The sequence below is a fragment of the Camarhynchus parvulus genome, chromosome 6 (assembly GCF_901933205.1).
Source record: "Camarhynchus parvulus chromosome 6, STF_HiC, whole genome shotgun sequence".
Taxonomy (NCBI): domain Eukaryota; kingdom Metazoa; phylum Chordata; class Aves; order Passeriformes; family Thraupidae; genus Camarhynchus; species Camarhynchus parvulus.
This window is the reverse complement of record NC_044576.1, coordinates 27,795,547-28,306,362: the sequence shown is the minus strand read 5'-3', so window position 1 is coordinate 28,306,362 and position 510,816 is coordinate 27,795,547. Positions and strand designations below refer to the sequence as shown.

The 510,816-nt window shown below is 37.1% G+C and overlaps 1 protein-coding gene across 3 annotated transcripts; it reads right to left on the bottom strand.

Moving 5' to 3' along the window:
* Positions 1-41,288: 41,288 nt before the first annotated feature.
* Positions 41,289-466,798, bottom strand: ATRNL1 (attractin like 1). Of its 3 annotated transcripts, none has more exons than XM_030950737.1 (29): positions 465,690-466,798; positions 428,547-428,630; positions 426,484-426,597; positions 425,889-426,017; positions 422,606-422,814; positions 412,872-413,046; positions 411,704-411,791; positions 400,891-401,146; positions 394,730-394,913; positions 390,652-390,806; positions 382,938-383,022; positions 381,136-381,344; positions 378,826-378,944; positions 373,190-373,322; positions 371,741-371,922; positions 362,838-363,051; positions 361,970-362,158; positions 357,160-357,378; positions 352,542-352,679; positions 335,509-335,602; positions 310,616-310,668; positions 291,264-291,358; positions 290,552-290,630; positions 289,215-289,372; positions 255,615-255,676; positions 241,370-241,448; positions 155,885-155,992; positions 91,039-91,153; positions 41,289-43,342 (listed from the first exon to the last, which is right to left on the bottom strand). In XM_030950737.1, exons 1-29 carry the CDS (start codon positions 465,971-465,973, stop codon positions 43,218-43,220), a joined length of 4,134 nt encoding a protein of 1,377 aa, XP_030806597.1. In that variant the 5' UTR covers positions 465,974-466,798; the 3' UTR covers positions 41,289-43,217. The 3 variants fall into 3 exon arrangements, with proteins under 3 accessions (XP_030806597.1, XP_030806599.1, XP_030806598.1); XM_030950739.1 differs by lacking the exon at positions 465,690-466,798 and adding an exon at positions 453,641-453,937; XM_030950738.1 differs by lacking the exons at positions 41,289-43,342; positions 91,039-91,153 and adding an exon at positions 125,018-126,887.
* Between the last annotated feature and the right edge of the window lie 44,018 nt (positions 466,799-510,816).

Here is a 510,816-nt window from a genome sequence, read left to right as displayed (position 1 = left end):
AAAAGTTAGCTTAAAACACATAGTAACTCCAATCATCAAATTTGTTGGATAATCATTATGCAATCTCAAGGATGAGCAGCTGATTGGATCATTAACATCTGTCCCTCATAGTTCCAGGACCCCTTGGTAAGTGCGACTGGTGCTGTCACAATGAGGGGGCTCCTTGCTCCATAGCTGAGATGCATGACACAATATTCACATTTGTGTGGCCATGCTCTGAAGATGGCCCTTGCAGAAGTGGGCAGCCAAAGCAGCTCTGAGGCTCGAATCAACTGCACAGTGGCATTTTCAGCACTGTCAAGAGTTGAGCCCTAAGCTTCTCCAAAGCCCACCCTCAGTATGCAGGGACTGCTGGGGATGCAGGCTCTATTCAGAGCTGGCAGTGGCTGGACAAAGGTTCAAAACACTGAAACTGGGCTTGGAAACTTACAACACCAAGATGGGGATGAGCCTTGGCACACACATCTTTTAAAGAAGGAGCACAATCCTCTTGGGTGCAATGGGCAGGTCACAGGACTGGTTTCTATCCATATGTAAAAGGAGATGATAAACACCATAGGCCTTTAATTGAAAGTTGTCACTGGCCATATGGTGACATCTGGCTGGGGGGGTGAGATTATTCGACCAAGCAAGAGGCGCTGAGGCAAAGTCAGAGCTTGTTTCAAAGCTCATTCCTCACATTTGACAAGGGTTTGTGTTGCCAGCTTCATTGTTTCCTCTCTGTACCTTCATTTCTTTCTACTATTTTCATGGCTTTGTACTCAATTACTGGATGGCACAGTATCTCTAGCTTTAAAATAACAGTATATAAATGCTGTAAAATCACATTTTAGAACAGATTTCAAGTTATAATATTCCCTACACTTACCCAGAGAAAAAGCTGTATATTTTAATCCCCTTCAGTTTTGAAACACTTTCAGTCCATTAGACCCACATAAATACAAGGCACAAAACAATAACAGGCTACAAATCAATACATTTGCACAGCCAGCTCTAAATAAATATGATCCAATTGCTGACTTGGAATACTGAGAAGAGTCCAAAGTTTCCAGATTGAAATGCTGCTGGTGAAACAACATTCAACTGCATTCAGGAGACCCTGACCCTCTTTTCAGGTGGTACATTCAGCCCAAGGTATCAGAAGGTATTTACCAAAAAGAGGGCCAACTTTCTGAGAAAGTAATGGAGCAGTTAAAATTTACCCTGTTGGGAAGTGTGTTCAGCATTACTGTGGACAGTGTGCTGATAAAGTGGGTTGTTAAGTGGTATGAGACAGGTTCAGCTCAAATATTCAACAGTGATCTCTCCTGAAGCAAGCATTAGGCCTAGCCTAGGAACTTTATAAATAATACACAATAAAATCATAGTCTTCAGCTTGGAAATTGGTGCTAAGCATCCAGACATAATCATACTCACTGTATTCACGCATGGTTGGTGTGGCTGCAAGGGCACCTCAAAAATTCTGCAGGAAGAGACAAACCAGAAAGGATGGCAATCTTTATTAATTTTGCCTTGCACATCTCACGCTTCAGCTCTGCAGCTGGTTTTGTGATAAATAGCAGAGGATGCTCCAAAAGATCTTGCTTCCAACAGCTGAGGAAAAAAGAAACAAAAACCAAACCAGCAACAGTAAAACAAAAAGAAACCAAACCAAAAACCAACCCAAGAGAGTACTGTGTTCATTTCCTAATTTCAAGCAATGAAGCCCACTGGATTTAAGCCTAATAACAATTGAAAGTTCAAGTAATTTTACACCATGATATTCCACTCTTTCTTGGAGTTAGGACTTTCTAATCCTGCCACAAATGAAGAATTTATTCCTTTAACCAGGCACAAGCACAGTAAGTCCACGCACAAGTAAAAGGCAAAAGACAAAGCAGGTGTGAGAGGAATGGCTTCTCTGTACCTCTATTCTTACATGTGCAGCTCCAAGTCATGTGTCAGCTCCAGCTCAAGCTTGCCCCTTCTTCTGAACAAAAATATGTTCTGTCCAAAAAGTAGATATTGCCATGTTTCACACTGGTCAGAGTCCACAAGCACATATCACAGTGTAATAATTGGTAGATTTGGATGAAATAATTTCTGTACAAACCACGATCATTTTTTCTTCTCTCATTCAACCTTCTGTTTCTGTGGAACTATTCTTTGGAACTTTTGGAATCAAAAGCCCAAAGACAGCAATCTGAGGCATCAGATTTCTCCCAAGTGCAACTGACTCTACTAGACGCTTCTTACTGTGAAAAAATTAAAATATAAAATAAAACAAACAAAAAAAATTTATACAGTACTTTATTAGTGTGAAAATGTTGGACTGTTCTATGCATATTTATGCATGCACCTTTATGTTTGATAGATTCTGGCCCCACTCTTTCCTACATAAAATTTAAAGGTTTTCACTGAAAAAACCCCTCATAAGTGACCTTAGAGATTCAGTTATTTTCAGCAAAATAAAGAAAAGCCCCTGTATCATTTTAATCTAGATGATTCTCATTTACAGTACTCATAAGAGCTCATTAGTGCTAAGGCACATATCTTTGCATGCTTACCCAGCTGCCTTGAAAGGCAGGAAAATGCTGTTAAATCCATTTTATGGATGAGAACATAAAGATTCAAGCAGTCTAAATAGGGATTAAATTGAAGTTAGGAGCCAGCCTCTCAGATGGTGATGTACAGTATTTACTCTCTACACTGCATAGTCCCAAAGATGATTTAATTCAGCCAGCACCTTCATCCTGGGCTCCAGACTCATTAAGCACTTTTGCATGCTGGAAAATCTCCCTGGGTGGAGCAGAAGGGCGCCTGTCTCCAACCTAAAGTGCCTCACACTCCAGGGTTAGATGGGAAAACACCTCAACTCTGCCCAGGTTCTTGGGGCTGGACTGGGGTGCTGAGCTCATGCTGCCTCCATTGCCTAATTTCCATTTCTTGAAGACTTCTGCAAAATATGGGAAACCCAGAGATCAGGCCCTGCTTGGCCCCAAAGGTGCCCTTCAGAGGAGTACAAAGCACAGGGCTGCAGCCAAAGCCAGGCTGGGCCCTGCTGTGCTCCTGTGCTGAAGCAATGCTGCCTGAGCCTGTTGTCTTTTCCTTGTAGTGGGTAACCCTCCATGAATTCCTCATCTGGCGCTTTCAGAATTCCCAGAAGCCCCATGGAATTTCCACTGAAATCAGGCAGAACATGAACAAGTGTTAATCAGGGTTGTAAGTGTTGTACAAGCCACGGCAAGGTTAGAGCCACTGCCTTTTGCCTTCTCCTGGGAGAAGGGATTCGGATACATTTAAAGTCGACTGACGCCTTCAGTCTCACCTTGTTTTATTTCACTTTGCGTGACTACACATAAGAGATGGTTTGTCTGCTGTGAATTGTGCCTCTAAAAGATCCCCAGAGTGGCCATATCCTACAGAAGATGTAGTTAAAATGTGTTCTAAAATGATAGCCCAGACAAAGAGCACAACTATCTCTGGTGCGTGCTGCAACCACTTTAGGAAAATTATCTGGTAGCACATAACTCATGTTACATGACAGCATTTTGAAAAGGACAAGATAGAAGGTTAACTCATGAAAATCCATTACTAACAGACCTCTGAGAGGCTGACCCACTGACAGACAGGTTCTCTCCTTTCTTCTAAGCTTCGTACACCCCAGGCTCTCCCAGTTTAGTCTTACCTTCTTGATACAGTAGAATCAACCTGACCCCATCTAAATAATAATTGGAAAATCACAAGAATACATGTCTTTCATCAAGATAATGGCTGATGGCATCACAGGCTGAGGAAGTCCCACTGTGTTTATTGATTGGTGTACAGCTACAATTCCCCAGTTGTCTTGGAAGAAACTGTACTGGATGCTCAACAACTAAAATGCATTAAAATATTACATTTTCTTGTACAAATAATACCTTAATGAATCTCCTAGGCTTGAGATGCACTAAAATTCTGGCTCTGTGTCTGCGATCTTTGTGGAGAAATTGCCCCATTTGTAGTGAACCATTGCTACCACTGGAAAATCCCCTCTGTGAAAAGGGAAGTGCACTGTGTTTAGTAGTAGAGCTCATATTAATTTCAGCAAAGACAAGGTGTAGCAGCATGTCCATGAGCTTAACTCTACAGAAAACAATGCATTACAGTTCTGAGAAGTTCTCAGTGTTGTGTGAGGCTGTACTTTATTTTCCTATCCCTCCCCTTTTCAACAGAGAAAGTTTTTAGAAAAATTTCCCTTCTGTTCTTTTAATGAAACCACTCATCAGGAATAATTTGCTACAAATCCATACTTTGAACTCTCAAATTAGGAGAAAGAAAGGAATTCTAAGCAGTTAAGCACTCTCAGGAAATGAGGCGAGATGAAAGGACCACAGGCACGATGGGGAAATGCATTGTGAGAGGACCTGGGGGACAAATGAAGTCACCAGCCCAAAGAGAAGAGAGCAGTCAATGAGCAAACTTCAGACTGAAGATAATTTTGGCTCAGGTTTGAGACATCTTAAATGCTTCTAAATCTTCAGAGGTTAGACACACAAAGCTAGCTGAAAGCCTGATCTTCTTCTAGGCCCCTCTTATCATTAGTCAGTTCTGAGAATCCAGCCTTGTTCTGCTCTTTTTTCCTGGGCTTTATTCTGCCAGTTTAGGTCCCCATGTTCCACCTGTGAGATTGAAGCTGGATGTTAGGCACACCATTTGTGAGAACGGTGAGCAATTTTTCTGCTCATAAAAAGCATGGATATGTACATTTTCAAACAGATTCCTGAAGTTACTCTATTCACAATAGTCAAATCAAGCCTAGGAGCCCAGGATTAATGACATAACTGACAAAAAGTTCTTTCTACCCTTGCTGATGAAAGGAACTAGACAAATAGGCATACAATTCTATATAATTTGTAAGAGATTAAATGTTCTCCTAAATTTTCAACTAAGAAAGAGAAAATTAATACAAAGAGAAGCAGAAACAGAAAGTTGTTAATGGGCTTATCTCCACAGTTTTTGTAGAGAAGAATAAATTTATCAGTATTCTCCTTGTGAAGTTACTTCCTCCCTCTGATGGTAATTTTAATAGCATGTATCCCCAGGTATGCCTTTTTTTTCCTGATTAAAAAAGTGCTTGGTGGCATTGGCCAGTCTGTTGATCAACAGGTGTATCCATAGTAGCTCACAGACTACTTTTTCTGCATGGAGACTGAGGTTCCATTATTCATTATCCCTTCATTCTGATTCCAAGCAGCCCCAAGTCTCAACCAGTTTGTCTATGGATACAAAACAAATGGATCTAAAAAGATGTGACCTTCATATATCAAAACAGCTGCCATCTGGAGACCATAAATGCTCTGCTTCTACCTAGCATAAGCTTCTGCACAAGCATGCAAATTGAAGTCAATTTTTGGTAACGCAGGCAAAATGAGGTTCAACAATGTTTTACTAAGATCACTAATAAAATTGCATCTTACAAGCCATAAATTGAGCCACCATCCCCATCCATTCACCCTCTAAAGAAGAACAAAAGGAAAACAAAAACTCATGAAAAGTCACCTCACATCGCTTTTCTTGTTTGATTCCCCTCACCATGATTTCTCAATGGTCTATGTTAAATGCCCCATTATCACAGTGTGTCACAAGTTTTACATTTCCCAGCATTGACTCCAACTCCTACATACTGTGAGACAAACATTCGAATTAGCACATTCTCCCAAGGAGTGCTGCGCCACGAGTAACCTCAGGAATTCACTATGCACCCAGCTCCTTAGGAAAGCACATTCACTCATTCCCGTGCAGTGAGCAGGACACCAGGCTGCTCACAGTGAGACCTGGGTCACTGCACAGCAGCCTGGCACAGCAGCAAGCCCAGCCTGACCAGTCCCTGCTCCCAGCTGCACATCCCATCCCAACCCTGCATCCCACACGCCTCGCTTGTGCCACCAGGAGAGTGGGGCTGAGCCCTCGCCTGCATTCCTGAAGGGAACTGCCTGAAAATGATGTTAATAATAAACTGTTGTATCAACACAGCTGAGGGGTGATGAACTGCAAGGAGGAGGTGGGATTTGGCCGGGGGAGAACACGTCTTTGGCCAGCTCTGCTGTGGAAATCCACATCTCTCTGATTGCTCCTTTCGGTTACAGCAGGGGTGTGAGAGGAGTGGCATTGACAGGATATTAGGAAGCTGGTTCGTGGGGACTTTTAAACATTTTACTGCTGCTACTGCTGTGAATTTAAATAGCATATCCTGTTCTGCTACATTTTCTTACAGTACCTTTGAGGATGACAGGGAATGCAATGCCAGATCAGCCTGTGATCCCTGTAGTGCAGTGCCTTGTTGTAAACTCTGGCCAGCAAGACCTTCCTAAAGAAACTCCTTACCCAAAGCTGCAGTGCAAGTGAACCCGCTGCTGGGAAGTTTCTTCCCATCTTCACTGGTCTGAAAGTAGTTTATCACAAATTCCTGCTCTATACTAATGAGCTCATATTTTAAAATCCCAAATTTTAATGGATGAAGTAGGGTACAAATAAGAAAAAGAATCGGTAACAGAGAGCAGATACAGTGTGCTGATTTTGAAGCTCAGGTACAGTCTTGCATATTTGCATTCCTGTCATTATGCTTTGAGAGCCATAGGTGTGGGTGTGTTTGCATCCACACCTAATGCCAAGGCTTAAAGAGCTGACAAATAGACCAGGAAAAGGAAAAGAAATACCCTTATTTTACAGATAGAGATCTAAGACACAGAGAAATGAGGGACCTACCTCAGGTCATGCAGGGAGTCAATAGCAGAAATTGAAAAAAGTTGTCTGAATCCTGCCCAGTGCACTAATACCTTGACCTTTCTACCAAGGCATTTCCACTTCCAAAGGAAAGAGCTGTACAGATGGCTGAGGGAAAGCAGGGCATGGACAATTAATTATGTTTTACCTGCCATTTTTTCCTTCCCCCCAGTTACCTCCTGGCCCTACAGCCTGAATCATGAATTCTTGAAGAATTTTGTTCATTCAGGGAATCTATACATAGATGATAAATAGAAGCTGGAGGAAAAATACTGAGATGATAGAGTAGGTGGAGGAGGTTTTCTGTGTTACTAATGCATTTCAATAGATAGCTCTCCCTGAGCTCTCTGCAGCTACTCTGAAGAAAGAGAGAAAAAGCCTGAATACTTGGCTTTTTACTCTAGGTGACAACTGCAGACAGTAGGTGTGAGAGAGTATCTCAGCTCTTTAAAGAATGACTAATAAAGAGTTTTGTTGAAAACAACAGGAGAAGAAAAACCCTCTGCTTTTTTTCTTGCCCTGAGAACTTCTAGGCATTTCCTGTAGGTGCAAAAGATTCCAGGTGATATTGACAGTGGTACCTGCAATGGTTGAGGGGGCCAGTGAGGATTTTTTTTAAGCACTGATGGGATTTAAGAGCATAAGTCCCACTGACAGGTATGACATTCCTTAGCTTTGCCTGAAATGCCACACCACAAATAACACCTGGAACAGCAGATTTTCTGCATTATCCTTCATAACTGCAGGTGATGTTGGATTAGATTTAAGTTTTTGGTTACACTAAGAATCTTTTTACTTCTGCTGGGAATGAAGTTTCACTTGGTCATCCCTTCTGAGTCCTGGCCTGGTGTTTCTGACCATGCTTGGGCTCTGAAACAAGTTGTTCTGTCACAAGAAATTCACACTCCCAGCCTTCCATATTTTCTCTCCCTGGTGATACCATCCCTCTAATGTCTTCTCCAAAGACATTGAACTGAATAACAACAGATGTCACCCTCAGTACTCAGTATGCTGAATTTTGTTGGGTGCTGCTTTTTGATTTACAACTTTGTGTAAATAAATTCAGCACAGGTTTTTTAGCCTGTTTGTGTGCTCTCACTTGTGTGGATGGAAAGCAGGAGATACACAAAGGCAATCACCAGTGCCACTGACTAGAACATCTTGTTAGAAAGTTTACATCTGGCACAAAGGCACACGTGCAAACTGCACTCTGTGCTCCTGGTAAAAAGCACATTTGGGAGCAGAGAATGACTGAAACAGAAGAATGAGTGCTTAGTCAGAGTCTTGCCCTTCCCATAGGGAGCCACATCTCCTCCCTGCCAGCAGTCATCTGTACACTGGAGAAAGCTTTGAACAGCTACAACTCAGCCACTGATCCTGCTAATCCTGCTAATCCCATGCCCTGGTGTGCTCCATTAGCCTGTGGAAGACTCAAACTTCCTCAGGCAGTGGCACTCTGCACTTGACACATCTCCTCAGGCCCAGCCAAAGGGGAGCAGTAAACGCAGCAGCCAAAGGACCTGCACAGCCATTGTGCCAAGCAAAAAACAAACTCCTTGGAGAGCCAAAGATGGTCTGGTTTGTACCCACACACCAAAAGTCACTGCTGGTCTCTGTACATCAGGTCTGGCCTTCACTTAATCCCACTGGCCTCAGCAGCAGCTTTTACACACAGCCAGAGAGAGACAGGTACAGCAGCTACAGTAATGGACTGAGAAAACCATTTTCATTTCTCTTTTGCCCCTCAACCAACACTGCTGAGAGCAAGCATGCATCACCTTAGCTCACAAAGACTGCGAGCTTTCAATTAAAGGTGGCAACACCCATGTGGGAATAGTAACTGAAAGAATCCTCTAATCCTACAGAAACTTGTAGGTAGCTAAAACAAGTGGCAAGATGCTGTGTGTGGATGCACATGTGTATGTCTGAGGAAAGGCACCCTTTGTACCAATAAACTTTAAAATATGATTTACGCTGTGCGGGCAGCAGCCTCAGACATCAAAGCTTCAGACTTAGTGCAGTGTCAAAAAACCATGAAGCTTTAAGGCTCGACCAAGCATCAACCCCAAGCTGAGGCAGAAGCTTTTACTCTTGAGACCGCTGACTGAATGGATTAGATTAAAAAAAAAAAATCACAAACCCCACAGCTCTCTAAAACTGCTGGTAGAAAAATAAATTACTAAATGTATGTTTGCTCAAGTATGTCTTTATTTATCCTGCTGTATTCTACATGTAATGCTTAAACTCTCTGCATTTTAAATGGAGGCTAAAACCAGCTGTATGTGCACTAGCCAATGAACTAGTGATAACAAATGCATCCAGCAGGGACAAAGGTGTGCTTTTAACCAGAGAAATGAAAAAAAAAGATTGAGGTAATACTGTATGAGGCATTTTGTGTCATGCTGCAGAGCGGGTTGGCTCTAGGCAGCAAGGTACAGCCCTTTCCTTCATGCATGTGTTTTTACAGAGCCACGGGCAAGGCAGCCAGGGGGTGGTACCAGATGTGTGGTCAGGAGTGGATCCAACAGCTGGGCACAGGGAGAAAGTGCTGCGCTGCCTGTGCTGTGGTAGATCCTGGTGACTCAAGGACTACAGCTCTCTGTCCAGAGAGCAGAGCTGCACCTAAAACTGCTGTGGTGCCAAAAGATGGGATCTCCTTGCACTGGAAAAAGCTCATTCAGCAAGGAATTTATGGATCTAAACACAAAATAACCCTGGATGTTTTATAATTTCTCTTTTATATATCAAAAATATGTCATGACAGAGCTACTAAACAGTTATTTGAGACCTCTTCCCTAATTTCAGGGGGAGTTCCATACCTGAGTGGCTCACAGAAACTGTACCAGATACCACCCATGGTCTGTGAGAGAGGGGAAATTACTGCAAAGCCCTCTAGTGGGATTAAGGTCATATAATCCCCATATAAAGCCTTGTGGTTTCATCCTTAGATTTTGCCATGCTTTGGTTGCCAACAGTTCAGCTTTTGAACAACTGAACAACTGAACAGTTCAGCTTTTTGAACTTGTGGCAGCCTCTGCTCCTACTGTTTATGTCGAAAAAGGCATGGAATCAGTAATCTGGATTCCATACTCTTGTCTGAGAAGGTGACTGAACTGCTGATGGGGGGACACTGCCTCACCTTCCACAGTGCCCTCAGCTTTACAAACAGCCTGCACCAGCTGGAGGGCTGCAGCTGAAATGATAGCTGGCATTAACACTGCTTGCACAGCTGGTCTACAGGTCTACTTCCAGAGGATTTCATTATTTGGACTAGCATCAGGCTCCTCATGTTCTGCACAGAAAAGGATTTCCTTCTCTCCATCAGGATTTCACAGGCCCATTTCCTGTTAAGGGATGCTGGTTACTGCTTCCCTCAGCTCCATTCCCTTCTCCATGTGCTCACAGACTCCAACCCCTTTCTGTGGGTCTTTGTGGCAAATTTGCACACTTCAGAGCTCCTCACCCCCAGCCTGCCTGGGGCAAATTGGCAAAAAGAATAAAGTGCAAACAACAACAACAGTTGTTTTGCTATAATACAAAAGCAAACTGAATCTCCTCCTGTTGGTAGCTAAACCCTGCTGCTGACAAACAAGATGGAAGGGAAGACAAAGGGAAAGATGCAGGATAGGATGAAGATCCCAGGTAGAAGGCTGAGATCTGAAAAACGCCCTCTCTCCTGCCACTCATAAACACTAAGACCATTTAAGAAGCACTGCACTGTAATTTCAGTAACAGGGCAGCAAACCAAGTTTAGTGACATGGAACAAGTTGTCAATAGGCCTACAGATCTGCAGGAGGACTTTAATTGGGTGAGAACATATCTCAGGAGCAGGGGGGGAAGCTGAATTCTTTGTATGAGCAAAAGATGTTACCAGGCATGGTAGCTTTTGAGAAGGAAAAAAACTTTTATTCCTTTTGTCTCTTTTATCATAAAAATCTACTAAACCACAAACTGTTCAGCTTTGCAATGAGAGTGCCTTTTGTGTCATTTATGTTACCCCACTGTGCTCTTATTATTAAAAGTCTCATGCTTAAGAACAGCACTTGGAAAAACATGTTCTTAAGAGCTTGAAAACACTCCCTGCAATGCTTTCTTCTTTTACTCCCACCCCAAAATCCAACCAACAAGTGAATTTTGTATTCAGGCTCCCCCCCCTCCCCCCACCCAGTCACTTTTGTGAAATATTAATTCCTTCTCAGGTTCCAAAAAAAACCCCAGAAACCCAACAAACCAAAACCAAAAAAACAACCTATTGAAAAACAGCTTGAGACACTTTACTCCCTCCAGGAAATGCCATCCAAGACCCTCTGGGTGTCTGAAGAGCAGGAAAGTCACAGGGTGAGAGGTAGGAAAAGCTATTGCCCTTTATAAAGGAATGGTGAATCTGAAAGGCAGTCGAGAAAAACCTGTCAGGACATGCAAATGTGCCTCAGCACACTGAAGTCTCTGATAGGAGTGGGGACTGTGGCAATCCTGACTCTTTTAGGAGGAGCTGCCTGAGCCTGTGTGCAGTTTGAGTTTCATGCAGCTGAGCAGGGTAAGCTGCCACAAGCTCCAGACTAGAGCAGACATCAGAGCACTGCCCTGCTACGTGCCACAGCAAGCATCTCATCTCTGCTCTTTATTATTTTTCACTCTAATTTAAATTATTGTCATCAGTGAAAAGTGCTGGACTATCTGAGCATTATGGGATAAACCACATTTGGGAGATCTACCCTAGCCCAAGAAACAGAGGGGGAGGAAGCACCAGAACTGGCAAGTGATGATCTCTACACATTTAAGATTCAAATAAAAAGAGTAGAAAGTTGTGACAGTAGTCACAAGGGTTCTTGATTGAGAGAAGAGATGAGAATGTTGACTCCATGTTCAGAAGGCTTGATTTATTATTTTATGATATATATATACTACATTATAACTATACTACAAAGAAAAAGAAGGAAAGATTTTCAGAAGCTTGCTAAGCTAAGAATAGAAAAGAAAGAATGATAACAAAGCCGGTCTCTCTGTCCGAGAGAGCTCCCTCCTGGATTGGCCATTAACTATAAACATCCAAGATGACCCAATCCAGACAGACCTGTTGCATTCCACAGCAGCAGATAACCTATTGTTTACCTCTGTTTCTGAGGCCGCAGCTTCTCAGAAGGAAAAATCCTAAAGAAAGGATTTTTCACAAAGAGACGTCTGCTACAGAAAGTTTTCCAATAGCATCCTACAAAGTACTCCTTAACAGAGCTGCTTCATTCAGTACAGCAGGGCAGTTCTGAGCTGCTTCAGTCTGTGGAGGAGTTTTGGTGCATGAAAGCTCCAGAGCTTTTGGAGGCAGCTAAACCTGAGGCTCTGGTCCAGTCACCACCAGACATGGCCACCACTGAGGATGTGACAGTCTGCACCAACAACAAGGCCTGTGGAGAGCTTTTAATAACATTCTTGGTGGGAATTCCAGCCTAGGAGACGCAGAAAACATCCGAAGCAAAGCCCTCCAGCAGTGAACTGTGTAGAGCTCGTGGCTCACCTGACTCTGAGTCTGCCAGGTAAATCCTCTGGCTGATCTGCCCTAAGGAAGGCAAATTACCATTGCACCCAAGGCCACAGCAACTGCCCTGTGGCAGAAAGGAAGCTGAAAAGAGGCTGTATAGAGGACCACGTAGTCTCCATGGGCTTTTCAGACTGCAGATAGGGAAGTCAGATGTCAGGTGTCAGTCCTGTGCCACTTGAGGAGCAGAGGGTCTTGCCATGGTCTCCTCAGAGGACTGACAGAATTTCTAATCTGCCAGAAATGAATGCAAGCATATGAATGAGCAAACACAGCTGCAATGAAAAGAGAACAGGAAAAGGACTGATGTCTTGGGGATCTCTCTTCTGATACTGTCCATCTCTCACTGAGAGTTTCATAGCAAATGATTTTTAATTTCCCAGATGTACATTCATTTCCCCTGAGAGTATCTTTTCAGAGACTCAGATAAAACAAGCTCCTGTGTATCTCTGGGTAATATTTTGCCCTTTTTAGAAAGGACTTTAGACATGCAGATCTGAAGTCAAAATTGCATGCAACTGATCAATGTTCATGGTCAAATATAATCAAATAAGACATTTCTCCTCTGATTAATTTCAAGTGCATTGTCAAAGGTGGTACTGATAATATCAAATTCACATTGCAAGTGGAAGGAGGCAGCACAATGTCTCCATACTTTTCAGCTGTCTGGTTTGATGAGAGGGTAAGGATTGCTCCACTCTTGGCAGGGAGGAGCACATCTCACAAAGCCAGAAAAAAAGGAGGTGGTTTTCTTCATGGTTCACCAATAGGGGACAGCCTTTTGCATATTCGTCAGATTAACATATTCTCGGATGGCATTTCCCAGGGGGAATAAAGTGTCTCAAGCTGTTTTTCAAGCTCCTGTGCACTGTCTGAACAGATAGTTATGAAATTGCATTGCTAATGCTTGCAGTGGAGAGGCTTCCTGTTCTCTGCTACAATGAAAGCATTCAAGACATTGCTGCATGGCTGTCTCTAAAGGTAGAGAACAGCTTGCTGTGTCCTAAGTAGAATGCCATGCAGTTAAATGATGGGGCAGCATCCAGAGAATATTTCATGTGATGGAGGAGCCAAATTTCATTGTGAAAGCACATGCCAGCTCACCTCAGCCGAACTGGTTGTGGTGCACTTTACTTACAGCACATCAGCAATACATCTGCTCTGTCTCCTCCAGAAATTTTCAAATCACCATCTCTGTCCCCCTCTCAGCTCATCTTCACTGTTTTCTGATTCCCTCTCTCCCTCAAATGCTGCTTCCCAGCCTTTTGGCAAGTATTGTAGTTCTGTACCTGGAAAAACAGAAACATTTTAGTCTGTCCAAAGCCATCCCCTCTCCCCTTGCTGCTTTCTCCTTTCCTTCCATCTTATTGGTATTTGTGAAGGGGGTTGGGGGGGACACTCTCAGGTGGTGGTATTAAAATATATACTTGGGCTGATAGGTTTCACACCTTAAATCTGTCCCAAACTCAGAAGGCAATAGGGTGACAGAGATACACTTACCAGAGCAAGCAACAGGACTCACTCACAGGACAATTTCTCCTCCCCAGTTCTTCCATCTGTCCAAAATTCCTGTTTGTCACTCCTTGGTAACATGGCTCTTTCATTACAGCCATCAGTTTCAATTTCTAAGTCATTTTGCTCTGAGATCTGTTTACAGGCTCGACATGAATATAAAGGGACAAGGCTTAGTGCTTTAGTTTAGTATATATTTTTATGAAACCTATATGTCAGTAACAGTTGTTGCTTTGACTGATTAGACAATGTCTAAGTAAAATGATTAAATATGAATAACACAGGATATTTATTCAGACTTAATCTCCCTCTCTCAATCCTCAAGACATTATCTGTTGAGAGTTGCTAATGCAGAAAATGTTGCTCCTATCATCCAGATAGCAATATGAGCTATCCCATGTAAAATTTGATGGATATACTTCCTCACACTGAGGTGGGAGGTGGGCAGAAGGCAGGGTTTCCAAAGAGCAGGTTTGAAACCCCATGCATCAGAGTTGTCAGCTATAACTGCATATCAGATTTACTAACAAGACTTACCAGGGCAGGGATTTCTAATTTATCACTGTCTCACACTGGAAGGAATGCTCAAAATACATGACTATTTTAGGTAAGATCTGCAAATTAGTCTCCATCTTATTGCATCTCCCAGATCTGTACAGTGAAGACACCTGCAGTGTCTGAGGGTGACAAAAAGCTGCCTGCTTCAGATCTGCAAATAGCAAATAGTAACATCCCACTCCATTAGTCCAAACCTGCCTTAATTTCATAATAAAAAATGGCCCGTGTTTTGGACAATAAGCATCCACATCCATGATATGTGCCCATTTCACTTTTCAATGTAGTTCAGCTCAGCACCCACCATTCTGTTTCTCAGACAAAAATGTTTACAGATCTCTTTGCCTAAAGGCTTCTTGCAGCAGGGTGGAAACTGTTACCCAGAAAGCTCCTGGCCAGAAGTTCTGTCCTGATTTCACAGCTCCTCACTGACACTCCTTCCTCAGAAACCTGGGGCTGGTCAATGTGCATTTAGGGATTTGCAGATGCTTGCTTCCAGCCCCCAGAACATCCCTCAGAAGATGACCTGATAGAAACACAGGAAAGATGGCCCCTAAACACTCAAAATGCCTTTAAGTTATGTTCAAATTCTCCCCCTGAGGGTATTAGCTGAGGCTCAAGTTCTAAGTGCAGCACAAGTGCCAGGCCTCCTGCTCCTTCTCACCGTGCTTCAGCAGCAGATCTTGGTGTTTGATCTCTTGTTGAGTGGTTGAAGGCAGAAACAGTGTGGTCACCCTCATGTTATTTAATGCTGCTTTTCCTCAGTTAAGCAATTAGCACAGTCACTGAGCTGTTTTACAGCAGGGGTTACCACTCTGAATTGTTCTACAGCTGTGCAGGATCAAAGAGTCACAAAGGGAGCCCAGTGTGAAGATCTGCCACATGTTCCTTTAACTCGGCCTTGCTTGGTATTAATAGTTCTGACTGTGGTCATTAACTCTCTTTCCCTGTAAGATTTTTTATTTCTTGCAACATATCTGAGAGCTTTGTTCCAGACTAGCAAGCCATGACAGTGAGCCAGGGAAGATGAGACTGATGGAATATAGCCAAGGCTGTGGCACTGTCCTGCAGAAATATTTTAGCCAAGAAAGGAAAGATCTCTCACTGCTTCAGTTAACATTATCACTAGTGTACTTAAGAGCCCTTAAGGATGTTTTGCTTGTTTTCAAATGTCTAAATATGACTACATAGCTAGGGAACCTTAAGTATTATAATATATCCTAAGGAAGCATTAACAGAATTGGCCCAATAAGGAGAAAACAAGTCAAAACTGAAACTGTCAGCTGAGAAAAATAATAAGAGCCTCCTCCTTCCTCCCAGAAATATTACAGCTGTAGTTGTTCCCATGTTTCTCAAGTTTAAAATTTCCTCCTGTAATAAAGGTTTTGCATCAATAGCTCTATCTCAAATTGGTGTAAACTTTCAAAGGCACCAATGATAGATATGACATCCCAAAAGCTTTGGCAAAGGGCTTTCCAGAGCTTTATGAGCAGGTGTTGCTGCTTGTCTCTCAGAACTAGGACTCCAAAACATAACACACTCCACAGTCTATGGTGAGAGACAGGGAGGAACAGAAGGCAATGCTGAAGGGAGAGAGAGGGGAAGGAGAGGAAAAGTGTCTCCTTTTACAAAAGAGAAGTGGGAGAGCAGTGGTTTGAGAGCACCAACACACAGGGAGGATAAAGAAAACACTAAAGTTGCATAAGATAATATGCAGCAGATAGTGCATGGGTACAGCCATGAGCTACTGCTTAAATTGTTTTGTCAGCATAAAAATGAATACATATTTTACCCACTTAAGTGGCACTATTAAGACTTCACAGAACTCAGGCCTTCCTCAATTAACCCCATCAGGCAATATGCATTCCAACAGCAGCTTCAAAGGTATGGATTTCCACTCTGTTAAACTCTATTAAGCTAGTACAGATCATAAAACTGTAAACCTGACAACCTGATGATAGTTCATTTTATTTTTCTCTTTCCCCTAAGCCACCGTTCCTTTGCTCCTGTGTTTTGCCACTTGACATGATAGGCTTTGTTCTCTTACTTCAAGGCCTGACTTACTTTTTAGAGATGCTCTATTGTCCTGAACATCTTGATAAGATTGGAAAGTCCAAAGTCTGTGGCTGGGACTCAAAGACAGAAAGTGTCTCCTTGCAGTCTGTCTTCTCATGCAGCTCAAGAGGCACCTTTGATTGAGAAACAATTTCTTTAAACCTGAACATCAATGAGCACGAAAAAGGGTTGAGGGTTTTCTGGGAGTGATATAAAATTCTCCCAGAAGTAAGGCAGAGTGTAAATTAGAAATTGTAGGGATAAATATTCTTTGGTTTAGGAAGGTTGATTCTTGTTTTTGTTGCACACCAGATTTCTCCCACAGAGCATGCTCACAGTGAGACTCATGCCCTTCCTTGGGGATAACTTGTCAGAGAGGATATGGATATGGATTCTATCATTTTTCCTCACTGTAAGGACAGATGCTTGCCCTGACTGGCAGATCTAAAGAATGAATTATTTTTCTCTCTGCTGAGATAGATGTACTCCCTAGATAAATTTAAGCATGATCAACAGATATCTTCTTTAGAAGACTGACACAAAACTTGAAGAATGATGAACATGTCCCCTGGCAGGAACATCCTCTCTGCAAAGTAGTGACATAGAACTGGAAAAAAATATGATCTATGCTCCTTCCCATTCCATCATTTTATTCTGTGCTCTACCCCTCTATCAAGGCAATCATAAGATGAAGGCTTGAGACAAAGTAAAAATATGGTATATTGCCAAATAGTTTTTAATCGTATTTTTGGCTTCTCCATTGTCCATTATTCCTTAGGAAGAACTTTTTTCCCTGGCAACTGGAGCTTGAGTGTCAGGGAATTAAGACTTTTGTTTGTAAGCTCTTAACTCCATAGATTCTGGGCAGCTCAGAGAATAATGTTTCTTACATTGTAGAAACACCAGAGGAAATAAAAATTGGGCCAAATCCTTCTGTTCTACCTAGAATCCAGGAGACCTTGCCAGAGCTCCACAGCCTGACCAGGTTCTGCTCCTGAAGAGAAGAAATCAGCTGTGATAGGAATGGTCGCAGGGGCTCCTCCATGGTCACCATCCTCCCCTGAGGAGGAGAGGAGATGGCCAAAAATTACATGGGAAATGTCACTTCAGCCATTCCACCTCCAGCACCTCCTTCCTAAATAGGACAGAACTTCCCCCTCCCATCACTAAAGGAAGGAAGGAGAGGTATTAAAGAAACTCCAAAAAACCAAAACCAAGACACAGCAGAGACTCCACCAAATCCCCTCAAGGCTATGACAGTGGACAAAATTATAAACCCTATAAACAAGGAGGGAGGGAGAGATGAAAACCCAGTCAGATAATGGTCTGATAACGGGCTGATAATTCTCCTACTCCATTGCCTCCTTGGGCACCTGAGCACACACCTGGGCTCACGTTCAGCTGCCGGGGGGTGACCAGCACCCCAAAGTCCTTTTCTGCTGGGACCACTTGCCAGCCACTGAAGATGTGATGCAGCAATACCACAGCAACCTGCACACTTACAGCAGCCCCAGTGACGCACTGGAGTACCACCAAAACCCTGACTTAACAACGTCTCTCTTGTGTTTTAGTTGGTCATCATTTCCACTCACTTTCATCTGTTTCAAATCATATTGTAAATAGTTCTGAACGTAAGATATCTTTATTTGTTTCTAACACTCACTGGGTGCCCAGCTCTAATGATCATCACAGCCATTAATGACTCAGAGGATTCTGAGTTCTGGCTGTACTTAAAAGAACTTCAAATATCTCAAAGCGTGGAAATTGATAGTTGGGCCTTTCAAAATATTAATTAATATCTATCCCACTGCTAACCCCTAACTTTGTCCATTCCCTCTTACTTTTTAAGGTGTGTTTATTCTCTCCAATCAGTGGCTTTGCTCTGGTTGTGTTGGAAGGCTGCAGCAATACACCAAGGATATATTCCACACAGAAAACCACTGTACTTGTACCAATTATTTGCGCACCACAGAGCTTCCCTTCTATAATTGACTTCATACGTTCATGTCTTCAATGCTAAGTGTGTAGCTTCATCATTGCACTAAGCTTTGTTCTGCTCTGAAAGCAAGGGCAATAATTTCCTGATCTGGGCCTGGGAGGTTCATTTGTGCAGAATCCTAAAGCTGATGACATTTTTGTGTAGCTGGGGGCCCGTGCAGAGGGAGCATCAGCCCTGAACAGTGGCTGGGGCTTGAGCTCCTCTCTGCCTTACTCACTGCTTGCACAGCTTCCCAACCCTGCATGCTGATCCCAATTCTCCCTCCTCCATGACCAGAAAGCCTCAGGAATCACCCCAATATCTCCCTCTCCTTCTGTTCTGTACAGAGTCCGGCAGGGAAGGAAATCTTGCTGAGCTCACTGATAGTGAATGTGGAGTGTATAGCACCTATTTTTCTTTGTTCTGCATCTGCCCATAAAGAAAATTAAGGTTGGCAGAACTCTACTACAAGATTTAAAGTAAGTCACTGGTAAAACAAACCTGTTTGTAATGGAAATATGAGATTTAAGGTACATCACTGATAGATAAAATCAGTCTGTTTGTAATGGAGATAAAAGCTATTTATATTGCTGTGGTACAGGGTAAACATGGTTTTTTTTCAGTCAACAATAAACTCACCAAGAAATGCATTTTCTCTTGTCCAGAAGCTATTCCTGAATTCAGGTCAAATTTCCTGATGGTTCCATCTGAGCAAAAAAATAAAAAATTGAGCCAGGACTCTCAGAAGAGCTGTAGATGGTTTTGTTACCTTTGACCCAACAATTTCATGCAGACCCACTTAATAAATTTTTACTGGGGTCCACTTCCTCTATGCAGAAAGCATGGAACTAAATAAATTACTGCATTTTGTAAATTTTGATAATTTTTCACATCATTAGGTTCAATATTTCAACTTTGATTTCTTCTGCTTTACACAGCCCTACATTGCACTCATCTTGACATATTACTTCATTTTATACAGGGCTGGATGAATTACAGAGATGCTTTTAATAGCAGTTTTCACACTTCCAGTGTCTAAATTTTGGAACCATTCCTGATAATTAGCCTTACCTTTGAATTTTCTCGTCTTACTGTTAACTGGAAGCTTAAAAAAACCCAAGCCATATAAAATCTGAAAAAGGTTTTTAAAACAATCTTGTCAGAAGGAGAATTATATTCCAGCGGGAATATCAGGACAAGCTGCAGGGTTATGGCTCCCCAGTCTCTGTGAGTCATCTGGGATTCCTCTCGCCTCTTCTCCAGTTCCATAACCAGCTGTTGCAAATGTAACAGCCCAAGAAGAGGTTGAAATACTACTAATAAAAAGATCTGCCAACAAAATCCACTCACCTGTGCCAACCAAGCTCATATCAAGGTTTGGTCTCCCTTTCCAGCGATTTTTTCCAAAGTCTGTTTACTTGAAACATTCTCACAGCTTTTATTAAATGCCTAAAAAATGGAGAGGCTGAGAACTGAGACAGGCAGGGGGATCTCAAGAACGCCTAACTTTGGCTCTGCAGGTTTAAGCAATATTAAGTAGGGACACTACTGGAGAGCCTGTGTGGTCATCTGAGACCTAAGACTGGGCTAACTAAACCCTTTGAGTCCATTAGCCTGGAGCTGTGAATGAAGAATGCACTCAGCAAAACACTGAGCTCAGTGAAATGGGAGGGAAATTCCCTTTTCCCTCTGAAGGGGAACGGGCAGGTTGCAGGGGTTCACCTGGGATATTGGATTGCCTGTGCTTTTGAGATGGGAGGCCCCTTTTGTTTTAAGACCAATGCGCAACAGCTGAAATTGAGCTGGCAGAACCTGCCTGGGGAACAAACTCACCTTTTATTAAAACAAAAGAAAACTTGCCAGAGCTTCTAGGGTCAACACAGCTTGATTAAAGACATTGGGGAATTTACCAATCAAGGAAAGGGCAGAGCATGGTAAAAATAAGAAGTTCTAGATCAGTTAAAAGTAGCTAGAGAAAACCCTGAGGCTCTGCAGCTGGTCATTACTGATGCAGGAGATAGGCTGCCTCGTGGAGAAGGGATGTGATGGGAGGAGAGGAACACATTAATCTGCAGAGCTCAGCATTAGGGCTGACTACTCACACACTACCCTGGCAGCTGTAGGGCACAGAGCCCCTTCTTGGAGCAGGGCTTGGCTGCAGATCCCTGTCTGCCTTGGGAACACGTGTCCCCATGTCTGGGAGCCCTAAACAAGGCAGCTCGCTCCCACCCTGCCATGCCGCAGGAGACTGGTGTGAAAAGCAGCTCCAAAATGTGTCCACACCCTCTGCAATCTGCAGGTGCTTCAGTGAGTAGAGCAGGTTATCACCAGCCCTGCTGGAAACCATTATCACCGGAGGGGCTTCAGCTAAAAAATCCCTTCTAAAGGCACTTCAGTGCAACAATGTTAATTGCTGATTGTGATTCCCTGCCTCTTACAAGACAGCAGGAGAGGGAAGGTAAGGGGAGGATGCATCAAGTGAACTGCCTGAGGCAGGTGAGCAACAGGTGTGTGTCTTTATCTAGACATAGATAATGGCATAAAACATCTCCAAGTTCTTTTCACACTCTCATCAGTAGTACTGGGATAAGGAATCCAAGGTTTCACCACACAGAATCCATTTCTGCCTTGTTGAAGAACTGCCTGACTCACATTCAGGCTGTGAAGAATTAGTAACAGGACTTTAGGGCATGTGGCTGCACACCAGGTCAGATCAGAGTTCCACCAGGCTTGCTGTGTGAGAGAGAAAGCGCTGAGGTTCACCGGGGCCTCCTATAACTCAGCCACTGTCCATGAAGACAGCTGTGCAATCTGTGGATGTGTTTTCAGGCCTGATCTCTGCTGCCAGAAAGAACCTGCACCAGTGTAAGCTCAGTGTAACCTGCCTCCTACTCACGGCCAAGAAGCCCTTGACTGTGCTAGAAAGCAATTAATCGGTATTTTCCAGTGGATAACAGCACAAAAGAATGGCAACAAATCTTTCGTGCCCTGCTGCACTTCAGAGCTTTGAACAAAAGTTTCTCCCCCTTCACCTCTCCTCCTGTCTGCCACAAGAAGTGACGGAAAACATCAGATTCCAATGCCCAAATGAAACGCAGTAATCTGATCAGAATGAAATGCCAAATGAGTCACCTCCTGCAGCAGCCTCTGTGCCACCTGTCCTTTGCTCTGCCTCTTAGCTTTCATAGTTTGCTGCTCAATACAGTGTCCAAGATAATAGAAAATGGCCCTGATAAAGAAGGAGCTAATGGATAAAAACACCATGAGAGCTCTCAGGTGGAAGACTGCACTCTAAGCAGATATAAGTGATGGCATTTGTAGGGAACCTGCCCTATACTCTTCTTTTCCAGTGGAAACAGTGATGTTGATAGAATAATTCTGAATTTTTCACCTCTCTTCTAAATGGCACATCAGTGAGACAGTGACAATGTCACCATTAAACCCGACAGAGAAATGTGTGTTCCCTGATTCCAGAAGGCTGCAATAATGTGAAAAGTGTTATGAATCTGACCGGATGACCAGATAGAGACCTGGACACAGAACAATGTGGCACCAATCATTTTTAATACACTTGCTGAATTTGGTACCAGTTCTTGCTCCTGAAAATCAAAGAATAAACTAATTTAAATAAGTTATCTGCTGGTTTTGGTTTGTTAGGTTTTTTGGTTTTTTTTTGTTTTGTTTTGTTGTTGTTTTTGTTTGTTTGTTTGTTTTTTGTTTTTTTTGGTTTTTTTTGCTTTTGCTTCTTATAAAAGGTAACATACCCTTGAACTCTGAGCTTGTGTCTTAACTGGGAAATGAAGGGAAACTTCAGCCAAGGGCCATCTATAATTCCTTTACATTCTCATTCCATCAGCCAAAAGAAAGAGTTCTGCCCTAAAATTTAAGAAAACTCAAAAATAGGCTCCACCCCACCCCCCTATTCAACTAGCTTTTCTCTTTATTTAAGGCCAGGGTAACTCACTGCTTAGGCTTCCTAAAGTGGGACATTTCAGTCAGACACTACCATGCCACCCAGGCCATCCAAAAAAGCAGATCTCTGCTGAGAGGTTCTTCTTCCAAAGCAAGGTATATCCAAAATAAAACAACAGAAACAAGCTCCCAGCTCCTCACCTCTTAAACACTGGGGCTTTTCTGCTTAACATACCTGTTCTCCATGACTGAGCCTCAAGTCCTCAGCTCACACAGCCAACACCGTCCATGCCAATCAGATTTTAACTGCAATAACTTTTTTATCAATAACTTACCAAGGCTAAGATAAAAGGCAGAACAAGAGGACTAAATGGTGGGAAAGTCTGTGGAAATAAAAGATGGATCCAGTAGAAAAAAGGGCTGTGTTAGGGGAAGATGAGCTTTTCCCACCGCATACAGCGGTTTACCTTCTCTGTGTTCTTTGTCCTTTTCCTGTATCTGTCTGACATCCTAAGGCTTGAAACATCTGATAGCAGGAAGGTAAAACTGTCCTAAATGTCTCCAGAAATCTGCTTGCCTATTAGGAATTCCCTAGAGAAAATAGAAAGAAAATCAAACACCAGACTTCACATCCTGAGCAAGCCTGGTTATGCATATTTAATAAAAGGAAACATACATTAAGATAAAACTGAGTGTCCATGGAAACTGCATATCTGTCTTTAAAAAAACCCAAACAACCAAACATATTAAATTTTAGATATTATTTCCTTTTACCTACAGTCTCCCTCTACCACTTTTGGTGTTGTGTTTTGGCTGTCAGAGATCCTCCCTGCCTGCCTGTTACTTTGGCATCTCCAGGATGATCTCAGCACTGAGCAGCTCTGAATCTGTCATGTACCATACACAGCTCAGGCAGCACTCAGGCTTTTCTGCAAACATGGGCTGCAGCAAAACCCTGAGCAGGATGCCTTGCCCCCAGGATTTAGAGCTCTTCAGTAACTTCTTTTGTTGGGAATTAGAGGAGGGGAAAAAAAGCCCAAAATGAGACGAAATGGCAGGGGAAGGCAGAAGCAACCTGTGCTGAGCAAAGTGAGAAGGAGGAGCTGTGCTCTGAGCTCTCACTGATCCTGGTCCTCACTCTCTGCAGGCACAGGAGATAGACAAGGAATATGGATTTATGTCATGGGGATCATTCACAAGTTATTTAAAGCAATAGCATGAGGACATGGTGCTGTAGCAGTTCAAAGCTACAACCAGCAGCTGTCCTGGTGCTTTGTATGGGGTATCTGGGCTGCAGCTCTGAAAGCTGGGGTTCATGCTCAGGACAGAGCATCAAACCCTTGCATGTGGGGCATCAACAAACACTGAATTATCCTGTGGTTCTCTGAGCCCCAGCTCCCAGAGCACCAAGCAGTTCTCAAAGAGCCTCTTTGTTCCCAGCACCAGCTGCTGGGCAGTGTGATGAGATCTGCAGCAAGCAGAGGTTTGCAAGAGATATGTGCATGGAGACAGCAAAAGAACAGCGCTACAATTAGCACAGTACAAACAAACTTCTATCAAAATGAAAGCAAAAGTTGGCTTCTTCAATGTTTTACCCTTAACAAACAGGCAAATATGCCAAGTCTATCAGCTGGCACTAGTGCAGCTCTGGGAAAACAGTGAGTTGTACACACTGGGACATGCTGAGCAATACTCAAAGGCACCACCTAATTTGTGGTGACAGCAAAGGTCACCGTGGAATACCTGACCTCTTCCAATCTGTTTGCATATGGATCCTACTGTACAAATTGCCATAGCCCTCAGCAGCTTTGAGGATCAAGACCTTACCACAGAGAAGCAGTACCCAGAGCTATCACCCTTATTACCATTGTTCCAATGGAGTCGTGGTGTTCTTTTCTTCAGTAATTGGGAAATTAAATCCAGTCCCTACTGCATTTTTAATGGCAGTAAGAATTTCCAGAGTGGGGTCAGACATTTAAGCAAAGAGCAGTAGTTTCTCACCTTGCTCCACAGAGCACTGGCAAACCCAACCTCAACCCACCTCATCCTCCTCTTCAAGTCTCTGCACACATTCTTTCTGTAGCTGCTGCCATTCATTTAACTTGCTCTCAAGGAAAGACATCCTGATTACCCAATTTCTAGACAAACATAACCACACACAGCTAAACAATGCAAATGGGTTCCCTTCTTCATCCAGTTCACTTACTTCAGACTTCACTATGCACTCATGAGCGCATCTGGTTTCCTCCCTCCTTCTCTTCTGTGCTCATCTTGAGCAAGAGAAATATTCTATCCTGCTCCCATTATCATGCCAAGCATCCATAAATTCATTCCATGGCTTTATTCTCCTTACATTCCTGACACTAGGCACCTGCAAATTCTGCGTGTTGAAGCTCCAGTGCTGCAGGTGGATCCATTCAGGAGCAGATCTGCAAGCTCAAGCAGCAAGCAGAGGCTGCCTGGCACTGTCCATGTCATCCTGCTGCAGTGCTCCCACTTGTGCTGCTCAGACCTCTGACTTCCACACTCTTTTCCAACAGTACTCTCAAGCTTTTCTGGAAAGTACTCCGGTCTGTGTGTCCCTGGTGGAGAAGATGATGTGGGTGAGATAATTGCATGGGAAATCTGCATGTTCCACACTCCGTGGATTTCATGTCTGGCATCAAGCATCATACATGGACAAGGCTGATTGACAAGGGCTGCCCAGTCAAAGCACAAACCTGTAGCTGTGGGATCACCCACAGACCAAACACACTGGCCTGTTCCTGGACGTGATGAGTCCTGTGGAAAACAGGGGATCAAAATGCTTCAATGCAGCAATACCAGATCTGCTCCAGTGAACGTGGTAGCTGAGGAGGATGGGAGCAAGAGGAAGGGAAGAATTTGCTGTGTGGCCAGCAGCAAGGATACAAAAACACCCAGGAAGCTACTGGGAATCCAGAATTTTGAACTATGAGCTGGCAGGCACCTCATTCCACTTATTATTCCATTTGCATTTTTTTTTTGTCATCTGTTTTGTTCCCAGCACCGAGTTCTTTCTATGTGACTTGCCAAGGATACATTCTAAATATATTTCTTCCTGCAAGGGTAAGAAATGGGTTAAGTGAGCTTAGAAGTAGGTTTATTCTCCAACCAGCATCTGTATGCTATTATAAAGTCAGATAACTGTATTACTGGCGTAGCTTGAAAACAGACAAAATCTGCTTTCTGTTTTTGCTAAACCCACAGCTAAATGATTTTTGAGGGGGATGTTTTCATGGGAGATAAAAGACTGAAATCAATGATAGGACTGTCTGAAGACTGAAGTTTCATTTTATCTCCACAAAAAATCAGGAGTCAGCTATTCCAGTCACTCTCTATTAAGTTTTGGTTCAAAAATGTCACTTGTACTCACAGCAGTGCTGAAAAGACTATTTATCTGAATCCAACTGTAGCATAAAGATTCTCTTGGCATCTTTTGTTTATTGAATGAGATAAGCATATGTAAGTAATGCCATTTATTGCAAAAAAGGACATGTGGGTGATATGAAACTGAAACTGTGAAATGTGACAAAAATTAATAATAGTAATCATAAATGGTTATGAGAATGGTGTGAGGTCTAAAGATAACACAGGCATGCACTTAGATATCAATCTGTGATTTAGGGACTTTAGGAGAAAAGTGCCTGACAGTTCAAAAAAGGAAAATTATCATCTCTTTCAAACACTTCAAGAATGGCAACGAGAGTTTAATGCTCTAAATCATGAACTTTGCTGTCATAGCACGGTGATGGGTCTGTAGCACATCTAAATCTGAGTAAGAACCCTGAGAAGTGAGAGAGAAGTACAAGATTAAAGGTAAAGGTTTCACAATCTAAAGGTATGCATATTACATAGTTTCGCCTTCCTGATTTCACAATACTGTGACATTTTTTTCCAGAAATACAAGCTTCTATAAAATGCCCCCAAGGACTTTGTTTTGGCCCAGGCAGGCAGTGAGTGGTTCCTCAGTTCTGTGGCCATGTGGGCATTGTAGCCCAAGAAGAGTTAACAAGGGTTGGGCAACATTGCTGTCTATGGTACCTGGGTGACTGGAATAGACAGTCCTAGATGTGCTAGTCCTAAAATCCCGGTTTTCCAATCACTCTTCCTTTGCAGCTGGCTCTGTCTAGAGACTCCTGAGAGAGGAATTAGGATTAAATTTTTCTTTCTAGACACTATTCTCTTTAAACACAGATCTAGCTGTAAAGCGCGACTAAGTAGAAATGAACCCTCTCTCATTTTCTCTTTGTAACTAACTTCTTTTATAAAGAGCTTAGTCTCCAGTTCAGCTAAGCCTTTAATTGTGTGCTTAACTTTAAGTATGTGCTTAATGTGAATGGGACATATGGGTAAGTATGAAACTGTGTGTTTCCTTGAATAGACTAACTTACCTCAAACACTTTAATGTTTTTGCTGAACTGAGGCCCTGGCAAACAGAACAAGAAAAAGCATTTAATGGGATATTGAAAAGTTTCCTAGTATCAGTTGGTAAAACTAGTATTTAAAGTTTTTTTCTCCTGAGTGGTATAATTACATCAATAACTCATTTCAGTTCAGCCTAGAAGGAAAGATTTCTTTGAACGTTAATTGAAATGTGTGAGCTTAAACTAAGCAACTGAACTCTTTCCTTTTGGGTGTCTTTGATCAGAATGTCAAAGATGCTTGGATAGCTATTGCTATTACATCAGTGCTCGTGACCTTGCCATTAAAATATATAAACATATCCTCTCTCATTCACTGCATTTCTAGGATTACTCCATTCCTGTAGGTATTCAGCCAGAAAAGTGATTGAGTGGGTATCACTCATCAGAATGCCATAAACCCAAGGCATGCACTCACCAGGGTTCCAGGGCTGCTGTGAAGGCATCCTGCCGAGATCCTTGCCCCTGATTTATGTACACTCTCGTTACTGAGCAGTGTTAATCGTGGCTCTAAAGCAAAGGAGAGGTATGAAATGATGAACACCCTCTCATCGCTGCTTCTGTTCTTGAGTTCAGGAAATTTATCTTTCACGAGTTTCTGTACTTAAGTACTCTCTTTCACAAGTAGCTCAGTCATTGCATTTAGCATCGTTTGCTCTGAAACCAACACTACCCTGAATCAACTGAGGTGAGCAGCTTTTGAAGAGCTATACCTGGCAGGCAAAAGCATTCTGCCTTTTGGCAGCTCTCTTTCCTTTCCTGTCCCTGAGCTAACCCTGAAGCAGAATGAGGTGTTACCCTGTAAAAAAGAATAAATGCTGTATGCAGGAAGAGTGTTTCTCTTCTCTCTTGCCTTATCCCAATGTGTCCTGCTCTCATCTGTCCTATAGCTATTGCATCATATTCAGCCTCGACTTGTCCTCTAAATCTTGCCAGAATCTACATTTTGCTCTTCAACTAAAATTAATGGCCACACCTATTCATCCTTCTGACATGTCTGTTCTCATTACTCCTTCATCCTTTGACCCTCCCTGGTGTCATTTCCATACTAACATCTTTTACCTTGTGTGTCTTCAGCGACGGGAGCCGCTCTCTCGCATGACTTAGTGCAGAGCAGTACTGGAGAGTCAAACATATTCTAATGGCTCACTAATATTTTTCTTCATTTCTTTCCCATGACAGGCCACAGAAATATAGGGCAGTTATACCAATATTTTAAAAAAGCCTCAGCAACACTCTTTTATCTAATGGCTGCAGTTTTATTTCACAATCTAGGCTACATTTCAGTGAAAAGAGAAAGTCAGTGGCAAGTAAAAAAGGACCATAAACAAGACTTATTATAAGCAATATGCCAATAATTATGCTATTACTGCATTCAGTTTTTAGTACCATGCCTTCCCTGTTTGTTTCCTTCAGCATTTTGGGACAGCTTAGACAGTTAGCAGAAACTCATGTCACAGCTCCTCTGTTTTCCCTTTTAAATTCTGATACATATTATTTGTGTTGCAGCTCTCACTAGAGGTTTCTTGGTTCTTTTAAACACTTCTCTTGGAGATTTAAAATTGAATGAAGCACATATTCCTATAGGTCTTTCATTTTGTAAACATTTTCTTCTTCAAACAAAAATCTGCATTCTGGGTCATATTTGGAGATTTGTAATGTCTCTTTAATGGATTGTAAAACCAAAGGGATCATTACGATAATCTATTTTAAATTAACTTCTGTTTAAACAATAGTACATTTTTCAAAAAGATATTCAGAGGGGGAAAATACATTCTGATACTAGATAAATTGTTCTGGTAATCAATTACCCTGCCTTTTAAAACACTGAGGTTCTTTAAAGTCTGTATTTGTTTAGCTCCAGCTTGCATCCACAAGATCCTGTTAATCCTTTCAGTGATGTGTTCAGAATATTCAGAATTGTGAAACAGGTATTTATGTAGATATTGAAGACTGGTATCAATTCACCTATTAACCCACTCTTAGATAAATTTGATAGATTAATTTTCTTAAATCACAGGATATTGGAATTTCTTTTCCACAGGCTTAGAATCATTCCTTTGTTCCTCTCTGAACCTTTTATCTTTGTTGTTTTTTTTTTCCTTCAGGTTTTTTCTTCATGTGAAACAACAAGATCTGGACAGAGAATGCTAGCAATTATCTCAGTCATGCCATGAACTCATCTCCCTCCTGCTTGACATTCACTGCTTACCCATTCAGAGCTAATGTTTTTCTCTCAGCCATTATATTGCACAGGGAGCTCACATTCAGACACCACCTATCACAAACTCTAAATCTTCATCACTATCACTGTATTTCAAGGGTACTTTTCTGCTATTCTGTACATGTGACTGGAATTTTTTGTTCCCAGGCATATGACTTTGTATTTGTCTGTATTAAAATGCATATTGTTCAGATGAGCTCATCTTATGAAATGATGCAAATCCAGAACACAGAAATGATCTCTTCTGTCATTATTTACCACTCCACTGATTTTTATGTCACCTGCAGTATTTACTAGCAGAGATTTTGCATTTTCTTCCAGATTAGTGCTAAGGAATAAGTAGCATTAGGCCAAGAACAGATTACTGCAATAGGATGCAGATTTTCAACCACAATACTTTTGAAATCCATCTAACTAAATACATCTTTCAGCCAAAGCATAAAATGGTTTAGAATGAGCTCAATATACTCTATAAAATGGCAGGGAAAGGTTAAGCTGTTTTAAACAATAAAAATCCAGCTGACCAGGCAATAGATTGCAAGCTATTGTTGCCATCTAATAACATTTTAGACTATCCAGTCATAAAGTTTGAATATCATCATGGGAATAAAGACAAAACCACATTGTGCAGCTAGAAGAAATCCAGTCCCTTAGAAATAATGCAAGATATCTTTCTCCTTCAAATGCATTCATCTGAGCAGCTCTGTGATGAATGTGACATGGTAACATTCAGCTAAAAAACTTTAAAAATCCTATTTATTGGGCAGAGAGAGGTATCTGCCTACTTTGAGCCCAAAATTCAAACAAAACTTGGAGAGTGTTTTCACTCTGGATGCACAGAGGCAGCACCACGGATGCATCTCTCATCCCAGGAATGGCCTAATATATATGGTAGCATCACAATAACCTAATTCTGTCCTTTCTTTTTCTTAGTCAGCACAGCACACAGTAATCTCACATGAGCCTGCATCTTGCAAGTTGTGCAGGGCTTTGGCAGAACTGTCACTTCCCTTACAATACAATGCATTTGGGGCTTGTGTTCATTATTAAAGAAACAGCATTTGTCCAGGATTAGTCAGTCCAAATGCAACACTTGAGGTTTAATTTTTAGTGATATATCTGGGTCATATATCTTTACGTGATATACAACAGAACTGTATATTTATCTAATCTTGTAGTAGGAGGGATAAAATTATTGTGATATCAGAATAACTCTTAGAAACTGTATTCCTCTGGCTCAGACACAACTATTTAGGAAGAAAAATCAGTTGCAAAAAAATAATTGCCAGAGGTTTTGTATAGGTTTCAGAACTGCTTGCCAAGAAACTCCTCTATTTCCACTCCTCCAGCCTTTCAGGCTGAGTCTTATCTTATTATCCAAGAAAGTCAAATACCCTGGATTCTTATTGCTTTCTATTTTCGTCACTTTAAATGGACAAATAAATATTATTTCCCTTTTTGGCTTTGCAGCAGTTTAGTCAAATAGCTGTGATCTGTCTTGCTTGTTACTGTGATCCACATGCTACAACCCAGACAAATAAATCGGCTCCCGTGGTACTGCTACAAGAGAGGTCACAACTTGCTCTTTGTCTCAGTCCTCTGCATTGGTGTAGGACCTGTCATAATATATTTTAAACAGGGATTGAAGACCTAAGCCTTTGTACCTTAACACCATAGTTTTGTTCACAGACTCCTGAAGTTTTAACAGGTTAGATATATGCAATATTTCTTCCCTCTTCTATTTTTAGTTAGTGTTACAGGATTCAGCCAGTAATCTATATGCTAAAAGGGGAAATATAGCATTTGTAACAGCTCTTTCCTTCCCATATAATGTACATCTAAAGAAAATTATCATAAATGAAAATATTTGAAATATGACTTGAGAGTCTCCTGCTCTTAAATATCACAGACTTTCTTATTGCCAATAACACGACGCAGGTATTTAAGTATTCTTCAACTTTACAAGCTTTTACTACATTAAATATTTTTGCTTAAGGCATAATATATGTTTTAACAACTCCAGCATGTGCAAAAAACCATTTTACAGCCCAGAGCTTCACGGAAGTAATAAAGGTTTAAAGGTAATAAGTCTCATCCATTTGATGAAGGGGGAGAACTACCTTGACACGCTCACATTTTGCAGGTACTAGGGTTTCCAGGTGCAAACAGCATTAGACAGATGGGGTGGAACCGTCAAGAAAACTGACTGAATTTATTCACACGAATTGGATTTTCTAAAAGGGGAAACATAAAATCACTCTTTCATTATCCTTGCATCTGACAAAATGCATTATCATATGCTTTTGCTTGAACAGTGTAAAGACTGTTCACAACAGATACAATTGCAAATCGGGAAGGATCACACTTATGTGGAGCCCTGACAACGTGATCTCATCAAGCTAGAACTTGAAATTGCAAGTGTCACTTCAGATAAGATCAGAGAACATTTCCTGTCCCAATGATGTGACATTATCAGATTTGAGACTGTAGCAAAGGCACATGCACAATTTTGTGAACTAACAAGGCAGATTGAGAACACACTGGTTGGCAGGATATTTTAGATCCTGAGATTGCCTTGAGCTGGGCATAATTACAGCTCATTTTTTGCACATGGGAGAGCCATCTCAAAGAGGAAAAGAGCAGGGTATTCACTGAGGAGAGAAAAATGTTGATCTTTCAATTAGCATAAGTTCAAACATCTGAACTGTGTTTCACAGTGTACAGAGAGCTTTTGGTGAAAAAAGCCATCTTCTGCAAGGCAACCCTTCAGTGGCTGTGCTTCCATTTGTATGGGAATCATTTAACATACAGAATTCTACTTTAAACTGTTATATATTTAAGCTTGCTTGCAAGAAAAACCACAAACAAACCCCTGCTGTTATTAAACTACTTAAAGTTCACCCTTAAGGTAGGGCATTAGGAATTTATTAGAGGGATTTTCTGTTCATTCAGACTTCTCAACTGCAAAACAAACACAGTGTTCACAGCCACAAAGGAAGGAGGGCAAGGAAGCCAGTTAGATTTCTTGTCTCTCTGCCTATTTCTGACACTGTTTAGAGCTTAGCAGACAGGTACTAAGAAGGTAGGTACCAGTCCAAAACAGGTTTCATGCATTAAAAGCAGTGATAGGGAAAATGCTGGAGGTCACATAAGAATCAGTAATCTGAAAATGTTTCCCAGCGCTAAAAACCTCAAAGCCATTAAATGCCTCTCCTGATCTGAAAATTTCTTACCACCTACAGCTTACTTTTAATTGAATCGTTGCTAAAATACTGCTTGTTCAGGAAGATTCACTTTTTTGATTTAAGTGTCCTTCATGGCTTTAATTCCATCACATGGCTAAAGATCCCTGGAAGTCCAGGCTTGGGAGCACCTCCACTCTGTTGAAGCCATAGGGGTAGAATATACCAATGGAATTTCCATGATGGAAGACACAAAGTCTATCATGGTAAAGCAGCTGGAGGAGACAGAACTGTAAAGTGCTTTTTCCTCAAAGCTATAAATAAATGTACTTAACAATAAAACATTATTTTATGGAGCTTATACATGGTCTCCTCAGAAACCATGTGATTTCCTGTAGCATAGGCTGCAGCATTTGAAATACTAATTCCATGGGCAGAAGTTTACAGTAGGTTATTTTACCCAATGTATGCATGTAGTATGATACCAAAATAATTTTAAAATTAACATTTAAATGGAGAGCATCCATTCCCCCACAAACCCAGTATTTTTTCCAGTGACTCCCCAGCATATTAAAACCACAATGATTGACAACTTCCTATATAATGTTTGACAAAATATAAAACTGTACTTCAGTGAATAACTAAAAAACCATGATGAATGTGTTTTAACATCATGGTTCTTATTTCAGCTCCTCGTTTTTGCACAAATGTTCACGTCAGATGAAGAAAAAACCACCATGCATTCTTCATAATCACAAACTTTCTTGCATTGATTAACGCAACATTTTATGAGACCTGAAAGAACGAAGTTAAATGAACAAGAAGTGAAAACTTATGATGGATGTGTCCCTCATAGCATTTAGATCTTTTCCACTTGATTAAAAATTCCTAGTTCCTCTTCACTGAATTGTTTAGTTTTTTAGCAGTCTCTGTCCTGATTAAAACAAATTAGCATCAAAGATCCCCAGCTGAATGAGGAATCATTAATTGAGAAACATGCAATGCTCCTTAATTACCTTAGAACAGTCAGAGAACAAATAATCTTGGGTTTCAAAGGGGTTTGCATGCACTGTGCACCGTGGGCTTATTCTCTGTGTCTGCTGGAATAAAAGTAGACTTGCCTATACCACTGAGGGATATCAGTACAAGCCTCAGTAAACACATTGTAGATTGTTTATCTAAAGTGGAGAAAAAACACAGTGAGGCAGTGGCTGACTGGAAGAGATAGATGTTTCCATTTATTCTGTTGACCATAGCTTTTGATTTGCTTTGCATATTCCAGCATTTGACTGGGAAAGAATGAAAGCTGTTCCTTATTGATACGAATTAGAAATGTGGGAGCTGGAGCAGGAGGGCTTTACTCAGAAGCACCTAACAAAATGTCAGACATGGAGGTGCAGAGGGTAACCATGTACTTTGAAACAGCAGGGAAAAAAGGCCAAAAAAAATTCATGGAAGCTGGCTCAAAAGGAATCTAAGCATTATTTGCTATGCCTTGGTCACTTGTTGTTTGTGATACAGTTCTTCTGATTGTTGCTTTTTTAAGCTATGCCTCAGGCCAGTTAGTGCCAGCCTTCACAGGAGAAGGAGTAACTGACTTTTTTAAGGGCACAATATACTTACTAATATGACTATCCTAACATTTGTTTTGCTTCACTGGCTCACAGATGAAATCCTGCAGGAAAATGTCACTCAATGGCACTGAGTGTACTCCTGGAGTGGGGCTGTTATTTACATTGCTTTGGCACTAAAGGTAATTGAGCAAGTGTTAGTAACCTCAAAACTGGACAGGAAAATTAAATACTGTGCAAAGCTACCTGAGCTTGCTGGGAACAAGCTGGCTTGTCCCAGTGCCAGGCTCCTGTGCTCTCTCATGGAGCTAATTAGCTCTGCAGAGCAGCAAGCTATTAGCAGGGGTGCAGGACAGTGCTGATGCAGCTACACCCTTCTGGTAGCCAGACTAACTCCCCTAGAATTAGCTGGAGAGATTTGCACCATACTACTGATGCTGTGTAAGGGTATCCTCACAGTCAAAGGGAAAACCAAAGGCAAAGGGAAACTAAACCCTGATGCAATGGAAAATGTTTGCAGCTGCCATAACGAGATGATCCCAGTAAATACAAACACGAGAGTAATAATTTTAAAAAACTAGTCCCTGCTCCACAGGAAAGGTTTGGGCTTACTCCCAGTTTCTATAAATCTGTGCCATTACTCTGGATTTCACAATGGCTTTTTGCTGATATGGATATCTCAGAAGGGCAATTTTAAGATCAAGAGCTTGATCTCAATATCACATCCTGCTGTTGGTAGTCTAGAACCTGAGGGGCAGAAGTGGCACATCCAGCCACTTACACTAAAACCACCTTGGCTGACCTCTTTTCAGTCCATAGCCATGAAATTTCTGTTCAACTGGAAGCCTGAAAGTCTCAGAGATTTCACTGGGGCTCATTCTTCTCCCTGATAAGGATAGTATCCACCCATAAAGCACAACCTCCTTTTAGCTATTTAATGTAAAACTAGAAAGGAAGGTTGGAAAACTCCTGAAGCCTTTAGAAGACACCTCACTCTTTATGCAGAAAGACATTTTACATACTTGCAAGCAAGACCACTGCTTAGTATCCAAACTAATACTTTTATAGGTGAGATCCATATATATATTTATGTGTGTTTTTGTGTGAGCACAAATGTACCATTTAGAGTGAATATGAATTAGATAAGCACTTTATTTTGTCTCTTCTCCTGTGAAAAAGATCTTCACCTGTATATCACACTCCTAAGAGCCACGTGAGAAATCAGAAAGCTGAATATTCTGTTCCCTGGTTTAACTTTTACTTATTTAGAATTTAGTGATGCTGGTTTTGTTGTTGAAGTTATAATCTTAATGGGTACACCTACTGATGCCCTTCCAGTTGGCCTTCATTTTTAAAGGCTATAAACTGAACAAGTTGATATTCCCAGACAGCAAAACTATTGCTTGCACATTGCACTGTCACAGGAACACAAATTAAGAAACCTTTGCAGTCCTGTGTTGTTTGCCATCAAAGCAAAGTTTTGCAAAGCAGGTGAAAGCCACCCAGGCCTCAAAGCACTCCTTGTGGGTTGGTAATTCTTATTAAAAATGCAGTTTGTTGTAACAGAAGGCTGAAAAATGACAAGGTAAATGGCAAGTTCTGAGTGCTTCAATTTTGAGGTACCATTAAGCTGCACAATTTTAAAGGCCTCTTTTGAAAAATTGATTAGTTTATTAAATAAATTAAATGACAACATAGTCTAACATTAGCAATTTCAGTGTCTTAGTCATGAAGAGAACATCAAGTTGCATGTTTTCCTTTTTATGGGACTGGGAGAGGCACAGTGAGAGGCAAACTATGAAATGGCAATCTGGTTAAGTAATAAAAGAACACCTTTACAGTAATATGAATCATTGGCTTAAAATATTTCTATTTCTCAAACATTCCCCTCTAATCCTCCAAATATTGCAGAAAACAGCCCCCAGATCTATTGCACCACAGAAATTAGGCAATGGTTTAGCACACCAGCATAGCTAGAGCTGCTTAGACTGCGCCATAAAACAATACCTTGGACACACATTTGACTCAAAGCTCTGCTGACTGTAAAATCCTGGGCAGGCTAAAGAAGTGGGGTCATACTAAAGCAATATTACTTGGAATTCAAGGCCTTTTCTTCATAAAGAAGAACAAATTCTTAGAAAATGCTTGACTCAGTCTTGGGAAGGCAGATAATAGAGACGTCTAAGGAAAGGGTGGACCCTGAGGTCATGGAACACTCTGAGCGCATATGGTACAAGAAAAGCCCCCAAAATGGGAGGAGCTGGCTGGATATTAAAACTGGAAATGTCTCTGCAGGAGACAGCCTTGTCCCAGCAGAGACAAACATATGTGCTACAAGTAAAACTTACAAATTCTGAGAAATTAGAGAAACTGAGTAGCAACTAAGGACAGGTTTGAAGCTTGGGAAGATTTCTATTTGAGTGTGCAGATGAAGCGTAAGATGATTTGAGATGCTTTAGAAGAATTGCTGAAGAAACCAACAGTATTCTCCCAAGAGGCAAGATCAATGATTTTGGAAAGAAATCAGGACCAGAATGTGGAAAGGACTGCATGTCTTCACAACCTGGATCAGGTTCATGATGAGATTGAATCGAAAGAAAATGCCAAGAGACAAAGCCACTTCAGAACATTTGGAGGGCATGGTGGAGAGGGTGGGGCAGAGAAGGAACATGAATGCCTGAGAATAGAGCAGAATCTTCACCTGGAGGAAAGAGCATCATTCTTTTGCCAATCTGATGAACACTGCAAATCCTTTCTTTTCAAAGAAGAAAGTCACAAAGGGATGGGCCTGAGCTGTTTGTGGAGCTCAGCTCTGAAGGGATCCAAGAGGCAATTACAAGCCTTTGGGAAGAACTTGGCACCATGTGTTGACAGGGTTGCCATTAAATTATTAAAAGCAGACGGAGGTAAACAAAGCCAAAGGCTGTACAGAATAATTCTCTTGGTTTCAGATAGCTGAAAAAATTTCAGAGCAGTGGAAAGTGGTTTTCAGAAATGTAATGTAAAAGCCAGTGGAGAGAGTGCCTGTGTTTTTCTGAAAGCCTATAAAGCTTTCTTAGAAGGGTTTACATTTTTGGGGGGTTGTTTTTATGGAAATTTTATTTGTTTGTTTGTGTTTTAATAAAGAAGGAACATTTCAGTAACACCAATTTCGATTCTGAAAACAGAACTTTTCCAAGTATGAAATAATCATGGTGTATTTGAAGACATGTAACACTATAGTCAGAATGAATACACACACTTCAAGATTTTAAGAAATCTTACAATGCTATATTGTGGCCTTTGAGCCACATTGGAGACATTTATAACTCCATAAGACATTTTTTAACAGGCATAATCACAATTTGCAATGGAGAACATTGAGCACAAAGAAGGTGTAAAATCTCTGGCCCATTTAATATACATGAGGGATTAAGGCATGGAAATGCATTATCCCTGGTAGTCTTCAATATGATTAAAATGTTACATTCACTGACATTTTCAGACTACAGTGGACAAAGTAGCGGAGCACCTTTGGGATTTATGGTCTGGGCAGCTGGGAATGAAGCAGAAGGTGCTGAATGAAAAATGGCTACTTGAAGAAGAAAAACAAAGAAGATAATATAAAATTAGACATCTAATAAGCCCAAATAATAAAAAAATACCAGTAAATTGAATAGAGTAGTAAAACATTTACCAAGAAAAGGAAAATGACATCGATAAGCAGAATCAAGAACAAATTCTGTGACCATTGTTATATGAAAAGTCACAGAGTTTGAATATCTGCCAGTAAATAATTTTGTTTGATTGTTGTTTTTTAAAACTGTGTTTTTTAAAATTGTGTCTCAATCTGTGGTATAAAACACTAACACCTAGCATTATGGAATGAACCTGATACTAAAAAACTTAGTAACTAAAATAACAAGCGCTCTTACAGTGACTGTTATTTTTAGATCAGTAAAGAGCTCTGAGTACTCTCTATACATTAATTAATTAACCTTAAATATTCCCATGTTATTAGGTTAATTTTAATTTTATTTTAATTTTATAATTTAATTTAATTTAAATTTAATAAATTTAATAAATTTAAATTTAATTAAGGGTAATTTTATCATGCCTAAGTATTCAGTTAGGAAACCTTTTCTGGCCATACTTCCACCATCTATTTAGAAGCAGAAACAAAATTACCTGTATTCATATATTTAAAAGATTTTTATACCTGACCATTTGACTCTTGCAGGAGTATTGACAAATTTCATGTCTGAGAGGAAGTTTCAGAAAACAGACAATTTGTGTAGAGTTCTTTCATGAAAACATCCATGCTGGTTACCCTAAACATTGTGTTCCAAAACTATGTTTATTTTTTCTCAATTATATTTTATAACTGAATGTCTTAAGAGACCATCAGGACTTCACATGAAAAAATAAATTTTGCTCCATGTTAATTCCTAAGACTCATAAAGTAAAAATTACTTTTTATAAATGCTGACCTTAGAATAATTGTTAAAAAGACACAAATCCTCAGCAGAATGTTTCTGATAACTTTTAGGAGTATTTGAAGAGCTTCAGCTTACTTTTTTCTTGCTTCTTGTCCAACAAAAGGTCTTTTAGAAAAAGGCTTTTACTAAAATTGGAAAATAGCATAGCTAAGCATTGTTTTGATAATCTCATAGAAACACTTATTGTTAAGTGAATAGCAATTCTGTCAAAATTAATATTCTTTCTGTATTATTGACTCTGAACTTAGCACATAAATTAAGGCAAATAAACTAGAAAAGGAAGGATACAAAAGGACAGGAGATGCCTCACCTTCTGCACTCAGTTTTGGACATGCTGAAAATACTGATACCCAACTGACAATAATTGATAACAACTGATAGTTGATAACATTTTCTATACAGTGTTTCAAGCACACTTCTATATCCTCACTCAGAAGGACAAACACAATTAAGATTTTATTTCTGTAGAAAGAGCTGTTATTATGTACATAAATAGTCACTGAGTTAGCCTTCATAGAATTTAATATAATATGTGAGAATATGTGAGGAAACAGAGAATGTTCTGATTTAGATCAGCTGTGAAACCAACTACATAATCCATTATATGTATATATTTATAATATATACATATAGGCACACACACACACATAGTTATGCTTCAGAAATAATTGTTTGGTTTGCCCATTGGTTCTACTCTTGCTTCTTCATTTTAGAAAAAGGCAGTTTTTAACATATCAGCCAGGGCACAGAAATGTTTCAAGATACAAACAAGTTCCAGCCTACATGACCAAGCCTGGGGTGACATTAGTCCCTTTTCAGCCTCACAAAAAATTTCAGAGAGCCACTAGAATTCCAGCTATATGTACAAGATGATGATTTTCCAGATCAGAAATACCTGCAGCCATGGAAATGGCCACGTGTGGCCATATAGGCAGCCGTATAGAAATATAAACAATCCTTATAAAAATAAAATCGCATTAAATAAGGAAAAGCTGAAACAACATATGTATGGCCCTGAGTTGTACAAGCCCAGATTGTGCAAGGACTTTTTTTGCCATCTTTGTGCTCTCTTGTCAGTATTTAATGAGGAAGTAAAACTGAAGAGAGCACAGGAAGTTCTGGCCACCTGCAGACATCTCTGGGCTTGTTATTATTTGTTATAAGCACCTAAAATAGCCTTGGATATTCCATACTTTATTCTAGATCTGAAATAAGTATCAGGAAACTACAGTTTTTCAGGTAATTCTGCACCTCAGAGAGTGGAAAACATACAGTTAATTTATTTCATTTTCCCCAGTAGTGTTGAACATCCTGAACAGGACAACTTTGCTTATAAAAAAGAGGGATTGTAAATCACCTTTAACAGAGAATTTTTCTTTATTGTCAAGAAACCTTTCAGATGCTTTTTAAAAAATTGGTAATGAAATTAGATACATAATGATTTTATAATTTATATGAATCCAGGAAAGTTATTATGCATGAAGATTGAACATCTGTTAAAGTGATCCCAAACTAAAATTCTTACCATCAGGATTCCAGCCTCTACATTAAATTATCTTGAAAATAATTATTGCTGCAGATTTTACACATAACAAATTCCATGCCCCAGTCTGAAATCGTCAAAATGTTTTTGATTTGGGAAGATGAGAGAAGACTCTATGTATAAAAAGAGCAGTCAGTTATGAAAATTCTCAAATCAGATGAATTTGAATGTTTCTTAATGGTATATTCATGCCTTAACATACAAAAAATTTGACCTTTTTATTAAATAATTTTAATAGTGGCAACATACTGATAACCTTTTTTGTTTTTTTTACAGGTGAACAAACATTTCATTACATTTCATAGGAATGTAATGAATGGAAGCAAATATTCTGATGTGTGCGAATTCAATTGAAGCAGTTTCAGGATTTTATATAAATATAGAAATACAAAGAAGAACTGAAGTACTAAACCCATGTTACCATGGACAGGCAATCTCATATTTGGAACAGTAATTTGTAGCTGTTGGATTTCCCTCAGCAGAATGCACAGACTGAGGAGGGAGAGGTTGAATCCTGACAATCAGAACTTCACTGGGCCTTACTTACCAGAACAGCACTTATTTATTTTTCATCCAATATAAATCACATTAAGAGTAAAACAGGCCATTCAACATTTTCTGACTATAAGAAAGGGTTCCAAAATTAAATTGGACAACAGGGTTTAAAAAAAATATGGCCTTTTCTTGACACAGTCATAATGGGACTGTTCATAAAACATGTCATCTGATGTACAGTGGTCATTACCAAAAAGTTTGCACTTGTCAACAACTAACAAAATGTAGTTATCAGACATTTATGCTATTTATACCTTCCAAAAAGAAAGCTTTGGTATGTGTTTGCAAACTTCTTGTTTTTAATTGTGGCCATTATATAAGTATTTTTTATTTACTTCATTATTATAGGAATTTACTAAATTGCATGCAATCAGGGATCCTGGGAGTGGAAAGACACTTCAGAAAAAAAAATTCTCAGAGTGAAGGGAAATGCTGAATGATCCCATGACAAACATGCTTTTCTTGTACAGTAAAATAACATTTTTACCTGAAAACACAGTAAAATGGCTGGTCTCTATTTGCCTATCTTCAGTGTGCAGTAAAATATTTTATTCCCTTTAAAACTCACACCTGATTTTCAAGTATTTTTCAAACTCTGCTTGAGATACAGAGGAATGTAATCCTGTATGAGTGAGCACAGTCACAACTCTCCTACAGGACTGGATGGTCTTTCCGTGGATGGGGTTTCCAGTACATTCACAAAACACTGTTTATTTCTCATGTGAAATGCTTAGATTGAGGATAATACAGAGTTTGGAATATATTCCAGACAAGTGGCTCTTTCTTTTTCCTAAGTGTGTGCATCATGTAAACCAGTCCCATCAGTTTATATTCACTTGAACAGATTAACTTTAAAACTGGCAGAAAGGGCTGTTTTCAAAGGACAATTTTTTCACTAGGCTAAGTAGCACTGGTTGAAAGTTCCCAACAGAACCTTTAAAAATGAATTTTTGAAGTTTTAGGTTATATGAGGTCAGACTAGGCAATAAAAGTCACAAAATGGTATTATTTCAAGATAATAATCTTATTTTAAGATATGAAAATATTGAAACAATCATGCCAGTATAAGAAATAATTATATCATAATTCATAAGTGCATAATTTATCAAAACAATAGAGCAGTCATGGTTAGATGCAACCTAATACTCCTGTATAAGATATAACTACATACTGTACAACTGTTCCTTTTTAATAATTATTTTTTACATTTAGTCCTCATCCAAATTAAGCTGAGTACTTCTATGTATGAATGGCTTTAGGAAATAAACACAACTCACAACAGGGCTTTATTACTGCTACTGCACCACCATGGCATGCAAGTAACTATGTAGTCAACTATAAACAGTAAAATGTCATCATCTTTCTGAAATAAAAAGAACATAAAAAATACAGATAAAGTAGTAAACATCAATTATCTTTTTTATATCTTTCATATTTACCAAAAGTCTATCATTACATGAGACATTTATACCTCTGTATCACTCTCCTGTACTAGGATGGTGGCAAATTTGGAGTTGAGAAACTATACTTTCAACAAGCTTGTACAAAACTACTGGTTTCATATTACACTCTGTCAGTGTGCAATGCATAAATGAGAATATGACACATCTGTTGCCTGCCCCTTAGCATTCTCTTACTCTTTTCTATGTGCATGAATTTTGAGTAAATAAAAAGACCGAGGGCCATTAAAGCTGGTTGCCAGGTTATCGGTTGCGGTTATTGAGCCCCCAAAGGACCAAAGTCCTTCACAAAGGAAATTCTTTCATCTGCTTTGTGTTGTTGAGTACTGATTGTGTGAGGTTCCATCCTGGTTGTGGGATTTGACAGCTCATGTTGGAAGCAAGATGGATTTTTAAACATTTATTTATTTATATAGGGTAATTCCTTAACAGGTGTTAAAGTGACAACGAGATGAAATTCTGCAGTTGTGAGGAAAAAAAATATCCACACTTTATTATAAAAACAAGAGCCAAAGTGCTGACTGGGATTAATCTCTTCTGCTTACAGGTCAGGACAATATATAGATACTAGGAAATTTCAATATTGAAAAGGGAGCAGGTTGAATAACAGCATGTTCAACACTCCTTAGATTTGCAGTCTTGGAGACTCTCTTGGGAAAAAGATATTGTAAAGCAGCTTTTCTATGCTCAATTAATTTTGCTGATCATTTAGCTGGCATGGAGGACCCTCTTTGTAAAATATCCCTAATTCAGGACAAACTCTGAGGTACAGAAAAGAAAGCCCACCCATCACTCTTCTGCAGCCCAAATTATGTTTTTGAGGTTTTTTTCCAATGTAAAGAAAAATAATCATTAAATGCTCAAGTCATGCTTTTTAACAGAATTATCTTTCAAATATTACATGTGGTGTTCTTGGAATACACCTTTGCTAAATTCAAAAGCTGCCTACCTCTTCTGGGCAATGATAAAAAACCACTTAAATCCAAATAATTCTCTTTAGTTTCTGCTTGCTGGAAAGAAATCTTAATGCCAATTACAAGGAAAGAACTGTACAATTCCCATTGTTACATTAAGCTATACACAGATTTCCTTTAGATTCCTGGAATTTGCTCAGTTTTCAATGATACAATTTGTTTCTTCATTACAAAAAAAAACCCGTGAAGTTTCTCCTAGTCCTGTCCAAGGATTTTCCCTGCTCTGATATGTTCAGGATTAAGAATACTCGGTATTTTATTTTGTATTTTGTTGATACCAGGATCCACTCTTTATTAAAGCTCATCAAGCTTGCTGATACCTACCAGAAGTTAGTTCTGCTTTGGGGGATAGCAGGCTGTGTGACTAAAACAGAGCACAGTACCTCATGTGTTCATCCATAGATTTGCCTCCATAAAAACTGAGGCTATAGTATAGCTTTCAATGGAAGCCATTTAAAAAGAAAACATTACAGAATATACAATTGTAGTTTTTGACTCTCAGACGCAAGTTCCTTGACGTGTTGAAAGGTGATGTTTTCGATTTCTGACTCCTGAATTCTTATCTTTACAGTCCGCAGGCTTCTGTTGTGAAATGTCTATCAGAGCACTTGCAATTGCAAGACCTGTAAGATAAATAAAAGAAAAACAAAATTTAATGCTCAGCTTTTCTGAGAAGAATTCCAGAGCAGCGTGATGGTTTCTTTCAAGGCAAGTTTATGTACTTTCCCAAAAGTGATCAGTTTCATTTCAAATCAGATAACAAGTTCTCACTTTCTTAAATGCCTCTTGGTAACAGTGAAAAGACAGTGGAAGGAAAAAAATGCAGTGAAGACACCAGACTGGAAATAAGGAGAACTGAGCTCCATTTTTGTCTCTTACTGATTTGCTGTGTGACCTTAGGATGCCTTCTCTTTATGACCATTTTCCTTGTTATGTGGACCAGAAGCTTTCTGACATGAATTTTCACATATTAAAAGTATGTGCATTGCATTTAGAAATTGATAAAATCATCAAATCAGAAAATAAGAGAAAAACAGAAACTGCAGTTAGGATAACATTGTATCCCTGAATATTTGCCTTTGCAAAAAAGATATATATATATATGCCTCTTTAATTGGGGAATATCCAGAGGTTATTATTTACCACAAAAAGATATGAAATATCTTTCTAGAAAGCACAGATCTGTAAACAAGTAATGAACCACGATGGCCTGGGTACATTCTAAATGTTTTCAACTCACCAAAACTCTTCTGGTTTGGATTCTGGTTAATTTGTTGATATTTCATGATATTTACCCTGTTGTAATCTTAACAGGGCATTGCAAGGGCATAGGCCAGCATGCTTAGGAATCATAGAAACACATAATGGTCTGAGTTGGAAAGGACCCACAAGGACCATCAAGTCCTGCTTCTGGCCCTAGACAGGACAGTACCAAGAATCCCACCATGTGCATTGTTCACATCCTTCTTGAACTCTGTCAGTGCTGTGACTCCCGCCCTTGGGGAGCCTGTTCCAGTGCCAACCACCCTCTAGATGAAGTATTTTTCTCTAATATCCAACCCAAAGCTCTCCTGACACAACTTCAGGCTGTTCCCTCAGGTCTTCCCCTCATGAGGAAGCTGGAACTGCAATGAGGTCTCCCCACAGTCTCCTCTCCTCCAGGCTGAACAGACCAAGTGACCTCAGCCACTTCTCATTCAGCTTCCCTTCCAGACATAAGAGCTAATATGTTAAGAATTTACTCTTCCATTTCCTTGCTACTGCATCCTTTCTAGAAATTAATGACTTCTAAAATGCTGTGATTAACAATACACAATACAGGGCAGTTCTCGGTTTTTAAATTCACACAGGCGATATTGCAATCAAATGGATTAGGAATATTCATATAATTTATACTTTCTACTGCAAACAAACCACAAAAACCCCATCCACATATACCCAAAATGTAGATAAGGATGGTGCTGGTTCTCCATGTGGCCCAAAACTTTTCATTCTCCAACCAACAACACCACCACTGTCCAAGGAAACCTTTGAAAACACTTTTCACCATGTTTAACAGGCACTCTATTCCTCACCTCAAGCCAATATCAAACTCAATTTATCTATCACACAGATTCCAATTTTGCCATTCTTTTAATGCAATCCCTCATTACAGCTCTTATCTACTACAAAACTGTGCAAAAATTGTTTTTCACTAACAAGTGTTGCTACAGTCTCCTTTCATAATATTAGACATATGGTCAGATTTAGTTCAGGTTTCCAGTATCCTGCAAAATCTATGCTATTGCACACTGGTAACATCACCTTTCTTAAGTCACAAAAAAGTTGTTAGAAGTAATTAATGTGCATCCAGATTTTCAAAATGCACAATACTGTAAAACGCTAAGTACAATTATCATTGATACATTTCAGGATATGTAAGAGCCAAGATTAATCAAGTTGTTTTTTCTCACATACACAAATATTTCGTGCCATGAGCCAGTGATGCTTAAAATTGGACTCTGACAAATTAAATTGTTGAAATCTTTGAGGCACCTTTAAAGTTTAAGCAGTAAACTTAGGTATTAGCACATTCAGGGATAAAACCTAAATAACATTTTGATGATTGCTTACACGTCATCCCATCTTCAACAGCTAGGCTTAGGGACTATGCTAAACAGAAAGAATATTATTAGTAAACAGATTTTTTAAAATTTAATAAGCTCTTTTAAAATATATTTGGATGTATTAAGCTAATCTCACCTAATATAACAACTAACAAAAAGGAATCCTTAGGTCTAACACTGCATACTGGGATGTACTGACACGTTGATAGAATTCCATTAAAATCAGGTCGCTACAGAAGATAATTTTTCAAAATGTCACACAAATCATCTGATGAAATTCATTTATTATGTTCTCTACGCCCAGCATAGTTCCTTGTTATCAAAGCAATACAATTAACTGGGGGAACAATTCATTATTTCAGACTGGCAGTCTAAAGGAATTTCATTTACCAAGTCAAGCTTGTGCACAGACACTTCGAGCAAGGAGAATTTACATCAAAATAAAACAGAAGAAAATGCTGTGGCTTAAATATTCATTAAAAAAAAAAAAAAACAAAACACCAAAACCAAAACATTCCCTTGGTGTTGCAGGTTTTTTATCTAAATAATAAATGTGAATACATTTACAGTCATTGAAGATGGAACTGTAAATTGTACAGTGCTCTGGATGTGTTACCTGAAGTCCTAAGTTATTACATTTACCTACTGTCTCTGAGTGCTGCTGTTTAAATATCCTACCTAACATCCAAACTGGTATTTTCCAAATCAGTACACAGTCTCTGGTTGCTTCTGACTCTTGAGCAATGTGGCAGAAAGGAACAGTGGAATCAGTAAGGCTCCCACATGGAGACTCAACAGGTCACCTCTAATTTCTCTAAATTCGATCTTAGTTGCACAACCAGCCCTATTTTTAAAGTTAGTTTGTTTTTCTACCAAATGTTATAGAAATAACCTGACCTAGTTCTATGCAGCTCAAACAACCTCTAGCTGGTTTTAAGGATATGCATGTACAAGTCATTAAGAAGTAAGCCCAGTCAAATTGTAAGTGGAAAGTATATTTTTGTAAGAGATAATTGCATCCACAATGAGGAAAACACCAGAGGAAGCAATATGAACTTGGTTATCTTTAGCAGAACTATTGTCTTTCCTAATGGAAGTTAAATGGTAACAGTTTATTCTCAGGAAGTCTCTAATCATAAAATTACTGGGGTGTGAATTTTTCCCTTTATTTTTTTTTTACAATAGTGCAAAGCTATTAATAAGTAGAGGGATAAAATACAGCAAATCAAATGAGATTACCTTGAAAAGCGCATTCACGATTTATATACAAACAACCCTTTAATCCTGCATTCAAACAAGAGCATCTGAAAAAGTCATTCATTCTGAGATGCTCTCCTCCCAGTCTCTGTAAAAACAGGCAGTACTATATATTTTAATTTTGCAGCAAAACAGCTTCATTAGGCGTGAAAGGTTAATTGCAGGTTTAAGTGCAGTTCGGGGAACAGTGCACGGGTCTGTGGTGAATAGCACAGTCTGCTACAGGAAGGCTGAGTGCTATAAACTGTTTGCCCTGCTGAAATGTTTTACTACCTCATTTACTAACTGTCTTCTTTTACTGCTTGTATTTGTAGTTCTTCTAAACCTTTAATAGCTACAGTTTTATTTCACTGTAATCAGATTTAAATGGAAATACCCATGCTGGGATGTTTAAACATTTTTCCTCTGATTGTATACAACTACATTTGAACTGATGTAAGGCTACGCTATCTCTGAAAGTAGAAAAAAACCCCCTACATTGAAAAAAATTAGTCTTACATAATGGTGTGCATATTTAAAATCTTTTTTCCTCCTCTATTGTTCATTTTAATGAGAAATGCATGGAATTCTTACTATCTCTTTTGTTAAAAGTAAGGGAACAAACAATGACCTCAGATTAGGCAGGTAATGGGAAATGTTTCCTTTCAATTTGAATATGCATTATTCAGACATAACATTTGGATAGATGTCTTCATTTGATTAAATTTCTACATGTCATTGTTATGCAGAATCAGACCATTCAGAAACCTGAAGACAATAAAATAACTACGAGTCAGGTAGATCAATTAGATTTGTTTGACATTTCAAGCAAAATTATAGTCATTGTTTAAGGTGACTTTAAGCAACGAAAATAAAATGCCAGCTGCCATACAGAGAGACTTAAACAGAAAAGACTGGGTAAACACTATATTATTAAAGTCACAGCTTCACCCTTCAGTGCCCACAAGTCTTTGTGTTCCTTCCATCTGCTAATTCTTTAAAGAGTGGCATAACTGTACATGCTCACCCCATTCTGGACAGACTCCCTTTATCATAAAGAAGCTCTTACTCAAAATATTGCCATTGTGGAAGACTTATTGCCCATGGAACTCTGTAGAAATGGATCTGAGCTGTCTGAAGATGCACTAAGTGATGAGAATCACAGACTGTGGTGCCCCATGAAAGTCATCACAGCACACAGTCTAGCCAATGGAGGCAGTTTCATGTTCATCAATAAAACCATCAGTTATAATGTAGGGAATTTTAATGAATTCTACCATTTATCAATATTTCAAGTCTATAAAAGTACTGTTGGAAAAGTACACAATGTATATCATATGTGAATTAATGGTATATGCATATGTATATCTATATATCTATATATATATACACACCAAAATTATGTAATAATGTAACATAAATACGCCATTATGTAACAATTTTATATATACACACACACAAATTATATACAATTCCCCCAGTTAATAATGAAGTTTTGTATTACCTGCTTTTTAATTTGAAGAAACAGATCACATTGACCATCATGTTTATGGAATGCACACATTTATTCTTCATAGAAAAAAATATGTTCATTATAATGTCTGTAATAGTGGGAGAGCATAGCATTGTAGAAGCAGCATAAAATTCTAGAAGATTGTTACTAGGCAGTGTTTCTGAGTACCCATGGAAGAAATTCTCTCACTTTCTATGAGATACTGTGATAGAAATAGTCATATTCAATTTAGTTGTTTAGCAATAGTTTCATGATTTTCTGGTTGTTTCTGCGTTCTCAACCAAACTGCCTCAAGCAGACCAACTCAGGCTTCATTTTCATGACTGAAAAGGCCAGCCTGTTCTTTGTGTTGCACTCTCCTCTGCTATGGATCAAGTCATGCTGGGAGATATCCAAAAGACACATAAAACAGAACCAGAACAAAATTTGGTATTTAAAAACATCATGCACAGAGCCCCCTCCTAAGCAAGTACAAACCTGATACTCGAGTACTTTCCAGGAGAAAAATTAAGAGTCATCTGAAGTTTAAGTCTGTATATGGCTAGAAGAACACAACAGATCTAAGTTCATTTCAAAGTCAGAAAATAGTCAAATCCTTCATGTGTATCAGAGTTTCCTGATCTGGCAGGTGTGCCTAGACAGTATCCAGAGATCGCAGACTTAGTCACAGAGAAAAATAATCATAAGCATCTGCCAAGCACAATAAGTGTCTTCATAGCCTGTCATATTGAACATTTTTTTAATTTGAATCAGATTATTTTTAAAAGGACAAGCTGACAGCACCTCAAATTCACAGTCTTTTTATGGGCTTCTCTTCCTGTTTGGTGCATGAATGTGTATTTTAAGTTGACACCGCTCTTACTTTTGGAAAGATATATTAAACAAACTAAACTAACTAGGAAATTACTTTGGGAAAGTAACCCCATCATTTTTTTTTCAGTGATAATTTTTGTAAGATGGGAAGACAGCCAAGAGGCCAGGAGGTATGTTTTCCTTTTCTTTTGCATATAACTTAATTAAATAAGTAAAATATGAGACAGAGCTTAAACCATAACAATAATAAACTAAATAATGATAGTGTGGAATTAAATAGCCACACACTAGTAGAGAGAAGATGTCATGCTCCTTTTTATTACACCTTTGCTATTTAGTAATAAGGGCTATCTATAAGGGACTAAGAAATTCTTATTCCCAGAATAGACTTATAAATTACCTGCTGTCAGTTTGTGGGAAATGCAGACTATACAATAAAGGCTGTTAGAAGAAATGTTCATCCTTTCCCAAATTTTCTCATTGTGAAAAGGAAATGGTCCTACATATTTGTGTGAAATATTTGTATTTCACAGGGCCAGTAGTGATTTTTTAAAAAATTTTTTTTAATGCCGTTAGGCAGTTCTTCCCTTTCAGAGTGAGATATCTGTAGTTTGGTCTGAAATCCAGGTCTGTACAACATCTGGTGCCTTTCAACAATCCAGCCAGCCACTGACTGAGAGCCAGCATGGGTTGTTTGGCCTCTCTGGATATGGACAAAGGGAAGGTGACAATGCACTCAGGGGTGCTTCAAAAGGTGTCCTGGTGAAGTGGACCCAGTGGGGAGCAGGAGACTCTACAGTAATGGAATGGGGCAATCTAACATTGATTCACTGGAGCTTTTTTCTCCCACCCTCTTTTCTCAACTCAAGTCCTCCTGGAACACAAGAACCATGGGACCATTAAATTGTTTAGTTTGGAAAAGACCCTTATGATCATGGGGGTCTAACCATTAACACTGCAGAGCCCACCAATAAAACAAGCCCCTGAGTGCCACATTCACACATCTTTTAAACACCTCCAGCAATGGTGATTTCACCACTTCCCTGGGCAGCCTGTTCCAGGGCCTGACAGCCCTTTTGGTGAAGAAGTTTTTCCTAATAGCCAATCTAAACCTCCCCTGGTACAACCTGAGGTCAGATCTTCTTGTCACATTGCTTTTAACGGAATGATAATAAAAATACCGAAAAAGGAATAATCTACGTAGAATATGTGCAAATCTCATGCAGATTAATTCCTTGCTGCTCTGCCACTGTATATTACACAACATGCATTAAAATGCAAGTAATTACACATTTTTCTACGATGGACAGTAATATTTGAAACATTTGGATTACATTTTCAGTTTGATTACATCTCACTTCCATTGAATCATTTATCCATATGCTATGAAAAACATCTCTATTCTTGTGATGTTGTGCAGCCGTTTAATTTGTTTTCAAGAAAATCACTATAAACTAATTTGCTACTCTGCAAGAATTTGGTGAGATGCATTAATCATGCCAGAATCTAATTTGGTCTTGTAAACCAATTTCTGCAGAAGAGAAAAAAGTCTACTGAGAGTATTGAAGAAGCTCTATTTTCACTTACTTTTAGCAATACCTGGTTTAATACAAACAAAATCATAATTGTTTTTTTCAAGAGTCAGTATCACAGTTATGGCCCAGATGGGCTTAGTTTATGAAACCCTCTATAGTAATTAGACAAGTCTGGATTGCAAAAGTCTCCTCCAGCCTGGCACACTCAAGGTTGCCGGTACAGCATCATTTCACTCTTAGTCTCTATCTTCAGCAAACTCTTTTTACTCGGACCATGGATGCAAATCAGAGCAAAATGAAGATATGAAAGCTGTAAAGAATTGTGAGCTTGAGTTACAACATTTTAAAAGCTCTTTACTCAAATCCATTCATGCAATTGGATGCTTTAACCACTGTGATTAAAGTTAAAGCCTTACTATACATCATAAGAGGGATGAACACCTATGGGACAGAGATTTATCATCCATATAAACAGGGTGTGATTGGCCATTATTACAGGGCTGAATTGTATTTCATGCAATTCAGTAATCAGAATATCTGTGTGTGTGTGAATATCTGGGAAACAGAGCAGGTTGGAACACAACTGAGCAATCAGGAGAACACTCAGAAGGAGAAAAGGCAGCAGAAGTCACTGGGGTTTGCTTCCCTCCAGAGGGGCCTTTCTGGCAGGGGGTGATTTAAAGCAGATCTCTTTCTGTCTGTAGAGGAAATCTGGGGTGATAAACCTCACCAGGTGAAATTCAGTTTTTATGAATACCTCCCTAATGTTCCATCTGGGTGATAACATACACTGTCAGATTTGCAGCTTTACTACTCCCCTCCTCAAGACAAAACACACCACCTTGAAGACAATAGGTCTAAGGGCCCAAAAGGGGCCAATTCTGCCCACACTGGAGATAAAACAGTGCTACTTACATTATCATTTACTTTTAAGGAAGAAGATTAGAACAACAATCCTCTAAGATCCTTCTTCTCTCTCTTGCACCCTTTATGTTGCAGGTGCCAGGCTTTTTTTCCCCTTGTCAAAATTTTTATTTAAACCAGAAAGTACTGAATATGTTCATGCAAAGAAATCATTGCAGTTCACCAGAAATTCACTAGGATTACAGCTTAATCAGCAGTAGGCATGATACCTGCAGTGCTTTTCCATAGAGAATTCTCATTTTAAAGTTTTGCTTTCGAAGGTTTATGAAGTACTGGGCTTGTTTTCCATTTCCAACATACTGTTGCAACATATCATCACTCTAACCACTGCTTTGATAAAAATTTGTTTCTGCCCAAATAGCAATGCTAATTTTTCAGTATTCTGCTGATGTCCAATTAGACATTTAGACATCCCCAGCTACATAGCCAGGAGTCACTCTGACAAAACAAATGATCTTGGGAGGGAAGCACAGAATTAAGTCAACGGGATGGGAAGTGTGCTGAGAATTTTGAACCATATTTTGAATATCACCAAAGTGACAACTTCAGGGTCTTCAGGATCTCTAACAAGGTTATTTGTATTTTCAGTAATATTAATGTTTGAGAACAATGAAAAAGAAAAGAAAAATAAAAAAGAAAGATAAAGTCACAAATGCCCTGCTGTCAGTATTAGGGTGGCTCCATTAGCAAATCTAGCATCAGCATATATAGAAAATTGATTTTTGGTAAAAGGCTGAAAAGCTCACACCATAAAATAAGGATTTTAACCCCCAAACATTTTGTACAAATAGCCCTACCACAATTATGGTTTGCACTGAAAGAGAATAATTCTGTATGGGATTCCAGTATAGACAAGTAAGCTACACAGCTACTCATTTATTCTTTACTGAATCTTCTATTTTACATGGAAAACACCATGTTCTGACTATAACAGGCAAAATTACACACTTAGACCTGTCAAATTGTATGGAAATAGGTTTCCATTTTAAACACTTCATTACATACACTTGGTCCTGAGCAGTCAATATAGATAAATATCAGTAAAATGATAGTAGAAGAGCTCTGTTTCTGCTTCTGTGACACATTCAGATACAGCAAATGCCTGATACTGAGAGATAGTAATACAATGGCTGCATATCACTGTAAATTATTATATTATATGTCCTGGGCACATGTCCTAGTTGGAAAGGAAGCACTGGAAAACTGATAGTTCACAGTCACAGCTTGCCACCTACCTCTATTGTATTCCCAATCCAACAAGTAGCACTCATTGTTTCATTCACCCATTAAATCAATAAAATTTTTGAAAAAAATGAACCCACAACACCAAGACCTCAACAATTCTTGCAAAAAAAAAAGATTACCAAACTTTAACTTTTTCTATTTAAAACATTTCTCTAAATGCCTGTGGAAAAAAATGAGAAAGATTCTGCTGGTACACCAAATTCAGATTCCACATTTCTCCTGTCAGGGTCAACATCCTTCTGAAATGCAGAAGCTATGAAATATTCCTCTTGGGTCTCATTTGACATAAATCTCAGCCTGATTTGCACACCTGTTTTTAATACAACAAAATAAGATCTCTAACTCATGGCCTATTGAACAGGACTCCCTACTAAATGGATGTGGGGGAAAAAAAGGCAGAAACCAAGTAAAAGATACAGTCAAGAAAATCTCACAACATCCATTTCTCAGCAATGTCAGCTCCCTGAAGATGCACTCCATGAAAATTCACTTTTTGACTCTAAAGAGTTACTGCAGCAGCCCATCCTCATCAATATTCATGTGATCAACAAATGATGAAATGGAACCACGGACAAGAATATGTGGTAAGAGGTACATAGAGCTTGGAGTTTTCCAGTGTCAGGATGGTTCTTTTAGACAACAGGCAAAATTCAGAGCAATTCTGTGCATTGTTCTCAAAATTTTCATCAAAAATAGCTGTGCTGTACAGAGCATCATGCTGTCTTTGTGTTTCCAGGATGTGATTAGGAGCTAGTTTTCATTTAAGCATTTTCAAAAAAGCTTTTACTATGTGATGAAGGAGAAACAAACCTTCAGCAGGACATTAGAACTCCCTTGCTGCAATTGTGCTAAATCTCCCATCTGTTTTTTAAAAGCAGAAATTGCATTGAGGCTTCTATTTACTATTTAACTGCTGACCTTTTTCCCCCTCTATTTTTTCCCATATGCTTTTTGATCACATGTGAAAAACTTAGCTTTGGTTCTCTTATTTCCTGATTTTCTATATTTCAATTAGACTTTAATGGCTATATATACAGTGATAATGATCCAAGAGTGTTTTGAATGAAATCTGTTTTGTATTTCCCAGCTTCTGAGAGCTGCCACAATTTGAGAAACTTTCTTCTGTAGCTCCTGAAGTGCCTTCTATAACATAATAACATAATAAACCATGGATCTGCTCTCCCTTTGCTGTGCAATACAGCATTCTGTTTCCTACAGTCTGCTGCAGTATGATTTTCCACTATAAATAATTATCCTTAGTTATAAAGATGTAATATAAAACTATAAAGCAATACCATTAGACACCATACACTCAAGACTCTGAAAAAGCCATAAGAAAACACTGATTTTCATAAAGAATAAGAAAAAAGGTGACAATGAAAAACATGGTTCATGCTTAGGATTAGTTCATTAAAAGCCTGCTGCAATTTTGGGTGCAAAGAATGAAAATAGCAGGTAATCAGTGGCAAACTACCTTTTTTCTAAGAGGTGGGACTTCATGTTTTATGACATCTGTCTTAAAAGGTGAGAGGAAAACAAAAGCTGTGGTGGGAATGGGACTTGAAAATGTGTGAAGTTCAGAATTATAAGGTATTATCCCCCAAAAGGGGAAGAGCCAGACTCAAGAGGGATTCATATAAATCTCTGTAAGGTTTGTGTCCAGATGTGTGACCCTGTGAGTTGATTTCTGTTTGTTCTGTCTGGTCTGGACAATACAACAAGAGGCATATATAGGATTTCTGGCTTTTTCCCACATTATTTTCCAATGCCTTCCTTACAAATAGCCCTTCATTTTCTGTTCTTATTTTTGCTGCTTTTTTTTCTGTTGAGCTTCAGTCAGCATCATTTGACTGCCTTTACAAAGTATTCAGTATATAGACTTCAAATAATCAGGGATTTTCTTTGTGAATCTGATGTTAGCAACTAAGACTAATCTAATTCCTCTCTCCTTTCTTTCATCTCTTTGCATTGTACTAGTGTAAGAAGGTGGTATGATAGTTTAAAAAGTTGCAAACATCCTCAAAATAATTTATATTATTTTTTCTTCTCATGACTTCTCATGTTAGTGGGCAATTCTTTTCTATGATACACACACCCATTATTTGCAAAGAGAAATAAAAATAGGTGTTCACATTTGAACTATGACCTAATTATTTCTTTAGGAGTAATGAAGTAGATTGTGAACAATCTAAATGCACCCAGCCTTATTTCATTATTTGAGTCCCACTTGTGTTTTAAGAAGAATATTTACATTCAAGATTTTTAAAACTGTGCTGACTAGTGCACCTTTCTCATGCAACTTTTCATCTTTGATGTGTCTAACGGTGCTTTCTCTACTCACATTGAAAAAGGGACAAAAATGTGTCTTCCTCAGTGGGGTGGCCTCAAGGATACAGACATCCTTTGTGCCAGTGTAAGCTGTGCATGGAACTGCTAAATATCCACAGAGGCTGAGGCAGTGGGGCTTAAATCCTCTCCAGATCCACTGGGATGGGTTTCAAGGGGAGGAAAGTCGGGCCAGGAGCCCCTGGCAAGAACAAACAGCCTCCAGAGCGAGGTATGTAATTTCTGAGACTGTTAAGAGATCTAAAGATTGGTAGGAGAAGTCTGAGCCCCAAAATTCATGGTCTGACTTAAAACAAGTGGAATTTTCACACTTTTTTTTCTCCCGCCAAACATTAGCTCTTTCAAGTCCTATTTTAGAGCTTTCATTTACAAAATCAATGTTTACTGACCTTTTCATAGTGGTTTAAAAATGAAGACAAGATATGTGTCCAGGGAAGAGAAACTGTATTAAAATATCGAGCTTGTTATCTCCAAAGTGCTACACACAAATTAACTAATACGTGCTAATATAGTAATTAGATAGTTTGCCTAGCTTTAGTGCAATGACTGTGTTTCCTAAAGCCACCATTGAATGAGAGTTGGGGTGGCATCACACATAGCCAACAGCTCTCCTTAAAACATAATGTGCTTAATCTTTATGTATTTCTGTTTGAAAATAATGTAAGTCTATTTAGAGTACTGACACGATTTGCAAAAAACACATTTTGAAATCAAGGTATGTTTTGAGTTATTGAAATACTGCAATGTAGACAAAACCAGAATGGGTTGTTGTTGGCTGGCTGGGATGAGGATGGAGCTACAGACATTTCATCTGGAATGACTCCTGTGTTCTGTACAAACATCACAGGCAATGACCCCTCACAGCTTCTTCTCAGGAACAAATAACACAGAAAATACTTAAAAGTGTTAGAGGGAAGGGCCATCCCCTCCAAAGGGCTGTCCACAGGCTCCCTCCACCTTTGTGGAAAACCATAAGAGACCAAACAGGCTTCACCTCTGGCTTCCCAGAGGATCACACTCCATGGACACTTGACTTGCATGTCCAAGTCCTCTCAGTGTACCCCTCTCAGTGTAATGAAGTCCCAGACACAGTGAGGCTTCTAAAACCTTGAGAAGAGGAATGATAAAAAACCCAGCCATAAACAGAAATCAAACTGGTACCATCACAGGTACCCGTGGAGCTTTGGAACAATGACAAGAAAGCTGGCGCGGTATCACTGGCATAATGAATTCTGAACCAGATTGGTAAAAAGCAACCTGGAAAAAACCCAGTATGATTATAATGAATGAGCCTTTATTCCACATATGAAAGTGCTTCTGATGCTGACAAAAGGAGGAACAAAATTTATCATTCTAGGATCTAAGGGGACAAAACAACAATATTAAATCATGAAAGGTTTTGCTTGTGAATTGGCATTGTTTTCTGTCCCTTGTGTTACCAGAATGATAAATGCTTTCCTTTGTGTAGGAAAGAAAGGATACTGCATGTTGTTTATACATATATTTATGCCATAGTTTTTGAGATGGTTGGTTAGATTCTCATTAATAAAAATATTTATATTGAAAGTGCTAATAAACTTTTGGGGGGTGGGGGTAGTGGTTTCCTCATCTGCAGTTTCACTTGAGACTCTCCTTCATGATATTTTAGTTTCTAGGACAGATGTAACAAGATTCAGTTATCACAGTTCTTAGGATAACTGGTGGGAATATTCCAGAAACACAATGTGATCAAAGTGGATGGAAAAGCAATACCCAAATGACTAAAGGCAAAACTGTGCCAGTCCCAGAATTACAGAAAGAGATGATATGTATGAGACATACTAAACACTTGCATTTGAATTTTTAATATAGAAAATAAATGTCACAGCATTTTCATGAAGAATCTATTAGTCTTGAATGCAGCTCATCTGCTACTCATTGCTATGGCTTATAACTTGTACTTTTTATCCATCTTTAACTCCTGCTGAACACTCAAGCAATTGCAATGTCTGACAGGAGGTTATGGATTTTTTCATATTATCATATTTTTCTTACATTTTATATTTTCAAAGGCTAGCACAGAGCATTCCAGTGAGCACATGAGAGTTAACACACTTTGTTGCCAATAATTTCAAATGCAAGCAGTATCTCCTGGTTTGCACAGTTCAGGATGAATATGGTGCATCACTGTGCCATCTGAAGTGACTCAGCTCTGAGAGCTTCAGGGCTTGGCTCTGCCTTCAGTGCACTGAGAACACAAGGCTGAATTTTTTAGATGGTAAAAAAAAATGTAAATAAATATATAACTAGTAATCTGGTCTGCAAAGATACATATGAGCATGATTCCAAGAAAGGATTACTTTTGAATGGTATAATTCTGTGCATGCTCTGAGTGCTGGGCAAAAGTTCCTAGAGCACAGCCAATTTTCCTGCACAGATTTCAATTGCTAGGTTAGATGCACTCCAGAATAATATTTAAAATTGCAGAGAAATGTGCTCTATGTCTGTTAGATATTACAGCAAGCATGGATAGAATGGCTCTTCAGAAGAGCATGACGGTTTTCATTTTCTTTTTGGGTGTAAATGCTGTTCCTGTTACTCAGGCACCTCCTGGAACCTCCATCAGGGACTCAGCTTCACTGCCTTGTGTGTGATGCGTGAGCACTGCCCCACAGAGCTCACAGCACAAACACCTCTGCACTGCAATTAAATGTCCATGGGAATAGAAACATACTCTCAGACTCCTTCACACACAGACTTTTAAATTCAGCCCAAACATACAAATTTAGCTGGACTTCTACGCAATAATGGACTAAGCAATGAAAGTTCTGCAAATCACTACCAGCTCTCAGTTACACTCTGTACTTCAGAGGCTTCAGGTGAGATCTCTGACACCCTGTTCCACAGCTATCACCAAGCAGCCCTTTGTGAATGGCTGCATTAATGGTGTGTAAGAAAGAACACCATCTACTTTACTCCTATGTACACTGGCAGTTCCAACATAAGTAAAAAAAGATACAGCTCGATGTTAAAAACTGTCAATGTAAAAGCTTCATAGATCTACAGAGCAATAAGACTGCATTAATCAACTGGTTTGGATTGTTTGGGGTTTTTTTTGACAGAGAGAACTGAGCTAAATTATTTTGAAAATTAATACATGAGTAAGCTGAAAAATTTAATTACTTGAATTAGCAAAAATTTTTCAGGGAACTTTCAACACATGTGCAAAGTTTTGTGTAGAAAATGACATGTACAGGCGTTACATTGAAAAGTCAGGAAGTTCACAGATTTTGATAGATTTCAGGTTGGATGTGTCAAAAGATAAGCCCTGATGCTGGCAGGCAGTCTCCCTTGAAAATTTAGATTCCATATACAGAGATTTCAGGTAAACCAATTTTTACTTTCACCTCTGCCTCCAAGTGCTGGTCTCAAAGGACTTCATTTCAGCCAAGACCTGTCAAACCCCAAATGCTTTTCATTACTGAATTCCTTCTGTATGTTCTGTCAGCTGTGTTAAAATAATAAATTCACAAGCAATTGATTTTTGAAAAAGGAGAGAACCAATTGAACTCATCTCCTGATTTTGTTATTTCAGCATGTAATTTTTTTCTTTACATATTTAAAATTGTAGTTTGAAGTCTTTCTTTTCTATTCCCTTTATGGGGCTTAAAGTAGCAACAGGTTCAGAGAACTTGTAATAAAAAAAACCTTCACAGTACAATGACTCTGAGACATCAGGGGTGTACTCCAGTCAGTGCATATCCTCTCAAATCATTAATATTAATGATAACTCACTCACAAACACCCAGCACATACTAGGTGCCGTGGTCATCTTAATTGGTGCTATGAAATAATAAAAGGATTTCTTACATTCTGATGTATGTGGGGAGAAATTCAGGACATTTCTGAAATTTCTTGCAGAGGTGATTTTGTACAGTTTTTGTCATTATCAAGGGAGGATAACACAAAAGCCATAGTGATGGATTAAGGAAGCAACAATGGTTATTTCACCTAAAAAAGTTGAAAAGAGTCTTTTCAAATTGAGTGTGTGGGGAAAGGGAGCACAGTTTGGATGAAGCATTTGCAAGAACACCTTAATAGGGGACAAGAAAGCAATTAACAATGAAAAGTCACTGATGCAAAAGATAGTCCTAGAGATTAAAATCTTATTGAAACAAATGCTTCTCCATTTGATCATAATGAATTGAGCTGAAAGATCTGCAAAACCAGTTCACTGAACACCAGAAGAAAATAATAATTTGTTACCCAATTATACCACAAAGCTTTCTGCCCAACCTAATGCTTTACAGCACTACTTAAACAGAAATAAACTGAACAACACCATAGTAGAATTAGACATAATATTATTTGAAACTGCAATGTGATAATTAAAAAACAAAAATATATAAAGCTATATCAATTTTTACAGGGCTCTAAAACCATGAGAATATGCTTTATCCCAATAGAAAAAATAAAATATTCAAGGGAAGAAGAGATGAAATGGGCATAGCAGGGACAGATGAAGCAAATAGTGCAGGGAAGAAAGGGGCAGTGGTGGAGCTAAGCTGTGCATGGGGCAACAGGGGAATAGCCTAAGATGAAATAAATTGCAGAGATGGAAGTGGGAAAGGTGGAGAGAGAACATTAAGAAGTGATGATTGAGAGAAGTACATTACAGTGTGGGAACAGATTGCTTAAATTAGAGAAATCCATCAGATCAAGGTAGATTGGAGTTTTGTGATGGGCATGAAGATCTCAAATTCATCCCACCAGACTTTAGACACTTAGCTGAGACATCCAAATGTGGAAGGGTTCCTGTCACAATTTGAAAAATCAGCAGAGAGGCCTGTCCAAAGAGGAATCAAGGCTCCCAGTGGGCTCAACTGCCCTCTGACAGAAGTGTTAAATTACAGGAGTCATCACATTGGTAACAGATTTAAAATAATATAGACAGATACATGAAACATTTGGATTTGATGGGACTACATAAAAGAGATTAAAGGAGGACAAAATAAACATAAATAGCTGTCACAGGAATTGTTATTGAGTAGGTTTCTTACAGGTCCCATATTTTTCAATCTTGCCATTTTTGGGAAAATGTGGCAGTGACGGGGTGGGCACAACAGAACAGTCAGCACTGGTGAGGATGGCACCCACAGGAAAAAAAACTTCTTAAATTTTCATTTTCATACCAGTAGCTTTGCCACTGGAACAAAATAGGAAGTCACATGTCTGGGACAACAATGTGGGATGTACCAAAATCAAACCAATGGCTTCAGAAAGGCTCTCCACTTTATACTCAGGGAAGAGGAAAGGATTTAATTACATTTTAGAAGTTCTGAGGAAGGAAAGATCATGTGCTAAAAAGGCTCTTTCACCCCTTCAGTAAGACAGGTTTAAAACACAAGTCTAAAACCTGAACTCGGAAAACGTAAAGGACAGGAGCTTAAAGGAAATGTGATAAACAAATCATCAGAGTAGGTAAATTAACAATTCACATCTTAAACTCTGTGAAAATAAGGAATTAAGCACACAACTTGGAAAGACAACAAAGTTGGAGTCACTTGTCAGAAAAACCAATATGACAGAAAGGCACTGGAAGGAACACACATAGGTGTGAGCAATTACAAAAACAAATTATCTGAAAATATGGATTTCTTCACTGTCTAGTAAATAAAGTAATTTTAGCAAATGAGACAAGCATCTAGATGAGAAAAACATCAAAATCATCAAACTGCCTATGTATTTTGTGTTTGTTGGTCTGTAAAAAACCAACAAAAATCATATCTGAAATTAAGCTGTAAATACCATATTTTTTCAGATCATCATCTACTTGAATTTCAGTAACAAAATCTTAAAGAAATTCAGTTGTGTGCCTCCACTGCAACAATGTTTTCTAATAGTCCTAGTGATGTGCTGAAAGCTGTGTGTAATTAGGCCTGATGAACATTAATAGGGACAAACCCAATGTTTGAAACTTAAGTATGAACAAAAGACAGGGTAAAATGAAGCAGAAAATGTATTGCCTACAATAGGTCTTCCTAGACTTAAATACATCTAAAGATGCAAAAAAAAAAAAAATTAATTGTTGTTTAAAAGAAAAAAAACCTTAAGGACTACAGCCCTTCTGAGATCCCTTACCTTAGTGAGTGTTCTGCTGGGAAAAAAGCAGTGCTCTGCTCTTCTCATGCCAGCAGTGTACAAACCCTGCACAGGAACCAGACAGTGAACATACAGTCGGACACTGTGGTTCTTACTGCCTTAATGAAATTATGCTTTAGACATTTTCTGCATGACTAATCTCTCTTGATTACATTTTGAAGCTTTGCAGTGAATTGTGAATTTTGGATGCACAAGGCCTCCTCTTTGTGGTTCTGCTGCTTCCAGTACAGAAGGACCACTGGACTTTGGTGCATAACTTCTGCTGTCTCCACTGTTAGATCATTCCTAGTCTTCCCTGGGAGGGATATGAGAGATCCAGAAAACCTCCACACTGGGCTCAGTGCCCTGTGGAACCCTTCCCAGGTGAGCTCCATTTCCACCTTTGAACAGGGAACAGGGATCTGGTGCTGTCCCAAGCTAACATCACCCCCAGCCTGCCGGACCAAACTGGGTTTTCAGCACCGAAGGAAAGGACAGGTCTCTGTAGATTCCCTATCTCTCAGACTTTTCCCTCTTGATTTCCAAAATATTCCTCATATTGCTAAGCTTTTTCTAAGGTATCCACACACATGCCTACCCTCACATCAATGCACCCACTGCACCTTCAATTTCTACTCAGATGTCCGGACTAGAACTTGGCAGAGACTCATCCTGTCAATAAGGAATGGTCTATTCCTTAATAGAAACATCTAGTAACCCTCTTAGGAGCTTCATGTGATTTTTTTTCTTTCCCTGTGGTCATCTTCCACAAAGATATTTGTGGAAAGAAAAGATGTGCCCACAGGTTTCAGGACACCTAACAGCAGAAGTGTAGAAAGGCTCCCAAACAGAGCAGGCACTGCTTCAAAGCAACTTTCCATCAGCCTTGGTGCAACTGTGCACACAAACATTCTCTTTGCAAATCTCTTCCACAATCTGAGGCTAATACCTGCAGCATCTAGACCAGAGATGCACAACAAGGATGTGAAGCTCTTTATAAAATCTGACTGACAGGAAATCAATATTACAAACAAACCCATAACCAGGGATCCATTACTCCTACAACAGATAAACCAGCTCTGTGCTATTCAGCAAACACTTGCAAAGTATGTGTCAGCAGTGGGAAATCCTTTTTTCAACTCTCTGGGAATATACAGTGACACAATATCCCTGAAACTAGGAAATATTGTAAACAAACCCATAGGCTCAAAACCTTAAACAGAGTTATCCACCCCAGTATATTCTCCTGTGCTTTGGTCCTGTTATGGTAAGGTTTACTTTAGTCTTTTAATCTGATCATGCATACCTCAAATTGTTTAAACTATAATTATAGATGTAAAGTTGTTTTGCCTTCTACAAAAAATTGTGCTTTGGAGAGACCAAAACAGAAATTAAATGCATGGAAAATAATAGAACTATTTCAATAGCACTAATTGCAAAGCAGTTTAAGAAAGCATCTTTTGATTAAATAATTGTTTTAATTATACAGTATACTTAGTCTTACCAACTATAAACACTTCAGCTTTTAGCATTAGGATAATGCTACACTTTTTTCCACATTTTTTGCCACACTTTTTTCAGAGCATGAATAAACTAGAAATAGAAATCACTGTAAAAATACATCCAAACAGAAGGAAAAAAGGTGATTTCTCCACAAATATCAGACATCTATCATAAAGATAGGCTATAAAAATCTATAGCTAAATGCAAATATTAAATTCATGAATTGCCCAGGAGAAACCTTTGTATTGGGGGAGACCAAACCTTAGGTTATTCAGAAATGATCTCTGTCCAGGGAGGGCTCTGAGCAGAGCTCAGCAATATCCCTCTCATTGTAGGACTGCACCAAGGCACCTCCTCTGCCAGGGCATTTTCCAAGTGGAAGTCTTTGCAAAGAACAAGGTTCCCATGGTTGCCTGCCTTAAACTCACAGATTCATAGAGGGCTCCTTTCATAACCAAAATGAGATACTTCTTGACTGCACACTGTGGCAAACCATAAATCCACCATGGTACATTATCCACCATCTCAAGAAAAAATAAATTCAATTATTCTTATCTACATGGCAGCAATTTTCCACTGAGTTGGTATGAAAGCTTTCTTTGAGAGTAAGATGCATAAAAAAGGTGTTAAAAATCAAATAGTGTTGTAGGGAAAAAATATTCTATTTTATCTATTTAATATTTATATGAATATAAAAATATTCTATATTATCTATTTTAATATCACTATTAAAGGTAATTAAATTATATCCTCAGTCAAAACCCTCAAGTTTGCTACTGTTTTTATTGTCAAGGGGATACAGACAGAGTAAATGTATTCTGACATTTGGTAGTAAGGGGAGGAGAGAGATTTGTGATACAGGATGGATGAGGAAAGGAGATGTTAGTGAGGCATTACACATGCAGGCATGCTCTGACAGAATTGCAAAGATTTTTACAGCTATAAAACACTCAAATCTCTCCTCAGTTTAAAAATATGCCTGTAAACAAGTACTTTATATCATTCTGTGAAACAATGACAGTAACAACTGCTTGTACTGTGCCTGCAGTGAAGGGGCTCCTGCTCCAGTAAAAATCACAGTATTACCCTTATGAAATTTCAGAATTATTGGTCCTTCACAAGACAAAGAAAAATCTTTGCGTGCACTGACTGCGGGATCAGTGTAAATAGAACAAACCCAGCAGAACTGCTTGGCAGGAGTTTCAGCAGTCTCTTATCTCTACACTGCAGTTCTGCTTGTACTGCACCTCACTACATGCACAAGACTTTTGTGTTGGTCTTGCTCTCACCTTGTAATCCACCAGTCAAACTGGCTGAAGGCTGTCAGAAATTTAACACATCTGTTTGAACTCTTCCACCTGGTAATTGCAATTCAATTTTTTTTCTAGCTTAAAAATTCATTGCATTGATAGTATCTCAAATATCATTACTGATTAATTCGTATGTTCAACTCAATGAATTTTCACACTGCTCTCCAAATTTGTTCCATTATGAGGAAATATATTTTATTTTGAAAGATAATTTTGAAGTCTTCAGAAGAGCTGCATGTCATATCTTCAGCTGGTGTTAATGAATAGTCTCTTCCACATTAAATAGGTTAATCAAAAATTTGGCTATCTTGGATTCTGGTTCTCTTTCTGCCTGACTAGCAAATTATGCAAGTCCAATTGACATTACTTACAGTATGTTGGTATTAGAATTTTATATACACACATATATAGACTAAACTTTGATAAGAAAATGTATCATTACTGTCTTTCACCTGTTTTCTTTAAGGATTATAATCCCAGAGAATTTGCGTCCCAAAGCTTTTTGACCTTTCAAATATTGTCAAATGTTTGTCAAATATTCCTTTTCTTGAATTACGTAACACTGGTCAAAAACACACACCAAAAATTTTGAAAAAGAAAAGCGTCATAAGGCTGATACAATGTCTTTGCATAGACAAAGGCATGTGATCATTATGGGGCACATTTTCCCCACTAACGAAAGTTTATTGGCTGTATCTTTAAAACTGACAGTGTCTTTCAGGATCTATCAAATGTATCATAACATATGCCATCAAAATAAATAAAATATAAAGTGCATACTTCTTAGGGACATAATTTCCAAGTACATAAACTTTTATCTTACTTTTGAAAAAATGTCAAATCACTCGGAGCAGCACTTTAAAAATATGATTTATGAAAAAGTCTTCTTTTACAGGCTCTAAGAACTCTATAAAAAGTCTTTCAAACAGCAGGGCTACTAGAACTTTTAACAGAGAAAGTTACAAAGCAGATTATGGATGAGAGCAGGTGAGACAGAATCATGGCTGTTGCACTCAATCAAATGCATATGCATCTGGCAAGTAGTTCTAAGAATTAAAGATGTTACAGCTGAAGAAAGACTGCTGCAAGTTCTCTGTTTGCATTCCAACCTTGCATTCCAATCTTTGCAGCACAATGGATGCTGCCATGCTGCAGAGTCAGCAGTAACTTCAAGCACAGAAGATGCTTTGGGTACTCAGGTGAGGACCTCACAGATGAAGCAAAGAGATACAGACGTGAGAACAGTCCAGTCATGCAAAAAAAATACTCCTCTTTTAAATAAAGCCTCTTCCTTATGTCAGAATCCCTGCCTGTGAGACTATTAATTATTTACACAGCACTCAACACGTGGCACTGGGGTTACCTCACACCAAACAGCTTCTCAAGGATTTCCTGTTCCAGCTCGTGGTCACTGCTAACCTGGGCAGCCCTGGAGCTGTGAGCCTGCCAGGGTAAGTGATGCAGCTATTCTGTCCTGGCTCTATAGAGACTCTCACTCTCCCCAGGCTTGCTGAGCAGAGATGTGTCTGTGAACTGCAGCATCCTGCTACATTTGACAGCCTGAAATAAAAGGCAGTTCAGCTCCGTTTCTAAGGTTGTTTTTAATCTCCTCCAACTCCAGCTGCCTAGAGTGAGGTGAGGACACTAAGCTAATCATCTAGGCTCCCTCTGTAGAAGAGGAACAGAGATACCTCAAGAGTGAGATTTAATAGATAATTTTATTTCAAACTCATGTAATAGAACAGGACAAGATGTCCTGTCCAAGTGCTTCTGTTGACTCACAAGGAAACTTAGATTAATTCAGATGAGAAACCTAACTTCTGGATGAATGTGAGACAGCTCCTGGTTATTTTGATATAGAATTGCTTAAGAGCAGCTGTGGGAGCACCCTTATACAGACAGCATTAAGGATAATTCTTGCTTCTGGCAATTCACAAATTAAGCTAAACTAAAATCCTATTTCAGCTATAAAACTGTTTTAAAAGATGCTTTTTGGGTTCATATTATACATCTTAATGGGAGAAGGGTGCCATATGGAGGGATTTCATTTTGTTAAGAGATACTCAGCGCTCTTATCTTCTTTATATTCTGCACAGAAATTGAAAGCAAAAAATGCTTATATATTTTTGCAAGCAATTTTCATTTTAAATACAGAAAACTTTATTAATAAAGCAATGGGATACTGAAATACTAAAATGAGAGATCCAAGTGCAAAGGATCTTTTAACTCAGCTAACACCATCTAGCTGTGTGTAGTTATCTTGCATTTATTCATTTGCATATATGGACCACGGCACTTTAAAATGTCATGTATTATTTTCCAAGGATCATTTTCAAAGGGAAATTGTAATTTGCCAAATACAACTGCCATATAAAATGATAGCTAATGTAACCATAAGATGAAACTGCTGTCAAGTTGTTTACCAACTGTCCAGTACAATCAAACACGGTCTTGTGATTATTTTTCTGTTCTGTTTGAGAGAAAAAAAAATTATTTGACTTCCAAATCCAAGCTTTTGAATTCTGGGAGTTCAGAAGTGTTCTGTAGCCTCTATGCCCAAACAAAGTATTTTATGTGCTCAAAAGTGAATCTCATCAACTTCTCTGTGGCCAAGAAGTGTCTGCTGATACAATGGGGGAGAAATCCTTCAGTGAGGATGAGAGGAAGGAGCATTCTTCACAATCTTCCTCACTTACAAAATGGATCAAAGGCACCCAGCTTTAGCTCACTCCTACCTATACAGAATGCTGCAAAAAAACCTCTCATGTACTTGTCTAATATTTTTGGTGATATTGCCACTGTCTGAGTGTTTTCTGCTTTATTTCCCACTTCCTATGCCCTAAAACACAAAATGTTTGTCTTTACCTCCAAAGCCCTTCCCCAGCATTCTTAGGAGGAGTTCCCTACAGCCATCTGCAAAGCTGTCTTAATTATCTCATTTCAGATCCTTTCTTTGCCATGTTGCTTATAGAAAGCTCATAGCTGGCCTGCTGCTCTCCCTTGAACGCTGACTTTTTGGCTGCCCAGTACTGTCACATTGTTTCCTTATGCTCCCCCGTCTGTCTAGACCCATCTGCTGTCTCTTGTTTTATACTTAGATTATAAACTCTATGGCAGCAAAGCTGCCTCTTTGTTCTGAGTTCATTTAGTGCCTAAAACAATGCAGGCTTGACCCATGATTAAGGCTTCCCAGCACCAGGAAAAAAACACAAAACAGCAAACATTCTAACAAATAACCCAGCTGGAGTGCCGGAAACAGACGCTGCCTTGCAGACATCACAGCACAGAGGAATCAAATTCCACCAAAACTGAATTACTCAGCAATACTGGTCCATTTGATCACCACTGAAAAATAGCCTTCATGTTTCTCTTGCTTTTCAATCTAGCTTACAGTTGTGGCTTTTAGCTGAAAAATGTCTTCCCTGAATAAAACTTGTCAAACTATTGCATTGTGCGCTTTAGGTACCAGGGCTCTGCTTATTTTGTCTTGGTTCCTCTAAAGTAGGCAGGCAGAACCTCTGTTTCTCTCTTTTACCAGAAAAAGCTGGAGTTTGAAACCTTTTTCCTTGAAACCACGTTGGGTGCAAGGAGATGCTCACCCACAGCTTCTCTGGTTTGAGGCATCATAGGCTCCTGGTGTGTTTTACTGCGCTGTGATCCATAGCTCATTCCAGAATCACAGAATATGCTCAGCTGGAGGAACCCAAAAGGATCACTGAGCCTAACTCAAGATCTCAAGGGTGGCCCTGCCCACCCCCAAGAGTCACACCATGTGCCCATGAGCATTGTCCAAACGCTCTCTGAGCTCTGTCAGACTTGGTGCTGTGACTCTCCCCTGGGAGACCGTCCCAGTTCCCAGCATCCCAGTTCTCTGGGATAAGAACCTCCTTAGGAAGGAACAGCCTCAGGGTGTCCTGCCTGGGGTCGTGCTCTCTCTGCTCCAGCTCATGCACTGGATTTTGTCCACCTCTGGCCAGTTTGGATTCCAAGCTCCCCAGGTTCCTCTGTCTAAATCCCCACACCAGTGCAAAGAATGCTCATGGTGACCCAGCCAGCTCTCTGCTATGTGAGAGGGGACATAAGGACTACAAAACCAACGTGGGCAGACCCCAGAGGAAAACAAATCACCACACATGTCTCTGGATACAGCAAATGATGAATCCCACAACATCTACAAGGCTCCACAGATGCAGAATCTGAGTCTACTGGGACTGACCAGCACAACAGGAGAAGGTCACAATGCTCAGAGCACCCCCACAAGTCCCTGCAGATTCTGGCAAGGGACACAGCATGGTTATGTCCTCATTCCCATTTCAAGGCTGTTTGTACACAGAATTTGGGACAGGATTTCTCTTGTGGTTCTTGAAGTGCTGATTAGTTTAATTAACTTTTCCATGAAAGTAAAATAGGGCATAAATTTTAGCTGTATTCTTATGAGATTACTGACAGACTGCTTCAAGCACCTCTCTTTCATATTTTCAGGATTTTTGCTGATTTGATTACACAGAAGAGGTGGCAGCATGATGACTGCTAATTAGAACTCTCAAGTTATTATCAGTCCATATTTTTATAGGTTTCATATTAGCAGATCAATACAAAAACATAATGTGTGTACAGCTGCATTTACCTCTAACACTGACATCACCCTAGTTCACCCATGTCACCTTTAAAACCTTTTAGCCTGAAGAATTGCTATGAAAAAAGGAAAAAAGAATATAAGAAAATCCAGCTCTAAAGGGAGGTTTTACTACAAATAAAGTTTTATAACTCTAGTGATCAGGAATGTCCTTGAGCTGGGAGTTTTTGATGATACCATTAACAAGCAGTGGCATTACTTCTATGAAGACATCAGCTATAAATTATGCTTTACATACAGTCACTGTATATTTCCCAGGGATTCAGGACCTCACCTAGGAGGTTCTGGAGATACTCAGCACCAATGGACTTCAGAATGAGCTGAGAATACTCAGCACTCTGCACTACTATGACCACAAACCATAACTGTGCAGAGCATGCTGAAATAATCATGAGGTAAGTACCTGGTAATTTCTCTTTTCTAGCCAAAGTGCACATTACACGTTAATTACAGTTAAGCCACCTAAGCATAATTGTCAAGTATTCTACAGAAAGGTGCAATTTCTATGCAGATTGCATTTGGCTGAAAACTCCATGAATCTACTGTGTTATTCTATCTTGCCATGTATATGTGGACAAGGCAAACCAAGCTATTAACAAAATAACCCTGAAAGAACAGGTAATTTTTACTGCTGCCACAGACTCACCTTTTAAGAATGCCAAAGTACCTCAAAGTATGGAAAAGAGTAAATTATGAAGGACATAAGGATACATTTCTTTATCTGACAAGCACAATGCTTCAAGAAGCCAACTCCAATACTCTGGTTTCCCATCAGTTATTTCTGAATGTTACAATAAAATGGTAATGATATATCCAGGTGGCAAAATTCTGTTTTAACAGCTGCATCAACTGTACAAAACTCAAAAGCAGCATCTTAACAGATTAACAGCTCTCCATAATATTATCTTTGTAGCATGCAATTTGTTTCCAGTGATAATTAGGTATTTAGAGACATAACTAATTAGAGAAAAATGACTGGATGATTTTTCATTTGCTCAGAAATCTACTGTCAGGAATGAAGATCCACTATGGGGACTAATGTAATTCTGGTGCTAGAATTAGTGTCAGAAAGATAAGATAAAATGTGGTTTAAACTATGTAGATGGTAAAATAATGTACCTTCACAGACCTCCACACTGTCAATATGTGCATTGATACACTCTTCTCCACATGGAATAACTCTATTCCTAATATGCATTTTGTGAGTGTGAGTGCTGAGGAGGGGAATACACAAGATTTAGTAAAAGATGGAGCTGAATAGGTTTTTTTTCCATTAAGTAGATCTTTCCCAGACTAATTTGGGATAACAGATAAAAGATTCAAGGGATCATTAGTTCTTGAAGGCATTTGTTTCCTCTTATTTTCATGTACTAACTGCAGGACTCTATCTCTGTTTGCCTTTGCTGCTGCATTGCCTGTCACTAAAATACATCTTTAACTGTGTATCATTTTTCCTCTGGATTTCATTTACCATGTCACTCACCAGCTAGACTCATATAAGTATACCTCAAGCTACTAGAAAAGAGCATTCTCCACATTCACTACTAATATCATTCCACAGATTGAGTGGAGTGCTTTGTGAGAGATGCTGCTATCATCCAAAGACAAATCATGTCTATGACATATTCAGCCAGCTTTTACCCAGGGCTTAAAGTCATACATCTACAGCACTAAAATGTTTAAACTGGCCCTACAGCATTCTTCTCCTGGGAAATTGATAGTTCTTTTTGTGCAGCACCAGAAAGCCCCTCATTTCCTCAATTCCAGGTGTACATGCATGGCTTTGCACACACACATCCCCCACCCTTAAATGTGCATCCAACAGCATTCACATTCAGAAGAAAACCTTACAATATATGTGAGTGGCCAGAGCACACATTGCAGCTGTTTGTTCAAACTTAATTTCATCCTTTCTTATGGTCCAGCCTGTGAAAATAACATGGCAGGTGTTCTGCACAAACACACAATATCACACTACCGAGGTCTGTATGACAATGCACTCACCCAGGGGAAGGGAATGAGACAAAACTTGCAAACCATTACTTGCAAAAATTTTCTGGTTTCATTTATTTCCTCTTAAAATAATGTTTGAAGCAATTCCCCCCATTTTTCTGTTTGTTTGCTTTAATGAATAGACTTTAAAGGTTTGCTAGCTCAGCTATGCTCCCCCCAGTGCCCTACTGCTTGATATTGGACACAACTCTTCAACTTTTTGTTCAGGACCAAATTGTCAGCAGTAATCCCAAGGGTGAAAATTATCTTTTCTATGACCTCCCAGATGTGGTAAAAGGATAATGTTCCATGACAGGTCTGGAGACTGCAGCTGAGGAGCAGAACCTTGACTGTTCCTCCTCTTTCCCCACTGCCCCAGCAGCACCAACACTGCACAGTGCAGCTGCTCTGGTTAGCAATCTGGACCTGAATCCTTAAAACTGTTTGAGTTCAGCTGTTATTTTGGCCTGCCACCAATTTTTCCTATGAAATGCAACTAAAAGAAAGAAAACTGTAATATTCTACAGTTTATGAGTCCACCAGACTGGACTGAATTCAGGGAACAAAGAAATGGCATTTCTTCAGTTCATGGCTGGGTTCTTTGGTTTTTCTTTTTGTGTTTGTTTTTTTTTTTTAACTTTACCAGATTTAAAACAAATTCTGTTGTGCTGTAAACAACAGAAGTGTTAGAAATTGCCTTTGAATGTAAACATATTTTTCTGCAAAAACCTTTCATTCCTCTGTGCTGGAAACTTAGCACATAGACCTAAGTTTGTCTGAATATATGTTTCATATCTAACTACAGAAACACTTCAAAAACAAGGTTATAAATAGGACAAAATGGCCACCATATGACAGCAGTTATTAAACTTGTTAATTGCTTGAAATAGCTGCAGACACAGACAACCTTATGTATAGTTACTAATGCCTGATACACAGCCTGATTGAATCATTAATAGTATTAGAAAATAAACATCTGCTCGGTATCTAAGCAATCAGAATTTAGATATAAATAAACTAGATCTTATATTTTAAATAACAGGGATAATTCCCACAGCAGGTTGAGATCAGCAAAGTTCACAGCCAAGGTGTTTCTGACCACTTATTCTGAGCATTTTTCTCAAGTCCCTAAATTGTACTGTTGCATATCTCAAATTTCTTCATTTCCACCTGACTCCTATTTAAAAGATGAGAATCACAAAGCATTTCTATCCCTTCTTCCCACTGTGGGAACTCACTGGCCAAGTTTCACAAGTCTTCATGTACAGTGAACAAAAGTAAATCCTGCAGCATTTACAGAATCAATGTTTAATATTTAATGATGCATCACAGTGATACATCACTGAATGACATTGGGGTAGGACTTGTACAGAGAGATGGTATTGACCAGTTGATAAATTTGAAAAAACACAGATTTTCTTAAACAGCACCATTTCTACAGATTTGAACTTTCTAAAGAGAGGTTCCCAAGCATGTTATATTCAGCTGACAAAAAAACATGAAATTTTATGCTCACACATGCACATAGAAGCAGATTTAAAATACACTTAAATGGCTCAACATTTCTAAAACATAACAAGTTATTTTGGGAGTAGCAAAAAGCATAGAAGGAATGGCACAATGATGTGGAAATAACTTCTAAAGCATCTGCTTAAGAGCTCTTAAAACTTCATAACTTATTTTTAGGGCCACATTTTCTATCATGTTCTCAAAAAAAATGCACATGCATTTTTTTCATATGCAAAAGAAAGCTGTATATGTGGGAAGAACAGCTAACTCACTAATACCAAGTAACACTGTAAGAATCTTGTCTTTCCATTTAAATAATAAAAATAACTGCTTCCACAAGCAAAATGTAGTAAATTACATTTTCCCATATGTTTACATGCAGCAGCATCTACCTCCTCAGAGAAGCAGTCATTTTCTTGTCATTTTCAGGAATATGTCACACAGAACTTGCACAATCTCTTGAATGTTATTTTCCATAATCACACCTTGAAGTGTCCTAAAATTCTGGGAGAAGTCAGAATATTCTGTGCTGTCATATCAGCACACCACTCTATATGCAGACAATGAAGAATTAAATCTGCTCATAAAGGAATGGTACATATTGTAAGGTTGACTTCATTTTCCATTAATGCTTCTGGTTTTGTTGTTAAGAAATAGGAGAAGCATTAGCTTGAAAAATATTTGTGAGTGCAGGACAGCACCAGAAGTTTCTCTCCAATTAAAAAGTTCTCAATACAACCATCACATTGAATTTGAAAAAAACCCATAACAGCCCATGGCTTTCGATTGCACTGCTACACTCATGGGCAATCTCACGTTTAAAAAACCTGTCTGCTCTCACAGTTTGATCCCATTTCAGCATCTCAACCTTTAAATGGGGCATTTGTCTTTCCAGCCTCACCTAACAACCCCCTCTCAGTGAATCAAGGAGATCCAGGAAATCAAACTGTGGCATATCTGTCTCCCTTTGTGCAGTCGGTGTATGTCAGACTGGAGGCTTTTTTTAATCTTGACTAATAGGAAATGAAATTGGCTTCAACTGTATCTAGAATGAAACAAGCTACAAGCAGACCTGCAACTTCAATCAGGTTCGTTTCTTTCCATTTCAACCTCACCACTCTGGAACAAGAAAACCTTATTACAGCTTGCTCAGTCAGAGTTTACAAGGAAGGCACATAACTATGGAGACAAAACCAGCCAGCTCTTTCATCCATGGCTGGTCAGGTCAGAAATGAGTGCAATTCACAGCCTTGCTTCCAAAACAAAGAACATGCTAAAGTAGGATTCTAGATAATGAATAGTCTGCTCTTATTTCTTTCATAGAGATCTATTTCTCTACACAAATTGCTTGGCTTGAAATGCTGAAAATGTTTTGAACAGGAAAAAATGCTTCCTTTTCTAGCTCTGGCAACACAGCATTCCAGTCTGTAGGAAGATGGTATAAGTGGCATCCAAGAGCCAAGATCACAATGTACTTCATGAAGCATTGCCAATAAGGTAACATCCCTGCCTTTTTAAAGCTTTTTTTCATTTCCTAATAGTTGATTTCTTGAGAAATCAATATTCCCTTCTCTTCCCTACACTTTGGAGAATGCTTACAACTACTGATTTGAAGTTGAGGCTTTTATTCACTACTGATTTTTCAATGAGCCCTTTATATTGCAATCCAAAAGATATAAATAGTACCAAAAGGAAAACAAAGCCAACAAACAGTTAAGAGCTCATAACTTGAAGTCATACTCAGTTCAATCTAACAAGTACAAAGCAGATTACGTGCTTGGACACGGATCTCCTCTTCATCTACAGATCATTACCATCTGATTATGAGCTTGATATGAATGTGGCATTTTTTCCATTTCATTCTAATAGAAAATATATTACAAGACCCACAACAGCCCTCACCAACTTCTATATTTGCTGGCATTTTCTCTAGGAGCATTAAGGAACAAATGGAAACATCTCCCTTCAAAGTAAGGGAGCAGGCACTTCAGTGAGCCCTGCTGGGAAAACTGCACCACTCCTGCCAGTGCTCAGCTGAGTAAACAAAGTTTCAGCTCCCAAAGCAAGTAATGCAGCATAAAAATTCGAGCATGCAATTTGATATTAAAAGGAAAATAATTTGGGGAAGCAAAGTGTCTCAACTTTTGCTTTTCAAAATGTAAAAGAAAATGCATGCAATGGCTACTGAGGTTAGGTAGGGAAATTTGAAGAGGAGAAGGTAACAGCTATTTTTATCAAAAGTACACAAGCAGCACAGCACAAGGTAACCCAGACAGGTACTGGGATAAAAACAATGTATTGAAAACATGGAACAAACACCAGGAGGAACAGACAGAAATAATTTGTTTTATGAAGTTTCTCGAGACTTCTTTCTCTAAGACCTTTCTGTCTTATGGCACTGGTATCACTGTAGTGATGCAATTCCTCACATGGAATAGGATCTGGAGGTGTATCCATAGATTTAAGTATGGCCATAGCACAATATTTTACTTCTGAAAAAGAAAGGTAATCATTTTTCTCAGTATATGGTGCATTTGCACACTTTGGTTCATACAGGCTGCACTGCAACTGGAAAGCAAAGATCTTTTGACTGGAATTAATATTTTCAATCATAATTGCTTTGTTAATTTATTGACAGTGTCCACGCTCAGCTTTCATTATTTTTCTACCAATGGTGAGTGTGAAAATGAACAAGAATTTTCTTGTAACTGTGTACCATCTCTTAGTCAGCTACAAAGGTTATGACTGAAGGGACATCAGCTTTCACTAAACACCTGAAATAGGCTAAAAAAACCACTCACAGGTACACCCATAAAGTGTGCTTACAAGATGAGCTTGGGAACTAATTTCATAATTTTCAGGTGTCTAGACATCTTTCATCTACTGAAATCACTGATCTAACCTGAGAGCACCCCTTTTCATTTGAATAAACTCACATTGACTTAATTCAGGACTGAGAACTAGAATTTGTAACATATATTATTTTATTGGTAGCTGGGAATTTCTGTCCTTTGTGGATTGTAAGTGCTGCTGCTCTGGGGTGTTCTAGTAACACCTTTATATATCCATACAAATAAATGGACTTAGAATATTTGAGGATATAAAAGCACAGAATACATGGAAGGTAATGACAGGGAGCAGGGCTCTTGCTGAAGAGAGATATTTCATGTTACCTGTAGCTCCTAGAAAGTCACTGTCCTTGTATCAGTGTCCAGCTTGATGGCTAAGGGACAGCTACAGGCCTTGTGCAGCAATCAGTCAGACACTCCAGATTAGCATTTCCATGCTTCCAAACTGGCATTTGCTAGCATATCCACGTTTGGACATTTTGGGCAGGACCTAATGAGGGAATTGCTGCCCAGCACCCCTCAGAGCTGCTGAGTGGGATTTGAGTGTAATTGGTACAAAGGATGGAGCTGCCTCTTCCTTGAGCTTTGTGTCAGGATGCCCTGTGCTATCAGCTGATGGACACTCTCCCTGGGAGTTGGGCTACACATTCTGAGTGGGACAGGCTGTGACCATGGTCATGGTTGCTGATTGTTACAGCCTTCACACTCTATTTCTGCTGTAGCAATTTGTCTTATTTGGGATATAAAATCCTGCATGTCTTGAATTTTTCATAGGGTCTGTCACGGGCCAGAAGTGCAAAGTGGCCTCCCATAAGTGTAGAAGAATTACCTATGCTAAGGATGGTAAAACAAAATTCTGTATCCAGTGAAAAAACCTGAATCTTAAATGCTTGACATGGTTTCTGATTGTTTATTTGAGTATCTGGAATATTTTCACATACCTATCATCAAATAAAAAACCCAATAATTTATGATGAGATGATGCAGAAGAATAGTGCTTTCTAAAAATCTGTTTTCATATCACTATTGATCAATGGAGAAGAATCAGAAAAAGCATCACTGAAGCATAATATCAAGGAAACAGCATTTGAATAAAGCTCTAGTTGCACAATAACAAGTAGTGAAAGTTTATTACAGAATTTCTTAGTATTATCAGACAGAATAAATTATCAGATTATAAAGTTATATGAGCTTCTTAGGGGACAATATTTATCCCACAGGTAAGGATTACTTGAAAAATTTACAAATTCCCTGGTGAATGAATTATGCACCTTTGTAAGCAAAATGTACATCACACACCCTAAATTGCCATGCACCACTTCTGCTGGGATGCAAGCCACACTTGCTTCCTAAGACAAACTTCTCTTCATTAAAAGGAATTTACCTTGCTGCAAAGTGCCACAACCCTACAGGAAGAAATAACTGATCCCTGCTGGCTGAGTGTACCAGACATGAATCATTGACTCCACTGTGGATGGAAAGAGATGGGCATGTGTGTGGGAAGAAGGAATTAAAGCTCAGGGCCAAGATCTCTGCAGGAAATCCTAAAAATAGCCAAACTTAGAAGAAGCATGGAGTAAGCTTTCTGGTTTCAGTGTCAAGTCACTTAGTAAAATTAAGGTTTGGGAAGGAGAAAGTCTGAATCAACCACAGCTTTGATTTTCCTGTTACTCTACAGATCCTGCATATTGCCCAGGTTCAGAATTACAGTGCCCCATATCACACACCTCTCCTTTTAGGCATGCCAGCCTTTGACTGTAGCAGAGAACAGTAATTAACAGTGTAGGAAGGAAGGATATTGTGCATATATAAAGGGCAAATTGAAGAAGAGCCTGAAAGATAAATTGGTACTCAAAAATTAAAAAAAAAAAAAAAGCTGCTGAATGATTGGCATAATTTCAGTAACATTTTCTAGTAAAATACTCAGTTTCTCCCTCCATCCCTTAGTATTCCACCCTCCTGCTGTACCTGTCTTTGCATAGTCATAATCTAGGGGACTAATACAAAGCAGTTAGGTCAACAAAACATGACCTTCACCAGTTCAGATGAACTGGGATTATTTTGATATAGAGAAAGGTGACAGAGTGTAAGCAGAAAAATATAAATGTCTGCAGAGAAAAGGAAGGAAGGAAATAATCTTTTTTTCCATGTTCATTTTGGGCATGATAAAAAGTAATGGGCTTAATACCATAGCAGAGGAAATTCAGGTTATCCATTAGGAAAGCTCTTCTAACAGGAATTCATGGGGCAAAAAAATTTCCTAGGTAAAAAGCAGAAAGTCCATTTTTGTAGGCTTTTATGAACAGGTTAGGCAAACATCTGCCAGAAATAGTTTACATGCAGCTGATACTGCTATGAACAGGGGAGATGGGAGTAAATGATCTCTAAAAGTCCTTTCCAGCCTTATTTTTTTTATGAGTCCGTAATCAACTTTGAAAGAAGCTTGGCATCACTCCTGTTGAAAATAATGGGAGATTGCAGAGTGTTCTGTAGTGGCATTCCAGATTTCCTCCAGTACAAACCAAGGTGGAACTGTGTGCATTTCAGTGGAGGGAAGTGGGACCTCGAGCTCCAGTAGCTGCAAGAAGGGTGGTAATTTATACCTAACTGCATTTGTCACACTCAGTATCTTGCATTGCCAAGGTCTTTAAAAAGCAGAAGGAATTTGATGCCTCTTTCAGGCTATTCTTCAGATTCTGTTCTGAACTGAAGCTGATGAGTAGCTGATAATGTTTCTTAGGTGGATGAGTAACTGCTTTTAATGCACTGTTTCACATAAATTAGAGCTTTCTCTACTCTGAATATTATTCTGAGCATATACTCTTAAATCATCAGAAAACAGTAAATTAAATGATAGTTTTTAATTTTAATCTAAGGCACCATTTAAAGCTACACATAATTCTTCTCCCATATCAGTGAGAACAATGCTCTGACACAGCTCAGGATGTGGCTCCCTGTGCTGCCAGCCATGGTTTGCTGTTTTCTAAAAAACAATCCCCATTCTTTTCATCCTCTACATAGATAAATAGAATTTATTCAAAGGCTATTTCTTCAGCATTCAAATTTGAAATGTAATAATTACAATCCAGAAATTGTGAAGAAAATTTCATCTGAAGTTCACATTTATACTTAGATAATTTTTTACTTTATGACCAGCATTCTTTTGTGGCTTTCCCAGGAAAAGATGCAGCCTATTCTTGAATTTAATATGTTATGCTGTAATAATTTGTAGTGTAACTTGTTACACCTTTTGCATATTGATAAATTTTCAGGTAACCAAAATATCTCTACAAAAACTTCATTTTGTACTCCCAGCTGCAATGTGCTATCAAAGATTCTTCATCTATTCCATCATGATGACTAATCAGTATTTCTGCATTGTGGACAAAGATTCTTGCATGAGTATATTTGACAGGAATCATTTATCTGCAGAAAGAATAACACATTAATCTGCTCTTCCGTGAGAAAAAAAAACAACCAACAAACAAAAACAAACAACAAAACAGAACAACAGAGTATCTTATATATTTAGATACTGATCTGAAATTTCATCAACAAATAGTGAAGAAGAGTCCTTATCTTTGACTCAAACATTTGTGCTGAGGCAATGCAGGGATCTGGAAATTAATGAATAGTATTATGCACTAAACCAAACTATGAACTATTGCTTGGAGTTTTTTCTATTACACTTACAGCAATGAATCTGAGAGTAACTCAAACATTGTTCATTTATTCCCATAACATCCTCACAAAGTGGCATTCCCATTTTACAGAGAGCATAAAGACAATGTATCCACAAACACACAGGGATCTGGTTAGCAGCGCAAGGGCTAAAATCTACTCTGGGTGCAAATTCCAGCAGATGCAAGCCCCCAAAAGAATTTTCTCACTTTTTGATACGATTAACTACAATCAGCCATCTAAAACTTCCACCTCCAGTCAGTGAAACCGTTTCACTACAGAATAAATTCTGCTGAATTTACTCAAATTCCACTGTTGTGTGAATTTGAGCCTAAGGAAGCAGATACAGCTGCAAACACTCAGGAACAGGAAGGGTTGTGGGGGAATGGACAGTTTTGTGCCTGGAATAGTGCCCTGAATGGTGCTCCCAGGGACAAGTCTGAAAGCCTTGAAGTGCAGTTATGGTTTCATGCTGCTACATCACTGTCAGAGGGCCAGGATAAGGAAGGTTACCCTTTGATCACTGCAATCCAACTATTCTGCCTTCCAGGGTTTGCCCTGTGGCAGGGCACCAGATATTCTATGTCCCACTTATAGTCAGATGCACTCAAAAGAAGCTGAGGACACTGAGTACTTGATAGAAGACACTTCAGACTGTGTATCACTGGATCGTGAATTATAAGTAATAAATACAGATATATAAATAGTACAAATGAAGATAGATAGCTGCACTGTCATTCTAAACTTTCCTTCATCATTTAATGTTGAGTCACTCCCAACCCTAAATATAGTTTGCCATTGTCATTTTCTTTTTAATTTTTCCCTTACACCCTAGCATGTTTTGAGCACTCAAGACAACCTTCTTGAAATTAAAGACAAAGTGACAAGAGTCTTTTGTAGCCACAGCTCAGATCCATACTTCCTGCTTAGGAATTTGGAGGATTCACTTAATACTAATGTTTTTCAGACCCAAACATTTTAGAAACAGTAGGTTTATAAAGAGGGATTCTTTAGAAGTGATTCACATACAGGTACTAATTTAAAATGTCCCTCTTTTGGATGGATTATTTTGCCTGTCCTTTTCCCATATTAACAAGCTATCAGTCATTTTCAAGCTCATTTTCTCCAGTATGAAAAATATATGCAGTTTAGTGTGTGACTCACTTGCCAAGTCCAATAACATTCACAGAAGCCTAATTTCATCTCATGTTATATTTTACTTATTTTCATGTTTTAAATAGATTTAATTGATCCTTGGATTTTTAGTTCGGAATTATTTTTAAATAATTCTTTTCAACAGCCTGGTTTTATTTTACGAACCTGCTAATTTTGTATGCCCAAACTTATTCCTTCTCATTGTTTCTGCAGCACTTCATATTTACTGTATTTTTAAGAAAGAGCAGAAGAAAAATCAACTTCCAACCTTTGTGTTGTTGTTGTTATCATTATTATTTTTTAACCTAAGGAATTGCAGATGGATATGAGAGAAACCCACCCATCTAGTGCTAGTATAGAGTAGTGCATCCTGCAGAAACTTTTTAAGCCATGATTCACCAGGCTGTACAAGTTCTGACAGCCCTGCTAGGCTCCAAATCATTCCCTAAGCAGCATTTGGTGGTTTCCACACTGTTCCCCATTTCATGTCCCACAAAGACTTAGTCATGTGGATGCACCATTTAGCTGGTGCTGCGTGTGGGCACAGTGCCATTCTGAGATGCCAAAGGATGGTGCAGGGAGATGCAGAACTCAGCCCTGGGCTTGCACTGACCTGCATCTGCTGGGTCTCTACAGGACAGGAGCTGACACATGGATCTCCCTGGAATATATTCCCTATACCTCTCAGTGCCAAAATTATGAAGCAGAACTATGCAAGGAATACAAATAAGAGAAGCTGAGAATTTATCACAGTAAGAGATTTTGTCACAACCAGCATCAACCCTTCTCTCACAATCGTGACCTAATTAACACAAAGCCAGGGCTCTCAGCTACCTGTGGCTGCTCTGAGTTAACATCTTTGCTGGGTTCAGACCAGTTCCTTCAAAAGGACATTTCCACTGATTTCACTGTGACAGAGCAGTTCATCCACAAACAAAAGGAATGTGGGCAATAATTGAGTTCACTGTTGCAAACTCATGGGACTACAGGGACTAAAGTATCCCTTTAAGATGTATAGTATCCCTAAAGTATTCCTTTAAGATGTATATCCTCATTTTGCCATTCAGTTTTATTGACAGAAAGATCTGAACTTTAAACCTTATTTCTTTTTGTTCGTACTTACAACAGTAATTGAATACATAGAGCACAAGAGGAGTTCATTCCCCATCCCTGATCTTAAAAATGTTTCATACTTACTAATAATATCAGTTCATTTGTGCCCTTAAGCTCTAAAGCCTTCTACAATAGTTGTGCAATATTGATTGAAAGGGGTTAGATCAAATTATTCCAGAAAGTGAGCAGCTCCAAACTTTTAAGAGCTACTTTTGAGTAAGAACCGTCCCTATCATGCTTTTAAACTGCTAACAACAGAAAGCCCTGACATTCTTCTGTCAACATTTTCCTGAACCACAAATTGCTCATGCATTAGAAATTCACTTGAAATGGCATAAAAAGGCTGTGAAGTAAATGTATTCCTGAAGCCTGGGTCTGCAAGCCAGTGTAATTTCAGAAAACACCATACAGGCTGTAAAGACAGCAGATGCAAGGACTGAATTTAACTACATATGATAACTCAATTTATTTTCTCTGTAGTCTAGTAACTCAATAAGTCTTTAGCAGCTTTGTAAATAAACAGATGGATGCCATCAAACGCCAAAGAATGATAAATCTGATTGGTCTCTGTATAATTTTGGACAGCTTTATCCCAAAAATAGGCAGTAGAAGCATCTTACTCCAAGAGCATGATAAAATAAACATGGGAAGGTAGATTATGGGCAATTGCTTTGTCCCAGTAATGAATGAAACTTTCCATGATGCCAGGACTAAGAATCAGGAGAGATCTCAATGCAATTATTTTTAGTTCAAGATTGATTTCTGTGGATTAAAGAAAAAAAAAAAATCTGCTTTTCCAGGGATTCAATGTTAGAGTAAGGAGAAATAGGTGATGGGACCCCTGCTGAAAGATTTAATTCATATTCAACTTTAACTTTGAAAGGTTTATGGTTCTAATTTAGCAGTAAGCCATCTGCTGCACATAGTATGTGTTAACTGAATATAAAACCAGACCACCAATTTCATATAGGAAGGACACTTATCATCCAGTGCACCACTTGTACAGGGATTTGTTCGTTTTCCCTAATTTTGCACCTCTAACTAGACATCTGTTGAATTCTCAAAGTTTAAGAGCACAAAATTGAAAAAGGGACTCTATTGTTGAGGTGTACATTCACATGGGCTCTACTGCTGCCCATTTTCCATGTAAGAAACACTGTGGTTTTGTGCCAGGAGAACAGGATGCTGCTTTACAGCATTATCTGATCATCGATGTTTCCACTTGTGTAAAATATTAAAATATTTTTTTCCCATGAGATTTCCATTAAAAACTACTTAAGTCTTGTATAACATCTCTCAGCAAAATTCTGAAGTGAGAACTTCCCATGTTTGTTAATTGCCTTTATAAATTTTTCCCTTTTCCTTTCCTTTGTCGACATCTGTATCACTCATATCAAAAGCAGAAAAGCACACTATGATTTCTTTCAACCAGGGAAAGCTTAGCCTTGCAAAGGGCCTAAGGCTCTGCCTGGGAGACAAATCAAATTTGAAGACCTAAGTTTACAGCTTTTTAAATTCAGAAAGCCTATGAAGATGGCTACAAAAGCATCAAGTAGGCTGTTGTTTGCAGGCAAAGACATGAAAGAGCCAAATAAGAATTGTCAAAAGTCAAGATGAGTTACACCTTGCAGAGGTTTAGTGAAACAAACATCCAAGGACTTTCACTGCATGTAACTGAGAGACCAAAACAGGACAGAGTCATTACATAGAAAAAATGAAGAGAGATCAGGTATTTTCTAGATGATGTCCCAGGAGTGAATTTGAAGGTTTTCAAGGAGGGGGATAATGTTTATCAAAGAGGGTACCATCAATATGGATAATGGAATGAGGATATGGAAACAGATGAAACAGAAGTTTTATGAAATGACATTAGGGTAATCAGAACACTAATTCTGTAAGAATACCAGAAAACAAAGGCTGGTAACGGGGAAATTTAATAATCTGTCATGTCAGATGCATACAAATTGAGAACAGTAACTGCTGTTTCTTTCAAACTAAATATTGTCTAGATTCAAGGAAAAATATATTCAGTTATTTACTGATCTATTAATAAGACTGTATGAGGTACTTTGCCAGAAGAAATAATTAAAGGCAGGTAAATGGAAATCAAGTCAAAATGCAACAACATTTCATCAAAGATTGTGCCAGAATTCCCTGATATTTTTCTACAATAAGTTAGATGATTTTCTGGGAAAGAGTATGCAGAATATTTTCTAGATTTCTGACGTCTTATAATGTGAAAATTTATCAACCGATAAATTATCAAAAAAGAAAATAAAGGAATTATGGAGAGTGAATAATGGCATGAAGGAGAGAAAACAAAGAATAGTTTTGAAGAGAAAGAAGGCTGATGAAGGTGTAACATGGAAACAAGAGTCATATTTTTACTGTTAATTTTTGTTTTCATTAAAGAGCTAGGCATTAATGTAATTAAATTCAATCATGGAAAACACCACTATGTATCATCAATACAGAGAAGGCTTAGAATATAATCCAGAAAGAGATGCACGACCCCAAGAACTTGAGGAATATACATGTACTCAGACTGAACAAGAAAATTCAAAGCCACGTATTTTGGGGAAAAAAAGAAACTTATACTCTAAGAGTTTACAGTTCAAGGAAGAAAGTAAGTTGGCTGCAGAAATATCAAGTTGGAAAGGGGGAAAATGTTTTTAAAAAGTAAATGTTAAAAGGAATAGAGTAACAAAATGTTAATGCCACTGGGCAATGCCAGATGGGCCTTCACATGGCACTTTGAGTACAAACCTGGTCATGCAAGGTAAAAAGAGATGAACTGAGGCTAAAACTAGGACAAAGCACTACAAAGGTGTTCAGAAGACTGAAGAGCAGGTTTAGAGCAGACCTCATTTACCTTGGCAAAATGAAGGTGGAAACAGATCTGATTGCTGTGTTAAAACACTGTGGGTGATGGATGAAAATAGCAGAGCCCCAAGTACTGCAGCTGATGGTGAGCAGGCAGGTATGGCTGAGGATGGTGTTTCTTTCCAGGTTAGAGCCTTTGATCAGAAGGTTTGGATCCTAGTGCATCTCTTTGTGGCCAGAAGCTTTGCATCATGAGTATTCATCATTGCTTCTCCATTCCCATGACAATAGGAGAGAGGAAACCACTAAATTGTCACCTGGATGCAACCTGACAACAGCTCAGACAACCTTCCCATACAGGGGAAGAGATGGACATGGCTGCACTTACACTTCACAGTGTTCAGAATTTTACACCCTCTTCAGACATCCTTTGAATTCCCTTTATCTGACTAAAACTGCAAAAACCCCAAAAGAAAAAAGTATTTCTAACACTCTGAAGAAACAGTGACAGTTTTGGATTGAAAAATGAATAACTAGTTGTCAAAGAAATGTTCACAGTACTTAACAGTTTTTATTAATATGTCTCATTTTATTGAGTCCCTCTAGGGCAGCAAATCCAGTGATAAAGTTGTAAAACAACCATCTCCACCTCCTCTATTCTCCTGGTCTCTTTTTTTTCTTATCTTTTTACCTTTTTCAGCTGATGGCTCCACAGCATGCAGGTTTTACTGCCCAATCAATAAGTTACTTTTGCCAAGATGTGTGGAAGACACATTGCTAGCATTATACTGCATGTTCTTCATATTAAAATGTTTATGTCCTTTCCAAGTATATTCTTCAGAATTTAAAGGAATCAAGTTTGTATGGCTAGAATGATGTAAAAGCTAATTCATTACAGAATCACCTAAAATTCTGTAAAAGAGCAGACAAAATCAATACCTCATTCTTCATCACTTACACAGCTTTCTGTGCTAGGAACCTCTGTACTTTTCAAGCAAACTTTATCCTGCACGTTGCAGAAGTAACTGCTCTGGGTTTGGGCTGGAGTAGGGGTGGTGGTGGCTAGCAGGTCTTATGATCTCCTTTGTTTTTGCTATTGCCATCAATATTTTTTAAGTAATCATCAGCACCATCTGCCACTTACCACTGTGTTCTTTTCACAGTGTCAATACTATAAACACAGTCTGCTCCCTCATTTGATGCAGCGCAGAAGGATGGAATTAGGCAGAAAATAGTCACTCCAAAAATACGCCTTACTGCTCAAAAAGGAAGCAACTCCTTCAGTAAAATGATCTTGGGAAGAGATGATTTTAGTTTACATCAAGTCTTAGAGCTATTTCTCCAGCTAACTGAAAAGAACCCCAGATTTTACAGTCTCTCAGTGTCAGTAAGTTGAAGATACTGCTTAACATACTAATTAGGAGTTTAGTTCTAGTCATTAAAACTCTTACAAAGACTATTTTGATTTTCTCCCACATTGTTAATGTTTTCTATTTTTTTTACTTTGAGCATTTAACTGGCATCATGTTGGTAACTAATATGGAATATCCCTCAACAAATTACCAAAATTACATTTCTATACAAAATGCTCTAGGTATGCCTTAGATTATCTAAGAGAAAGATTAAATCCAGTCTGCACACAATCTAAAGAGTAAAAGGAAACTCAAATATTTCTGTTCCCCACTGAGTCTTTTATAATATTTCAGCTTATCTGTAGAGCTTCTGATCAAATGAACATGACTGTGCAACTTTGCATAATAAATAAAATGTCTGACTCACCCCTGTATTTTAACACAGGTTCTAGACATCTGCACCAATTTTTGTGTAATACATAGTTTCACTCATTCCCAGGTGCATGCTGGGGCTTCAGAGGAAATAAGAGAACTGGGATTTTTTTTTGTTTTGATATTTCATTATTTGAAAAATCTTGCTATTCATGATGGGTGGAGGTGTCTCTTCTAAAGGTGCTGTATAGTTACTTTTGCCCATGTTTTTATGTTTTCTCTGTCGACATGCCACTTTATCCTACCTGAACAGTACTGTTAGATTACAAATATAAAATGTACTTTGGTGAATCAGTGTCCATAAAACAGCAAATAATGAAAGTAAGCCAATTTCTGTCTCCAAAACTACAAAGGAGAGACAACATTCAATCTAGAGAAGTGGACTGCTATGGAACAAACATCAGGATGATGCACAGAAATAAGTTTGCTTAAATAAAAAGCAGCACCTTACTTTGTAGGACCAGATAAGCCAGCTGGGAAAAAGAGAATGCAGAAGTATGTTTGTTCTGATCTAGACATCTATCACTTTTCAGAGTTCCTTTTTCCTTTTGCAATATCAATTTTAGGTTTCTTTTCCAAATGTTTAGGAACCTAAATAATAGGCTGTGAATATCTTCCTGTTTCTATGTCTCCCTCACTTCTCTTCTCCCTCCTCTCAATGCTCACAGTTTTTCTTCACTAAAGCAGAGATCCAACCCTCCTCCGTGCGTCTTAATGACAGTGTATTTTCTGCTACATCTTTTACTTATATTTTTCTACAGGAAAATCTATACTCATCCTTGCAGCACTACTGACTTTATTGGGTTATTTTGCAAGTATGAAAGGACTGTGCAAAGGAATGTGTTTTTAGGAGGTAGAAATTCATGAGACACACATGCCCCAGTGTATGTCTGCAACCAGTTCTGCATACTGAGATAGGTACACATATGAAGCCATTCTACAAATGAAAAGCCATAAGCTACAGTTTTGTTTCCAAGGGTCAGAAAAATTGAGCAATATAATTAAATATAATACTCTATAAAAACTATTAGTTAATTCATATTTATGTTAATGTGCCTCTTATGATATGCATTAGGTTTTCTGTATTTTAATCAGAGAAAATTATAAATACAATCAGGAAAGCCTTGTTACTGTTTTCAACCAGAGCTAATTGTCTTGTAGAACACTTAATGAGTCATTATTCATTATGATGGTGAGGACAGGGAAGGCAGATGGCATGGTAGTTTTATTGATTCTGTGATCCTACTGTAGCTTGCTGATTAAGTAGGATTGAACACCACAGTTAGTGGGGCCAGAATTACACAAAATTCTGTTTGGAGTCAAGGATATCAGACAGGAACTTTCAGACATCACTGTTTGGAGGCCTGCCATCCTAATTTGTACTTGTAACAACGGAATATTGCACACAGTCTTCCATTTCAGCTTCCATTCAATTTCCAAGTGTTATTTTATGGGTTAAGTTAGATTCACCTCATCCTGTCACAGCCATGGAGGTGTTAAAGATCTACTAAGGTTTAATAGAGAGACTCATCTGTGCACATCTGCAGAGACCATTCAGCTCACTGCCTCAATAGGGAATTTCCTCTACTGGGTGCTCTATCACTTTTACCCTCTTGGTAGATAGGCAACTGCTGCTGTGTGAAAGTCAAATAACCTGAAAATAATTCAGAAATTACACCCCTCGATTCTGAATTATTTTGAAATGGTTTAATATTCTCATTTCTCTTCGTGCTTTACAGCACAAAGTGGCCTTATCCCAGAATGATGCAAGCATTGTTTTATAAACTTATTGTACAATAACTCAATACCTCAAAGCATGGGATTTAGTTGGCTTTAGTAGTAATGATGTCATGGTCACAGTTCTTTTAACAGAATTTATCACATTACCAAGCTATTCTTTCTGTATTGCCCAATATATCACCAGAGCTGTATGAAGACCTTGAAGGAGTTATTTTTGGGCCTTCCACTGGTGATAATTCATAGGCACCTTTTTCTGCATTAAGGTATATATTACTCTCTTTTTTTCTGGTCTAACTTGTTTTGCTCAATCCCCTTTACAATGTATAATTTAGCTCTTTCTAGACAACTAAAGCAGGTGCTCTCATTATTAGATCTGCTTTGATATTAAGAAGAGTTTAAGCTATTTAAATCATGGGGTCAGACACTACAGCAATAAAAGATGACCTCAAGCTTCCAGTGCATCATAAAACTTGTAAGTCGCATATGAACTACACTGATGCGTTTGTACTGATAGACATATGAACCCTACACACAATTGCTATTTTTTGGACCCTCTAATTTTGTTCTGATTACACAGGTACAGTGCAGTGAATGAGATCATTGAAGAATGAAGAAAGCACATGCTCTATCAGTCAATCCAAACTGAGAAATTTAACTTAATGTTTTGCATCAATCATTCTAATTTATACTTTGTCTCTGATTTCTTTCATTTAAAAACAATTATATCAGTTATCTCAGAGAAGTATAATTGAATTGTTAGCTTACACCCAAAAGAAAAATGTAAGGTCTGCTGTGAAACACCTAACCTACCATGATGGCAATGTTTTGTGACTTTCCAGATTTTCAGGATATTTAATTCTAAAAATAGCTGGGTCATTGAAAAAATCCCTTTTTAGAACACAAATGACAATGACTAGTGTTTATTTTCTTTTGCAATAAATTCATTTTTATCAATATTTTGACTGAATCTACATGATCAGTCTGTATAAAATCTATTTTAAATCACAGATTAATTTTAACTGTTTAACTTATAGAATTAGGCCTGAGTGCTGAACAATGTTGTTGAAAGTCTGCGAAGCTTTATTTTCTGCAGGAAGCAGAGAGCACACAGACCTGCACTGGGACATATGGTCTCTCCTAGAGAAGTTTTTTGCCTCGCATAGCCTTTGGCCAAAGCCCACCATCTGCAGCTTCAACTTTCCTTCCAGCTGCTGGTAAAGGTGAAGTATAGAACATATGCTGCATAAAGAGTAACCTTTACATTAGGGTTTAGTTTACTCGTTGATTTGTTGGTGGTTTTTTGTTTTTGTTTTTTTTGAACATTCAGAGACATTTTTCAACAAAATATTTGTTAATGTGAAACTCAGAAAACTCAAATTCAGATACCTTAGAAAATTATGTATACAACTAAGAGCTCCAGTGGGGGATAGATTAGTTATTTATGTAAAGAATTTGCTTCCTCAGTTTTGGAGAAAATGCAGGACAATAAAAATACAGGTATTCCCTTCTTATGTTTGGGATGTGTGCATAGAAGGAACAAATGCCACGCTCTCCCAATGTGAACTGGGAATGAGCATCCTTGAGGTATGATTTAAACAAAGGTGCTTGACACACTGTCAGTTCTACCCTAGAACGATCCCAACGAGCTGGAAAATGGCTATGTGCAAGTAATAGAGGATTCTAATATTGCTTGGCAAGACAGAATTACTGAACACACGACTTCCACCTCAATATCATTGGTTTCGTCTAACTTAGGTCATAAGGGAAGCCAACTGCATAGAGAACGTGTGTGCTGCCCAAAGTTTCCACATCATTTCCAAAAACTTGGCAGTGCTCACAGCATCTGCTCCCAGGCAGCCCAGGGTGCTGCAGGACAGGAATGGAGTGAGCAGAGCTACAGCTATGCCAGCAAATTTGCACGACAGCTCCTGCCCAGTTACAGAGAGCAACCCATGAGCACCAAAACTCACCAAGCACAAGAAAAAATGTATATAGCCATGTAATCTAATACACTCTACTGGTTGAACCAGTATGGCTGAACACTTCAAGCATTTCTATTTGCTTTTGACCCTGAACAAAGTGAAAGTTATAGGAGTAAATAATTTACCTATTTTGAAACACTAAGTGGCTGACAGGTACCATAACAGCACATGGAAGAATAGCATTCCAAATATATGCCAACAAAGCTGGTGGAAGGTAAAGCAATGAGAAAACAGAACATAACAGGAGGATAAAATATGTTTTAAAAAGAGGTGCATTCTTTCACAGCTTGAGAAACGTGCAGAACGAGACAACTGGTGTGTTGCTGAACCCAAGTCCTGTTTCTAAACACCCATACCTTCCATGCTTTACACACAGCAAAGATCAGCAATTACTTTTCAAAGACTCCTTTCTATGGTAAATAGAAGCTGATTATGAAAAAACTAAATGAATACATTTTTACTGCCAAGATGCACATCATAGGTAAATTTGAAAACAACAAAAATAGTCCCTCCAAAAACATTTGAAGCTTCAATTTCAACAATTACTTTTAATTTCCTTTCATAATGTTTTTTTCTTGTTGCAAGACTATAAACACCTTCATTTCTTTTTCATTTCCTTGAAACATGAACAGGGAATAAGCTAAACATCCTTACACTCTCATTGCTCTCTTCAGAGCACTTACATTTATATATTTCTTCCAGGAAATGGATTTGACAAAGCATCAGTAACACTTTTATTTTCATAGCACTTCCAAAAATGATATTCCAAGCCATAAACAGCATTTTAAGAACTAAGTCCTCATCTCAGAACTCAGAAGGAAAAAAATTTAACACCCCTCACCCTCAAAAAATGAACTAAAACTCCCAAATAAATAACAGATAGTGATCAGGCCAAAGAAGAACACCCAGCTAAGCTTATTTCCAACATAAGTCAACTGAGTTTGCCCTCATCATTACTCAATACTTTTTAATCTCTTAAATGGATTTTTGAAGGTTAAAAGGATATCTTTTCTGGCTCCTAATGATAAAAGTTAGCCTGAAAGCATATTTTCTGGTTTATTCCTGCATTTTGGGCACATACCATGCAGTCTACTATTTCTTACAAAGGTGTTCATCTTGGCTCCAGCTGCAGTGAAGTCTGAATGAGCAAACTGGTCACATGTGCAATGTCACATTACTGGCCACACTTTCTTGTCATGGCTCTTTTGTGTCACATCATTGTAGGCAGTTATTCAAAGGATTTTAAAGGTGCAGGTAGGTACCTCCTGTTTGGGAAGTATTTTATGAGAATGTTTTTGTGCAATGACCTAGCAGAGAAGGTAGGTCACCACAAGAAGTGCTTCCAGATAATGCAAGTGCTACTTTAGAATGAGCTGGGATCACTTCCAAAGTGAACACCTCCCTACAGAAGCATTCACTCACACAATTCCAGGTTTTATCTGACAGGCATTCTGGGAAATACTAGTATTTTAATTGAGTCCCAGTCAGCAAAATGTTGGGATTTATGGTGTAAACTAGACTGCAGTAAATTTTAGCCTGAAGTGAAAATACTCACTGGTATTCCCTGTACGCCTCATTTACAGCAGCTTGAACTGAAACCATGGAAGTGGCTGCATATGAATATTTTTTCCCCTGAGAGACAACGTTGGAGCATATTGACATGCACAAGTACTGCTTCAGGAAGTCCTAATGAAATCTGGCTGGCTTAATCACTGTGCTTTTTATTTAGACACGACACCAAAATTCCCATGAAAAATGAAGTTGGGGCTAAACTTAACATCAGCTTGACCGAGCAGCTCCTCGCATCCATCTGCTGTGCCATTATTTTGGGTCTGTGAGGGTGATTTTGCCCAGGCAGTGAGTGTAGGAGGAGACAGACACAAGAGCCATCCCAGCAGCCTTACCTGACTGCCCAGGTGGAGGAACTCCTGATGGTCCCCTGGGCAGGCACAAAAACACCGTCAGGACGGCGGCTCGGTTTCCTGAGCACGGCTCGATGGCAATCGGCTTAGGAGCACCCTGGAGAAGGAAAACACCCAGGTTAACCTTTGAGATCTCCATTCCATTTTCACTCGTGCACCTTTAGGGTTGTTTAATGAACAGTTAACAGTGGGAAGATTTTTTTTCCGCTGCATTCAAACAGATTGTCCCTACCCTGTTAATTGACTTAAAAATGGGTGCTGACAGCCCACGCTGCAGATCTAACCAAACAAAAAATAAATCATAATAAGGACAACAAAATTTTACTGAATTTTATAGCTTGCTAAATGTAGGAATATCAAATTAAAGCTTAGGAAACAGCAAAACTTTTTGATATACACACTGGTATCTGAGAATAGCCAACTTCCCCATCTCTATTAAGAAGCATCCATGTGAAAGAATTCTGCTTCAACAGCATCCATCACCTAGTCTGCCTAATGCCAAAACTATAAAATGAGTGCAAATCTATATTACATACCAATAGCTAAAGACAGTCAATCCTTCTTGAGAGCCCCAGACCAGGAATTTTGCCTTCTCTCTGTCTGTCCTGCTAAGGAAATGATTTCTTCAAGGCAGGACCTTCTTGATTCTTTTTGCATATGCAAAAGATAGGTGCAGTGCTACTACATTTATATATGCTTAGAAACTCTCTGAAAATGTTGCCTGTGTGATAATCACCTTGCTTTATCTTCTATAAAGCTATGATAGCAGTGGTGTTGATGGCAGGGGGTTTGTGCTGCTACCAAACTCTCATTAACTATATAGATAATTAAATTTGCAGCTAGCTTTCAACTAAATGGTTGCTACCAAATTGTTCTTGAGTTACCAAGGACAGTAGGAGCTGGAAAAACAAAGCAAAGTAGCCCACAAAGGCACAGAATAATAAGTTTTTAAGATGAAAATGTGCAATGTATCCACATTTCCATGTTCCCAAGCTTTGTGTTCACTCAGAGATAGGCATTTCACTTCTGAGAGCTTAAACATTTAGTCAAGCACTAAAGATATTTCTAAAAACATTAGGTCAAAATCAGCATAAGCATTTCTTTCTTTTTCTGTTTGTAAATTTTCTAAATGTCTGTCATGTTCCAAGGCAAAATATGAGTTCAACATTTGGATTCAAAATTCAAAGCCAGAAAACTTTCTATTTACATAAAAAATGCAATGTATACATAAATGTCAACTTATTCCAGTATTCTAAGAAAAAATGATAGTTTAGTCAAGTTAAATACACTGCAAAGCACTTGATATAAGGAAAACAAAGGCACTTCCATCATGTAAAGCAATAATAATTTTCTATTTTTCTACCTCCAAGTAACCAACATTTATTACTGCTGAGTGAAAAATAGATAAATATACTTTTTTTAAACTTTATGGTTATATTTAAAAGGCATTTTTGTAGATTCTTTTAAAGCTACAGCATTAAAGAACTTGAGTAAACACTGACATCTAATTTAAAAATACCATACCATAGGGAATGACCACTTACATTCACCAAAACCTTTACCAAATGATAAAATAGAAAACTAAAACCCCAAAAGCTCCAGCTGGTGTTACTAATGCAAGCAATAGAGCATTTAAGTCAACATGCCTGACTTGTCACAACAGCAAATCAAACAAATATTTGAAGACACAAAGAAAATGAAATCTTCATTGTAAAATGTAATTCAGAACACTTTATGCAGACACACAACTGAAAGGAACAAATTCACTGCTATGACTTTTAATTTGGTGATTACTTTCTTACAAATCCACACGATGATATTTTCTTTTGCTGTGTAACACGAACCCTTTGATCAACAGGCCCCATCCTTCTCTGTTTGAAGTTTATACTAATGCTCTTCAAAACACAATTGGAGGAAATGATTTCTGATAAATACTCTTTCAAAGGACTTCATTCAAAAATAAAATATAGTAAGAATTTTGTGCTTTTTTTCTTTATAAAAAAATTATGACTGCAGAAGCAAGAGGTCTTATCTTAACCTCACATCATTCAGGTTCCCTAGCAAAATAACACAGTAGCATAGAGCAAATGATAATAATTTAGATAGCCTAAGGTTTGTCAGTTGTTTAAAGATAAATACATAACCATGAATCAAAGTTATTTCACAGGGACATAACATGTTCTCTGAAATGTGCCATTTATCATGCATTTTCCACGGGCTTTTTGGAAGAGATAAGGTACAAGTTTGTTTGCCCAAAGCAGTAAGCTACCATGATTTACTAGCTAGAATTATCTTTTTTTTTCTTTTCCCCTTGTACAGAAAGTGACTTACATTTGTTGTCAAAACCTCAAATGACAATCACAGATTAATAAAACTTTATCGGTGGAAGACATAATAAACAAACACTTCCTTGATAAACTTTTACTCCTATAGTCCCTTTTTTACACACACTATGACAGAAAGAGGTGTGTCAGCTGGGAAGGTGAAAAAAAAAGTGGCAGAGTGTAAGAATCTATAAAGTTAGAGGGTTTCAGGTTTGTGGGAAAACAGAACTACAAAGTAATAAAAGGATTAAAGAGCATTTATTATTAATATTGATAGGGAATAAAGAAGAGTAACCCAGAGCATATAGAAAGAAGAAATAAGTGGAGAGGGTAGGGATTAAATCAGGTAATAAAAAAAATAGATAAAGTCTTATCCACAATTTAAGTGTGTATTCATGCATTTATTCACAGAAAACAAGTATCAGGAGTCATCTTCACAGGTTCCTAGATATTTATTAAAGAAAAGGTTCTACATTCTCCCAATATTTTCCTGAAAGTCCTAAAAAGCCAAAGGTCAACTGCATGGTGAGTTTATGAGGAAACACCAAGCTTTGGAAGATTCTTTTGGATCTGTTTCAGTAAGAAATAGATTTGGGCCAAATTATTTCCTTTCCTTCACAGGACAGATGACAATATTACCACTGCTGGCAGAAAAACATATGGCACCAAATTCATGCTTTATAAAAGAAAGCAGCAAAAGAGGTGAGTATATTTATTTAAGTATTGAAAACCCCTGCAAATCTTGCATTATTGTATTTATCTGTTTGGGAATAAAAGAGTTGATCAGCTTTAGGAGTGCAGACCAAGGAGAAGCTGGGAAGTGGATTTTGTCCCTTTGGTGGGTGGGATGGGCAGCAGAGAGCAGGAAGATTTTAATGGTGCTGTGTGAACTTATGCAGTGTCCAATGTCAAATTCTAAACAATCTCAAAAGTGGCAAGCAGTGACATGAGAGAGGAAAAACCTGAAGAGGTGAGAAGAGCAGGAGGACAATGACTGAGGGAATGTTCATGGGGTTGCTCTAAGTGTTCAGCATCTCCTTGGGCAAAATATACTGAAACTTCAGCACTGATTTGAATCTATGAAAATATTTAATATTGTGAATACAGGAAGATGGAAAGTATAAAGAGTTTTGGTCTATCTGTATTCCAAGAAGTGGAGACTCTCAGAAGTGCTATAAAACTTCTGATTTTCAGTACTAAGTAATATCCCTCTATATATTTTCTGTAGCAGTCTAAGTTAGGTGCATCCAATTTTTAAAAGTGCATTATTATACCATAAGACAAATACTTCACATAAGACTAAATGGCTGCAAACTCATGCCAAAAAAGCAATTAGAAAATTGAATCAAGGAATTAAGGATTAATGTGAGCATGTTACACCTGTCAGAAGCAATAAGTATTTTGACAAGAACAGAATAAAGTTTGACAGTGTGCACAAATACAGATCTGACGTATAAATCAAGTATTAAAATGCAAACAGCTATGCATTAATCACTGTAATGTTTCCTAACTAAAATGGTCTTGGTAGTACTTACAAGAATTCATTACAAATAAAACTTCAGTTGTCAAAAAAAAAAAGCTTGAATCATACTTCTTATTGTATTAATTAATTAATTATGTCAGTTTAAACTTAGTTTTTAATCATATTATTAAAACAGCATTAATCTGGTGAATTCCACACAAACTAAGCTAAATACCTTGGCAAATAAACAATCAAATCTGTTGTTGCAACAGGATTAGGACCAGACTCAGAATGTAAACAGCCACTTTTGTGGATTTTTAATGTGGAAGATTTCAGAGGGAAAAAAATGGGGAAAAAAAAAAGATTGTGTCCTCTGAAGAGGTAAGAGATGCAGAAAAGGAGGAAACATAAAATTCAGACTTTTATATTACAAGTATTCACTTGCTCTCAGATTCTGGTGCTTTTCCTAAATTACTTGGTTATTTTCTGAGTTGCATGATCTATTTGGGATACACAAGTCTCAGATTCCAAAATGCACTTGAGTACCTAGGTTGGATTTTGGTAAAATTAGGTTGCCTACATGCAAATTCAAAAGCCTCAAAAAACCTGTTAGTCTTACTATTGGAATTTAAAATGTCCCAAGATTTGAAAGTCATCTCTAGCTGCCAGGCACATTTTGGTCTCTTCAATGCCTGCTCAGGATTCACTGTCATTCCTGCAGCTGCCCTGGATGTAGAGCTTGATCAAGGTAGCTGTTCCTAAAACATCCCTATCAAAATGGGTTTTTACATTGCAGTTGTGGCCACTTTCTTTTACAACAGAGTTGAAATCAGAGATTAACTGTTTTCTATGGTAAGAGGACAAACCCTGGTTACCCTGTTCTGCTTTTACTAAATGCATCTTTGAGGAGAAATTCTCTGACCTATAATTAAAGGTGAAGTGACAAATGCTGTGATTGTTCTGACCATTTGCAGTGCAGTAAAGGCAGACTTCTCAGCAGTGCTGAGAAAAAAAAAATCACCCTCTCAAAATCACAGAATTCCACTGATGTCATCTGGCTGGGGCTTCTTTGGCCATTTTCCTGAAGGAACTTCAACTGTCCCTTGTGCAGCTATCCTTCCAGGAGAAGGAGATGGCAGACTCCCACCTGCTGACAACCTCCATCCCACCTGCACCTGATTCTTTCCATGGTCAGTTACCAAGAGAATCAAACCCAGCAGTAACATCAGAGGAAAGAAGCAGCACTGTCTGCTCCTCCCAGCAAAATCCCACCACTTTCACAGCAGCTGCTGCTGCCCCAAGGAGAACCTGACACTTCAGAGTGCTGGAGCTAAGGCAAAGGCAGGAACAAAGCCTGCCACCAGCACTGCTGGTTCTGCAGCCTGTCAGTTCTACACCACATTACTATTCTAAGAGTTGGGTGAACTAATGAACTAATGCTCATTAACATACTTTTGAGTATGAGCTTCCCACCCACCCATCCACAAGTTTTGACAATTTTCTCCACAGATTTATTCAATGAGTAATGAGCTTTAATGATAGTGCAACCAAAAAAAAAAAAAAAAAAAAAAAACCTTTCACAAAACATCATTTGTGTAAGGGGGAAATCTATTTCAGGAAAACACAGAGACAGAATAAATAAATAGGGCTGTGGTACTGAACATTGCTTGTGGCTGGTAGAGGAAACATCAGTTCTTCATATGACTCCAGGGTTTTACAGAAATTCTGAGCACCTACTGAAGACTTTCATTTAATGCATCACATAAAGTTCCTCTCTTGCAATTAGTGAGTGGAAAGCTTCCCCTCATTTAAACCTGCAAGCACGGCCCAGAGCCTGAGTGTCCTCAGCACTTTGAGCTTCTACACTGCACCTTCTTTTGCCAGAGGATTTCTAAGTGATTTCTAGTTTTGGCTAATGAGGTCCCACTAACCTACTGGAGGTACAGAACCACATTACCAACAGCAGCAAAAGCTGGTGAACTTTTTGTTGTATCTCATAATTGTTCTACCTAAACTGGAAGAGACTTGAGGCGACCACCTTGCTTCTGTGACAGAGGGACTGAGTCATCCAGCTTCACCAATTCACTGGGAGGACTTCACCAACCCTACCAAACCTTCAAAATGAACAAGTTTTACCTGAAAACTTCTAGCATGTCTAATAAAGCTTTATTGATAATTAAATGCAACCCAACCAAAATTACACTAACATTTCTCATTACTTTTTTAACAGCAAATTATCTTTCCATTGTAATTCTGCCCCACTGTTTTTGCAGAACACAAATCATTCATTTCCTTGTTTCAAAATAGAAATGGAAATCTCAGACTATACTGGACCATTATTTTCCATAAGAAAAGCAGTGGAAATGAACAATAAATAGAATACATTATGATTACCAAGCTGTTATTATGGCCCCAGTGCACAAACTGCATTGTTATCCTTCGATTTATTGTCTTGCTTCTCTATCTCAGCTCTAACAATGATAGACTGCATTATTTCATGAAGTCTTTTTCTGAGTAGAATATGGTCGTTAGTTCTGTACTGATCTGAAATTTATATATTAGTCTTTAAGTGTTTATGCTCAGAAGAGTCATATTTTTAATATAAGAATTATGTTTATTTGCAACAAAGTTACTCTCAGTTAATCTAGTAAAGGACTTCATTTCAAAACCTAACATTACGTCATGTGGCATTTCATTAGCAAGAGAGTTATGAATTGACACTGATAAAAACTGATTTACTAAGACCAAGCTATGAGAAACACCTGCAGACGCATTTATTTTCAATGGGGTTTCCAGAAAGAGCTCCTTATCAGGTTTGCTATTCAGTTTTTGTCCTACTGCCTAGAGGTTGCTTTTCCTGAACTGCGACATCAGTGTGCACCATCCTGGAATTTTCTTGGCTGAACAGAGCACAAGACATTGAAGTTAAATTAAAATACCAGGTGGCTGTAAGGAACACTGCATTTCTTTATCTATGTGCCCCTGTATGCAGTTCCCTGTGTCTTCATACTGTAAATAAACTTGGTTTTACTTTACTATTACATCTTGCCCATTAATGAGGGTAATTCCAGGTTAATACAGAAAATATTGAACATAACTTAGAGCGGATGGTGTGTGTAGTAGTTGGACTGGATTACTACCAGAGATATCCCCTAGAGCTTCCAGAATATTCCCCTATTAAGCTCTATGAGTCTGATTAAAGGCTGGCAGTGACAGCGTCCAGTTTGTGAAAAGAAATTTATCTTGGCAGCATCCAGGTAGATCCTGTTGGGAAAAGCACCTGAGACTCTGTGTCTGTGGCATATACCAGGAATCATGTATCCCCAGGTACCTTCCTGTAAATTCTTCTGACTGCCATCCTGTAAGTCAAAGTGGTGCTGTGCAGTGAAGTGATGCTAATGGGCATTTGTTTCCCAGATGGGCATATCTGCTGGATCTCCAAGGATTAGAAATGAGAAGTAGAGAATTCTATTATTCCTTTACAATTCAGCCTTAAAGACTTACCTATGAAAACTCATTTCCCCGGAGATGAATAACTGACAGTCCATCACTGCTTGAGCTTGGGCTGATCACTTAAGAGCAGAGAGTCACTCCCATATGTCACAATGGGTTAATCTTACCCTAGACTGCCTGTAAAAGAGGACATGGTCCCCTCAGAGCCACTACTAACTTTCCAGGGTTGGGAAAGATAAAGTATAAAGCACAATTTAAACTCTGCCTCACTTGCAGGCTGACAGTGTGGCTGTGGTAATAGGCAGGGCTAAGTGTGAGCACAGTACAGGTTTCTTTCACTGGGAACAAGCAAACTGAACCAGATGTAGGCTTTTGAAATGTCCAGGAGGAGCCCAGAAGGGCAGCCCTTTGCTCAGGGGGGGAATGATAAAGTTTCAATCTGTCATTGTGACAGTGAAACTCAGACAGAAGGCAGAAGCTCTGACTAACAGTTACCTTTTGTCACTGCAGAGATCTTATTCCTGTAGCTCTGCATCACCCCAGAGTCATAAAAGACAAGGTTTGATCATCATTTAGGAGATCAATGCCAGACGTGAGGGTTAGGAAAGGCAAATGTCCTAAAAGGGTTATGCTGTATTTTGCATTTCTTGCAAAATTGGAAAGAAAATATAGTACCCTGTATGTCATCCAAAATACAGTGTTAGTGAACTTTTCCTCAGCAATGCTTTTCAAATTCTTTTTTAACCTCCTGGCCAAATGCAGGATGCCTAGTGAATGATAAATTAAAACATTTCTACCTGGAATCGTAATAATAAAAAAGAGAACTAAATCAAGACATTGGAAAACTAGCTGTCAGCAGAAGGGATTAAAGTGCAAACCTGGCAATATTCTTAATGCAGGAAAAAAATGTTAATGGCACCAGAATAACAAATTACTTTCTATCATGACAACTTACACAGATCACAGACTAGGGAACGTAGGGAGGACACGAGCAAACGTCTGAAAGCGTGACATCGCTTTTCTTTTCCTTGTCCTTGCCATGGCTCAAGGACAGCTGTAAAGTGTGTACACCAGAGCCAAAACCATTCTGAAACAAATGATCCCTATTTAAGATTTGAAAGTCTATAGAAGTTTTCATCCCAGTGGCTGCACGTGGACATTGTGGATCGGATTGTAGCTGCTCCAGCAGCTGGAGAGCAACGAGAAATAAAAGATTTCTGTTATCCAAGGAAGAGGAATGAGATGGCAGCAAAAGGGAGCCTGGTTTTGCTGTGTTATATGGTGTAGCAGCAGCATGTGTTAAACTGCCTTGGCAGTGGTTGCTGCCAGCAGGGGAAAAGGGAGAAGGAAGGTTGGCAGGAGTGTGAAAGCTCAAACCAGACCTTGTCTAAGGTGTTGCAAGATGTGTCTCACTTTCCTCTCTTGAGGACCTCTATCACCTGCTCTGACCATTCACCAATTTGAAAACATAATTGAGTAATTTTTCACTCTCATCTTATGAATTAATTCAAATCCTAGATATCAGCTGCTTAAATCAGCACAAGTAGCAGCAGAACTATTTTGATTTACACCAGCTGCAAATCTGACACTATGTTATTCATTTATTAATACTGTCCTTGAAAAATCCTGCAAATAAACTCAAGCTCAAGTATTATCACATAATGTTGCTCCTTAAGATGCTCCCCATCAAGATTGTTAGTACTCACTGTGCTCATATTCAGAATATCACTAAAAATGCACCAAAAAAATGGAAGCTACAGGATCTAATCTGACAAATAATTAGACACATGAGAATTAGTGCTTGGAGAAACTTTGCATTAAAGCAAACACGATTACTTGCATGAATGAAACTATTTATTCTTGTTACTCATGTTAGCTCAACATATCTGATGGAATACTTTTTTTTAAAAGAGACAGATCTTTTACTATTAAAAAAAAGAAAAAACTGCTCCTTTAAAATATTACAAAACCTGTATATTTTTTACTAATTCAGTGCAGATCTACAGTATAAAGTATTTGCTGAATCCCACTTACATGGAAAGTAAATGGGTATTTTTTGAGGGGTTTTGTTGGGGGTTTTTTGATTTTTTTTTTGTTTTGTTTTATTGATTGGTTTGTTTTTGGTTTTTTTTTTTTTGCTTTTTGTTTGTTTGTTTGTTTGTCTGGGGGTTTTTGTTACCATATTCCAAGCTTGCTTACACTCTTGGGCATTGCTAACTGAAAATGGGTGCTATGGAAATATAGCCCAGCTCAACTCACCCTTCTGCTCCAGTCGTATTTCCTATGGCCCAGCAGAACTTCTAATTATGTCATATATTTATGATTCTTTTCATTAAGGTGGTACTCAGTCACCACCAACAAAAATCATGATTCACATTAAATTCTACAGTCCCAATCCTTTTTCCATGAAAGTATTTATTTTGCTTCAGAAAATCTTCTCACTTTAAATTTGACACTGCAAAATTTAGCATCAGTGATGATGATTTTAGCATCTTATCCTCAAAAGAAACACCATTTTCACAGCAGACTGACCACCTTTTTGAAAGAGTTTCCTTGAAAATTCACAAATTTGTGAACTTTTCATTGGAGTTTCCTTCAGAGCCTTGCATCTGTTAAGATTTGTACTCTGCCCATAGATTTTTCATATCTAACCAAATGATTTCTCTTCCCCTAGTTTATGCATAAAGTTTAAATCACTGACAAGACTAAAGCAGAGAAATGTTTGTCCTGTACATCAGTCAACAGAATAACACATTTACTTTTGGTCTCTATGTAAACTCTGATTTATTTTAGCAGTGACTAAAGGATAAAGAGGCAGATAACACATTTTACCATTATTTTCTGATTCTTCCCCCTTCCCAACGTCTTTCCCAGTCCTATAAAAATAAATGCTCTGTATCAAATGCCACTGGCTAACAAGAAGCAGAAGGAGCAGGAACTCATTTACTTCAGCAAGGGTTGAGATTTGAGATCAGTCACAAAGCAGATGTTATTTCTGAAGCTGAAAGTTTTCATGATGATTGTTACTATGGAAACCAAGCTTTGTAGAATATTCAAAACAAACACTTCTTTATTACCCTGGGCTGTAACTACAGTGCTCTGCATTAAGGCTGCATCCCACGGTAAGTTTTCTACTGTGCACATTTTCTTTCTGGTTATTTGCTTTCAGTAGTAACCACAAGACAGGGTTTCTGTAGGTCTAAGAAGAGACTGTATCACAGTACCAGCCATCCATAAAATGACACACACTGTACCCATTCAGCACTAAACTCCTGTCTCTTTCATTTCCCCCCTCCTGTGGGCAGCCACTCAAATGAGCGTTTCCCTGTTCAGCAACAGCGAAAAACAGGAACCCACTGCTAATTCCTGTGGTTAGATCAGCAGCACAAAACCAGCAGTGGTTACTAAATGCCAGCCCCAGCCTCTTTAGCAATTAAACCATTCTTCCTTCTTCGTAGACTTTGTGAAGCCCATGAGTCACCCAGAAGGCATCCCTCAGTGGCCTGTCATGCCATAACCACGAGTCTCAGACCTGCTGCTCTCTTTGTGAATTGCACTGGAAGAGTGAAAGTTTGGATCCCAGCTCCAGTGAGGACAGTGGGGCTCCAGCACTGCAGGATCCCTGGCTCTGAGTGCATCCCCAGGGAGAGGACACAGATGTCACTGCTGGGTGACCTGGAAGCACCATGGCCTGGGGAGAAGGGGCAGGTGAAGCCCACACCTGTGCTTGGTATTTTAACCCCCTCCCCCCTTGCTACAATCCAGCTCCCAGAGATGGGGATCAGGGCAAACTGAAGAGGTTGAGGAATGGCAGTTGGCTTCTTATAACAGGGAAAGGAAAACTGTACTTAAGGCTAAGTAAGGAAATGAGAAAGAATTTTATTACAGAATGAATGTACCATGTGGACACAGTGAATATTCTTTGTCTGAGGCCTTCCTGTCTCCTTTTACAGAGAAGTCCTTATAAAGGATAAAATTATACTAATATTTCAAAATATAGATATATTTGAGACAGGTGTGGTCGCAACTTCTGATTATTAGAACTAAAATTACAAAGCCAATTTCATCCTCAACTGACTGCCATGTGCTCACAGTCTCCTTTAACTTTTTATGCTCTTTTTCTATTCAAATAGGACAATTTTACCGAAATCTTTCAGAAACTTCTCAGTTATCTTTGAGATGTGTGACAGTTACGTTTTTCCCCTAATACCAGTTCCATCCAGAGCTTACAATTTAATTTAAAACTTGGCCTTGACTCAGGTAACATTAAGGATTCCTGCTTTTCATTATTGTAAAACAAATCTGTTTTAAAATACAGCGATGCAATCAGAACACAATTAGATTTCCATAAGAATATACAGAAGTATGGGACTTTGTGTGCCACTGGCATCTATTATAACACAGCAGAGCAGGAAAGCATTAAGCAAAAGAGCACAACTAAAGAGCCAGCTAAAGAGTTTTAGTTGTGGTGATTTGTTCTCTCGCAATGGTGTGCTGAAGATAATAATAAAATTAAAAATATTTATAAATGATTTTAAGCATGAGAAATGTGTGGCATAAGACACTCTGGAAAAAGGTCACAGACCAAGCAGGCATGGTTTATGAAGATAGAAGTACAATTTGGAAGTGCCTGTGTGGGACAGAACACAGAGAATGCAATAAAGTCGTGGCACATGTCCTGGTGGACCAATGCCCCGAGAGGGGAGTGCTGCAGCTCAGTGCTGTGGTTACAGGAAGGTTAAGGGTGCAGAGAACACAGAAGCTGTCTTTGCACTGGCAGCTCTCCATGGATACCCAGAACATCTTAAAAGATTTCCTGTCTGTGTGACAGGGTAGGCTTTCTCCATGGAGGAGGAATTATGGATGGCTGGGCCTAACGTGGCCAAAGCCAAATCCTCTGGATAGGGGCGCTCAGGGGATCACAACAGCCATGCGAGAAATCCAACTGCCTCCTACTTCCCAGCTTGAGTAAGCCCCATTTAAGGCCACATTGACTTAAGGTGACCTTCCCTTGCACATGGAATTGTACATATGTGCAGGTAGGCTACCTTCACAAAAAACTGCCATTATTTCTTACTGTGCTATCAGAAATCTCTGGAATATGATGTTGGAGGAAAAATTTAAGTATAATAAAAACTACGCCAAAGACCTTGAATGAAAAATCTTCTTGAAAACCTCCCCAGTCCCAGACAGAGCAATTTCTCATAATTCCCCAAATGTCTATTGAAATGAGTTGCACTAAAAGGTTCTAGAGCCATCAATATATTTAAGAATTTAATAGACGTCTTTTAATCCTCTTTGATCATAAATTGGCAGAATGATTTCTACTCCCTCCAGTTTCCTTGTCCCTGATTTTCTGCTGTGACATTTCTGGATGACTTCCAGTTCTGATTGTTGTAAAGTCCTTGTTTTTGCAGAATCACCTAGTGTAGAAATTTGCAATTCCAAACACTATCTTTTTTGGTCTGTTTATCAGCTAACAGTCTTTGCTCAAGCAATCTTTGCCCTTCACATTCCAATTGGTTTTGTCCTTATTCAAACTTCTATGAGTTCACCATAAGTCATGTAATTTAAAACATAGATTAATATTTTTCTACATTTAAGAAAAAATTATCTTTGGGCAATCTTTAGTGATGAGAAGTATCTGAACATACACATAATGACAGATTTAATTTGCATCATTAACATTTCACCCATTCAATCTTTCTAATATTGAGGTTTATTTTTATACTTTCTTTATATATTTAAAACATTTCTTTATGTTCACATGAAAGGCCTCTTTGTATAGTTATATTTTTTCTCCAGCTTGCCTGGTTTTGTTCATTAGAATTTCCTAATTTTCTGTGAACTGCTGAGCAAGCTGAAGATTTTAATTGGATATATCACTTTATTTTTTCTTGTAAGAGCCTTTTTATTAAAGGCTACTCATGTAGATGATATAGATGTTAATCAGCTTGCATCTGTCCTTCTAAAAGATTCAGTTAGGTCCCTAATTAACCATCTGTAAACAAACCCTTGCTCCACAACAGGGCCCAGGCATTTCTTGTGAGGTAGGAAAAGCTGGTGAGGGCCTCCTGCTACCTCTCAGCTCTGCTGTAAATATTTGACTCCTCTCAGTATACAGAAAGTAATTGGAAAAAGACAAGTGACTCACAGTCTAGATTACAGATCACTGGATTCTCTCTAATTGAGTCATTGTTATTATGAGAAAGCTTTAAAAATTGCAGGTGTCTGTTGTTCCCAGGAGGTGTCAGGTGCTTTAGCAGCACTAAGAGTTGTGTATTCCAGAGCTGCAAGAAGCCAGGACAGAGAAGACCATACATTTCCTATGATGAAAGTCATGAGAGCCAGTCTTTAAAAATAAAATTACTTCTGCAGAGAAAAAATAGAGGTTTTTTTCCCCTTCAGAAAGAAAGGCACATTATTCTGTGCATTTCCCAAGATCCTGGTCTTCCAGAACACCAATGGTCACCAGAAAATTCTTTCATATTTTTGATTTTTTAATCAATATCAGTCTCCTTTAAGACTGTTTTCAAAGCTCTTATCTCCAACTTTACACTGTAGCACTTGGTGCACTCTGCAGTGATCACAGGAGTTTCTCACCAGCTTCAAGAAGGGTAACTAAGCACCCTAATAAATCTTGTCTCCCACAACCTCCTAGGGAGCACGTGGTTACTTCATGTGCAATAAGGTTATCCTTTTTTCTTATAACATATTTGGCATTATACACCTAAAGCACTCTATATTTATATCCATCCCATTCCCAGCATGCTGTTAAGGACCACATCTGCTCACAAAGACTTGATGCACACCCTGTAGCTCTTTTCTTATGGGATGCTCACAGCTGTGACAGAGACAGACACTGTTATTGTCCATGCTTAGGAGCAATTTCTAGTACAAAAGGAAACCATCTTCTCTGTTCTTACAAGCAGATAACTCACTGACGTGTGCCAGGAGGCATTATTCATTTTTACCACACAGAAGCACATCAAGGGTGCCACTCAATCACATGGAAGGGATTACAGCTACTCTGAGGCACTTCCAGTCCTGCCATCATATCTATTTCTCATCTTTCCCTCTTCTCTCCAGTACCTTACTATAAATTACAAGTATTACCTGCATTGCTGTTAATCCACACCTAAAATGTGTGATGACCACAAATACAGGACCATTTGCACAACACACAGGGAAGTGACTGCTTTTCCACAGCATGTCCTGAGAGCAGGAAGCATGACAGCATCCACCTAATTTGGCACACATGACTTCAGAGGCAGATACTCATTTTGATTTAGTTCTAATATTTCAGTGGTACTGTTTTATGCTTTCCACCAACATTTCAGCAAGGGATCATTGTGACTCTCATGTTCAAAGAACTTTATTTTATCTTTAATTCTCCAATTGATAGAGCTGTTTTCTGAACAGCACTTGTATGTAATTAGGTCCCTATTATATAGTGTTTAAGGGGTTGAGAAGGATCATTAGGAGCTGAAAAGAAAATACAGACATAAAATGAACTTGCTAATCATCAAAAGTTGAAAACAAAAATTTATGAAGGGAGAAAGCACAGCCACAAATCAGAGATCTAACCTTTTCCTGCAGTTCTGTTTCTCTGAGTGATCTCCCTCAAGATCCAGATTTGTTATAGCACATCCATTTCATATTGATTGCAACAGATTGTGTAACACGAGACATCTTGTCTTTGCAATTTTCCAGATTCCTCCAAAAGTAAACTCATCAAATCATCTAAAAACATGTTACCAGAGCTCTTCAATATTGCATCTATCACATCTTTCCTTCCCATTACCATGTGCATGCAGATGATTAAATTAACACTCCCCTGTATCCCACACAGACCATCATCACAGCTGTTGTGTCAGATATAATCCATTGCACCTCTGTTCACCTGTTCCATGCTTGCAGGACAAAAAAAACCTCTTCTTTGGGAGACACAGAGTGATTTTAATATCTAAATATGTTTTGTAACAGTTTTCCCCAGCTCTAAATGTCATGGCTCTTCTCAGTTTCAAAGAACCTATCTAAAAGCTCATGGTATATATACTTGATATTTCACTTAGCACCAGTGAGCACTTTTGGGCCTCCTACCTAATGGTCCTAGGAGCTGGAAATTAAAAGGTTGGATAAATTCACTTGGGAGATTCACAGCACTCCACTAGGATACAGAACACTTGCTTTGGGTCTTTATATTTAGGCTGAAACAAATGAAGGAATTAGCTTTATAATCTAAGAATACCACAGTCTCTAATTTCCTTTTTTTCTGCTGTTAAACATACTATATGCATAATGTATGGCAATGGGATCTTATTGATGATTGTTTGGTGTGATTTATAACTCATATATTGCTCATTTGTGAGTAATGCAAGCCCCCCCAAACTCCTGCTCACATACATAGAAAAGATGAAAACATCCAATGAATATCACTTTAGGAAGGCCACATTATTTCTGAATGTCACAGCTTATGCAAGTCCTGCTGAAAAAGGCAAAGAACTAACTGACATCACAAAATTACCCACTCTAAATGCATTATACATTTAAGAAAAAGAAGTAATTTAGAAACATGAAATTCTTCCCCTCAGAAAAGTTTGGGTGTTCTTTTTTAAATCTTTGACTTTAAAGCCACTTCCTATTAATTCAACTGCATAATCACAGAATGGGCCAAGTTGGAAGGGACCACAGTGAGGTCCTGCTCAAGCAGGGTCATCTCAGAGCACATGGCACAGGATTTTGCTGAAAAACAGAAAATGGTGAAATTCTCAGATTTTATAATTTGCATCAAAAATTCACGATTTTTGCCTGTCTGGGTTGCATTTGATAAATAAGAAGGATTTTACATAGCATGTATTTCTAGTTCCTTGGGTTTTGGTACACAGGCATCCAATGCCTTCACCATCAACATCTCTGCAGCACATAATGATTAAGGAAAGATTTTTTACATGCCTAAGTTTTTCTGAATTTTGAAGAATTAAGGCTAAAACATGATATGATTTTTTTGTCTGTATTTGATTACAACGATTTCTCTAAAAATTCCAAATATCCAAAATTTTAAGAAGCTGCATCACACAGCCCAACAATCTGGGTGTAAGGGGCGATCTTCCACCAGTATATAAGAAAAGCAGAACACAGGAATATGATGTAAAAGAAAATAGATGCAATTACCTATTACAAGAAGAACAGCTGTAAAAAAAATGAAGTTAGGTCTTTAGAACTAAGGAAAATTAAATTTAAACCAACACTATTATACCGTTTTCTTGACAAAGAGCAAAATGATGGAATGTCACTTTTCTTTCAATGTCTATGTCAGCTTGAAATAAAGATAGCACTTTAATATCATTTACAAATACATGTTAGCTATTTTAACATCATTTGTTTCATTCACTCATTACTAATACCTAAACACAAAGTAAAAGTTCAACAGCTCCGTTGACAGCATGATAAATTACAAGAAACCAAAGAGTAAAACATACTACACTCGCCATCACACAACCAGGGAGACTGTAAAAATAACAGAAATCTTTAATTAACTCAGGAAATTAAAAGGTGAGTTTAATAAAGAAGCTTAATAACAAGACACACTCAGATGAACTCACGAGCACATGTTAATCAAGAACAAGGAGTAATTTCAGGTGCATGACTAGCTACTCATACACAGCTTAAATTACACAAAAGATAAATGTGCTGAAGTGGTATCCACATACTGATGAAACTATGATGTTATAAACACAGGCACTGACCATAAGTGTCTAATAACAAAAAATGGGGAGCAGGGATGATTCCTCAAAGAGCACAAGTCAAATGACAAACTACACTGACACTGACACTGTGGTTTATACTGCTGAAGATTCCTATTGCCCTGTGTTTACATGTAGATAATAAAAACTATATATTTTGTAAGTAGAAGTTTTCAGAACAGAACTGCACTAGCATTCAATTAACTGCTGCAGCAAAGATGAGATTAGTATAAAGTCTTATTTCTGATAGCTGCCTATTTCCTTTGCTTTCAACAATCATATTTACTGAGTGTGCACTATAAATACAGACAGTAAGTAGTACTTGTGGAAAACTCACTGTACATATTCAATAGGTGTTTATATAGGAACAGAAGTATGGTTCTTTTCTATTCAAATATACTGAAAATTACCAACATTAGGAAGAAATGTATGTCCTGAAATATTTAATTTGAAAACACGAGAAAATTTTACAGTGTTTGAGGTGTTTAAATACATAACATTGCTGCTTCAGTGATTTTCTTAATGGATAACAATTGAAAACAAGATATTTCAATTAAGAGTCCCTACAATCAATTGAACAACTTAACTACAAAACCTCCCTATAAATAAGTTATGGCCTCCTGAAATCAGAGCATTTAAAACACAGAATAAAAACATCAGTATCCTGAATTTAATGGATAAAACTATGACTAAGTTATTCATTAAATAGCACCAAGTATTAGTATTGTCCTTCAGCCATGTGGAAAATGTTTGGAAAGGTTCAGTCCCCCCAGATCTGACACAACTTGCAGGAAATAGCCACAGGCTTCAGCAGTTTTACACTTCCCTGGTAGATTTCCAGTTCCAAACAAAGGTAACTCTTGTCTAGCCCAAGCCTTACAAAATTGTTATCAGCTGGAGCATTCCAGATGCTGCTTTGAGTGACAAAATACAAATTCAATGAAAACAATAGGGTTTACATTGAAAAAAGTGAATTATATCTGAAACATATCTCAACATTGTATGTACATATGGCTTTGAAAGTGATAAACTACCAAGTGAATTTTAATATGGGAGTACTCTTTTAATGAACATTTACAAATGATCTCTTGGCTTTCTAATCTCAGTCCTTATTCATCTTGGAAATTCTGCTTTTGCTCTTCCTACAAAATATGTTCCATGGGCTACAGAATTGAACCTACTCAATTTATAACGCATGGTTTTTAACTCGTTCAAATGAATTTGGCAATGTGTGGTGGTGCCGCATTTATTCTCAGCAGCCAGGCCTCCCCCCTCCCCCACAACCCCCAGTTTATTCATTTCCTAGAGGAAATTGCAAGTTAATAGAAAAAGCAGCACTGGAACTGCCTCACATCCTATAGTTATTAATTAAGTAAAGCCTGGTTCAGTAACTCTGGATACTAAAAATACAGAGTTAAACAAACCCTAGTGCTTTTTGAAATGGAGTTTCAACTTCGTCAGTCATTCTACAAAATTTATGCATTGACATATCTTTAAGAAATTTTTCACAAAATCTCAGAGAAAAAAAAAAAAAACAAAACCCCAAACAGCTCTTGACCAGTTCTTTTGAAGGAGTGAACTCCTTCAAAACATACTAAAGTTATGTTACTGTTGTGGAAGAGCCACTAGCAGGGTAATTCTTTTTTATTCTCCTTCACTCCTGTTGCAGATTATTTCCCTGCAATTAATAAAACAAGAAGGTACACTACTGATTTTGTTGACAACGTACAGTAATTAGTAAAGCTTAAAATTCACTTGTGTGAGAAAATTTTAAGTGTTCCTGATATCTGAAGATCTTACAGGATAATTATAGTTGCAGTTGGTATTGAATGTTAAGTCAGTAGGTAGCATGCTGGGAAAAATGCACATAAACTTAGGTTATAACAAGCCTATTCCTTCAAAGTGAGCCTTTTCTCAAAAGTGAGCAGGCTATTATTATTAAAGTGATTTTTTGGAAATGAGGACAATAATGGCTTCAACAGTTATGTCAAATATTATTAAAATTCTGAATGGAATGAAATAAATAAAAAGCTTATGGCAAGTTTAAAGGTTGGGAACAAATGGTGTTATAAATGCAAGAGGAATTAAGAAATATTGATGAATTTCATCTGTGAATATGTACATTACAGAGAATACTTGCAAACATATCAGTTTGTATCCTATGAAGGAATCGAGTCCCTTCCTCCCTCAGGCAAATTAATGGATGGGAGCCTCTAACTGAAAAACAATGCCTAGGAAAAAGAAATGCCATAAAAGATAGGTTTTTACAATAGATTAAATTAGATTGTTTATTACAGATGTCATTCACCTTTGATTAAACAGTAAATACTTAGGTTGTTTTGCTCTCATATTTGCTTTTATACTCTAAACAAGACACTTGTGGCACAAGAGGAGTTTGCTGTGTTTGCTCGAAGTTACACAGCAAGTGATGTTTGCTGTGCTCTGCCTTCAGAGGCTGAACTGTGCCCTCAGTGTCACACCTTACACCCTGGGAAGGGGCAAGCTGAGGTGCTGCAGAGATAGCATCCCTCCTTTCCTCAGAGGAGCATTTTGCTCCTCCTCTCCTCAGAGGAGCAAGGGACAGTGAGGCAGGTGTGGGGCAAACCCCCTGCACTTGCCACCAAAGCAGCATGGGCTTTTGAGCATTTCTCCTGCTCAGAAAGAGCTGCCACAGCTTGTGCTCCTCTTCTTCAGCTCCAGGGGCTTGGTGGCTTTTTGTCCCAAGGAAGAAGGAGCCTGTCCCCAACCCTGTCTCTGGCTATTGGCACCTTCATCTGCTGATTCCTGCAACAGCAAAGGGTCTGTGCTGAGCTCCTCTGGAAACACAGCCCAGGGGCTGCCACCCCTCCAGGCAGCCACACACACCACACTGAACAAAGTACACCAGAGCAGAGATCACAGCAACAAGGAAAAAAAAGGGGGAATCAAAGATCATTCATAGAGATCACAATAAAGAACAAAGCTTGTGGCTAGTCACCATCCAAGTTTGGTTAACTATGACCTTAAATTGAAAAAACCCACAAAACCCACAAATGCCAACAACCACTAAATCACTGAATAGAAACCCAAAGTAACAAACAGAATTGTCTTATGAACAAGTTTTCTTGTAGAAGTTTGAAATCGATTCCATCAACTTGCCTACACATGAGTGACTATAAAAAGGGCTGAGTGCTGAAGGACTGCTTTCCAGATTTGCTGCTGCTTTCCGTGGATTAGGACAATTACCCCCCTTTCCTTTTCTTCCCCTCAAGTGGATACAAACAATCATGTTGTGCATCAGTAAATTTTCTGATAATTTATAGTGCCTTTTAACTTATTGTCTTCAATGAAAAAGCTCTTATACTGAGCAGTAGATACACTGAATACTTCAAATAGTATGGGAGAAAGGCCATTAAATTAATTCAATTTTTTCTAACAGACACTTTTGCTCTGTTGCACCTGAGTTCCAGTTCTCTTCTTCCCTGCCAAACATATTCAGGACCTAAGGGCCTTGGATACTTTTGAAAATCTATTTTAATGACAGTGTTGAATTCTAAATTGGAGGCTAAATATATCCCTCTCTGCAGCATGTGCTATGGCACCCCATTTCTGCTGCTGGTACTTTAGTGTAAAAATCACTAAATTATTTCATATGGAAGGAAAGATGGTGTTAAGATATCAGCTTTAGAGCACGGCACCTCCTTTAAAATTCCCTGTGCACTGACTGGTCACCTCTTGGGCTGGGGATTGGTTCTTCCTTTGTCATCTCTGCATCACAGCACACAGCCTAGCTAGATTTCCCAGCACAACCATTCACCCTGAAAGCTGCATTGCTGCAATGATTGACCTTAAAAATAACCCAGAAAGAGAAAAGAAAAAAGCAAATGGGGGTATTTTTTTAAAGTACAATATTTCCTCAATTCATTTCCCAGAGTTATTCTTCAAGCAGTTGGGGGCCACCAGTAAAAGTGCAGAGATAAAAGGTGTAAATGATAGAGCCTGATGCAGAGGACTGAAAATATTGAGAGGCAGTGGTGCTGCTAACCAGCCAAGAACATCAAACTGCTCATTCCTTATCTAGTCTGCATTTCTCCCCACACGAGCTAGTTTCACCAAGACTAACCATTTATGTTATACTAATCAAACTTGTTTACAACCTGCATTGAATCAGGAGACTGTTCTTTCTTTTTTTTCAGACTTTGAGAGGTCTTTTTTTCCCTGTCAGCTGGCCTGGTGTTTTATTTCAGAAATACATTAGTTAGTTTAATAAAATATATGGCTTTTCTGGGAAATCTTTCTATTCCTACAGAGTATGTGATTAACAGGCTGGTGAGTTAAATTTTACGTAAGCAGGATATATATCTCCAACCTTTTAAGCATCTTGTCTCATCTTTCTCTGGAAGACTAGGTCTGTTGCAGGAAAAATGAACACTACTTCCCTACCAGGGAGAGGCTTTTTAATATATCAGCCCTTTATCCTCCTTGATCTAAAAAACTCCTCAACTTTACCAATGAAGAGAACCAGGAGGCCAAAGGAACTCCTCTCACAAGTTGCTCACAGCAAGGGAAAAGCTCCATGTGCCTCCAGAGCTCCATGGCATTGCTCAGGTTTCTGCAGTCAGAACCTGGTTCCCAGGTCCTGCTCTTTTGGCAGAGATTGCATAATGCTGACACATTTAAGTAGGGAAATAAATCAGGCACAGCCTGCCATAACACCCTTCAGTTGTGAGTGACACAGGAACTGGAAGGTTTCATTGGCCTGGGACATGCTAGAACAGAAAGCGGAGAAATGAAAAGAGATCTCTTTCTGAAATCATAAAATGTTCCTCTCAGTAAGTGTGTTAAGAAAAAGGAAGTTGTAACAATAAATTAATTCACCTGGATATGATACACAATTACTTGAAACAGCTGCTTGTGTACTTGAGTTACAGGCTTGCTGTGCTAAAACACTAATTAAAAGTAGATTGAGAGAAGATAGCACTGACATTTGCATTTCCTGCAAGGTCACTTCTGAAAATTATTACTGTAATCCAGGTAAGATGCACTGCTTAATGCTTTTTTGTTCACATTTTCTTATTTAATGACAATGCTCAGCCCAGTATTATTTAACTCTTTCCTTCAGACATTATATAATATGCCATTGAAAAATATTACCATAAATTACACTTGTAAGAGGATTAAAACCAAAGTTGTTCTCTCCAAATTAATTTAGGTAAGTACACTAGATAAATAAATCAGCACTCTTCAGCTCTGAGAAAGCACTTCAAGCAATTTGAAGTCATTAAAAATACTTTTAGTTCCAACATTTTGGCTCTTAGAACAGTCTTAATGGTTATATGACAGTATGTTCTACTACTGGCAGTATGGCTTTTATTGCATGCCCTGATCTATTTGATGATCATGGCAGCTTTTTAGAGAACTACAAAGAAAAGCTGGAATAATGAATTATTTTTCAGACAAGACTAATAAAAGTGTTAATCAAAAATACCATAAATGTCAGAAGCTCTCATAAATTCTACATTTTATATATTCCTCCTTCTAAACATTCAAGCAGAAGAAAAATCCTAAAAGGAGGATTAAAAAAAGAGGGTGCAAGCCAAGAAAGAGCACAGTACAGTCCATGTGCCCTTAAGAAAATCTCAGCATTTCATTTAACTGATCTCATTTACTGATTTATGAAGTAGTATTATTCTCCTATGACTCAATTTCTGAGAGCTTATAAACATCTCCTATAGATTAATATGATTATGTTTGATTTCTGGTTAGATTATAAGGTATTCCCATATGACAAGACAGAGTCAATTATACCCCCTTATGCCACTATTATGAAATATTAGTGGGTTTTCATACATTTCTATCACTATAAGAATCCTCCCCAACACATTTTCCAGTGACTTGCACATCACTGATCTTGAGACAACAAGAATTTCAAAGTACAACATAAAATGTATCTATTCCATTTATAATTACATGCTTCCTATTTTTTTGGTGACATTTATCAAGATTAGATGATATTTGACCCTCTTTCCATCTACTTTTAAATAAGCCTCAAAAGGAAATTCTCGCTGGCAGTTGAGGAGAATAGAACTACATATGGCATTGTGGATTTGTTCGTAAAAATTCATTTTAAGATTTTATGAGGTTCCAAGAACATTATGCTGGAAAGTAAAATTATAGAGCTGTCAGTTATGTCTGTTGGATGGTGTACTTCTGTTAGTACAATGCCAGGAAGGTTCAGTAATTTTGTTGAGGGGTTTCCATAGAGCTGTGCAGATGCTTTGTTCTACCTATGGTGCAAATACCTGCTAATTTGCTTCACTTTCTAACTGAAAGCAATGCATTAAAAAAAATAAAAAGAAAAAAAAAAGAAGAATAGGTAATGCTCAGACACATAATGAACAGGCAAAAAGACAGAGCTTTGTAAGAGAAATCAGAGAGGCTTTTGGATGCCTTGAAAACAGTGGTGCAGTAGATGGCCATTTCCAGTCACAACATATATTTTCCTTTACCATGCACACAGACACATAAACACCTCTGGCAACAGCTGTAAAAATAAGCTGCCATTGACTTGAGCATGGATTAGCTATTGTTCCTCTCACAGTGCAGTCTCAAGCAAACCCTGACTATATAAATATATATATATCTATATATTACATTTTACAGCAATTCCACAGAATTGTTCCATAACCTCCACACCCAGAGGAAAGTCCACTTATTTAAAATGCATGATTCTTGGTGTGCAAAGTGAAATCTATACACAAAGTTCCACAGAGTACCAGTGTGACCCTTTGAAGAGTGTTGTTCTACAGGATACATCAAAAGACATACACAGTCCCTCTGTTTGAAAACTGTGGTAGCAGATGCTTCTCTGCAGTTCCCTGTTTTATAAAATAACCAGCGACACAAATCATCACCATATGCTTGATGTTTCATCAAACATCCAACCTGGCTCATTTTATATACTGGTACATTTTTTCAAAATGTGTACCTTTCTTAATTTTATTCTTTTTCCCATATATTTCATACCATTAATATTATCAACCACATAAACTTTACTGGTAAATATTGTAAGAACACTGAAAAAATAAAATTGATTTTTTTCTTCCAAGTCTTTTTCATCAGTATAGGCTTAATCTTTGAACAAGTGGCTCTGATATGGGCAATTTTTAGACTTTAGAAAGAAACACTACACCTATTGAACATTTTTTTGAAAACATTATTTTGGGAGAATAGGGTGTGAGAATTCAGGGAATAATGCATTCCAATATTGCATTACTTTCTTAAGTAGGAGAAATCTGTAGTCATCACCTGATCAGTTGCATCCATACTTTATTAAGGTTTGATGGATTTAGAGCGACCAGATCAATGTTTGGAGAAATCACTACACGAAGGGGCAATTCCAAACAAAACTTTCTTGACTGAGTTAGTGCAGTCTTAAGCATGATTTTTTTTCCCAATGTATAAAGAGCTATGACTAACCAGAAAAGCAGCTTGGTTTTGTAGATTGAAGCCTGGGCTGCTGTCAGCTGGGCGATGAAATGCTGTGCTTTAGGTCGGCACAACCCACGTTTCAGGGACTTTTCAACCCAAGCTTCACCTGCTGTATCTGCCACAACAGCAGCTCCAGTGGAATATGATCCTTTGAAGCTGAGATTTATTTCACTTCATTCTAATTAACCTGATTACTATCTAGCCATACACATCTGTTAACGTGAGACACCAAAAAACCCACACATTTCTATCGTCATCTGCAGAAAATGCCATGACACTGTCTAAACATAGCATGCTGCCAGGGATTTCAAATGTCAGAGGAAGAGGGTGAATCAGACTATCTGATTAAAAGAGAGTGACAAGAGTTAGGAAAAGGAGATTACTGAACAGTGCAGGGTTACTGAGTTCTGTTTAGATTATCGGAGAGAGCCCAGCAGTTAAGTTTGACTAACACAGTACAAACAGATAATGGACAAGTTCACACATATTGATTGCAGCATTAGCCCAAAGAACAAAACACACACTTGAGCACAGAGATCATTAGCAAGATGCAGTATTGACCCAAGTACTCGCTATCAAAATTCAGGTTTCACTTTCAATGAAGTACACAAATTAAGTGGATTTTTTTTTTTTGGTGAGTCAAACTTAGGAAAGGACCACACAAAAAAGTGTATCATAATATCTCTTGTGCTTTGGCATAACCTTTGCCAAAAGCCTAGGAGGAAAGAACAGGGGAGGCTTTTGTACCAATTTCAGTGATCTTAGTAGAAACCTAAGGTGGCAGTGGTATCATAAGGCTATTATTAATTCAAATCTCAAGAGGTGCCAGTCAAGAATTAGAAGTAACTTGTCACAATCACTTTGGAACTTAAAATACGACTGGAGCAATTTTATATCTGGAAGCAATATGTGACTCCTACAAAGAAAAATAAAAATGGAGGAACAGAGAAACCAAGAGAGAGAATTCACTCTTATTTACTCAATCTGAGTCAGCGTTTTGCTCTGAGCAAACTTGCTTTTTTTTTTATCAGATCTCTACCTAAAGCACAGGGAGAGATCACAGACTGCTGAGCTCAACCTCACATGACTGGATCATCTCAGGAAATCTTGCTGGGAAAATCTCTGCTGTGCCACTTAATTGTTCCGTGACCCTTGTTAAGTAACATCACCTCTGTGTGTTTCCATTTCCTTGCCCACTTCTGATCAGCTACAAAATAAACACGTCAGGGTAAGGAGTCTTCCTACCACACACTTGCACTTGTCCCTTGGGAATTCTGATTTCACTTGGAACTGCAATTGTGTAACAATCCAAATTGAGCATAACAGTTCACTGAATTATGCAAAGATCAGATATGAAAGACCAACAAGAGAAAGAATTAATAAATTTATCTGATTTTTTTAAAACCCTATGAGAAGATTTAGATAGTGCCATGAGTAGTGCTGAATAAATGTACTTAGCTGAAAACCTTATTTATTATTTGATTCTTATAAGCAGAGATGTCACATCTAAATGAATGGCTCCTTCCAAGATGACACAGGAAAAACTAGATTTTTTTTCTTTTATTTTTATCCTAGTGACATTAGCCTCACCAGTATCTGTCCCAGATGGAGGTCTGGTAGCAGATGTCTGCCTGTATGCAGGGATCACTGACCTCTGAAATCTGAGCTCTATATTAAAGACTTTAAGAATGAATCTTTCTTTTAAAGGAGAAGATAACCTCTTTTTTTTCTGAAAGAGGAAAGAAAAACCCATGGCAGCACAAACTTTATTTTATTATAATACTAAACCTGTATAAGAATTAACTTCCACTCACTTCCCTTTGATAATAAAGTTTCACTGTTATTTTACAGAGAGTCCAGGCTAATGTGTGCAAATTTGAACCTGAAAATTTAGGGAAGTTTTATTTAAAATTTCTATTTTCACAAACCCAGATTCCCAGCAAGATCAGAATTACAGTATTCTGTCTCAGACCTCTTGTGATTTAGAAAATCTAAAAGGTCTAACCAGCAACATTTCTAACTCATCATCCCTTGTTTGGTTCATCCTGTCTTTAAATCTGACAGTGATGAGGCTGCTGTGAAGGGGCTGCCATGAGATCATGCAAAATGCACCAGTGAAGCTTAATGTGTGCAATGACAGAGGTACAGGAAATAACTAATTTCTCATTTTCTGCCTCTTCCTCTCTTTCCTGTCAAAATTCTAATTACATTTAAAAAAATGCATTTTACTGACATTGTGTCAAGTACTCATAACTATTACCCAATATAAGTGTTTGACTCTGGCTCCCAAATAATAATGTTAATGAGATAACACAGAGCAGAGGGAGTGTGGGCTGCCAAGCCTGTGCAGCAAGCTACAGAACACTTCTGATGCAAATCGTTTCCTCCTGGACACAACTGCATTTGATTTGAAGATTTCTTAGCGTATTCATTTTCAGGCTATATCATCCAACATGCTGCTTATATCATCATCACTTTGCACAATCTTGCTTTCTGCCAAAAATAAGTTTCAAAAACAACATAAAGTCATGGTAGAAATCAGGCCATATCGTTGGGCCACTTTAATGTTCTTTCAGCACTGCCTTGCTCCAGATTGCATATTCTCAACCATAATTTCCAACCTTCATCATTCACCTCTCTCCAACAGCAGTACTTACACTAATTGTCCTTGGAAACTATTCTACTGTATTGCACCATCATAACCAATATGCATTTTTACTCCTTAAAAAAAAAAAAGGGATTTGCCCTTTTAATGTCTTTGGATTAATTGCAGCACCATCCTCTGCTCTTTCACTAAAGAAAGGAACTAAAGTAGATCTTACTGGACAAAAGCAATCTCTCATCAGACCTCTCTTTCTAAAACCAGAAAAAAATAATTGTATTGCCTCCCATTCTACTTTAATTATACCCACACCAAATGTCTTCAAGTTAACCAGTTTAAGAAAAAAGGCTTTGTAGTAATTGCACACTCAGCTGGGCTCTTTGTAATTCTGTCTCTAATGGCCCTTGGAGGTCCCTTGACTCCTAGAATTCTGTACAGGCATCAGGGACTGGATAAAAGGGATGCAATCCTGTTGGTGAAAACGCAAAACTGAACAGAATCAGTTCCTCGCCATCCTTTTTCAGAGGCTTTATATGTGCAGGGTCAAAAGAACAAACGACAAGTTGCTCACTATTTGCATTCCTTAATGAACAGCTGGAGGCAAACAGGACATTGTAATAATGAAAACAACCTAAACAGAACGTAATTTAAAAGAACTTTTTTGCTTGTGTTTTTTAATAGTGGAGTTAACACCAGAGACACAGAAACCATGCCCTTCTATTTTCAAAGTGCTTTTACAATGACCTTTCCATCCTCAAAGACACATTCTGTATGCCAGGCAATCTAGGCAAGGATCTAAGTTCCCTCTTTTGATTTACAATTAATTTGTCTTATTTTCAGGTAGGATAATATATTTATAACAGGCCTTATGATGTTCTCCTCCCTCTTGCATTTCAACATTCAGTAACCACAGGGATTTTGCAACCACCCTTCCCAGAGATTCTTCTGTCTATTTTTTCATTTCAGAGGCAGGAACTGTACACCTGCAGTTAGGGTAAAAGTTGGCACTAAAAGCAGAAATTACATTTCTTTCTTCTATATGAATAATAAATAGAATAAATACAGGATTAATGTCACAGTGCTTTCCCTACTACTATGTCTGAATTTCCCCAGAGGCAAAATGAATTGTGATCTTTTTCCTTTAACAAAACAAGCCAAATAACACATCCCCCCTGAAAAAAACCAAAAAAACAAACCACAAAAACTCCATCAAAAATATCCTAAAAAAATCCCCAGAAACCTAACCACAAACACCATGTAAAAAAACACCAAACATCCACCAAAATGAGAGACTTTTTTTTTAATGAGTTAAATCCCAGAGAAGTGGTGATGGCACTAAGCCTGACAGAGTTCAAGAAAATAAAACAAATCTTCTCCCACCACCCCCGTATATAATTTAAAATCTTCCATTGTTGTGCTTATTTTTCTTTTGAATAGTGTTCTCTGGAGATAACAGTGGTTTCCCCACACAAATCTTTACAACTGATTTTTTTTTTCCTTCAATATTGCCAAATAGAACCGTTCTGTTCCAGAATATACAGGAGGAACCACTCTGGGTGCTCATCTCTCACTGCTCTGCTGGGAACTGAAACAAGGTGCTGACTGCAAGGGGCCACAGAGAAAGACTTTCATCTCCTCCAGCTCTCCCTGAAGCTCTTTCTGCCCCTGCTCAAAGCACAGGAGATCCCCAGCTCGGGGCAGTGCAACAAAAATCAAAGGTGGTGGCTTTGCTAAAGGAGGACAATTCCTCATACGCTTTTCAAACAGGCAAGTTTTTTATATTTTAACCTTCCTTGACATATTTCTGACTCCTCTGTTTGGGACTGACATGGCTGCTGAGCACAGGAATAATTCCTGATGTGCCTATCAGGAGCTTGACAACAGAAAGAATTAAAATAGGAATTAAAACTAAATTGTGTAGGACATAACTGAACTGATAAAAAAGGGCACATCAGGTTAGAAATATTCTGCAAGGTACCAAGAAATTAATCAAAATTTTAAATGTAGATATATCTTTTGTTTTACAATAATAATGTAATACCAAAAAAAAGAAACTATCCCCCCTCTGATTGAAGTTATTAACAATGATTCTTTATCAGCTTTCATTTTTAGCAAAGATGACTGCAGAAAATCTTTGTAATTTTTTTCTGCAGCTCTGGAGTGTAAACCAAGACAATTGAACCATTTTAGCAGCAAGGCTGGGCACTCAGGGAGGAACTCTCAAGTACTATTATCCCTGATAGCATCAAACACTATAGTTTGTGCTGTGTGTAGCAGTTTTGAAATGTGTCACAGAGATGGAGTGATTCATACTTTGTATTTTTCTTGACAATAGATGTTAATATTTTCTGGTATTTAGAGTGTCAGCTTTTTGACAACTTATATTGCATTTTGGCTTTGTTGGAGGTTTTTCTTGTGTCATCTGAAAACTAAATTGTGTATGACTTGGTACAAAATGAAGCCAATCACTTGACTACCACTTCTAGTGTCTCTTCTTGTGGATACTTTCACAAAGTAAATATTCTTGTGAGAAGGCAGTGAAATCTTGGGGTTGGGATGGGGGTGAGAGGATGAAAGAGAAAAATGGGGAAAAAAAAGGATCACAAAAATGTTTGCATTTCAGTCTGAACAATGAATTTTGAAGGTGGTTTTCTTGAGGGGAGAAAAGCAACATCTGCTAAGTCCTGGTCATTAAAGCACTTCACATCTTGTTTTCATACTCATATTTATAAAAATCCTGCTATGCAAGAACTAAGATGTAAGTTACACACAAAATAACACAAGGTCTTCCTCTGGCATCTCACCTCAGAAAATTCAAAAGTAATGCTTAAATTGCTAGAGCAATTCCTGAAAATTGGGTAAAAACTTCCATGGAAAAGTTAGGATAGAATTTATGCAGACATATGCTTTCACTAAATTTTCATGTTAACTTCATAGTGCCCTCGAAGGCCCCATGCAAAGCTTCCAGGTAACACTAAGCTGTAACACTGAACACTTTACTGTGCCCGGGGAAAAAAAATCACAATATTCAAGTTTGACTTCTGCTCTTTTAAAAGCTACACTTTACCCTTCTTGCTAAGAAGGAGCAAGACAAAGTCAGCTGTAAGGCTCTGAAGCACATACCTATTTTACCACAGCGAAGAACTTCTCATACAATGTTAAGGGGTTGGAAGGGAGCTTAAAGATTTTTGAAGCCTTGTTGAAAAGCAACAGAATACGAAAGTTCATACAAAGGAGAAGTGTCAAAATGTGACATTTCAATAACGAGGAGGGAGCATGGCTTGTTACCAAGCTCTACACACAAAGGAGAAGAATTACAGACCAATTCCAGAACTGCAGCCTGGTCTCACACCCCCTAGAAGAATTTCCCTTCAAAGCTGGCTGTGACACGCCAGCACCACGTGGGACAATAGAAGAAAGGGACAACAAGACTGGCAGAGCTGCCGTGTTTGGTCCTGGTGTTAAGAGCCTTGCACAGGTCATGTTTTGCCTGCAGAAACTCTCCAGGAGCAAATTGCCTCTCTCAGGCTCTCAAAGCACACCTGTTAATGTGATGAAGGAAAATCTTTCCCTCAATCCCAAAGGAAAATTATCCCCTGCAGATCCTCTTGCTCTTTCCCTCTCTCCCCTTCCTCCCATATGTAGCAGTAGCAGCTCATGAAAGTGTAGTGGCTGCTCCTATCAGCAGGAGAAGTGTTGGACATTTACCAATAAAAGTTCATCATGTGACCACATTTCCAGCACCAGACTTCCACAACCAAAATACACACAGTAAGAGAAGGTTCCAACTTCTCCAGGAAGGAAAAGAGATCTAGTAGGACAAGAGATTATTACAAACAAAGTTATAACCTGGTGATTTCTCTGATATCTCTTCTCTAAAAGCTGATGCTGGAAAAGTGAAGCTGAAGAGATGTGGGGTAAATAACAGCACTGCTTAAAAAATCAAGCCAAAGATAGTAATTAAATGAGATCAAAATCATGGGAGAGAGTTAAGGGAAAGGTCTATAACATACTAACATTCTCTGAAGCCTAAAAAGGCTTTCTGTTCCAGAAAGACAAAAGATTATTGCAAAAAATTTCCAGTTTCAGTTGTCTCTGCACTGGTCAGACACACACACAGAAAAAAAAAAAAAAAAAAAAAACCAACAAAAAACCCCAACAAGATAAGTAAGATCTGGGAGATCAGTGACCACTACATACCTCTAGGAATGAAAAATAATTATTACCCAGAGCAGAAATACACCTCTAGACCATCCCTGAAATTGTGGAAAACAACTGGAAATTATATGACGATAACTGTAAAAAACACACTTTGAAAATAGCCTAATTTATGAGGGAGGCTTTGTAGGCCAGAAAGATTCTCAGTAACTATGTCCAGTAAAAAGAACTATGAAGAATAAGAAGGAAGGGATGGGAAGGGGGAAGGCTGACCATGGGAAGGCTGTGATTGCACACAAACATTCATAAGACATCTCAGTTTGCAAGATCAATTCTGCAATTTGCCTAATTTAAAACCATAATTTCCAAAGGGAGTTGTTCTGTCCAGCATTAAGCTCATGCAGGGTGCAGGGCTATAACATGTTTGTAATCCAGCAGTGGTGGTGACGATGCTGTGACTAATCCTGCAACAGGCATCATGTGATAGCAGAGTTCTACTTAGTGGGAATGCAGTGAACATATCCAGCTGAAATCCAGGCAATTTAGCCTTTTCTTGGAGCATGGGTGCCACAGCTGTAGGTCTCAGCTGTCACTTCAGAAAAAACACGGCCCAAGCCTGGGGACCAACTTCCTCCACATCAAATACTGAAACAAAAGAAAAAAAAAAACTAACAAGAAACCCCAAATCAACCTCCCCTAAAAAAATAGTTCCAGAAGCAAAATCTCTTACTCTCTGCTTGCCAGCAGAGGTTGGTGCCCTAATTTCCAGTCTGCCAGGATTTTTTCTCCTGCTGCACTTCTGACCACTGGCAACTACAGTGCCCCAGCACCAAGAGAAGGACTGTGTCAAACTCACCACATTGACATTGTCATGATAGCTGTGTCCCTCTCCTGACACTTAGTTAAACCCTACAACCTGAAAAGGACCTAGAGCCCCCAGGTTTTTCTGGGAAACTGTTTCAGGCACCAAAGAAGAAATTCCACAGTAACATCACCCTGTGAACACATAGTTCTGACTTGTGAAGACAAAAGCTGTTGCAAATTTTTTTCCAAGTCTTCGGTCTTCACGAAAGCATCTGTCTGCTTCATCAGACATTACTGAGATCACATGTACACAAGGTTACCCTTAAAATTAACTTTACCATTTGTCATACACATCCTCTGATGCCAGCAGCATGAGGTGCAGTTGCTTTAGGCTCTCTTGAAACAGTTTTTTCCAAGTGCCGTCTCTGTAGAAAAAGTCTAATCTTTTATACAATAACTACTACTACTTGTGGCATTATGGCACCCATATCTGACTCATCCTGCATAAAGAAAAGGGCAAATCTCCCTCATTCAATAATTTCTGCATCAAGCTCAGCTGCTCGCTCTTGAGGCAGCTCCTCTTTTAGAAAGAGATGCAGTTTTGATCAAAGACTTCCACTAATGGAAAATCTATCATATTCCCTGAATGATGCATTCCAATAATAAAATACTTTGGCTTCTAAAAATGTGCATCATCTTTCCTGATCAAATTCTCTGACTTTCAGGCTCAGCCTCAGGATCTTGTTATGTTTTGTCTTCATGATAAATGAATCCACAATACCAAGCATCTACTCTGTGTGGAGTAGATACGTCACCCCTTGCATTTGTCTTTGAGAAACAAAAGCAAACAGAAGAAAAAAGGAGCAAAAAGAAAGCCCCCATATAAATTTAAGGTTGGCTCAATGTTTTTAGACAAAAAATGAGTCTCATCTTGCATCATCTCCTAACCAAGAGTCAAGCACAGAAGTTCAGATTTAAAAGAAGTCAAAAGGGAGATTCTTTATGTACCCACTCCTCCCCCCCTCCAAAAAAAACCAAACCAAAAACAAACAAACAAAAAAAGAGGATCTAATAGAAGACCTTTTTATCGTGTCCCTTCTATGTGAAGATAGACCTATCAGAGCTGATTGAAGTAAAGAACTTCTGAGCACATCCACCAAATGGGAAATACAAGGGGAAATCCTCACATGCAAATTATCTAGCAATTCTTTTTCTAACGTTCCTTCAGAATTATATCATGGACTTACAGTACTCTTAATTATGTAGAGTAGTAGTAAATTAGCATGAGAATTTCTATCCAAGTGAGATGAAGCTACACAAGTGACCAAGGAGGTAAACACACAACACCATTTTGCCAACACAACAGTACTACTGATGCTTAAAACAAGGTGAAAAAAGGATATGAGGAATATCTGGAAAACACATGGAAAAGGAAACATCTTGTGTTCTAATTCTGACTGCTATTCACCTTTTGGAAGCAGCAACACATCTAAAACATAGCATGGTAGCTCCAGCATCAGAGGAACAAAGCACTAAGCTGGACTGAAAGCCACATACCTGACCAGCAAACTTTTCCACTTGACATCTTCAGCAAACACACAGAAAATAACTCTGTAAAAGAGTAAATACTCCCCTGATGGCCCAGAAACAGAGGAAGCCCCAGTCTTAGGAAAAGCTGCAGAGGCACACAAAAACATTATCTGACATGGATGAATTTTTCAAAATCAGAAAAGCTGCACAATTTTAATAGTGGCCAATGGAGAGGAGAACTTAAGTTCACATATATATTTCAATTTAATCCATGACTGACTTGGTTTTGGGCATGATCACTGTAAAAACACATTGCTTTGGTCAAGCCAGACATATCTCCTGGTATTTTGTCTTCTAATTGAGAAACACCCTGGTCCTCTTTGCCACACACACACTACTCAATAGCAAGGCATTGGTAAGGGTTTCTTTTATTTGGTCAGTAAGAAAACAGCATCAGTACATTAATAACCAATGATAAACCATGCAGTTGAACTGTCCAGCACCTACATATCCCATGTTCTAGCTTTATGTATACACACATTCCAGTAGTCTCAATGCATTTTTACAAGTTGGTAGCAGCTTATGTTAACAATTTGCACACACAAACACACACACATGTATCTCAGCAGGAATTATTTTATATTATTCAGCCCAGCAAAGAAAACCTGCAGTAACTGGCATTTCCAGTAGCCATGCACAACCTGTATGAACAATTAAGGTCAGATTAGAGGGAGAGAGGAAGAGACACAGGGAGACACAAGGAGAAAAGCAAGCAAAGCCACATGTTGAAGACAGGCTATTGTCTCCCAGCTCTTCAGGTAAAAAGCTAAGGGCTGTTAAGAGGCAGTTGTCATATCATCATATGGAAAGGTCTCCTTGGCTAAAAACACCTTCTAGAACTGCATTTGTAAAGCTAGACCAGCTGGGAGGGAAAGAAAAGAAATAGCTGATGAAGAAAAATTCTAAGTGGCAGAGCATATTCAGGAGAATTAATATGTCCTTATCTGGGAAGTCTAGGCTCACCTAAGCTACCCTGGAGGAGGATGCACTTTTTGATGAAAGAGTTTCTGTTCAAGTCTGTCCTTTGAGAATTGTGGTGACTACATGGGCTTGGGGTCACATTTAGAACAGAGATACTGTAAATTCTTGCAGACCTACTAAAGCAAGCCTAGATGGCACAAAAGGTACTGTGATGTGGGGTTTGGTATGACAACAGGAGAACTACAAAACTACCCAGGACGGTGAAAACCACTAAACCTCTCTCCACATGGACTGATTCAAGGAAAGACAAAGGCAAAGTGAGCCCTTTAACTTTGGTACAGTATTTCTCTATAGGCAGTAATTTTTTTTTTCACATTAGCAGAATTACTTCGGTAACCAGCGTGGTTAGGCAACGTGTCTTTATACAGACAGATTTTGAAGGTCAACCTTAGCAAACACTGTGGTTCAAGTAATTCTAAGATATTAAACATAACTGGTCTAACAGAGCTGCAATTTATAATAAAGTGAAAATAAGGACACTTCAGGAGGTGAAATAATTAAATGTATAATCAAGTTTCAAGTATTGAATATTTAGTCAGGAAATGTACAAATATATCCTCCTATTGACTTAACACAGAGGTTCAAGGTAGAAATCAGTTTGAATGCCCAGGCAGCTGTGGCTGACCACATTGTGAATGTCAGCTCATTGACTGAGGTACTGAACTCTTGCCATTTTAAACTTAGGCAAGTCATTAGCCATGAAGAAAAGCTAAGATTATTAGTTAACTGCCTGTTCAGTTGCAGGTACAATCATGGTACAATCTGATCAACCAAGCATAAATATCTTCTGCATTTTAGAGCTACACATACAGAAACCCCAGAGGTGCTAACATCATTGCAGAAACTATGTAATTAAAATTTACTAATATAACTTGCAAACAAAAAGCAAGAAACCATAAAAATGTGTGTGAGGCTTTTGGGGAGTCCCAGGAGACAGGTAAAGGGTACAAGCACGTGACATTCCACAGTACTGAGGGAGGCTGGCTGCGTGCCAGTGTCAGCCACTTAACTGCACCCTGCAAGAATTCAGCTGCAAATCTTTGCTTCCTTTCTGTCTTTCATATCTTTGCAAGGCAAAAGGCAAAGACAAAGTCTCTCAGCTGGAGTTCTTTCATCCAAGAACATTCTTCATCCAAGGCCAAAGGTTCACCATATCCTAAAAGGCCTTTGGATCTGCATGTTCAGTCATCTTCATCCAAACGTATTTCTTTGGGAGCATTATTCAGTCCTTGTGGCCGATCCTAAAAGAACACCAATAAAAACTATCTTCATTCCTTCAAATACAATCTTCAATGGCTTTATCTCTAGGACCACTGTATGAGAGCATTGTGTCGAAGGTGAAAAATGGATGCAGAGGTATTTCAATTAAAACCACAGCACACTGAAACATTTTTCTACGGTTTTTGGAGGTTTAGTTTTGGTCAACTCTCTAGCTAAGTGTTCCCAAGGTGAAATAGGCTTTCTGGAAAACCACACATATAAACACAATATTTTTTCCCCTGAGCTGACAGCTGTTTAAAAATACTACCTGTTGGCTTTCCTGGGACAATATTTCTAAGGGGCTGAGAATTGTGATATAAGATCCTATCAGTATATTACACAAGTACAAAGTACTTTGAATATAAAGCTCTAGAATATGAGGAAGTTCTGTATCCACTTAAATTGCTTTACTGGAGTAGGAAGAAGCAAAGTTTTCTCTGGAAGGAAACCAGACAGTTATTTAATGGGCACGATAATGCCATAGAACACAAAGCAAAAACCTGCAATTGTAACTTGTGATTGTCTAAAATAAAAAAGGTGCAAGCTAATCTTGGTTTCAAACAAATACCATTCTTTCACCTGTCCATTGTTATTTCACATCATCTAGCTCACTTACATTTCCTCCAGATTCCTTTCTGATATATATAGATATATGTTTTCCAATCCTTTCTGTCAGTTTTAAAAAATATTCTCCCAGAGTCATCTATTCACCTCTTCCTTTCTTCCTTCTGTTGTTTTTCTCTTCAGGTAGCCTGTCTCTGCTACTCTTCTTTTCAATTCCATGAGACCTATAAGATCTTGGCTTTCCTCTCAGCATCACTCACAACTCTGTTTTGGTCTCCAGAGTCTCTCTGCCCATTTGGGATCTCCTGACCCTTTTCAGCCTAATTCCCCACTGAAAGTCACCTCCAGTTCTTTGCTTTATTATTTTTTATTCTTCATTTCTCTTCCTATCCCTCTCTCACCTAAAGCCATTGTAATTCCAGTTTTATTTCTTCTTTTTTGGATGTTACCAAGCTTCTGCTATTGCCCCACCCTGCCAGACTCAGTCACAAACTGTTTCTAGAATAAAGGGTTAATTGTGCCTTGTTCTAACAGCATGAAAAGACCTAACTAGAGGAGAGTCAATCTTCAGCATGTTGTTAAAAAATAAAAAAAACACCACAAAACCTTTTCCTTAAAAGCAATGCGTTCAGTTTTCACTGTTTTTTTACAAGACTTGAAATAATTAGTTTTATTACTGCTGTATATCTGTAGCTTCTCAAGGACTTCCATTAAAAACAAACTCAGTCCAAAGCAAATTACAAGTTTTGATGGTTACAAGAAAAGCATGAAACATGCCCCTGTCTTAGCTAAGTGAACCACAAGTGAGAAAAGTATAATCCAACCCTAATATTTTAAAGTCCTCAATTTTCAAGGCAACTGTGTATTAGCATTCTGACTCACAGGGGCAGACACAAACCTGATCTGAACAGAAGAGCAGACTGTGCAAGAGCCTAAATCTACACCTGATTTTGAACTATTCTGAGTTAACACTGTTTGTTAGGGAAGAAAAAAAGGGAAAGCCAATCTCAAGAGGTGACCACTTGAATGCCATTAAAATGCCACTCGTTACACTAAAGATGTAAAAGCAGGCAAGAAAGTGATCTCAGTAACTTCTAGACAATTTTGGGTGGGAATGACCAGCAGTGACAAGTGTTTGGTACTTTGCAGATTTCAAACCAGTAGGAAATTGAGAAAAAGCACAAAATTCTGCATCAGTTTGTGATATTTGTTCCTATCAAAAGTAATTTCTTGATCTCAAATTAGAAGCCGTTTCCCCTGCAATGGGAAATAGGTCAGATAAAGGATATTTATGATGATTGCTTTTTCTTTGGATGGAATGTAATCAATACCCCTCATTATGTTAAAGTGAGATGATGGGGAGGAAAAAGGTGCTGAGGTGAATTTAAAGGCACTGAAGGGTTTAGAAATCAAATCTTTTATAACATTAGCTTTTGGAAGATGTTAACAAGTTATACTAGCTGAAACAGAAGCTTCCTATTGACTCTCTCGTATGCCTTCAAGGCTCAACCAAAACAGATAGCAGATTTTAGATCTGATAAAACTCAAATGGGATTTGGTTTTTAAAGTTTATTAATTCTATAGTATTCTTTGTTCTTTAGCTTTTAATGTGTAAACTAGATTTCTGTGCACCAGAGTCAATAAAAAGCTTCTAGCTGAAAGGGGATGGTGATGTAAGGTACCATGTACCTTTTATTGTAATACCAAAAATCATAAACTTGTTTTAACATCAAAATAAATTTAAAAAGAGAAATTAGACTATGTTAGCAACAGGCTGAAGGAAGACTGAAGGCAAAATAAGAGAGCATGCTCTTAAATATTTTTTTCACAACAAATTTGAGGCCTATCAGATTTTGAACCTAGTATAACATACAAGTAAGGATAATTTTCTGGATGCTAAGGCCTTCTTAAATCTATTCATAACCAGAGCTAAGCTGTTGGTTTCTGTCCTGGCACTGACATTAAATAGTCCTTAGTTTTCCCCAGCTGACTTCTGAAAAACAATAAAATCGAAAGGTGCCAACAACAAGCTTGGTGCTGGGTCAGTGTTCTCCCTGCAGTGTAAAAACAAACTGTGAAATGCCATAAAGTACTTGGAAGCACTCACAAACAATTTTCTCAGTGTTCCCTCTTCAGCACTGGAGGTGGCTGTGGGTCAAGCCAGTGCTAAGACAAATCTGAGTTCTACAGCTGTTGAAATACTTAAACCACACCAGATTTTTAAATTATGTCATAGCAGTGCAGTCATTACTTGCCTGCCACAGGATCTGCTGATGGCAGTTGAAGTTCTTATTCATCAAGGGGCCCAAATAATTGAAGCAATCCATCTGCTCCATGCACTCCCCCTCTGCCTACCCTGGGATTGCTTATTGCCATGTGATTTTTGCCAGTGATGCCATACCTGAGCAATTGGTGGCCTGTTGGATCTCCTGAGAACTGTGCTGTGATGGAGCAAAGGTAACTAAAATATTCCACCTGCTCCAAGCTCTCCCTTTGCAAAAACCTGATGGGATGTGAAATTTGGCAGCCACTGTCATAAATGATCAAGCAGTTGCCAGACTCTTGCATATTTCCTGAAGGCTGCTGCTGTTTTTCATCATGAATTCCAGATAATTGAAATAATTGACCTGCTCTAAGGCCCTGCTTTGACTCCAGCATTCTCAGCATTGGGACATTTGCCTATTGTCATGTTTGGTTATGAGCAGCAGAAGCTTTAATAACTCTTTCACAAGATGTCACAGCACCACAGAGCAATCTTTTTTGTGCAGTTAGTGTTGCTGAGCTGCCAGACACCCTTCTGCTCTCTCCTCTCACCCCATGGCTCAAAAATGCACATATAACATCCACCCAAGTGTTAGAAAAGTGTAGGAAGAGGAAATGAAGGAAAGCATGCAAGCAGTTTTGCAAGCAGGCTGATAATGGGAGTCCTCTATCTGCTCCCATGTGATGAGTAATTTAAACACTCCAGTGCTCTGTTGCTTAGATGAACTTCCATTAAGTTTTTTTTTTTTCAGTAGTTAAGGAGCCTACAAATGTTTTACAGAGGATCAAATACCCAAAGTTACACTTTTCACCGCTTATTATATTGCTAAAGGACAGACTTGCCTGTTGACTGATATACAGATTTTTAGAATAGTCCAATTAACTGTACTAGCCATAAAAATCTTTGATGTGTTCTTCTGCTGAGGGGTATAGATCTTTCTTGCAGTCAGATTATATTGCTCACTTTTATTTGAGAAGAACAAAAGTACCACATTCCCTCACTAGATCACATCCCACGCCTGAATTTACTGTATTCATTTCAAGGAGGGATGATCAATTGTGATCATTGCTCTGCTTAGACTCTGAGCAGGTCATAGGCTGACTGACAGTGACTGTGGAAGTCTTTCCAACACTTTCATTAAGATCTAACATTTCTGCAGCTGTTCTTTGAGGCATTCTGTATTTTGCCCTGCACAAAATACAGATACAGACTTATTTTTAAAAGACCACTTCTGACACCACATCATCCACTTCTAACAATGTTCAACTTTTCTAAAGTCCAAGTTTTTCTTTATCTGCAGCCTTTTCTTTTCAGCTCTTTATCTTTAAACAGGTAACACTGAAACAAACAAAAGAAATGCTGTTTTGAAAGGGAAAAAGCTGCCAAATCTTATACACATGTACAGCTAGTAATGATCTCAACAATATTACAGTTACAATTATCTACCCACCTTAATAAAATTCTGGTTTTTTAAAAAAATGAATGTAAATGAAAACAGTCCAGTAAGTCAAAATGATCTGTTAAGAAAAACAGTTTACAGGTAAACTATGTGACACAAATAATACTTTTTTTTTATCTTGCATCAAGCTTTTTAGACTAGGAACTGCTCATTATTTCTTGAGTAAAAAGGCTTGATGCGTATTAGTATAAAGATAAATCCTGGCCTCCAGAAGAAATTTAGAAAATCGTCAAAAATGAGAGTTGATATAAGCAGAGAGGGACAAAAAGTCACAGCAGTTCTGTGGCCCAGAGAGAAGCTGAGGCCTTTAGGGGTTCCCTTCTAAACTTCAAGTTCTTGTAGAAACACAACACATTTTTTCCCATTGAGAAATACCTCAATTAAAAGAAGAACCTCACCTAGTGGTAAGTTTCAAATTTCAAATTTAGAGAGAACAGTTTCTCTAGGAAGACTCAATACCCTGCTCCAGTGAGTCTTTGTCAGTCATCACTTTCTTGAGGTAAAAAGATGACAGAAAGGACACTGCTGTATTTATGTACACAACTGTGGGCTGAGAGAAATCCACCTTTTGATGAAATAGCTTTCTTTTTTTACGTACACTGGTGATGATTGATTGTAGAAAATTCAAAAGGGTGACTTTACAGATAATTAGCCCTGACTAACAAAAGCAAACAACATTGCAGCTTTTTGTCAGCAGTGGGATGCAATTATGCACCATTAATTAAACTGGCATGCCAATGAAAGGTCGGATAACACAACATGAAGAAGAAAGTAGTTCTGTACTTTGAGATGCTATTGCTTGAAAATGTTTGTGCTTATATAGCACTCTTGGAGTGGGAGGAAACCATTCTTCATTTAAATAAGGTGAAAATTTGGAGTGAGATTCTGGTCTGGCTTAAATACAGGAACATAAAATAAAATAAAGGTGATGGAACTAAGGAAGGTGTTGCAAATTTTAAGGTATCCTTTCATCCTGCAGTGGCAGGTCTGCTCAGGAATGGGGACATCAGACAGAAGGCAGAACATTTTCACTTAGTAGGGTGTCAGTAACCTTGCAAGCACTAATTTAATTCAAAGCAGAAGACCTAACTTTCCTTATGACTGCATATGCTTTTATTAATATAATCAACTGCTCTCAATGTTATTTTTATTCCATGCCTTCTCCCAGTCACCAGTCTGATTGCTCTCAGTGCCAACATCTCAGGAAGTAGATTTGCCATTTGTGATGCTATGCATCACAAAACTTGAGTCACAATTAAGAAAAAGAACCAAAAAAAAATCTTTGTTAGCAGTAAATAATTTTTTTCCCAAGAGAAGTCACTTTTAGCTGGATTCCTCCCCGTCCATCAAGTTGCTTTCCTCCAGCTGCTTTATTTGCAGAAACCAATTTGGCAGTGAATGATCAATGGCAGCAAGCTTTGTGTCTTTGTAGATGTATTCCAAATAACCCAGTAAATAAAAGACACAGTAACTTATGATATCATCTCTGCATGCAATATATATGGCTTTTCCTGGTTCTTTCAATTTTTCTTAATTGATTAGAAATAAATATGCAACCTTGAAGGCCAAAAGCTTCTGAAGTAAAAGGCACACAGTGTTCTAATGTTTATCACTAATGGAGTCAACCGTGTCTCTTTGCCAGGATGGAAGAGACTTACAAAGATATTCCAATACTGCTGCTTCCTCTCCCAAAGCGGAATTGAGACTTGGCAACAGGTAAAGATGGGCAAAATTGTGCCAAAGAACAGCTCAGGGACGTGCCTTCACCTTGGCAGGCTGGAGTTGGGTTAGGTGATCTGAGCAACAGCCTTTGATTGCTCAAGTTTCTCAAGGCTAGAAAGTCTGTAGTCTTGGCAGGGATGGCAGTGGTGTTCTTTAAAAACAACAACAAAAAGCAAAACCAAGCAAGAACCCCAACAAAACCCTAGCCAGTTTACCCCTATCTATCCATACTCAGATACATTGCCCTCTCTTTCCAAAAAGAACAGCAGTTCTTTCAAAAAAACACCACAGTTAAATATTGAAGTGATTAGATTGTTGACAAAGAACAGAAATAAACCAAAAATATTTTCATTTTCTTCACAGTTTTTTTTTTTTAAGATTTCCCAGAGAAACCTTATTTTCATCACTTCCATTTCCCCAGACATATTAAAAAGCCTGATTCTGTGTCCTTTCCTCATGTTATTTTAACTTTTCACATAATTACAGAGAAATTGCTAATGGTCATGGTGAGCACTTAAATCTAACTTATCAATAAGGCGAGTCAAACTTCCACAGCAAGTTAAGTTGTGCAGGATTCATATTTCAATGCAGCACTATACCATCAAACTTGGAAACTTAAAGGCAAGCATTTCATTGCAGGAAAATCTTTGAGAGAAAGTGAGGGAATCAGTGCAATGAGATTGTCTTTGAGCAAACTAAGTGGAATAAGCATTGATAAAAATATCAAAGAATTGATGTTGAAAGTGAAATGAAGCCAGAATAAGGTAAGTCCCAATTCCTGGAGTTTAACTTGATGCAAAAATCTAAGCAGAAAGGAACTTGAAAACTAGGTTAACATCTCTTTCACTTTGCATTTCCTTCTACATTGAAGTTGTGGGCTATTTTAAACCTGTGGTTTTGTCTAACTGCACATCTCAATTGGTAAATATCTCTTTCTTTTCAAGTCTCTCCAAGTTGCTAGAGAATGCCTTTGATACTATTCACTGAATCCAGCCTTGTGCTTAGGCAGCGAATGCTACTCTCCGGTAATGGTTATCCTGAGTAGCTATAGCACCATTAACTCGTCTCAAATGCCCCATTTTTAGAGATTGTCCTTGTTAGGAGCAATTTTGAAAGAGTATAGAGGAGCTGAAAAGGACTGAGTATTTTAGATTAGGCTATTATAGTAAAATTGAGTATCCCAATCAAGTTCTTCGGTATCTAAACTGATTTATCACATCCTAGCCCTCCTGTGTTAAAAGAGGTCTGAAAAAAGTATGCACCAGAAATTTTGTAGTATTTCATGTAAGGCTTCCTTCATCCCCACAGGTCAGATTCTGACTTAGATTAAATTATCTACTAGAAAAATAAAAAGTCCTGTACCTTAATATTATATTAGTATATCAAAGAGATCTGTCTGATATCTCTCAGGCTCAATCTAGTAGACAGTAATTAGGAGACAATGGGAGTGATTTTGAGAGAATCCCTGATTGTTTCCAAGGTAAGGAAGCAACAAAGAAAAAGACATTTGGGGTATTCCTTCTGAGGCAGCTCAACTACCACAGCACCTCTTGGTTGGACACAAAGCCCAGGTTTCCTTCCAGCTTCTCCTCCAGCCAGTCCCACAAGAAGCAAGCAGCCATTTGGATGACTTCTGTGTGTCCTCCACCTCCCTGAAACCATGCCTCATAAGATGAAAATGACCTTATTCCACTGTTAAAATTCTTGCACTGTATTCAGTTATTCAGTGACCAAGTAAAGAGGTACCCACCACACACCATATACATCATTAAGATATTTGAAAAAGCTTTCAAAATCAGCACACAGTACAAACTGCTGAAGAAAACCAGAGGTAAACAGAATCATACACAAATGTTACTAATGGACCTAAATAAAACATATAGCCCTCCTGATTGCCACCTAGACAAGACTAATATTAGCTTTTAAATCTAGAGCTCTCTCAGAAGCAGAAAGTTCTACTTTCCATGAAAGAAAGGCTTTTATTCATATAAGGGTGAGCAGGGCCACTCTCCTAATCTGCAAGAGGAATGCTGTGTTTACATGGGCAAAGTAGGGCTCCAGGCCAGGACTCATGTTTAATAAGACAAGAGTGCATCTAATGGAATTTAAGGGTTTAATATTATGTAATTAACTTTTTGTCAACACAAATCAAAATAGTTAATGCAGGTTCTGCTGCTGCAGTCAGAGGCAGGTGAGCAGGCCCTCGCTCTCCAGGGAAGCCCCTGTGACTCCAATAAGGGGGCTCCAAGCTGATCAATCCTGGCATTCTCTGCGCTATCACTGCAGTCACATTCTTAGAGCATCTGTCCATAATCATCTGGCAGCGGGATGGATTTGCTCCTTTGCAACACTGAATTCTAAGAAAGCCTTATTTAAATGTGAGGGAAGATGCAAATAGTTATTAGATAGCCTTAGAAGAACATGATTGGATGGTGCTTTTCATCATAATATTGCTGATGATTACTCCCTCAAGTCAATTCAGAACAGGCTAGGACTTTTCACATGCAGCCAAAAGCAGCTTTCAAGAGGAAATGCAAGACTAAACATTCTGTTTTGAGATCCTGCATAATGATATGTATTATAGAATAATTTTTTGTTGTGTGTTTTTCAATTTAGCATGCATAATTTTCAGTTTTGCTAGTAATACAGAAGGCTTTAATGCTTACTTAATTAGTCTAAGCTTGGTAATTCAGCCAATGAAAACTAAAGTGTTTAAGTTATATTAATTGTAAACAATGTTAACAGTTAATTTTCTGAATGATGGAGCAACATAAAAACAAACTTGAGTAACACTAGGATTAATTAATTGATTAGCTAGTTTCTGTTGAGAATTATATTCAATAAGAGTCTGTCAATACAAATTGCTATCAATTGAAACTTTATGAAGTGCCAAGAATAAGGGGTTCAGGTGCATACTAGAACTAGTTGTCATGAATGCCAATTTACTGCAGAGAAATGGATTGTTTATCACCTAATTTAATTTCAGACAGCTAACTCACTTGTAATAACTCATTTTAGCATTGAATTTTCAAGAACTTGAGTGTTGTTAGAAGCAGCAGCTTGCTGTAATAAGTTTGCAAATTTAAATTCTTCTGTAAATAATTTAAAGCAGACTGTAACTCAATTTTGCCATTCACTACTTGGAAAATATTTAGCAATTTTATTTACCATCCAGACAGCCCTGTTCTTCCCACTGGCAGCATGTTTCATTACAAATGGCTGCCTACTGCTGCAGTGTTAGACTTGAGTCTGTGCTTTTAATAACACTGGCATAGATGCAGTGTCCTCTGTTACTGCTGGCTGAGTCAGCCAAAACACTCTGTGGAAGTACTTAATACACTTCAGGACATCTGGAGAGTTTGATGTCCAGATGCTGAAGAGCAAAATGCAGAGAAGACTCACAGCAGATAGAAAGGACACAAAAGTCCTCTGATTTGGGCCATGGGATGAGTTTAGCTCATCCTGTGCTCTCTCCATCCTCTCTCTGAAGTGTTACAGGGTATTTGATGGCAACTGCGAACAAGGAAAGTTAAGCAAAAAGCAGCTTATTTGGAACCTTTGAAAAATTATGCAAAATACCAATTTCTTAAAGGCTCTGAGGAAGCTGCCAGCTAGAAATAATTTAATACTATGGAAATACCTTCCCCTTCCAGATTTTCAACAGTCATTGAATTTCAGTTGCAATGCCTGAATAAAAATATGCAGTTACACTACAATGAAATAGTGAGATGGCATAATAATGTAAGAGTTTATGAATCTACATAAAGCTTTACATCCAGGAACCATGTCAGTCCATGCCTACTGCTGTAAATACACATTCCTGAAAATACTATCAGCCTTTTTTTCTTTACTTTGCAAACAAGGCATTGAAACAAATCAATGTTCCAGCACACCTGCAATAGGTATCTGACAGAGCCAAGCACCTTGTACTCACTGCTGTCAAACACTACTGAGTGTAAAGGTTCCTCCCAGCCTCATGCACGTACTGCAGGTACCTCACATCAATGTGCAGCATGCCTGTTAGTCAAGGCAGATCACATTTCAAAACAACCACTGTATTAACACTCTCCTATAATCTGAGACTTCAAGGAAGATCAACCACACTTGCAAACAAGCAGCAATAAACTAAAATATTTAGAAATCCTTTTCAACTTTCCTTTAGTAACATAAAGTATTTTAATAAAATAAAAAGTCCAACAGCAAAAGCTTTGAAATGCCATCTCAAAAATAGGTCAGACTCTTACTTCCTATCTTCTCCCTTACAGCATGGAAAGCTGTCTGTGCTTTGCCTCACAGCTTCTCTCCTTATGGGAGCTTCTATAAATCATTTCTGTTAGCAAAAAGTAATCCATGGACTAAGCCTGTCCTAGAGCTACAGACTGAGCTTCCACTGGGAAGATGCTGCAGGCTGAACACAGATGTTGACCAACCTAGTTAAAAATTGAACAGCACATAAGCAGCACTACAGCAGCACCACTGTTTACCAGAAATCACTCAAAACATCTTCCTAAGTGAGGAAGTATTCTAGCTTCAAGTCAGACTAATAACATGACATTTTACTTCAACTCAGAACTCTTCTTTTCTAAAGTCTGTTATTTCCCTCCCCAAGAACATTAAATGGATTTTCCGGATTCACAGCTACAGTGACATAAATGAGGAGGTAATCAGAGATTTAATTTAGGATCATTACCCAAGCTAACACCTCACAAATCTCTGCTGACATGAATCAAATGGTTATTCCCACCTGTCAGCAAGAGTTTGATAGCTGAAAGGCAGGGGGAAATATGGTATTTGACATTTTCTTTCTAGCAGGAGGCTCAGTTACGAGTTTATAAATTTATTATAAACACATGAGGTCAAAAGAAAATTATCTATATTCAGTAAATCTAGATAATAGCTTAATAAATTTAAAATGTACTGCCCACACCCTCAGTATGTTGGGAACTTAGAAAAAACTACTTATTGCTTCAGTTTGAAATAGTTTTGAAGAAATTTTCTGTAAAAAAATATGTTCATACTTCATTAGATAAACTGCTAGAGCAACAGAACAAAAAAGGTCATATTTCAAAGCTGCAAGGGATTAGCACATAACTGAAAACCTATGAGTGGATCTTGCTTTCAGTTCAGCACCAGAACTGACTGATCCAAATAGGAGTGTACATCAAAATACAGGCAGGTTATAACAAATTGTGTTTGTGATGAAGTAGAAGCTACTATATCTATTGCCATCCTATAACAACTGATAGTTGAGCACATACAAGCCATTACTTAAATCATTACATGGGAATAAAGTCTTTCCAATAAAGCTTTCAGATTATAAATGACATTGATCTGTATGAAATTGTTATTTCCCATTGATGGACACTCTGTACAATGTTAAGGGAGATGCATGCATCACAACACAGCTGAAAGCAAGGTCCTACCTAAACACTGAATGCATTCATTCCTAAGGGGGAGCTGGGAAACAGCAGCAGACAAGTGCAGGGATGCTTTTACACAGATTTGTAAAATTATGATTATTTTTGACCAGAACCTTACCAAGAATGAAGCCTTAAAAAAACCACAGCAGTTTATGATCAACTCTCAGATTTCATCCTTTGGTACTGGCACTGGTCCACAAAGTAGAAAGAAAATGGGGAATTGCAGTGCATTCAGAGAAGAGGTCCAGAATAAACTGGAAATATGCTTTGAAGTGTCAAAAACTCTATTTGCTTTACTGAACAACTTTTAAAAGACTATTAAATCAAAATCTACAAGTACCAGTAAAAGCTGAAGACTCTGAGACGTAATGGATGAAGGCAAGACAACTTTAAGTGGCTCTTAAATTTATGACAGCTCAAGTTAAGGCATGATTTTACATAGATCATAAAAAACAGGTGAAAAGTATTAACCACTGGAAGACTAGGAAAAAATGCTCCGACAAAAACAAAACCAAAAAGCAAACGACTGTTATTTTACTGATACCTAAGTCCAAAACCAAATAAATTCTTGTTCGTACACAAAGAAACTTTCACAAATTCAGAATTTACTGCAGTTTAAAAATAGTTAATGACTTCAGTGTTTCTCTCTTACAGAAGTACATGCAGGAAAACAAAAGTAAACATTCTTCTGCTCAAGTTTCCTATGGAACAATGAAAAATTCAGGATTAATTAAACCTGGTCAAAGTACAGTTTTGTAACCTACTTCTATTATGTTTCTAGAGAGAGACAAAGTTTTTGATTCTGAGTTGAAGGGCAATTCATGAACTCCACATTACTTCAGTATAACTGGATTAAAGGCTTGGACATCACTCAGTGCAGAGATTATAAAAGCCATCCCCATCTTCTGTCTCCCAGGACAGCAGCTGAGGTCACACATCATTTTTCCACCAAATTTGTTGAGTTCAAGAACCCTTTTCTCTACAATAGCAGAGTCACAGTTATGGCAGAAAATGACAAGAGCACCCTGTAGCCTCACATTTGGGTCACAGAAATGATTCTCTCCCTGCTGGCTGATGACGGCCTGGCACACCCATCCCTTCTTTTCAGGGACTGTCTGAGGCACTGTACAAAGGAGAAAGGCAGCAGCCCTCTCTCTGATTTTTGAGAGCAGAAGCACAAGCACAACTCCAGGAGATCATTTTCAGATGTAAATCCTGATTTGACAGAATCAGCTTTCTGCTGTGTTTGAGGTACTTTTGAAGAGGCATCCCTTTTCAGTATTCCCTCCTGGCTCTGCTCCACACATGGCTCTGGATTCAGTTCTGAGTCAGGCATCTAAAAATGGATTACTACAGCAATAGGCATTACAATAGCAAAATCTTCTGGGAGAAATGTATCCCAACACTTTATTTTGCGTTTTTAAATTGACAACATATTTCTGAATGAGTTCTAGTTAAGCCTTGTATTTTTAGGAGAAGCTGCAGTAATTACTGGGCTATATTTTACTGCCTCTCTTATGCTGAAAGCCATATCTAGATGGGAAGGACCAATATAAATACTGTCACTTATGAGTAGGTCACTGGATAAGGAGCAAAAAAAACCTGGGCTTGCTTCCAATTTTTCTCTATCAGTTTTTCTGTGTGTAAAGTGGGATGGATATCTACTAATACATAAGAAACATTTCAAAACTTAAACATGAAATAAACATAATTTACTATGGAATGTTTTAAATAGCTACAAGGCTACTGAAATACTACAATATTTGCTTTCCCTCAAAGGTTCTCATCTGCATTGTAAAGATTTTACTACTTAAATTATGCAAAACTATCAATCAGCAAAAGCACATTCACACTTCAGGGAGCCTGACTCCATACCCCACAGACACTTCTCAGTTTATAAAAATTACTCTTAGATAATACTGGAATAACCTCACTTTGTTAATTATGACACTTTAGACAATCTGGAGCATTGCAAGCATTTCAAGCACTTCTGAAGCCACACCTTAGAACAGTGATAACTCAGCTTCACATTGTAAGGAAGGAAAATGAACTGTAACGGTGTTAATTTTCTCTGAACATGCAAATACATCAATGGGATGCTTCAGATAGTATTCATACAACAGGAGTATTGTTCCAGTCCACAGTACATCTTTTATTCCTTCCAAATTGCTACCCTGAATCTGTCACCTGTAGAAATACCTATGACTCCATTTCAAGTACTGCTGAAGAAAAATTACATATCTTTTCAAATACAATGTCTGTTTAAACAGTACTGAAATTTATGAGAAAACTGAATTTCATGCATTAATTTTTATAAGAAACCTATATTTCTACAGAAGACTCTACAGATCATCTTTATGGAAACAGGTTGAAAAATACTTAAAAAAAAAAAAAGAAGGTGAGTTTTCTCCTTAGAGTCAGTAAATTGAAACATTTTTATTTACCCAATACTCCCAGTTACAGATATTTGGATTCTGGTATCAATCAGCTACATCCTATTGAACCTCAGACAACTGTAACACGGAAGAAAAAGATCTGGATCTCCACTCAATGTGGGAAGCCTCATTCCTTTTCCATAGATCATTTCCAAGGCTCCCATATCACAGGGTCAGTGATGCATGCTAGGCTTTATAAGCAGCAAAGGACTTTTAGATACTTGAGAACAATTGTTTTATTTTTAGCCTTCTTAAAAAGACAAAGCTGGCACTGTTTGAATCACTGTGGAAATGACCAGAGGTGAACCAAACTGCCTTTCTTTAATTCCAATGAGTATTCCACTAGCCCTTATAAAAATAAATATATATAAATATATATTCTTTTGACTGTTCACTAAAGCCATCAATTTTCAAAAGTTTTCTCCATTTTAAAACTTACTTTAGAATGATCATTTTAATATTATATTCTGTGACAGAAGAGCTTATATAACAGTGTAACATAAGAGTTCATTTGGCCCTACATCTCCCATAATGGGCACTTTATGAAATATGAACTTCCTTATCTGTGATATATTATCTTTTCCTTGAAATATGGCTAATTACTGTCATTCATTAGAGATGAGACATTTGAGTACCATTTCTTGTGTCACATTGACTTCAAGTTGCCTATGATTTCATTAAACTAGTGACAGGGAATTTCTGAATACAAATTTTAAAAGATTCACCATGTACTCCATAGTTATTAATGCACTGCCTTAACTGACATTTCCAGCTAAGGAACAGGGTACTAATACCAACACTTAACTTCAGTGTCACATTCATTGTGGATTAAAATATCTCTAGAAGTAGATCAGCATCTGCATTACGAACATCACGTCATAGACAGAGGACAGTTTCTCAGTTTGCAGGTTCAAGTATTTTTATACAACACTGTGGATTCACTTTCCAAGATAGTCACTCCTCCAATTTCAAAAGCTGTTTTATATCACATACTCAAGGGTTTTCTCCAAAAAAACAGATACAACAATCACACAAGTAGTTCTGTTTGTAAATTCTGTCATAGTGCAACCGACTATAAAATTGTTTGTTCTGAATTTTACTCCAAAGGACAGGACTGCAACATGAATGTGTTTGAAAGATTAGGACATGCATTGCATTATTTGCAACTACAAGTTAACATATCACAAAGATTGTCATTGAACATGGTTTATCAGTTGAGAAGAAAGAGCTGAAATGAAGTGATGTTGATTACAAGGGTACTGCTAAACTAGAGGTCAGACTCCATAACCACATCTGTTGTGAAAGCAATTAAAGCATATTTTTATCACACTGTGAAAAAAACCCATATTTTTATCACACTGGCTCTTCTGTTCATATGCTTTAGTAATCTAATATGCTTAGGAGAAAGGTATTTGGGATGATTCACTCTACAACACCTGGGAGCTCACAATTCCATCACCTCTCTTGGAAACCAGAGCCATTACTGAGATACATACACACATCTGAATAACCTGTTTACCTAAAATACACAGCCTAGACTCTCACAGACTGAACTGTATCAATAAATCACTGAAAGAAGATGATGCCTTTATGATGGAACTGAGACTTTTTAATTAGTCAAATTAATGCACCTGTTCCAAAAAGAAGGTACCATCTATTTACATAAAATTTTATTACAATTAAGAAGAGAGGTCAGGGTATTTCAGAGAAGATAGTAGCAAAGAAATACTAGGATGCCCTTGAAAGAGATGATTTTTAATACTGGGCTCTCTTAAAATGCATCTGTCAAACACAAATATGAAGACTATAATTGACATAATATCAAGAAAGAAGAAAAAAAATCAAACAAAATCAGATGCAGAAAAAAATTTCTTATTTACTCTTTGTAATAGGCCCCCAAAATCTACTTTCTCTTTAGTTTCTTCTTTGAAGAACTAAAAGAGCATTACCAATTTGTACAGTACAGAACACAGCTTTAGTATAGTTCCCCTTATCTTTAAATTGAACTATAGCCAAGGCATCTTGAATTAAAAAAAAAAAAAAAAAAAAAAAACTTCTCCTTCCCTACCCATATTTGGGATGCTTTCTATGGTCAATTATTGCTCCACACACAAAGTTGTTCTGTAAATTTCATGTTTATTGGGCTCTGAGCTTCAGTAAACTTTTCTGGGCTGGTATCATTGTAAACTGTGACTAATTTACCACAAAGCTTGTAAAACTAAAAAAAAAAAAAAAAAACAAAAAAAAAACCCCACCCCAAACTTCTCTCACTACACAAATAAGTCATAACTCCCAACAGTGTTTTGTAACTGCTCATGCACTGCCAAAATTTAAACACATTTTTAAAAAACACTGTATAGTATACAAAGGTACACGGTGCAACTACTACAATATGAAGGCCAGGAAAAAAGGAAAGAATTTAGGAGCTGACATAAGAGAAAAACTTGGGAAATATTTCTTACCAGTATCAGCAGAAAAACAGACACTGAGCATTCTTACATGATGCTACTGAAGGAAGTGCCTTTATAGCAGTTCCTTGATTAAATTAACATCAAAACTTCTCCAGCTCTTGCAAGAACTTTACAGCCAACTTTTTTCCACATACACAAAAGAACCTGAAATCCTGAGCAACACAGATTTTGGTTTTTGCTCATGTTTTACATCTGGTTGTGTTAGTAGAGAAATTAGTTGAGGAATCACTTAAATTGGATACAGACACGTCCCCAGGAGCAGCAGGGATACTGAGAACTCTGCAATGTCATTGAGAAGATGCTACCATCTTTGAGTGGTAAGAAGAAAGACTATGAAGGAAATTCCCCTAAAAGCCCTGTCCAGGCATGTGAAGGACAAACATTTGACAAGGAATAGCCAGCACGGATTTGTGGAAGACAAAGTTTGCCCCACCGACCTGGTAAATTTTGGTAATGGTGTGACAGAGTCAGAGAAAGACAAGGCTGGATGGTGTTAACGTTGACTTCAGCAAGACTCAAAAAAATCTTCCACTGTATCTTTGCAAACAAAACAGTGAGATAGAGGTGGCCTAAGCATTAGAAGAAAAGTCTGGCAGTAAGGGATTTGTTCAGTCTTAAAAGGAGAAACCTAAGTTGGGGTCCTTTCCTGACTGGTAATTCCATCCTTTTCTCACAAGGATAAGAAAATGGGCAGTAGAAAGAAATTTCAAGAAGGGAGATTCTGGTGAGATATTAGTAAAGGCTTGTCATAATGAGAGTAGCTAAACATTTAAACAGGACCCCATGAGTTTGCAGAATCAGCTTCCTTAATAATATTCATAACCCCATCAAACAGGGCCCTAAACAATCTCACCATAGGGGACTTTAACTCTGCTCAAGGGTTTGGCTCCTCCCCAGTCTCTCCGACTGATGTATGACTACAAAAGATTCCTTCCAATCTAAATTATCTATTATTCTATTGTGCATGATGAATGCTATTTTCTAAAGATTAGATTTACTGCCTAATTCAAATTCAGTAAGTGAAAATATTGAATTTCAGCTTAACATGAGCTCTCCTAACAAGGATCAGTTCCCTGGTCCTATTAATGTGAAGTCTCTAAAACAGCTGATGAGAAGATGATCTCTAGTGCTGTAAATACCCAGCTAACAAATAGCTGCATTTGTCTGTCAGAAATGCTCACCTTGTAACACACTCAATGAGCATGATGTTAGAACAGAATGATGCTCAGAGAAGATCTGCCTACTAGACAAAAGCTGGTTAGTTAAAGATGGACAGACAGGTGAGGAGGGGGAAGACCCTACAACTACACAGATGTACCATGCAATGATCAATTATAGCCCATTGTAGAGAAGAGCTTTTGAATTTCTCCTTCAGTCCCAGCTCTCATTACCCACTTCTATATAATGCTTTCTCCTTAAGCACTTCTGAATAATGCTTTCTGACTTCCCCAGCTGATTTAAAATTGTTGCCCCTCGTAATGAGTTGATTGCACTACTTTCACCTCTTAATGGCAGCTTCAGTTCTGTGATACACTTGGACATTTTAAGTCCTTTGAAAAACGGTCTGAAACAGAGTAATAGAGCACACCTCAGCAGCAAGCGCTATTACACAGATTGCTGTGTAATAACACAAACATCAGCTCTACTCTTTGCTTTCTGTGCTGGCTCTCTTAAGAATATAAATTCAAGGTTTTAGACCTTATCCTCAAGATACTCAGTGGCTCAGATGGCATATCTAAAACATGCCTAAAGTCTGTAATCAAACCTTTGTCTATTTTTTTCCTCATCTTGCACAGTAGAACTTTTTGGAACAAAGACAATTCCAAGTATTACAAGATATATAAGTTTTTTGGATTAGATCAATAATGTTACTGAAATATTAGCTGGTTGGCAGACTTTCACAAACTCCCCTATCCTTTATCCCAAATCCTAGACAAGTTTCTCCGGCTTTGCCCTCTCACATAAATTCAAGCCCAAATGAATGTGTAAAAAAAAATAAAAAAGCCAAACCCAAAGCATGACATCACACACTAAATATACTGGATTTCTGCCATTTCCATCAGTGGATGCCAATGGCTGTAGGTAGTGTATGTGTACCTACACTGCCTGAGAACTCCTTTCAGTTCCCTTACTTCCTTTTCACCTTGAGCTATTACATCTTCACAGAATCAAATATCATTGATGAGACAGACATTTGGGTTGGTTTATTTAAATGCTAGTTTAGCTATTTATTTTGCAAAGTAGTTGCAAACTGGTTATAAACTGTTGCTAGATCAAAATATGCTGCACATTGCTGCCATTTCAATGAATATTGTTCATGAAAGTGTCCTAATAGAAAGAAAAGAGATGCTCTAACTATTCTGGAGAAAAAAAAATCATAGTCAGATTGTAGGTGCTCTTCTACCATTTAACTGTAGCAGGAAATGGGAAAACTAAAACATTTTTTCAATTTAAAAAAGTATATTTCTGCAATTACTCTGTATTTAACTGTACACACAAATCCACTATTCCTCAATAAACCAATAGAGTAAGTTAACTATTTCACTACTTTCCTTCTAATGGTACACTGGAAGATCTATATTGTGTTGCATTAGGACCTGGTGCAACTCTACCTTGAGTTCAACAAGTGATGGGAGAAAGTAATTCAAATAATGTTCATGATCAATGCCTGAAAGTACACAGAAGTACATGACAGTTGGCTTTGGAGATTATATTTTTTGTTTATCTGACTTAATTTATAAGAAAGTGGTAATATTTATATATTTTTATATATATGTATACACATATATACTCAAAATTTCCTCCATGAAAAATAAAAGACCAAGAAAGACACACTTTACAGCATCCATATGCCCAGAGGGAAATGATCTCACTGGATCTCACTGCCAAAGTTGTGTCAGTGACTCTTGGTGTATTTAGTGGTGATCTTAAAGATCACCCTGCATTTGTGTGCTCGGTGTTGCAAAACATAAATTATATTTGTGAGTCATTGGATAATGCTCTTTTCTGCACATAAAATGACATTTAAGCACCTTCAGAAGGGCATATTTTATTCATTCTGATTCCTACAACTTGAAATCTTTCTCAATATAAAACAAATTGCTTCCCTACTTTTCCAACAGCCCAGTGACTTTTCCTTTAATAACCAATAAGTTGTTTGTAGAAAAGAATAACTATTTATTAACTGCAGCTGGTTCAATATTTGTACATCATTTTTAAAGGCCTAAACAGTTGAGACAAGAAGGTGACAGCAAGTACCTCTATAAACTTTCTAGTCTCTTACTGAAAGCTGGCCAATAAAGATAAGAAAAAGGTCATTTTGCCAAGGATATAGTACAAGGAATGGCACTCAAAAAGGCAAAATTCTACTTTAAATAAAAATCTAGTAAGATTAATATATACCAAAGATGAAAAAAAGGAAAGTTTTATTTCTTATGTATCTGTTAAAAACTTTACCGCTTCACACTAATGAACAATAATGTTTTACAGTCTTTGTTATAGGAAACTCTAAGAGATTTGTTATATCTGGAAGTGATCACATATCACAAATACTGCTGATTTTTTGAAGGAGATAGCCCTGATACAAACTCAATGTTCTTCCCAATTTCACTGCAGTCTAACTGCCTTTTAAACTTCTACTTTACTGCAGTGTTTAGTTTATTGCAGTGTACCATTCAGAATCTTTTGATTTTCAGAAGAAATGGTCCAAGGAGAAGGTTCCTTCAGTACCATTAAATAATCCTACTGTAAATCCTGACTGAGCCCTCTCATTTTTCAAATTCCAATATTTTGCTGGGTTTTGGTATTATGCAAAGATAATTCTTCAGATTATTACTGAAATTAAGACCTTATACAATGTTTCTAGCTCTGCTTTGTTGAAGCCAGTGAATGGAATCCACACCCCATAACTCATGAACCAGCCTCATGGTTTATTTGAAAATTTGAGTTAGTCACACCTAAGTGATCCAGTCTGCCTGTAAGCACTCACACCTTCCTGAACAATCAGTGGAAAACCAGAAACTGCCTCTCACAAAATGCAGGGGAAGAAAGAGATGACTTTTCTACAGCACAGCAAGGACATGGAGCTGTTAGAGTGGATCCAGAGGAGGGCCACCAAAATTACCAGAGAGAAGGAACACCCCTCCTGTGAGGAAAGGTTGTTCAATCTGGAGAAGTCTCTGTGGACAAGAGCTGATAAGGGAGCTGATAAGAAACATGGGGACAAACCTTTTAATAGGGCACCTAGTGACAGACAGCAGAACAGAGGGGGCTCATAGCCTACCTAAAAACTAACAAGCTTCAACCTTTTTGTTGAAATTGAGCCACCCTGCAACCAGAAATTGAAGAATTATGATGTCCAATGCACAGCAGACAGAACCAAGCAGTAAAGTGCTGCTGGGTTGAAGAGTCATGGGAAACACATTGGATGTGTTGGATGGCACATGGGATGGGGCTCTGAAGTTTGGGTGAGCTTTGAGTCATCCAGGGCAGGGGCCTTCTATGCAAATAATTCATATTCACTTCAGACAAAAAAACAGTTTGATACATGATACAGAATGATAAAACTTCAGTGAAAATCAGCATAACTTAAATATTGCTTGACATACAGGTTGCCAAGTTTTGTGAAGAAAAGCCCAGGCAGTGCTCTTGTCTTGTGTCTGCTGCAGTTTCAGTGGTATTGTTGGAAGGTAGATCTGAATCTTGAGTAGACAGCTGGAAACAAGCATGAAGATAAAGCCTCTGAATTAGAACTAAGGACTACAAGTTGCTAAAAATCAAAGAGCACCCTCCAGTACCCAGTTCTACCTGGAAACATGGGAAATAGCTGATGAAACATTATAGTTTCTGTACCTATTTCTTCTCCCCTTTCCTTTTAAAGACAGAAACGTCCTACTTTAAAGATAAGAAATAGCTTCTGATCTAAAACCAAAAGAGGTACTAAGAAAATACACACAACTAAAAGAGCAGCCAATCAGAGAATGGCATGTGCAAATCAGGTGTACAGAAAGGCAAGTAAACAGAGAAATATTCCCATCTATATGCTTTTTTAGTTACTCTGATAGCATAACTCTTTCCATGCTTTGGTATGCTCAATTAAAATAATTCTGGAAATATCTCATTCTCCTGGATTTCATATCCAAAGGCAAGCTTTCCATGACCAAGACTCGTTCAAGGAGAATCCTAAGGGTACTTAAAAATATAAGTATATAAAATTGCTTTGCATTTGCTGAATTTTGTACTTGTCTAGTTTATGAAATAAGATGTTGCAAAAACGGAATTTATTAAAAGACAGAGTGTCATTATTCATAACATTTACAGAAACACATAAACACTTCTGCTTTAAAACAATCAGAACAATTACTGTGATACTCTGGATTTGCAATTATGCATAATACATTGATTTAAGAGTTCTATTCACAGCATGCCAATACCCCTGAAACACCTACACTTTGCTTGTAAGCCAAAATTCCTCTAATTGAGCATGAAATTTATTTGCAATTTTGCTCAACACAAATAATATCTTTTTATCCAAACAATTTCTGTAGTCATCTGATTATGCAGTACGTGTGCCAAATACACTCTGTGAAGTGGAAAGATACAATTTTATCAAAAACCTACACAAAATCAGGTTCTCAGAACTAATTGTGAATTTACAGATCCTACAGTTCACGAGGTAACAAGCAAAGCCTTTACTCTCCTGTTAGGGTGAAATATTAGGAAATCAACCTCCACCTAGACAAATCTCCTCTACATCATGTCTAAGGGTTTCTCACAACACCTGTTTGCCCATGAGGACAGAAATAAAGAAGCAGAGAAAAGAACACAGGGATTTAGAAAAAAAAATTTTTGCACATTTAAGAGACTGGATACACTTTAGAACTGATACAGAATTTTTAAAAACTTGAAGTTAAGGACTCAACCAAAACACCAACAGGTTTTGAGGTGTTAGTGTATATTTTAGGAACAAACACACGCACACAAATATGGTCTGTATGAAAAAAATGTGGCTTATTCCAGGCAGCATTTCTCAGGTTATTTTTAGCTTCCCCATATGCCAGAGAAGAAAAATGCTACTCAGAAACCTTAAAATATTGCTAATGTAATTCTGTGCAACAAATTGAACATCTATACCTTTTCCATTGATTTAGTATACACAACACACAAAAATTATAGCTGTGACCAGTATGCATGAGCAGCTAGGTGAGGCATTTGTTCTGAATCTTAGGCTCAGAACACTCACAGGTTTCTAGACATACATTTTAGGTGAAGCCACAAAAATCTTATGGAAATGTAAAGATATTTAACTGGGCAGAGCGACCCTGTTGTGTGCAACCACTGCATGAGGAGCAAAATAGTGTGAAATCTAAACATCTTGCATGAAAAACTTCATATAAGGAAGGAGGTGGTGCAAACCAAACAATGCTGTTTTGGGGTAATGCTTTTCTCTAGTGGAAGAGCCACCAGATGTGAATTTTGGTGATATAACAGCCCTTGCACATAACATCACAAAAAAAACCACACACAATGTGGAGCAAACATTTACAAAGAAGGAAAAATGCTGGACAGTAGGGTTTAACATAAAGTGACTCAATAGCTCAGGAGAAAGTTTTCTGGATGAACAGTACTGAGGGAGGGGGCAGAGAAGGCAGTGAGCCATCAAGGTTGAAGTGTAGCACAAAATAATGGAGTTCTTGAGGTAGTGGACAGCAAATTTAACATGATCTTTGAGCAATACAGAAAAGTAGAAAATGTAATCCAATACAGGTTTCTCCTCTTCAGTGTCAGGTGTGACATCTGACTACATTTCTCTGAGAACTACTAGTCTAGGATGCATGGATTTTGAAAGACTATAAAAATGGCAATGCACTTGTTAAGAAAAAAACTAATTACATCATCAGTACAGACTTCAAGGAGAATATTGAAGCTATTCCAAATAGGATGGTGATCATGTTTGGCAGACCTATAGTCAGGGAGAGGCTGGGGTCAGAGATGACTTAACAGTTTCTGATCTTGAGAGAAAATGGAGGATGTAAGTCAATGAATAAAACAGCAAAAGTGAAAAGAAGGGTCATAAATATTCAGTAACAGAAGACTAACATTGCAGTGAAGGTAATTAAGGTGCTCAAACAAGAGAAATTGAACATTTTCAGAGAGTCTGAAGAAGGAAGAGCTAGGGAGCAATCAGAATAACAATAAAGACAGATCTGAAAGGAGGTATCTAATGCAGCTATGGTACATAGGACCTCAGAAATATTTGTCCATCCTGCTCTAAAAAGCTTCCAATAAAAGAAATTCCATCACCTCCCCAGGCAATTGCTTTCAGTGATTCAGCTTTATTATGAGAAGCTTTTCCTGATATCTTCCTAACCCTTCCCTCCTACAATTTAAGTCCATTACACTTCTGCCACCTGCAGCACACCAAGGAAGATTTTGCCTTCCTGATTGCTGTTTACCTTTTGCATATCTGCAAGTTATTATCTGGACTCCTTTAACTAACCTACCCCATTGTCTGTGACTTTTCATTGTAGTTATAATTTCTAGGTCTCTGATTGCTCACATTGTTCTCAGATTCTCCCTCCTCTGGTCTCCCTGGAGGCACAGAGAGCAGCTCAAGACTATGACATGACTTTTCAGTAGGCAAGAAGGGCAACTATAAAGGCCTTTGATAGCTCCTGTTGCCAAATACATGTTGCCTTTATGGTCACTGGAACCCAGATGGCCATTTGAGGGAAAACTTCACCATTATCTAAAATAAATTATTACTTTTTGCAAGGGCAGTGAAACTGATACTCTGATACTGAGACTAATATTAGGAACTGAGCATATCGAGAAGAAAGGTGATGCTCTGTACAAAGGAGTTGGGAAGAGCCTGTTCCTTGGCTTTAGACATTATGTCATCAACACAATGCAGGTGCAATGCTGATGAAGCATGCAACTAGGTGAATTTTGTTCAAAACAAGGTAGCCTGCATTTTCAAAAGTTACTCACTGATTTAGTGAAATTATATAAGAAAATTAACCCACCTTAACTAGATTTATTTGTAAACCAAGAAAAAAGTCTCTTTACTGGCAAGAGAACATAACACACAGCACAACTTATTAATATATACTACAATTACTTAAAAGTCCACAAATCTGTACTACAGGATTGCAATGTGTTTTGATAAGTCACTCTACTTTCCAGCAGCCATTCTTTGTATAAAATGACAGCTGCTTGTGTCAGTGCACACCTTCCAATTATTTACTCAAAAAATGACAAATAATGGCCAATATTTGCTTCATACTTATCAAAAGGGCCTGAAATTCAAAACTTATTTAATGAATCACAAATATTACTCACCAGAAAACATTATTTGCTAGAGAAAAAACATAGATTTTATTAGAAATTCAAAACATTTGACATCATCCTACCTTGTCAGAAGCAGAGGATGGTCTAATATCTATGACAACTCTAGGGAAAGTGCAGTAATTTAATGGCAAAATGACTGAAAGATCTACTGTGTGCTTTTCTGCAGAAATAATTATGAAATAACATTGATTTGAAAAAAAAATCCAAGTAATACCACAAATATATCAAATGGATGATCATCACAGCAGTAAATCTGCACTTGGCCCTCCTGCAGGCAACACCATGTCTGTCTTTACTCCAGCAGATGCAGCACAGTAAGATGCTGCTGTTCAGAGCCTTAGCATGACCAGGCATTAAGTGTTTGTTTGCAGCAGTGTTTACCTTGTCTTACCTAAGGAAATAATCTGTCCTCATTTCCAAAAGAAAATACCCAGAAATTAGGCAAAGAGGGGAAAAACATTGTTTTACTTCTCAGTTAACACATAGATTAACTGAAATGACTGTCAGCAGCACAGTAGAAGAAACTCTTCAAAAGTGATTTACATTTTAGGGAAAAAAATTGCCTAAAGGAGGTTTAGAATATGAAGATAGCCTAAATGATTTAGCTTTTGGTATATACTGAGAACTAAAAAGCAGCCAAGTCTGGAAATGGCTCAGATGTGTGGAAAAAAGTAATGAAAGGAATAAAAAACACTGTAACACTGAGGGCACTGAGTGCCAAGAAGCTCAGCAATGAGCATCTATTGATCTATGATGCTACTTTGATTTTTTTTATGATTGTGGTACTGAAAAAAATTATGGTGGTATCACAAAATAGCTAATATTCTCAAACTCTCTGGACAGGATGCTTTTGCTGTTTTCTGACTCTGCTCTGACAAGCCTGTGCTATGCGCTACTGCTGGCAAGGGGCCCTTGGGAATTCTCTCTGTCCTTTTCCCTTCCCCTGGTTCACCAGTGACTTCACCAGAGCTGCACTGGACTGCTCCCCTCTTGGGATCCAGAGGGTCAGTGCCCTCCAGGCTTCCCTTCCCCCTCTCCACCACAGTAACTTCAGATTGCTCTTGTTCTGCCCAGGAGGGAGCGAGGGGTGTCCTGCCTCCAGCTTCACCTTCCCTGCTAGGGCTCACCCAGACCTCATCACCTCCAAGCAGTGCAATGGAAATCATTACAGAAGCAGATGAAAATGCAGATCAGGACTAGCACGGGTTAAATATCATTAATATCATGGCACAACAGGAGTGGGTGCTGCTTGGTACATTTAGAATTGGGATAACATCCCAATTAATATCCTATCATATCATTAGGAAGGCAGTGGTTGGTGTGATACAGGAGAGGAGGGCAAGGGAAAAACGAAGTCTGCTTTCTTTTGTGTTAAGTTTAAACCAACAATAAAACGTTTAAGAGTTGTAATAAAGCCAACACGACAGAATAGAAAACAAGATGAGTCTTGCTCATTTAAAAGGTGGCCTGAGGAGGTAAAAACTGATAAATAATGTTGTTTAAATGGGTAAGAACAAAGGCTATTGGCAATGCCTAAAAACCCATTCAGATAGGGAAGAGGAGGAATATGATGCAGATTAAAGTTTTTTGAAGGAGTTAATATGGAGATGCTGTCATTTTGTTGTCAAAACATTAAGAAAGATAGGCTGATTGATGGAGACTCCAAAACTGAGGTTCAACTCTCCTCTGTAGTGTTTTCAGAATTTTATTTTAATTTATTGCAAATTGCTGCTAACTGAAAATAGACCCAAATATTACCAGTTGTATTGTAAGTATCTAAACTAGGCAATCATTTTAAGTACAGTATTTATACTGTTGGGGTTTTTTTTATCTTTTCTGAACACTGGGTAAAAAGTGCCTTACTATTGCAAACTAAACCTCTCCAGCAAAACAGCTACTATGGATATTTACAAATAAATGCAAAATACAGCTGTTAACCAAAGAGTATCCTGGCATTACCATGTGCAGTCATATGAATACTGCCACGTACCAGAGCATCAGCATTAATGTAGAGCTCCAGTTGTACAAAACCACCACCACCACGGGAGGCAGGTGACCTTACTGAACAGCAGCTTTACTGTGCAGCTGAATGGGAGGCTTGCAGCAATGTCTGGAAGAGTTCAGTGATGTTACCCAGTGCCCAAAGGGCCCACAGATCAATGTGGTGTCACTGGAAGTGTCAGAGTTCTTCCAACACCAATAGAAGTGTAACAACAATGTCCAAAGTATCAGGGAGTAACACACGATGCAAATAAAAGTGTGAGGAGAGGGAATGCAATGCACCATCATCAAAACTGGAACCCCTGGTATATCAGTGCAAGCCCTCTGCAATGGCAGCAGAACATTTTGAAGTTACCATATATTCTCATTTTTTCACAAAAGATCCTTAAGTTTCAGTCTCAGAAAGGGCCAATGGGTGTCAGATATGACAAAATTTTTAATGTAGTTTAATGATTCTAAATGAATACAATAAAATGAGGTTTACAGGTATTTCATACTGTTCTGTTCTTGAGCATTGTATCCTGGCAACGTGTGACCTGTACTGGCCTCAGTCCAAAAGAGCAGAATATGAAGAACAGAACAGCAACTAAAACTTTAAGCAAAGAAGCTCAATATAGCCCCTTTATTTTTACAGAATATATACCAAAGGACAATCAACACTTGAATTACATTCATTTAATCCCCAGCACAATGACTTTTTTTAGATATAGATCAGTATAATTCCAAGGAAATTTTGAATGGACTTCATTCCATGTATACTATGTATTAATTAAGAAATAAACCACTACGGATGCCGAATTCTAAACAATTGCTAGAAAATGCTTGGCTAGGAAAAAAAAGAAGGTAATAAAAACTGTAAAATATAATTAAAATATTTTAGGATCTATCTCTTTTAGTGCTAAATAAAAAACACGAGAAAGAAAATGTAGCAATTAAGTTGTGATGTTTACTTCTAAAGTTTAATTAAATAATCAGTATGTACAAAATTAGAGTATGGATGCCTCATCATCCATTCACTGCCTCCATCTGAAAAGAAAACAGGAAAAAATCTCCTCAGATAGCAGTGCAGAGACAATGAAATCACATTGCAAAAAAATTAACTTTTAACTGCAGTGTAATGTCCTCAGCTTGGGGAGCTGGAGAGGTCTTCTCTTCCAAGATAAGAGACAGAAATAAGGTGGTTTTGGTGAAGAATGCGAGGGGTTTAGTATTAAGTCAGAAAATAACACAGCTTCTTCAAAGAAGAAGCCACCTATTCCAAATATTTAAATTGTGACAGTAAGAACAATTGGGATGACTTCCTGTTCAATAGCAGGACAGAGCACCTCGCTTCGATAAGTACTCAATAGCTGAATCTTTTTCTTTCTACTATGCTTTTGTTTTTCATATCACTCATTCTCCCTGAACCTTGGAGCTTTGAGAGATTGTATTTAACCTTCCACTAAGATGGGTTATTGAGGAAAGTAAGAGAAGCTTTGAATTTAAGAAGAATTGGCAGCAATGAAGAGTACAATCTTGAAAAATTTCAAAGCTAGAACACCTTGTTCCCAGGCCCCACTGTAAACAGGCTGAAGTAATAACTGTAAACACAATATTGTAAATAAAGTCAAAGGAGTAAAGGAGTAGAAGATCATCTTCCAAAATCTGAAGCTAGATTAGATATTCATTATTATCCACATATGGTAATTTTCCTTCTATTTTCAGGCGAAACTTCTAGAATCCATTTCATGCATTATTACACCATTCCAATATTATATTGCTTTACATATTACTATTTCTTTTCCAATGCACTGCAATTGCAATAAAAGAATGCAGTAATGTGGCCATCTCCTACAAACAGAACCATGCAGTACAGTCTGTATGCTTTAAACCTCTGTGTATAAAGCAACACTGAATTTTTACTCTAAGGTGCTTTAGTTAGGTTGTTTGTTGTAATCTGTTAATTAAGATAGATGTTAACTAGATGGCACTGTGTACTTGAAGGACTGAGCATGACATTTGCTGCTGACTCCTGCCCGAGTCCTGCATTTCTTCAGCTCACATCCATCACAACAGGACTGGCAGGTGAGCTGCCTGTCACCCCAGCCCAGGCTAATGGATTCTCCAGTGGTTTTAGGTACAGCTTATGTCATGAGATTAAAACTCTGTGCCTTGGAAATGACAAAACACATGTAGCTGAGACTTGTCAGCTCCAGGTAGTCAGATGCTGCTTGGTTTCAGAAGCAGATGCAGATGAGACTGGCAATATAAATATGCAAATCACAATGGTCCCTTGTCAGCACCACTGTTCCTACCTCTAATGGCCCTCGTAGAAAGTCTGTTTGCTCAGCTCCTACTTCCAGTGCTACATCGACAGAAGCAAAGGGGCGGCTGGCCATCTGCTGTCGCTCCCGCATAAGTTGCTGATGAGGAAAAAATGATGTTTTAACAAAACATTAAAAAATGCACCAGATATCAGTCTGCCCTACTATACCTCCCATTAAAACATAAGAACGCAAACAGCATGCACACAGCCACTTTTGTGATATCAAAGTGAGAAAGTTATACCAAATCATAATCATCACCATCTACATTTACTCGAGAAACAAGCACAGAAGGTTATGATGCCTACAAACGGCCTTTTAGCTTGAACTCTGACAAACTTTCCAAATGAAAGCTTCCATAACTGACTGTTCTCTCTAAATAACTGCTATTTCTGTAAGTTACAAGCAAATATAGAAAATGGTTGATAAAAATGGTTGAAGTCTAATTCCGCTGATAATGCATACATTAGAACACCTGCCAAAAACAAGTCCACTTGGCCTTTAAATTTTCATACTTCACAACTAAGCCAGATGGAGTTAATAGTGTCAGGACTCAATTTTATGCAGAATCTTTTCTGGTGTTACTTTCATATGAAGAATAATATGCCAGGATTGGGAACTCTGCACCAGTACATTAGAATACACTCAGCTATGCTCACAGAGCTTGTATAATCCCTTCCAATCATACCAGTGTGCACAGAAGTCCCAAGCAAAACCACAAAGTTAACTCATATTTCTTCCTCTGTCTGTAATTATAATGCTTATTAAACCACAATGAATAAAAATGATGACCAGCAGTAGATATTACAGATCTTACTCCACTGGTTCAGTGCAACTAATGAAAGCATTATTAAATATTTAAGGTGAATGAGTCGTGCAATTCAAGTGGTGTGTTCCTTCAGCTGAACAGGATGTCACAGAATCTTGAAGAGACAAAACGCTTGCAAAAATGATTTATTAGAAAATATCTGTTTCATTTTCTTAACGTTTTTCTCCCTGTTATCTCTGGAAAGCTTAAAACATTAGAAAGTGGTGTCTGAATGTAAATGACACTAACACCATGACATACTGCTAATAAAAGCCTTTGAAATAATAAAAGGTATGCAAGCAAATATTTGCTGGCAGCTTACTAATAAACACTGTTGATTTAAGATCAGTTACAAAGCAACAAACTCGTTTTGTAGTGCTTCTTATGCATTTTGCCTCAGCTTGCTTTTTAAGATTGTCTATAGAAATTTAAAGATGCACTTGTAACGTTAAAATCAGACCAGAACTTCTCAGTACACACCCAGTACATCCCCAAGGCCTGGATTTTATAGCCAAGCAGTGTTTGTCAGCAAGCACCTGCACAAATGGGCTCCCAGTATATCACACCAAGAGGGCAATCAATATGTCTGTGGGCAAAACTGCATGTTTTATATTGAGAATAAATAAAAGCCAAGTATGAATATCTAGATGGTTAAGAATTATGTTTTTAACCCTTTACTTCAACATAAAACTGCTGGTCTCTGTCTAGGATTTACATCAGCATTGATTTACATCAATACAATTTACTAAAACATTTTACTGCTGGAAAGAACTACTATGAGCCTCCAGTCCTACCAACACCTTGAGAAAGACCACAAAAACTTCAAGTATAAAATAATGAGTCACTACATCCTAAAATTACTATATGTACCTCCTTTTCCTCTTAAAATAGCAAAAATTGAAGAAAACAGTGTAATTAGAACAGTCCTGCCACATGGAACTCATTACAGTATTCTAAGTCTGCAGAGCTATTGGCAAGTGCTTACTTTTTAATGGGAAACCAAACACTGTTTTAAACAAATAGAATTGCTTGGGGAAAATACTTAAACAAGCAGAAAAACCTATGTTCCAAATGCACATACTACTATTTAAAAGATTTATTTAATGCAGAATAAAAAGAAATGTATTTTTATATGTTATCTGGTTTTTAAGGCCAGTAGGTTTCTCCCCCTCTTCTCCTGGTCAGGCATTCATCAGAACCTTTTCATTCAAAAGATAGTCACTGTAATTTCGATAGTCTGCCATTTGAAAAGAGTGCAACAAAGATTCTTAATTAGCTCTGTAAACAAGAATGAAAACTTGAAAATGTTTGGTTGCCCATAAAGCGCTGCTGATTTTGGCAGCTGAGCACTTGCACATCAAAGTATTTTACTCAAAACACTGCTGCTTTCCTTCATCACTTTAAAGCTCTCTGCAAGGTGCACGACAGAAAAAAAAACCCAAGATGCAATGAGGAGAAATACAGGAAGATATTATGATGTTTAAAATCAGTTTTGTGGCTGGAAAAGGTCATTGCCTCCCACCATTGGCAACTGCCCCTGTACCAATATTGGGATAAAGTTCTAGAGCTTCCATTTATGGGGAATCTGTACCTCACCCACAGGGCAAGGAGGATGGAAACTGTTTGATCAACCATTTCACGAGAAGAGTGAAAAAGCTCTTCCTTACCCTCTCAGCAAAGAGATAAAAAACCAAACAAAATCCCTCCACTGATTTCATCACAACTAAGGCAGAATAAACAGGGGATAGTGGAAAGTGAAACTACAATGCTGTTACTTCTATATACTCGATTCCAAAAAATATACTGAATTTTGAAATTTACAGAAAAAAACTCCAAACCCACAATTCTGCAGTAATTAGGGACATTCACTTGGAGACATCAGATAAACAGATAGTATTAACATGTAATATTTGAATATTTTACCACAAATTTGATCTATAGCATTTGGAATGCAGGCACATCTCTAAATATCCACTTTAAAGTATGGGAAATTAAAAATATTATTTTCTCAGCACAGGGCTGAGAAATTCAATGAGCATTTATTTGACTTAGCAGACAACCAATTTCAAGTTCTACCATAATTTTAAATCTCATTAAGTACAAGATTATTGACAAGATTAATTTTTTTAGGCATCTCTATTATTTTGCAGCAATTCTCATGTATTAATTTATATCCTATTAAGGAGTTTTTAATATAAAGTATAGAAGTATAGCTGTCTTCAGTGAAGAACAGTAAGATGCTAGGACACTATAAATTAGGTCAATTTCTCGCTTGACACCCATATTTTAAAACATTTCTTCTAAACCCAACCATTTTGGCATAATTATTTCCCTATCATGGGAATGTGCATTTCACCTGATTCCGCATGAACATGTAGACATCTTAGCCTGCAGATAATGATAATTTTGAGTTTTGGTGTCCTGGTGAAATAAAGATTTTGAAATGGGACTTGCTTTCCCATCTAGAATTTTATCCTAAGAAAGCAGTTGCCTGAGAATACAATTCAATTTTAGCATTGATCAAAAAATTTTTTTGATCCACTCCTCTGATCAATGCAGTTTGGAGTAAATGAAAATGTTCCATGGCATCTCGGATGCACTATAACAAGGAAATTTATTCCTTGCACAGTTCTTATTTAAGTAGAAACGTTTTGATACTTTTTGCTCTTGGTTGATAACATCACTTTCAAAATATTTTAATGCCTATATTGTATTCATGTACAATAAAACATTCAATGTCAAATACATATTATAGTGCGTTAACATTAACAGAATACAATATTTCAGCAAACTCAGGCTGACATGTTTCAAGTCTTGTATTTTAGGAAAGGTTACCATTTTGCTTCTTTTTTGTTTCTTTTTTTCTTTAAGATTTGCTCTCTCATGTGGAATTGGATATTGCTCTTCTGACTAGCACGGCTTTTCTACTCTGTTCACCTTCCAGCATAACTGTCCTGGAAAAGCCCTAATTGGAAAAAATCTAATAAAGTGCATGAGTTGTTAGGAACTAGGAGAGGTGTGCTTTCTCTTTGTTATACAGTAGCAGACATTCTATAGAGACTGAGAGATTAGGAGAGCTGAAAAGAATGAGGCCATTTTAGTGCCATAACAGGATGAACAGAGCAATCCTTTCAAAGATCTTTCTGTTACTATTGGGCACCTCTAACGAGCTCCTGTAGCCCACAGGCAACCAAAGGTACCCATAGTGTGCCATAAAGGGGGCACAGACCAGTGTGCATGCCCAGGGTCACAGGGCAGATGCACACTGGGGTAGGAGTATGAGGTGGCAAACACCAGAAAAAATGTTCAGGAGATTTCTGACTGCCAAACAGAGCCAGGAAGTCTCAGTACACTGTTCCAGAAATAAGGGTATGGCAGATGGAAAAGTGTCTATTATTTTAACAGCAACTGCCTAGGTTTTATAGTTTTTCTTCCTTCACATCTTAGATGGGTTTGGTTTTCTTCCTGGATGACAACACTATCAAAGTGGTACCTGGACATGTATGACTTTGTCAAGGTGAGCACTGAAATCCAGGAAAATGGTAATTCTGCAACTCTCTGCAAACTGCTGTCTAGCTCAGTGCTGCACAACCCTCCTAGAGACAAGGATTTTTCAAATGTCTAATTTGAAATTCCTGTTCTGCTTATTCATCCTGCAGGTCTGACTTGTCTGCAGTTACAACTTGGTCACCTCCTTTGCTGCTTCTGTACTGTCAACTGCTGATGTGAGTAACATCCAAAAGCTACAACAGAAGCATTAACAATGCCATGCATTAAATCTGAGTTTTATAGGAAAAATATTTGCAAGGAGAAAAAATGTCAAAACCTCACAGAGAGTTGCACTGATGAATTTCTGATCACACTGCATTTGACAAGCTCCAAGGCTTAAAAAAAATTAAGACTGTATGTAAATCGACAGCCCTGCAAAACCAGAGCCTCTCTAAACAATGCAATTCACCCATTCATTGAATATTCTTGAAGGTTCTTACTGCCACATTCAATCAACAGAAGTTACATGGACTTGCACACATCTGCGTGGATCACTGATATTTTACTTAGAAACACAATTTAATTCTCTTCCTAATTCTTAAGTTCTCATTTTCAAACTGAATTATACGTAGTGATATTGTTATGAAGCCCTGATTATTCACTTTAATTTGCACAAGACAAAACTTGCCTCTCTGTAAATTTTCTCATTGTAACTCTTTGCGTTGAAAATCTCTTCAGATTAAATTGGCTATTTATATGGCTGGAAAGGAGAGCAATTTCTCATTTACATGTTGAATAAACTATTTGACTTGGTTAATTTCCAAATCAGCTGCTTTCACTGGAAAGGCAGATCACAGTCATAAAACCTTTTTGCTGGGTTTTAGGTGAAATAAGCTCACTATTCCATGACTGCATGAGGTACAGTGATTTTAAGAGATGGATAAAAGCTGGCATAGGAAACCAAGCAGCAGGAATAGCCATGGTTCTGACAGAATCTGACAATCTGAATCTGGTCATTCCCTCCATCATGAACTTCCTAAACAATCATTTCCCTCTGCCTCATTTCCCACCGTGCTAAGTGGAAAGTTCCCTGACACAAGAGAGCATTCAGGTAGGCAATGAGATATTACAATGATGGACATAGTATAACGTGCTATTTGCACTGCAAAATAGAGTCTGTGGAAACTTCCTGAGATACCAGGGCCTATTCCGTATCACTTTCTTGTAAAATTGCCTGAAGAAAAGGTGCTCTCAGGCGTGTGCAAAGATCTGTCATGGGAAAAAAATGTGAGGAGTTATACTTTTTGTCCTAGCTTTATACTGAATAAAATGAAGGGCTATTTAAACTAGACATAGTCCAGCAAACAACAGCTAAGACATACTTAAAATACAGTGTACACATCCCCAAAAAATAACAGTTCCAAAAGGTCAAGTTTTTATGTATCCCTTTTGGAAACCAAATACCAGTCGTCTGCAATTTCCCTTGAACAAATCAAAAATGAGAAAAAAAGATGAGCCCTGAAAAGGTCATTTTTTTGCTAGATCCAAGGAACAGATATTTAATGTATTGCACATTAGCAAGCAAAGAGCAAAATGTGAATCTGCTGTGACTTTAGCTTTTGGGACTTTGTGATACTGGAATAGAATTCCCATCTCTAGAACACTGAAAGAAGCACCCTGGGTGATGCTCATTTGCCAGTAACTTATGGGGGATCATGTTACAACAAGGTTGTGTTTGATCCTTCATATCTCTTCTCTAAAGAATATTTTGGCATGGGGAGATTTTTTGGGTACTAAGAATCAATAATAAACTCAAAATTCAATTTCCTGCTTTAAAATTTAAGAAGTGCTCCACAAGACCAAATCCTATTATCACTTTCACTTGTATCACACTGAATCCATGTAGCACATTTACACAGATCTGTAACCACTAACGTTTTAAAGGTTCCTAAAGATGTACTTAAGTCTTTCATAGGTTTTGCTAATCCCAGAATTGTGCTCTTATTCCAAATCGAGTGGGTTTAAAAAATCCTTTCAGCAAACTGTTGAATATTTTGCTGTTAGCTATCACAGCCATTTTCAGCTGACAGAAATTTCTAAAAACGCTTGTTCTGCAAAGTAATTCTGTGCACAGAGAAGAGACAGGTCAACTAATTGTAGATGTTGAAATGTTTCCACAGAAAACATTCTGTATTCACCTAAGGACAGTTGTTTATAAGTGAATATATTAAAATATGTCTTCAAATTATTTCAGAATATGAAGAGACAGTCAAGAATTGTATGGTGCAAACTATGCCTTGGAAGTCTGTCATCTACAATGGAGCCACATAAATACTGCTTTCAAAATGTTTTCTAAAGAACTACTTTAAAAAGTAACTACCATTTTTATGAGTGAAATAGCCACAGTGGGAAACTTAAAACAACAAAATCTTAGTCTTTCCTATCAACAGTTGTTAAGCAATGGCTTTTTGACATGAGGCACCATGAATATTACCCATCATTATCATAACTGTTAAAAAACAGCTTTAGTTCTTATCTTAAACAACAGATGACAAGCTGGTAATTTGCAGCTCTTCCTAAAGTAATTCAAATTGCTTTAAAGATAGCAAACATGTTCTGATAAAGGAAATTGGGCTAAAGTGGTGCCCCACGAGATCACTTGGTCCACCCCGTGCCTTGCTCCTACACAAGGGCAGTGTGATCATGATTCTTCTGGCAGATGTATGTTTTTTAAAAGGCCACAGTGGTTCCACAGTTCCTCCAGAAGTCCAGAACACTTATATTAAATCTTCATGCTGAAATTTAAGCCAATGACTGCAGTGGAGACCATTCTCTGCCTACAAGTGAGGAGAAATAGCCCCCAAAACTCTTGTGTTCTTTACAGGAGTTCTTTATAAATCTGAAGTTTCCCTTCAACCTTCACAACTGCAAACAAACATGGGTATGTAAATGTTATCTCCCCACTCCTGCTCCCATCTTCAGTGCTCCCTTCTGTCTGTTAAATCAACACCAGAATCAGATTCCAGCAGAAGCCCACCTGATGCACATTTCCCTTACAATGAACAACTTCTATCCAACTTCAAAAACACACTTTGACATTCGCTTCCTATTTGTCTAAAAGGTCTGTTCATCTGTTGTATCAAGAAATTGGGTTTGGCTCGACACAACTTGTGCTTGAAAAAAATAACATTAAATTCTTACAGATCATGTAAAAATTGTTTATCCCAATACTATCCTAACAATTCATGATAAATTGGCTGGTGCCTAATTGCCCAGCCCTTCCTTTGCCCTCTTCTTTTCTCAGATGAGAATTATCTCTGGTTGTACTTGAAATCTTAGAAACCTGACAGGCTCTGGAATCATCTATGTGCTTAGCCAATTCTCTACATATTCTAAAAAAATTTAACCGGGTTTTGATATCTGAAAATGTTTACCAAGTATTCTCCTACATATTTTTCTACTTTACTGCTTGATATTGTACCCCATTTTCACTGTAGGTACCTAAGAATCTTTTTAAAGAGGCCATAACTAAAGCACTTTTTAAAAGAGACTATTCCCTAGCACAGAGAAAAAAAGCAGCGTACATACTATTACTTTAAAGAGAAGCTAAAGTGCAAGACATGTATATCTTAATTTGCAAACAATGTCAATGCATTTTTTAACCTACATGACAGAAAAAGGGTAGACACTGGATTCGTTTCTTTTGTGAAGTGATGTGAAAAGTTGCAGTCCAAATTATAATGACTGAATTGGAGCTAGGCCAATTTATAAAAAGCTGAAGTGTCTGAAATGTACCTGGGTGCCAGGCCCTGTAGTTACTTCAGGTGATCAAATATTCAGATTTTCTTTCCAGGTGACATTGAATTGAAAGCTTATATTTATTTTTCTTCATTTTTAAATGAAACTCTAACACGTAGAAAAGTTAGAAAAGAAATAATAATGCTGAGTAGGAAAACTGGGCTGTATTCCAACAAAGATGAAGTTTGTCTTTATTATTACCTCTAATTCTTTAAAACCATCTATTATTTGAGATTACTGGTACACTGATAAAGCGACTATGTAAATTAAACTTTTTAGGTTCAGCACCACTGACAATCACAGTACTATCCTAAAGTGATCCTTTAGAAGCTCCTTAAAGCATAAATGATATCACCATTAAGGGAATTAAACAGGTGATGTACCATGACTGACTGATGCCTTTAAATGCTTTCAAGCTTTATTCTTTAGAGTATTTAGCTGAATAACCATCATTGTCCCTGCCTTGCAGAGGGGACCAAAAAGAGGTACCATGACCAGTGTTCCTGCCTGTGTCAGGATGGAAATGCCCTGACTCACATGAACCCCCAGTGTGAGGAGCTGAATGGTCAAGCTACAGCACCTAGTGCTACTCTCTTGGGGGAATAAAGGCCTTTTATAAAATCCTTGCAAATTTTGACCCTGTGTTACAAGGTTGTTAAATCACTTTTCATTAAAAATGAGCCTCATTTTTAGCTCAACCACTGCATCCAGTAGAAGTTTGAACACCCAGTATCTTTCACATCGGCCATTCAATGAAATCATTAGTAAAGACATAGTTTTTAGTTATAGCCAAGACCAGAAAAAAGTCTGGTTGCTCCAAGTGTACAGAAATTCCTTGCAACAAATCCCACCCACTTGGCATTTTCAGCAAGAAGGGGTTTGAAACTAGGATGCCCATCTGAAATCTGGGTGCTAGCCAAAGAAATATTTCAAACTTCACAGATTTGCTCACCATACGTGGTACATTCAGGTCAGCAAGAATTTGGCACAAACTGCTGGGGGGAATGGCATGTGGGCAGAGCCAGCTCATGGTGTGCAGGGGAGCAAGAGGCTCTGAAACTGATGCAGTTCTGCTGTTGGATCGGAGTAATAATGTGAATTAAAGCAGCTCTCCTTTGTTCATGTTGCTTCTGTTGGAACCACTGATTTAGCAGATGTGAGATGCTACACTTCTAATGGGGGCTGCTCAAGAATACTTGAACAGTAAAAGTTGATGGAAAAGCTTTCCACTCCTCCTAGAGAACTAAGAAATCAAGGCCACTGAGCATCCCTTATCTTTGAAAGAAACCAAGGAACCAAGACAGTTTGCTCTGAGTTCAAATATCTTGAACAGGAAAGTACAGAAATCAAGAAATTGCTGAAACATGTAACATTTCTATGGAGAATTAATTTAAGAGTTGAGTTGCTACCTAGAAAGCTAAAGGGATGAGAACTTGTCTAATCTCCTAAAATATTTCAGCTCCATCAGAATTTCAGAAATAGAGGGTTTTTAAGCATAGCTACACCAAAAAAGTTTAAAATACAGTTCTGAAATAAGAAGCACAACAGTTATTCCAAGAGACTACCTTGGCAATATATGTAGCAGCAGAAGTCAGGTTGCTATTCTATTAATCTTAATAATTTTGTGCACAACCCAGCTGCAAACAAAGAAATGTGATTTTCCCAGTACTGCTCCTACAAGGGATTGCACCAGCCTGTGTGTGTGCATACTCTACAGATTAGAAAGAAATACTGTGAAGAAGTTAATCCCTCACTGCTGCTACACTGAGACTTTCAATATAAAAGTGACAGAGTGTAAATCAAAGCACCCTGGCATTTTGAGCTCCAGTCAGAATGTTTCAAGAGAGAGAAGTGGGACGATTTAGAGTTCATCAATTATATCACATCAAATTAGCCTCTATCACAGGCTTGGCTCGACAGCTTTCATCTATTTTAATTTACAACAGAGAGGACAGCCAAGTACAGGATTGTGGCAATGACACAGTCAGAGGGAAGCACAGTACTTCTGTGTCACAGGAATGGAAGGCTTGTCTGAGCAGCCACTTCAGCTGGGTCAAACACTCCAGCCATGTTTAGTTTCTTCCATTTGCTTTGATCCAACAACCCTCATCCTCATTGAAGGAAGCAATGTACTCAACATATTTTTAGTAGTTCTGCAGTCACTGTCCTACAGACTCTGTTCTGTATACACCCACCTTACACAGTGATTTACCTTTGCAGTTAAATCCTTAAAATAGATGAGTAGACTCATGGAATGCTATTGTAACTGTATGTGGTTAGGACAGAGGCTAGCTACCTTAAAGTAAAATCACTATCAGTAAATTGTTAAAATTTGCCTTCCAACTGACAGACTTTAAATTTGAATTTGCCATGGTTATTCGAAGACACTGACAATGCAATAACTTAAATCACAGTGAAGCACAGGAAAGCACTGAAGGACCTTGCACAGATGTAACATCACAAAACATTCTATATTAAGAATTCATCCCTTTGCTATGGATATGATCACAAGAACTGTGCATCATTTAAATTGTGGTTTAGAAGCTTAGACAGATTCAAACAGAAAATGGGTCTTGTGTTAGCACTGCATAGTGGGGAATTTGAACAACAAGGATGAAAAGTCAGCTTTACTGTTTCTACACACAGTAAATCCTAAGAAAGAAACAAAAATAACAAGAATACTCTTTTCCACAAAGCATTTGGTTTCCCTCGTCTCCTTTCTTTTTTTTAACACAGGCAAATGAATGTAGGAATTTTAAAATGCATATATTGCAATGATTACTGCACCAGAATGAGCAGGGACTTCCAAAAGTATATTTCCAAATAGGAATTGCGCACTGACCACATTGGAATTATGTGCACATCGCTTTTACCTACTTTCCTCTAATATGGCCCATTTCCAAATTAAATACTGCAAGCTTTAGGCAAGTCAAGGTCATCTTTCCCATTCCTTTACTTCCTCCCCAAGCTTGACTTTACTGGTAGGATTTTAAGTGGTGAACTACTAATAGGACTACTACTAATAGGATTTTTATGGCTGTCTTAAAGGGTTTTTTAAATAATTGTATCAGATTAAAATGCCTAGGGACAAATAAATTATCAGAATTTCTGACTGCTACTTTTTAGTAGCAGTCAGATACTAGAAGTGATTAGTTGGAGCAAAAACTTAAGAGACAATATTATCTTTTAGCTGGAATCTTAATTGGCTCCTTTTTTATAGGCAGTCTTGTACAGTTTGTATAAAGAGTAAATAAAGACAACAAAATATATTCATGACGTTCCTCTCACAAAACATCAGACATTTTTATATTCTGCAACAGTAAGTCACTTTCTGCATAGGAATCTTTCCCTGCATTGGAGAGAGCCCTAAATTTTCCAGCAATGTGGACTTGTTTTCTGGTATTGTTTCCAGCTGGATTGGTTTAAAATGTCAGGGAACCTGCTACGTGTTAATAGTTTTTTATACAAGCATCTGCTAAATGCTTTCAAATCTACACCACCACAATATGTGAGACAGCTGGAATTTCATTAATTGAAATTTATTTACCAAGAAAAAAAAGGCAATAACATCCTCAATTGTGAGAAAAAAGGAAACAAAGATATTATCTATGAGTTAAAGATGCCACACATCTCAATGATTTTCCTCAGCCGACTTATATTTATCACAGTGCATGCAAAGCAAGGGCTTGCCCCCAGGAGCTCCTTAAAAAGAGCATGACAATGATGATTTGGCTAATTAATTTTCCCTACTTATTTGGAATGGAGGGAAATATTCTAAAATGTAATGCTCAAACCCTTCAACATGAGTTTTGATTTTCTTACTTGGGGCTGTGGTGGTTGGTTGATTATTAACAGGGAAAAATCTTGATTATGTGAACTTTGAAATTTAAATAGATATGCTTTAACCAACAAATATAAATTCATGGATTTATATTCTCTCTCCCATTTAACTGCGGATCAGCAAACCTTCTCTATTTTCATCTGGGTAAGGATCCCACTCAATATTAGCTCTAGCACAGGTTCAAAATGCCAAATGACAGCAGGAAAGCCTGGGACACTGCAAAGGAGGCAGCTCCTTTCTGTGAAGCAAAGATCAGGCTCCGTCAGTGTAGGTGAGCTGAAAGACCACAAAGGTGTGAAGTACAAGAGCAGTGCTGGGATGTGATGCCCTGAAAGGATTCTCTGATCCTTCCCTGCCACGCATAAATGATGTGGGCTACAGAAGCCATTGAAGGTACTACACGAGAAATTTCTGGACAGTGCCCCCATTGCAGCTTCTCTGCACCTGTGGAAAACTTTCTCCACCAGCGCTCAATGCTTAAGACAAACTATTCATATTTGGCACAGGGGATCTTGTGCACTGCTAATAGGTCCCAAACCCTCAGCTAAGGCCATCAGGAGAAGAGAAGGATGTTTTTCCTCACCAGGTTAGGAGAGGTTTGGAGCTTCTCATGGAGTAGGATCTTGCTTTGTTCACTCAATACAACAATTCTTTATGCCCACACTTCATACCAGTGTGGAAAATCCAGTTTATATAGAGGCAGGCAGCTTGGCAGTGCTGGGATACCCAGCATCAGCTGGGCTGAAAGACCAGCATCAGCTGTGATTTTTCCTATGTGCAACCCTAACACCTGTATTAGGAGAAGGCACATGAAAATCCAGCAGCAAAGACACTTTGATGGCAGGCAAAGGGAGACTGAACAGTCCCACTCAGTGGTTTATTAAACTGTATTACCAAATTAAAAATATACACAGACACAGGTTACTTAAACCACATCTTGTCCTTCATGTCCTGTATGGCCATTTTTGAGGGTCAGTACACAGGAGCTACTTTTACTTGGGTAAGTAGCTCCAAACAGGTCCCTACAAGTAATTTGGTTCTTTTTGGTGATGGATTATATTAATTTTTTCAAAATTCTACCTGGTTCAAGATTCAAAGAATGATATTATCCTTACAGGTAATTTCTTAAACATTTTATGAATACTCAGAGGATACAGAAAAAGTTCTTATATTTTTGGTTTTTTGTAATTTATATTTTTAGTATGAAGTTAAAATTGCCAACATCCCTGATTCAAATACAAAAATCCACTCTATATAAGAACTCCTAAGTGGCTGTTTGACATTTACTGTGTTGTGTGTGCTCAAACACAAAAGGTGGGCAAACAGCACTAAAAAATTTGGTTTCATACAGGGATACCCTAGCATCTACAAATTATTGATTGTAAGAAGGAAGCCTTATTAGAAAATTATTAGATTTTTAAAGAGGATTTGAATATTAGCCTTATTTTCTAATTTATCAGCATTTTGATTCCCTTCTGTTTGAATTCTGATGAATGAGTCTTATGATTTCAACAGTAAGAGTTTGCTTGCAGTTATATTTCACTGGCCTTTAAAATAACGTGCTTTCATTCCTGTCCTACAGGCAAAAGTCATTTCTGAGTTTCTCAGTTTTTGATGGAGGGAAATTTTGACCTAATTTTCTGAGACTTTAAAGGCAAAAGATGTCAACAATTCTTAAACACATTTTTTTAAATGCAAGTGCAATAAAAAGTGCTTCAATAAAAATCAAGATATGAAAATAGTGGTTTATCAAATTATTTTCTTTGCAATTGGCACCAGACACATCCAAAAATCCTCCCTTAGGCTGTACCAACATTTTAGATATACTGTGAATACACCAATTAAAACAATTTGGGACTATGTTTTTCTCTATTACATCAGTTGGTATCAGAGTCCAAACTTCTAAAATATTCACTCTAAATTGTCTTCTTGTCTACCATATCTCTTCCTCTGCTGAAAATAAAATAAGTCCTTTTTAAAAAACCCACTATTTCTGACAATCAGTTTACACATGCTCCAGCATGGTTTTAAAAATATGTTTTTATTTTAAAAACTCTGGCTTGATTACAAAAGTACAGGCTATATGGTTTAGTGCTCAGAAATGAATGGTTTGTACCTGAATTAGTCCAGAGAAAAGACAGAAAAGTCATTGGAATTCACAGATGCTGAAACACAGCTTGAGCTACTTACTCCTCTTTTCTTCACTCATATTCAATGAATCAAGGCTTACTGCAGCTGAGTATCTCAATTATTATTATTAAGTCCCTGCATTCTAAACCACTTACATACCCAGCAGAGATCAAGTCCTTCCCTAATCAGGTCCTTCAGAGTTTTCTGAAAACAGGAATCATGGTGTGACCCACACTGAGAATGCGTTGACACCACTCAGACTGACAAGGTCCAAGTTATGCTAAACCAGGATGGCATTGCATAACTTGTCAATGAAATCCCCCTTGTTTAGTTCTCACTTAATGAGAAATTCTGCTTTGTTTTTCTGATACATTTAAAGTTCTGTGTCTGAAGATATTTTTGCCTTCAGTCATGCATAGACAACATGGAGACAAGTGGATTTTATTCTACAGTTTGATTCCCTCTCTCTTGAGCATTAACACAACAAAGTATTTAACTAGTTAGAGGGATTTGCATAAAGGAACACTCTGCAGATTTAGGAGTGGATAAAACACAGTTAAATCTCATAGAATAAAAATGCTTCCTTTACATTTTCATCCACCACCTGTACTGCATGTATAAATAGCTTGATTTGGAGTAACTAAATTATTTTAAAATTCCTTGTATTCAATCTAATGCAAAATGTATATATGAATACAGTTATTTAAGCAGCCACACCAGCCCATGTAATAGTTATACCAGCATTTACTGCAACTACAAGTAGGAAAGGATGGCAGGATATTGGCATTTTCTTTCCCACAGTGTACAGTGGGTTGTTTCAGATACTGAGCTAGTTTAAACATATAAAACATGATTTTCTTTAGAAAGTTAAAGTAAGGCTTACACAGAATGAATGCAAATAATTTACATACATACAGGTGTCCCAAATTTCATGTATTCTATTTAATTCCAATGCATATTAGACTTTCACAGCTGAATGAAGAGGACTTTCTAATACAGCTGGAAAGTGAACTGAAGAATCATGCTGGCTATAGATTGCTGGACAAGCCAAGAGACCTGTAAGCCAGTTTCCTCTTCTGAAAAAAGTGTCAAAATACACAACAGAGAGCTACCTGCAATTGCAGCACCTTCTGAACATTTCAGAAATCAATGCTCGCCTGGCCCAAAGCAAAATAGTTCCATTTTTCACTCACTCATTGGAAAGCTTCCCTGAAATATCTAATTTCTCATACAAAGCTGACATTTAGATAAAGTAGTATTTTTGAAAAATATGCTATTTAGCCTTAATAACAAATAATGAGAAACATTTAGTGTAGGGATCATTGCCATAATTTCAAGGATTTTACTAATTCTATACATAGCTTGAAGCCATTCAGAAATGTTTCTGATCCTACTGTACATCAAAGAATTACATGAATTTTTAAGCAGAGAATAAACAAAACTGAATTGTGTGAAGTAAAACACAGCCATGATGAGAGATGACACACAGTTTACTGAATTTAGTCTGGGATTTTTTTTGCTAATCTTGTATTTCCAGACAGTATTTTGGCCCTTCAACATATAAAATGCAGATTGGTAGCTGTGACTCAGCTGCACAAAGCAGCTCTTTTGTTTTTCTCTCCTGGGGCATTCCTTGTCCAGAAGCAAACTCATTTCACATCACCTCAGCTGCCATTGGCAAACTCACCGGCAGTGCAAAAATGAAGCAAAAATAGAGGCTGGACCTGCAGTTTACCATATGCAAAAAGGACTTCTAACACCACTTCACCTGGATATAAGTTATATTTACCCTTCAAAAAGTAAATCTCTATCTACCACCCTAATGTGGGCCATCCATTTCAGCTGCATTTCTCAAAGAAAATTTATTTCAGAGAAATGCCACCAATGATAGTACTATATATATATACACACATGAGGCTCAATACAGCATGCTTTTATAACAGTTTAATACAATCTCTAATAAAAGGTCCAATTTTTAGCCACTTTAACAAACCAACCTGCACACCAAGTTGCCACAAACTCCTCAAACAACTGGGCATTACTTGTGGGCATATTGCTATTTCTGCTAAAAAAATCCAAGCCTATATGATGAAAAACTTCACAGACATCAACAAGACTTAGGATATGTGAAAGCCTCCTTAAATATCTGGATTTCCACAGAGGTGGTTTTGGAGGGCTCTGCTTCAGCTTGGTGCCGCAGACAATTGCACCAGTGCACAGAGCTTGGCTGCTGTGTTTCCTAATGCAAAATGACACGGTACATTATTTGCCACATCAGGAAAAGCAGAAACTATGCCCCAAGGCAGAACATCCTGAGTCATAATTATTCAATTACCATGTTTAAGATCATCCACTGTTGTGTGAGCACTGTGAAAACGAGGCATAATGAAGTGGGTTACACCAGGCCTGACATTTCACCCTTCTGTCTGATCGTGCTCACTTTGGGGATTTAATTCAGTTCTGTTGTATCATTCTCTGAGGCTTATTTCTATCTCCATTTTAATATTAAATTAGAAAACATTTCTGCTTATATGTTATGGAAGTATTTCATGCTACATTAAAAAAATATTTACAATCTATCCAAAGAGCACACTCAAAATATTTTAAAATACTTCAAATCTAGGGAGCTAGAGAAATAGAAAAATTATTAATTCGTTATAATTATTATTATCAATGAAAACTGCACATACTGATCTGTACAATATTGCACATTTTTATTACAACACACTACTGTGAATACAATCATTGGGGAATGCTATGAAGAAGAGAAATTATAGAAAAATTAATAAAAAAACTCCAACACAACAAGAAATATTATAACCATGAGAATGTTTCTGCAAAACAAAAGCAATAACAAATAAAAAAATGAATGGCAAATGTTTACAAGGTTATTTCTCAGCTGCCCAGTACTATAACAGTTGATTTAAAACAGATTTAATATTGTAACAGAATCCATGGGTAGCAAGACCTCAGCTAGCAGCCCTGATGGAGCAGCCTGCAGGAAGGAACCCAAGTACAGCTCTGCAGCCACGGGGAACTGCAGGGGCAGGAGCCCTTCCCTCTGGCCCTCAAGCTGGCCCTCCTGCCCTCCCTTCCATACAGATTCCAGAGGAACCTGGGCTTCTGCCATGATGTCTCCTCCCTGTCTCTTCTCCCTCAGAAGGGGCAGATGTGGGATGGTTTTGCTCTTTCCCTCAGAAATGGTGTAGGAACACCTCTTCCTGCACTCCTTCACACCTCCACCTCCTGACAGCGCCCTCACAGCCACGATGCAGAGGCAGCAGGGGTAAAATCATGGAATCACAGAATATCCCAAGTTGGAAGAAACCAACAAAGATCATTGAGCCTGACTCCTGACCCTGCAGAGGACAGCCCCAAGAATCCACGTGCCTGTTTTCCAAATTGTCCTTGAACTCTGGCAGCCCTGGGATGGGACCACTTCCCTGGGGAGGTGTTCCAGCGCTCAGCCACACTCTGGGTGAAGGAGCTTTTCCTAATATCCAACCTAAACATTCCCTGACACAGCTTCAGGCCTTTATGGATGTTACAAGCTGTGCACTCAGTGGTGGCACACTCCTTGGGTTGGTTCAGCGAATATTCCCTCAATTTTGGGGTAGAGAGAACAAGAAGAGCATCCTGTGTTCAATTCCACTTGGGAGCTGCCTGTTGGACTGTGCTGGTGGTGTACTCAGAACAAAAACATAGGAGATGTGTTCACCTCCATAAGATTTTATTCACCTACATTCCATAAGAATAGATTAATAAGCAAAAATATAGAAAAGCTAAAATTTCCCATTCTTTTCTTGCAACTACTATGAGAAAATAAATACATCTTATAAAAATCATAATATTTTCTTCTTCATGGATAATTCTCAAATACAAAATAAAACCACTGAAAATATACAGAGGAATTCTAGAATTGTAAGATTTTTCCAGGATCCATATGCAGGCCATACAGAGATATACAGACACACAGCACTAACTCTCTAAAGAAAATAAGATTTTAGTAAATTTAATCTGGTTTCCTCCTAAAAAGAAGGGGGGCAAAACCTATGTGGATTTTAATGGAATTCAAAGATAAGTTAAGACTAAATGTACATGTACAGGTAGATGTCTCTATATTAAAGTAGCACAAAGCATAAAGCCAAAAAAGGGGCTAAAAAGCAATTTAGCTGAAGAACAAGGATCCCAGGTATTAATGTACTGCCACAGATATGAACCTACAACTAGCACAAGCACAGAAGAATTCCTATGCAAATAGGGAAGACAAGCTAGTCCTACTTCCCCTGCATATAAAAGGCAAACATAATGTCATGGGATGAGTAAAAACCTCCTCACCAATTTTTATAGCGAACAATTTAAAAAACTCCAAGCATTTAAAATCCAGCACTCACAGTGCAGAGAAGCCAACTGGGACATGTTCTTAAATGTGACACGAGCCTTGCCTCTGACATTATCCTGTGAAACATTTACTCAGGGTCCGTGGCTTTTGATAACAGCTCAGCATACTGCTGCTCTTCTCCAATTTATTCTGCAAGTTTTTGATCTGCCTGCTGATTATCTCTGAGCCAGTGGTTCAGAATCAGAGCTTTTCCATCCTGTGTATTACCACCAGCAAATTCCTAGTGGAGAGAGGTCTCAGTGGATGATCCCTCAGCATCCTACATGTTTCTAGCAAGACAGACTGCTACAGCAAAACAACACATAAAGGTTTGTATGTCGGAACCCACTGCTTGCAGGGATGAAAAAATGACAGTTTGCATATGCAACTGAGAAATAAGATTCTTCTGATACCCAACATTGCTTTTAGACACTGAACTAAGCACAGTGCACATGTGCTTGTCAAGGGACAGTGCTACATCAGCATCAGCAGGCAAAAGAGATGCAATCAAATTGAAGGCCTCCTTATTTTAGGACATGTTACACAAAAGCAGGGGACTGGTTCAAATCCTAACTCTAAGAAAAAAGATTGATTTGCATCTACCTTAACTTTGGGAATGGGCGTGAACTCTGCCATGAAGAAGTTGCAGATGTCCCCAAGTTGTTGAGGAACAAATTGAAAAGGGAGAAATACTGGAATTATATTCACATTATGGTGTTGTGCAAAGAACTTTAACAACATGGATGGTGTGCCCTTGTACAATCCATTTCGTGGGACAATCAGTATTTATTTACACAGACTCGAGCAATTTGTGTGAAATGCAGTAATTAAAAAGAATTCAGAGCAGTAAAGGATAACAACCCACAAATATGTGAGTGAGGCATTCCTCACTCACATATTTGCAAATTAAAAAAAAAAGTGAGTATTTGTAAAAGTAGCATAAGAAAGTGAATGTTTGTAAAAGTAGGAGCAGCATCCTCCTACTTTTCAAAAACTGGAGTACTAGCACAAAGGCAGGCATCATCAGTACTAGCACTAAGGCTCCAATAATAGGTCAGTACTTTTTATTTTGGAAAAGCCTAATAATGATTACACTTTCTGCTGATCTCCACTCTATATTATCATTTGTTCTTTTTCATTAGCTTTGCCTCAACAGCAGTAGCAGAATGGGAAGCAAAGTGTGAAGGCAAGAGAAACACAGTTCTAATAAAATGAAAGTAATTTCCATTTCACCTAACATGTCTGTTAACAAAGCCCCTCCTCACGGATGTTGACTGCACATCATCCATTTGCTTGAATTTAATTGTATTATTATTTTTATACACAGTTTATTGCCTAAAAGCCATGAGCCAGGACTTCTCTGCATTAGCTGCTGTGCAAACAGAGGAAAGAAAAGAGGGGTTTATGGTCCAGAGAGTTTATATTAGAATTTTTAATTTTTGATGAAGATTAAAAGATAATCTGAATGAGGCATTCAGGCATTAAAAGAAAAAAAATTTAAAAAGCATTTAGCTATATAATGCAGCTCCTGTTACAATTCTCAGTCAGCCTTCAGAAAATACCATTACCAGATATATTGAACATTGCTATAAAGTGACAGTAAAGAGGATGAAAATCTCTTTAGATATAAGTGCCTGAACTACTAACCTCAAAGGAATAATGTCTATCTATAAGAGAAGTCCAATTTCCCACCAAAAAAAGGTGGTATCAGGATAAAAAAAAAGTGCAGCCAAAAAAAAAACCCCACACACAGACAACAGACTGTAAATTACTAACATCCATTAAAATAAATGTTTTTTCCTATAACTGCAGAACTAATTTTACTCCAAACTAAAACAGAAGTAGTAATTACCATTACTGCTCGACTGCTATTTTCTAGACCCAGAGTCTCCCTGAAGGTTCTGGGTTGGTAAAAAAGAAATCTGGTGTTGTCTCTGCGCTTTTCCAAGAGTAGAAGTATTGATTCATTTCCCTTTGCCTTCCCAAGATCTTTATTTGCTGCCTTTAAAGGACAATTTGGAATTCAAAACACAATGAACTATCCCTGTATCAGCAATTTTCTAAGTTACTAAGAAGGTACTCAAGTAAAATACATCATCAAAAGTTCCATACACTGACACACTATGTTTATATAATTGCTTGAAAACACAGTAGATGTTATTTTATAATAAAAGTGTGGTGGCAGCCATTACCCAGATCTATTTATTGCACTGATAGAGCTAAACAAGTATTCATCAAGATTGAATTTTAAATATAATACTGAATCTGGACTCTGCTATAAGCCAATAACCAGATCCCCAAATGAATAACTGCTGCAGAAGCAAAATGCAACTACAGAAACCTTGCAACTCATGAGATTGGATTTTAAAAGTGTTTCATCAGAATTTGAAATTTTGACAGATTCAGTTTCAAAAATAACTCTGTTCTTAAAAGAAAATATTAATGGTCTGCTTCTGCTACCTCATGATGAATATCAACATTTCTTTAAACTCATTAAAATATATCCTCAAGATTAATTATAAGAGGGCATAAATTGCTTACATGATCACTATTCCCATTAAGTAATCCTTTGAACAAAAGAGGGAAATCAGAAATTCAGGAATTAAAAAAGTAATAGTCACTTTTAAAACTATGGAAGATAGAATTGGATCTAATACAAAAAATATTATTTTAATAACCAACCATCTTCTCAGCATAAGTATACAATACTTTTGAGATAAATCTTTAAAATTACTTTAAGATTTAATAATTATATATAAATTAAAATGAACATGCAGAGTGCTGGGTGACATCATCCGAGTCTGTTATTCAGCAGAGCAGAAAAATATCAAGAAAAAATTGTCCTGAAAACTCCCATTTTAATTGCTCTGCACAGCCCTGAGTTTGATGCCTCTAATATTAAGGACCAAATTCAATTCTGTTGAATTGAAGCAAAATGGATCAGGCTGATCATAAAGAAATTATAAGCCCTGAGCCAGGTTATGCTAAAGCAACTTCAGAACAAATGGGAACAATTTTACTCTATCCAATCACAATGAAAGAAGCACAGCACATGTTTAGCACTATAAGAATATTTATGCTCAAGAGCAAGACAGGGAGAAGTTGTTCAGGGTTGGAATTCAAGGCTGGAGTGGATCAGGAGAGCCATGAGAGCTGGGGGAGGCATCAGGCAGTGAGGAATACCGGAAAACACCACAGCTTTCAGTTTATACAGAAAAGTATCTGTATTCTGCTGCTTTCCACACCACAGGCATCGTTACAGATAACACTGGGCTGCCATACACAGAGATTTTTCTAATATCCCCTTCTTTGGCACATTTTTCTCCATCTCTCATCAAGTTTTCACCTTATAGAACCAGCTACAGCCAAGAGATACAAAGTCAATTCACATACACACAGGCTTTATGTTTTTAAAAACATCCCATGAACATTCCAAGATATCTCTTTAAGTGTCCCCTTATTCCAAATTCTGGAGAAAAACTATTTTATAGACACAATTCCTCCCCAGGACCAGACTGATTTAAAAGCACAGCACAACCTCCCTTCAGAGTGCTCAGGTTGTAAACTTGCTTGTATTGGTTCTATCAAATGTCTCATGCCACGTCTAGTCTGTGATTTAAAAAGTATTTGACCAATTTTCATAAACTCAGCATTCCTGTGTTGATTTAAACAACTCTTTATTAATCAGTGCTGTAATGGAGGATGAGCATCAATGAGAACTTCAGGAGCGACTCTTGTCTCTTTGTTATAATTACATATGTTCATTTCATTATATATTGTTTGTCATGTCAGAATACAAGTACTGGCTGCAGAACAGTAAATCTGGGCCTGAGTGATCCATAAATGTGCTTTAAGTTTCACTGTGTGAGAAGTATTGTTGCATTTATTTTTTTCACCTGAGTGCCTGTTGTATAAAAGCTAATTTTGAATGTCTATAACCCTAGTAGAAAAAGCAGTTTTAACTTTTTAATAGTTTCATAAAGGGAGAGAGGGAGAAATAAAAAGATACATTACACAGAAAACCCTGAGATCTCTTTTTTAAATACAGAAGACACCACCCTTTCTTTTCTTTTACAGCATGGCATAAAGTTGATTTAAGAGATTTAATTTTAGACTGGAAATCATTTTAGATCCTAGACAAGGGACAGGTATTTTTTAAGCCCATTGGATAAAATGTACTGGGTATGGTGCCTTGAAAAAATAACAGGGAAAGTGGTTCCTGCCAGGATGAACATATTACATTGGCATGAGAAACAGGACAGAACAATGCAGTTGACACCAGCTTAGCATCTGGGGTTAACTGCCAAAAACAATGCATTGCTTATTAGGATCTGACTGAAAAGCTGATCCTCTGTCCTGGGCCACATTATTCATTTGCTTAAGCCAAACAGGCTCTTCATCAGCTGTCCTGCCTTATGTTCTGATTTCCCTGGAAATGCATGGTAATGAAAGTCCTTCTAACAGATGTTTCTTTAGACTCATTAACTTCTGAATTTTCTTGTTCATTTTTTACACCAAAAGTTAGTTTATTAGAACAAACAATTAGGGGAAAATAGAAAAACACAAGGAGCTTTTGTCATGTTACTTAACTCCAGATACTGATACGGAGTGAATACATGCAGATGCTAATAAAGTATGAGACTCAGAAATTGTCTTAAGCAATGAGGGAGTTCCCCAAGTCTCAAGAGACAAAGATACCCTGTGTGGCCTCCAGCAAAACATCATAAATCATCCCTTCCCAAAGACTCCAGTAGAAACTGTCCTGGTTACTGACAATAACTAAAGGTACAAAGCACTTTGATCATACTTCCTGAGGGAAAGTTATTTAGTGAGCTAAAATTACACTACAGGACTATATAAATAGTGCTACAGCAACCAGCTCTGAGGAAAATGTTAGTCTTGATGAATCCATGAACCATGACTGAAATAAAAAACCATCAGAAGAATGAAACACAGCTATGAACAGGATTTACTTTGTGATACATAGAACACCATAAGTGGCACACATTATTTTTTTATATATATATATATATATATATATATTTACACATAAATCTATCTCAGGCAAGTGGTGATTCTTGGGGATGGTGCTGTGCAGGGCCAGGAGCTGGACTCAATGATCCTTGTGGGTCCCTGCCAACTCAACTATTTAGACTTATTGTAGAATTATTACCTAAAATTCTGATAATAAGGGGTGATACAATTTATTTTTAAAAAAAAACCAACCAAAACATCTCTGCAGAGTTATGACTTTTCATACCATGTACACATGACTCTTCACTACCATGTACAAATTCTGAACAGTTCCACATTGATATAAGTTAAGGGTTTTCTAGTATTTTAATATAAGAAGTGAGATTAAATGAAATAATATTCTGATATGAATCAGAATATTCTGATAATAATGTGATATTATGATATGAAAGTATCTTCCCTAGCATGGAGACTTTTAAAATCACATTTGTACTCCTATAAGCCCCCAGATTAAAAAAAAAGTTACATGATCTTACATGTCATCTTTGAAGACTGATGGTAAGATGAAGCTATAAGCTACATAAACAAAAAGAAAAGGTATCTTTTCCAACTAGTAGATTAAAAAAACTAATTATTAAAAAAGAACACCAGCTTTAAAATGTAAGATACCAACAGGTCAAATGCAGCTACAAAAGCAACCCTTGTCTCTTGCTTCATATCTTCTAATGGAAACCAACACTAGACACAGTTTAAAAGTTCTAGTTCTAAAATAATGTACTGACAATCAGTAATTCTTGCCATTCTGCTAAATAAGAGATATTTATGACTTGAGAAGAATAGTTTAAGGATACATCATCAGAGGTAACCTATGACCTCTGGTGAAAATATTCCAGGGGCTTCTGAATTGATTGTCAGTCAAGTTTTTACCTGGATATGAAAAGTGGAAGCAAAAAGGCTTTTCAACAAATAGTAACTTCCTTTTCTATCTTCTGTTTTGGTTTTGTTTACCATCTGGACTAGCATACAATTGTATGTACCTGACACTTTCCTAACATTTTATTACAATAAGCTGCTTTTAAGGAAATCCATCCTCAGGAGCAGAAGCAGCTACAGGATGCACTTGCACCCACCAGCAGGGCAGCAGCTTACTACATTTCTTTACAAAGCAAATCGAAGTATTTTGAAAGCAAGAAATAGTTTTATGTATATCTGATAATCATGAGTAAAGGTGACAAAAGACCATGTGGGTGAATGCCTGTGATGCATTTTGGAGTCACATAATATTTTCTGCATGTTTAAGTCTTGCTAAACAATCAGCATGGTTTGTTTTACACATTTACATGGGGAGTGTGTTCCCACCCTGAACAAAGCAGCATTGTGTTATCCTCAGTTACTAAGAATCACATGCAGGAGCATTCCTCACTTGAACGAGTTAGCAGGAGATGGTGGGCCACGTGTTTTCCTTTGAAATACACACTCTGATCACACAAAAATCCCAAATCTTTTACTGTCTTAGTTGATCATCAGCTCACTGGTCAGCTCACTGGGTAAATTTAAGACATGGAAAACAAACGAGTTCTGTGTCCTGGGGCTTACACACACTCTCAAGACACTGAGTTCACGGAATTACAAAACTGTTATGCCTGCCAGTGACACTGCTGCATGTGAGCAGTGCTAAAAGGAAAGGCTGAAACAGCCCCTTCTTTCACCACTCCTGCAGAACATCTGACTGTTGCACTCACTATATACTTGGAATAAACTAATATATACTAATAAACTAATATATACTAATATACTTGGAATAAACAATTTAAACCAGCAAGCCTCACTACCACTAATAGCACTACCAGGGCTATACATAACAGAGAAGAAAAACATCTGTCTGCATTTTTCCCTAGTTTTCTGCCATATTATGTATTAGGCAAATGTGTGTGTTAAATTTCATTTTCACAGATAAATGTATAATATTAGGCTCTTAGCTTCACTGCCTTACCAAAAAGTCCCTCACTGAAGTGCAAAAAAAAAAAAAAAAGTAGGATTTTTTTTAAAATCAGGCTGTGAAAGCTGACAGAAACTTCCCTTTCAGCACACTTTGTATCAGTAGGTACTGTGCTTGCAAACTTATCTTGTCTGGATAACTTCTTTCCTAGTTGCAGAGAGAGATTAAATAAAAATGTACATTCCAGCTTCCAAAGTAAACAGCCAGATATTTTCTCAGCTATTTCATTAAGCTAGAAACCTTGTAGAGGCATTTCTCAAAGGCATGGTTTAAATGGAAGTCATTTTAATGACAAAAGAAACTTTTCAGATCTGATATTTTAAGGACTAGTTTTAAGCTATTCCTGGTATTTGTATAAAATCACAAAGACTTCTGTAATTAATGGTTGCTATGCCAAGAGAGGAATTATTTTAGATTATAGTGATCCTTTTTATTAAACGAATTATTTGTATAGTATTTAAAAAAAACTTTTACTGCAGCTTGCACTTTTAAACTCTTATAAAATTATCTGGTAAACAGGTGTGGCAGTAATAGGATTAACTCTGCACAGCAGTTCCTTTTGGCTATCTCTAATCTCAGTTAAACCTTACTCCCCACTCATCTGTGCATGGGGGCACACGTTCATCTCTCAGATTAGCTGCATGAGGAGTTTTGATGCCTAACTTCAGAAAATTAGGAGCATGTAAAGGTTGGTATATTATTTGTGATGCCTGATTTAGCCAGAAGCCAAGGTACTACAGTGCTGGCCTTGAGCTAGTTGCTATAAAAACTAAAAACTCTAGGAATCAAACAGCAAAGAAAATAATTGTAATGAACATGAACACAAGTGTAAACTTACTTCTAGAAGTATCTTACCTCACAGAATGCCAGACCACCAAGTAGTAGCACAAACACTGATGTGTCGTACTGAAATCAGGTGCTACCATATATTTTTATCAAATAGTATTGTTAAATGTTTACAAATTTGTTACAAAACTAAGTATTAAAATAAACATTCAAATCCTTCGTGTTTAGTTGAAAATAAAGTTTAGCAATTTTTAAAACTAAATATTTTATAAATACTTTGATAAAACAAACTGTTGACTAATTCTAAAGAAAACATTGATATCTTGCAAACCACATGGTGGAACAGCAAAACCAGCACAGAAATGCAAGTTATTTAAAATTAAATATTTTAATACAAAGGTATACAGGAAGAAAGTTCCATTAGCTTCAAAGACACATTCTGCCATGTATTTTGCAGCACCACCTGATAGATCTATGCTGTGTCCGTTTTCATTCAACAGTTAATATTTGACCACACTAAATTAAATTACAGGATGATAGCTCATTCACACATCTTCTTGCCCTTATTTCCATCTTAAAGCTGTCTCTTTCATCGTGGTAAAAGAAGACAATTATTTTTCTACAGATCAATCCCTATGTTGTATGCATTTCTGAGCATGCCTATCCCTTCCAAAATACATGGATTGGAACAAAACAGATTTCCCTTTCCGATAAATTCCAGTAGCTGAACATTCTACCTTACAATAAAACACAGTATACTTGCACTTCCAATATTTCTTCAAATATCTAAATATTATAAAAAGCAGGTAGGAATTGAGTGGCAGCTGCTAAAATAAGTGGGTCATCTATTATCTTCTTGCCTCCTATTTGCTCCATATGTGCATGATGCAGCCACAGGTTTGCAGGAACTGGAATGCAAACTGTTATCCTCACAGGAAATCCTTTCCAGGCTGCAGAGCACATCCTCAGTGCAGTAAAGAACTTGTATTGAAGTCCTTAAGTCCATGCAAGTTTAAATTATATGCACTGTAAAGCCTGAAACTTAACCTTCATCTTGAGCTGGGATCTGTACTTTCAAAGTGCAAAAAAAAAAATCTAAAGGAAAATCTATCCTTAATAGAAGCAACAGCCACCTGGCAGTACAGGTGGATCATGGAAAGGGAGAGCCCAAGACGCTACATGGAAGAAAAAAAATAATATAACCCAGTAATTTATTCTCATGGCTGACTTAGTTAAGGCCAAATTAATCATCTCATTTTACAATGTGAGCAGATTTGGGCTTGGTGCTACTGCAACTGAAGCGTATTTTTGGAGATATTCTGCTCATTGAAATAGAATTGGTCCCAGAGGAAAAAAAAGGTGGTGATGTCCAGTTAGGAAATTTTGATTTCGCGTCACTTCAGAAAACTACTAAAAATCATAGCACAGATTACCTGTATAGTTTTGTCTTTTTACTTTCTATCAGCTTAGAACGACAGGATATAAATCCGGATGCCTCCCAGCTATTGTGCTGACAGAGTAAAGCAAGTAAAATGTATCTTAAAACTTTATTCAAAATTGTTGTGGTAAAATATGAGACAAAGACCGTTTAGAAAACAAAAAACCTACAACATCCAGGTCTACTACAAACTGTTCTCCTGAGGGAAATGCACACAAAATATTAAAGAAAAAGCAGCCTTTTATGTAGGAGTTAATGGGAAATAGCAGCCTTGTCTTAGAGGAGAGACAGATTTTGATTTATGTCTTAAAAGATCATCATTCTTCCACTGAGAACATTCCCTTGCCACAACAAAGACGTTTAAAGTAGAGCCAGGAGGAACAACAGGCTACAAAAAGATATGTGTAGACAACAGGACCAAAATCAGGTAAGACTTAAGGATCTACTTCAGACCCTGTACTTCTACAAAAACAAAACAAAACAAAACAAAACAAAAAAAAAAAAAAAAAAACCAAAAACCCAAAACCAAACAAAAACACCACTCACAACTAAAAAAAAAAAAACAACAAAAACCTGAGAAGTCCAGAGGCTGCAGGAAGACTCAGTGTCAAACACCACCTTAACAGCCACGTGGTTGCACTCAGCAATAACTGAATGATCCCTCTGTCCTCGGGGAAAACAACAGGTAAGGTCCCCGCAGTAACCAAGAGCAGCTACACAAACTTGTATTGGTGTGGCAAAGTACAAAATCCAGTGTTAAAGCTTTGGATAACTACCCAAAAGAACGTCAAAATTCCACCAAGCCTATTAGATCTCTAATCAGAAAACAAACTGAATCTTTCGTTAAGATCCTTACAGATAAGGATGGATCTCAAGTTCCAAACAAGCAATGGCTGCCTTTCCTAGACAGAGCATTAACCAGCTCATTGTCATCCAAATCCAATTTCACAGACCCTCTGTGAAGGCAGAGACAAAGGAGACTTTCTACTGATAAAGTTTAATGAAAATAAATCCCAGAGCCCCAGGTCATCATCACACTGATGAATGTAGAATCTACACTTGCATGCTCTCTTTCCGGCTGACATCATATTTTGTATATGATGGGTTCCACTAGACCCTTGATGGGGGAGGAAAGAAAATCCTTTCAAAATTACCCTTAAAATCTCAAAGAGAAACTAAGGATGTAATTTAAAGAAAACAGTGTAACCAAGTCTGGGCCATGGCTAGATAACACAAAGAACAAACATTATGGTTGTGTCTCCTGAATACGTCACTGCTTCAGAACAGCAAGATCTGGATTTCTGTTTTTCTAAGGACATCTGATACACAGCCATGGATTATAAAAAACATCGTGGAAGATATTTCATGTAATATTGTTCTCTGGATTTCCTAAAACCAGACTGCACTTGGAATTGCAGAGCTCAGAAGTTACATAGGAGTCTCATGAAACATGGCTAAGATCAAGCAGAGTGGAAGAAGTATTTCAAGCCTTCAACAAGTATTATTTATCAATAGATCCAAGATCCTGCTTCCTGCATCCCCCCCATCTTAACTTTTAATCAGTTTAATATTCACTACACTTTGCCATCAATACGTATTTCCCCCGTTTTCCAAGACTATGATCCTCTTCTGCAATGCAGCTGCTGCCTCCTCCAGCTTTCCTTGACAGTTTTCTGAAGAAAATACATTCCATATCTCCTTCTTCCATATCCACAATATCTCTTTCCTTGTTACAGAAGGTGAAAAGTTAAATGTAATCACTGGTGCAGTAAGAATTACCTCCCTCCTCTAGAAGGAGGTGAGTAGCTGAACAATTTTAAGGACTTCAGGTTTTCCAGATTTCAGAAAATTCCTGATTAGGCTGGCTCAGAGCACAATGGTGTAAACATCATTGCTTGAGGAAGAGAATGTTTGGGGTATCTAGTACCTAAGGCTACAACTGATAAAGCTTCAGATAAGCATCATATGATTCAATTATCAACTTCTTCTTTCATTAATTACTCCACCATTTGATATGCAAAAGATTGAGCAGAAAGTGTGTACCTTTAGATGTTTAATTACAATACTTAAAGGAATTTTATGTGTGTTTATATAAAGTAGTTATTCATTATAGTCATCGTCATAAATTCATAAGTCTTAAAACAAATACAAGTAACATTGAAATGCACATAATTAATTCTCAAATTGAGAAGCAAAATTCTTATTATTCATTGCAAATATAATTGTATCATTTCTCATTTTGGTTCAAGTGGGAAACTTGTACTATTCTCTTAAAAAGGAGATTATTTTTACAAGTATACTTAAAGCATGCTGCCAAACCTTTGAAGTAATCATGCAGAAGTATTTTTATATATGATATGAAATTACTTTAAGCAAGTGACTTTAAGCACTTCCATTGGTATTTAAGAATAATCAGGAACACCTGATGACTGAAGACTTACAAAGATCTGGAAATTGAATGTACATTTCTTTAATACTTCTTATTTTCTCCATCAGATCTCAGGTTAAATATAACAGCTAAATGTAGCATTAGATCAGGGTAATTCTCAAAGTTATTTTCAGTATTAGAGATATTTACATAAACCATTTTGATTTTCATTATACACTATTTAGGAAAACCCACAGGTGAACTCATCCCAGCTTTCCCCAAGAAAACCTGAAGTCCTCCTTCAGTTTGATTAATCCTTACCCCTACACACCTCCCACTGAAGCCCACTGCAGTCTCAGGGGTTTGATTTCTTTTTGAACACAAGCAAATACTAGAAAAGATTTTCTGTTTCGTTATAAACCACATGACCTTCCACTTAAGGGGGAGAAAAGATAGAATCACTGTTAGGAAAGGCATTGACTAAGCAAATGAAAACTGAGGGTTTGGGGCTTTTTGATCTCACTTCACTATAGGAATTGAATAGGACTTCATTTTTCCTAAATCATCACTGTTCATTAGTCCTGATAGCATTTACATCATCAAATTTACTGTAGATACGTGGAAATATTTAAACTCCTGTGTAGCTGAGACAGAAAAACGTGCAGAGTCTGCAGCAGGAGGACAGGGAAAGGCTGTACTGTTCCATACATTCTTCACCTAAACTAAATAAAGTCAAAGCACCACACTCACATGACAGAAATGATACAGGCCAGAGGGAACAAGGGCTGTCTGCAAATCATCACCTTTATGGGACAACTGGAAACTAGACATTGAGCCAAAATGTCACATGACACTATCCTGTTCAAAAGTAACTTAAGTTCTTCCATTTCTGTTTAATCAAATTTTCCTCATATATGGAAACTAACTACATCAGGCTCCTTCATGTTCCTGAACTTGGCCATAGAACTTTCTTTAAAAAAAAAATGTATTTCTTTTGTATTTTACATAAGACGGCAAATTTCTTTACAGGGCAAGTCAAAATACCTGAATCCAGCTCCTGCTCAATGTGAACTTCTAGAGGACACTCTCAGCCATCATCAATTGTACATTTAAAAACACAAAAAAGCATAAAGAAACCTGCTAGTACAATTACCCCATAATTTTCCCAGTTACTTTTTGAATTTCTTTTTTTCCCCTTATATTTGTGCTAGCTTGAGATTTCACTCACTCTCCTCTTAAAGCCATTCCAATTCATATCTATAATTAAATTATTCTTTGGCACAAAAAGGAAAAAAAGGAACTTGGCATGACTGCCTGCTGCTGAGGGCAGTAGTCCTCATTTGCTGCTATTTGATCCAGGTAATATTTACCCCCAGTGAGAACCATTAACAAGACAGACTCAGAGGGTGTGATGCTCCAGAACGTACTAACTTGGTAATCAGGGCATGCTGCTCCAGATAAGACAGAGGAATAATTCCATTTGTGGTCTTCTATCTATCTTACTCATGCATCAGTCTTAAAAATTAAAAAAGGCACATGACTTAATAAAAAATCCTCTTCCAGACAGTGAATTGCACTGAAGTGTAAGATTCCAATTTTTCATTTTCAAGTTTTCTTTGCCTTTATTAAAAATACATGTAATGTTAAACTTTGCATTTAATTTCCCCTGATAGCTTATAAGAGTGAGAATCCAAAAGGAAAAAAAATCGCTTGGGCTGACCCGAATAAATTTCTTCTCCATTTCCAGGAGCGTCAATGAACAACAACAAAATTGACAATTTCAGTATTTGACAGAACATTAATTAAAAAGGACTAGAACGAATAGTTGAGCTGAGTTCTAGCTTTGCAAATACCAGCAACACAGATTAAAACACAACCACAGAACTGTGTGAGCATATTGAATAACTCTCACAATTCTGTTTCTCACTAATGTGGTCAGCAGCTTTTAACTCCACCACTGCAGCTCTCTCACCTGCCTTAACAAATGCAATCCTGGCCCACTTACATCTATCCAAGGCGTTTCTGGAGAGATCATTATCTTGCCATCACTTTGATCATATCATCTTTTACTTAACACCTGGTTCCTCGGTTTCCCTACCATTTCAAATACCTTTTACTCGCCTTCAATTTCAAAACCCCTCGAAATTTCCTCTCTCCTATCTAGCACTTTTCATATGTTATCATTATGGGTACTGAATCATTAATGCTGCTTTCTGAAATTAGAAGACCATTTGCACCTTCCCCTACACTATCCCTTAGGCTACCCAAAAAATTCCACCCATTGAAACCTTCCTATTAATCCTTAAAATTCATCTCTGACAATACTTGCCCAGAAAACTGGGATAACGAGGTCACTGGTGTGCTGAGCTGATTGAGTAGTATTGATTCCCACACCATCACAATCTTATCACAGAATCAGCAAGGTTGGACGAGATCAAGATCATGTCATAGAAATATGAACCCAGTGCTGCCATAATTATCCCTAAAGCACACCCTCAAGTGCCACATCCAGACGCCTCTAGAACACTTCCAGAGACAGTGACTCCACCACTGCCCTGGGCAACTTATCTCACTGTCTGTCTTCTCATTCAGTGAGAAAAAAATTCACAATATCTAATCTGAACCTGCTGCAACTCAAGGCTATCTCCTCTCTCCCTTCACCTGACACATGGCAAAAGAGACCAACACCCACCTCACTACACCCTCCTGTTGGGAGTTGCAGAGAGCAATAAGGTTCCCCCTGAGCATCCTGTTCTCCAGGCTAAACAACCTCAGCTCCCTCAGCCACTCCTCAGATCCTTCCCCAGGTCCACTGACCTTCTCTGGACATGTTCCAGCACCTCAATGTATTTTTAGAAATGTGAGGTCCAAAACTGAACACAGCATTCAAGGTGGGGCCTTACTCAACAGAACACCTTCCCTCGTAGCTCTTCAAAAACTATTCCATTTAAATGCCCTGTTGGACACAAACCAAGTTGATGCTACAGATTCATATTTAAAAACCAAAAATGCTGTGAATATTGACCTCTTGTTATCAATACTTCATTGTATCTTCATTCCATCAGATATTGAGACTTCATTGTCTGAAGAAACCCCCAGCCTTTCAACTCCTTTAGTACTTTGTATTTGTTTCCACAATTCAAGAATTGGCACAAAATATGTGAAGGTACAACAAATCAAAAAATTCAGAACTACAACAGGTTGTTCACAAAGAGATTGTTTTGAATTTTATGTGATGTCTGTCTCTTAGCTCTAATGAATTTACTGCATGAAACCATGAAGCATATATTATTTTATGCAACAGCAGAGGAAAATACAGACAAACTGAAACACTTATAAAATGAAAGCACATTTTAACCTAGTACCCATAGAAGTAGAAGGCAGGACTTCCAGTCCACTATGAGACATTCATTTAAACACCTTGCAGCCTCAAGTTCCCATGACAGATCCTGCCCTTTAACAAAATCAAGTTATTCCTTTTAAATGTTATTGGCATTTTATGGGCTGTTAAAAGGAACAGAGCTCAGAATGTTTATATTGCTCTGAGTCTCCCTGATTGTGTCCCATTCTGATAACCACCCGCCTGATGAAGCTTTGATCAGGGATGCATCTTCTGCAAATAATTCAATAGGAAACAAACATGTTACTGTTGTATTAAAACCAGAATGTGTACTGGGACCTAAGATTATTGGTCAGTGCAGGAATTTCCAGGCATCTGGTCTGTAGCTCACATTGCATGCAGTGAATTATACCCCAGTAATTGAGAATGATGAATGATTTGACTCTCTTAAATATATAATGAAGAAAAAACCAGAACAGTGAGAGCCAAGATTTAGGCAATTTTAGCCTCCAGGAAAAAAACAGTTGTAACCCAATACCACCTACAAATCTCAGCGGGTATTTTGGTGAGGTAGTATGTCATGTACCTTGAGTAATACATCTTGCATTGTGGGCACAAAGAAACACTAATATTGATCTCCTACACCATGGAAAACCATATGTAATGTCGAAGCATTTAGAGGTTTACACAATAAGGTTAAAAAACCCACTTAATCTATTGCTTGGAGACTTTTTTTTTCTGCACAGCATTTTTATAAATCCCTATAAAAGGCAGAGGTATTAAAATAAGTGTTACAAAAGATTGCTAAATTGGCCTGATACAATTTAATGTCACAATGGCAAGATAATACCTCTTCCTGCAAATATTTCTGTAGTACGATGGTGACATTACAAAAATACACAGTCAGCAGCATATCCTGAAGTTAAAAAGCAGGATAATTAGTCATTTCATCCTGGCATTTCACACTGGGATATCCTGCTGTGGTAAGAGACCGTCCGGGACCAATCTCCCATTCACACAGATCCTGGAGTCAGAGGTCAGCTCACTTCTGTTATGGTTTGTCTCTCTTCCCAGCTGGCCACCCTCCTTCCTGCTGCACTGAGTGGAAACAGCAAAATGCAGAACCTCTTGGGAGACTTTGGAAAAGGCTGTCTGTAAAGCTGCAGAGTTCAGTACATGGATGACAAGGCAGCTTATGGAACTTGGGGGCATCAGCCTCAATTTATTATGTTGCAACACCAGATAAAAGAGGGAAAGGGAGTGAAAGTTCATATACAGTCCTAAAAGTTTTATTTAAAAATACCATGCAATATTGTTTGGGTAATCTGGTTTGTATAGCAAGAGAGTGAAGTGGAAAGCAGAGAAATAGTGAAATGATAAAAAGAAGAAAGCTAAAGGTGAAAAGAGTTTTAAAATTACTAAAGGTGAAATCGCCCTGGTAGTCACCTTTCTTTTACCTATTGTGTTTATTCGGTAACCAGTGGCTAAAAGCAGTTTCTGGTGAGTTTAACTGCTCATTACAGAAATTCACATGTCTCTTTTGTGGGTGGCTCAGAGAGTGCATGCTTAGCACTGGAGAAGATGAGCTTGTGAACAATTTGCTGTTCAGTTCTGGCACAGGGACTGGATTTAAATATGAATGGGCAGCTCTCCTGCAGCTGACAGAAGTGCCCACTCACTCCACCACTGCTGCAGAGATGTTACCACCAGCTCCAGGGCCCCATTTTTCAGACCAACAACTCAGAAAATGCATATTTATAACATTTTAACAACCAAACAAGCTAAAGCACAAAGCACTGGAATTACAGAGGAAGTAGCAGACACCAGTGGGCAGAGCCTTAATTCGATGCATCTGTATTGTGTTGTGGGCTCCATCCTGAAAGCCCTACATTTGTGCTCTGAAAGGCAGCAGCTGCTTCCCATCTCCCCCAACATCCAAAGAGTGTTTTACGTTCAGAGCACTCACAAGCCAAGAACACTCATCTCTGATACTGGCTGAGGAGGTATCAGAGGGATGCATCTCTGATACTGGCTGATGGGGAGAGGATTTCTCTGCTCAGCTGAACTACTCCTCAAATGAGGGAGGATTTGCTAAGGAGATAGTGCGCTGCTAAACACATAGTCCTGTAGCAAGAGGCAGCACAAAAATTAACCAATATTTCTAAATGCTGTGCTAGATTGGTGAAACTTGGTATAGCACATTCATATTTTCAACACTGGGAACTAATTTCCACAAGCAGTATGATAGTTTTCTTCCAGTGTTTTCTAATATGATCGTTAATACAGAACAAAAGAAAACAACAGAGGAAAATCATCTCTAAACTATTCGTATTCAACAAACTCTTATCCATTGTTATAGTAAGCTTTTTCTTGCAATTTCTGATTTGTAGTTAACTTTTTTTTTAACAGAACATTTTACCCAAGTGTCTTGAAGGACACAGCTATGAATGAAACAAAGAAACACCTCACTTTTCACTTTCTAGATGAGCCATTTTTTCCTTCTGATCTTGAACCTTTGTGTTAATACCTTTCTTATTCATCCATTAATCAATTTCCCACACAAATACCTCAGTTCTTTCTTCCCAGCTACCCCTGACACACATATCTATAGAAAATATTCAGTATCTTCTGTAAACTCATCTCCATTTCCCAAAACTGCTTCTTGCAATGATTATAGAAAAGTAGTGGAAAGAATGGCTGGAAAAGAGATTAAACAAGCATTTGGAACAAAATAGTCCATTTATGTACTATCATGCACCATTTTTCCACGCATTTCCTCTGCTTTTTAAGAACATACATGTTTATTTGTTGCTATATAGAACCTGGCACTATGGGACTTTCAAAGAAAAGGTGTGATTCTTATTTACTAGCACAATGCAAACAAGGTTGATGATTGATTAAAACAAAACAGTTTATGCTGTATTTACATTCCTGGTCCCAAATATGGAATCTGCCAGTATTGTACCTAACCCTAACAGAAACGAGGACTCCCTGAGATGTTATTTACCAAAGTTAATCTAATAGCCAAATATTACAACTACGCTTTCATCACATTATTTTGTATTTTGTTATTTACTGTTTTGTTATAAACACAAAAGCAATATTGTCCAGATGTGTGAAAAGAAAGTCAGATGCTAACAAACTCCACCAAACAAAAGCCTAAACAAAACCAACCACCTGGTAATTTACCATTTGTGCATTTTTCCCAGAAGATTTTGTAATTCATAAATGAATGAGAAGCTACCAGAGTTCTATTTCTACAGGCTTTTATGCTAATTGAGCTTGCTCTAAACATTTTCATATATCACATCAAGTATTCAATGAGGTGCCAAAGCACTTTGTTAACAAACTTATTTCCCAGATGTGGCTAAAGCGGGGACAGAAGGCTTGAATGTTCTAACATACCTAACAATTCAATTACAGTTATCTTATGGTGCCATCACATATTTTTCTTCAACAATCAAACAACCTCAGCTGGAAACTCCAAGTAATAACACAAATAAAGGACCATCTGGCAAGAATAATTAAGGAAGGCTGGAAATAAAACATTAATTAGTTGTGTAGTCCAAATGACCTTCAAAGGCCTTATGATGAAATTATACCCAAAACAGATAATAATTTATTTCATGTTACAGTTATATTTAACTAAGCATGAATAAATAATAATATCATTTTAGGATGTGATTACTCTGTTATTGACTAAAACTGCTTTTGTAACTGTCTTATTTTTCTATAACAATAAAATTAGAATGGAAAGCAACCTATATCAGTTTAGAAGGGCAGCCTTGGTTTTCCCCTGTTTCATATCAACAAGACAGATAAATCAAGCTTGCCTCAAAATTTACATAGCAAAGGGATAGAATGGTTTGCCAGGACAATATGCATGCAGCTAATTGCTTTTAAATCATTTACATATTTTTTTCCCCTCAATTTTGGAAGAAAAAGAATGAAAGTCTACAATTACCTGCTTTCTGATCTATGAAATTAAATTAAATGCCAAATACTAAGGCTTCTTAAAATCTCTTCTGGACAGAAAAATACATGGTTATCACCAGCTTAGGGAAGAGAAGGTCCACATCTTTCAAAATCTTTGCTACTTTTACTGATGACAAGTTAGTTGCAATTTAAAAAAATCAGCATTTTCCAGTGTAATCTGCAGATAGGTCATTGTGGTCCTTATGATCCTCAAAGCAATATAGTGTGAAAAAGAATCTTTGAAAAAAATATAACCAACTCATTGAAAAGGAGAAAAAAGTGCTCAGTACTTCCTCTGTTTTTGTACCTTATCCAAACTGCACTTAAAATGTGTGTATGAATTATTAACAAAGTTGCATCTGTATATTTTCTGGGTTTGGTTTTTTCGGTTGCACGTTATTGGAAAAATATGCTAAGGCAATGGGTTTTTAAAGAGGACTATAATTAAGACACATTAATTACTTTATTTTATTATTGTACAGAATTGCCATCCAGCCAATAAGAATAGAGCCTTCATTATTTGGTGGAGTCACCTTCTCCTCATCCCCAGGCTACAGGACATCGAGCAACTGAATGGATTAGCTTGGAGCACAGCCAAGAGCACACCCTTTAGCCACAAGCCAGACAATGACAAAGCTCCTGGAAGCCTCAGACATCATCTGGATAAGCAGGCACAGGGGACAAAACCATCCTTTGGGAATCTGAAGACCAGATCCACTTATGAAGACCCATTACTGACAAAAGAACCACAGGAGTCCCCAATGCCACCCAAGGCCAGGGAAAGCCAGATGAATTTTTGCTGATATTTTGTTGTTTCCACCACTGAGCTGTGCCTAGCACAGCATGCTGCTACACCACTTGGTACAAAGAGTACCAAGATCAGAAAGAGCTATAACAGTTTTAAGTAGCCTAGAAGTATATTCATTTACTCTAAATGCCTTTCTCTGCTGTCATTAATACATAAGGAAGGTAAAAGCAATGTAGCAGTCAAACATGATACTGATAAAATTAAAACATACTTAATTTTTTTATGCAAAAGTTGATGGTTCAGGAAAATGCTAAATATTTCACAACAGTCAGTTCTGTCAGAAGAATATGGACTAGCAAGCCAAAGCTTGATGACTGGATCTAAAATGTGATATGGCTAAGGATTCCTTAGTATGGGACAGTAACTGCACTGGGTTTAAGGGCACTCAGTTGTAAGATTTTCTACATACTATTTTCTTACTAACCAGTGAATTAAATTCACTGTTCCAGGATGATTTCTAGGAGCTCTAAATGACTGAGCTTAACTTCTAGGACAGTAGAAGCCAATCCAAATCCAAACACATGTATTGCTAAGCCTTTGAACCATCCAGTTAATAGGTCACTGCTTAATATGGTGGATTGAACATAAGCACTGCTAGAGGAGCTAAAAACTGATTTTGTGCTGCGTGAAATGGGAAAATCTGTCTAGGTGAAGTCCTCTGAGCACAGCAATGATCATTTGCCAAAAATAATAAAAATTGATGGTAATTACAGCATACCACGCATCAAAAAATTGGAATTGTTAAATATGCTTTAATAGCTGAATTGTTCCAATAAAAAGTACAAAGTGGTTTTATGTGTAACTTTTCCCTGACAAAACAGCTATTAAGCATTTTTCACACTTTCACTTCACATCTACATTCTGGGTGTCATTAGCAGTGACCTCGTAACAGGAAAACACTAAATGGCATTTGTCAGAGCTGACAGTAGAGTGGAAATAAGAGAAGCAGAGTTTTTACCCCTCTCTCAGCCCAGACTGAAGCTGGGAGCTGCAGTGTGGTATGAACACCCCAGACTTTATTAACTCCAGCTCTAACTGGAATGGTAGCTCTCATTTTTGTGCAAAAGTTCGAGATGTTTGATTGAAAAGTGACACATACAAAATTCTTACTTTTCTTAATCTCTATACGATGCTGTAACTCTCTTGGGGGGAAAAAAAAAGATCCTTTTGTGTATGACAAACATATAACACAGATGTAGATACAGGCACACACTATAGTGATATTACAGTTATAAATGGTACAAGATCGTCTTATGTCAATTTTCTGTCAGAGTTCCTCCTCTGATATCACCAAAGCTCTATTCTTTAAAGATTTTTCTCTTTTCCTTCTTACGCATGAAGAATGAAAGGAAATCCAAAATTAACCCAAAAGCTACTGGAAATTTTCCCTCTATTTATTACTTAATATTAAAAATGTTGATTTTTTTCAACTTCTGAACATAAAATTCTGTAAATATTTCTGTATTGCTTTGATTTTCAGAGATTAATGTCCAGAAAAGTTCCCCAAGTGACAGTTATCTCAATGTTCTTATATATTTTAATATTTTAGACTAGAATTTCTGAATCTCTTCTTCACTAAGAATATAAATTGAGGTATCAGTAAAATAATTCACAAAATAACATTAGGCAAACATATCAAACTAGTCCCAACACATGCCTTTAAAATACTGTAACTGAACTAGAATGGTTGTACGTTAAAATAACAAAATTAATATGATTGCCTACTACTCTATCATAATATTTATTGCTCCTACTGTCACAGAATTTCCCACTTTTATAATGCATTTTTTTTACCTTAGAAAGTCACTGCAATGAAAATGGGACTCTTTTACCCTCACGCTAAAGGTTGTTAATTTTTTTTAGAAATACACATTTTGTGGAAAAAAAATTATAACTATTTCCTCATAATGGAAGATACTACAGTTCTAGATACTATCCAAATGGAAAACATCAAGATTTTTTTTTAGTGTGAAACTATCATGCATCCATAATGGTATCAAAATATCCAAGAGGAATTAAATATGCAGACCACAGCTACAACATACTGCGAAATTTTAAAAAATTAACTCAAGGGCAGATGCTTAAACAGAACACAGTCCAAAACCAAATAGTTTGGGCCAGGTCCCTGTTAACTGTAAGTATTCTAATTACTGAGACAGATGATGTTTCAAATGAATGTAAGCCACTTTGGCTGAGGTACAATTCCTAAATGTAGCATAATTTTATTTTGCTTTTTTGCATCTACAACAAACAGTCACCACTAAAGAAAATACTACCAAGAAGTATTAAGTAAAGGATTCCTATTGCAGGAAGAATAGCATATGCTTTGTGGTGCCAAGCCTGGAGCACTGGTCTCCAGTTTGGGACCAAAAGCCAAGGTTATTCTCCGTATCCTATCACATTCTCCCTCTCTCTCACCTCCTTTCTGGTTTTTTCCCCCACTTTTACTTCAGTTTGGTTTTTGTTTTCTGGCCAAATAATTTACCATAGCAAGGAACCACAAGAGCGGCATTGCTCTCAACAAGTAAATAGCATGGCCAAATCCAGAAGGTCAGCTGGGATTCCAAGTGGTCCCTGATACAGCCCCATGGTCCAGCACAACAGGGCTTGATCCCAGAGAGAAGAACCTGCTCCTACTCATGGCCCTGTGTTTTCACAAAAGCTGAAGAGTACAGCCATGGATTATTGCCGAGTTCTTCTTTAGATTGCCAGAAATGCTCTGGTTCTCTGCTCCAGTAAGGCAGGAAAGTGTTCCTCACCCACAGACACTGAATTAATTCAGCTGCTTAGGCAACCAACAGGAACAGACCTTGTGAGCACAAGGGAAATGTACTCTTCTGCTAGATGTGGGCAGTCAATACAGAATTCACTTACAAATGAATATGTAACCTGGGAAACCTTGTCCTCAACACTGGCCTAACTACACATTCACACATCTTACAAATAGTCACTAATTTTGTCTGTTGCCACTGAGACCAGACTACTGATATCCATAGATGTCAACAGGAGCCAGAGAAACAGAGAAAGAAACCACTTTCCTGGCTATTGTGAGCAGATGTTAATCTCCCTCCAGAATGTTATCTGTCAGTCCACTAATTTCAATGAAATCCATTCTTGATGAAGTTACAGTTTCCTGAGATCTTGGATATCTTAGGTTTAGCCCTCTTTCACTTCTGAGTCCTAAGAGAATTCTTGTGTTCAAAAGAAACTTCTTAAAATGTTCTATAAACCTTAAAGAAGTAGTTTTTATAACAGTATTTTGCATGGGGTTGAGAATTATGGAAAGAAAATTACTATTCAGTAAGAAAAATTAATATCTGGCACATTACCAGAAAGCCCACTGCAGGATCTGTGCAAGGTAATTTGGCACAATATTCCTTCTGGCTGGAAGAGCTGATGGGCTTTCTCTCACTAATGAAGGCACACGGATGGTGTGACACCTTGCAAAGAATTCTGTACTGACAGAAATCTGCAAGCCAATAAACCACCCCAAAACTTCACTCTTCATTCTTCATATTGTCCTGTACGTAGAACTTTACAGAGCAGAGCAGCAGCCAAATTCTTGTCTGACTCATCTCATTTCCTATTGGGATTTAATAATCTAATCTAATGCTTCATTTTGATTTTCAAGTGTCAGCCTGAAATGGGTTCAGCCCTCTTAAAAGTGGATGAGTCCACAAGCATTAAAATAGATAAATCATATCACATGATTCAGCTTTCTTATATTATTGGTCTGCATTAGAATTTGATATTTTCTATTCTCATAACACATAAACAGCAATTGCTTCATAAACTGGAAACACAAGATATTTTGTGAATTTTGCAGAAAAATTACCAAAACTGATATGTGTACTTGATAGAAGTGAGATAGTCACTGTATGCAAACTAACTCTGTATCTAAAAAATTTAGTTAATTGGGGTATTTTTAGTAAGTTACTTCCACAAATGAAAGTAAAGTTAAAAAAAATTATATTAAAAAGTAAGCACTCAACCATTTTCCTGCATAATGTAAAAAGCCTTGATCTTGTATGCTCTGAGTGGTCAGTTACATTCTCTAACTACTTTTCCCAAAGTAAAAGAATGTATGATCACTTGATTTTTCCTTATTGCAAGGAAATAAAGTTTTTTATTCCCCATAATTTTATCAAATTTTAATCAAGGTAGATTTTTTCCACATTTAACACTTCGAAGTGAATTTTTCCAAGAGTGCATACACTTCAGATAAAATGTATTTTTTTTCCTCTAAGAATTATAAATACACATTTTACCGGCACATTAGAGACAACCTATTTTTTATAGTCAAAGAGGATCCTGTACTTTAATACCTTAGAGATAAACTAGAAATTTGCCAAGGGGGATATTAATATTATGACTTTTGCTTTTTCCTGAGAAAAAGAGTTAAAATCTGTGATCAGATTATACAAGATTGTCTTAACACCAATATAAAGGAGATGAATTATGTAGGAGCTTGAGCAACCTACATTCTGGAGTTCTCAGCTTTGGAACAAGGTTCCTTGAGTCTTTTGAGGTCTTATAAACATATGGGTCTGCATTAAACTCTCTCTTCAGCACCTGTGCTCAGCAGTACAACAGTGGCAGAGTGCCACAAGTCCTTTATGTCATGATGACTCCTCTCTAATTGTAGATTATTTTGCAAAACAAAATGGTCACTCAGTTCACTTGTCTGTTACAAATTCCACCTTCTTTTCTCTTTCACACCCAACAGGTGTGCTAAGAGACTCTCAAATGTCTATCCAAGAGATAAAACATAATCTTCCAGAAATCTTAATACATATCCCTCTTGACTTGGTTACTATATTACTGTAATATTCCTTTAGTAAGAGATTCTGATTTTCTTTGCTTCTACTACAACTACATGTCACTAGACATAGTGAAATTTGCACTTTTGGAGTGTACAATACTTGAGAAAGATCAAGACCACGGTAGCAGACGTTTCCCTCAGATAAGATCGATATCAAGGATCCTCTGGAGCCCTGGCAGCATTTTAATGTGTGGCTGTTAATGGTTGCCAAGAGGAGTATGAGGGAAGCATTCTCTTGGAGAGTAAATTCAGTGCAGCTTGTAACTCACACTCCTGGTATATGAGAATATTTTGCCCTCTCTCAGCCAGAACCAGAATCAACACCAAAAAACAAGTAGGGAAAAACTGGAAACGTGTGATAATGTCTAAGGGTGGAAAGCCGGAAAAAAACGTGTCCCACAAAAGGCCTTCCCAAATATCACATTTTATTATGAATGTCATTACTTATCCTCTATAATACTTTTCTGTCAGAAAAATTATAATAACATTTTTGAATTTACAGTTTTACCTGATTTATGCAAAATACATATGCCTGATTTTGATAACTTAATGAACTCATTCTAACAGTTGAAGAGCTGCTGTCATTTCAGCTGAATTTACTGAATTTTAAATAATTATTTTTAATGCTATGAATTTTATAGCTTTGCAATGTAATTCAATTCAAATGTATCCTGAGGTTTCAGAGTGATTACAGCACAATCCATCACATCCAACAGTCCCAAAGAGGGCAGAGAGAACAAACTCCTCATACGGAAAATTTTTCCCCAGCATCTCATACTTTGTCGAAGTAAACTCACATGATTAATCTGACTAGTGCACCACAGATATTTAACTCCAACTCATTCTGACTTTTCATTCCCACAAACATCAGTGCCAACACATCCAGTTGCTCTCTGGTAAATCTAAGAACCTATTCATGTTTTACAGTGCATTGGTAAAATGCTAATGACAATGAGTCAGATCCTCCCTGATGTAAACCATAGATGTCTTTCTGTTAACTTAGAATCCTGCAGAGTTTCTACTTGAAAAGCATTTTCATTGCTTGTTAATGCTGGCAGAATTGAAAATACCATGATTTGATGAAACAGCTGTTTTCAAGATTAACAAATTAAATTACTTTTAGTGTATGTTAGCCTACAAAGGGACACTTGTGAAGAAATTTGTGAGTGTTAATTTAAATGAAATAAGTCACTCTTACAGCAGACATCCCACATCAATTCTCATAAATCCAGAATACTGTGTAGCTCCTCCAAGTATCATAGCCAGCTCACTAGAAAACACTGAAGTAGAGAACATTTCATCAAATCAGCTATTTAGAAATCTGTTTCTAAAATTTAGTCAACATTAGTCCCAGAGGGACATTTTTTTAATGCTCGGGTACTATTCAGCTGAAGTCCATTATCTTTTATACTTGCTTCCCTTCACTATTCAGCCAAGGACCAACCATTACAAAAATGCTTCCTAGTGAACTACTTTTTAGCCATTTTTCTCACAACCATCCAACAGTTTGCCCCTAATACAACCTAAATTACAAAATACAAAATTCACAAATTTACATAGACTTTCTAGCAGAAAAGAGTCTTTAAGAAAATGCTGACTGCAGAAAGCACAGAAGCCACCTTGGAAACAAGATAAATGAAGCAAACCAAGAATGATTTTTTTCCCCCCACTTACTGTCCAAACCTGCAGATGAACAACAACCACCACTATGCCCAGCGCCTTCCCAGACCATGTGAACACCACTGCACAAATGCTTTGTGGAATGCCCTTGTAGCTATCAAACTTCTCATGGGGATATGCGAGGTTGATCAAAGGCAACATAGTTTAAAGAAATCTCCCCTCAGCACAACAATAAGCTGCTGCCCAGGGTCATCTTGAGGAATCACAAAGTTGGGTGGAATAAAAAGTAATGACAAATTAAAGGTAGTAGCCACTTTTTCCAGACATTGTGAAAGCCAACTCAATCAACTGACCCCTCTTCACCAAAAATAATTAGCCCTGCTTTAGCATCACTTACTTAAACAGTGCTTTGAAAGCCCAGATGATTCTGATTGAAATGGGCTAAGTGAGCCCTGGCAACCCACTCAGCACAGCTCTGAGCAGGGTAACCCCAGCAGAGGCAATGAGGAACAGCTGGACTTAGAAACAGGATTATAACCTTTCCACTGGCACAGCTGGACCAGAAAGAACAGATACATTTACATGTGAAAGACAGACAATCATTCTTAAATGAAGAATCAATACTGTGTGCATTCCTGATGTGCTCATCCAATTGTCAGTCAGCCACTCACTCCATATTTGTAAAATAATATCAAAAATTCAACCTAAACTTTTCTCTATTATACCTTCCAGGCATACCTATAGTGTCAGCCGAACAATCTTTTAACTGTTCCATGTCTTAAAATTCAAGCACATATTGTATGTACCTGAGTGAAATTTAAAGTATTGACAAACAGCATTTATTTTGCTTCCTTCAACACAGATGTGAACTGTAAGCTTTCAAGCATACAGCATTGAGTGTAGAACAGTATAATTAAGAACTATATATTAGAAACAAAATTATTTTCGTGATCTCATATTAGTTCTCTTTCTTGTGTTATTCAGTTTGTATTAGTCTGGTTATTTAACAACTCAATCTCATGGACAATTAAACAATACTCACAGAGGTATACAAATGTCCAACCCAATCAGTTCCACCTTATTAAACTCTTCTTTCATTGTTTTGTTGCATCCTGAATTACACAGTCAGTACGGTCTCCTCAATAGGGCTACACTTCTGAACACATTTTAGAAATAAAACCTCAAACTTGATAGATTTCACTATCAGAATAAACTGCAGCTGCTCTTTTAAGTGTAAAGCAAGATTTTTAGTCGTTTGGTTTTATTTTTCCAAGAACTTCCACAGTCTTTGCTTATTTCATTTCTGCGGTGATTTAAAAATCGCAGAAATAGAATTCTTGAAATCACCACTGTCATCTCCAAGGTATCAGAGTTTATGGTAAAACACAAACTCACAATCTCCCTAGCATCAGCTGCTGTAGCAAAGTTATTTACTTCACTATATGGAAGCAGTAATCTTGTTTTCCATATTCCTGTTGAAAGCTGGTGACACTCACTGTCTTCCCAACCACTGTGGCATGACATGCAAGTCAGTTTGAAAACCATCACAACACCTTGACAGCAATACAAACATTGATTCTTTCCAAAGGTAACAGCAGACAGAGACTAGAGAAGACTTTTACTTTCCTTCAGAAAAGCCATAATTTCATTTACTTTCTGTCATTTCTATGGCAGAGACAGACACTCTCTTATTATATATTTATTTTGGCATACCACATTTCTGAATGATGAATCTCAGAATGAACTACATCTGGGAATAGTATTTCAAATGAAGTATCTTTGGCCATCACAAAAGAATAAGTTAAAACCCAAGGAAGTTAAAAGCTAGTTTCTCTTCTCATTATGGGCAAAGAGTTGTTTTTCTAAATTATGATAAGAACAATACCTAATCTGATGTTCTTTATTTTGGGGAAAATCACCTAAATTTCTAAAACAAGAAACACACAGCACAAAGCCAAATTAAATTCTTTATAACTTCTCCTACATTCCTCTCATTTTGTGCAGTAGATGAGTGATCTGAAATTTGTCAAAGGAAAGGTATAACTCTCACATTTTGTTATAGCAGCATACATCAGTGACAGGTCATGCCTCTTTGCAATAGAGACCTTTAAGTGATACTAAATGAAACTATTATATACATACCATATTTCAAGTGACTGCCAACATTAATGCATTGTTTCAGTAATAACCATGAATCTACTGTGACATATTTGGGCTATTTCTCTGTGTAGCTATAATAAACTTTTGTCCAAGAGCATTTAACACTGTAGTTCTCATTATCCTTGTTGTGTGACCTAGAAAGGTCCTTTGCAATCAAAATTCTGACACAGAAGTTCACAGTTCAAATCTGCCTTTCAAGTTGTCCCTTGAGATTACTTGTACTGATCCCAAGTCTTTTCTGACAGCTGTGTTGAGGTTCCCTGTTTATAAATTCCTATCTTCTAATCTTTTCACTGCAAAGGGCAGCTGCAAGTAATGGCAAGTTAATTGCAGCATATGACACAAATTCGAATAAATGCTTTAAAAGATTTGCAATTGATGCTTAAAAGAACAATTTGGTGGCAATAATTTCAGTGTAAATCTCCAAGTGCTGAAGGGGTCTAAGTTGTTCCTAAACAGTGCAGAAGGAGAAAAAAATTGAAGTACGTTTTATGGGATATAGGTCTCAGTAATTGTCATTGCATGACAGGGTTTTTTCTACACCAGTGAAAATGAAGTTTTTTCACACACAACCTGGCAGCCAATACACAGCTGACTCATGGAAGGAGACCAACTCAAACTAATGACAACCTACTGTTAATACATTTCAGTATTTTCCTCAGCTATGGGACTGCAAAGGTGTGTGATGTTTGAAGAAAAGTAGGTTATAATGTGGTACAATAAGGCAGAGAAACAGAAAAAAACTATGCTTGTACTGATTAGAAACATAATAGAAGCTATACAAACTTATTGTAGTTATTTGCACTTGCAATTATTTTCAAGTAAGCTATGACAACTGTAATAGAGACCTGTCAGCTGCTGTCCTACCTCATGATCAGACACATCAGATCTCATAAACTAAGAAAATGCAAGAATAGATGGGTATGTGCACAAAAGAAGAATGATGCACACTTTTGGAGGAGGTGACATTTCAATGCCTAGAGAAGGACCAAACCAATGGCCCACCAAGGAGCCATTAGGATGATCCAGTCTGACTTGATCCGTAACATACCTTAAAGGATTGCCCCCAGTACTTTATGCATCAACCACATAACATTTATTTAGTGATAGAGAACCCCTGAAACCTTTGAGAAATTCCATTTCTCTTTATAGGATCTTGCTATATACTATTTCCTGCTACATTAAAGAACTCAACTTAGAGCTAGCAATTTTCTCTCTAAAGATGAGATAAACTTTAACCAGCTCACCTTAACCTTCACTCTGTTAACTACATTGAGATCTTCAGCCTCTTATAAGCACTTTTTCAAACCTCAGACAAATTCTTGTCTCTCTTCTGTTGATCCCTTTACAATTATCCAGCCAAAGATATTTCAGATAAATATTTAAGGAAAGGAGCAGACATGATAACTTGATTACTGGACTGTAACAAAATTTTTAAGAACGTATGCTATGGATGCATTCTCTAAATTATTGCATGCTTTACTGTAGGAATTTAAGTTTCAGACCTAATATTACACACCTTTGTAGCTCTTTAGGTTTTTCTGTCTTACTATTAAAAAGAGAAATGAATAATGGACATTGGGCTGCTTTTCAATAAAGAGAAATGCTGAGGATAATGGTAAAGTTTTAAGGGCTTAAAGCAGTTCTTAGTTTTCAGTAAAATGTACATCTGAAACCAATTTTTGTAATTTCTGTAGCATATTTTTAAGTTATTCAGAAACTTCTGACAGCAATATCAACTGATGTGTAAGTGAACTAACCTACATTACAGCCAAAAGCAAAAGTACACCAAAATCACCTTGTTTAATGACCTTTTCACAAGGCCTTTTGGTGGCACCCACACTTCCTTCTGTTACATAAGAAAGAAATGGATATTATTTTTTCACTCAAATCTGTGAAGGGAGCCTTTGCTAGAAACTGAAGTTCTGGTCTCCTACACATCATTGCCCTGCAGGTTAAAGTGATATAAGAGGAGTCAAAACCTGTAGCAAGTCAGGGCACATTTCCCTGTTCCTGTCCTAGGTGAGTGCCCAGAAAACAAACTGACCAAACTGGCTGCTGGCTTTATGAGTCTCAGGTCAGCTCTTTTTAAACCGGCAGATGTACCAGACTATACAGCATGTTTCATTCTGGCCTCACTTCTCCTCTTTTATACTCAGTATAGTTAAAAAAACCAACAAACAAACAAATCCCCAAACCACACAGCCAAAAAAACCACAAACAGAAACCCCAACACAGTGAGAAAAACAGGGTGTCTTCCTCTCAAACCTTGCAACGAAAGACAGGAGACAGATGATGACTAAAGCTATCAGGAGAGTCACATCCCCTCATTCCCCCAAGAAATGCCATGAATTTTAACACTTGGAATTGAGTAGGATGCACAATAGTAGAGAGTCTACTCAGAGATTCTCAACCACCTCAGCCCAGTTGAACCAGGACATCTGCCACACTGATTCATTTGCAGGTTTGGAGAGATATTACCCAGCAGCTTGGTGGAACAGCTTGCCCAAGGTGTGTATTCTTCAGAAAATGTACAAAACCTTTGTCACTTTTATTGTCATTTAAAGGTATTTTTTTGGTAACAACTTTCAGATTTTCAAAACTGCTTTCTTCTTGAAACTGTTCTGTGTGAAGGAATTTTTCTATTGTGTGATTTGAACAGCGTTTTTTTAAAAAAGAAAACGTTGCTCAAGTTTGCTGAGTTGTAGATCTTCAGCATAAAATTGATATAGTTTTATATTTTTGTTTGGATGAAAGAAATAACTAAAAAGAAGCCTTTTGAAGGATCTAAACATCCCAATATGCCATTAGTAATGCAATTAGTCATACCTCCTTTATGGCCCTATGATTTCAAGGGAGCAGTGTAGGAGAAAGAAAGGTTCAGGACAATAGTGCAGCAACAGAACATCTGTAAATTAGCAAGTACTTTTTATTAGATAATTAGCAACTGGAAAAGTAGCACATGCAAATATTCTAATGGAATAACTCCCACTAGCATGCATTTAAATGGCATTCACAAAATAAGCCAAGAGCACCTGAGGTGTTAAAGCCTTAAAATTGCATATTTTAGCAAAACAGAAGAATAAGGCTAATGAGTTAGGTGTGTATTGTTCTTATATGCTTATAATAATCCCTTAGCTAGCAAGTTTTAATTTTTTTTCAAGGTGTTATAAAAATTACCAGAATAAGTATTAGTCAGAGGTACCTTTTCAGTTATATCTTCAAATACCAGCAGGACTAATCCTCAGGTAAAATAGCAAAAGCTTAATGTTATCGTATTTCAAAGGATTTGAGCAAGGAAATAATTTCAGATGATTAAATCAGTTCATTTTGAAAGAATTTCCATGGAACAATTCCACTTGTTACAAAAGTTTGTTGCATTTCTCATAAACACCTGGGAATCTTTCCATCAAATTATAGGCATATTAAAGAAATTGGCCCTGAGTTCTAGAACTCAGCAATTAATAAGTGAGTTGTTGAGCACCACAGATGAGTTTCTCTGTCCTGACCTTGAGCAAGGAGTCATTGTGAAGTATCATCACTGCATTTATACTGTGAGTAGTGTAGGAAGACTGTGTCCCTCACACTTCATCATGCATCACTGAACTGTAACAAACTGTGACAGGTATAGAGTGTATCTCTAAATATTATGACACTCTGCTAGTGACAGCTGGAAAAGAAAAGCTGGACACAATCACAGTTCTCACATTTACTGGAAAAGATGAGCTGCCATCCACAGCAAACATATTTCAGGAAATGCTAATGAATAAATTTTTAAAAAATTTTTTTAAATGTCTCATTGCCTGACATTTTAAAATGCAGAAAAGCACCAGTTACAATTGCAGATGCTTTTACTGCCAACAATTAGTCTTCATGTCTTCTGTGTAACATCGTCATAGAAACCACTGCTACAAAAACCAACAACCCCCTAAAAATCTAGAAAATTCAATAACCTTGCTCAATTAAAAAACAAACCATGGTAAAGGTCACTTGCCAAAGCAATAATGTTTGCATAATACTTGCATATGTGGATTCAAGCTTGGAATGTCACAAAAAGTATTCCAAGAGTACACTTTTGGCAAATTGAGTTTTCTCATTAACCATAAGTATTTCTAAAGTAATTTAATTAAATATTCATTTCAAAATGAGAAAATTACATTCAAGTACTGCATCTCATATAGATGACAAGTACACAAAGGAGAACTGCATCTTCCCACCACTGCTCACTTCAACTTACAATTCCTCTTTAATTATTTTGATGAGTGTGCATTTAATTCAAACCTTACAGTTCTGTTAAGTTGAATCATTCTGTTCAAATATAAATGCTCTGAGATGTACAGACATCTACTCTTTTGTAGTGCAACAGAAGGACACTTCACCCAAAGAAATATTTTGATATTTTCCAAAAGAAGTTTAAGATCTCAGACATTACAATTTCTCTCACAGCCAACCAGGTATGTGCTACACACATCTGTTGAACTCAGTGCTCTCTTAAAAGCTGCTGCTTTATTTGCATGATAAAATACAGAGGTTTTCCTTCATTAAAAAAAGAATATTTATTTCTAAAAACAATTACTAAACCATAGTTTAATTCCAGAAACATAAGTTTTTAATGCAGCTATGCAATAAACCAGCATGCTGGAACAACCCAAATTTTTAATCATTACGAAGTGAGAAATGAGCATTCCAAAGGCTTCTATTTATGCTTTTTAATTATTTTTTTTTCCTAAATGCATTTTGGTTAGCATGGAGATACAGTTAAAAAAATTATTCACAAGTTAAAACAATTATGGGTATGTCTCTGCTATAGCTGATTTTTGCAGAATAAGGAGCAGCTTGGTTTAATAGTATCAGCTAATTCTATTATATTATTAGATGTATTGCTTTTAAATATTTTGATTTTTAGAAGTTTAGTCTCAAATGTTTTCTCGTAATTTACATTATACTAAAAATTCTGCCAGATCATTACATTTGATGCTTCATAGATTTTACTCAGAACTTTCTAAAAAAAACTCTTCTGGGATACCTTTTCTTCTATTTTATGAATGTGTGCAGTAAAAAAAATAGAAAAATAATTTAAATGCCTAGGCTGTTCCTTTGATTATTAGGTATTTAAAAGGAGATTAATTTCCTGAAAAATTGCAATTCTGCTTTTTGGTTCTCTACTCAGAGAAGCTGAAGTTAAACACTTGAAACTCCAGTCTGACTTACTGACCTTATGAATGTCAAAACATCTCACCTTTGAAGAAAATCAGTTCAATTTTATTAACTTATGAACATTTCCAACCAGCAGACCAGAATATGTTGACAGCACATTTCATACTATTTGGGGCATGAGGTATTTTTACTTATAGCTATTTATAATTCTGATATGGATGCAGGGAAAAGAAATGGGATGGTTCATTTAATGTCTTCAGCAAAAGCAATGTCTAAAGGGATATTTATTAGGAATCCTTCATCTTAAGTTCCCTCCAATCCATAGAATTTCATGGGTTTTCCTTCCTTTTCCCATTTTTCACTAAACCTCCCTTATTCCTTAGCAAATTGAGTTGGGAGAGAATTAATAATAAAGTAACAGAGAGACAAATAAATCAAGTGTACATTAGAGGTAGCTGACAAAGTCAGTCCTGAACCTTTTCCAAGACCTTCCCTTTTCTTTAAGTTCTTAATGCTAAACTTAAAATTCCCAACAAAGACTTTTCAAAAGCATTCAGGATCCAACAAGGTGAACAAACAGGGGTAGATAAAGTGGAAGGAAGTGAACAGCAGAACAGTAAAATAATGGAGGAGGATAAGAGGTAAAAATGTGTGTGCAGAGATATGGAAACTAAGCAGGTAACACTCAGATCTTTAAACCAACTAACTGGATATGGTGACATATTACTGTCACATCTCTGTCTTCATCTGTTAAAAAATACTATAGCTACTAATGCTTAAAGGGCTTTGATTCTTATGGTTTAAAAGTTCCTAAAGAAAAATTGATCCCTGAGTCAATAAGAGCCAAAGAACCAGACTGTTAAACCCCCTGATTTTCCACTGCTTATTCATCTTTTCCATATGAATTAAACCCTAAATGAGGAACACTCAATTCACTTGTTGAGTGAATTCATACAAATTCAACAAACAGCAGTAGAACATCAAGAGAGCTGATTTTTTCAGACTCTATATGATAAATCTACATGCTTGACTGCTCTGAGTGTAACAACATTCTTAGCAATTAGATGGCCACATTCTCTTTAAGCAGATGGAACAGAGGTTAATGACACTTGAAACTGCCATATTAAAGGCATTTTTATGGTGACCACTTGTTTTACTCACTTCAGTGCAGTGGAAAATGGAGTTTGACAGAGATGACAGGTGACCTGAGGTTCACTGGAAAGCTGCAGTTAGTATTGTGTGTTCTTGGTTTTCATTTCTGAGTGCTTCTTCCACTCAAGGGGTCTTCAGAGAGGATTATGGAACTGAATTCAGTTCTCTTTGACAGCGAAAACCCCATATTTTTTTCTTCTGAGATTTCTCAAAAATTCAACACCTTAATTTAAATACTTAACAGTATCTTTCTGAGAATTTCTTCATTTCAATTTTTAGCTTTTACATTGAATAAAGATGTAATGCTGATTTTCAAGATCTATTTCTTGCATTTTAGGGTTGTACTTCACTAAAAGCAGGGGTGAAAAAAATCCCCAAGATTTTTCTTTTGTGTAAGTCTGACCATATATGTGTTACAAACACTTGACTGCCACACATAAAACTCATCTCACTGTGCACTGAAACTTTGTGGAAGGCAAGATCTCTGTGACATTAAAGCTATGCTTGATAGTACCCTTGTACTTAATGATCTGTTAGATATCCTTTTATTTCTCTGTTTCAGAGGGTTTATAACTTCAGGACACATTCCCTGCAATCTGAAGCTAAGCATATAGGACAGCAATCCAGGAAGAATTTTATTAGGCATATGCTCCAACCTCCTATAAAACAGATTTAAAATAAAGATCTCTTTTTATGCTTTTATCTAAAAGGGAAGATTAACAAGAATTTTGTTGGCACCTATCTATAACAATTTTTTCACAGTGAAATGATTCTGAATATGAAAAATGACACTGTAGAATACAAAACCCCCAATATTTTGCTCCAAAGAACTTAGTATGTATTGATCTTTCTTATTGCTATTTAATTAAATGTTACAGCAGTGGCAAAAACCACTAAACTGAAATGAAGTTTATTTCATAAATAATTTCTGGGTCAAAAGAGGTACAGGTATGAAACCCAAGACTTTTCACTGCAGGTGCAATTGTGAATAAATACTTTGGATGGAAGTGTTGCAGAAATTTCTACAGGAGCTGAACAGAAGGAAATTGGCAAAGCAGAAAGAGGGAGACAAATAAAATTCCATTTGCATTGGTCAAACACAGTAGCCTGGCTTTGAAGTTCATCCCCTATAGTCCCCTCCTGTCTTTGGCTACAGAGAAGTTTTGGTGCAATAATTTATCTTTGGAGGAAACCACACTAGAAGCTCTGTTTCCTGTGTGCACCCACAATCCCAGTGGGTGGGCAAGTGTCCTGAGACTGGTCTTTTGGAAAAACCATACAGCTGTACACAGTAGAATTGTACATGCAAGTGAAATAAATCTGCATTTCTAGTCCTGGCTAAAACAAAAAAATATGTGAATCTTCACAAATCCCTTAACTTTATCACCACCATTGGAACAATATATAAACCTTTTCTGGGAATGCCAATTTTACCCCATGGATGAAAATTTCTCAAAAGCATTCTAACTTCCTGCAAAATGCATTGTTTTATATTAGGTAATTTGACACAAATTACTGTAAACCTTTTTATCATGATGGAAAGAGTAATATTTTTTATGTGTCTGAATAAGAAATACTTATGAAACCTCCTGATCTTTTGAGTCACATAATGCAAGCGTGCACATTAATGAAATTTATAGAATTCAACCTATATAATCAGCTAATTAATGTATCCGTAATTATCACTGCTATTGCAAAGAATGCTTCTTTTAATCAGATAGAATTTGTTTCTCCCTAAGGTGGTAGAATGGCTGCTCTTCTGAACGTGCATTCCAGTGGGACACAGGGACTGCTCCGTTGTGCTTTGTTGCAGAATGATGAGTCTAAAATATATTTGTCAATATTTTGTTGAACTGAAGCCTGAAAATGCTCCAAGCTCCTGCTAAATAGTTTTTCATCAGAGACACAACATCATCTCTGGAAACAGTAACAGCAGCTATTAGAGTCATCCCTGTGGCTTGGAAGACAGGAGTCCTCCAGTGGGAGGGCAGGAGTTCTCCTCTCAGCATTGCCACTGACTGCTATTGATTGCTCTGTCCACATCCAGCCCTTCACGTTGAAGAGATCTCATTTCTCTTGCCCTACAAAGCAGAAAGTTTGGATTGCACATTGTTCACTTCTGGCAATGCTGGCATTACAAACTCAATTTCCAGCACAGCAGTTCCAAGTTTTATTCACTTAGCCACTCAGAACAAACATTCCTCATTTATGAAATTGTACTTAAGGCACTTAGATAGCAGTACAGAGAGTTCTCCTTTGTACCAGTCAGAGTCTTCCTACATGATGCAAGGAAAAACATATTCATGTATATGGAAAAGGGAAAAAAACCCAGGTTCTTCACTTAAATGGGAATTTAGGAAGCCCCAGAGATGCTGAGTTAGCAACTGCTTTTGTGAGTGTTGCTAATTTTCAGCTGACAAGCAGCATTGAAAACTGGAGTGGCAAACATTTGCAAAGCAGTATTTCTTTATGTAGGTTTAATGGATATCAAAGCTCTGCTTTGACATCTTTTGAAGACCTGAGCCCCACTTCAGGAAAATTAAATTAATCATGGATCCATTTAGAACTGAGCAAAATCTGTTAATGGTTTAATTACGTTACTGTATAAGGCTTTGCTTCTTTCCCTGTCACTTCAGGGCCTCCCTCTAGCTTGTCCTTTTTCAGACAAAAAAACCCAAAACAACCAACCTATGGTTCTTTTAAAACACTTCCTTCTTAATAAACACATTGTTATGCTCAAGTGAATATTGCTTTCAAGTGTTTTCAAGGAAATTGAAAGCATACTTGGAAACTATGAATCTATCATTTTCTGTAGGTACAATGTAAATCTGAATGCTTGTGGGAACAAGACAAATGTTAGGGATTTAAATCCCTTTATTCCTTTATCATAAAGTCCCACCATTCTCAGGCACAGCTACAGAAACATCTCTCTTGCAGCTCATAGAGAAAGAGAAGTGAAAGCAGAAGAGAGGAAAAATAAGCCAATAGATATTTTTTCTCAATTCTTCCGTAACCCTACAGCTTCATCAATCATAAGCCTTCCACAAATCCACAGGTCTTCTAAAGTCTCTACACACTCGCCCTTTAAGGCCCCTCACATCACCCTCAGCTTCACCCTATATCCCTAAAAGCTCCCTGGATAATCCCTTCTCCTCCCTCCTGTGCTCCCTGCCACGTAGCTGGACAAACAGCCCGTGCTGCAGCCAGGTTTGGGTGACATGTCCCTGACTAGGGGACAGAACAGCTAAATATCCAGCTCTGCTGGCTTTTCTCTCACAAATCTGAGCTTCCTTCCTCTATGGGGCGAAAGTTACAACCTCTTGGTAGGAATAGTGAACTTTTGGACATGGTACCTAAGTACAATTGCAGTAGGCAGCCAGGTCCAGAAACAATTACTGACAGCCAGCAGACAGAGTATTTGCATAAATGTATTTTTCAGGACACTAAGCTAAAATGTGATATTGGAAGCTGTGGAACTGTTTTAAAGGAAGGGAAATGAGCATAGTTATGAATTGTGGTGATTTTCAATATTGTGACAATGAAACTAAGTGCCAGCTTTCTCTCTTTGTATTGCATTCAAAACTGCTCAGCTGAGAAGTGAACTTTGCAGCGGATGGCAAGCTGCTGCAATAGAAGCCTCTCACTATGCAAAAACTGTTGTTACTTTTTTGATGTTTCAGTTGTCTATCTAAATAAAATCAGCCGGTGCAAATGTGCATTAGGAAGCATATGGTATGTAAATAAATAGCAGGAGGCTTATGCTAAACAAACTTCTATTTTCTCTCTCCCCATCTTTCATCCTTTCCAAGTTGACCTTAACCATATTTGGAATGAAAAACTGTTTCTCAATTATGTGTTTATACATGATAAGAGACAATCAGGCCTAGTCTAGTGAGGTTATCCATTGTTTTTCTGAGTGACAGTTATCATAAATAATACTTCAGCCTCCTTAGCTCTGTATATCTTTCCCTATGATGCAGATGTGCATAATTACTTGACGTGAGACAAAAGAAGTCATACAGCATTGAGGGATTAGATCTCTCAGAAGGTCCCTTTTCCACTGTCTCCTCCTGATTGCAGGCAATCCCAGAGTTCAGTTTTAGTGAATCCTTTCTCCTTTACCTGCCTGAGTGACAGCCAGGAAACTGTACAGGACTGCAAGGCTCTCTTAACTCATTTCAGTCAGCTGAAGGAGGACACAGAATGAGCTAAAACAGCTTCTCCTCCTCTTCTGTACTCCCAGTTCAGCAAAGCATATCCCTATCTTTATTTGCACAGCTAAATTCTAATAAAGGCTGTGTGTGGACCAGAGTAACTGAGAAAGATTATCCCTGTCCTTCACATGCCACAAAGCATTAGTGCTGAAGCAAGTTCAGCAGTGATATCCCTCAGAGTCCAATGATTGTGAGAGAGGCAAGATGTGTGTTTGGCTGCCTAATAAACTGTACCTTTGAGGGAATTTGCTCTATCACCATTTGCATTATGCAGTATGGCTGTTATAATACATGTCAGCTGGAGGTACCTTAAGAATGATGCCTCACATTTAAAGTATTGCTGCATGTTCAGAAGTTTTACAGGCTTCAGTCTAAGTAAAACACCATTGTCTGCATTATCTCAATGTCAAAGAAGAAATACATTTTGTCACTCTAAGGACAAGGTCAACATCAAACTAGTCTCTTGCTGCCCCGTCTTTAAAAAAAAAAAAGGAAATAGCCTCTGTGCTGGGATGGAGAGCTGGAAGCATCCTTAGAGTGCCAAGATGTCATAAGACATAGATCAGAAATGAAGATGTGTACAACCACTACAGAACAGCTTGAAATAATCAAAGGTACAGATCACCCAAGTCATACAGATGTGCCCCAGTTAGCTTTGAAATTAAGAGCCAAGATTTTCACAATACTGATTTTCAGCAGTACGGAAATCAGGTGAGCTGGAATAGCTGGCTGGTATTTGGGTAAATATTTTGGTAGCTCTCCTTAATGAACGTCACGAGGCAGCAACTCTGTGGTTTGAAGACATGGATTAACAAATCTAACTGAGCATACCAAAAAACCACCTTCCACAGGATTTGAGGAGGAAAAAGACATGGAAAAGACCACAACAACATTCTGCACAAAGGAGGATTTCACTCCCATTTTCTAACTTACTAATAACTTGGAGAGTCAGGACTAAAAAAAAAAATGGTAGGTCATATCTAACAACGTAAGCTCAGGACAGAAGAATAAGAATAAAAAGTCCAACAGTTTAATGAGCTACTGAGTACCTACTCAGCTACATGGTAACAGACTCTTTTTCACATGTAACAGGAAGAAAATGTGGCCTTATCTGGCCAGAGAGAACAATGCTTAAGCACATCATTGCACTTCCTCATCTGAGCCCCCTGAGAGTGCATACATTCCAGCTTCCAAAACTGAGACACTTCTTCATCCACTCAAGCATCTCTCAAAACAAGCAATACACTTCAAGACAACTGTGTTCTACATTAATTATAAGAATTAGAAACCCATCACTAATTTGTTGATATAATTGAATGTATGAGAAACAAGATGAATCAGCTCACAAAAAATGTGAATCACAAATGTCACCCCTGGAAAAAACACTGGCTAATCTAAGGTTTCTAGTCCAGCCAGTAAAGATCCTGTTTAGGTTTACATCCCAGTGATTCATTTTGTGGAAGGAAAAATAATTGTTTCTGCTCTTTCACAAAAATGCAGTTTGTGCAGTGTCATCAGTACGTCAACAATTTATATTTGTTTTACTGCACAAAGGAGTTTCAAATCAATTTCAAAGGCTGTACATTTGAAAAGCAGCCAGCTGGCTATTCAGAACTTTCAATGTGGTTGCCTTTATGTTACCAAGCAAATAAATAGACAGCCAAACATAAAGGGAATTTACAGCAGTTAATTAGCAAATGCCATTGTCCTACTAAACAGAAATTATTTCCACACAGTTGGATAGCACTCCCCTTAGCAGACCCTCTTCATGATACTTCTTTCATAAAATGTCTACATATTTCTGTACCCTTTTAGCATATTTGTTTGTTAAAAATCTGGCTTTCAGATGGCTATCTAAATGTGTCACAACGGGCGACATAAGGGAACAAAATGCTTAATTTCTTTCAAATGCTGTAATAAGGCATTTGCTAAAGTCTGGGAAAAAAGATTCAGAGATGTGCTTTATTCTGCAAGATGTGATAATCATAGAGTGCAGCTTCATGAAAAGAAAATACATCGGAATTAAATCTGTAGACCCATGTGAGCTATACTGAAACTTATGTGTCTCTTATTATTGCCCCATCCAGGCTGCTTTCCAAGCCTTGGAGGTTCTATCTTCAGTCACTTTTGTGCCCATACATTTTTACACAAGACAAAGAGTAAACAGGAACTCAACCATTGTAATATAGAGAAATGTGAAGAAAGTAGGGTTTTAAACCTCCCCTTGCATTATTTTCCTTCATATGCTCAGCATTTGGCTTGCACGGTGTCCTATTCCACAATTTCCAATCTTCCTCCCACAGCTGAAGGACAAACAGCACTTTCATTCTAGTCAAGAAAAGAACAGATTTTTGCAATCTCTTTGTCCCTAAAGCCATATCTGAAACCCCATTCTCCTGTGCAGAAAATGCCTTCCCTTTCTGAAGGCAAGAGTGCTACAGGATTCTTACCTAGACTAAAATTGGAATACCTGAGTTCAGAGCAAACATCAGCAGCCCTGGCATGTGGCTGTGTGATCCTGAGACTGGAGTGCTGCTATGGCTAACAGGGAGTTGGAACTACTCACAGTCTGTTTTAGCAGCTGTCTCTTCATCACAGACAAGTTTTACTGCTTGGATATGCTGATCCTTGTACATAAAAACCTCCGTGTTAAAGTCAATAAAATTTTGCTTTGCTGATTTCATGGATTAAAAAAAACAAACATAAAGCAACCCACAAAGATGTGAACTTCATCTCACCTGTCACCTGCTATGGAGACAGCGCCTCATCTCAAAATCAAGAGATTTTGCTGAGGTGGATCTGCATTGACTGTTCGGTGATGTTCAGTGGTGGACCTGGAAGTGCCAGGTTAACAGAGGTTTTTTCCAACCTAAATGATTCCATGGCTCGATGTTGTTTGGCTCCTTTTTAATTACTATTTTTAATGCTGTTTCCAGTACCTTTGTATATTTTTTTACCTTACTTATTTCCCCCCATATGTTTTCCTGCACTATTTTGCCAGCTTGCTTCTTTCTTTACATTTCTTTTAAGGCACAAGATGCAGATTTCAATTTTTTTGAAGTCTGGCCAAGTAACAAAGGAGGAACTGTGTCAACAATAATAATAAAAACAGGGCAAAAGATCAGGAAATTTCCGAGGTATTCAAGATTTCAACTTGTATTCAAAGGAATGCAATGAAATGCAATCAAATGAACCTAATGCAAAAAATAATATCACATTATTAGTAATTGTTATCAACATGAAATACAGAAACCTTCTCTCCTATGAACTTTTCTATAAAAATTGGAGTAAGCTTTATTATTCTTTCCTTTGTATCTTAAGTCCGTGAAGTTTCAAATAATACAGGCAAATTATTTGTAATTTTTCCAAAAGAATGTGGAAATGAGAAATCATTGAGCACCCAGACAATTTCATAACAGTAGAAAAAAAAGCACATGTGGGCACACATACATCCATATACACAGATGTACACAAGTAAAGGTTTACATGCCCTGTGTAAAGCAACTGTTACAGAGAAGCCTTTTTTAAGTTCTGGAAACAAAAATCCACATTCATGACTCCTATCTCTACTGCTAAAAGTATGTGCAAATTGGTAAGAATACAAAGTGACAAGGAAAGAGTGGTAAAAATACTAGTTACCCATATACTTACTGATCTAGGAGGTTTTTTTAAATTGATTTATTAATGAACAGGTGTTTTCAAAACACATTAAAAACATGAACTTTGCAATGCCTGTGAGATGATGCATAATATATACTAGTCCTGAATTCAAAGGTGTGTTAGAAATGGAAAAAGTTAAAATTAAGGAAAAAATCAAATTTCTTCAAAACAATTTATTTTTGGACCCTTAAAAATTGATCCATAATATAGTACAGAATTTTTAATCCACCTAAATTTAAAAAGGTACTACTGTTTTTAATATGATTTTTTCAGTCAGACTGCTTCACAAAACATAAAGAAGCACACTGTGTTTGCTCTTAGAAGCTGAAGAAATTTCAGAAGGATTGACTTTTTTAACATATATTTGCAGTAATCTAGTAATTTTTAATGCTTCACCATCAACAGATCAGCCAAGATATAAAATCAATCTTTAATTCCATGACAGGAAAAGAATTCTTGGTTGCTTGCATAATTGTTGCAGAAATGGTGGCCACCCTAATGGCACCACTGAGGTTGTAGGACTGCAGCATGTGCTGCAACCCAGAAAATGCTGTTAAGAATGGATCATTTCCATTCCTTCATCGGCACAGTGTTTCTAAACTATGACATCATTCTGCATTACACACAGAGTTGTTAGGAGAATAATGTGCTAAAAATAAAGAAAAATAAGCATAGAAAATGAAGAATTCAAGCTGAGCACTAACAGCAAAGGTCAGCATGAAAACAGGGGGAACCTCAGAGATCTAAGGTTAGAATAGTGAAAGAAAAGGAGTGAAAGTAGAGGCCTGCTTGAGACCTTGATCAAGCTCCAAGGGGCTCTGATGATACAAGCTTGTTTAACACGAGGAACAGAAGTGCAATTCATATGCCTGAATAAGCCAGCTAATCTTGTTAGGGCATGCATTCATGTAAAATTAGTCTCTGCATCTCTGTCTGAAAGAAACACTTGGATCTTTTTAATTTTTACAGCCTCCGGCAGTAAACGATTGTAATCATTTAACAATCGGACTCTTTGCAATTCAGAGCTGTTCTTGAGGCTGCTGCAGCCCACACTTCCAACCCAACAATGGCCACGCTGAACTCATTTGGTTTGACTCCCTGTGTGCTGGGTTTCACATTCTCAGAGCTCATTTCTCTGCTAAGGCTTCCTGACAGAAGCCTAACACACAGGCTGTGCCAGCTGCAATCCTGCCCATCGCAGAAAAAACCCTGATAAACCATGGCAAGAGAGAAAGCCTGCTGCCCCAAGTCCCAGCATGATCACATAATTATTGACCACGTTCTCTTGACCTTTCGATTGCTAGTTCAGGGCCTTGTCTTATGATTATTCAGTGATTCAGTTATGAAAGACTTCGGTACAAATTACACATTTTAAATAAAAACATTTATTCAAGAGCAGAGCGTGTCACAGTAACTTAAAATAAAATCTGACTTGGGAATCTATGTGTTTATTATCACAGTAGCTATGCTGCTGGGCTTTTGTAGATTATCTGGCCCATGAGATTTCAGTAATGGGATGGCAAAAAAACCCTAAGTAGCAGAGTAAGCAAAATCTACCCCAAACTTTCAGAGAAATTTAAAACTAAACATAGTGAAACAAACTAAAACCTCGCAATTTTTCATTAAACGAGGCTACTTTGCATGCTTGCAAGACATGAAGTAAACTATACTGGCCATTAGAAGAGAGAATGTTTCCTAACAGGAATAAACCAAACTGTATTACTCCAACACTCCAAGTGTTAGAAGCACTCTTTTGTATACTCACTGTGGATACTAAGATACAGATAATTATGATATGGAGGCTACGGCTGCTACTAATTTAAAGGAGCAGGTGAATACAATGTAAATTTTCACTGATGTACCAAAGGGCTACATTTTTCTAAAGTGATATACAATCTCTTTAGTAAAAAATAAACAGCAGCAGATGGGGGTCTCTCATAACATCGACCTCAAAGGAAACCCAAGACAATCTAAATCCACAGAAGTCGATGAAAGGATTCCTCAGTGAAAGAGGTCAATATTCCAACAACACAGAAAGACAGGAATTGTTCATTGAATAGTAAAACTTCCTTTTTCTACCCCCACTGGACTGAAATATGCTTCTTTATCCTCTACACCACTTGTATAGACAGATATGAAGCATCTCTGTCAACCTGTGCCAATATTGCTCAACCGTTATCTTGAAGATCTGGTAAGAGAGAAGTAGCACAAGACTTAATCTCCCTTAAATCCATATTAACCATTGCAGATATACTTTCCATGTGCAACAGTTCCATTTGGCAGTTGTTGTCTTTGGTCTGTTCTTGAACTTTCGACTCTTTTCCACTGTTTGTTGAGGAAAATTTTAACAAATGTAAAATAGTTGCAGTGAGAGAGGAAGAGAACAAAACTGAGGCTCCAAACATTTAGGAAAATCTGACTGCATGGCAAATGGATGCATGATCAATAACAGAGAGCTGGAGAGAAACACATTATAGAAAAACATTGAGAAATATTCCAGATGTCAGCAATGCTAAGCCTCAGACGTCAGATAACAACTGTAGGAATACACTCACACCCTGATGTTCAGCTCTACTTTGGGATGAAGATTGTTACTATTCTCTTTTTAGAAAATAATATTTGCTAACACAAATTTGAATACTGTGGTTTTTTCCTGTGGTTCTTTGCTAGTGACACAGAAAATTAGCTAAGCTAAAATTGGATGTTTTCTCACAAGTGCTCATTCCTGAAGGTAAAATTGAGTTGAAGGTGGCATGATTTTATGTTTGTTTACTTCCTATTACAAAATTACATATTACCTACAAGGCTTGTGTATAGTTTTAGATATCTTGTTCAAATATTTTCTTGTGTAGATTATGTGTTTCAGATAGAAAAGAAAATGAATCTATTGCGTCGTTGTTAAAAGGTTTTATGGAAGCAAAATTCAATAGAACATTTAGTCCAAATATTTTATAGAGTCAAATTTGTCAAATCACATGAGTATTAAAAAAGAACAGGTGAAATTAATGACAAGTTCTATACAATAATTTTATAATAGATCTTTTGGAATTTACATAGCAACTTAAAAGTTTCCAAAATATACTATGCCAGTTTACTCAGCAGTTTGATTTAATTCCAGATTCCTTCTGATCTTTCCGAGAAATAAGGAATGTCCCAGATGAATAAGCAAGAGGATGTCCTAAAACCTTGATGTATGCAAGGAAATCACAGCAGCAAGATAATCTCTCTGCAGTGGCTTTGATGCTGACAATGCCTTTCAGCAAAGGACTACCCAGACCACCAAGGAGATGCAGACTAGGATCAACCCACAGCATCTGAAGCCCCAGAGGAAACCAGATTATGATGTCTCCATTGTGAAAAAATGAAATTATTAGCATGCATTTCCACTAAAAACAGATTAAGTATTTTTGTTCATACAAATGAAAAGTACCTACGTTAAAAAACTCAAAAGAATCTGTCCCATTCCAAGTCCTACTTCTTGGAAGTGAAAAACCTATAAACACTTTCATCATTGCCATGCATGTTGTTAGACACACTTTAAAAATCTCGAAAAGAAGGCCTGTTTTGCCACTTTCAGGAATATCTATTCTATCCAAAGTCACAATATGCACATGATTAAGATCCTGCTATTTGGACAGAATAAAATGTGTAACACATAAATTACATTCAAACAGATTTAATGAAGTTTTGATTTGTGGGTTTTGTCCCCTGACACTTCATTTTCCTTCACTCATAAGGATATCAGATTCCCCTGGGTTCTCTTTGCGAGTCCTGATGTGTCAGGGATGGGTTATTGCATCTCTGCACACAGTGGTTTGTTGGTTACTGCCAAACACAACACGAGGATGAGTCTCAGCCCTCTAAATAGACACTTATTTTTCTCACATTTGTTAAAGCTCATAGCTCATTATCTTTGCTATTTCTCCTTTTTTTTTTTTTTTTTTGGTCCAGAAATTGTGACGTGTATCAACAGCTTACAAATTTTAGGAGGAAATGGAGGACAGAGAAAAATCACCTTGTTTCCCTAGTCAAAAATTTGTGAGAAGGTTCTCTGAAAACACACATTAGCCATGATTCCTTGAAGTGCTCATAGTTCCTCTCTCAGCTCAGCAGTGACATTCCAGAGCTGGTCACTCAGAGTGACAGAAGTCCCTGAAGTAGGAGAGTGGCGCTGACAGGCTGTGCAATGACACCAGCTCACGTCTGCACAGCAGCAAAGGTCCGAGCTGACAGAGCCTGACCCCTGTCACTGCCAGGCTGCAGGAGGCTACAGGACAGCTGCAACAGTCTGCTGCCATAAGAAAAGCCTTTCAATGCAAATCAGATGTTTCCTGGTAAAAGACCACTTTTTGACCCTAATTATGAATGGAAATCTCTCAGCTTCTCTCTCTGCTACATCTGTATACTATGGAAAATCAATGGAAATCACAGAACAGAAACCTTTAATTTATTGTCAAGTATATTTGGCATTAACATTTGACATTTAACACATTCATCCAATAATTTGTGTTCTAATCTTGCCAACACTGGTTTCTCAAAAGGGCTAGAATTTGCAGATTTTGTTTTAACCATAAGAAACACCCTTATACTACACTGTGCCACCAGTGTTCTTCTGCCTGTCTGGATTTATCAGAGAATGCAAGCTGGTAGCAGTATTCCACATATGTTCACTTTGTATAAACCTCAAAAAACAAAGGAGCTCAGAACTGCCAACAAATTGAATTTAATTCCTTCATAGACCATTTGTAGTATTTCCTCTTTGTGGCTAGCAGGAGGAAACACTGGCTTTGCTTACAGAATTATGATAATATTTGGTAAAATCTTCATCATAACCTTGTACTTTCTGTATGTTTAAAGCGTGTTTTTGATTACAACAACTATAGAAAACAGCAAAAGCAATATACCCAGCACAAGAGATACAGATTTACAGTGATATATTAATCCTTGTTTTTCCTGATCTGAAACAATATTAAAGGATAAACTGACATACTGTGTCTCTATCCTGTGTATGTCTCTAAAAACAAGAGACACTTCAAGCTGTTCTGTCTCAAAACATGTGAAATGTGCTATACATAAATGAAAGGCAATTATTCATGTTTATGACAATACTAATTAAAAATTAAACAAATTGCAGAGTCATTCTGATGCAAGGAAGGTTACCTGAGTATCTGCCATGGCCACTAAAAGAACAGCAGCAGCAGCACAGGCACAGCCACATTAGCATATGGCAGGTGGAGAAGGACAGAGGAAAGGTGAGAGAGCACCTGAGAGAATTGGCTGTGAGTGAACACAATCTGATTCGTGGAAAAAACAACTGCGTGGGTTTGCTTGACATAAAACTGAGCAAAAAATGGTAGATGCCTCTGTGAGGATTAAACAATGAATAAAATAGATCTGTCATCCTCGGTGAGCAAACAGGTAAAGAGGTATTTAGCCACAAGCACACAAATTTCAGCAAGTTCTCACCTACAGTACACTGGAAAAAAATGTCCCCTTGCACAATGCCTGAAGAGCAAATCACAAGTTGGGGTGGGGAAAGTACCAATGTAGCATTGTTGAAAATAACAACCATTTTATCCCAACAGATGGCCAAGTGGCAATATAATGCTTTGTTAACTTTGTACCAAGGGCACCAAACATTTGTGCCTTTCTACCCACCTGAAAGGAAAAAAAAACCATCACCACACCCCAAACCCCTAAATCTATGAGCTACTTTTATATTGGGAAGAATTGTTGTTATTCCCAGCCCTCTTACTAAGGTATGTTGTATGAAACCCAGGTGATGACATTTCATTCCACTCCAATGAAGGCATGCAGAGCACTGGAGCAGGTTCCATCCTGCCTAACAATGACTAACACAATCATTTGCAATTATGTCAGTGTGCTGCTCTTACAGTGGTGCCATCTGAAGCACGTATGGTATGGATGTGAAAGGTGATGAGGACATCAGTCCAGATAAAAGGGCAGATTCAACTCTCCCTGGAATTACCAGGACTTCATAAATTAAATGTAATTAGTTTTGGACCAAATTACTACACATAAATCCTCAAATGAACTTGCTACAATTGTAGGCAATTGATTAAAAAAACAGAATAAAGGGACACGAACAGTGTGTGCAAAGCAAATTCACTGGGAACTGTGGTTAAATATCTTAGCTGCCTTTGATATATCCCATTTTAAGGGATTACCCATTTTAAGGGTAAACTACTGTTCAGTTATCAGTGATGTCAATTTCTGAAGGTTTAAAGATTGTGTATCCAAAACTATTAATTTTTTTCAAGGACACAATCCAAAATATTATGTGATGCTGGTTGAGTCTATTTCTCTGTACTGAAAGAAAAATACCAATTAATACTGAACATAAAATCTTAAGAACTTCAAAACATCTCAGAGTTTCAAAATATCTGATAAATATGCATAATTTCTTTCTAATGTTTTAAAATCAGAACAAATGCCTGCCAAAAGCAATTCAGAACAGCACAAAATATTGCTTCAGGTATTAAAATGCCTGCTGCACTTGTAACTTTCATTTGCACTTTTTAAAAAAAGCCATGCTATGAAAAAGCAAAAACAGATTTCCAAGGTGCATTGTAGAAATGTTCTAAACCTCTGAATCGCCAGATAAAAGTTCTCAAAGATCCAAAATAAAAATCCCCACTTAAAACAGGATCAGTGCTCATTTCTTTGTGGAATCTGCAATAAAATTGAACATATAAATAATATCAATTACATAAAATATGGAGAGTGTATATGGTTACAGATGTAAAATGAGTATTTACCTATGAAGACTATTCAGATATTTTTAGTGCTACTGTTGAATAAAATTTCTCTGCAGTGGCAGAATTTGCCACAGAGCTTACTCCCCTGACACAAAGTTGGGTTTCAGACTCACACTCCCAAAATTCATTTTAAAAGGATAAGAAAACACACAAAAGATGAAAAAAATATTAATAGAGTTAAAGTAGCAAATGGAAAGTTTAAAATCTAATTTGAAAGGGGAGCTGACTCTCTCCCAAGCTATTGAACATTTATTGGATACAATATGCAGTGAAATGGAATCAAACTTGATATTAAATTCAGGATGCAGCCTAGGTTGGGATATTAATAATCTCTTCCAAGAAAAGCAAATGAACCTATGGAACAGGGAAAGTTTTAAGGGTGAGGGTATGAAAAGGGTGAACACTGCAGTTCATTTGCCATGACCACAAACAGAGCCCAGGGATCTCCCCAGGAACCAAACTTCAGGAGCTTCTGCCACAGGGACACAAGCTAAGGGCACAAGTATTTATAGGTATGTCTTTCAGTCCTTCAGTCCACTCTTGTAGTGTCTTTCTTGGGGGTGAGGGGTTGTGGATGAGGGATGGATTGGGTGTCTTAGATTATGGCATAGCCATAATGCATATACAGAGACACACAGGTAAGCAGTTACAGTGAGAAATTTGCATCACGTATTACTCTCAGTTTATGCTACTTTCTATTTTACAGGGGAATCCCTATGGGAATTTTAGGTATCTAAATCAAATTTCAGACCTCAGTGCAAAGGCCTGCTGCTCCAGAGGGCAATACAAGCCTCCTGCCAGCCCCAGCTGCCCCTTTCTTTTGCAGACAGACTCTTTCTGTGTGTAGGACAGACACTGAGACACAGGAGGGGCAGATACATTTATACATTCAAGTGGCTTAAGCTGCAGAAGCAAATAATAACAGGAAGAGTATGTAGGGAACAAACTATAAATTCACCCCTAACATCAAATAAAATTATGGAATGAGAGTTTCCTGCATTTTCCCATTCACCTGTACTCCTCCAGAAAATGCATTGACTTGAAAGAAACAATCTTGCTAGCTATTACTGAAATTCATTTTAATAAGCTGCAACTTGGTGCTTTCTTATTTAAGTCATGTATTACAGTTTTCTTCTTCAATTTCTGCTTTGCTTCACGTTCCACTGTATGTGTACCTCTAATGAGGAGACAACTTTTAAAATTAAAAGCATTAATAAAATGCAGCTTGTAGATATTTTTAAATTAAAAAAAAAAAGTAAGATGTGAATAAGCATCTGGGGATCTGAATAGTTATTTCTTTTATTCCACAAGCTTCCAGCAAAAGAGCTGTTTCTGGAGAATTAAAGGTATAATCCTCTACCAATGCACTGACAGATACTTTATGGCTGGTGCCTTTTTTGATAGTATATGCTTTTAAGCCATTCATACCAGTAAGAAAATATAAGTTTCACATCCAAATGACGTAAATCTCTTTCTGTTTGAACTTCCTTTTATTCCCTCCCTTAGAGTGGATAATAAACCATGGCTTGCCCAACTGTGTAGCATAAATGAAACATGAAAACACCATTCCTTGCGTTCATATTCAACCCTTATTTTGATCCCTGTCAATAAGGAGAGCCCTAAGTACTCAAGTACAAATTTAAGGAGGTCAAGAGGCCTCAGTTTCCTATTGTCCTTCCTGCACTGATCCTGGGTAGTAAGGCACGTGCTCTCCTGGCAGAAGCCAACAATATTGTGCTGCTGCATCCTCTCTTCTTCATTACACCAAGTTGCACTGTCCCTTTTGTCGTCTTAAACTTTTTGTATGGTGATTTTGACAGTCAAGAAGCAGTCTAACCTTTCATTATTATTGTGTACCAGCAATGCACTCAGGCAAAGGCAGTGCTTTCTCTAAAGAGTCATCAATCTAGAGAAATCATTTTGACAATTGAGTTCAAGCATAAAAGCCAAAAGGCAGAGGCCTTTTAGAAGTGCCAATTTTAACAAAAAACACAACACAGCTGAGATGTGTTTCATAAGAGCATATTCAAGTACTAACAAAATAGAAAAGATAACGAATGATGAATAACAGAAAGGAGAAACAGATGTATCTGATGGGAGAGGGAATGAGAACAGTGGAAAAATCAAAGATAACAGCTATACAATCAAAATCAGGAGGACAAGGAAAGAAAGATATAAAATCAATTAAATATGCTTATTAGAACCTCTTCCCATATTTCTGGCAGAGACTAACAGTATAAGAAAATGAGTACAGCTGCACAAGTTTGTCATTTACTTGGAGAGGCTCCCTGTGAAAAAGCTTTGTCATAGATAATCTTTCTTCTGGGAGCCTTCTGAATAAGTGGCAGAGAGTGCATTTGAATACTTGTGCAAAAAACAGTAAGGAGAACAGAATTACAGCTAAACACGAAAGTAGTGTTCTTACAGCATGATGATACAGATAAAGCAGTATTTCTAGAGAAACATTTCTTCTGGGAGAATGACATTTCATACCAATATCATGGAAAGACATGTGCCATTCTTAAAAAAAAACTGGGGTTTTAGCATTATGTTCTTTCTATTAAAAGATAAAAACTAAACAGAGCCCCACTCAATTAAGGATGACTTTCCATTTTGAATAGAATTATGATTACAAACTCCCTAAGACATCAGGAAGATGTATTTTTTCCTTATCTAACCAGTGGGTCCCACTGTACAAAGCCACACAATCTCTTCAGGGACTGGCACTAAGTATGCTGGCCTCACACCCACAGAACAATGACCTGCTGCAAGACACGACTGCACTCGAATCTGCAGAGTTACTCCCTTGTTATCACACACAGCAGCCATTCAGCATCAAAGGCACCTTCACTTAGGATTCAACAAACACTTATCTTGAAGAAGAAACTGTAAAGTACGTTAATGAGAGGTGTTAAATATGCTCAACAGCTAAAATGGGAATGAAACTCTCCAGAACTTCAGAACTTTGTTCATTATTATCAAAAGCATATAAGCACCACTTGACAAACTTTAATATGAGCATGGGGGCGGGGGGAGATGTCACTGTGTAATTTTGTTGAGCTAAAACATTACTCTAATTTAATCAGACAAAAAAAGCCCTATTTATAATTTGATTCACTATCTTTCACAAACAATTTTACTTTCCTACCTTTTCCCTTTGTTCACTTAATTGCTAGATTGTTTTAAGAATGCGTGAAGATCAAAAGCTGATTATATGGCACTTTGAGGTGTGAAAATCAAAGACAATCACAAATAAAAGATGATTAAAAAATAGCTTTTTGCCCTCCAAGAAAAAAAATTATTTTTAGATTGTGGGTTTTTGGTTTTTTTTCCCTGCTTAAATATTTGTGAATGGTGTGAACTACAAACTGCGTTGGATTCTTCAAAGCAATCACACCCACCTGATGGAAAGCACAGCAGAGGCAGGTACAGAGCAGCTGCAACATGAAGTCACAGTGCACACTGAACTGCCTTGCAGCTCTTGTGTATCTCAATGTTTTTCAAATGCTGGAAATCTTATACAATTTACTGATGGGGCATAACACCATCAAGATCAGAGCAGCTCAAATAATTGTAAAGGGCAAAGTTTTAACCCCACTAAATCAATGGTAAATCCACTAACAGCTGCCGTAGGAATCCCCTTCTTGCAGATTTATCCATTTAAAATTTTAGTCTGCCTCCTAGAACATGCAGAAAAAGCACTAAATGTAGGCAGTTATGCCTGCACGGTCCTCATTTCCTCGTTATCCATTTGGGCCATGGTATTACAGTGACCTGGAGAATAGCACATGCTTTCTGTTTGTGATGTTTCAGGCTTATCCCACAAGGCAAAACTCACAGGCAAAAACAAATGCTTTGTTCAATGACTGTTACCTATATTCTGAAAATATTTATTGCAACTGTTTTTTTAACAGTAATGTGGGGGCAATGATGGGTAGGCAAAACTAGCTCTTAACATCAGCTCTGGGGAAAATACTGCCCTGAGTAAATCAGGCAAAAGTTTTTATACAGAAACAAATGTGTGAACAAATCAATGTTTTTCACATGAAATGGAAAAGAAAACAATTGATTTCCTAAAAACACCAATAACATGTCTTTGACAGACTTCAGCGTCAAATACCTACTTCAACTGGTGCAGAGCAGTCCAGTGAATGCTGCTTTTGAAATTCAGTGCTTCCAAAACTGATAACAGAGGGCCAAGTCCCACTGGGGCACTAAGCCTACAAGCAGCTGAATCTCTGATCAGAGAAACATTTTGTAAACACACTACTTTCCCACCTGGAGGACACTGAGCAAGCAGTATGAAAGTGCTGCATGACAGCTGGCTGCCTGAGGCCTCCCTCCATCATGGGGAGAAAAACAAAGCCAGGATTTTCAGACATACATATATCCTGCAGCTCATGTTGGTAAGAATCAAACAGGAAAAGAAAGGAATTTAAGCTCCCCCCCCCAGAAACAGATAATATTTCCCTTCTCTTGGAGTAAGGAGACCCATAAACTACGAATCTGTGTACTGGGATGCTGTGGGATTGAGCAGTAAATGGGCACTTACAGAGTGTAAGAATTGAGATGCAATGAAAAAGTGAATACTCTGCTCAACTCAGTAGCAGAAATAGCATCTGCAAAATGTATGGATTAGAGGAAGATCTCTCAAAGATAGCAGAAACTTTTCAAAATAATGTCAGTCTGACCTGAGCAGGATGCTAGCAAAATAGAGGGATATAAACTTTCCTTTGTAAGTCTTAGCTATGAATGTGAATTTTATGTGGGTTGACAGGGAATTTTGACTGTATCAACTACTAGAAAAACCTATTTACTGCTGAGATGATAGACTATATTTCTTCATATCCTATTTTGCTTGCAATCCAGCTAAATCACCTTATTTCTTTATGTTAGAGATATATATTTACTTGCTTCTTCCACAAAAAAAAGTTTAATCTAAATGAAGCTGCTTACCTTCCACTAAAAGTGAGATTTTTTCAGCCTGAAGAAAAATATCTTTGTCAAAAAGAAATGTTTTGTAACAGCTTTTATACCACAATATTATTTCGGGTTAATAGCAGCCTTGTAAGTAGATATACAAAAAATGAAAAAGAAAGGTAATTGTGGGTGTTTTATTCATTTGCCATTTGCATGCATTCCAGTTGATAAAAAAATTTAAAGCAATTAAGTAAAGTTAGGATTTAGCTTTTGCATCACTCTGTGCTTGATTCAAATATTTTACCCTAAACCAATTTTTAGGAACAAACAACATGGAAAAACTAATAGCAACATGGAAAAACTAATATTCAAATATTTATGATACCCCAAGCATTGCACTTCAGGAACACAATATTAATTTTAATTAGAATTTGCATTTGAGAGATATCTTGCTCAAATTGTATGATTTTATGCCATTTTCTATCAGTGATTCAAGATAAAAGAAAAGCCAAAGGTTATATGTAAATTGGTCATTATATAAGGGAAGAAAGTATGTTTAAATTATGTCAGTTGCATGTCAGAAAACAACAAGCCTTTCTGAAACTACTGAAAATATACAGTATTTTCCATCTGTAGGATAGATATCATCTGTCACAGGATACAGGAAAGCAAGAATAATGACTCACAAACATGTAGCAGCTACCTTTTATAAGAATTCTGTGCATGTGCTAAACAGTGCTGTTGCAAAAATGTGTATTTTAAAATACTGTTGAGACTTAAAGTCAGTTAAAGGTTCAGTTAGAGGAAAATCAGAATAATTGCAAAACTATGTATGCCAAAAAAAAAATCAAACACCAAAACAAACAAAACCCCAAGGAAAAACAACACAAAACTCGCTCAATTTCTCATCTATGTGTGTTTTTCAATTTTAAGGTCAAATAAGCTGTCTTGCCTTGCCTGCCACTCGTACGGGAAAACCAGTAAAACTACACTATGAAGGGGATGTAAGGTGCAAAACAAATAATCCAGCCCAAATAATGACATGAAAAGTCAAAAATGAAAAAAAAATCAATCCACAGGATGATTCAGTCACTTGGATGGACAGCATGGACATGAACTTAAATGGCACAAAAGGTAAGGGCCTATTTTTGGACTCTGATTTTCTAGTATCCGAAATTTTGTAAAGTTTAGCCATGGTATATGATATCAGTAACTTCAAAGGCTGCATTTATGCAAATGAGATTTGTAAAGAAGAAAGCTGCTTCTTAAAAGCCTTTTTAATGCAAAAAATATGATGGAATATCTGGATAATTACTTGCCTTTATTGCCATTTGGGACATAGTTTTGCAATGAAAGTATAAATATCAAATTAATGTAGATTTTAAAATAGTCTTTAATGAGGAAGTGCAGGTGCTGTTAGAGCACTACTATGGATTTTTGGTGCTGCAATATTGTATCATGTAGCCTTAGTCTAAGAGAAATCCTGGCTTACACCAACAAAGTGTCTGGAATGTTGGAGAATATTGATTGCAGAGCTACACTACCAATATCATTATAATTTATTAATTTTCATTGTATCACCTGAATGTTCTTTGTGCAACATGGGCACTTCATTTCTCATCCTTTCTACAACAGATTCAGATAAATGCATTATTCCATTCCCCACCTTCAAGGCTTTTATCACACCTCTCCATGATCTTTTATGCTATGCTGCTATAAACAGACACACTTTCCTGCTTTTCTCCTCTGAACATTTCCAAATGTTCTACAGACTTTATGAACTGTTTGTGTCTAAGTTGTCCATGATGTCCAATCAATGCCATATTCAGTAAAGGACAAGAATTACATGTCTTAGAGTTACATATGCAAACCAGAAATAAATTCCTTTTTCTGTAACTAGATTGCTGTTGACTTATATTCAGCTTGTGAACCTTTCTAAGCCATTGATCAGTTCTGAGGAATTGTAGCACAGCCAGCTTTTTCTTTGTGCTGTTTCCGTGAAGATGATTATTTCTACCAGATTATTTCTAAAACTTGCTTTCACCAGTATGGATATTGCTTCCATATTTCTAAAGGTTGTTTTGAAGCCTGATCCTGCTTGGAACACACTCCTGACCCAGCTCCTCTTATGCAAATTGATTAGATGTAATCTCCAACTGCATGACTTAGGTCACTAAAAAACACTGATGAGTTCTGGAGCTAGGACAAAGCTTTGAAGTAGCTATATGCAGGTAACTAGAGTCCACACATAGTTAATCCCTCATTTCACTGATAAGGAACATCTGATTACGGGGTTTTGACCATTTTTGCACCTACTCCACAGCTAAGTAATCATGACAATGCTTCCTTGCCTTCCCTATCAAAGTATCCTGGGATGGACTTTTTATAGTCTTTATAATGGCCAACTGTACAATCACCAGATGTTCTCTCCTCCATTCAAAAGGACTTTTATCCTACCTTGGAAGAAAAGCATACTCTTTTTGTGTGATTGGGTTGATGAAGAAAACATCCAGGCTTTTAATCTTTTTTTTTCCATAGATGCTTACAAACAGCTTAGCTTTTATTGATGGATGTTTCTGGGAACTCACTGACTAATTCTCTGGCTCCTCTTTTCCTCCCTGTCCACTGAGATGATTTATGTCCATCGTTTTCTGTAAGCTGACAGCACACTGGATGCTCTAACAAGAGGTGGACATTTTGTGCACGGGTGATTTAGTCATTAATAACATTAACAACGTGGACTTGCTTTCCATGGGAATGTGGAAAGGGACAAGTTCATTATATTATACTTAATAATATACATTATATTATATTAAACATACATAATATAATATAATATATTATGAATATTATTTGGACACTGAAGGTATTAAGTCAAAACCTGGTGTGCCTGATACTTGTACATGGGTCACACATGCAAGGGATACAGTATTTTTCTAACATGCATGTTCCCACTCTTCTAGAAATATTATTCCTTAGCTTTGTGAAGATAAAAAATTATTATGGTAGGCAAAAAGCAGTGTAGGATCAGTACTGTGCATCATTAACTTATTCAGAAAGCATACAACCCTAAGAAATGGGTGATTAATTTTAATTAAGATGAAAATCAAACACATACAAGATATTTCATACCTTCATAATGTATTTTAGCAAATATTGAAATATGTATGAAATAGAACATATTAAAGTAACAGACTGTATTTCATATGTTTGTATTTCTTCACACAGAAAAAATTAGGAGAAAGATTTAGTGTCCATTTCACTCCTTTTTCTTGCCTAAATGAACAGAAACCTAAATAAGTTGCCAGGGACAAAGGGTTATTACAGAATAAAGGAAAACAGTCATCAAAGTCTTTCAATTAACACCAACAGAATCTTTAATGAAAACTGTATCACCACCACCTGTACAACTGTTTGTGTGCCACAGGTGAGGAACTGATGGGCCAGGCAGTGAAAGAACTGGCAAAAAGGCACCTACAACAGCAGAAAGGAAAGGACAGACTTCCAAAGCCAAACTTCTCCAACTGGGAAATTGTATTTCCCTGCCTCCCTTAGTACTTCTGACCATGGCTGCACAAATATAAAAGGCTAAGAAGCTACAGCTATTTAAGTCTATGATAAGTCTTAATTAACTGGGATTTTCAAAATGTATGTCAAGCAGAAGAAAAACATAACAAGGTCAAGCTACAGGATTCATTGTGGTTTCAGTTTTGCTAATTGCATGGGGGTCAATTGACTGCCAAAGCAGTCTGGGCTAATTTACTGATGTCACAATTGAACTGCCGTGGTGTACTCCGTCCAATGAATCCCAAACAAAATATCAAATGATATTCTGTTTTCCAAAATTTATTTGTGTAAAAATGGAATGACATGGATAAAAATAATCATCTGTTCAAATATTCATATTCCCTATATTACTTTTGCTACTATAGAAGTGTACTAAAATAACATTACATTAATTTTAATTAGTTTTGCATTTCAAAGCATTTTTTCTACACATAGTATGTTTTTATGCAACGTCTGTCAATACTTGAAGATAAAAGGAAAGCCAAAGGTTATATGTTAATTATTAATTATCTGTTGAAAATAATGTAATGAGCTTGGTTTATATCAGGTCACACTAACTCTCAACTATTGTCTGTGAACTGCTGGAGCAATAAAAAATATAGCTCCAGGAAGGATAAACATTGCATTGTTAGATCCTTGAAAAAGAATAACTACTCTACTTTTTTGTAGGCTGTGTCATACACCCATGGGGTTTTTTTAAGTACTACTTAATTGTGTGTTTTTTGCTTTTTCGGTTTTTTGGGGGGTTTGTTTGGGTTTTGTTTGTTTTTGTGGGGGTTTTTTGTTTGATTTGGTTTTGTGTGTTTGTTTTGGATTTTGGGGTGGGTTTTTTGTGGGGTGGAGGAGGGGAGTTTGCTGGGGTTTTTATTTCCAACCTACCCTTTCACAGGTGTTGGCAGGTTCCTCCAGAAATAAATATACTATGCAAATCCTGTCACCATGACCCTGCTATTATTTTGCCTTCTATCCAGAGAAGGGGAAGAAGCCTTGAAGGTGCCCAGTGGAACTGCACAGTCAGTGTTTGCTCAAGAGGGATGACCCCAAGGAATGTTTGTGTGTACAAACATCTTCAGAGAGTACAGAAGTCCCCCATGGAATTTGTTGATAGCAACAACACTGACATTCACAGCAGTGAACACATTTTGCTGACAGAGTAAACCAATTAATAGTGCAGGCACTGAAAAAATCAGTTGGTTAAGTTATTTAATTTCTAGCTGCATTGATCTTTGCATCTGCTTTGCATTGATTATTAAAGCTCTAAGTTTAGCAGGGGGTCATCCACATAGGAGAAACTTCAGTGCCTTCAAAATGTTTTTGAAGAAAGAAACAATTAGTCTGTATATTATCAACACTAACTTTAAGAGATAAAAAGGCGGATGTGCTTATTTTAGAAGGCAGCTACTATCCATACTGGGCAAAGGGAAATGCAAACACTTTGGAAGAGATTCAGGAATGATATGAATCCCTCCTTACTGCTACTCAATTGCACACATATGTAAATGTACCTAAAAATCAGCTCTGGAAAAAAAACACGTATTTGCAAGGAAATGGATGTTTGTGGAAGCAGTAGCAAATGTTCCATAAACTACAAGCAATAAAAGTTATTGTTTGCATGATTTAATGTAATTTTTAGAATACATGGCTAGCATTTAACTGTAAACAAACAAAACCTTAGGTAGAAAGGAAGAGCAGGGTAATAAAGAGGAACTATGTTTTCCAGGCTTGCACTTTGAGTTATTCCCCAGCTCTTTGGAGAAGGACAGCCCAGACTTAGTTTCTTTTATTCTTCTTCCATTGTAGGGGACTCACCTAGGCCAAAGTTGCCCACCCAGTGCAACTAAAATTTCTGGAAACTCTGAGAAAAGCAATGGAGTATCTACAGAGGAGTATTTGCACTTTTCTCTTCAAGACCTCTTACTGTAAATTGTCAAACTTTTTCATTCTCTCTTCGTATCAGTTCTTGCAACACTTCTGTTGTTTGCAGCTAAATTCATTCTTCCTACACAGCTTTGAGAAACAGAAGGTTTGTTTGTGTTTTAATAGGGGAAAAAATTGATGCTATGCTGCAAAGACACAGGAAATACAAACATAAAGAAGAGTCTCACCACTTTGGGCCAATATTCAACACCTGCTCTTTCTTTTTTGTTAGGAGACAGAAATGAATCATCTATTTTGGTGCAATCCTCTTTATTTACAAAGAACACATCCACCATTCTCATTCCTTTAGCACTGTGGAAACCAATTCAAATTACTTTTCTTGTCAGAAATTCTAAAGGAGTTATCTGGCTTCCAGGGTCCCACTAAGGATTGCCTTTCTCACTGTCTACTGCTTTTTGCTGACAGCTAGTTTGCTAAAAATTCTGCTCATGCTCTTCTGTTTACAACCAGTCCCATGGAAAACTCTCAGCCCATGTAGCTCAAAGCACCCCCAGGTTCTGCCAAGTGGCCATTTGCCTCAGGCAGTCTTTTTCATTTGGACCAGTTCCCTCTCTCTTTAAAATAATCTTAATTTTACCTTCCTGTTGCCTTGAAAACTTACCCCAGTACACTTGCAAGAGTTAACCAGAGAGTAAGACTTAATATCACCATTATAAAATTAGCATTATCTCCAGAAGCATTTTATATTCATATTTAGAAAGCTCAACTTTGATAATAAATTCTACTGAACAGAATATCACAACTATTAATTTTAAAGTACTGTAATCAGCAGTAAAAACTACATCCAAGCTTCCTTTCTATGCATATCCCAGGAACCACATATAATGAAACTAATTTATTTTGATTATTGCCTTTTGGGAATCTTCAGGCTAACTCCACTACACAAATGTAAGAAGGAACTTTGGTTATTATGTTAAGAAAAGTGAAAAATTTTCTTCTCCTGGTCATAAGTACATATGATAAAACACCTACTTAATTTCTTTTCCCTGATTTTTTTTTTACTAAAGAGCTCACAATTTTAATTTTAAAATCTGTTGTTGTCTGTTATCTTCTTTACCTTCTGAATTTTTGTGGAATGAAGAAACAGATCTGTTAGCAAGCTCTCACAAATACTTTGTATCAGCTTTGCTTAATTCACTCCCCAACGGAATTTTTTTCAATATAATATTGAGTCTGTCACTGGCACCATTTAATACTGCTTTTTACAGAGAACAAACATGTCGTGGGCACTACCAATAAAAGAATTAATCAGATGCTTACTTTTGTGAAATGACAGTATTATAAATACAACCTCAATTTTACAAAATGCAAGGAAAAAAAGTGAAGAATAACTCTCAGTATGGGACATTTGACTCGATGGGTTATTTGTATTGTTAACAAGCAGTCAGGTCCCCACAAGTATCAGAGTATAAAGAGTGAACACTTTGAAAACTGGGCAGGATAAATTGTCATTTGGAAGGGCCTTTTATACTGACTGCAGAGGGAGTCCTGAGACAAGATCTAGTGTCAGCTACCCAGGCATATTGCTTGAAAGGTTCATTCAGAGAGGAACCTAAATTTTAGGTTGGAGAGAATGCAGAAAACATCAACCTAAAATAAATGCCCCGGTTATCCTCAGGAAAACTAGATCCACAGATGAAATAAGCAGTCATAGCTCTACTGATTTCAGAGGAGCCCGAGCAATATAACAAGTTGAGATTCTGGTCCTATGAATAGCTCCTTTGACTTCAGTAGGATTACTCACACAGCCTATGAGTAACTACATACAGATGTGTAAGATATTTGCTAAGCAACAGACAAGAAGATAGCAAAAAAGAAAAATTATCTGTGAGCTTAACAACTTATAAACTATATAATCCTGCAGACCTCTACACACATGAATACTATTACACACTGGGGTACATTAATTATGCATGTCAATATTTTTGGTTTCCTTACATCTGCTGTTGTTGGTTCTTTGCTCACCCTGAAACACAAAGTATTGCTTTTGTTCCTTCAAAAACTGTTGTTCAAGAATACACCATATTCTCTGTGTTTTAGTATTGCTGAAGTAAATGTGTTGCATCCCATAAGCAATATCATATTCACCAAAAGCCATTACTGTCTTTCTAAAAGAAATACTTTAAAGAATTGTCATTTGAATAGAAAGCAAAAAAGCTCGAGCTGAAATGCTTATATTCTCCACATTCATTAGTGCTATTGACATAACTGAACTTTGTTCTTATTAGAGTTACCATAGAAATGAGCCTAAAGCTATTACATGAATTGTTACTGCTATTAAGAAGTAGTCTACTTCAGTTTCATTTGTCTATTTGTAAGAATTTTTGAATATTTAAGAGAACAAAACTACCTTGATAACAAAATCAAGGCAGAAAGGTGGAGGGTTTTTTACACAAACATAAGCATATTTAATAAACAGAAGCAATAACTTCAGTGGCACCCACACACTGTATGAAACAAGCATTTTCTACAATTCCATGTTTTTATGTTTGTATATGCTGTTCCTTAAGACAGGCAAATGGTGCACAGCTGAGTGTATAATGAGATGCTATATATAAATGATATTAACCTTTAAAGTTAGGTAAGCACTTCACACACACAATCCAGGCTTTCAAGCATTTTTTACCTAAAAGGGCAATCATGCATTACTTCCCCATTGCTCAAGAGCTTTATAGTGTTTTACATGAGGAAATAAGAATCTAAGTAATCTTTAAAGATATGCACTGTCTTTCTGGTGTGTAATTAAAATAATATATAAAAAAAAGCGATTTACATTTTAAAAAAGTACAAATCTATTTTAACTAACTGACTGATCCAATATACACAAATGCATATTTCAGACTAGATATAGGGAATATGTTTTTATGATCAGGGTGGTGAAACCTCCATGCCTGGGGACATTCAAGTTCAAGCTGGATGAGGCTCTGAGAAGCCTGTTCTGGTTGCTCATTGCAGGAGGGTGGGACTGGATGACCTTTAAAGGTCCCTCCCAACTCAAACAATTCTATGTTTTTGTGATCCTAGATAGCAACACATGACACATTGGCACATGTCTTTTGTGTGTCTGAGAGAAGGGAAGAAGGCACTTTATGTACATCAGTGATTACAGGCTTTTGGATTAAAAGTAACAATTCCTTAAAACATCTGAGGGGACCAACAGTACAAAAGGTGCACAAAAGGAAATCTGAGCAGCAACTGGTTTACCTTAGGAAGGGCAAATACTTTGCTAAATTAACTCAACTAGAAGCTTTGTGGTTTATAGTCCCATCTGTGTGAGTTTGTTAGTGACCTCAGTGTAATCTTGTCAGCAAAAAGAAAAGTTTAATGCACTATTAAAAAGAAATCATTTGGATGCAGATTCTATCAGCAGGGTGATGCCTTTCAATCACAAGTTCATGAGACAAAACCTTTGAGCCACTAGAAATCTGGCAGGCAGCCTATCAAGTTTTCAGTAAAATGATCTATGAACAGGTTGTCTTGTACCTATTCTGAGCAGAAGACTGAATGAGTATTTTAGATCTGAAACATGCAGAGAAAACAAATAATATTCTCTTCGTATTTCTTATTTGGCAAATCTGGGTGATAGATCTTTTCTTGTATAAAGGAGGAAAACAGTCAGATTGGAGCTTCATGGATGGGCTCTTGTGTGAATTTAGGGTATAAAATGCAAGAGGGCCAACAAATCATTTGGGCGAAAATGACAGTTTTTGGTTTTTCATCCAGTGAACTAGAAAGTCAAATTTTACTGAGAAAGGTGCTAGTAGAAAGATTTGTGAGCCTTTGGAGTAAAAGGAAGGATGAGAGATTAAACCCAAGAATACCTATCTGATCTTTTAACATAGTGTAGGACTCTACTAAAAAATGCTTTGCATTTTCTAAACCTTGCAATATTTAGGAACTCCTTTATTTGATATGCAAGTATATATTTCCCTTTTTCTAATCCTGCATCAATTTCCATACTTACCTCTAAATGTTACCCTGCTCTGTCAAGAATGTTCCAAATTCCTCCTATTTTGTTTTTGTTTTCTTGGGACTTCAATGGTTTTTTTATCAAGACTTTTGGGGTGTTCTTATCAAGACACTGCTATAAGAATTATGCTTTGGAAATCATCTCATCATATTCTGTATTATTTTTTTCAAGGAACAAGCTCCCTGAGATGAGCCATATTCCACTATCTTACTTCTTAAGCCCTTCTTAAAAACCTTTTTTAAAATGTCACAAATCCATGGGAGGGATGGGTGGTGGAAGGTGTCAAGGGATGCCAGGCAGGAGGCTGTTCATGTTCTACTGCTCAAAGTTTCACTGATCTTTTTGGAACTATAAAATAAAAGAATGATACTTTCCATTTTCCCTCAATGCAGAATGTGAATAACTTTGATAGTATAAGGTAAGACAGTGTCTGCTGTCCCTTGCCCTTTCAGAAGGCAGAAGAGGAGAAGCTCATCCAGGAGTTAAAGTATGAATATAGAGTTCAAAAACTTGAGATAAAATATATCTTAAGAGACAGGAATGTAGGTAAGAAAAAAAATATGAACCAAAATTTTGTTATGAGCAAAAAAAAATTACCAAAGCTCAAGGTCTTAACTTGGGGAAAAATTATTTCAACTAGATAAACTGAAAGACCAACAAATAAGGGCAAAGGAAGCTGAATTTAGTGTAGAAAGACATCAGTTAATGTTTTTTGGAAGACATTTATCCATTTTCATATATACACAATGTAACACTTTCTTACCTGTACCTATGATAGAACCTAAATTTTAACTGCTCAGCAAGATGTGGGCAGTGCTCTGAGCAGTGCAAAGCAAGTATTTGCTGAATGAGCAATGAATTCGGAAAGAAACTGGAGGGAAAATTTCTAAATTAGTGGGGTAACTGAGACATTCCCTCTTCACAAACAACTTGCTCCTGCTCTGTACTGGATTGAGGCCATGCTATGTTCAATTTGGAATCAATAACATTCCAATTTAGCCAAGCATTGAAGTCAGAGGGCAAAACAGGACAAGGTTCTGAATTTTCAGCTACACACAGGGCTCTACAAATCTTTAAAAAAAAATTCTGGCTTACCTCAAGAGCCTGAAAAAATGTATTACTAAAAGATGACAAGAACTGGATGGTAATGTTCCTCCTCCTTCAGAGGAAAGAAAATCAGGGGGAACAATAAAAGGATGCACAGCTTTTAACAGCACGCTTTTCTGTATTTGTTTGTGTTCTTGTTTTACTTCTATTACTGTAGTTTGGGTCTATATTGAAGGTAACATCTAAAGAGTCAAGCATTCCTGTCTTTAAAGAATGATGAAAGAGATTAAAAGCTCATCTGCCAAATGGGCTCTAAAGTAGATACTTCAGAAATCTTTTCAACAGTAGATTGTCTCTGTGTGCTATTCATACAATTTATTTGCAACACTTAATTGCAAAATCTTATATGTTACATATAAATAGAAGTTTTCTAGCTAGATTAAAGGAAAATATTGCATGGAATGTAATAAAAAACTTGTATTTTACATGAACTGCAGCTGGTGGTGAAGAGCAGATTGAAAATAAAGGAAATTTCTTTCAGCATTTACAATTCATAATGCTACTGAACTCTAGCTACAAGACAAAACCAAGTTTCTCTAGTTATACTCAAGGAAAGCCAAAATTCAGAACCAACCATGAAGCTCTGAGTTCTAATCCCGTTGCCAAGTATGTCCTTCTCCTTTGCTCTTCTGAAGAAGCTGGTTGATGTTTATGTTGCATTTATCAAACAGCTTATTTTAGCTTTCATACCATCTTAGAAGTACTTTTGATGATATTAGGAAAACAATGCTTGGAAAACTTGAGAAACTTTTTGTATGAGAATGTTTTCATTATCTAATGATGCCTAAAGACCACATTAAATATATTATACTCCAAAAATCTAGGAGAGCAACCACAGAACACAGACCAGATCCTCTAGATCTGGAAATGGGTACATTCATACTTGTTCTTAAAAACATCAATAAACCAACCTCATTAACATGAGGAATTAAAACAATGAACTACTACATTCTATCACAACACAGTTTTGCACAGAACTATCAAAGTATTGAGACAAATTTAAATGAAATAATATTAAGTTGAATAAGGTACTTTACAATAACTTTCATCTATATTTTGCAAATAAGAAGAAATAGATGACAATTTGCTCTCAGAAAAATTTTAAGAATGTTCATATGAATTTTTAAAAAACTACCAAAAGGAAACAAGTACCAATAACATACATTTTCCTTTGTAGCACCACTTGAAGCTAAACCTTGGCATTAGTACATTATAATTTCAGTGAAGGAAAATTATAAGTGCTAGTTACCTGGCACCTTTAAAGCATATATAAATTCACTGTAGATCTACAGTAAAAAAGTTATTTAAACATTCATAGTGCCAGTATACTAAGAAAAAAATCATTAAGTAGACCAAAGCTTGTCTTTAAAATAAACCCTCAAGATTATAGTACATTAAGCAAGTGCTTTTTCCAAAAATCATCAAGATTAGAAGGTTCAAGAAGGGAAAACATCACTGTCTACAAATTTTAGATCTCATTTATGAGAGCAAAATGAAATATCACAACTATCAGTATACAATCAGATACATGTAGCAGCATAGCTAGAGTTTAACCTCATTTAACAGCAATAAATTGTTAAACAGGTAAGAACAGAGAGATTTGGCCCAGATTTTTCAACATAGTTGTAAGAATTTAGACCACAAAAGAATTAGGTGATTTTATGTATGAATATTTACTGAAGATTTTAATTGTGCCACCACAGATTTAATGATGAAACTACTGATTCTAATAGAGAATTTTGCTCCTTTGAGGGGAGGTGCAGGTTGGATATTAGGAAACATTTATTTACAGAGAAGGTGGCCAAGCACTGGAACAGACTTCCTAGCAAGTGGTCAGTGCCCCAACCTCATCAGTGTACAAGAAATTATTATTTATTTGGACAATACTCTTAATAATATAGTTTAACCTTTGGTCAGCCCTGAAGTGGTCAGGCTGAATAATTCTTTGCAGGACCCTTTCAACTGAGATACTCTATTCAATTCTATTCTAAATATTCTAAATATGCCACCATAAGGAAATTTTACCTTTCTGCAGCCTAGTGCTGTAATTCCTTTAGTTTTTGACAGGAGAAAGAAATAGATTTTTCTTCTTCAGCATAAAAAAGTCAAGGTATAAAATGACTGCATTTTATTTTTGCAGTGCTATTTTTTTTTTTTGCAGTGCTAATTATTTAAATTGCATATACAGGAGAAAGGGAAGGAGTGACTGTTAATGAAAGTTCTCAACATATTCTGAAAGATAAAGCTACTACAATAATCTTAAAGTTACTGATACCTCTCTCCGTCGAGAAGCCCAACAGGTTTGTTTGATTTTCCAAACGACAGCAGCTACCAGCAGTAAGGATAAGAAACAACTGCAATTACAAAAGAAAAAAAATAAGAATTGTAACTCGTGAAAAGCTTATATCTTTAGGGTATCAAAAGCAATAAAAAGGCATTCTAGCATGGAAAAATAAACCCCCAAAATTGGGGAAAACTAAACTCTACCAGAATTACAAAGAGTCAACCATCCACGTTCAAAGCCAAAAGCAAATGCACATCACATGCTCTGGTTTTCTCCTGGAAATGTTTCCATTAGCATGGGATAAACTCCAGTATAACCCTCCAGATATCCACAACAGCCTCAACAATATGCACTGCATGTTCCACGTTCAGTAGATGGAAAAAAGTATAGGATGAAGTAAAAAGGATGAAGTATAGCAAAAAAAAAAAATTATAGCAGTTTATATTCCATTCACTTTGTAAATTCTGAGTAATTTCCTGGGATGCAGGAAGGGTAACTACACAAGGAGTATAATTAATTTGAGGAGCTGGGTTTGCATAGTGACAATAGGTCTGTGTTATCTTATGGAGTATTTCCATGGGTAATTGCCCAGGGAAAACATCTCCAAGGACATCATCACATTACAGTTCCAAAGACACAACAGAAGAATTTAAAAAAAAAAGAAAATTAAACACCTGCAGTGCACAATCAGAGCATACACCTTCTCTCTTGCTTCAGTTTCTTTGTATTGTAACATTCAATCCATAAAGTATTTTAGTAGAAAGATCATTGAACTCAACCTCTTTTAGTGAGTTTCTGGATACTGAAAAAGGCTTCTAAAGCTGGCACTTGTAATCACTCAGAAGATCTTTCAAGTTTTTAGACAGTTTTTTTTAATATAAGTATCTGGATTTACTAATTGTGTGAAGAACTTTCACACCATGTTTGCTCTTCTGCTGTACAAAGTGGTTTCAATTAATCTAACTATTGAAATAACTACTAGACATCTACAACTTTTCTGCCAAAAAGCTTCAAAATATATTCTTTAATACAGGAAATACCAAGATTTATGGAAGTAGCATAGTTCAGAGGAGTACTGTGCATAAGTGCAAAGCAACAACCAATGTCTTCCTTTAAAGGCAAGCACGAGTGATTGTAAATTTATATTTGGTTGCCTAGAGAAGAGCAGAACTAAAAAACCCCCACTGACCACCAAAATAAATTCAGTTTTTCAGCAACATCTTTTAAGGTTTTTAAGCCAAGAAGGACTTATAAATAGTATTTCCCAGAAATGTTTCCCTTCCTCTACCCTGCAGTGTCCAGCTGGTACCTGCAACAGATGCTTTAGCGCAGCATCAGGGTACTGATGTGCTGCTAGAGATTGGGATGCTGTGCATGAAGTAAGGGAAAGCCATCTCACTCTTCCCCTCCTCTATAGTCCTTCCAAAATCCACTAAATTAGGGAAACAACAGCAAGTCTGTTTGCAATTTTTAACTCAGTGCTCCTGGAATTTAGAAAAGGTTAATACATGCAAGGGAGCTGGACACAAGAAACTAAGAGAGAGCCTTGCACTGTGTGACTGATTTATTATGAACAGGAAGAGAATCTCTACCCTTAGAAAATTCTCTCCTTCACATTTATTAATTTCTTGAACAGTTCTCTTAAGTTAGTAGAATAAAAAAATATTCAGAATTCTGGCTGAAAGACTTCAGACAAATGGATTCTGTGCTCTGTATGTCAGTGGAGTGGGTCACACCAAATTTTCTTCTCATAAGTCAAAACATTAATTACTTGCAAAGCTAAAATCAGAAATTAGTGTCTTAAAAACACACCCATAGATACTATAAACCATTGGAAGTTACAGCATTGATAATGTGACTATTGTATAATCTTTTCTTGGCAAGTAAATATTCTAATTTTTTTTCCTCTTTTTTTTTTAAGAGGGTGGTTTTTTAGGGAGTGAATCAAAATTCATGCTAAAGAATGAATGAAGAAAGAGATGGAAAATAGATTTTGTGAAATTAACCCAGTTCCAGCCTGTGGTGAGATAAGATCCTTGCTTTATGTAGGGCAATAAAACTTAAAGCTGACTGCAAAGGATCTCACAATACAGAGTGACTTGGCAATAAAATAAGAGAATGAAATTCAGCGACAATGAACTGAAGGCAATGTGCACAAGAAAGAAAAAAACACCACAACTAGCTACAAATACAAAATGATAGGTTCTAAATTAGCAATTACCACTCAAGAGAATGATCATGAAGTCATTGCAGATAGTTCTTTGAACATATCAACTGAATGTTTAGTAGCAGTCAAAATAGAAAATAGGATGTTGAAAGAGATTAGAAAAGGAATAAAGAACAAACCAGAAAGCATTGGGATGTCAGTGCATAAATCTATAGTGTGCCTCTACCTTGAAGCAACCATCACCTTATCTCTAAAAATCTAAGCTGAATGTAAAAGGTATAAAAGAAAGCGGTCAGCTTGGTCAGGGGAATTAAATGGTAGAAGAAATAAGTTCTCTTTGGCTTTGAAACAATAGGGATTTAAAGAGAGCCATGATAAAGACATTAACATCACAGGCAAAAAATGTAAAAAAACAGCAGGATGGGTGTAGGTGGATGCTCTCCAGTCCCCCATTATATTTCTTATCTCCTCCTTGATATAAAAACAGAAAGTGCAGTGCAAATTAAATGAACTGAAAATTGGCCATTGGGCAGATAAAAAAGAATCTGTCAGCAGGGGACCAACATCAGAAAAGGAACTTCAAGATGGGTTACAAAGCTCCCATCAGATCCACTCAATTTTGATGGGACAAATATATAATAGCTGGGAGATCTATGCATGACACAAAGACAAAAGTGATTAATAATGGTTAATGGCACAGAGGTTAAAGAGATTGTACAACGGTCAATTTTTAGATTTTTTTATACACTATCATTGCTAAATTGCATTTATGAGAACAAGGAAGTCAGATGTCATTTACATTGCAAAGGATTTCTCTTTCCCTTGGAATGAAGCAGTTCCCAAACCAGCTTAGAGACCACTGTGAATGACAATTCAGTATGATTTACTGCTGGGATGCTGAAACAAAAGGGTTAAAACAACCTTAAATACTCAGGTGCAAAGCAGTAAGCAGCACTTGAGAGATAAATTTATCACCCTACAAGGGTCTGCCAAAACAGATATTACCAGACTTGTTCTAAAAGCTCTGCCATTGGCATTTTGTGAAAGGAAATTGGAAAACATGGAGAGAATACAGAGAAAAATCACAAAAAGTATTCAAAATTTGGACAAAATCTTTTGCTGACAGTGACTTCACAAATACATCATTTCACTTTTGGAAAAGATCAAGTGGCAACTTGCCTGTAGTTAATCCACATGATCATAGATTATGTGCACCATCTCTGACTGTCCAGTTGAGACTGAGTGACATCCAAATCAACAGACATTTGGATAAATTCCTCTGCAAAGCACATGGGTTATGACATGCTAACCCCAAGTACAGAGTGAATGACTTTCTGCATTTATCAATGTAAATCCTCCCAATAATACAACTGCCATACCAAGACACTCTTAAAACCACAGCAGCCCAAGTATTATCAAGATTTTGTGCTCTCCAGAGCAAAGAAATAAAAGTGCCAGAAGACAAGGATACAGCTTTGCACAGTTTCCCCTTCAAACCACGTGGAACAAAAAAGGAGGAAACACTAAAAAAGCATGCTTGAAAATGACCAATCCATCACCAGCACCCTGGATTACAGGTTGGTTGGAAGTTACTGTCCTAGCATGATTTTGGAGACAATAAACAATTGGAGAACTAATGAACTGCAGCGGAAGAAGCCTTGTACACAGTTTGTGTCCAGCACAGCAGAGGAAAGTGGCCAAGGAAAGGCTGCAAGAGAACACCAGGGCTGGCAGGGAGGTCTGGGCTAGGCAGATGCTCTGCCCAGAAGGGCTCTGGGTAATATGAAAACAGAAATAGTGATTTAATAGAACAAAGAGAGGGGAGATTGCAAGGAATAATTACTGCCTGCATAAATATTTTTGCAAGCTACAGAGCAAATTTTTGACTTTCAGAGGTCACATTTAGGCATATTTAGTGCAGACCTGGCTGAGAAAACTAAAGTGTTTTCCATAACTCAGAAATTAGTTTCTCTGTGTTTCTTTAGGTGGCAAACTAAAAAGTGTTAGGGGAATTAGTGGATGTGTTGCTGCTTGGTCTGGGCAAACTGAAATAAAATGTGTAGATATTCTTAAAGAAATTGAAATTGCATGGATAAATAGAGGGGGAAATCTGTGAAATGTAATGATCAGCATGTTTAGACCAGATGAATTAACGACACATTTGTGCCTTAAGCTCTGTGAATGCATAATAAGTACACTATGGAATTCCTTTTTTTTATTATGCATTAATGCCTATAAATTACATATTGTATCAAAGTAATACTTTGGTTAAAGTGAAATAATTTACTTATTTTTGCAGGAATGTAAAAGGAACTAAGCATAAATATTTTAAGAATCAATACTGTAAATAGAAGGTAAACAAAACAAAATGTGCCATTCTTTGTTATTTCTTTTTTCATTCTCTAATTGTTTAACATACAAAGAGAATAATCGTTGTTTTTACGATTTTACTTAAGACAGTAATTTGCACAATAATTCAAATAAATTTCCACAAACCAATGAAAGCAAACACTTCTACAAAACTTTAACTTTCATCTAGTATACTTTTAAATCTACTAAAATGAAAAATTATGTGAGATTGTACTTTGAGCATCCATCACATTTACTCTTCTTGCAGGACAAGGTAATGCAGCAGCCCAGAGCTGAGCGTGGGGCAGCACCCCTGGTTGGGCCCAGCCTGGGAGCAGCACAGCTGGGCCAGCACAGGGTGTCACACTGCTCTACCAACTGCCATCCTCCTGTCCCCATGCTCCAACACGTGACAGACCCATCCTTGTGTCCCAAGGGGAACTCCTGCGGGGCTGGCTTAGTGTGGATCAGGAATGGGGTTTTGAACCAAGCCCAGAGTGCCCCTGTGGAGCAGCCCTGGAGCTCAATCAGAAGATGTGCAATGTTCACTCCAGAGCCAAAGGGGCTGTCAATCCATGGAACTAAACCAGAGCTAGTTTTAAGACAAAAAAAAAAAAAAGCATTCAGTGTGGATGTCAGGTCCTCAGCACCATCTCGCCCAAGTGATGATCTGTTTCTTCACACTGCTCACCAGCAGAGACAGAAGCTCCCAAAATTCCTTTCATCAAGTTTGTTAGGGGCATAGCAGACTCATTTACTGCCCACATATATATATTTTACTGCCCACATATATACATATTTTACAGGCTTCTCCCAAGTCTTTTTGAACACAGGAGTTGGGGCATCAAGGCAATTATTGCTCAATCACCTGAGTCTTGCTGAGCTCAAACAGTAATTAAATACTCTTCTGAATCCACCAACCTCCTGCCTGTTGATTTCTCTTTGACAAGGGCACAAAAATGTACAGTTCCCTAAATAGCAATCTAAAGAGTGACCCCACACTCTATTGTTTCTCTTCTAGTACTAACATGAACTACAATTTAGCACATTCAGTAAAACAAACTGATGGCAAAGAAACTTTTTAATGCGGATATATGCAAAGAAAACAAGTCTCATACCTAACTTAATATTTTCAAGGTAGTACTGCAAAAGTTTCCAACAGATCACATTAACAGTTTTTCTAAGAACTGCTTTCCCAACACATTATTTACTATCTTTTTATTGGCAAATAGAGCCCATTTTAATTGATATTTTATAAAGCAAGCACAATTCTAAAATAAAAATAATTGAACAATTATTTTTCTAACACCATGACTTAAATAGCAATTATTGTCACAGCAATTGATTTCTTTCATTGTACTTGACAAGAACATTGTGTTTATGAATATGATGTGCTGGGTTCAGCCATCCTTGTGTTAACTGGTATACACATGACAAGCAGCTCCAAAGATTTCAACAGGATTGTCTGAAGCACAAAGCATTGTAAACATAATATTAGAAGTCTGATGTGTATGACAGCAGAATATTTTTTTTAATGATTAATTAAATTGCTATGAATCAGAAAGTTTTATAAACATCATTATAAGTAGGACTATTTCAGTGATTAGCAATTTAGAATGATTCTGGGAATTAAGTGTTACAATTCCAAATTAAATTGTATAAAGATTTAGGGGAAAGTAGTCTTGGCTAGCAAGGAAGTAGGACATGCAAATTCCAGTTCATGGTAGCACAGTGTGTGGGGTCAGGGAAATAAATCCTGGCTGTAGAGCCAAGACATTTCAGCCGGGAGTGCTGAATTTCTGCTCAGGGAGAGGCACAGCCAGCGAAAGGCATCGCCAACAAAGCCAGCATCACCAGCCAGGTGATTCAGGAATGTCCTTTTCCTATTCCTGCTTGTCATGACAGCACCACCAGCAGCTCCATGCACTGCCTCCCATTTTCTGGAACTGAAAAGCCAAGAGCTGCAATCTTTCCCTCCTCAGCTACAAAATGTCATTGCTGCACAGCCTTAAATATGACGGGGCTTTTTCCATCAGTCTAGATCTATATTCCATTCTTTTCCCCCACAGCTTCTTTCTGAATTAAAGGAACCCAAGGAAAATGTGAACCCTGTAATCCAAAAGCCACACAGGCACTGAGTTCAAGCACTGAGCTCAGGCTTTCCAAACTGAAAAGCTAAAGAAATGCCTGAATATGAGGTAAAGTATCTACGATGGTATTTAAAACTCAAAGTATTACCAAAAATCATTTAAATGCAAATTTGTATTTATTTGTGTCTCAAATGGAATTCACACAAGTTAAGCAACAAGTTTCAAGTTCATTTGAAACTAATTACACGGATAATTCTTCTTATCCAGATGACTGATTAAAATGTTATTTTTTGATGCAGTCCTGAAAATCCATATATCCCCAGAAATAACTCTTGCATAAACTGATTCATGAAAGTCACATAACTTCCCTTAAAATTCTCTTCTTACACATTCACAACTACCAAACTTATACAAAACAGATTAAGAGTTAATAAGAAATATATATCTGCCTTCTAATCTGGTCCTTCCAGACTCAACACTGTATTTGGTAAGAATGCATGGAAAAGAATATCCACACGAGATTTGTTTTACTTTGTCATGGTTAAAACCATGACACTACTAAAAGAATGCTGTAAGTCTCCAGAGCAGCACATTAAAAATTACTATTAGAAATATCATGAAAATAATTTTCAGTCAGTAGAGCAAAATTAAGAAAAATGACAAACTAAGACTTCAATAATGGTATAAATAAAGCTTCACAAATTAAGCTCTGAATGCATAATAGGAAACAGGGAGATTGAAGTATCAATGGTGTCAACTGCATTTTATATCAGTTATATTTTAAAGTAAGCAGTAGCAATGAAATATAAACATAATATGTATTAACTTATTAGTCAGAATAGCTACTATTTTTTGTGCTAAATAATTTATTAATATATATTCAATACAGAAAACCAAATTAATCCTTCTTCTCCCAAGGCATAAACTCCTATAACAGTTTAGAATCATCTCTGACAACTGCCTTTGCAAAGTCTGGGTTCATTGGTCTTTCCTGTGCAATGAAACATCAAAAATCTTCTTGAAATTAAAGAAGAAAGAAATGTTTGAACAGGGAATTTGTAATTAGTAGAAAAATTATTATGAAAAAAAAGTATTGGCATTTTTTTCATTATGTACATGTGCAACAATGTTACAGTGGATGGAGGGGAGCATTAAATAACTTTATTCAATAAAATAATTATTAAAAATAACTATTAAAAAAGCACACATACATTTTTTAGATTTCTATTTTGCTACATACATAATTCATGCATACATCCACAAAGCTGTGGGTTTCTGTTAAATATACCACAAGCTGCTATAGTGAAGTATGAATGAACAATCAATCACACAAACAGCCTTTATGTTCGACTTAAAAGAGAAAATGGATGCAGTGTACACCAAGATGCTATTGAGAGATCAACATTCCCATTTAATCTGCCAATCCAATATCAGATTAAAATGAACCATGTAAAAGGACCCTGAAATATATTATACAATAAAGCTGTAGATGTGAACTTTTACCCTCTGTAGTTCTTCCTTTCACCTCTTTGAGGCAACAAATAAAAAAGATTTACAAACAAAACAATTTCATCTCATGTAAAATGAAATTAATCTGCACTGAATAAATAGAACATCACAGCCATGAAGCGTGATTATGTTTCTTTAGTTATGGAAAATACTTTAATATTTCATATAATTTTATGTGTTTGCCCTTCATGGGTGAAATACTCCATATTTCTCTCAATAAGTGATGGTGCATGTAAAAAAAAAGTATAAAATTTATATATATTTGTCCACTGAAATTCTGGACAAATTATGAAATACAGAATTTAGTATTTTCAGGAGTAGCTTTCCAGAGTAATTAGAATTTGAATATATTGTTTCTATTACAAAATAGTTGTGCTTTCACTTCTGCTTTTTTGCAATGGTCTCCCTGATTTATGGTAATTTAGGATTTAAAATTAAAGGTGGGGGGAGGGGGAGAGAGAAAGAGCAATTTTTTCTAGTTACTGTCAGCTAGTGAATTTAGGGAAGAAGAATGGTCACCAATGCTAAATTTCAGCCTTCCAAACCAAGAGATTCACATTATTTCAAGAATTTCTTTTCAATATTTTCACCCATTGTTATTTTTCACTGCTCTCTCTAGTACAGCTATTATTCTTCAATAATGCATCACAGAAATGTAAAATATGCTTAGAAAGTCACCATACCATGTCAGCATTGTTTAGCATGATAGACTGAAACACAATGAAGAAGTTTAACACAGTCCAAACAACTTTTCCCTTCCATCTGTAACCTTTCCAATACTTTTTCCAAAGAGGCAAATATGCTAAAATGAGTAGGTATAAAAAAGTCATAACTTTCCTTATTAGAAGTCCTGTTAAAATTCAATTTTCCTGAGGACAGAGCAAGGATTCTTAGATTTCCAAGCCAAAGAAGCATCATTCTAGAAGAACACTAAAAATTCTGCAAATGTACTGGATAAAGAATAAAAAGCCCCTGATTACCCTCAACCTGATATTAGAATTTCAGCTACTAAAGACTGAAAACATATTAGGAAAGAAATATAATTTTTCCAAGCGGTGAGTGTTTTCCTAAAATATCACCAAAAAATTATTGAAAACATAGAAAACCAACTATGATACAGAACATGACTGGGCCAGATATGGAGATTAAATTCACATCAAAAAATTCAGATTAAAAAAATTAAAAAGATTATGTAACTAGTTTAGTTTTTACTGTGTAATTTTTAGTGTGGATTTTGGAGTTCACAGTAGAATTTCCATAATTTTGCTTCTTATTGACAAAACATAGCCATCCCTACCTTGGATTGCAACAGATAATTTAGAAAGACCACAAAACCTCCGACACAAAATACTTCATTTAGTACCAAAAAATTTTACTGGAATATTTGCATTAATATTCCAATACAGAAGATTAATTCCTTTGATTTAAGATATCTCCTCTAAAAAGGAATAATCAGATTTAATATTTTTGGGCGTATGAAATTCACAGCATAGCACGCGGTCTAGCACTGTCTTTTCTCCCTCTCTGTGATTTATTTCAGCTGAGCACAGGGACCTGGAATATTTCTGCCCTGCCATGAGGAGATTGCTCATTTCTTGGCTGTCACTCAGTGCCCAGCCCATCACACCGACCTGCCTGCAGAGACAGGCGGGCACGGGGCTTGACAAAGCTGCTTGTCACCCGCTGTAATGGACAATGACACCACGGCCTGAAGGAAAACACTAATGCTTTTACTTCCTTTATTTCTTGTTATTGTTTCCCTTCATCAGCTTTCACCCCACTTCACCGTATTCCTCACATCTGGGAGCAAACTCCTGAAGTTAACTTTGCAACTGGACATGTCATAAGAAAACTCAATTCCTTCCCTTTGGAATTAAAATGACAAAAGCAAAATTTCAAGTCTATTTATCACAGATGAAAACCTGTTCTAGTTCTTTTGCTTAAAGTACAGTGGACTGGAGTTTCATAAAAAAGTGACCAGGAAGGATTAAGCACTCTAGAAGAAAAATTGCTGTGAGCCCTGATGCTGCTGAAGTCTAAGAAAAAACTGACTAACTGGATTTAACAAAGTACATCAGAAAATGTAGCAAATCAAAATATAAACACAGTATGAATCATCTGTGATGCTTCTTAGGATACAAAATCCAATGCAGCTCTAGAAAGACACATCCCTGAAAGGAGAAAATGCCAGAGCTTCAGGAAGCACAATGAACACCTCTCACTGTATTTGCTACATAAAGGAAGAGAGACTTCCAAACTTTAACTGCACTGACTTAAAGGAAGGAAGAAGCCCATACCAGCTTTAAACACAGGCACACAGGCCATCTTCAGATATCTGAGCCTCTAATTTGTGTTTTGAGGAACAGCGTCTGTTGAAATCAAAATATGTTGAACACTCACACACACTTCCAAATGACTCAAAGGACAAACAGAAAGATGAAAACCAGGAGGAAAATAATGGAAAACAGTTCTGTTCACTGACAGATTAAGTGACTCATCCCTTGTTTTGAAAAGCAACTGATCTGGTGGTACTGGGGAATCTCCTTTGCCCGCAAGCCAATAACAAGTGGCTGCTTTCTCTGGAAATATGAATACACCAAATAACTCCACAGTGATGACAAAGTTTCTGTGTGATTCAGAGAGCAGAAGACACAAAACTACATTCAACAATTCAAAACAAACACTTAGAGGAAGGTAACCCAACTCAAATTGCCCACCACAGTACAGACACGCTTTTCCCAGTGGAAGTCAAACAGCTCTGTGCTTCCAAGTGAGATGAAAACTTTTAATGCTGCACTAAGTAAAAATCAATTTTATTCTAGCCTCAAAAGTAAAATCCATTTTGCTTTGTTAACTTGATTTTCATATTACTATAAAATACTCTAATTTGAATTTATAAGAGTTCTGAGATCCCAGCCATGGTGGACATGATCTGATCCCAACACACTGGTTTTTGTCTTTCTCATAGAGATCAATATTCGATCTCATAAAGATAAGCACTCCAAAATCCAGCACTAATTTACCATTCTTCATTCAAATAGAAACAAAACATGAAGGCAGGGTACAGACCAAAGGATGCTGGTAAAGAGCAGGAGTTCTCCCACTGCAAACTCACCCCAGGGTGATGGATGCAAGCACTGCAGCTCCCAGAAATTCTGACACCACTGAAATGCAGCCACCCCCTCCCACTGCAAGCAGCACACAGCCCTACATGTGGACTTAATAAATCTGGATCTTCAGCATCTGCGACAATTCCTGTTGTAGGACATGCTCATCTTTACCAAAATACCCATCCTCTCCTTCTGCAATAAGCACTGGGTATATTTTGAGTATTGTTTTCTCTCACTTACACTGCACACAGAAAGATTTAACAGAAGGAATGCACCCCTGAGCCTAAATGACCATATTTTTTCATGGAATTTCTTAAAGCACACACAAAAGAAGGATTTTCAAACTTTCAAAGAGTCCATATTGCTTAATATTGCTCTACTTACTAAAACCTGAAGATTCTGTAATTTATGACAGTACGGAGATATGTTACAAAAGCAACTAAAATATTCTGTTCAGTCAATGAGCTTCACCCAAAGTACCAGAGGCAAGAGAAGTAATAGTTCTGGGAGCTCAGAGAACATGCCTGATGAGTTAGTAGTTGGTACAATGCATTTGAAATGCTTTAAAAATGCATTGCTTTAAAAACATAGTTCTGGCACTTGCTTATCATTTCCTATCATGATTATATTAACAGCTAACCTTTGTCGTCTGCACCAATTTCATGCTTGCCTGGTTTTTGATTATGAGATTTAACCACATTTCTTACCAGAACTTATGCTTCAGATTCTTAATACAAATAATTATCTGGGAATTGCTTGAGTACTGTTATAAATTCTGTTACACTGTTATAATTTTATTTAAAAGCAGGTATAAAAATTAAGTGTTTCTTAGCTCTCCAATTAGGATTAATTCAAATCAAAGATAATAAAAACAAAAAATTATTGAACAATCAATATTCATGGATGTTAGATGTGATCTAAAGAAGTAAATAATATTTTCATAAAATAAAGCTACTTCATAAAACCATATGAAATGTCTAAAATGTCCTAGCACCTATTTAGCTAAATCAATATATCCATGTAAGACTTGTCAACACTGCAAATTTCTATATCCCTTAGAGTTTCAAATAAACTGCCATACTTTAGAATATTGTGGGTTTTAGAGGTCCAGGTAATACAGAAATATGCTTTCTTTAACTCTGCATACTGCATTTCTTCAGTGTAAGATCATTCACATTCGCTGCCTGTGAAACTTTCCAGTGAGATCTGTACTTCTTCAAACAAGGTGGAAAGAAAAGAAGTCACAGACTTCTGAATTTCTGTGATGGCTAAAAGTCTTCAAGGCACTCAGCACAGCAACACAGATGCCACACTCTCGATAAGACAGTTTGGAATCTGTTACTACTCATATTGCATTTTTATTCTTAGAGAAAAGGTCACTGAACCAGTAGCTGAAACAAAACATTCCAGCAGAAAAAGAATGAAATTAAATAGGGTGGAGGTTTTTCACAATGCATATCACGCTCTGAAGCACTACAGTTTCAAGAACATTCTGCTTATTTTTTTCAATATAACTTCTATTTATCTTATCCTAGACTGTTTTTGTTCTAGGATATACAATATCAGTATCTTGCTAGATCAAGCATTAATTTCATCAAAATCATGCATTTTGTGCTTTATTGTGTATAGTTTTAAAAAATTCCTTACACAACAATGTTTTTAAAACAGTTCATTTTGATACAACAGGACAGTTCTAAAATGCCTGTTTTGATGCAGTAAAATGTTCATTTCATCTTTCAGTCTGGAACACAAAACCTACAAAGGAACAGTTTTAAACTACACTTTTGCCTGGTTGTTGAATAGCAGTTATTGTCAAACGGGTCTATTTGCTGCTCTGGCCAGGCAGGGTGAACAGCATTTTGTCACAACCTCAGAAATAGAAATATAATACAGGCAGGTTTCTCAAAGCATGTTGAAGTATGTTTTGTTATCAAGTACATTCAAATTGTCCTTAAACACAATTATTTTCTCTATCAACAATCTTAGTAAGTATGGCCTGGGTTATTTTTATTGTTACCACCATGATTTGCCACAGTCGCAATACACCTAATTCCCATTCAGCAAACAAAACCAAACCCCACAAACAAACAAACCCAAACCCACACAAGACAAGAAACAAACAAACCCTTATCAATATTATTCTTTTAGGCTGCAAACTGTTGACATCCTACCTGTGCATTTACCCAGAACAAACTGCATGAGACAGACCATCATACTTGGAGAGACAATTCCATGCACCCATAGAGATGGCTGCACCACCTAACAGCCTTAAGTTCACCTTTTCTAAGGCTGCACCAGGGCACAGAGCACCAACAAACTGCTCTTAGTTCACCTCTGCTATTTGTGAGAGGATCCCTCTGGTCTGGTGTACTTGCACAGACTTTGTTTTCTTCTATATGGGTTTGTAATCTCAACATTTGCATAATCATCATGAGTTTTAGAACTTGCTGTCTCCCCATGAAAAAAAGAGAATAAAACCCCAAAACACACACACACACACAAAACCAACCAAAAACCAAACACCTAAAACACCACTAGATTGACCTTTAGGCAATCAGCATTTTATTGCTCTGTTTGTGGTCAAAGAGGAGAAATGGGATATTTTATATCACCTACTAAGCTCCTCACCATTAGCCAGTGCCCTGGGTATAGAAAACTTCAGGCACTGTTCATTTCTGTGCCCTTTTTGGCAACAGAAATAAAACAGAATTTGGACCATTCACAGTATTTAAGAGTCTGATTCTTTAGGTACAGTTCCTCTTAATCCCTGTAATATATGGTACAAACCCAGCCAACCTTCATGAGGTGTGAGGACTGTACCACTGAACATGAAATACACAATTATATAACGCAAGATTCCAGCAGCTGCCCCTCCACTGGTACAAATTAGGGACCACAGTTTGGAGGCCTCCTTTCAGGCATTTCTCAAGATTCAGAAGCTGGTTAAGATACTGGTTTGATGGTAAAGAGTCATCAGGATTTCAGTCAGAAGACAAAAGAAAGCAATTTACCTGAAGAAGGTGACAAAGAACTGCACCAGATCCATGATAGTATTGTGCTGTGAGAAGGCAATCTGCAAATAAAACAGAAGTAAATTACAACATTTTCAGACTCAACAGCTCTTTTTAGACGAGGGCTTTATGGCTCCATGGATGATTACTTTCAAGTGTAATTTCAGTCTAGTCTGCACACACCTGCATTTATGATGAAATGAGATGAGCAACTAATTCCCATATCCTTGCTGGTATAAAAACACAAACAATGGAATATAATACTCATACTGAAGTAAACTTAATAGAAACATCCACATAGTATAAAGAATAAAAATAATATGAAAAATACTAGGAAATCCTATTGTAATAAATTGTCTTGTTTATAGTGAACTGTTTTAACCAACACCATTTTCCATTTTTATAAAAACACTGAAACAACGTTTTAGAGAAGACAAACAACAAAACAGCTTAAAAGTAATGCATTTAAATATTTTAATTGTATAATATTAAAATTAATGCATATGTTAATTTAATTATTATAAAAGATAAATCCGGGGCATAATAAAACACTTTCAAAGCAAAATTACTTTAAAGACAAAGTAATAAATATTCCTTTGGGCTACACTTTTATAGCCTCAAGAGAACATGCATTAGCATGGTTGTTGTAAAAGGTGCCGTAAAGCGCGACTGCCGTAAAACCGGTGCCGTAAAACGCGACTGCCGTAAAACCGGTGCCGTAAAGCGCGACTGTCGTAAAACCGGTGCCGTAAGGTGCGACTGTCGTAAAGTGTCGTAAAAGATGCCGTAAAGCGCGGCTGTCGTAAAACCGGTGCAGTAAGGCGCGACTGTCGTAAAGACCGGTGCCGTAAAGCGCGACTGTCGTAAGACCGGTGCCGTAAAGCGCGACTGTCGTAAAGTGTCGTAAAAGGTGCCGTAAAGCACGACTGTTGTAAAGCCGGTGCCGTAAAGCGCGACTGTCGTAAAATGACGTGAAAGGCGCCGTAAAGCGCGACTGTCGTAAAACCGGTGCCATAAAGCGCTACTGTCGAAAAACCGGTGCCGTAAAGCGCGACTGTTGTAAAGTGTCGTAAAAGGCGCCGTAAAGCGCGACTGTCGTAAAACCGGTGCCGTAAAGCGCGACTGTCGTAAAAATCGGTGCCGTAAAGCGCGACTGTCGTAAAACCGGTGCCGTAAAGCGCGACTGTCGTAAGACCGGTGCCGTAAAGCGCGACTGTCGTAAAGCGTCGTAAAAGGTGCCGTAAAACGCGACTGTCGTAAGACCGGTGCCGTAAAGCGCGACTGTCGTAAAGTGTCGTAAAAGGTGCCGTAAAGCGCGACTGCCGTATAACCAGTGCCGTAAAGCGCGACTGTCGTAAAATGTCGTAAAAGGCGCCGTAAAGCGCGACTGTCGTAAAACCGGTGCCGTAAAGCGCGACTGTCGTAAAGTGTCGTAAAAGGTGCAGTAAAGCGCGACTGTCGTAAAACCGGTGCCGTAAAGCCTTTTTCACAGGAAGGCTGAAATATGACAGCTGCTTTAATAAATACAGGACAGACAGAGAATTATTTCGCCCCTGCAAATGCTGACACTTTGATCCCAACACAAAACAATTTTGAAAAAGAACTGTTACCAAACAGTTCTAGAGTCCCCCCTGTGTTTGGGACAGATTTCTCGACCCAGAAAGAGACACTAAACCCTGAAAATTCACCAGCATTAATCCCAAATTAGAAAACTCACAAAAATCTTTTGATAATTTTCAACTGAGAGACTGGCATGAAGTCAGACACCAGATTTGCAAAGAAGACAGTCTAAATCCTCTAGCTATGCCTGTGCTATTCAGCCAGCAAGCCGGTGGTCCTAGAACACAGGTGTCTATCCCACCTCATGAGATAAAAGAATTGCAAAAAGCCATAAGGGACACTGGTATCTGCTCCCCGTATTTTAAACAACTGCTGCAAAGTACCCTGGAAGGACATACACTCACACCAAATGACTGTAAAAATCTTGCTAGTATAATTCTAACAGGCTCACAATGTATGCTATGGGAACTCAAATGGAAAAGACTGCTTACAGGGGTACTAGCCACTTAGAGACAAAGTACTGATGCAGACCTTCGTACCCTTGTCATGTCTAAGCTGACTGGTGACCCTCCTGATGATCAGAATGATAATCAAGTAAATTTACCCAAAACAGTGTTAGATGACATTAAAAAGATGGCTCGCAGAGCCTTTTTGCAAATTCAGCCTGCAGGAAGTTTTGAAAAAGCCTATAATCTGATTAGCCAAGACTTGTCTGAACCATTTACCACATTTGTGGACTGGGTAGTCCAAGCAGCAGAAAGGCAATGCGGCGATGATATAGCTCGCCCAATAATGATATGGGACATTATTGAAAATAATGCCAATGCAGAATGTGAAAGAGTTATTAAAGCCCTAGGAAAAGAAAAACCCTCAGTGCCTGAAATGATTGATGCCTGTAACAAAATAGGAAGGCACTTCATAGGTGAGTGACTCTAAAATAGATGTGGAACTCTCATAAATTGGAAGGAACTGCCCTATGGAGCTGCCATTTCTCTCCACTAACAACACTGGAATTCTGTGATTAGTTTAGATTATAGACCTAATGTCAAACTTAGAATATAAATAATATTAGGTGAGATAAATTTCTCCCATGGTTTGTAAGTACTCGCTGGGTATTCCTGTAAAACAGTGTAATGATAAAATAGGCAAAAGCAATATTTATTGTTGGGATTAAAAGATCTGAGGAGCAATATGAAGCTAAGTGGCTGTTGCAGAATCCTACTTCCTTCTGCCGTGTTAATGCCTGTAAAGAATTCAGTCTGATGTTGACAAACAGTCCTCCCAGATGATAAGATTTAGTGATAATGAAACTTTCATACTGATAACATAAACAGAAAATGAAAGATAACAAAGAAATTCAGACTTCACATCAAGATTTGATAAACAGCTTCCTTAGATTATCTCCACATGCTGTAGCCCTGTCTCTTATGCTGGCACACATTACAATACCAAAATATACACCCCTTCCTTCCTTCCTCAAAAAATGTCATAATTACAGGATATTATTTCCACTATTCAGAGTCATAAGAGGCTGAAAGACAATCTAGTTTTGTATTCAAGTAAGATGAAAAACACTCCTAAATAAGGTTATAACAGCTGAACGTTTTTCCTATCTAATAGGCACTTTATCTATTAAATTCAATATGCATATTCCACTTCTTTATTCAATGCTGTGCTTGTGTACACGTATGAAGAAACACATACCACCCAGAAAAACCCAACATTAATAAACTCCAGGAAGTGAAGGAGAGAATGTGAGGGAGGGAACTGTTATTTAACTTACAGTTTTACTCAGCATGCAAAGCATTTTCATAATGATTCATATGGACATTATTAAGAAATTGAAATATTGAATATTGAAGTCAATGAAAGAATGGAAGAAAATTAAGAGACATAGACGAGACAAATTACATGTTTCAAAATTAAATTTTAAAAAAAAGATTAAAAGTAATTGGCACAAAGACCTATAGTACTGGAAAGTTATTTTAGACATAAATCTTTGCAGGATTGAGTTATCCTACAAACTGTGTGAAACAGCAGATTTCTAGACAACATCTTTCAAAACTCTGATTTTTAAAAGCCTCCCTAGATTAAATGGACAGGAAGAAAAATTAGAAACAGAAGTGAAGGGAATGAGGTGAGAGAATTTGTCAGGCAGAGTTGAATGATTAAATTCTACTACAAAGAGAAGCATTGCATGACAATATGGTTTTGTTTGTCAAGCTACATTAAGGAAAAGCCATTTTTGTTGCTTGCTAGAATTGAATTTTCCTTTCAAACCCAGGTTTCAGCCTTCTTGGTATGCCTTCTTCTGACATCTTATTATGACTTGATAAATTAAGGAGTTTCCCATTAGGAAAGCTGCACCTGTTAGGGAATGTGCTCTGATCATCACACAGTCACAGAACCAGGGAGGAAGATCACAAACTGAGGTTGTTCAACTTCCCACTCAAAGCCAGGCTACTGTCAGCACCAGGTCAGGCCAGCAGTGCCCTTTCCAGGGTAAGTTTTGTAAGTGTCCAAGACAGAACATTCCATGGCCAGTCCAGAAAATTTGTTTCAACACACCATTACTAACACAATGAATTTTTTCTAAGGTTCAATCTGAATCTCCCAAGGTGCAGATTCCACCTTCTCCTTTCATTCTGAAGTTTATAAACAGAAAAATGTCCTGCATGCAAGACATTTTTCACCTTTCCTAAATAAATTAATAACTTTACACTGAGCTATTTGAATGACTGCAGAACTTAATATGATGTTCATGGCATTTACCATTCATGCCTATGTGTATGTGTAGAAACATATATATCAGAGATGGAAAATGTGCTGCTAAAGCGATAAGATTTTTTCCAAATTTCTCTAAGTTTTTGATTTCTTACATCTACAGTAGAGCTTGTTTTGCTAGACAATCTACCAGTTAACCAACTGGCTGGTCTCCAGCCTAATAAAAATGATAATAAAAATTTTATAAGGCTACAAAAGCTGAATTGTTAAAACTTATGCAATGTTTTGTTCATTTTAGAAATCAAATACTTGGTTAGAGAAGGCAAAACATGCCCTGAATTTTGCATAAAGATCATGCCATTCAAAATAATGTATGCAAAACCCATTGTGAGATGACAAGAAAAGGGCAAAGCATTTTCTTAAACATGAAGAGAGTAATTTCCCAAAGTTTATTGTTATAAATGTAGAGCATGCTATAAAGCTGTTGGAGCTGTGAAATAAAAAATTTTGTATTTGCAATGGCACTTTTCTTGATTACTGTGGATTAGCATATTTATGAGGTTACTCAGCCTCAGGTTTAAACCCACAAATCAAAGGTTTATATTGGCATGGGTAATGGATTACACAGGAGTCTCTGGCCTACGATATCCCAGAGGTATCTGTCTTTCAGAAGATTTATGTATATAATACCACTTTGTAGAAATTACACTTTCTGATCTTTTGCATGGTGCTTGGTGATTCCCCTCTCTAATGTCTAAAACAACCAAAAAGCAGCAGTCTCAGTCAGCAGAGGAATTCACTGATGTATTTTCTTGTTCTCCTCCTCACCTTTTGATAAGGCCATGAAAGACAGAGGCTCTAATTCCTTGATGTACATAGCACTGCTACAATGACAGTAGAAGTCACTGTCAGCATATTTAATGCAATTACTTCTTCTAACAGATTTTCTGCTGAAAGAAAAAGAGACCACACTAATGTGAAAATATTAATTCCTTCAAATAAAGGGGAAGTGGTTGGCTAACGTAAAAAGCATGCAGTGTACCAAGAAAGAAACTATATACCATAGAGGCAGGAAAATGAGTTCTATGTTTCTCCTTGAAGAGGTGATCAAAATGCAGAAAGTGAGAACTGAGACTTTTACAAAATATAAATTGTGAGGATTAACAGAATAAATTGTGATTCAATTTTGTTATGTTAATTTTAAAATTCTCTCATTTAACTTTTATCGATCATTTGAAACTGCTATTATAGTTCAAGCTGTAATAAATTTGAAAAAAAAAAGTACATACAACTGTCAGCTTGAGACTTCACTCACCCTCATAGTACATTCTGTAGAGTCAGGATGATGGATCACTGACATATCACTGAGGATATGCTGTCACAGTCAGAAGAGTATTTGTAAAAAAGTGCAGAGAAATGTGTAATGGAAATGCCAGAAACCTTTCTAACAACTTGAGGAATTAGGTTGGGAAAGGTGGATGAGTAACTGGGTTTCAGGAGGACTCAGAATGCTGTGAAACCCAAGAGCAGGGCCTGCTCAGCTGAAACTGTGTTCCTAGAAACAAGCCCATGCTGCCTTTTTGGCAATGACATGCTGGACTACACTGATAGAAACTGGCAACAGTCATTCCCAGGAAACTACAGCATTTGTACCAAAAGTTTTGAAACTGAAATGTAGAAATGAGAGTGAAATGAATGAATGTACCATATAGAACTGTGATCTGGAAGCTACCTGCAAAGCTCAGAATGAGCCCATGGACAAGCAGCAAGGAACTTCAGTCAGATTTATTTTGATTCATACAGGCCCAATTGTTGAAAAGAAAACAAATATTTAAAGTTGTCAGCACTGAGTGTACTTTTTATTCTCACTTTTTAAAAACTGGATTTTCCAGTATAATTTCCAGAAGCTCTAACTGTTTAATCAGGCTTGTGCAAATCCACAATAACCATTTGTCTGTTGAACAGCTTTAACAAAATCAAAACCCAAAGAAAATAAACACTTTTGCAGCTAGAGCACTTCATGTCTTCAGAGAGAAAAACCAAAATACTTTTCAAGAGCCCTACATCAATATGATGCTGGCCTGCACTCTGTCAAGACATGGGTTGTGCCTTTTCCTTTCTCGTGGTGAATACTTCATACCAGCTTAGGGCAGAAATGTTAAGATCTGCTTTTGGGGGTGATTGTTCAGCTATCAAGATTTTTTTTCATTTGAGTGGGAAGAGAGAGGGTATCTGCATAGATGAATGTGATCTCAAAATAGTGAATATCATCTTCTGGCAAAACAAGTGTATGAGTCAGGGCAAAGAGCCTACGTGCAAAAAACTCACATTCAGAAAGATAAACTCAGTTTCTGTTACACAGACCTTTACTTTGGAATTCTGAAATGCCTCATTTGCTGTTCTGAATCTATATGGCAGGGGAGTAAGGCAATAAGTAAGAAATTTATTTAGAAGGGTAAGTCTAGTAAAGATTAGGTATCTTCCAGCCTTCCTCTACACCTCAGAAAAATGATTTCTTCTTTTAACTAAGGAAACATTTCCAAGTGCAATCTGGCAAATTCGAGGAAATCCTCTAATAAAAACTTTGTTTCCTAAAAAATAAAAGCTACAGAACGTAGCTCTGCATGTCCTGCGTGGACAGCTGTGGGCTCAAAGACTGCTTTTAAAAACAGTGTCCAAAAGATTTTTTAATAAGAGAACAAGAGAGATGATCCCAAAATATAACAGCTGAGGGAAAGACACATTAAAAAGTGCCCGTGTTTTCAGATGCCCCCAAAGAAAACAGAAGAAATTACTTATAAAAGCATCAATTATTTGCAATAATTTTAGACAAAATTTCAGAAAAAAATATGGGGTGTTCTGCAGAGAGCTTGGAAATTTGAGGTCTCTATTTTCTCCCATAGCCACCAGTTTTCAAAAATCTGCTGAGCTGGCCCAAAAAAACATAAAACAGTTTTGATAAGCCTTTAAAGGAAAAAATAATTTCCTAAAATTTGAAAAAAAGTAAAAAGGTTCTGCTTGAAAACAAAACAAAAACGTTAAGTGAAAACTCAGTTTAACCCTGAAATATTGTTTCTGCAAAGTTTTAGAAACTACAACAATTTTTCTCCAAAAATTTTCCCACAAAATCATCATATTTGACAAACTCCAATTATTTCACTCTATAAGCCTGACCAAGCTTTTTTAGAGAGAGCTATGTGCAGGGCACAGAGGAACAAATGCTTTAAAAGACAATTCAGACTAGACTGTCTGGCTCCAAGTGCAGGAAGGTGTTGAAAAAGTGAAGTTAAGAAATTAAAATCATACTCTTTACTCCCTGCAGGGTGAACTTCTCACATAAGGATTTTAAAGGTATCTATCTTGCCAACAGTCATTTGTAAGAAATATCCTCAGAGTATTCCAGGAAAGATTTTCAGTACGTTTTCTGGGACAAAAATACAGCAGAAAGATGTCTTCAACTAAATGCAATGACTACAGTCAGAAAGAAGGGGTTTTTTTTCTCCTCAATGATTACAGAAATTCCCCAGACCATTCCAACACCCCTTTTTCCAAATGAGAATACACTCATGGTTTTCACTGAAACAAAAACATACATATTAAAAAATATAGATTTGTATATTTGTTATTTCTGAGAACAAACACTTAATTGGTTTCTAGCTGCAAGTAAGGGCGTTTTGCAATTATTTTATGCATCTGTAGAGGGCTTAATGCTGATTTATATTGTTTACTGAAATCTTGACTTAGCCTGGTGGGAAACAGTACAAGGAAACCACACAACTATATTCAAGGGTTACAAGTGATTTCCACAAATGAGGTATTCTATACTGCAAAACTCTTTCAATACAAATCATTCTCAGTAATAATTAAAAAAAAAAAACCACTAAGTCAAAAGTGGTTTATGTACCAGTTGTCTTCTTGAACTTCAACCTAAACCCATTCAAATTGAAAGGCAAGAAATTCCATTTAAACATAAGAAATATTTTTTACTGCAAGGAGGATCGAAGACTGCAGCAGGCTGCTCAGACAGGTTGGGTATTGATCCTCAGTCCTTGGAGATATTCAAAACCTGACTCAACAAAGCCCTGGACAACTTGCTCTAGCTGACCCTGCTTTGAGGGGTCAGACAATCTCCAGATGGTCCTTTCCAACTCCAGTCATTCTGTGATTCCAGAATAAGCATGATTATTTCCCATCTCATGGGTGTTAGTACAAGTTATTAGGCCTCTGTGTCAGTAAAAGAAGAAAAGACAGAAAAAGGATTTCTGAAAGATTTAATTTCCTCTCCATTGTTCCAAGGCTGGCAAGACTAAAAATGCTTACTTGAAACAACAAATGCTATCTAGTTCAATGTATTGTACCAGAGAGTATTATGCTTTTTCTTAATTTTAAAGCATAAAATACATCTTGCAAATGTCTGTTTATATCACAAGGAAAGAAAAAGGGTACCAACTGACAGACACTCAAAGTTTGCTACACCAAAAGTTCCTGAGATAAATGCCCTGATTCTGGGAATGATGACAAATATTTTGATGTAATATAATCTATATATTTACTGCAACACACTATTACAGTAGCACCAGTCTAATGCTTATAGTTAGTGAAGAGCACTTCTCTGCCTTTTCATTATTGGCCTGAAGAACTGCACTGGGAAGTGTTATCTACTCAATGATTCCATCTTTGGACAATACCATTCATTTCATCTTCCAGAGTTTCCTTCCAGCCTCAACCACTGTGTGAGATAATACAATAATAAGCCACAGTTATTACAGTTTTCAAATGATCTTTCAAAAAAAAAAGTTTATTCATTCTTAATTGCTACATTTCCAATCTTGGTCTTAAAAAAACCAAAACCAATTGTTCAAATCTGCTTAATATCCTTCCAAAATTAACCAGCTGAGAGATTTTAAGTGTTCTGAAATTGAAGCTTAATGAATGTATTACAAAAAAATCTCTGTTCTCCCAACCTTTTCACTAAGAACTATATAAAATCCAAACTGCTGTCTGCTATAGTATTTATTTTATTAATTTTTTACTATTTATTAACCTTTTCTTTACTGTGATGAAAAATCTTAATGCCAATATTCAATCAAGTCTCTACCATAAACATTCCTGATGCCTTTTTCCTATGCAATGAAGAAATTCTCCTTATTTTCCTTTACATCTTATCTACTGAAATTCTATCCATAGGTTTTAGTGACTTTTCAAGGTCACCAAATATTTGTTGTGCCACAATTTAAAAGCCTGATAGGAATCAAAGATACCAGAACTGCAGGGCAATTTCAGGTCAACCTCTTCTTTACTGGAGGTTGATAGGTGTTGATCTGTTTCACGGCCGAAGTCATTAGACCAATATTTCATCTGAACACCCCTTAAAGATGTTGGGTATGAAATGTAAGAATTTCAGTGGAAGTGAAAGGCAATTGAAGCTTTCAAATTGAGGGAAAAATCTTAATAATTTTCCATAATTTTTTCAACATAATTTAGCATGAATGTGTTTCCTACTTAAAACTCAAACTGCTGACAAATTCCAAGATCAAGTATTTAAGAACAATTAATATATTGTTTGGGATCCAAACTTTGAACAGATAAGAAAAATATTTGAATAAATTGTAATAAAATTGCACAATACACTCCTTAAAATACTCAAAATCTAATGTGTTTCCCACAGATAACTGATATTCCCAGTTTCAGATTTTTATCCTACTAAATATTATTACATGTACTTGTAGTTCATCCATAGGCAAAAATGATCTACTAAAGAACAGAAAATCTCTCAGAAATCTTTACTGCTGTGGATTGGACTGTCATAAAAAGCTGATTTTCTGAGAGTAGGTCTTGCACATTTTAATCATAATTGGATATTTGCTTTGAGGAGGAAAGCCTGAGTCCAAAGACGAGGCTGCAGTCTGTAAGCAGATCAACAATTACAAACTGAGACTAGAGTTAAAAATCTCAGTTCTGGAACACTTAAAATTAACTTTTTAAATCTGCACTTTGTATAATCTCCAAAGCACTAGCAGCTCCATCAGACTGGAAGAATGAGAAACTGCATCAATTTGGCCAAGAGCAGAGCTCTCATCCATCTGTTTGGGAGTAAAAGTCTCACTTGATGGGTCAAGAAACACCTTACAGCAGAGTACCTATTTCAGATGCAAAATTGCTGGGTTTATATATATTTTTCTATTAGACATCCAAAGGAGAAGCTCACTGTTTTATAAAGAATAAAGATAATAGCTACATAAATGTTACAATATTTAACTTGTTGAAAGAAAAATTGCACCTTTATTTTTTGAAGTCTGTTCCAATGCTGCACTTATGTCATATAACTGAGCTTGGTTTAAAGTATAAGTATCCATAAAAAGGTGATATGATAATATCTTGTGCTAATGGTGCCATTATCAAGCTATAAAATGATGCCATTATTTTGCCCAACTGTGTGGCTTCATGCCCAAAGCCGTTGTTCCAGCTGGGAAGAACAACTCCCTGTAATATGGCATATTATGAAATTTCCCTAAATATGTAAGAGGTTTCATAAATGGAATGCATTTATGCAAGCCACACTATTATGTAATAAAACAGTCTCCTGATTTATGTCTGAGAGTAGGAAATCATGTCAAACCATCCCTTTCTAGGACTCAAAAAATGAAATATACATTTTGAAAGATAACTAAAACGGAAAAAGAAGTTGATATGGACCTCATCTTCAAATACCTGCTATAAAATTTTTTTCCCACACATTCTGGAAGCAAGCCAGTTGTCAGAATTTAGGGTGACAAATGATAAACAGGTTAGTGGTCAAAAACTAAAAATTCCTTAAAGTTCTCAAGGCAGTGTTCAATGCATAAACACCCAGTGATTATAAATATAGCTAAATATGCCATCTGCAACATTTCTCCTTCATCTTGAATCCTGTCTGGTTTATGTACACAAACCATAAGACACCTCTTACTTTGAGCATTCTTGAGAGTCACTGAGTCCCAGCTTTGTCTCTCAAGTTCAAGAAAAGATGAGCTGACAGACCTGCAATGGCATCTTTACAAATTCATTATTAACATCTGGCCAGTTACTAGTTTTGTACTTCAAGCATGATCATTATTCTTCACGCTCACAAATTGAAACTGCAAAGGGAAGAATAATTCTTGGCATCATTCTCATATAAGAGGCAAATCTAAATTATGACATCAGTTGCAGATTGACTCAGTAGTAAATTACCAAATCCAATTTACTCAGGACCTTGTAATTTAGTTTCAATCTAATTTAATTTAATTTTAGCTGTGATATCTAAATGTTGATTAGTAGACTATTGCATAAGAATACAAAGTATTTAAGTTTCTTAAGTTACTAATATTTAAGCTACAGTAGTTTTGGCGGGGGTTGGCATGCTTTTTTTCCCAAAGGCAGAACTGAACAATATTAGGAACCACACAAGCAAATGTTAATAAAATTAAATCTGCTATCCATGCCAATTAACTCTACAACATAATTTTCTAGAATTGAAAATAATTCTCCCTTTGCAAATAAATTGAGCTAGAAATGCATTCCATAATTTATACACCAGGCCATACTGACATGGGCTTATCCTTGTCAAAGATATGGCTACAATTGCTGATCTTCAGAAGTGATGGATACTTATGTTTGAAATTCAGATTTTTTTATCATGTGATTCTCACTCAGAGATCTTAAAGAGTTCTCTAATCTTTTTGCTTTTGAGATCTTCCAGCACTGAATGAAAGCACAATGAAAGGACACTCTAAAGAACCGTGCAAACATACACCAAAATGTCACCTGTTTTATTCCCTGCTTTTGCTATGTTGTACTTACTGGTCTTCACTTCAGGACAGATGAACAGTAAAAACTAAGCTATAAGAAGCCATAGTTAACACATTTTCACAAATAAAAGAATAATAAAAATCAGGATAAACCTATCAGTAACTGTCATTTGCTAATTACATGGCTGTACTTATACTAAAGCTATAAAGGTCGATTAAAATAATTAATCTGGCAAACTAGCTAAAATTTTATGCTGCAATATTCAATAAAAAATTAAAAATTGCCATGAAAACAGTCAAGCTACATTATAAATTCTGCCCCTGGGCCACCTCCCTTGACCTGCTGGCAACACCCTGCCTAACTCAGGCCAGATCACCTTTCCCTTCTCAGAGCACGTTGCTGGCTCATGGCTTTTCCTCCCCAGGTGTAGGATTTTGCACTTCCCTTTGCTGAACTCCATGAGGTTCCTGTCAGCCCATTTCTCCAGCCCCTCCAGGTCCTCCTGGATGGCAGCACAGCCCCCTGGCATAGCTCAGCCTCCTCCTGGCTTTGTGTCCCCAAAAAACTTGCTGTCCCATCATCCAGATGAGTCCATTAAACTCCTTAGCACTTTTCCCCAAATGATGATTTCACTAACAAAGTGTTCCACAGGAACAAGCCAAATGGACAGACTTAATTTTACCTTTGGATAAATAGAACTGTTACAATCTACTGCTCTGACACTGAAGTAATTCTGACTTGTACAGGGAAATTAATATGGAAATGTATGGAAATAATTATGAAAAGGAATATACTCCTTATATATTTATATATACATATATATATATATATATACTTACATATATAAATGAAAAGTAAATGGCATCAGGAAAATGTGCCACCAGGCCACATTCAGATTGAGATATCTGTATCTGCCACTCAGTTTATCTCTTCTCAATTTATTATCTTTCTAAGCCTACCACAAATTTCCTGACATATTTTATTTCTAGTACAATAGAATAGGCACGGGGAAGGTATTAAATAAAATAGATTTAATATTGTTGAACAAGTTTATTTGAATACTGATGCAGTCCTTGTAAAAAATTAGTTCAGGCTTACAGTTAAATCTGTTTTGTAACTACATGAAATCTGGTTTTGGTGAAAGAAGGATTAGCAAATTCCTATTGCAGAAAACTGATGCTACTTTGCAGCCAATTTTTATGGTTGTGTGATGAGGAAAACCAGTTATAAATCTATACTTTTAGTGTCAAATGAATCTAATTTTTCTGGCAGACACGTCTCATACAAGGTCAGTAGATAAGCATTTTCTCAAATTGTCTTATAAGCTTCCCAAATCCATACAGTTTCATTTTTTCTAACTGAACAAACATCAACTATCCTTTTTCTTGAGAGAATAAGAAGAACAATAATTCCATATACCATTTTTTTCTATTAACTGCACTCAACCCTTTATAAAAGATAATACACCTTCTGCAGCATCAGAAAGCAAAAATAAGGAGTTCACATATAAAGTGATCTGTGAGTAATCAATATGCATGTTCAGGCTACTCATCAGAGCCCCCAGCCAGAGGAAGAATTTGGTTACATTGAGACATGAATACGAAGTCAATGATATGGGTTTGAAAACAAAATACACAAGAGACAGGAAGAAATTACCCTAAATTAACAGATCTCCAATGCTAAAGCTAGATTTTCTACAAAAACATACAATAATGCTTTTAAAAGCTGAGCTAAAAGGTTTGAATTACACATTTCCCAAGTGAAAGAATTTCTACTCAAATCTAAATAATATGATTTAAAAATCCCTTTAAAAGTTAAGGGGGAGAAACAGAAAAAAACCAGCATTCCAATGCTGCTCCGGCAGAAGCCAAAGCAGCAGATGCTGTGGATGCTGTACCTGGCACACCCTGCAGAGCAGCGCTGCTGATGTGTGGGCACCACCCAGAACAGCAGCTGCTGAAAGGCAGCTTGGATTCCTAACAGGGAAAAGAGCTGGGAAAGAGGAAATAATTTCCTTTTCTTGACAATTTACAGTTTTGATTCAGGACAGGAGGGCATCACAGCTATTCTTATCAATGGAATAATACTAAAAAGATGTTGATGTTTAACAGCCTTTGCTTGTGTGAAAGGGAACTCTCTAAAGAAAATGATTGGAAGTGAGACTGTTGATGGAATGGGAAGAGAAAAAGGCTTATTTGATAGCAGGAAAATAATAGAAAGTCTACTTTTTTTCTTGAAAACATTTTAGCATGTAACTTCAGATTAGAAATTCTAAAGATGTGTAACTACACACAGCACAATGATGTGTACACCAGAGCCATTACAAATATTCTGTTTGTACAGACAAGGGATTATTCAAAGGAAAACAAGATAATCAAAAAGGATATTTTTTACACTAAACATCTACAACTGCTGCCCAGAAGATGAAAGAGACTTCTGTTCTGGAAGGCAAGATGACTGATGAAGACAGAAAAGTCCTTTGTTCTTCCTGTTCCTGAATATTGGAATGCTTCACTGAGGGAATAAATGTGTACATAAATATGGGACCACATTATTACAGAAACCCAGAATTAGAACATGGAGTTTTAAGTGCTTAAGCTTTGCTTTGAAAATTTCCTTCATGGCTATGAGGTACCAATAGATCACTTTGACTACTGTGCAAGATGGAGCCCAATGGTACCAGTGTCTTACAACTCAAACCCCTGAAACTGAAACAAAAATAAAATTACCTCACAAATTAGGTAATTTAGGATTTAAAATTTAATACACATTTTTTAATATACTACACTCAGCTATATAAAAATAATACTACCTCTGATTTTGATGTCATCAAATTTTGGGTCAGTTCAAGGCTTTTCACAAGGTATTTTATATGCATTTCATATCAGCTATCTTTGCAGAAAAAGGATGAAACAGAGCAACAGTTTTTACACTGTTAGGCAGCAAAGCTGTCAACATACATGAAAACCAAAATAGACAAGGACATAAGAAAAAGAATGTTCTATTTGAAAGTCACATTTGGTAGAAACACAGCACTCTTTTGCGTATGAATTTTCCTCACAGTTGCACTTTTACTAATCCCAAAACTGAATTTCACCAATATATAAGTTTAATAGTTGAAATTAATTTGACTTCTAAGATATTTCAATTACAAAAACTGCAATCAAGAAAATGATAATAATTCTTATCAACTCATAAAATTTCTTCTAATTTTTCAATGTCTTTCTTTTTCTTCCATTAGTTTTTTCAGGACACGAGCAACCTCAGCATAAGACCTGAAGGAGTCTCCACTCTAGTTCTCCTCTTGAAACCTCTTAGCTTTAACCTCAGAGAGCTTTTGTTTCTCTTTTGAGTTCTAGCGTGCAATTCTGAATCTCCTTTAACAACATCCTTATCTTCTCAGAGCACAGTAAAAGCCCAGCGAAGCAAAGATTTTCAAGGCATGATGAAACAGTTTAACACTGCTTTTGTATATCCTGATGGACACAGTTATTTCTGGTCATAGGTTAATCAAATATTACCCCTTGCAGCAGCTGGATATTTGCCAGTTAACTCCCTAAAATGTCTGGTGCCTTAGAAAAGCACAAGGGCAGTTTTCTTCAGATTAAATACCCATTTTAAAATTTGCTGGAAAACATGTTTGTTTCATGCAAAGACAGATGAAAGTTTACTTACACAGTAAGTAATAGGGGGAGAATAAATAGGGGGTTAATAGGGAGGAAAAAAACATAAGAATCTGAGAAAAGTAATTAAAGCTATTCCTTCCTTTTCAGCAGCATAACATAGCTTCTCTTCTTTGAGAACAGGCTTCTTTACATCACTTACTAAATCATGTTTTTATGCTGACTTGTATAAGGTTTTGACTAATAACTAAAAAATTATTTACATATTGAGATTAAAATGTTAAAAAAAGATCATAAAGGTAGGTCTGTATGTAAATTTTGCAGTGTGGCACTGAATCCCCCAGTACAGCCTGCCATGGATTCAGCACTAGAGAACACACAGACCCAGAGAGCTCTCTGAAACTCATGTGATGATTCTATGAAGCGAATGAGGGTGGTCCCTTTGCACTTCCCCAATGTATGTCTTCAGGGAAAGCAACTCTGAATTTTCTCCACTGCTTTATAATATCTATAAAGAATTTATTCATAACAGGATATGAAATAAAATTGAAGATAAATAATGGCTGATATCACAAAAGTCATTGAGAGTACCCAGATGCCCCAACCTCTTCTGAAAATTAGCACCCAAATATCCAGATGACTTATAAATGCTACATTTATGATCTGTAACTTACAGAATCTGGTAAGTAGGGATTTTGTTTCTTGGGTAATTTGTGAAAAAGAAGGGGGCGGGCCATTAGCAATTATCAACAGAAATATTGATTTTGTTGGAACAAACAACCTACTGCCATAATTTCTTATACTGTCATAATTCCTTGATTAAATAACTTCAGGAATTTCCTTTAATCTGTTTGATAACAAAATGTCATTCATTTTGTGTCTGCAGGTCAACTGCCTTTTACAGAAACATTAATGTACAAATGTTCACATTAAGTGGTCAAGAAAAATACTCTCCTTAGCAACATTTTCAGACCAAAGAAATAACTTTGCTACTGAAAGTTCAAAACACACAGTTATATTTTACCACAAGTGGCGCATTGAATATGAAAGTTTATTTTATCTGCATGATTAAACCAAAAAAGAAATGACAGTAACCACTGATTAATTTTGAAAATATTTCACAGAACTAAGACTGCAATAATATAATTAGTCAAAACAAATTCAGGGATCTCTTATCACTTCTGAATGCTATTCTTTCATACTTTCTTTCTATTCCTAAAACAAAAGACAAAATCCCCCCACTAACTTTCAGAACAGAAGGTTGTAGCAATTTATCAATTCCCTGAACAGCAGGGCAAAGTAGTCAATTCAATTAAAGACCATGTACTAGACCAATTGTATTCTTGTTCCTTGTGGAGCAAAGAGTTCTAAGTGTCAACAAACTGGCAGTGAAAGAAGAGTCAATTGGTAAAAGACCAATTTCATTTGTTTTTAAACTGTTCACAGGAAACTTACAAAGCTGAAAATGGACCTGTTTAATCCTACTTTTCTGAAGCCCATTAACTGCTTTGTAGTATTCACTGAATCTATGAAACTGTTAAATTGTCAATTCTTGCTCCTTCATAACAATGTCAGAGATAATTGTAAACACTCCTCATCCCCACTATTGTTTTCCCTCCACAATCCTTCAGGATGGCTTGTAGGACACCTACGTTTCATATCATAAAAAGGATGATTTCAATTATTTAGTAAGATGTCATCACTGGATTCACTTTACTTTTGTTGTTAGAAATTGTTCACATTAAAAAATATTCACATCGAAAAGGAAAAATAAAACCAAGGAGTATTGAAAGAAGAAAATAATATCACAGAAAACATAACAAAAGCACATCAAGTACAGCAGATGGGACATATCTGCTTCCCCAAAGGAGAATCAAATCTGTCCAGAAAGGTGATTATACAATTCCTTTCTTAAAACGTCTGGTTTGAGAGATTTTAGAAACTGCCTGTGCCACCTTTCCTTTTAGCTTGTCTAAACTATCTCCCACTGATATTTAGTCCTGTTTGTTCTTCTTCCTCCCATTCTCCATCTCCTTCCCCCATCACTCAAACAACCTGAGCTGCAGTATCAGCCTTTTAAGTCTTCTTAACAAGTGAACTCACTTCAGCATTGTCTCAAGTTGTTTTTCTAAACTTCTTTGCAATTCTTACTATCATCTGAACTCTCCAGTTGAAACCAGGAAGAGCTGCGTAGAGCAAAAGGACTACTTCAAAAATTTTATTTAAAACACTGTTCTTCACGACAACAAATCCTAGTTTATGTCTTTGTATAAATGACTTTCTCATTTTGTTCTCTTTGTATCCTGAGTTCCTCTTTGAACACTATTAATACAAGAGGTGTCAGCTTAGCAGTAGAATTTTTAAAGTATAATATTATTTAGTATGATCATTTAAATAACTTGCTTTCACTATGTTGTAGGTTTAAAAAGCCTTTCAAAACCATAGCATTAGCATTGTATATAATTAATAACAACAGAATCTTTCCCTTTAGAAACCCTGAAAATGTTATTGCAATGATGTAGCATTTCCCATTAAGGCCTTTCTGTTAAAAACACAATTAACCTTAGCACACCTAATATCATACCGTTAGCAAATTGTCACTACTGTATCTTCCATAATTATCAGTTTAAACTAAAAATACTAAAATAAAAACATCCCTTCCACCACAATTTGCCTCATTACACCACACTGACTGGGGTTGAACAAAGGTAATGTTTAAATATCATTAAAAGACCCCAAAAACGGTTTAAAAAATATGAGCAAGAATTTAAGCATAGGTTATTTCAGAAAAATAAAAAATCACTTACAAAGTACTTTGCACATAGTAAATGCAACTGCAGTAACTCAGTATTTGTGCTAATGGAGACAGCATGTGAGTGCACCTGAACAGAAATTGCTGGTTCAATACCATGGTATGATGCAATTTATCACTGTGAATGATAAACCATGTAAAAACATCCCACAAATGAAACATCAGTTAATGATCTTATAGAGTATTTGCAAACTCAGGAGTATAAATTCACATTGGTACTCCTATGACAAAGCACCTACACACTGCAATCAGGCAGTCAGATTTCACTGGTTTCCTTAACTGATTAAATTCTATGACACTAGAATATAATTTGAATTTGTCACCTCAACCAAAATCAGTTTATTATTTCAGGTTAAATTTTTATGAGAGTGTCTTTATTATTATTATTATTATTATTATTATTATTATTATTATTATTATTATTATTATTATTATTATTATTATTACTACTACTACTACTACTACTACTACTATTTAAAAAGAAGTCCTGCCCTTTTTCCATCTGGCTACAACACGTGTTGAATAAACAGCACTAAAGCAATTTCCTTGAACCACACCAGCCAAGCATAAAGAAAAATACAAATGGAATGTGAGGCATCTTAATGGAGTAACCAAAATTGTAACAGTAACAATGGTGCTGTGCAATTTAATCTTCTGACTGCAAAAGGATGTTTTGACAGACTAATAACTGTACCCTGCACTGTCATTCTACTGAAAGACTCAAGCAGAAGGTGAAGAGCCATTAGGGTGGCTGGGAGGGCACAGAAAATGAATTTTAAACGCCAAGAACAGAGCTTGCTTAGCCAGCTAAAAGGCTGACAGGGAATAGGATTGCCATGTATAAATACAAAAAAGGGAATGTACACCAGGAAGAATGAACAGCTACTGATGTCACAGACAACGGTTGCACAATAACAAACATGTCTAAACAGAATTATTATATAAGGAAAAAAAGGAATTGTGAAACTGTTTTAAGTTCAAAGCACGAGGAAATCTGGGGTTTTTAAACAGATATATGAGGTTATGAAAACATTTGCTTAAACAGTTTCAGGCTTAACATATCCTGATAATGGAAAAGATTACTGTCAGCTCTGAGCCTATGTAGATATTATGTCAGAAAAACATTTAATTGTTCCATGTGTATTTGCAAGACTTGAAGCACAGCTGATAAAGCTTACAGCCCTTCACTTTTTGTGAATTATTAGTTGCATTAGCAGTTAGTAAGAAGAAGTAAAATTTATTTTAATGAAAATATTAATAATGGAATAAAATCTTGGATAGAATAACACTTAGTATGCAGGAAAATCAATGACTGAGAAGTTACTGTTTCCTGCACTTTCATAAATTACTTTAAACACATAATTTTAGACATTGCTCAGGTGCAAATAATGACTACAGAAAATGAATCAAAGCGAAGCCAAAATAAGACCAAAAAAAGACAAAGCACTGTCAAAAGAACAGGGTGATTATATCCACGTTCAAGATGTGCTCAAGTATCCCTTATCTTTGTGAACTTTAAACAAAATTCAAAGGAAGTGGATGTAAGGAGATGAGAAGCAGTCTTCACAAGGAAACACAAGATCCAAACATATCAGATTAGTGTAATTTTCCCAGCTCCTCAGGATGCCTCTTCTAGCTAGAATGGAGAACTGAATTGATTACATTGCAAATAATACAGCTGCAACTGATTTTTCTTTTCCACTCCTTGCCTTACCACAGATGAATACAGCTAAAAAAAATTTCAAACAAATCAATTTTTGTGTTTAATGCCCACAGAATAGAAATGAAGTATCAATTAAAAAAAAAGCAACAACAAACCAACAACGTAATCACTTTACAAAGAAAGCATTATCAGCTTATAGTAGTGAATACAGGTATAATGTGAATTAAATAGCTTTTTGCCTTTTCTAATGCCTAAAGAGAGGGCAAGAGAAAAGGAAAAATCTATTCTTACTCATGCACGTGTATCTTAATCACAAGAGTGCTGATACATCTGTGACTTAGGCATGTCTGTTGTTGAATCCTCACCCAAGAACTGACAAGAGCACCTCAGAATGTCACTGAATGCCTTCATTTTGGCATGGATGCAGTGACACATTCACACCAGGCTCATGCTCAGCAGTGGAACAATAATGCATCCCTAATGAGAAAGCCAAAAAGTTCCTTTTAAATCTCTGAAGAAACATTTTATGAATCCTTTCTCCACTGATATCTCACCTCCTACACTGCAAAGTCTACCAGTAACAATAAAAAATTGTACATTTCTACCCTTATATTTCATTTTAAGTGCAGTTTTGCACTCTTTCCCCCCTTTTTATACTTGCTGCTACTGAATAACACTCATAGAGTGTTTTAAGTTGGAAAACACCTCTAAGATAATTGATTTGAACAATTAAGAGATGTAGTCCATGCTTGCTCTTTCCAGTCTCTGGTCTGGACACAAGCATAGTCAAATTTTCAGTCTGGGAATGTATATTTAAGAAATCATGCCAAAAAGAGGAAGAAAAAGGAGACTATCCAGATGTCATTTAAGTATTATTTTCTCTTTATGAAGGCATATATAAATATTTGGCTCAAAATGCCCAACAGCTGAATAAATACCAAAGGAAACTATCTTGCATTTGTATTACACGCTTATTATTTAAAAGAAATACCTCAAAATTATAACTATTTTCATTATTTTTAAAGCCTGGGAGTTGGAGGGACTCTCAAGGAGAATGCAATGAATTGCACTGAATTCCTGGTATGGATCTTAACATCTTCTGCAAATTCATTGAATTCACATTTTACTACACAGAGAAGTCATTAACTTTGAATGTTTTAAAGAGAGGGCAAAGAAAAAATGGTTAAGTTGCAGAGAAAATGGACTCAGAGTCTTCTCAGAGGTGCACAGAAAGAGGATTAGATGCAATGAACAGAACCTCCAACAGATGCAGGAAAGAAAATTACTAGACAAGGATCTGAGCAATCAGACCTTACTTTGAAGTTTGCCCTGATCTGAGCAGAGAGCTGGACCTGAGACCTTGAGAGGTTCATCTATAAACTGTTGTGTTTCCCAGAGTCAGAAATTCTAACACTTCCACTAGAGATAACTAAAACAGAACATTTATCCATGAAAATCAGTCATTTCTGCAAACCTCTTATATATACGCAGCAGAGAATTTCTCAGACCCTACCACTGAGAAGAGAACAAAACCAAAATTACCTTAAATGAAAACAATTCAAAGCCTGCACTAAGATGGTATTAGGAGACAAAGCAGTAGTGATGATTCCACACACATACAAACAGCTTTTATTTCACTCACTTGAGAATATCTGACAGCTTGAATGGGTTTTCACTACCTGGACTCGTAGTTAATATGGCAATTTTAACAAGACTGCAATCTGTAACAATGTCAGTCTTGTGTATTTTTCTTGTCACTGTAAGGAATAAGAATAAAAAGAAAAGGCAAGAAAGTAAAATGAAGACATCATGAAACAAAAACAAAAAAGGAAGGAAAGAAACACACAAGATTAATCTTCCCCTGTTTTTTTGTGAAGGATGTTAATGAAAAGCTAGCAATGAAAGATGAGAGCAATGAATAAAAATCACATAAGAAAAATAATAATGTAGTAGTAGAAAAGAAAAATCTGTAGAGCATGTTGGTCTAAAAATTCATTGTATCAGCTGCAGAATATATGTGTTCCAAACAAGTATTCTACAACCAGCAGATCTTGTACGTTTTCACAGGAGATTGCTGCACTCCAATTCATGTCTACATCTCCTAACCCATTCCTAACACATCCACAGAAATATGAGTAACAGAACCTACAGTAATTCTGGATATTTTCCTGTTTCTACATATAAAGAGATTGTATTAATCCTTCTGACAAAACCCTCACTTTGAGGAACGAGAATAAAAATTCAGCATGACACTTAATAAACTTTTAACTAATGTAAAATGTAATTGCAAATAGATATTCACATTTGTACAAATGTGTTTCTAATGCAAGGCACAGCATGATTCTTAGATCTTAGTTTTCTAGTGCTATTTAAAGCTTCTGTCAATAACTTGCAATAAAACAATATCATCATTAATATGTTTTTATTTGGCATGCTGAGGAAAGGAAGTGAAAATAATAGGTCACTTACAAGGCCATGTGTATAGGAGGATAAGGGAAAGGTAAGAGTAGTAAAACTGGATTTGGTAGTATAAATGCGGAATCAAAGAATGAAAATCATTCTCAAGGATGTTATTCTGGACTTAGTGACATTAAAGAACATTTGGGGTTGTGGTAGATAATCATTAAATTCCCAGTGCTGTGGTGAAGGGGCTATGGTACTCCTGGGTGTATAGAGGAAAATACTGAATGCAGCAAAAAGGATTGTGATTGGAGCCACAAGAAGAAAGAGTAGGAAAGATGGAGCTAAGGCTGCTCTGCTTCCCTCAGCAGCACAGTGTGTCCATGGGGGAGCTGCTGAAAACCCCCTTTTTCTGCCCCCTCAACTACACCATTAACTCTACATCCAAAGCAGATCCAATCACACTTGGAAAAGCACACCCAATTCTGGCTCCCATAGCTCCCAAGGGATACTGAAACATTGGAGGGTTCAGAGAAAAGCCAACAAAACAGTGGTAGAGTGTATGGTATTTATATGAGTGTAGATATATATTTATATAGAGTGTATGGATATATAAATATAAATATATATAATTATATAATGAAAATATAAATACATATTAAAATATATAAATATAAATAACTCTATATAAATGTATATGTAGATATATATTTCTATAGAGTGTATGGATGTGACATTGTTGCCATATATATATGGCAACATCATATCCTTTATAGGAGGAAGCTCTCCTTTCTAGCACAAAATTATATTTCAAGAGTAGATTTTGGAAAGCTGCACTTACCATGAATCAAAATTTTTGAACAGTGGCAATAATTGACAGTCAGAACTATGTAGCAGAAGTCAAGTGCACATCCCCTTTTTAGAAACATTTAGGCCAAGAGTGATTTTTTTTCCAGTATATGGTCTAGTTCAAACTGCAATTAATTTATGAAAGCCTACGCTTTAGTTTACGTCTCATTTCAAATTATATGACCAAAGCAGCCCCTTCTGGATTTATCATCTATGAGATGTAACACCTAGGTAGCAATGAAATCAAGTGCTTACATGAAAAAGTAATGACAAGTAACTAATGTACTTAAAGCTAGATTTTAAAAGAAGCAGATGGCCTGCAAGCTCTCTACCCTCTTGCTTAATATGTTTATCTGGCTATCTATGTCTGATAATTGTACTGTCTCCCTGAAGGCACAAAATATGTTTGTCTAACATAGAACAAGCAGTTTATGGTGTTGGTTTTTTTTTTATTTTCTTCAAAATACATTAAATTAGCTTCCTGATAATAAAGAATTTGAGAGATTTTTTTAAATTATCATCATCACATCATTATCACAATTTAAAGGTCCTTAAAGCATTACAAAATAAAGCAATCAGTATTTCATAATAAAACTGAACTGAATTGTGACCCTGTCATCCTTTTCCACAGTCTGAAGAAGTGAGCACTCACACTATAATCTAACAGAGAGCACAGCACCTCCCCAGAATTTGCCCAATTATCAGCCAAGTTTTCAGGTCTGAGCTTGTCTTCTTAATAAACAAAAAGCTTGGGACTCTACTCAGTTTTGTGCTGTACCTTCTGCATTTCTCAAGAAAAGCATTTGTTGACTGTGACTTCCTCATCTGCTCACACTGGTTAGCTCAGGTCAAGCCATTTATGCATTAATTAGTCCACGAGGAGCCACAGAATGGCTTTGGTTTTTTTAATCCTGGTGTCTCACTGTGTAATATTTTCATTTTGTTATTTCATCACAGAAATTATTACACTGGCCAAGTAGTTCAGAGATTAATATCAAGTTAAAAAAAAAAAAAGAAATAAAATATCACCACAAGAAAAATACCCTGAAGAGCTCCTAAAGGTCAATATATGGCAACTATTTTCCATTCTCAAGGATTGTTTCTAGCAGCAGATATGAAGTTCAACTCTTTGCATCTGTGACTGCAGTAACTCTTACACATTACAGTGCCATAAAAATACTGGTTCACTAAAAGAACCATTCTTAAGTGTAAATGTCTGCTTAATCTTAATTTAAAAAAAAAAATTGCACTAAGGATGCTGGTGACACCTCAGCTCACTCCTGAGAATGCTCCTGCACATAAAACAGTCTCACCTGTAGAAGCTTCAGTGCTTTTGGAAAACTGGGACTTAGAGAGCCCTGCAAATGCAGCTGTAAGCATTCCTACAGTCTTTAGCTCTTTTGCCATGGCCTGAGGAATTAAGCCCTGAAGCTTTAAGCAAAATCCCAGACGTGTATGTGCAGCCAGTGTTGTCAAGGCTGCCTAGCACTGGAAAGTTCTTTTTCCAGGTTTACTGGCTCAGAGTTCACCATCACCTTGTTGGTTCAGTGCTCAGAGGTCAGACTCAGCCCCCAGGTCATGGCAAAAGTGCCCACATGCTGCTGCTGCAGGACAATCCCACAATGCACATGAGCACCTGGAGCCAGAGGAGCTCAGGAGACACAAGGGCTGCTCCTCCTCACCTGAAACTCCTGTCCATGTCAGGACCACCATGATATCAGTGATGCTCATCATCATCATCATCATCACTGCTCAGCAGATGTGGGGCTCTTAAGAAGTCTTCCTGACAAACCCCCTACACCAAAGTTTTTAACCTGATTTCTGGCCACTGACATCTTGTTTACTAAGAAAAGTTGAAAAACATGGATTTGGCAGAAATCCAAATTTAAACAAAGATATAAGAAACACAAATCCTGTACATTGCCCACATTTTTCTATAAAATCCTGATCACAGAGGGCAACTAAGGTTGTATTAATCCTTCTGACATAGGAGTTTCTGACAGCCACGATAAATAGTTTGAAAATAACTATTCTCTCCCACCAGTTTCCTATCTCCATTCTGATCCCCTATGAGCCAAACATTTACTTTCAAATAATTCTGAAGCCACTGTGTATGACCTTTATAGGCTTCTGCAGTTCAGCAAGGCATAGATGTTTTCTTCAGGGAGAATCTTAATATTTCAAAGTGTTTTTTTCTTATTATTGAACAAAAGGTTTTTATACCCCACCATTTGTTCCCACCCCAAATCCCAAGATGAAGAATTGATTTATTTTTCCTAAAGCTAATCAAAAGTCCTGAAAAAAACATAAGCTATCTGAAAGCAAACTTTTTTTTATTGCATTCTAAATTTTCTAACTAAAATTTACTTCAGTAAGTATATAAGAGAAATGGAGATTACAGGGGGGAAACCATCAATATCTACTTGCTAAACCTATTAGGGAGATAATTTTTATTAGCAAAGACAGTATCTATACATCTCTATTGTGTTATACAACCATCAGTAGGTGATGCCTTGGTCTGCCTGGAAAAGAAAGCCCTGCACAACTGGCACATCAGTTACACGAGTTCTTATCTCAGACATTCAAATTATACACCAATTAAAACTATGCATCACTGAGGACTAATTATCTCTTAATTACGTATTTTGGTTCCCTTAAATCATCAGCTGAACTATTAACAGGGCTTCTGCTTTCTGAGAAATACATCAACGATGTTAAATATTTACAGATATTCTGGTGGCTCATATTGGTCCTTTTCTAAGGTGATTGGAAAAAGAAATGTACCAGGAAGAATAATGAATATCTACATTTATTGGAGTGATGTGGAAGTTGGCATGATATGGTTGGCAACCTTGTTCTGGAACATTTTAAGACTAATGTTAACTGTTTTGGCATTATTTAAAGTAAAAAAGGTATAATCTAATAATCAGGAAATACTTCCTCATTTTAGCAACACTTCAGGATTCATGGGAAGCATTTTGGAAAATGCTGTAGTGGATTTGGGCACATTAAGCCATTGAAGAATATCATACAGCCGTGGGATTTATTCTCCATACAATTCACCTTCAAATTCCAAGAAAATAAATTATAGATATTATAGATAGTCCACTTTCCAAGGCAAGAACTGGTAGGTTTCTGGCATTATATTTGAGTGCCTAAGAAAGAAAAAAGAACCCATAATTACTGTAGCAGTCTCCTTTTGGGTAGTAATTTTCAAGTACTTTCTAAAGTGTAATAACTGTACATGTAATAGATATACCCGTAATAATGTAACTGTGACTGAGAATTTTAACAATGGTATTTAATGTGTTGAAAAACAGAACTGAGTTTAGCTTTAGATACTAGCAATGAAACAAATGAAACTTTACCTTCGTGCTGCTGTCCTGATTTCAATTTTAAAATAATTTTACATTTCTCCACTTAGAGTCTTTTTTTTCCCTAAAAATAACTATAGAGCAAAAATTCCATTTAATACATTTTAATCATATATAAAAAACAATGCTATGGAAGATCTAAACCTGAATTTCCAGACTTCTTGCTGTCTAACAACCCAAATGCCATGAGCAGACAGGAGATTAGATGAACCACTTTGACAGAATATTGAAGCACAAATATATCATGAGCAGCCTTGTGATCTCTTATGGAGATCTCTGTCTCTTTAGATATACATTCTTTCATTCTAATTCCCTATAATTTCAATGCCTATATTCACTGCATAAAAGCTGACAAAATACCAAACACTAAAACAACCTTCCTTCAAAATCTTTTCCAAAGCACTGTAGTTTACTAAATCTCTTTTATTTGGACCACTTCCTTCTTACATTCAGATGGGAACTTGCATTTGCACTTCTTCAGTGTCATCTTCCCAACCTCTCCTGCTTTTGGCACTGCAATTTCTCTTCCTTCAGAGCCCAGGACTGATATGACCTGATGCATAATGTGAGCACATTCAACGTAAATTTTGCATCCAGCTTTGTTGAGGATAATTTTCACAGCAAAGTGAAGGATGGAAGAAAATGGCCTCAAGTTGAAAATGGGGATGTTTACATTGGCTATTAGGAAAAATGTCTTCACAGAAAGGGTTGTCAGGCATTGGAACAGGCTGCCAGGGCAATGGTGGAGTCACCACCCCTGGAGGCATTTCCGAGATGTGTAGATGTAGCAGTGGGGGACGTGATTTAGTGTTGGACTTGGCAGTGTAAGGTTAAATGTTGGAGCAAATGATCTTAGAGGCCTTCTCCAACCAGAATGATTCTATGTTTCTCTGCTAATTATTATTATTATTATTATTATCAATCCTGACTTCTCATAATGATCAATATCATCATCCTTACTAAAAACTGAAACTACACATATATCGCCATTTTAGACTATACCTCAGTCATCTATAAACAAATCCACCCTGTACTGCAGGTTGCATTCTATTCCTGTTATTTCTTCTGTTCTGACAGAACTATCACTATATGATAGTTCAATGGATTTCCCAGGGTTTTGTTCTTGGTATACTACTTTCAAACCTACTTTAATAGAGGGATTTTACATTTACTGTAAGAAAACATCAAAGTTGTTTGGAAGTTAATGCATCCACTTCATTATCAGTACCTGTTTAGTGTTTCAGGAATTATAGTGTCTCCATACATTGCTATATGCAGTTACTCAGCAGCCTCTATGAGAACCATTAAGGCACTTAGAAATGGAATTGTTCCCCATAAATCATAGGGATTAAATTTAGGCATGCAATCACAGGTGGCAGAGCTACAAACACAGCTATCTGTGGATAAATACACAGCAAAGGGTCCACAATCATGACCTTAGCAAACATCAGGAAGGCCTTAAAACCCAAAAAGATCTGACCTTTACTTGTTAATTTCGTTATTAGGTTTGTGATACTGTTGTAACTTCTAATAGCAGTGACTGACAAGTTTTACTTCTTGGAGCTTTTACAACATGTAAGTCACGCATGAATGTTAAAAATTCAAATGAAGTCCAAAACAAGACCAAAAAAGCTGAAATAAATTATACTACACAGTAAATTTTATTACAAGGGTAGATATGCTTCTTGATTTACATTACATTCCTCCTTCAGTTGCTACTCAGGCTATTAAGAGGGGAAAAAATCCATTTTGAAACAGGAGCCAGTAAACTGAAAGAACACAAGTTTCAGCTTTAAAAAAAAATCACTTGAAGATTTATATATGAAGTAATTTTAATTATCTGTTGCGCTACATACAAATAAAATGTAAATCTTTACTGTAATTCATTATTCTGTTCTGGTATACAAGCTAATACAGGGTGCCAAAGACAGTTTTCATCAGAAACCACAGTGCGGACAAAAATGGAATTCCAAGTAGGCTTGCTTAAAAATATTACACTTCTTCAAACACATCAGGGTATTCTACATGTACACCAACGTCCTCTCTAACTTCACTGCAACAGTAATTGTTTTATGCTGCGGAAACATGTTAGTTTAACTAGGCTATGTTCAAAAATGTATAACAATTTTTTTTTTTCATTATACACAAACCTAATTTTGCCAGACAGTGCTTTGCTGCTGAGGCTGAACCTTACAATTTAAACTGACCCTCCCAATTAAAACTCAGACACTTGTGAATTTTTCATTTACACTTCAGGGAAGAAAGGAAATAACTAGTAGAACAGTTGTTATTATCTCCAGATTCAGCTTTAAAATTGGTAAAAAATTTTACTGCTCAGGCACAAGTTGAGATCAGACTTACAAGTTTGACAGTTATAAAGAGATATAGTTGCAGGAATGCAGCTGATCCTAAAGCAGGAATGTCACTGCTGTCCTTAGGGACAGAGAGCAGACCAATAGCCAGGACAGCATTTTAAGGGTATTTGCTTTTTCATATGCAGGCACTGCTTTCCAGAATATGGGAGAAAATTATGGGAAAAAAGAAAATATGTCTGTTACCAGCTTAAATTACAAAAATCCCCTGCCATAAAATTAGTTTCCTGAGACTGAAGAACATGTTGTGACTGCTGTTATTAATATCTGCATAGCTGTCAGAAGCCCAAGCTTTATGACTGCTTACTACTTCAGGGACCATTGACCACTGTTTGAGGTGCTGGCTACAGCCTGAGTTACTGCTTCTCAATAAATGTTACAGCCTTCAAATTCCATTATCAGTGGAGTCTGAATTATACTGACTCTCAAAATAAAATAAAAATGAGCAGAAACAAGTTATGGGGCTTTGTCATATATTCTGTTCAGAAATCTAGCCTATTTTAAGGCAAGAGCATTTTCTCATGGAGTCCTGTTTAACTGATATATAAGACACAATACACCTAAAGGTTTGGGACTGTCAAAGACAGTCAAACATAAGTGTGAATGCTACTCACATCCTCTTACTTGGACACTCCTATTAACATGTATTAACAAAGATAATTTATAGAGATTTCCTCTGAAAAGATGTAGAAACTACTGCTGTTTATGAAAGTCTCATCAGTTAAATTTAAGGGTCTTTATCCATTCTTACTTACCAGCAACTCTGAATTAAAGGAAATGGAGAAAAAGTGTGGCATAAACTGTTAGAGTAATTCAACAGGGAAATATCCAACATTTGTGTGCCAGTGTATAACTATTACCTACTTCTGAGGAAAAACTGGCACCTGCCCATTTCACAGCCAGGTCAATAGATCTATTTGTGGAAACAGCTCTAAGCTGAAGATGTCCCACAACATCACCTTTCTGATGACCCCTTATGCAACTATGTCACTTTTCTGCTTCTTTCCTCAAGGAAGAAGAGATTTTACAGCTAAATAAAATGCCTTTAGCATCAGGGAATTTAAATGCAGTGTTTTCCCCTGAAGGCTGCAGAGATCACCCAGCTGTGTGCCCATGGACAGGAGGGTGATGGGAACCTGCAGAACATTTCAATAGAGAGCAGCAGTACAGCTGAAAGGAACTGAGAATTCCCTACATAGTTTCTATGTTTTCCAAGTAATTCACTGCTATCCAGTGCTGAAGAATTTGTATTCTGAGATGATTGGGATGACCAGTGACAACAATGAAATGGGTCACTGCCTATCACAGACCAGTACACCTTAAAGAGCTATTTTTATTGACACCAATCATGACATACCATTTTTTTCAAAGCCAAGAAATCATATTTCTTAAGAAGATATTTTGTTTTAGAGCTGCCAGAGATTTATTAACATTTTGGGAAAAAAATCCCAGCTTGCTGAATAGGTAACATGAATAATAAAACTATCTGAGGAAGCAGCTGTGAGCCATTGATCCCAATAAACAATCACCCGCTGGGATGGACAGATTTTTCCTTAAAATCATGAAAATCATGGAGATAAATGAATGCAAAACCAGAGATAATATAGGTGACTTTAACAGAAAGCGAACCTACATGCCTTGTATATTGAGGAGGGCTGGTTCTTTTCCTATAGGAAAAGAAAAGAGCAGTAAGTGCAACACCCAAATCCTCCCAATGAAAGAGCCCAGAAATCTTAGCTCCAGTGCCAGCATAACAGGAGGCACAAGAGCAGAGAGGTAAAATGCATACCAATAACACCAGTGGTAATAACATCAATAACACAACTTCAAATACCAGTTTAAAAGGAAGTAAGGTCACTAGCTCTGCCTCCTTAGGAATTTATGTTTTATATAATGTATTCTTGACAAGTTGTGATGAATAATGGAAATACAGGAGGGCTGGTACTCAGACTGTACTTGAAAAATGCTCAATGTGCTGGAGTACTTAGTCCTCTACAAAAGCATTGTGTAAAAGGCATGTGTCAAATTTCATGTTGCTACCTTACTTATTAAATACCTGTCAAGGAAGGCACAATAGTTTCCTTAGGATTAAATAAAGCCTTCAGTACTGAGTTAACACAAAATACCAGGTTTTTCCCAGCATGGTATGACCAATGCAGTGTGGCCATTGCAGTGAAAAGGCCTGCAGTGCAAACAGACAAATATCAACCACTTTTGCCTGTTATGAAGGTGAAAACTGGTATGCTATGAGATGAAGATGTAGAAGATCATAACTATTAGACCTGATTTAGTATTGGCCTTGGAAAGTTTAGCCTCTGATTGGAATGAACCATGACTTCCTTCTCTTAACCCAAAGTCCTAGGAGGTTTCATATATTTTTAAAATTTCTACTACATGCAGAATTATAAAGTTAGCATATAAAACAAAACTTGTTTTCTCTGAAAAGCTCCCTGCTCCATTTATCATTTGAAGATTTTATCTACTGCTAGAGCACCAAATACAAGAAACATATCCTGGTAATGTTGACTTCAGATATTTTCTCAGAAAAGAACAAATTACAGCATAAAAAAGGCTGAGAGCTAAATAATAATCTCATTCATTTCGGAAGGCAAATACAGAGGACAAAACTAAAATCCCAAAACAGTTTCCCCAACTGGACCTCAGTATTCCTTCTTGGTGCATAAAATTGAGTAACTAAATCTCTAGATGGAGTAAGGACAGGACAGGAATGCAATAATCAAGCACCACCACATCTGAGGCAGAACTGTCTAGACTGTTGAATACCAACGTGCCCCTAAAAGCACAAAAAAAAATAAAAATAAAAACTGTGTAACCATGGCAGACAAAGAAAATTCTGATTAAAAAAAAGAGGAAGGATGTAACCAGTGATCAGGGATTCCCTTCATCTGGGTGTTATGCTGCAGTGGAAACAGCACAAGGAGGAGCTGAGATCTGCCAAAATCTGCCACAGAGCTGCACGTCTCAGGAATGCATCACCTTAATAATGTTTGTCTTACAATGATGATACAGGCACCTTGCAGTCGTAAAGGTGAGAGGAGAGTGTAATGCATTTACAGCTGATATTGCTCTGTGGATTTGTTTAAGGAGCCTCTTTGGCAGCTGAACTTGTTCTAGCCTTAGGAAGTGGGAGACAGTGTATAACACCCCTAATACGAAGACTAAAAGAAGGCAGTTAGTCTTCAGAGTTTGTTTGGATTTTTTAATAAACTAGTAGAGTCATAAATGTTAGTAAGCTGAATAAATTCATCTTCTGACACTGTTAACACATATTTACAGTCCCTGTTCAGGTATGATGAAGACAACTCTAGCTTTACTTAACACAAGAAAAACATTTCTCTGACACTTTAGTCAGAAGATGACTGCTTTAATCCAGAACACTTTATCATATATATCTATAGATAGATAGAATACATTTTTGTATTTATTTTTTATTATATATACATACATGTGTGTGTGTATTTTTATACATAGATTATAAAGTAAGGTTCTGTATTTTAGAAAAATATGGAAGGTTTTTTTCATACCAAAATGGAAACTTTGTACGGTATTTCTGTGTTAAATGCAAAGTATTTTGAGCTTGTACTTGTTTAATGATGAAGTAAATCATCAGGAATTATGAAATTATCATTTTAACAACTTAATTTTTAAGATTTAATGCTGTAATGGAGTTATAGTCAAAGGCCATTCATCCACATAAGAAACTCTTTCATTGATGCAGGGCATACTGTGTTCACAAGTGCAGCTATAGTAATTATTAGTATAAATATTGCTGGAACATCAAAGGCCAGGGAGGAATCATGACTGCATTGATTTTTTTGAGTTTGCTACTGTAGAGCATCTCAGTGCTCCAGAAAATACTGAATGAAATTGATTCCAATGAAGTCAAAGAAGAACATAAATTCTAATAAACTATACTTAGGCTTAACTGAAGTCTGTGATATTACAACCTGATAGAGTCACTCAACATTTAAAACGTCAGAGGCTCCAAAAGCCAATTATTAACATTCAAATATCCAGGTAGATATAGATTTGCATACCATTTTCTGTGTTTACATCTAAATGCTGAAGTTATATTACAATTAAACATGTAGGTTCAACAATTTAAATTCAGAATTTAAAATTGACTAAAGTCTGACTCACTACTAAAAGCTAAAGCACAGAATCATGGAATGGTTTGGGCTGGAAGGAACCTTAAAGAGCACCTCATTTCAACTCCCCTCCCATGGGCAGCATCACCTTCCAGCAGGCCATGCTGCCCAAAGTCCCATCCAGCCCAGCCTTAAAATCATACTAGGACAAAACATAATTATTATAGACAGAAAATAAAAAATACAAATAACTCTATTTGTATACTTACTGCAGGAGTGAAATCATGAAACTCAAAGTAAAGCTGAAATAAAAATGTCTCCAAAAGCACAAAGCAGTCACTAACCTGTATTTTGATTGGCCAGGAGAAATTGCTGACATAGACATAGAAAGTGATGTTTGGGTTGCTTCGAAAGTTAAATTTTTCACAGGAAAAGCTGTCTCTGTATTCCTTAATATTAACCTTGGAAACAACAGGAATCTCTTCTCCAGATATTGTTCCAGCTAAAATTTTTAGAAGTTCAGATGTAAATATACATATTTGAGAATATTAATCATCATTAAAAATGCCAAATTAAATTTGCATAAGAAACATAAATCATTAATTGCTTTTGGTGTCTTTCTCTAAAACAACTTCTTATTGTAGTTTAAATGGCACATTTGGTATATTTAATATACATAAAGAGAATTCACAGAAATTTTTAGTTTGGTTTCAAAAATTATATGCAAATTGGAAAAGTGACAGAAGAAGCATAATTTTACAAGATAGTTATTATGGTCAGCTTAACAGATAATATGCTTTCCTCCATAATTTATGTTTCATTTCAATAAACAGCTCAATAAGATCTGTAAGGGAATTTGTCTACATCTTACACTTTTGCTGTCAAGTTTTAATTGTTCATGAAAGCATTAATAACGTAACTAGTAATAAACATTTATTAGTTTTTGCAAATAAATGAGTGACTGAGCTAAGTTAAAATTAAGGAATAAATAGAGTTTACTAACTGTAGTATGGTAAAGTACTTCAGAAATGCATGGATGAAGAAATTCATGAGTTTAAGAGAAACTCTGAACCTTCTTTAAAAAGGTTTTTTTTTAGTTATTTCTTTTAAAGCATCATGCCTCTCCTTGGATGTGTTTTCAGAAAGTCAACAGAACCAATTCAGAAAAACTGTCTAAATTAAAACAAAGAAGAGTAATGGGGTTCAAAGTTGGAGAAAAAATAGATAAGCAGCTCTTTTTATCAGCATACACAGAAGAACTTTATTGTTTGATATCAATGTAAAGGTTAATAATTAAATTTTTAGCTTGAACACTGAAACAAAGAAATAAAATCTCAGTCTCTGCAGTAGTTAAGGAAGCAATTTATCTTAATTAAAATCACAGCATTTCATAACACTGTCGTTTTAAAAATTTAAATACGCTACAAGCTTTTCTTACCAATGCAATTTTAATTGAATAGGAGAGAAAGTCAACATATTAATGAAGCTTTATTCAGATTGCAAATTATCATCTGAGGTTTAAATAATATAATTAATAACAGCATAATGATAATGGCAAAAGAACACATTTGGCAAAGTTTTATTATCAAAATTAGCAACAAAGAGACAATCAGGTTAAAATAACTCAAAGGATCATGAAATCATTCGGGGAAAAACTCATCATACCAAAATTCACTCTCACCTGTAGAACCAATAGACCACGTAATATTGAGGTTAAAGTTGTTTGATGCATTAATTGATATATCCAAATTTTTATTTGACTAGGGAAAAAAAAAAAAGGAAAGTTAACAAAGCATATCAGAATGTATTGCATGTAATTCTACTGCACATACAGCCTTTTAATCATTTTCCAGTTTTCATTTTACACATATCTAGAAATGGCAATGTTTCACTGCCAAAGGCAATTCTCTTTTGCTTTGGTAAGAACAATTTGGTAAGTGCAATTTAACATATACCTACACCAGTTATGTTTGTAGTTTGTCCTAAGTATAACAAAATATTTGCCTTTAAAAAATCAAATAAAAATATATGGCAAATGCCTACATTCTAATCACAAGCCAAAAATTTTACTTTCTGCAACTAAAAATGTTTTCTCAACAGAAGGGTATACCCCTTCAATTCATCTCAGGAAGATATTAAACTTGTTATTCATGGGAGCAACAATAAAATCAACCAACGGATACTTTTTCAGAGTATTGATTAAGCTGAACTACATCTACCATTTAGAAACGGTTCTCAATGAAGGCACTGGACTAATTTTGCAGCTCTCAAAAAATGTGAACTATCTCTAAAATTTTATAGACACTTCAAAAACCTTTAATCAACATCAAATACAATGGAAATCTTAATTCTGAATCTCTAAAACTTAACTAAAATTATTAACATTTTCTTACCTGTTCTGGATTTGCTATAAAGTTTATGGCAGTGTGATGACGATCATCCTCTTGTAATAAGCTGAAGGTAAACTGATAATCAATCAAAAGGCTGTCTGTAGGCAAAACAAAAATTTAAAATAATAAAATAAAGTGTATACATATTAATTCTATATTATGCAAGCACCTCAAAGTTTACCATTCACATTGATTTTAAAAGTCATGGAGAAATCTACAAGTCAGAATTATTCACACTCATTTCACTGTTGAAGTGTTTGCATTATAAAGTCTTGAAATTATTAAAACAAAAATTAAGTTAACAAAAAAAACTAAATTAAGAAAAAATCTTCTAAATTTTTTACCGTTACAGTTCTACAGGGATCAAAAGCTTCTATTTTTCCCTCTCTCACAGGAAACAAGGAGGTGACTTATAAGTGTACATGATTCTGATTATTATTTTATGCATGTTAAAATATGGCAAGTCATCTCTGGTGCTACAGCCCAGTGAATAATTGTAAAGCATTATTTTGATCCCTGGTCTGCTGACATTCTGCTACCAACACTACACAAACTGTGTAACAAATAAAAAATATGTGATCATAAAAACAAAATCAGTAAATACAAAGAGAGTGAAAGATTAAGTCAAAGCAGAAGAAAAGCTGTGTCAGCCTTTTGTTGGATTTAATAGTTTGCTTACTGCTGACAATCACCTTTTCTGCAGCAACACATCATCTGAAAAAAATACACTCTGCTGTATCCTATGGGAAGACTGGCTTAGAGAAAAAAGCCCACTATATTGTCTTAATAGTTAAAGAAAATTGTTTTGGTTTGATTTTGTTCAGGGTTTTTTGGATTTTTTTTTTATAGTGAGTGTGGAAGAAAAAGTAGAAAATAAAGGTTCATAGAATATCTTGAATGTGGAGGAACCCAAAAAGTAGTGATGTGAAAGGAATTACCATGACAATCAAAGGTGAGAAGTTCACTTGCTCGAATATTAGCCATCACAGTTCATTATTCAAATAAGAATAAGCTGATCTACATGTCTTAGTTAACAAGTTTTGACCAGGTCTCTGCATGTTTATGAAGGCAAAAGATGAATAAATATGAAATTTAAATGCCCCATTAATTTATTGATAGCATTCTACACTTCTATAGTTATGCAAATCTAATTAATAAACCTCATTGACTATTGTGCCATATCTCCATGCTTAACAATAAGATGAGCATGGTACCAGAACATCTTTAAATGTAACAGGACAGGAAAAGATGGCAAGTAAAGATTGATCCCTATTAAATGAATTAATAAACCCTTTAATAATCATGAGTAGAAATGGGAAAAGGTTAGGAATAATGTACAGATCTGGTCAACTTGGAGCTCCTCAAAATACAGATGACTGCTTCAGCATGAATCTTTGCAAACAGATTTATTGTAAAGGTGTGGTGGACCAGCACCACAGAAAGCATTCCTACAGAAATTTTGGCTACAGCAAGGGCTAAAAGATGCAAGAAGCAGCACTGACAAGCTTGGACAAGATATCATTGATTTGCTCATAACATATGGAAAATCACCAGTTCAATATGTCACAGTCTTTTTCCAAGCACAAATTTTGTCCTCTCAGAGATGCAGAGTATCAGCCAAAAAAACAGCAGTTGTATATAGATAATATCCCATCATAAGATAACATTGGAAATAGACATAGGACTCTTGTCTCCCAGTCATGAATGAACAGCTCTTCTGCATACAAGTTTAAAAAAAATTAAAGTAATTTACTTTTAAAACAATATGACTTTTTTTTTACCCTGGGGTTTGTTGTTGGTGGTGTTGCTGTTGTTTAGTTCTTTGTTCTTGGTTAATTTAAAAATAATTTTTAAATTTATGTTTTACTTGTTAAAAGCCAACAGAGTATGAACTGATGTTTCAAGGAATGCAGGAAAAATCCTGACACTTATAAAAGAAGTTAAACTACATGGTTCCTCTTAAATTTACCATCTGTAACAAATCAGAAAATAATTTCCACTCTTTTTTATTGCATTCTTACATTCAATACAGTTGACAGTAAATTGTGAAAAACAGTAAGGGTTAATTATGTGTAGAGGCTCTTTTTTGTACCCAAGATATCCCAAAATTTTTGTTGTGTTATTAATTACTCTATTATTTAATGGTTGCTCAATTTGATACTTCATTAATAGCAGCAAAGTTCAGTAGAAGTCCCACACATGATGTCCTCTGTAGCACTCAAAAGCCTTGAACAACACAGCCTCAAGAGCAGCTCTGAGAGCCAACACAAGAACTCGCCTTGGGATTCTTCAGAGCAGCCAAAGCATCTCTAAATTACAGCAATTCCACAGAGATCTGCCACAGGATAAACCATTAAATCCCTGCTTGGCCATGCCTAGGTGCTGTAAAACAGAAACACTTCTCCCTTCAGAGACAATTCCAACTCAGGGGAGGTAGCTAAGGTGAGCATGACTCGAATGAAGCAGACAGCAGGGCCTAAGTGCAGTTGGGTGATTCAACAGCACAAATGAACTCAGGTGCAAATGAAAGAACTGACACTGAGCAAACACTCCTTCCCCTCTTTTGGAGGACTGCAGAAGTTTGCTGAAGAAATTTCAAAGGTTGAAGAAAGGTTCACAAAACTTCAAGGAAGATTTGTCTGGAACTATTCTTAAGGTGAAGATTCCAAATTTTTGAAAGTCTCTAAAGTTAGATTTTATTGGAATATAAATTAGCAGAACTAATTTAAGAAGAAACTCAGAGTAGAAATTAAAAGGGATTGTAAAGAAGACTCTACCCATTGCACCCTGCTGCTGTGTCACTATCCTTCCTCACTCTCTCCATCTGCTTCATTCTGTAACTTAGGAGACTCTTCCCCCACAAGTACTCAGCAGCTCCCAGGGAAAATATCACCTCCCTCTCCTCCAGAAAGCTCCACCTTCTGCAGACAGAAGCAGGCAGAACAGCTTTCCTTCCTACTGCCAAACCTCTTCCTGAACATAATATATGCCAATGCATCATAAGTGCACATAAACTAAGCAGTACATCACACCACATTTCCCAATTCATAGTGCCATTCAAACTAGAGAGCTTAGCCTCACAAGCAGTACAAAATTTAAACTAAAAGTCAGTTCTAAGACTACGACCTGTTCTGAATAGCTAAATGTAAAAGTAGCCAACTATAGAATAACTAAATGTAGAAATAGATGTTTAAAGTACATTCAGTATATCCTGTTGATATATATGTATATGTTGTGTATATTTATATCAGGAATTTGGAGAAGCCTAAGATTCTATTCCATGTAGAAACCCCCATGTGGGTTTGTTTCTACTTTAAAACTTTATGAAGCCACCATTAGTAATTTTACCCTTTATATAAACAAATGAGACTTTTCATATTTCTGTTTACCAAGACAGAAACACAACAAATCTACTCAAGCAGGTGACTCAAGGTAGCAGGCAGACAGAATTTAAAGAGCCACATTCTAGCCTATAATCTCCTGAACTTTTATAACTCTCTGAACTTTTATGTCTAAAGTTCCATGGGAAAAGTTTGTGACAACATGGAAACCTCTCCACAAACTCGGAGCACAGCTCACAGCTCAGATCTTAATTCCCCAGCACACAACACAGTATTTGGAATTCACAAGCTGGGTTTTTTGAGCCAGGAGTCAGCTCAGAACAGTCTAATATCTATGTTTCCAGGCATTTTGTTTCACTTTATCTTAGAAATCATTGATTAAAGTACAAAAAAAAAGTCTTGGGAGATAGGACCACACTACCACCCTGACATCATCAATGGTCAAATATTACAAAGACTTACGGTTATTGAGGTTTTTTCACATCTCTATTTTGATTTTTTCAAAACCCTTGACTGCTTTCACAGTCAAAAGCAGTCATTAAAATCAATTCAAAATGCCAGTAATGAACATGTGTGAGAACATAACAATAATTAGGTGAAGAAAGATATTTAATGAAATAAGGAAAATTAATTTCAAAGCAATCCTTTACCCTAGTATCACTGTTAATTTTCAAGAAACATCTCTGTTTCATTAATAAAGGTCAATGACTTCTGATAAGCATTATATGGTTTAATATGAAAGTTTTGTACTCATATCCAAAAAGGAACAGATCAATTCCCATACTCAAAATTTGTATTGGAAGAAAACTGATTTTTAAAACTACAGAATACTCGCAAAAGAACAAAGGCCAGAAAGAAGTTCTTCAGTATTTCTATAGTGCCTCTATACTCTGTGAGAATATATAATTATAATGGTAATTAGTTTTAAAAAAGGTAATTAGATTGAATATGTTTAGTATAAATTAGTGACAAATTTATATATGAAAAGGTATGTTACAGGGGAGTATTAAGACTGTAAAATGAACCACTACAAATCAAGGGTGCCTGTAAATTATTTTTGGGTGAGTGCTCCCCTAATGGGCAGCTATTCAACATTTTGTTCCATGTTCAGTACTCAGTGTTGGGCCCATGCCTCATTTACTACGTGCTACACAAGCCCTTTTCTCAAGATGGAATTAATTTCTAATGTGGCTTTCTATAGTATTCATCACTGTAATTTTCTAAGTTCTTCACAAAAGTTAATGAATTTGTTACAACATTACTGAAGATGAGAAGGCATTTGAGTGCCATTTTATAGGACAGGAAATGAAACAAAGAGACCAAGGACAAAACCATCTATTAAAAATGAGCAGCCAATCTGAAATACCTGGACTTTGATTTTTCATAATACTTTGAATTATATAACACTATGTGTGAATACTGTTATTTGGCAGCTCCTTCCATCATTCATTGTAATTCTTTCCACTTTTTCAACAAAACAGGAAAGGAACACACATTCAACTTTCCATTACATTATCACTGATTCATTCCCTACAAATTCATTCAGTGCATTGTGGAGTGAAAGTTCCTTGGGAACTGGTATATAGCAATATTATTAAAAACTGTGCAATCATGCTCTAATAAAGAAGCAAATATAAAATTATTGTGACAGCAACCTTCATTCTTCCACCATCCTGCACCCACTGCCTATGCAGCATATTTCAATAAAGGGGGTTTATTAAGTAATTTAAGAATCAGGCTGGAGTAAATTTTAGAGAACCACTTCTGAGCTATCTTTTACCTTTGAACAAATCATTCCAAAAGAGCATCCCAGTTCCCTGCATCTCTCAGCAGGAGGGAAGAATGAACCTAGGTTCCCAAAAAGGGAGCAGGAGCATTCCCAACTGGACACATTCACAGCTTTTCTAACTTTGGTCACTGGCCATTCTCCCATGGTTCCTCTCACACAGTTTCTAAACACACATTTTTAAAGCTGAACAAAATGGCAAAACAGTTTCATACATATACAGAATTTCTGAGAAATGTCTGGTCATTTTAGCTCCAAAAGTTTAAGTTTAGCAAAAGATCTAAGCCAAAAGTACTGCAATGTATATCAGCCAGATTTACAAAAAGAGCATGGAACTAGACCCACCCACCCACCCACAACATAATCTCATTCTCAGCTACAACCTAATTATCCCATTTTTAAACTATTAGGTGAGGATCACATGATCTTTACTCAATCAATGACTAAAATGGTTTTTTTCCACATTTTTTTTCTGATAACGAATGACTTCTATTTTGTGAATAAACCCCTCAAAAATCTAATGCTGTTCTATTTTTACTTCTTGAAATCACTTAAAGTTGTAAGAACCTCCATCATGATTGCAACTTCAGACTCGTCACAGTCTTCCCACACTCTTCTATTAAAGGATCTGTCTATTCATGCTGATTCTAAAATCCATACTCTCACCTCCTCATTGCACAGGCAGTTTGTCTCTCTCCTCCTCCTTCTAGTGATTGGTCTCTATTTTCAGCTAGATTTTGTTGAGAACAGAACTATTCATATTCCTCTCTATCAGTACAAATGCTGCTTTTGAAACCAAGTACCATTATCAAATGCTATAAATCATATTCATCTGTGACCAAAATGAAATTCTCCTTGTATTACATCAAAGTTGGGGGTTACCAACAGACCTATTTTCTATCAGGATAATTATTTTGAACTTTCAGAGCAGCTGCCTGATTCATTCCACTGTCATCTCTATCTAGCAGTCATCCACAGCCTCATTGTGATATTTATATTGAATATGTTTGTGTCTGACATTACTTGTCCATTGTGATAAAACAAAAAGTCATTTACTGTGAAGTCTTTACTAAAAACTTGCATTTTATTATATGTAATCAGAGCACAATGAGCTTCAAAAAACCCCAGCATTTACTATTCATATGCCTTTTTCCATTTCAAGAAAGAGCATGGGACAATGAATTTCACGTAAGTTCAAAGTCTTTAAAAACATAAAGCAATAGAAAGTCATTGTTCCTTTTACTATACTTTACAAAAATTTACTGGTCTAAAAATCCCACAGAAAGACTGAGGGATTAGTGTCATAATCAGAATATTGAGTAAGTAAGTTTTATTTTAAATAGAAATCTTTTCTCTTATTAAATTCTCCACTACTATTTGGAAAGGTCTAGTAAGTTGTCAGTTTTGATCCTCAGGGAGGGCCAGAAAGATCTACCAGTGTTAGAATTTTACTCAGCTAAATTTTGCTTATTTTCTCACTCTGTATTGACTAAAACTTGTAGTGGATGACAGAAATGCATCATGTTCAGAAGTGTAACTCTTGATTTTCCTTACTGAGAACAGAAAGACCTAGAAGGTTCATTAAGCTTGGACATTTAAGTTTTACAAGGCTAATTAGGTGAGATGTATCTTGCCCTAGCTGTCACAGGAATGTAGGTAGGAAAACGTCATGGTAAACAAGGCTGGGCTTGTGGTTGAGATCTAAAAACTGAGGTACAGACAGAGTCACCTGGGGCCTTTTAAGCATGGAACCTCAAGATGATGCTCCTAAAGTTTTTAAATCCCAGACCACAGCCAATTATTACTTTTCCTAGATATTTCATTAAACTCTTTACTGAAAATGCTGTAACAACTGATGTTAACAGCTGCAGACCCTTTTCCAGCTCTGCTGAAGAACATGGCCTATAAAGAAAGTGTGGAAAGCAATGACTAGGGAATTATGAGCAAAATATTAGCAAAAGAAGCAGCAACAAAGAAAAGTAAGTGCACAAATCAGCAGGTATCTAAATGTCAGTTGTAGGAAAAGGTCTAGATGTCTCCAATGATGGAACATTTCAGAACTCACAGCACAGTCTTGTCAGAAGTGTGTTATTACTTGACAGCAAGGAGTACTCAATAAATGTACTTTTGTTTTGTCACACTGGATCATCTTTGTAATCCCTTACCTCTTGTAGTATTCATAAAGTGTTAGAAGAGTGAGGAAAAAAACCCAAAAAACAAATAAAAAGCCAGGAAAAAAAAGTAATTAAAATTATTATGGAAGAAATTTAAAATTCTCTTTCCATGATTTTTTTCATATTCATCTAAATGCATCATCACCTTTGTAACACTCATATTAATATTATAACTCTAACATGTATTTTTGAATATACCAGCATCAATACCCACTAACCTGATTCTAATTTACTGCTTTCATTATATAGTCTCTACACACTGAGGAGATGTCTGATCTGCTTGTTCTGACAACAGAAGTGGCACATCTAAGAAACAACAATGTTAAATTATTGTTTGACTTCGTGTATTATTGCCAAAGAGGGATGTTTCTTGTCTAGGAAAGTAGTAAATGAAAGCAGTCAGATTTTCATGCTATTTTAAATCTTGCTCTCATAACTTTCAGTTTATTGTATAATCCCTAAAAGTCTACTACATCTCCTTTTAGAAATGATTTTTTGAGAAGCTTGTATTTATACATGGATCAATGCTGAAAATATGGGCATGGCAGAAGTACAAATGTAATTTTTAAATTGTTTATGCTTTTATAAATGTATATACTCAAGCTTTGCCATAAACTGGGAACATTTTAACAGAAGTTAATCAGACAATAACTTCTACATATTTATTAGCAGAGCTTTTATCCTGCTTCTCAAATAACCAAGCACAGATCTTAACAATTAAAGAACAACCTCTTGTTACTCAGGTCTTCCAAGGAGACAGAACACACACTTTATAAATTGTCTATAAATATACATAGATAAATAGGTGCTCCTGCAATATCCCAACATTTTCAAAATTCTCTTCTTTCCCTTTTCTCATTATTTAGTTGAACTTTGCTTAAGAAACCCTAAATCCACAACCCAAATGTCAGAACACACCCCATGTTGTTTGACTCCGCATGACTTGTACAAACTGCACAATGTAACTTCAAGTTGAGATGTTTCCACTTTGCTGTATTCTCAAACCCTGTTAATATGTTAGTTCCGAGAAGTAAAATCTCTCATAGCAAATAAATCCAGATCAGGAAAATTGCACTTCATACTGGATAGAAATTACATCATATACCTCACTGAGCAGTGTCCTCTGTTTTAAAGTCACAAATTACAACAAGTACTTGTACTGTAATAAATATAAAATGCTACATCTCCATGCAGTAGAAACACAATTGCATTACAACTTTGAAAAGAAGAAGAACACAAGCACTTCTTCCTTTAAAACACCATTAGGTGTTTTTAGAGTAAAATCTGTTGATTTCACTAAAAACATTCTCACTCAATAACATTGCTCATGCTAAGAACTGAGTGCCAATTCAGCAAAAAAATATTGATAGAATATTAAAATTCCAAACACTCACAAATGAAATTACGTATCTGTAATATTGCCTAATCCATTTTACACAGCCTTTAAAACAGGTAGGAGGAAATATCTCAACCCTAGTATGGAATAAAATACAGAGTGAAAATCTCCAGGAAAAAATAAACATTCCTCTACTTGCTACAAGTTTGATTTGTAGGACTGGCAGTCAGGTACATAAAATAATAAAGAGTTTTGTTAAAATAAGCAAATTGAAATAACGGAGGAAGGAAAAATGGAGCCCCAAAGGCTGTTTTCCTCAACCCCAGTGCAGTCACCCATCTTTCAGAGGAGATTTATTCTTTGCCTCAGAGAGGAAACATTGGCCACCATGGCAGGGCTCACTGACTTCTTTCTGAAAGTGACTTGGAAAACTCAATTTCCACCCGAAACAGCTGCCAGCCATTAGAAGAAATATTATATTTTCCTGGTGTTATTTTTTTCTATAAACCAGGAACTAAATACAGCTGTGCTTTCATTATTCATTACTCTTTTTTTCTTTATTTGGCCATGGATGGAAATTACTGTGAACCAAAATGTGCCAATAGAATAAATCTCTTCTTTTATTGTTATGGTTTGGTTGGCTTTTTTCAAAATAGCTTAATACAGAACAATTGATGCATACCATTACTCATTGATACATATCAAGCACAAACTTTTTGACACAGATTCTCTGAGAACTGAATTAGCATGTAAAAAGGAACAGCAAACTGTAGCAAATACTGACAGTCTGTTTGTTCTTGGTATTTGAAAAGCAGCAATTGTTCATATCACTGCAACTGACCTTCACAGGCCAGAGACTGTGGCAGGCAGTCCTTGCCAACAGACATGAAGTGACACATTTGCATGATGTAGCCATACACTGCCTTCCTTAGAAGTTTTCTATTTTTCTCTTTCCACCATATATTCTGTTGCTCATTCTCGCAATGACCTCTCCATGTTCTCTTTCATTAGCCATTCCCAACATCAGAAGAGGCTCTAGCACTTTAAAATCTGTCTGACCACATTTTCAAAAACAAGTACAGAAGCAGTATGTATTTCTATTCAACAGAAGTAGAAATCTAAAATTCTCATATCATTGATGAAAAAAAAGCATGATATTGTGCCCTTTTAAGACTTTCCTTCCCACATTTTGCAGAGCATGTCATTTTTATAAAATTATTCTGATGGCCGTGGCATTTCCTTAAGGGGCTAACACAGTAAAGTACATTTATTTCCCCATAACATAAAAAGACAAATCAAATACATATATATTACTTCTTTACCAGTGTATCTTCATACTCTTTGACAGATACATTTTTCAACTTTCCCTTAATGTCTAGTTTGCTATTGTATCTATTTCCTAGCATACACTGCTGTTTTTTGACCTCACACAGTTTGCTCTTCCATTTCATGTCAGCATTACCCTTTTTATCAAGTGACTTCCAAATTACACTTTGCTGTCAATGAGTTATATTTCTGGAACATATTTTAAAATAATATTCACAATTCAAGCTAAGAAAAAGTAACAATAAATTAATATCAAGGACTCACAGACTACTTTGCAATATACTGAAATGGAGCTGAGTTATTGAGTCAGAAAGCTGAATTTGACAATGTTCACATTTAACCCAGTATGCATTTTCCTTAAGTTTATATAATCCATGGTCTTATCATTCTCTTGAGATAGAAATGACCCCTAATTTATTTAAATGATCCCACAAAAGTCCCTCAAATACCCTGTAAGTGCTTCCCAGCACTAATTCTAAAGCTGGAAACATCCCTGACTGCTCTCTGGACTTTACAGGCACATGTGCCAGGATTAGGTGGTTCAGGACACACATCCTGAACAGGGGAACTCACACTACAGGACATCTGCATTAATGGAAGAGGCTCAGCTGTACTCCAGTGCTCCATGTTTTCCAGCAGAAAAACACTCCAGCTGACTTGGAATAACACACTTGTTTGACCAAGGACTCCCAAAAGAACCAACTCAAATCTCCCAGATATCACAAGACACTTATTGAAGTCAGGGTGTGTTTTTTCCTTTTTCAACTGGTTCAAGATTTCACTATAGATCTTCCTTGAAGTCCTGCTGATCAAGAATTCTCTTTTCCCTGGGCAGTCAGCATGGGAAGCAATGCAACTGCAAAAGCACCACAGGTGTTTTCCCTTGACTGTCAGAAGGTAAAGCCAAGGGACCCTGAGGGATCCTTTCCCATGGCATTTATTTCTTACAGCTCCAGCTCAGGGAGCTCCAAGGCCTCCAGGTGTCAGAGGAGTGACAGCTCCTGTCCCCTGGGAAGTGTTCAGGAATCTCACACACACACACAAAGAGTACACTGAATACACAGCGCAAGGATTCAGAAAGTAACCAGCCCTATGAATCCAAACTCAATACATCAACAAAATCAAACATTGTGTATTTGTAGATACGTGCACTGGTTGCCTTCTCATTTAAAACACTGCTTCATACAAGGGCTGAAGTCCCCTACAAAGCAAAGGATGTCTTCTGAGTGAGATATCCTGCTGCTCTTGCCTCATCAAGATCTATAAATACCCACATTTTATACCTATAGCTATTTTACTGTAATACTATATATTACATTGCAAGAAAAATATTATAAACATAATGCAAAAAATAATTATGGCACCTGTGGAACAGTCCTCTAATTCAGACTTTCAACTGCATGCAATACAAGGTATGTTTTTTCTTCTTTTTAGCAGTTAGAAAGTTCATTTCACCACTGTTTGTCCTACTTCTTCGCGATAGGGTAGCATACCTTGCTATTATTAATGAATAATTACTAAATTTACTTTGCTTTGACAAAAGGTATTAAATAGTAACTGTAAGAGGATGCCAGCTGGTAAATTCACTAGTATATAAGCAGAAGCTACCAGAGAAAGCAAATAATCTTCATTTCAAAAATAACACATGGCTTGTTAAGCAAAGAAAATCCACAACATTAAAAAACATTAATTACAAAAATGAGCAATAAATACATACACGGGAAAATTCTCCAACTCAAAGTAAAAGCTGAAAATGATTGGCAGCAAATCCGTTTCCTCAGCCTGCCCAACAAAGCTGCAAGCCAACCTAGCATTTGGCAAATGAGTACACAGAGCCTGGGGTGAGATCATAATACTTTATTAGGAGCTTCAGCTTCAGATGTGGTTATTGTTTTAATTCTCTGCAAGGCGACAGTTGGTTTGTGCAGTTATTTTAGCTCAGGGCAAAGACTGTGTTTGTCTGTTGCTCTTTATAAGTTCTGAGTTGGTAGGTTTGCTGAGGCTAATCTTTTATCAAGCCATCCTAGAATTGTCTGATTTAAACTATAATCTGTTCCACTAGATTATACTAGGGCCCACTAGACTCTTTAAACACTAAGAAGATTTCATTTTAAACAGATTTTTTTGTATAAGTCCATATATTCAAAAGACAATGTCAGTCATTACTTTGACTGTATTTATAAATAATATAGATTTTTTTCAGTCTGTATCAAAGTCAATCAATGTTAGATATAATTGGTGGAACTCATTATTTTAAGTCAAGCATGACAGTTTTACAATTACAATATATATTTAGTTGAAATTAATGATGTCCCAAAAGGAAACATGAATTGTTCAAATCAGTAGTGAAGCTGGCGGCTGCTGGTATACATCTCTCAACTCAGCTAAAGCAAACACATTTTCAAGAGCTAAAATTTATTGTTTATGCCCTTTAAGTCTCAACATAATTTTTAAATATCTGGAAAATCCCTGCTAACAGTTTTACTTATAGTGCTACTTGCTATTTATCTTCTAAAACACTCTCCTTGGAATGTTCTTGAGTTTAATTTTTCTCTAAGTATAACAAGTCTGCCACCTAGTGCTTTATGGTACCTCTAGTACATGTTTTACTTGACAATTATTTTTTTATCATTTTATTGATAAAAGAGGTCATGTTCTGAGTTCCTGAATGCATCAACATGCATGATTTTAGTATTTAAAGAGATTTCTTTCAACAATTTTAATTTTCCTTTTTATTAAATTATAACATTGGTAACATAATAAATGTCACTAAAATTGGCTTATATTAGAACTTTGACTGTGACTAAGCCTAGACAAGAAAGAAAAAAATACATTCTAATAATAAGGAAAACAGGTGGGATGAACTATCAGACCATGTCAATAGGTCTAGTAAGCTTAAACTGCATTTTGAAAACAGAAATAAGGGCGTATTATCTTATCCTTTTGCTCTGAGACAATAATGAGCTGATATTTCTAAAAATTCATTGGAAATTGTCATAAATTATCTACACTTAATAATTAAACAATATTTCTAGTTAATAGTAGTGGGGGAAAAAAGAAATCAGGACTAACAGTCTTTAGTCCAAAGACCAGATATGAAAAAGTAATTAGACTTCTTAACTTTTAGCAAGTAAGACAAATTTTTAATAAAGCAGATAAAAGAAAGAAGTGCTTGAGGTTATTTCTTTTCAGGCACCACATACAGTGCATAAAAATATGGTTTAAAAGTTTTAAATTAAAATACATATATACTATAAGAAGTTGTATGGAGAATAGGTACAGACTAGCACTTTTCTTTACTTTTCCCTTTTTGAAATCCTGGTGTGTCAGCACTAGTGGGGCTAATACAGCTTCAGGACTGGACTAGAATCCTTATGAGGCTCTTCACCAGAAGCAAAATTTGCTTTTTTGTCGCCAGCTCCCTGCACAGACACCAGATATTATCTTGAGAGTTTTTACTGAATGTACATTTCATAGTTTCTCACCATTTTTGCACATGAAAGTATCATTCTTCATCTTTGTGAGCTGCTGACATACTGAGGGAATTGCTTATTGCTATCCTGTCTGTATTTATACCAAGGAAAGAAGCAATAGTCTTATAAGCTATAATGACTTTATGGCTCAGAGTTTAGAATGGCACAGCAAAGCCATAAACCAATTATTCAGGTCAATCCCAAAAAAGTCGTTGCAAAATATTTAGTAGAGCACATATTCTTTCTTGTGGTTTACTTTAGGTAGAAGAAGAGTAGCTAATAAAATTGAACCATTAAGAATCAAACAAACAAACAAACAAAAAGCTATGACTACTGTTTTCCTGCTTGTAATAATGTTGGGGTTTTTTATACATAAGCTAAACTTTGCAGTGTGCTCTCTGGTTTTCTATTTCCTCCCTGTATGTCCAGGAGACTAAGTGGAAAACTCAGAGGTGCCAGTGGAATGTGTACACCTGCCCCCTAAGGCTCCTGCAGATGGGCCCAGCACCTTCCTTCCCTGCATGTTTCATCCCAGAAGTACAGCTGGAGTGGTGGTCAGTCACTGTGTGAAGCCACCCACAAATGGCATTTCATAAAACACTAAAGTAAGAGAAAAAAGGAAGAGGTCTGAAAGGACAAGCCTAGAAAACGGTTAAAATAAAATTTGTACATTCTTTCAACCTTTTTATAAATAGATATTAAGGCCTTGTCTTTTTTAAAGGCTATAAACCCAACAAATATCTGGATCAGGGGCATATGATCAATAAACAGGTTTTAATTCCACAAAAAGCTGCAAGTCATTCAGTCCCTCCCCAGTTTAATTCTCTTTGCAAACGACCCATCCCTCGTGACCTCTTAAGTTTTGGGTTCTCTAATCCTCCTCAAAGGTCAGGTTCTAATCTCTAAAAGCAGGCCTGCTCTGCAGCATGGGAAACTCTACAGTGTTACATTGGATCTAGAATACATACATACCCATATTTATATATATAATGTAAAAGCAAGCTTCACCTGATTTTTCTTTGCATTCACAAATATCACAGGCCCACAAAACTGTCTGTCCAGCCAAAAGATGAGCACTAGATTAATTAAAATTGTTCATTTATAGCAATTTTATTACATTGTGATCACATTCTGGACATACACTGCTGAGGAAATCTTCTGGAATGCCTGAAAGTTTCCCACTCCAAAGTGTGCTGCCTTGTAATTCACTATTGCTGCCTGTTTCAAAACAGCAACCAGTCTGCAGGAGCGAATGGAAAAGCTCTTCACTGTCAATGGTGGTACCCAGAAATAATCCAAAAATTATTCTAAATATTTTTTAAAAGGATAAAAGGGGAAAAAAGCTATGGTATCTAAATACATGTGCATTTTTCCAACTTCATTGTCTTAGATAGGAATTTTCTTAGGGGACAAACAGGAAAATCTTGAGTGCTCAGCTCATGAAAATTCTAACTGTATGGAGGCAAACAATGTGATTTACACTGGCAGGACTGATTTGTTGTAAGCTTTTATGCTTCTGCATGTAGCAGTATTAGAAACAGCTGTACTTCTTGTTTGATATGTTGCATTGGAACTCAAAATAATGTACATAAGCCACACATTTTGCAAAGTTTTTGACCTTAGAATTATGGCTATCTAAGAGAAGTTTATGGTGGAAAGTATCACATCCTCTCACATCAAGTGATTGTTGGCACGCCTATAATTCAAACCTTGCATTGTAACACATCATGAATTGTAAATTTAAACTTTCATTTTCTCTGGAACAGTGGATTAACCACTTCTCCATTTATGATTTAAAGCTTTGTGTCTGTATGCAACCCAAGTGAAGATCACAGAAGTGGCATTCGTCCCAGTGATTCCTCCCAATCTGTCTAAAACCATCTGGTTTTGCTGCGTGTTCCCTTGCACCCAGGAGCTCTGACTCTGACAGCAATGCATTCCTAATGCTGATGTGTGAAGAACTAATGCAGCCATTTGGATGCACACTTTGCTATCGAGGTGTCACTGCCATCCATCACGCTGGCCCAGACACCACAGAGCAAAAACAACAGCCAATACAAATGTATCACGACAAAATGTTGTATTTATGGTCTGTGTACATGCATAAGTCAGCTGCACAAGCATCTCTGGCCTCCACTCAGGATTCATTTCTGTGGATTGAATCAGCTTCTGATCATACAAAGCAAAACTGTCTCCCAACAAACAGGCCTAGGGATACAGAGCCTCCCTACCAGAAATACAGAGACATTCCAGAAGCAGACCTGTCCTCAGCTAACAAGGATGTTTACATGGCCAAACAAAACTGTAGCTTCAAAAATCATAAATCTTTCTTTCGCATTAATACTGTTTTTATTTTGTATAAGAAATCCTTTATAAGGTCTCCTCTGATATTCCTAAGCCATGGCACATTGAACACTTTCAGCTCAAAAAATCCTTCCCCTCATGAAGTTCTAATGAAAATTGTTGGATGTAAAGAGAGAATTACCACTGTATGTTCGTCCATTTGCTATACTCTTCCCATGGCATTTGTGTGCAGCCACTCCTGACAACAGGGTTCTAGACCAGATAGATCATCATGCAGCTGCTCACACATTCTTATACATTCAGTACTTTTCTAATTTCTGTATCTATGAGGCTTGTTCTCATTCTCTTGCTCTCCAAGAAGCTGTGCTTTTTCAATAACACAATTCAGTCACAAAGAATGATATTAAAAAAATTTTTTAAAAGCCAGGTACAATTATTATTACACAATCTGGATAATATGCTACTGCATACCCCATCACACATTTCTTATTCCATTTCTATTAAGTTTCCATAATTTAAAGCAGAAAAACTACTCTTGTCCAGTGCTGCTGTGTTTGGAATTGCCATATGAGAACGAAATCTGACGTTTAAAGCACTGTTCCTCTGATCTCTTTTGTTTATCCTTTTGGCACAGCATCTGTATTTAGATAAAGCCCCTGCAATGTTTCACCGTGTTACCTCCTACATAAAATTCATTGTTTTCAATCATGCCAGACCCATCCGTAATCTTCCTGTATTTTTATCTGCACTCAGATCACTTCTTCAACCAGAACACTATCCATGTACAGAATTAAAATTCTGTTTACTCTCCTACATCATTATGAGAGGAAACAAATAATGAAGAGACTAAAACAACCTGTGCTCTCCCAGTGGCAAACTCTGTTCTCATTTACCCTCTTAATCATTCCATTGATGTCAATACCTGCATGAACACCAACCTGTTCCTCCTTCCTAGGCCTGAGGATGGCAATGACAGGCACGAGGGGGCAGAGGACTAGGCAAGGACTAGGTAAGATGGGCAGAGAGCTGGAGGAGATGAAACCAGCTGAGATTCTACAGGGCAGAGAATATTCACAGCATCCCAAGCTGCAGAAAGCTCTCTAAAGCAACAAGCATTCCTCAATCCACATCCTGCTGCTAAAGAGAAATCCAGGTCATCCAGTATCACAAGAAAGTTATCTCGACACTTGGGATTAAATCCTGAAGTTTTGCTCAGAAGAGTATTCCAATTTAGGGCAGTGTTTCCACAAGTGAAAAAAAGGGCAAAATTTAAATACTTAAAGCTGATAATTTTGAAGATGGCTAAACACAAGCATGTGACTAAAAGTTTTCCTGATGAAGATCCTAACCATGCAGCAAGCTATTATCTGCATTCACTGATTTTGATTCTAAGTAATAGAAAGAGATGTGACTAGAATTTTAATTTCTGACAATCTTATGCTGCTCATAAATACATAAAATTTATTTTTCTCTCCTCTTGAGCAATAATATTCATGTGTTGTTAAAACTACACTTCAAGGAAAAGCAGCATTTTAAGGCTCTAAAGAGAAAGTTTCTTAATGAGGAGTGAAATAAAGCACAGAAAAAATACCATCCAAATGCCTGTCTTGTACAAAACTGAAACATGGTATTTTATCTATATTTTAGAATATAGAAAACAAATTAGAGAATCTTTTCATGATGTATATATATATATATATATATATTTAATACATGATTTAGCAGGAAATGGACTGTGCTGGTAAGAAACTGTCATTGAAATCTTAGGCCAGTCAGCTATACACAAATTAACTGATTATTCGCCATTTCCCACCATCCAGCAAATACAGAATTCCATTACTATTTATCAGTGCAGTCTCCCTATTACTACAATAAAATAACTCTGAGAATTGTTTATATGGGATACTTTAAATGGCTGGAAGTATTAAAAGAAAATTTATCGTTTCAAAACAACAAGATTTTTAAAATATTTTGAAATCTGACAGAAGACAAATAACAGTAGCGAGTTAAAGGTGAAAGGGCATCTTGAATATAGTACAATTTGTCTCCAACATGATTTATAGACCCAGCCTGAAACATGATAGCAAAAAATAAGGTTTTTTCATGGAGGTGCCTGAGGTCTACAAATCTAATTACTGTCATTTCTTTTCAATCTCTTAAATTTAATAACATTTATTTTTAAAAGACAAAACAAATGTTGACACACATATCAAAAATAGCCTATATATAATTGTTTTTAAAGTATAAACTTCTCATGTACTCACTCTAAACCTAAAATAAAATGTTTATTTAATTTTTATATAGAAACAAAAAATTACTCTTCTAAATACTGATATTTCTGTTTTAAAGTAAGATGCTTTTCTTATGCAGAAAACAACACATGGGATTTAATTTACTGATCAAGAGTATCTTAAAGACACAGCTTTCAAGAGTATTTTCAACTTGGTCTACAACATTTAAAATTTATGTTCCAGCCTAAAGTATTACATTCAAACTTATGTTGTCTGAGAGAAAAAAAAATCAAAAAAGCCCACACCAATGTTCTTTAATAGCTGGCATAGTTCTTTAATAGGAGGAATAAATGTTTTAGGCCTAGAGATATGTCATCATCTGTAATGTAGTACGTAATTTACTATTTTGTTCTGTAAAACATACCTTGCAGATGCAAACCATTTAAGGTAAGAAAGACAGATTAGCAAAGAAAATAAACATTTCTTTATTAGGTAAATGATGCCTTAAAGACACACTAAAATAAAGTTGTTGTGTATGTTGTAAAATAAAATGCTAAGAAACAAGGCCAAAAATCAGAAGAGAGGTTATAAGTATGTTCAGACATCTGTCTTTATGTACAAATTCAAGTTTGAAGTAGGGATGATGTTAGAAACAACAGACAAATGGATCCAATTGTCTGACACAGTGCAGGTACGTGCAAAAGTCGCAAAAGTTAAAACAGTGTTCTCCAACATCCCATCTGTTTTTATGATGATTAAAATTACTATTGAACTTGATATTGGCATAGTAAAATAGGCACAGCTCACTAAGGGATTTCTGCATATGGGTAATAAGCATTCTCATCCCTTCAGGTCCTTCACTAAGACTATCAAAACTGCAACGCTTCAGAGTAAATTTGCCAGAGGCACCTTTTCTACAACATTAAGAACATGGAGACAACACACAGCCTCTTTTTATGACACTGTGGAGAGCAGCTGTGTCTCATGTCCCTGGGAGGCACACTGGCTAAACCACTCACAATGTCCCAGGGAATAGTGCTGTTTACACTGTTTGCATTTCTCCACCACGAAGTCTGTCTTTAAAGCATTGACACAATTACTATTCCTTTCATTCACATATGATGAGATACAGAGAATAACCCCGTGGCTTGGTCAGTCCCTCTAAGCCAGATGTAAGGAATCAACTTTTAGTAGACTTTAATTTGTGTTCTTGTGGACAAAGTAAGAGAAGCCCAGTAGGGCATTTTATTTTTCAGTCAAAATATCAATGTGCTCAATTTTGGAAAATCTCCAGGAACTTATTTTGTTTTTCCAAGGAAATGAAATTATCATATAATATGTAATCAACATTTCAGTATGTAGCATTAAAAACACAAGTACTCACAGTAGCATGTTCCCCTAAGTGGATTTCCAAGATACCTATTTTCAGAGTCACAGCTGCAGGGGGAAAAAAAAGACAAAACCAAACATTCCCATTAAACACAGTACAAATTTAATAAAAACGCAGCTAGAATATTTATTCAAATATCATGACTTTCAGTACTACCAACGCAAATTCATGCAAATAAGAAGTATTTAATATAGTTCTTAACGAGGGTGTGCTACTTTCAGGAGGCAGCTCTCTATCAGATAAGAAAGCCAGAGTGACCAAGAGTTGAATAAAGAGCTTCAGTCACCAGCCTGAAGTCGGTGCCTGCTGTAGGACTCAGGGCAGGAATTCTGGGCTCTCTGCACTCTAATGAGCAAAGGAAAGCCAGGCAGCCACCCCAAGCACTGGATCTCCTTATCCCTGTCCCCCCAGTCACAGCTGATTCCCTCCCTGGTTTTGATCTGGCACAGCAGCATCTCAGCTACTGAACTTCCATGAACTCCAGTAGCAATTGCTCCTCTTCACTGACCACCTAGGGCACCAGGTGAAATTCAAACTGAGTATGATGTACTGATGCTGCTGACAAGACGTGCACATGAGAAGAGCTGGAGAAATAGCTTTCTTATTGAATAAGATAAGATATATAGCTATTTTCAGAGACATGAAATTCAGTTCAAATTCAGTTATATAACATTACTCTAAAAATGCCAAATATCTTAATAGAAAATTATCAATCTGCTTTAGGTTTCCTTGGCTATTTCATGGAAGTCTCCAGCAAGATTATAGTTTTCCCTTAAATATACAGAAAGATTCACAAAACAAAGAGAAAGCTAATCACTGCCTATTACATTTCATACAAATATTTTCCCAGAGGTAATCTGAATCATTTAGTATCTTGGACTAACTTTTCATTACTTTATTCTAACAAACTTAATTTGGAAGGAGATATTTTTGCTGCTATTTTATTTGTGATTGGTATTAAAAATACATTCTAACTTAGATGTCATATCATTTAACAAGTTTCAGACTTTAAAATATTTTGATGTTTGTATTTCTGCTGGTTTCTTCAATAGTTTCTAACTGGTGATTCCTAACATACTCTTTTTTATTTAAAAACAAGCAGAGAATCTCCTTGACTGTTTGTTACAATACCATAAAGAAAATAATCAGCAGTGGCAATAAAATCAAAAAGTAGAAAAAAATATGTTCTGGACTCTGCCCTTGTGCATTCCTGATCTCACATTAGCATGAGAACTCTTTACAGGGTCAACCATACAGAAATTCAACACTTTTTTAATAAATTAATTTTAATGATTAATCTCCAAGAAAACAAACCCCCTATGCCTAAGGTCTAGCTGCAGAACACAATTTGTGGTCTTGTTCACAAAGACACTCTCACCCCACAGTCCTTTGCACAGAATTTAGAAGAATGAATTTAGAATTTAGAAGAGAGTCTGATCCTGAAGTAACTCTGGCATGTACTTGGAAAGGAGAAAATCTCTCAAATAGTAACATTGGTCGGCCTGAAACAGTTTGTTTTCTAAACATCACAAACATTCTACAAAGAACAGCTTGCCACTGAAACAATAAAAAACATATCCATGTCTGAAAGGGCTTTTAGGTTCAGAACTCTGAAAGAGAGCTACAGGAAAGGGACCATTCTTAAAGCAAGGGTTTAAAAGAATTCACTTTTCTTTATGTAAGATTGCCACATAAATGAGACAGTGTATCATGTAACAAATGATAATAACATTGTAAGAGGACTATTTTTCCTCTTGAATTCAAGTTTCAAACTTAAAGTAGATTAAATGTAGCCAGTATTTAGAATATGCTGAGGTTTTATACCTGAAGGAAAAAAATATAAAAAATAACTCTGTAGTTAGGGTCAGAGGATGAAGGCAAGAAACTTCCCCTGCTGCTCACTGCTAACGGCACTGACCTGTGTGTGACATGGAAGAGCAATATTCAACTCCCAACAACAATAACTTTTCCATGGGGAGAAAATAAACAAATTCCTCTCTGAACTCTTGCCCAGTCAAAGCACTCACCTGTGGTGCTTTGACACTGAGAATAAAGGTTCAGGGTTTTTTTTAATCTTGAAAATCTTAATGAAGAAAGACAGCAGTTTCCATACAGCTTCCCTTCTCCATTCAGCTGCCCTTTTAATCAGATGCAACCATCTCCTGTGGATCCATAAGTGCCAGAACCCAGGGATTTCCAGTATCACATATACCTTCCTTGCATTTTTATTTCTATTTATATCACAGAAAAAACCCAAACATGAATACATGAAATAAAAATATCTATAAACTCCATCTAACATAAGACAGGCTTCACAACTTAATATACAAAGGAATGGTTAACACAAAAATTACTGGGTTCAAAATAGGTTGCAACATACAAGTATTCGTAAGTATTCATTCAAATCCAAATAATTACCAATTCCCTGTCAATTACAGAAGTGACCTTCAAGTATCTTGAAAACAAAAAAGCAATGAAATTTTACAGCCATTTCAGTTGTTTCAGCATCACGTGTGACGGAATGATAAAGTATGCACAATAAAAAAAGAACAGTGAACTACACCACAGCAAAGTATTTCCATGTATTATCATAGATATTATACTCTCTGTGTTGGGAGCCTCATGGAAGTACTGAGGGAGGGAATGATTTTGGGTAAGAGAGAGCCCTGGTGGGTGCTCTCCCAGAGAAGCTCCCAGCCTGACAGGAGCAGGCACACGGCTCTGCCTGGGCACAGGATAAAAGGCACCACGGATGTGAGGGAGGAGGAACACCTCCATGGACAGCACCTGTACAGCACAGAGGGAAAATGCAGGTTCATCCAGTGCTGGATGAACACACAGGAACCACAGTAACTGAAGGGACATGAGATTTACCTGTTATCTGTGTTCTTTTTATGCCCTCTCATGAAAACAGCTGGTTTATTATGCCATTTGTAGCCAGGCCTTTCATGCAGAACACTTCCATAATGTACATCAAGAATAACACGAGGTGGAGTTTTTACTAGTTAGGGAAGCCTGTTTTAATTTAAATGGAAGATACTACTTAAACACTTGGTTTTCAGTAGAGGGAAAAAATGAAACTAATAGGATTAAGAATATATCTGAAATTATTCACACAAGCATGTATGGTGGGTTTCGATTAAATTTAGTTTTGCCTTTTAATCCTCTCCTATTTTATTAGCATACATATTGCTCTGCATTAGTCACTGATTACGGTTCCAATTACAAAATTTCCTATTCGCTGAATTGTTTCCTTATGAGCTTTACTCATTGTAGTAATTTTTGTACCTTTTCCAAAAGCCAGCACACATTGGACCATATGTGAAGCATAATATATGCCTCATATCTGAGAAATGGGAGCTACACTCATTATTTTATGTGCCATAGGGCCATGATCATTTGCTTTAAGTGGTCATAATGAATGAGCTGTTCCACTCTGGCAGGACTCCAAAGACACAGCTCCCATTTACAAGGACAAATGGAGGAAGGCTCCTATTAGGTTATGCACAAATTCTATGGTTTGTTCCAATACAGAAGTATTCAATTCATCAAGCTCACTGACCTTTGGATGGCCTGCTATTAGCACTTATTTCCCAACTTCTCCCTCAATTATCCTTTCAAAACTGAACCACTTTCTTTCACGTTCTTTTATCTCCCTGAATTTTCTGGAAGTTCAAAACAGAAGTTATTGACAAATGCATTTAAAAAATAATTGTTCTCATGTTTCTGACCAAGATAATGTCTCACCTTCTCTTAAAATACAATAAATGTATGTAAATGAGTACATGTTTACAGTAAGACTGACAGATTTGGGTTTTTTTTAATGAATGAAAGGCTTCTTTGTAAGACAGAGTTTACAAACAACCTCTTGTTGAAGCTTAGCAATGTCGATATTCATGAGCTCTGTACCTTGCAGGCTTAAGAAAGCAAAGGAACTGACAGCAGAGGAATATATATATTTATATGCCTACTTTTATTGTCCTTACTGGTATGGCACTTAAGGAAGGGCAAACCTTCAAGCTTCTCACCTGAGGAAAACTATCAATATAACACCAACCTAGATTGACAGCTTTCTAGACAAGTGATTTGATCACATGGAAATCTTCCTATAACAGCTCATTTAACTTTTTATGGTGAAGGCAGAAGTTTCTGCAGCTGAGGTTGTAACTGGTCCAGAGCAGTGAGTGACTGACACTTGAAAGCCCAATTCACACATAGATGTGGTCAAGTCTTAGGTCTTAATTTAGGCCTGCCTGGCATCCATACCTTTGTCACAGAAATGCCCAAGAACAACCACATCTTCTGACCATCCACAACAGACATGGTCAGCAGCAAGGAAAGCGAGGAACCTCACAACCAGCACCTACAATACAGCAGCCATGTCATGTTTTGGGAGTTCTAGCACGTTTAAAAGATTCAGAAGCAGCATCATCCTTCCACAGAAGTGCTAAGATTTAGATGCAATAGTTGAGGCATTATAAGCAATGCTAATGACTGCTTTGTGATTTTCAGAGAATATGTTCATTTGCTAATTATTATTGCATTTTTATCCTGCAATATAATCTTTATTTTGCTAAAGTGAAATATGTGAAATAGACAAACTTCATCATCCATAAATGTAAATTTATCCCTCTCACAGATAAAGATCTGCTTCTTGACTGCATTGACATTATACTCTGCACTACATTGTCCCAAAGCTATCCATTAATACTGCAGTATACTCAGATAGACAGACCTCTCAGATCTTTGGTTCTAATGTAAAAATTGGACACTTTCACTTCTCACACTGCCAAGATCCTTCCAGTCATGAGTAACTTCAGATAAAAAGAATTATCAGCCTACCTCTTAAGATAATGATAACCTAAAAGGGTAAAAGGTACTGGGATTTATGTTTCCAGTTAGAACTTTTTAATAATGTGGGGAAATGATTTATTTGTTTTTTTCTTGTAAGTGCATATAACAATGTCTTGAGACAATGTTTCTTCTGTAGATCAATTTGTCTCTTCCTCACATAATTCATGAAAAAGGCCTAGGCCAGCAATACTTTTTTTTTTAATCTAGGCTGATCTCACCAAAAGAAAAAAAGTAAAACATTCTAATGTCATAAGAAAGTTTTTCATATCCAGACCCCTCATGCTATTTAAATCTTCCCTGCAAGATCAAAAATAATTATCATTATAGAGTTCTTATATACTTTTCTAAGTAATCATATTTCAAATCACAAAATCCATTGCACTCCAGGACAAAATAAGTTTTCCTTGAGGTGTCACTTATCATATAATTATATAATTAAGAGAAAATAAAGATTAATATGTAAAATAAGAGTTTTCTAATAAAGTCTGGATTCTATTTAGTTCTTCTATACAAGAATAAAGTGACCTACAGCCCTGATTTGGAATAGCTGGATAACTCCCTGTTAATCTTAATGAATAAGGCACCAAATGGATTTTGTATGCAAATTATTTGATGCTGCTTACTCTGAACAACAAAAATCTCATGTCCATGGCCTTACCCTTTACTTCTGGCATTCCTTTCTCCACAAATGGCCATGTTTTTTGGCAGTGATGCACAAACTTGAATATATGCAAAAAGATGAACTTGGAAAAGCAGAGTTCCCTCTCATCAGTCACTGTTCTTTCAAAGTCAGGGAAGAGAAATACTCACATTTCTTCTCTCACATTTTGACCTACATCAGACACTTCATCCAGCCCTTAGAAAGTAAATGTTAGAATATCTCATAACTCAAAATAAGAGGCCCTGTTTACACTGAACTGAACCACAATCTCAACTACTTCTTTCCTTTTAGAAGGAAGAATTAGATAAGAAGCAATGGTAAAATAACTGTGAAAACTTATTACTGCTTAAACTGAAATGCAGCTCCTCCTAAATGTTTACTTTTCAAAAACCAGTGAACAGTTCACAAAATTCACATATATTTAATCCTTTCAGAAGATAAATATTGACGAAATGTTTATCAACAATAGAGTATTCATAGAATCATAGAATGGTTTGGAAGGGATCTTAAAGACCATTTGAAATAAATACATGCAAGTCAGTGCGCACTGAAATATGTTGCCCAGGGAGGTTGTGGGGTTTCCCTCACTGGAGATATTCCAGAACCATCTGGACACAATCCTGTCCACGTGCTCTGGGATGGCTCCATTCTGTGATTCTGTGATCAGCTATTCACTGCCTGTTCTGGCACTTTCCAACAGTGTTTGTAGATTGCTCTTGTTTCTCAAAAAGAGCAGGAGAGGCAGCACGTCAGAACATTAAATATTTTAACAGGCCCTGACAGTCAGAGCAAATGCATCGTAAATGGCTTCATCAAGCAGACCACATGAAAAAGAAATAAATACACACACACTAAATCCCAAGTGGTTTACTGCATTTTCATTAGTCATTACTGAATTGTAAAATTTTACTATTACTAAGTGTGTTTGTAGTAAGTATATTTAACTATTAAACAGTTCCTGGCTTGTTTTCTAAAAAATGTGCATTATAACATTACTCATTTATTATTGTTGAATTTAATCTATGGTTTATAATACGACTATTTTATTGCCGCTGAATTTAATCTATGGTCAGTCTCTGAGGGAAATTATTGCAAACTACTCAGTTACAATCTCAGTGCAGAAAGTTCAGTGCTGTGGTATTACAGAGTGCTATGGAGTTCTCAGCTGTTTGCATTTGATCTTTCATTCATTTCACTTTGTTTTCAAGATTCTGGGATGGGGTTTTCTTTTGTTTGTTTTTGTTGTGCTGAGGATTTTTAACAAAATCACTATTTATATAAGACTATAATTTCAAGGCAATTTAAGGAAAAGGCAATTTCAGAGATATGTATTTCTGGATGCCATACAGACACTATAATTTCCAGAAAATGGTACAAAGACAGGCAAGTTACTTTTTGTCTTTCTACTTCAAATTATGTGTGGTAACTTTTGTCATTTTCTTGTCATTTAAGACAACAATCTAGCACAATATGGCAATTAATATTTCCAAAAATATGGGAAATTCTGACTAAGCCAAGACAAAAATGACAATTCAGAAGCAAAGCATATCACACATTTTGGACTTGACATTGCAGCTCAGCAATGGCCAAGTGCTGCTTATACGTGGATGTTCAAGAATAGTAAATACAAAATGAAGACAAAGGTATGAATAAATCAGAGTGCCATGGCTTTCTCTAGGCTGTCAGCTATACAGTATTAGGGAATTTTAGAAAACAATCATGTTATCTGAATTATTGCTCTACTTGCAACAACTTCTATAGTGCTAATGACAAGTTATAATATAAATATGATTAACAAATACCACAGATGTTTATGTATAATACATACTGCAATTGGCAAGCTGTCATCCTTACCCTTAAGGAGCAAAAACTCTAGCCATTACATTTTCAAGTAACTTTCATTGTTCCTAGATGACTTAGGTGTTTGTGACGAGATATTCAGAACTTTTACCTCCCATAAGTGTTTCCTGTGGCATCAACAGAAATCCCCAGAGAATCACCAGAAAGCAAACATGGACACATTACAGTTTCCAGTCTTGTAGCTTCCTTCTTGATCTGCAGGTCTTTAACACCATATTTTTGTCCATCAGATCATTCCAATATTTATATATCTATCCAGTATGTTCTGATAAGTTCTCCTCCTGCCTAAAAGAACTTTCTTTACCCTACTCCTGCATAGCAGTCTATCAGATCCATGTGTTATTGCCTACCATCGTTCCATTTGGGCTTTTTAAAAGTCCTTTTTAATATCTAGGATATCAATCCCATCTAACTTGCACCATCTTTTATTTGACTTTATTAAAAAAAGATATCAATCCAAGAGATAGAGAAATATCTATTAAGAATAGAACACAGAAAAATGTCTGGGTGGCTGGAGAAAGGGTCAAGTCAGATACACACATCTGCTCTTCCCTGGCCTCTTGCCTATGAAGAGCCCAAATCCCCATTAGCTCATTAAAGCACATAACCTCATGAATTTCCTGGAGCAGAGATGACACTGATACTTCTTTATGAAGTGCCAAAGAAGTGTAAATAAGTGTGTCTGCCTGTGGTGCAGCAACAATACCGAAACTGTCAACACTTCCAGTCGTGGCCAGTTCTCCTCGAAGTTATTGGACACTTAAGAAGAAAACTTAAAAGGAATGGCTATAAAGGGGAAAAAAAGCTGACCAAAATGAGACTATAGCCTCATGGCAGGGAACTGTGAAGTATTTCATAACAAGAGTTTTGCCCTGCCAGCCCTGATCCGTTCAGACTATGTTTATACGGGGTTTGATGGGCAGGCTGCACAGGACTGCCATGGGAAGCAGTGCTTGCTCCTGTGCGAGTACAGTACTGAACAGAGTCTTTAAGTAATCCCAAAGACTTCCCAAAGGGCAATTCACAGAATGCAGCATTTTTCAAATGCATGAAGTCTTATCCTAAACAATGTCAGAAGGAGAAAAGAAAATAAATTTTCTGGCTACTGTAAGAGCTCTGGAGAAACTACTCACACTGGATGAGAAAAATGTGGCATTCCAGCTGGGAGTGACTGGGAAATCAAACTCCAACACTTCCCTAAAAGGTATTTTATCATTCCATCCCATGTGCCTCAAAGACTCAATCCCTCTGCAAAGAGGCCATAAAACAGCAGCTTTAGTGGGACTTCTGATCAGTAATCGATCTCCTGCATGTTGTAAGCATCACACTTGATGCTTGAACTAGTTATTGCTAGAATTACCTCAGACATATGTATTACACTGGCTACAGTCCGTTTCTTCAGAGGAAAAAATGTTCTTTTTTTGCTTTATGGGCTATAACAAGGGTGACAAACCTATTATATTAGTTTTGTAATTAACATGCTTCAAAGTACAATTCAGTACCTTTCTCTATGTATTCTGAGGAGACCAAGACATGTCTTTTCAATTTTTAAAAGAGTGCAGTGCAAAATATCTAGGTATTAAAAAAATATTTCTGGTACTGAAAAACCAAGTAATAAAAACCAGGTAATCTGCCAGAACACAGAGCTAAAAAACCCCATCTGATCACCTAAAATATGAGAAAGTATATCCAAAGGGCCATGCAAAAAAAAAACAACAGACACTCTTACAGCTGAAAAACGTGAGAGTTGGCTATTTATTACTTTTTAACTCAATACACTAATAAAAATAACAGGTTTTGTTAGTCCCTTAGAGGGACTTAGGATCAAAGACTAACTAGTTATGTGGCCAACTACTTTCCTATCTCTCTGTATGATAACAAAGAAAAAAGTGCTTAGAAAGGAAAGAAAACTGAATGCTTTACAGCATGCTCAGAAAAAACCCTGATTACAAAGTCATGAAATTTACTAAACCAGGACATTTTTTGACGTCAGAGGGAAATAAAGAGAATGCAGGAGGCATACAAAAATCCTGTTTAGTAATCCAAACATACAGTAGAGGTGGGATATTACTGATGCAGAGATTATGTGGGAACAGTTATGGCATAATCCCTTCACAAGTCTCTATTTCACCAGCCTTGAGCATTTCTATTTTCTATCCATCATTTTCTGACTGTCTGTTGGTTTGCTTCTTAACTCAAGCCTGCATAGGATAATAGGCTACAATTACATTAACCGCCTTTCATCTCAGTTTGAATTAAATTTGTTCTGCGTGCCAGCATGAAAATCTGTCCCCAGTCACTTTGCTTAAGTCAAGGAATAATAAACTCCCTCAGTTCAAAAATTTAGTCAATGGTTTACAATATGAAATATTTTTTTTAACTGAGAGATAGTATTAAAATTAGTATTTAAGAGAAAAGATTCAGTTACAGTATTTATCAGTTATGTGTATATATTTTGCATAATAGAGAGTGATTTCTAAAATATTTAAAATACAATCCTTTCCTTGGTTGTTTTCACATTCCTAAGGTCTTTTTCCTCACTTGTTTTCTGACTGGGTTTCTAAGTTATGCAGAAGTTATGCTATAATCTGCAACATTAACCATAACTTAGAAATGCAAAATATTTCAATGTCAATTGAAAAAGAATTCTGGTGACTGAAATGATCCATCATGTCAGAAAAACAAAGTACTTGTTGCATTTTCCATAACTAAGAGGAAGAAATCAACTGAGAGCACAGTGGAGAGATGCACTCTGAGGTGAATTCCTTTTTGGGACTATCAGAGTGAAAAAAAAAATCCAACTAATTTACTCCCCATTCTAAGTTTCTCTTCTGGATTTTTGTTTTCAAAGAAAATATAACTGGGATGACCCTCTGATTTCAAAGTTCTTCTTCAGGAGTGACTTTAGAGAAGTGTTTTGAGCACCATATCAGTTTTGAAATCACAGAATATTTTATAAGCTATCCTGAATTCGTTGATTCATAATATTCATAGTATTAGTAAGAATGAGCATACATTAAAAAGGCAAAATATTAAATTGGCAAACATCTCATAAGAAAAAGACAAGAACTATAGTGAAACGTCCTGTTTTAAAAACAATACGTGCACAATATGACTTACTGCCAAATGGAAGAATTTTTTGATAATCAGGTTTGGATTCTGGAATCAGAAAGCACAATTCTCTGTAAGGAATACTCACAAATTTTAGCAATGGCTTCTAAATTTGCAGAAAACCATGTTCATACAAAATGTTACCTGGCAGTTTTTATTAAAGTGTGATAATAGAATGCATGACAATTTACTATGTTATGAGCATTCAAAATATCAAATATGATACACCATTTAGAAACACAGAAAGTTGGATATATCTGGAATTAAGGTAAATAAAACCACTATGAAGGAAGAAGATGTATTAGAATAATCTTTGGGTTGTACTATTGAATGTGGTTTTTTCCATTTCTAGGCCTGTATATAATTGGAATAGTTCAATTAGAACTTCTACCATGTTTATAAAAAAGCTACATTAGTCACCATTTCTTTCATTCTTTCTTTTCCCTATGAAAGAAGTTCTGTTTGCTGAATGTTCATTGTAGTTTATTTTAAGGCCAGTACTTAAATGACACCTGTTGCAGAAAATCTCATTTGATACAAACATAATTAAAACAAGACACAAGAGATTCTTAGGCTGAGGAAATTGACACATAGGGAGTATGCATGGGTTCAAATATTTCAATTAAAAGAATCAACTCCTCTGGCATAACAACTAAGTCTAAAACCAGCCTGCAATGATATCAGAACTTTAACTACACAGAAATATTCTAAGAATATTGAGCAGACAATGAAAAACAGGCCAATGCAACTATATAAAACTGAGCACAGACAAAGCTCAAACAAAAGCTTCTGAAGGGCAAATATCAAACCACTTATGAAGTCACATATTTAGCTATTTTCAAAAAATGTAAGAGCAAAAGCAAAAAAGTAATGGTACAGGAAATGTTTCATAAAAGCAGAGGACAAAAAGATAAAAGAATTAAGAAAACAATGACATCACAAAGGTTTTTTTCTACCCCAAAAACAGGGTGGAAAAGGCATTTAATTTTATTCACATCAGGGTGGTATAAACAAAACAGAAAATAAAATGGGAACAAAACCCTACAGTACAATTCAACAAAAAAATGCATTTTCTTAAAAAAATCTTTCACAAATAATGGATTTACATCATTCCCACTTATGAATCTCAGAGTTATTTAACTTACACATGGTTGGCACTGAACAGCAGTGGAGCTGTTCATCGGTTTAGATGTGCTGGTACCTCTTTTATTCATAACTATAGAGGAGGCAATCCTTCTGTTCAACATGTGAAATGATTTATTCATTTTTCATTTCTTACAATCACCATTTGTCACCTTCAACTTTACCTTTCCTCATTAAAAAAACCCTTTTATTTACGAAGCACAGAAAACACCTAAAACCATAATGAAGGAAAATGAATGAATGAAAAGAAGCAAAGTATTAGGAGTGAAAAAAACTTTGTGGACTTGTTTTGTGAAACTCCAGCTGCTATTCCATACAATTTACAATTAGCCTCCCAAGAGCAGGGGAAACAAAAGTAAACCATATGTTCCAAATTCTCACCAAACCAAGTGAATATCCCTTCTTAAACCTAAGCAACAAGGTGTTATCATGTATTAAAATATTTATCTGAATCAGGGCCCAAATCTGTGATTAAATCAAGATTCTACGTAAGAGAGGATAAAATGACCTAAAGAACAAGATGCGATTTTGTAGCAGCTGTTAGAAAGTAATTGCTGCCCTTATCTCCTTACGGATCTTGTAAGAACTCATTTCCAGGACAAATATTTTATTTTAAGTCTTCTTTATGAAATCTGATTTATTAAATCTCTTACAGCCTGACTGTTCCTTTACCCTTTAATTCTTATCACTTCTCTGTGAGCAGCCCAAAACTCCTTTCTTGCAGGACAACGAGCCCTTTTTGACACATTCTGTATGTTGGTTTGCCAATCTTGCTGCTCTCACTTTGGTCTCCTGCTGTAATCCAGTATTCCTAAATTTATCTTTGCTCTGTGCAACACTGAGAAAAAAACTTTTGTGGCAGATCAAATTTTCAAATGTGATTATAAGTTTGCTTTGATTCTAAATCAGACTCCTGACAGTATTTAAAACAGCTTTCCTAGCTAAGTTTTTACTCAGCCTTCTAGTACTTTGTTCTTTTCTTAAATTGCTGAAAAAATCCATTTTTGTAATATAGAAATAATAGATAGAGATGGAGAACTAAATCTTTAAGTCAATCCTTCTGAAGTGATAATCTAAGCCACTCAGGCTCCACTGCTGAAGTTTAGCATATCATCAGGTTCTTGGATTGATTTCTGGCCTTGTAATCAAGCTCCCCAGCCCCATTATCTAGTCAGCTGATAAATACCACTTATTTTTCAATACATCCTCAAGAAAAAAAAAATTGAAAGCTCAAAACATGCAAAGGTTGTGCAGCTTAATTTATATTTTATACTTTCTAGTGGTGATTACTCAGCACAGAAGAAGAAAAGAACAAGGGAGTATTTCTAATATTAAGACATTATTATCTTTCAGCTGGTGATAGAATTGCTCCTCTGTTATTTCTTCTTGCCTTATCAGTTATCATTCCCTGTAAATACCTTCCTGTGATGGAGAATTTACTTTTTGTATCAAATGTTGTGAGTTTACCTTATAAAAGGTAAAATATTACACATATTTTTCAGTAATGTTTATTGTAACTTGCTGTCTTTTCAAGTTTACATTATTCCATGGCATTCACATGATAATGCAGGCTAACAATGAAGGCAAAGAAAAAAGGATGTTTATGTAGGCACATGTGCTTATATATGTTCTGCCTGCAGAATTCACTATCCCAGGCAGTCCACCTCCCAATTTTTAAAAAGGAGTGAAAATAATATTCCTCTTAAATAGACAAAGCTGCAGCAAGGAAGAATATCAGTACAGGGAATCACAATAGATTTCAGTGACCAAATAAAGGACTTCAACCACACTTCTGAAGCAGCATGGTTTTCAGAGCCTCCTGTTCTTCATTATGTTAATTGTTAGAGCACAACTCAGATACCTACAGCTTTCCAAGCAACTCTAAAATGTTGTATGCAGTCCCCTTATCTACCCAACCATTCCAAGAATGGAATTTTTATTTCATTTCAGTAACCCATCATTAATGCAGGAGTGGCACAGAAAGCCTCTGTAGCAGCACTGTACTTGGGCCATGGGGAAGCAGGAGAACATGGGCTCTCCTGCAGGAAGGGCACAGACAGGGTTGGGATGGAAAGAAGATTCAATAGATAAGAAAACCTGCTTGACTGCCAGATGTCTGCACATGCAGCTGCAGCAGAATGCAAGTTTTCTGGCAGGCTCCTCAGGGTGAGGACTCCTTAAGCACAATTTAGCACTGTGTAATTGATGTGCACAGTCTACATAATTATCAGGGAAAAAAAAAAAAAAGAGGACTAATACATTTCTCGCTCCCATGTCTTAATACCAAAACACATTTCTTAGTTCTCTCTGCGCATAGCTTTCATCTTTTGTGGGCATTCTTTTAATACTCTTGGCAACTACTGAAGCAATTTAAAACTAATAACTGGCAACAATGTCTTAACTTTGAAACAAAAATTGAAACCAGAAATAAAACCATTCCAGCTAAATTTTCATCTAAATGTAAAGGTATGCAATTGGCTGAAAGAGGAAACAGAAAATGAAAATGGCAGTAGGAAGATGCATATTTCATCTATTAGAGACCATAAGAAGAAAAGAAAAGCAATCTTTCCATCACCAGGAGATTTTTATCAAATAGCGTCTGTAGTACTCACCTGACCTAGCCTTTCCTTATTGCTCTATAAAAAATTCTTTTCTTCCCTTTCTCAGTAAATAAAAATATATGAATATCACAAGCTGAAGTTGATGGATATATCTATCAATGAGTTTTCATCACAATGTAGCTTCATTTCTTTTAGTTATTTGTAAGGTTTTGAAAATAAGATTTTAAAATATAAACAGGGCATGGTATTTTGGGCAGCTTGAGCACTGAGCAATCCATATCAAGCAAGAGAAAGAGGCATTATTCCAATTTCAAACTTAGCTTTGTATTGATAGCTCAGAGAGAGCTCTGAGCTCTCACACTGGTATTTTCCTTTCCCATTACTACCTCTACACTTGCACTTCCTTAATGACAAATTGATTAAACCAGATGTCTATTTCAACTTTAACAACTCTTGTACCAATTACTAATTACCATACTAATGGCCTATCAGGTGTGCATTATAAGCCCAGATCTATGCTGCACAATGGGTATTTTATCTGAGAGTTAAGAACTGAGAATAATTAAGAGATTTTCAGCAGCTTTGAAAAATCACGAGAATTGTAGATCTACTGAGAAAAATTTGAGATTCAAAAAGCCTGTATTTTTAAACTCACAATTTAAAAAGAATCAAATGTTTGGATTACTATACACATTGAACTTGTGCACTGAAAATAAGGAAACCATGAGTATTTTGAATGGATCTACCTTAGAAAACTGCTTTTCCTTCAAATAAAAACCATATCCTCCACGATGTATTGACTTGGATAGCACAAGCCCTGACAGCAGACACAGAAAGTCCCTTCAGCCTTTGCTCAGTCCTCACCAAAATTCCATCATCAATTGGCTGCAATAAGCAGCAATAGCAACACGACCATTTTAAAGCCACTCAACACTCACTCTATTTCAAACCTGGTTTTCAACAGAAAACATCTTTACAATAGCCAGTATTTTCAGTTAACTATCAATAAAATCAGTATCACCCTCAAATCATTCAACCTGTTTTTTTTAATGCCTAATTTAATACAGATTCTATTGAAAAACTATTTTCAGCGTAAATTCTCCTTGCACACTTTCTCTGCCCAGCTAAAAAAGGAAAGCCTGGAGTGCAAGAGGACTTTGTTATATCAGTTCTACTCAGGAGAGAAATACAGTGTTGGTTAAATTCCAACTCACCTCCCATTTCATATATATTTTGAATTTTCCACACTATTTGAAATAGTAAGGGAAATAGTTATTTTGACAGGCAATATCCTAATGCTTTATTTTATTTGCATAGTGTCCTGATAATTCAAGAGAAAACTATTCTGAAGAAATTGCTATATATATACTTCCCACTGGATTTAATTACAAAGTTATTTTATAGCTTTCAAAAAAATCCATTTTAATAAAGTTCAGACTACATTCAATCAAGTATCTCAGAAAATGATGGATATTAATAATATTCAAACATATTAAGTATAGATCAGGTCAAATAATTACTCATTTCTATCTAAAAGGATTTTTCCTTAAATTAAAAGAGAAAAAAATATTTTCAGTCATTTAAAAGGCATAAGTGCTATTCATCATTTACTAAGAACTCATGCTTCGTGCCTCACTAATTGGTAGCATTTCAGAAAGTTACCACTTCATTTAAAACAAAAAAAAAAAAAGCAAACCCAACAAAAATGGAAAAGGTCAGTTTTGGGGGACAGGCAATACTATTTAATAAGCTAACCATAGTATCTTTCCTGTCACAAATCTCAAAAAAGGTCAGAATTTGCATGAACATGCACAATATACTATTTTCAGAAACAGCTGGGGTTCCTTTGAAATCATCTCAACTTTACAGCCCACTTTCAAATGAGAAGAAACCACATCATCTGTCTCAAAACTCAATCTATCTGTGGCCCACAACAATTTTTACTGTTTATTCTCACAAGTGGAGTTTCCATTACTGAGTACTTAAAGTCTAGCAGCAGATAATGAAATACCAGTTTTGTGTATTGAAATCAATGTCTGTAACTAAATCATAATTCTCTTTACAAAATAACTCCATTCTCTCTAAACTTCAGCCAGCCAAACCTCATTTGTTCAGGTAATCAGTTAAGGGAAACGAACCAATTCTTCTTTCTCTCTAATAAAATACTGTAGAAAAATCTTACTATTTACTCAATACAGTGCTACCATGAGTGACTCAGGGAAAGAATTTAATGAAGTTTTTTTACTAGACTATATTTAAATGCTTCTACCAGAGAAGGTTAAACATCTATTTTATCCTTGGTGGAAACCACAGGAGAAAGGGGAAGCTATACAAAGAAGTTCAAACAATTAATACATCTCCAGATGTAGCAATCCAATAGTCAATCAGTATTGATTGATTGATCTTACCCTAAACTGAAAACTAATAAAAAAGAACTTACTTGCCTATGAAACAACTGAAAACTGATGGCATTATATAGCAAAAATAATTTTTTCTTTTTTTTTAATAAAAGGGTTTCTTGAAGGACACAGTAATACTGCTGTAAGTTCTTTTCTTCAATTATTTCCCTTCTTTCCACAGAATTGACAAACTGCCTCTGTCTGTGATGCTACAACGATCAGCATGGATGGGGACATGTCAGAGCCCTTTGGTTTTCCTCCTCAGCTCTTTTCCAGCACAAAGGACCAATAATGATACATAACATTTTGATAAGCCATTTTAAATATGATCTGTATCTTCTATAGCAGCCAAGATCCCCTAAAAAACCACTAAAAAATTAAGAGAACATTGAGAACTCTGAGAACATGGATTTCTGGAACGTTTACATGTACTGAAACTGACCAGTGTTTATGTGTCATGAAGGCAAAAGTAATAAAATATGTCAAATTCTCTGTGCTACATAGCAAGTCTATAATAAAACTGTAGCAGCAACATTTGTTTTCTGGAAGATGATCACCTTGAAAAGGTTTTGTCCTCCATAAAGTTTTGTAGGACTGTTTATTCTCAATTTTTTTTAATCTCCTTAAATATTTGCCTTCCACAAAGGAAATATCACTTTCCTCCCTTCTGCTCCATAGTTAATTGTCCAAAGCTGACTGCAGCAGCAGTAGCCAGCAATAATAATAGTGATGTAGAGGGTTGTTACTGTAACACAGCACACATTGAATTTAATCAGTTACAACAGAGCAGTATATAATAGAATTTTTTAAAAGAACTCCCTGAAATATCTGGTTTTGTCAGTCACAACTCAGCTGACGGATTTTTTCTGATGACAGCAGGACGAGTAGCCAGAAAAGCCATCAGTTATTTTCTTTTCCTTCTCTAAAGTGAACTACTTATCTTTAATCAAAGCAGTAGGAAGGGTAAACCAAATTCATACTGTACAGGAAATCTGTGTTCTTTCTCTCCCCTGCCTGCAGAGTAATTCACAGATCCTATCCTACACGTGGCAATTTCTGATTGAGAGAAATTAATTATGGTGAGATTAATTACGGCTCCCATGAACAATGACAGTTTATAATCCAACCTCTGCAACACCAAAGAACAGAATAATTATATTAATGGTGAACAGAGGTGGTGACCAGGATAATCAAGCTGCATGTATTTATGTTTTGTGGAGACCCCAGCACTACACCTGGCAGAAAGGACAGACTGTACTGTTGGGAGTATTTGGTTCATGTAGGTGAGGAAAGACAAATGCCTGGTGGAGCCACATGTTGAAAAGAAGATTGTCTTCATTGTCGGCAGCCTCCTGCAAGTGTTTTCTGGAATTTAAACGCTCTATTGGCTGTCTTGTAAGAAATTCTCCAGTCTCCTTTTTCATTTTCTCAAAGCAGCAATGCCAGGAGATGCTGTAACTTCAAACACCTCTCCCACGGGGCTGGTTCTTCACAAGAGCTGCTCATACTGAGTTCTGGCTTATGCGACTGATGGTATTCAGTATTCCTAACTCTTAACTGGGTCCCTGTCCTGGCCACAGAGCAGCATTCCCAGGTGCCTCCACTGCACACCCTGAGAGATGCAATGCAGCAGAGCCCCATCATTTTCAACTGCTTGAACTGGGGTTAAAAAAGGCAACCTCAAATTGTAAATCATTGCAACCTATTCTGACCCTGTCTGAGACTAAGAAAAAGCACTGGCTATGCAGATATGTGCAATTCTGCTTTAAAGCTAGCCCTAGGCAAGATGTAAAGCCAGCCCAACCCACAAAGCCCTCTGACCTCCTCTATTCCAAAAACAAGCACAGAAACTAAAGCTACAACTTTGCTGGGCCAGAAAAAATCAGACTCAATAATAAAGTAATTTTATGGCAGCCATAACCTCCCTTTCTCTCTTGCCCCAAGTAACTCTTCCATGGGGCACAGTCTATGCTTATTTCTCTTTTCCCTGTATGAGTAAACATCAGCATCACTCCCACTCCTAATTTCATTTCAGTCTGAACTCAGTACCTAACTAATTAAAGGCAGAATTAAGTGTCTTCATCTTATATTAAGCTTTAAATCTTTATGAGTCTATTTTAGACATAAAGAAAATGCAAACTTGTCTGTTCTTTTTAGCTGTGCTATTATATTTTAATAAAAATAGCACGTAGAAGCATTGCCCTAACTGTACATCCCTAGACAATTGACACTTTGCACCAAAAATCACTAGCATTTTATATAAAGAGGTTTGCCTTACAACAAATGTACCCTGAGCACTGGAATTCAAAACAGATCTCACTGGCATGGGATCTGTGAAAGGCTTGGGCAGCCTGCCCTGTTCCACTGCTTCACTGATATAACCTGCACTGAGCAAAACAGATTATTCACATGCCAGTCCCTGAATGACACAGTCATGGCATTGGAGGAACAATTCTTCAGAAAAAGAGATTCACTTCTTTTGAAAGAAAATCCAGCACCATATATTTTTCAAATAGGAAGTCAAAAAGATATCAATTAAATCTCTATCCAGCACACATGCAAACATAAATTGGGCACAAGAGACAAGGACACTGCTTGCATTCCTTCTTTAGCCAGGAGTGTTTGAACAATTGTAAAAAAATACCTGTTTTGCTCTGCACAGCATTTTTGGAGGTAGCCTGAAGAGGAAGTAATGACTATGAAGTATCTTAGAAAACAGCTAAAGCCCAGTGGTGAGAGGATTCTCCTCTGTTGAACTTGCCAAACCAAAAGTCATTTTTATATATGTGCATACAGCCAGTTATGGGAGATCCTAACTTAGAACCCAAAGCAAAATTACTTCATTCTCATGAAAGAGAAACTCTCATGCCCAAACTGCTCCCCATTTTCCAGACTATTAGTACTAAACTCAGACAGATTAAAGGCATATTTCATAGGGACAGAACACAAAGAAGTCCCAAGGTACAAAGCTCTTTGCAAGGTGCTTTGCAGCTTCTCCCTCAGCTACCACCCCATTCTCACTTCTGCTCTGAGAGCACTGTCTTCTAGGAATGATACATGACATTCCAACTCTCGTTCTTTATTTCTGCAAACCTGGACAATTTCCTGAATAAAATGTAATGTTTGGATGTAACAATGCTTAACAAAGTGTAGTTTCACTTACAGAGAGCCTGCAACTCTGCAAGATCCCAGAGAGCCTCATGAACTTTACATATAATATACTGAATATACCAAAGCAGACAAAGTGAGCCTACAGCAGAACAAAAAAAATCAACAGAAAGGCCAAGAGTGACATACAATACTGCCAAAACCCATATTTTCCTTTTCTTCAAATTTTAGATCTCAAATGTTTCAAGTGCCTTCTGAGGGTTTGAGCCATTAGAGTGCATTTGGGTCATGCCCTGAAGCTTTGATATTAGACATATTTTTTAAATGAAAGCTGCAATTTAAGAAAAAAATGATTGATGCAAGAAACATGAATTAAAAGAAAAAAAATCGCTCAAATCCTTGAAAGATCTGACAATAATTACTACATGTAGAGCAGAAAATGAGTACATTTAAAACATAAATGTACTCATAAATGTTGAAGTAGGAGTTTTATTTTATTGTTCTCCTTAGAAACCTAATGATCCAGCACTGTGAGAACTAGCTGAGAGCATGAACCTGTCCTTACAGAGGCAAGCTGAAATTTTCAGGCAGTTAAATAAGAAGAGAGGCAGTTGCTAAACCCACCAACATTGCTAAACTCACCAGCAGCTACATGACACATTTTGCTGTTATTCTCCTCCAAACATCATAGGAAACGGAGTAACATGAATTAGCATGTCAAAGTTTCCTCTTAAACTAAAAAATCAAGGACTGGACTCAGCAGGGACAGGTAGAAAACACCTCCTATCAAATACAATCATGTTAAACTAATGATGAAATATTATCAAATGACAGAAATAGGGGGGAAAGTGCTGAAATCAGGAAAAAAACCCCAAAATGCTGCTCATGTGGTAATTTAAGCCACTAAATATTATACTTTTAAACTTTACTTTAGAAAACAACCAACCACCATGGTAACCAGTATTAAATGGATTATACCCTCAATCAGGAAAAGACACTTTCTCAATAGAATAAGGGGGTTTTTATTAAATTTCCAGCAATAAGAATTCCTTTTTGTCTATTTGGCTTTGTGATTTGTGTGTGTGTCTCTGATAAAGGAAGTTCAAATCAAGTGAATTTGTTATATGATTGCTGCCAATTCTTCTCCTACTGGAAAGCAGCAAAAGAAGCTCTGTGTGGAAATAATTGGGAAAGATTTACTCTGCTATCTGCAAATAAAGCTGCAGTGATATCAACAGAATGGTGAATTTGACTCTTAACCCAGTATATTTTTTACCTGTAAGATGAATTGTACCATTCTGTGGAGGGAAATTATACAGAAGAGTATGGCTGGATATTTTAAAATCTTATTCTTATGTACAGCAGACTATCAATAAGTGCTTATTTTTTATGCATAAATCCTTACATTATTAAATAGCTATTTAAAGCTTACATACAGGAAAGATTTTTACCAAATATATACCATATATTTTAATAGATAAAATAGTATTTCTTCCACTTTTACAGAAGAGGTATGTCTAAGAAATTAATGGTGTGGAAATTTATTAGAACTAAAATGAGCAATATATTTTATAATCATGAATTTATCCTTCTTACAACTATATAAAATATACTATGAAATGTGAGATTTCAAATAATACTTTTCCCCCAGTTCTTTCCTTCCAACAAGTAGTGCTTCCTTACAGAGGTTTTGAAGCCCAATTTTAGCCCAGTTCTTACATGGGAATGACAAAAGCTACAGACACAAGGCGCTCACTTGCAACAACCCAGATTTACTGAAACTTCTCAAAGAATTATTTAATTACTCACTTGATCCCATCATTTTCATATTTTTCTTCCTTGCCTCCAGCAAAATTTCTCTCATTTAGTATCAAAATTTGAACTTTGAAACATCCCCTTAGCATATTCTGCACATTCCCACAAACCTATTCCCTGAAAAGTTCCCTGTGCATAATCCTGCATATGGATACACCAAAACATATGGAATTTTGAAAACCTCTGTCAACAGAATTCTATGAGAAAATAAAATCAGCAGTTAGTAAATCAAATGTTAGAGAAAATTAAACAAAACAACTGCCTTGAAGCAATAATTTTCCCCTAAAATATGGTTTAAGTCACTTTGATTTTCCTGTTACTACCAATTGCATATTTCATTTTCAAAATATTAAGGGGAAAAACAAGAAATGAAGTATTTTTATTTGTAACTGGATTTAATGTTTACAGTCTAGTTACTTAGAATAATCCAACCATTACAACAATTTCCTCATGATCAGAAGATTACTAAAAATTTTTACCAACTGAAACGACCAACTTAACAGAAACAAAAACATTCACATTTGACAAATATGTGATCATGTGATCATGTGAAATGATCATATGACCATGATCATATATGGTTATTTAAGAAACATTGTAAAACAGAATGCAAATGTGTGCTCCAAGCTGCTTTACAATATTACTTTTAATTTCAAATGGCACTGTGCTGCATGCCATCCAACAGCACAATCAAGAAATTAATGCAACTGAGAGATAGGTATGCTAAAAAAAATACACAAATAAAAATAAAATAAATAAGATGTTACATGAAAGTACAGAGTTGACAAAGTAGGCAGGGAAAAATAAAAGAAAAATAGAAGTATTGTAAACTTTCCCAGATTTCATAAAACCTCTGCCCACAAGGCATGGTGTGTACACAACAGAGCCCTGCAGCTATGACTTCTAAATCAATAGGATTCTTGACAGAAATATCAATCTGTCTTTCTCACTGATCAGCCAGAATTTGGAATTTTCACTGAAATACTTATTTTAGCAAACCACCAGGTTGTAGGTTGCTGCTGGGTTGTAGGGTTTTAGCCTAACTAGTCAGTAGCAAAATAACCCCAAAACATTCATCCAGAGCAATGGAGAGCAGTATTCCCCCTTTGAATCAAGTTTCAGATTATTTATACAGAATATAATAAAGTAATAAATACAAGGAAAGCATTGAGCTGATTTTAGTTTCTCCTTAGCTTCTAGATAATGACTGTCTATATATCTTATGATACATTCAAGAGAGATTGTGAGTGTACAAATTATTTTTAAAGAGGAAATAGTTTTCTATTTTTTTAAGCATAATACAAAATAAATCAAGCTCATATTCTTCATATTAAGTTTAGAATGAGTATGGGACTGCATTCGGTGACTCATTAGTGATTGGGGTTTTTTTAAGTTATTTTTTAATGCTCTTCATCTCCTGATGTTCTAAGGGAATAGATAAAAAAACATTTGATTGAAACTTCCATACATGAGTGGATCACTCTCTCAAAACAACGAGAGTAAAATGACACATTCTAACTTATGTCCTCCAACTCAAAATCTGTGGTTATTTGCTTGAGTACCCATGAGCCCAAGAGATGTTATTTCATGCCAAAAAAACTCACCAACACTTAAAATATCAAACGCTTAAACACCATAGATTGCCTTGGACAAGCCTTTGATTTGTGTATGAATCCAGAACAGGAATGCATTACATGTGACTAAAAAAGAGATTTTCAGTCTGAAACAGCAATTTTAAGTTTACTCTTGAAAAGTCAAAATTCAAATTTCTGTTTCATCTGTCTTGTGGAATTGCTGTAACTTCTGACGAGGTTTCCACAACTAGGAAAACCTTTTCTCTTCTAGTCCCATAAGTGGGATAAAAGAACCTTTTAGGATAGACAAAGTTCCAAATAAGAGTGGAATAAACAGTGATGAAACAGAGGACAAAGGACACCAACAACCACAGAGATACAGGAAAGACAGGCTGGGGTGAAGGCCTGAAAAGGGTGCCTTATGTGGAGGGTAGTCAGTAATGAACTGGCATTTTCAGCACTGGAACTGTTTTCTGTGGTTCAGGTGTTATAAAGGACAGAGGAGAAAATGTTGTCTTTTTCTTCTTGTTCTTTGTATAGTCAGAATGGCATCAATTCAAGTCCAGAGCTGGTAGCTGATAATCAGATCACTCACTAACACCTAGAACTGATTAATTGTGTGGGCACAAAAAGAGGGGGAAAAAGACTTCTCAGTGAAGACTTAATTCAGAGTTTAAAGATATCATCATTCCAGCTTTTGTCATGATAAAATTTCATCACTTAGTCCTAATCTTGATTTCCCATCTCATCCTGAGAGTCTTCAATTAGCGGGACACAAAGTCCCAGAGGTAGCAGGGGGAGCTGCCAGCACAGCTCTTTCTCACGGATATACACAGATCCTCTGCATCAGGAATTTTTGTTTCTTTACAATTTATCAAGCAAAGTGTTATAGGTAGGATCCAAGCCAGTTCACTGAGTGTATCAAAGACAAATTCACGAATCTGGTGTAAGTGGGTGTCCTGTGGCAGGCAGAGCAGAAGCTCCTGGCAGCTCTCCCTGCTGGGGAGGAGTCAGCTGGATTCATGGGCCTTCTCCCCGGTTCCAAACAACACTGCTAAGGTAAGTTTGTTGCCGGACACTATTAAAATAATTATAACTGCAAAATGAATAAAGTTCCTATTAAATAACACGGTGTACCTGATAGAACAGACTGAAAGAAAGATCGTAAATTTAAGGCTATTCACAATTAACTTCAATGTGCTATCTCTCCCATTGGATAAGTTACTCCACTTCGGCTCTAGATTGTTCTTAGGACTCCGTTTGTTGTGAAGGTGCAAACTCTTCCTCTAAACAAAAGAGGCTATTCCAGTCAAAAAAAAGAGTACTTTCCACGACAGGTCGACACGTTCCTATGGTCTTGATTTTATGATGTGGGAAAATGTCTAAAACACCTTAGTAAGGTTCCAAAATCCTAGAATCACTGTAGATTCCCATCAAAATAAGTGACAAAAGTAGTGAATGTAATTACCAACTCATATGTATTTTTTTTCTTTACACTAATGTTTTAAAAACTTAAGAAAAGGGAAGACAAATAGAAGTAATTCAAGTTTGTTCTTGGAAAAAAAATGGATTTTTTAAAAGTCTTCAGTACCCTCAAAACATTACTAAAATTTGTGACGTAATTCTAAAGTCTAAGAGTAAAATTTCCTGAGAAATGTAGGGAACACTATATCCACCACTAAAACATTAGCAGGTCAATCACAAAAACCAGTACCAGAACAAGGATATGAAATGGGAAAAGTAGTGATTATTCACTAATCAAGGATTGCAATAACTTTAGGCTACATTTAATTGTACTCACAGTTGACACTGGTCTCCTTTGATTCCCTTCGTTGTGCAGAAGCATTTTCCTGTTTGCATATGACAGATATTTGCATGTCCACTGCATGTGCAAGCTGTAAAACCAAAAAGGAAAAATGAGGTTTCCTCACTCATACTTAATTTGATAATTAAGTGAATATTCACGGATTTGAATACTTCATCCCAAACACATTTCCTACAAGCTGTATTGAAACATATATCTAGTACTACTTCAATTATAATATTCTTCAGAAAAATTCACTAGCATATCACTTACTTTATTTTCTGCAGAGTTAAAAACTATTCCTGTGTCATTAGAGGCTGTCCTCCACACTTTAAGTAACAGCAGTTTGAGAAAAGCAATTAAAACCTACCATTTCAATGTGCAATACAGAAAATTATTCATAATTCATCTTTGCTACACAGGGTGAAATCCTGACCAATGACAAAATCCATTTAGTTTGAAATGTCTAATGAAAGTATTATTGGAGATGTTTGGCCAAAGATCTAATATAATTGGAACTCTTGCTATTGACAAAAGTGAGCAAAAAGAAATCTCAGAAACCATTTGAACAAAGGCAGAGCAAACACTACAGGTATAGTCCACAAGAAGAGTTTTCTAGAAGCAGGAAAAAGCCTCTGGAGTCTGAACTGAAGGAGAATCACAGGAACAACATCACCCCTCCACTCCACTTTAGGGCCAAAGACATTCTCTCCACAGTGGTCTGCTCACTGCCACTCTTGCTGCCTGATAGATTCTCACCTCAAAAACATTTTCCTATTCCCAGTTCTTGAGCTCTCTTCTTCCTTTTCCTTTCCATGTTTATTTGAATTACTATCTTGTTTAGGCAGTTATTTTTAATTCCTAACCAAGTGTACCGAATTTACTAATCTCTCCCTGGTAAATATGCCAATACATCCCCACATCAATGGAATGACTCCCTGCTAATATTCACACCACACCCAAAGTCCTTCTTTAATCCAGAGTAACTCTGAACCTACCATGATGTTCACATTAGGCTTTCTCTGAAGTTTTAATTATGACTAAGATAAAGGATTTAATATATGAGGTCCTGCTTGGGAACAGATATGGTACCAAGTGGTGACCTGTATAAGATAAAAGTTTATTCTCTATTTTATAATCTCATATTGAATTCCTATCACAGACTGAGTTTTAAACTTCCCTTATACTGATAAGGAATAACACACAATAAATCCTTCTTTGACAGTGTCCCATCACATACACAGTCTCACCTCTCTGCCACAGCTTAAGACAAATAGAGAAAAAGGTACTAGACAAAGTAAAAACCTAATTAAATCTGGGTTATTATTGAAGTAATATGTCCATTTCAGGACTCCAATGGTTTGTTCAGCCCTCAGAGGGCTCATTAAATAGCCAGCTGAACTTAAGGAAGAATTCTTACTAAGAAGGTGCCAGGCATTCAATCCGTCTGCAAGAAACACCAGAAATTTCTTTGCAGCACATACTGATGTGTGTTGTTTTTCTCTGTTTCATAACACAACACTTCTGAAAAATACCTGAAGTTACCACAAAATCCTACATGTTGTAATTCTGCTCTCCTCTTGACACTCTACATTAAATGTTCGTTGAAGTGCTGCCACTACATTATCAGTTACGTTTTCCCAAATCCATTCATGTTTTCCACTCTACATTTATAGAATTATTATTTAGGCACTTTAAGCTGGAAAAGCCTCTCCACAAAAGTTAATTTTTATGTATAAGTCTTTGCAATGTTTTCAGTGAAAAACACAGGAATATATTTTTAGTATCTTATTCTGCTTATAATTAAGTACTCTTAACAGTGATGCTCCATTACAAGACAGCACAAAAGTTATAAAGGAGATAAAAGGGTAAATTCTGAAGCACATTCCAAAAGCTGTCAGTGTTTCGACAAATATAAAAGCTATTGCAAACTAACCTTAACTGATTGCTCCCACAATTATTGCTCATTTAATAGGAAGTAGATCACAAATGTGGAAGTGGAAAACATAAGTGATTATATAGCAGCAGCACTCCAGTGAACATTTATTACTCTCATTCAGCAAGTTCCTATTAACCTCACTGTTCCTGGATAATACCATGGAAAAAGACAACACCTTTGCATTTATACTTTTTAAATCTAGAAAAAAATCCATTTCACAGCAATGAAAGCATATTTTAATATGCTTTTTATATGCAGTTAATTATCTGGGGTTTGCAAGTGTGTGATGAAAAATGGATTCCTACCAATCTGTGGATCTCTTTGTGGGAGTAACCCAAAAGAAATTCATATAGCCTGCTGAAGGAAATGTGAGTGCATGTGATCAAAGAAATGCAATAGCAGAGCAGGACAATATTGTAGAACACTTAGAAGAAGACTGACATTCTTCCATTACCCCAATGTTTCTGTACTCCTCTATATATATATTCTTTAATATTTTCTATTTGTTTCTCTCTGCTTAACCACTCTCAGTGAATAGTTTCTATTGGGATAATAATATAGCCAACAGTTAAAACTGCAGCTAAGGTAGGATCTTTCCCAGCCTACTGCTACTTGAAATAGACCAAGTCTTGGGATCAGTTTTAAAATCATATTTTATACCAATCATTGTCAGCTGGCAGAAATCAGGAAAAGAGATTAAATTTATATTTGCCATACTTTTCTGAGGCCAACACTTGAGTTTATTCGCTCAAAGGGGTATCAAGAACTGGAACAGGCTGCCCAGGGAAGTGGTGAATTCACTGTTCCTGGAGGGATTTGAGATGTGTAGATGTGGCACCTGGGGATGGGGGTTGGTGATGGGCTTGGCACTGCTGGGGTAATGGTTGGACTGGGTGAGCTTAGAGGTGTTTCTCAAACTAAATGGTTCCATGATTCTGTGTACTTTTTGCTGCACCTTTGGACAGAAATAGTGAGTTCAGACAACCTCAAGTCTTCCCATAATAATTTTGTGCATTCATCTCCTACTTGGGTTTATATCATGCACACCTGCTTTTGTTTAAACAGTTATTTTAAATACTTGATTACCATGCTTTTTTACTAAGAATTAAATATTTAAAATAAATAATCTATGGCTCACAATAAAATCTATTTAAAAGATAGAATTTAAACCTTTTTTTTGTTATTCTTAACATAATAAGTGAAATTATGACATTAGAGCTTTAAAAACAACAAGAAAAAACCTCACCCTTGCAATATCTACTCTATTTTTAGTGAAATAGCAGCTCAAAATACTCTTTTGTACAACATGCAGATTCTAAGTGGAACAGAAAGATTATATGAAAACAATATAATCCAGTAGAGCAAATCCATGCTGCAAAATCACAACCCTATAGAATTTATTAAATAATAAATCCACTGTATGATTGATTCCAAGCTGCCAGCTCAGCATATAAATGTTCTTGCTGACAACAAAAGAATACCCATCACTATTTCCACGCAGCGTGCATTTTAAACAATTGAATTTAAAAACCTATTGCTTAGCCCCCATCTCCAACATACAGCTGCAAGAGCATTTTTGCTCTCAAATGGAGCTCACTACAGATGGTGATTTAAGTAAATATGTTTGCTTACATGAAAGGTTGCTAAACCAGAGCTGCACGTGGATAATTACCATAAGACACCTTGCTGATGTTTTTTAAAGGAAAGCTATGACAACGCCTTTAAATATTGAGATGTGCTACTTTGTTAATTTTGCTAACATTCAAGGCATAAGTTAAATCAAAAGAAAATGAAATACAGCATTTCTTGTAGATTAGGCTAAGTAAGAAATAGCAAGTATAAACTTGTATTAGATCCAAAATTTTAATGCTCGGTTTCCCTGTAAATGTTCACCTACGTAATCTATTAGTCTACTCATATGGCAACTGCCCTACAGAGATTATTTTCTACATTAGGAATATTGCAAAACTGTCTAGTCATTTAATTCTCTAGAAATGTGTATTTAGCAAGAAGCCCCTAATACCCTTTTCCCATTCAACAATTGCTTTTATAGGAAATACATCCACTCAGACTTTGAGACAGGAAATGTAAAAGCAAAAAGATGTGCCCAATAACACTTCTGCAATATCACCAAGCAGTATTAAAATGAGGCTAAAGAACTGAAGAACTGCTGTGAAGGCAATGACCACCAAAACCAGGAGTACCAAAAAAAAAAAGAAAAAGCAAAAAGATGCTATTAGAACATACTGCTGTGCACCAGAAATGGAATTGTCATTTTACAGCGACATGATTATCCTCCAAAATAAATCAGTCTTAATAGAATAATTAACACATATAGAACTAATGTTCTTTTCCTTTTTCTTGTTTTACCTTGTGATTTATGTTTCTTTGGTCTCAAATTAATTTATTTTTAAAGTAACCTAATAGCACAAAAAGAAAAAAACACAGGTGTACTAACACAGTGCTAAGGACTGTGAGACAGAGAGAAAAGGTAAACAGAATAGACAAATATTCTGGACTCCTGTCACTCAGATATGGAACTTACAGTCACACTAAAACACAGACAATTTCACTCAACCTTGAACTAACACTACTGAGATCATGTGACCACTGGTAAGGCAATTATTTTTTTCTGAAAAGCAACAGTCAATAATCTGGAAATCACAGGTGTCACCCTCTTAGCTTTCAGGACTAAACATACATTCCAGAAGTTGGATATTTATCCTAATAAACCCAGAAACAACAAACAGACTGATTATCTGTGGCAGAAATCAAAATTTAGTTTGGTTCAACTTAAAGACAACCTTCAGCAATTAAAGGCTTGTATTTGTTCTTTAGCCATTTTTGCTCTGGTAAAATAGCCCTGCAGTGTTTCTATTTCATTATTCCTTCTGTTTGAAGCATTCATCCTGAAAAGTGAACTGATTTCTTTTGTTTATTTGTAATAAATACCTCTCGAGCAATCACAGTAAAGCTGTCTTTAATCATCAGCAACTAACAGTATAAAGACAGCTTGGAAAACCATAATTTTGCTTTATACAAGTAGATAATGAAAATGCAACACACAAGATTAACACTGAAAGAAAGACAGGATCTTTTTTCTTGTTAGGAACTGAGCAGAACCTTAAACAATTAACAAGAGTAATGCTGTGCCTGAATCTCTCATGCCAATACTGAGCCACTATACAGAATTTTTACAGCTTGATGTTGGAATAAAATGCATTTTCTACCAAAAAACATGCTGAACAAAAACGTTGTCACATGAACTCACAAAATACAGTAGCAGCAATTTCATGTCTTCCATATTAATCTGTTTGAAAACCTGAAACTTTTACACTAGCTTTGAACATGGAAATATGAAAAATTCCAAGTGAAATTATTAATACTACTTTATTTGGAGATAAGTTTAACATGTCATACTTATCAGTTTCCTTTTCATTCTTTCCACTCATTCATCTCATTTCTAAACATAATTTTAACATTAGTTACCAAAAACTAAATTGCCTACAAATTTAGACTGGGCTAACCTACAGATTTTAAGAGTTCATCTGAAAACTGAACTCTATATCTGATGCATGTGACAGTTTCTTTATGTATCCAAGTATTTATAGAGACCTTTCACAAGATTCAAAATATTATTTCTTAAATTATTCTTAGTTTTCCTCAGCTGTGAACAGATTTCTCATGTAAAAACACAAGAGGAAACTAGAATTATTTTAAAAGGAAGTAATTTCAGATCTGACAGACAAACTTTTACCAGCTTTAAAGTAAAACAGTGAGTCTTGATAGTTATTTGCAAAGCAAAAACATAAAGTGAAGATTTTGGGTACCTTCATGGCCTAACGTCCATACTGAGATGTGTTTAAGACTTTTCAGCAATAAAAGGCCCAGTACCTACTATTATTATTATTATTATTATTGAAGTTTTTGTTGCTATTATGTCTTTTTAAATTTTCTTAAGACAGCAGCTTCTGTACTATTTTGGAAATTTTGGTCAAAATGCTCCTTTCATCAAAAGGCTGTTAGTTTTCCTCCCATTCTCTCTAAAGAGAACACTTTGGAAGTTATAACAAAAACAATTAGGAAGATTATTATAAGGCAGTATGAAATGCAAAAGTATTTAAAAGCATTCAAGTGTTATTCATAGCAGCCCTAAAGGTAAGAAAAATTCCAATCTAAGGTGAAAAACATCTGAAGTCAACAACTGGTGATTGCAACTATTTGTGTGCATTTGGTCACTCAGAGTAAAAGCCCAAAGAAAAGAAATGATTTCTACAATTTAACAAGCAAAAATGCCACAAAATGTAAAGAAGTCAGCAAATCATTTCCCTCCCTTAGCCATTAGGACGTGCAAAATACAACTGATTTTTAATGTATTCCATTGCAAGGGAGGCTTTTTTTTCCCCTAAATAACTAATGTGGTCTGGCATTATAATGTATTTCATTTAGCACTCAGAAAATGAAGACAGAATCAACTGCAATCAAACTGAAATGCCATTACAAGTTTTTTTGAGGATCTTCATTTGATCAGTTGAGGAATGAGCTGTACAATGCCTCAAAATCTGTTTTCTCACCAGCTATGGGGGGTCCCAAGCCCCCTTAGGGAAAGGGGTGACCATTTCAATCCAAAACACATGTAGAAGGGGAGATGCAGAAATTAGAAACAAGCAAAATTCCTGCTTTTTCTATTGCATTTGGGATGAGAAGACTGGCTTTAGTCAAAGGCTTATTTGAGGATCAAGTAACAGTGATTTAAGAAAATGTCATCTTCACCTTGCAGCTGCTTGCCCCCAGTGCCCCCTGAGCCAGACACAGCATCTGCGTGAGCTCTTGACATCACCTTCAATACAGGGTAAAATATGTTTGTTTATCAGAGGCTGACAAAATCAGTACATTTCTAGACAGCTGAAAGTTTCTAAATCATGTCCTGCCTATCTCCTCTGGGAACATCATTTGGAAACCAATGGATTTACACATTTCATTAGGAAGGTGAACATACTGATACAAAGCTCAGACAGCACATCAGAAATACGTTTTATAAGTATTTCTTACCACATAAAATAAATTTATAGCATGTAAACCTGAAAAAAACCCCACAAAAATAAGAATGCAGAGCAACTGGTTCATCATTGTCAGAAACTGTGCTCCACAAGAGCATGCAGGAGGACTGGATCACTAACATCAGTGAGAGGAAGAGAATTGTCATTAATCATAGCAAGTAGATTAAATAAGCACAGAGATAAAGGAATATAATATAAATCAAACTGCTGTATCTCTTCAATATCTGTAAAAGCTATAAGTGGTGATCAATTAAAGGATGCCTGAATTCAAAGTTCTCAGGATAAGATGCTGAACAAGCACAAAATGCCTGCTACTTACATAGATTAAGATAGCACAAGTTGTTCTTATACTTTTTACTATTTCAGATATTTTTGTTGCATAGTAGACCTCAGGAACAGTTTAAATTGAGGTCTTTTCATTTTTCTTTTCTTCTTTTAAAAAAGCTGCCTTGCTCCCACTCCACTTGAGTAAATTAGAATTAATTTTGCTGGATGGAGAAGTTACATAAAGCAGCCTAGTGTAGCCATCAGGCTTAAGGAACAAAAGTGTAGTTGAAAAAATTGGTTACTAGTGATTTAACTAAACAATTACACTGTGATTGTTCAGGATGGAAAGAAAACTTTCTTCAGCAAGAAAAGAAAGTCAGTGGTTCTCCACAACCAACCATTCCAACAGCAATCCTATGGTGATGCTTGAACCAGTTCTTTGCCATGCTGACTGCTCCTAAAATCACATAATTCTGCAATGAGAACACACATCCTGGTTTAGGAAGTAAAGGCAGATTTGGAGAAAGAAGAGGTAGCTTAAAACAGTTGTACTTGACAGAAAGTTTATAAAAATCTTCTGTATGCAGCCAAGGATAAACATCCAAAATGTTAAACGTTGAATGGGCATCCTGTCAAAACCTTTTGAAATCCCACAGCCACACAAATAATCTCTCTCTGGAGGTTAATCATGCTACATTCAACAGTTTTCTTCTTTTTTCCTCTCATAAAATTATGACCATCTGAATCTCTATTGATACTTGACAACGGTACTTTCCCTGAAGTGTAACTCCAGGTCCTTCACTTAACATTATTCTAAGTAGGTTATGGAATACAAATGTATCTATAAAAAGTTTCCTAATTTTAATTTGAGTTTTTTGTTTGAACTTACAATTAATTGTGCTAGAAATCATACTTTATAATATAGCTCTAATCTACAAAAAAAATCAAAAAGAAAATTATCTGTGTACACAAAAATCAACAGCATATTGAGAAGCTGGCTTAGCACATTTTGCTTGGCAGTCAAAAAAAATGGAACAGTACTTTTTAAAGATGTCTTTTTCCAAGTTCCTCAACAAAGTTTTTCCTATGGCAATCCATTTGTGGTTTAGTAGCACAGGACTGATTTTGAATACATTCTGATTGAAGTGAACCTAATTTAAATTCATAACTAAGCCCAAAACCAGGCTTCACTCAGCGTTCAGACTATCTTGGATACTGTTCAATAAACAGCATTCATTAAAGGAAGGAAAATAAATTTTCAAATCACCTTTGGGGAAAAAGGTCTTCTTAAAAGTGTTTATTCTGACTGCTCAAAATCTGCATAAAGCAACATGAGGCTTTTCTTGAATAGATTATTGTGCTAGAATCCCTTTTCTTTGTGTTTCATATGAACCAAGAAGCCCTTTTCCTTCTACTAAAAGCAAATTCCAGTATTTTAGTTAATACTAAACACTTTTATTCTATGATAAGGTATTTTATTTTGAAAAACCAAGGAACTGGTGTCATCTCTATTCAATGCTGAATGGTAAAAAACAAATTAGGGAAAACAAAACAAAATACCACTACTACTGCAAAATGGGATTTCTTGACAGTCCATTCGTCAAAGCCTTCTGATATTTTGTTTGTACGGCATGAACGGAATAATGTTATTTGCTGGAATTTAGCATGTGAGATTTTCTTTGTCTGATTAATCTTAAATTATAGCTTCTTATCACAGAGTTTTGCTGTGAACTTGTGACACACTGTTTCTTATAAACCAAGGTACAAGCAAACAGTTTTTTTTTAAATTTAGTTCCATATTATAGTACCTGAAGACAGTACAGAGCACACTATACTCTTTCTTCCACCAACTTCCAACATTTACCTGTTTTTATATAAAATGTCTTTATTCACATAAGCTCCTGTGGTCTTGTGTCATAAGCATCCAATCCACTGAAAATCCTTTTTTTTCTGTGACTAACCTGGAAGTGTCTGGACTAAAAGATACTTGTAATTTTTTAATTTCATATTTAGTCACTGTGAAAAGAGGGCTTCTGGAATACAATAGTTAACCTAATACACAGTTTCCTGTAAATTTTAGACAGCTAATGATGGAATGCCAAATGTGTGATCTTGCACCAGTGAAGTCCACAAATACAATTCCCTACATGCTAGACATTAAAACAGCTAAGCAGAAAAACTATATAAAACCTCCGTATCCCAAGCTGCCATTTCATACTCTAAGAGAATCAAAGCTCCCATCTGAACATTTATTCTACTTTAGAAAGATGCAGAAGTAAATGCTTTTGCTGACATTTATACTGCTAATTGAGGATATTTATGCTTCCTACATTTCTGTTTTTTTCCAGCAGATGTCAGTTAAAAGCTCTTTGCCCTCATTGTTAGTCCTACCTTAAACAGGATTCATAGCCCTAGAATATAAGATTTTGGACCAGAAACTTTTTTGAAATACAACTGTGTGTTGCAGAAGGAAAAAAGTCCAAGTTTACAGCTGTCTCTTGATGAAGTTTTAAATGCAAGACTTTCTCTCTGCTTTTTAGACTCCAAAAAGTTACTTCTCAGGCCAACAGCACCTGCCCAACTTTTCCTGTTGAAATAGCATCATCCCTCAATTCCCAAGGCTGTTAGTCTCCAGGTGTTTTAAGACCAAAACTCATAGAAAAACAGCAGAATATTTGATATTTACTAAAGAAAACTATTCTTAAGGAAACAATTAATTCCATATTCATGTTTACTGTCTTAAATAAAGTCATACAAATTTATATTCAGATGCTTTATATTTGATACTTCTCTACCTGCCCTATGCAACCCCAAACTACAGGTAATTCTAAAACTACATAGCAATAGTGTTAAAGTGAAAAATTAAGACTGCTGCTTTCTGTTCACTCATTGCTTAAATAACTTTTTGAAACCTTGAAAAATAAGTCTAAATGTAAATTAGCAGGTACCTTTCTATCAACTACATACACAACAATTTGTTAAAAAAAAGAAGTGAATAAAAAACTGTTTTCCTTGTCATGTTATCAACTTTTTCCTTTATGAAAGACAGGTTGCTTTTGGTAATGTATGAAATTATGTAATCTGCTGCCCATCAAGTTTCATAGAAAAATGCTGTGTACATATTCACATACACATGTGTAACTACATTCTAAGAATATGGCTGGGGAGCAAACACAGGCATCCTGTTTACATCATCCTGGGCTCTATGGGCCAGTTTTCCTGGGATCTATTTTCAATTGGTTTTCCCTAGCACATTTCTCATATTTTTCCATAGATAGCCTAATTCAAATTGATTATTTTGTTGCTAAAAAATCAGAATGGATATTACTTTAAAGTATGCGCATTAGAGTGGGTGTGAGTGTAGGCACTCCACCTAAGGAACCCTACAATTACTTGAGGGTAATCAAACTGGATTCTTTTTTTAAATATCTGACACACTGATTGCCCTCTAGAGAAACGAGCTCTGTCTGTTCCTGAGGGTGCCCATGGCAGCTTTTAACAGTCTTTCTTTTGGAGAAGAAAAGAAGGAAATCAGAATCAGCCCCTCTACAGAGGGTCATGATGAAAACACATTATGAGGGCTGCCACTGCTGAATGGATAAAAGTTATAGAAATTGTGCCAGAGAAAACAATTTGTAAAGTCACCCATTAGGCACCTTTAAAAGTTAGATAGAATCCAAAATCCAAGGAGAACATTGTCAATCTGCTGCCAGGATGAGTTTAACATCTTTCTCATGTCTCTCTTTCACAGACACTTGAAGTAATGGCTTGTGGCACCCTTGGCCTCTTCTCTCAAAACCCCACATCTCAGCTGTCAGTAACTCAGCAGAATAATCACATTTTCTGAAGAACAAGATTTGAGCACCATGGAAGAGCATTCTTCAGATATAACTTCAGTGACAACACACCACTAATAAGTTTTAGTTTTTATTCTTTTAACCAACACAAATAATCACAAATATGTATCTGTACACCTAATCTACTGCTGGGTTAAATTTCACCAAAATTCTTCAACCTAAGGTACTTTTAAAGTAATTCTGACAACTTAGTCTTTCATTGATACCTGTCTGATTTACTTTTTTTAATGTCTTGAGGCATTTCCTGTAGTTACATGCCAGTTGGGTGGCTCATGTCTAGATGCCAAAGTTTACGTGGAATGCTTTCAAGCGGCAGCATGCGTACATGTATGCACATAAGTGTACAAATACAGGTGATGCACACATGGTGTCTATTTGCTAAAAACATACTGACTTTTGATAATGGTTTGAAGACCGCATAAAAAATCAGATGTTTCCAGTAAAAGGTTAACTTTACCTTTCCAAACAGAATGATTACAAACCAAACATGGGGGGAAGCTGCTGCCTTTGGTATTGCAAGTGTCCAATGTGTGATAACAGAGAAAGGAAAAGGTAACAGAAATGCTGCAGATTTGCTTAAAAACTGTCACCCCCAACAGCCTGTGTGGTTGGAAGCTTTTACAGGATGTGTCTCAGGTGCCTTTAAGGGCCGCTTAGAGAACAATCTGTGCAAGTTAAGACACCATTCTCCTGCTGTGCTGGGAGTCACAGTCTCCTTCTCCTGCAAAAGCAACAATGGCAGCACAATTCTGGTAAAACTGAATGCTGCTTGGAGTGTTATCCCATTATTAAGGAAACTGACAATACAGCAAAATGCTTACATTATCTTATTATTATTAAATATATTATACATTCATTGCGTGTGTCATTAGTTACTGTAAAGAATTTTTTCCTGGCATGTCATAAATTGTAAGGATAATTTTTTAAAATACCCTGCATAAAGAAAATGTCAAGGTGATAAGCAGCTAGAGCAATTTTGTTAACACTGACAACTAAGTAGTGATTAATAAATTTGAAAATTATACTAAAAAACACCACTAAGATGAAACAAAAATTATTCCAAGAAATCTCCCATAGTGGGGTTTTTTTTTGGTACTTTATGTGCAGTCTGTAGTACACATACAACTCTATTTTTTTCTAGAATTTCTATTTTAAAACTGCATATTTCCCAGAAATGCAGCACTTAACAGAGCAAGACCCTGAAGAAAACAAGAGAAACCATCAAGATAGCAAGCCAGGACCTGTTCCCACCTGCAGTCAAAGCTGCTTTATTTCCAAAATCCAATAATATTCAAGAATGAATTTTCTGTTAACTGAATTTCAATATTCATACCTTCAAAACCATCCCTCAAATGGGACTTGAGCAAAAATTAGAAAAAAATCAATCAAAATTATTTAGAATATCTGCTTTCAAGCTCTTCAACACCACAGACTGAAAGGCTGCCCAGGTGTCCCAGCAACAGACAAGGCTGAGCTGTGAATTTCTCATCTAATCCTTGCCACAACATAGAAGGTGCCTCATGCTGTTCAAGACAGGGTTTTAATACTTAAATATTTCTGGCATAGGCTGACAGCACTGAAATTAGCACTCCAAGGTCTGCCCATGGATTTGCTTGGCCTGGAAACCCAAACCTGTCTCTTTCCAGAGCACCCTATTCCTTCATGCTCAGAATTCATCTCTGCCCTCCCTCTTATTTTCTTGCACATTGAAATAACTCTTAAAAAGGATGCTGTGGACCTCGTAACTTGGGTGGTAGCCACTCTTCATGCTTTCTTTGCTAGACAGGGAGTTTAGACGACAAAGCTCAAGCATATGCACAGGGTCTGGACTTATTAATTTGTGCACTAACACTTGTTTCCAAACAGGAAGGCAAATCTTATTGTACAACTTAAAATATTTCATCATTTAAGGTAAGAAATCAATTTCACTTTCTATTGTGGCTACCTATTTGACACCACAGACTCCCTGAAACCATTTTAATTAGTACAAGAACAGATAACTAATAGATTACAGTCACAGAACTTCCCTTGTCATAAAAGACCCCTGTAATTTATTACTGATTTTTGTACAGAATGCAGCAATGAATCAAATATAAAATAATTCAAACTATATATTTGTACAATGAAATGTCAGAAAGAATTGAAGGAGCACATATATCTTCACTGCAAGCCACATCTTAGGACAACTGAATATAAAGCTCATTTTTACACCAAGAATACAAATTCTAATTCTCATTCTCTGTAATGAAAAGAGACTTCAAGTGACAGAATTTAAATGAGTAATTGGTATTAGGTATGGTTATTTCAAGAAAAAGAACAGTAATGATTTCTTAAAAATATGACTATTGCCAAACTCCTGCCCATCAGCAGCCACAATACCACAATTCTGACACAAATAAACCAGAGTCTCAGCTACAGGGGAAACCTGCATAGGATGGAAAGCTTTTTAACTCCACAGTAACTAAAATGCTACAGATTCAAAAATAAGTAGTATACAACTTAGTAGTATCTTAGGAACATTAAGGACCCAAAATATGGTAAATATCCATAGCCATATGGCTATACACAGCTCATTTTCCTATATAATCAGAATACTTTATCTTCACCCAATACCTCCCTGCTTTCTAGATCTCAGACTCCAAGACACTACAGAATATTAGGGCTGGAGAAAAATGTGTGGAATCAGCTAGTTCCCTACCCGTTTCCAAAGCTTGAGACGTTTGAAAATTTAAAAGGGATAGCGCAAGTGATAATTTAGATTTCATAGCATATTTAGGTAATCTTTCACAGTTTAACCAGTAGAAATTTTTCTTTGTATTCCACCTTAATCTTTCTTGTTGCAACCTAATCCCATTACTTCCTCCTCAACCAAAATAGGGATGTGGGGGAAGGCACTTTATCATGTCCCTCTCTTTTCAGCTTCCCTTCATGCATCTGAAACCTGCTATTATGCCTCCATCTTTTCTTTGTCCTTCTGCAAGGTTTGTCACATTTACTAAGCCTGCATCATATCAGAATGCAAAGCAAGTCCTTAGATCTGTTTTAAAGCTATTGAAATGTCAGCAATTATAGTGAGTGAAAATCTCAGAAAGTCAATTTTTTTTACCCATTCTTTAATCACAACTATTCAAAACCTTTTGGAATCTGAATTATATCTTTCTTCTATAACAACTGTTACTCATTCCATAGTAATTTAACACCATAACATTATGCAATACTACTGTAAATGTATCAGTTATCTGATGACAGTTGTAAAGCCACCATTAGTACCAGACTCGAAAAAAAAAAATATTTTAACAGATTTTGCCATACTTGGACAAAGGTCAGAACAGAATTGATCACTCAGAGGTGGACAGTCATTTCTTTTAGAGCTTTCTGAATTACCTCCTTGGAGTATAAACAGAAAGGACTTAGGAAACTATTGGCATAGTTAAGGAAAAAACGTAAAAGTTTTCCAAGGTCTTCAAGGCTTGCTGTGCATGTCATCCTCCTTCCTGAGGGCTAATGGAACCTACATTAAAAAGGAAGGTTTTCTTGCAAATCATTTTAGCCCGTATCACCAACAGTCAAACTAAGAGCTCAGATTTTACCTCTAAGTATATATAACATGACAGCAGGAAACGTAATGTGTGCACTGAATGCATAAGTACTTTCATGAAGACACTGGGGAAAAAGTTATTTTATGTCATGGGTGTGCTATGGAAATGACCTGCAGACTTTGTCCCAGAGCACACGACTTCACCTCTGCACTGCAGAGATCAAGTACATCCTCTGTCCTCAGCTTTGACTGCTCTCCAATTCAAAGCCAGCTATGCCCTTGTAACTATAGCAACTTGATCCATGAAGAATACTACAGTATTACAGATGTACTTTCAGAGTTACAGTCATCCTCTTTTCATGCCTTGAAGAAGTTTTCAACATGCATCCTGAAAGTAATTACTCAGGAGCTCCAAGGGAAAAACACACCATGTGCTCAGGCAGCCATGGAACCAAAGGTTGAGTCTTGGTCAAAAAGGAAAGTTGGTGGGGTCCAGCCAGAAACTCAGCTGGCAGCAGCAAACTGACACAGGATGCAACTCTAAAGATGACTAGTTTGGGTGGTTTTTTAGTTCCTTGTGATTCTTTTGTCCTTTGATTGGTTTTTTCATATAAGTTCTTGCGTTATTTTCTTCTTATTTCAGTCAGACTTAAGCTCAGCTTCTAACTGGGTTGCCCTTTCTTCAGCTGGTATTTCCTCCATATATTTCTATTTTAATTATGGTTTTAATTTCCAGCCAACTTTAATTTCTTTTTCTGCATTACCAATAGCATTAGCAGAATGAAGGAGAAAATATATAGAACCACTACTTTCTTTATGTTTGTACTGTGCCTGATCCCAGCTATGGTTCCAAGATCCTCTTAATTCCCAGTAACATTGATTTGACTTATCTATGGATCACTGGTATTTTTTCCTGCAGAAATCCCTGGCCCCCAATTTGGGCACTTCTATCACAGTACTCATGATACTGTAGAAAATCTAACAGTTCACAATTACTACATCCTTCAAAATATCCTAAGAATGTAAACATTTATTATGCACTCTATATGAAAAATACAACATAGCAGAGCAGATAAAGCATTGAAATAATTATAATTTTTATTTTTTAAAGCATTCTCCAGTCAAAATGGCTCCTGTTAAATCATGTCTACCAATAAAAATATGCATTTTTACAGACTAGGTCTGAAAAAACAAGCTGTAAAATTTATAATTTTACTGGTCTTATAAATTGATTTCAGCCATTATTGCACCACGCATATTTCACTAAAGGTGATGGAATGCTTATTTCGTTGATAGCTAATGTATCCCTGAAGAATAAAAGCTGTATGAATACATCATTTTGCCATAAAGGTGATACAGACAGCAAAAGAACATTTTGTCAACTTCAGGAGAAAAACTGAACTATTAGGAATTATTTAAAGCATCATAAAGCCTCAGCAAAATGTTCAATTGTCAATAAAGGTAGACATTAATCTTTCTATCCCCTTGAACACAATTTTTACATATCGTGCTTGAGTGTACCAGATGTGAATCTTTATGCATGCCTACTGCACATTAGAGTGCTGAGGAACCAACAAACCCTTTAAATGAAGAAATATTCCTTGAGAAGCAAAGGTCTGGTTAAAGAAACATCAGTAATGGAGAATAAAAAATCATGGGGCAAAACCTTCCAGCACCTTCCTAGATTCAAAGCCAACCTTACTGAGCTTCCATATTGAATATGTTCCTCCTTCCACCATTCAATTTTAAGGGAAAGAGTTCCTGTAGCCCTACAGCAATATATAAAAACCACTTGAGTATCTGACTTCATTCTCTCCTTCACTTCAAGGAGAATTCTCCAGTGCAGCAGTTTAAAAACTAAACTTTGAATAGGTCTGGGTGCCTTGCCATCCTCAGCACACCAGGACTTTTTGTTTCCTCTATACATGAGTAAGTAAGACCTGTTAGTCTGTTAAATGCATAATTCCTCCAGCAGCATCACATATTTATACAAATCAGTGTTACCAGACATTCTGGCAGATACTGAAGTTTATTTATAAGTAACTTCTCACTGCCTCTAAGAGGACTGTTCACATGGAATTTCATGAAATGTCTCTGAAATAATTTGAGGTGTTGCTCCAACAAGGAAGTTTCTTCCTCCTCCTGAGAGAGCAGCAATTGCAAAATAATGACTCTGAATGAGTTTTTCTTTAAATATATTAATCTAATTTTGAATCATTAGTTTAGCTGATCAGCTCATCTGTACTATAAAATCAACTTTTTAACCTTTAAAGAAAAGTTAATTTCACATTCCATTAAGGACATTAAATTCACATTACATAAAATGTCATTTTGCTATTTTTCTTTTTCCTTCCAGTAGAAGAACTTACCTGTACACTGTCCTCCATTTGTGGGATCCCCATAATATCCTGGCATGCAGGTCTCACACTGTTTTCCTGTTGTTAGGTTTCTACACTGATCACAGACATTGCTGTTGACGCAGGTGCTGTGGCCATTACACTGGCAAGCTGGAATACAACGTTTTTAAAGCTTCATTAGTAAATATCTCTTCGGAACAAAATCATCTCTATGTGATTATGAAATGGTAGTATGATGTGATTCTGAGGAGTTTAGTCCTGACTAATAACCAGCATAAATATACTTGCACTCTGACCCAGAACATCTTCAAAACAGCATTGCAATACAAGATGGATTCACACAAAAACTGACTGTGTTGTGACATGTGAGTTTTAAGGGGGGGTTTTATGAGAAAGGGTTTTTTTACTATTGGAATTATTTAATTAGTCCTTACAGCTTTAAAATGCTGTCTAGGTATTTCAGAAATCTTTGAAGAGTAGTAACTCACTAACTGAGACTCCATGAAAACCCCAATACCTACATGCAAACATGAGGCATTTGAAGACCTGCTGCGACAGAGAATATAAACTCAAAGCTGATCATATCTAGTGGGCAGAGAAAACTTCCAAAACAAATTAACTAAATATTATCCTATTTTAATTGTCCTGACCTTCATTAGCTTTGACATACAAAGCAATTTTAGGGACACCAGGACCACATCAAACAGCTCCAGTCCCTCCTCACTACAGATGATTTTGGGGAAAGTAAAAAGAAAGCTGGATTCCTGCTGGCATAATTTTTTCACACCTGATCTTGAAAGCATAAAATTGCTTTTCGTCAAATAACACCACTATAAACCACTGATCTTGCAGCAGAGCTCCACTCCAGAGCTTCACATTTTGGGAAAACTCAAGAAAGTACTGATCACTCCTGCAGCAAAATCACAATGTGAATCCTGCCAGCGTCATTGATCCTGCTGCCAGGTTTTGAAGGATGACCTCTCTATAGAGTGGAGCTTCAGAGCTCATGGTGTCCAGCAGATTAGTAATCTGTCAATTATAGCAGCTTGTCAAATGTCAAACCATGTCAGACCTGTCGATTCCTCAGTGCCAAAGTGGGTGGAAGACTTGGAAGAGGACAGCTATCGGAGTAAGATTGTATTTTTTTAAAAATTTGGATTTTTTAATTTAAATGTCACAGTGATTGGTGTCTTGGCTAGGGAAAAAAAGGGATTCTCACTGCATGATTTAAAAAGTTTTTAGAGCTGTTTTATAATTTAGTAACTTAATATATTTATAGCCATTGCCAGACTTGGCTCATAAACCATTAAAACCTCCCAAGCTGACAATCTCTTCTTTCTTCTGTAACTATGCCTAGACAATCTTCCAAACAAGTATTAAACATTTCATATCATTAGGTTTTCTCACTGTCTGGACTAAATCTGTAGCAGTCACAAGCCATATTCTTCCCAAGAATACTTAATTTTTAGACACCTTTGTGGTGTCTCCCTCTTTTTCGGTTTGTTGCCATTCTCAGGAAAATCTACACAAAAGTACCACAAGCTGCAGCTCTGTTTTGGGGTCTGTGTACATGTTTTACACATTAAATACTTAAAGCAAATATTAAAAAAAATACAGCCCAATAAGCAAAAATTTAAACAGAGAGTACATTGAAGGAGTATTCTATTAAAGTAAGATTGCCTAATTAAGAGTAATATCATAGTGTAGGACAAATGCTTAATATTAATATTCTCTAACCAGTGGGCCATTGATTTATAAATTTTCTATTCTTGCTAATGCTTAGTTTTGTATTTCTTAATTTTTTTGCTATACAGGGTGATGAAAGTAACCTTAATTGTAAAGTTTAGATTTTTCCATGTCATATTACTATCTGGTCACACATGACAGCTCTGAATTCCTACATTTTGTTGAGTCAAAGTAAATGGAAGAGATTTTACAACAAATTCAAAAAAATATATAGACAATAAGAAGGCAATCCACAACTGATATGACATACCACGGAAAAATTACATTATATATTTGCTGGTTTCCCTAAAAATATGCATCTCATTGGAAAAAGTCAGAAGTGCAAGTTCAATAAATTTCAAAGTTGGTTCAGTGCAATCAAACTGGAGGCATCAATATTAAATAATTTTAAAAGTCATTAAATTAATGAGAAACAGTAATGAGTATTTAAGTAAGAATTAGGAGTTAAATTTGAAAAAGTTCTTTTTTCCTTAAGTCCTTTTAATGTCATCACTGGCAGCAACAAAGTCATTTTCCTCACACACAAAAATGTGCTTCAGCTGAATCCTCAGTTAGGTTGCCCTGGAGAGAAGCAATTTTATGTCTAATTTGCTTTGGACCTCTGTGTTGAAATAGCTGATGAAGCTGACAATTGTTGGTAATTATAGTTTTAAGAAAATAGTTGAAACCAGGAAAATTTATGAAAAGGGTGTCTCCATTACAATCTGGATCTCATGTAAAGATACTTCATCTAGTTCTAATCAAACTAGGTAGAATCTACTCATACTGCTTTTCAGAGGAGAAATTTAGACTTAAAGAAAAACTTGGGCTTGCATTCTACCTAAACCTTTCTTCTCATGAGGTGAATGTCAAAGCTGTTTTTCTTTTCTTCATATATGTAGGTTATTTGCAATTTTATTTATAACAATAGTTCAGTTAAACTAAGAATCTGATGAAAATAAAATTATATTCCTACCAAAAGAAACACTATGACAGCTTATTTGAAGCCTATTGATTTCAAAGTGACCAGTCACAAAAATAAACATTTTCTATACTGCCTGATGAATAGTAATCTTGAAGTTTTGAACAAACAGAAAATGAGAAGGAATTTAAAATTTTTATCAGCAGCATAATTACCCAGAGGTACTGTAAGGAGTATGGATATAGACTACAAGGAAAAATAAGTGCATGCCTGAATGACCATGAATGGTTCAGACAACTATTCATCAATGTGGCAGAATAATCTCCAAACTGCATGGTATAAAGTATCTATTTATATTTTCATCCTAACTGTAAACTGTTCAGTAGGCTTACATAGACTTAGTCTAATTCTATCTTGTTTCAAGTACATCAAATGATTGTTGGGCTAAGAATAAACTGTGTTAGTATAATCTACTACAGAAAATATTCTATGAAAATAAAACCAAAAATCTTAGGAAGGAAACCTCCAGCCTAAACAGATCAAAAAAGAAATTTCACATCAATTGAAGTTTTAATGCTATGACTTCTGTACTATTTGTCCCTTAAACTCATAAAGCTAGGGAATGTTAAACTGAAGAGGAACTTCAGTAAATTCTTGATAAGAACATATAATAAACACATAATTTTATCCACCAAGAATAAATATTAAACATAGCTGTCTAGACTAGCACTATATTTACCTATTACAATTTCACTAGTAACAGAAATTACGCATTGCACTGAATGGTTAACAATCCTTCAATATCAATATATAGACTAAGTAATGAAATTTCTATACAACAACAACAGAATGTCATTCTACTGTTTCCAGAAAGGTACTAGAAGCTTCTTTGTTCAGGAAGTAACATTAGATGATGTGGAAGGTTTCTATGGTTTTAAATATGCAACAGTGTTCCATGGGGTTTATATTTCATTTCATTTTTCTAAGACTTCAATAAACTCTCACTCTATATATACGCATACACAACAGAGAGAATAAACTGAGGAAAAAAGCAGACAAGAAGGCAAACACAGCTGCATGTATCCATAAAATTATTGATCCTACAGAAGCTCCAGCTTCCAAAATCATCAGCAATAGAACATTTCCTGAAAAAATAACTCAAGAACAGTTACACTATTTATTCTAAAAAAAAAAACAAAAAACAAACAAGCAAAAAAAATCACCACAAAGTTTTCAAGCTGTCTTTCAAACTGTATTATTTATTGTAAATGACTTCTGGAGGGCTGTCAAAGTCCCTAGTGTGCTTTTCATTTGCCTGCAGTCCTCCACAGCTGCTTCCACACTCTGCTGTCAGAGTTGGAGGATTTCCACACAGGAGGCTGCACCAGCACAGCTTTCACTGTCACAAAACATGATATCTTCCTTACTTTTCCAATTGAACTCAAAAATTAACACTCTAATCAGACTGGTGTCGCTTAAATTGAGACTTCAGAGATTCTCTTTAAGGCCACACAAGCACATATTCTATTCACTCTGTGTCTAAAAGGTCAGCTGGAAGCACAGCTCAGGTTTTGGCAGCCCCCCATTCTGACAGTCAGCTGGACTTGGCAAGAGCAGGAGGGAATTTTGTGTCCATCAGTCTTCTCCTCGGGATAATTTCTCTCCAGTTCCACTCCTTGATGGATACAGAAGCCAGAAGAAAGCAAGAGCTGAAGAAAGTTCATATGTTTTCATTTCTAAATGTGTAGGGATAGGGTGGGTGAAAACTTATCTACAAATTAATGGTATTTTGGCTAAACCTCTTGCACTGCATTTCACAAGTCAACATACACTTGTGTTCAGTAGAAAAACGAACTCTATATTTAGGAACTATTTTGTAAAAAACAAGTTTTCCATGAAAATGCTATTTGCATTACTTAGAACAATCACATTATTTTGGTGTGCTTAAACTCTTATATAAGAAAGAATGGAAGCAAACCTTACCTGGACACTGGATAAAAGACCACTCATAATTTTTTTCCTTTGGGCAAAGAGTAGCATCAAGCACCATTTCATTGGAGTGGACACTGACAGGTTTCATTGGGCCTCTGGAGGAGCCCTCCAAGCACTGTCCTTTGCCAGTGTTACTGGGATCATTGCACCATCCACACCCTGGCTGCTCCAAACACTGTCCACAGGTCCTCAGCCCAGAGCAGTTTTGAGCTTTAGTACATGGAATACAATATTAATGCATTGTTTTTTAAATAAGCTGCTTGGATTTTACAACAATACATAGAGAATTAACTTTTCCTTGTGCAAATTTACAAAAACAAAATCAGTAATACGAGTAAGAATATCTCAGTTTTCATTAAAAGTTGTGCAACCTTAAAGATCATGCAGCAGGTGTTTGTTATACCACAATGCAACAATAAAAACTTCAAATCAACAAAGAAAATGAAGCAGAACAATAATATTGCATATCTTCATTAGACAGAGAAGAAAATACATTCCTTCCTTATTAGTAGTATATAATGCATTTATTACTAATTTTACTGAGATAAACAGCCCTTCCAAAAGGAAAACTAGAGTTCAATACAAGGTCAGTAAACCAAGTAAGAGTGATAATATTTATAAATATAAAAAACTACAGGATCATTCAAATTCAAACCAAAAATTATTTTGGGCACAAAGTACCCCTGGATGTCACCTGAGTATTTGCCTAGAAATATTACTTAGTCCTCTCACAAGCTAGCAAACCACACATCTCAAGCAACAAATCATAATTCAGACCCACTTAAATTAACTATATCTTAAGGTTCTCATCAGCTAGTCAGGTTTCATTTTTAAAATTGCATTCTAAAATCTAAATAACCCTTTAGATATTTTATACTCTATTATTTAAATTATTAAATGGTCTTCCTCATATTTCAAATCTGTTTAGAACCAAATAAAATTCCTATTCTGAAGTTACTGTCATTTTTTTATTAATAAGAAATTAACATTTTAGTAACTTCAAGAACACAATTAAAGTTCCCAAGCTTCTTTAAGCTTTTTCTGACACATCCTAGTTTCTTTAATTACTGTTGTAACTCTGGATCAAATTAACGTCAGACTCATTCAAACATTGATCACTATGGGTTCCTGTCTCTCCTCACATTAACTTTACAGGCTTTCAAAATTAAATTTTAAAAGCACACATGAAGGTAAGCTCCTGCTGTGAAGCCAGAATTATCCAAGTTTCTTTTTAAAAAGAAGAAAGTAATTTAAAGATTCCCAGAGTTATTTGAAGGACACTCAAATGGCTTCTACATGAGGATAACCTCTCAATTTGGCTCAGCTGCAGCCAGAACACTGCATCCAAATAATGCCCACAGTTACCTGGGCTCCTCTGGTCCACAAAAGGAATATTAAGCAGAATGATTTCACTGCTAAATAAATTAACTGAGACCAGAATAAAGCTAGCTCCTCTGCCTTCAGCAACTATTAAAATTGTTTTAAAGTGATGAAAGCTGTAAAAATTAAAAATACTGCACCGTCTAAAGGTACCTGTTGATATCAGGAAAACAGGCAGTGAAGAGTCTGAGTGAATCTCAACAGGATTTTAAGAGCACAGAAAGCTGAAGCAAGAGCTCTTCAATAGACTTGGAAGAATCCAAAGAGGAGGAAATGTTTCAAGTTTCCCAAATATGGAAAATAGCAGGGATGGGAAAAGGCCAACAGTTGTTGCAAATTGTCAAACGTGAAAAATCAGTTTTAAACAATCAGAGCTGAAGCTGAATGATACAAATTTGGGCTTTTGAATACATTAGAAGATCAGCAGAAAAATAAAGACCATTCTGTACCGGCTGGCTTGCCCTTTCAGAGATGCACTCTAAACAATCCAAATAAATCTCATGCTGCTATTTATACTCATGCTGCTATTTATAAAGCCCTGAAGTATCAGCTGCACTATCTTTACAGAGGCTAAAGCAGAACCAAAAGTGAAAATCCTCAGCTATTATCTGTAGTGGCATTCAGCTGAAAAACTGGAGAGCTAAGAAGCAATTGTTGATGGAAGAAGGCGATATTCAAGCGGCAATTTTGTTTTCTTTGAAATTCTAGAGGTGGTCCAAGATTGTTCAACTGTCAGCTATTCAATCAAAAGTCATAATGGATGGAAGATGTAGGGAAGAGTGGAAATGCAAGTTTTTGGCAAGTAGGCATTAAAATGACAATATGTCACCAATAAAACAGCATTCCCCATTTTTAATTCCAAGTTGTGAAAATAAATGTGAAGTTCTCAGGTTTGGTTTTTTTTTTTATTTTAAATCATACATGCTTGTCTGAATTTTTTTTCATTCAGAGCAAAACATCCAAAAGCTCAGAAATTAGTCATTCAAAATAAAAATAAAATTTCAAACACAAGGAGGATTTTTTAAAGGTATAGTTCCAGTCTGTTCTTCAAGTAGAAACACTATCCCTTGATAAGGGTATCCACTTAATAATTCATTACTCCAGCAGCAATAATGATATATTTACCTAATAAAATTTTCAAGTCATTTTAGACTAACAAAATATCTGAACCATGCTTCATTTGAACATGCATTTTCTTGTTTAAATGCAAAATATCTGATGCTATAAAACTCTGGGAAAACTGCTTACAGCCACAGAAACTTGTTTTTTTCTAATTCGTTGAATATAAAGTACATTTTCATACAAAATTGCCTTTACATAATGTTGAACTGGCATACAGCAAATCCCTTTTGCCTTATTTAATATTAACTTTTATAGACCTGACAAAAATGACAATCAAATTAAAAACAATTTCTTATGTTCCCCAAACAAATTGAATCAGCGTGATGTGCAAACACTACACAAAGAGGAAAAACTGAACTGAAAGTTCAGGCTGACATAACATCTGCTAGTTCAAAAACATAAGCATCATTTATGTGGTATTCTGTCAATTTTATCTCCAGATTTGCAATCTATTTAAGTTCTGCCACAACTCACTATCAATATTTTATAAGTTAAAAAATTGATTTGTATACAGGAGAGGAAAACAAAAATTCTGTGAATGATTATAGGAAAGAAGCCTTTATATAACTAGAGAATTATTATTCCAAGCATATTGACAAGAGATTAAATACTCCTATTACCTGTTACACTGAACCTGGGTGCTAAAATCTGGATTAATACCTGACATTTATTAATTTAGCCAAAAAGTTTACCAGAAAAGCTCAACATGGTCCTGGTTCATTACATTCTATGATTATTAAGGATGAAGAAGGAACCTCAATTAGAGGAATATGGGCTCTTGGCCAGTTTAGCCTGAAGGAAAAGCTTTCCTATGCCTTATTTCCCTTGAACCCAGATATGTAGTGGCCTGGTACAAACAGCTCATTTTCTCTCCTAAGATTAGAATATATCAATGGTTCCTTTTACAGACACATCAAGAACTTATTTTACTTAGTATTTTCTGAGGTTTTAGGTGAAAGTAAGTAACTGCCTTCTGTGATCTTTGGGGTTTTTTTAATTTGTATCCATAACCTCTCAAACAGAATCATCATCTAATTATAATCCTGAAAGCAAGTTGCTTCTTGTTGTGACAGCATTAATGATCTTGACAAGATATCCACAGATATCAAAAGACGCTTCTGGAGAAAGGGAGGAAATCAGAAGTAACCATAAAAACTCTCTCTAGAGCAATAAGGAGAGTCCAAAGGTACCATTCAGAAATCCTGAAAAATTCAAGAACCAGCCTTCTGAATGATGGTGACTGAAGAATTGTTCCAAATAAACCTCAACTAAGACAAGAATCTAAGGCACCAGACAGCTCACTCCAGCATCTACATCAATTATGGCACCAATAAACCCTGGAATGCTGGAACTGCATGGGGCTGACTCCAGCCACTCCCAGCTTGGCAAGGAGCAGCTGTGCCTGATTCACAGAAAGGGACTTGCAGGAGATTGCTCATTCTCCCAAAGACACTGCATCAAGCTCTGACGAAATGTGCTTCCACAGGGGGCATCCAGGGAGTAACCTGGCTCCTTGACAAAATAAGAAACCACTTGCTTCTTGTCCCCAAAGGATGAAATGGGCAACCTTGAACATTAATGCAGCCTGACCCAGTCTGATCACACAGAAGTTTTCTGTACCTCCTCTACCTGCCTGATGGCCTAATAGAATTCCTTCTACTTCCATAGAGAGGATGAACAATCTGCAAGAGTTAATTATTACCGATCAAGGGTTAATAATCCCCATCTGCAAGGAAGAGGAATCTAAGGAAGACCAAGATAATTTGTTTTGCATTTGTATTACAATATTCTCAAGACTACTACTATCCTTACTAAAACTTTGGTTTTATCTTTGCATGTTAGGAAAATGGCATAGCCTGAATCTGAAAAAAAAAATCAGAACATTTAAAACTTTAAAAATACATCACACTTCTTAATGACTTGATATTGTGTAAGTCTAAGTTCTACATATTGGTTATCTAATTTTAACAGTATTTTGTTCCAGCTTATGGATGTTGTTTGTCACACTAACTCTGGACATACAAACAATCATGGTAATTTTTCTTTATCTGAAAAGAATAAATACTTTTCACAGTTTCAAAAGACTAAATATATTTCATCATCAAACAATTTCCAGCGTATTATCTGTATCTAAGAAATGCATACTCAGCACTGACTTCTCACATTAGTAGCTATATAAGGTCATTCACTTGAAAATCTTTTTATCTCTAGAGAATGTGCTGAATCCCTCCAGCTCTTTTGAGTGAAAAATAAAACTAACAATACATTTAGTAAGATGAACATTCACTAAGATACTCACGGGAGCAGGTGGCAGTTTGCCACTCCAGACACTGCCCATATGGGAAGGAGATGATGTAGGCATTGGAGTCCACGCATCGTTTGGTGCTGCTGCACCACATGCACTCCATGCCATTGCTCGTGCAGTTGGAACAGGTTGTCCTCAGGGAGCAGGGCTTTTTGCAGGGCCTGGCATTCTGGTTGGGACTGACTGGAAAAGGATCACAAATATTTTATCATTTCAAACACAAGTTCAATCTACCTTTTTTTTCACCATTCGTTCCAATAGAAAAATCCCTGTTGAAGTGGTTGCTTCCTTAATTAGCCATAAATATTTTGGTCCATCCAAAATTATTTTTCTGTACATAAATAAAATCATATTTTACAAAATTTAACATGCAAAACTGAGCATGACTCACATGACAGCTCAGAGAGTCCATTTTAGTAGATGTTAACTTGAACAGTCAAGTGACTGTCACAGTAAATTTTATACACAAACAAAGCTAAAAGACAGAAACCAGAATTTTGGATTTGTCCATCTTTTACAACTTTAAGATATTCACTAATGTTCAGCAAGATCCAGAAAGAACACATCAGCATTGCTGAATATCTCCACATGTGGTTACAGATACTGTTACCATTGACTATTACTGATTTCGAGGCAAATAAGATTTCTAGTGTAATGCAAAATAAGCCACATGAACTAATTCTCAAATACTATGTGCTGCTTTAGGAATATTAACAGATTGCATCTATATCCAAAAAAACTTTAAAAAATATATATTTTTGTAATTATTTAATATGTTCCCAAATCCCTCTTAGGAAAATTAAACCCCAAAGAGTTTGTTATTCACCACAACATCAGTTCCTGGGACAAAGAGGCTCCTTACCAACAGGTTTTTCACACACGAGGCCATCTGCCATGGCAGTGCAGGGATTTGCCTTCAGCCCTGCCACCTCTGCTCTCTCCAGGTAGGCACAGAAGCCAGAGTCGTTGGGCTCTCCAGGGAGCCACTGCAGGGTGGTGTTTGTGAAAGGGGACATGTCATCCCAGCCCCAGTAGGAGATGTTGATCTTGCGCAATCCCACCCACGGGGAAATTTTCTACAGATGAAAACGAAACAAATGGAAGAGAATAATTTAAAATGCTTTTTGTCACAATAAAAATTTAAAAAAAAATAGCTCAGTAGCAACAATTTCACACTTTCAAAATTCATCAGGTTCTTATCTCACTTTATCATCTCAATCATTGTCCACACAGTTTTTATCTTAATTGTTCTGTCTTGCTGAACATCCCCCAAAACCCCAACAAAAACTCCACTCCCTATATGCTTCTCTTCTACTACAAACCTGCATTCTGTTCAAAGACAATTCTGATTTCTATTATCGGTCATAATGAAATTGTTTGTTTTTTTCCCAGTGGCTACTGTACGATTACTAATTGCTAGGCCACTGTGGATAATGAAATAAACATATGTTAACAGCAATTCAGAGAAATCAAATTTCAGGAAAAAGTAGGATCAATATTCCATCCTCTAAAGTCCATAGTGCTGATACTGATCAACTTTAGGCAATCAGAGACAGACATAAAAGTGGCACATTTACATTTCCAATGCTGCTAAATACACATTGAATATACTTTCATTATTGATTTATAATGTTATTGATTTATAAGTTATAAAACATAGTCTAGAAAAAAAACTACAACCACACATTTTTAAAACATATTTAGGATGTATCAGTAAAACTACATCACAAATTCTACTGATTTTTATCATTTCATCTTTACACACTTAGCAAGCAAAAGAGCAGCTTTTAAGGAAAAAAGGCATTCACTTGTTCCAGGATATATCTGTATTCATTACTTGCCACCATTGGTGTAAAATCTCAAGATACCCAAACCAAACACATTTCCACATGTAATCTCTGTGCAGGCAGTTTTCATTAAGCCCAGTTTAAACACACAGAAGAGAGATACAGAGAGACAACTGGGCTCTGACAGGTACATGATGGCAGGTGGGTGCCAGAATACCAAATCCAGCTGCCTGCCCAGGCAGAGGACACACATTGTCAGCTCCAAAGGAGAGATATTGATCTGAGTGTGAATTAGGTTCACAACTGATTTAATTTACAAGGTAAGTAAAGGTAATTTACAAGGTAAGTAAAACACTATAATACATCTAAAGGGAACGTGCCATTGTTAGAGCTATGTATTCCACAAGTGAACCAAGAGTTACTTCCATTCTCTATCACTGATCTTTCACCTTTGATCTCACATTTTCTCTGGCCACGCAGGTTTAACCCATGGGTGAAAAGAAAATCTTTCAGTACTCTTAATTCTACACACAACCAGAGCATTCCTTCTTTTTTCCCCTGTCCTGTTAGAGCAAATTAAAATATGAAGGATTATTGATTTTGTTTCAAAAATACCAGCAGTAAATACCTTTTAAAACAATCAGTAGGTAGACAGTTGGTATTCCTGACCTCCCCAATATGTACTCCCTAAGCTCTCTTCTGCTTCTGTACTACAAAAATTGCTTTACCTACTAACACTTAGGGACATGAGAACAATCTTAAACAGAAAATGACTAAGAAATGTTCCATTCTATAAGCAGTGATGTGTTCTGGGAGACTCTTGAACAGCAACAAGAACATTCAGCAAATTCACCACTGTCCACTTTGTGTCTTACTTTGTGTATTTACTTCCTAACTCCATTGCTACCCTAGGTGACCAACTTTCCGGTGTCTGTGAGGACTGTGAGGACTCACATGTCCTGGACACCAGAAAGAACATGATGCAATCAGTAAAAGTCTAACTTGGGCATCTGGAAAATGGTAGATAATACATCTGTTGCCTTATTTGTTGTTTAGTTGGCTAGATTCCTGTTTTTGTATGTGGTCCACATGGACCAGAAGACCTTAGATACCTACACATTTATCTGCACAGGTCCCTGTAGATGCTGAGTGCGCACCCCAAGCACATATGAAATAATGTCAAGGGCTTAGGCAGGATAAATTGCTGACAAACCCACACATAAACCAACCCTACATGCCTACTTTGGGATTGAGCGATTCCAGCCAAGAGAATCTTTAACATATTACTGACTGTTTCCATTGCACTGCCAAACAATTTGGCCTCAGCATCAGTATATAAAAAAAACAGGGATCATATTCCATCTATGGTGAAAAAGTATGTGAGCCAATAATGAAAACTGACAGTGCAGCAGCAATATTTGGAAATAAATTCCTCCATTTGAGTAGGAGACTGTCTTGGAATCCCTTTAATGATGACAAAGTCCCAGGGAGAATCATGAAAGCCAAAGCAGCCACAGGAGATAAAAGCAGTATCCCTGAAATGAAAGACTTCCAGAAAAAGCAAAACATATCCCAGTCACAATCATTCTTAATAGCTGGACTATCTGGACAGCTTACAGTCATCATGTCAGGCATCTCAAATTCCATATGTACCAGCTCTGGCTCTCTGCTAGGATAAACCATCAAAGTGCAGACCCAAATGCTGATGAGCACGTTATCAAATGCACACCATGGAAGCTATGACCTTGCAGGCCCACTCAGGCCATGCTGTAAGGATGCCAAGCACAGATTATCCAAGTAAGGCCTCCCAGATGTTCCAGTGACGTGCTTAACATGCATATTCAATTATGTGGCATCAATTCCATCATGTGGTGGGCCACAGGTGAAGACTGCTGGCAGTAGCAGAGAGTGTGTGTGGATATCAAAGCTTATCACCAAAAATGATTGCTGCTGCACTGCATGGAAGCCAATAGGAAAAATCAAATCACAACAAGAGCATTCAGTAAGTTTCATGTGAGATACCTGCAGCTACCAGGGCTGTGTGGCTATCAAACTAATTTCTTAAAAAAAAAAAAGGGCATAAATCTAGTATAAATTATCTTTCAAACTGATGAAAGGTTTAGTCAGAATAGCTGGGAACCTCAAAGTACTTGAAGCAACCAAGGGACTTCAAATGTGTTGACTGAAAATGCCAATCCAGTTTCTTCTTCAGGCTTCAGAAATAATGGGGGTTGAACATGCTTCACTTGAACTTTATGGTTGTTTCATTTAATGCAAAATGAATGTAGAAAGCGGATTCCTTTACTTTGAATATCCTGACAAAAGATGCCTCTGAAGAGGATCAGACAGGAAGGAAATGAGACTGACAGTTCTCAGGAACCAGAACTTGCTGGTGCAAGATTCCAACTCCCAGGCCTCTTGAAAACTGTTCTTTACCAAATCAGATGAGTGAAAAATACAGTGCAAATCAACTCATTTATTGGAAGTTCAGGTGATCTTTACTCAACATATAAGTGGGAAGAATGTTACTCCTCAGAGAGTTCTGAAGACCTGTTCCCTCTTTCTATATATGGATATCTATAAAAACTCCCTTGACATATAATATACAATTCACTTTAAAACAACATCAACAACTCAACAAGCTCACACAAGAGCATTCTAGACAAGTTTAAAAATCAGTTTAAAAAACAAAACAAAACCAACAAAAAAAACCCCAATGCAATACACAGCAGGTGCTCAAATCCATTTTGGGAAAAATTGTAATGAGTCTTACTAATGATAGATAACACAATCAAATGCATATTGTGAAATATTGTATAGATTTATTCCACTCCACTATTTAAAATTTGGAATCACCTCTAGAATATGTTTGTCCTCCCATCCATATCATTCTGTCTATATTTTAGAATCCACAGCCCCTCTTAGAAACTTTATATTTGTGCTAGTCATGGCTTACCTGTTTTCACAGAACCATTTTTTATCACTGAAAACAAGTTACCAAAAAACTTTTTAAATTAGACAGTAAATATTTGGGAATTATTAAAATCTGAGAAAAATTGTTAGGCAAGACTTTATTTTCATCTGACAGAGGAGCAAAATTGCAATCATACAATGCACACTAACAGAACATTCTGTAACCTTATCTACCACTATTAAGATGAACATTGGACCAACTTTTGGCCATAACAGGAATCTATAAAAAACTGATCACTAGTAACTTAAAAAATATGATCTTCTCTTGTTCTAAATCAGACTATTTTAATTTGGTTTTTAATAGTAATTATGGAACTATGTTAGAAAGGAAAATTGTGTAACCTTAACTAGAAAGCTAATAGTTCATGCTAAAGCCACTGTTTACTCAGAGAATTTAAATGAGATTAAGTTGCTTTGAGATCCAAAGTGAAAGGGATCATTTCTACTGATGACACATATTTTCAGGTACTACTGCTGAATCAGCACTAAACTAATGAGGGCTGAATAATTTGCAGATGAGTGAAGTGAGCAAGACTACCTTTACTGAATAGCCAACTACCACTGAGGCTCAAAAATGTCCCCTGTTTCTTAATTATGCAAATTACTGAGCAAGTATATATCTCCTTCAAAAAATTATCTACACTTTTATTTAAATTCCTTTTATTTTGGATCGCAAATTGTCCTGAAAGTGTATAATACACTACTGTCTCATTTTCTATTATGTGCACCACAACACCTTATAAACAAAATTCAACAAACTTCTTAGGAATTGTTTGAACTCCTGGATTTGTTGCTCTAGGATGAAACACACAATTAAACTTTGAAAATACTGTGGCCTCTCAGTGACCATATTTCCACAACATTCATGATTTGGAGAAATTGCTTGCAGTTCATTTGACTCTTTTCTGCACCATTCTGAACAAAAACCCTACTTCCTGAAAAAGCAGCTCTGTGAAGAGACACAATGTGTTCTATGGAGGGTTTTCCATTCCTTAACTGCAGCAATTCTGACTATGCCAGATACCAGCACACTCCATGTTTTGTAAATATTTACCCAGTGATTGACACATTTCAAGCAGTGGAAGCAAGATTTATTAGTTTTAAGTGTCTCTGGATCTATTAGACACATATGATGCAACATGGATGTAATTAATAGTAGGAGTCATGCGTTAGGTCACCTTATTCTCCTACTCTTTTTAAACTTTTCTGTAGTTCAATAGGTTTAAAAAACCCATAAAATCTGTCAAACTGAAAAAACTGGAACTTCCCCAATTTCTATCTACAGAGATTCTAGCTAGTATTTCAGTGAGACTTTGGTTTCTTCTTGTAATTTCTTCTTTATAGGGGACAATTTTAGGGGGAAATTTGCATTCTCAGGCATCCAAAGTGAGTTGAGCTCCCCCAATCCTGAATGTAGGAAAGCAGTTAAACTAGAGGTGAGCTAATGGACAATCAATGCAACAACTGTAAAATAGAGACAAAGTGCTAAAATAATTTATTAGACTTCTAAAACCACAATAGGAAAGTGGGACTGGTAGAAACTGTTCTAAAGGGAGTAATTCAGAAACCAAGAGTAGATGTCAACTTCACCACAATCACACACATTATAAAACCACAGAAACACACAGCCCTCAGAGAATACTTGGAGCTAACAAGGAGTAACATTGCTATGCAAAGCTCACTAATTAACTGCAACCTACACTCAAGTGTAATTTATAAAAAAGATGCTTAGCCTTGTGAGCCCAGAGTCAAAGGAAAAGTTGCAAACAGTTTCTATAATGAAAGGCTTTGTGTATAACTGTTCTCTTCTTCCTTTGTGCTTACTACACCAAAACTAAATCTTCTCAGAATTTATTGCATGCTAACAAGAAAATTATTATTTTTAGTTAAATCCCACAGTAGCAAGCAAACTCCCAAGAGAGCTAATTGCACTTTTAAATGAATATACAACATTTGAATATTAGCAGGAACAATAAATTAACCTCATATTGCTGTTTAATCCATTTTTCAGAGAAATTCAAATCTTCCCTTTCATAATATTTTGCTTACTAGGTCAATAAAAGCATGTAAAAAAAATTAAGTGTAATTTTTCTTTAGTGTGGGAATCTGCAGCCTATCCATTGTGTTTTCTTTGGCATTCTTTGACAAAATTTGATTTATTTTTCATGAACAATACAAACTTGACTTCAAACTGCTGGTGGTAATTTTAAAATACATTTGCAAATTCAACAGTGTTTTGAGTTCATACCACACAGATCTTTGTGTTTTCCCTTTCTTTTTTACCAAATGAACCTTCTCCTTATCCTTTAAAAGGAGGCAACCTATTGATTTCCAGTTTAGCATTGGGATTAGGAGAAATTATTTATACACAATGAGACATGGAGACAATGGCAACCCCCTCCCTCAGAATCTTCCCAACACAACAATGTATTATTCTAAACATGATAAAGAAATTGTCCTAAATTTGTCCCAGAAGAGGGACTTTGTGTATTAGGAAACAATCTACAAAATCACATGATGTTTCTATTAACAATAAAGAATGCTGAAGTCCTCCCAGGCTGTAGATTTACTGATACTATTTGGCAGTTCGTAAAATACACAACAGCTACGTAAGTTGCTTTCCATTTCTCAGCATAAGAATACCAAATAACAAGGAGATAAAGTCAGAATAATATTCTTATTTCCAAATGCTGCTCTGACACATTCATTAATCCTGAAAAGTTTCTTTATTTTCAGGTGAAACTGAAACCTTTTTTTCTTTCCCAGGCTAAAGATTTTAAAGCCTTCAACATTTAACCACCCAAGTCAAATTCCACTGCAGATAAAAGAGATTAAAACCACGGTGTTCACCTTACAGCAGCTCTGATTCCATTTGTGAACTCCCCACCAGCACCTGTTATAGAAAAAAGCCATCTAAAATGAAATCTCACTCTTTAAATCATTATGATTGCAGTTGGAGAGGGAAAGGCAGGCAAAAGAAGATCAAGAAGTTTCAGAGAGCCTCTGTCACACCTGATAACACATTTAGGATGTATCACACTGGGTAAATGCAGCTGGACAGATAGATATGAATGAAAAAAGATCTTTTCTTTTCCAAGTGCCACAGAAGGCACCAGGATAATTCATGGTAGAATTTCATTAGAGGTTCTGACAGCTAAATGATTGTTTAATCCAAGATAGCTTTTTAAAGGGAATAAATTTGTCTACAATTGCTTAAACTGTATTTGAGGTATCTCAAATTTACATCACCACATTGGCTCAGGATGTACTTCATTTAAATAAAGATTTGCTCAGCAGGATGTCACCTTGCAGAAGTTCTAAGCTCTGAAATGTAAGAAAAATCTTGCTTCCAAACACAAAAAAAAGCTATTTCTCATCTACACCTCAAGCCGGTCAGGCAAAATCAGTCATATCAATAATCTATCACACTTTATTAGATTTGAAGGCATCCTGTGCAGTATTTTAATAGGAATCAGGGGAAAGGAAAGCAAAAAGGAAAAAAGGTGGTAAAATAAATAACCATAGCAATCATGTTGCCGACATCATTCTATTGTTGTTTTTGTTTCAATTACATTTTCAACATTAACTCATCAAAGAGTGGACAGACAAAATGTGTCTCAAGGCTGCAGTAAATGCAATATCAGGGAAGAACTTCTGAGACAGAATGATTTCTCTCCTTCATTAGCAAAAAAATAGAAAAAAGGTTTATTTCTAGTAAAAAAAACTTTCTTTGTCCAGTTCCTATATTTACTTGGGAAAAAACACAAAAACCTCAAGTACATAACCTATGTTTGAATCTGCATTTTGCAGTGGAATGCTAAAAAGGATAAAAGACTACTTTTGTCCACAATGTGTCCCTAACCTCTTGCTCTCAGATTCAGAAATAACATAAAGGCAATCCTTAACTGCAATTTCCTTTGAATGATCTCAATTCCTCTGCAGAAAAACAACTTCAAAAATCACATACTAGCTTGATATAAGCTTTAATTATTATCCACAATTATCTTTCATTTTCCTGTAACTTTAAAACCCTAAACTACTTAAAAATTTGAGGATTTTATACAAAGCGCTGCATGTTCTACAAATCTAAATACACACTCCCAAAATGTCCCTTGCTATGAACAAGGGACATTTTGCTTGTAAAAATCAGAATCAGAATTTTGCTTGTAAAAATCAGAATCATATTCTGCTAAGACATCCCATCTGAGTGTGCACTGCTGGGTTTCATATTTCTGAGCATATGCTTTAACCAGTGATGTTTAAACACCACAATAAGCATTTGAATATTTAATTGCCAAAAAATTGAACCTGACCACCCAGGGAGAGATGATTTTTCTTCCCTTCTCTTGTTCCACAGTTCACAAAAGTAATATGGATCACTTTTCTAAGGAATATTCTGGTGGCAGCTTGCTGTATTTGCCAGAGGCATGGAAGAGTTTTCAGCTCTCTCTCTCTCCCCGCCATCATTAGAGAAAGCTAATTAGCTCCAGTTAATTCCAGTGCTGCTGTGCAGGGAATTGCTACATGTTTCACACACTAATGCAGCTTCTCTGTGACCCTTTGATCCCACAAACCAGTTACAGAGGAAAAAGCCTTTTCTGGAGAAGTTACATCTGTACTGGTGCTTGGTGTTATGCATCCATATTGCTGGACCCTGCCTTTGCCTGTGTTGAATTTTAGAATTACCTCTGTCACACCTGAAACCAGGACAAAAAAATCAGTGTTCCAGCCATTCTCTTGAGCAAATACTCTCTTCCAAGTAAACAGAAACTTTTAGCATTTAAATCTGGTAAGGGGAAACCTTGGGAGCTGCTGTGTGATTTGTTTTGAATCATAAGATTTTTTCAAACCTTAATATGCTACACATGACTTATACCAGTCTTTAGCACCATTTAGCACATTTCTTTGAAGGCATAAACTTTCCTCTGTTTGGACAAAACCCTAGAAGAGATTTCTCAAAGCCAATTTGTTTCACATAAGCACCAGTTACAGTTTCTTAAGTTACCTGAAGTGTATACTTCTGTATTTCATCCAGAACAAATTCCACTTCTTTTGAGGTTGTTAATGAGGCAAGGTTTCCACTTAAATTGTAGCAATACAGTTTGGCATTGTCGTAGCTTTCCCGACTGGAATTTATGTGGAGGCAGGCATCTCCAATGTGATTCCATCTTTCCCCACACAGGTGAGCTGGTGCAAAAAGCATACAATCAAAACTGATTCAGAAAAAACTTTTAAAAAACCCAAGGGAGTCTGAATTTTATTTTCCTGAGATCATAAATCTAAATGCATCCCACAATCAATTTCCCATCTCACATCACGTAAATTCTGAAACAGCAAGTATCATCAGACAGAATACTGTATTGTTACAGAAAGAAGCTTCTAAGAACTTAAAAATTATTCTAAGATATATGCTAAGTTTCAGCATAATATTTTTATGCCACTATTTCATCCTTGTATTCAGAACTGAGCACAACTAAATATTAAGATAAGATTATGTACATAAATAATAGTTTTAGCAACTCCTTTTATTTAAGTGTTATGTAAATTTTGAAATCTAATAACTGTCCTAGAATTAAGAAATCACAACTTTACACTATCCTTGTTTTATCATACCTTTGCATTTCGTATTTGCCTAAATACCAATGCAATCCAAATGATAGAAAATTCAGATAACATCTCAGAAAATATTTCTCTTCAACATTTTACAGCATTACTCAGACTCAGATAACTATTAAAAGATAAGTAAGAGCAACTGTTATAGTCAATCTACAGAGATTACATAAATAGAGCTTTGAACTGCAGAGAATTGTTATTTAATGAATCATCTCTGTAAAAAAAAGTATTCATTAACTCCATCTGGACAAAAAGATCAAATGGAAAAGGTTCTGACATCTAACTTTATATATGTAGTTATGAATACAAAATAAATACTATTTCAGAATGTTAACAGTCACCTTCTGAGAATATTTCATATTAGTATTTTAATATTCACTGCTTTCATAGAAGTGCCAACATTAGACAAGCAAGAAACTAGATCTTGGGCCCTATCTGCACAGGAAAATTGAAGAAAAATTGAATGATAATTTCTAAGGTAAAACCCCAGCTAGCAAAAGGAACAATGTCAGAGTCCATGGAGCAGTAGAGGACCCGGAATGGCCATTCAGCTCTGCACTCAGTGCTCCCTGCAGGCCAGGGCTCATCTCTGCCTGTGCAGAGGCACAGTCATTGTGCCTTCACTAATGCCATTATCTGCCCTGACACGATTCAAGGTAGCACTGACACCCCAGTCAGGCCTGAAATCACATCAGGGTTCACCTGCACAGGCACGGAGAGGCAAGAGGAGTGAGTACAAATAAAACAAACCCATGTCTGCTCATGAGCAAACATTCTCTGGCAAGGACAGAGGAGGTTTTCTCAGGTTTGGAAGCAGCTGTGAGCAGCAGTGTCCCCTTACCAGGCAGTGCCTGGCACTCCTGCTGCCGCTGGTCCCACTGGCAGTTGAGGTGCAGGGAGCAGCTCTTGCAGCTCGTCAGTTTATTGCAGATCTGCTCATTCCGCACGTGACACTTCGTGTAGTTTTTAACCGACTGTAAAAACAAACAGACAAAGCAGCATCTCAAGCAGACATCCATTAAAAGAACAGAAGTCAAAATGAAAATACAGAGCAGGTAGATCCCCCCCAGAAAGTCGTGGCCACCTAAAAGCTAGGCTGAATTTAAGCTCCCTATCAAGAATCCTTTACCAGATGCAGAATGCAACACTGGAGCACAAATCACTCCACTTGTTCTACACAACTGGGTGTCAGATTGAAGAGGCCAATTCCCTGTACAGAGAACAGGAAGAGCTTAAAAAACTAAACTAAATATTCATTTCTTAGAAACTTTAGGGTAATACTTTCCCTAAATTATTTCATCCTCTGCAGGTTAAAGCAAGAAAAATAGTCAAATAGAACATAAAAAATGGCACAAGGTGCAACATAATTACATATAACTGACTGAAGGTGCAAGAATATGCTCCACACACAATACAAAACCAGGGATAACTTTATTCCTTTGGTACCTTAGCATAGAAGGAAAGCAGTAAACACTGAAAGAATTATTACCTGGAGGCTTTTATTGGATTTGGTCAGTGTTTGGTCTTTTTCCTGAGAACTGAGGTCTTCCAAGTTAGACATTTTGAATACAAATCTTTCTTCCCTCTGCATAGTACTTTTAATTAAGGCATTGTATTGATACCTTATTTAATGAAATGCCCTAAATCCTTAGCCAATTCATCAGCTCACCTATAAGGCTCTCTCTACCAACTTAATTTCAAGGTAATAATTAAAAGTAAGTCCCAATGCAAGACAGCTTTATACTCACAGAACTGTTGAGATTGGAAGGGACCTCTGGGAGTCCCTCTTGTCAAACCCTAACAAGTCTTGTCTCTCTTAAACAACAAAAGGTTAAAATAATACATGGCAGCAATAATGGATTGCACATGGATAGCAAATGCATGATTCATTGAAAAAGTTGGTTACTTTCCTTTCTATTAGTCTCCAGGAGTATGATTAAACAATTTAGAAAGGGACTGCATGACAATAAGCTACACAGTGGTTGGTACTGGAATATGGCAGTGACAGGGCAGGGGGGAGAAAAGCTGCCTCCTTTTATTTCTGTTTTTTTTAAGTCCTGAAATAATGCATTTGTAAAAGTGAATCCTCAATCTCACAAAAAACCAGCTTCACTCCAGTTGAACAACACTGCTCTTGAGGCTTTTTTTTTTTTAATTTTTTGCCTTTAATGGATCAGATGCCTACCAGTAAGTTTGTTTTCAGAGGTCCTGACTTTTTTCTGTTCTATAGGGAAGGCTACTGTGAGAGCAAAAAGAACCAGCAAAGCAGGTCTAGGTGCAGGCATCTGCACCACAATACAAAACAAAGCCAAAGGCAATGCCAGTAACAGACTTGTTACTGTCTAGGCCAAAAATGCACACAACAGTAAAGCACAAAAAAAAAATCTCTGGTACAAACCCACATTTAGTTGCCCTCAGTCATGAAACATACCCACAAAACTTCCTGAGAGATGCTTTAAAGTGAATTTTAGAGCACAAGTAACCACCATCTGCTCATTTACATCTGCTCAACTAATACTCACTTTTAACATTTCATTTTGACATACCCTTAAGCATTCAGATTTCTTTTTTAAATTATATACTCTTCAGTGGTATTACATACAGATTACAATTTTCCACCTAAGCTGAGATATTTGTTCTATTACTTTCTAATCATGAAGCTTGTTGTGTGCTGGTTATTTAATGTTTAAAATAAAATTCAAAGTACTAGTGACTGTTCTATAATAATATTCTTTGTTGTATTCCCTTATTCCCAGCATTTATTTCCCTTAAATCCAATTTAAACACTGCTTGTCTGAAAATCTCATTAGTTCAATGTAGATGTGACTCCAATAGGTAATTCATATTAACACAATATTAAAGTTATAACTTAAACTACCAAACCCAATGAAATTCAGAAAGATGACAGTCCATCTGTTACAGAACTTCTATATTGCTGTGGGATATTTATAATGTTTACACTCCAAAGCATGAGTAAATCATGTTTTGTATAAAGCCTCCCTCATGTCTGATTTACTTAGATTTTTTAAGTACTGATCCTGATATGGTAGTATATAGACAGACTTACAAACTGCAGTGATTTTCTGAATATTTACTGGAGAATGAAAATACTACAGTAGTTTATCTTAGAATTTCAGAAATCACTATTAAATTATGTACCTCTCTCCTCCTCCTGGATTTTTTCAGGTTAACAGTATAACCTTGTCTAGTTTTCCTAGAGTAAATGTAAATTATCAATTTATAGATTCACTATTATTTCCCTGAAGCTACTCCCAAAACTTGCTATTGGGTACTTCTTACTCATAAATTTTCTCTGTTTTCTCCAAGATAAATTTGATTCTGTTCATATTTCCTTCTATTACTTTATATATTTTCTCTTGACTATTCTTTGAATTCCTCAAATGTAGGCAGATTACCATGATTACTATTCTTGGTATTAGTGCATCATCCAAGGTCTCCTATTGCGAAAGAAGGAGCTTTCTGGAAGCAAAGCAAACATGAAAAAAAAAACAGGGATTCTTGTCTTTAAGGCACTGTGTAAAAATATTTATTAATGTAGGACTATAGGTCTCTTTGAAGCTTCCTCTAGTATCCCATTTCCTTGGCAAAATGTTCTTTATCATCCCCTTCATGGATTTGACAGTGTTTGTTTTATGTTGCCACACTCAGATAAAGAACTCTTAAATCACACACCATTCTAGGCTGTGTGTAGGTAACTGTCACCAACTGGGGCTTTATTGTATTGCACATGTCCCCACATGAACCAACACACAAGAAATTCAGTCAAAGAGGAAACATGCCCCCCTTGTAGGAACGTGCCCCCCTTGGAGCTTCTGAAGGCAATGACATTTTCAAAAATGCAATACTGGGTGGAGGCAGAAATAAAATAATTCAGCTATGCCTCAACATACTAAGACTCTCTTTAAGGCTACTTAATCAATTCTTTTTTTCTCCTCAGAAATTAAACAAAATTGATAAAGTAAATTTTTTTACTCTGAAATTCAATCTCTCTCTGGTCTTCCTCAGTAGAGAAAACTGCATTTTATTGCAATCAGTCAGCCCTCTGCAGCAATTTACCACTTTATTTGGTAAAGTACAAGAAGCTTCTGCCTTCATGGAGCTTACTCCTCCACGGTACTACTTCATGAAAAATGACATCTTGCAAAGGAGCAGCAATCTAAAATGAAATTAATCTCTCCCACAAAGCCTTTTCTTTTTTTTTTCTCCTTTGTTTTGGTAAAGACTTGTTTCCATTATAAAATATAGTCAATTTTCTGCACAACATGATCAGCAGCAAGGGAGTATCATTTTCATAGGATGCAAGATAAAGCATTTTATGTGCAGACATAGAGGGTGAATACAGTTTCATAAACATATTAAGCAGATCTAGATCAACCAGGCATTGCAAGCTTCTGCTTGCAATGACATCAGATATGAGTTTGATATACCTGATCTATACCTTGATGATGCATGAGTCTGCACAGGAGGGGAATACAGTGTCCTGGTAATGTGCTGGCTCACATCAGAGGGTGAGCACAGGCAGGTGAATGTGTATCATTAATGCATTAGCGCTACTCATGAAGTCCATCTGTCCAACTAGACTTCCTTCAGGGAAATGTTCATATTTTACAGGCCTTCCAACCAGCAGAGTAGCCACACTTTGCAATATCTGCTTTGCATCTATCTGTGACCATGAGGCCAAACTGGTTGACAGCACATCTTTAGTAAACTGGCCAGTTTCCTTGAGGCAACAGCACCAAATAATAAAACATCACTGTCATTCTCATCTGGAGTTCTATGATCTAAGCCATAAATCAAGGCCTTTGTACAGCTGCAAAGGCTCCTTGTGATGTTCCTAAGTCCACAGCTTGTTATCCCATATTACCATCACAGTGCTGTCACAACATTTTCATTTTTGGGCCTAGTCCAGAAGTAGCAGTCTATGAAAATGGATAATCAGCCTGATCCATTCTGGTTTTCCACATGGTGCCATTCTGTTGATGCTATTTTAGTGGGTTTTATCAAAGCTGCAAAATTCTGCTTCCATCATCTCATGGCAAATAGACTAATTTTACAACAGCCACCTCCCATTTATGACAGCACCTCTTTCCAGAAGCCATTTTGATGAATTTTTGCTACCCCATTCTTCAGTAACTACACTAACAGCCTTTGCTATCCACTTCAAACCCTAAATAAAAGACAGGAAATGATACAGAGCAGACTGGAGCATCGTTTGCTAATTAAGCTGACAATCTTAGTCATGAAAGGTTGTCAAAGAAGGACACTGAACCAAGAAGTTTGTGCTAAAATACCTAGTGCTCCACATTTATTAGGGATCATTTATTAGGAATGAAGATGGTCTGCTCCTTAGCAACTATTCCTTGTTCAAGAGCTGAAAACCACGGTTAGAAAATTAGCACCTAATGGAGAAAAATGTGTCAGGCAAAGAAGGGCCCTTGAATATCACAAAGGAAACTAACCATTAGTGCCTGGAATGTGAAATCCCTCTGACAGACTTATAACATGACTACTGATGAATTTGTGTCTGCATTGCTTTTATTAGTAGTGACTAGCTACAAATGCCAATGATTAGAGCTGGCTGTGCTCACCCTGAACAGGCAAGATTTGAGTCACAATCAATCCAACTCACACCTTAATTTGTCTGGGGAACAAGATTGATTTGCATGAGGTTCAAGCCAGAGAGCAATATACTTTTACTAATGGAAGTGTGTCAAGAAAGGATTTTGAACTCAAGTACAGCCAGGTGTCTGTGGATAGCTGAAAAGTGTAAGGAGGCAAAATTTATAATGCTAAAACAGTATTATAAGCTTGACAAAAATCAAATGAACAAGCAAGAGACGCAGCAGCTGGTGAACAACAACAAAGTATAAAACATGGCACTAGGCAATATTAAAAAAGGAAAACTATAAACTTGCATGAATCTATGTGATCTGATGGCTTGTAGTTAAAAAGATCAGAACCAAATTATCACAAGCCACTGGACCTCATGGTTACAGAAGCTCATATTCCTTTAATGAGATGACAAGTGACTCCATGACAAAGAAAACCATTTCTATTACAATCAATGATCAGAAGACCATGACTAATGAGACTGGTATGGTAATGTTTGAAAGGGGAAAAACCAAACAGCACCCTAGATGGGATTCCATGGTTTCTGCCTGTCTACTGTACACCACAAAAGCACAAAATCCAAGTTAATAATGACTCTGACTTTTCGAATGTCATTAATTAGGGGATAAAAGTATTTGTCTTCAGAAATATTTAGTAGGCAACACACCCCTGAAGAATACTTGTTTTTTCCTGAGATAGATTTTTTTTGCTGCAGTCCAACTCTGTCTTCTGCAACACTTTTAGCTCAAAAGCCTGGAAAACTACTTTGTTTGTGTTGAAAACAAACTAGTCTACTAGACCTAGGAAAGAAGTACTGCTAACATGCTCAGATTTGTGAGGACTCACCATGCTGCAGTTGCTGTTTGCTGAAATGCACTTCTTGTCGTCGCACCACTGGCAGCCGTTGGTGTTGGCGGTGCAGCTGGCGCAATCCGCGTACCGGTAACATCTGTCGTCAGCAGCAGCTGCCGCACAAACCAAACAGAGAAAAGGAGAATAATGCCACATTTCTGACACTTCCTCAGAGCTTTTCGTCTTACAGCCTTCATTTGAACTCTAGCCATTCATAAGGGTTTAAGTTACTGTAGGAAATTAATTCTATTCAGTTAATAGGATTTGCTCCTTTAAAAATTCCTTCAGCAACAACTTCATTTGAAGGTTCGTAAGTCTCATATCAACTAACAGAATATTCACTGATTTACAGCATGAAAGCTCTCTTAGCACAATGCAAAAATTAAGACTATGAAAAACTTTTTTCAAGTATTTTTCCTTCACTCTTCTAACATGGAAGGAAGATTTTCTTCAAATGTAGGATTGTATAAAAATATTAGATGGCTATGCAAGAAGATGAGATAAAAGCAGTAAACAAAACAATCTAAGAGAGATATGAGCAACACATGGACATTTTAAATCTTTGTAAATTAATTTATGAACCTAATAATGACTGGTAAGTTAAAGCTCTGTCCTTTAGTTACAAAAATATTTGAAAAAGAGTTAATGTTATATTCTTAATAATAGGACTTGGACTAAAATTTAGGTTATGTAAAATCATTTAGGACACAAACTATTACTTCTGTTTAAAAGAGAAAAGGTTTTCAAAATCACCATGATGCAAAATAGGAGAATTTGTATCATCTCCTGTGCTGATTACTGTGTTTAATTCCTGTTTGGTTTGGCTCCTTTAGTTTCAGGTGCATGCAAGCTTAAAAGATTCTCTTGCCATGAAAGTCTTGTCACCCAAGAATCAATCTTTTGAAAATAACTAAAATTTCTTCTTATCCTTTAAATATTGACCATCAGCAGTTTCTCAAAGGATACTCTCAACCAGGTAACAACTGAGCCAAGTAATGTAAAAGAATACATGAAAAATTGGGTTTTGGCAAAAAATTACCACCTGAAACTGGAATAATTTGACAGCAGTGAAACAGTGCTGTTCACACAACTTCTTCAGAACTGGAATTATACAGACTTCATCTCTTCCAAGTTGAGTTGTACTTTATTTCCACTGCAGCACCTGTACTTGAGAAACTGCTCTAACTTTTTAATTTTCCTTCAGCCTGTCTACGCTTTGTTTTGATTGGCTTTTATAAGCACCTGTTGCTGTGATCAGCTTTTTATAAAATCTACTTTTATCTGTATTACTTTTGAATATAACACCACAAGGCTTTTTCCTTTTTCTATATAGATGAAACTTTCTAGACTGTAGATCTCTAAAAGTTCTGACACTGTACAAAAGCCATTTTCCAGAAAACTGTACCTGGATAATGTTTTTGTTATATCATGCACCTTTTTTTTTTCCCTGAGTTTGACACTTCATAGCGAGTCTAGAAACAAGTACAAGTTATCAGAAAAATAAAATGTCTTGAAGTGTCGATTAATAGCAGTGCTAGTAACTTTTCAACAAACATTAAACACAGACTGGCAGTTTAATTGTATGGCAGTTTGTACACACAGCACACAGCCAAAGTCTGGGAAGCAATTTTACACTGTGCTGAAAGGAAAGATGCACAGAAAAAATAGTAGGTGCATGTAGCAGGGATAAATATTCTGTTCATGTGACATATAAGAACAACAGTTTCACAAGCAATTTATTTGTGACAAGCCAAAATGCTTAGGAATAGGTTGGAACAGTTATTCATAACAGTAAATTGCTGTTTCAAACAATACAGCCATCACAATGCCACAGAGAAATTCATATGACAAACTTGAACTCATCTGACACACTGCAAAGGGCTTGTTTGCCTCAGGTTTTTTTCCAGCTGTGCCTGCACTATATTCTTCTGTACAAATGCTTTTGTTTCATAGGCAATCTGCTTGAAGCAGTGATGGTTTCCTCTCTTACTGGCACACACAGATATGGGAGTGCCATATGCCCATAACACCAGGTACCACTTGCAGTGCCCATTTGTGCTCTCAGTGTTCTGCTCTGCCTTATTAAACTTGTGCTCTTTTCCATCTACTTCTCTGCATGTAAAATACAAAGGGATTGCACAACTGAATGATTTTCTTTCTAAAAAACAAATCTCTTGCACTGGGTATTCTCACAGGGGAACACTCTTAACATTCCAGTCACCACTTCCATGTAGTTACTTCTTTTGGGGGTCACCCACCCCCATCTCCTACACTGCATTACAAACCTGACAAGAATTCACTTACCTGTTTTCTTGGGACATTTTGCTCTAAGGATATTATTAGCATGTCCAGATTCCCAAGATTCACAATGCTTCTTGTTCCACAGACACCTTATTCCTGGACGAGCATTTTTGCACAGCTCTTCATCTCTGAATGCTTCACAGTTGGGAGGCTTGTACACGAGGATGTCATTCAATAGAACACTTGAAAAACCCCCAAATATATACATGGACCTATTGGGCAAAAGCAAGGAAATTTAACTGTTTTTGTAGACACATTTTCTTGATTTCTTATCTGACTTGATGCACAATTAAAACACCACATACTATCATTAAAAAAAATCTTATTCTTTCTATAATAAAGACTCTATCAGTGGTTCTTGTATTGATTACTTTTTCAATTTATTTCTCCACAGAAATTGAGAGCAACAAAAAAAATTGCTGAAAGTTCCCTGTGCTGTATGTATTATGGAGTGGTATATCCAAATATCTGGAAGAAGAATGAAGAGCTTTGGAAGAATGCTCTAATTTTTGGAGTTAGATATTGAAAACAGAGCATGAAATACTGGCCTGCTGAAAACAAGAACATTCTTTTCAAGACAGGCAGCAACAGTTGGGAAGATGGATATTTGTTTTTGGTAACATTTCTGGTGCTGCTGACACAGGGACCAAAGGACTAAACCTGAGTCCTCACCCTTCTCATTAAAACTAAGAACTGTCTCAGGTAAAAGATAGTAATAGAAAGCCTCTATATGTGTTGTATGATAGACTCTTAAAACAGAATAATTCACAGTTACCAATAGCAGAAATCTGGAGAGTGTCCTGTATTGCACTGTTTTGGTACCAAAAACCCTTCCAAAAATACCACTATGTTCTTAAAAAAAAATACATTTTTAATGTAATTAATAGAAAGTGACAGTTCTCAAAGTATCAGACATGGCTTAGATGGCATAAAACACACAAATCATAATGAAAAACTATCAGTTGCTGAATTCATTAATTTCAAGTAATTTTGTCTTAATAAATAAATCTGTTCATTGATTAATGTCAAGTGCTCTGTGTACATACTTACAATTTAGTGCTATTTTTGTTAAAAGCAGTAACACTCTTATTTGTAGCATTACTCATTACCTCATTTCTGACCTATACAGGATCCTTTTATAGAGGATCCATAAGTTTCCCACAAATGCTACAGTACTGACTTTTATTAGTGTGATGCATAATGTAGAAGAGGTACAGTGATCTATAGTACTGCAACTTCAGATACTAGGCCAGTTGGCAACCAGCAAAACAAAAGCTGACAAGGTAACAATATACATTTCTTTAAACCTGACTATTGTTTTCTACAACTTTTCCAACTTAATATCATCTAGTTGCTGGCAGGCTTTTCCTCCTTCATGTGGTAGAGATGATAACTGTATCAGTATCATCAAAATCTTCCCTTTTTCCCAGAAAATTTTAGTTACATGGTTATACATGGTTATTTTATGACTGTAGAAGAATTATAGCATACTGCAAAGAGAAAAATATTTCTCCCATCACATCTAAGTGAGGGTTATAGTTGGTACCAAATATGAAATTCAGTGTAGCCCTCAATGCTGAGAAAACACCTCAGTACCCTGGAACATTCACCTAAAATGTCACTGAACAGATCCCCAGCAGACTGGGGATTAGCTGTACTGATTACCTCATGAGCACTACTTTCTTTCCCTTTTAATAAGTTATATCAGTTCTGTTATTGAACCATACTTCACTTAAATGTGACTTCTTCTACAGGTTTTTCCTTCAGAAAAATGGCAAGCAAAATTTAAGAGACACTTCATTTACCCATTACTGACAACAGCAGTGTGACCAAATCTGTTGACATCTCGATGCAGATTAGGTTTTGGTAAAATCTTCCATTCATCACAAGCTGAAAGACAAAACACCAAGCATATATCAAATAATTTGAAAAGTTTTCAGCAAAATACATGTGAAGTATATTTTAACCACACAAGGATAAATCAACTCAACTCCTTTTAGATGCATTTGTGAGTAGATGCTTCAAGAACCTGTCAGCAACACTGATCTATCCTAACATTTATCAAGACCACAGGACATTCACAGAAGAGTCACTTTGTTACAGATACAGTTGTCTGCCTTCACAGCCAGTTTCAACACCCACAGGAACAAGCCCTGGCCATTGTTGCTATCAAGGGATCAGTCATATTGCCCTCATGTTTACACATTCTCAAATTAGCTAAAGGGTTTCAATTTATAAGTATTTAATGGAATATCTATAGCAGTGAACTCGGTTCTTTTCTTAAGTGTTTTAAGATAAACTATCACTCCTTCAGATGTGCAACCCGTCTCATTATTGTCTTACTTTTGGTATCTTGATTTAAGTATGCTGCTAATTACTTTCCACACACTTGAGAGGAATGCTGAATCAGGATTTCCATGTCAAATTAATTATTCAAGCACATTTCTTTCAGAACTGCTGTACACAAATGAGGTTTCAGTGTGGTTTATTTTTTCTTTCCTGCCTAGAGTTTTAGTTCTTTAGAATAATTACTCTTTTCTTCATTATTTCCTACTTAAACTTTACTGACTTCCTATACTGAAATCCCACAGTAACAGAAGTAGAGAGCACCTACAGATTGAAGCTTCAAGGAAAGTGAAGGGTTTTAGCACCTTAATTTGGGTAGAGGCATCTTTCAGTAGTCAGATCATAACACCTCACTCCTCAGCTTAAAAAAACAGAAATGGATAAATCCAGGAGGAACAAACTGTCTTCCAAGCTGGTCTCATTTGCAGTGTCAGAACAACTCAACTCTGCCAGTGCTGCTGTTCTGGCACTTCTAACGCAGAAAATCATTCACAGCAGAAAATTATTGACAGCAGCACCTTGTGCAGTCAGCATCCTGTTAGCAAAGCACACTGGAACACCCTGTGCAGGCCACAGAAGGATGGACTCGGCCCCCAGGAGGGGATAGCATGGCACAGCTGCGGCAGCAACGCCACTAAGTCAACTTGGGCTTCCACCAACCACAGCCTGAGCCCACCAAGAGAGCCAGTGTGAGAGCATTTCTGTGATAAATAAATCAATTACATCTCTTTATAGACTGGAAAGAGAAACTAAAAGCACATTATTACTGGAGTGTATGCAGATGGCTCAAACAGCAATAATTTTGACATCAGGTGGTGGACTCCATGGAACTAGCAGTGTGAAGAAAGTATAGCAAGTTTCATGCATGGTCTTATGGGAGCAATATATCCCAAAATTCTTACTTCTTTCTGAACTCCTACCTTCTATCACTATCATTGTTAACATTATATAATCATAACACTATGGAATTATTAATACACTTCATCTTTCACAGCTGTTCTCTTATTTTCTCTACTTAAACAGAGTGGTGAAAGTATACACAATGCCATAGAGATATTCCTGAAACAGTTTCAACAAAACCAAGCATTTTAACAATTGACCAGCAAAATCTTACTGTTAGACTTTAAAATCAAGTCCTTGCTGCTGTTAAGTGACTGCACATTAACAGACACAGCACAAGTGAGCTCATGTGCCTTTGATGGTAAAGGAAACAATTTAGGAAACCCACACTAAATTTCCATCCGATTTTAAAACTCACTAAATTTTCATCTGATCTTAGGACGTGTTGACATTTATTTTCTTATTTTTACAACCATACACACTATGAACATAAATATATAGTCTTTTCTGTACTTAGAAATTTATTTTAGAAAAAGTGGGACTTAACACCAAGGGAAGACCATAAAACCACATTAAAGGCTGATTTTCAGATGAGGAACCCCTGAGGGCTGGAGATATAATAATTCCTTTCTTACTGATGGTATTTTTCAAACTGGCAGGTCTTTTCAATAGAGTACAAGAGAAAAAAAAAGAGGGAGGAAAGCTTATTACAAATAGCCTCCCCTCTTATCTCCTCCTAGACTTCTCAATAACTACTGAACACTGAACAGAGCACTGTGCAAGAAAAATACTTTTGCTCAGCTTTCAATTCCTGATGTGAGTTTCTCTGTAGAGTTGATTAATACAAAATACAGATAGCTAGCCAACTGATTCCTGGTGGCTTTCAGTAAAGAATCAAATAGAATTCATCCCTGCCCATCATCTTCAAACTCTCTTTGAACAACTCTAAGCATCCAAATTTCCACACTTCACTGTACTGTTTCGAAAAAAAAAAAGACAAATGGCAAATGCAATATGATTTACAACATGACTTATCAATATTACAGCATTCTGTGTGTTGTTTGCATTATATTAAGTCTAATAACGATGGTAAACTGCACAGCAAAGAATAAAACCTTTTACTCCATAAAATGTTATGCCCTCAAGGCATTTTACTGATAGAAAAGGGGAGATAGTTGTATCTGTTCAATCTGTAACCAGGTACAGCACATAGCACATGGAAGCACACTCTGCTTTTAATAGAACCAGTTACTGAGCAGATGAAGAAACAATACTATTCATTCCAAACTTATTAGCAGAATTTTTAGCCACTGAAAAGTACAAGGAGAAACAAAGGGATTTTTTCCTTTCTATTATGAAGGCTTCTGCTTTAAGAATAAGCTGTACCACATTATAACATTGAAAGAAAAAGTTTCATGCTCCTCCCTGGTGTAGATTAAATGGTTCCCAGATGATACAGAAGTGGCTCTGACAGTGAATAGCCAGTCACACACATTTCTGTGATGAAACACCATAGAAATGCACTGGATTTGAAGCAATCCAGCTGAGAAAATCCCCACTTGAACTTTGCACAGGGTATTGCTCTCCAGAGCCCTCACTCCAACAGGTCAGGCCTCAGCACATCTCATCTACAACCTACTGGCCATACTGCATTACTGATATCAGAAAGGATGAACTGGACATTTCACAGGAAAGTTGTCAATGCTGTAACAGTATTCATACACTACTGAAAGGTTTCTCAGTATGATTTCATGGAAAAAAAATTCAAACAAAAAACAACCAAATAATTTCTAATCAACCTTATAGTGTCAGTAAAATACTTGAATACTGAATTTGATTTTAAAAATTTAACTAATTAGGCTTACCAAAATGTCACTGAACAGACGAAAAAAAAATAGAAAAACAAAATAAGAAGCAAAAGTTGTTAGGATAGTCTTTTAAAAAAGAGGCAACCAATGTTCCATACTTCACCTCCAGGATCACATTATTATTTTGGCACTGGCAGACTTATTTAGTCTCTTTAGTCTCTTAGTCTCTTCTTTAGTCTCTGCATTCAGAGCTTTGTTTTAAGAGAAGGTACATGAAACCTTAAGGTACTTAATGCTTACATTTATCAAATCATTTCATGCAGTGCAGCTTTACGTGCTACATAGAATCCAATGCCAGCCTATGTTTCTATTTTCTCTTTACATATTTGTAATAATTATTAAGTTCATTTTTTCTTTTGTAAAAGTAGTAAAGCTGGTTCACAACATATGGACACCATTATACCTCTGTCTGGTTCTCATTTATGACTCTGGATGACTAAACACTGAACATAAACAGCTAAAACATCATGAAAGTTATATACTAGCAGAAAACTTATTTTCCGAGTCTTTCCACACTTCATAAATATTTTTCTTTAATCAGATAATATAAATCTCCTTAGTCTCAGGAAAACACAATGGCAAGTATGTGCAAAACAGCATGAATCGAATTTAAACTCTAGAGCTAACATCTACAACAGACTCTGTACACATAACAGTGACTCCCCAAGCAGTAAAAAGAAATCAACAACCTCATGCTTTGCTATTAAAGGGAGCAATTAGTGCATTATATTATTATGGCTTTGCTCTTCTAATAGCACAGCAATATGGAGGTAATTGCTGTTACAGACTGCACCAAAACTGCATTTATAACTTAAGGGTTTAGGAACTCATAAAACTTAATCTTTCACAGACTCTGATTTACATTTTCTTTGTGATGGCACATTGATATCCATTTGTAACTCTAGAAACAGGGAGAACTGCAAAAATAGATGTGTTCATATTGGAAAAAAAATAATTCACAGATATTAAAACTACTTCATTTTGTTAATGGCAAAGACTAAAGATGAAACCATTTACTTTACAAACAAACAATTTCTGAATAAACAATTCATTTTTATTACAAAATACAAGCAATAGGTTTGATTACAAGCGAAACTAAGTCAATCTCACGAAATCATTTTGAATTTTTTTTCAAAATAGGAAAATGTTTCTAAGCTTTGTTTGAATATCCTAGAAGAAACTTCGTACTTCACATGCAATATTGTCTTTCATAAGCAATTGAATTTGCATACAATTTAATCCATAATAATAAACTGAAATCCAGATAGTAACAAAAGAAATATTATGGAGTATATTATTAATGTAAACATACGGGTTATTGCACTTCTCCCACAGATCCAAACAATGCAGAACCCCAACCACCACTAACAGAAAGCACAGAAACAGCTGCCATGTTCCCAGGATTTCAGGTTTTCGCTTTTATAGAGATTCCCTGACCACAATTCTCTGTACATATCAAGGGTATCCAGACACCCTAGCAACTGTCAAATGTGGAACAAAAGGACGGAGACTGAATACTTCATAAACTCAAACTTAAAGAACTTAGGGATGCAGAGATATATTTACTAACTGCACCATTTTGGCCAGAAACTAAAATAAATATCCTTAGTCTTTAAAAAAAGTTTTTATTTAATTGTATTTTACTACTGGTCTCAATAGTTAGAATATGTTTTAAACTCTGATTCTGTGTGTATAATAATCTATTTTTATCTGCAGATTTTGCATGTGAATACTCAAAGTATAATCTAAATTACTTTTCTAAGATCTGATTGGAACAGAAATGTAAGTTTTACGCATATGGGGGCCCTTGTAAAGAAAAGCCATAACCAACATCATTCAGAAAACTGCAGGTCAACCCCAGCATTCAAGACTGTCCCCACTGCCAAGCTTCTTCTTTCAGATTAATGAAGCAATAACAGCAGCTGGAAAATACCTGACCTCTACAAGAATGACCCTCTATGGTTTTTTAAGGGACTGCCAGAGCAACCCAGGGGCAATCTGGTGGTAAGAAAATCAAAGCAGAACAGAAGTATACCAGGGCCAGATTTCTAAAGCTCTTTTTCTTAATGTAGCAGTCTTCCTATCATTATTTACTGCTATATAAGTAAATACATCAAGCAATGTAAAACTATAGTAGTTTTTATAACGTCTCCCCATCTCTGTGTCTTCACCTTTAACAAATTTGCAGTAGGTATTTCAAATTACTGAACTGAGCTCTTGACTCATGACACATTTAAAGGTCTAAAACTTGTTATAGACTAAGCTCAGAATTTAGAGAGCAACGACTGACTCAGAAAAGCAGAGGGGGAAAAGGTAACACTGTCCTAAGCTTGGTAAAATGGATTGCTCTCTGGAGAGACTTCTCTCTGTGCCTGGACTAGAGGAGGAGTATAGATTACCAAACTGCACTAGAAACCAACCTTTCAGAAAGCTGAGCTTGGCTGAGATGAAGCCACATGAACAGTTATTCCACATTAATATGAAAAGCAGTGTTTTCATGGGTAATAAAAAGCTGAAGCAATCTATCCAGAGGACTATGTCACATATAATAAGAGAGATAATCAAAAGTACTCTCTAGCCCAACTTGAACATAAATAGCATAGGCTCTATCTCCAGGATTCAGCTGGTTTCCAGACAGCACCCATTTTTTACAAGACAAGGCTAGCACTCCATCACTTGCAAGGTATCTAGGAAATGTGATGCTGATAGCATCATATATTTTTTTCTTCCAAGCATTGTTCAAAAACTCATGATACAAAGTAAATAAGATTCTGAAATATACCTATTGCATAATTATTTAATTCTTAATAAAATATTTCAAGTTTTCTGAAAAATATGTCTTTATCAAATGTGTGCTGAGATTTGTTTCTAAGTTGGTAAAATGAATATTACAGAAGAATAAGTCTGAATCAAATCAGTCTTCATATAGTCCATTTTTTAAGATTAATTACTACATCCAAAGAGTGATTACTACATCCACTTCTTTTGTACTTCATCAGTTTCATAACACATGGAGAATGTGACTTGCAAGAGAATACAAATACCAAATTAAATATAACCAACTAGACAAAGCAAAATATCGTTCCACTTAAGAAAAAAATAGTATAAAGCATTTTCATGAAAGATGATAAAAAACTATCAGTGCGTGAAAGTCAGAAAGTTACATTAATTCAGATCTTATGACTCACACTATTGATCTGTAAGTGCACATTTACAAACAAATGTAGACCAATAAATAATACTATGCTCCAAAATGAGAAAGGAGCCCTGTTTCATTAAAAATTAAATCCACACGTAGACTGAAGTGAGAACAAAATCAATAGCTCACACCATCAGATGCCTATAAGAAGGTATGGAATATGCAATAGAGGGTTACAGTAAAAAAAAACCCAGCTGTTTTATTTTTTTTATTTATTTTATTTTCAGCTAAGGTATTATTTGCACACCCATTAAAACTAGCAGGAAATAACCCTGTTGATGTTCCATGTACTGAAATTAGTCATTATTTTTGTATTAAAGCAAAGACATTGCATTGATATCTACAGTGAATGCCATAAAGAGCCATTAACTAGTCCTGAAAGAAGGATCATGTCTCAGCCTCTTCTACCACTGCAGGCAGCTGATAAATGCTTGCCAAAAGCAGATCCAGGCAATATCCACAGGCTATTCTCACCAGGAGCATGCATGAGTGCATTTCCCAGGCTGCTCTGACACATTTCCCTTTTTTTGGCTCCCAGGACAAGAGACTGTGCTTTTTGGCCCCAGTGTGCACTATATGATTATACTTAAAGTCCAAATACGAGTTATATGTTTATATTTAAAGCCTATGCATAAAATATGGATATGAACATCAGGGAAGGGAGAAACTATTTATGGTAAGAAGAGCGGTGGCACAAGATAGGAAAAAGATTATGGACTCATTAAATTCTCTTCTATTTATAGCCTCCACAATCCTATAGGGAGGCTTTTCCATAAGTGTACAGCTCAAAGGGTTGGAACCACTCACCAGAATGAAAGCTGACACCCACTCAGTCTTGTCTTATCACACAGTTTTCCTCCAAACTGTATTCTTATCATATATTTACAAACAACAATCTTTTTTGCTCTCAGCCACTCTTGTGAAATTAAATATAACATATCCTCTTATCATCTCCTAAAGGCTCCTCATGCTTCATTCAGCCCTAATACCAGTTGCCATGTAGAGCCTTTTTTCAGTTTGTCTTCCTTAAAAGTGTGTTGCCAAAATACTAAAAAAATATCCAGGGCCTTGAGAATGGCAAGGATGCAGCTATCCCTTGCCCCACAAACCAAAATCTTTAGACAAAATGGAACAAAAATCTGTAAATTTATAAATAACTTGAAGGTGTTTGGGATCAAAACTATAAAGCATCACATTAGCTGGGCCTGAGAAAGCAAAATTGTGGTATTTAAAACCAAAATGAGAAAAAAACAGTGCAATACATACCTATATCATATGAAAGGAAGTCAGCAGAAAAACACTTTGCACCGTTGCTCAGGGAAGTATCATTATGAGTGTTTCCACCAAAAATGAGCATAGCTCCATTGATTAAGACAGCTGAATGAAGGTATCTTGCAAAGCCACTCTCTTTCAAAATAGTCCTACAAAACATAAGAACAAAAACATACTAACACATTTAAAACTGGATATGGGCATCAAGAAAATTCATACATGAAAGCAACACAAAATAAAAAAACGATAAACTATAGTTATTACTCAGTAAATACAATGACATTTAATCAGATTGCTTCTAGCATTATACATTTTCTCATGACACAAAATATCCATACATTTATTTAAAAGATTACACTTTTAGTTAAAATAAAACAGTTTGCCAAATAATATAGCTGAAATTAGTTTTAACATGTTTATATTCTTCAGAAATGATTACTGATATGGTAAATTTTACTCAAAACTGAATGAAAACTCATTCATAGCATTAATTCCTATTCTTATATATACTTAGCCATGTTAGTTTTGTGCTCAAGAAATGCAACAAAAAATTCTTCAGGAGGCTAAAATAATCTTTAGACCATCCTTAAAATTACAAAAGAAAAAAAATTCCTAATTAATTGAACACAGAAAAAGAAATGGTAGAAGGCATTCTGGGCACATTAAAAACACTTGCACTGCTTCATAAACTTATTCAGACTGGTAAACTCAAACATAGCAAACTTCAGTGCTAAAAAATAAAACTGTCCAGGCAATTGAGGCTTTGATCTCTTTATTCACTTCAGCCTCTGTGTGTGTGGTCTGCTTTGTGCCAGAGCAGTGGCACAGCCCCAGCAGTAGCCAAGAGCTATCAATGCCACAGTTTGAAAGGGGCAGATGTGGGGCCAGTAGAAAGAACAGAATACAAACTTGATTCAATCCCAGCAAATAAATCTTACCAAGGAAGAGAGTAACCATCTGTGGGTTTCGCCAGATGAATTAGTTAAGCAGACCAGCTGTAGACATGTTTGTGAAGAGCTGATTAGATCACCAGTACAAAATACCTTCTACATTCTCCTAATAACCTTTCATTGTTTCAGTAATCTAAGTTTACAAGTTTAGATTCTCATTTTCATTTTTGTTACTACACACTGCTCCAATCTATAATTAAGCTGTTAGTCATTAATTTCCTGTAAGAAACTGACTCAACAATCTTTCCTTATGAGTGAATAATACTGTCTCTCTTGAACCACTCTCATATTTGTTCAGTATTTTTACATCGTCATCATGTTTGAGGGACAAAGGTTTAACGTACATCTCATTTTTCTTACATAATAACATAAATCAACCAACAAACTTGAAATATTTTAAGTGATAAAAGATTGCATGTTTAAAAAAGTTGAAAGGAAAGCATCAAACCTGAATTCTCATATTATTATTGAAATAAATTCCTCCCTAGCCCTGGAAAGTAACATCAAAAGAAATATAAAAGACTAAATGAAAATAAATGAGGTTTTTTATTGCCTAAAAATGTGACAATTCCTTCAATCCACTCACATACCCACGCATGTGCTTCTGCTTTTGACCCCCTTTCTTTTTCTCTTTCCTATTAAGCGACTTGCTTTTCTCTTGTGTATTTCTGATTTACATACTTTGAAAACAGAGCACCACATAAGTGTGTGTTTTTCTAACCACAAATTGGCTTGATACAGGGTACTTATGGTACCCCCAGATAAATGTGGTATTTGGGTTCAACTCATCAGTTAGCAATATGGAAAATCAGAATTACATGGAAGTAGAACAAGACATTATTTTAAAGTTATTTTCAACTGGCAATGGAGGAATTCTGCTGCTGTAACTTGAAAGAATGATAATATCCTATGAACATGTTATCTTTGTCCATTTGGACTACAGAGATCTTTCTGTCTTTGCTTCTCCAGTTTTCTACAGCCCCTATTGCCTAATTTACACTAATTGCTATACACTAGGCTCTGCCTTGATGATCTGCCTCGCAGCTGTCTACAAATAGTTGTGTTGATCACTAAAGGCCTGAAGAGACATACACTGTTCTGGGGCTAACTAAGGATTCTCCTCTACACAGTAGATATTGGAAAAAATCCCACAGGTTTCTTTTCTGGGCTACTCACTTTTCTACTTGTGACCCAACTCCTGGTCCCTACCACAGTGTGGAGTTTTTTTCCCTGTAATTTTTGCATATTGTGTGCTGAGTTTTGTCCCTCCCAGTAACAGCAACTTTTCCTCAAGATTCAGCAGAACTGGAAGTTTGTTAATTTGGCCATGATTTTCACTATTCATTAGCATCACTAATGAGGGCAATCTAGAGAACTCTCCAACACATATCAACCCCATGCAAATTCTGTGAGAGTCTCAGCAGGTTTCCCCTGAATCCATTATTTATGCACATATTCGTGTATCTGCAAACATTAGTCCTGTTAACTACAGCAGTGCCAAGTGCTGCAAGCAGCAGCACCACTCTGGAATGGTAACAGAAACACCCAGAAGCCAGCAGGTGCTTCCAGCTTCAGGCCATTATCCAAGCCCAGCTCCACGTTGTGCCCCAGCTGCAGCAGCAGGGCAGTAATGCAAAGCAATGCAGGTATTGCCAGCACTGTAATACCCCATTGTGTATTAGGAATTCGGTCCACATTAGGAATTAAAATACTGCCCTCTCACATTCCAAGAAACATAAAGCTTGTTTATTTGATATTAAGAAATTAAATCCTACATGGAACTGAGTTGAACAGGTAATCAGATTTGTGTACCTCAACTTACTGAAGCCTATGAACCTCTGCCAGATCAGCCACAGAAATGGAAGGAGTGCCAGAGACAAACAGTGAGGACCAGCAAATGGCATGGACATGGGCATGAGAGAACCATCAAAATTCCAACTCTTCCTCATACCACACCTATCCAGGGCCACATTCAGTCTCTTACCTCACTGAGTGCTTTGAATGCTAATCATAAGGTTACAGATACAGTAAACAAAGATTCAGATTTTATTACTACATGTCATTACTCCATCCTCTGAGCCCATTTTCAGTGCCATAGTAAAATTCACTCCCAGTGTAAATCTCACAAAATAAAGACTTGAGTTCTCTGCAAGCTGCAGAGAATGCTACATTAGTACAGAGGCAAATGAAGTATTCTCTATTAGTTTTTATATGAATAATGCATAAAAATATTCCAGCAATTATTATTATTATCATCTTATTTTTGAACAGACCATCAAAGGAAAAAATATCACTTTGTTCCAAAAATAGAATAAGAAAGCATTAAAATTCCAGGAACTCATAAATACATTAAAAGGAAAAAAAATTTCTTGCATTAACATTTCCAAATGCAATGAGTTAATGGTATTAGAACCTCAGTGAAATCAAATCCATGTTTCCAACATCTGAGAGCAAGTTTTGGGTGCCTAAAGTGAAGCCATTAGAACTCTAAACAAATATTAAATTGTGAGAATAAATCATTCAAATAAATAGTTCTTGATCTCAAATAATTTCTAAGGTAAGAAAAAACATTCAAGGTCACTTTCTGAATATAACATACAAGTAGCCTTCATAAATTACAATAAACTTGAGGAACAAGGAACTGATAGAAATAGAAACATCAAGAGCATTCATAACTGAGGATTCCTACATAATACCAGAGGTCTTATTTCTGATAGTTTTGTGAAAAATAACCTTCCATAGTTCTTAGGGTTTTCTCCTTCTTTAAATAACAGCCACTGTAATGTACACCAGCATGAATATACTTATTCATACCATGAGGAAACCGTTCGCATGTGCTATTTCTGCACAGGGGCTGTGTCTGGAAAAGAAAACCTTTTCCTGATTTGTAGAACATGCACAAAGCTTCCTCCCTGCCATCCTTTCAATGAATAGCTCCACCAATCCATTGAATCAAGTGTAGTCCCTCACTACAATTCTTCCATTTTGCTGCAGAGAAGGTGTTGTTCTGAAATGTGCAAAGGGTATAAAGGTACCTGATTACTTTGCTAGAACCTTACTCTACACTTCTGTTGTCTTCAGTAACCTACACCTTGGTTTCCTACATTATAAATCCAACTTACCATGTCCGAGTATTAACTTCATATCTGTAAAGATCATCCACCAATCCATATTTATTGCCAGGCAATGCTTTGTATCCACCATGGACATAAATAGATTTTGTCAGTTCATCATAGACACTGGTATGGCCATATCCACCTTGAACAATTGCTCCTTTCGTTTCTGGGACAAGCCAAGAGTTAGACCCTTGAAGAGACATTAAAAAAACCATAATTTAAAGGCTTACTACTGCTAAATCACAATAGTTGGAGTTTTAAAGATATAAAATAATTTCCAATATAATTCTAAATACAGCAATAACTATGGGGATTTATTTTAAGAAGTAGTTTTATACCAATGTATCAAAATATCTGCAATTAGATAATGTTGTCAGACTATTACCTGCTATTCACAATCAAATCAAAAATACATCATTGTTACAGCTGCCAGGGAGTATCTCATCCTCTCTCACATGTGACTTCAGCACTCACACAAACAAACAAAAAGCCCAGAGCTTTTCGAAAATATGAAATTAGGAGTTATGATTAATTCTCACCAGAGATGGCTGATGAGAATTCAGTGCTCCAGCTCCTTCAGATTCATTAGGAACACCTGTGCTCAGTCACAGGGAGTCTGAGGAGCCTGGCAGACGCTGAACTGCAGTGAGTCATGAGAAACACGTAACATAAGGCAGCTCCAAGTGTGCATGGATATGGGCAGACACTTTGGGAGTAACCATAGAATTATTGAGCTAAAATCCATTTCCAACCACTTTTTCTTAGTTCTTTAACTGCAAATATACCCATTCAGTTGCAGAAGACTTACAAAAGAATAATTTGCTAGCAACTTATTCAATTTAAATCCATATTTTACAGCACATGATTAATAACTGCAAAGAGACGCCAAATAAAACCAGCCACAATAGCTGTTATGACTGAAGAAGAGAATACAACTGGAAAATATTTTACCATAGCCAAAAAAAACCTAAAAAAAAGACACCTATTAAGTTCCTGCAGCCTGTAGCCCCAAAATGTCTTTTTTCACCACCCCATTTTCCCAGGTGATGATGTAAGTCACAAAAGGAGCAAGCCAGGAGGTATTTCCTGATTTCCTGCACAAGGCAGCCTATACAGAAGAGCCTGTGATGACTGGGAGCCAGTGCTACAAACGTGAAACCAGAAGTAATTCACTTCCAGCCTTGTGGAGATAGAACAGAGAGCCTGGACAAGGACATCCAAAGTGGAGCCATCTCCCAGTTCTTAACCTCAACTGGCTACCATTATAAAGTTACTTATGCAAGGCTAGCATACACCACCATACACCTTGCTTCCTCTGAAAGTTAGGCTAAATCCCATTCTAATTTTTTTATATGATATTATGTAGGTAGCTTAGATTAACTCTTTTTCCTCTCATGAAGAGGCTCATGATTTTCAGTTATTACTTTTGCTAGCATACTTTCCTTAAATAGTTTCCAGGCATTGCCTCTGTAAGTTACATTTGTTTCAGTAACAAGTGCTTATAGAAGTTATAAAGTATAGATTCTGAGGAAGAATTGTGATGATTTTTGTGTGTATGAATGCTGGCATTTGTGGTAATACACTATTTATAAGTGACACAGAATATTTACATTATTTATTTGTAGTGTAATGTAAGCAGTATCGTATTTCAATCCCCATGTTAGATATTATCAAGCCATGAAGAAGTGCAATTTTGAACACAAATATCAAATTTGTACTGATAATACTGTACATTACATACATATTACTTTGATAACTAATAGATTTACTTGATACAATTTCTGTAAGAGGGCTGATGAGAAGTCAGCCTGCAATTTCTATTACCAACAATATTTTCAATTATTTATTTAATGATCAATCCTAGAGATTGGCATATTTGCTTTCCAGGGAAAAAGAACTATTTCTCCCCATAAATTGGCACAATGCTGTTGATAATATGCATAATAGAATATTTTGCATTTCTATCTGACTGGTTCGTGTAGCATTTATAGAGCATTATGGCTTATGTAGCAATGCTGTATTTGATGATTCTGAGGTCTTTTCCAACCTAAATGTGTCTATGATTCTGTGTAACATTTAGAACACTGTCACAATAACATTGCATATTGCATCACTTTACATGACTTGGGCAGAAATATAAAAACTTGTTCCTTCTTGAATTAAAAAAAAATGCTACGAATAACTACAGAAGTTCAAGGAAAGAGGTCCAGCAACACCTTTCTGAAATAAAAGCCAAAAGCAGTGTTATGTTGCTCCTTCTACTTCCCATTTTAAAATTTAGCTGAGTTGCCTGAATTTCAAATACTGAAATGTCTACATACAGTTTTGAAATCATTCACACTTCAGCATCTTGAGTATTGCATCACTCATACAAAAATACAATCCTGTCTATACTTAAAGACATTACTATGCATAAGATCTGACCTTTTGAAGCAGCTTATTGACATGAATCTTCACCTAGCTTTTTTTCAACAAAAATTCAATTTTTATTGAGGATTTTTACATAACTCCTCATACTCAGAGATCTCTCTCTTTCTATCATCATATCATAAGAATATTGAAATATATACAAGAATAAGAAGTACTTGATTGACCAAACTAGTAATTGAAATTGCATTCTCAACAGCTTACAAATTCAAATGCAAAGAGAGCTTCATGAACAAACATGCCAGAAATAAGGAAAGAGGAGGTTTTAAATTTTTTTTCCAGATTTAAATTTCAAGTCTAGTACATGATGTAAAAATAAGGAAGATACATTGGTCCAATTTGTCCTTATCATAATACAATATTCAGATAGATCAGGTAAAAAGAACAAAATGTCCAAAAAGCACCTTGGTGTGCCACTTTCATTTTATCACAGTGACAAACTTGAAAATTTTACAAGCAACAAGGAAGTTTATGTTAACTCTAAGAAAAAGAGGAGGCATGTTACATCATGGGGCCACTTTTTTTATATTATTTCAAAGAAATACTTTTAACCAAAAGCAATCTATAATCTACTTCTAAAGCTACTAAAAAAATTGGGCTAAAATACCATGATATTATGTTAATCCAAAGAAATTTCTGTATTCTAAAAGAAATAAAATAAAATTACAGAAGACCTATTCAGAAGTTTCTTAATATATAAGGAGCCTTTATAAACCTCAGCTAAACCAAAACAACATTATTATATTCACCTTGAGACTCACATTGAGATTCTTAGAAGGTTTATGAGGTATTGCTAACCTAAAGGGAAATAAATTTCCCTGGGGAGTAACCCAGAAAAGCTTTATGGTTCAAGTTAGTAAAATCATTCCCATAATTCCCATATCAGGATTTACTGGCTCCTCAGAAGTCATAAGTCTGGGTGCAGCAAGAAAGGACAACAGGAAGCTCTTTTCTTCCTTCAGCAACCACCACACCTTTGGAGTGGAAATAAATTCACGTGCCTTTGCATGGTGAATATCTGCCTGCAAACCCTGTCCAATTATTCCAGAATTTATTTTACTCTCATATAAATTACTTTCTCCCCTAATCCGACAGTGCCAGAGACGTTTTGAGATTGGCTACACCTTTGATTGGCACGTTTTATTAACAAGAACCACATCCTGCATGAAAAGCTAGTGATTTCCACAATTATTTAAAACCTCTTCAGGTGTTTGTTAATCTAGACCTCACGGAAATCATGGTCACAGCAACTAAATAAGGTTTTAGCAGCAGAATTCCATGTACCTAGTTAATCACAGTACTGGACCCTAGAGGTTTCAGTTCATATGAACCAAAGGACAAACTGCCTCTATGTCTCTTTCTAGGCATGTGGCAAATGCTTGGAAAAATAGCCTTCATTAGGACTAAAACCCATAACTGATAACATGTAGAAACAGTAACAGTACCATTTGAAATGTTACAGTAATACGCTTTTAAAGCAAGCAGAGAAAGAAAAAATCACGTTCTTATTTTTCTTTCTATAATATCAGAAGCCCTTATTTTTACGAAATTTCCTTTCCTATTCAGGTGAATTCACAGGAATATTTCTCACTTCCTATGTCTTTTAAGTGTGGATCCTGAGCTGCTAAAGTCCTCCCAAAAAACAGCAATTCTTAATTCAAACCACCAGCTGGAATTCTATGGTTAAAAATGTGTTCCTACAGCTGCAAAACTGTAGATAAATGCCACAGCCAACACAGAATGCAGGAAAATATACCACAAAAATTCACTTAGAGGGGAGGGCAAGGAGGGAGATGCAGTGAGGTGAAATGGAACATGAGAATTCTCTGTGGCAGCAATGGTTCAGGTACCCCCTGTTCTGCAAGCACTGGGAGCCCCAGCAATCAATCCTTCATCAGATGAGGACACTCACTCAAGTCAATGGGTTTCCACAGTAATATCCTAGACTGTTACAAGTTTCCTTTGTGTTTGATGCAAGTGGAGCACATTTTCTCTAATAAACTAAATCTCTCACTAGAACACAACAAAAATACACACTCAAAAAGGAGACATTAAAAATTGAGATTAATTGGCATACAACTGACAGAGAACTGCTTTCTCTTACTCCAAGCTTATCCCTGTGGTAGGGAAGGTTTGAGGTTTTTTCTCTGTTTCTGTGTGTTATATATGCTTAACTACACTGTTTTATTAATCCTCCACAAATGTAGCTGTAACATTTAAAAAAAAATAGGAACAAGCTGTCCATTTCAACCATAAGGCCATCAATAAAATCAGCCAGGCAGAAAATTTTACAATACAAATCATGTTCCCTTCTTCCTAATTAAAGTAACAACAATAATAGGTGAGAATAAAATTGGTACTTCTAGTCCATATTAAATTAGCAGCATGTGAAGAAGCAAATAATTTAAAGTTCCAAGAGAAGAAGCAAATAATTTAAAGTTTTCCAATAAACATTACAGTGAATGAGCATGCAGAAACTGGAACAACACACAGTTTCCCCCACAGAAAAAAAAAATCATCTCCGATATGTCAAAAAACCAACTTTCTGAAAGTCAGTTTTTATAAAAATGGCCTTTAATGCTTAAGAAATACTAGAATACTGTTGTAAAACATCATTCTAAGACCAGAGTTTTATAGCAGCTTTTATGCAGTTAAATTGAAATTTTTCAGTGTGAATAAAGAACATTATGGTGCTCTTCCTCTTACGGCCATTCACTTTTATCCTTTTTCAACAGTTATATAATTTTGACACTGCCATCAGAGATAATGCCAGAGAGCATAAGAACCATCTGACTTTTGAAGGGATTTCCTGAACCTTTAAATCTGTTTAAGCAGTGATTATATAAATATGCATATATGAAAAAAAAGCTAAATGAAACAATTAAAAACAATTACCATCCCTTTGCATGTAGGTATTACTTTGAAATTTTGTATTATGCCTTCTGCATATTTATTTATTTATTGCAAAAATAACTGAGAGACTCATATAAACTCAGCATGAAAATGAATTAAACAAAAGTAGAAGACTATAAATTTAATTAGTAGGCATATAAATATACCTAAGAATTTATCAGGTGTAGATTTTCAATATTATTCCATTGAAATAGTATCTTAACTGCACCATGGATATGATTAAAAGATTTCTCTTAATTTATTTAATTTCAGCATTTAAAATCACCCCAGAAACAGCTTGCAGTTCACACAGGGAATCCCAGACAGGCATGGTAGCTAATTTAGAGAAAATTAAGAGTTCATTTTCAATTATTACCTCTAACAGCAACATGTATATCTTCATCATACAGTGATGAACTAAGTTATTACATTTAAAACAATACAACAGAAAGAAAATAATATACCAGTATTAAAGAATATTTAAAATAACTAAATTATTGTTGGTTTTGCTCTTCTACTGCGTGGTAAAAACAGCAAGTCTGTGTTGAAAAACTGTTTCATCACAATTACCACAGTGAAGAATTTCTGGTTTCAATTTTTATCCTCTTTAGGATACCACAACCACATACAAAAATGGAAAATGTCATGGTGCTCCAAACACACATGAAACACTATTACTGGACAAGAAATCTTTATGTATATAACTTGAAGGAAAAAAGGTGAGGCTTTATTTAAACTGGAAAATACACATTTTTCTTTCTGAAAAAAGAAAAATCACTTTTTTTCACTTAAAAAACCCAGCACTTTTTGTATCAGTTTGTGATCAAAATGATTTGAAAGTGACTTACTGATGTAGTATTCTTGCACAATGCTTGTGTAACCATATATGGAAGAATATCCAAAAATTACAATCATAACCACATCTCTGCTGTCCAGCTCTACTATGTGTGCTGAATGACCTTCCACTGCATATTGCTGTCCATGGACAAGGACTGCAGGAATTCTGGTACTCCATGTTTGACTGGGTATGTTGAAAACCCACAGTTCATCAGTGACATTGCCATAACTCGTTTCAATTTTGCCTCCATACATGTAGATGTCTTCCTGTAAAAAGGGGAAGGGAGAGAGGAGAAAGCAAATAATGGATTACAGAAAGATAACATCTGAACTGCATACTCCTCTGCTGAGCAGTACTTCATAACTGAGCAATCTGATTTAAACCTTCACATTTAATCTTACATTAACCAGCTCAATATCAGACACTAATCCCAGACAATGATACTTAAACTAAACCAACAATGATAAGGAGTCTATTTCTCTGAAAAATAAACCTAACCATGAAAATGACACCAAAATGAATCTCAAAGAGATTATTTCATCCAGAAAACCTTTAATTACATGGCATTTCTAATCCATACTGCAGCATTCTATTTTTAAAAAAGCTAAACAAAAAGGATATTATATTGCTTTCTTAAGGAACAGTTCACAGAATTAAAATGTGATTTTTGCACACACTCAGTCCATGGGGATTTCATTCAGCAGATGCACAAGAGAGCACATTCTCTCTTACTAGCAAAGTAACTTAAATTCTGAGAAAATCCAGTCACCAGAACCCAAAGAAAAGGGACAATGCATGTATGGAATCATAGAAGGGTTGGAAGGTGCCCTAAAGATCATCTTCTCCCACCCCTACCACCGTGGGCAGGGACACCTTCCACTATCCCAGGTTGTTCCAAGCAATCTTCCACTACCCCAGCTTGTCCAAGCTCATCTTGGACACTTCCAGGGATGGGGCAGCCACAGCTTCTCTGGACAACCTATGCCAAGGCCTCACCACCCTCACACTGAAGAACTTCTCACCAGAGCCTAAACCAAACCAAAACCTAAACCAAACCTGGCCTCAGACAGCTTGAAGCCGTGTCCCTTGTCCAGCCACTCCATGCCCTTGTAAAACATCACCCTCCAGCTCTCTTGTAGCCCCTTTAAGGTGCTATAAGGCATCACCAGAGCTTTCTCCTCTCCAGGCTGAACAACCCCAACTCCTCCAGCCTGTCCTCTTGGAGAGGTGCTTCAGACATCTGGTGAGAGCAGAGCAGAGGGGCAGAATCATCTCTCTCAACCTGCTGGTCATGCTGCTTTTGATGCAGCCCAGGATCTGACTGGCTCCTCCTGAGCACATTTACTAAAATCAAATCCCATAGGGGAGTACTCTGAGTTCTTTTTAAGGAATGCAAAACAGAGATTCCAGCCATCATGAACCACACACCTTAAAGAGCAGGGCCATCTGTTCTGGTAAGTAATGAGTGATTTACTTAAATATTGCCTGAAAGCAAATCCTACTGAATTTCACTTCATTTGGATTTGTAAGCCAAGGTATGCAAAGTCACAGAACAAATTCCAGATTGTTGGCTTCACAGACTCACTCAAGGACAGTTTGTACTGGGTGGAAAGAACTTCTTTGGTTCTGAGATTGATACTCAGTCTTTGCTAGGACATAACCACCCCATACACTCTGTATTCCATTATCATGCGGAACAGCTGGCAGCTGTCTTCTACATTCTGCAATGTAATCTTTAGGGCTTACCCTAAACTCAGCCTTATCAAGTTTAAATTAGAAGGAAAAAAAAAAAAGGTTGACTTGGCATGAAATACTCAGAAAAAGAGGCTGGATGACCAAGTCAAACTGATCTTTTAAAGACCAAACTCTCTGATGCACTTACACAGTACACTTGAAATATCTGCAAAATTTTCAACTTTTTTTTTTTCATTTGAGGCAAGTGAACATTTCTTGATTTAGAATTTAAATCTTTCCTGTGCAGGGATACTCTGTGCTACTGGTGGTGTTTGAACAAAAGATGTTCACAGAAGGAATTTGTAGTAGGATTAGAGAGATATGTATCTGAACCCATTCTTCTCCTAGGAGATAAAACATTTCAAAGAGCTTGGTAAAGACCCACAAAAACTCAAGAAGGATGTGCACTGATCCAAAGGAATGGTTTGAACAAAGATTCTTCTTGAAAGGATCCTATATGGCTCATTCTTTACAACACCACATGGATCTCCAAAGTCAAATCAGCATCACTAAAATTTGAACGACTTATTTTCAAATACTGATAACTGACCATAGCATAAAGAGAAAGCTAATTAGGGAGCTGCAAGGGCTGTAGAACAGTATTTGAAAAAAAATATTTCTGACACTGAGGAAAAGGCACTTTAAAAAAAAAAAGGTGACCTAAAGAGCTGCATGAACTTTGAAAGTATTTCTCAGACAGCTGACAATAGCAATGTCCTCCTCACAGTTCTGCTTAAATGATTCAAAGTTCAGATAAAAGAACAGTTCTGTGAGGAGTAATCTTTTAGGTGACACAGCAGATCCTGTATACAAGAATATTCACAGAGAAAAAGACAAGAAGGTCATGACAACTGCTTTATCAGCCACAAAACCAGATTTAACTAAGCCTTGCTAAGGGCTATTTCTGAGATTAAGAAGTTCCTAGAGCTGGTGAAAAACGCTTTAAAAGTAAGTGATGATCAGCTGAACACAGAGAAAAACAAGCTGAGAGACCAAAATCAGTGGAAGAAACACAGAACTGAAATTAAAAAATGTTACATGCATACCTATACATGGCAAAAACCAACCTCCTAAGCACATGAAGATAGACATTTATTTGAAAAGCCTTAACAGGAATGGATTGTAGGAATGATACGAGTGCAAATGGTCCTATGCAGCATAAAAATTTTGACAGAATAGAAGGAACCCTTTTATAAATTTTATACTACCTTCATAAATTACTTATATTCTAAATATAAGTCAAGATATATGCTAAAGGTGAGGCTTTCTGGAAGACACAACACAAGATAGAGAGTTTAAAGCATGCTAGTGCATAAACACTGCTGACCTTTACCTGAATTAAGCATAGTAGATATTTGTTTATAAGACAGCAAACCAAGGAGAATTGCAAAGTAAAATAATATATATTTTTTAAAAGGCAAGAAAAAGTATAAAATTGAGAGTCTTTGTGAAATTAGTGCAAAAACGTGTGAAGAATCTGGCCCAAATTAAGGATCTTAAAAACTGTCCTCAGTCTAGTGGAGAGAGTAGGACAAGAAGCAAATTTTTCCATGGAAGAGATAACAAAACAGGTAGATAAGCACCAAGAAGATACAAGGCCTCCAACACATTCATATTTTAAAGTTCTGATACCAGGTATCAGAACAAACACCTTCAATTACAGTATGAGATAGAAAACTTGATCATTTACTCAATAAATTAACCTTGGCCATATTAGATATATTTTATCATATGAGTAACATTCTATAAGAAGTTCTGGGAACCTTGAAAGACCTTGTGGTTTTTAAACCAAAATTTCATATAACTATTACTTTATGCAAATTGAAGTATAGAAAAGTACATTGTTTATTGAACTTCAGAGCTCCTGCTCAGTAGGGAATTACAGAAAAACGAGAAATTTCTTCCTGTAAACAGAGCAGGTCGACAGCTCACTCAATCATGACATTCCCACCTACAGATCCCATCAGCTGGTTTCTTGGCAGGTGTTCAGGTCCAAGCCAACAAAACAGCCAGTGCAGCTCCTGTTTGCTTCAATGGAACTAAAACTTTTCAATAAATGTTTCCATTTTCTCAAATCGCATTTTTTCCCTGAGAAAACTACTTCAGTGGAAAATTCTGATGAACCATAATGATAAAAAAAGATGAAAAAAGGCATATGATCTGTAAATAGTTGAGTGTGCATACTGGAGAGAGAAGATGACAGCAGAAGGCAGGAATGATAAGACCAAAGCCAGGATTTGAACAAAATAGTTAAATCACATTTCTCAAGAGAAGAAAACATTCATTGAATCTAGGATTTCTCTTATAGAGCAATGAATGACATGTACATTTTTGACTGGACAAAATAAGACCAAGAGAATAACTCAAATATAGGAGAAAAAATAAACTGTCACAATTTGAGTGTTGCAAAAATCAATACAACTTACAGCCATAAAATTCCTCTTAATTTCTTCATCTTATTGATACAGTCATCATCTTTGGAGATGATGTTTGTTAAATAACCAGATAATTCAAATAAAATTAAATGCCTGATGGGAGAGGTTAAAAAAGAGGGAGCCAGACTCTTCTCAAGGTAATCCAGCAAATAAACCAGATGTGATGTGCACAATTTGGATTACAAGAAATTCAATTTCAATATAAGAATAAACATTTCTCTTCTCTCATTGAGAATGCTCAAGACTGGAAGAGGTTGCTCAAAGATCCTTGACAGAGGAGCATTCTACAGTGAGGAAAAATGAAACGGATCAAGGAGGATATTTTAAAAGATCACCAAAAGACCAGGAGCACTCACTTGTCCCTTAAGTCCCAATCAACAGGCTGTACACCAGAGCAGAGTAATATTTGCACACACTTCACACTGAATCCTGAACAGCCAAAAATCATTTGATTGATTGACCTTAGACATGTTCTACTCACTACACCTTATCTCAGTGTTAATATTGATTTTATTTTTCATATAAATGCAGTAATTCAAGACTTCTAAAACTTAACATTTTTTTATTCCTAAGACTTTGCAATTTTTCTTTTTCCTAAAGGAACAATACTTAGCTGCTCAGGCTGTACCTTGGAATGACATACTCTTATGCAAATTCTGCCTGCATTCCAAAAGAATCTTATCTGGTAGATACCACTAAAAAAAATGTTTAAAAAAATCTCATGCAACAAAGGTGTAATTTATAATCCATTTCTAATGAATCAGAAGGAAGTTAATCACATTAGAATAACCACATAATTTTCATTTTGCATTTCTGAACTATATCATGGCTACACAGAAAAGTTTCTCTCTCAGAAATTAGTTTTCTGCCTTAATTCCTATATAAATCTAAACTGTTCCTGAAGAATTAGCCAATGAAATGCTACTCATAAACCACATGAAGTCATCCTCTATTTTCCTGAAACAAGAACATCAACCTTTTTGCTCCCCTAGATTGTATCCACGCCTTGATATTGAAATTAATTTCATGTAAACTAACAGAACTCTAGCATTTATTAGCATTTTTGTTCTCTGTACTTCTACCTAAAATTTCTAAAAGTTTAGTGAAATCAGTACATCCTTAAAGAAATTCTCCTTTTTTTTTTCCCCAAGCAAAATGCAAGTCTCACAAAATGTTATCTGGCAATAACTCATCCTCCACAAGCCTGTTTTTTGCATTCAACATGTACCACCTGGTTTAGGACTGTCTAACACCACCTCTTCTTTTCCATAAACTGTTATCTCCTTTAATATGGTTAACAGTTTCAAGAATATTCTATGTGTTATATCAAAATTAAAAATTAGTTACTTTTCCAGTAACTTGATCCAGTAATCCTGCCATTAGACTATGTCTGGTAGACTGGAAAGTAGTCTTCACTTAACTCTTCCTCCTGAAGCCTGATTTACTAATTGTTATTTTTTGTGGGACTATATTCTCTCTGAATAGGAACCTGAATAAGTTACTGGAGAGGAACATTTTAACATTTAACTGTTCCCAACAGGACTCAATTCAAGATCAAGACAATACTGCACCACATTATATGTCAGGAGGTCAACCTAATCAAGAGTGCTGTCACTTTATTTCTGCATTATTTGCAGTTTTCCAATGGTTGCTGGGGTTTAGTCAAAGGTATTAATTAAGGTGACCTTACTTGGACTTCACTTTCAAACCAACTGGAATATAACACTGAGACGAGGAATGAAAAATATGACACTTCTACATAAAGAATCAATCTCTTGATGAATTAGGGCCACTTCATAGAAGGGAACTCTGAAGAGGCTTTTCTCAAGACTACATGCAAAAAGTGTGGGGCAGCTCATCTCATCTACTTCTCATACTTCTGAGATCTGCAAATCAGAATTAAGAGAGCAAGTTGTGCATAAGATGTAATTCAAAGTTACAGAACAATAAAACTATAGAAATTACTGGTACAACCTACCAATAGCTACTTAATAGAATAGTTAGAAAATACTTTTGTATTTCCAGTGCTATTCAAATTATACTACAATAGTCAACAAAATTAGGCATTAAAAGAATAACAATAAACCAACTGGTGAAAGATTTTATCTAGTTCATAATAAAGTAGGAAAAGTTTTTACTCTTTTTTGCTTTGTTAACACTAGCTTTTGATAAGACTAATAAAAAAACCAGAAGATATATACAGACTCATCATCAACACTAACTAATTTGTAAAAAGAATCAAAACAATTACCCTTTCTTAATAAAGTTTTAAAAGTGGAAGTAATATTCATAAAACTCAAATGAGTTAAATTAAATTCGACTATATATAAAATGGTCTGTGTACTTTATAGTTACTACTACATCAGCCTGCCTGCTTCATCTCTATAGCCAGTCCCAAAGAAAAGAAACCTCCAAGCCCAGCTATCCTTCCACTGTCTTGGGGCCATCACCAACAGCTCAATTATGAGGCCAAATGCAACAATTTTAGTGATACTACCAAAAACTAAGTCCCAAAGGCAACAACATATACACCTTGTAGGCAGCTCCCTTTCTCCTTAATTCCAGGGATCTAATGTTTTGGAATTTACTCTAACTCCCTACCTAGTCATGTTTATCAAAGCCATATGTATCTACTCTAAAAACCCCTCAAGTCATTTCCTCCAGTCTCTTTATAAGCCTATTTCTTAAATAAATTATTTCAAAGTACATTGATATTTTCAGTATCAAGATGCCAGAAACTACATACAATTTATGAGATGCAGCAGAACCACTTGCTAACAGCATCTTTCCAGTAATCAGCTTGAAAACTATTTAACAGTTTAGTTGGTCTAAAAGCAAGAGCTCTTTTATGCTCTCTCCTTTGTAAAATGCATTAAAAATTTTGAGGATTTGTTATAACTATACATCAGTGGGAGTCCCCAAATCTTTTTTTCTTCAGAATAAAGAAGAACAGTACTTCAGTTTTTACCAAAGAAGCTTTCTGAGGGAGATGGGCACAGTAACTTACTTCATTCTCCACAAAGTCATTCACACAGCAGCAAATTATCTTGCACCACAATCGGGCAACGCTGGCTCTGAGCTCTCACTCCAGCCTAGCACTAGGCTTTGAAATCTCAGAAGCTCAAGTCAAAAACTTAATCTAATTTCTTCTCTGTGGATATTTTTTTTCTATAAACCATAAAGGAAACATTACACAATTACTGGTACAGAGCTGAAAACACAGCTCAAAGCTGCCACCTCTAGGTATTATGTTCTACTGCTTTTCACTCTAAATTACTTTTTCTGTTTTTTTCAAGAGACTGAAGATCTAAAAGAAAAAAATATCAGAACTTTATCCTAACAAGACAATGTAAGAAATTACTTCAGAAGGGAGAACATTTTCCCATTGAAATTTTTATTATTTGCATGCTGAGCTTCTTTTGGCCCATGGAACTTCTGACATTTGACATAATCACTAGTACAAGCAGCATAGTATTTAATTATTTCACATAGATTCATTATTAGTGAATCCTAATTGCTAATTAACGTACGTCTTCAACAACAGCCACAGCTTCTTCACTATACCTTTGCTTGCAGCTTTTATTCTCATTAACATGAGTTGCACTTCCTCACTGAGATCCAAAGAGATGTCTGAATTAACACAGATCACATTTAATATTTGCTGGTGAAAGGACTTCTAAAACAGTTACCCTTTAGTTTGGAATGTCTCAAGAAAATATTAGCACCGTCAAATAAAAAGGTTAAATTATATTTTAAGTCTTTATGCTGAACTGCTAAATGATACATTACTCAAATGTTTCTTGACTAAAATGTCCACATTCTACAGGAACTGTAATAATCAAAGTCACTGGTCAAAAAGATCTGACCTTTCAAAGAACAGATAATACATTAGTAATGAATCAGGGAACTGACAGGAAGAAAAGCAAGCTTGGAGTTGATGTTAGGGCATGCACAAAACGTAGTTTATATTACTACTGAAAATATCTCTATAATATTCAGCATGCCACACACAGATTCAACATCTCTGTAAGAAGAGATGCCAGGAAACAAAACAAAATATCAGCCCATGCCCTGAATTCTTCTTAACTTGGAGGAAGCACTCACTATATAAAAGGAGCTCAAACATAAAAAGAAACTAAAACGTACAACTTAAAGGGTAAAATCTATAAAAGAAAAATACAAAAAATGTGAAAAAAATTAATGAAAGACATTGTAAGACATTTTTGCTCAGATTACAAGAACGCATCTTATTTGAAAAAGAAAACAAAACTTCCCATTACAAACAACAAAATAAATAAAGTTTAACTTAACAAAAATAATGGAAATTTAGAAGAAAAAGCAGAGCTCAAAACAAAGTTCAGAAACTCCACCAGATTAAAGCAGAGACTCACATCAAGGCAAGTATTAAACACCTTAATGAGATGCCTACAGAATTTATATATGAAGTTCTAAGACATCACTTTTCAAATGCATTAGCAATACACCTAACTAGATACTTTGTGGTGCCAACAGACTGTCTGAAGGAGTATTCTGAGAAGAGAAAGTCATAGCAATAAAATGAGGTTAACTGTCTCTTCATGGTGGACTTTACAGGTATTTCAATAGTAAAAACTGAAAAACAGAAAGTTAATGTAGGGGGGAAAAAAAAACCACAACCTGGCAGAGAATGTCGCTGGAATCAGTTCTGAAGAAATTAAAGAGCTAGCCCCTGTCTGTAGTATGTAAATTCCTGCTTAAAAATGTGTCTATATCAAAAGACTGATAAGGGAGAGGCAGAAAGGACAGAATTCACTGAGTGAAACAAACAGATGAAGAAAAATTCTAAGAAGTTTTGAAAAGGGAAGTTTTATCTTGCAAATAAAGCATTGGCATTTTCTAAAGAAATCAAAGGTCCAGATGATACATGTACCTGAAATTTCAAAAAGGTGCTTGATAATATTTCTCATGCCCTAAAGGAACTAAGATGTTCTGGAACAAGGAAAGCAGACAACACAAGGCTAAATAAGTCTATAAAGTACAGTTTGGGGGGGAAAATAGTCACTCCTTAAATTAATAAAGATCATTAGTGGCATTTCACAGAAATGTGCAGCTGGGACTTGCTTGCTCAATATGTTAAAAAAAACAAGTTGGCATGGGGATAGGTGGAAAAACAGCAATACTTTTTGACTCTATTTAAAATAACTGAGACAACAGTTGAAGGCAAATAATTGCAGAGGAATCTCCTAAAACTGCATGTGCAATAAAAGAAAAAAATAAAGACTAAATAAACGCTCACATGCATAAGGATGAAAAGATGCCTATGTGAAAAAACAATTTAAAATCTAAACATATGGGGATGGGTTTTGAAATGCCCAGAATGAGATCCTGAGGCTGTAACTGACAGTTCTATAAAAAATACCAGTTCAAAGCCAACAGCAGATTTTTAAAATGCTGAAGTACCCTAAAAAATTAATAGGAAAAAAATTAGATCCTGAATTACATCAATCTCTGATGTAAGAACACACTAAAGACAGTGATTCCTCCTTTTTCAAAAGGGAAATAACAGAATTAGAAGAGGTAAAGGCAATGGTACAACATTACCCAATGTATGAAATATCTTCCTTATAGAGGATTATTAAAAACACAAGGTATTTTCAGTATGAAAAAGAAATGGTGGAGTAGGTGATGGCCTTACAGAAAAGCATGTAGTAGTAGTAGAGTAGTATGAGGAAATAAATGGAGAATAAGAAGTAGGGATTATCAAGATTAAACCAGTTAGTACCAGATCCCGAGAAGGTTTTCTTTCTTAAAAAAAAGCATATTCTGGAATTCTTAGGCACAGGATTATGTCAATGTTAAATAAATACATGGTCCAAAAATTGAAAAAAAAAACCAAAAACAACAGGGATTCATAATTTTTCCACAAAAATACTACACTATTTTAGGAACCGCCAGTTGCAAAGTAGGACAGTACTCTGAGGAAGCTTCTGTAAGTTCCTGTCATTTTTTCTTATATTCTTCCCTAGGCATGTACTGCTACCCATTATTCAAGAGGTGTTACCAGGCGAGATGAACACTCTGGTCTGACTTGATACAATCCTGTTTGTCCTGCCCTGCTGGCGCTGCCTTATGCAAACAAAGGAAAATTTGTGACAGCAATTCTGTATTTCTCTGTCACAGTTAACAAGCCTGTCACCCTCTGTAGCTTGTCTCCCTGATAGCCCCTCAGACATAAGTTGGAGCCTTCTCTCTAGTCCTGTCTCCTTGTGCTCCTGGATTCCCTGAGCAGTCCCCACACCTGGGCCATCGCTTGCCATGGCACTGCCAAAGGACCCTGCTACCAGCAACTGGCTCTGCCTCTGGGGTTCAGCCCCTGGGATGGTGCCTGGTGAGCAAGAGTACTGCCCACAACCCCAATTACATTCACACACACCTCTCCTTTTATTGGCAGGTTTAGCTTGGAAGATTTATGTCCAGCAAAGTGATTGAGAAGTATTGCACAATCTCTGTTCCAAAAACCGTGCAATACACCTAAGCACTGAAGATGAAAACATTAATACAAAATATTTAGAAATTAAATTATCCTCAAAAGTCTCCATTTATGGTGACTCATTTTAAGATCACTAACAGCGCACAGATATAAATTTATTATACAGAACACTGAAGAGTCCGAACCTGATACAAAGCAAGAGTATGTCCATATCTCTGAAGTGGCCCTTTGGATACAGGCACTACATTCCATATACTGCTTTCCAAATTGTAGCTAGAAGAGAAATAGAAAAAGAAACATTTTCAACCTGTAGATGAAATAGAAGGACTTGTATGTTCAAACTAACTCTAACGTGGTAACTTGTTAGTGAGGCAACACAATCTTTTGAACTATTACAACAGTGACAGTGCACTAAATTTTCCACAAGCGGAACAGGAGCATCTCTGTAAGGGACTCATCAACACTCTCATAAAACAGGAGTAACTAACAAAAACCACAAGACTTGTTCTAAATCATATAAAAAAACCCACCCCACCAAACTGCTCATGCCCCATGCTTTTGCATTACTCTGAAGATTTACTGTTGGGAACCCTCTTAAATATATGGTTGATTTTAATTTCCATTACATTTTTATTAATTAATCAGTGCATAACATTAGATAAGAGAGAGGTAAAAAAAATTTAAAAGGTAGAAAAGAAAAATCCAAAAGATTATGGGATTTGTTTTGTATGATTGCAAATGTGTGGAAGAAAGCAATGGGTAGACAACAACAGGAGAAGTAAACATGCTAATAATATGCTAATAAATATAACCTAACACTTGCATTTGCCACATTTAGAGCCTCTTCAGATAAAGTTACCACCCAAATCACCTGGGTCCTATTTATAGCTGCTTCAACTTTGTTTGCAGTAGGTGGTCAAATACATACACAAAGTGCCATAAGTATAAAAAAGTGGAATACAAGTGACCTGCCTGACCCAACTGGCATGGCATCAGCAGGCAAAGTGCAAGCACTAAATACAAGTGTCCTGTAACCATAAACTAACATCAAAAATGAACATGGCTTTCAAAATGTACTGTATGAAAATCAAGTGTATTTCTTTCACTATTTTATCATCACAAAGCTCTCTATGTTTTGCAGTTTTTCAAACTAAACTACATACAAATATCACTTACAGTTTGATGTTGCCCATATTTTCACTTTCTATAATCATAAGAAAATCACAAGCATAAAATAAGAACATTAACAAAGAATCTAAAAGAGGTAGAAACCTTTCAGCTCAATTAGAAGATAGAAGTTCCCTCCCTGGGAAGATCTTCCCTAAGCCCCATGAGAAAGGAGAAATCACTCACTTCAACACCATTTGGAAGGAGCTGTAGTTGAAGGTGTAGCCACCAATCACCCACATGAACTTCCCGTGGAGGACGGCCTTGTGAGAAGCACGGCCCACAGAGGGGCTGAAGGGCTTCACATTGGGCAGGATCCAGTAGGACTCCGTGGAGGGGACGTTCAGAGAACAATCTGGGCCTGTTTTGTAAACAAATGTGCAATTTGTGCAATCTGTTAGATGGGGATGTTAAAGCCAATAAAGCAGAAACAGGGGAGGCTTAATTACAGATGTCAGGATTGCTCATTCTGATAAAATATGGTGTACACTTTTATGTTTAACAGATGCTCAATGAAAAAATTGACAACATGGGATGTCAATCTAATTGAAAGCATTAGATTACCTCAAATAATAACAATTTATTTCCACATTTTTCTCAGAAAAGAGACTGTGAGTCACACATTGAAAGAAAGGCACAAAGCGTCACATTTTCAAATGACCTATCATATAGGTTTAAAACTTTTAGCACTGTATGTTACCTTTGGAGAAAAACTATACTGTATTTGAATCAGAATAAGCGTATATCAAATCAAATAATAGTACAGTAAATTAAGTTACAAAATGCATTATACTATATTAAGTCTTAGAAGTAAAGATTTCCCTTTAGAAATGCCGTTCTGCATCATTTTTCAAGAGGAAAATACGCTATCAAGTGCTTTATCAAAATAATGATTTGAATATTTAAATTTTATAACATTTTATAGACAATTATACAAAGCCACCAAACCCACAACTACTACATATGACTTTCAAATCTATTTCAGCCAATCATTTTGGTCAAAGTAAGTAAAGTCAGAAAAATGCATCTTTTTTTAGCTATAGGACTATTACAATCATGAACAGCAAAATCAATTTTTCAGTTGTTCCATGGTAACAAAAATGTGATCTCTTCATCATCAGTTTATGCTCTAGATCTTATGTAAAAACTAAATATATAGGTATATGTGTGCATATGTATATATATATTTCTAAATATTGTTGATAAAGTCTATTATTTAAGGGCCTTTGAAGAACCACAGAACAAGTTCCTGTCTGACCATGTGACTGAACAAAAAAACAATACACAAAATTCAACATAGTTAAATTGAAAACTAAGTAAGGTACATTTTAGGATCATCTCAGGATAGCTCATGAAAATATTACATCACCACTCAGCAATGGTCAAAATAAAGAATTGTGTCAGAATCAAGAATCCTGTTACTCCACTGCATAAATCTGTGGCTTGTGTAACCTTAGAAAACTGTGTCCTACTTAAAAAGAAGAGATTAGTGCTGTATTACACTGTTTACAGAAGTGTAATAAGGATGTTTCAATTACAGAAATCACTGAATTCCTTTGAACCACTGACTTTTTCACTTGGAAAAAACCAAAATTTGGAAGTGAATTATAAATATCTATAAAATAAGTGACAAAGAGACGGTGAATATGAAGAGCCTACAGTCTCTCTGAATATAAAGAGCTGAGTTTTATGAAATGCAGCTTGAGGAAGCCATGTTCAAAGCAAACAAGAGAAGACAGCTCTTCATGTAAAAAGTATCAGATCTCTTTGGCAAGGATACTCCCCTGGCAAAGGGTGCTCCAGATGCAAATATTTACATGTATCAAGGAGAGATCAGACAACTTTAGAATAGAGAGATGCTGAAGTTTACTAAGTATGCTAAATAAGTAATAAGCAAGTTTACAATAATTCTAAAACATTACCTTGGGGGAATGGGAGCGCAGGGAGATAATGTTTTTCCAATGTTTATTGTCATTTTGGGGGCAAATTGGTACAGTTACTTCCTATACACAACAACCAGGCATCCAAAGTGTACATAACCAGCTGTCAACTTTTCCTACTATACTACAGAAGAATGATGTCCACTTGTACCCAAATTACCTTCCATTCACTAAACGATGGAGACACTCAATTCCCATAGTTCATTACACCTTCTCCTCAGAAAAGATTAATGGTATCTGAATGAGTTCTAATGAGGGCAAGAACAATTCAGTATATCATTTCTTAAGCATTAATAATTGACACTATAATAGAGTTGCAACCTCAGCAAAATCACGATTTTGGCAAATCACTGGAGGAAACAATTTTAATATAAAAGGGCTTTAAAATAAACAATTGATTAAGTATTCTTTGATCAGGGAAGAGCTGAAAATGATGGAAACGGTGCCTGCGGGTCAGGAGGAGCAGCCGGATCCCTGCCGGTTGTCACCGCGCGTCTCCGGGCCCCGGGATGTCGCGGCCAGCAGGGACCCCTGGTGGCGAGCGGCGAGCGGAGCCGGAATTCCTGCGGCACATCCCGACACAGACACCTGGCACCGACTGCGATAAAACGAACGCGAGAAAACCGCCTCATACTCAGTTAAGAATGCAAAAATAGTAGCCAGATCAGTGATGGAAAGAATTCTGTCACAGACAGCCCTCTTGCAGCCTCAGTGCTCTGTCAGACCTGAACGGCAGGAAAGGTGAGAGGGAAGCAGAAACACCACTGTGCCACAGAGTCATAGAAAGCCTCGGGCTGGAAGGAGCCTTAAAGATCATCTATCTCCAGCCCCTCTGCCATGGGCAAGGGCTGACCACGTTATCTATTAATTCGGACAAAAATGGAATATATAGCTGCAGAAAGGCAAAACAATAGAATAGTACTGGCCTCTATCAAAACATCATTTAAAAATCAAATTCTTTTGTATGGCTATCGCTTTATAAAAACAAGGTAAATGTAGGATTTATGAATAGCATTTATAGATTTTCCTACTTGAATACATACACCATTATTTCAGCAAAAATACATATTCTCTTCAGAAACATTACATTCACTAAATACGTGCCTTCTGTGCAACAAAGAGCACTACAGCTGCAGAACAAAGATAATGAAAAATATGGTTTGTTATGTTTTATGCAAATATGATTTTCCTCCATTCATTTAAAATTACGTTTCTTTCTTATCTTCCTAATGTGTCAGTCAATCCACTGGGGGTGGAAGGGGGAATGCTTTAAAAACAGCAAACAACTTTATAAACCTGAACTGGAAGTCAATTACGTTATCCTCTAAGGTAGGAAAAAAACTCTATAGGTTTAAAGAAGCGATTTATCACCACCACACAAAAGACATAATCTAATTTCTATTTATTGAGGAGTTTCATGAAAAGCCATAGTAACAATCTGTTCCAGTAGTTTAAGTCATAAGATCAATTTCCACCTAAATGACTAAACATCATCTACTGTTTTCAAACCAAATCTTTTCCTTTGAGAGCACAGAAGAAAAAAGCAGAAGTGTTGATGTGTTGAATATAAATTTCACGGTGCTCTTCATGCAATCTAATCAAAGCAATTTTAAAAGTATTTGTTGTTTATTCTGGTTTTGTTTGTCTGATCATTTGAATTGAGAATTATTACATTAATGTAATTTTTCAACCACCACAGCTCAGTGGTTGAAACCAGTCCTACAGTCAGACCAGTTGTGCTGGAATGGCTGAGTAATTCCTTCCAGGTATTTCACAGTAGGTGTACCCATGTATCCCTACACTGCCCCTGCACAGCTCTGCAATATCCATACTGGATGTAAGTATTTCTCCTATCCTACAAACAGGCTTGCTGAAAATGAGACTCAATGGCAGGCAGAGAGATCCTGGTGAGGTGTCCAGCTAAAGCAGCAGGGCAGCAAGCTGTGTCAGGACTCAAGCTCCTTCCAGGAATGACAGAGAAATCCTAATGCACACAAGCTGATGCAGCTCTTGAAATGCCCCTGGGTACTGTTCCTTGGCCCTGTTTGTCTCCTCAGGCAGGAAGAGGGGATCACCCAAGGCTACCTGGCCATGGGGGATGCCCAGGCTCAATCTGAGCAGGGGAGCCAGAAGGGCTGCAGGGCCTGCCATGGGTGGATATAGTTCCACTGCATCCTTTAACTGTTCAGCTCCAGATCCCACACTCAATATCAACAAGACTGGTGCAGAAGATAAGGCCAGATGTCACAGCATTGTCTACTAAAAGCAGGGAAAGCTCTCCTAGTCTTCCATGACTGAGAACAAGTACAGTCTCTGGTAGACGACACCACATGAAATTTGTCATCTTAAACAAAAACAGGTTTTGCTCCTCAGGCTCTAAAAGAAGCAGGGACTTCCAGATCAACTGTAGCTGACAATACCCATTGGACTAGAGGTTCTGAGACTCCATCCTAATGGCAGCAAGGTACCAAGCTCCAGTATCTCTGCTAACAACTTCTAGAAAACTTCACAGCTCTAAGACAAAAGCCTCCTCCCAATTCTTAAATGGTGTATTGATGACCAGTTTATCCTAATTTTTCTTCTACCAGTGTTGCTTTAACTGTACTTAAAGACCTGGTCTGTCTATACAGCCCACAAATGTTTATAAATAGCAACACTCTTCCCTCCCAGCCTTGATTTTACCTGTTTAAACAAACCATGCTCTGTTAGTGCCTTCCATAGCCCTGTCCATTTCTCCGAGTCTGTTTCTATTTGTATGCATAAAACTGTAGTAACAAAACATGAGACATACCACTAATGCTTTCATATATTTAACTGGAATTTCTGCAAGTGATCATCCTACCAGTGCTCTTGGCACTTTGGAGTTTGCAGAGCATATAAAAGTAATAATGTTAATTAGTTCATGTTCTAATTGAGATAGACAAGCAAGTTTTCTCCCATGTCACTTTCTACATTTCAATCTAAGACTATAAAACAAATTCTTAATGCTCTTAGTCTCTAAATGTATTAATTTACAATTTATACTGAAGTAATTAAATCATACACATTATTTGCAGACTTTTTTGCAGGATATTCTGGTTCTCCTTCATATTTTAAGTACCCTCCACCTCTGTATTACCAGATTTCATTAGCAGCATTATAGGTAGATTACAAAAATTATGTAACATTATCAGTCCCAAGATCAGCCTTCAAGGAGCACTGATACCTTTCCATATGGGAGTTCAACACACCCACTCACATTTCATGATGAAGCAGCCGAGTTCCCCTTACTGTTTCCTTGTGTATGCACTGCACTCTTCATTTTCAATGATTTCCTGTCATCAAATGCTGAGGTTCAGATAAAATATACTGCATTTTCATGTCAATTTTCTTACAGACTATCTTTGTAGGAACTACATTGATAAATTCAGATTTCAACTGTTTTGTTATTAATCACCATATATGTTTCATTATTTCTTTCCTCAAGTTATGGTCTAGAACTCTACACAGTGCTGAAATGAAGTTAGCAGGTTTTGAGCTGCATTAATCACTTTCTTCCTAATCTTAAATGAAGGTGCTACAGATAATAAAGTAAATTTTGTATCTTACCTTATCAGGGAGATCAGTACTATCTACTTCTTGTATTCAGGACAAAGTATTGCTTGGGATCATTATTTTAATCAAGTTCTATTTTCATACATTTAAGAATATGCCTTTTAAATAAATATTTAGGTCATAGATTTATTCTAAATGGATTACATTTTTCATTAAAACTCACAAATAGCAGGGGACTCCCTTCCTAAATCTCATCCTAATTAGACATAGAGAGCATTATCAACCCCATTAATGCAGCCATTTAGGGAAACAAATCAAATAAATTCTGCTAAACTTGCTTTCACTAATTGTCAAATGACACCATAAAGGTATTTAAAACTAGAGCTGGCTCTTCATTTACCTGTGATGCTCTTTCTCTTGCAATAAGGACACTTGACTTTTCTCACACAATTTTCAGACATTAAATTTCTAATTAAAATAGCTATATTTTGTTTACAAATTGGACAGTCCTCCAAGGAGGCTTATCAAATTTTTAAATTCCACCTGAAGATAAATCTGAAGAACATTTCCAGTACACATGAAATAACCATTCCTTACAGGACAATTCCTTCCTACCAATTCTACAGACATAAACTTTTCTTAGACAGCTCTCATTTCTATGATCAACATTTAAAAAAATCTACAAACATGGAGCACAGAAATAGGATTTTAACTTAAAACTGGGGGACAAAAATGTTCCTTGGATATGTGCCTTTATATGCATATATAGCATATATGCACATGTATTTAAGAGGACATTTCCCAGACTGTAAAACCACAGTTTCTCCTTTCTGAATTGATACTTGGCTGGGAAACAACCTGAAAAGTAAAACTGAGACAAAAAGGGCATTATCACAGGGCAGAACAGTGTTTATAAGAAACCTACTTCTATTTTCTTTTTCCTTCCAAAAACAGGTCTGTCCAAAGCAAATGTTACAGCACAGGTCCTCATCTCTGAAGACACAGAGACTTGTGTGTTTTTTGTTCAAGAACATCCAGGCCCAACAGGCCAAAATCTCCGATTTCAGATCTCCAGGCATTTGGCACAAGCTCTTCCCAGTGCTGTATTTCACCTGCTGCTGCCTGAGCCCATCTCAAACCTTCCCCACCAGTTCCACTAACCCAGCACCACAGAAGCACAGCTTTGCTCAAGCTCAATGTTGGGGAATAAGGCCAAACAAGAGAGTTTGACATCAAAGCCTTCCGCTGAAAAGTGGGAACAACCCCAAATCCAGTGAGTCCTTTCAGGATAACCTGAGTTAGACAGACTTTGACAGAGTTGTTCTGGCCACACTCGAGATGCTGTTAGAAGAAATGCCATAGCACCAAGCAAGCAAAACACTGATTTACACTGCAGTAGTCATAGCTCCTTTTATACTTTCATTGTTTACTCTTCTCCTTACAGAAAGACTCATTTTTCCCTGGAGAGATGTTATAAAATTCAAGCTGCCTCAATTGCTAATGGATTTATTTCAAAGTTAATTAGTTTAATTTCAGAATCTGGTCTTCTGCTACATCTCTATCTGCTAGGAGCAGCTCTGTAGGGAGAGCTCACTAACTATATATGTTCCAGAAATTTTATTGGTGTTTTAACTTTGAACTGGGGCTGAATGCCTGTTTGGGGCTGGTGTGCATTATGTGCAACCCTAGAGCCCATTTTTGGTATAGTTTCTTATAAAAGGAAAGCACTTCCTCTGTTTCCAAACCATCTCACAATGCAATCCAAAACATAATAAACATGAAGTATCCGATGTGCCTTGAAGGTACCCTACTCATCCTCTTTAAAACTAATTTAAAGACAGTCTGTAATTCCTCTCTAACAGATTGTCCTTTTGTTTGCAGTGCTGATGTTCAGTGATCAAAATATCAATAAAGTTTCTCTCAACTTCAAGAGCCTTCAACTCTTTTTTCCCCCTGTCTACACCTAGGAGTCAGCAATGTTTTCAGCAATTTCAAAGACAGTCCACTTAATCCTCTTTAAAGTATCCTTTTCAGTCATCCTGAATTTTTTCACCTGTCACAGAAGTGTTTAACTGTTTGGAAATCTCTCTTCTCCTTTATAGCTTGAAACAATCCAAGACATGGTGTTCCTGGTATCAGAGAGAATCTTCAGGCTGTGAAAACATATTCAGTAAAAGCATTTTTCTATAAAATTCTTAAATAGGTCAAATTGTGCAAGAACCACCACTTTGGTCTCAGCCAAAGAGAGATTTCTCTTTACATATGCCTAGCAAAGAAAAAGAGAGCAAGTCAGTAGCTTTGAGGTGTATTTTTTTTCCTCCCCAAATTACATCTACAGCCTTGTGTTAGACAATATCAAGGCAGATTTACCAGGAATGGGACATTGTATTATGGTACAGAACTCAAAGAAAATACTCCTTAGTATTATACTTAGTCTGAAAAGTTCAGACTCCCTTATGTTGAGTGAAAATTTTAAATTAACCAGATTTCCTGTAAATACTAAATTTTGTTCTTACACCAACCACTTCAGGAATATTTAAGATTACTAGCATTATTAAAAATACTTTGATTTAAAAAAAAAATATGTTCAACTAGTGCATGTTTTGTTAAATGAAACACATATTAAAATAAAAATTATGTCAATTGTTTGTCTTCAAAGTCTAAAAGTTTTTATGGAAGTTTTATTCTATATTCATACAACCAAGTACGAATATAGAATAAAGGAAGTATCTACAAGATCCTTGTATTCAATTCCACAAGACATATCTAATAATCAGGGGATCCTACTTTTTATTCAAAAAAGTTATTCTATGCCAAAGAATACCTTAAAGTATTCTTTAAATGTGTAATGTTCTTCAGAGCTGCTCCTTCAATGACAACCACAAGATGTCACCATTGTAAAAGAAACTCTATGCAGTAAAACAGGAAATTCTGGGATTTATATTCTGAATCAGGGATTCTAATCATCATACATCCAAATCAATGCACTTCAATTATTTTTTTAATACAGACACGAAAGTTACTCAAAAGAAGATAAAAAGAAAATAAAAAGTGAAACATTAAATTCTCTCCTAAAGCATACAAATCATGACCCTTCAGCCACTTGGTTTGAATTACCAAACACAAGAAAAACTTGTCAGACAGCAAGACAAAAATTTGATTTCATCATTGCAAATAATCTGCACAGAACATATTATCAGATTAGAAAGTACAGAATATACAGGTATAAATAAATCAAGAAATAAAGCAGAGATGAAAGTCATCTCTCAGAGCTTAAGGAAAGTTTGGTATTTAGAAAGGAAAAACAATTATATATCCAAGCCAGCTCATCTGTGATAGAATTTAAAAAAAAAAATTGAACTCTATGTAGATTCAGTGAAAATCCAAGGAATGATGAAGCAAATTCTCTTTATATGATCTGTAGGAAAGAGTGAGTAGCTAGTATGTACAGAAATGCCAGGTGAAAGGAAGGTACTAGCAGCGGTAGTCAGATTTCTAATTTTATTTTGTGCTTAAAACTTCTAATGAATTTCATAGCACTATATCTGAAGGTTTAGCCTAAAAGTATTTCCAAAGATTTGTGACATTTCCCCATTTTGTACTCAGCAATTTGACATTGCAAGGAATCCATGCATGACTAAAAGGTGATAGTCTTGCTGCAAATTCTATTCACAACTTCTGGACAGAGATTAAGCCTTCAGGATCTTTTTGTGCACTACAGTCCTGGAAGATTTTAAAGGACTCAGTAATAAGTCTACACTACTTCCATTCAATGACCATAATGCTAAAACACTTCCTTTCTGTGGGTGCACAGACTGCCTTTGAATGATCAACTCATTAATTATTAAGAAGTGAAATGTATTAGATCTCATCATGACTGTGAAGTAATAGGTGTGACAGCTAATAGGAGTTAAAAAGTCATTTCCTTTGACATGCCAAAAGAAACAGCAATAAAACAGAACTGAGGCAGGAAGTCATGGGAAGAGGGTATATCAGCTAAGTAATCTGGAGGGATTTTAATATTTCTGTTAAGAGAATGGCAATTTCTAAGCATAGCAAGCTAAGCCAATTGAGACTTGTAATAGAAGTGGTAAAGAATAAAAACAAAAATCCACAAGCATCTAGCATAATTATAGCAAGTGAATTAAACATTTAGGATCCTAAATAATTTATCTGTAATGAGAAACAATGATCTATGGTACTGGGAGAAAAACTGCACCACATGCTTACAGTACATCCATTAGCCCACAGACAGTCTTGCACCATTAAAACAAAGCAGTTCACCTTCCTTTTTCATTGAGAGGCTGCTACAAATTATACCCACCAAAAAGCAGACAGTGGCTACTTTACTTCAGGAAACACTAAAAATATGATGCAATGATGTGGCATTAAAAGGAGGGCAGGGAGAAAATCAAATTACCTAGACACTAAACTAAGCAAACTTACCTTGCCAGCTGTCATTGCAGACACAGAGCTTCTCTCCTGTCAGGTCACAGTAGCCATGATCTGGACTCCCACAGTTGGCTTTGCAATAGGGAATGTCACAGGCCTCTCCTTTCCAGTACTTGTCACACTCACAGTACACCCGGCTCGGTACAGACAGACTGGTTGTGCACTTGCCATGTTCTGAGCAGTTATTAGGGCAAGAGTTAATTCTGAAAAAAACAAATATGTAAGATATCTGACAGTACTCCAGCAGTATTTGTTAGATAGAGTATGTTTTATCATGAAAAATTTCTATTTACTGATAAAACACAAGTTTAATGATGATTTTACAGGCAAATGAGCTCAAAAGGTGTTGATCCAATCTTATGTACAAAGTCTTTGATGCACACAGGATCACAAATACCTTGCCACTGCAACAAATATTGACATGAAGCAGAAGGACAGGCCCTGCTTGGGCAGATCACCACCTATTTTTGTCCTATATTCCAGTATAAGCACTCAGTCCTTTCGAATGCTTGCTATCTCTAGAAACAACCACACTGGAAGTAATTGAGCTTAAATTCTCCACACAAGCATACATAGTTAAAGGGTTTTCCTGAGTAGCTTTGGTCCATACTAAAAACAGTGTGCCTAACATCTGGGAAGAACAAAAGAGGGAAGACAAGTAAGGAAAAATACAAGATGACTAATATCCTGAAACTACTTACAGGTAGCACTTCATTCTTTGAATCCTTAATAAAGGAGCCACCTTAACTCTGCAGTCCAAGATGCAAAAACAGGACAGCCTAGGCTGAAAGAGGTCTGTGACTGTTCTGGAGTTAGCATTGCTGTGATACACTCTACCAAACACTGAGATCACAGGCAACTGGAGTGCAAAATTAAGCAAAGTGGTTCCAGAAATGCAGGCAACTCCTTGAAATGAGGGAAGATGGAGGACATGGAATACATGAATCCAAGAGTTTCCATGAACTCAGGCAGTATGTGCCTGATGAAGTCCAAACAGGATTTGAAACTCTTTTCGATGACTCACTGCAAACTCAGAATAAAGTGTTACTACAATCCTCTGATAATAATACAGACCACTCCCTGCAGATGTGAGATGAATACTGTTCACAGTCTTACTCACTGAATGAAGCTCTAACTGAATGAAGAAAGAGCTGTTAAAAGTTAGCAAAGAATGTTAAAGGCTGGCCTTTGAAAATATGCAATTGTGGTAGGACAGCCAGGAGATATTTTTGTCTTCTAAAGACTCACTTCTCAAAGGACTGATTCTGTTACGCTGCTAAAACAGAAAATTCCACATCTGACCATCATTCAAAATCTCCTGGGGGTTTTAGCTGGTAACACACATGGCATTAAAACCATTGGTGGCATTAACAGCTGTATGCTACAGCTGTGAGGAACCTCTCCCCCAACCTCACAGGCAGTGTTCTGCAGGAAGGTGAACAGTTAAGTTTTTCCACCAGAAGATGTTAGTTGGAAAGCAGACCATTTCCCACTCCAACTGGTTCATTAAGGATTCAAACAAAATGAGAAAAACTAGATCAGCAGAATTGGAAGAAAGTTGCCTAACTCCAAGGAACAGAAAATTTACTCAGACTGTTCTGAAGTAATTACAGTTGTTTTGTACAGAAATGGCACTTTGGTCACAGATTTTGTGTTTCTGTCTTCCCCAAAATTAAGGAATACAAGTGGTCCATCAAGATGAAGTCAAAAAGTAAGGAAGAGGGTAACAGAAGCAGAGTGCAATATACCAGTGACAGAAGCAAAGTTAATGCAGCCATAAAAAGTAATTGTAGGTATTTCTTTATCATAAAAATGTTACTGTTGGTTCATTAAAAATGTTTTAAAAGTATCCATTGCAATAAAGGACACAGAAGAACAGAGAACATAGAATTTCGTGAGTTATACATGTAATAGAATTAAAAACTGGCAAGTTTTTTCATTTATTTTAAATCTACCAAAAAAAAAATAGGTAATGATATGCAGCATGCACCACATTACCAAGTAATGAAAGAATGCATATACGCTCATTTCTTAAGAATGCCAAGTCTAATTGCCATTTGCTCCCAAGACAAATAAAACAGTGTAATAAAAGCTTCAGGGATAACTGAAAAATGCAACTAATTACAATAGAATGTCTGCCAGGTGATTGCATTTTACTGATGTCAACTGACAAAAATTAAAAATACCCAGTGTTCTAAACTGCTATTTCCAATGGAATATATATAGTGAGGTTTCCAAAACTTTGGATAGCTACTTATTATCTGGCCAAAGGTGGGAAATCTACTGCAAATTATAGCAATAATCTTCCCACAGACAATGTGCCAAGTATTGTGCCAAGAGCAAAGTTATGGTCAGAAACACAAATAGGAATTTTAAACTAATAAAGAATATGACAAAAATATTGCATGTACTTCAACATAAGAAATGCAGCGCTGGCCACCATAGCCCAATAACTGCTATTTCAGAATCTGAAGGGATTGAGGGAGAGCAACAGACATGTCTTCAATCATGGAAAAACTCACATGAAATAACAGGTCCAACAGGACCAAGCAATTCCCTCTTGAGCCAAGGCAGGCAATATAAAGAGATTTGGCATTGTGTCACATGAACATCCCAAATGAGACAGAAGTTGCAAACAACTGGTGCATATAAAAAGGAAAAGGCTCAGGTCTGCCAGATGCATCTTTGGAGCTGCTGACACAGAAAAGGAGACTGGACAAAAGCAATCATAGTCCTATCAGATTAGACTTTGCCATCACAGAAACTAGAAGACACACAGTGCAGATAAGATCTACAAAGGCAGAGTGTAGACTGAGATGGAAAATAGGAGGGGAAATACCCAAGAAGAGGAAAAGAAATGGAATAAAATCTTTGTGGCTGGCACAAAAATCCAAGTGGAACTGTTTGGAAGGTTTCAAAAGCCATAGTATATTCAGCAAGAGAAATCCAGCAACAGATGATCCCAGTTCAAGAGAAGGGAATTTATATGACAGCAGATATAATCTCCCTTCTAGTCCATATGACAACTATATGTGTTGGATAAACACTGGAGGGGATACATTCTAGTTCCATATGGCATAGGAAAAACTACTCTGGGAATGGCCATGTGACTTCACTCAAAAAAACCATACTCTGTCTCTAGGAGGTTTTTTCCCTTAACTCATACCTTAATAATTTATTACAAGCCCAGCCCCCTGGTTTTAGACACTAAGCACTGAGTATGACTTATGCTATTGAAAAAAAAAACCGAACAATTACTTAGTACAAAAATACTTACGAATAAAAAATGTTAAATCCTGTTAGGTTATAAGCAGCATCACTAAAGAAGTGTAGCAATGCATAGCCAGATGTAGTAACCACCTCAGGAACAGTTTCATTTCCACGCACTTCAGGGACGATAAGACCACTGGAAAAGGAGAAAAATATTTTTAAGCAATCTTTGGTATATTTAGGGGAAAAAAAAAAGGAAAAAGGGAGTTTGGTATTCTGCTGCTTAACTATATAAACAAGATGACATAAATAAAATTTTAAAGCTTTTTTTAATAAAAGGTATACAAGGTATATAAAACTTGTCCATGTATCTGCAAGGTAAGTCAGGTGTTTCCAGGAAAGTGTCTGTGTGTAAGCATTAACACTCCATTCAATGCCAGCAGTAAGAATCCAAATAATGGATTTCTGCTATGATTATCTAACCAAAACTGTAACATTTTGGAATGCATTCTAATACAACTTTACATACATGTTCCCATAATATTAAGATAAGAAAGCAATTTAGTTAACATAATAAAGCTCCTAATGCTAATTTTTCCCCCCAATAACTGAAAATGTCCATACATGACTACATGAACAGTAATGTTAGTAAATACACTCACCTAAATACAGCTATTAAAGGTGCATATATAGAATCTCCATCATATACATACATATGGTCCCAGCTACATTCTGTGGCAAAGTGATTAAATCTTAATCTTAGTATCGCATTTGGGCTGAAAAAAAAGAACATGGATGTAACACATTTACAGAATTACTGAGATCATAAGATCAAGAGCTCACAGTAGAATTGATCATGTCAACATAACTCTGTTAAAACATTTTGAGTAGTAATTAAATATTTCAAAGTGCTAAATAACAAAAGCCAGGGCAAGCAAATATTTCCCTTTATCTTAGAAAATTTAAAAATAACATATTAAGTCCACAGCTAATAATCCCCAAAGTTAATGAGAAGTGTAACTTCACCAGATTTTATCAGTGTTCAGAACCACAAATTCAGAGCAATTAAAATATCTCATTTTAATACACTAAATTTACTTTACAATGTCAGGACTATGAACTTTAAAGAATCCTTCAAGATAAAATCACCTACACATCCTCTTCCCAGTATTACACTAATTATTGAAAAGAAAAATCTTAAAACACAAATCTAAAATTGCAACCAATATTAGTGCAAGTGCCTGCCTCCTACCCTCTGCCAACATGTGGGAAATATCGCTAGATTTTGGCTGAGATCCAAATGGATCTGTAAACTTTTTGGAAGGGGAATTTTTACATATCACAGAATTACCAGACATACATACATTCATGTACATATATATATATGTGTGTGTGTGTGTGTGTTTGTGTGTATATATGTATTTCATGAAACACAACGATTATTTTCTTGTAGTTCTCCTTGCTACTGACAGGCTTGAGTACAATTTGTCAGTTTGGAAAACGTGGAGTTTTGTGACAGATCCTTTGGAGAAAGCTCTTTGTTCATTTTTTAAGACACAATATTATACACATATGTGAATTCCTTGTGTGCTGACATTTAGACATTTGGTTGCCTTACTCCTCCCCAGACTGTGCAGCACATTGATTTCTCCAGCTCCTCACTCTGCCATCTCCTGAGAGCAGGAGGAATGGAGTGAGGAACAGCTTCAAAGCAGAGTTTGCCTGTGGGGCTGAGGTGTGTTTCCACTTTAGTGCAGTGCAAATATTCCTGAGCAAAAAGAGAAGCCTAGCTAGGTCAGACACATCTTCAGCTATAGTTTGGTCTTCTAGATAATGAAATTTAAATGATTCTGCAAACAATCATAACTTCACTGCTGCTTTTAAATTACCATCTACATATAAGCAGACCAAAGTCAGAGCAGACACATCATTTCTGAACCGCAGCAGTGGAGCAGATATCCAAGGTAATTGAGATTGGCAACACAGAAATACAGAAGCAGTTAATTTTATTCTAAAATTGTGAACTAGAGTCAGCAAAATCCTAACCCATATCCTGGAGGGGTGAAATCCTCCTGAAATGTAACCAGTTTGTGCCATTAACACTTAGCCATACTAACTTATGTGTCTCATTATTTCTTCAGGCATGGTTGTGTGTTTCTGTGCTGCATAAACTGGAAAATTAGCAACAGGCGTGAGGAACCTAAAGTATAGGCATAAAACCATTTCAAAACTAAGTACATGAGGAACCGAAGAATGCAAAATAAAATACTTTATAGAAGCACTAACTTTTGAGAATAAGCATTCTGTACTTGAGGCCATTGCTGATTTATCACTGATATGAGTTAAATAACATAAGTCAGGTAATAAGGTAAATAAAGGGATTCTGTAACTACTTTTGGAACTTATGTAAAGGTACTCAAACATGCAACAAATTTATCACGGGGTTTTGAGGGCCTGCAGCACCAGCCATATATCAATGTCAGCCTAATTTTTGCCAGCAATTTGAATGGGAATGGAATTTGGCCAATTCTAAGCAATCCTGAAAATCCTAATACCTTCTTTTTTAAATTCTATATAAATTAACCAAAACCAAAGCAAACTAACAAAACACCAAACTGTGCATATTATATCCTCATGCAATCTTTATGTCAGGAGCTCTTTTGATCTCTAGAACACACAGTACCAAACTGTTTAGAAAATTTAGGCTATGAAAATAGATACTTACTATCCTTCAATTAACCATGTGCATTTAGTTTTATATTTGTAATTTATAGGTCCATCTGTTAAATATCCAGAAGGTTCTGTTAACCTACAAGAGGAAAAAACAGGGCTGTAATAAACCAGAGACAAGAGAACATGAATCATCGACATGCCAATAGATTCTTTCTTGATGAAAAGAAAATTGGGGTGGGGAAAACAGTCAAGTCTCTCTTCATATTTCTCATCACACTATTTGTGCTCACAAAAACTTGAATTCTGATTCTTCTAATATCATTGATTTGCTTTCTTCCCCCAGGCATTCACTTGTATTCTTTCTAGTTCAGTAGCAAATAATTTAAATTATCCTTTACACAATTTGGATCCAAGCCAATGTAAGGGGAGTTTAAGAGCATTTTGGTTTGCTTTGCTTATTTGTTTTGCCATTGCCTTACGACTTACTTCTGAAATTAGACAGCACCAGCCATAGGAAAACTCTCCTAGATCAAGACAAATTAAGATATAAATTTGAGTAAGCACATCTGGCAGCCTGCTGCTCTGTTATTCCTACTCAGTACCCTGTCTCTGCACAGTGCTCCCCAGTGATTATCCAGAAGGATGAATCCCTGCAGATTCTCCACACAGCATCACACCACCTTCAATGACTTGCAGCTCAGGGACACGTTCAGTCCACAGCTGTGCCTCTGGGTTCATGCTTTATACCACTCAAAATGTAATGATCTGTGTTTTATTTCCCTTCTTTCCCTCCTCTGCCCCTTTTCCAACCTGAGAATTCCTTGCTCACTGCCTTTAATAAATCTTTTGTATTCTCCTAGAGCCTGCTGAGATGCAACAGAGATCAGCATATTGTATCCAAGATGCAAGTGAACCATGAATCTGTACAGTAGCATATTATTACAGTAGCAATATTATTTCCATTTTATTCTCTATTCCCATTTAAGATTTTATTTGCTCTTTCAACAACTACTATTCTGACATTTGAAACAGAAATATCTGCTGTAACTTTTTTTGAGTGTTAATAGCTCAATATTCATCACATATAGAAATTCCTTTTATGTAGAAAGAGAATCTTTTTCATTCATTCATATTTATTACTTTGTATTAATCTATGCAGTGATAAAACAGCAGATGAAATTCAATAATCTATTAACATAAAAGCTTTCTAAAAGAGCCTGGTATCTTCAGCACATTATATCTTCACTAATCCATTCTACTTTCTGCATCCTTTATGATTATGTTCAGGACTTAGTACATGTCTCCAGTGGCCTTACTCCACTGGGGAAACAGATCAGCTCACTCTTTAATAACAAATAGCAACAAATACAAAAACATCCTCAGAAACATTCATTTCTTCCACTATATTGTAGAAAGAAAATCATTAAGAATAAGTATCACTAAACAAGAAAAGCTTTCATCTGTTTTGTGTGCTCTTTTGTTTAATAAAAGGCAATAATACATAATATTCCAATCAAAAATAATTTCAGTGCTTTCATATGATTTATATATAGAAGTAAAGTCTTATTTAGCTATCCACAGAACATAGATTTTACTGGCAGAAGTATGAAATATTAGGAGTACTCATTTGCAGTCATGACCATTGCCTTCTTTGTAGTTGTACAGTGCAATGGAGGTGACTTACAAGAGCTGTTTTTATTAGATCAGCCCTTTGGTACTAGTAAAGTACAAACAATTTCCCTTGTCTCCTAGAATGGTAATTTTTTGATAAGCAGGTTCTTTTGGGAGAGTAGACAGCCTTTGAAACAGACATTTCACTTTGTTGGAAAAAAAGTAAATAAGTAAGAGCACAGCATTACTTTGCAATAATGTCTGTAGAAAATTGTAAGATAAGGGCTTGTTCTATTTAAAATAAATACATAGCAAGACAGATGGAAATTACTCTAAGTTTCTTGAGTCATACCAAGAATTTTCTGTATTATTTTTCTTTCCAAGTGTTATCAAATACTAAATCCTATAACTCACAAAGATAAGCAGTACCACTTTCAGGTAAACCCTTGCCCAATCAATGGCAATATTCTCTTTTATATGAAGCCAGGTATTTATCAGGAGTTTTCCTCTGTGGCTACCAGTGATTCTGTCAAATAACCACAATCCAGATGAGTCACCCTGACTATGCACTCATGAGTCACAGAGGTGCCTGCACTGCACCCCACTCCTTGCTCACCACTGAGAAAGCCTCAGTGATGAGAGGAAGCCAGAACAATTTGTGTGGCCTGCCCAAGCACCACAGGTTAATCCCACCCACTCTCCAACCTCCTAAACAGAACACACAGGGGAGCAGCTAATGCTGTGTATTGTCATTTGGAATTGCACATCAGCTTTCATAATATTCTCAACAATATTTTTTCCTAGTTGGCAGGGTTATAATCAAAGCCTATAAAGAATTAGAGGGTGCATGCCAAGAGAACATTTCCCATCTCAGTATACTGTAAAACAGATCTACCAAACAACAGAAAGACATCAGGATGCTGCACATTTAAAAGCATTCAGAAGCACCAGTGACAGATCAGTCACTCACCAAGGTAATCAGTCAGCAATAGATTCCATGAAATATGTGACACCCCAGGGTTTCACCTAGCAGACAGACACACCAGAAAAGCAAGGGCTAAAGCTAACACAGGGCAACCAAAGGGATGTCTACATTCACCTGGAATATTACCACTGCTATAAAATAATAGCAAATATAGAATGTACAGTGGCAATATTTGCCACTGCAGAGACTTTAAACCAAGACTGATGTATTTCAAGGAAAAAAGTACATTCTAGTTCAGTCAGAAATTATTGGTCCAAAGTGAAGGAGCAGTCAGATGAAATCTACGCCTGCAATACATAAGACGTCAGAGCAGGTTATTAAAATGGCCCTTCCTGCTGTAATATTTATAGAGCTGTGAAAAACGCAGTCTTGTCATCTCCTGCATCCTCCTGCAAAAAATAATACCACCAAATCTTTTAGAGAGGGGCACTAATTTAAACCAGAAACATTATTGGCTATTTTCTGTCACCAGCGAACATGAAGATCCACAAAACCGCTGGTAGATGGACAGAGCTCAGATTTATAATGTTGGTGCTTTAGGAGAAACAAAGCATAAGCTACATTCATAATATTACAAATTTTCACTATTAAATAGTTATTAAAAATTCATTTATTTCTATGTTTCTTAGTCTCACACTTCTACTGGTAATTTTAAGAAATGTTGGATTATTTTGCAATTCCGACTTCAGATGTATCTGAATATACAATGTAGAGCATATTTTGCTTCACAGATCCATCTCAATATCAGTACTGGTGTGTCAGTCAAGAGCCATTCTCTCCATTGCTGAAAAATTTTGCTCCATCTCCTTTTCATCTTTTATGAAAATATGTTTTATTAAAAAGAAATAAAAATCAATAACCGTGCTTCAAAGTTAAAAGATCAAGTACTTCATAAATAGAAGTACTGGCAACCCTTCTAGTTGAGATCTTGTGTCTAACATTTACAGCAGGCAAAGAGACTGCACAGAACTGAGATCAGCTGAATATATTAATAAAGAAGAGGAAAAAAATTCCAACCACCTGACAGTACAAGCCTGAATCTGTGAGAAAGAAATACAGAAGTGATCAAGAGGCCATTTCTCATACCACAATATTGAATGACAGACTAAGAAGGTTTTCCAGTATTTTTTCAAAGGAATATCTGAAAAACAGTATGTTCTGAAAAACCCACAAAGGCAGATTTTTCTTTTCCAGGCATAAAGCATTGACTAGCACCTAAAAAAAATTCAAAGAATTTGCATTTGATGTTTCTGCATTTTTACATTCATTGTATAACTTGCTGCTGGGGGTTTTTTTTCACATATGAAAAAAGGATATACTGAACATACTGTAGCTCTAATTTTTCTTCAATGACTAATGAAGAGGAATAAATATTCAATACATTAAGGAAATATTTGCATATGCCAATCACACTCCTCTACTTGTTACATACTGCTTTGCAGTAATAGAAGTTATATTTAGAAACACAAAGGACACTCATGACAACTTCTCACATGCTAAGTAATCACAGGCCTGTTCTTAAAGAGGTTTCAGTTTATGCATTGACAAAGTAGTAGTTTCTGTTGCAAAAGTGAAAACCCTAGTGATTCAGTTCATCCTTAGTCCATATTTCTACATTATTTTAAACTAAACCATGTTCCAAAACAATCCAAAAATCCCAGAAAAGTAAAATCAAGATTAGAACACATAAACAATTTTTCCCCATGAGGAGATATCCTGTATTTCAAGGAGCTTAACACTTATGTTTAAAAAATAAATAAATAAATAAATTAGCTGGAATATAAACTCTAATTGGTGCAACACATTAATTTAAGGTTAATTCTGGCATGTGTTCTGTTTCTGAAGAAGGTTGTTGTTCTACAGTGCATTTTTGCAATAGCCCCAAAACAACAAAGGATTCTGCATAGGAGTAGATGTTGCTTTTAAAGTCCAAACTAATATGGCATCTTACTTATGCAATGCATTTTCAATTACATAAATGAAATCTGTTCCCTTGCTTAGGCTGCACAACATTATATAAACTCACAGAACACAGACCAGGACAACCTGTTTAGAATAGGATATCTGAATATGTGACTCTGAGGGTATCCACAAAGTGATTTGAAATGTGGGCATAGTTTTATAAAGACCTGGTAAACAAACCAGATGCAGAAGATAAAAATAGTATTATAATATTAAATGTAATATTTATTCTATTTTAAAATAAAATGTGAAAATACTGCATTAACTACTCAGGAATTTTCTTCTACCTCCTCATAAAGTGGTACTTGACTTTTTTTTACCAAAAACTCCATAAATTGCTATTTCATTTACAACATGCCCTAACACCTATCCTAATTATATTATTATAATTCAGATTATACTGAAATCTTTTTTCAGTTATTTCTCTAATCTGATTTTAATAATTCCAATGACAGAAGTCTAGAACTGTCCTAGGCAATCTATTTTAGTAATGGCTTATTATTAGAAAGTATTTCTAAATGTCTATTTCACCTTTTTTTCTTACTTACACATATTTCCTGAATGTAGACGTGGAAATCAGCTAAAATTCTTCCTTCTTCTGAAAAGACAACTAAAGCAATTTAATCCAGCAACCCTCATGAATAATTTTCTAGACTTCCTTCTAGAATTTTTCCATGTCATCTGCACCTCAAAATGGTACCTACTTCTCCAGCTGTAGTCTGACCAGCAAAGCAACCAGAGAACTATTTAATATACATAATGTGGCCAGTTCTCCTGAATGCAAGTAGCAGAAGAACTGCTTTTATGCTGATTTGTGTACAACCAGTAATTGCCCAAGATTGCCAACTTCCTCCACAGGAGCAACTAAATGATATTACTCCAGTTCCCCTTACTGAGGTTCATCACACCCGCTCAAGTGTAGAAATTCAAATCCAATTCTGCCCCTATCAGACTGCATTATATGGGATCAATGCAGCTCACATCAGCTGGAAATTGCTGCATGGAAAATTTTATTTATAATCACTTGCTCAGTAGGAAAATCTAGTTTTCTTTCTCTGATATAAGTGTTTACTTAAAAGACAGTAACTACTGGTCACACTGCATAGTGAGGAACCCTACTCAAACAGCAATGAGCTCCACAAGAAAAGAAAAAATTCTATTTGTGCATATTTGTGATAAAGGTCTTCATAAAAACTCCTGCATCTTTCATAACAGCCCTTTTATCTATTACTCAACCACATCAACAGCTTCTGAATATTCATATTCATTATTCATTCACCTTACAAAGCATAGCATACCACTAGCATAAAAGCAGTACTAGCAAAAATTAAAACTCCTCTGCACCCATGGTCCCCACCATGACAGTTGCATTAATTTTGTATACTATAATGCAAGTCATTCAAGCAATTACAACATGGCATCATTTTTTGTGTCGGCTGAAACTAAGCAGTTGCCAGATACCAGCACTGTGAAAGAGGCACTAAAGCAAAGTTTTCTTCCACCTGACATTTCTAAATATTAAGTCCAAAGAAAAGTAGTGATGAATAAAGAGCCTTCTACTTTTCCTTCATGTAAAGAAATTTTCTCCTTTAGTTTCCAGTAATGGCACATGTCAGAATGATCCATTTCAAGTTTTTTGGACAAAAATGATTCACAGAATTATAGATGAATAGTCCAAGAGATAAGGTGAATAACAGGCACAGTAATGTCTCCCACTGAACAAATGATTGGAGTATTTTCATTCAAAAGCTTGATACAAAAAGGGAGAAAATAATTCTATGAAAGTACAGTTGCATAGAATGGACCTTGAAAAAAGCCATCCTGACTTTTGTCTTCAGATTTTTCTTCAGATTACATGCATATATATTTCTTAAAATATGTGAGTATAAGCCATAACTATCTAAAAAAAACAATCCAAATGTTGATTGCCTGAATGTAAGCAAAGAAATACACCACTACTAAGAACTACTACTAAGAACCACTACTAAGAAAGGTGTCACCTACCCCCACACATTCACAAGTTAACAATAAAAAGTTTTTATGCCACTTAGTTTTACACATGGATGGATTTATACATAATATTTATGAAAACTTTCTATAAAATTGAGTGGAGCTGAGTCAATCTACAGAGTTCAACAACAAGCTCCATGTTTTCTACAGAACCACTACACCAATTAACAGTTCAAATCTTGCCAATATTTTCCAGGTGGCACTGGTTCTCCATCTCAACTTAGAGATCAGTGCCTTTTAAAAGATACTGCAAATAGCACAATATCCTCCACTGACCTGGAAAAAACTTAGTGAAAAGAAATGAAGTGAAAGAAATGTAGCTTCACTTCTCTTATCTGGAATACTACAGACATTTCATATTTCCTATTTTAATATCATGGTTGGACAAAATCATATGAGACAAGTACACATATTCTATTAGAAATGCTCAGGTTAGTTCATAGGTGGCATCCAAAATTCTGCCTATTAATAGGCCTGGCACCATGCTTAAATTAAAAATTGATAGAAAATCAAGTTGGCATTTGATACAAAAACAAAACATTATATAATACCCCATATCACTATCTCATCTAAGTATGGCTGTAAATGCTACTCCACATATAAAATCCCAGAGGTCAAAAAGCTGTATAAAAACAATTCCTGTTTTGAGTAAGAGACAGACCACCTACCCAATCCACTGGCTGAACTTCTTGCACTCTATTTCCTGTCATACTTACTAATTTTCTCAAAAAAAGAGCAAGGTTTGAAATATTCAAAGTTCTGACAATTTAGTCTTGATTCACAAGAATATTAACAGTAATCCCAAAGGTTTGTCCTGTATGCAGATAGTTGCTATTAGAAGCAAGCAGGAATTCAAAAAGAATCTGCCAGGAAGCAAGGAGACACCCCATTGCTCTAACATTTTACAATGTTCACTTCAGCCAAGAGTTATTTTCATGGCCAAATGTTGCCAAGATAATGAAGAAATTAATTTTAAAAAAAGTAAAAAACACATTCTATCAGACTGAAGTGGTCCTATTACTTACCTTCGCCTACCACATTAACAATGTTATTATTTCATTTAGAAAAGTTCCGTACCTTCATAAATTGTGTTACTTTAAGATCACCCTTACATTACTTTAAGATCACTTGGAGTAACACATTATCCTTATGTTATTCCTCTTGCTGAAAACAAACAAAAACAAGCTATACTTTAGGTTTCTTTAACAGCCAGACACTTTTATTTTCCAGGCTTTATTTTCCACAAGGCAGCCTCCATTTCCAAAAGTGGTTAAGTGTATATTCTGGCATTATTCTGTTAACATCCCTAAACTCTGTCAGGGTACACTTCATCCCATCTTCCAGGTCACCACTTGTTGGGCCCAATATTAATCCCAGGGAGATCACACTTGTGACAGGAGCTCTTTACACATGACCAGGTAGAAAGCTCCTCACCCACTGCACAGATCCCTTGTCTAGACCCCAACAAATCCACTTCTGTACCAGGAGGGTGTGGGAACCCACAGCCCTGGAGAAATTGAGGTAGACAATGTCTCAGCCCAGCAGGTTACTCTGTCATAGAAAGCATTCAGGTGTGTCAAGCACATTCTGACCTTGGTGAATCTCTGCTGACTTTTCCCACTCATGTTCTTCATCTGACTTGTAATAGCCCCAGGACAATTCATTCCATTCCAAGTTTCCCAAAAACAAAAGTAAGACTGATGGGTCTATAATTTCCTGGACCCTCCTTTCAGCCCTCTTTGTAGATGGAGTTGTCATGAGCTTTCTTCCAGTCTTCTGGAACATCCCCCGATCTCCACAACTTCTCAGAGATGACAGAGCAGCCTCACAAAATGAACCAGCTTTCTGCTCAGCCTCAGGTGGATTTTGGTGGATTGATTTATAGGGGTCAAATTCCTGTAATAGTTCCCACACCATCTCCTTCACTGACAGTGGGTCTGTGTTTGCATCAACCTGGATTTTTTCTCCCAGGGCCTGGGGCTCAACAGTGCCAGCAAAGAGAGATGTGAACCAAGTGCTGAGAATCTCTGTCTTTTCACGTCTTTGGTGACTAATTCACCTCTGCTGTTTAACAACAGGCAATGTTGTGCTTTGTTTCTGCCTGTTTCCATACCTGAAAAACATTTTTCTCGTAGTTTTCAATGCCTCTGGTCAATTCCAATTTAAGCTGAGCTTCTGCTTTCCTGACTGCATCTCTACACAGCCTGGGAATGCCCTTGTAGTCCTCACCAGGTATTTCTCTGCTTTTCCGTCTCTGGTACAGTTCACATTTCAGCAGACTCAGGAGCTCACAGTAAGCCAAGGGGGTCTCTTGTTCCACCTACTTCCCATGCCTTTAAATAGAATTCAATCTCAGTAGTGTCTACATTAAAGTAAGATTTGCTACAGGTTTTGATCTAACCACAGGATTAATATGAGTGAAGGATAAAGTTATTTATGAATTTTTATCCATTTGTGTATAAACTTTAAACAGATGTATGTATATATTTATATACTGAGCCATATATATGTATTTTATAAGACTTCTGTAATTAATCAAACATGTTACAGTACTTTAAAATGTGGAGCAAAAAGCATATGGGCAAGGCAGGCTGAGGGACTTGGCAACAAGGTAATGCACTGTGCCAATTTTTCACTGTACATCACCATAAATCTCATTTTCACTTGTGACCTAGTTCAGGGTTTTAACTTAAGCTTCCTGAGGTAACAGGCAAATGCTCTAAATCCAGTGTGTCACCAACTCCTAAATTTCTCCTTGACTATTTAAATCAAGTTTATATGCTCACCAAGAGGCACCTATTTCTACCATTCAATCATTTAGAATGATTAATATCTAACCATGAGATTTCATGTCTGTTAAGGACAGAATTCTCACGGCAGGAAACTATCTCATATCAGAAGGCTGCAAGCACCAGCTCCCAGAAGCTATACTAGTTTTGAAAACATAAAAATGCAGTAAAATTTGACACACAGACAATTTCCAAAGGCAAAAAAGTATCATTTTCTCTTAGCATCTAAGACTTCTCAAGACTTTTTAAAACCCATATGGAAATATATATATATATATATCAAAATCAAACCAGCAACTCCTTCCTCTCTTCCCTTTCCCATCAGCACACATAAAGCCTCCTAAGAGGTTCCCAGTCCCTGAACACAACTGCAGTACAAATGTTGAGATAAGAAGATATAATAGTTCTTTTTAAAACTTAATTGATTAATAAATTCAAAGGGCTGGTTACTGGGTAGATTTCAAGCACTTTCTTTCAGATAATTATATAGATAATCACTTACTTCCAACTTCTCTGGCTGAAGCAATTATCAGGACATTACACTATAAAGCACATCCCTCTGTTTGCTGTGAAGAAATGGAATAATGGCATTCATGTCTCTGGAGTATTACAAAGCATTTTTGTTTGGGGATATGAAAGATTCTTACTAGTCATAAAATAGCATCATTTCAGAATACATTTTACTCATGTGGCAGGTGTCATTTCACTCATATTTTATGCTTGACTTTATAATTTATGGGTATGTCACAACACTGTTAGCAACTTCCAACACTCCCTCTAGAAGTGGATGAAGAGGTATAAGAAAGAGAGACTATGATATTTTCATTTTTAACTGTGACAGCTCCAAGTTTCCCAGAATCAATCATTTTATATATTGGTAGAGGGCTTTGGGAATGTTTCTGCTTGTATGGGTGGGGTTTTTTTGCTTTTAGTCATCTCTCTCAACAAGCCATCCATCAGTCAACGTAGAATTAATTTCCTGGCAATGGTGGGATTCTTACAAAAAGACTTTTGAAAGATACAACAAATATAATTATTGCTTTATTTGAGTGGCTTAAACAAAATTGGAAAATTCAGAAAAAATTGCACTGGTTCCCATATAGAAGAGACAGACATCTGAAAGGACATTACTCAGCTGAAGGAAGATTATTATTGCAAGGATGCCAATTAAAATTAATCCTGTTTAAAAATAAAATTTACTTTCCTTGCCTACATTATCTACTGAACAGTTCCATGAGTACCTTTCCAGTCCACTATTCCAAATAAAAGGTATGCACTGACAAAAGCAGAACCTTCTATATCATCAATAATTCAAATATAAACATTTTCACTTGTTTGTTTTTAATTGTGAACAAAAATAATTTATTTTTAAATGTTTTGGATGCTTGGTTTTCCTTTTCACAAAGTTTTACTACAGGTAAAAATAGGTGAGTAGATATGAAAACTAACAAAACTAATTTTCCTTCTAAATCCTAGAAAATCACACAAACTGCAATTCTTAATATTTATTGGACAAAACTCAGCATATATTCCTTGAAAGACTCTTATTGACATGGTCTGAAAGCACTATTCATCCAGAATTTCAAAACTGGTTTAGAATCCAGATCAAAAGAAACCTCTCACAATAACAAAAGTCTTAATATTACTTTTATTCAGTTTTCAATTTGTGGACTTTGAATATGGCATTTGTGGACTAGAATTTAGCATTTGTGCTATGATCTAAGATAACATACAGCTCTAAAGTTTCCTTCATATCAATGTTAGATGATCGAAACTGATTTTATGCTTATCAATACAAAAATAATTTCTCTTGTAAAGACAATGTTTTCAAAGATTAATACCTGCAACCTTAACAGTTTAATACCAGCAACAAAAAAGAAAACAAATTTCCTTAAACTTTCCGTTGACCCTAAAGCCTTTCAACGCTGTTGCAATAAATAAATAGCCTTCTTTCAACATGTGGCTATTTTTACACCAAGGTCTTGCTAGAATCAAAGACGGCAGAAATCAAAACAAGAGCAAGTGAAGTTATGGACAAAAGAACATTCCCTGTTTCAGGAAAAATCTGCATTACCAAAGATCACAGCTGAACCTCAGTTTCTAAAAGAGTTTCTGGTTGTTGCTACTCTTTTGTTAGATCTTATCCGCATAAGCATCTGTTCAGCAATGCTTAAAAGGAGATTAAGAACTGAGGGAGGAGGGGAGGAAGCTTCAAGAGCAGAAAGGCTAATATTCAGGTATATTCAGCTGCAAAATAAATCAAAGCTGTTTTCAGGACATACATCTAGGTACATTTCTAAACGTTCATCCCACAGTCAAAACAAACTTTTCTTTTTGGCCTTTGATTAGTCACCAGAAGGTGCTGCTAAATCATTAATCTGAACTTCAATCACTCCTGACCTCAGCTCTCTGAGGACAGTGTTGTGCCCAGGACTCTTAGTAGGTGATTAAACTGGAACCTAGTACAGTTAAAGAAAAATTCAAACTAATTCTGGCAGGGCTTGCTATTCACCAAGGAAGCTGAGAGTTATCATCAGCCTAAAAAGAGCCAAAGGGCTTGTTGAATCATCCCCAAAATAAGCTTTTATTTAAAATTGAAAAAAAACTAAAACACACTTCTATGTGTGTTAATTTGAGATATATGCTCTCAAATTGGAAAAAAAATAGAAATTCCAAAAGGAAGATAATTACATCATTTACACCATCTCAAACTAGACAATTGGGAAGCTTCAGTTGCTGCTTTAAGAGAAAAAGGTTTAAGATTTAGGATTTATATAAATAGTTATTTTGATATATCATTTAGGGGAAGAATTGAAAGGGAAAAACATGTTTATCAAAACATGTGGTACCTTAGTATCAATGATTATATAAATTAAGCCTAATAAAATACATAAAGAACATGCTTGTGGAAAGAGTTTTACTTAGATCTGTGAATTGGCTCATTTTTGTCAGCTGTTCATAAAATCCACACCTGCATTTATACTTTACCATATGTACTCCCTCCCAAAACAGGTGCCAGATACAGATCAGGCTGTATGAACCACCAAAAGCCACAGAGGCAGAACAAGGCACAATCTTGTACAGAGGTTATTTTGCACCATCTCTACCTCCCAGCTAACCAAAAATGAAGCAGAGCCCCTTCTCCCTTGAGTTGTCTGTCCAGAATGGAAGCCAGGCACGAGCTGCAATGTGAACACACTGACCTGGCCAGCTGTGAGTGGCCAGCACAGCACAGGCTGCACCCTCCCATCCATGAGTACTCACCAGCCTGAGGAGCCTGGAGTCACATCTGGAGTGACAATCACCAGGACCCACCTCCTGACCAACAGAGACACTCTAGTTCAGGGTGATTTTTGTCTCACCTTCCCACCCTCAAATATCTATCTTAAGAAAACAGCTACTTTTGAAACACCAACTCTTAAAGTTATCTGGATATACAAGACTGAGATGGCTTCTTCAGCCTGAGACTGGGAATTACCAAACTAATGTTAGCTTTTGCATTTAGTTAGAAAATAAGCTAAATCTTTGCTTACAAAATCACCAGGAATACAATTTTAATCCCTTTACATTTTAAAATGCTTTTTCTTGAATAAGCCTAAGGATCTGAGTGTTCCAATTCATAGAAGTTCTTAGGCTGCAAATCCATTTACTAAAGATAGGATTATAGAGCACATGTATATCATTTTACATATGATACTTTTAGGGAATTTAAACTGACAGGGCTGCTTTAAAAAGCTTTCAGTTGAAAACTGAGCTTTAAGGAAGTATTTACTCATATTTCTTGAATTGCAATACATACCCTGTACTATCACTAAAAGTAGAAGGGATCTAAAAATTTCACTAAGCATAAAAATGGACACAGTCCTTGTCTAGGTTGCTTTGGTGTAAATCTGCAATAGTTGACTGTTGTATATAACAGGGATACAGGACTGGGTATTACAGGCAAGACAGGGCAAAGCCCAACTTCAGAAACCTGTTGGAAGGCTCTCAACACTTTTAAGCTGCAGTTCCACATAGTCTTCTCATTAGAGAAGACTGGTGTAAACACAAAACTAACTTTGCACATGCCAGGAGAGTGAAGAAGGATCCTTTAGGTAACAACCAGGGAAACTGGAGAAAATTAAGCTGAATGACTTGTCCCTTGAGTGGGTAGCTAAATTGCAAACAAAGATATTTAAAAGACAAAGCATCAATCTCCAGTAGTGAATTTAAGCTACCAAGCAGACCATATAGGCCTGGGGAGGGGAGGAAACATGCCTTTTGGTAAGCTTTCCAATCAATTTTTAGAGACTAAAATCTTACCTTTTTTTTTTTTTTGTATTTTGCACAGCCATTCAGATCTGTGCTATTCATCTGTTTCTGGATTTCCTAAGCATCACACTGCATAAAAGATTGATACATTTGCTGCATGTACTAGATTAGGCAACATCCCAAATGAGGTCAGTGACATCCACCTGCTTCAAACAGGAAAGAACCTTTCTAATATCTTGACACAAGCAAATACTGGGACATATGAATAAGTCATATGGAAGCTCTGAGTAGCCACCTGCTATTCTATCAGAAAATAAGATGGCTACATATTGTCAGGTCTAAGGTTACCTTGCATAAGTGTCTGCACAAAAAGAATTTAACAGTTTTAAGCAGTCCCTGGCGATAGACCAGACCAGAAGGCACAGCTATGTCTCTTATGAATAAGGTTGAATAGAGTTGTATTCCACTCGTTGATTTAAAAATAAAACTTACACATGAATTGAGTCAGTTGGTGAGGAATGGTAATCACTCATCAGGGAGCCCTCTCCTCACCATTCACCACAAAGGATGCCTCTCGAAGGCTTTTTTTACAAAGAATATCTGAATGACTAGTTTTTCCTATGTCCATATGCAGATTTTTGCCTCTTGAACTGTGTACTCATATGACAATTTAAAAAAAATAATTTTTTAGCCTTAAAGGTGCAAGAGTTAGATTAATTTACAGGGAAAACAATATACTAAGACTCCATCCGAATGACATCTAAGAGTTGCAAGAAATGTTAAATACCCTCGTGAAATGTTCAACATTTAGGGTCACAGAGCCTTTTAAAAATGTTAGATTATCTCAGGAGGTGAATGAACAAGATTATCTAAAGAGTTAGAAGAATGTATTTTAAAATCAGCAGCAAGAAACAGTTTGCAGACAAGCAATCAAGTTGAGAATGACAGCTAAGAAAGACAAAAAGTATTTGTTTTAAAGGTTTTTCTACTCCTTAGTAAGGAAAATAGATCAGCCAGACACTGGAGGAGCAGTTAAAGTAGTTGAGAGTGCCAAGTTAAGACCAGTACCATGAAAGTCAAGAGAGAAAAAACATTCAAGGAAACCACACGACAGTGAAGGCAGAAAAAATGAAAAACCACCCTTAAGACTTCTTTTCAAAGAGCAACATCAAAGACAGATCAAATAAAATGTCCATCTTATTAGAAGATGAATGCTATAATTTAGGTCAACACTGAATGTCCCAGTTGCAACATTGTTGCACAAGGGCCAACAAGTTCCCATCTCCAAGATCTGCAGGAATCAACATGGAAAGAGGTGCCAAATACAGCATCTAGTACCTGTTGACTCACACAACCATATGTCTGCATTTGCTTCTCTCATCTCAAAACCAAAGCCTTCCTTAAAAAAATATTAAAGACTAAAATAATTATAAATTGAACTCAACTATATAATGAGGTTACAGAAATCTTCAAGTATTGCCTGTTTGGGGCTGTGAGAAGCAGATTATATCACAGATCACCTACAGGCTGCAAAGCTTTGCAGGTGCTGTTGATTCCAAGCTAATATGGCAATATTTAACCAGGTTACTGCGCATTCTCTACCCAACACTGGCACTTCCAAGAGGGAATTCTGCATGGAAATTATGATGCAAGCAAAAAAACCCAACCAAACAAACAAAAAATATATCATCAGCGAAATGGGCCCCAAAATTATCCAGAAAGGGAAGTCACTCTGCTTAATTAAAGCCATGTGGTACAGTCAGCCCAGCCCTCTCATCTCAGGAAAAAGACAAACATTCTTACTAATACTTCAATAAATTGATCATGGAGGGATACTTGATCTACAGATTTGATGAGAACTAATCCAGCTCTATTCAAAAAGTTATCAAGACTCAAAATGTTAAGTTCCAGTGGATGCCCAGCTGCTGTACTTATTTCACACTTAGCAGGAACAGCTCTTCCCTGGCTCAAGCACCCAGCAGCAGCCAACTTTCACAAGGAGATAAACAATATAAATACATAATATGCTAGTCTCCTCTGTATTTGGGGCTCTCTCTTTTAAAATGAGCTAGAACTATCAGAATGACCGACATCTTAGGACTCATAGTGATATTGCTGCTGAACCCAACAGAGGAGTCATCATCACCCAGAATGCTGCCTGCTAGGCACAGCTCTAAGTGACACACGACTTAGTCTCACAAAACCAAAAAAAAAAAAAAAGCCACAAAATACTACTAACCCACTAATTTTAACATCACAGTTAATAAGCATGCAAAATACATCAACATCAACTTCTAAAAACTCACCAAAGCTGATTTAATTTCTCCTTACAAGTGTGGATGAAGGGGATGAAGGGTTCTTTCTGCAGTAATGTTGTATCTCTTGGCTTTTGACAAGAAATCAAGATTGAAACCAACAGAAAAACACAAAAGTGATAAGACTGTACTTCAGTTGTGCAATGATTTTAAAACTTCCATTTTCTTTGGGTTACAGAGCATATTGGTTTGTTTGGGTTTTTTTAATTACTTGTGAGTAAACACAGAAGAACCTCTCTTGAAAAACCTTTTAATTTATCATACAAAAAGCCCAGAGTATGGAAGGATTATGGAAGTTTATTTTTGTTTCAATTCATATATTTTGAAGAGGGGGATGTTCATGAAAATCAGGTACCTATGAGCAGTACTGTTGGATACATACAGGATTTAATACCTTCTCCTGTATTAACAGCACTGTGCTCAGGGAGGGATTTGCTGAAAGTCCTCTAATTCATTATAAATCAAACAATTACAGGAAAAATACTTTGACACCATATCTACCAGAGATGCTACATCAGATGTACCAGGTGTATTAAATATTTAACAATAAGACCATCACTGGAACATAGAAGAGCACCAAAATTTTTCATAGTGGGCAAATTGAATAATTACTCTGACTACCGAGAGTAACTAATTAGCAGATCTTAAGGAGAATGTATTATCCTAAAGTCTTAGATATTTCCATTTAAATTTTTAATCAGTGACTACTTTTTTACTGCAGGGAAAAGAGAACAGAGAGGATGGAAGACTATTCTATACATGCATTATGTACTGGTATCAATTTGAAAATCCATATGGACATAATAGAAAAGTCAAAGCAGCTGTACATACTCATTATCACTTCAGATGTAATTTGAGATGGAGATCAGTCACTGATTAAATTGTTACCTTTAATAACTAGATAAGCACAGAAATAATTCATCTTTACAAACTACTGTGTAAAATACATGCTGTGGGATTGTAAACTTACTAGAAGTAGATATTATTTCATTGTTATTGCCAGGTAGAATGTACTCTGAGTGACAGTCAGTATTCACATAAACTGAAGGATTTCATACTTTCATTTATGCAATTAATAATTAAGGTAATTGATAGAAGGTAAATAGGGAATATGAAACGTGCATTCCAGTAGTATTCAGCAGAATTGAGTTTATTTTCTACATAGGGGGAATTTATGAAGAAATGGGGATGAATCTTCTGCTCTTTACCTTAAAGCATGAAAAGTACTTTGAGGTGGAAAGTCAAGTCAGAAGCAAAATTCTGCCCAACCTCCAAGTGAGGTTAAAATGATCAAGAATTCTAGACAAGTCTTAAATTACTTAATATCTAATTACATCTTATAAAACACACTGAGTTAATGTGAATATAATCTGTAAGTGGGTCAGCATTACCTCCTGTTCTAATTTCACTTTGGCTTTCTAAGAAATACATACATGACAAGGCAATCAACCATAATACCAAAACATCTGAGCTGTAATGTATAACATTAATTGCACTAGATCAACAAGTTCCAGTTCAATTTATGTTTTTTTAATAGTTTTCTCACCTAAGGAAATTTGTTAAATCATGTGCTTGTATGAGTACATATTTATATGGCTACAAACTTGTCCAACAAATGGCAAAAATCATCAGGAAGTGTGAGGCAACAGAAATAGCAGACAGCTGAAAACAAAGAAAATGTTCCGTGATTTTGACTCAAGATGATGATGCAAAGCATTACCTTGCAAAGGCAAGGCAGCTCATGGAACAAAGTGTCTTCAGTTGAATAATATCACATTTTTAGTAGGAAAAAATTCAAAGAACTTATTGTCCTACCAGAACAGAGACAAGAATCTCTACACAAGAGCCCTAGGAAACAAAAGAACCAACACATTAACTCACAAGTTAAGCAGCAGGCACTTTATTATATCTATTAAATTATAGCATTTGTCATATTCTACCAAATATTGTACTTAAATTTAATGCAAAAAAGAAGAGAATTAATAGAACCTATTAGTCTAGCTTTTCATTATTCTATATTCATAGTTTAATCTAAAAATATGGATGTGACAGGAAAGAAGAATAAAATGCATCATAAATTTATTAATATCTCACAGTATCTTTGATAAAGCAACTATAAAGAAAATTACCATTATAAGAGGGCTTGATAATAAGCTGTGCAATTAAAGCTGGAAACCAAGTTAATATGAGAATCATAATGAAAGTAACAAGTTGGATAGAAATGGGACCAACAGGTTGTGCAGAAGAAAAAAATTTAACCCTATATGGGAATTAATGCTGGGTAATGAAGGCAGTCATAAACTGGCCTTAAAAATACACCTAACAATGATGGCACAAATGTGCCAGTGGAATTTATTGATGGCATGAAATTGTTCATATTATTAGAGATTACTATATCCCGTGCAGAGAAGTAGGTGATGGTAATGCTACACTAAGAACAGAGGAAATTTAGTAATTTAGTCTGGAAAGTTATGGACTTAGTGAGGGAAATACTTTTAACTAGTCCATTGGAGAAGGGAGATAATTAAAATAGCAAGAGAATGACTATGCCAATGGAACACTTCCAGAAAAAGAAAAATGATCCTACAGTGTGGGATTTCCAGAGATCAGGCAATGATCCAGATGTGGGATTTCCAGAAGCAAGCAGGCAGAAACAGTATCACAGCACAGGAGCCAGGCAAAGCCATATCCAGGAAACAGAGGAGGAAAGATTAAACTGAAACAGAGAATGTTATTTGAATGACTAGAAGAAATAAGAGCCTAGCAAGAAGACACTTGCTTATCCCAGCATAATGAAATCTGAGGTAAAAATATGGCTCTATACATAAAAAGAGGACAAAAAGAAAAGCAAATGGGGAGAAAACAGCTCTTCTGGCTAAGTGGCTGTGCAGACAAAAATGTATAAAGGAAACTGCATGAACAAATTCAGAGTGACAGTCCAAATTCAGGCAGTCAGAAATCACAGAATCACAGTATCAATGAGGCTGCAAAACACCTCTGAGATCATCGAGTCCAACCTGTGACAAACACCACCCTGTCCACCAGACCATGGCACTGAGGGCCACACCCTTAAACACCCCCAGGTACCACGACTCCCCCACCCCCCTGGGCAGCCCATTTCCATGCCCAAATGTGAGAGTCAAGAAGCTTGAATGCATTTATAGCATTTTTCATTACATAACACTGCCATTTCTCTCCACAGAGTTTGGGAGTAGGGCATAAAGACCTCAATAAATATTCTTTAAATCATGTATACAAGGGCATGCTTCTAAGAGATAACTGCTCAAGTTTCAAATTGTTCTGCAAGAGGTGATTGTAGGGGTTTGTGCTGATGTTTTGTCCTTTATTTATGTTTTTCAAACATAAAATATCCCCCCCATATGAATGTGTTTCTGAGTATAAGGATGGAGAATCATATATTTGCCACATACAGGTAGCCATGAATTTCTTTGAACACAATAATTAAAAAACCAGAAGAAATATACAATGTTTTCTCACAGTTCTTAGATCAATAACTGATACCTTTGCCTGTCAAATAGTGTACATGGACTAGGGTAGTAAACCTTCAAGAGTTGGGGAACAGGAAAGGGAAAAATAGGAGAGAGATGAACCCTTTGCAGAGATGTCAGCAGCCAGCAATCTCAATCCCTCTGTCTGGTAACATCAGACAGAAATCTGGAGGGAAATGAAGATGATGGTAACTTGTAGACTGGAGTAGAGTAAAAGCAGCATTCAAACCTAAATTGCAAACCAAAATGTTCAGCTTTGCAGTCCAGCCCTGAGGTAGCTATTCTTCACAGGAACCTGAATTTTTTTCCACACTGCAGCTTGTGAGCTCCTCAGCAGCCTCACTCCCAGGCATCCATAAAAGGCTGTAATTGCTTGGATGAAGCTGGATGTCACATCTCCACAGACATATGAATCTACCTAGCTAACTCCTCAGAGATCCTGATGGGCAATCTGGGAGCACAGCTCACAGCAATGCTCTGGCAGTGATTTTATATTAAAATATGAGCCCATAAGGAGAAGATGAAACTCTTCCTCCTTCTCATTCCCACTGTCATTCAGCTGCACAGTGATTAGAGGCACTAGCCCCACAAAAGAGAAGGTTTGCAGTAATCCTGTAGCTGCTTCGAGTCAAAGAACTACTAATGTGGAGCCTCTAATTTCATGCAGGCTCTGGATAATTCTATTTTCAAGCATAATTTTATATATATAAATATAAAAGTAGATACATACACTCACATGTACATACAGACCTATCTGGTTTAGAAAAATTTTCGTTTTATATGCAAGACTTCACCTTTAACTCATACAAATCCCTGCTGCTTTATAAGCATGCCTTTTTAATTAATCCCAACTTGCCCGCCTTCTTAATTAATCCCAATTTGCCAGAATGTTGAGGAGGCAGGCAAGTCATTAGAAAATAATCAAAGCACTTGAAAAGGGAAAAAAAAACCCAAAAAAGAAATACCAAAAAAATACAATACTTCAGGAACATCATCAGGAAGTTTCATGTTAAACTAAAAAATTCAGAAGTTGAGGCAAATGGTCATATCAAGTTTAAAAACTCACATTGAGATAACAGGAAATTACAATACTCTAGAAATGGCAACTATAAATTAACAGACGTGGGGAGTCAATTTTCATTTATCTCACAAGAAATGCAACAATAATTGCTATTTGCAATTTCTAATAAAGTCCTAGGAAGGCTGAACCATAATGGAAATAATAAAAGAAACTTAAAACATTTATGTTCATTCAAATTTCACAGCTCTAGTATTTAATGTTGACCCTCAGTGTTGGTAATTTTCTTTTTCTCTTTAATTTTGTTAATTAGAACTCCCTGGTCCCTCCTCCATAAAGCCCAGACCTCTCTACCTCATTGTTCAGGACTGTAATGTTTTAGCAGTTTCAGACAACTGCAACATTGTCTAGAGAAGAAAAAAAATATTAAAATGAAATTACCAGAACTGTGACAATAACTGGAGCATAATAAGTTAGAAACATATTTTAGAAATCCTACCTATTTTTCCTATTAATAATTTAAGTAATAAATTTAATGTTACTAATAAGAGTTCAGCCATTAATTAAATCTATCATTTTACTCCAATAACTGTGCACTGGTGGTGAAAGACCATCATCAGTAGTCTGGTGATTCATACCTGCAAACTCATATCCAGAGTGAGCACATTCCACTATCACAGAACTCCATTCATTTAAAAAAAAATACAGCACACACACACAAGTCATAGCTCCAGGACTAGAGGTTAGAAAGAAATAATCTAAAGAATACTGTCAGTCTCCTAAATTGTGAGGAACTGAAATTAAAATAGAGCTCAAATGTCACTGCACAGTTTCTTTTCCTCCCATTTAGGAAAGAGCTGAGGTGAGCAGGAGTCCTTATATGAGATTCACAAGTGATTTATAGAAATCTAGATCATAAACAAAGCAAAGCCTTTTATTCCTGCAGATACAAGCACCAGGGAGGACACAGCTCAAAACACAAAACTGCAGTAGTTGAGATGGAAAATGAACCTTAAAGATCAATGAAGTTTAAAGCTATGCTAGGAAGGGTGCTACCAAGTCTTCTGTCATTTATACATTTTTTCCTGATATATAAATTGTCATTTACCATTATGATCTAGGTTAAAATGAAAACAAAATAACTATTTGGTTCTGCATTTCATAAGCACTCAATTGCTTTTATAGCTTAGTAACAAAATTTTGTCTTCTCCTATCTGTTAATTTCTCGTGCTATTTATGTTTCCCCCCCTTCTTCAATCCACATCCCCTCTCCCATTAGATTATGCAATTACATCTATTTATGATCTAATAAGCTGTTTCATCAACGAATGTGCAACACAGCAATATGAAACAAATTCATAACCTCTCTGCTGATTTATAGAGCAGTAAAAAGATATAGGAAAAGAGAGCATATAATTTATTGTAAAGGCAGTATGAAAACCTCTAGAGCATTTTTCAGAGAAATTAAATTCTCAAACTCCCTATCACAGGGCAGCTTTTAAATAAGGACAATCACTAAATACTCACTCCAAAGCTTTCAAAAAAAATCAATTTGATGATCATTATTTTGCAACAAAATTTAATGCAGACTCACAAGTGAGTGTTATCCATTGCAACTTGGTCTGTGCAGTGCTTAAAGAACAACGCAGTTGTGTATGGGAACAAAACACAACCAGGACATGAAAACCCTGCCTGAGGCTTTTGGTCCAGAATAAAATAAACTACAGCTTCTTCTGAGGCACAAATGGGGACGTCCATCACTCTGAAAGGCTGGCTGGTGTAGTCACAGGACTGTGGTGAAGACCTTCCCTCAACCTTGGAGCTGGACAGAGAAATCCCCCTCAGTGGAGTTCTTCCAAACAGAAGAGAACCCCTGGGTGGCTCCTTCTGACAAAGATGGCAGTTCCACAACACAGACAGCAGAATTCAAAGTACAAATTTATATATGAAAAAGCAATGCTGAACAAATCTATTGGTCTTCATAAACATCGCTTTTTAACCTGTTTGGGTTTTGCTTGATTTGTCACTGCTGATGTTTTTCACCACAACACAGACAAACTTGAAATCCTTGGAAGATGTTCAGTGACCACACATTCCAATCAGAAATGCCCCTCTACTTACAATTAAAAGCTTCCTGATTTCATGCTTTAACTGCTGATAACTTGTTGGTCCGATGCATTTGCCAAATTACTGAATACAAAAGGCCTTTCTACTCATACAATCATGCCAATTCAGTCCACACAACACAAGCAACAAAAGTCTGCTTCAGACATGGTCCTAAATCAGAAAAAAAAATGCACTTTGATAACATTTTTGAACACTTACAAAAGACTGTCACTCGATTCCTACAACATCAAGTATGTCTAGTACCAATAACAGTAAATATTAGTTGAGGAATAAGTATCTCCCATGACACCAATAACTTCAGACATTCCTGACAAATACACCACTACTGAGATTACTCAGACACCAGGGTTTTTTACTGAAAACAGAAAGCTAATTATTAAGATGCTGCATTGGTTCAATGAAACAGAAACAGGCTTAAAGAACTACAGAATCAAATACCCAGATTTTTTACTAGTTGTACAAAAACACCTCCAACACTTACTTAATTTTTCCTCCTACCTCTCAGCATATAACTCTACCCCAAAAAAATTCATCCTGAGCATTTTTTCTGTGATCTTTAACACAAATTCAAAACCCAACTGCTCCAAAGTAATAGTCACACACTGTAGTCCAGTTATTGTTTTGCTTTTAAAGTACGCATTGCACAGTAAGATTCTGATTTCTCTTCTGCATCCGAACACAGTAAGGCTCCTAGAGATTTCATAAGAGCATCTCTTCTTATTTTTCTCAAGAATCCTCTGACATGGATAAGATAAAAATATTTTAAGAGAGGATAGGGAATTCTACTTGAACAAAAGCTAGCATTTCGTTTTTCTTCACATGGATAAAACATGTTTTAGGAGAACATTCCCTTGGACATCTGTAACTCAAGCAAAATATTTGAAACCACAACCCTAACTAAAAACAGAAGGGAAAATAATTACTGAGTGTCATACTAACATAATTAAATTCATTCAGAGGAGAATTGTTTGTAATATAAAGACATTCTTAGCATGAGACAACACCTTAACAGCTTGATTCTAAAAGTACCAGGACATAAAATACTGACACCTAACAGTTCATTAGGTGAAAAGATTATTTCATCACCTTATTTATATCATTTAAAAAGCTCTCTAAAAGGATTGATTCTATCCAGCCACACAAACTCCAAAAGCGTATAACACAAACACTGATTATCAATGTCATTCCTCCCTGGTATCCTGACATTCTTTCACCGGGAATTTTTTTTAATTCAGTTCACTGTAATTATAAAAGAAAATTAAATCAAACACAATAGGCAAAATAAATCAGTATTCTAAAACTTAAGGCAATATATATGCACACCCACACACATTATGTATTAAAAACCTGCAGGATAACAACCGTTTCACCACCTATACATGAGGGACACACTTTTGTCATATACATATGATTTTTAAGAGTCTGGTTATCCATTTCATTCTATGAGCTTCCTGAAGTTTACCTTCATATTAAAGAACAAATCCCAAACAGATTAAATACAACAATTTAAGATTATGGCAATTTAAAGTCAGACCTGCAGTCTAGTTTCAAGGGCAAAATTATGAACAGCCTCATTATTTCTTCTTATACCATACATACCAGTTTAATGGAGAAAATATAAATTTAATGTAATTTTAGTTCTTTATATATTATTATTAACTATCTTATTATTAATTAAGTACTGAATAAAATATTAATTTTTTATCCTACAACTACTGCCAAGTCCATGCTGGCGTATGCCTTCATAAAAGTTAACCTCTCCACAAAACCAAGAGATGTTTCCCATCCTGGATCAATTACAAGCCCCAAATCTTACTCTGTGGACATCCTCAAATCTCACCTGTTTCCACAACACTCCTTACTTTGCATAGAGTGACCTCCTTAGAGAGTGTTTCTTTCAAATCCTGCCTCAGGCAAATTCTTTAGCAAGTACGTGCAACCTCTGAACCGAGCTCATTATCCACACAGCTCCTGAAAATTACTTTCTGAACAAGTCTATTTCCCCCTCCCAAACCTCAACGTGATTAATTAGATGAGCAAACACACAGTATTTCTGATCTGCAGACAACATGCACACACACACAGCTATGCCATTTTCTCTTTGCTGGTCGAGCGAATAATTTCAAAGTCAAAAATCAGACATGCACACAAAACCCTGAAGAGCCACACAGGCAAATTGAGACTAAGTATAATTCAACATTAGGGAAAACAAAAATCCTTCTGATAGTCTTAAGCACAGACAATTGTTGCCAAGAGAAGTTGTGGATTCCCCATCCCTGTGTTAAAGACTAGGCTGGATAGAGCTCTGAGTAACCTGGCCCGGTGGGAAGCATCGCTGCCCATAGCAGGGGGGTTGGAACGAGATGATCTTTAAGGTCCATAGCAAGCAGCAGGTCAGATTTATGCAGCCTGTAACCCAAGTTAGCACTGAAATCAAGTGCAGAGATGCCCTGAACTACATCACCATCTTATGCTGTTGAGCACAAGCAGAAAAAGAACCACCTTGTGCCTGTGTGTGCTGACCAGTAAATGCAGCTTCTCCTGCACTGCAGCAGCCCCACACACAAACCTGCTAAAGCTCAGGTCATAATTCCCTTCAGAGCCATGGTCTGCAGGCTCCCAGGCATTTCCATACAGATATTCCACAGCATTTTCCATTTTCCTGTGGAAGCAATGACAAGATCTTTTAGCCTCAAAAAACCATAACTATAAAACAAGTACGTCCTACCAAGAAGAACATAATGTGCAAAGAACAGAGAATTCAACAAGAGTGATCAAAGTAACTCTTAAGAGCAGAAACACACAAAATAAAGGCATCCTATCATTTAAACTACATGACCAGAATACATATACTTCCTGAGTTTGCATAAAATCCTATCTTAGAGCGTGACATCAACTCAGCCAGCCTCCTCAGTACTTCTGGTCTGTTAAAAAACAAACCAAAATAAAACAAAGAAAAACGGGAAAAAAAGGTTTTAATAGAGATGACAACCCCTAAAGTTGCTGCTGCTTAAAAACATGTAGATTTCTAAACAGAGGATGCCTGCAAATTTCCTTCATCAAATAATGTAGTGGGTTTTTTTTCAGTATGCTTTGAAGTAGCCCCAGAGTAAGAGATATGATACACTAAAGTCTAGGCCTGCAACAGCATAATTAAGAGAACAAAGAAGAATATTTCTTCCACTAAAGATCATGACTATGCTCATACTCACCAAAATTTGCATATTTATTTTTGTCATTCTCCCAGCCTTGAAGCACAATAATTTTTATGCATATCCAGTGACTTACATAAAGACAATAAGGAAAGTTGTAGATTGCAAAGTTACAACATAAACTAGAATATCACACATTGCACAGGGCTCTCCTGGATCATCAGAAAACCAGACTAAAGCTCAATTTCTGTACTTAATAGTGAGGACTAAGGTTAAGTGTGTTTTTCATGTGCTTTGGTTTTCATTAACAGATGGAAATAAAAGGACACATTTATCAGGATGATTAAAAAATAGTGACTGAAGAGCTACAGGTGACGTGTGAAAAAGAGCTGATCAGCCACAGGGGGTTTTATTAATAACAGGTAGGGCTTTTTAAGATCATTATTGAGCACGAGCTCCAAACTCTCACAGCAGCTCAAAGGAAAATGTCAGAGGAAGATGTTCTCAAATTCCATTTCAGTGTAGCACTGCAAGCTTTCATCATACTAAGAGAAGCTAATATGCACTGGCTCTGCTTTTCAGTCCAATTGCTACTTAGAAATGCAGCCAATCTAAATTGGAAAACCCACATCTAACTTTAAAGGAATATTCTGCATACATTCAGCTGTCTGTCACTTCAGAGTTTTATGTTAGAGAACAGATTTCCAAATGCCTACAAAGCCCAAATACAGTAAGTACACTTCAAGGACGTACATAAAATTGAAAATAAAATTATCCAGCAACCTTGCTGATTATGAACACATTTTGTAAAGAAAATATATTAACCTGTGGCTTGCTTGTTCCCTGTCTCCACCCTCTTTAAAAAATGAAAACCAGAGATCAGCTACAAACTCATTCCATCTTTCACATCCTGGGTCCATCTTTTCAAGATCAATTCTCTAAGTACCCATCAACCTCTAACCTATATTGGTATTTATACCTGCATTAACAGAGGCCCCCCCTATATATTTACTGAATGACATACAGTATGTGTTTGAAACAGTCAGTGTAAAATACCATCACAAAGCTCTTTGGTTATGAAAAATATGTACATTATAATTATATATATATGAATAATAAAATTCATATTCTCTCTTATGAAAAAATTCATATTCTTTCTTACACAGTAGAAGTCTCTGAGAAAACAAAGAACTTCAAACTGTATTTTATATTTGCAGGGGAAAAAAACCTGTACAAACTGAAGACAGTTCAATCTTCCCAAACTGAGGACTAAAACAGACGTACAGGAAATTTTATTTATTCTCAAGCTTCCATTTCAATTCAGCCACTTATTTGTTATTTTACTTTAGACAAGCACACAACTTCAGGTTTCCTATATGTAAAAGAGCTCAAAGAAATAAGAATCTGTCTTCCAAGGCCATTGTGACAAGCAGCTACCCAGTGCTTACATAAGATATCCAGGTAGAGTATGATACAGATGAGTGGAGGTAAGTCCTTCCTTGAATGCAGATTGGGTTTTTAGCCCCGTGAAAGCTAGAATAGTACAAGCACTTCAGAAGTTAAAAACTAGAAAAATTTATGCCATTTTTAGTTTAAAACAGATGCTTGCTCCTACAAAGTGCTGCAGTACTAAAGTGACTGGGGTGTGAGGGGGAACAGGGTGTGGATTTTAAATACACACATTCTGATTTTAATACTTATATCAGCATTAGGGTTTAGAAAACATCTGCAAAAATATTTTCTAAAATAATTGTCTTAATATGATAGTACAGCTGTGCACACAAGTGCAAATCTGTATGTTTTCCAAAGCAGCCATTTGTTTGTTCAGTATTTTTCATTATTCAGGATTACCTTCCAGCTCCTGTCCAGTGTTTTGGTTTCAGTTACCTATTGGAGAAGACTCATGACACAAACAAAACATATCTGCTGATAATGAGAGAAGCACAAATGCACCCAGCTTCATTACAGCAGCTCTGGGATGCTCCCCATGAAACATTCACAGTTCATTTCCCTCTCCCTATGCTTGCTTTGGGAAACCCTGAACGTAGCACATCAACATTCAATTAGAAAGAGTCCTCCAAAGTATCTTCATCAACTGGGTTTGCACAAACAAACATGGCTGTGAGTTGTGTTGGCATTTTCCTTGTGAGAAATATATACCTGTACATACACACACCCTTACTTTATAGATTATTAAAAAAAAAAAGAACAATTAAGGATGCAAATTATCCTATAGTTGGATTAATCAGCATTTCAGTTTTACTAATAGAGCTGAAATTATCAAAATATTCCTTTATAGAAGTCAGAATGTATCCAAGTCTTCTTGAGTTTCTAAAACTGAGATTAATTAACAAGAAAATTAAGCTCACCATATTTTAGTCACTTCTATCCATTACAAGAAGGAAAGTGCTTTAAACTGCAGCATGATTGGAAAGATACTTTCCTGACTAATTTATCTTTGTCCCAGGATTGTGGGTGGCAATGAAAGAAGCCCATTTGTCTTCTTGTTCCACAGTGCTTTGTGGTTTGCTTGCACCTTGAACAAAGTTTCTGCAAAGCTCACCAGAATATTTAGAGGCATTCTAACTCCAGATCTCCTCCTAGGATTTTGACCAAAATCACTGCTGCTCATATTATACTGCCATAACTGGTAACAGACATTAGCTAAGTCTAGTCCTTTTGTGGCACTGCTGTTTGTTCTACATGACATAGTCAACATGAACCATCTTTTTCATAGAAGGCAAGCTATCAACCTTCAAGAGAACAGAGAAGTGGCTGAAAACTCAAAAGCATGGGAACAAACAAAAACCTATACATAAAAATACATGTCTGTAATAAAAATCTAAATTTAAAGACTGGATTCTGTAATAACATCAATGCCATCAACCTACAAATTGGGAATGTATGATTCTTTGATACTGGCACAGGAATGCAATGACTAATAAAGAACACTGTATTCCTACAAGTAAAGCAACAACTCTTCAAAATACCCATTAAGTACTGCAGCATTTTGCAATATTTTGTTTGTAATATTTAATCCAGGGTTAGGGGTTAGGTCTTTGGGTGTCTTACTTCTGAAACCAAATCTTATCAGTGACAGCCAATGTACAATTTTTTTCCAGTGAGTCTATAATATGAGACTATTATTCTGCAATAACACAGACGGCAAGGTTTTGCTCCATCTGACCTAATGAGAAAGTGATTTTACTCATCTGTTTCAGATACACAGCATACTTTGGACAACAGTACTTCAGGCCCTAATATTTATCACATTCCAGGAACAAATGCAATCTCTAACATTTTATCTAGCTTATTAGCTGTGCCTCGTGGGTCACCTCAAGTCTTGTAAGCTTACAGGAAGTGTTATTTCCTTTTTACAAATGAAATACTGAAGCACATAAATTATGGAAGAAATCCATAAGAAAATGTAGACATTGAGTGTCAGTCATCTTGGGCATCTACATCCAGTCTTTAAGTAATTCAGTACTTGTTTTGTTGCCAGGTAATCCTAGAATACCCTGGCTTCAAAACTCCCTGCCCAATTCAAGGTTATCAGATATGTGCTGCTTAAAACTTGGAAATATTCTACAGCTAGGTTGTTTTTAAATACCACTAGCATGAACAGAGTAGATATTTTGCCATCAGAGATGGAAGCAGCCCATTTTTATCCTTAGCTAAGAAATATAAAAATACTGATTCAAACAGATCCTAGAATCCATTTCTTACAGATGAGCTTTAAATTTTGGGAGATTGTCTCATGGATTCTTTTTTTATGCTGTTGCATTAACAGAGTTTAAGATGTTTACCCTGGAATATTCTATAGCTGGTGGCCAAATTATTTTTAGAGGTCTAAAAAAATTGATGCTTTTCTCTCTGGAGCAAACTTCAAAGTCAAATGCAGGTCTTGCACCTTGGGAATGAACATTAAGTAAAAAACTGTGTTAAGCTTAGTTCTATCATTTCTCAGTAAGGTCTTGATCCTCATGGAGCTCTTGAACCCATGCAACACTTTTTCCACTCATTAGGTTTTTAAGATTTAGAGGACAACCTATAAAACTGGTATGAAAATTCCCACTGCTCACTCACCTCACATTAAAACATCTATTTTGCTTACAGTTTACTGGTTTACTTTTATTACTGTTAGCAGCTGCAATTATTTGGAGTGCTCATGTTTTCAGGCATCATCATCATCATTTATTTCTCCTTACAGGAACTTCGTAGCATGTTTTCCAGGCTTAGATTATACAGCAAATAACAAATTTCATAGACACTGACAGATAATTATTCTTCAGTACTGCAGGAGTTTTCCAATGCATTATTGTTGTCTATGTAGTAATGTTTCAAAATAAGGTCTTTTCTCACCAGCATTTGTTAGGATGTGTAGGAATATCCCAAGGATATTCTTGTAATACCTCATATTTACCTCCTACCTTTTCTGCCTACATTTTGATACAATTAAATCAATTTCTAGTGCAGTGTGATTAGACTGAGTTCTCAAAAACTACTCATACTCATTTTAAAAAGATGACATGAAGTATGGTCATGCCTTCCAAAATATGATCATCATGCCTGCCCCTTGACTAAAGGACCTCAGAGAAACACAGTGTGAGACTAAATTTATTTGCCAAATTAAATTTAAAACATTCTAAGAGTATTAAACGCTATAACCTGTACAGCTATTTATGTATTACTTATGGATAGACTTAAGCATGCATTGATATAACTGAGTTTTTTAGCCACCCATAGCAATGGCAACCAGCCTTTGATGCTGTCTGAAGAGCTGGCAGGGTCATCAACCATCTGTTCCCACACTTCTTTGCCTAAATAACAAACTGCTTAGCCTGCAGACAAACCAGGCTTCAGAATCCACCAGGCCTGCAGACAAACCAGGCTTCAGAATCCACCAAGCCTGCAGACAAACCAGGCTTCAGAATCCACCAGGCCTGCAGACAAACCAGGCTTCAGAATCCACCAGGCCTTGCCTAACTTGCATTTGGTTTCACTCCTATGGACGGCTGCAGAGGAAGGCACACTATACATATTTAATTATCTACTGCTTTGGGGGAAGAGGAGTGTTTCTAAAAGGGCATAGCTCCATCTCAAATGTGTTTGTAGCCCCACAATTAGCTGTCACTCCAATAGGGGAGGATGTGTTCGGTTCACAGACTGGTTTGAGAAAAGCAGGGCCTTGATACTGAGGATGCAGCAGCTCCAAGAGGATTTGGAGGTAGAAAATCATGGTCTGAGCTGCCAGCAGAGTGCCAAACTGAGAAGCACAGGTTGCAGCTGCACAGCAGGACTCCAGGCAGCACGGGACAAGCTACTCTGCATCTACATTCCACCAGCAGGACCATTACCAAAAGCATCTAGTTCTGGCACTCATAGCTCAAGAACACTGATAAAATAGGGGAGGCTGTAAACCAAGACAGCAGTCAAGGAGGGAAAAGTTTGTTTTATGTTGAAACAACTCAAGGAACTTTCCATGCTCAGTGAGGAAAAGGTGCCCATATCACCACCTGCACAGGCAACAGAGACCTCTCCTACTACAGGTTCTACAATGAAGACCTGACTCAAAACATGAGAAAACAGAGCAACTAAAAGAGACAAAAAATAAGGTAGATTATATCTCTCTATTAGCAATTCCTGCATTTGTTTTTCTGGTTGCAGAACACAGTGAGGATAACTAGCCAATGAAAGGAGTTTGAAAGTCTGTAAGGGGCTTTGAGTGAGTTGTAGAGTTTTCAGACAAGTACAGATGCTTTCTAAAGCATGGGTTCAACTCACACAGGAAGTAATTCAGAGTTACCCTAAAGCCTGCAAAAAGCAAGAGATAATAAGTAATCAGAGCTCATTTCTGGTCTTCTCTATAAAACCCTTAAAAACCACTGAAATGGTTACTGATGAAATTAGTAGTGTTGGGACAGTGGCTGGACTCCGTGATTTTAAGGGTCTTTTCCAATCTAAAAGATTTCATGTAGCAAGTATCAAGCAGTCAATAAAACACATCACAATGAAATTAATTTTTTAAGTTTGCAAAAAGACTGCTTTCCTTTCAAAAAGCACATTTCAGTGCAGATTACTTAGCTCAGGAGGCATTTAATATGGTTTTATGGCTCTATGTTTAATGTTTCTACATTCAAAACAAGATTTACAAAAAAAAATTGTTCTTTAGAAATCAAAAATATCTTTATAATATAAGTTATAATTGTATTCTTGAATTTTAATACAGACAGAGAGAATAAATTACATTAAAATAGTTTTTCAGAGCACCATAACTAAAATAATTTAAATAAAGACCACTTGATAAGATTAAAATCATAATCAATTATGCTTTTCCAGAGGTTTAATTTTATTACCATTCACATGCTGAGTCATAAAAAGGCAATTTGCAGGTGCAAAATCCCACACTCAATTGCACTGATGTCAATAAGAGTAATTATTTCTTGGATTAGATACAGGCCACTCTTTTGACAAAGACAGTGCTGCAACTTATAGCATGACTCAGGGATTTCACCCTGTGAAACAGAAGTTGCACTTTAATGGTGATGTTGTTTTACTTTTAAGTTCTGGAAGACTAAGTCTGGACCAATTCTAAAAAGTTACAGATTTTTTTCTCCTATCTACACCTGCTGATGCTGCCAACTCCTTTGGATCAGCAGGAGCCTTATGTAAGTGAAGTAACTTGAGGAAACTGAGCTAGCTTAAAAAAAACTGGCTGGGAGGTGGGGAGATCTGTTCCTGTTGATACTTTTCAACTCTCAGCAGGAATATTAATGCTTACATAAGAACCAGCAAGATGTAATCAAAGAGAAGCGTGAAGGATAAAGTCAGTCCCTTTCACAGCACTCTGAACTTCAGCTGGCTGCAACTAAAGCTAACTTCTTTTCTTAAGATCTCTTCTTACACAACATTATCACTCATTTACAATCTGCAATTTAAGGACACTGTCTTTGCATGAGTCATTCTGCAGACAGCAGAATTCAGAGTTTTAGATAGAAATAAGGATTTTGCATGGAATAACAAAATTTGATACCCTTCAAGCATTTCAGTTGTGAATGTACTTGTACTTAGAAATTGTTCTGTCCTTGAAGAATGCAGAATCTTTTATAGGAGCTCTAGAAATCAAGGAGAGCATGCAGGAGGTAATTTAGAAGTACAATAAGAACATCTGGAGGAAAGGTTTAATAATCAAACAAATCCATTTGCTCTTACTCTCTCCATAACAACTGCATATCTAGGACTAGGTAAAGCAGATTAACTGAAGTGTAGGTCCTCAAAGGTCCTCACCTGTCCTCTTCTGCTTCATTACACATCACACTCATAGCTATCAAATAAATAACCATAAACCTCTGAAGACACAACCTGATTTTTCAAAGGCAGCATATTACAGGGGGTATTTCTGGTCTTCAAAAACTTTAGAGGAAGATAAATTCCATGCACAAAGTTTTCTCAAATGCTCTTCCACAAACCAACACAAAGCGGAGCACACATTGGAAATAGGGAAACTTTTTGCTCCAACCTGGAGGAATTTCTTTTTTCTTCTAAGAAATCATTCTGTGGGTAGCAAAACTAATGAAACCTGTTTTCCTGCACTGCTGCCTCTCAAGACTATTGACTTTGACATCTAACTACATGGAAGCTGTGACAGCAGTTTTCAGTGCAGTTGGGCTATTCATAATGTTTGTGTCCCTGAACTCCCTGGAGTCTTGTAACATAACTGATTTAGGCAGCCCTTCTCTCTCCCTTCTGCCCAAAGCTGTACCATCAGGAAAAGTACAACTGACCAACAAATTCAAAGGCACAGAGAAGGGGAAGAATGAATGGCAGATGTAGCATTAAAACCATCACTTCTTTAATAAATCAACCTTGCAAAACAAAACCGTACACTGCCCTTTAATGCTTGTGGTTTAGTTTATACCTTGGGAACTGTGCTGCTTGAAGCTCCCTGCTATAAAAACAGAACCTGCTCACCTACTGGCTTTCCTATCTTTCACCTGGCAAAATTCCTTTTCCCTCTCTTTTTATAACTAAATTCCCCTTTTTTATTCTGGTAAAAAAAGTTTTGCATTATTTCACAGTAGAGGTGAAGGGATGGAAGGAAAAAAAAGGTTGAAAGATGAAAGTAAGTCAGAAAGTCAGAGCTGCATTCAGATATCCAATCTGGACAGAGAGTAAAATAATTTACCACCAGGCAGACACGAGGCCTAAATCTTTCTGAATAGTGACTGACAGGATGGTGAATGCCCTGCAGTAAGAATAACAACATCTCCATTTTTACATGATTTACCACAGGCTTCACAATAACAAGAGTAAATTCAAAACTTGGTAAATAAGAGAAATAAAATGGCAAAATGGTGCTAGACAGTCTCATGGCCTATTTTCCCCGCCCACCTTTCCTTCATCCAGTGCAGAGCAACATTTGCAAAGCAGTTTACTTACTCAGTAGTTCTCCTACAGGGAAAAGGCAAGGTTACCAGAGTATTGGCAATTAATTTTGACACCTGCTTACAAAGATTGATCAATTATTTTTGATGTCTCTCTGCTGTGTTGCTGTTTCTCAGTTTAGAAGAGAAATAAAACAAAGCCAAAAATACTACGTATCTCTCACCAAAGAATTAATGGTCCCAAGACACCCTTGGGCAGAGCATTTCTCCTCTTACCACAATGTTCCTGGTACTTGCTAATGCAAGTCACTTATTCCCAGAGAGTAAAAACAACCATACCTCACTTACATGAAAAAAAGGAAAAATCTTATTTTCAAGTGTTTTAAGCCTAGCCTTGAAAATCTGTTTTTTCTCAAATACTGTAGTGACAGGTTTTATACATGTCCAATTTAGGTCATTAAAAGTTCAATTTACATCTTGGGTAACAGGGACACAGGCAGGCACTTCAAACAGCTGCGACTTGGAAACCCTGTAAATGTTTAGAGTAATACACAAGGTTCTATTAACATCTCTACAGATCGTATCTACAACCTGCGAAGTGGCTGTTCGTGCAGCTCTAACAGCCTGACACACTTTTCAGTCTTTGCCATTCTGAAACGATCTTCACAATAATCCTTAATGACACAAGCAGAAGTGATGTTCACCCGACAGGACCTGACAATCCACTGCTACAAAAGTCCAGCCGTGGCTACTTAAGGGTAAAAGCACATAGGTAAAAGCACAAAGGAAATAAACGCAAATGTTCCGCGGCAAGAAGGCAAAGCATCAGTTGCCACAGAGATGGGGAAGGTCTCTAATCACCCAACCCAGCCATCAGGCAGAGTAACATTCTTTTTCCAACTCTTCAGGTGGAAATACACGGAGCTCATCACCCATTCCACACCCATCTGAATTTTCAGGATTCAAAATACAACCGCTCCGAGCTGCTGCTTGCAGCAGTGTAAGACACGTTTAACATATTTCACTCCATCCCCAACTCCCAGGGCTTGAAAAGCTTTAAATCTTAGAATGCTTATTTTCAGTGCAGAGTATACTTTGCTTCCAAGAATAAAGATTAAAGATGAGCTGTCAAAGACACTGCTATGAAAAGTGTCCTCAGTAAAAAATAGCTCTCCAACAGCTTACTCCCGTGAGAAAAATCATAATGCAAATGTCACTGTCACTCCTAAAGCTAAGCATGTAAAAACACAGAGGAGTTAATGAGAAATCTCTTCCGATTTCACAAAAACCCCTAACAGCACTTCAATTAAACACTATGCTAGCTCAGCTCAGAAGAGGAGCCCTTCCAACACTCAGACAGAACTTCCTCTAGGTGGGGATGGATTATTAACTTTCTACCAGAAGGGAAAATGTAACCACTGTGCTTCCTCACTTGACAAACAGAACCAAGGTAAAAAAAACTAGATCTTTTAAAAGATGGCAAAGATAATGCCTGCAAGGACAGGATAACGGCCCAGTAACAACTCAGAATACACTCATTCACAACAAGCTTGGAAATTCAAAAAATCACCATTAGCTTTAGTCCTGGCACTGCTGGGGTCTGTTATGAGTAGCACCAATAGAAAGGATACAAGTAATCTCTTTATAGCCAGGAAAGAAGAGCTCTGCAGATCCACATACACCTGGGCCTCCTCTCATCACTCTCCAAAATTAGCCCATTGTTCCATAGCAGGACAAACCCCAAACATCCAATACACACACACAACAAATGGTCAACTTTAAAACCTTATTATCCAAAGTCATAGGCAAAAAAAAAAAAATGCACTATATTTGCCTTGTATTAGTTTTCTAGCTAGGTTATGATCTTACTGCTGCAATATCCACCAAATACCAGTAACTTGGCTCTTTCTCTGCACTGTGTACATCACTTCAGCCAACATGTCTGACTTCAACTACTCCTTAACTTCCCAGGTTGACAAGTTACTGGATTTACTTTTTGTTTATTTAGGAATGAGTGACCTAGTATTAAATGTTTAAAAGAGATGTAAATTGTACAGCTTAATTCCAGTACTCCAGAGAGAAAAACTGAATTTAAACACAATTTTAAAACAGACAGTTATTGATATTTCATCTATTAAAAGTAATTTCCCAAAGACAGAAAGAACTTGACTTCTCTAAGACACAGTGTCACCAGTGTATTGCTATTAGTTAGATATTAGAACACTTTCCAGCTATGTATGTCAACATACTTAATAAATGGAGTTCCTGCTTATAAGGGGTGTTTTACAGGGAATGAAATGAGATGCCCTGTCCAAGATTATATAGCGAAATAGCAGCAAACAGTATTCTTCACAGCCAGTCTTTACACTGATACCAAAGGGGGCGGGAGGAAAGTGACAGCCCTATAAATTAAGTCTTCTTTCCCACTCCATAGAGAAAAGCAAGTGTCAGGGTAGGCTTCCTTCTCACTGATCAATGACTCGGTATCACAGTGACTTTTAAGAATGAGAAGGTAGTTAGACCTTGACTGAGTACTCCTTCCTTCGCAAAAATATGTTACTGTTTCATATTTCCCACTCTCTCCTGCAAACCTTGTCACCAGGGATGTACATTTCACTCAGTTGCACTTGTGTTGTCCTGAATGAAACTGACTAAGGCCCACTTAGCTCAAACAATTGAAAGAAAGGAAGGCTGGAAGGAGCTAAACCTTTCACTCTTCAGGAGGAAAAAGTAATTAAAATCCACTACTAATCCTTGTTCCCTGGACAGCCCCATGAAGTGCACATGTCATTTCCATGACATTTCCAGAAGGGACAGCAGCGACACAGCTTCAGGCCGATTTCTCCCGTCTCTCAGTTCCCACGAAGTGGAGCAGCCTATTTTCAGCAATAAGTCAGCCGGAGCTGTGTCCTGTGCTCTTAAGAGCTGGAGGAGCCTATTTTATCCATAACTTCTGCCACATACTTCCACCCCACACGAACAAAATCATAGCAAAACAAAACAAACAAAAAAAGGCAAGTGAAAGTGACAGGAAAAAGATGCAGGGATGAGAAGAAGAAATTCACAATAAGCAGAACCTTACTTGAACCTGCCCTGGCAGTGTTGGCACTGGTCTCCCACCCAGCCCTGGTCGCAGACGCAGGTGGAGTTGACACAATGACCCGAGAAGCAGGAAATTTTGTCGCAGGACTTGGACTGGGACACCTGGGCATAGAGGGCCAGGTAGAGGAAGCCGTAGAAGAGCAGCCAGCTGTTCACATCCAGGAGCGAGGCGAAGCAGCAGCAGCAGGCGGAGGGGAAAGGTCTCCAAGCGGCCGGGCCCGCGGGGGCAGCTCCCGCTCTCCGGCCGCCGCTGCCCAGGTCCATCTTGGCCGCCGGGGCCGCGGGCCGAGGCGCGGCCGGCGATGGCAGCTTCCCCTGAGGGGAGTTAATCCAGCCAGGGAGATTCAAACCCCCCGCTTCTTCCTCGCCTTCCTCTCCTCCCTCCCGACCCCAACGCTGCCTCCTCCGGCCCCTTCAGCCCTCCGCGCCCCGTCACTCCCGAGGGGAAGCCCGGCAGCGGCAGCCCTCAGCCATCCACCCCTTCTCCTCGTCGTCCTCCTCAGGGCTCATCGCTCCCGTCTTCTTCCATGGAGGAGGAGAGCTGCCTCTTGACCTTGTGTTTTCTCCTCGCCAGATATGCCCCCACGGCCGCGCACACGCCACCCTGGACCATGTATCCCGCGGCTCCCCCTTCTCCTTTGTATCCCGGTGCCCGCGGCACACACGCAGCGGCGGCGAGGAGGAGCGCGGGAGGCGGGGGCCGCCGTCCTCTCGCCAGGCAGCCAGCTGGGAAGTGAGGGCGGCCGGGCCCGGAGCCGCTACGGCATCGCGCTCCGGCGGGGCGGGGAAAGGCTGGAGAGCTCTTATCCCCGCTCCGTTATTAGCCCTGCGGGGAAGGGAGGCGGGAGGCAGCGAGAGGAGGGTTAGCAGCCCCTCCGCGTCCCAGCTGACAGCTTCCAAGCAGCCATTTTTAAAGGCTAATTGTCACCGCCGCTCGGAGCCGCCTCCCGCCCCTCGGCCCGCGTGGATCCGTCCCTCGCTGGGAGGGGGGTCCGGCGGAGTGGCCGCCCCCCCGAGGCTCCCGCGGCCGCCTCTGCCGCCCACGCTTCGAGAACAGGAGCCGGGGAGCTGGAGCGGCGCCGGGAATGCAGCCCCCGCCGCCCGGACCCCCGAGACGAGCCCGCCCCGTCCCGTCCCGTGCTCCTTGGCGGCCCCGCTCCCCCGGCAGAGCGGCCGGAGGCTCGGATGTTCCCCGCTCTGCTGCCTTGGTTCCTCTGCTCGCCTCAGGTCCTGCAAAGTTCGGAGGCGGTTTGCCTTGAACTCCTCCAGGCTGGTAGCAGAAGAGATGGTAGAGCTTGTTTTGGGAACCTCACCTTCTTAAGGTTTGCTCTGTACAGAAAATCACGCTATGAAAAGCCAGTGTCCACAAAGGAGACAGAGGAGTCCTGCAACTTTATTCGATTAAAGGAAGAGAGGTTTTCTCTCTCGAGGTTTCGAAGGGCGCAGGCTCCTTTTATCCTAAACTCCCGGCCTCATGTTGCCCTTTTGCTTTCCACATCGGCTGAGGTACTAGGAAGGTCCTGCCTTCCCGAACCGCTAACCCACATCCCCCCTTGAACCTGTTATTCTACCTCAAAGTTCAGAAACTCAGGCTGGTACAGACACTTGTCTGCTTCAGGAGTCAAACTGGCTGGGCTCTGCGACAAACCTGCTGCCCGAAGTCAGGAGATGCATTAAGCCCCATTCCAAAGACATTACCACCCGTACCTAAACCCATCGAATTGTTTGTAAAGACATTAGCGCACATCTTCCCACTCAACTCCATCCTCCAAATTAAGGTTCGAATCAAGACCTTGCCTCCTGATTACAGCATGATAAGCAGTCACGAAGTTGCTGCCTTTGAAAACGGGGCAATACAAAAGTAATCCTTGTGTTAAATTTTCTGAAAATGTCCTTTGGGGGTTTTTTAAGTGTTCCTTCCACAGCCTTTTTCAACTCTACTGTAACCTGTTTTCATTTTACGATCAGTCAGAAACTTTTTCCTAACACTGAAATTGGGAATGTATGATGTGATGTCTCTGCTCCAAGCAGATGAAGAAAGGGTATTTAATTTCGTCTCCCGGTACCCTCTCTAAATAGGTCCAATGTGACCCCATTAGTCTGGAATCATATCCAAATCGACCCTTCCCCAGATTCTTAAATTTTTACCCTTGAAGCCCATAGGAATTTGTTTGGGGTCTGGTTTAACCTGTTTTCCCAAGCACACCATTAAATCTTCCTCTGACTTTCCAAAGTCCATCAGATTCCTGTAAGGGACACAGTAACATCCAGCAGCATCCATTTGAGCTTTGTGTGGAAAAAAAAATCAGGATATCAGTCAAACACAAAGTACAAACATCACAGAAAAAGAGTCTGTGCCTGAAGGAGTTTCCAGTCTTAATGGAGGGAATATCTCCATCAAGTTTGTGGGAAAACCAAGATGAAAAGTGATTTTTCCAGTTTAATTCCAGAGGGTTTAGGAAGGTCCACAAGTTGCTCTCAGTCCAGGAGTACATTGATTTCCTACCAGTGCTGAGAGAGATTATTTCTTTGTCCTGCATCAGACACGTTTCTTAGCTATTAGACATCTCTTTGTATGTGTTTGGTAATGAATTGGTGAGTTCATGCAAAGAGAGGAAAGGGAAATTGTGTTACTGCTTTATGTTTTATGATAAAAAGCCAAGGCTGAAGCCTTTGTGAACAGTCTGCTAATTGTACAATATCACATGTGATTAAGGCTGCTGAACAACTGTCCTCTGTTCAATACTATTATGGGACCAGAAATGCAGTTAAAAGGAGATCACAGTCCGAGACATAAAGTCAGTTCAAGAATATTCTTTAATACAGAAACACTTTAAGAAATAGTTTTGCTCACCATGACAGGGAAATACATTCCTTCTCCGCTTTCTCAATTCCTTTAAACCAACCAAAAAAGTTCTAAAGCCATCTGAGTCATTTTTTCCCTCAGACTGAAGGAAGATTTTGTTTCAGATCTACAGAAATCAGCCAAGTATTTGAAAATGTTGGAAATTAACTTTCAAAGCTTTTGAAATTACCATTCACAGCAAAGCTAAGATCTCAACAGTCCTTTATCAGGCAAGAGATCTATTCAAAAGCATAAAACTAAAACCAAAACCAAACAAAACAACCCAAATAGGCCAACAGAAAAGGACTGGTGTGGTTGTAAGAGGTGCAGAGAATAGCATTACAGTACTTTTACTACATAAACAATCATACATAAAAATCTAAACAGAACTAGAAAGCTTTCTAGATTTAGAGCATCAATGAAGAAACATTGCACCACTGATTCCTGGCTAAGAACTAACATGCTATGAAAATGAAGGAAAGCAAACCTTTTGGCTGCTGTATGCCACAGCAATGCAGTAGAAATTTCATAAATCTAGGAAAGGAATGATGTACAAATGCCAATATTGGTTCTCTTCTGTGCTCATTTGATGGGATTTTTTGGTGTCAGAAGAAGTTAACAAATCTGGCTGAGAGAAGTCAGATCTGTCAATCCTTTCATCTTTACATGCATATCTGTAAGTTCCACTTTTCTTGCAAGTGTAACATTTTACACCTTTCATCCTTTCAGTTCTTGACACAGAAATCATTTACACTTTTAAAGAACTAATGTACTGAACCATCTTGGGTAGATTTAGAACTTAAAAGCATTTGAATAAGTTCTCAAAAGTTGCAAGTTACTGAATAAAAACATAATGAGATTACAAGGTAATGATGTAGAAGGCTGTGTGAACAAAGCTTTTCAAAAATATATCTATTGTAGTAGGAAAGAAAAATAAATAAAGTAAAAAGTATTATAATAAAGTATATTATATCTTTATATTATATAGTATATATATTACAATAATGTATATTATGTATTATAATACTTTATTATAATAACATATAAAGCTTCTAGACTATTACTATCAAAACTTAAGCCCCTGTACAAAATGTTGATACATTTCCATTCATTAGGTAAAACAGCGTACTTAAAGTTCTCTGTAGTTGCTGTTGTGAGACAGTGGAATAGATAAAGCAAAACAGCCCCCAAACACAGACTTCTCCAGCTGCTCAGAATATCTGCAAAACTCTGAGGACAAGAATAAAGCAGAGACCACGCTCTCCTCCCTCCCTCCATGCACACACACAGACACCCTCCCTGCTCTGCAGGCCCTCTCCTGCAGGCTGAGATCAATGAAGCCTTGCTGCAGACTTCCCCCTCACTTAAGGATGCTCGGTACTATTTACAGCATCCAGCCCAGTGGTTTTGCAGTTCTGTTGAGAACAATGTAAGTGGCTGAGGAGCAGAGGGAGAAAAAAAAAAGAATACCATTGGGCTTGACCTCTTTGCAAGGATATTAAGAGAAACAAATGCTTCCTGTGCCCTTTCCTTTCTCCTTGGGACAGATATTACTGGGCTCATTAAGTGCAAGGGGCCAAGCTCTGCACTGCTTCTGGACAGGGATATATAGACCTGCCTTGGCCTTCTGACACGTTGGTAAAACAGGAGTGTAGGCAGGAGGAAATGGCTGCACAGAGTGATTTGACAGCTTCAAGAGCTGCTCTACCTAGCACATCAGAGCAGTGCACAGGGTACAGGGTTCCTACTGAGCCTGACAGGGAACCTGAGTGCAGCCTCCCCCTTTGCTTTCCAAATATGCACCCAACACTTCGTATAGAGGACAGCAAAAAGCATTTTTTTTTCCATAAATCCCACACTAATTTTTCATTGAGAAAGACTGAGCCACCTGAGCCACTACAAAAAAAAATTTCTCATGTAATGGAAACCATCAGTCTCTTTCCTGAGGTAAAAGAAACTTGTCCCTACTTATTGGATTCCAGTGCTAACAGAATAATGCATGTTACAATTTTCTGTTCCTATTGTCTTATCTGGTAAGTCAGCTCTTGGGAGGTATCAATTTTATAAGATTAAAAGTATAAGCCTCCCCTCACCTACTCATTTTTTCAATATTTAGAAAGAAATATAAGCCTTCCCTTGCCTAGTTATTTTTTCTAAACTTAGAAAGAAATAAAATTCACAGAAAATTCACTGGCACACTTCTAAAGTGAAACCTTGATAGAAAAATCTTACCTTTCTTAAGACCCATGTGTATATTTTGCTGCAGTAATCACATTTGTTACCCTCATCTCCAAGAAGAAAACTGCCATACAATAAAGACTGTAAGTGCTGTAAGAAGTTTACCAAACTCAGAAACATCTACAAAACAACAGAGGTGGAAATTAATGCTTATGCTATTTTTTCCATTTTTTCCCCATTTTTTATGTGGAGAAAAAAAAATAGTCAGATCTGTATTTTTATGCATATGCATGAGCTGAGGTGTAAAATCTGTCCTACAAAGAAAGAGCCAGATTTCTATTGGAATGTTTATTCCTCTCCAGAATTTTTCATGAAGAAAAAAAAAGTAATGATATTTTTTGCACTCTTATTTTTAAATTGTAGGCCATGGATGAAGAATTACAAGATAAATTACAATTTGGCTTCAGGTCCATTTAAAGGTGAAAGATGCTTCAGAAAAACAGAGACCAGACAACACCAAGTTCTGTCAGCACTGATAATGACATCACTGCTAAATGAAACACCTCTCCTTTCAAATAAAAATCTACCAAGCCAAGGAATAAAATCATGTTACTTTTTTCTGTATTCTTTTCCACATTCTTTCTGCACAAAAAAATTAAATAGACAATCTGATAGCATTTCCATCTATGACAGAACCAATCTGCTGGCATTGATCTTGACTCTGAGTAGGAACCTCTTACTTTTTAAAATACAAAGTTTTTAGAAGTCTTCCTACTGAATAGATGTGTAATTGTATGCCATGCTGAAACCTTGATGCATCTTGAACTGACATTTCCCACTGCAAATGTCGCTTCTGCTGAGGTTTTTCCTGCATTCATTCAGCTGCCTTTTATTTTCCCTGCTATTCCTTCTGGAGTTTTTCACAATCCTGGTTAATCTTGACTAAGCTAGGGCATTTTTCCCTTGTCAGCAAAGCTCCATCTCACAATTCAACCTTTCTTACACATCATTAGTAGGTGTACTGAATTTATCCAATACCCTTTAATGATCCCAAAGGGACACTGCTATTAGACTTTTTCTAGCTGAGAAAGCATTTACTTTGAGTTATTTTCTCTCATTCTTTTCTAAATTAGGACATGATCTTTGGGATTCAAACCACTGTTGCCTTTATTTCTGTATTTGTTCTTTTTATTCATAGATTCAACAAAATACTGAAAACATTATTAGAAGATAATGAAATTCCATTGACCTTACTGGGATTTACACCCTTCCTTCAGAATTCAGCAGAGGTTTCCACATTTTTCTGGCTAGTTTGCTGAATGATTTATTTAAAAAAAAAAACCTTACTAAAAGATTTTGAAAATAAAAATAAACCATCTGCTCCAATTTTCTCCTCTCCATTATTTTTCCTTTGCAAGTCTTAGGAAGAATGTATTTATTATTGGTGGCTTACTGGTTCTTACTCATCACATTATACTTTACCCAGGAGCTTTGTAAGTCCTACACCAATTTCTTCCAAGGCTATTTAAGCGTGACCTCTCTCTTGATGTTGTCAGGCTGACAAATTTCATCTCTTTTGAAATTAAAAAAAAAAAAATCCAAACAAAAAGTAAATTGTTGCGTAGCTGTTAAATCAGCAGTATAATCAGTATTTTGATTAATACAATTTTCATCTTAATATCACAGTTCATCTCCTTTAGAGTGGTGTCCTAGTGATTCTACTTCAAAATGATCTCATGTAGATTTCTTACTCTTCTTCTGAAAAACCCCAATCTTTAATAATGACTACATTGGTAGCCTAATACTTTAACACTTAATTTTACAGTATGTTTTTTAATACTGAGGTGAAATTATTAGCTTTTCCTGAAATTACCTTTTCCTTTCCAGTTGCTACTTTTGGAGCCTACTTAATTTTCCTGTTTTTTCCTTTTGTGTATTTAAAAAAATTACCTCTTTCTTTTTTCAGTCAATACTTGAATAGTTGTACTATTAGACTCTGGAAAGTGATACTTGCAAAAAGTGGAAAAAACAAGTACATCAAATAGTCTGCAACAAGGATAGTGAAACAATAATTGTACTAGGCATAATGGAATAATGGAACAAAATTATGCTCATTTTTTGCCATTTGATTTGCATAAAATTGGCAAAAATGAGAGGCTATGCATGCATTGATCCCTGTCTTGTCTTCTAGATGTCATAAAAGAATTGAGTAGATTAAATTTTCCCTCAGTATTAATGTTGAAACAGACATTATATGCCAAGAATCTAAGTGGCATATTGTATTCATTCAATACAACTATTTTCAGTAATTTGAAGAAATAACTCTCTTGCATAAATATAACACTTTGTCAAGCACACAAGCAGTTATTTAATTAGCTGAAGACATTAATTTCCATAGCTTCAGATAACAGTAGAAATAATAATTATTAAGAATTACATTATTTCTCTGAAGTAACAAGGTTTATTGCCCCAAAGGAGCACAAAGATGCATGTGGCACCTCCTGTTTGTGCACCTGGCCACTGGTGGTGCTGCAGGGGGAGGCTGAAGAAACTGTGAACTGAGATGCTGACCTTGTCCATGGCCTCAGCCAGAGATAAAGGCTCAGGATGTGCCATGGGCAGGTCTGGATGCACAGGTGGACATGCAGGATGGTTCTCTCTGGGTGCTGAGGGAAACCTTCTCACTAGCTCGGCGAGTGGTTCTTCGTGAGCAAGGCTTTGGACCAGTTTTAAAAGGTGCCAGAGAAAAAAGTCTGCAGGCCTTTCTCCCTCCTCTTTTCAGGTTACAGATTTAGAATCTGTGTGATCAAAGTCAAGGAGAGAGTGAAGGAACTGAAAAGGTTCTAAGAAAGGGAAAATGCAAGGTGAGCCATCAAACACCTGCAGTACAGATCCACAAGCAGAAATACAGAATCAGTTCAGGTGGAAAAACCTATGAGATCATCAAGTCCAGCCTATGACCCAACACCACCTTGTGAACCACACCATGGCCATGTCCAGTCTTTCCTTAAACACCTCCAGGGATGGTGACTCCACCCCTCTGGGCAGCCCATTCCAAAATCTAATCGCCTTTTACACAATGAAATTCTTCCTAATGTCCAACCTGATGCAGCTTAAAACTTTGTCCTCTTGTCCTGTCACTGGTTGTTTGGGAGAAGAGGCTGAATCCCCACCTGGCTCCAGCCTCCTGTCAGGGAGCTGTAGAGAGTGACAAGGTCATCCCTGAACCTCCTTTTCTCCAGGCTAGACAGCCCCAGCTCCCTCAGTGCTCCTCAAAGAACATGCACTCCAGACACTGACAGAAATATCTGGCAAACACCAGTTGAAAAATGGGAGAGACAAAATGCACATGATGACAGGTTTGAACCAAATATTTTTCTGACCAGAAGGCTCTGTCAATATAGAAGCTACTGGAGGGGACAGAAAGGGGCAGAAACTAGAAAGACCTAAAGCTCAGGACCTCATGGGAGTGGGAATACATTCCCTGGTAGGGTGAGGATACAACTATGTGAGGCTCTCTTTGAAAAAGCATTAAGGCAGGACATAGTTGTCTATTCAGTTCTTCAGATGTGCTACGGACTGCTTTTTTTATTTCATGAAGTGGAGGAAATTACACAGAAAGTAGCTATTTTAGATTTAATTCTAATTCTTTAGGAGGAAGTGGTTGAGAATCTTAAAGTGGAAGTTAATTCAAGAGAAAAAGATAATAAAAGTGATAAGTCTTCCATTCTTCCTTTAAATTGCAACTAACAAAATAAGGCTAATGGACTTCAAATAGCTCAGGGAAATACAAGTATCTAGCAGTGATAAGGAACAAAAAAGAATACAAGAGATAAAGACAGGACAGCAAATTATCCTAACGGGGAAGAAAGATTTGAAGTACATAAAAAATTAAGATGATTGCATCAAGAATTCTTTAACAATCTGAAAATCTAAAAGAAAAACATAAAATATAGAAGAAACACACATATATAATGGCAAGTATAAGGAAACAGCACAAGCAAGCCAGAATAAAATTAAAAAATGCTGAAGCACAGGGTAAGCCGCAAGTGGCATGACGATATTCATACTCAGTTCAAATGGGACAGATCTGTGGTGGAAATAATAGTAACTTCAGCTGTTTTCCACAAGGATTATACCACATTACAATGCCTTGTCAATCGTTTTTGACCCATTTGCCTCTCCAAATTCTCCATCTCATACCAATCTGTAGCTCTTGAATTCCTCTAAAAGCAATTTCACAACTTGCAGCAAAGGCAGATGGTGGAGTTTCATTTTCTCAGGTGCCTTTGCCAGTCACGTTGACTTTAACTGTCCACTGCCATCACAGGATGAGACATGAACCTGGCCCACTGAAATTAATCCCATGTATCACAGTTTACATCTGTCAGAGTCACACATGGTCATATTAAATATTAAAATGATGTTCAAAACAAGCTTATGAAATATGATTTTCGACTGTGTCTCACAGAGAGTATCTGTGGCTTCATCACTGCTGAAATAAAGTTATTACCTGTGCAGCAGTATCAAGAGAGCCACACACTGAAAAGTAATACTGCAGATGGGTTATACTTCTAACTACAAATAGTGTTGTTATGCCATGAAGACAAACAGCTTCAGGCTATAAAAAAGCCTGAGAAAATGAAGGTTTAATAAAATCCTGTGGAAAAAAAAATTGATGTAAAATATTCTTACTTCACAACGCTCTTTTACACTGCAATATAAATATCTGTATTTTGTGCTTCTATAATTTTCCTCCTCTCTCTCTGTTTTCTAGCCTACGGGAAGATTGCTTTGTCATTTACCCAAAAATAAAGTGAGAAAAATCCTAATTTGGTCTGAGTTTCTTTCCATCCATTTAATTAATTCAAATGTCTAATTACACTGACAGATATTTTTTTCTAATAAACTTTGTCTATATAATTTACTGGCTTAAAAGCCACTATAATTTAAGACATATTATAAAGTTTCATCCTAATGTTAAAAGGTTAACAAACCTGTGCAAACACATGAACATGAATGTGCACACAACACACAGATAGTACCAGACTTTTAAAATGTTTTAATTGTTCTAAGATTTTTATTAGTTCATCTTACCTCACCTACATACACACTTTATTCCACACTCTGCCTTTATGAAGTAGAAATATCCAGGTGTTACTTCCCTTGCTGAAAGGGACTGTCTCCAGCAAATACCAATAATGCCTCAAATAAAAAGGCTGTTTGATGTCCAAGGTTGGGTATGAACACCTGCCAAATATAAAACAAATGAAAATTTTATAAATAACTGATAGCATTCCTATGAGTATTTTGGGCAAAAATTAATGCTCATATCTCTCTGAAGAATGTCAGAAAATTGTACCTGCTGAACAACAGCACATCACGTAAAGGGTAAGTTTAGACCCTGAGCTTTCACAAGCTTGTATGGTCTAGAATTAAAGGGAATAAACTCAAGAATTTCAGCCAGGGCCTCGAGGGAAAACTGGTTTATGTGCCTTCTGCCTCTTAACTAGAAGAAACTGCTGGCAGTACAGCCAGCTTGCTAAAGGAAAGAGTGCAGAAACCTCTCTGTGGAATGGTGGTAGCTATTCACACCTGAGGAATTCTAAATCCAGCAAAGCCCTGTGTAACTGCTGAGCAGCTGGTGCTGTCTCCACCTCCAGAGGTAGCATAAAAACAGAGGTGATGAAATCCATGTGGGAGATAAAAAAATTCTTCATGTTTAGTGACCTCAAAAAGAAGATGAACATTGAAAAGACAGACCTCATCTGAGGATGGAAATGTGACATTGTCTTTAGCAAGCATTCAGCCAAATCTGTGAAAAGCTGGAGCTTTTCTCTTGGTTCCTCCAAAAGAAGACATTTCACATAGAAAACTGATTTGTAAAGGCTTGCAGTAAAAACATTCATTTAAGAAACGAATTTTTCCTTTTTTCCTTTCTTGATCACCCATTTGGGATCAAGAATCAGAGCAGAGAATCCTCCTCCATCTCCATTTATTTGCATCAGAAGTTAAGATCTGATTATGTGGTGCAGAGCAAGGGGGTAGCTCTGGAAAAAAGTTAGGAAACTTTTAGAAAAAGAATTATGGAAGGGAAAAAGTATGTAAACAAATGAGTACATTACTTGAACTCTGGGCAAAAATAGAGCCTACAATCTCCAAACCTCAAGAACGTCCTTGTTTTGCAAATTTGGTGCTTTTCTTTGCCTAATGACTGCTCTCTGGACTTACTTCCAAAACTTTTGACATCGTGTCTGTGCAAAAACCACTCCATTGTGTTTTATACAAGGGCTGTCTCTCACATGCCTGTGTCAGAGGACATCTGCGTTATGAAGCAAGACCAGAACAGCCCCTAAATTAAGGGAGAAAGAGGGAGGGAAGGCAAAAGTCTGTCATACTCTCTATTATGGCAGCCGATTTGCACATCTGCAGAGAAATAAAAGTGTAATTCAGATGGTTTGTCAAGGGAAATATGATTGAATTATCTCTATAGCCCAGCTGAAAGGTGAAATGATGAGCAACCTGGAATTAAATTAAAAAACCTAAACCCATTAAAGTATTCAGATTTCCCAGACTAAGATAAAAGTGAAAACCTTTGAAATTAAGCAGTCTTCCTACCCTTATCTCTGAAGCTGAAGACACTGCTGCTTTGGATAACACAAAGGAAGCCAGACTGGATTATTGCTCATTTGAACACTGGTTCTCAAATGCACCATATTTTCCTCAAAAAATGAACATTATTCATTTCAGCTTATGCTGGATATCAAAGTAGCTGTAGAAAAGGACACAAAATAAATTACCAACCATCCTTTGATCCCAACACACTCCCACTGCTCCACTTCCCCACTCCAGAGAACAATGGGAAGAAGCCAAATCTCCCTTATTCTCAGCACAGAGCTGCACATTCTGAATCTTTCAAAGCTCCTTCCTTTTCTGAAGAATGTCTTCATTCTTAATAAATTTGAAACTATGCACAAGATTTCCTCAAATGACAGTTTTCTCACATGATTTCTCCCTTGCCCTCAAAGTGATTCCTCCTAAAATATAATTTTTAAGTCTCCCCTTGTCTGGCTTGAAGAGACAAACAAATAGTTCTTTTGAGGAATCAAAGTCTGTTCCCCCATCCCATCACAAGAAAGTATATTTCTGTATAGACTTATTCCATTCTTATGTGCAGTATAAACAAGAAAACAAAAGTGTTTTTCTGTTTAAACTCATTTTCATGTTGGGGCAGTTACACTTTGGCCACATGTGAAATAAATTCTTGTCTGCTTTCATAAAGGCATTTAGAGAATAATAATGATTTTAAAAAACCACCATCTAACCTTTATTCTCACAAGTGCAGTTAAAGGCTGAGTCACAGCCTGACAACTTAAATTAATGCAAAAACTTATAAAACTCCTATATAATCTCACAAAACCATAGTTCAAATGGAGCCACGAGGCATCAAAATCAAACTTGCTTCAAGTGTAACAAAGTGAGACCCATCCTTCTGTGTATTTATTTATTCAGGTGATGCACCTACATCCCTTTCCTTCTGTCTGTTTACAAAGACTTCAGGCCAGGCACTTTTTCTTTGAAACTTGCAGGTCATTAACATCATGAACCCCAATCCCTACAAGGGTCAATGGAAAGAACATTAATAGAAATATTTACTTATATTATTTTATAAGAATAGTTATAGTTATTGGGGAAAAGCTGTTGCTTTTCAGCTCCATTTTGAATACAAGAAAGATTGAAGGCAAAACTGTTTGATAGTTCCTGATCCCTTCTACCTCCACAATGGAACCAGCTCCATTCTTCAGTGACTGAGGAGCAATAGAGCAATAGCTACCTTACCCTGATGTGAGCTACATCAAAGGGCACAGAATTACCAGGAGGAAGCTAAAGGAAGAAATAATTATTATGATCATGCTTCTACAATCAAAATTTTCCAGTAATATTTTTACAGCCTTCAGAAACTCTTCAGTGGAGAAAAGTCATTACTGTACTTCAGTATTATTTCTCAAGCAATTGCCTATATGCCAGATAACAATGTTTATATCAATGGAGATTCCCTTAATAAACATTTTTTTAAATTAAACTTTAAATATAAAACATCTAAAATGGTATTACTTCTTCCATCATCAAAATATTATTCTGGTGCAGTTAAATTTGCCTTTAGCCTTGGGTTTGGATTCTAAAAAATTAAATATTCCATCTCAAACCACATATGGTAGTTCAGTGATTTACACCTCATCTAATTTTGCCAGACATCAGAAACCCTTTTAATGAGTGCTTGGAGGGTTTCATTCCATTATAGTTCCAAAGAAGCTGATGCTGCATTTTCTTTCAAATTCAAAAATTTAGTTGGCTGACATCCAGCTTGCAATCAAATAATAATGAATTTTTAAAACAACTCCTTCCCAGGCAGAATCTCAAGAATAAAACGGAAAAACATTACAAGAACAAACGTCTCAGATTTACACACTTCTTTGCAGCAACTGTCCAGAGGATGAAGCACATTGCTAGAATCTCCCAGAAATAAAACCAGTAAGATTTTGAATGTTTCTTCATCTAAAAAAATGAAAAAAATAACAATTTCATATGTTCACTGTTCCTGCTTGATTCAAAAGAATAAGCTAAAAGCAAACACAATCTGAAAAAAACATCTATTTAAAACCTTCTATAATATTAACTGTTCATTGCACTTGCCAGAAGGAAACCTAAATATATATATACACAGTAGAAACCTAAATATATAGATACAATCAAGGAAGATAGACAGGGTTGATTTTGAGTAGCCATGGCAGAGAATAAACACTAAACAAGAAACTTAAGTACTAGGCTGAATTCTACCACTGGTTTTCTATATGGGCAAGTCAGAGAATTCCATTTATCTGCATTTAATTTCAAAACCTACAACAGCCTTTGCAATCAATGCACCCTTTCTTCTACTCATCCTCCCCCTCTTCTGCTACCTGTTCTCACAACCTCGGGTATGGAAAACCCCCTGCCACCCAAAAAGAAAAGGCACCTCTGTGCATTCCTGCAAACACAGCAAAAAAAAAAAGAAAAGAACACCCCAAATGTTATCACAGACTGGTTGGAGAGCAGCGAACAGAGAATTTCCCAATCTGTTCATACCAGGTTTGAATGAGCTCCCTTTCCTCTGCCTTTCATCTGATGGTTTGTAAGAGTCCTCTCCCCGTTATAAAGATTATTTTAATAAAGTAAAACACCATTCATTATCCCAGTGAAAAGTACATGTCCCATTGGAATATACTTCATGTGTATAATTGATGAGCAGTCTTGCTAGAAAGTTGGGTTGTCAGGAGCTGCTGAGGTGGCCAGGTGTTCTTTGTGATGATATTTGTAAAAACATCTACCACCAACTGTTAAAAACCAGATATTTATTTACTTTTTTAATACCACAAACTTCCAAGTATCATCTGATCTGGTAGCTAAATATTTCTATAATAAATATTAACAACACAACAAAACATCAAAGATCATTCTAGCCAGAATTTGATCAAAACCTCACTCTCCTGCATATAAAAAAAATCTTGCCATCCCATGCATGTTGCTTTCTTGCTTTTTCTGGGAGTAAAAGGGCACTAATTTCCCCTTATTTCTTCATGTAAGCCTGTAGGTTAGGTGGCAGTTCAACTTTTATACAGAAGCAATTTTTATTTCCTGAAAGATAGGATTATGTCTTTGGATGCAGTGACCCTACTTCAGATCCTTTTATTTCCATAGAAATATAAAGCTGGAAGGGAGGTCACCTAGCCCTGGCTTTCTCTTTTTTAATCTAAAAGAGTCCCAGTTCACACAGTCTTTCTTCAGAGATCATATTTTCTAGACCTCTGACTGGTCTCTAACATCTCTCACAACTCTGTTCCAAAATCCACTTTGACAGTTGTTCCTTTGTTCTGAAAGGGAATTTATTCTAAGGCAATATTAAATTATTATTAAACTTTCCTTTTTCCTTTTCCTTTTCCTTTGTCCTTTTTTTTTTTTCCCCAAATTTCTTCACTGGTAAATGCAACCCAGGTGAAGATTCTTTTCCAGTTATAACATGTCCTAAGTGTCATAGCAACTTCTTCCTCAGTTGCTGAGCATGCTCCCTTTTTATATGTGTGCATAATTTACTAGCACATAACTAACATTATTTAGAGTTTAACATTCATCAACACACTAAGTATTTCCTTTGTGAATAGCCCCAAAAGATGTTTTTCATTATTTCAAAGTGCACTCCTTTACTGTGGACTGGAATTTCCTTGACAGAAAGCATTTTGCAAAGTGTATTTTCTATGTTATTACATGCACTAAAGATTAAGAAATTGAGCAATATAATTTTTACTATTGGATAACTGAGATAAATATTTTCTTATGACTGGATGAAGAGATTAATGCACTGACTCAGTACATTTCTACTATTTCCATGAAATGAATATAGTAATCAGCCCTGGAATTTTCATAACCATCCTAAAACACAGGCAAAAATCGGGCCACCATGGAATACTGTGATCATTTCTATGCAAATGCCTTGCAGTTCTTTCTGATGTTGCATTTTTTAGGATGTTATCTTGGAAAGTTCTTGAAAATACTCCTCTTGTGGGGATATTCAGGACACAGTGACTCTATAGACTTCTTTTTTTAAGTGAACATGCTGCAGAGTAAGGATTGGTCTTGTTCTCAGCTGCATGGCTGAGTAGATGTGGAAGCAATAAATGTTCCTGAAGGTCCCAGAGGAAGTCATGGACTGGGACCTTAAAAATCATCCCAAAAGTTCCAACCCCCTGCCATGGGCAGGGACACTTTCCACTAGACCAAGTAGAAGCAAAAGTCAGCAGCTACGTTAAGTAGCTGGGTGGAAGGCATGTTTGCAGATAAATGCCCTCACACTGCTAGAAACAGCTCTTCCAGAGCAGCAGATTTTTGAGACTCTGCAGAAGTTCACAGGTGCTGCTTGATTCTCCTTTCATTCTCTGTCTCATTGAAGTAATTTTGTCTCTAAGGCTCTCAAGCTAGAGTTGGACGTTTCACTTTTGGTTTTAATCAAAAGGCATTGGTGCACTTTGTAAATAGCAGAACAATTTTTTTACTAGCCACACTGCAGGAATTTGATCTTTTCCCTCTTCTTTAAAGCAATTTTTTAGCTTAAAAACAAAAACCTCACCCCATATTTACTGAAATATTTTACCCAAAAAATTAGTGATGCTGAAGAGTGGATAGCAAACCCAATGGCAGTGGTTATGTTATTGCACATTACAAAAAATGCCAAATGTTTCACCAGGTGGAAACCACCATTATTTTAAAAGGAAAAAGCATATCAGCAGAACCCCTGTAACGAAATTACTCCTGGAAGTCTGCAGAGTTCATCTGTTGGCATAGCAGGTTTTCAACATGTGAGGGCTGTCAATTTTTCTTAGATTGAAAGGTATGAACTTGTTATATATATATTTGTTCCTAGTGGCCAAAGAACAGTACCAAGGCAGGATTTTAAATGCAACCTACTGGTTTAAAATGAGCACTGGATCTTCTGATGGTTTCTTTTTTTCCTCCCAAACTTCATTTCTTCTGCTTCCAAGAGCCCTGAAGCCAGTAACCTTCCATCCTCTGGAATCAAGGCTGCAGTATCTAACACTGTTGGACATGGATACCTTTCTTTGGATTTCAAACCAAAGTTATGATATTCTGACTTTTAAGTAATAGTATAAAATATCCACTTTCAGTGCCGTTTACAAGAAAGGCTTTTAAACAAATTACCTGTACATTTAGGCTTTTTTTCTGTCTACCTACCAGATAATAAAAGCTTAGCACAAGGAGCTCTGCAATCAGCAGCATTGAGCAAATTTGCCCACTTATCTCGTCATGATTCTCTGAACCCATATTTCTGCATCTGCTGCATTAACAGATTCAGAACCAGTAATGTGGAACAAAACCTGGCTCAACCACTTGGCTTAGGAAGTCAGTCATTTTACCAGGAAAAAGAACAAAATAAACCCAACAAAACACAACCCAGATCAGTGCCCCCATGTAATTCAGAATACAGTTGCCATATCTTCAGTAACACAATTGCTAGAACCACTCAGTTAATCAGCCCTACAGACTGCCAGTCATGCTAGATAGCCTTGTTTTGTAAATACCCATATTCTCACTTTGGCACTGGACAAATTCAGATACAAAACCAGTCACACATTTTCCAAGTTGTTGGGAAATAGCCCAAGTGAGATTATAAACAATGGAATCTGAGAAACTGGCTGGATGCCTTTGCAAAGGCTTTGATACGGGCTGCTGGCTCGCTCCAGAATTTTGAAAACAGTTAAACATATTTTCCTGGTAGCAATGTTTTTCCATTGTTGTGCTATCCCAGCATGGGATCATAGCAGAGAGTGACTCTTTTTAGGCATAAAATAGAGTCTGACCAACCAGAAATGGGGTGTGAGTGTGACAGGAGTACAGAAAGGAGAAGAGGGAGGGTGTGTGTGGTTCAGCACCTCCAGAGGCAGAGAGCTGCAGAGAGAAGGTTTATATCTTCTCCAGAACTGGATTGCTTTTGAACTGGTAGAGTAAGCAATCACTGTTTTGAGGAGCTGCAAAATCACCTGCTGAAATTACTACATGTCTTGGGAGTGAGAAATAAACTGTAAATTAAAGAGGGCACAAGAACTGGAGCTTTGGAAAGCAACATGGATATGCACTATGGGTATCTTTAAGAAGGCTGCTTTGTGTCTGAGAGGAAAGTGAAATTTTATAGATTCTAGACCCAGAAAATACCATGACAATTCAGGGGATTATGGCTCCAATTCAGAGGAATGGAAACTTCAATGAAATCTGAATCTGGGCTATAAGCAGATATTCAAATTGCTCCTTATTAAGCAAAGGGCTTAGCTGTTTGCTTAATTCATATCCAGTCAAAATGAAATTTCATCATATGATTAAATGCTTTTCTAAATTAGAAATTCACAACCTTTTTCTGGAAACTGATAAGGAATATTTCCAACAGCATGCACATGGTGTAGCATTTTTCCATATTTCAGTGTAGCCACAGTTCTACAGCTACTAAATACAGTCTTTGTCTACTTTTAAAAATTAATGAATCCTGTGGGAGCTTTATTAATAGTCAGAACTTAATTGCTTTACAATGCCTTTCACTCCAATCAAGAGCATTTCTAGCAGCTTCCTGGACTGTAGCAGTGACAAATCTTTCATCCCAGCAGCGAGAGATTATCCAAAACTGTAGTGTAGCACTGGAAAAGGTTTTCATCCAACAGAGTTTATGTTGTGGATTTTGTTACTGTGTTTGCTTCTACCTCACCTCACCTTTATGTATGAGAAAAACTGAAGTGAATCAATATTTTCCCTGGTTTGTCTTTCTGAATTTAAGTACAGCTTGACCTTTCTTGTCCTTGTCAAATCCATTCTGTGCAGTAAGAAGGGAATTCACTTAGTGCTTGCCCAGCTGAAGGTAAGACTTTTAACTAGCTGAATAAACAAAATACAATAGGCAATTTTTTCCTCTCTAGATAAGCAACTCTTTTAAAAACTGTCTGTTCTTGGTTTTACACAGTGAAACACTTGAAAAATCTGACTTACCACTCACTGCAGTAACTAAGAACCTTTTCTTAACTCCAGTGGCCTTTGGATCATGATCTAAATGAAACCATGGTTTTCTGTTTTAAGAAAAATAAGAAAACAGTATTTAAAGGGACACATTGTTTCAAACAGACACATTCAATTCCTTAGCAGCAATTTAAGAAGTCACAAGGGAAATGAGTTTTCATGGTCTCATCATTTCTTTGATGTAAAAGTGCACAGTCCATCTTTTTGGCATTTTGTTCAACAGCAGAGCACATGAAAAAAGAGCCCCACTGTGCATAAAGAGAATAAAATATGTTCAAGAAGAAACAGGAAAAGAAATTCAGGTTAATATGAAGGTCAACCTTTTTCTGTGTTTCAAATCTGCACTTTGCTGAGATCTTAAAGAGACATAAAAAAAGCTTTAATCTTCATTGCTGTCATCCCTTGGCTGGAGAAGAATTAAAATCCAAACAGAGATGTTTTGGCTGATGTTAGAGTGGCAAATTACTCTTAGATTTTTAATTGTCTGTCCCTGAAATACCAGACCTAATATGGCACACACTGTACTTTATATAAAATAAAGGCAATACCTCATTAAGGGTATTAACAAACTCCCAGGCCATTTTTACATTCTGCTCACCTCTTTCAGCACAGCAGGGCAGGGCAGCAGCCACAACAGAGCCACTTTGGACAAACCATCTCCCATGCCCATCTCTCTGACTGTCCCCACACCCATCTGAACTGAACCCCAGGAGCCAGCAGGAGTCTGATGGGGTCTCTTCAAAGGTGCCTTCCAACCCAAATCATTCTATAAATCTACAACTCCAAGCCCAGGACACTCTCACTCTCCCCAGGCTCAGGCTTTTAGGTTTAGGGTAAGGCTTTTTTATTTAAAAAAAACCCAAACCAACCAAACACAAAAAACCCAAGCAGGACAGGCTATGACTTGGAGCATGAGCTGACAAGGCTTATAGAGAAATATTTCATCAGCTACTTTAAAATTTAACTGAAAATGGTTTTTTAATGACAATATTTTATTAATCTACTCAGTTAGCTCTCCTTGCATGAGAACTGCTAGACAATGACAATGCCTTCTATTTATAACCTATCAGAGCTGAAAGTCAATTCTCTCAATCATGTACTGGAAGTGTGTTTGAACAGTAGTGGTGGAAAGAGTGAAAATCATCTCTTCTACCTAACTGCATTCTTTTCCTCCTTAAAAGTGAAACATTAATACAAAAAAATGATAGTGACCAATTTAAAAAAACCTCACAAACCTGTCTTCCAAGTATTGTACTATCTGGGTTGCATTATATGAGATAAAATACAGGCAGGCAAGAATCTGTATTTCAGGTAAGACAAGGATGAGGGAAAAGGTTTTCACACAAATAAGAATTTCCTTGTCATTTAAAACGATGAACAAGTAACTTGGACATGCTAATTGGAAGTGTTGGGGAAAAAACAAGAATAACTCTTACCTGTTATACTCTTTAATGGCTAAATGTTATCAATTGTGATAAATCAGAGGAAGCTGTTTGGCAGTTTCTTAGAGAGAAGACAATAAATATAGTATATTTTTCTGATGTCTTTGCATATTTACTTTTAGCAGTACTCCTTAGGAATAGCCCTCTGAACAGGGAAGCTGGTTTCCATGTTCTTCTGCTGTCTAACCACAGCTGGTTTTTTGTTTTTCCCTTTCATACAACCTGGGAAAGAGTTCATATTTCAAAAATTAAGAGCTTCCAATTTTGGTCCTGTATCTTTCTTTCCTACACTCCAGTCTTCCATTATAGTTCACTGGAGGACAAAATGGTCCATTTTTCCACTTTTTAATGGGAGGATCCATAATTAACAAAAATATTAAAAATTTAACTACTATTGGAAGCATAGCTTAGGGCATGCCCAGAATGAAAGAAAAAAGACAGAGACTTCATAGATGCCTCTGTTTTCCACCTCATAAAAAGGGCTGCTTCAACTCTTACTCATGGAGTAGGAACCACTTTAAATGGAAAGGTGAATAACTGTGTCTGCTTCTACCCCATAGCTGGCCCTACTGTGCCCCAAACAGCCCCCCAGCTAATCTAATCTAATTAGAAAGATTCTAGAGAATATCCCTATCTGATAGCCAAATAGTGGCATGAGTGAAGAGGAGTGAGAAAACACAGCCATTCTGTTTTATGAAAGCCATGCTACAGCACCAGTGGCTGCTAAATTCCTCACCATTTGTTCAAGGGAAAAAACCAAGCAGTATGAAGATTTTTTCTGACTCTGATCCAGATGTAAAACACGTTTTATTTAGCCTGCCTGAGGCCAGCAGCTCTCTGTGAGAGCACAGAGCTCAGCGTTGTGCTACGTTAGCCTGAAGTAGCTTTGAAATATAATTCTGTTCCCTTTGATTTTTATTTTTTTTATTGTGTTAATCTTCCCTGTTTAAAATGGTGGTATTTAACTGGGGGAATTCACCAGCTCAAGTGTTTCATGGGAATATGCTCCCTTATTTGGCATCATCTAGGAAAGAGGGTGATTGAATGCACCACCAGCTTCATGATTTTTAGAAGAGAAGAGGGAATAAGCAAAGTCACAAGTTGAGATAAACAGCAGCATGAGATTACAGCATGAGAAAGAAATTTATTTGCAATAGAAAACAAGAAATAAATATTTTTCTCTCCACAGTGCACAAACTCTTAATTTCAATTCTCTGGCCTAGTGCCTTTAGGTCTCATTTTAGGCTTCTTGTTCTGCTGAATAATTTTGCATCAGAATTCTAAAATCTAATGTTTTTCCAGTACCAATTTAAAGCTTTTCTTCACACTTTCATCCCTTAGTAACAAGCACAGACACAAACATACCTGTTCTACTTTTTGTTCTTCAGTAGCTCAAGTGCATTTTATGGTTTTCCTTGTTCAGTCTTCAGTCCCTCAAGCATATTTAAATGATGTGGCTGACTGGACTCCTTATGAAGAATTTTGAAACTATTTCTGAGCAGAATATTTACTCAGTGACTAGAGAAAATCTCCCCAGTATTTTTATACAAAATATTTGCATGTGAAAGTGGGACATTTAAACTATGCAGAGATCATATTCCTCCAGTTAAAAAATTCATGGGTGCTCTGCAAAAAGTATAAACCAGTCCTTCTCTGTAGCTGTATTAAATCCATCTTGTGTAGGGCTATGGGGGTATTAAAAATATGCTCTTTATAACCATGGACACTGGAACTGATGTGAAAAATGGACTTACAAGTGGCTGCAGAATCTGCTGCCTCACCCTGGGAACTGCACCATTATTGATTTCCTGCCCATGACCCCTTCTCCCTTGCCCTTCAACCCCCTCCACAGTGGCTGCACTCATGAAGGATATCCAATTGAGAGCCCCTCATGCTCAGACTGAAACTGCACAGCAGCAGGAATATGCAGATATCTGTGTGTGGGTTTGGGGCTTCTTTTTGTTTTCTAAATCAAAATGCTCTTCAGGATTTCTGGTTTCCATCCACACTCACACTTTCCTCTGCCAGTGGACATTGCAGGGATGCACTGGGCAGCCCGACAGGTTGTAATTCCACTGCCCAGGGTATGTTTCATGGGCCACTTTGGCATTGATTCCTGGCCAAGTTTTGAAGAAGGTCACTGCAAACTACTGCTTGCTATTACATCACCACAAACTGTGCTGGTTTTGGCTTTGAGACTCACTAGTGGAAGGCAGAGTTGTGCCAAGTGTCAGAGAAAGTGGATTTCTTTAGAGATGATACCTATCAACACCACAGTGAGTGCCAAAATTCCTTCTCTATAAAAATAAAGAAAATATCTTGGAAGTGACTGACTACAATTAACAATACATAGCAGCATCACTGAAAAGAGTTCCCCAAACCTCCCAGTTAGAGCACATCTACACTGATTTGGCAAAGCAGATAATAGCTTTTCTCATACTTGTTAAGAAGAAAAATTGTCAAGAACTCATGTAACAGTTACTAACATATAAACTGCAATTTTATAATGCTTTAATAATGGTGATGAAAAATTAGAGACACAACTGGCACAGGAGAAAGAAGGAAAACTATCATCTTAAAAGTGAAATTGGTACAAAGCCAAAGAACAATATTATTTTAATAAGAATGCTGAGGAATATCACCCTTCTAGAATTTTGTACAAATTATCTGTCAAACTATTTAGGAATAGATGTCGTGTCTTAGCTAGAAATATACATTCAGGGGGAAAAAAAACCTAACCAGCTGCCAATCCCCTGACTTATTGTCAATCAAATGGTTATAAATGAGAAAGAGATCATTGTCAGGCCAGTCACAATGAGGAGTTCAAATCACAGTTCCCTGACTTATTGTCAGTCAAATTGTATTATAAACAAGAAAGATATGGCTGTCAAACCAGCCACAGTAGGATAGCCCTTAATACAGAATACAAGACAAAGGAAAAATGATATCTAGCTTATTATAAGAGAAAATTCATGTGCAATGGAGAAAATGCTGACTCTCATATACAGCTTGATTTCTCCATTTTGGCTTTAAATGTGTCTCCCCTGTGTGCCAAGCAGAGGAAACAGGGAACCACCTTTCCCACCACTCACCCTGGAGTAGAAACTTGTCCCCATCAAGTGCTGTGGGGAAGAGATTGTTGCATCCACTGCAACCAAAACAGCATCACTAATCTGTCTGCACCCTGGGAATCCTTGACAGGTGCTTCTCAGCCATCTGCATTTCTTTTCTCCCTTTTAGATTCTTCTCCCTTTGCCAGCAGGCTGGCCAAATTCTGGCTCTTGTGTGTGCACAGGCTGTCTGGAGAGGAGCAGAGCTCCAACAGGAGATCAAGGCAGGGGAGCAGATGAGAATCTCTTGCTTGGGTAATTAGTTCTGATCCTTGCAAGGCTAAGCAGAAATTTGGCCAGCAGGGCATGTGCACCCAGATGGATGAAGTCTAATTTGGGACTGAAAGAGAAAGAAGAAGCAAAAGCAGGATCACAACCAATATATCCATTCACAATTTAGTCCATTCACTCTTTCTGCTGTTGTCTTTTTTTTTTCCTACATTTATATAGAGATTCCTCTGAGTCTGTCTTTCAGCTTCCCTCCATCTTTGTCTTTTCCTAAGATGTTATTTGGCTTGACAGTAATGCTGCCTTTACAACATTAGTGTAATTGAACAAAAATGTTACATCCTCTCCTTCATACTTAACCTTTAAAGGACACATTTATTCAAAAATACTCATCAAGGCCCTACTTTTGACTTTCTGGCTGAATACACCTGCAGGATTCCCCATATTTATCATGAACATTATAATGCAGGAATGAAAAATATGATAATGCTTGGTCTATTTTTACATTTTAGCTGCAAATGTAATGTTCATTTGTGGAAAAGGTCAGGATACTCTTCAGGTTTTTTATGTTCAGTGCCACAGTTTTCAGTTTCTTGTATACTAGTTATACAAAGAAGATGCAGTTTAATCTGGTTCTCACCCAGGAAAAAAATGTTAAGGAATCAAGACTGGCCTGTGAAACAGGAGGAGTCTTTGACTTGTTGGGCAAGGAGATTGAGACTAATTTCTGCATAGGGAAAGTAGAAGTCCTGTGGCCCTGGGAAATTATACTTTTGATTAAAAAAAAATTGATGGAAAGAAATTAATTTTGAGGCTGGGTAGGCAAAAGGACTAGAATTTTAGATTTCATGTTTATGATGATACCATAGCTGCAGAGGCTTCAGTAACAACGTAACAGCAGTGGAGTAATTCAGGAGATGCTGAAGCAAAGGGAGATTGCTAGGATTAAGGGAAAACCTCTCCTTTGCAGGTGTCTCAGTCTGGAATGTTCTCTCTCCCAGTGCCAGTCACTGTCCTGCACACAGGGCTGAATCAGCATCCAGCCAGAGGCACTGGGTGGGGTGTTTTCCCTGCTAAAGGCAAACTAATTAATGTTTGCAAACTCTTTGCAATCTGCTGCTATCACTGCCACATATCAGCAGTTTAAATACTCAATATTTTAAGTACATAGAGGACTGCCATGCTGCCAGCCTGATAAATATCAGAGGATTAAATTTGCTTAGAAAACTGAAGTAGTTGCAAATTAATTTAGTATATTTAACCAGCATTTAGGAGAAGGAAAACCTCTTCATTTTAATATTGTAGCTCCATAAGATTTTATGTGCATATCATTTAAGTCTGTTCCTAAGTACATAAGAGGCAAGTAATGCTGTTTCTTTGGGCAGATGGATACATCTCTAAAAATCACCAACCCATTAGATCAACAAGGACTATCTAATTATCATGGGGAAATAGAGCCAATAAATCTATCTGGTATAAATTATAGGCTTATGAAGTCATACATAATGAAATAAATATTTAATTTTTCTGAAATCCAAAATCTCGCTTTAGAAACAGGAATATTAAAAATTAATTTCCATTTCTTGTGATGGGTACAGTGTGGTTGAGTGGTTTCAGCATGTGCATGTACTCCCAGGAGCTGCTGAATTCTATTCCTGGTTCTGACAGTGATTCATACCCTGGACCGAGACAAATCATTCAACCTCTCTGTACTCTGTGCCCATCTGTAAAGCTGAGATAATGCTGACCTGCTTCACAGAACCATTAGAAGAATTAAGAAACATCTGTTCTGCGTCTTGAAGACATGAAACGCTTTAAAAATGCAAAATACTTTTATTCCAGGGCTTGGAGACTTTTGTGTTGTCACCAAAGTTCTTAGCATCTGGCAGGAGTGATTTCTCCTTCTATGATTTGGCCAGCTCCCTGTTTCTGTAGGATTTATTATTTCACTCTCCTGACTAGGTCTGTCACCATTAAGAGGGAGATGTTTACTGTGAGGTGGCTCTTCCCTGCAGATAATTGGCAGTGAGTTCCTTGTGGAGGCACAGCAGAGACTCATCCCCTGCAAAAGGCTCCAGCCCTGACAAGGCAGGTCCTGCTCTGCCAGCACAGGCTCAAACAGAGCCTTCTTCCCAATTATGGGGAAAACATGAAGGGAAAAGCCATTGAGGGACAGAACCAATGGGAGCACACTCTGAGAGAGGAAAGGTTTAATAATTAGAACATTCCCTGTGCATCTCAATAGGAACAGCTTCTCCGCAAGGGATGAAAAAAATATTTCTTTTCATCAAGAATTTTGCAAGCTGCATGGAATAGTGGAGAGCAAATCTATGACTAAGACTGCAAGATTTGTATTTCAAATCAGAAGTGTAATTGGCCTCCTTTTTAAACAATCACGTTTTATGCTATACTTCATATTTAATCTACCCATTCTATGCAACAGACTTCCAAGATTATTTCTCTCTGTCTTCCTGCCTACTCAGGCAGTATCTATTTATCTCACTTCAGTATTTATTTACTTTTCTGAAGGAAGAGTTAAACAAACTTAACAATTCCATATTTTTTAACTGACACAATTTCAAGTAAATTCTGTTTGTATGCCTGAAATTCCAGTAAAATATTTTAGATCTGTAAGAATGGGCCTTATATTCTAAAGCAGATACTCCTTTAAAAAAATGAGAACAACTGTACAGCTGACAAAAATAACACATTTTTTAATTGACTAGTTAGAAAGATAAGATTTACAAGTCATTTTAATCAGAGGCGGTTTAGAGGTGGCTTTACCTGTCTGCTGTGCTTGAGTGGCATTAGCAATGACCTTTGCATGATTAACTGGAAAGCCTAGCCTGGAAAGATAGCCAGCTCTACCTTAATTGCCATTATTATGGCATTCGCTTTGGCCTTGAAGTCTTTAGTAGGCTGTAAAATAATGTCTATTCCAAATAAGCTCTGTTCTCTGCTACCTATCCATCTCCCTTATACACAGTCACAGACTACAAGGGCAGAAGTAATTGTTGTCATCTCACCTCCTCCTTCAGACTGATCTTCTGGATGTCCTTGCTGCTGAGTGTCCTTTAGCCCTCAGCAGGCTCTGCTGGAGCTAAGCTCATCCTTTAGGAAGTCAATGGTCTTGAATCAAAGATTTCAAGTATCCATTCTCCTTTTGGACAGTTACCTGTTTACCTATCCAATTAGAAATATTGTTTCTTATTTGCAAGAGTAGTTTGGCTGGATATTGTTATGCTTTTGCAGGAAAGAGAAAGGAGCTGTCACTAGGAATGACAGAGTAAGTTTTTGTAGGCTGATCAGATCCCATGGTAATTTTCTTTTAAAGAAGAGTGAGCTAATTAAGCCTCTAAATACGTGGCAGGTTTTCCAAATCTTGAATCATATTCGTAGCCCTGTAGTGAACCCTCTCCATTCTGTCAGCTTACTTTCTGAAAAACCCTATTTTAAGATGAACTTAATCATTTCACTGCAGCTTCAGCTAGAAGGCAAACGTTTCTAGAAATCATAATTCTCCCCTGCTCTTTCTGTGGATATGTAAATCTGTGCTCACAGGAGAAGGATAAAGTGACAATAGCTGAAATAATCATTTTACCATCCAGCAACCAAACTAATTCCCTCCCAAGGATGTCACACACAGAACTATTTCCAGCAAATAATTGAAAATGCACAGGCTAAGCTTTGACTACCCATAACCAAAACAGACCTGGAGCTGTGTGGACCAGAAAACTGCTTCAAAAGCAGCTGTCTTGGCTACAGCAATGTCCTTTCTTTTTAGGCAATTCCCAGCATTTCACCAACACCATGTCAGAATTCACCTGCTTGGGGCATTTCAAAGGGGCTCACAGGTGCTGTGCTCCAGGTCTGGATGAAGGATTGTGCTGCTGTGGCCCAGGGAGCTCAGCTCTGAAGGTGCTGCTGGGCAGGGTTGGAAGAACAGGGTCACAGGGCAGCTGGAATCCAGCAGAATCTGAATTTACAGAACCTGTAAAGGATGGAGCAGCCCACCAGAGCACAAGTGTGGGCTGTCAAACCTCAAAGCAAGGTGATGGTATTACAGAAGTGGTTTTTTTCTGTGCATTGCACATTCTGTATGCTACTGTACATACATTCCTCTGTTGCTACTTGTCTTTATATTCTGCCCTTTCTCAGTGCCAATACAGTGCCCCAAACAAGCAATAATTTCTAAAATATGTAAGTGTTCCAGCTGACCTTATGAACAGCTATGAAATTGTAATGTAAGGGTTTGAAATCATATACAAAATGGCAATATTTGAGAAGTCCTTCTATTGTTGTTTCTTTCCATTAAGAAAAAAAAAAAGGCAAAAATATCTAAATTCCCCAGAACAAATTTCACAACCCAGGGAAAGCAGAGTTCATATGGAAGCCATTCCCAGATTTACCATGATTGCCACAAACAAATGTGCTTTAAATAAATTTTTCAATTTCCTTTTGCTCCATTCTCTGGGAGTATTTCACATCCTGCCTTGGGCACAGGGGCTGGATAATGCAGCCCCAATTGATGTCAGGATGTACCTGTGCAGTGAAACCCCCACTGCCTTCACTGAGATATTGGTGCATCTGAGGCACACCAATACGTGCAAGAGTTGATGACTAACATGAGCATCTGCTTCAAAAATACCCCAGCTTGAGGTAAGATATTATTATAGACAGTCTATTGTACTTGCAAAAGACAAGTAAAGAGTTCCTGGTTGAGAATACATGTCAGAAAAATGACATGTTTTCATCACTCCCAGCCATAGTTAAAAGACTCTGAATACATTAACCAGCTGAAGGAAAAATACTTTCAGCTTTTGTATCACAGTGGGAATCCGTTAATGCAAGTTATGATGTAACAGACAATTACTGTGAATTCAACTGTTCATCATTTCTAAAAAGCTAATAATTTATTTTTTTAATGTACACAAAGGAAGGTGGTATTTTTCACCAAGTTTACAGTGCTCCAAGCTGGGGAAAGGAACTTAAGGTGGGCAGGACTGACTCAGTGACTGCAGCTGAATAGTTATTTAATACAAAGCTTTAAATCATTAGATAGCTCAGCTCAAGTACATGCTCCTGCATCACTTTTCAAAATGATCCAAGTCCTTTTGATGAAAATCTGGTGGATAATTCAGCCTGCCAACTGGCATGGGATCCCAGGCTCTGCTTGCAATAACTTCTTATCAGTAGTAGCTGTTTCTTCTGGTTCCTCTCCTAAACCAGACTTATTTCCTTTATGCAGAAGGCTTCAGCCACGCTCCAGGGACCAAATTCCAAGAATGCACAGCAGGTTGTGCTAGCTCTAGGAATGCACAGCATTGTTTCTGGAAGGGATTCATGTGCAGGCACCTGCAGGCACCTGAGGATGACTGGTTTGAATAAAGTTTGCAGTCATGTCCTGGCCCTTTGTGTGCCCAGGAGGAAGGACAGCCAGCTCCTCCTCACTGCCCAGCCCTGGGGCTCTGAAGCTGACCTGGAATCTTCCCTGAATCCAGTCCAACCACACCCTTTGATAGGAGGGAATAAAAGTATAGGGTGCAGCCTTTAGGCAAATTAGACTTTCAAATAAAATTCTGATTTAAGAACTGAGCATTATTATGAGCCAGTTATAAACAAAATTTATTGGTTTTAAATTTATTATATTTATATTTATTATAATATTTGTTATTTTACTCATTAATATTAATAATTTTACTTACTAATAATATTTTTATTATATTATTCTATTGTTATTATAATTATTATATTTTAATTTATTGTATATTTATTATTATATTTATTATTATATCCTTGCTTATATTTATTATTTATGTTTATTATTATTGTGGGCCAGTTGTAAACAAAATTTTAAAAGAGGACATTACTTTTTGCTTACTTGTAAGAAGAAAAGCAGGAAAAGAAAAGGGTAAGGAAATATGTGGCCATGCAAGGAAAAAGTGTGTGCTCCCCTCAGGCTTCTGTGAAAGGCCCATCCACAGCCATGAGCTTTGCTGAAATGGCTCCAAGGAAACACAAAGGGATTTGTACTACAGAAATTCTGGAAACGTGAGTATGTACATCATCTTCACCCAGGAAGAAAAACAGCAATTTTCAAGTTTATCTAGAAAAAGAGAGAAAGTAAATTGAAACGTTTACACAACCAAGTTTTGCCTTTTCCATTTAAATTCTGATGGGAAAAAAGGGGAACCAGATCCCTGGAAATGTTTCTGTACCTGTGCAGATCCTTATCCATCCTATCCATGTTGGTACAATCCTCTGCTGAGCTTTACCTTCCTGTCACAATTCTCATTTTTTCTCATGCATTTAAAGCAGCACCAATGTCACTATGACATACAAAAAGAAGAAAAATGTTAATGTAAATATGGAACTATGAAGCAGGAGACCTGGTTATTATTCCCTGCTCCTCTGGTGCCTCTCTGCCCCTCAGGCTCCTGGAACACTGCACTCCTTGGTATCTGTGAAATCTTCAGACAATGGCACACTGAAAGAAACTAAAATATAAGCACAGAATCAATATTAAATGCCGCCAGTCATCTCCAGTACATTTTATCACTGTGTTTAGTGGGATGCTTTTCCCATGTTTGAATTACCATGAGCAGACCCTTCCATCAGCCAGCCTTTTCCCCCCTTCCACTGTAACCCTGCAGCACCCCTAAAAAGGAGACAAAATTTGGTATAACATTTGTAATGGCCAAATTAACTGGCATTTCCAGTCCACCTCAGCTGTCAGTGCCTGTGATGGCAGGGGATGTTTTGCCAGCACCACTTTGATGGAAAGATATAAATTTATACACATATATATAGCCAAGAACAGTGTGGGAGCTGCTTCCCAAAAAATGCTGAAAATCACTAGTGCCATAAGAGTTATTAGAATATAGGATTTCTACAGTGTCAAATAAAAGAAATCATGAAAATAAAAGAAAGGATGCTTTCCTGGAAAGTAAATGTTATAAAGCTGTTTAATTAATATGATGGCTTAGTGGGTGCCATTAAGCACCTCTTTAGGCTAATTTTAGTCTCAGCAGGGGTGTGGATAAATAGGAAGTAATTTTACCTTGTTCCAGATATAGCATCATTTTATTAAATCAGAAGGGACCAGGCTTTCCCAGTCATTGCATTTATTTGACTGCATTATATGGTAACAAATTCTCTCTCTGTTTTAAGCATTACAGTAGAATTAAGACCATTATTAAAAACAAAACAAAACAAAAAAAAGAACAAAAAAACCCCCAAGAACTAACCAATAAACAATAAATTGGGCCTGTACTGCCAACTTCCACATTACACACTGAAAAATGTGAGAATTTGAGGCCAAACTTGAAGCCAAAAGGTGCTGTCCATCTCTGGAGCAGAATTATATTTCTGACCACTCTTCTGCTCCCAGCCAAAGCCAGATCAGCTCATTTTTATTGAAGTCCACAGCATGCAAGAAAGGACAGCAGCAAATACAGAGATTCATCCATGATGTTTCCAGTGATCTACCAGAGCTTGTTGTCTCCTAATCCAGTTTCTATTTGGGACACAGAGACACATCTCTGGTAATACTTCCACAGTGATGTTCCCACCCTTTCCTAAGCAAGCAAACTTGACATATTGCTGTTATTTCACAGATAAAACCATATCTTTTAATAAATCCTACAGACTTTTCTGAGCATTTCTTAAATATGCAGAAACTGAGAGCACCCTTGGTGCTCTCCCAGATTGCCTTTCTAGCAAGGAGAGCTATTTTATATGAATTTGCATAATGAAACAAGTAAAGAAACACTTTACAAAAGTTCAGCAATTGATTCTGACAGAAGTGAAATAGTGAAGCTCAAGTGCAGGGTAAATCAGCTGGTACAACCTGCCTGACCTTACCTTACACACTGACTGACAAACAGATTCACAGGGCTTCAAATTTATGCATTCATTTTCTGATACTTAGAAGTTTAAATATTTAAATCTGGATTTACTTGTTATCCTAAGCAGCCTCCTGCAGGTTTACAGGCCTAAGTTCTTCAGATCTGCCTAATTCCAGTCTGTCTTTTCCTGACACATTGGAGCAGGTTTCAGCCAACACATTTGTTTCTGAGCTGCTGCAGCACCTTCAGGGTGTTCTAAAATGAGTGTGTGGCTCATCCTGGGCAGTGCTAAGGAATCTTTAGGGTCCAAGCCTCAGCTGACCCAAGGTTTTTTGATATGCAAGTTAAAATATTAATTGAGAAATATGTCCAGTAGTACCTAGGACTTGGCACTTGCCTGTTCCCATTCCCAGAACCACAAGGAAGTGGAAGAGAGAATTAAAGAACAAACAAATAAATAAACAACAACAACAACAACAACAACAAAAAAACCTCCCCACCTTTTAAAAAAGAATTAATTTCCTTGTTATCTCCAGCATCTCAGAACTGGAATACAACAGTATAACAAACCATCCCAATACATCAGGAGGAATAAATAGTGTATGAAATCATCTTAAAAAACACACTCAGTGTAGGAGACAATGAAGTGATAAGAATTTTAGGAATGTGTTTATAATAATCAAAATAAAAGGAGGGCAGAGATAAGAGCACAACCTAATACACATTATTAGCACTATCTACAGTCCATGCCAGTCTCAGTTCTGCTAAATGCTTTTGCTGCTCTCTTACTATCAGGCACTTTTGTGGTATTGGTTGTGTCCCTTTCCCCACTGCAGTGTGAGAGTTTAATATAGAAGATAATATCAGTGTTCACAGCCCTGCCACTCTCTCTCTGAGGGTGTACCTGCTGTGATAGGATGTTGCTTTCCAGTTCTGAGGAAGATTCTTTGTCAGCCCATTCCCTGAATTTCTTCACTCATTGTCATTGTGGGTAGATCACAGTGATAAAGCAGCCCCTGCTCACATTCACACTCCTCTTGCTGTCCCTGATGAAGAAACTCCTGCCTTGTTCCATCTCTTGGTACTATGCACTGCTTTTTATTTTGATGCTGTAACTGTTTATTCATTAGCTTCATTGTGTCTCATGACATGATAGCATTTGGGGGAACAGAGGTGGTGGCTAATTCCACACTGCACCCTAAAGAGCCTTAGAAGTGTCTTTATACACCATAAAATCTGATTTTTCATCCTGAAAGAATGGCTGCCTGCAAGCCCAGCCAAGCAATACAGCAGTCAAAGATGCTGTTGTCAAGCCTCCCCTTCAGAGCAGCTTCTTTTTTTCAAAGCTTGAGCACCATTAAGAGAAACACTGAATTTACACCTGAACATGTGTCAGTCAGGTGTTTCTCTTCTTAGATTTAAATATATTTTGATCACGTATCACCAGAGTGCTGGTTACCAGCAGGGTTACTGGGATAGCTTATTTGTATTGGAGGGAAATGGCAGCTGAGGAAATGAAGATATGATGCAGGAAGCTATAAATTATTTCAGCATCATTTTAAAATCCTTGTGTTGGCAGTCATTAAAAATAAATATATATTTTTATCCTTCTTTCCCCCTTTATTCCACGAGACAGCAGACAGTTGGTGACAGAACCTGAACTCTGTAAATACCACATTACCAAAATTCAGGACCTGCCTCCCCCAGCACAAAGCTTTGATTTTGACAGTTACATGAGATGCAGAACTTCTGGAGACTGAGAACTGAACAGGGCAGCTGAGTCTCAGCCTGGCTGCCTGCAGGAGAAATGCCCCAACAGCCCCAGTGTCCATTCCCCACAGCCAGTCTATCTGCCCAGGCAGCTTCCTCTTGCCATTATAAATCTATTTTTAAATTTGCCTTTATAAATCTATTTGCAAAGCCAAAGTCTTCTAATCATTTAAAAATGTCTCATTGGCACCCTGGCTGCACCTGGGGCATTTGGCTGCAGCTCAGCACTGGAGCCAGGGCTGTGATCTGCTCTGCCTCCAATGCTTTCTGACATTCCCTGGCATTTTCTCCTCTTCCCCACAATTCCTTCCTGGCTATCAATATCCACATTCCTCTGACTTGACTTCACTAAGATGGACAACCCAAGCTCTCAGGTTTTGATTTTCTGGGCCCAGGTTTTCTAAGCTGAAGACATATATCTATGTCATGAATTTCTGAGGTGGAATCAATCCCAGTTTTTCAATGTAAAATCTTGCAGGCCAATTTTCTGAAGTGTAGCTCTGTCTGCTGGATGTCTCCTTGAGCACTCAAGCTCAATAGAATTGAAGAAAAGCAACGATCACCCCTTGACAAAAGAAATTAATGTTAAGCAAATATTCTTAACAATTTATTGAAACAAGTCCTTGAAAATTAGCTTTAACACCAAGGGGAACCCAAAACCTTAGGGAGTTCCTTTAAAAATATTAATGGAGGAAAATACAGAATTTTAATGAATATATGCTAAATATCTTATGACTTGAAGCACTTAAGATGCAATTGATCTCACCACAGTGGTGACAAGTTAGGGAGCAGTGAGAACAGAGACTTATCATCAGATAAGAAGCTCAAAACAGACTTACATTCTTTGCTTGTCACCAAAGCACTAATACTGAGAGGGTGTGGGAAGGCAATTTACATACAAAATTGGAGCCACATAGCTAATGTACTCTGATTTTTCACTTGAACTACATTTCACTGACAGAAGGGTCTTTTTCTGTAGGAAAAATAATGGGTGATTGTGTTCTGCATGCACTACACCATCTTCTATAGCACTAGAGAATTATTTTGTGTTCTGCTGAAAATTGTGAGGTAATCTAATGAAAACTGGCCATCCCCTGTCTTCTCATCATTTCAAAGCCCTTAAAATACTATTTACAAAGTATGCGACTGGAGAGCTACACTGAATAATGTATAAAGAACACATTTCTTTGAATTTCATAGCCTTTTGATGGCAACAACTTGACAGACTGAAGGATGTTATTCTGTCATGTGGCAAGCTAGATGAGGAGATGTGTAAAAGTTTTCTTTCTTCTAAGCACATCCATCTTAGATGTAAATACCTGGAAGTGCATTTATGTGGCTTTTTATTGGTTGGTGGGGGTTTGATGGGGCTTTTTGTGATGGTGGTGGTGGTGGTTGGTTGCTCCTTTTGTGGTTTTTTTATTATATACATTTTGTAGTCAATTTTGAAATCTTTTCTGAGTGTTGAACTAGAATCACCCCTTCTTCTCTACCATGTGAAATCCTTTCCTTGATGACTCATAGCTGAGAGCACAACTGAGTGATCTTCTAAATCCCAAGGAACTCTTCTGACTGCCCCTCTGTGATGCTCCATGGCAATAACTCACCTGCACCTCCTGGGACCTGGTCCCTAAAGCAAAGGGATTTTCCAGGGCTGAGGGCAAGGCCCAGGAACAGGCTGGATATGCTGGATTCAGCCTGGCACTGAGGAAAACACGCAGCCAACAGGCACACAGAGGGACAAGGAATGTTTGTCCCAGTGCAAACACCTGCCCTGGGAGAACAACTTCACTTTCTCATGGATTGATTTTCCTCCTCGCCCCTTCCTTCACAGCCACGAGGCAGGAAAATCTCCTCAGCATGAGCAAGTATTGCTGCACACTTCATTCCACAGTTCCAGGAAATTCCTCAACAGCTCTCTCTGCTAACAGGCATACTATTACCTGTGCTTTATTCCCACTGAAAGAATTAGTCACCGTGCACCATCTGTTTTCCCCTTTAGTCAGCAGCCAGTACACAGCACTGTGCACAGAGCATCAGGCCATTCTTTCAAGGTGCAGATATATTTTTAGAGATCATTTTGACTTTTTTCATTTGTAGAACAGCAGACTTCTCCCTCTTCAAGGATGATTGTTATGTTGTGCTTTTTCTGAGAAAGCAGAATTATTAATTTAACCCCTGCAGCAGTCTCAGTTACAAAATGCACATTGCATATGAGATATTCAATGTGCACAGCTGGTGTGACCATTTAAAAAAATTAGGAAGAAAATAGCTTCTTGGTTTTCAATTTCTTCCCCAAAAGAATTTTAAAAAGGCACATTTTGTTCTGCTCTAATTAGTATGTGTGCCAGTGCATGACTTCCAAAGCAGGCAGATGCTTTGAATGAAGTGTAATGTAGATTTTCATTAATCTTCTTTGGCACAAGACTTTTCTTCTGCTATGTGTATGCAGGAAGTAATGACTAGAAAAGATGAGCAATCACAGGCATTTCTAACCAACTTAAGCTGGCTTTTATAAAGGGCAAGACAGGGTCATAAAAGAATATGGTTTCCTCAGTGTCTGACATCTCTCAGTTTCTGGTTTTTCATAATAATGAGGGGTTGGGGGTAATTCCTTTTTAATACAAAATATCAAATTCAGATATGGGGACTCTAAAGAAATTAAATATCAATGCACTGACAAATGCATGCATTTCAATCAGTTCTGGGACCAGCACAAGAGAAAACCACAGATATATTTTCCTGACAGCAAGCAGAGGATTCAAAATTGCATTTCCTGAAACCAGTTTTCTGTTTAAAAAGGAGTAAGGAGAGTTTTTCCATCTTGCTGGAAATGAAAGCCTATCAGTGAACAGTTTTAGAGTAAAGCTGGAATGACTTTCATCTTTTCCCACCTCAGTTTAGGGATATTCCATTGCTTTGGATATGGCTAAAACAGAAAAAACTTGAAGTGGACTGTGCATGTTTCTTATTAAGCAGCACAGCTGGATTATTCTGCCAAAGATCCCATTTTGGGATGAGAGAGGTCCATGTGCCACGACGAGAGCTGATGCTGCTCCAGGACCATTTGCCAGCAGCAAACCCCACTCTTGTCAGGAGAATACTGACATGGAAAGTCAAACATAAACAACTCTGAACACAGAGATACTCTCTGAATTTTGAGCACATCCTGAGGGCATGAGTTTTCCACTCTTGTGTTCTCTCATTGAGCATAATTAATTTTTTTTTTAATCTGCTATCATTACCTTTTGCTTTTCTGCAGTCTCTTCCATGTCTTCTCTTTTTCTTTCATGATCCAGTCACTGATTCCCTCTGCACTTCTTCCCCTCACTCGTGGCTTTGCATCTTAGCACTTCCCTACACTTGTAAGAAGAGACTGAAGAGATTGCTGGTCTGTACTTGAGATTTGGGGATGAGCTCCCTCAACTGGAATAATGGGACTGGGAAGTTCATGCTCCCTCAGAGATGTTGACGTGGGCAAAGGCTGCTGCTCAGCTGTTTGATTTCCACTTTGAGAAGAGCCTTTCTCACAATCATGAGGTCAAAAATGGAGCTTCTTACCTGGAAACCTCAACTTTCTCTCCAACAAGAAACAGGCCTCTAAACACACTCTGCTGGATAGCTCTGGGCTAAAGATAGCATGTTTGACAGCTATGCACAAGAGAAATTAAATTAAAGGGGAAAAAATGTTCCTATAATAACAAAATCATTAATTACACAAATGGATTTCTATTTACAGTGCAAGTGAAATGATGACTTAAGAAGATTACAGAGCAACGTGCAATACAGAACATTGCTTTCAGGAAGAGCACAAGCCAAAAAAGGAATGAAAATTATATGCAATAATTTCAGATAATACACAGGGGATACAAAAGCAAGTTCTAAAAATGGAAGGAAATGTAGCTCTTTCTGACCTCTGCAGAAACAGTCAAAAGCATTAAGCAATGGCACAGGAGCATTAACATTTCCTGACAAGACATTAAAATAACAAAAAGAGGGAAACTTGGATTTAAACTACTTTAAGTACTACCTTCTACAAAGGCCACACAGAATAAAACAACACTTTTTCCCTAAAACAACAAGAGGCCTAAGTGGTGAGTATTTCTAGGAAAAAAGGAAAGGAAAGCTATGTTTGGGAAAGGTACTTGCTTTAGGTTGCAGATTATGATGGTAGAACTGGGCAAAATATTAGGTTTCCCAGAAGCAGCAGGATTTTATAATATATATTTAATTTTCTCTTTGCAGAGTTGAATCAGTTCAGTTTTTCTTTCTTTTTCTTTATTATGATTTAACAGGTACACCTACCTCACTGGGCACATAAGGTCTCGTTCTGCTCTCAGATTTGCAGCCTTCTGCATGGAACCACCCACCTGTGGCTGCAAAAACTGTCAGGGCTCCCCGTGAGCACTTGTCTGAATGCACACTGCTCAGCTGTAAAACATATCAAGGCTCTTCAGTCTTTCTTTTCCTTCAATGGGAAATTTTAGAGATGAGGGATAGGCAGGCTGATAAAGGGAAGAGGACTGGCAAGCTGTCTGGCCTCAGATCTGCTCTGTTTCTCTGTCTATTTGTCTAAACTCTTAAATGGATGACATCTCTCTACCTCTCCCCACTGGCAATGCTGCTGCAGGAGCTGAAACATCACTTAGTGCCCAGAATTTATAAACACACTGCAAGCTGCATTTTGTGTTCACTCCACTGTCTTGTCAACAGTTTCTGTAGCACACCCTGAAGCTGGGCATGATACCCTTTATCAAATAAAGGATTGAAATCCAAAAGGAAAAAAAAAATTCAAAAGTTAAGGCCCAACTAGAGTTTCTCTGGTTCATTCGAACAGTAAAAATGATCACAGTGTACCTTGGTTTGCAGTGCTGTTTTGTGAAGCTGGCCTTGTTGGCATCTGGATACCCTGGCAGAGCCAAGGCCAATTTTGATCTCTTCCCTTAAATATTCTGTTTCGGGGCATTCAGGGATTTCTGTAAATTTTTTCACTATGAAACATTGTGTTAATCCATTAGTGGTTCATTTTATTGTATGCATCTGTATCTATCTATTTGTGTAAAGTGATGATAAATCTGTCCATTTCATCAGTTAACATTGAATGTAGATACATAAATCAGCATAAAATCACCAGATTCAACCTAAATAAATTGGCTGCTCAAGATCAGAGAATATATTTAATATCTGAAGAGAAAAAAAGAATCTTCTGCAGGAACAGTTCATAACTTCCCTGCAGGTACCTTCACTGATATCAGTCTCTACTAAAAAAATTACTTTAATTGACACCCATTTCACAACAGGTATTAAAAACCCTGTTAATGACAGTAGATTAATGAATGTCTACTTTAAACTTATTTATAGAAACTATAGATTCAGTAGATTATTCTGGAACAAAACACACTGAGACTGGGTTTCCCTTATTTTGGATCTTACCAAGCTGAAATGATGTAACAAACTAATTAAAGCAAAAAAAAGCAAAAACACAATTAGGTTTTTCTTGAGGTTTGAGCCTCCTATACTGTAATATCTCATAAATAATTACAATAATGAAAGGACATACATTACTGTGTACCTAAGTGGATGTGGTTATAAGGGGAAATCTTGCTTTTAAAGCTGACACTGTAACAGTGGAGTGGCTCAGATAAATTATATTTTTTTAGCAAAAAAAACCCACCAAAACCACTCTACAAATAACCTTTGTTTCATAAGGAAAGTATTATATACAACCTTACAGGCAGGAGAGAGACTCAAATGAGCTAAAAGCTCCAAGGCAGATCAGTCAGGAGAGGAGCAGGGGATGGGCAGGAAGCAATGCCAGGCTGACAGCTCTCTTCTTCCAGGAGTATTTTGAATTGTTTCAGTTGTCATTACCTTAAGGAAGTTTTCACTTTGACAGCATAAATATTAAATATTTTTTTAAAGATGAAAGTTCCAAAGAAGTGGTGTGGAATTCTTTTTATTTCTCTCCCATAGAAAAGCAGTAGTCATTAACTAGACTGCTCACGGGCTACAAAGAGATAAATAAACCTGCACAATGTGACCTTAGAAATGATCAGCTGTGGATTGCATTAATGGGACTCTAAGCTGAGCCCTAAGAATTTTAGCTCTGACCCTTTGTAATGTCAAATATTTTGGCTATGAGGCCTCCTTAGAGCACTCCATGTATAAATACCTTTAATGTGCCAAGAAAAAGAGCCAGTCATAACTAAGCAAACAATCAAGAATAACCAAACCACAACAACAACCAGAAAAAGCCTCCACATGCTATGTGTTCAGTTATCTGTATTTAAATAACTCCATTAGGGGAAAATGTTTTAAAGACTCAACATAAATTCCATTTTTAAAGTGATACTTAGGCTATGCAATAACACTCAGGGCAGCAAATGGTGCCCAATTAAAGGGTGCATGAGAGTAAATAAATATCCTTCTCTGAAGAGTATGTCAGTATCCCAGGGCTTTTTGCAAACAAGTGGGAGACTGAGCACCCATACTCTATTTGAATGTTATTTTCCACCCAAAAGCTGATAAAGGACTTAAAAGTACTTGTTAGACTCCCAGAATGAAGCTGGGGCAGAACCTGAAGTACACAGGAGATAGAATTGCTCTCCTGGGAGGAAGAAAGGTGTGACTCGCTTGCTGAGCCCAGATGCTCCTGAGCAGGAGGATCCCTCCCTGCACCCCTTGTGCAAGTTCAGCTCCTTCCTGCCAGGCTCAAAGGGCACAGCTCAGCTCTGACACGGCAGAGAGCTCCTGAGAAGGGCTCTCCTGCTGAAAAACAGACCAGAGTGTGCAAAGCAGAGGACAGCAAAACAAATGAAGCTGCCAGCATCACACCTGGGCTTGGGAGTGCTTAAGGAAGCAGCGTGGAAGGGAATCCTTATCCTATGGGAGCAAAAAAAAGCCCATGGGACGGCCTGAAATACAACTTCAGTAGGGTCAGCTCCTACAGCTCAGGCTGCCTTCCCCAGCAAACACTGAGCAGTGCCTCAGCTGCTGATCCTGCTTCCCTTGTGGTGAAGGAGACTCTGTCTGGGGCCAGATTTAACGCAGCACGAGGAGGAGAACCCAGAAATGCATCAGGGACAGGTGAGACAGGAGCTGGAGATGGGTGCTGGCATCAGAACCTGCGCGGCAGGAGGCAGGAAGGGTTCATGGATCCATCCCCCGGTGCTGCCAGCCCCTGCTGAGTGCTGCTGTCCTCAGGAAAAGCCAAGGCTGTTTGTGCCTGCCAGGAGAATGGACCTGCTTTGGGGACAAGAAGAGGTCTGAGGAAAGCCTCCCACCAGAAATCTAGCTTGAAGACAGAGAGGAGCAGTAAGAAATCTCACACATCCCACGTGTGGGTAGACTTGTTTCTGCAGTCAGATCAAGCAGCAGAAACCCACTGATTTCAGCAAAATCATGGTTTTGCAAACTCTGAGAATGAATAGACATTTGTGCTGTAAAAATATAAAAAAATATATAAAGATGCAAACTGACAATTTTTATTACTCAGGGGCAATAAAGTTATATTTCAAGCATAAGGAATGACAATTTATCAAAGCCCCAACCCCAGCTGGAGAATTCGTGACTTCTGGAATACAAACAGTAAAATCCTTAATGAGACAAGTTCCACAGCCAGAGCTGCTGCTTCAGAAACACCCTGAGCAGCCACACTTACCCAATTAGTGATGTGGCAGGAAAGTGAGCACATTCCCCCATTCAGATCTACAGAAGAAAAATAAATATTTAATGTATGTAAACTCAGTCACTGACTGATCATTAAACATTACCCTAAAGAAACAGGAATATCTTATATACTCACACACATTTTTTTACAGCTTTTCTCCGCACCTCTGTGAAGATTAAAGAACTTTTGTAGGTTTTAAATTAAGAGCGCCAAGTTTTCATGAAATAGCTCTGTGTGGTTATTGTGCTGCAAATAATTATACATAAAATATAATTTATGAGTGAGAAAAAAAAATGTTTGTGATGAAAATCCCTGCATTTCCTACAGGGTTTTCTGGGGAGCTGGGAAAAATATTCTCCTTTTCATAGGAAAATGAACATTTCCCTTGCACTGTCTCTGCCCTACAGCTAAGGAAGGAGACAGCACGGGCAGTGGTGGGTCAGGACAGTGTGGAGCCAGGTCAGGCAGGGCTGGGCAGCAGTGCCCACCCCCAGCCAGCAGAGCAGAGGCCAGCCCGAGGGGCTGCCCCTTCCCCACGGGGTGTCAGCCTGCAAGCTGTGCCCAAACGCTGCACATCTCATTAAATCTTCCCACAGCTTCTCAGAACTGCTGATCTGGGTGTCAGCTCTGCTCCTCAGGAAAGAGAGGCTGCATCATTAGTGGCTTTCTGCTACAGAAAGGAAAAAAAAAAGATTGTAACACCCCTTCAGCACAGACATGACTCAAAACGCTGAAGTTTTCAGGCCACCAGCTTTTCACATGGAGAATAAAAAATCTGTTCCCGGTGAAACAATAAGAAACATAAAGAAATGACATCAGGAGGTCAACATATACTCCTGAGGTGGCTCCAACAACCACCCACTCCCACTGTGCACCTTCAGAGCCACCCTCCCACCAGCTCTGCAGGACTAGACCGCCATGAGCATCCTCTGCCTGCAGATGCTGTCACACCAAAGCCTCAACCCCAACCATTTTGTGTAGACAAAATCAAAACAGGGCTTGATTTTTTAATTTTTAATTTTTTGATTTTTTAATATTTTTAATATTTTTGAATTAATATTATCTTCAGTTATCACCAAGTGTAAGAAAGAAGTCTTTTTCCTATATCAGGGTGTCCATGGCACCATCTACTCCCACCCAGCTCAGAGAGCCAGGGCAGCCACCCACACCCCAGCAGCAGAGCTGCTCTTCACTGCAGCAGCAGCAGCACCTTCCTGACAGCCCCAGGAGGGTTTGCTACTTAAGGCTCTTTTTGTTTCATCCAGAGCACGATGAGCTTTTGATTAATCATATGGTGATTAATTACTTGCACTCTTTCTGGTGTGGATCCAGCATAGCAATCAGCTCCTCCCAGCAGCATTCCCAAGCTCTGAAGGTGGGGATTACCTGTCACTGGCTGCACAGGGACCCCTCTGCACATTCCTCATGTGCTTGGGTTCTGTTCCTGGAGCACTTGCATGGAAGAGGCAAAAGTCATCCCATTAAAGCATCAGCACTCTGCTGTCAGCACCATGCAACAAGAGATATTTTTAACACCTTTTAAAATATAACTGTAACTTTTCACCAATGTTACTGAACCAAGAGGCTGACCCAACAACATTTGTTATAAATAATAAATATATGTGGCCAGACAATGTATTTTGATAGCAAAATTTTCTTACATACACAAATACCTATTTTAGATGAAAATATTTCATATCATTGAGCAGAGGTCTGTATGGGTGAAGACAAAAATAAAATTGTGTCCAACTTAGACATGCATTATGTGGGACATACTGCTTGTACCTGAGGCTCAGCTACAGAAAAATTCCCATTAGGCCCAGAGGTGCAGAGGCAGAGAGTAAGAGGCCAATCCTTCCAAGCAGCAGTGGACTGACAGCTCCAGGCAGGACAGATGTTTGTCCCTACACAAGCCCAGCTGTGTCAGGTCACACCCAAGACCATCAAACCCAATAAGTGATCTTTGGCCATCCTCCAAAAAGTAATCAAAACAGAGAACCAGCACAGGGAAATTACGGAGTGATTAAAGTACTGTCCCAATCTCCAGTAGCTTGTGGTTCAGACCAACTCAGCCAGAGAAGGTTTAACAGCATTCAGGTAGAGAACCTGCAATTGTAACTCTGCCTTTTATGGGTTTCTGACAGTTGCTTAAATCCCAAACGTTCATTCTAATTAGCATGTATTTAAATATGCATGATCCATCTACACTCTTGCCTTGTTTGGGGCCTTGGGGGTGGCAGAGTGCAGGGTGTCTTCTCCCATTAGTAGGAAGTTACCATTTTTGTGAATTATCTGTCAGAAGCAATTCTTCTTTTTTTTTAGTGCTGAAAAAAACCCCCAAAATGGAGGTTAACTAGAAACCTATGAAATCTATTGTCTGATTGACATTTTAAGAAAACCACTGCTTTTTCCTTCATTCATGCTCTTTTCCAGGTTTAGTACTGCAGAGCTGGAGATCCTGCATCAGCACAAAGCTTTAAATGTTTATTTTATTTGTAGGTAAAGCATCGTTGAGCCTTACACAGTGCCACTTTCCCAGTGTATCTCCGCCTGCTCACTCGGTGCCATTTCCCCAAGATCTGATACAGTATTTGAGCAGAGACATTGCCAGAGTAATTTTAGAAGTTTCCCTGGTAACCACTGCTGACATCTCTAACTCAAAATTTAAGAGTACAGCTCTCTGCAGCACCCTTACATGGCAAAGTGCCTCGCATCAGTTCAGCTCAGGAACCTGGCAAACGACAATTCAATTCCTTCTGCTGCTCACAGAGTTAAGGTACATGCCCACAGACATTCCTTTCACTTAGAGAAAGCTGCCCCCACCTTCCCCAGGCTGCAGAGAGGGGCAAGGCACAGATGAAACCCTCAGAAAGTGATTCAAAGGAGGGAAAGTGAGACTGGGAAGAGGTAGATGCTGGAGAGAGCAGGTGAGAGACTCAAGGGAAGGGAGGAGCTTAGGAGCAGCAGCATTTAGAAGGCAACAGGAACACCTGAAATGTGTTGAGCTGGCAAGAGAGAACTGAAAACAAATGATTTTACAGAAATGAAGAAAACAATGAAAAAAGGGGGAATAGTATTTCTTTAATCAGTCTTTCAGTGTATTTTCTGGAGGATGCTCACCTTCCTCTCCAGGTCTGGGAGGAGGTAAAAGGAAAGGAGGGTCACTGTGAGATGCTGTTGAGGGCCCCTGTGTGCCTCAATGTTTTATCTCTGGGTAGGGATGCTCCCCCTTCAGTGGGTCTCACAGACAGCCAGGCCACATCCCTGGCCTGCACATTATTTCGTAAGTAACACCTCTAATGAACAGTACTACCATGCCTGTCCAGCCCCTGCAGTCCCTTTCTGTGACCCTGGGAGCTTTCCCCACTCCTGTCCATCCCAAAGGCTCCTCCTGCCCCTGTGCCCCTGCCCAGGGCCCTGTGAGTGTTCTGGCTCTGAGCTTATCCATCACCTCATGCTTTGGAATTCTGGTCCACAGCAGGCTCCTACTGTTACATGATCCTAGGTCAGGGTGAGACAAAGAGAAGGATGAATACCAAGAGACATGAATAAAGAATCAGGGGAAAAATCACTGCGAATGAACAATATTGCATTGTCTTCATTGTCCCATTTCCCAGGTACATGAGTGCGCATTGGAAGAAATCTCTAGGAATATATTTTCCCCCTCACACATCTTACTGCTTTTGTTGTAACTCCTCAGGGACTGGAGTGCTGTGATTCAGCACAGGGTGTTAAAAGGAGATTTCTTGGGCACCCCTCACCACTCTGGGCCCCATCTTTCCTCCCACCCTTCATCTCCCAAGTTTCAGTTTCTTTGACATAGAACTTCTCCCTCTATTTGTGTATTGCTTATCACAAATGAAGTCCAGTTTCTTGTTTTGGAGCTGACAATGAAGGGAAAGAAAAACCAGTAAATAATACAGCTAAGGGCAGGATAATTTAAGAAAATGCTGGAGAATCCCTGTTGATTAAGCTGCATTGTACAGGAAACCTAGGGAGTGTGGTGCTCATTAAGTGTAAGGAAAACTAGACAATACAAAGGGATAGAGGAAAGGAGAAATCCAGCTGTTTGGGCCCATACTACAGCAAAAACAACAAAAAAAAATCTCAGAAGTCAAACCGCAGTGCCAATCAAGGACAGAAAAAAAAAAGGGAACAAAAAAATAAAGAATGTGTATAGAAACAGTAGAGTGGGGTGAAGTAGAGACCAGAGAGCTCTAACCCATTATAAAAAGAAAATGCTGAGGTAGGGAACTAACACTGCCACCACAGAGGTCACCAGGAAACTGCTGGGGGAGGGCAAGGAGGAGTGAGGAGGCATCCCTGAGACAGAATTCACCCTGAAAGGGTCAAAAATAGCTCCTGCCAAAGCAGGTTAGCTATAATTAGTGCATGGGAACAGACAGTAAA

Excerpts from the sequence above, each read along its gene's own strand:
- ATRNL1 (XM_030950737.1), bottom strand. The coding sequence starts at position 465,973 with ATGGACCTGGGCAGCGGCGGCCGGAGAGCGGGAGCTGCCCCCGCGGGC. Across the intron at positions 428,631-465,689 it reads CACTGCCAGGGCAGGTTCAA|GTTAACAGAACCTTCTGGAT; the intron begins GTAAGGTTCTGC and ends TTCCTCTTGTAG. Across the intron at positions 378,945-381,135 it reads AAAATGTCCCAAGAAAACAG|CTGCTGCTGACGACAGATGT; the intron begins GTAAGTGAATTC and ends TTTGTGCGGCAG.